Source organism: Hippopotamus amphibius, chromosome 8, assembly GCF_030028045.1.
Source record: "Hippopotamus amphibius kiboko isolate mHipAmp2 chromosome 8, mHipAmp2.hap2, whole genome shotgun sequence".
NCBI lineage: Eukaryota > Metazoa > Chordata > Mammalia > Artiodactyla > Hippopotamidae > Hippopotamus > Hippopotamus amphibius.
The window spans coordinates 65,906,235-66,482,950 of NC_080193.1; the positions used below are offsets into that span (position 1 = coordinate 65,906,235).

Genomic DNA, 576,716 nt, shown 5'->3' on the forward strand with positions numbered 1-576,716 from the left:
GATAGTGCTGATTATGAAGGATTCCTTATAACAAATGCTTCTTTTAAAGTTTTGAGATTGTATGCTTTAAAAAATAAAATTCTTCCTTGCAGATTATCACGGTTGAAAATTGTGGCTGCTTAAATTCTCTATAGCAATTTATAAGTGTACCTTACCCCTTACCATCTCGAGCACTCTTAAGTTCCCAGAACATCAACATTCCCAGAGAGAGAATTGTCCCCCTCCATGATGGTCTAATCACTACTTTTCAAATGCTCATTGACCACCAGCGTTAGATGCTTTCAGGTCGTTTAGACTACAGCTGTCAGTACATGCTCTCCAATTGTATATTACTGTTGTATCTGAGTACAGGGAGAAAGTTACGGTCCTTAAGAAGCTTTCTTGGATAAATTTTGCTTACCTAACATTTACACAGCATTTGGGACTTCTCTTTTTTCCTCTCTATAGACTTCCCTGCCATGGATTTGAATACTGTCTTCATCTGGTGACTTCAAAATTTTTATCTTTATCCCAGAACTCTGCTCTAAACTCCATTCCTTTATATCCAATGCTTTGTTGACGCCAACACTTGAAAGTCTCACAGACATGCCCAAACGTACCATGTGCAATCTTTTGCCTGAATGCGCCCAAATATGTTAGCACCACCTCTCTGTCCCACCACCACTTGCTTCAGTCTTCGCCATCTCAGATATGACACTGAAGACTGACCTTGACTCCTCCCTTTCCTCACCCCAACCCCTGGTACAGTCCATCCACAAGTCTTTTGACCTGAGCTCCAGAATATATGTTGAGTTCATCTGTTTTTCTCTGCACTGCAGCACCACTTCTCCCCACTTCTTTTTCTTTAAATAAATTTATTTATTTATTTAATTTATTGGCTGCATTGGATCTTTGTTGCTGCACACGGGCTTTCTCTATTTGCTGCGAGCAGGGGCTACTCTTCATTGTGGTGCGCAGGCTCCTCATTGTGGTGGCTTCTCTTGTTGTGGAGCATGGGCCCTAGGTGCATGGGCTTCAATAGTTGCAGCACACGGACTCAGTAGCTGTGGCTCATGGACTCTAGAGCACAGGCTCAATAGTTGTGGCACACGGGCTTAGTTGCTCCATGGCATGTGGAATCTTCCCAGGGCAGGGCTCAAACCCGTGTCCCCTGCATTGGCAGGCGGATTCTTAACCACTGCTCCACCTAGGAAGTCCCCCACTTCTCTTCTTGCCTATTTCCAGTCAACTCACATGGTAGCAAATTTCATCCTTTAAAAGTCAGATTATCTCAGTTGTCTCCTAAAAACACTCCCATTGCTTCCCATTGCATTTAAAATCCAAAATCCTACCGTGACTGTAAGATCTTTTGTGTCTTGCACTACCTTCCTCTCCAAACTCACACATATGACTTCATCACCTCACTACATTTGAGCCCACTGATGGATCTGGTCCAGACTTTAACGAATGATTTCCTGCCTCAGTACCTTTGCACATGGGCATTCCTTCTGCCTAGAATCCTCCTCTCTGCCTATTAGCTAGGTTCTCCTCATCTTTTCGGCGTTGAGGGTCCCCTCTTCAGAGAGCTGCTTTCTGGCCATCCTCTTCTGTTATTCTCTGTCCTCTTACTATCTGTAAGTGGTATGAAGCATTTTAAGTTATATTATTTGGCTCCTTACTAGTCCTTTCATCTGCTTCGTGAGCCTCATGATGGCAGTGACTGGCTCTTTGCTGTATTTCCTGCACTCAGTGCAGAGCCTGGCACATGGTAGTTGTTGAAATATTTGTTGAGTAAATAAGTAAATGAGTAACAATTAGTGCTTCAGAGTCAAAAGATTTCCTTTTTATTTTTTATTCTTTTTATTGTTATTTTAAAGCAAAATGTGGTACCACTAAACTTAGTTTTGTTTCTCTTGGACTTATTAAACAAACAGATTTGAAATCTAAAATAGTTTAATTACGCTTAAAATGATTGACCTTTAGCTTCAGAAACTGGTTTTCCCGGTGAAGCTTCCTTAGGAGGTTGCTGTCATCTTTAATCCAAAGCCTGGCAGATGGTTGTGGGTGGATAGTGGCAGAAAATAGGCTTTGTTTTAAGATTTCCAAATGCTATTTTTCTGCTTATATTTTTACAAAATTAGCAGTTGTGCTCAAGTATAAGAAAATCAGGGAGCAGACTGGGTAGCTGCTGGTTGTGTCATTGTGTCTGTGAGCTAGAAATATTTCTTCATCATTGATGGCTGTAAGCCTCGTATCTGGGGTTTGTGACTAATCACTGTTTCCTTATGCACTATGCTTTCCAGGTGTATTTTTGTCAAAAAATCAGATTTCAGCACACTTACCAGGAATGGAGTGAATTATCAAAGCTTTTCACTTAAAAAGCTAATTTTGGAGAGAGAATTCTTGCTCACACTAAAGCCACGTTAGATGCTTGCCAAAAAAAGCAAGTAACATTTGTACCCAGCTGCTGATGTTTGACACCAGTTCTCTTCCAGATGTGGCTTGACTTTGGATTAGATTTTCATCTGTAAACCATCCTGCCCTGGCTGCTTTAGAAGTGCTGTTCTCTCCAACCTCTATCACTGGTGGGTGAGATTTGTCTCAGTGTTTATGAATGAAGGATAGCCCTTTTCTCAAAGGCTTTGCCATTTTGCATTCTGTCTTGGGGAATAGATGGCTTAGATTTTTTGTAACTAAAAAGGAGGCCTACTGATCATCTCGTCCAACCCTCTCATTTTACGTATGAAGAAACAAAGACCCAGTGAGCTAAAGAAACTTACACGGAGCTGCATGTGCCCAGTCTGGGACTAACCCCCAAAGGCTGCCAATCCTGTGTGCTTTCTGAACATTCATAACCTTGATTCAACAAATGTTTGTTTAAGTGGTTTTCAGTTCTTAGTTATAAGTTCTGTTTAAAAGTGTCAGATGGCCTTGTTACTAATGAATATTTAGATGGTTTGTTATACACATTTCATAGGTTAGAAACCCTTAAAACTGCATGGCTTGAAATTAGTATTTTAGATGTCTAAATTCTACGCCACCTGATATTAAGGCATGGAACCCTTCTTCCTTTATGTTTGAATTTTACGGATATGTTTTTTTTCTTGAAGTGCCATTCACAACGTAAAATTAACCATTTTAAAATGAAGAGTTCAGTGATATTTAGTACACAGTTCAGTGTTGTGCTACTACGACTTCTATCTAGTTCCAGACATTTGAACACCCCAAAAGGAAACACTAAAGCCATTAAGCCATTACTCACAATTCCCTTATCCCTCCAGCCCCAGGCAACCATCAGTCTGTTTTCTGTCTCTATGGGTTTACCTATTCCGGATATTTTATATAATTGGAACCATATGTGACCTTTGTGTCTGGCTTCTTTCACTTAGCATAATGTTTTGAGATATATATACATTGTAGTATATACTAATACTACTTCATTCCTTTTTGTGGCTGCATAATATTGTGTAAGTATATATCTATATTTATCCACTCATTTGTTGATGTATTTGTTTTGGGTTTTTCCCACTATTTAGGCTATTGTGAATAATACTACTATGAACAAGTGTATACATTTGTTTGTTCAAGTACCTATTTTCAATGCTTTTGAGTATATAACTAAAAATGGAATTGCTAGGTCATATGATAATTCTATGTTTAACATTTTGAGGAAGCAGCAGACTGTTTTTCACAATGGCTAAACCATTTTACATTCCTCCAGCAATGTACAGGGTTCCAATTTCTCCACATCCTCACGAACACATACTATTTTCCTTTAAAAAAAAATACAACCATCCTAGTGTTTGTGAAGTGGTATCTCATTGTTTTGAGTTGCATTTCTCTAATGACTAATGAAATTGAGCATCTTTTCACGTGCTTATGGGCTATTTGTTTATCTTTTCTGGAGAAATGTATATTCAAGTCCTTTGCTCGTTTTTAAATTATTTCCCTTTTTATGTTGAATTGTAAGACTTCTGTATGTATTCTGGATACAACACCTTTATAACTCATATGATTTGCCAAAAGTTTCTTCCATTTTGTAGCTTATCTTTTCACTTTCTTGATAATGTCTTTTTCTAAGATTTTTTTTTTTGCTATTTATTTCGTTGCTGTCTTAGTTGCAGCATTCAGATTCTTTTTTTTTAATATTTTAAATTAAATTAATTTTATTTATTTTTGGGGGGGGTACACCAAGTTCAATCATCTGTCTTTATACACATATCCCCGTATTCCCTCCCTCCCTCGAGTCCCCCCCACCCTCCTCGTCCCAGTCCTCTAAGGCATCTTCCATCCTCTAGTTGAACTCCCTTTGTTATACAACAACTTCCCACTGACTATCTATTTTACAGTTGGTAGTATATATATGTCTGTGCTACTCTCTGGCTTCGTCTCAGCTTCCCCTTCACCCCCGCCTCCTCCTGAACCTCGAGTTCTCCAGTCCATTCTCTGCATCTGCGTCCTTGTTCTTGTCACTGAGCTCATCAGTACCATTTTTAGATTCCGTATATGTGAGTTAGCATACAATATTTGTCTTTCTCTTTCTGACTTACTTCACTCTGTATGACAGACAGCATTCAGATTCTTAGTTGTGGCTCACAGGCTCCTTAGTTGTGGCATATGCACTCTTAGTTGCAGCATGCATGTTGGATCTAGTTCCCTGACCAGGGATGGAACCCAGGCCCCCTGTGTTGGGAGCATGGAGTTTAACCACTGCACCACCAGGGAATTCCCCTTGATATTGTCTTTTGATGCACAAAAGTTTTTAGTTTTGATGAAGTCCAGTTTATCTATTTTTTCTTTTGTTACTTGTGCTTCTGGGACATTATCTAAGAATTCATTGCCAAATCCAAGGTCATAAAGATTTACTCCTATGTTTTTTGATAAGATTTTAATGGTTGTGAGCTTTTATATTTAGATCATTGATGTATTTTGAGTTAATTTTTATAAAAGGTGTGGGTTAGGGGACCAACTTTATTATTTTCCATGTGATAACCAGTGGTCCTAGCTGCATTTGTTGAAGAGACTCTGCTTTCCCCTGTTGAGTGGCCTTGACACTTGTAGAAAATGTATCTGGCCACAGATGTATGGGTTAATTTCTGGATTCTTAATTCAATTCCATTGATCTATATATATGTATACCCTTATACCACTACCACACTGTCTTAATTACCATTGCTTAGCAATAAGTTTCTGAAATCAGGAAGTGTGAGTTGTCCAATTTTGATCTTTTTTAAGACTGTTTTCATTATTTGGGGCTTTTACAATTCCACGTGAATTTGAGGATTGACTTTTCGAAATCTGCAAGACCACTGATGGAATTTTTATAGGGACTTCATTGAACATGTATATTTCTTTGGGTAGTATTGCAATCTTAACAATATTAAGTTTTCCAATCCGTGAGTATGGGTTGTCTTTCCATTTATTTAGATCTTAGTTTCTTTCAGCAGTGTTTTGTAGTTTTCAGCATACAAGTCTTTCACTTCCTTGGTTGAATTTATTTGTTTTTTTGGATACTGTTTTAAGTGAGATTTTCTTAATTTTTTTAACAGATTGTTCATTTCTGGTATACAGAAATACAACTGATTTTCATGTTGATTTTAGATCCTGTAACTTTGCTGAATTTGTTTATTAGCTCTAGTAGTTATTTTTGTGGAATCATTGAGTTTTTTTTTAATTAATTTATTTATTGGCTGTGTTGGGTCTTCATTGCTGCACAAGGGCTTTCTCTAGATATAGCAAGCAGGGGCTGCTCTTCATTGTGGTGCACAGGCTCCTCATTGCGGTGGCTTCTCTTGTTGCGGAGCATGGGCTCTAGGCGCGCAGGCTTCAGTAGTTGTGGCACATGGGCTCAATAGTTGTGGCTCATGGGCTCTAGAGCACAGGCTCAATAGTTGTGGCACACAGGTTTAGTTGCTCTGCGGCACGTGGGATCTTCCTGGAGCAAGGATTGAACCCGTGTCCCCTGCCTTGGCAGGTGGATTCCTAACCACTGTGCCACCTAGGAATTCCCAAGATTTTATTTATAGGATCATGTCATCTGTGACTAGATAAAGTTTTACTTCTTCCTTTCTAATTGAGATGCCTTTTATTTCTTTTCTCTGCCTAATTACTCTGGCTGGAACTTCCTGTACAATATTGAACAGCAGTGGTAAAAGTGGGCATGCAAGTCTTGTTCCTGATCTTTAAGGGAAAGCTTTCATTCTTTCACTATTAAGTATGGTGTTAACTGTGGGTTTTTCACACATATCCTTTATCATATTGTGTAAGTTCCCTTTTACTCTTAGTTTTCTGAGTTTTTTGTTTGTTTGTTTTTTATCATGAAAGGATGTTGGATTTTGTCAAATGTTTTTTCTGTGTTAATTGAGATGATCATGTGTGTGGGGTTTTTTTTGTTTGTTTGTTTTCGTAGTTCTATTAACCTGTATTATGTTGATTGATTTTCTTATGTTGAGCCAACCTTGCATTCCTGGAATAAATTCACTTGGTCATGGTATATAATCCTTTTAATATGCTATTAGATTTGGTTTACTAATATTTTGTTGAGAATTTTTGCATCTGTATTCATAAGGGCTATTGGTCTGTAATTTTCCTGAGGTGTCTTCGTGTAGCTTTGCTATCCGGTTAATACTGGCTTTATAGAATGTTCTCTCTTCTACTTTTTGAAAGAATATCAGAAAAACTGGTGTCAATTCTTCTTCAAATGTTTGGTATCACCAATGACACTGTATAGTCCTGGAATCATGGGGGAGGGTGATTCTACTACTGATTCAGTCTCTTTACTTGTTATGGTCTATTCAGATTTTTAATTTCTCCTTGAGTCAGTTTTGGTAAATTGTGTACTTTTTTAAGAATTTGTTCATTTCATCTAGGTTAACTACTTTGTTGGCATATAATTGTTCATAGTATTTTCTTATATTCCTTTTTATTTCTGTAAGGTCGGTAACAATGTCTCATTTTCATTTCGTAGTTATTTGTGTTTTTTTCTCTTTTTTTTGCTTTGTCAGTCTAGCTAGAGGTTTGTCAATTTTGTTGGTCTTTTCAAAGAATCAACTTTTGGTTTCATTGATTCCCTCTATCAGTTTTCTATTTTGTGTCTCACTTATCTCCACCCTAATCTTTATGTCGTTCCTATGCTAGCTTTACATTTAGTTTGCTCTTCTTTTTCTAGTTTTAAGTGTAGTAAGTCCAATGTCTGGGCCCCCTCAGAGGTAGTTTCTATTAATTTTTTCTAGGAATGGCTGTATTTTCTTGTCCCTTTACATGCTTTATCATTTTTTGTTGAAAACTGGACATTTTGAGTATTATAATGTGCTAACTCTGGAAATCAAATTTTTTCCTCTGCTCAGAGTTTGTTTTTCTTCCTTGTTGTTGGCTGTAGCTGTTTATTTAGTACCTTTTCTAAACTATATAAAGTCAGCATTCTTTGTCATGTATGGTCTCTGGTGTCTGTTTTTCATCTGTGTTCATCTAGTTTGTTAATAAAGATTTCCTTCAGTCATTCACTTTCCTGGTTGGAGGTGGGTGGGGTGGGGTGGGGGTTGACAGAGAGAGAAGAGAAAGAAAAAGTCTTAAAAACACAAATATTTCCCAGTCTTTGCAAATTGCTTTATGTTGAAACACTCCTTCAGTGTTTAGCTAGGCTATTTATAACTTTGCTTTAGCCTTCACCTCCTCTTGGACTCAGCCTAGAAATCAACCAGAGGAGAAAGCTTAGGGTCTTCTCAGGTATTTTCTGTGCATGTATTCTGCCCTGGGCATGCATGTGGCTTTCTAAATTCCCCAGTGTGGAAGGGCCTCTTTGAATTTCCCGATTTTCTAAAACTCTCTCCCTAGCTTTTCAACCCAGGCTTTGGGCACTTTATGCTTTAGTCATAATCTTTTGCCCCAAGTAGCTGTGGACAGTTGATTTGCCTTATAATATTTTCAAGGAATGTCCACCACTTTTCTACCCTGAGCAAGTTCCAAGTTAGGCAAAAGAAAAACTGAGTACCAGTATCAGTCCTTCAGGTAACTTCTAGACAGGTTAGAATAGACAAACACAGTTCTTTGCAAGTAAGGTTTGTTTTGCTCCTTTTGGGAACTGGAGTCCTACCCTGGGAATAGGTACCACCATCTTCAAGACAATTGATGTGCCGCAGAGGTTGGGGACAAGGGCCAATGAAAACACCACACAGCTTTTCTTCATGTTTAGTTGCCTTTTTCTTGATATAGGTTCACTTGCCTGCTGTAAACCTTTGTTTTCCAGAGTTGACAAAGTTGGTTCTAAAAATTTTTGCTTGGTTTTTCTGATGCTTCTTGTGGAGGCATGGGTCCTTGGAATGCCTGCCCTACCGTTTTCACTGACATCTGGCAGATATAGTTTTGCCCATCTCTTTATTTTTAATCTTTATCATTCACATTGTTTTGGGTACGTCTCTCAACATGGCATAGAATTGTGGATTTTTTTAATAGATCATTGAAGCCCATTTACATGCTTTGATATGAGAGATGTTTTGTCTTAGTTCCTTCATACTTTTTTTTAAATTAATTAATTAATTTATTTTATTGGCTGTGTTGGGTCTTTGTTGATGTGCACGGGCTTTCTTTTTAGTTGCGGTGAGTGGGGGCTACTCTTCATTGTGGTGTGCGGCCTCCTCATTACCGTGGCTTCTTTTATTGTGGAGCATGGGCTTTAGGCACATGGGCTTCAGTAGTTGCAGCACATGGGCTCAATAGTTGTGGCTCACGGGCTCTAAAGCACAGGCTCAGTAGTTGTGGTGCACGGGCTTAGTTGCTCTGCGGCATGTGGGAATCTTCCTGGAGCAGGGATCGAACCCGTGTCCCCTGCATTGGCAGGCGGACTCTTAACCACTGCGCCACCTAGGAAGCCCAGTTCCTTCGTATTTGATGTTTACTGTTTGTGTTGATGCTTATGTGCGTGCAAGCATATTTGCCGATGTGTTTCATCATGCGATCTGCTTTCTTTGTTCATTTTTGTTGTTATTGTAGTCCTCTTTATGTTTAGAAAGGCTTCTATTTTTTGTTTTAGTGGTTCCCTTTGCGTGTAGGTCTTTGTATAGTTTATACTCTTAGTTCCTTCTTTCTTTAAGCAACAGCTGTTGGTTCCCTACCATCAGTAACAATTTCATTAGCTTGTCTTCCTTGCCCCCGCTGCCCCTCTCTTCTCCAACACCCAATTTTCGTCAGTAATAACTTTCTTTGTTTTCCCTGTATATGCTAAAAGGACTTAAGCTTACGTGACTATAAATGATATCCTTTGATTCTCAGCTATTTCACAAGACTGTCACTGCGCTTACTTTACTTCCCATTTTCTCTCCCATTTTTGTTAGTTTTATTATTTCAGCATTGTTAGAACAGACAACATTAACTGCCTGTTCCCACCTTTGTTTTAATTACTATAGTTTTTAATAATTCTTAATATCTAGCAAATTAAAGATATTATTTTCTAAGTAACTTTGGTTATTCTTTCCATATGAATTTTAGAATCAGTTTCCTAGGTTATAAGAAAAACTATGTAGGCAGTTTGCTTGGAATTGTAGTGAATCTTGGAGAAATTGAATGGAATTTATCCATAGATATCTTTGCATATTTGTTGTTAGCCTTACCTCTAGGCATGGTTTTTGTTGCTCTTGTGAATTACTTAGAAAACCATGACTTCTTCATTAATCTATTGCTTGTTCTTTCCATTTAACACCAATGGGTACCTTTACTCCCTCTCCTTGCTCATCTCTGTACTTACTTCCAAGTGGGTGCCTATCCCCTGCTCCTCCAGTGCACCTCAGTACAACTAAATGGCCACGGATATCATCTCATCACCCTGACCATCCGTTCTTCAATGGTGGCCAGTGATCACAGTAACCAATCTGTCCTCAGAGCCTAGATTATACTTTTTAGTCTTTTCCAATTCTTATATCTTAATAAGCTCCATTGTTTTTAATTAGGAGGCTGTGGTTTTAATCTAGGGACCCTGAGCTGGCAGTGGGAGAGGAGTTGGGTTCAAGACGTGAGACAATATGGAATTAGAATTTCCAGTACTTGATAAATGGTGAAACATGAGAAGCAAGGAAGAGAGAGGGACTGTGACCTTCCACCTCCTTCAGGCTCTCAGGGTTGTGGCCAGGGGTCTTCTGCTTTCCACTCATGCTGTCAAGGAAGGATGACACAGACTCAGAAGTGAATACACTCTCCCTCAATTCCTGTCCTTCCCACAGCTCTCCCTACTCTTCCTCGTCCTGCATCTACCATCCTGACATCCCTTGGGCTCTCAGGCTGTTGCTGCCTTCTAATAATGAAGTCCCGCGCTTGATATACTGTAGACGCCCCATGAATCTATGTGAATGAATGAATGAGCTATTGCGTAGGTTATTGCCTTTGTAACTTCTGGGGCAGGTCAGGATGGCAGGATCACGCCCAGGACATGTTTGGCACTCGTGTGCCACAGACCTTCTTGCCTCTGGGCCTTTAGCTTATGCAAGTCCCTCAGCTAGAAACACTGTCCTCTGCCCGCAGCCTCCTCTTGGGTTGCTAACGTTTGCACTCCTCCTGGAAGCCGTCTCCCCTGATGAGCCAGCCTTCTCCAGTGAGGCTGACTTCTTCTCTGTACCTCCTTTTCACAACACTTGCACTTGAATTCATTACACAGTGACCTTCTCTGCCTCCAAGCTACTTAAAGGCAGGGAGGGACCTCGGGTGCCTTCTACACCAGCACCTGGCACATATCAGGCACAAACATATCACCTGTTGGACTGAACGAATTGGACTGCTTCTACCGATGGGAACAAGAAGGTTGTTCCCTTTTGCAAGATAGTCCCTCTTCTGGACTAGATAGCAAATTCTTTTTCCCACCTTAAGAGAACCCTCTACTGAGGGGCCCCACCCCAGCTCACAGAGGATGTGACTCAGGCTTTCAGGTGTTTGCATGGAGGCCGGTGCTCCTCACCCCCCTGACAAAAGTGTGTGTGTGTGTGTGCAGATCACTGCCAGCTGGGGTACCTCGTCCCCTGGAGCTCTGCCAGGCCACCCTTCTGTACGTGGCCCCCATCCCTGCCCTGCCCAGACTGTTCCCAGTGGTGAGCCTGGAGGCAGCGTTGCCTCTGTCGTTGGCATGGGAGCCCTGGCCCCTTACCCCTCACCCCCTTAGTCGAGAAGCTTTCCCGCAACTGACACAGGGCCAGGCCTCCTGGGTCCAGTGCCAGGAAAGCTTTTGTGCTAATTTATAACCACAATGCCCAAAAGTCTAACCTTGAGGATATCTGGGAGTCACACACACGTCCCAGGGCTGGCAGCCGCACAGGATCACGGGGCCAGAGGGCTGCTTGGGGGCGGGCACTCAGCTCAGAGGGCACTAGGCCATTCGAAATCCTTGTCTGTCCCTCCAAATGCCCTTCTTTGCTGTCCCTTGTCTCTGCCATGCCAGGCCATCCAGGGAGCAGTCTCTGGGGCAGGGAAGATGAGCTGGGGGTCTTGGGGGGAGCTTTGGCAGCCTTCACGGTCTGCAGCAGCTGAGAAATGTTGCCAGTTGCTTCCGGACCTCATGGCTGTTGCTGGGCTGCAGAAAGTAAGGTAGATTTCTCTCTCTCTCTCCCTCTCAAGAAGCTGCTTGAACATATGTTTTTTTCAGCCGTGTTAACACCTCCTGCCTACCCCACCCCTCTCTCCCAGATGCTGTGGGAGTGTATGCCGACCCCCAGTAGGAAGAATAGCGCCCTCCAGCAAGAGGACGGCAGCACACATTGTGTGTGTTTTGTGAGCACCGCCTCTCTGGGTATCCAGCTTTTTGACTCTGGTTTTAGGATTTTACTTCCAATCAATGCTAAGTATATAGGCCAGCACTGTCCAGTAAAAATATAATGCAAGCCACATCTGTAATTTTAAATTACATTAAAAAAATAAAGATGGGTAGAATGAATTATAATAGTGTATTTTATTGAACCCAGTATATCCAAAATATTATAATGTCAACATGTAATCAATATAAAAATAATTAATGAAATTTTTACACTAAATCTGTTTAATGAAAGATAATGTTATACTTTTCCAAAATATTCATATTTAAAATTAAATAAAAATGTAAAATTCAGCTCCACAGTCACACTGGCCACCTTTCAAGCACTCAGAGCCACGTGTGGGGAGGGAGCATGGCCCAGACAGTCAGGGACAAAGTGACAGGCTCGACCAATTGGCAGGCTTGCAGCGTCTCGCTTCCTTGTCCCTGTGTAGTAGCTGTGTCTTTTATTTTCTGTGTTCTTGGGCTTTCACCCTGGAGGGACTGCCCCTCCAGTTTCCAGAGAGGGCTAACAACACACCTGTACGCTGCCTTCCTGTGCAAACCAACCCGTCCCAGCCCGCTCCCCAAACACCTCTGTCGCTCTCGGGCTCTCGTTCTCAGCCGCGCTCTCCCCGCCCCGCCCCCGCGCCCTAATCACCCCGGGACCAGAAACCAGACAACTGGGGGCAGCCCTGTGCCCCAGAGCCCATCCAAATGACTCAAAGGAGCCAGCCCTAAACTTGCACATCCTGCCTTGCCCATTCTTGTTTTTTTTCTTTTCCTCTTAAAAAGCTTTATTGAGATATAATTTACCTACAGTAAACTACATATGTTTAAAGCATACAATTTGATTTTTTTCTTATTAGTCATCTATTTTATACATATTATGTATATGTGTCAATCACAGTCTTCTAATTCATCCAACCCCCAACCCCAACCCCCTGGCTTTCTCACCTGTTCCTTGAGAAACCACAATAAAGACTCTTGCCCATGTTTTCTCCGTGTTCCCTCTTCCTCCTGACTCACCCCAGCTCTTCTGGGTGTGGCCGCCCTGCATGCAGTAGCGTGGCTCCTGTTTTTAGGGAACTGTGAGTTTAATAAACTCCTTCCTTCATGACAGACAGTTCAGTGTCTGTGTGTCTTATCTCAGGTACCCACAAATCACCCTGTTGTGGGGCTTCTCTTCTCTTTCATCCATCTCTTCCTCCTCCCCAGTCCTGGCATCCTCCTTCTCATCTCTTCTTTGTCCTGGGCATGATGCTCCTGTTTGGTTAAGCTCCTGTTTCCTGAGCAGGCCTGCCATGTGCAGTTGTGCAGGTTGTGTACAGCAACCAGTTAGGGCTGATACCCAGCCTGCACTGGGTCAGCCCTAGGAGCTCCCCCCTTTCTGTGGGCTGGCAAGACTGTTCCTGGGAACCTCCCTTCCACCCTCCTAGCTCCCTAAATCCAACCCATCATGGAGCCCTTCCAGTTGTTTGCAGACCTTGTGCTCCTGAAATAGAAGGCAGGATCCTACTCATGGAGCCGCTCTGTTATCACACTGGAATGTATCCTCCTCCCACAGGAAAATTCAGCAGGAAAGTGGCCGAGCTGCCTGTGCAGCCTCAGTGCAAAGTCAGGAACGCTGCTCTTTTGCCTCTTCAGCTGCTCTGCTTCTGTTTCTGGGTGGAGTTCTCACCATCACCCACCCAACCCCACTCCCACCCCATTTACACCAGGGAGGAAATTACTGAAAACAGCTTGATGCAGGGCCCTCACCCCTTGCCTCCTGCCTGTAATTCAGTGGGGCTCACGTTTTCCACAACTGGCTCTTGAGGGTCTAGACTAGATCAGTATGTCTCAACCTTTAAGATACATCAGACTCAATGGAGGACTCCTTAAGACACAGGTGGCTGGGCCCCACCCCCAGAGTTTCTGACTTTGGGATGGGACCCATGAATCTGCATTTCTACCATGACCCACATGAGGCCGGTGCTGTAGGCCCTGGGACCTCACTTTGAGAACCACGACTCCAGATGTAGTGCTTCAGTCATCAGCCCCACCTGAAGTGGCCGTGACCCTTGTCTCCACTCCCCAAACTCAGATGTCCTTGTTCTGCAGAACACAGTGCCTGAGCTTCCTGGGGAGAGATTCTGTCCTAATGTGGATCATTTTGTCCCCCCCACCCCACCCCCGCCAGCAGGTCTTGCATATCCTCTCTGAAAGCTTGTTGGCCAGAAACAAATATCTAATATTATTTTACAGACCCTGTGTGTGTTTGATACCCAAGAGATTATGGTAGTTTTCAAAACTTCACAGGATTACATGGAAGTCCTCCACTCCCTTTACCCTGAACTGAGTGACATCGGGGCTCACTCTCTTTCCCAACTGATAAAAATGTTAGCTTTTCAGGAACCCCAGCTCGGCTTCTGAAAGCCACAGCAGCATCAGTGGAATACTAAAAAAGAAAAACAAGCCCCCGCTACTCCCGCACTTGGTACCAGCTTTCCTTGGAGAGTGAGTGAGGAAGCCTCACTAAATGACAGCAACTTGAAAATTGTCAGTGAGAGGCGATTTGCACGCAACATTGAAACCCCTCTGCAATCGTCATTTCCAAGCTGTGACTGCCTGTCTGCAAGGACACCTTAGATGCTTCCCCAGATTGCCACAGCCTCCAAAATTGGACCTGGTTTTACAAGCTGACGTCTGGATATGCTGTCTCCTGGGGAGGAGGGGGTGGAAGAGAGAGCAGATTTTAAAGAGCTCCTTAAATTAAAACCCAAATCATCTCCAGTCTGCACAGTGAGAACTGCCTCTGCCAGGCACGCTCTCTCTGTGCACAAGCGGTAAATGACGCAGAGAGATGGCCCCTGGGAAGGCCTGTCACTTAACTCTTTCTGCACTGGTGGGCAGGGCAAGCTTCAAGAGCCAAGCTCAGCAGCATCAGGGAGCACAGAGCTCATTTAAAATCAGAGGTTCTGAACATCAGTATCACTTGGGGAGCTTTTTAAAAAATACGCACGCCTAAGCTCCTCCCCAGACCAATTCCATCAGAATCTCTGAGGTTGGGGCCTGGGCATCAGTAATTTTCACCCCAACCCCACCCAGGCAACTCAAATGTGGCACCAGTGTTGAACAGCACTGCTTTCGAGCCTGCAGGCTACTTCCTGGCTGGGTGACCCTGGGAGGCTATTCAACTTCGGTTTCCCCAGTGATTCAATGTGGTGGACATGATTTGCCTCCTAGAATTGTTGTGAATAGCAGGGAAGGCGAGTGGGTATGTAGAGCTTGGCACAGTGGAAGGACCAGAGTAAGTGCTCAATAAATGGTATCTTCTATTTTGAGCTGAGAAATTGAGGGGTAGCAACTGGGGGAAGATCCTGGAGTGTAGAAATGGAACAAGAAATAAAATTCAAAACAAAATCCAAGGAAATGAAATGGCAAGCCATGGAATATTGTGAATATTTTGTCCTAGTTTTGTCTGATGAAGGACTAGTGCCCAGGATATAGAAAGAATCTCTACAATGCAATGATGGAAAGATAAACAACCCAATAGCATAGGGTCCAAAGACTTCAAAGACCCCTCACAAAAGAAGATATAAGATGAGCCAGTAAGTGCATGAAACAGTGTTCAAGGTCATGAGTCATCTTAGGGAAATGCAGATTAAAATCACAGCAAGAGGTCACTTCATACCCATTGCAACAGTTGGAATTCAGATGATGATAACTCCAAGTGTTGGGAAGGATGTGGAGCAACTGGAGCGCTCATACATTGCGGATGAAAGTGTGACATGGTTTGATTACTTCACAAGTCTGTTTAGTAATTTCTTATAAAGTTAAGCACATATTTACAATGTGACTGCAGTCCCAGCCAAGGAGAAACAAAAACATGTGCCTACAGAGAGACTTGTACAAGAATGTTTACAGGTCTTTCATTTACAGGCAAATACTAGAAACAACCCAAATGACCATCAGTTGGTGAAAGGATTGATAAACTGCAGCATGCTACTAAGCATTAAAAATTATCTACTAATACAACAGCACAGATAAATCTCAAAGCATCACGTTGTTGTGAGAAAGAAGCAAAACACTGGAGCGTTTGCTCTGTGCGATTCCCTTTATGTGAAGTCCAAAACAAACAAATCTCATCTTCGGTGACAGAGAACAAATCAGTAGCTATGTCTGAGTGGCTGGATGGGATTGACTAGAGAGACAGGAAAAACTTTCCTGGGGATGGAAACGTTCTCTTTCTTGTTGGAGGTGATACATAAAATTTCCGTTTGTCAAAACCCATCAACTTGTACAATTAAACCTGTGCATTTTATTGTATGTAAATTATACATCAACAAGAAAGCGTTTGGGGAAACATAAATAATAAAATCTCACACCGGAGACTCTCAAGTGTTTGGGTGCAAAGGATGAAAACTGGAAGACAGATGAATGTATGGCTGCCAGTTTTTGCCCAGACCAGAGGAATTATCTGTGCCTAAAAGAGGTGTAAAGCATATTTACATGTAATATTAATCAAAGATGTACGTACTCCACAGAGGAGTTTGATCTGCTCTCTACTCATGTGGTCCTCTGGGCAAGTTGAGGAGCTTTCCATTCTCCAAGATTTATACAAATAAAATCTTTTGATGGGGCAAAACCATTCCACATGGATTTTCAACTTGGATATTTACCAGAAACTAACCTCAAAACATGATGTTGTGATAGCTTGTCTTAACCCAGCCGGTACTCAGAAGCAAACCAGAAGAGGTTCCAACTGGCCAAAGACGGGCAATGTGAGCATGGCTGAGGATGCTGACTACAGTGGATTAAAGTACATCAAATATGTGTAAATGCATGAGTGTATAATAGTATTAAGCCAGCAATGACAATAAAAGTAAGTCTAATTGGTCACCATTGGAGGATGCTGAGGAACCAAGCCATTATTGTGAAAACAGTAAATAAAAGGAAAGAATTAAGCATTTATCTTGACTTCTCTTTACTAACTGTGCACCAGGTAGAGCAGTAGTACACAAGGTGACATTTATTTTGATAGAAGTATTCCAGCTAATAAATACAGAAAGGTAGTAGATTTTGGATACCATAATTTTGGATCTCGGAGTGTTACTAGCTATTAACCTCACACAAAGAAAGCAACGAGACATGGTGAGCCTCTACACCACCATCCAGCAGGTATTCTTGCCAAAAGTATCTGGCCTGAATCTGACCAGGCCTGAATCTAACTAGCAATGCAAAGAACAGAGGGACTTGTTAAATGATTCGTGAGATGCAGTCAGCAAAATCCCTGCTTGAGAAACTGTAGGATGAACAATCTGTTTGGGGTTTTTTTTCTTCCCCAACAAATTAATTGTAAGGAAAAAAAAAATGGAAGGGAAACCTATAGATTAAAGAAAGCGTAAACACCTTTCAACCAATTGCCATGCGTGGACTTTATTTGGATTGCAATTCAAACAAGCTGTAAAAAAAAAAAAAAAAAAATGAATGCTGTTTATGAAATACTCAGAACTCTGGATATTTATTAGATATTTGATGATACTATTGATTGATTCCTAGGTGTGATACTGTTGTTATGTATAAAAAAGGAATCCTTACACTCCTTTGAGATACATATTTTAAAAATTTACAGGTGACATAATATGATATCTGGGATATGCTTCAAAATAATATGGGAGGAGCAAGTGGGTGGGATATAGATGAAAGAAGACTGGCCCTGAGTTGGTACATGCTCCTTATGTTGAAGCTGCTGAGATGAACAGAGGAATTCACTTTACTCTTTGGTTTCCTCTTGCCTGTATTTGAAATTCTCCATAATGGACACTTTTAAAAAAATTAATTTATTTTTATTTTTGGCTATGTTGGGTCTTCATGGCTGCTCACGGGCTTTCTCTAGTTGCGGAGAGCAGGGGCTACTCTTTGTTGCGGAGCACGGGCTCTAGGTGCATGGGCTTCCGTAGTTGCAGCATGAGGGCGCAGTAGTTGTGGTGCACAGGCTTAGTTGCTCCATGACAGGTGGGATCCTCCCGGCCCAGGGGTGGAACCCGTGTCCCCTGCACTGGCAGGCAGACTCTTCCCCACTGCGCCAGCAGGGAAGCCCGTGGTGGGCACCTGTAAGAGGCGGAACTGGGCGCGGTTCTGGTAACAGTTTATGCTGTTCGAATATGGATGTGATGAATGCTAACTTTCAACAGGAATAGAAAAAATATGCTTAAAAATCTCTGTCAAAATGTAAATGTGACATCAGTTAAATAGAAATAAAATATATAATTTTCAAATAACTAAGGGAGGGTAAAGATATAAGATCCTTGAAAGTCCAGTAAAAGTCAGAGGGAAATAAAGGAATAACACCGTGGGACTTCCCTGGCCATCTAGCAGTTAGGACTCTGCGATTCCACTGCAGGGGCACGGGTTCCATCCCTGGTTGGGGGAATAAGATCCCGCGTGCCTGGCAACGCAATGATCCCATTTGTGTAGAAAGACCTTGTGTATTTGTAAATGCGAGAAAAATGCAAGCCCAGGCTTTTAACTCCAAAGGGAGGAGCAGGATGGCAGTGGGAATAAAGGCAGACTTTTATCTTATTTACTTAATAATATTTGAATTTTTAATATAAATGTGTGAGTTTAGGGAACCTTAATGAAATGCTGAAAGGAGAGGACAAATTTCAGCCACACTAGGACTGTGGGCCTTGAATTTCTCACTCCGTTTTCTGGGGCAGGGCCCGTGTTCCACCTGCTCGCCTCCATCCCAGGAGATTCTGTGGAGCAGACCACACTCTGATGCTTTCACACGGTGGGAAGGACAAACCTGATCAGGTTTACTGCTACCGAAATAGTGTATAGGACATGCAGTACTCAACGCTTATTGGCTTGTTTATCTCATTATAATAAACTATTTTATAATAATTTTAGATTTACAGAAAATTTGCAAAGACAGGACAGAGAGTGCCTGGGTCCCCTATTGTTAACATCTTACGTTCGTATGGTACGTTCCTCACAATTAGGGAACCAATGTTGATACATCGTTATTAACTAAAGTCCACACTTTATTCAGATTGTCTGAGTTTTTACCTAATGTCCTTTTTCTGTTTCAGGATCCCACCCAGGACACTGCATGACGTTTTGTCCTTGTGTCTCCTCAGGCTTGGCTATAGCAATTTCTCAGACTTGTTTTTGTTGACCTTGACAGGTTGGAGGAGTATCGATCAAGTATTCTGTAAAACGTCCCTCAATTTGGGATTGTCCGATGCTTTCTTCATGATTAGGCTGGGATGATGAGTTTTGAGAGGCAGATCCCAGAGGTGAAGTGCCATTCTTTTCCCATCATATCAGGGCTGTGAACCATCACCATGACTTATCACTGATGATGTTAAACTTGACCATCAGAGGAGTTTCGCATCATATAAAATTGTCCAGAATAGAGTTTCAGAAGAGATTCTTCAACATGTTTACTAGTCGCATGTAATGTCTTTTCTTATCAAGATAGAGTAAATAACAAATATTCCATTACTCCTGATGTAGTTACAAAGCCTTGGGGAGGGAGCGAGGTGTTGGGTGCTCTGTGGATTGTATGGGAACCATGTTTTCGTCTCACTTCTTCACAGCATCAGCATGCCAGTGTCTGACAGTGGTTTTCTCTGGGATCATTTATGTCCAACAGGGGAGCATGTTGCCTGGCTGTGAGCATCAGAAGAGCTTGTAAGAACACCGAGGCCAGCCCTGAGCATCGGACCAGATCACAGGTATTAAGCGCTGCTCTTCTTTTTCTCAGTCGCTTGGAGGCTGTTTTTTTCTTTGAAGAACTTTCCATGGATTATCTCCTTTATTTTTATTTATTTTTTAAAACCTCCCCAGAAATTGCTGACGTACATCCAGTGTTAAGAACCATTGTTCTTAATCTTAGCTATAGCGCAGTAGTTCTTAGCCTCGACTGTATATCACCATCATATGGGGGACTGTTATGTATGTATGTATGTAAGTGTTTGGCCACGCTGCAGGGCATGCGGGATCTTAGTTCCCCAACCAGGGATCGAACCCATGCCCGCTGCATTGGCAGCATGGAGTCTTAACCATTGGACTACCGGGGAAGTCCCAGATTACCTCTTTTAGTCCTTACAACCGCTTCACAAGGAAGGCATTTGTCTTTGGGGGGCTCCCTGAACGCAGAACCTGAAACAAGGACGTGTCTGAGCTTGTCTATGGGAAAGTGATCCCAGGAAGCAGGAATAAGGGAGCAGGGAGAGTGAGGTGGAGACAGGGAAAGTCACTCCAGAGAATGTTAAGGAGGTCACTGCCATGGGCAAGAGAGGCCTGACCGCCTAAGATATCTAAGGAGCACACAGAATGCCCCCAGACCTTCTGTCCCAAGTGGGGGAGGTGACCGGTCCCTCAGCTAGGCCATTGGCCCACTGGCTCCCATCTGCTTTTGGTCGAGGGTCCCTAATGGGGGCTTAAACTTCCCTGCGCTTCCAAAGCAGGGCTCCCGCTGCTTCAGAGAAGGCCCTGAGGCACAAAGACCTGCAGGCTGAGAAGCACCAGGCGGGCTCCTCAACTGCAAACCTGTGAGCCCGCAGAACCTGCCCCCCACGCCCCAGCTGTGACGGAACCCAGAGGCTGCTGTGGGCTGGGTGGGCCCTGAAAGCCTGTGCACACATCAGCATCATCCCTAACTTACCGATGAGGGAACTGAGGCTGAGAGAGGTGAATTATGCATCCAAGGTCACACGGCTAGTAAGCTACGCGTGGATTCCATTCAGTATTTTCATCTTGATGTGCTTTCTCCTGGCCCTGTGCCCTAACCCTCCGTTTCTTCCTCGGCTAGGCCCTCCTGGGTCGCGTGTCTCCCTTTCCCACCTCCCTCTGCACCTCCTCATGGAAGGACGGTGGGCCCTAAGCTCCTTTTCCACCTCAGCCTGTCCTGTATCCTATCAAGGGAGCAATTTCCGATAGTTCCACCTGAGTTGTGAGGTTTGCCTGGACAACCTGGGATGGGAGGGTGGCTTGTTGAGTTTGTGCTCAAGAGGAGCTCGTGGCTTTCCCCTACCCAAGTCAGGCTGCATGTAACGCTCCCAGGTCCTGACCTGTCGATGGCCCAGAGACCAGTTCACATTGTCCCCACACACACTTGCTGACCTGTCTGCAGTGTCGAACTTCACTGGCCATCGGCTTTGGTCTAATGGTTTTTATCCAACTGTCCTTCATTCATCTTTCCATTTTGGTACTAAATCCCTAGAGGTCATGGACCATCTCTGTGCACCTGCCCTAAAGTCATGGGAAACAGCCTTGCTGACTGCCCCTGCCGCTAAGTCACATTTCCTGGGTTGGGTCAAAAGTGCGTGGACAGAGGTCCAGACCAGGGGGCTGTGGTATCAGTGTGTACGCAAGGCCGTGCCTTGATCAGGTTTTCAAGGTGTGTCTACTTTATTATCTCCTCAAGCTGAATGACCACGTATCTGTTCTTTCCTCTCTGTCCCCTGACGTATGACGGCTACCGGGATATGAGTCCACACAGGTCTGGGATGTGTGGGCAGCCTCCCGTGTTCCAGTCACTGGCCAAGGAGGTGAACAGGGATGGATTCTACCATCTGCTGGTCTTGGACTCAGGCAGGTACTTGGTAAGAGGGGCTTATGGCCTAAGCAATAAAGAGTTGCTATTGGAAAGGCCAAAGACTTAGAGAATGATGTAGAAGCTCTGTAAGTCCAAGCAGCTGAGTCCAGAGTCTGAGATCAGGAAGGAGGCAACAGAAAAATACCAAGGGTGGGAGCCAGCAGCTGCATTCAGAATCCAGGGGCTGTCTAGGGACAGCCAGCACGAGCAGCAGGAAGCAATGGGGCTGGGCGCACAGGTGAGGCCCCCCCATCGTGCTCCCTTCACCGCATGGGTGAGGTCAAACTGGCCAGCGTGGGGCTGCGGCCAGGGCACATTCCTGACTCAGGCAGGCAGGAGGCTGGGCTGGGCCGGATGCTCTGCAGGCCTTTTTGTCCTCTTGGCTCCTTTATCTCCTTGGTCATCTTGGTCTGGCTTTCCCGCCACAGACAGAAGGAGCCCTTCGTGGGTGGCTCCTTGGACGTTGGTCCCGCTGCTGTCCAGAGTGGGCAGAGTCTGCAGGGAGGCAGTGGGTAAGCGCGAGCGACTGGTGGAAGCAGAGCCTGGGGGTCGAGGGGTGGAGAGGGCTGGGCACAGGTGCCCAGCTGTGGCCAGGAAGAGTTTTTGCTGATCCTTTAGGGCTCAGATGCCCAGTGTCCATTATCGCTCAAATGCAAATGCCTTGGCGGTTTCAGCAGGAATAATGGTATTGAAGAGGAAATGGGGTCAATGCAAGAAAGTGAAGTGCTGGCACACTTACTAGCACTCCAGTTAAAGAATTTGGAAAAGCCCAAGAGCTGCTGAAGCAGCTTAAACCCCTGTAATAAATATTATAGGAGGTGAATGGGAGGGGGAAGCCTGACAGGGCTGCCCCAGGCGAAGGTGCAGGTTTTGTCTTCAGCTTATCCCTTCTTACTGGGGCCTCATTCCTTGTGCAAATCTCTCCCACCCACTATCATGGGTGACATCAGCAGATGTGAATTGAGCACCTACTGTGTGCACAGCATAGAGGCCCTGAAGATGCAAAAGCAAGAAGTGAGAACATGGAGGGGCTCATAGCTGGGATGGGGAAGCATCGATACAGCTCTTACAAGGCAGCCTGGACCAGGGCTGGGTCAGGGACTGGGAGGCAGCAGCTGCCCCTCTGTTGCCCTCCTGTGACTGATGGGACAGTGCTTTTTCTTTAATTTTAGTGTCATTCTTGATTGACAGCTCCCATGAGGTGGCTGCCTTTTCTGGCCACAGCGGCACATTGGCCAGGGTCTTCAGAATTGTCCACATTGTTGTTAGAAACATCGAGTTAGGAACATTGGGCACCTTACTAGTCCTGTCTGACCCTTAGTTTCCTCATCTGTAAACTGAGGCAGTTGGGCTTTGGAGCGGACACTTGTCAAGGTCTTTTAAAGACTAAGTAGAGCAGTGCTTCTTATACTCTAATGTGCATTTGACTGACCTGTGGATCTTGTTAAAATGAAGGTTCTGCATTCAGCAGGTCTGGGTGGGGCCTGAGAGTCTGCACTTTGAACAAACTCTCAGGTGATGCTGATGCTACTGGACCATGGACTGTACTTTGTGTATCAAGAAAAAAGATCACATCACATAATACAATGGGAAGATCCAAGGCTTTCCATCAAATAGCCCTGGGTTTGAAGTCCAGTGCTGTTACTATGTGGTCTTGGAGAGGTTCCTTAACTTCTCTGAGCCTCAGTTTCCTTATCTGTAAAATGGGGCAATGCCAGTAGTAATATCCCCTGTTTCATTTATGATTTTATTACTTTGAGTCTTCTCTTTGTTTTTCTTGATCCATCTAGGTAAAAGTTTTTCAATTTTGTTTATCTTTTTGAAGAATTAACTATTGGTTGATTTCACTGATTCTCTTGTTTTTATCTTCTCTGTTATTTTTTTTTAAGTCTCTATTCTAATCCTTATTATTTTTTCCTTCTGCTAATTTTGAGTTTAATTTTTTTTAACCCACTGTCTTAAGGTGGAATGTTAGATTGTCAATAGACTCTGGAACTTCAAAATTGCTTTACTGCACAGTTTCTGCTCGACAATCGTTATCTAGGTGGGAAGACAGATTTCTGGAGCTTCCTCCTCTGCCATCTTCTCAGAACGCTCCCAAGACTAGTGTTTTTTAAGGCTGGTGTTTGAGGTTTGTTTTGACCCCAGTTGGGCTGTTTTTAGCAGTGTCTTTCCCTAGTTCTCTCTCGTGAACTACTTAGCCTATGTTTTAGCTTATTGCTCTTAATTAAAAGGACTTATGTTTTCTGTAGCACTCTTAGGCTTGAACTACTGCACACTCTGTTTCAAATAAAGTCAGTTCCTTTGATGAGAGCTTTGGAGCCCTCTTTTCTTATGGACTGCCTCTCCCTTGGGCAAAATTTCTGAGCAATTTGCTCAGACTACCACTCTGAGCAGTGACTGGTGTGGTAGTCTCTAGCCTTCTTGGCTTGCCTCTGTCTTACAAGTGAGCACTGGGTTGAGGATGACTGAGGCCCCAGTGTTCTTGGTTTGTCAAGCCTGGGGTAGAACCTCCATCCTATGGATTAAGGCTAGATGGTAGAAAAGCTCTCATCAGGAATTTAAACTCTTTACTTTGGAGTTGGAGGGAATGAGAAATGCTGGTGGCTTGGCTCTCCCAGTGAAATATGATAACCACTGACTGGGAGATGAGGGGAGAGAGAGTCCCGTCTTCTTGATCACACCTCTTTGGAGTGGAGCTTCCCTCAAGCTGAATGGGGTAGGGAGAGGGAGGGAGCAGGTCATGGCTCAAATGCCATGGGCACTTACTGTTCTTATCAAGTTTAATATATTTTCTTGAATAAATATTTCTTCATTTGGTGTATGCCCTTACAACAATTACCAGAGATTTCAAGTGATTGTTAAAGATGGTTTTCACCAGCTTTGCTTGTTTTGCTGGGGACTGGGTCTGCTCATCTCCTCATGCTACCATCCTGGAAGTGGAATTCGCATCCAATCTATCTTATACCCCACTGATGAGGTGCTTTTCTTTGAGGTATTTTGATCGATGTCATTACATTGTTTAGAAATTTTCAAAATTCCTGTGCCAGAACTACAAGTTGAGATTTAACAGCCATTTCCCCCTTCCTCCTCAAGCACAGAATCGCAGCGTTATTTGAGGCAGCAGTGCACCCAGATAAAAGACTATATAGCAGTTAGGTGTGGCCAAGTAATGAGTTCTGACCTATGAATAAGCAGATGTATTGCCTGTGTCTTGAAGGACACTGCTCAGAGGGAGCTGTTCAGTCAGGATTGTGACCCTTTGCCTTTCTTGTTGTCTAGAATATGGTCTTGATGGCTGGAGTGCTAGCAGGCATCTTGGATAATGAGGCAATCTTAAGGATGGAAGTCATGCAGTGAGAATGGCAGAGCAGAAACACAGAAAACATTTTACTTTGATTACTGAGTCTTTTGTCGTTTCCTGGAGCTGCCATATCAGCCTGGATTGCCTTCTTATAAATCCTTGTGTGTTTAAGCCTCTATTTTTCTCAAATGTCACCTCCTCTAATAAGTCTTGCTTGACCCCTTGACAGCTAGAAATGGTCTCTCTTGCCTTTGAATTCTCATAACACTTACCTCTAACTCCCTATGGCACTGATACATGATATACGGTTTCTCCTTGTATTAATACTGCTTAGTGTTATGCTGAGAGCAACCAGATGGCTAGCCTAATGAAATCTAGTCTAGATCGTCCGAGGCTGGCTAGGGGGCGGTGGGGGTGGGAATCGACAAGTGAGGAGTGCTGGCGAGACCCGGAAGCCCTCATCCCCGCTCTGACGTTCACTTCTCGCATGGGGCTTTCTCACGACGACCCATGGGCTGGCTTCGGGGACCCCTGCTTTACTTTTGAGGGTTTCAACCCAAGTATGAGGACATACAGCATTCAACTATTCCCTTAATTCCATTTGGCACAGCTGAGAGCAGACGAGAAGATATTCTTTAAAGATTATTGAAAGCTCTGAGTAACAAAGGAGAAATAAACAAAGACAGTAAAATAACACTAGGTAATCTATTTCACTCACCATTAGCTTGGGGGCCCCACGGCATGCTTTGGGGCCTCCAGGTAGCAGATACCTTCGGTTCCATGTCATCGTCACATTCCAGTGGCCAAACTATCCAGATGTAGCCATGCCATCATCTTAAAGCCTTTGGAATATGAAGGTAGTGGACGTCTGTATCTGGCATGCCCACGCTGAGACCTGGATCCTGATATTTTTTGAAACTTAATATCGAAGAGGATAAAAAACAAACCGCTTTTGTCATTTAAAAGCTGCCTTGTAGAGGCAATTATTTTGGACCTAGAATTACATTCCACTGGAAGTTTTATAAATGCAACTGTACAGCAAAGATCCTCTTGTAAATGAAGGTGTTTGAGACTAGTTCCCAGGAGCTAAACGTAGAATTTAAGACAGTAAAATGTCACCCTCGCGGGATGCTGAGCTGTATCTCTGCAAACTCGATCGCTTTGGGAGAAAATGCCCTTAACTAAAAAGGGGACAATAGTGATGGAAGAGCTAGCACGGTGCCTGGCTCCTGGACTTGCACTGAACCCCTTTATTAATCGAAGGGATGGAGGTTAGGAGATAGCAGAACTGTTTTCAAGGAAGAATTTGTGAGACTCGGGGCTGAAGGCAAAATTTCAGAGCAGGTGACAGGTAGCAGAGAACTAATAATAAAAAATACAAATAATAATAGCAAACGCTTCTATAGTGTTTATTCTATGCCAGTCATTGTTCTAACTCATGATGCTTGATTTGTATCATTTTATTAATCCTCACAGTAACCTTCAAAGTAGTACAGTTATCATCCCCATTTTACAGATGAGGAAATTGAGGCATAAGAGGTTAGGTAGCTTGCCCCAAATCACTCAGCTATGAAGAAGTGGAGTTGGGAGTGAAACCCATGCAGTCCAGCTCCAGAGCCTGGGCCCTTCTCTATTTGCTGTCCACTTAAGGAAAGTATCTGTTCCTTTCCACCTCTACATGAAACCCTGAACTCTTGTTAATGGCATTTCATCTTCCTTATGAAGCTGAATATTCCTGATGAACAGAAAAAACGGGTGATTTCATCCACTTATTTTTCATCTGACTGCTTTATTCAACTTGCATATTAGGTCTATTAGCTTTTTAGCTAACTCTTTTCATTGGAGGTGGTGCTGGTAGTAATCATCTTTCCTGCAATTGTGTATAATTTTGCTTCCCCTGTTTCTACAGTTCTGCCTCTCATTTCAGTTTGTTGCCTTACCACACTGAGTGTAATTTATGGAACAGTAAAAATGGAATTCAGTTTTAGAGTGGCTATTGGACAGATAAACATGAGATCAGAGTATATGGTGCAGAGTGAGCAGTTCAGAAGCTCCTGTAGTGATTTAGGTTTGACATCATAATGGCTTCGTCTAGGATAATTGCTAGGGACGTACAAGGAAGGATATACGGGAATGATGTTTCAGACCAAGAATTTACAGGACTTAGCGATGTGGGTGAGCAATTAAATAAACATATCCTCTACCTGAAATCTAGTACTCTCCCTGATGGTGACAATTTGTAACAGATGTTAGTGTCGATTACAAACATATGTCTGGGCATCTGAAAGGGGGTAAGAGGAAGGGAATGAATCAAAAGTCTCCGTTTATGATAGTATTAGCAGAGAGAGAGAGAAAGAGAGACAGACTTTATTCTACCTTATCCATCCATCCATCCACCCATCTATCCATCCATCCATCCATCCATCCATCCATCCATCCATCCATCCATCTATCCATCCATCCATCCATCCATCCATCCATCCATCCATCCATCCATCCATCCATCTGTCCGTCCATCCATCCATCCATCCATCCATCCATCCATCCATTTATCTATGAATCTATCCACCTATCAATCTATCTAATTTTAAAAAATCAGACCTCCATGGTTCAGTCTTCAGTCCCTGAACTATCCAGCCCCGTTGCTTGTCTGCCTGCTCCAGAACTGCAAGTTTCTCTTTTTTTCTTCAAAACCACCAGCATCCTTCCCCCTCACATCTTCCACACATTCTATTCCCTATCCTTCCTCCCATCTTAGTTTAAATGGCACTTGCTCCAGGAGCCCTGTCCTGATGGCCCCAGCCCTCCAGCCAATACCACCACACATCCTGCACTTTTCTTTCCAGAGTACTTGCCACGATTGCAGTTCAATAGGTATTTGTGTGACTGTGATGTCTATTGCCCTTACTAAACCAGAAGCTCCATGAGGGCATGCACCAGGGCTGTGCCCAGCTCAGTGCCTGCAATATAGTTCCTAATCCGTAATCCTTCTTGCATGGATTTGTGACTATCAAAAACATATCATAAATAATTAGCACTTGCGTAAAGCTCTTCTAGTTTCTAGAGTAACATTTTGTCTGTTGTGCGCCATCTGGTCTTCACATCAACCCTGTGAGATGTGGGACATTTAGTTGGCACTTCATCAGTGGACCATATTTTCACCTGCAGCATCTCATTCAGTGCTCACGTACACCCTCGTCATTTACAGGCCAGCAGAACTGGGCTCTGAACACAACATAATCTTTTTTGTTTTTTTTGTTTGTTAGGGGGTTTTTTGGCTGCACCACATGGCTTGTGGGATCTTAGTTCCCCTCCCAAGGATTGAACCCGGGCCCTCAGCAGTGAAAGAGCTGAGTCCTAACCACTGGACCATCCGGAAGCACCTGCACAGCATGCTCTCGACACAGACGGGTCCCTCTCTCTGCTGAGCACGTCCCTGCATTGCAGATGCCATGGTGCCCCACCCAGACCCCCTCTACCAGCTTGTGCTCCCCTCCCCCGGCCCTGGGAGTGTCAGCTCCTGTCTAGAGAGTTGCCCTCCTCCTAACCTGAGAGAGGACCCCACACACCCAGTGACTGAGCAACACGGTACAAAAGGCCACCCCCTTCCTCAAAAGGGTGCAGTTATATGCCAGAGTTTCCTGATGGAACCAGGCTGGAGCGGGTCTCCTGTGGCCTCAGCACACTTCCCTGACTCCTTGAGAAACCACTGCCACGGGACTGCCCATTGCAGACTCTGCTTCTGGAGAGCCCAGCGTAAGGCACAGCTGCCTTGTCCACGTTACGCGTGTCTCTTCACCTTACAAAGCTTTTCCACCAGAGCCAACCTTCTTCTGCCTCGAGGTGGTAAGTCTGGAGAGTGCAGGCAGCAGGGTCCTCAGAGAGGTGGCACATGAGCGCCCAGTGGTCCCAGCAGGCTGGCAGGTGTGGCGGGCTCTCTACAGACTCGGCGTTTCTAGAAGCCCCCCGCCAGTGTCCAGGGATGAGGAAGGACCTTCCCTGTGTCCCTGAGGCACACGCCTTCCTCCCTCGGTGAGTCAGCCGCCCTGCCCTCCCTCCTCACGCCTGGACGTGCAGGAAGGGGAGCGGTGGGTTACACACAGGGCAGCATTCACACGGCCCCGCTCTCTCAAGTCCCGCCACCACTGGACCCCTGATGTCCAAGATTCCAGACAGACCCAGTGAGAAGCTGGAACCTTCTCCCGCCTGCCCGAGGCCAGGGTGCTGGTAATGAAACCCCACCTCTCTCCCACAAGGACGTGGCTTTACTCTGTACACACTGCTCCTCTGGAGCCCCAAATTCAGTTATTTCCCAGGTCTCTGTTTCTCTCGCAGATAGCAAACTCCAGGAAGGCAGGCACCATGCCTTGCTTATCTTAGTAGCCCCTGTGGTAGCAAGAATATAAATGTTATTTTTGAGTTGAAAGGGTTCTTAGAGCTCTGTGGTACAGTTTCCTGGGACAGAGTCTTGTGTCCAGTCTCAGTAAATGAGGGAATAAATATTTTCCTTTGATTAGGATCTTGCATTAACTCAACCAAAAGTACATTAAGGTAGATTTGCTAGTTAGAGCGAATGTTATATTTATATCTTAGGGTGGGGAGGCCTATAGGTGTCCTCAAACTCTTTTAAATAGGAAGACACTTTTTTGTTTGTTTTTTAAGTCTATTCCTCAGGCTTACCTGACATTTTGAAGACAGGAAGAGAGTAGGCTGTGATGAGAGTCCTCCAGGCAGCACGAGAACCTTTCACATGGCAATTTGTTTTGTCCCACGCATGGAAAATCCCCAAACTATTTCTGTTTCTTTTTGGAATAAAGTGAGCCAGTCTCAGGGCCCTTCTCTCTCTCTGGTCCCCATCCTCCTCACCTTCTGACCGCGTTCTGCTCCCAGACGGAGATGGCAGATAGGCCAGAGGACAGGACCCACTTTCAGATGAAAGAGTGCCGTGTGTTCATTTTTTCAACTAGACACATATGTAAATGTAAGTAAACCTCCCTCCCTCCCTGCTTTCCGTCTCCTTCCCTCCCTCCTCGTGGTCGTAGATGGCCTCCACATGTCCACGCCTATCTCAGCTCAGGCTGCCATGACCAAAGGCCATAGACTGGGGGGTTTAAACAACAGAAACTGCTTTTCTCGTAGTTCTGGAGGCTGAGGGGTGGGGTCTAAGGTCAAGGTTCTCTCAGGGTCAGGCTGTGGCAAGAACTCTCTGTCTGGCTGCAGAAGGTCACCTTGTAGTGTGTCCTCACATGGTAGAGGAAGAGAGAGAGGGATTTCTCTCTCCCTCTTCTTATAAGGCCACAGTCCTATCAGATTAGGACCCCACTCTTAGGACATCATTTAACCTTAATTACCGTCCCAAAGACCCTATCTCCAGAGACACGGTCACATTGGAGGTTAAGATTTCAATACATGAATTTGAGGGGGACACAAATCAGTCTGTATTTAGAGCCTTGCCCTGCAACTTTGCAGTCCTTTCTCACTCTGTCTCTGGTCTCAGTCACATGGCTTGACTTGACCAATGTTAGCAAGTGTGAGACAAGCGGAGGCTTGAAAAGTACACGCATATTTGCACCTGATCTCATACATCGCTGGGCTTGCTCACTCTACTTTGCTGTGAGAACGTGCCTGGGCTGGCTTCCTGGGGTGATGGAGAGAAGTGGACAGGAGCCTTGACCATCTTAGAACTGGCTGACAGCCAGCTGATACCCTGAAACGGAAGAGAGCCCTGCCAGACCAGCAGAACTGTCCAGAGACTCATAGACTGGAGGGAAATAATATACTGTTGTTGTTGCAGGCCACTGCAAATGAGACCAAAATCCTGAAGCTATTCATCCAATCTCTATTCAGTAAGAAGGGCTATCTGTTTGGCTTTGCTGTATGGTGACGCCAAAGGGGGAGGAACAGAGATCCCATGGAGAGAGTGATGAGTCTCTTCCTTTCTACCCCTGGATTTGTATCTCATTGGTGTTTCTAACTGGGCTGAGAACTCTTCTTTCATCTGATCACTCCCCACTTAAGAACTTCCAGTGATTTCCCACTGTCAGCTGAATGCCACCCAGACACCACCACCTGTGGTGCAAGGCTCTCAGTAATTTGGCATAAACTCACTTTTCCAGTTGTAGTCCCCAGATGTGTCCATTCAAGTTTGCACTTCTTGTTCCCTGAAGGTGGAAGTGCTTGCATGCCTGGTATTGCTGTCACTTTCAGCAGGAAGTCTACATCTGTACACATTTCAGCATTCGATTTACGTTGCCCTCCCAGAAAAATTATACACATCTACCCTCCTACCAGTAGGATAAGAGAAGGTTGCCTTCTTTGTATGTATCACAACATTGGGCATTATTGTTCTTTGTAATCTTTGCAAATTTAATAGGCATTCCTTTGGTTACTAATAAGGCTGAATAGTTTTTCATGCATTTAAGGGTAGTTTGTAATTCTTTAGTTTATTGAGTTTTTATGCTTTTGGCTAGTTTTTCTATTGTGCATTACAACTGTCATATTGGTTTGTAAGAATTCTTTATTAAAGATATTAACTCTTTGTCATGTATGCTGCAAAAACCTTCCATAGCTAATTGTTTTATTTTATTATTGTGTATGATGTTTGATGTATAGGATTTTATATTTTTATGAAGTTTAATATATTTCTTTTTTCCTTTGATAGTAGCCATCTTAAGTTTTGTTTGTTTGTTTGTTTGTTTGTTTAGAATGACTGTTTCTCTTTTCATCTCTGTATATCTTCTCTCCCAATTAGACTGAAGCTCTTTGAGAGAAGGATCTGTTTCCAAAGTTGACTCCTTGACTCGACTCTCTGCCCTATTTCAGTGTAAGTGACAAGTAAGTGACAATTAATTCATTTATTGTTGTGACAGTCAGCCTTCTAACATGGTCCCCAATGACCCATGCTCTTGATATTCACACCCAAGGGTAATCCCCTCCTTTTGAGAGCATGCTGGACCTAGTGGCTTACTTCTAATCAAAGAAAAATGGAAAAATGATTGGATAAAATTAAGCCATGAAAGGCTGTGATTTCAGTCTTGCTTCCTCTCTCTCACTTGCTCTGATGATGTCTACTGCTCTTGAGAGGCTCATAATACAAAGAACTGAGGGTAGCCTCTGGCCAACAACCAGTGCCAAAACCACAAGAATGAGCAGGAAATGGCTCCTTCCCCAGATTGAGCCTTGAGAAGGTTGCAGCCCTGGCTGCATAAGAGATAAAACCTGAGCCACAGGACTCAGCTAAATGATGCCCAATTCCTGACCCATTGTGAAATAACAAATGTTGTTTTAAGCTACTAAGTGTGGGGGTAATTTGTTACGCAGCAGTAGATAACTAATACCATTGTTGAAAAAAAAAAGGCTTCTAGTCTTTGGGTACTCTTCTCTGAACTCTGTTGAAGAGAATCTCATCTCATTTACTGTTTCAGAAAGTAAAGGAGAACCTCTATAGGGAACCACATCAACTTTGTAATTCTCAGTGTCTTTATTTAACATATTTACAAGCAATTGACTTGCCAAGGATGCTGCTGTATTTCTCCTGTGGGTAATAGGAATGTGTTTATATTTATTCTTTCCCATGTCATCTGAGGAGGATGGAGCTGCTGACTAGAGGAGTCCCCTGTGTTTTGCTGAATATAGCAATGAGTAACAGGCTGTAAGCCTGGGACGGAGCTGGGACACCACAGACTAACTCTGCATCAGGGAGGAACAGTGCAGGAAAAGTCAGGGCCTGGAGAGAGGAATCACATGGGTTGTCTAGATGGAAAGGGACCCTCTGTGGTGCATGATGGAGATGGGACTTTGGAGACATGAAGTCTGTTTAGTAGTGATTTTTAAATAGTTCACTGTGGGGTGTGCAATAGAAATCCTTCCTCTGTGATTCCTGTTACAGTTTTTAGTAAAGTTTACATTAGTTCCTAATGCTTTCCTGAGAGTGGATTTTTAGAGGAACTAACAATGTTGAATTCTGTTTCCAAGTAGGACCTGAATGAAGTTAGACATAGTTGCTGTAAAATGAGGGACTCACTGACATCCAGGTCACACTAGGATTGTGCTGTCAGCCCGGAGAAGGACAGGGCTGCCCATGCCCCTCACCTCCTGCATCTTGGCTCCTAACCTGGCCTGGTGCCTGGTACCCGGTTGCCAGTGCACATGCACAGGTGGACCCCTAGCTCCATCCCTAGGACACACGAGTTTGGCTTTTCTCTCTCCTCTGCTCTCCCACCTTAGACTCAGTAGTTCTCCATCTTATTCATCCAGACCCTGGACTTTTTTCTGCAAGAATTAATACTAAAGTTTTAATCTAGTAAAATGAATCTCAGTTGATGTGTCAGCTGCCCTAGAAGAGAATAGGCTTTCTCTTTCAGATCAGCTAATGTCATGTTAAAAGGAGGTTATAGTCTTTTCTTCTTCCCCACTGAGCTGGGTCATCTGGATATCTCGAGGTGCTAAATTTTAAAAGACATCCTGATTTTCCATTCCATGGCAATAGGCTGTTTTTGCATGTTTTAAAGGGATTTTTCAACACTTTAAAAAACATTTGCACCTATTCCTTTGGTTTTTAATCTTCACTAGGGCCAGATATCTTTTGTACTTACAGGAACGGAGCTGGGCGCAGGCCATCAGAAATGATTAAACCCACACTGGAACCTGCAGACCCCAGGGTTTGAGTTAAATGGCTATCCCAGTGACTGCCGAAGATGGGGAGCTGATGTGAAAATTGAAGCAATTACCTAGATCACTCAGGCAGAAGGATTTCTGAGGCTTTTTTTCCTTGAACAATCCAGATAATTGCTTCAATTTACACTTCTCACTGGCAGTAGAGACTGGGATAGAAACTGCTCTCTAGGACTGAGCTCAATAGAGAAGCAGAGTGCTCGGAAAATGATTCTGCTCACTCTGGAGAGAAAGGGGGAGGGGGTGGGACTCACATGCCTGGATTTCTATCAGCCTCAAGCTAGTCAAAGGGAGACTGTTCATTGTTGCCTGAATGATTCAGGTAATTCCTTATTTATTTTCTGTCTCATCTCGACATTGAATTTTTGGAGCCAAGAACGTGTTGCTGGTGGAGGTGTCGGAAGAAACTGTGGCTGGGGAACTTGGAGGCTGTTTGAGGTCCTTACCCTGTGCTAGCCAGTGAATTCCTCAGTTCATTAACTGCCCTCAAAGGACCTATAAATTCCAGCTTCAAGAAGGCTTTGCCAGGTCAGGAAGGAGGGGAGTGGAGTAGGCACTGTCCTGGAAGAGCATAGCATACCTCTTAACTTAACCATAAGCAAAAATCAGGGCAGCAGGACTTGACCAATCCCTGAAGCAGATGATTCCTTTACTAGGACACTTACGGATTAATCGCTGCAACGGGAAATTCACATTTGTTGAATGAATGAGTGAGTGATGCAAGAACGCAGGAAAGACATTTATTGAGTTGCTACTTTGTGCCTGGCATTATGCCAGGGACTTGGAATAATTCAGTTTATATTATTACATACTTTTCTTTCTTCTTCTCATGTTTTCTTGGAAGGGGTGATTCCCCAATCTCTTCACTACCTCTCCCAGACTTTATTTCCAAGCATCTCGGCATATATTTCTCCTTCAATTCTCACTTATCCAGAAGAGATAATATTTTTAGCAACATTTCAACAGATGGTGTAAAAAAAATCATTCAAAGAAGCTGAATATATTTTCCAAAGTCAGAGAACTTGTGAGCAGCAGAATGAATGAAAGATGCAGGTCCAGGGACTTCCCTGGTGGTCCAGTGGTTAGGACTCCACGCTTCCAAGGCAGGGGACAAAGGTTCGATCCCTTGTCTGGTAACTAAGATCCCACATGCTGCATGGTGCGGCCAAAAAATTAAATTAAATAAAATGAGCTTCAAAATTCTATTAAAAAAAATGCAGATCCTGAGCCCAAGGCTCCACCTGTAATGCAAGATCATCATTTCCATGTTCATGTATTCATTCATTTGTCCTTGCCACTATCATGATCATGATGGACACAGACTGATCATTCAGAAAACATTTTTATCAAGCCCATAAATAACATGTGATTCCCACAGCGTAGGTAAGGGAGCAAGACATACACACAAGACATTCAACAGAAAGAAAAATACCATGGAGAGGAAAGAACTAGAGAACAGAACCAGACAATGACAGGAAGACAGCAAGTGCCCAAGTGCCAAATCAGGGGGACCGATGGCCTGAGACAGCAGAGCTCTGTGGGCTAGAGCTGTTCAGAAAGGTTTTCTCAAATCAATATCTTTTTCCTTCACTGTTAATATATTTAAAAAAATTGAGATATAATTGACACGTAGCATTGTATTCTTATATGTATATATTGTGCAATTAGCACCACAAGTTTAGTTAACATCCATCCCTGTACATAATTACAATTTTTTTTCATGATGAGAACTTTTGAGTCTCTTAGCAACTTTCAAATATGCAAATGTGGTATTATTAACAATAGTTGCCATGCTGTACATTGCATCTCCAGGGCTTATTTACCTTATAACTAGAAGTTTGTACCATTTGATTCCCTTCTCCCCTACCCCCTATTCTGGCAACCACCAATCTGTTCTCTGTATCTATGAGTTTGGTTTGTTTTTCTTAGATTCCACCTACAAGTGAGATCATACGGTATTTGTCTTTCTCTGGCTTGTTTCACTTAGCCTCTTTGCATCATCTCTCATTAATTTCACTCTGGTCACATAGGTTTCCTCGCTGTCCTGGGTATGTAAACTTAATCTGACCTAGACTGTGTCTCTTGCTCTCCTGCTCCCTAGATATATGCTGGTATCAGTAAATACCTTTTCAGCTGCAAGTCACAGAAAGCTGTGTTGAAGAATAGGCAAGTTTACTGGCTCAAGAAAGAAGTCTAGAGAAGGGTGGGCTTTGGGTTGTTGAATCTCGGTGGCTCAATCATGTAATCAAAGACCCAGGGTTTTTGGTCTCTTGGCTCTGTTGTCCACAGCTTGGCTTTATCCTAAGCCTTGTTCTCCATTCAGTCACAGAATGTGTCAGTAACAGTTGGTGTTGAATGTCATCCTCTAGCCAGGGAGGGAAAGGTTGGGCAATAGAATCTCTTTTCAAAAATTTGGCAAACTTTTCCTTTTATCTCCTTGGCTTCATCCTGCCCATCCCTGAGGATGGAATGATCCAGTTTGGCTGAGACTAACTAAAGCCCATCCCCGGAGCTGGGGACATTTCTCCACAGCATGTTCTGATTTCACAGTAGGGAGTAGTGGGATGGATGTCAGGGAATTAACCCCGACAACCGAAACACCTCCCTTCCCCTTTTTACTCCCTCCCACCCTGGGGAAATCTATTATTAATTTGTTTGTTTGTTTCTCCAGCTTTACTGCAATATAACTGACCTGTAACACTGCATATGTTGAAGGTATCCAGCTTGTTAATCTGATACACATATTTTGCAAGATGATTGTCACTATAGTGATAGCTAACACCTGCATCCTCACGTAATTACCATTTCTTTTTTGTGGTGAGAACATTTAAGACATTCTCTCAGCAACTTTCAAGTACTTAGTACAGTATCGTTAACTACAGTCACTGTGCTTTGCGCTACATCAGCAGGATGTATTCGCTTTGTAACTGCAAGTTTGTACTCCTTGACCAACATCTCCCCATTCCCCCTAACCGCCAGCCCTGGGAATGCTATTCTATTTTTTCTTCATCTTTTTAAGAATTGAGACATAATTGACATATGACACTATCAGTTTTAGGTGCACAACATTATGATTTGATATATGTATATTGTGAAACGATTACCAGAATAAGTTTAACGTCCATCACCATACATAGCGAAGAGAACTTTTAAGATTTACTCTCTCAGCAACTTACAGATATGCGATATGGTATTGTTAACTGTAGTTACCATGCTGTACATTACATCTCCAGGACTTATTTATCTTATAACTAGAAGTTTGTACCTTTGACCACTGTTATCCAATTCTTCACTCCCCCACCCCCTGCCTCTGGAAACCACAAATCTGATCTCTGTATCTATGAGTTTGATTTTTTTCAGATTCTACATATAAGTGACGTAATACAGTATCTGTCTTTCTCTGACTTCTTTCACTTAACATAATGCCCTCAAGCTCCGTCCATGTGGTTGCAAATACAGGATTTCCTTCTTTATTATGGGTTAATAATATCCTATTGTATATATACCACATCTTCTTGATCCATTTGTCTGCTGATGGACACTTAAGTTGTTTCCGTGTCTTGGCTATTGTAAATAATGCTACAGTGAACAGAAGGGTACAAATATCTTTTCGAGTAAGGGATTTTGTTTCCTTTGGATAAATACCCAGAAGTGGAATTGCTGGATCATATGATAGTTCTGTTTTTAATTTTTTGAGGAAACTCTGTACTGTCTTTGTTTTGTTTTGTTTTGTTTTGTTTTGTTTTGTTTAATAGTGACTGCACCAATATACATCCTGACCAACAGTGCACAAAGGTATCTTTAAAAAACTGTGGTAAAATAGGGCTGTTCAGTGGTTAAGACTGCGTGCACGGGGCACCGGTTCTATCCTTGTTTGGGAGAACTAAGATCCCACATGTGGTGCAGCCCATAAAAACCCCCCAAAACAAAAAACAAATGGAGCTGAATGAGCCAACCCGTGATGTCAGAAACACATCCTAAGTATAGGAATCACTTTAAAAATAATTGTGGTAAGATATACCACAATAACATAAAATCCATAGTATATTTTATAGCATAAAATTTACCATTTAAGCCATTATTTTAATGTACAGTTCAGTGGTATTAAGTACATTCACATTGTTATGCAATCATCACCACCATCCATCACCAGAACATTTTTCATCTTCCCAAACTAAAACTCCATACCTATTAAATAATAACTCCCATTCTCCCCTTCCTCAAGACACTAGCAACCACCATTCTACTTTCTGTCTTTAGGAATCTGACTACTCTAAGTACCTCATATACATAGAACTGATACAGTATTTATCCTCTTGTGACTGGCTTATCTCATTTAATGTCCCCAAGGTTCATACATGTTGTTGCATGTGTCTAAATTTCCTTCCTTTTTAAGGCTGAATAATATTTCATTGCACGTATATACCAAATTTTGTCTACCCCATAGATGACTTGGACACTTGGGTTGCTTCCACGTTTCAGCTATTGAGAATAGTGCTGCTGTGTACTTGGCTGTACAAATATCTGATTTCAATTGTTTGGGGTATATACCCAGAAATGGAATTGCTGGATCATATGGTAATCTAACTCTAACTTTTTGAGGAATGGCCATACTGTTTTCCATGGCAGCCACACCATTTCACATTCTAATCAACAGTTTCAATTTTACAAGAGTTTCAATTTTCCACATCCTCCTGAACACTTATTTTCTATTTTTTTTTAATAAAAGCCTTCCTAATGGGTATGAAGTGGTATCTCATTTTGATTTTGATTTGCATTTCCCTAATGATCAGTGATGTTGAGCAACTTTTCATGTGCTTATTGACCATTTGTGCATCTTCGAAGAATGTTCTTTTCAGGTCCTTTGCCCATTTTTAAATCATATTTTAAAATATTGTTGATTTATAGGAGTTCTTTATGTGTTCTGGATATCAATCTCTTATCAGATATATGATTTGCAAATATTTTCTCCCATCCTGTGAGTTGCCTTTTCACTCTGTGGATAGTATCATTTGATGCATAGAAGTTTATCATTTTGATATTGTTCAATGTATCTGTTTTCTCTTTTGTTGTCTGTGCTTTGGTTGTTCTTTTTAATTTTTTGAATCCTACTTAGTCCTCTTCTTGATTAAGCCTTCTCAGCACCACTGAACACTCTACCCTCAGTACTGTCTTGTTTCTAAGTTGCCAAGGGTGACAATTTATTTTGCAATTTTCCCTCAAGTGGGGCCCCTATATTAGCCCCCTTGAGTTCACTTAATAAACCTAAATGTGTATATTGGCAGCAAATGTCATTTGTTCAATCAATAGTTGATGAGTGGATAGCTGGATGAATAAACAAAGAGCTAACCCAGGGACACACAGTCAGGTCTCTCTCACTACCCCAGGTTATCCATGTTCTGACCTCAGACAAACCAGTGTGTGTGAGCTTCTAGGCATCCTCTGGTGGGCTCAGGGAAACTGGGGATTGGATTGCCCTCTCCAGTATATTGTGATGGTGTCTGAACCAGAGAACTACTAAGGTGAAAATAGATGAAAATGTGGCATTTGGGCCTTTTAAAACTACTTTCACTGTACCTGAAGAGAGGAAATAAAATTGGTGCTGCTCACAATAGTTGACAAAAGTTTATTTCAGTAAGTCTCTCTTCTCAGCTAGGTGGAAAAACTGTATTCCCAGGTACATCTGCATTTAATCAACAGATGTGTTCCTCAAATTAACTGAGTATATTACTTGTTTTACAATGATTTGTTCATATCATCATCATATCTAACTTTCAAAGGTTTATACCATTTATGTGTCAGGCAGCATACTGGGTGCTTTAAAAGTGTTATTTCTTCTAATTCCCTCAAAAACTCTATGAGATGATATCATTACTCCAATGATAGAGATGAAGAAACTGAGTCTTAAGGAAATTAAATACCTTGCCATGGGTACCACATCTAGTAAGGAGCAGAGCTGAGATTCTCACTTAAATTGAGCTTCCTCCTAGGCTGGATTCCTTATTTAATATGCTGCTTATTATGTGCTAAGTGCTAGAGACAAAAAGATGAGGCAGATATCATTACCCATGGAATCGCAGTGACAGAGGTGGACACAGAAGGTGATTAGACAACAAGGAGGACCACCTACTCTCTGTCGGTGTTTATCGAGTCAAGGAAGTCTTCCTAAGGAGGGAGGGTAGAGCTGAGTCTTAGAGGAAAATATAGCACTGGAAAGGGAGAGTGGACATCTAACTGTTCTGCCAGCTCTGCAAAACACTCTTCTTCTGGGACTGACATCCCTCTTCTTTTGGGAAGCTTCACACCATGAGATTCCTGCATGATCTTACAAAGTCCTTGACTCATTGAGTGGGCTAGGGGTAGACACCAACCTAAGCTCAGGCCAATCACAGACTTTCCCTAGGAGTTTGCAAATCAAATCTCCGAACAAACATCTATCCTTATCTAATGGTAGAAATTGAAGAATGAACCCCAGGGGCTATTGGCAGCTGGGTTTCTTGACATGTGGAAGGATGATCTAGAGTGAGAGTAAGGCCAATAAAAACAGAGAACAGGGGCCAGAGGTAGAGAGAATCTTGGTAGTCTGCCTGTTTCCTGGCTTGGTTTTTAATCATTCCTTTGATAAGCAAGATTAATATGTATTCTTCTAAGTTCTCCTTTTGACTCAGAGTCTACACATGGACTTATATTACTTTCTATGGTAGCAGTCCTAATATACATATTTACTAACAGGCATGAATGCTTGACTCCAGGAGAGTAAATGCTTAAACAAAGTGTCAGAAGCAAGCAGAGAAAGAGGTGAATTTAAATGGAGGAAGCCACTAGTAGTTTGGTGTTTATCAGAGTGTAAACATCAAGATGACAAGAAGTGGCAAGAGATGAGGCTAAGTAGAAAGAAATCTGATCATGGCACCTGGAAGTATTTTGCAAAGTACTTTGGACTTCATCCTGTATATATTCTGTTCATTCTACAGGATTATAAGTAGCCATTAGGCAGAGGTTCTGTAAACTGTACTACTACATAGGAGTAATTAAGAGGTTCTTAACCTGGGAGTTACAGTCAGGCTTCAGTTGCCCCCAAACCCTCTGAAATAGAATGAAAAATCTGCAGGTGTGTATGGGTTTATTTGTCTTTGTTTTTTGTTATGGAAAAGATCCCTAACTTTCACCAGATATTAAAGGAGTCCCTGACCCAAAATATGTATGAACTGCTATCTATGTACAGGCATTTCCAGGAATTGCTGGCTTCAAATATTCATGCAAATCTCCTTTCCCTCCTGATTTCCTAACGATGCTTAAAAACTGATGAACATAGAGAAAATGGTCCGTAACTGGTTGGACACTGTCTTAAGAGGAGATTTTCCTTTGGGATCACAGAAAGGTGTAAAGAGGTAATATAGACCTGGTTAGTTGTAGAGATTTTAACTGGGAATATTGGATGTGACATTCATCCTGTTATTGACTTGGGCAGCCAGCCAAGACCTGGAGGCTCTCGGAGGTGGCACCCGGGGCACCACCGCTGTCCGCGAAAGCCAAGTCCAAGCATCCTCGTCCTTCCACTCGCAGGTGCGGCGACTACTAATCCCAGGATGCTCTGCTCTTGGAGCCTGGGCGAGGGCGGGGCGGACCTCCGCAGTGACGTCACCGTCCCAGGGCGGACCGAAGGAGGGCGGGGCGAAGGGGCGGGTCGGGGAGGCGGCGGAGCGCGCTGGTGCTGATGCAGGATGGCTGAGCTCGCAGGAGCCCGGGAGGTCTGAGCCGGGAGAGGCTCGCTCCCTGCGCATCGCCTCTTCCGCCCGCCGCGTGGTCGTGTGCAGGTGGGCCCGGGGCGCAGCGCAGGGCCAGGGCAGGGCCAGCGAAGGCAGGTCTGCAGCCGGCCGGGCCAAAGGTTGATAGGCTGCCCACCTACCAGGTCTCGGGGCGGCCGGAGCTGCCCAGCCCGCCGAGTTCGCGATGACCTGCTGAGGAGCTTCGTCGGAGGCTGCGGGAGGCGGCCTCGTTGCGGGCGGTGCGGTTCTCGACCACCTACCTCGTTGTGCCGAACCGCGGCCCCCCGCCCATCCCCGCGCCCGCTCCCTGCCGCCGGCCGAGATGGCGGATCCGGCCGAATGCAGCATCAAAGTGATGTGCCGGTTCCGGCCACTCAACGAAGCAGAGATCCTCCGCGGGGACAAATTCATCCCCAAATTTAAAGGCGACGAGACCGTGGTGATTGGGGTAAGTGGCTGGGAAGTCTGGCCTCCACTGCTGCTTCGCGCCGCAGTCCGGCGCCCACACGCCCCAGACCGGGCAGAGATGCTCGGGCCGCCCCTTCGGACCTCCCCTCGGGGCTGCCCTCTAGGGTGGACTTTGACGAGAAATCCCCTCCTCCCGATCTTGTAGTTCCCTCCTGGGCGGGTGGAGGGTCGGCTGGGGGCCGCGGGACCGGCCGCAGGCGGCGGGGGTGGGGGCGGGGGGCCAGGAAGAGTTCGGCGCCGCCATTGCTATTGGGGTGGGGGCCCGGGTGGGCCTTTTGTTCCCCGCCTTGGCCACGCCGCGTGGGTAGTGTGTTCAGGCCACCCTCAAGCCCAGGCTCCCCTTAAAGTATGAGCTCTGTGACCCACAAATGCTCTCAGGCATCCGTTCGATTTATGGACCACTTCACGAGCTTGGGAAAAGAAGGAAAAAAGGTGTCGGAAAAATCCTAGCCTCGGCACGGAGCTCCCCCAGCTGTGTAGAACTGGCTCCCCGCGGCGTTTCCCCGTGCTCTGCACGCGGGAGGAGGGGGATGGGGGAACACTGGGGGCCTTGGTGTCCCCAGGAGGCCTCCTGTGTCTCCTCCTGCTTCCTCTCAGCCCAGGCTGTCCTGACTTGGACCTCGGGTCTGACTCTTCCCCAGTGGGGCGGCCCCCACCTGGTGTCCGCAGACCCTCGGATGTGCTTCATGCTGGGTGGAGAGGAGGCTGTGCGCTCACATCTGTGGGGCTGGGGGTCCGGGGCGCCGCCAAATAGCCTCTGTGCCCAGGAAAGAAGTTACTTTGTGTGCCTGCCCACCGCCCCCTTGATCTCCCTTCCCACGTTTCCTCACTCCCCTCTCCTCCCCTCCCCAGACTTGGTTCCCTTTCTGTAGCGGGGCTGCTGGTGGGGGGAGGGAATACCATTGGGTTTTAATTCTTAAAGGAATATGTCAAATGAAATAAGCCAGCCTCCCCCAACCCCCACCGCCCTTCCCCCTCCGCTGTCCTCAGCGTGTGTAGCTGGTGGTGCCCTCTTTGTATGCGAGTCGCGTGGGGAGGGACCGAGTTAATGGGAGCCTCCCGATCCCCGCTGACACGTTCCTGGCAGCCTGTTGGATGCTGCTGATGCAGCCTTCCCGGCCTCAGCATTGATGAAGTGATGTCATCCCGATTACTGAGCATGCTCCGACGAACCCCCTCCCTCCTATTGCCCCCAGGGGCTGGTGTATTTAGGTCAAGTGATTGACAGGTGACCATTTACTTAGGGTCTCTGCTAGAGTCAGCCCGGCCTTTCTTAAGGACCAGAGGCCGACATTTGCCGGCCCAAGCAGTCCCAGCGTCTTCGCCAAGGTTGTGCCGCAGTCTCTGCTCAGGGCCCCGGGGACTAGCAGGTGCTGGCTGAACCGGAGGGCAGGAGCCCTCCCCGCGAGGGGAACTGAGGCAAGGCTTTGGCCCCAGGGCTTCATCTTGTACCTTACTTAGGAAGACCGCTCCTCTAGACGACCTCTTCCCTCTTCCCCACTTTCACAGTCATCAGGAAACTGTGACCTCCAAATGCTGTGGGGATGGTTGCTCATCCTGAGAGCTGGATTATATGAGGGCAGGAAAGAGGGATTTTCTGTCTGCTTAGTGCTAAATTGAAGAAAAGACGTACGCTACAATTGTTGAGGAGGAGGAAAATTCTGTACCTAATTGCTGGCATGGGATAGTGACATATCTGTGGCCAGTACATGGGACAGATAGTAGGTTGTTGGGTTACACCTCTAAGCTGGGGTCAGCCTACAGTCTGATTTGCTTTTTCCTAAGCCAGGCTGTGGTTTAGATAGAGTGGGAGTTACTGGGGACATCTAGTCCCTGCCCCTTGTCTTGTAACAATTTTTTAACAAATAATTGTGCAGTCCTACAACATGTTCTGGTCACCCTATTTTTTCAGAGTTTTTAAAGAAAAGCTGAAGTTGTTTCTTTCCTTTCTCCTCCTTCTCCTCCTCCTTTTCTTCTTCCTCTTCTTCCTTTTCCTCCTCCTCTTTCTCCATCTTCTAAGGGTGGTATACCAGGACTAGTGAAGTGGAGTAACAAATCATCCCTTTGATCTGTGTGCCAGGCAGAGATCCTTAATTTTAAGGTTATTCTTCTTTAATTTTATGACACCACTATGCGTATATATTTAATTCCCACCTGCATATTCGTGTGTTACTGAGTGACTATAGTAAAACAGTCACCATAGAAAATAAGTATATAAACAAAAGATTGTGCATGTGAATACACATATAGCTCTTCAACTGTAAATTGAAATTTTTGATCACCTTACTATAATCCTTTAATACAACAGACAGTTTTCAGTTTTCTTTAAGATAAATTTTTCTTTGAAATAAAGCATTCATATAGAAAAGTGTTTTCATAAATGTATAGCTTGATGATTTTTTATAAAGTAAACACTCCCTTATAACCACCTCTTAGACTAAGAAACAGACATTTTCAGGACCCCAGAATTCCCTTTGGTATCGCTCCCATCACTGACTCCCTCTGCCTCAGGGTAACTACTATTCTGACTTCTGATGCCATAGATTAGTTTAGGTTTTCTTTTTTTTGAAAGCTTTGTCTACATAAAACCATGCAGTATGTGCACATTGTGTGTGAGTTCTTGCGGTCAACATTATGCTTGTCAAATTCATCCCTTTTGTGCTGTGTAGATGCAGTTTGTTCATCCTCTTTGTTCTATAGTATCTAACTATATGAGTATACCACAATTCATTTATCCCGCAACTCTTTGGTAGGAACTGTTTAGATAGTTTCCACTTTGGGGCTCATATGGATGGAGCTGCTATGAACATTCTTTTGCACATCTTTCGGTGAGTGTGGTACAAAACAGAAGACTGCCAGATGCTGAAGGGTGTTGGGACTTGGGTTGGCATGTGCTAGGACCCTTCCCATTCCTAATTAATAATATGTAACTAAAGGAAGTGACAATTCTGGCAGCCTGTGTCATGCTTTGTACACCAAGTAGAATGGCTCCCAAGTCAATTCAGGTGGAACCGGCCCACATGGTTCAGTTGCGGGTTGAGACTGCCTTCGGTGGGCACTCCCTTCCTTGCTTGCAGGGGCGCAGATTGTGGCGATGACCAGAGAAGCCCAGAGACATCCAGAAATTTCACCTTCGCTCCCAATAGAGATGAGTGAAGAATGAATTTCTGTGCAGTTAGCTGTGAGTCCAAATTCAGAATCACAGACATTCTTTTTGTTTTTGAAACTGGGGTGAGTGTATTTCCTTTAAAGTCTTGTTCATGTCTTGTGGGGATGTTTGCTAAGAGGGAAATTTTGCAGGTGGAGTTAGTAGATTTCTCTTTTTAAGAAATGTCAAAAAAAAAAAAAAAAGTAATGTCCTGTCTTGGGAGGATTGTCTCTACTAGTTTTGCTTTTTTTTCTCTCGGCTTGTGTGCAGAGTTTTCTTTCCTTGACTGCCCCAGCCACAGTCTCTTCCCACTATGAACTCTTGTAGCATTTATTTTGTATATGATCTTGTAATTTTTTTGCCTTAGATTGTTATTAATTTTGATCATATGTCTAGTGACATTTTAAGGCATGTGTAGAGACAAGGTCCATCCATGCTTTGCTCCTTTGTACTTCCCAGGGCCTCGCCCATAGAAGGCACTTAATAAATATTTTTTGATCTCTTTGTTGAGTCTAGAAATCTTAACTTTGGTGTATTTAACTGATTTTATGGACTTTTAAAATTAATTAATTGATTGGCTTTGTTGGGTCTCCAGTGCTGCACGCGGGCTTTCTCTAGTTGTGGCAAGTGGGGGCTGCTGTTCATTGCGGTGCACGGGCTTCTCATTGTGGTGGCTTCTCTTGTGGAGCACAGACTCTAGGCGTGTGGGCTTCAGTAGTTGTGGCACGTGGACTCAATAGTTATGGCTTGTGGGCTCTAGAGTGCAGGCTCAGTAGCTGTGGCGCACAGACTTAGTTTGCTCCTCGGCATGTGGGATCTTCCCAGACCAGGGATCGAACTCACATCCCCTGCATTGGCAGGCGGATTGTCAACCACTGCGCCACCAGGGAAGTCCCGATTTTATGGACTTTTAATTGACTGTAAGCTGTGGGGTGTAGTTAAAAAATAGATGTGCTATTCCTTTGAGCATGCCTGATAAGAGAGCATATAATATACTTAAATGTTATAAGAAAATTGGGAAAGAACTGTATGCGGCTTTGTTAAAAATTAGGAGCGCTAATGACACTTGTGGTGAGCTAGAAGTGGAGGGTGGGGGTGGGGGACACCACGTTACTTCTTCAGAGAAAAATATTGGATTTACAGCATTTCTCAGAATACTCTTCCATTAGCTGTTAAAAATCCTGGTGAGTCATCCATTACTTCGAGCTCTGCAGGTTGGTTTTGATGCATCTATGTGGATGGAACTCTCTGTCTTAGAGAGTCCTCAGTGAAGTTCTTTAAAATGGACTTTCACACTTCAGTTTTGGGCTTTCCTCTTGTTTGCAGTCCTGGGAAAGCAGGTCTTGTTAACCATGGGTGCCTCCCCTGAGACAGTGTAAGTTTTGACTTGTTTGAAAGCCAAAGCAAACTATTAGCTACAAATTCTGAGCTGGCCTTTGGCATGGAAAGTGGCCTCAGGCTATAGGAGCTTAGGTTAGTTCTGGGCAAGTGGATGGGCAGGGACAGAGACCAAATTCCAAGCCTGAGTTATCGTTGTGGAGATTATGGGCTGGAGATGTGAAGAAATATGGCTAGAACTTTTCTTTTTGTCCATAGTAATCGTCTTTTAAAGCAAGAATATTTTCTTAAAATTTATACTGAGTAAAGTCACTTTTTTGGGAGTATAGTTCTATTGTAGGGGGTGTGAAAAATACATAGAGCTGTGTAGCTATGCTGTATTAGTTTTCTGTTGCTGCTGTAACAAATTATCACAAATTTAAAGGCTTAAAACAATACAAGTTTATTATCACTCAGTTTCCATAAGCCATGTGGACAAAGAATGTCACCTGCCCTTGATGGTGCACCCTGAGGGGAATTCAGGACTGGGAAAAACAGCATACTGGCCTTAGATAGTTAAGGTGCATATTAGAGGAATGTTTTCAGTTAGGCCAGACTCTTTCATCTTCCCATACATAGAAAAGCACTAAAAGCATTAACTTGAGATGTCTGTTTTTTGTGATTAACAGTAATCTTTTAAAAAGTATTTATTTAATTATTTATTTATTTATGGCTGTGTTGGGTCTTCATTGCTGTGCGTGGGTTTTCTCCAGTCATGGCGAGTAGGGGCTACTCTTCATTGCAGTGCGAGGGCTTCTCATTGCGGTGGCTTCTCTTGAGGAGTACAGGCTCTAGACATGCGGCCTTCAGTAGTTGCGGTGCATGGGCTCAGTAGTGGCACATGGGCTCTAGGGCACAGGCTCAGTAGTAGTAGCACACGGGGCGTAGTTGCTCTGCAGCATGTGGAATCTTCCTGGACCAGGGCTCGAATCTGTGTCCCCTGCATTGGCAGGCAAATTCTGAACCACTGTGCCACCAGGGAAGTTCCAGCAGTAATCTTTTTTTTTTTCTTTAAAAACTTTTATTGAGATATAATTGACATACAATAAACTGCATATATTTAAAGTGTACAATATGATATTTGTTTCTTATTAGTAATGTATATATGGCAATCCCAATCTCCCAATTTTCTGATGATGCCCATCTTAACCAGTGTGAGGTGATACCTCATTGTAGTTTTAATTTGCATTTCTCTGATAGTTAGTGATGTTGAGCAGCTTTTCATGTGCCTCTTGGCCATCCGTATGTCTTCTTTGGAGAAATGCCTGTTTAGGTCTTCCCCAGCAGTAATCTTTTGATGTTCCACTACATGTGTCCTGTGTTGTCCCTCCCCCTGCCCTCCACACACACACTGCAAAAACTCCTGTATATCCTGGTTTTCCTCCTAGACCTCTTTGGAACAGTCCTTCAGCGCTATCTGAGAGGCTGCCATCCTGGCCTGTAGTTCTTAGTAAGTGCCCTAAAATAAAACATTATTCTCAATTTTTAGGTTGTGCATTTTTGTTTGTTTGTTTTTGTTGACAATCAGAAGTCCATCAGTTCAGCTGGTTTCTCTGTTTAGAGTCTCACAAGGTCAAGACTAAAGTGTTGGCAGGGCCATATGTTTTTCTGGAGGGTCTGGGAGAAAATTGATTTTTTTCCGCATTCAGGTTCTTGGCAGAATTCAGTTCCTTGTGGTTGTAGGACTGAGGTCTCTGTCCCCTTGCTGGCTGTCAGCCTGGGCTGTTCTTAGCTTCTAGAGGCCACTCTCAGGTCCTGGCCACATGGCCCCCTTCCTCTACCTTAAGAGCCAGCAGTGGGATGATTCCCTCTCATGCTTCAAATCTCTCCTGCCTCTTCTTCCATGGCATATCTCTCTCACTGACTCTTCAGCCTCCCTCTTCCACTTTTCAGGACCCACTTAGTTAGAGTGAGCCCAGCCAGATAATCTAGGATAATCTCCCTATTGTAAGGTCAACTGATGAGCAAACTTAATTCCATCTGTAAAGTTCCTTTTTTCCAGTAACTTTCACAGATTCCAGGGATTAGTGTAGACATCTTTTCAGCCATTATTCAGCCTACCACATACCACCATACTCAAGATATGAAACAACTTCATCACTCCCAAAAAAAAAAAAAATCCTCATGCCACCCCTCTGTATTCAAACCTTCTCCCCTCTCTTAACCCCTGGCAACCACTTATCTGTTATTCCTCTGTATAATTTTGCCTTTTCCAAATTGTCATAAAAATGGAATCATAAATTTAAGTATCATTTTGAGCTTGGGTCCTTTGAGGTTTAGGTCTTTGTTGTATGTATCAATAGTTATTCCTTTCTGTTGCTTAGTGGTATTCCTTTATATGAGGATATTACAGTTTGTTTATCCATTCACCTGTTGAAGGACATCTGGATTGTTTCCAATATGGGATCATTATGGATAAAGCTGCTGTATACCTTTGCATATAGGTTCTTGTGTGAGTATACATTTTTATCTCTCTTGGATATTACTACAGTAGATCGTATCGTAACTGTATGTTTAGCTCTGAGAAATTGCCAGTTTTCCAAAGTGGTTGTACCAATTTTTATTCCCACCTAAAAGTGGTAACATTTTAAGCCAGACTTTTAAAGAGTGTATTTGGTCACTGTGTCTAGTGAATACTAACAGTCATGTTTAGCAGTGTCAAGATGTATCAGTCCTTCATTCTCTTGTGCCCTAAATTCAGATATGTTTACATCTCCTGAAAATGAATTAGTGGTTTCCTGTAAACCTACCCTCTGGAACCCTGGGTTGGGTGAACACAAGGGAGTAGCTATAATCTGGCATATGTCACTGAGGCCACTCATGTTCGTGGTGAGCACACAGCCGGTGCTACATCAATGTTTGGGGCTGGTAGAGGCAGCAGAGAGAGTCAGACAGAACGGAGTGTGGTTTCACTAGCTTGCTATGAGGCTTTTTTCAAGTTGCTTAGCTTTCCTAGGCCTCCGTTTGGTCTTATTTGATGTGGAGGTAATTACTTATCTCACAGGGTCATTGGGATGAAACAAAATGGAGTGGTTGAAACAGGGTCTGGCGCAGAGAAAATGCTCAGTAAATGCTAATTATCTCCCACATATCCTATTCCCCTTGTAATTTTCCTCATCTCCAGAATTAGCCTCGCCCCCCCAAATTACTGCCCTTAACCCCGGCTAGCCCCTGAAAACCATTCTTGCATCCTCATTTCCTAGGCACTTGTTCACCCTATTCTCTGCTTGGAATAGCTACTCTTTTTCTCTTATCCGTGGAATTCCTAACCATCGGAAGGCAGAACTCAGATTCCATTTACTTATAGACTATATCAGCTGTTTCTGTTATCTGCAATGATCACAAATAGGTGTGTACGTGTGTGTGTGTGTGTGTGTGTGTGCATTTGTGTGTATATCCTCCTAATGTAAATTACAAGCTTCTCAGAAGCATGAGCTGTTTTTGTCCCCTTGACCGTCATTTTCTTGTTGCTTAGTAAGTGTATCTTGATTGACAGTTCTGTCTTCCCTGGTTCCCTGCCTGGAATCAAGTCTCCCTAAATGCCAGTTTCTGCATTTCCTTAAATAACTTGGGCATCACTGGGGATTTCCCTCTGCCTCCACCTGTGCTTGTCTGGCCCAACTTCCCTGTTTAATGACAGTGTTTTTCATCCTTTGTTTTTTTCCTCCCTTCAGAATAGGAAACCTCCCCCACCTTTGGGTTCCCTTTAGTACCTGCCTCAGATTTCTCACCTGTGTCTGCTTATTAAACAAGCAAAAAAAAAAAACCTACTTACTCCCTAATGGTTTCTCTTGAGTTAAAAAAAAAATTAGCTCCCCGACAGATCCAATTTCACCTGATTTCTCTCAGGTTTTCCATAAAGTCCTATTTTTGTGCACGATAAAGCTCCTCCCGTAACCCATTTGTTGCACCAAGTTGCTTTTAGTAGGAAGATAGATGTTGAGTTTGTGGTTATTTGTAAATATTGCAGAGCTTGGGAGAAAACAGAGTTTTAGATTCATCCTACTATCTCAGCACCAAACTTGGACGTGAGGCAGACAGCCCAGGACCATCTCCTGGCTCTGCGACTTCTTAGCTTTATGAATTTGGACAAATGGCTACACTGCGCCAAGTTTCAGTTTCCTGTCCTGTGGAATGGGTTTAATAACACTCTCCACCTTGAAGGGCCCTTGTGACAGTTACATGAGCTACTGTGTGTAGATTGTTGGGTACGGTGCCTGGTTCAGAAAATGTACACTGTGATAAGACCCACAGTGGTTATTTCTCTGCATACTTTTCAGACTGACTAATCTTGGGAAAGCCCCAGACCCTTCGCAGGTTCCATGGTACCTTCAGGTTGTGTTAAAAAATTATTCTCACACTTATAAAAATAGTAAGGAAGACTATTGTAGTAGGGGTTAATACTATTGCAGTAGGGGAGAGAAAGCAGGCTCAACTTCAAGTACAAGTGGAGCAGGCTGGTGGGGGGATAGGTGGATGGACAATTACTAAGAGGAGACATGAAAGATAGGGGGATTCTTGCTAAACTGACTTAATAGGATTCTTACCGCAGGCAGGCCAGATATCAAAGTTTTAAGATACAAGCATTTAAGATACAAGGGTATCGAGGGTGATGAGATATTGACGGTGGGGAGATTCTCTCTAAACTGCCTTGGCAGGCGTCTTGCTCAAACTGGACTCTGCAAGGACAGACATGGAAGCCCAAGGTCAAGGCCCAGTTGAGAAGAGGGCTCAGAGGGGCCTGACTAAAGTTTCGTGGAGGAGAGAGTCTTGGTCCGTTGGAACCCAGATGCTTCAGTGGGGCATTTGAGACCTTCCATACTCTGGGCTTACCTACCTTCCTGGCCTCACCCCCCACCCCATGTTCCATCTGCGCTTCTGTTCCCCTAAAATACTAGGCTTCTCAATGCCTGCCCTTCTCCGCCACAGCTGCCTACATCCCACCTGCCTGAGATGACCGTCCTCAGAGTGTACCCACATGGCAACATCCATTTGCCTTTAGAATCTCATCCCATGGTGTCTTCTCTGAACTCTTTTTTTTTTTGACCGGCTCCTCTCCCCCTCCACCCTGCTACCCTGGCCAGGTGAGACGCTTCCTTGCTCTGTACCCTTGTACCACGCATGACTCCCGTCTGACGTCCCCCACTACTGCATTTCATTTATTTGGGTATAAGTGTCCTTTCCCCCAGTTATCCTAAACCACTTCAAGGGCAGGAAGCATGCACCATTTTTTCCATCTCCAAGTCCTGGACTAGTAGCTGGAACAGAGCAGTTGCTCAGTACAAGATGTCTTTTGAAAGAGGGGAAAGAATGCTGACCCTCTAAGGCTGTCAGATGTCCCAGCTTGGGGTTATGTGCTTGGATTTTTACCTTTGACTTCTTTCCAGCTCTGGTAACTTCTTTCCTACTTTGGACATCTCCATGTCTTAAAAGAAGTAGCTTTTTCAGGCATCCTGAAATATGCTCACTGAAAAAACCTAAGACCATGGAGAAAAACATGAAGAAGAAGGTAAAAATCACTTTTATGAACCAGAAAACATCATTGTTAACATCTTATTGTTTATTCCAGCTCTTTCCCATTCTATAGGAAACATACTTTGTTTTAAAAATGAAGATAAGCTTTTATAAAATCTGTTTTGAAACCCACCATTTTACTTAATGGTATACCTCAGACGTCAGCATTTTTAAAGGTTGTATATAAGTCCATTATGTGTCTCATTAATATTTTAACCATTTTGTACTGATAGACATTTGTTTTTTCGTTTCTGTTTTTTTATTTTTCTGTTATAAACAAAGGTGTGGTAAACATCAGTGTACGCATCTCTTTGTGCCCTTGCCCAATTTTTTATTAGAATACGTTTCTAGACTTGGGATTTCTGCGTAAAAGGATACAGATGATTTTAAAGTATCCACAGTTTTTGAGGGGCAGCAATTTAGGGATGGTGGATTGTCTTCTGTTTTATATTCTCACTTCTTTGCCCACCCCATGGAGTTGGTGCCATTTTGTCTCATAAGGCATCCCTTCATACCTGCGCTAAATTAAATTCTTACCAACGGCGTGTGCTCCGTCATGCCCTGTTAACCCACAGATCTAGAACACGGCAATGCCTTCAGACTTTTAATGTAAACGGTAGGATTTTGCAGGCTGTCTCTTGTCGGTTTCAATATCCTAAAGGGTGTTGTTTCTTGGAGGTGATCAAGAGCTAAATCTCTCTCTTGAGACCGAGAGAGATAGAGGTCAAGATTGTAGTCTTAAAGAAAACTAGGATGGATGTGTCCTTTCTTCTTGGAGCTAACAGTGAATGGCCCGTGATATCTTCTGGGCAATGGTAAGCTGAGAAGGGATATAATAGCCCTCCCAAGAAAGCCCTGGAAAGAGCGCTTTTTTTCCCTTTCGCCTTTGATTACAGGTACTCTTAAAAAAAACATAAAACATTTCAAGCACACACCAAAGTGGAAAAGAATATGAAAATGTACCCCATGAATCTATCAACCAGTTTTAGCTATCATCAACAAATGGGCTAATCTTATTTTTTTTCTATACACCCCTAACCTTTTCTCCCCAAATCACTCAGTTATTTTAAAGTGAAATCTCATGTTTCACATCATTTATCCCTAAACTCTGATAGATATCTCTAAAAGATCAGGACTCTTAAAACCACAATAACATTATCACGACTAAAATGTTCACAGTTCCTTAATGTCAAATTCCCCCATTGCCTCATACATTTCTTCTATAGTTGGTTTGCTCAGATCAGAATACTAGGTACTATTGATTATGAGTGTGGAGAAAAAGAAATGCTTGTACATACCGACCTTGAAACAAGAGCGAGGGAGGCTTTTGCTATAGAGTCATGCGTGGCAGTAGAAACACACACAGGGCAATCAGGGCTCATCAAGATTTCCAGCCCATCTCCCTTAACAATGGACACGTCCTAGTTATCCTGTTTAATAAACCAATGCCGGCATTGCAGTGTCACCCAGAAAAGCTGTTTAAAGAGCTACATGCTTTATAACTCCCCCACCCTCTGCGTCTCCCCCGCTTTTTTTAAAAATTTATTTATTTTTAATTTATTGCCTGCATCGTGTCTTTGTTGCTGTGTGTGGGCTGTCTGTAGATGTGGCACGCAGTGGCTGCTCTTCACTGAGGTGCGCAGGCTACTTATTGCAGTGGCTTCTCTTGTTGCGGAGCACGGGCTCCAGGCGTACAGGCTTCAGTAGTTGTGGTACACGGGCTTAGTTGCTCCGCTTCATGTGGAGTCTTCCCAGTCCAGGGCTCGAACCCATGTGCCCTGCATTGGCAGGTGGATTCTTAACCACTGCGCCACCAGGGAAGCCCTCCCCTTGCTTTTAGTTGGCTTGCATAAATGTCAGGAAAGCAGGCAGACGTGTCACTCATTTGTCTTCCAAGCTCAGTACTCACCTTTATAAAATTGGTACTGTTGACTTAAAAATATATCCACAACGTGAAGGTTGAGATTTAAGTTTTATTTGGGGCAAATGAGAACTGCAGCCCGGGAGTCAGCGTTTCAGATAGCTCTGAGGAGCTGCTCCGAGGAGGCGAGGGGAGGAGCCGCTCCGAGGAGGCGAGGGGAGGAGCCAGGATAAATAGGAATTTTGTAACAAAGGACAGGTAGTTGGGAACGTCAAGAGATTATTGTTAATTAAAGAAAACCAGATATCTCAAGTTAAGGAATTTAGCACTCTTTTACGTTTGGGAAGATGCAGAAGTCTGGACTCAATGAAATCGCTCATCTGGGCGAGTATCCTGACACATCCTGAGTTTCCTCAGGGCTCACCACAGGGAGCGGCTTGCAGTCTGATGGCTGCTAGATGGCAGGCATTCTTTTCAGCCCTGCGTTACCTCAGCTCACGCTGGAGGACTGCAGTCGTAGATGATTGTGACATCCTTTGTTTATTGATGTGGCAGGAAATATCCCCTTTCTCAGTACCAGTTACATTTAGAGCAATTCTTTTAGGTGTGTTTTGGTCTGTTAGTATTTATTATCTTTTCAGTCAGTGAGTAGTCATCCTTGATGTGAATTGAATACTAGAAAATAAATCCAGAGAGCTGGAGGAAATACGTGTAGGTGAGAAGAGAATTCAGTGCAACACAATACTTTAAGGAAAAAGGTTTGTAGTTCTCTTCTTATGTTTTTTATTCCTTTTCTCATAAAAAAAGAAACTTTGGGAGTTGGGGTTGGAGAAAAAGTGCAAATAAAAACCAAATCCCAATGATTGATGCTTTAACTTCTTTGACTACAGAGTATGGCGAGAGCTGCTGATCAATAGTGTTATTTTTAGAAGTGTTCTGTTTAAAGAACTTAGTTACACAAGTCTGGATTGGCAAACTCGGACTCTTCCCAGGCTCTCTCACAGAGCCATCTTTCCCACTTCCAGGGCTCATTTTGCCTCAAGGGGAAATGAAGAACAACCTGCTTCAGTTCTCTGAGGAGGTTATATCATAGCTTTTTACTGAACGAACTGTCTGATACCTCACTCCACAGAGATCATTGATTTTCACCTGGGAACCTGGGTAAATAACAACTCCATCTGACATCAGAAACGTGGGGTGGTCTTGGGGGAAGAGACTTCTCTGCCTCTTTCATAGCACCTCCTGCTCCATAGAGAGGAACAAATGCCAATCTGATTGGTCATTGTCCGAACCTCTGTTTGTCCTGCTTACTGGTGGGCAGGATCCCATGGGAGGCTGGCAGTTCCTTCCTGCGCGGGCCTGTGTGGTAAGCGGACCCCTGCAGGGTCTGGCCTCCTGGGCTGGCTCCCAGGAGCTGGCTATTCTTCCATCTCCTCAGCATCATCCACTGCTGAGTGGATAAGTTCATCTGGGCCCACAAAGTCAGGCCCCTGTGGGCTGGTCTTGAGGTTCAGAACAGGTTGGGCTGTGGGAGGGTGGGGTGGTGAAGTGAAGAAAATAGGAAGATCACATAAACCTCCTTGCCCAAGACCTGGTCGGTTTTGATAATGGGATGGTGGGTGCTGTTGCCCTACCCAGGTGGTGCTTGGATACCTACTGTATCCCTGTTCCTGTGTAGAACAAACTCTCCCACCCAGCGGGGAGAAGGGGACTGACTGTTAGGGGAGGCTTCTGGCATTCCAGGACCCCTGGTTCTAGTGTCATCAGAATAGCATCGAAACCATCTTCTAACTACTAATAGTTTATTTATAAAATATTTGTGAAAGTAGACTTTAGAAGGGAAGTGTTTAGCTCTTCAGTAATAATTACTAAACAACACAACCTACTAATTATCTGCTCAAACAAGTGGGGAAAAAAAACACCCCGAAGTACTATATCCTAGAGTAACACTTGCTTGCTCCTGTGTGTTGTTAAATTTTTCTTAATGAATATGGCTCTTGGAAAAGACTGGATTGAGGATGTTTTTTTTAATTGGAATATAGTTGATTTATAATGTGTTAATTTCTGCTGTACAGCAAAGTGATTCAGTTATACATATATATACATTCTTTTTTGTATTCTTTTCCATCATGGTTTATCACAGGATACTGAGTATAGTTCACTGTGGAGGATGTATTTTAAACAATATTCTCCGATCTAAACATTTATCCAAACAAGTTTGTAAAGGGGAAAATATACACCTAATACGCACTCCCTTAGTTCTATTAAAAACAAATATAAAGAGGTAACATATAGGTTAATGTAAAACTTTAAATGGGTTCTTTATTACTATGAAAAATGTTTCCCTTTATAAAGAGGTGTTTTTCTGCACTGTGGACTTTTTGGAGCTTTACTGTAATACCGTGCTGTCCAAAACGGTAGCTACCAGCCTCATGTGACTATTAAGTACTTGCAGTGTGGGTCGTCCAAATTGGGATGTGCAGCAGATGTAAAATGTAAACTGGCTTTCAAGGCTCTGTATAAAAAAAAAAAAGGAATGTAAAATATTAATTTACTCATTAATTACTTCGGTATTCATTACATGTTGAAATGATAGCATTTAGGATATATTGGGTTAAATAACATGGATGAAATGAAGTCCCCCTTTTTCTTTTTACTTTTTAAAATGTGACTACTAGAAAATTTAAAGTTATATATGTGGCTTGCATTTTTGGCTGGCATTATATATATTTTTTTCTTTTTTTTTCTTTTCTTTCTATTCTTTGGCCGCACCACGTGGCATGTGGGATCCTAGTTCCCTGACCAGGGATGGAACCCGTGCCCCCTGCTTTGGAAGCAAGTAGTCTTAACCACTGGACCACCAGGAAAGTCCTGGCATTATATTTCTATTGACAATATATTTCTTTTTTTCTTTTTCTTTTTAATCTTTATTGGAGTATAATTGCTTTACAGTATTGTGTCAGTTTCTGCTGTACAACAAAGTGAAAGAGCCTCATGTATACATATACCCCTATATCCCCTCCCTCTTATCCGACAATATATTTCTATATGAGCCAGCTGCTCTAACATTTAGATGCTAGCATTCTGATTGTTTTTGCATTTATTAATTTTGGTTCCAGTTTGGAATATTGAGGGCTTATTGTATGCTAAGGTCAGTGCTAAGCATTGTGGACTTGTGATAAGTAAGACAGGACTCCTGCCATCAATAACTGTGCATATAATTCAATGGGAGGAAGCAAGTGAAAAAAAAAATTAGTGTGCTATGAGTGTCCAAAGAGAAGAGGAAACACAGCCTTGCTGGAGTTAAAAAGAGAGAGAAAGCCCATCCAGTGGTGCTCAGGGAAACCTCAGGCAGGGAGACCGTTTGATCCTTACCTGGAAGCTGGGATAGGAATCTGCTCCGCAAATGTAAAATTTGCTTATCTTCGGTTACTTTGCAATTCTGCATAGCCCTTTACAGATTGCTATTTTAAATGTTGTCGAGAAAAGACCTGAGAAGCGATGTGTGCTGTAGCCTGGTATCTCCTATCACTTCCCTCTCCGCTCACCAGTTTTGTGCTCCCGGAGCTCCGCGGAGCGACAGCCCACCCGGCTTACTGTGATTAAGTACCAGCCGTTGGCGGCGGGTTTGTGATGCAGATTTGTGATGTCGTGGGTGACACTGAGAACACCAAAAGGTGACAGGGCGCGTTGTCTTAAAAAAAACGGCATGAGGGCTGGGTCCCGCCGCAACCGCCCCAGGGACGGGACCCCAACCGGCGGGCCTCGCCATCCCCCCCTCCCCGCCCCCCCCACCGCCGCGTGCCGGGTCGGCCTCCCAGGCCAGCGGGTTTCAGTTTCCCGGCAAGGAGCGCCGCCGTGATGGCACACCTGCCACTTACCTTGTCTCCATTCTGTCCCTCATGCTGGAAATGATGAAACCTCTTGTCCTGGAAATACATTCCCCTTTCGCGCAGACATCTTCTAATGAGGTCCCTCTCCGCAGCGGAACAAAAGCTCCCATTAGGAGGACGTAAGAGGAGGAGGCAGCGCTGCTGTGGGAAACCAAGGCAACGCGGCCTTTCTCTCTCACAGGTGCCTCTTCTTTGTCCTCATCTGGGGGAGAGGTCACCCTGCAGGTGACCTCTTTGGAGAAGGAGCTGGAGACTCTTTTCCACGCCCACTTATGTCCCTGTTTGTCTGCGTTGGCACAGAATTGATTTTTCCTCCTTTGTAAAGGGCAAAGAGGCTCTTTCACATGATGGTAACACGAAAGCACAGCAAAAGCAAAATCAGCCATCGTCTTACCACCGTGCATCACCCCTGTTACTTTTTTATATCCTCCTTTTTCCTTTCTTGGTTGATACTTAACATTTTGGAAAATAAATGTATTTCCAACCATGGATATACAATCATGCCTTTCAAAAAAAAGCCAAACCCTACTCCATAAATGGTTTTCCACGTTGTATAATATCTTCACGGTTATAATTTTCAGTGATGACTTAAGTGTGCTTTGGGCTGATAGATCACAGTTTGATCATTCAGATCTTGTCTCCCCTTGCTCTGGGGGATGGTTTAGTGATCATATACAAGCATGGAGCTGTTTTCTTTTGCTGAGTTATTTCTAGACAGTGCATTCTCCAGAAGTTGATTTACCGGCCCCAATGTGGTGAACATTTAAATTGATCCAATTCAATATCCTGCTTGGCAGGAAATTAATTTTTGAGGTAAAGGAGATATTCATTTGAGAGGGTGATTTATAGAGCAGTGGCCTGGGACTCGTGTCTTGGGTTTTGTTCCAGGCATTTCCCCTCATTAAAAGTATAACTCTTCAGTGATCTGTTTTAATTTGGAATATTGTTGTCAGTGGGCACTTCTGGGGGCAGGCTGGTGAATGGGGAGTCTCCTGGGATTTGTAGATGAAGGACTTGGAAGCGCTGCTGTACTCCGCCTCCCAGCATTCATCAGAGGAATTGTTTGGAGGTGGTGATTGATACTTATGTTTAACCCAGGGCACTTCTCACATGCTCACAGATATAATTATTCATGCTCTGACATTGGGTGAACTTCAGAGCCTTCTCTAACCTAACAGCAGCACATGTAAGGATACGTTTTACTGGATGACCCAGGGGCATCTTGTAGGAATCCATGCTACCAGAAGGTGTGGTGGCACCTCAGAAAAGGCGTGACTTCATGTTTTGATGGTTCTGTATATCTAGGCACCAGCATGCTCTTTAGTTCTGGGGTAGCCCACCAACCATGCTCATCATCCTGTGGACGTCACTGGCAAATCCAGCACGGGGGCACAAGAACCTAGGTGAGGTAAACAAAAAGAAAAGCAAGATGAAGAGGAGCTCGGACCAGGCTGAAAAAGAGAGGGAAAGAGTGCTGTGGGCTCCCTTCCTGGGTGTCTCTGTTCTCTGATCTTACTAGAGAAGACAGGACATATTTCTTTTCTTACAAAAATGAATACAAAGTATTGCTCTCTATTGAATAGGTTTAGTCACTTTTTTTGGGTGCCTTGAATATTGTATCCAATACCATTTATTTAAGAAACTATTTCATTTGTGAAAATTTTACCTATTACTCTGATTTAAATCTTAGGGTTTATTTTTTAATACTTTATTTACTTATTTATTTATTGGCTGTGTTGAGTGTTTGTTGCTGTGCGCAGGCTTTCTGTAGTTGCAGAGAGCGGGGGCTACTCTTCAATTGCAGTGCATGGGCCTGTCATCGTGGTGGCTTCTCTTGTTGTGGAGCATGGGCTCTAGGCTTGCAAGCATCAGTCGTTGTGGCATGTGGGCTCAGTAGTTGTGGCTCACAGGCTCTAGAGCGCAGGCTGAGTAGTTGTGGCACATGAGCTTAGTTGCTCCGTGGCATGTGGGATCTTTCCGGATCAGGGCTTGAACCTATGTCCCCTACATTGGCAGGAGGATTCTTAACCACTGTGCCACCAGGGAAACCCCTAAATCTTAGGTTTTAAAAAAGTGATAAATTAAGGCATACTCATGGTATAAAGCTCAAAGAACACAGAAGGAGATAAAGAGAAAAGGAAGGATGAGGTAAGAATTTTTACCAGGGAGAAAAGATATTCAATGTGATCACGGTGTGTTCAAGGGACGGAAGAAGCATGTGAGCCACATTTAAGAGGCCTGAGTACAGAGGAGTAGCAAGGTGGTCAGGAAGGAATGAGATGTAGAGGGTCTTGAAAATGGGCTAGAGGAATTGAAACTTGGTTTGGTTGACTGGTAACTCTACTCTAGCCTGTAGCTTGTTCAGAAATACTCCTGCAAAACATTTCTGCTTAAATCATGTATCCCTTAGCCTCAAACAACCTTTTCAGATTCCCACAAAGGTAGGTATTGTTGAAATTTGCCCTTCACAATTTTATGCCTGGTGGTACAATGCAAAACATGCATGTTCTCATCCATCCCAGACTAAGTTCAACTGTTATGGTCCCTTGATTTATCATCCAAAAGGATTAATATATCTTGTTTAACCCCAATAATTAGGGGATGAAGGTTTTTTTCCATATATAGATCACCAAATTTCAAGGAATTGACACACAGTAAAGTATACATATCTTAAGCCATAATTAACATAATGTTTTTCTGATGAGTTAGACATTTCCTGGAAGAATTTTGCATTGTTTGTAAGAATGGTCTAATTTGGGATATTGCATATGCCAAAGGCTCCTCATTGTGTAACAGTAATTTCATGTCTGTTGATCTTGCTTATTTTAAGGGAAGAGATGATGGAATACAACCCTCTAAAGTGGCTTAATTCTAGAAGAATTTCTTTAGCACCAAATTTGCTTCCACAAGATGGAATTTACTCTTGGAAGTGAGTATGGGAGATCAGAGAGAGAAGGTGCCTTTCAACTTGGATGCTAGGGAGGACTGTATTTAGAGAAAATTCCTAAACCTTTGAAAAGTTAAGGATAGCCTCTTTTTTAATTTTCTGTTTGCCCCACCCAACCCCAAACACAACTCTGGTGTTCTAGTTCTAGTGTATAAACATCAGTTGATGAGTGTCTCGATTAGAAGAACTGCAGACAGTGTGTGTGTTACCACTCTTCTCGGAGACCTTTATGAACCTATTTGATGACCAGTAATTTTCTTCTTAGACCAATGAGGTTATATCCTTCCTGGCTTGCTTGCAAAATAGTGTAATTCTAACAGAGCAGTGACAACATATCACAAAATCTGCTTGACTTAACACTTATGTAAATGCTTTACATATATTTATCCATTTATTTTAATCTCTAATACCACCTATGAGGTAGCTGCTATTGTCATAACCCATCTCTCCATTCCACAGATGAGGACTTTGGGGCATGGAGAGGTTGAGTAACTTGCCCAAAGTCACACAAGAGTAAGTTGTGGATCTGGGATTGAAACCCAGGCACACTGGCCTCAGAGTCCTTGCTTTAAAGTGTTCACTATGTTAATTAAATTTGTATTTTGGTTCATACCAGGAATTGAGAATGTTTGGGTGCACAACATTTCTAAATTAGTGTTTCTCTATGGCACTAGTTCTTTGAGTTATTCCCTGATAAAAGGGTTTTATACCAATTAAATGTAGGAAGAGTTACACACATTCTCTGCCTCTTGGAGATCCGTTGTACATGCTCCGCCCCCCAGCAATCCTGCAGTAAATCAGCATGCTTAGCTTTGTTTAACTTCGTGTTTCTCATTAGCAATCCACTGCTGAGGCATAAGTTTGGGACTGCTGTAAGAGAAGTTAGCTGTAAATTAGGGCTACCCTTGAAAGTGGAGGATTTTTTTTTCTCTCTCTTGCTTGTTTTTGCATTGATATCAACTTATGTGTGAGGGTCAGAATCAGCATCTGTGTTATAGCTGTGATTTCCATCTGAAAGGCTCTTTAGGGCATTCCATAGAATACAATGCCACTGTTCTCAGGGTGTGGTATATTTGCCAGGAAGCCTTGTAGGCTAGACTTCTGAATGTCTCAGTGTACTATTAATCTTCATGGATCTGTCCACAGAGAAAAGAATTATGATGCTTTTCTTATAAAAACACGTGTTCACCCTTCTATTCTGTGTCTCAAAAGTGGAGTGATTTGTGTATGCTTCTTGGATTTCTACGTCCATCTGCATTCAATCATATTACTAAACTCTTTTTTGTATAGATTTTTAAAATTTTATTTTTGGCTGCATTGGGTCTTCGTTGCTGCACGCAGGCTTTCTCTAGTTGTGGCTAGCAGAGGCTACTGTTCGTTGCTGTGCTCAGTCCTCTCAGTTTGGTGGCTTCTCTTGTTGTGGAGCATGGGCTCTAGGTGCAGTAGGTGTGGCACTTGGGGTCAGTAGTTGTGGCTCATGAGCTCTAGAGCTCAGGCTTAGTAGTTGTGGCGCACGGGCTTAGTTGCTCTGCAGCATGTGGGATCTTCCCAGACCAGGGATCGAACCTGTGTCCCCTGCATTGGCAGGCGGATTCTTAACCACTGCACCACCAGGGAAGTCCCTAAACTCTCTTTTAAAAAATTGTTTCAGTAGATTTAAAAAGGTATGTCATGAAGATAATTTTTTTGTCATCTTCAAATAATGTGAGTTTTGTTTCTTTTCAAAACATGTACTTTTAATTTCTTTTTTCTTGTCTTACTGCATTGGATAGGACCTCCCTGGACAATCTAAAATAAAAACAATGATAGCAGGAATTCTTGTCTTGGTCTTGATCTTAAAGCAATGTTTGCTGTAGGTTTTTAGTAGATGTCCATTATCAAGGTAAGGAAGTACCACCTATTCCTAGTTTGTTTTGTTTTGTTTCTAGTCATGAATAGGTCTTGAAGACCTTGATTGCTTCTTACTTGGATTGTAATAGTCTTGGAAAACAATTCCCACTCTCTCTAGCCTCTTGAACATTGTAGCTAAAATCTTCCTGAAGTTCCATCCAGAATATGTCAATTCTTTGCTCAAGACATTTAAGGACTCTCCTTTACTTACTAAAATAAATATGAACTACTCATCTTGTTCCTGCAATTCAGCAAAACCCTCCACAATATGTTCCCTTCAGCCTTTCTCAAACCTAACTATACTCTGTATGCCAAACTCAGTCTGGGCTTTCACTCTTTCAGGCCTTTGTTGATGAGGTGCCCATCTCGTGGAGTGCCTTTCCCATCTTTCTGTCCTCCTGAACTTCTTTCTTACCCTAGAAACTCACCAGGAGGCATTCCCTCTTGTCCTTAGTCTCTCCCTTCTTGGAATTACCCCTCTTAGATGTGAGCTCCTCTCCAGGTTTGGGTTTGTTTGATTAATTTTCTTTCTTCCTTTTTTTAAACAGTTTTATTGAGGTGTGAGTGATATACATTGATTTATTTTCATACTCTCAGCGTATGACTCATAATGGGTACACAATAAACAATGGGATGTGTGAATGACTAACCGAAAGAGTATTTCTTGTGGACTTAGTGCTCATTTTTATGATTATTTTTTATTTCATTATGACTTTCTTCCACTCTTCATCAGTCCTACCTGAGGACTAAACATGCCCACATGTTTCTTTTGTGAAATTCACCATAATTGGGCCAAACTGTGAACAAGCATTCCTTAGGGTGCACAATCCATTGATCCCACCCTCAATCAATTCACTGTCTAGTAAGAGAGAGAGATAGACACACACACACAAGTAATGGCAATGTGACTGATAAGTGATTGACTAGTACCCAAGGTTTATTAAGCATGAAATGCCTTTAAGGTTGGGGCAAATTTTGCAAAATGATTCCATTTTCCAAAGGAAAAAGTTGTTTTGTATTGAATATCCAAACTCCTTTATGTTCTATTCAGCTATTCGGTTGGCAGAGCCAAAGAGGAAAGGAATTAGAGATTCACTAAGTACAGAAAATGATTGCTTTCAAACGATTTCCTCTTCTACTAAAACATAGAAGCCACACACAAAAGACTCTTCTCTTGATTTGCAACTTACTAGTCTTACAAAATTATTTTAATATGAATTGAAAACTGGCATCATAAAGAAAGAAGGGTCCAAGAAATTGTAAATTGAAGACATTAATATAAATGAGCCATACTTAAGATTCTATTGATAGTCCTCAGCTCTGAAAGGGAAATGTCTGTAATTTACGTAAATTGCCTTGAAAGGAAAAGATATGAGCCTTCCTTCCTTGGTTGTCTGTTTCCTGGCATTTTCCTAATAACCAGGCTATAGAGTGATTGAATTATTATTATAACCCCATAGCTATTATTTTCATTTCAAAAGAGTATGGGTTAATTCCAGCTGAAGCTTACCTTTCAAGTAAGTTTGTGTGTAATATATTTAATAAATCAATACTGAGCCATATGGTCTTGGGGTCAAAATTACTTTAGACCAACCAAGGCATTTTTCTTAAAGATGATCGATTGTTCAGCTTATCACTCAGGAAAATGGAACGGGAGGAGGGAAGATTAAAGAAACTATGAAAGCAATTACAAGTGTTCAGTGGTTTCTTTTTACTTCTTTTAATTTTCTTGACTTTTTATTCCAAATATAAATATAATATAAATATTTCAGGACAATTAAAGAGATTCAGGGAGGTAAAATTTGGAAGGTAGAAATGCCCCCTATTCCCCCTCCCCAGAATAATTACTGTTAAATGATGGGTGTTATATTCTTCCAACATCTTACTTCTATAAAGTCAATTATAAAATATTTAATATGTATAAAAAATAAAAAGAAACTATGAAACATTCGAATAACGTTAACACCCATGAGGTCACCGTCTACTTAACAGCATATGACCAATGTGTGACTCTCCCTAGGTGCCAACTCTTGTCTCCTTGTCCCAGGAGCTACCACTCTCCTGAATTTTGCTTTTGTCACCCCCATAATATTCTTTATGGTTTTATAGCAAACATTTTTTAAGTCCTAAATGATATATTATTTACCTTTGCTTAGCCTTCAGTCTATAAAATATTTACAAAAATACTGTGTATGTTTTTTTTTGCCTTGCTTTTTTCTCTTAACATTTATGTTTCAAGATAGCTACTTAAAAAGTCACTGTGAATTCTGATGCTAGGAAAACATAGCCTGTTCAGATCCAATTCAGTCTAGGTGATAATAGTCTGCTTGCGTTGCCATCATAGAATACCACAGTCTGGGTGGTTTAAACAACAGAAATTTATTTTCTCACAGTCTAGAGGCTGGAAGTCTACGTTCAATATGCCAGCAGAGCTGGTTTCTGGTGAGACCTCTCTTCTCGATAAAGATGATACCTTCTCATTGTGTCCTCACGTGGCCTCTTCTCTGTGTGTGTGTGGAAAGAGAGATCTCTGTTATCTCTCTTCTTCTTATATGGACACCAGTCCTATTGGATTAAGGTTCCACCCTTGTGACCTCATTTAACCTTAATTACCTCCTTAACGGCACTGTCTCCAAATAAGTCACATTGGACATTAGTGTTTCAACATACAAATTTGGTGGGGACACAGTTTAGTCTGTACGGGTGATTGGTATACACTGCAGCCCTGTTACATCCCGCAGCGGGTTCAGAGATGATAAAACTCAGGTGTTTCCTCTAGAGGTTATAGCCTATGGTGGGTTTCCTGGCTTTTTCCTAACACGGCTAAGGTTCCCTAGAGGAGAGCTCTTGGGAAGCCCTACCAGAGAGTGACTTATGTGAGCTCAAAAACCGTGCTGAGCTGAGCCTCCAAACAAGAGAGTAGGGGGCCAAGCAGGAGGGATGCCAGCTTCCCTGATGGGGTACATGATGGGACTTTGAACCCTGGGCATTGGAAGTGGCTTCCCGGAAAGCCAGATGCTGCTGTCACAGTGGGGGTAGATGACTGCATAAGAAAAAGGCTTCTGCAGCGGTCAGACCATTTTTATAGAGTTCTTCCCTTTTGGAGCATCGTGATACTGACGACTCTCCCGCTTTAATCAGTGAGAAAGGAGAATCCTGGACAAATGTTTTGGTAAGCGATTGAGCATGCCCTCGAAGAAAGAATAAGGAGTTGATTCTCTTAGCATCATTTGTTGTCTTGTATTGCTGGAGCTGTCTAGAACTCCAGGTGCGTGCATGTGGCTAGGAGAAAAGGCAGTAAGAACTTGAGAAGCTAAAAATTAACAGTTATTTGGGATTGACTTATTAATTATCATCCTATGAAAGGCTGGCCTATCCCAGAATTTTGTGATGAGAACATTTTTACTATAGCAGCAGTTTTCAATTTTTTTGACCAGTAGTCCATGATCTAATCTATTTTACCAGGAAATCCAGAAATACATTTGATGTCACAACTTAGCTGACAGACACAAAAGCATGCATCTGAAATGATAGTTTTATGAAACAATGCTCTTAATATGTGTGCTATCCTCTGACATTTTCTATTCTACTCTATCTCATTTTATTTTTTTAGATGCTAGTTATGATCTGGTAAATGTGATTTCTGAACCAGCACGTAGTAGATTACTGTTTCTCTACTGAGGAGTTTTTTGTTTTTGTTTTTAAGAGTTTTCAGTCCCAAATCAAATTCCTTGTGTTACTTTGGAAAGGCTGGAGGACATCAAAATCTCATTCTTCACCATTTTCATGTCCCAATTAGCTCAGCACTCCACCTGACAGATATTATAAACGTATATGATTATTTGCACAATAGGTATTTTTCAAGCCCCAGCTCTAGGCTAGATACTCACTATCTGAGGAACTAGTGAAATAAATTTCCCGGAGCGGTGGCATTTTGGTGAAGAGTGTATAGAGTACAATTTAAAATTTTTAACTTAGGTTAACTCTGTGATGTGAATGTCTGACTTTGGTGCCCTAGGCCTGCTGTCCTGTGTGTTCCAGGGAGAGTCGTGGCTGGTGGGGAAAGCCTTGGGTCAGTAGAGGTAAACTGGGCCCTGACTTTATTTCTCTGAGGGCATGATCTCAGGCAAATGGACCAACTTAACATGTCCACAGTGAAATGGAGATGCTAAGAGACCTGGTGGGTGGGAGTGAAGATGAAATAAACCTATATGTGAAAGGAGTTTGCATACAGTACCCAAAGTGCCCGCTCCCAGCACTCTGCCCGTGGACTATTGTGTGAAGTTCTACCTCTTTCCTAGACCTCTCTCCCTGCCAGATGTCCTGTCCAGACCACATAGGAATGGAGACCTTCAGGCATCTAGGCAGTGGAAAGTCCTAGACTGAGCAACTCTTACCAATCTGAAAAAGCCAAAGTGTGTCAATTCCCCTGCAGCCAAGTAGGCAGGCTCACCTTGAATGTCCCTATTTCTGTGGTGACTTCACTGAGTGTTGTTAAGATCACCACCAAACCATTTATTAGATACACAAGGCCCCTGGACCCTGAAATGAATATCTCCTGAGACAATTCCCATCCCCCATTTGAGGAAGGCAGAATAATGGCCCCCAAAGGTGTCCACTTCCTAATCCCTGGAACGTAAAGCTATTAAGTTATATGACAAACGGGGAGTAAGGTTGCAGATGGAATTGAGGTTGCTAATCAGTTGACCTTAAAATAAGGAGGTTCTTCTGGATTTTCCCTGTGAGCCCAATCTAACCACAAGGGTCTTTAAATGGGGAAGAAGGATGCAGAAATGTCAGAACCAGACAGATGATGACATCTTGAGAAAGACTGGACTGGACTCACCTGGTTGTGGCTGCTTTGAAGAGGAAAGGAGGGCGTGAGCCAAGGAACGTGGGTGGCCTCTAAAACCTGGGAAAGACAAGAACTTGGATTCTCCCCTAGAGCCTCCAGGAAAGAAGTGCAGCATTAACCTTGACATTCGCCCAGGGAGGCGACTGCAGACTTCTGACCCACAGAGCTGTAAGAGATAAAGCTGTGTTTTTTGTTTTAATAAATTTATTTATTTATTTCTTGACTGCGTTGGGTCTTTGTTGTTGCGTGCCGGCTTTCTCTAGATGTGGAGGGGGGGCTACTCTCCGATGTGTTACGCGGGCTTCTCATTACGGTGACTTCTTTTTGTTGCAGAGCACCGGCTCTAGGTGCACGGGCTTCAGTAGCTGTGGCACGTGGGCTCAATGGTTGTGGCTCGTGAGCTCTAGAGCGCAGGCTCAGTAGTTGTGGTGCATGAACTTAGTAGCTCCGCGGCATGTAGGATCCACCCGGACCAGGGCTTGAACCCGTGTCACCTGCATTGGCATGCTGATTCTTAACCACTGTGCCACCAGGGAAGCTCAAAGCTGTGTTGTTTTAAGCCACTAAACTTGTGGTAATTTGTTACAGCAGTAGTAGGAAACTAATACAGCATCCCATGATTATTTAAATTTTTACAAAGAAAACGCACATGTATTTGCTGGAAATGAATGTAAGATGAGAAAAACAGTAATATTCGAAGGGCCTATTTTCATATTAACAACAAAATATTCAACATTCAAAAGGAGATTTTATATGAAATGGAGATGTGTACAATCCTTGCTTCTAAAATAATTGTATTAGCTGCTTGCTGTATAGAATGTTAAATAGTATATTTTTCAGAATTCACAATTATTGACCTATATAATTCTTTTGGCAAAGAAGACTTTTTAATCTTTTTAAAAAAGATTCATGGACAAATCATATACAGCTATAACCTACTGTTTCCTTTTATTTTGTTTCAAGACTAGCTGCTGCTTTTATTGTTAAAAACTCTCGGCAGTTTCAGCTTTTGGATAATAAAAAATGGAAACCAGGTGATATAAAAGCAAATTAAAAGGGATTTATTTTATTCTCTTGAATGAGAAGATCCTAGATATGCTTGTGCTTTGCATTAAAAAAAATGGATGATTAATACTTCACTTACCTATAGGCTCCTTAAAAACTAGTTCAGCAGACTTCCTCAGCCAGGTCACAGGAGTTTCTTCCTCCTGAATTCCTGGGGCTTGGTCCCCCCATCTCCCCTGTAGCCTCGTGTACATGGGTGGAGATCAACTCCTGCTTTCATGGCTAAATGTAGGATGGTCCTGGGGCATTGAGGCAGCAGGATGATTTCAGATCCCATCGAAAACAAGTGGGCTCACAGCCACTTCATCCTGGCCTGCTTCAAGCTTGGCTCAAACCAGTACAGAAACAATTAAGGTTGGTAGCTGCCCTAGAATCTGGCTGCACAGTCAGCTTTATTGAACCATTTTTCTACTCTTCAGGTACCTTGTTTGATTATTCCTTGGAAAGCTATTCTGCTGATTTTGTGGTTTTTCCCTTTGCCTTCTCCGTAGCTCAATTTTCAGTATTCCCCAAAGATGTCTCTATTTTGACAATACCTTCTACTTCTCAGACCTCAAAACAGATGGTTTTCCTGATAATTTATCTCCCCTTACTCTTAAACCCACATCATTGTGGGCACTCTTTGTCCGATAACCTGCCTAGATTCTCCGTTTTCTATTTAAAGTTTACAGTCCAGTGATCTAAGGATGCAGATGTAGAGAACGGACTTGAGGACACGGGGTGCGGGGCGCAAAGGGGAAGCTGGGACGAAGTGAGAGAGTAGCATTGACATATATACACTACCAACTGTAAAATAGATAGCTAGTGGGAAGCTGCTTCATAACACAGGGAGATCAACTCCATGATGGGTGATGACTTAGAGGTCTGGGATAGGGAGGGTGGGAGGGAGTCGCGGGATGGAGGGGATATGGGGATATATGTATAAATACAGCTGATTCACTTAGTTGTACAGCAGAAACTGGCACAACAGTGTAAAGCAATTATACTCCAGTGAAGAACTTGAAAAAAAAAAAGTTTACAGTCCAGTGACCTAGTGATGCAGGGAATGCCTTATCTGTGAATGGTTCATGCTTAGCCCAAGAAAAGCCTCTGATTTGTTTTCAAAACCTTGGAAATCAGCTCTGAAAATGTCCATCATTCTTTCCATCATCAGCAAAGCAGACAGCTGACACAGAGGCCCCACCCTGTCTGCCAGCAGAATCCTGTGAGTGGCCCTTCCTCATCACAGGGCTGACCCACCTTTGCCTCTCTACAAGCCTCCAGCCTCCTCTCTGACAGTTAGCTTAATTGTGAAGTGAAGTTTGCATTTAGCCATTTCCATAGCAACACTGGTCAGGGAATAGAACTTTTACTTTGTAATTACCACCTGCGTGGGGGAAAGGGTTTAACAGATATCTAATTGGTGCTTTCTCAATACACTGGAGAGGCATTGGTGACAAAGAATGGAGCTCATGCTTACAGACCAAGGGGAGAAAAGGTCATTGCAGAGGCTGTGATGGTGCAGGGTTGGAGGGCAGGTTCAGGTGTGGGAGCACGAGGGCACCTGGTCTAGAATGGGGCAGGTGGGGCAGGGCAGGAGCTGTGCTGGAAGAGGCTTCACAGAGGGGCGAACTAGCTCTTGAAATGCATTTCTGGTCTCTAACTGAAACAGGATATCTTATGATCATTATGATGTGTACAAAAACATTGCGTCGTGGTGACAGAAATCAAAACTGGTGGTTATGAGGTGGGTTGACTAAAAAGGAACAAAATGCAAGTGTTCTATTGTTTTGTTTTAGATGATGGTTCCACGAGGGTACATGATTGTCAGAATCAATTGTGGAAGACGTCAGATCTATGCATTTATTATATGTAAATTAAAAATAAAATTTATTGCAAGAAAGCTCTCTACATAGTAATATATGGAAAGATCTTCAAGATATACTAAGTGAAAAAAGCAAGGTGCATGAGTACATTTTATGACACCTAGAGGGTATAAACATGCCCATAAAGAGGGAAAACTAAGAATCCATGTTTGCCTGCTTCAGTATGACAACGAAATCAGGTGGGGAGCCGGTAGCGGTGGCTGGCCCGGGAGGTGGGGAGGTGGGAAGCAGCCGGCATCCGAGGGGATGGAGGGCAGGGTTGTGAGGGAGGTTGCTCACTGTACAGCCTTTTATACTTTTTGGTTTGGGAACTATGTAAGCATTTTTCTTATTCAAAAAATTAAAAACACATTGAAGCAGACCTAAGGAGGTTTTCAACTGAGGCATAAATTGTTTCCTTATTCTCTATAGCAGGTTATTTACCAACTGAATAGTTTTAAGCGACTTTCCCTCGGTGCTGCTTTGGCAAGTAGCGAGGGCATATGTGCCACCCCCACGCCAGGCGCACCCGTAGCAGGCTCCTATCTGCATAGCGCTCCGTCCCAGCTCCGCGCTGCCGGGAACCTCTCCCCATCAATCTCTTTGGCACTGAAGAGGAAACATTATGTACCATCTGGATAATGGTCTGTGTGAGCCATGGCCTCAGTGACAGCCTTTTCTTTTTTTTTTTACATTTACAGAGTCAGTATCCTCTACAGTATTGCATTTCTACTTGGAACAAATGTAAGCAAGGTATACTTTTTAAACAAGGTGTCTGGCTTGAATTAGGTAGGGTCTGTGCTTCTTGCCTCTCCTGTGGGTGGGCTGTGCGTGGAGGCGGCCTTTTCACTGAGCTCACTGGCTCTTTCTAACAGTCAGGATTGGGCCTGGACTGAATCAGAAATCGTGGCTCTCCTTCCTCTCATTCCAGTGCCTCCTTTCTAGATGCGGAGCCTGGGCAGCACCGTCTTTGGCTGACAGGCCAGCGGAAGCGCCACTCACATTCCTGGATTCCCCTCCTCTGGTTTGTTTCATTTCTCTGGCTTTGAACTCTCCTCCCACGGGTCCTCAGGGAGCAACGCCCAGACGGCTGCTAACTGCCAGGATCTCTCTCATAACAACCTTGCAGTCTCTGTTCCTTCACATTTCCTACCTTTCAAATGAAGATGCTGCTAGTTTTTCTTCTGGGAGCCTGCGGAGAATGGAAGTATTTTTGGATTGCTTGTGTATTCCAACAAAAGTCCTTATAAAAAAGAGCATCTCGCGTTGCTTATACCTATGATTGTTTGGATGCTCTGAACCTTTTCTCTGAAACACAAGGTGAATTTTGTATTCTTACCTGTTTTAAATGTAAATGTCTTATCAAAAGACCCTAAGTGAAAATAATCCTTGGCCCCTGCTGTGTTTTAGTCCTGTGCCTCATTCTTGGGTTGCCTGCTTATACTGTCATCCCTTAAAACTCAAAGCTTATGGACTGGCAGTGCGGCACTGATTTGAGAAGAGTCGTAAGGCTGTCCTTGAGCTGCATTGGGCTCTGTGGGCGAGTGTGCTGTGATTGATCAGCGGTGTCTGCTGTGGGACATGAGAAGGAAACGGGGCATAGTTCTAGGAGCAGGCATACCTGGTTATACTGTGCTTTGCCATAAAGCACTTCGCATCATTGCATTTTTTGCAAATTCAAGGTTTGTGGCAACCCTGTCTCAAGCAAGTCTTATCAGTGCCATTTTCCCAGCAACATTTAGCTCGGTCACATTTTGGTAATTCTCCCAATATTTCAACCTTTTTCGTCATTATTATATTTGTTATGGTGACCCCTGATCCGTGGTCTTTGAGGTTACTATTGCAAAAAGATTACAACTCGCTGAAGGCTCAGATGACGATTAGCATTTTTTAGCAATAAAGTATTTTTTAATTAAGGGATGTACATGGGCTGTTTTAGACATAATGTTACTGCACAGTTGGAAGCCTTCACTGTAGGGTAAACATAACTTTTATATGCACTGAGAAACCAGAAATTTCGTGTGACTCACTTAATCATGGTGCTTGCTTTATTGCAGTGGAGTGGAACCCAACCCGCAGTATCTGCAAGGTACGCCTGTATCTGCCAAGCTTGCCTTAGATGGCCCTACCCTAATTTTGTTTTGTATCTTATATAGTGCCTAGTGCTTTTTACTAAGTATACGTTCAATAAACATTTGCCCATATTACTTTTTTTTTTTTTTTGAGTTTCCTCTTCTAGAAACATGATTATGCATATAAACAAGTCTACCCATGAGATCATGGCGAGTGACACTGATGCTCATTCCTGCAGAGTTTAAGTAGCACAATACTAGACAAAAAAAGGTCTAGTTCTGTGCCCTTCTCCCTCCTTAAACGGACCTTGGCTAAACTCCTTTGCTTCATAGTTTGAGCTCTGTGTAATAGATGTTGGCCATCTCCTCTAACAGCTCCTCAGCATATAATACATACTTATTACTGTTCGTAGCAGCCCTGATGAGAACTTTAAAGTATTTCCAAGGCCTGTCATCCACATGTAGCTTACTCTTTAAAGCAGCCGTATGAATGCAGTAGTATGAATGGCTAAATGTATTGATCAGATGCCATGTGCCCAGGTAGCATTCCAAGTGTTTACATATATTAGCTCATTTAATCCTCACAAAACCCTATGAGATAGTTATTCTTGTTATCTTCCTGACTCCAGCTCAGAAAGGTTAAGTAACTTGCTCAAGGTCACACAGCTGTTAAGTGATGAAGCCAGGTTTTCAGCTTTACGCAGTCTGATATAAACCTGTCTAATCAGTGAGGTGTGCTGAGCACTTGAGCAGGAGGCAGAGACCTTGATGTTCTTGGGAAGTTTCTATTCTGGGCCCTGATTTTCCCTTGTATAAAATGCAGGGTTGGATGGGATGGCTAAGATCCCTCCAAGCCCTACCTTATTTTTTTAAAATTAATTAATTAATTAATTAATTTTATTGGCTGTGTTGGGTCTTTTTTGCTGTGCGCAGGCTTTCTTTTTAGTTGCAGTGAGTGGGGGCTACTCTTCGTTGTGGTGTGCAGGCTTCTCATTGCCCTGGCTTCTCTTGTTATAGAGCATGGGCTCTAGGTGCGTGGGCTTCAGTAGTTGCAACACATGGGCTCAATAGTTGTGTCTCATGGGCTCTAAAGCACAGGCTCAATAGTTGTGGCACACGGGCTTAATTGCTCCGCAGCATGTGGGATCTTCCTGGAGCAGGGCTCGAACCAATGTCCCCTGCATTGGCAGGCAGATTCTCAACCACTGCACCACCTAGGAAGCCCCCAAGCCCTACCTTATTTGATTCTAAGTTACATACTGAAGATATCATTGAGCCACCCTAGTACTCACCATGAAATCTGACCAATGATCTCTGCATGTGCTAGAGATTCACAGATCGAAGTGGAGACTTGAACATTCTCTCAGCACACACCAGAATTACAGCTTGTCAACTGCGAGAAACTTATTTTCCCAAACAGTTAGAGGACACCAGTAATTATGTTTAATTACATATGGAACAGTTTTCCTGTTGTGTCAACCCATTGTCTAAACTGTGCTTAAGAGCAGCAGGCTATTATTTTGAGGTTTGTGAGGTTTAAAATTGCTTTGTGTCTGAGCATCAGGGGAGCAGAAGAGTTAAGAGCCTGGGCTGTGGAGTCAGAGGCACTTGATGCAAGCTGGATCTGCCACTTATTGGACGTCCTTGGCAAGTTCCTTAACTTCTTTAAATGTTGGTTTCCTTACATTGAGAATACTAATGACATCAACTTCATAAGGGTGTTGTGAAGATCAAAGAGCATATATATGAGGTGCGTGGTGCAGCATTTGGCATGTTAACCTTTCAGATGTTGCTGTGGTATTATTTCTTATTGATTGATTAGATGTTGATGACGGGCAGTCTCTGGACACATTCCAGCCTCCAGCCCTGATGGATGGCCCCGTCTGGGGTGGATCTGGGCTCTAGCCTGGATGGATTGCTGCTGTTCTGCATCAGTTCTGACATTTCAGGTGTTTACTGTCTATCTTGTTTCAATTGTATGTCTGTAATTTCATTTTCTAAGGACATGCAGGATGGAGCTAAGAAATATGTTCAACCGTTGAAGAAGTCACAGTTGTAAGTCCCCTGAAGAGAACCATGGGGGACTAAGAGCTAATCCGAGTACTGAGTAGGGGTATTATCTTGGTAGTTGATAATTTTAAGCAGTACACGGACATGGCCTTAGATGACATTGAATCACATGGTGAGAAGTTATTTACTTTTCACTCCTCTTTCAATACTTCTGATTCTATCAGAGAGAAAGCCTCAGTGTTGTGCTAGCCTTTAATCTCAAATCCTTTGGAGTTTCCCTTTTAACGAAAGGAAAGAGCAGGTCTTAGGTTTGGAGCCCTTCGTAGGCAATGGTATCTGGCTAGAATTCATTAATATAGCTTTACTTTCATTGTAATTTTTGCTGCCTTTTATTTATAGCACTTAATACTAATGTTTCACTTATAATAGTAATATGAAAATTTCATTGAAAGTGTATATAAGGAAAGATGAATCGATTTAAAGAAAAATGCTAAATTAAACATGAGTGGATGGTGAGTGGCTGTGGCAAAAATTGTGATGGTAGCACACAAATCTCTGAGTTGGGAAAAGATGGCTTAGAAAGGGAAAGGAGACCAAAACTTCATCCTAGGGAAGGCCAATGATTTGAAAGGAGAGAAGTGAGAGAAGTCAGAAGAGCGCTGAGAGAATGCAGAGCTGCAGGAGAAATCCTTTTGGAAGCAGGAGGTGGGCACAGGGGCAGACCCCGCAGAGAAGGCTCTGCAGTGATGAAGAGCTGGGTTTGCTGATGGGAACACTGAGAGGCCTTTGCTGGTGCCGGGTTAGTACGGGGACCAGCATAGACTGAGGAGTGACATAGAGACAGGAAGCAGGCAGTGCTTTCTACTTTTTTCTAAGAAGTTTGGTGTGTGATGATGGAACAGTAAGTTGAGTTAGAAATGAGGTAGATTGGAGTGTTTGTTTCTTTTGTTAAAAGTAGTAAAGACATGGGCATGGTCTTAGCTGATGGAGGAGGAGCTGGCAAAGATGCGTGTGGGAGGGGATAGATGGAGCCAGGGCCAGGGATGCAGGAGGAGGGGTTTACCTAGGATGGAGGGAGGAAGAGCAAGACTTCCCCTGGGCCAGAGGAGAGGGGAGAGACAGAGGAGAGAGGTGGAAAGTAGCTTCTCCTATCAGTAAATTCTGCAAGGAAATGGTAGCCAATTCTTGATGTTTCAATTATTCAGCAGGAGAGGAGGGAGGAGAGCAAGTGCTTAGAGAGAAGCAGGTGGCTGTGAAAGTGGAGACTGAGGGGATCTAGGCAAATACCTACTCATTGATCTTTTGAAAGTGCAGGGAGGGAGGTGCTTTCCTGCAGGAAGTCTTGGCGCTCAGGGCGTGTTGTTGCTAGAAAACCAAGGGCAAAGAAAGTAGCAGCTGCTTTCCAGACCCAGCAAAGGGGGATTAATCTAAAAGTCAGCCCTTTGGGGCCCTCTGGTGCTGTCTTTGTGAGGGTTCTTGAATTAAGAAAGTGTGGTAGAGAGGCCTGGGATGTACATCCAACTGGGGCCTCTGAGCCCAACTGGGGCCTCTCAGTGGGCTTTCTTAGAGTAAAAGCAATGATTCCCTTTCATGTGGGGTACCTGGAAATCCAGCCCAGAGTCTCCAGACTGAAAGTCCCTGTCCCTGTCTCAAGTCTTTCCAATCTACTCAAATGCTATTGCTACCATTTACGTTGAAGGTTTTGGCTGGCCTGGTTTTTCTTTTATCACAGCGTTGCCCTCAATCCCAGATATGGAATTGATGTGGAGAAGGCATTCTGGGTTTCATCAGCGTGGAAAGTAGACCTTTCCAGGCAGTTCAGATGGTAACTTTTAGAATCACTATCTATTTGCATTTTCTAGAGTAAAGCATCAGAGACCAAGGGGGTGGGTGAAGCCTGGCTCTTTCTCTCCAGAGAGTTGTCATTCAGTCGGGGAGAACACATATATTCTCAAAAGAAAAAGAAAATAACTGGATGAAGAAAAAGACTTCTCAGCGGGTGGGATGTGAAATGGTCCTTAAAGAAAGATTAGGATTAAGAGGAGGCATTTGTGGTTTGGCAAACAATTAGAGGGGACCAGAGCTCTCCAGGGTCCAGCAGGATGCCGCTCTCTGGACATTCTTTATCTACTTCACCTGTCAGGCTGAGGGCGAGAGTCTTTTCTTTACCCTCATGGGAGATGGAGAGCAGCTGTCTCAATTTATTTAAAAAATATCCCGAATATGCTATCATGCATCACCATCCAGGATCTCTCTCCTCCAGACAAAATAAAGCTAGGTCCATCAATCCCGTTTCATATTTCTAATCCCTTAGTCACTGTAAAGTCCCCTGCTGGCCTCAGCAGAACAGAAGCTTGGTTGAGAATATGGCCCTTGTTCCATCCCGTGCTTACTCACTGGGTAACCTTGTGCAAGTCATTCCTGCTCTAAGCCTCAGTCTCTCTAACTGTAAAACAAGCATCCTAATATTCTCTACTCCGCTGAGCTGTCCTGGGGTTCAAGGAGATGATTTCTGCTCCCCATGGTACCTGGTTCCAGCAGCCGACAGGCAGTCTGTCTTAGGACCCTTCCCAGCGGGTGCTTAGAATCAGTCCTTTCTGGTGAGGCGCTGTTAGCCCTGCTAACATTCTCAAGGCTGCTTAAAATAGAAAAGAGTTACTATGAGACTTTGCATTTTTTAAGCTGACATTTTTTTTTATTAGACAGAACTCCTATGGAATAATAAAAAAGAATGAATCTCTGAAGTTATCTACATAATGAGGCCAGTGTGGCACCAAAGCAGTGAGGTCCCTACAATATCAGCCATTTCTCCAGTAGCAGTTTAAGCTTAGCATTCATGGAGTTTAAAGAACCTAAGAGAGAAAAACCACCTACCTTTTCTGCTTCTTTGCCTCCCCAATCAGACCCTGGCCTGTTGGTCTTTAGGGACTGTGTCCTTCTCACTGTCGGTTTAGGCTCTAGCAGGTTGCCTGACAAGAGAAAAACAATAATTACACATCAAATAAGTGCAAGTATTTTCACCAACAACATTTGAAAAAAGTGGAGGAAGCTAAAGTTAAGGATTGGAACCCAGAGCAGCTTCAGGAGTGGGTGTTATTAAGTCACAGTCACTCCACATGCTGTGAAGTTCATTCTCCCTGCAGTGACGTCTCTGGGTTCTGTACATGGTGTGGTTGGAAGCAAGTGAGCAATGGGGTCAGGCAGACCTGGGCTTGATCGTGGCTCTGCCGTGTCTCAGCTGCGTGGTGTTGGGGAGTCTGCTGTCCCTGTCATATGTGGGGGTATGTGTGATAGCACCTCTTCCATGGAATTGTTGTGGGCATGAAAGACGTTGACTTGCGGTATCTCTGGCTCTCTCTTCACCTTGATTTCTGGACTATTTGGATGACTCTCCATTTGGCATGCTTGAACTTGGAGGTTGAAGGAGGAGAGGCAATCTCTGAAGAGTGTTTTGAGGTAAGGATGCGTAAGGCCTTCCTGGCCTGGTGAGCCTTGATATTGGGCTGACGTTAAGTGATGTGAGGCCTATGACTCTTGCATGGAGATCATCGTATCTGACTCATGGACATTTGCAAGAGTTCATCATGTGGTTCTTTGTCGTCCGTGTTTGCAGGATGTATTCCGCCCCCCCCCAACCCACCCTCTTCTTTCCATCGCCATCGCCCACTCCAGCCAAGCTGCCCCCTTTCTTTGTGGACTTCTTTGGCCTCCTAAGTGGTCTTCACGTTTGTTTTACTTCACTTTCCCTCCCCACACACCAAGTCCCCACAGAGCATACAGAATAGCATTTTTAAAAACAGAAGCCAAATCAGGCCATTCCTTTGCTTGAGAGTACATTGCAAGGTATGATAATCTCTAGTTGCATCCATGTTACTGTGAATGGCATCATTTTGTTCTTTTTTTATGGCTAATATTCCATTGTATGTATGTACCACATCTTTTTCATGCATTCCTCTGTTGATGGACATTTAGGTTGTTTCCATGTCTTGGCTATTGTGAATAGTGCTGCTATGAACATAGGGGTGCATGTGTGTTTTGGAAGTAAACCATAGTGGAAAAAATATTTAAAAAGAATCTATATATGTGTATAACTGAATCACTTTGCTGTACAGCAGAAATTAGCACAACATTGTAAATCAACTATACTTCAATAAAAAAAAAAAAAAGAGTACATTACAACAACGTACTACAGGGCTTTCTAGCACTGAGCTTCTGCCTGGCTCTTCCCACATCATCTCATACCACCCTACTGCTTGCTCTCCATCACACCAGCCCACTTTCCAGCAATCTGAGTGCCGTAATTCAAGGCTGCACTGTCTTGGGTGCCTCTACCTGGAGCACTGTGCCCCTCATCTTTCCCGTGGCTCACAAGCCTCCAAACTTCCACTCTGATGTCACATACTCTGAGCCGTCTCCTGACCCTCTGTATTTCCATCATGTCAGAACACTAGCAGAAATTATCCCTGTTAGGATTTCATTGCTTAGTACCTGTCTCCTCCCACTCTGTTTGAATAAATGCTCCATAAAGGCAGGGAACCTGTGTCTCATCACCACCACATTCCCAGAGTCTAGAACAGTGCCTGGCACATGAAGTAGTCTATTAATATTTGTTGAATAAAGCAGTGAGAAGAGAAACTCTAAATCCGTAAGTGTATGAAATATATCCAGCTGTGTGGTAATATTGAGGGGACTCTGAGAGGGGGGCTCTCAGTGCTTGTGAGTATAAGAGAAAATGATGTTTCTGTGCTCCTAAGGGACAGGAATCATCTCTGATGCAGAAACATTGTTGGACCGTGATGGTGTTTCGGCGAATTGGATCTCTGTGATTGGGAGTCTTGAATGGGGGGATTCCGGCCCTCCTACTTCTGCTCCTTAGTAGCTGTGTGATTGTTTCTGGTCGTCTCTGAACTCTGATTTTCCCATCTATAAGATGGGACAGTAATACCAGCCTTCCAGCCTTGCTGTGGAGATTAGAGGTGGTCTATGTCTGGCACACAACACCTGCTCGATAAATGGCAACTTTTATTTTGGTGAAAACTTTCAAAATACTATTAATTCTAGACATGACATCCAAAATTCAATTTAATTAAACAACTATTTAAGCACCTTTAATAATTGTCATAAATACTGCAGGGAATCCAAAGATAGGGAAAACAGAAAAATGTCCTTAAATAACTAAACATCTCTAAAGGGGTAATATTGATATTAGTCATTACACTAATAACAAATACATGTACAATACTTGGCAATTTGTTAGGTGGTTTTGTATACTTTTTATTAGTTGGTTCTCATTGACACCATGTGTAGCAAATATAATACAGGCTTCGTGACCCTGTGCAAATCTGGGACCTCTCTGAACCTGACCTTGTCACTTGTAAAATGCAAAGCATGATAGTTATACTAGGGAGTAATTGTGAGAAATCTGTGTGATGACCCAGGCAAGACTTTGGCCTGGCAGGTGAGAGTCACTCAAATAAATTCTTTCTCTCCCCCTAATCTCACCCTGAATCCTGTTTTCTTATAACATGGTCCTTCCAGGTGACTATAGTATGAAGTAGCTTGTGACCAGAGATCAGAGTCCTCCTGGAAGCATATCAAAGTGCCGTGTAAGTTCGAAGAAGGAATGAGAGAGAGAGAGAGAGAGGTGAAGTGTGTGTGAGAGAGCATCTGTTTGAGAGGCTCAAGAAAAGGCTTGATCTTGGGAGAGATAACATTTGGTATGAGTTTTAGAGAACAGGTAGTGCTTTGACAGATAGTAAGCTAAAGGTATCAAGCTGTCATTCCAGTTAGAGGGAATGGTTACAGCAGTGAGGTGAATGCAGGGAAGCTGCTGTGAGCACGTTGCTGGAGTGTTGGGTAGGGAAGGACCCACTGTGAGGTGTTCCCCCATTGTGGAAGGCATCAAACGAAGGGGCTTACATACAGCAGGGCATCCTAGCAAGTGATTGAGTGCCATTGTTTAGGAGCAGGGCCAAAGGCACACAGATTTGGCAAGAATGTAGGGAGGCAAGACAGGCGGCCCACCTAGAAGGCTCTTACACAAGTGTAGGCAAAAAGTAATGATAGTTGCGATGCAAAGCAAGAGATAGATCAAAGAAATGAATCAGCACCCTGTGGCAGCTGACTGGGTGATGGTGGTGAGGGCGAGCTGTGGGCAAGATGGCTCTGAGCTTTTCAGCTTAGATGACTGGGCACAGTGGTAGAAGGGGGGGGGGGAGGGGAGGAAGAGGAAGAAGGCAGTGCGTTCCCTCACCAGCACACATCGTTTAGGGTGTTTGGGGACATCTAGCTGGAGGTTCTGATCAAACAATTGGTAGCATGGGTTGGAGGATCAGGGTTAGGAATGGACTTCTGTGAATCTTCTGCACATAACTTATGGCTGAAACTGTGGGCATATGTGTGCTCTTTCATAGGAGAGAGTACAGAAGAGGAGGGTGTAAAAGAGAAGGAAAGAGGTCCAGTGAGAGAGTTGGGAACATTCTTGGTTTGCAGTTGGCATCAAGGAGAACTAGTGACAGGAAGACAGGAAAGGGTACTGAGTGGCAGAGAGCAGAATCAGGAAGACAGTGGACCAGAGTTTTGCCAAGGCAGGGCTGGTGCACAGTTCTAAAGCCTTGTAAACTTCGAGGACATTGCAGGCTGTCAGAGGGCTTAGATATGATGAGGAGGAGGCCATGGAGCCCTTTAAGAAAGCAGCTGAATGAGGACAAGAATTAGTTGGCAGGATGTGAGGGGAAGGAGTGAGGAAGTACTAGAAGCAAGACACGAACCTTCCAAGTAGATTGAGGGAGAAAGGGACGAGATGGGGCAGTGGTTTGAGGGAGGACACAGAAAAAAATGAATAGAAGAAGAAAACACCGGCTCCTTCCTTTTCTTGAAACATTCTGATGAAGAGGGAGATATAGAAAGGAAACGTGGATGAGAATGGATGAACACAGGGTCCCTTCTCAAAGGAGAAGACACCCCTAAGCAGCCCTTCAGATAACTGGGTGTACATTAAACCATTGTAACCCTAGATACAGTAGTTGGAATAATAGGTTTAAACAATTATCTGCGGTCCCATCCTAGACTTGTGAAGGAGATGCATTTGTCTTCGGTGCATACCTTCTCCCTGTTGCCCTGACTTTCCCTGTTTGGCTGGGAAACTCCTCCCCTCCCAGACTGTCTACTCAGAAATGAACAACTGGTTTATCTCGGTTCTATAAACTAATGAATCTGATAAGCTAATTGCTGCTCCTGGCAGAAGACTAAAAAGCTATTTCTAACAGCCTTCTGGAACCATACTAGTTTCTCTTGTCGCCTGATTCACTGACGGTTCACATAGTGGAACTTCAAGTCAGGAGGAGGGGCGTGGGCAGGTAGAAGGAAGTGTTGGAAGATTTGTCTCTTTAAATCCCACCTTGTTTGTGGCCACCCAGCCCTTCCAGTGCCTTAAGCACTGACAAATACGGTGCCCTATCCTCCAAGTAAGATTTAAAATCTTTTAAAAGATGCAAGGCTTCTGTGTCCACCGCACTTAAAACAGCTTCTTTTAGACTTGCTGATTACAAAACTGTGGCTGAATTCAGTAACACTGAATCTTTAAAATAACAACAAAACATTTTTTTTGGTGTGTCCCAAGTACCTCATCTGCTAACTGGGTAAGGCTGCTTCTATGGGCCAAACTTCCATTCTCCTGGGTGAGGATATAGTCTTATTGGACTGAGCTGCAGGAGTCTTAAGCAGCCTGAGTTCCAGCCCGTCCATTCTAGACTTCCCTGGCTGTGCAAGAGCTATTTAGAGTTTGCATGGAGCAGCTCGCCTTTATAGTGCTAATGCTCTCTAATTGAATAGGGCTGGCACTCTCGACACGAACCACTGTAGCTACCCTGAACTTAACAACTGTTGCTGGTTTGGGTTCATGTAAGTATTCTACTTTATGGGACATTGTTTTTCTTCTAACGTATGGGAGTCGTTTTTTCAGTAATGCTTTTACATATTGGGTTATACTGTGTCATGTGTCATGTTCTAAAACCGAATGCATGGAATTCTTAGAAAATCTGTAGTTGGAGGTTAAATATGTTGTTGGAGGATCAATGACAAGATGCAATATGGTGTTATGGGTAGAAGGCTTGGCTGGGAACCAGGAATTCTGGATCTCAGTCTCAGCTCAAATTGTTGCTTTGCACGTGGTCGTGGGATGTTATTCTTCAGAAAGGGAAGTTAATATTCCTGCCCAGCCTCCAAAATCATGAGGAAGAAATGGAGATGAGGGACCTGAAAATACCATAAAAGCAAAATTGCTGTCCAGTGCATGGGAAAATTACAATTTTATAAGCTGTTTCTGAAGAGTTAAAAAATCAGTAGAATGTTAGTTCTATCTGTAGTGAGTATTTCCAGTGCACGTTTATCAGAAGCCTCTATGTGTGCCCTGCCTAGTCAAGTGAAGGCCTGGGGAAAAGTTCCTGTATTTCACTTTTCAACTAAAGGGACGAGAACGTACATGCGTTACCATGTGGCTTCCATGTTGGAGGTGCCCCTGGGAGTCTTGGTATCACTGGGACAGCTTTGCAGAGGGCAAGTTTGCGTGGATTGCCCAGTGCTTCACCGGGAAGCTGCCACCAGGGCGATGTGCCCCAGAAAGGAGGCTCGGAGTTGTTTTTGCTCTCTTCCATTTGGCAAAATAAATCCTCCCTCCAGTGAAACAGCTTTTCACCTTCTCTCCAGTGAGGAAGGTTTGATTTTTTTTTTTTCCTTGAATTGACTTGGCAGAAAACCAGATCTCCTAAAATAACCATGGCAGCAACTTTTATTCATGTCTCCAAGTATATAGAACATTGAGCTCACTCCAGTTTAAAGCTTACCTTCTCTCATGCTATATGTGGTCAAGACAGAGCCACTCTTCTGGGGAAAAATTCCAGAACCCCCGTGATCCTCACTATTATCATAACATGTTAGAACAGGGAAGAGCCAATCTGTCACTTGACAGAGAAGAGGAGACCCAGAAAGTATAGGTGAATTGTTTAAGGTCACAAAATGTGGGGGGGGGGGGCAAGGTCCTGAAGTAGAACCAATTCCTCTGACTCCCTCCTGATCTCTGTGTCTTGGTAGATGAGGGTACAGAACAGTTAAAGGGTAATGACTGAGGGGGTTCATTGTATTTCGATATGAAATGAAAATCACACATGAATAAGAACCTTAATTTTGAAACACAGATCTCATTAATTTCTCTAACGAAAGCGACACTTCTGTCTCCATTTTGTGCGTTAGCCAGGTGGTAATTCCGAACTCTTCGTTATTCCTGGGGCGGCGTGCCTTCCCAGAGTGTGTTTGCCATAGCTGTCTGCGATCTTGACCGTGCTTGTGTGTCCACGCAGCAGGACTTTGGGCAGAAAGGAGAGCATCGAGGTTGGTTTCCTACAGGAAGAAGGCTTACGAGATTCAGTCTTGTGTGTTGCCTTTGTTCATTCTCAAGACGTGCGGAGGTTGGCATTGCCTTGGCAACTCCCGTGGAAGCCAATTGCTGCTTCACGGACGTCGGTTTTATTGCGGCCTCTCCTGGGAACAGCCTTGGCTTTGGTCAGAACTGGCACCAAGCTCCTTCCTTGGGGCACAGAGCCAGTGTGGGGAGGGAGATGGGAATGTCTGGGTCCGGCTCTGGCTTAGCAGTTCTGTCCCCGGTCACAGAGTCATCCCAGCGTAGGTGGGGACAGGCAGCAGAGTGGCGAGGAGAAGATAGAGCTGGAGGGTTCAGCTGCTGAGAGAAATCAGGCTGATTGGCCTCAGGGTCTCCCTGTGAGGCTGCATTTGCAGACTGGTGGACCCAGGAGAGGATGTAACAGAGCTGGTCACTGCTGGGTGTGGGATGCTTCTGCACAGTGGGGTTTCTTTCTGCTTTGGGAATTTGCAGGCCAGTTCCAGATACAGGGAAAGGTAGGGGATGGGGTGAAGGGGAGTCAAGGAGTGCAGGAAGAGATAGGATAATTCCATGATTGCTAAAATCTTGGAGGTGGGCGACGAGAATGGTCAGTAAGAAGTGATGTTTCTGATACGCTGGAGAGCGACAATGAGTATGGATTCCCTCCCTCCCTCCCTCCCTCCCACACCCCCGCACCATTTCCTGGTGTCCTGGCACCCCGCGCGCTCCTCTGCAGGCCTTAGTCATTCTCATCGGCAGCAGACTTTTATTGAGCACCTACCCTGTACCATTCTGTACGAGGCGCTCTGCTAGGTCAGAGACCCTGGGAGCCTGGAGCCCTCCTTTGTGTCAGCTAGAAATTGGCAATCCTTTGGGCAGATGTGGCCTCATGGGCCCAAGGATTGGCAGATGATCAGCACCCTTTGATGACGAAAAAGTCACCTGTTTTTCTAGGACAGTGTCCCGAACCCACACCCTATTAAACTTCAACAAGGATTTCAGTTTCCACTCACCCCCTGTCCGGACGTCAACCAAAGGCGATGGCTCCATATTTGACAGTGATCCAGCAAACTCTCAATCTCTCAGGACCTGCTCACTGAAGGAAAGAACAAAAACGTCTGGGATTTTGCCTTACTTTGGGCCTTCCCAGAAGGAGACACTGAGAAGGGATTCAAGTTCAAGTTTCTTTGGGAGGTGATCCTGGACGCACTGATGGGGAGTGGAGGAGTGAGACAGGGAAGGAGGGAAACCAACAGAGAGCGTGTCATCATGCAGGGCACCACGCAGGGCGACGGGAGTCCCATCCCAGTGAGGAACTCAGGGCGCCAGTTTGGAACACCTGCCTCAGAGTCACTCTCCCCTTTACTTCCGCCCCTGGGGGAGGGAGCTGAAGTGTTTACCCCAACTCCCGTCAGTCATTGGCTTAGGACTGCTGGGCTGGTGCTGGGAAGGTCTCTCCGGCCTACTGCAGGTGACAGAGAGGGCTCTGGAGCCAGAAAAGCCCTCAGGCAAAGAGATGCAGATGCTGGAGGCTGGGCCAGAGTGTGTGGAAATGGTGAAGATTGAGAGGCTGTATGTGGTCAGGACCCTGGAAGCACCTGCTTTAGGTCTGCGGTTGGTATAATCATAGACATTTCCAGGAGGCTCCAAAGCTGTGATAGCAAAGCTGGCGAGTCTCCAAGTGCCTGCACCACACAGCTCCTCCTCTTTCCTGAGCAGGCTGTGTGGCGGAACATGGAAATTCTATTTATTTTTAAAGAGTGTAGAGGGTGACCTTAAAACAGAATAATTTTTTCGAGGACCTCTCCCCCCACCCCAGAAATTAAGTGGCCCCCGAGCTATGTGGAGCTGAGCCCATGAGTCACAGACCCGGGACCTGGATGCCCGAGGTGTGATTCGGCACTTGGGTATGGTAAGGGCACCAGCATACCAAGTCTCAGAGCTTGTACATTGTGAGTGATTGTCACATGTTAGCATCCCTTCCTTTAAAGGGTCATTGCTCAGTAAGTTTGCAATACAAATGCCCAGTGTAAACTGGCTCAAATTTTCTTATTACAGAATAACACTGACCATGTCTTGAGCATCTTCTATAACACCAGGCACTGCACTAGATCCTTTTTTGGAAGGCAGCTATGCTCACCACTATACCACCAACGCTAGATCCTTTTTTGTGTGAGCAGATCTAATCCTCACAGGAGGCCTGAATTGTGGATATTATTGACTCTGTTTTACAGATGAGGAAACTGAGCCTCAGAGAAATGGGAATTATATCCAAGTGTATTTTGGGTTCATTTCCACCTTTTGGCAGGCTGCCTTCTTTGGGCAACATTCACTATTGGGTACTAGAGTGAGGAGTATAGAAACCCTATTATAAATCCGTCTGTAAGTCCCTTCCTCCTGACCCACTGTTCTCTTTCTTAAAGCATGTGGATGTGTATGATTTATAGTTTTCATAAGCTGATTCTTTCATTCTGGGCCATTGTATTGATAAAAATGTTAAGACAACAGCACAACAATGTGTTACAATGCCTAAGAACATCTCTGTATCCATAATATATTGAAGTAAATTTTATGATGTATCAATTTAAAAACTTCTGATATCACTAAGAAATACCACTGCATGCCCACAAGGATGGCTATAATAAAGAAAACAGATAATTACAAGTGTTGGCAAGGATGTGGAGAAATTGGAACCCTGATACGCTGCTAGTGGGAATGTAAAAATGGTATAGCCACTTTGGAAAACAATTTGTCAGTTCTTCAAAAAGTTAAACAAAGAGTTACTATATCACCCAGAAATTCCACTCCTAGTTGTATACCCAGGAGAAATGAAAATATATGTCCACAGAAAACTTCTGGATGAATGTTCATAGCAGGACTCATAATAGCCAAAAACTAGAAACAACCCAAATGTCCATCAGTTGGTGAATGGAGACATGAAATGTGGTAAATGCATGTAATGGAATTTTATTGTCATGAAAGTGAATGAAGTGAATCATGCTGCAACATGCACGAACCTGGAAAACACTATAAGTGAAAGAAACCCATCACGAAAAGCTACATATTATATCATTCCAGAATAGCCACATCTATAAAGCAGGACCTAGAGTAGTGGTTGTCCAGTGCTGGAGGAATTCAGAGGCTGGGGACTGACTGCTAATGGGTACAGAGTTTCTCTCTGGGGTGATGAAAATGCTCTGGAATTTTCTGGACAGCGGTGATGGTTGCACAGCCTTGTGAATGTTCTGACAATTACTGAATTGTGCCTCCTTATTAACAGGTGAATTTCATGACATGTGAATCATATTTCAATAAACAACACGAAACAAAACCTCCTCTTGCAGAATATTTGTGTTGATAAAAAAAATAAGTATCAACATTAACCCAAAGACTTCCTGCTTTTTACTTAATATTTTAGAAACATTCTTTCAGATTGTTAGCCAAGCCCTGGACAGTTTATGAGTTTATCTTATTTGATTTATTCTTTTGCAAACTAATATAATGTTTTACTGATGTCTTAACCTTGGACATCTTTGGATTCCTTCAAGTCAGGACAAATCCATACACCTTTCAGGAAGGAAGCAGTCTTCCAAAGCAGAAAAAAAACCTGCCATGTAAATGTAGGCATAGCGCCTTGGTGTGTCTTGTTCTGTTGTTCTGGAGGACAGTGGCAGGTCTAATGCTTCAGGGAGGCAGATTTTAAATCAGTACAAGGACACAACTTTCTAAAAATTGGAGCTAGTTGAGTTTCAAGCAGGTTCCCTGCTGCCTTTCAGGGCTGTGGCAATGAAAGTAGTGCACTGAGAGGGGATTGGATGGGCTGACTCTCAAGTTCATGTTAACTCTGAGAGGCCATGATTCTAATTCGCCTGCTGTACTGCTCCAGCTCTCATAGCAAGGACTCTTTTTTTGTTGAACTAATCAATTGTATATTTGGAAAAAATTTAGAATTGATGGGGAGGGAAGGAGGGAAAAAATGTACCAGAGGTTCATGCTTATTTCCTTGATGTTCAGAGAGAGCAATAGATTCTAAAGCCAGAACTCCTAGAACACAAGACAGGGAGCCAGGAGGTCTGGATTCTATGTGCAGACGTGCTACCTACCTAATTGGCTGGGTGACTTTCTGCAGGTCGTCTACCCTCTCCCAATCTTGTTTGTTTATTTGTAAAACACAATGTTGGGTTTGAACCAAGGACCTTTTGGCTCTGAAAAATTTTAGAATTTTTCTTAATAACTCCTTCTTTCCATAACAAGTCTTACATCTGTCTTTCCCTTGCCTCTGGTTGGCTTTTGCCTGTTTTTAATTCCTTCTGTTGCAAGGAAGGCTTGCCATGTGCATGCCCACCATGTTTCTTGCCAGACTTGCCATTCTTCCCTGATCCTAAGCCCTTCTTTTTTCTTTGGGTTTCTGTCAGTCCCATCTTCATGGTTAACACTGTCTTGACTTCTGTAGGCTATGGTAAGGCTCTCTGTCACATTTTGTTGCTTCACTAATCACTTTGCTTCAGTCTTGCCATGTTAGTCCTAACATCTGCTGTTCCATGTATCTCCTGCTTTTCCAAGAAATCATTAGCTACTTAGGAAAACGGCATGATGATGTAAAGGAAGAACACTTGAAACCAGAGACTTAAAGTTATTTCCCCAAAGTAATAGAGCTGATGATGTGACTGAGCCTTCGTTCTCCAGTTTGTGAAATGGAGATAATGAGATGTGATGGGAAAATCCGAACGGACTTTTTGGCCAACCCAATACCTATCTCGTGGAGTTACTGTGAGAATTAAATGAGATAAAATATAAAAGGATTTGGATCACAGTGGTTGCTGATGGTGTTGCTGGACAGTAGTGAGAAGGCGGTCAGCGCGGGAAGAACTTGTCATCTTCCGTACTTTGAAGTCACACAAACACCTGGGACAGAGAGTTAGTGATTATTCTCAGTGATCACTTCCTCTCCTCAGCGTCTGAAGATAACTGCACAGAGTGAGTTTAAATCTTGTTGTGGAAATTTAAGCCTTTTTTTTTCCTGCTTCTTTCTTAGTAAAGATAGAAGAAAAATCATTTAAATCATTGGCCCCCTTTGGTCACAACCTTTGGTTGGTCTCAGAGGTTGAATTACCTCTAGATTATCTCTTCTTGGGGATAATTAATTTCAGTTTCCTTAACCTCCCTCCTGGTGCCCATTTTCTAAATCTTTAAGTGGGTCTTTTGCTTTCCTCTGTCTCCCGGAGTAATATTCCTTCCAGGCTGGGGAACAGTTGTTGGGTAACAGGTCAAATGTATTAATAGACAGGCCATATGGTTCACAGACACTTTGCTCTCAACAACTTGATAGGAATTCTGGTGGTTTGATTTTTTTTTTTTTATTTTAACTATAAAAATGTAAGAACCATCTGCTGTTATTTTTTTGTATGCAATCCTGGTAAGTTATTAAGCTACACTGCTCCCATGCAGTTACCACTGCTCTCTAGAGGCTTTCATGGCAAGGCTGGGTTGCTTCATTTTTGGTTGTAATGTATGCGGAGTGTGTGTCCCATCCAGATTCCTTTCATAAGTTGCAGCAGGTTTGCATAACATGCAGTTAGGTCTTGGTATTTATATGGTTTCTGTCTTAGCTGGTTAGATGCTTTAATAGTAGTGGTGTATTTGATTGGTTGAGAATGAGTCCTATAGTACTTGCTGTAATGGCTAATGTGATAGAAAGTGATGTCAGGGTGGGGTGGGGCTGCTTTAGGTAGGGTCATGGAAGCCCTCAAAGGAGGAGAAATTGACATCTGGAGGGTGGTAGGGGGACAGCCAAATGAAGATCTGTGGTGAGCCAAGTAAAGATCTGCAGTGAGAGAATTCCCAAAAGAAGGAAGAGTTAAGAGCAAAGGCTCTGAGCCAAGGAATAGGCACAGTACAGAAGAAAGTCCAGTGGGCTACAATGTAGTAAGATGGAGGAGAATGCAGGGAGCTGAGGGTGGAGAGGGTCTAGTCTAAGTATAATAGGAGCCATTGGAGAATTTTAAGGGGGATGATATCATTTCATTTATAGTTCTAGAAAGCTCACTCTGACTACTAAGTGAAGATTGGATGGTTAGGAGCAAGAATGGAGGCAGGGAGACCAGTCAGGAGGCTGTAGCTGTTGTCTTGATGAGAAATGATGGTGGCTTGGACTGGGGTTGTGTGGTATAGGTGGTGAGAATTGATAGAATTTGGGATTTATTTTGGATATGGAATATATGGGACATAATGAATGATTTTTGCCTGAGTACTAGGTGATTGGTGGTGCCATTCTTACTAGATATAGAGGGCTTCATGGTTCTTTTTCAGCCAGTTAAGTTTGAGATGGCTAATGGACATCCACGTGGAAATGTCCAGCAGGTGACTAGGTATATGAATCTGGAATTTGGGTGAGATTTGAAGGCTGACATGTTCATTTGAATTACAGAGAGAAGTCTGAGGTCTGGGTCCAGGACACACTGTCACTTAGAAATCTGGAAGAAACCTCAGGAAAGGACATAGACGCAGTAGCCAGAGAGGTCTCAGGGGACCATGTGCTGAATAGGTGCCTGGAAAGGAAAGTGTCTCCAGAAGGAGTAAATGGCGACCTCATTGTTCAGTTTCAAATGTCAGCACTCAGCACCCGTATTAAAATGTAAATCCAGAAATTTATTCTGCAGCTGCAAACGTGGTGACAACTAGAGCAAGCTGGGCCCACTGCCTGCCCACACAGAAACCCTCAGCCGCAGTGGGATCAGAAACAGAGAGACTCTTGTCTCCTGGGGGTCTTTGCTGCAGCCTCAACCATGCTTTGTGTGATTTTCATTCCTTCACCAAAACAGCAGAGAGTGAGGCATTTGCTGTTGTTATCGTCACTTAAATGGCAGTTGTATATACAGCTGGCGCACTGTGCCACAGGTCAGTTCTTGGACATAATCAGTAACTAAATTCTAATTCTAAATTCTAATTCCAGGACTTTAAGGTTCACCTAAAATGAAAGCCTAGGACCAACTCAGTGTGTGAAAAGACATATAAAAATGCTTACATTTTTAACTAATTTTTGTTCTAATCCTGATAAGCCTCACAACAAATCATTTTCTAAATTTTCTCTTTTCTAGAAGGCCGTTTCTGTTTGGGAATGAACTTTAGCTTATGGAAAATTGTTGTATTATGCTCTTGTCACTTGATAAATGTGATAGTATTGAAATGAGGAGTAGAGATTTCTTGCTTTCTACCTCTCCTAAAGTGAAAGCATAACGTGCTCCAACAAACATTTTCAATTAAAGGGCAAAACTGGGGAGTCCTGTTTTTTGTACCATATGCTATAATTTCATAGATCCTTTTCCCTGCTGTGTCAGGTGCATTTTCTCTAAAACCTAAAGCAGGATCATGCTGTACACAAGAAGTTTTATTTCGGTGACTCTCATCAAGTTTGGAGAAATAACGGATTTGTTTTAAATTAAGTAAAGCTGCATTTTCTTTCCACAAGGTTCAGTGGATGACAGACATTTAGGCAAACTCTATAAATGTTTATTCTAACCCTTTACTCTACTGACATTTAGTTAAATTTTACAAATAGGTAAAGCTAATAAGAATGTGGTGGGCTGACCATTGGTGATAGGTTGTGGTGAGGAATATTCTCTTGGTTATTCAGCCAAATACTAGGTTCACTGATTGAATGAGACTTGCTGGGAACGAAACATCAGGAAATAATCCCTTTCCATAATTTTCACAGGATGACTGGTTCTGCTGCTTTGTATAAAAACAAAATTTGATTGTACCAGAAAATTCTCCATTTTTTTCTAAAACCAAGCTGGAAGTAGCTCGTTTACCTGATTGTTGCAATCTCATCCTTTTAAAGACTGAAGCTCAAGCACAGCCCTCACACATAGGGCCTCACCTACGTGCGGCTTTACCACAGTCGTAAAGGAGTGAAACGTTGAGCTGGTCTGACAGCGGTGTGCTTCCTTTTGTGTGAAGGTTATACGATGTAACAAGCCTTGTCCTTGGATCCCCCATGAGCGGTTATCTTTTCGAGGTGTCAGACTGTCCTTGGGTGGCTCCGGGTGTCCAGAGCCACGTGTAGGAGGAGGTGCAGGGCGGGAGTGAAGGAGGCTCTGGGCTCTCTCCTTTCCTCCCTTCTCTTCTCCTGCCCCCCGTTCTGCACTTGGGGAAAATGAAGATGAAGTGCTGCCTGGGTGGACTGGGCTATGGGAAGGGGCAGGGAGACCACCCCTTGCCTGGGCAGTATGGGTGGGGAAGAGGTGCTGTGATGGGAGGTTCTCCCCAGGAAGAGGCTGTGTCTGTCCTCCCCACCCCCTTCCCCAGCGCCTGGCACGGAAACGCCCAGTATCTGCTCGTTGGACACTGAGTGATGGGGAGTCAGGGCCCACATTGCTCCACAGCAGAACCTGTTCCCTTCCCTCCGACAGTTCCCTCTTGGAATCACACATGGCCCAGCGTCGGGCCAATTCCCAGAGCCCACATCTGGGGAAAGCACTTGACGTACTGTAGAGAGGCCCCCCTTTGTCTCTGAAACCTCCACCCAGTTAAGGCACCACCTGTGCCTGTGAAGGAAACACCCGAGTGATCTGGGACACAGAGCAGTAATATCTGGCCATGAAGTGGGGCTTCTGAAGTCTGATCATGGCGTCTTCCCGTCGAGTAAAATCCAGGTGCATTCCCTTGGCTACCTGTCCTGATGCACTGGCTCCCCTTTGCCTTCCCCATCTCCTCTTGTACACCCTCCAGTTCCTCGAGCACCCCAGGCCCCTTCCTGTCTCCTCCACCCTTTGCCTGGAATGTTCTTCCACGGTTCTTCACATGCCTCAACCTTTCTGATCCTTTCAAGATGCACTTAACTGGTACTGCTTCACGGAGGTGTTCTTGGGCCTTCTGTCATCCCCTCTGTCCCATTATGTTCTACCTAGGCGTGTTGCATTTTCCTTTGTGTTTGCTTTCTTGCTTATTACAGCCATCTGTCACACTCGACTGAATGCTCTCCAGGCAGGACTGTTTTCTGATTTGGTTAGCGTCTAGTCTATGCCTGGCTCAGAAGAAGCTCTCAAAAACTAAATACTTGTTTAAGTGAATGAATGACGTGTCAACCTACCTTTCATCAGAAAAAGCGCTTCAAGTAAAAAAAACAAACATTTTTCCTTTCTCTTCTCAGATTCTCAACATAGAATATATATACACACACACAATGTAGGTGGTTCCTGCTATAACATTTCCCTAGTCTTGGTAAGGAACTGAAGAGAAGGGTGGGTGATTTAGTGCCTATGGTCTAACTACTAATATTAGTGTTTTTTATTCCTAAACGTCTAATGTGTTTCTCTACTTTTTTCTTTCGTCTTCCTTTTTTTAGCAAGGAAAGCCGTATGTCTTCGACAGAGTGCTGCCTCCCAGCACGACTCAAGAACAGGTTTACAATGCGTGTGCAAAGCAAATTGTCAAAGGTAAGTGCTATTTCTTTATTTCCTCCTGGGCCTTTCGGAGTATTTGAAAACATTAAGTGGTATTTGCAGCCTAGGAATCAATGTACCTTGACTGTAAGCAGAGGCCTGCTAATTGGAATCACTGAATTATAGCGAGCTCTGGCCCTGATTTGCTGTGATGTCAGGCAAGTTATTTAACTCTTTGATACCTCCTTTCCAGGGAGATTTCTTTTATTTCTTTTGCCACCTTTTGGGTGGAATTATTCTGTCACCCAGAAGCTTAAAAAGCAAGGTATAGTCACACTATTTCTATAATGATTTTTTGGTTTTTGTTTTTTTCATCTTTATTGGAGTATAATTGCTTTACAATATTGTGTTAGTTTCTGCTGTACAACAAAGTGAATCAGCTATGTGTATACATATATCCACATATCCCCTCCCTCTTGAGCCTCCCTCCCACCCTCCCTATCCCACCCCTCTAGGTCTTCACAAAGCATAGAGCTGATCTCGCTGTGCTCTGCAGCAGCTTCCCACTAGCTATCTATTTTACACTTGGTAGTGTGTATATGTCAGTGCTACTCTCTCACTTTGTCCCAGCTTCCCTTCCTGCCGTGTCCTCAAGTCTGTTCTCTACATCTGCATCTCTGTTCCTGCCATGCCACTCGGTTCATCAGTACCATTTTTCTAGATTCTGTACATATGTGTGTTAATGGTTTAATACTGCTGAAGGGATAGTACCTCCTCAGGAGAAAAATACCTATTCTGATGCTCCAGTTGTATGTTTTTGGTTGATTTATTTTGTGCATCTGTCTCTTCAGAAAGAAGCTTTTATTTTTTTTTTTAATTTTTATTTTTTTAATTTTAAAATTTTTTATTGGGGTATAATTGATTTACAATATTATATTAGTTTCAGGTGTACAGCAAAATGAATCTGTTATACATATATATATATCCACTCTTTTTTAGCTTCTTTTCCCACATAGGCCATTGCAGAGTATTGAGTAGAGTTCCCTGTGCTATACAGTAGGTCCTTATTAGTTATCTATTTTATATATAGTTGTGTGTATGTGTCAGCAGAAAGTATAGCTTTCGGGAAGAAGCTTTAAATGTGGAAGATTCTTGGGCATCGAGGAATTTTCAGCAGCGTCCTAAGATCACAGTACCTTGCTGGTTAGTGAGTTGCCCTTGCTGCTTAGCATTCCCTTATTATACTTTCCTCTAACCCACTTTCAACCATCCCACCCAGATCCTGACATTTGTTCTTCCACATTGGTAGCCTGAAGCCTGAGTTTGTGTCTTAGAGATCAATCCTTTTCTCTGGGACTGGCCTTGGTCCTGAAGGGATGTGTCAGAATAACAGCAGGGAGACAAAGCAATTTACATGCTGCTCTGCATTGCCCTTTCAAATCAGGGGCAGGATGGAGCCTGCCTTCGGGGGGCTCGCCATCTGGACAGAGCTGAGGGGCATCTCCGCTGCTTTGCTTTTCATCATCAAATCCTTGCCTTCAAATTTGAGTGCTGCAGCCGTTGTGCTTTCAAATGTCTTGATGTTGCCACTTTTATAAGTAGTGCTAGATTTAAAGCGTGAAAAGTAAAAAATAAAACAATCCCAAACCCCAAATACCTTGTCGTATTAGATCCGCTTGTTTTTTAGAAGTGGAGCTGACTAACCTGACTATTTGAAAGGCGTGAAAATCAGCCCTGGGTACATCTGTTAGATTAATTGTGACCCTGGACACCTGCGTGGGAGATGCCCATCAGTGTGTAATGTTCCTTGCTGAGGTGTATGGGTCACATTCTTGTTGCAGACATCAGTTAAATTAGAAGGTCTTCACATTAAGATTATTATAGAAAATCAAAGAGAAAAAAATAATGCCTGAATATGAGCTTTTTTAAAAAGAACTTTTATTGAGATATAATTGATGTACAATAAACTGCATATATTTAAAGTGTACAATTTGATCTTTTTTCTTATTAGTAATGTATGTATGGCAATCCCAATCTCCCAATTCATCCCCCCAACACACACACACATGCTTTCCCCACTTGGTGTCCATATATTTGTTCTCTACATCTGTGTCTCTATTTCTGCCTTGCAAACTGATTGATCTGTACCATTTTTCTAGATTCTGCATATATGTGTTAATATATGATATTTATTTTTCTCTTTCTGACTTACTTCACTCTGTATAACAGTCTTTAGATCCATCCATGTCTCTACAAATGTCCCAATTTTGTTCCTTTTTACTGCTGAGTAATATTCCATTGTATATATGTATCACATCTTCTTTATCCATTCATCTGTTGATGGACATTTAAGTTACTTCCATGACCTGGCTATTGTAAACAGTGCTGCAATGAACATTGGGGTGAGCTTTTTTTGAATTAATAGTTTGGGCCTGTATCTGGTGGTAATTTTTGTCTTCTCTCTACTTCTACTCTTTTGCTTCTCTATCTAAACATATTCGCTCTTTCTTTCTGGAATATATAGTTCTAGTTTGCTTCTAGTCAGCCCTCCTTCCCCTCCATTATCAGACTCTTTCATATTTTTCTTAAAGTAAGATTAATCACATATGAGCCAGAATTTCCTTCTTTTTGTCTCCTCCTTCATTATCAGAACCAAATAGTATTTACCACATGCTGTGCTAAGCGTGAGGGCTGTTTAAACACACACCCACCCTCTCTAAGTTGCCATTGTAATTAGAGATGGATGCACTCCATTTTTTAAAAATCCTGTGATTAACAAACAATAGTAATAATCTTTGAGTCTCTATTTACTAGATAAGTTTAGGTCCCTTTCAGTGTTTGGGTTTCTCTATAATATGAAATGTCAGAAGTGGGCAGTCCCTGGGGGGTTCTTGTGGACACCCTACCTGTGGATAACTTGAGGCCCCAATATAGTGAGCCACAAAGAAAACTATTTAGAGTAACATCAGCCTCTGACATGATAGAGTACACAGACATTTCGTGGGCACCATAAATATAACACGAACATACTCGTTTTGTAGCAATAAAGAGCATCTTATTCTCCTTTGAAAGGAAATTATTAGAGACATAATGGAAACCAAATTTAAGTTTTTTTTTAGTATTAGCTGAGGCTAGTGTGAGGAGAAGTGTCTGTGTATTTCTGCATCAGCAAGGTAAAGTGTAGGTATATAAGAAAGAACCGCTTGGACTAGATTACCAGGTACAGCTGGGGTATCTCTGGCCATGAGAAGCCCTATCTACATCCAGAATGGAAGGTGGTGAAATGGGGGTCTGTTTTTTTCTAGAGGCCAAGAATTGAGTCAAATTTCTAAAGATCCTTACAGTCTCTGCAATTCACGGTAATGTAGTGGACTGGTGAGCTTTCCTTTCAAGTCTATCTAAACCCTCAATGTTTTTGAGATCAGGAAGACGCCTTTTAACTGGGCAGCTTTATGCTCTCTCAGTATTTGCATTCCCTTCAACTTCACTGAGTTTCAAAAGATTATTTTGAACATTTGATTGTAGAATCCTGGCATCTCCCATGCTACCATCTTTGTCTGGTGTGTTCTTGAAACGTCGTCTGAAAGAGTATGTAGAATCTCCTGCATTTCTTCTAGAAGAGGTTATAGGGTTTGTGAGAACCAGCATGGTACATAGAAAGGTTCCTGCGCACACCCTAGGAATTGAAAACCATGGTTCCTGGGCGCTATGGCTGACGTATGAATAACTGCGTCCCAGCCTACAGAAGCCACCCCGGCGTTTGCCTTCAGCTTGACTGGATGTAGACCATCCAGTGCTGGAGAAGATGGTTTCTTGTTTACCAGTTCTAATTTCTTTAAATTGCATTCATTTGGTTGTTTCTTTCATTCGTGCATACAGTACATATTTTTAAAATAACTTCTGGCTCTGTTCCACCATGAAACACTTTTTAAAAAAAATTTAATTAATTAATTTATTTATTAGCTGTGTTGGATCTTTGTTGCTGCATGATCTTTCTCTAGTTGCAGCAAATCAGGGCTGCTCTTCCTTGTGGTGCACGGGCTTCTCAGTCCAGTGGCTTCTCATGTTGTGGAGCATGGGCTCTAGGTGCACGGGCTTCTTTAGTTGCGGCATGCGGGCTCAAGAGTTGTGGTGCACGGGCTTGGTTGCTTGTCAGCATGTGGGATCTTCCTGGACCAGGGCTTGAACCCGTGTGCCCTGCATTGGCAGCCAGATTCTTAACCACTGCACCACCAGGGTGCATTCATATTCATATTTTTATGCAAGTATATTAGGTATTTGCCATGTGACAAGTACTGCTAGGGAATGGAGTCACCAAGAATCTTTGAATATAGGGAGAGAGACAGATGCGTGTGTAATTGTATACATGTGGAGATTCTGTGCTTTAAGATGGGTGTGTGCAGAATGCTATGGGAGCACAGAAGAAAGTCGCTTGACGCTACTGATTTTGGTGGGTGGGGAGAAGGATTGGAAAATTAGGGAAGGCTTCTTGGGAAGACTGGGTTTCTGAGGAGCATAGAATATGCAGGGCTGTACAAGCTGAAGGAATAGCAAAAGCATAAAGACCCAAATTATGTGGACAGCTTAGAATGGTACAGAGTGCATGGCTATTAGACCTAAAAAGTTAGGTTGGACCAGAATTTGATAGAAATTGATGGGCTTTATCTATAGGTAATGTGGACCCATTGAAGAGGTATAAGCTTAGGATATTATCAGATCTATTTTATTACTCTATTATATATGGCTCTTAGGAAGAATTATATTTATTTAGCTGCTGTTACCACCCTCGGTGAGTTTCACATGTTACTGAGTTTTAAATCTTTACAAACTTTATGAGGTGTGAGCATTATCATTCCCCTTGTACTAAAGAGGAAATTGAGGTGAAGTAATTTGGCCAGGTCATTTAGGGAGTAGTGAAGTGAGGCTGGGCCTTGAAGCTGAGTTTGCCTGACTTACTTGAATTTTTCTGTACTATCCTGCCCCCACTTTTCTGGTGGCCCTGTAATGAGCGTTTGATAATTATTTTATGAGTCGTTCCTTTTCCATCAGGCCATATGGACTACATTGCAAAAAGATGGGTAGGAATGGGGGGTGGAGAAGGGGAGAGGGGAGAGAACAGAGACTGGGTCCCAGAGCCACAGGGTGGCCCTGGCTGTCTGCCGATAATGAGACACGCTTCCATTCTGAAGACGCAGCATGCCCTCACCTGGCCACAGTGGCTGCCCTAGACGGGCGGGGCCCAGCATCCTGGTTGGCCGCTGGTGTTCAGCAGCACGGCCTCTGCGTTCTGTGGGCACAGCCTGCTGGAGTAGTGTGGTCGGCTGGCGAGAGCCTTGGATTCAAAGCTGGGGATGAGTTTTCAGCAACTATTGCCAGAGGCTCCGGTGTCACTATCAGGCCACCGTTTCACCTGGAGAGTGGCTAGGAGGCCATGACACCCTCCTCGGGCACCCTGATGTGTACACACCTTCCCCAGTGGAACTGCCAGTGGAACTAACTCTTCTGCTTTAGCAAGATCTAGCAACTAAAACCTAGGATGGAAAGCTTGGCTCTGAAGGCTGCACCAGGAGGCAAAGAATAGTTTCAAGGCCCCCACTCCCCCCGTCTCCTCTCAGGAGATGACAAGGCTCTTACCTCCCGCCATAGACTCTCTCTTTGGGGTTTGCTATGCCCCTGGATGGATGTGTGCTGTGCTCGTGGGGCGCCGTTGGCTGTGTGGTGCGAGCTGAGGTCACATCACGCCAGACCCCGTCACAAAGAAAGGTTCTGTCCAGCGGGGCTGGTTCCTGGCTCCATGGCTGGTGTATAGAAACACTCATTCTGTTAACGACAGAGACGCTGAAACAAATGCTTTCCTCGGGCCCCGGGCCTGTCATTCAGCATGATGAAAGTGCCTTTCTGTGGGCTGTTTCTGGGAGAGGCGGGCGGGGTGGTTGCGTGGCTCAGTGGCGCTGAGCACAGGCCTGTTCCCTCATCTTTCTGTCCTTGGCAGGCCCTCCATCTCCTGGCATCTCCGCGGTCCAGCCCCAGATGCACTTTTGTACTGTGCCCTCCTCCCAGTCTCTCCTCTCCCATCATAAGCAAATGTAGATTCAGCAACAATCAAACCCCCAAGCCCTAGAGTTTGGAAGAAAGTAAAGAACACCGGGTTCGAAGACCTTTTTGTTTTCTTTTTAGATTACCTTCTGATTCAGAATCCAGTTGATAGAAGGTGACATCAGCCCTGTTCCGCCTTGAACACCAGAGATAGGTTCTCCAGCAACGGATTAATTGTAATGTGATTTGGAACAATTTAAAGGCCACACAGAGTTTGTCCGAATGGGGTTTTATGTGTTCTCTTTTTTTAAACAAATGAATGAATGAATGAATGAATTTATTGTCTCGTTGGGTCTTCGTTGTTGCGCGGGCTTTCTCTAGTTGCGGCGAGCGGGGGCTACTCTTTGTTGTGGTGCATGGGCTTCTCATTGCGGGGGCTTCTCTTGTTGCAGAGCACGGGCTCTAGGTGTGAGGGGCTTCAGTAGCTGTGGCACGTGGGCTCAGTAGTTGTGGCACACATGCTTAGTTGCTCCTCGGTACATGGGATCTTCCTGGGCCAGGGATCAAACCCATCTTGCCTGCATTGGCAGGCGGATTCTTAACTACTGCGCCATCAGGGAAGTCCCTGTGTTCTCTTTTTCTTAAGAAACAATATAAAACAAACAAAAAAAACAAACCCAAACCAATCAACAAACAAAAAAACTAAGCAATTACCCTCAGTATTAAAATAGCAGCAACAAAGAACCAGGGGTTCTCCAAGTAGAGTGTCAGGTACCTCTTAGCTCCCCACCCCAAACAAGCGATGCTGTCCGTGAGCTCTTGTTTGCATGTGTGTGTCCTAGTCCTTAACGCTCCGGAGTTTGGTGAGCAGGGACTCACTGGGAGTTAGGAGATTGTGCATTCTCTTTGTGAGGGTGGATTTGGAGGGGTGGACTGAGCTTGGGGCTTCTACAGGGCAGAATTCAGACGCCTTGGTCCCATTGCCTCCTGGCGGAGGAAGAAGCAAGTGCTGGGTTTTCTCCTGCCAGCAGAGCTGGGCTCTGAGCTGAGGTGCCTTCAGGGTGGGGCCACTTCTGATAGGCAGCAGAGGGAGCCGGACCCCTGGCCTTGGCTTCCTTCCTTCTGTCCTAACGCCTGAGCTCATGGGTCCCAGGGTGCTTCCTCCACAGGGACTTAAGATAAGAAAGCCTTTCAGTGTGGGGGGAGAGGTTTAATTTCTAATAACTAGGAGCAGTAGTGCTGTGATTGTGGCCGGCATTCTAATTGTCCAGAGTTGTTTGTGCCATGAATATATAGAATTTGAAAACAACAACCAAGGGTGGAGACCACTTTCTTTGGGTCCTTGAAAGCATGTCACATTTGTGGTTGTGTAGAAGCTCTCCATCTGGCCACTGTTTTCAGACTGGAGACATCTTTTCTCTGGGCACGTTGACATTTTCGAGAAAACTGAAGCTTGAACCTCCAGCTCTTACATTGTAGTCTTCAAGTTTTTGCTTCCCGTCACCAGGGAAACCATTACCAGAAGTCAGATACATGTGAACATTTTTTCTCGATATAGCTTGACACAAACTCTTGAGGACTGCTAGGATTCAAAAAAAAAAAAAAAATCCTGCCACTTAATTTTTCTTTTTTTAGCTTCCTGAGGGAAAATCCTGCTTTCTTTTCTGATCCCAGTTCACACTTCAAAACCTCAGATCAGTAAAATGGGTATTAAAAATTTTTTTAAAGATGCAACAGAACAACAAAAACTAACCGGCATCATAAAATTGAGAGAGACCAAAAAGGCAAACAAGCCGACCTAATCAGGGTTTGAAATAGATGGAGCCGATTGCCTGGCTTGATTTTGTTTTTTTACATGGCCTTGAAGAGGCATCTCCTTATGGGGCTCCTCTCCCCACCCCTCTGTGCTTAGAGGAATGAGGACTTCCTCCTTTTCGATAGAGATGGTGGGTCAGGGAATATTAATTATGCATCGTTCCGCTTTCAGTGATGTTTATGTGGATGAAGCAGGATGGAGGGAAATGAGCACTCAGTATATTTTCATCACCTCTGCTGCTTTGAAAGAATTCCCACAGATAATCAGCAGCTCATAGCAACGTCAGTCCGTCTGTCCACACGCCTCCCCTCGTCCCTGTGTGAGAGGAAAGCGGCCTGTAGTGTGTGGAGGCTGGCACAGTCTGCTCCTTGTGTAGTTAAAAGAAATTCCCAGTGCTCCTGGGCCAGGGTCATCTTGCTAGCACAGTCACTGAAAAAACAGAGGCATTAAATTCGAGTCAGGGCCCACTTGGTTTCTGGGCGGATTGGATTGTCACTCTGTGTCTCAGTTTACAGAGTGGGGCCCTGTCCCCGCCAGCTCTGGACTAGCTCTGCTCTGAAGGGGCCTGGTGCAACCTTCTCAAGAAACCTTCCCAACCAGCCTGCTGGGGCCAGGGTTTAAACCGACCCAAATCAGATCTTCAGGAGACAAGTTCTATCCTGCATCTCACTCCAGAGACTCAGGGCACCATACCTTTGTGTCTCCTCCTCCCCTGACGGATCCCAAGAGATCAACGTGGAGAAAAAAAACTCAAATACCTTTCTACTAAAAAGAAAACATACTGCTTGATATCTGTTTTGATTTTGATATTGCTGGGAGAGAGTGTGTCTACCTTCTCCTTCATTAGTATATTCTGTAGGCGTGTGAGTCCATTTCTTTTTATTTTGTGGAGCAGTGGAGGCCCTCATTCCTGCTTTTATCTCACAATTCTTCTTAAAATGCAAATGGAGTTGAAATACATCATTTGTGTGGAAAATGAGATGGGGCCATTTGGAAAATGTAATTTTAAAACAGGCAACCAGCAACGACATGCAATCAAAGTAATGAGTTAATTTTAATTTTTTTCTGGCTCGCAGATGTCCTTGAGGGTTATAATGGGACGATTTTTGCGTATGGACAGACTTCATCAGGAAAAACGCACACCATGGAGGTAAGGTTGCAGCGTGCTGTTTGTCAGTCTCTGAGATGACTGAACAAAAGTGGTGCTTCCAGTAAAATGTGAGGTGCATGTGGCTTTTCGACTGGGCAGTAGATGGTCAAGGGGATGGTTACGTTTGCATCACACTTTATTGTGTCTTTCAGGAGTTTTAAAAATAGTGGTGAGTGATAAAATCTCAGGAGTTCAGCATTTTAAAAAATCCTTTGCTGATAGCTCTGTCAAAATAGGAGTTATAAATTCTATTTAAAATAACCATCAGTAAGTACCCCTGTGGACTGCTGCCCCAGTCTTCCCGAGAAAGTCCGTTGTGAAAAATCATTTACTCTAAGAAGAGCCTCTGGGGAGGCAGGGCAGCTCTCTTCTGAATAAGTAAAAAACGGTAGGTCAGAGGTTGAGAGAAGCTGGTTTGTGGCCCAGATTCAGCCCACAGACATACTTTTGTTTGACCTGCACAGTGTTTTTTGTTTTTCCTGTGTGTGTGTGTGTGTGTGTGTGTGTGTGTGTGTGTGTAATTGTAGGCAGTGTTTAAAATGAGATGATTTCAAACAATTCTAACTTTGGTTGAAAATTCTGAAGATCTAGCACTCTGGATGAAATTTCACCGTAGTATAAAGTGTATGCTTCCCTGGAGCAGAGCTCTTTGTCGTCTTGTTTACAGTTTCACTCACATTGCTAGTGTGTGGGACCATGGCTGTATATAAAATATCTGTGAAAAGGATAGGCTTGTGGTGGCACTGGCTGAACCGTGAGTGTGGGGCTGGGCCCTCCAGTGTACCACGCACATCGCGAGCGAATGTTCAGCATCCTTCCCTGGAAATTTACGCACCTGGCCGCTCTGTGCACTTGAGGGTGTGACCGCAGCTCTGATTGTTGGCCCTGGAGCTCTGTGGCTCCAGGCTGTCTTCCTGACGAGGCGCGCCTGCAGACAAAATTGGCCCCCTTTATCTCTTCTTTTGCTGCTTTTTGCTTTGGATTCGACTCCTATAGGGCCTTTGGGGCTGGATAATTCTTCTAGAGGCTGGGCTCACCTGACAGGTGAGGAGAGGTAAAGAGTGGTTATTGTAAGAAACCACACAGAGGCAGTTTGGGGCATTCGGCTTAGCAGCAGCAGGGTGAGGTGACTCCTTAATCCTTCCAGCTTAGGTTTTTCATTTACCATCCCCTCTTGGGAATGTCACCGAGACGGCTGCTGCAGAATCGGTTTAGCTGATGCATCGTTCCTGTTGACGCGATCTCAGAGGCACGAGACTGACGTCTTCAGGGCTCTGATGTCCTGCTCACACTGATTTCAAGTGTGGGGTGTGACTCTGGGGCGCCTCGTTCCTGATGTGTTGACTCGCTTTCCCCCATTTTGGTGGAGTGGTTCAGAGACTGCATGGATTAAAGGAAGCACGCGGTTTATTTGCCGCCTCTTCGAGATGGAGCTGGACTGCTTTCCGGACACCTGAGCCTCTCTGTCTCTCTTCTCTGCATCTCATGTCCTCCTGCAGTACTCTCTGGAAACAGTGTACGGGCACGGGTGTCCCCACTCTCCAGCTCTGGCCCCTCACCTGCCTCTCCTCCTGGGCCCCAGACCCTTAAGCTTCTAGGCACTGGAAAAGCTGAAGTGATGCACCTTTCCCAAGTTCCACGCACTCCAGTAGCCATGGACAGAAACTTCTTCATAGATCATAAGGCAGGTGTGCACGCGCGGGAAAGAGAGAGAGCGAGAGATTCAGAGATGTCTTCTCATGAGGGACTCATTCCTTAGTTCCTTGGAAAATTACCAAACAATATACAGTACAAAAAATGCAGTATTTAAAATCCCCTCAAATCTTACAAAATGCTTGTAAGAGTGGCCTTTTACGCTTTGGGATTAATTCATCTTGGGGAAATACAAGGCATTTGCCACATGTCAGAAATTTCCATTGTAAACCATCAAAGGAGAGACCTGTCCCCAGAGTGAAGCCTTAGTGGTGTCATGTGTGTGTGTGGCCGGGATAGGTGGGTGTGAAGAGATGGCAGAGACGTGTGCCAGCATCTCCAGCCCTCTGGGTCTCACGGTCTCAGCCCCGCAACGCCGGGAGCCGTGCTGTGGGCCCAGAGGGACCTCAAGGGAACGGGATTCTGTGCGGGCCACTCCCACAGTTGCCTAAACTCCGTCGCCTTTCCATCCTTGTCAGTTTCAAAAAAGGTTGCTGGTAATGAGCTGCTTTTCTTTATTGTGACTTTGGAGGATCACATGCTTCTGTCCACAGGAGGAAGGAGTGGGGGATATATGGGTCCTTTCCTAGCACCTTCCCCCCCCCCCCACACTTCATCTGGCTCTTTCTGTAGGGTGATTATCGGTTGGAGAAGAGGTAGGGGATGTTTTAGAGAAAAACAGAGGAAAGGAGGAACCTCAAGCTGAAGTCCAGAGACTGTAGGAGATCAGGAAATCCAGGACCCTGGAATGCAATTAATTTTAAAAAACTCTGCAGGGCTCTCACCATCTGAAAGGAGGATTTTATGTATTCGGCATTACACGTTGTGATCTTTTAAAGGCTTTTGGAAGGGGCTGTTAACTGCCTGAATGGAGAGAGCTGTCACATTTAAAAGCTGTTTTTCATTTGAATCCCCCCACTTTGGTTCAGACATCCAGTGGTGGTTCCATTCCCTTCTGTCTAGGGGAACGGATAGATAAGCCCACATAAAACTGGAAAGATTAGCTTCTGAAGGTGGCGCATTTCAGGCCGATTTTCAGCGCAAACAGGAAACACTGGGCAGTGTTGGTGCTAAGCTCGGTAGGACCCTTGGTGCACTGGGCCCCGGCTGGGTGCGAGCGGGCAGAGCTCAGAGGCAGGTTGGAAGAGGGCTCCCGGGGTGCCGGCTGCCTAGGAAGAGAGGGCTGGGCTGTTGTTCAGAGCAGGAGGCTGGGAAGGGCTTCTCTTGGCCCCGTGCCTCACTTTGTGGCCCTCTGCTACACACTGATTTAGATGGGTGGAGGCATGCTGTGCTTCTTCTTCTGCCCGGAGGGACACCTGGAGGCCCTGGAAGGGTGCAGGCTGCCCTGCTGCCAGGAGCTGCTAAGTGATTTTTAATGAGCCTGTCTGAGTGCATTGGTGCTCTTGTGCTGATGGGCCCTGTGCTCTCCCATCTTAAGTGTTTCAGGAAACGCTGTCCTGCTTGGGAGGCTGAAGAGGCCACTGGGGCTGGAACAAAGGGAGTCTTGTTCCCTGGCCAGTGGCCTGGGTCTGATTTCTGCTTTCACACGTGTTCTGAGAAGGCCACCTTCAGAAGTGGGAAAAGTGTTTGATGAGGATTATACAGGATGCAAGTGTTAAAATGTCTCCTCTTTTTGCTTTCTGGGAGAAGTGAGATGATGGAGCAGTACATCCCACTCAAGTCCATCCCTCATCCTCCAGCCGACTACACTTGTTCTCTAAACGGCTGTGTGCTTTCTCAGCTCCTACCTATCGCCCTAGCTGGAGGGAACTTTTCTGTTTTCCGAGTTTCTATAGCTCTTTGCCTCCTGATCACCTTTTATTGTCTGAGGTGACTGTTTATTGTTTGCCTACATGTGCATTTCATTTGCAAAGCGATCAGCATACAAGCAGTGGAGACCTTTATGGAAGCCTCTCTGTCTCATACACACACCGCATACCTCCACACCACACACACCACACACGTCCATCCTCACCACACCACATACACACCACACATCCATATACCACTCACACCCACACACTGCATACACCACAACACACCACAAATACATACACTACACAAGCACCCAGACACACCACACACACACACACACATCCACACGTACCACACACCTACACTATATATGTGCACACCACACAAATCAACCAACACCACACACACACGCACACATATACCCACTTGTACCATCAACACACACTGCACACCATGTACATTAACGCCATGCGCGTGCATGTGCGTGCCTGCACACACACACACACACACACACACACACACACATGCACAGATTGTTTTGGGAGCCTCAGTTTACTGATCATAAAGGCCTTCACCACTCTTGGGTTTATGAGCTAGAGCCAGCATCCCAGCCCCTAAACCTGTGGTAGATTTGGGTGTCACTCTGTCACTGTGGGAATGGGGGGTATTATTAGGCCTTCCCCAAATGAACATGTGTTCCTTCTCATATGATTTTGGGGTTGGGTCTTCAGGGAAACAAAATAGGGAGTGTCCAGACTCATCCTGGTTCTGCCTTGGTTCTCACCCTGACAAAGGCACACAAAGGATGTCAATATTTGTATGCGCCCAGAATCAATTGAAAGATAAATCCGTCGAAAGGGAAAGCATCTAGGGAAACAGATTTGAGTCAATTATAAATGATTTTTGGATTGTCAATCATTCTGCTTTGACTGTGGGCCGCTGAGGAGAAGCTAAAGGATTATGATGAATTATTAAAGAGCTCTAGGTGGGGGAGGATACCCTTTGGACTTTCTGAGTTGGATCGGCCCAGTGGTGTCACGTTGGGTAGGACAGAGATCTATGTTTTCAGCGTAGGTACCATGTCTGCTAGCAGATTCCACAGTCCAAAGCAGGTGGGGTCCAATATTTGACTTGTTATGTGCTTATGGTGGCTGATGAGACGTGACGTCTCAGTGATTTGGCTTTGTTTTCATTAGATATACATATTAATGGTCTGGGGTAGAAACGTTTTTAGGCTCTTCAAGTCAAATAAACCCCAACAACTGCTTAATGAGAACATATTACGAGCTGAATAATAACATTTGTTGTCACTAAGCACGTTATATATACTGTTTAACTTAAACTCTACAGTAATTCTATGCAGTAGATACTATACCGAGTATCATGAGCAGCGGGGGGGAAATGCATGTGCACCGGCCGTCCTGCCTTTAGGGAGTGTACAGTTAAACTGAAAACAATAGAAACGCATCAAATGACTTAGGATTCTTAGCAGCATCTCAGGAGAGTACCTGTTTCCCCAGTAAGAGAGCTTTGCCAGAGGCCAGATGCGTCTGAATTCAGCCTTTCTCTTGCTCTGAACAGAGTGGAAGGTCTGGAATCAGGTGCGTGAAGGAATTGAAATGGAAAAGTGCTTTGTGGCCTGTAGTTAGTGCCCGGGTTCACGTGACTTCTTCTTCTTCTTTTTTTTTTTTTAATAAATTTATTTATTTTATTGGCTGTGTTGGGTTTTTTTTTTTTTTTTGCTGTGTGCGGGCTTTCTTTAGTTGCAGTCAGTGGGGGCTACTCTTCATTGTGGTGCGCAGGCTCCTCATTGCTGTGGCTTCTCTTCTTGTGGATCAGAAGGTGCGTGGGCTTCAGTAGTTGCAGCACATGGGCTCAGTAGTTGTGGTTCACGGGCTCTAAAGCGCAGGCTTAATAGTTGTGGCACACGGGCTTAGTTGCTCTGCAGCATGTGGGATCTTCCTGGAGCAGGGATCAAACCCGTGTCCCCTGCATTGGCAGGTGGATTCTTTTTTTTTTTTAAGAACTTTTATTGAGATACAGTTAACAGACAATAAACTGCATATATTTACAGTGTACAATTTGGTATCCCAATCTCCCAATTCATTTTCCCCCAACCCTCCCCGCTTTCCCCACTTGGTATCCATATGTTTGTTCTCTACTTCTGTGTCTCTATTTCTGCCTTGCAAACCGGTTGATTTGTACCATTTTTCTATAGTCCTTATATATGTGTTAATATACGGTATTTGTTTTTCTCTTTCTGACTCACTTCACTCTGGCAGGTGAATTCTTAACCACTGTGCCACCTAGAAAGCCCTCACGTGACTTCTTGCTTTTGGTAACTCAAATGTTGGCTTGAAAGTCATCCTTTGAGAAGCACTAGGTAGTGAACCTCTGAAAGAAGAAGAGAACTTGATTGAGGAAAACAAGGCAGATCTTGCAGGTATTGGGGAGATCTGGAACAAGGATACATGAGTCAAAATTGTAAAGGTTGTTGGGCATCCCTAGAAAACTAAAGAGCAGACTGGGTTTTCTTCCAGTTCCATTTCTTCCTAGAGTTTTAGAACTTCTGAAAGGTGTGAGTGATTCTCTGGGAATATAGTTGCTGGCAGTCACTTTAGACGTGCAGACTCTGTGTTTGTGCTCAGACAGGTTGTTTAACATGTAACAGAATTTAAGTGTTCCTTTGGTGTGGGCGTGAAGAAGGCTGCCTGGGAGATGTGCACTGACATCCTTGCTAAGCCTGTTGCTTTAAATACTCCTAGAACTCTTCTTTAGGAATTGCTTTCAGGTTCTATGCTATATCTTTTTGAAAGTCTTCGGAGGGGGCACATTCTAGATCTTGAAAATGGATTTAGTGATAGTTCAAACAACAGAAACATTCACCTATCCATCCACACCTTAAGTAAAATGAACAGAAATGGAAAAGGAGGGGGGGGATAAGAGAATATTTTATAAACAGATTGACATATTAGAAACAGTCAAAACTTATTTGGAATGGTTGGAGCTGGGAATTACAGATTTTAAAAATATATTGATGAAATGGATTTTCTTGACTGGTTCGTAAAGTGCTACTGAAGGTATTTCCGGAATAAGGTATTTTCTTAGAGATTTTTGAGCAATGATGATGTGAATGAAACTATGTCTGTGAGCTCTCAAGGTGACTTCATTAAGGCAGATTAACTTGGATTTGTAGGTTCTGGTCAGTTTGTAAAATTTTCAAAACAAAGCCCACATTTAGTATGTTATAGTCATACATATAACCTCATTCCTTCTCCTGCTCTCCTTCCTCCCTCCCCCCTACCCACACGCTCACCCACATACACACCCTGAGTGGCAGCAGGAGGGGATATTGTGGGCCTTCAGAGCGGGAGAACGCGCTCTCTCCTGCAGGGTTGAGTTATCCCACTAACCATGGGTCTGTTGGTGGGTCGGGTAGATCTCCGAGGGCTCAGGCAGTCCTGCGTGATGCTCCCTGTCCCACGGCGTTCTGTTTAAGAAGCCCAGGTCCCTTCTCTGTCGCTCACACGTCGCCCAGCACTCTTTAGATGCCTGTGGTTGTGTTTTTCACTTGCCAGGGGAAGCTACATGACCCTCAACTCATGGGCATCATCCCAAGGATCGCACACGACATCTTTGACCACATCTATTCCATGGACGAAAACCTGGAATTCCACATCAAGGTAAGTGCCGTTGATTGAGTCCCAAGAGAAGAAACTGAGCCCCAAATCCTGTTTCTTTGCTTTCCTCTTTTATGTACACATAGAAGATTTTACTTAATTTAAATGGCATGCCTGTGGTCAGCAGAACCATATTTATTAGCTAATGACTCAGGCTAATACCGAGGAAGTATTGAGATAAAAGTAGAAGCCCTTTTTAGGATAGAATCATCTTGATAGTTGTCTGGGTTCTACCCTTTACCCTGTGGATCTCTGTAGGTCTGACTAGCATGTGTCCATGATTGGGTGGGGACAACATTTCCTAAAGTGTGTTCCATGGAATACAGTCCCTTGTAATATTACTCGGCGGGCTACCACGGGAAAGGCTTATGTGGTCAAAATAGCTGGGAAAATGCTTTGTTGAACAATGTTAAGTTTACCCCAAGCTTAAATATGCTACTGTGTAATGCAGTTCTGCAAAGTGCATGTGTAATATATTACACTTCCCAGCTTATTTGACTGTGGACATACTTTTCCCTCCTTGGAGGATGACAGACTAGTATTTTGAGGAGCGCATTCTGAGAAGTGTTAGGAAAGGGAATTCTTTTCCTCCTTGTTTTTGTTCCCAAACCTATGTTCTGACTTAAATTTGAATTGAAAGACAGATTTCTACTCTCTTAACTATAGCTGTTAATTCATAACATTTGGTATGAGGGGTATATTCATCAAAACGCCTTTGTTTGCAAGTGACTGAAAGCTACTTGTTTAAGCAAATAGAGGAAGTTGTTATAAGATACAGAATCTGACAGCAGGCATGGGGGCGGGGAGTTGTGGAGAAGTAAGAAATCCAGGCTCTGCTTTTCCTTTTTTTTTTTTAAACTTTAAAAAAATGACAATATAGTTCACATACCATAAATTTAACCTTTTTAAAGTGTACAGTTTGATGGTTTTTAGTGTATTTTCAAAATTGTACGACCACGATCACTATTTAATTCCGGAACATTTTCATTACCCCCTAAAGAAACCCCATCTGCATTATAGTCCTTGCGTTTCTGCCCTCTTGCCGAATTTCTTTCCCTTGTTGCAGACCATCTTTCTCTTTTTCGTGTGCGGGAAAGAGAGGGACACGGCAGCTCCTGCTCCTCATTCCTTTATTTCCGGTTCCTCATTCCCCTGGGGAGGGGCCCATTGGCCCAGCCTCCAGTAGGTGACCCCCAGCTCCAACGAGCTGTGTCCAGGATGCGCGTGGCTGGTGGGCTCCCCGCCACAGTGACTGGAGACAGGGTTGACAAGGCCGTGGAGGGGAGAAAGGGGCAGTTAGAGGACTTGGAGCTGAGCAGATCAACCAAAAGGCCGATCATCCTGGAAGGCTGGGACTCAAGTGCCTAGGCCCATCATGTTAGAGATGAGAAACTGAAGTTCAAAGATACAGAGCCAGATGGCCCAAGTGACATATCAAGTCCTTGGCAGAGTTGAGTTTAGACTCTTGATCTGAGCAACCCCACATGTAGTACTTGTTCCATTATATTGTATTTCCACCTTTACTTATTCCTGCTGTGTACCTTCCCTAAATTACATAAAAACAAGGTAGAAACTGTCCAATTATAAAGTACATCTGGCAGGTCTTTTTCTTTACGGCTCCCTTTGTTGGCTGAAGCCAGCTTCTCCTCCTCGCTAGAGTTTTTTTTATATCTGAGGATACAGAAGCTTGTTGCTTTGATGGGATCAAGATTTAGAAGCTTAGTGAATCTTTAGGGCTGTTTGCATTTAAATACCTTAAACTACTGTAGGGTTCTTATGGGATAATCCTGGAGTAAGATGTTAAACCAATTATTGCCCTCAAAATAGGGTCTGGTATTAGAATCTTGTTAAGATGAAAAAATAGCCCCAGCATGAAGAGGAGGAGAGGAGGAACAACACTCATGTCTAGGGCTGAATCTTATAGTCCAGGTTCCTGTCCTGCATTTGTAATTATGCTCTCTTACTTCACAGATAATAATTGTAAACGGGCAACTTAGCTATTGACTGCTCCGTATTTTGAACTGAGTAGTGACAGGCTTAATCAAGAAAAGAGGCTTGATTAAGGCAATGTGAAAATCTGTTCCTTAAAGCGAGTCTCACAGAGGTTTTAAACATTATTTCTGAACATGCTTTCTCCTGGTGCCCAACAATGCTTATTTGTTTTTCTTCCATCTGGTTTTACAGAGTACTTAAGGTGACAAAAATAACACAATTCAACCCCCCCTCCCGCCCCCACAACGTAGCCACTGTCTGCTATGGTAAAAAAAAGAAATTAACAAATCAAAATTCTCTTCATACTTATATTAAATGTGAGCAAGATTCTAACTGCCAAATCTCCTAATATCTAGTTCACAACTGGTCTTCAGATGTCATTAATTTTCTCTGTAACCTATGGAAATAAGGGCACATGCTTAAGATCTCAAAGATAACAGAAAAGTCTTAATGAAAACCAGACAATTCTGGAATACATAGAATGGGTTGGAACCAGGGTTGAGGGGGCTGCAGAAGGGCTGGGTTAGAGATGTCTACGATTAGAGGCCAAGCAGACCCTAGGATTCTGGCCAGAAGGAGAGGTTTCCAGAGCAGTGGGTCTTTCAAAGGTCAGTAGGTGTGTCTGCAGCAGAGAGGGTCAGTGATGGGGCTGTTTGACAGATATTCAAGCAGATAGAGGGTGTTAGGGAGAGGACCCTGAGCTACAGATTCCAGGGTTTGAAGCCAGGATCCCAGATCTCAGGAGGTTCCAGGCTGAGACACAGACAGAAGGTGATGATCCAGGGCTGAGCTGGGCTGGGACTAGTGCTGGGTGAGGGAGGCTTCATTTCCCCCTGCCTTGAGGCAGGACTGGTCCGGAGCTGGGATGAGGGGGTGAGGTTTCACCGTAGAGTTACCTCCCAACTTTACAACTATTTTATAACTTTTTAAAAAATACCTTTTTGGTTCAATCCTCTGTTTAGATTTCAAAAAAAAAAAAAAAAAACACCCATGAACTTGATGGAGAGAAAAGTTGATCTGGTCAGCAAAAGGCAAGTGTAGATGGAGTATAGACTCCTAGAGGGAATTTTTGATATCATCACATCTAATGGCTTCATTTGACACGTGGGAGCATTGAGGTCTAGGGTCTTGGTTACTTGTGAATTAAATCTCCAAGATCACATATCTAGTCAGAGTTGTTCTCAGATGTCAGCCTGAGATAAGATGAGAATCACCTGGGGAGTTTAGAAGCGGATTCCTAAGTCCTCTTCTTGGAGATTCTGATTCAGGAGGATTGCAGTGGGGTTCAGAGCAATTTAAACAGACACTAGGGGAGATGCTGATATAGGCAGTCTGGGACTGAGGTTTGAGAATAATTAACCGGAAGGTGTCCTTTCCCTCTCACAGTCTAATTGTCTTTTATTAAATTACATTTTCTTTAAATCCTTCCTGGACTCCGCAAAGCTGGCCACTATCACCAGCTCTCTTCCCGTTACTGGTTCTACAGCCCCAAGCAAACTGCCTTTCTCCCCCTCTCCACCTTCTTCATGTCCGTGTTTGGAACATGTTCCCTCCCTGGTCTGATGAGGTGGTTGATGTCATGCCTAAGATGAGGTCTACTGATTTTTGACAGTTACTTGCAAAGGACTGTTCTTTTCTAGCTGTTGTCATACCTAGAAGTTTGCTTGGTGCTCATTAAGGTGAGAAGATAGAGTCCTCCTCTAAGGCTGTCTAGCACAGGATGTAAATAACACTGGCTGGAAGCATAGGGAACTCTGATATGGGGGTGGAGAAGGTCCACTGAGCAGGGACTTGTAGTACAAGCAGGAAGCAGGAGCCCAGGGGAGTGGGCTGGAGCTGTGCCCTCTAAGCTCTGAATCTTCACTTTATAGCCCTCTTTTTTTTTTTTAAATAAATAAATATATTTATTTATTTATTGGCTGTGCTGGGTCTTTGTTGCTGCACACGGGCTTTCTCTAGTTGCAGCGAGTGGGGACTACACTTCATTGTGGTGCGTGGGCTCCTTTTTTGGTGGCTTCTCTTGTTGTGGAGCACGGGCTCTAGGTGAGCAGGCTTCAGTAGTTGCCGCACATGGGCCCAATAGTTGTGGCTCACGGGCTCTAGAGCACAGGCTCAGTAGTTGTGGCGCACGAGCTTAGTTGCTCCGTGGCGTGTGGGATCTTCCTGGACCAGGAATTGAACCCGTGTGCCCTGCATTGGCAGGCGGATTCTTAACCACTGCACCACCTAGGAAGTCCCGTAGCCCTCTTCTTACTCTTTATAGTATGACAAAAAGCTTTTACAAGTTCTAGTAATGTTTTTGAAATGCTGGGTGGCATTTCTGTTTCAAAATCAATTTGTTTTTAATCAGGTTTCCTATTTTGAGATCTACTTGGACAAAATCAGGGACTTACTCGATGGTGAGTAACCCGAATTCTTGTCTTTTCTTTGTTCTGTAACTAAAGTCCAGAAAAGTTGATATGATTTACAGCACTTCTGCTTAAGGAATTTATAGAGATGTTCTATTGCTTTCAGGCTATATGCTTATTCTCAGCCAAAGCTTTAACTTGAGTCATTGCAAAGTGACTAAATTTGCCTATCTTCTGTATCAACTTCTATTTTTTCTCCAATACAGGGTCTTTAACTTTTTTTTCTTCTTTGCATGTCATCATCATCTCTGTAGTATCCAAGACAAACTTGGCTGTTCATGAAGATAAAAACAGAGTCCCGTACGTAAAGGTATGAGGAAAACTTTTTTTGAGGGGGGAGGAAGGGAGATTTTATGCAAACATAGGGACAGTATAGTGCAATGATTAAGAACCCTGGCTCTGGGTTCAAATCCTTGGCTGAGCCTCTGTGTGACCTTGGGCAAGTTACTCCACCTCTCTGTGCTCAGCTTTAAAGATATGAGGAGAATTTGATTGATGATGCAGCTGATTTCTCTCCAGTCCCTGTCATGATCATTACATAAGATGCCCAGAATATTACCTAAAAAGTGCATATAGATATTTAATCATGTTCCTTATATTTAATATTCATCTGGTTAAAAAAACCTGACGTTTAATTTCTTCATTTGTTTCTATGTAAGTATATCACAGATATGAAATCGCATGAGGTAAGAACTGGAGAACTGAATAAACATTTATTATTCACATTTAAAGAGGCTTTGGTATTGAGTACACTTGTTCGTACTTTGCACTCAGAAGAGACCTATCATAGAGTTATATCTGCAACTTCAGTATCTAATGAAAGTTGGTGGCTAGATTGAAAGGCAAAAAGCATGATTTCACCCATTTTTTTTTTTTTCCATCATTGATTTTCTTCTTAATTTTCTGTCTCCACTGCTGTTGAGTATGAATATGTACTTAAAATCTGGCATTTCTTTTATGGTTTCCTTTTGGGTTTCCTAGAGTTTGCTCAGACTTCTTTTAATGTGAAATTCAAGCCTTAGGTGAGGAGGAAAAGTTGTTGTGTTGACACTGCAGCCTTTCTCTGGATTGGCAGTTCTAGAAGAGAAGTGGGAAAGTGTTCAGCTGTTTCAGAGTCTTGTTGCGTTTCAGTTTTTCAGTGTCGAACCTGATCTGACTGTCTTGCAGGGGTGCACTGAGCGGTTTGTGTCGAGCCCTGAGGAGGTCATGGACGTGATAGATGAAGGCAAAGCAAACCGCCACGTGGCTGTAACAAGTAAGTCTGGGGTGGTGTTTCCTCCCCTCTAACTTAGGACACAAACGTCTGCCTACCAGCCGGGTCAGGTGGGGGTAATGAGGTCCAAATGGAATAATGCACAGGAAGGCGGTTGTAAAGCAGTGACTGGCACTCAAACACAGGGGTGTGTGCAGTACCAGCGGGCCTGGCAGGTCCTGGGAAACAGCGCCTCCTGCTGTCCAGGGGACTGTTGGAAATGTCGGGTGACACTGGGCCCTGGTTACAGCCTAAGCCTGAACACTGGGGTAAACAATCAACCAACCAACTAAAGGAAGAAGAGAGTAAGCTTCTAAGTTCATTTATTTTAATTATGTTATTGTTTAAAAAAATCCAAACCCGATTCTTTTTATTAATTGATTGATTGATTGATTGATTGATTGGCTGCTTTGGCTCTTTGTTGCTACACGCAGGCTTTTCTCTAGTTGTGGCGAGTGGGGGCTACTCCATTGCGGTGTGTGGGCTTCGCATTGCAATGGCTTTTCTTGTTGCAGGGCATGGGCTCTAGGCGTGTGGGCTTCAGTAGTTGTGGCACACAGGCTCAATAGTTGTGGCTTGAGGGCTCTAGAGCGCAGGCTCAGTAATTGTGGTACATGGACTTAGTTGCTCCGGGGCATGTGGAATCTTTCTGGACCAGGGGTCGAACCTGTGTCTCCTGCGTTAGCAGGCGGATTCTTAACCACTGCACCACCAGGGAAGTCCCTGCTATTTTTCTTTGCTATTTTTCTTATCATTCTGGTAAGGTGTTTTTTTTGTTTGTTTCTGTTTTTAAATTTTGTTTCATTATGCATAACAGAAATTTATCATTTTAACCACTTTTAAGTGTACAGTTTAGTGGCATTAAATACATTCACAATATTTGCAACCATCACCACTTCCTATTTTCAGAATGTTTTTTATTTCTAGAATTTTTAATTATTCCAAAGTGGAATACTATGCCCATTGAATAATGACTTCACCCCACCCCACCCCCTCTGCCACACTCCCTCCTCCCAACCCCTGGTTACCACTTCCTGTCTCAGTGAGTTTGACAAATCTGGGTACTTCATATAGGTGGAATGATACAAGTCCTTTTGTGGCGTGCTTATTTCACTTAGCATAGTGTCCTCAAGGTTCTTCTATGTTGTAGCATGTATCAGAATTTCCTTCCTTTTTAAGGCTGAATACTGTTCCATTGTATGCATATTCCATGTTTTACTTATCCATTCACCCACAGATAGACATTGTGTTGCCTCTGCCTTTTGGCTATTGTGAATAATGCTACAATGAACATGGATGTATAAGTATCTGTTCAAGTTCCTGCTTTTAGTTCTTTTGGATATATACCCAGAAGTAGAATTGCTAGATCATATGGTAATTCTACTTCTGATTTTTTAAGGAACGGCCATACTGTTTTCCATAACAGGTACACCATTTTACAGTGCCACCAACAATGTGCAAGAGTTTCAATTTCTCCATATCCTTGCAAACACTTCTTATTTTCTTTTTTTTTCTTTTTAATAGTCATCCTAATGAGTGTGAAGTGGTACCTCATGAAGATTTTGATTTGCATTTCCCTAATGATCAGTGACATTGAGCATCTTTTCACGTGCTTACTGGCTATTTGTGCATCTTCTTTGGAGAAGTGCTATTTAAGTCCTTTGCCCATTTTTTAAAAATTGGGTTGTTTGGCTTTTTGCTGTTGTTGTTTATTTGTAGGAGTTCTTCATATATTCTGGATCTCAATACCTTATCAGATATATGATTTACAAATACTTTCTATCATTCTGTGGGTTGCCTTTTCACTCTGTTGATAGGGTCCTTTCACACACAAAAGTTTCAAATTTTGATGAAGTTAAATTTATCTTTTTTGTTGCTGTTGTTTCTTATGTTTTTTGGTGTCATATCCAAGAAATCTTTGCCAAATCTAGTGTCATGAACCTTTTCCCCTGTGTTTACTTCTAAGGTTTTATAGTTTTAGCTTTTACATTTAGGTCTTTGGTCCCTTTTGAGTTAACTTTCATATATAAGTTTTTATAACTTTTATATATAAGGGAAGAGTCCAACTTCATTTTTGCATGTGGATATTCAATTTTCAGTTTGGTGAAGAGACCGTCCTTTACTGACTGAATGGTCTTGACACTTGTCGAAAATTGTTTGACCATATTATGTGAGGGTTTATTTCTAGGCTCTCTATTCTAGTTCAATGGTCTATATGTCTGCCTTTATGACAGTACCACACTGTTTTGATTACCATAGCTTTGTGGTAAATTTTGAAATCGGCAAGCATGAGACCTTCAACTTTGCTCTTTTTAAGGATTGTTTTGGCTATTCAGGGTCCCTTGAGATGCCATATGAATTTTAGGATGGAGTTTTCTATTTCTGCAAAAAACACCATTGGGATTTTGATAGAGATTGGATTGAATCTGTTGGTAGTATGGACATCTTAACAGCATTAAGTCTTTTAATCTAAGAACAAGGATTATCTTCCCAATTATTTGTGTACTTTTAAATTTCTTTTAACAACATTTTATATTTTCAGTGTATGCCTTTTACTTCCTTGGTTAAGTTTATTTCTAAGTATCTTATTCTTTTTGTTCTTATTTTAAATGGAATTGTTTTCTTAATTTCCTTTTTGGATTGTTCATTGTTATTACATATAATGCAAATGATTTTTGTATATTGCTTTTCTATCCTGCAACTTTGCCAGATTCATTAGTTCTAACATTTGCGTGGACTCTTTTAGGGTTTTTTCCCACATTATCTGGTTAGATGTTTTTGAGAAATGATTGCCAGTGGGCATTGAATAAGACAGTCACTGGGGTCTCTGCCTGCCTGGTGAACAAAGACCAGGGTCCAAGAAGATATTTATTTTTGGTACTTCATCCTAATTAAGCATATTTCATTTTTGAGACCTTCTATGTGCCTAGCATGGGTTATGGAAGAAATGTATGTCTTAATCCTTCCTTAAGAAAGTCATAAGTCTTCCTTAAGAAAGCTCATGCTATCACTGATAAGGCAAGGCTTACACACATGAAGAAGATGGAATACATCAGGTACTAGTCACAGTGATAAAGACTGAGGGACTTAAAGTGAGGCAGGAGAGGAAGCCTTGAGCTCTTCCAGGAGGGAGTCAGGCCAGATGGGGGTGTTGGAGGATGGGGGCTTCAGGCAGAGCTTGGGAATCTGTTGTCTTAAACCACTGACTACGATTTTTAGATTAATTTCTTTGCCATGTGAAGATATTTTAAATCTTTCATTTCTAGAATGAGCATTGTTTTGCAGAAGAAATGGTCTCAGATAATTTTTTAAATTGAGTGGGCTTAAAAAAGTGGAACTATTAGGCATGATTTGTGTTTTATTTTGCTACTCAAATTTATATGTTCTTTGTAGAGCAGTAAACTGTTTTCCTTTTCAGACATGAATGAACACAGCTCTAGGAGTCACAGTATATTCCTGATTAATATTAAACAAGAGAATGTAGAGACCGAAAAAAAACTCAGTGGGAAGCTTTATCTAGTTGATTTGGCTGGGAGCGAAAAGGTAATTGGTTCTTTATTTGTATGATCCACAATTTCCCCCTGTTATTTGCTTCAGAGTGCAATGGTATAATTTTTATGTCTTTCTATTCCCTGGTTTTAAAGAGCTTTTAAAGTTTCTGATGTTGTGCCAAGATGTTATTAGATCTAACCTTCATTTCCCTGCTCTTTCTTTTCTGGTCCTGAAGTCCCCTAATCACGTCACAGGGGGTGCTTTGATTGCCAACCCTGATTTGTGCCTCATAGACTCTGATGATGACACAGGGCGAATGTTGGTGTGAACCTAGCTTGGCGAAGGCAGCGCACAAATGAGAGAGGGACGTGAACTTCTGAGAACAGGAAAGATCTCCGTGTTGTAACAGATTCAAATAGGCCAGGAAGGGGCTTTGCCTTTGGAATGTGGCAGGCCTGCCTCTGCACGTTTGTTTGCAAATAGAAGATCTGGAACGTGGGGCTCTCCCTGCCTTCCTGGCTTCTTGCTGCAGGAGGCGTGAACGGACCGTGTCCTGCGTGGGCAGCCTCACTCCCTTCAGGCTACGGGGCCTGGAGCCAGTGTTTTAGCCACAAGCCCTGACCCTTCTCTGATTTTGTCAGGTTTCCTTTTGGCATCTGTACCCTGTCCATGCTCTCCCAGGCACTGGCTGAGGCCATACTGCAGACCAAATAGGCTTCCCAGAAACAAGCTCCCTCACCTCCAGCCTCACTTCCGTAGCACCACCAGAGGCTCCTGCTGCCACGCCCCAGCTGGGGACACTGCCCGCCTTGGGCGACATCACAAAGCAAGTCTCTGCACAATACCAGGTGGCCTCCGTCATTGCTGATGTCATGCTGACTGTCCCCATCAGGGCCAGTCCTGAAGCGCAGTCAGTCTCTTAAACTGTGTCATTGATCCCCACTTACGGCTCCCACCACGGAGTTGCTGGACGCCAAGTTATGGCCACTAACACCCGTGTGAGTAATGACTACTTGGATTGTCCTCCTGACGGCGTTTGTACAGCCTTGAGCAGAAGATCATCTGGATCGTCCTAGCTGGGAATCGAAAATCGCACTGGTCCAGGCTTGTAACTCGAATTAAACAGACGCCCACCAGAACAGGGGCAGGGAGCAGCATCCTCCCTTCTAGACCGCCCATTAGCAGCCAGCATCTGCTTTGCCGCCGCACCCATCCTACAGGTCCAGACAAAGCTGGCAGTGACCCCTTGCCTCTTCCCAAGCTTGCCCCCTTTCCCTTTAGAGCGTAGAGATGAGTACTTAGGGCCAAAATGCGGCTGAGAAGTGCTTAATGCAGGCAGTTGAGAGTGGAGGCCTGCACAGTGTCGGTGGTTATTGCATATGGTATTTATGAGGTGTTTTAAAGTTGTGGTCCTGCACGTCATTTCCTGTGCTCACATCTGTTTTCCCTGCCCTAGATGTGTCCGCATGACTGTGTCAGTGTGATCTAGTAGAACAGAGCCCTGGGTCTTGGTCCCATCTGCCTTAAATGGTGTTCTTCCCTTGGGTGGGCAATTTGACATCCCTGGAGCTCAAAATTTTCTTGTCTGTAAAAGGAAGGTGATTGTACCCGTCTCACATATTTCATGGAGCTAAGATGCTCAAATGTGAAAGTGCCTTAAACAACTTGTGAGTAGACTGTTACTGTTCGTGACCCAGCAGCTCTGTGATTTCTCCATCTGTAAGCAGGGGACCCACACACAATTTCCAGAGAAATCTTTGAATTTTTCTTTGGGGAAAAAGCCTCCCCTTGGACATGCATTCATCTCTACTGTTGGGAGTTTCTCCTTTATACATAACTGAAATCCATTTTCGCACAGTTTAAAATCATTTCCCCACTTTTCTTTCTTCAGAGAGCAGCTGCTCCTCCCTGTGTCATTTGTCCACTCAGCAGAGCTATGAATCAAGTTGAGTTCCCGTTTTTTCTAGCATCTGTGAACTGCTCTCTACCTAGAGCAAATGCTGTAAATAGGAAATGAAAGTAATAACACGGCTGAGGAGGCATGGAGCATGGTCCCTCTAACTGCAGAGGAGAAAAGGCAAATTCACTATGTAATGTACATTTTCTTGACTTTCCATGCCTTGTTGAGTATTTTTCCTTTTGGATGATTATTTCTTTTTTTCCTTGTTATGGGAACAAGTAGGGAAGGAACAGAGAGTCTGGATAACCATCCCCACTAATTTTGTCCTCTGCTTGAAGTTGGAGCTTGTAACCTCCACATTCCCAATATGTCCATTCGTTGTGGCTGGGACAGTGTTTTCTCTTCATGCTTCCTGGGCATGGAGACTGTGGTTCCATCTTGCAGGACCCCAGCCTTTCTGTAGTGACAGCACTTTTGGAGCCTGGTGTCCCCAGACGAATGTCCCCTGGGAAGCATCCGCAGCTCTACACCGAGGCATCTCAGCCATTCCCCGAAAACCTAATTGAGAGGAAAATGACAACATGAGAGAACAAATCCCCAGCCTCAGGCACGAGGGAAGGTTTTATCACCGTGGTTCTTACTTACTTTTATTTTCCTCTGCATTCTAGCAGGATTCGTATCGGTTCCCCTCCTCCCTGCTTGCCCTCCTGTGAATTGGAATTTTCTCCTCTGTGCTTTTGCTGTCCTGTGCAGCTCACTGCTTTCTCTTCTCTCTGGTAGGTCAGCAAAACTGGTGCCGAGGGAGCTGTTCTCGATGAAGCTAAAAATATCAATAAGTCTTTGTCTGCTCTTGGAAACGTGATCTCTGCCTTGGCAGAAGGGACAGTAAGTGATCCTGTTCGCATCTATTAAATGATATTATGAGAAGTCACCTTTTGAGTCCGTGTACTCTCTTTGCCACACACCCCAGGGATTCATTTATTTTTGTTTGGAAAGAGACGGGGAACCCTGGCTGTGGATGCCCTGCTTGTTGGGAAATCTAGCCCATTAAAACGTGTGAATGGTGACGGTATGACCCGGGTGGTCCCAGAATGGGCATTCTGAACTTTGGCAAGATCCAGAGACCAGGCAGCAAACTTTTATTTCACACGTTTCTAAGCCCAGTTCCCATCACTGCCTTGCTTGCCTCTGTGTTTTCTCTTCGAATGGGCCGTCACAGCCAATACTTTTCCTTTTCCTAAACAGAAAACACACGTGCCCTACCGGGACAGCAAGATGACTCGGATTCTTCAGGACTCTCTGGGTGGGAACTGTAGAACCACCATCGTTATTTGCTGTTCTCCCTCAGTCTTCAATGAAGCTGAGACCAAGTCAACGCTGATGTTTGGACAAAGGTGGGCGTGGCCTCTTGTGACCTGTGCTCTGAGCTGGGTCTTAGGCGTTAGGAGTGAGTAGCAAGGGGCTGGCTTGAGAGAGGGAACAGAGTGAGGAGGCAAGCAGCCTGCTGGTAAATTGCATTTAGCAGGTGACCTGTAAACTTGAGGCCTCATTTATTGAGGCCAAAGTAATAATTATGTTTTAAAATAGTGGGTAGGAATATGCCTATCAAAGGTATGATGTTGAGAAAAACAACTCAAGCTTACGATAGATGTGTTTGTTGGTAATTCAGTGGAGTGTTACCTTTGTTCTTCATGGAATTAAGTCTGACTTTCAGGTTCACAGGATTTGAAGCGTATGTAACTCAAGACTGGTAACTACCAGTCTTGGTAGTATGATTGGTGGTACTGCTACTACCAGTACCTACTTCAGTATTTGAGATCCATTGCAAATTTGCTGATAGGATAACTGAAACGCAGGTGATTGTAGAGCATAAATGTGAAAGGGCGGGGCAGGGGAGAAGTCCTAATACTCACCGTGGGGGTAGGAGCTACAGCATGGATGCTGAGGGGAGGGGAGGACGGCAGCCCTCTTCTCACCTTTAAAAATGTCTGAAGGAGAGTTCCTAGATGTCTGGGAAGTGTTACTAGGTGGACAGCAGAGACAATCAGTAATCCCACAGCAACATTCGTGGGTGTGGGTTCGTTCGTCCCTTCCTTTCTGGACCTTCAGTCGTGGTCCGTCAGTTTCAGGTGTTGAGCCTCAGGTGCCAGTTCCCAGAGCGCTGGGCTGCGGTAGGTTGGGGCCCAGTGGGCTGAGCCCGGACTTGAGGTTGGGAGATGTGGATTCTCCTGCTGTCTTTCCCTTCGAACAACTGTGTGATCTTTAGACAAGTTACTGGTTCTCTGCAGGCTCCAGCTGCCTTCTGCATGGAGCACTCTCTCTGCCTCCCCCCTGGGAGTGTGCTGTGTGGTTATGCCTGAGAAATGTCTAAGAGGCCTAGAGAAAGGACATCGTGGTGGGCATTCTGGATGGGGGATTGTTATGGCTTGTTTAAACCACATTAAACCCCAGTCATTTCCTGAACCCTCAACAGAACATAGAATTACCCAGTCACGGTACCTGTGGGAAGTCTAAATAAATAATAATTACACTCAACTGTTGTAGAGCTAATATATCTTTTAAATTGGATTTGGGTCCTTTACTTCCTCTCAGATCACTTCCTTGATTAGCCAAGTGCTTAGGTCAGTGGATTGCAGTAGGATAACACCTACTTTTCTTAAGGGTCACAGGATACCCATAAACCAGTATCTGCTTATGGGAAACATAGAATACTGTGGTGATCATCCTGCCTCCCCCATCTCTCCTGGATTGTTAAGCTTTGACAGTTTCCTCTGAAGACATGTTGAAGGAAACCAGCCCTGAATGCGTTTATAAAGGGAACATCTCTTAAAAAAATTCTCACCCACAAAGCAAAGATAACCTGAATCTTTGCAAGCCAGAGTCTTCCCGGGGCATGGGCTCTGTCTCGAGGCTGCTGCTGTTGGTGGACGTTTGCACCTGTCTATAGGAAGAGTTTTAGGTGTAAGTCTGAATGATGATTTTCTTTCTTCTGATCTCAGTGAAGCCATCATCAGTGTCATCATTACCATTAGCACTTTTTTCTTAAGGAACTAGCATGTACCAGGCATGTCAGGATCCTCATAGAAATTCTGTCAGGTAGGCATCTCTCTCCTTTGTACAGAGGATGAAATGGAGGCTTAGGCTCCAAGCCATTAGGTCCTGCCCCTGAGACCACACAGCCAGTACATAACTAAATGTGTAGGATGTTGTAGGACTGAGATGGAATTGTTTGATCCACAGCCTCTTCCATGTGGGCTGCTTGATCAGGAACCTTGATGAGTACAGGCTTCTGGGGTCTGTTACTCTTGGAAGCTAAGCTCTGCTCTTCACCCATTTTTTCTTTCATTTACTTCTCTTGGAGCCTCAGTCTCCTTGCCTGTTGGAAGGAATATAATCGCACCTACTTCTGATAATTATTGGGAGGATTAAATGAGTTGCTTCAGTTTTTACACAGCACAAGGGCTGGCACGGAATACAGGGTCCAGTGACTGCAAGTTCCCCTTTTCCTCCAGCTTTCCACAGGCTTGGGAAAGTCACGGTCATGCATGGGACTGGACTGAACGTGACGTAATGTATAAGATACATATAATACATATAATATAAGCATCAGGACTGAATGAAGTAGGAGTAGAATTAAATTTCTGGAATGAATGAGGAGAGAAATCCTGCTGATAAATTGGGATTCCAGGAAATAAATAGTATGTTAATTATATTTTCAAATGATAGATTGGACTATACTCTTTTGTTAGAGTCATCTGGATACTGGGCTTCATGAGGACAGGGACTGGTTTATCACCAGCATCAGTGGTCCTACAAGCACCTAGGACAACCAGGACACAGTAGGTGGCCAGCAGACAAATGTTATCAAATGAATGAACAGATGAATCTAACGTTTATTATGTAGGAATCTCTAGAACATTGGAGCAGTTGCTGAACTATGATACCGGTACGTCCAGAAAATTGGTTAGGGTTAAGATCTGGTTTGTTTTCCTGCCTGTAATTAGATTTTGTTCTCTTTCCTCCATCTTCAAGCTAGTTAATGGATTCTTCAGAGACATCTAACTTCTCTGTGGGGCCAATACCTGCTTATTGTTAAATACACACTTTGAACCCAATTACACTGCAGACACGCATCTGAACATCAGATTAGACATGGTATCTGATAGCTAATGAGATTAAGCACTTTGAACTCAGGAAACACTGCTGGGCACCTCCCAAATTCAGTATAACGAGTGTTCATTATATTCTTGTTGCAGAGGTGGCCAAACCTAAGGGCAGCATGAAGTTCCTTAGTTATTGCCATGTGGTTCTTTCAAGGACATGAGGAAGGTCTGTGTTGGTTGCTAGGCTATACTGTATTGATGGCCTGAATAAAACAATAGTAGGTCCTTTGAAGCAGCAGAAACGTGACAGAGTGTACAGATGCCTGAGGGTAGCCTTCCAAGCCAGCACTCTGCAGGATTCTAGATTAGGTGGTGGCATTTAAAGGAAAAATTTCACCACGTCTGTGTCTTGGTTTCCGTGATGGTGGCTCTTCTATTGGGTCTGTCATGTCCCCTTCAGTCCCCTCAATGCCCAGCATTGTGCTAGGAAAGAGGTAGAGCCATTTTCTGTGTTCTTTTTTTTTTTTTCTTGGGGACATCTTTATTTATGAAGTTGCTCATACATCATAGTTGTACAGTCTGGAATCTACAAAATATAAACAATTTGTCCTGTACTATGAGGCCACACAAATACTAACACTCCCCTTAGCACCTTCGTTTACCTGAATTCCCGAAGGTAATTTTATTTTTGGTGTTTAAAATTACCAAGGTGGCAGGAGGAAACTTTCAGAGGTGATGGATATGTTTATTACATTGATTATGGTGACAGTTTCATGGGTGTATGCGTATTTCAAACCCGTCAAATTGTATACATCAAATATGTGCACTTTTTGTATATCAATTACACCTCAGTAAAGCTGTTAAAAATAAATAAAACTACCAGATTGCCATATTTCTTCTAACAATCTTTGGAATATTTGAAACTATGAGAGATTTTTATTGTTACATGTTCATTTATACATAAGCTATATAGGCTCATGGCTGAGCATACAGGAAATTTACTGTTTGGTTTTCTTAGCACTTGTCATGTTTGTAATCTTTGTCCTCAGGCCGAGATATCCCACTGTTGTCTAGTTTTCAATGCATATTTATGCTTCTATCAGTGTTCTTCAAAAACCTTACCATGGGCCATAATTTTCCCAGTATTTTTACTTATCTTTGTCACTACTGAGCCTTCTTTTAAGATCTATCTTTTATTTATTTATTTATTTTTTGGGGGGTACACCAGGTTCAATCATCTGTTTTTATACACATATCCCCGTATTCCCTCCCTTCCTTGCATTTTCTGTGTTCTTAAAGAGCTTTAAATCTGGTCCAGGAGGCAACATTTGAATTTACAGGCAACAAAGAGTCAAAAAGCCGTTCTCTGTCAGGAAGCTGAACGCTTCCTGCTTTAAGGGATGGGGACTCAAATTAGAGCACTTTCATTGATTTTTCTTTTTCATCTGGCTTCCAGCGTTTCATTTTTTAGTCTTTAATTACTCTTCCAAAATACTTTTATAGCACTACTCAAAAAGGATATTTTTAAGTTTTAGAAGTATGAACTCAAATCACCCAATTATCTTGGAAGCCTATTTAATGTACCTTGATTTGGGGTGGTAATGAGGGAAAGGGGAGACCCAAGGGGGCAGACCAATCAGTTTAGAAAAAGCCTGAATCAGCACATCATTGACTGATCCAGCATGAATAATTCAAAGGCTTTATTTGTATGTTGAATGTGAAAGGAGAATGGATAGCTTATGAAAAGTCATATTCTTTTTGCTTTTTCTGATATGCACTTTTCGAAAAGAAAATTGTGCCATTTCACATTCAGTTTAGTGGCAGCTGGATTAAGCAGAGCCTGAGTGGTGTGTGTGCAAAATGCATGTCCCCAGAGCAGGAGCACAAGCTCCCTGCAGGACTAGAGCAATCACCTTGGCCAAGGGAGGTGCTTGGCTACAGTTTTGACATAAAATGGAGAAAGACTCAAACCACCTCCTGCTGGAGGGCCTGTTGCCAAAACACCAATAGGGTTAATTTTTGCTCTTGGAGGAAGAGATGCTGTGGATGACAGTTTAAGCAGATGCCAAATCCTCATCCAAGTCGGGCATTTCTTAATGTTTTTCAGGAGATGAGAGCTTTTCAAAAGACAAAATTTAAAGCTTTTAATTTCTCCTTCCCTACATCCCCCACTCATGAGCAGGAAAATGGCCTTACCGGGAAATGGGAAGGTGCTTTGCGGCAGTCGTGTGTCCAGACTGTTAGGTGTTTTATATGGGAACTAGGACCCAGGGCAGATTAGAAGGTGTGATGGTTTTGTGTGCTAACTTGACTAGGCTGTAGTAGCCAATTATTTGATCAAACACTAACGTAGGTGTTGCTGTGAGAGTATTTGTAGATGTGGTTACCATCTACCATCAGTTGACGTTAAGTAAAGCACATTATCCTCCATAATATGGGTGAGCCCCATCCCATCAGATGAAGGCCTTAAGAGCAAAAACTGAGGTTTGCTGGAGAAGAAGAAACTCTGCCTCAAGACTGTAGCATCAATTTCTGCGTGAGTTTGCGGTGAGCTACTTTCTTTAGATGGGTACATAGGTAGATAGGTAGTATCTATGTGTGTATGTATCTATGTATCTGTCTGTCATCTGTATATCTGCATTTATCCTACTGGACTATCCTCTCCCACCCCACAACAGGAGGATCTCAGTCTCTTTATCGCTGTCTCACACACACCATTCCCAGTGTGGAATCATATGTTACAGATTTATTCTATGCATTGAGGTGTGGGTTTGTCTAGAGCTCCTTGTTCAAATGCCAGTACTATCCTGGAGAGGGAAGGCAAATGCTGACAGCAAGAGGTAGGGAGGTCCCAAGAACAAACATCTTCCTGGCTGTTCCAGGGGAGGCCAAGGTAGTTTGAAGAAACTCCAACAGTATGTAGTTTCTCTGTCATTTAGAACTGATCTTGGCCAGAAAGTATGGGTATAGGCAACTATTGAGGAAATAGGTGGGGATGGGATTTAACAGGACGTAGAGTGATGTGAGCCAGTGGTTCTAGGACTTCCCCTCATCAACAAGGGTTTGAGTCAAGTGGCAAATGATGGAGTGTCGTCACACATGGGGGCTTAATGAAGGCGGTGGAAATGGACGTGATCAGTAGTCTTGGAAGCCTGGACATGTGCTTCTGAACAAGTACAGTGTGAGTTCAGTGACAGAGAACTGAGAGGTGCTGAGGGTGCCATCACAGAACATGCAAGGATGGGGAAGCAGAGTCTTCCTCCTTCCATTCTTCAGTGGGATGTGTCAGTAGAACCTTTTCCTGATGTGACGGTCTTTGAACAGGGATCTAGGTGGAAGACATACTGTGGCCTCTGCTCTGTGTCTGCTGTCCTCAGTCTGCCTTCTCCAAAGGTGGTTAATATTTAGTAGCTTTGAGGTCTTTTAAAAACTAGGTCCTAGTTCCCTCCCTATGGGGAGAAGACATGTTATATCTGGCACAAGCTTAGATCATATATTCTTTAAGTAGTGCTTAACTATCTAAAGCAAAGTGAAACAAAGAAAAACTGCAGAATAGATACTCATCATTGTACCTTCAAGATTTGGCTCATTTGTGCTAAGCAGGTCTTGCTATTAAGTTATAAACCTAATATTAATTAACATTCTTTCCCTAGGTAGCCTTTGGTTAGGATTTTTCTCAAGTGTCTGCTGTGGTTATAGCTTGTGGAACAGGCATTTATTTCTGTATAAAGCGTAGGGGCTCTGGTTGATAAACCAAACTGAAGATCTTTGGAAATGAAGACCCAAGTTCTTTTGTGCTCCTTTGTGAGGGATGAGGTCACACTGGATTAATAAAATGTTATCATAGTGAGATTGACCCATAAAGATGATGAGTGAGCAGTAAGTTTATGGCTATGGTAAGGCTCTCATGGATTATTGGTTTGTTTTCCTATGTCAAGGGAGATGTCCCAAAACTATAGGGCTAGGTGGTATTGCTGTTGCTATATAGCTTCAGCTGGACAAAATGGTAACACCTGCCTTAAGAGCAATTCTCAATTTCTGCTACTCCGCAGATCTTATGTTTCCTTGTTAGCTACCTGAAATTCTACCGGAAACCAGGCTACACAAGAAATGCACACGTGTGTGCATGTATGCTCATAGGTCCTGGCATTGCATCCACGTGCAGTCCTGAGTACCTAGGATCCATGTTAATTTGCTGTGTTTGAACAGAATCCAGATGAAATGCTGCTTAGTGTGATTGACAGCTAGCAAGTATAGAGGAAAGGCCAAAATAGAAGAACAAAGGATATGGAAGCTGGAAGACACTTGGACATGGTCTACAGTAGACAAGGCAAAAAAAAAAAAACCTATGAGACCACTAGCTAACCCACACTGGTGGCAAAATTAGAAAGAACCTAATCATTAGGCCCTCTTACTTTGTAGATTTTCCTAAAGTTCACTGTAAAAAGCAAAAGAGATTGTAGATGTTCAACAACCTTTTATTTTAGGTCTCTTGTGGGAGTGAGGGACTGAGACACTCCTTATTCCACTTTGCAAGGTTGGTTTCAACCTCCTAGACAGGAGAATAAATGTTCTATTAAAAAGAAACAACTCCAGGCACAGAAGTTCAGTATCTCTTTTAGTAACTCTTGTTTATTCCACAGTCTAGAAATTCTTGTATCTCACTTGATTTCTTTCCACATCAGTTTATTTTTCTTAACTTATTTTTGTTGACTATAACATACATATAGTAAAATAAATTTAAGTATGCAACTCAATAAAAATTTAACAAATACATATATATATACATGTAACCACCACCCAGCATCTTAGAAGCCTTTCTTTTGCACACTCCCAGTCAGTACCCAACTCTCAAGGGTAAGTGTCATCCTGACTTCTGTCAACATAGGTTACTATTTGCTGTCTTTGGACTTTATACAAATAAAAACATACAGTATTATTTTGTATCTGGCTTCTTTTAGGGAACGTTGTATCTTTGAAGTTCACAACGTTGTTAGGTGTAGGAGTAGTTTATTTTTCACAGTTATATAATATTTCGTTGTATGAATATAGCATGTATGTTTCCATTCTACTGTTCATGCATATTTGGTTTGTTTTCATCTTGGGGCTATTAGAAATCAAGTTGCTATGACATTGGTTGTCATGTCTTTAGGTGAACATATGCCCTCATTTCTGTTGGTTCTATGAGTGGAATTGCTAGCTCATAGGATATAAGATATTTAGTTTTAATAGATAGTACCAAAGAGTTTTCTAAAATGATTGGAATAGTTTATACTACTAGAAGTAGCAGTTGAGTGTTATTGTCACTGCACAACCTCACCAACACTTGGTATTATCAGTTAAAAATTTTTTAGCCATTCTATTGGGTGTGTAAAAGTATCTTATTGTCACTTTATTTTGCATTTCCCTGAAGGCTAATGATGTTTGGCACCCTGTCTGGGTGGTATTTATTGGCATTTCTTTTGTGAAGTTCCTATTCAAATCTTTGCCTGGTGTTTTCACCAGTTGTCTGCTTTTTTCTGATTGATTTACAGAAATTATTCTGGACAAGTCCTTTGTCAGATATATGGATTGTTTATATTTTCTCCCACTTTGCAGCCTATGTTTTAAGTCTTTTAATGGTGACTTTTAATAAAGAGAGGTTTTTTAATTTTACTGAAATCAAATTTATCTTTTCTTTCTGTTCTATTTAAGAAATTAATCTTTGCCTCCCCCAAGGTCTTAAAGATATTCTCCTGTTTTCCTCCAGCAGCTTTACTGTTTTACCTTTCACATTTATGCATATGACTCACCTGTAATAGAATGTTTTATATGTTATTGGGGGAGTCGATAAAGATCGTCCCCTCCACCCCCACCCCAGCACCATATATTGAAAGGACCATCCTTTCCCTCTGTGCTGTATGCACAGCTTTGTTGTAAATCAGACGGCTGCATAGCTGAGTGTCTGTTTCTGGGTAATCTATTCTGTTTCTGTTCTAAAGTTTCTGGACTGTTTAACCAGTTTTAATTACTGTGGCTTTATAGCATGTTGATATTCCATCCACTAGCTTTGTCCTTCAAAATTGTCTTTGCTATTCTTGGCCTTCTTTATTTCTTTTATAAATCTTAGAATCAGGTAGTCAGTTTCTATACACACATGCAAACCTCCTGAGATTTTCAGAGTATTTTAAATCTGTAGAACACTTTTGGAATAATTAATACCTCTCCCAATCAGCATTAGCTGCCTTCTCCATATTCTACCTTTAGTGGATGGAGAGGCGTGATATTTTGCCTCGTTTGGGCCTGGATGGAGTCTGTCCAGGGCAATGGCAGGAGGCATGGTTTCCCACCATTGGTCTCAGTTCCAAATGGGAGTTGGGTTGTATATCTTGCATCTGCTCCTCTGGATTGTTTCTGCACCATCTCTGCTCTGCTCTGTGTCCTGGGACAGAGACCAGTTTGGACAACTACAGCGGGCTCCCTTGCCTCTGGCTTCCAGTTAGGTTCCACCAATGGGGAGGGAACATGGGAAGGCAGTCAGGAGAGAAGACAGTGAAGTCAGGCTATTAATTTCTTGGCTCCTTCCCTGAAGGGTCACTTTGGGTTGGCTCTGCTCCTAGACTGAAGGCTGTTACAGCTTCCGCTGGACAGTCTTCTTCTTTTATTTTTTATTTACTTATTTTTTAAAATTTATTTATTGGCTGCATTAGGTCTTCGTTGCTGCACGCGGGCTTTCTCTAGTTGTGGCCAGCAGGGGCTACTCTTTGTTGCGGTGCGTGGGCTTCTTATTGCAGTGGCTTCTCTTGTTTGGAACACGGGCTCTAGGTGTGTGGGCTTCAGTAGTTGTGGCTTGTGGGCTCAGTAGTTGTGGCTTGCAGGCTCTAGCGTGCAGGCTCAGTAGTTGTGGCGCACGGGCTTAGTTGCTTCGAGGCATGTGGGATCTTCCCAGTCCAGGGATCAAACCCTTTTCCCCTGCATTGGCAGGCAGATTCTTAACCACTGCGCCATCAGGGAAGATCCCTTCTTTTATTTTTAAGGGTTTAAAATTTTTTTTAATTAATTTATTTTTTTAATTGAAGTATAGCTGAAGTATGATATTATATAAGTTGCAGGTGTACAATACAGTGATTCACAATTTTTAAACATTATGTTCCATTTATAGTTATTGTAAAATACTGGCTATATTCCCTGTGCTATATAATATGTCCTTGTGCCTTATTTATTTTATGCGTAGTGGCTTGTACTCTTTAATCCCCTACCTCTGTCTTGCCCCTCCCCACCCCCCTCTCCCCACTGGTGACCACTAGTTGTTTGTTCTCTAGATCTTTTTTTTCTTTTTAATTTTTATTGGAGTATAGTTGATTTACAATGTTGTGTTCTTTTCAGATGTACAGCAAAGTGAATCAGTCATACATATACATATGTCCACTCTTTTTTTAAATTCTTTTCCCATATAGGCCATTACAGAGTATTGAGTAGAGTTCCCTGTGCTATACAGTAGGTGCCTATTAATTATCTGTTTTATATATAGTAGTGTGTCAGTGCCAGTCTTCCAATTTATCCCTCCCCTGCACCTTACCCCCTGGTAACTATAAGTTTGTTTTCTACATCTGTAACTCTGTTTCTGTTTTGTAGATAAGTTCCTTTGTACCCTTTCTTTAGATTCACATATAAGCAATATCATATGATATTTGTCTTTCTGTGTCTGACTTACTTCACTCAGTATGACAGTATCTAGGTCTATCCATGTTGCTGCAAATGGCACTGTTTTTCATTATTTTTTTTTTAATGGCTGAGTAATATTCCATTGTCTATATGTACCACATCTTCTTTATCTGTTCCTCTGGTGATGGATATTTAGGTTGCTCACACGGACATCCTGCTCGTAGCTCCCTCCCTCTGGGCCCCCTTCCACCTAAGGGTGGCTCCCGCATCACTACTGTGGGGGACCCGTTATCCCTCGTTATTTCTCATCACCCTTCCCATGCCTTTGTTACACTCTTCCCGATCTGAGTAGACTGTCTCCTGCCAGGACTCTGATTACCACAGAAGTGGGAGGGAAAGAATTTTCTCGACGACTCGGAAGAACGTTGAGGATGAGGGTCAGTTATACCAGTGATAATCTTGTTGGATCTGCTCACAAAACTGTGCTCTGGCTAAACCTGCCTGAGTATAGCAGAAAGGCTCTGATATCATCGGAAATCACGAAGAGGTTCTTCATGATGTGAAAACGAAGATCAGTAGCCTCAACGTATACCCTTAAATGTCTGCAAGCGTTTCAGCCATGGGTTATGTTTCACTTTCTGGCTTTAAGTTGATCGTGGAGGCTGCAGTGTTTGTGCTCGTGTCTGAGAGGCGCCCACGACACTGCCTGAGGATGCTGGGAGGCAGGGTGAGAGGGTCAAATTGGCATAGACTTTACAGTAGCAGTGAGACTGCTGTTACCTGAAAAATCAGAGTGGAAGCACTTCTGGGGACAGCAGCCTTAAGCTGCAGTGAGCGAGGGAGAACTATACTAACCCTTAAGTGGAGTCTTGCGTTGAAATCATTTCACTCCTCTTTTGACAGTTGGCTTATTTAGTTGTCTGCTTTAGGAATTAGGTTTTGGAATGACATCTGCTGCACTGGTGAGGACTGCTGAATATCTTTCGCTGAAATAGAAATCATGTCCAAAATGTCATTTCGTGACAACAGTAATTAACCCGAATCACACACCAGCTAGTACTGGCCAACGTGACAGGACAAGAACTGGTGGGAGTTTAAAATGAAAAAGTCAATAGCAAATAAAACAGGGTATCACATATTTTTAAGTGAGGTTTTTACTTCTTGAAAGGTATGCAATTAGTGGAATTCTGCCATCGTCAATTTACTTTTTAATTGGACAAGTCTCCTTATGTGTTCATTTCCGCGTGTAAGTCGGTGAATCATGTATTTGGTTTTGAGTCCTGGCTGGAGCTGCCGCTGACTTAGCTCTCATGTGTTGCTCCCGTGAGTTACTGTCCAAACATCTACTATGGCATTGCACTGCCCCCAGGCCATCCACCCTAGGAGGTCACTCCATCTCTTCTTATACCACAGGTGGTGAGATGGTGGCCATTAGACATGTTTGTTTGTCCCACACGTCGTTTTGAAAAATTGTCTTAAACTGGGAGATACAAATAAAAATCTCAATTTCTGACTTTCCTTTAGAAAAGTGGGCCCTGCCCTTGCGCTTGGTGCCCGCTGCCTGGGGGCGGGGGAGGATGTGCTCATGAGAGCGCCGTGGGTCCCCCTGGCCAGCCTGGGCTGCTAAAGTGACCCACCTGTCCTGGGCGCGTGTGTTCAACACGTCAGGGGTGAGTCTAGGTACCAGGTGTGAGTAAGAGAAATGACTGATTCGTCTGTATATTTATTGGTATGAGAAACTGGAAGCTCTGAGGCCAGAGACATCCTCAGTGTTTCATAGATGTTAATTGAATGGAAAGGAAGCTCTCCTTGGGCAGATGAATCTGGCAGTGGTATGTAAGATGCTTACCGGAGGATGCTGAATGTTGAAAAAGCTAGGCTGTTACTGTAAGTTGGTGCTGAGAACATAGACCAAGGTGGTGGCAGAGGGAATAGAGAAAGGCCCCGGGAGACAATTTGAATGAAAATCCCATTGGATCTAGAGACTGGCAGGAGGTAAAGGAGAGAAAAAAAAAGGAAAAGATGAGTTTGGAGCCTTAGGAATAGTGGCGCCATTAATACAGCTAGGAGGCTGGTAGGTAAAAGTTCCAGGGCCCCTCCTGCTCCGCAAGCCCCAGTCTTCTGGCGTGAAAGGAATTTGAGGCTTAGTTGTATTCATGATTTCGTGAATGCTAGTAGCTTTGCTCAAAATTTTTCCCTTATGTTTTTCACCCCAGGGCTAAGACCATCAAGAATACAGTTTCTGTGAACCTGGAACTGACAGCGGAAGAATGGAAGAAGAAATATGAAAAAGAGAAAGAGAAAAACAAGACTTTGAAGAATGTTATCCAGCATCTGGAGATGGAGCTAAACAGATGGAGAAATGGTAAGAAAGAATGAGAGGGAGAATGAGGCATGAGTGTGCTTTCTTTTTCCTACGACTGTTGGCATCCTGGGACACTTTGGGAAAGAGCGGATGGTGGTGGAGCTTGGTCTTGCCTTGCAACAACCCATGTGAACAAGCAGATGTTTTCTTATTCCCTAGCAGCGATCCCTGCCCTCATGTCGTCACTTGGCTGACATACATTCTTAGTGTGGGCAAGTGACTGTTTGCAAGGTTGCCTTACTCTCTTCCCAATGAAATGCGCCTCTATCACTGTGATTGATCTCTGGTAGCCATATTTGAGATTTAGAGGGCAGTGCCCAAGATTTTGAGGCTCTGATTGCTTTCGATTAGATGAAAAATATCATTCTCTCCTATGTGAATTTTATAATTGATTTGGAGTTAAAAGTCACCTCTGGCAAATATTTGCATTTCTTTTTTCTTCCCAACTCATCTTCGTGCTCTGCTTCTTCAGAACCAGAAACAGAGGATTCCTGAAGAAGCTCTGTCCTAAAATGGAGTCTTAAGGGCTTATTTCGTGACTCGTTTTTCTTTTTCCCTAAAACATTCTCTTTGGTTTGTTCTACTCGAAGAAAATATCTCAGAGAGCTGACATGCAGTGGTGGGTGGGTTGTGGGTGAGGCGTTGAAGAAGGGTTTCCAGATCCAAGCGCAGACAGATTATTTTAGTGGGTTTTGCTTTGTGACGGAGATTGGAAGGTAGAAGTCCCCCCTTTATTTTTCTCCACTGAAACAAGACAGCTTGGTGTCTTGGATAGTTGGAGGTTGTTCTTCAGATTCCCTGCGGCCATGCTTGGTAGTTATTTCAGGTGCTGCATCAGATCTGAGGCTTGGGTACGTGTAGGAGCCTGGGGGCTGCTGTGCAGGATCGGAAGGGAACCTGCCTGCTTATAACTGCAGAGTTAGCAGCAGCTCGCCTTGTGATTATGTGTTTGCCACTGGTTTTGCTGGCAAGGGTGGGGTGTCAGTGTGCTACTGTTCAATTGAAAAAACAATTACGTGGCCAACCAGGATTCAAGAGAGGTTCAAGAAATGACCTAGTAGCCTAAATAACATGATTCTTTTCTTTTGGGGAGATTGTCTAGCTGCACACGTGTTTTGAAAGCTGCTAGAATAATTGAATAATTCAGCACCTGTGGCTTGTGGATGATTTCTTGCACTTTGGCAGGAGTAGGAGAGTAGGGAGGGGTGCTTGGCAAGGCAGGGAGTGGCTGTATGAAATTTTGTTCTATTTCTGGGATTCTCTTGGGTCATTTCTCTGCTGGGCAACTGGAACATTCAGTAAAGCCTTTTGACAAAGGGAGGAGGGACTGGCCTTAGAAACAATGTGGTGTGGCCAGCTAACCTTGCTTTTTTTTTTTTTTTTTTTCTTTCCTTTCCTGTCCTTTGCCAAGCTCCAACCCTCCAGTTCTCCATCCCTCAATCAGCTGTCCTCTGGGGTCTGCCCACTGCCCTGTTTGCCTAACCCATGGTCAAGGCTAGCGTCTCTTTTGGGCACTCTCCCCTGCTCTTGGATTGTTCACCTGGCATCGTTTTAGCTCCGTCCCACTTCATCTATCTTGCGCATCTACTCAGAAATTAACTGTTTTCCATGCCCTCTAGGGTGCGATCCTACCTAAGCCTTCAACTTACATAATTTAGGAAAACTAATGTATGGTTTCTGACACGTGACAAACTGTCATAAATGTCTGTCCTTAAGTGAGCCTGTGTTTAATACAGTGCTGGGGGGGTTAAAGGGTGAGCAATCAGGCATGGTCTTTGCCCTCATGGAGCTTACAGTCTGGTAGGGGAGGTAGACTCCCAGCCATGATCAATGAATGTGTGATGCTAGTCTGTGCTGCATACCAAGAAGGGAAAGTCTAAGGTGCTAAGTGTTGTTACAGCAGAGGACCCTGAGCCTAACTCAAGTCAGCGAAGGTTTTCCCCAATAAGAGACATAGGGGGACTTCCTTGGTGGCAGTGGTTAAGAATCTGCCTGCCAATGCAGGGGACACAAGTAGAGCATGCCACTGTAGAGCATGCCACTAGAGCCGCAACTACTGAGCCTGCGTGCTGCAACTACTGAAGCCTGCACACCTAGAGCCCGTGCTCTGCAACAGGGGAAGCCACCGCACTGAGAAGCCTGTGCACCGCAAGGAAGAGTAGCCCCCTGCCCCGCGCCAGAACTAGAGAAAGCCCACCCTCGCCGCAACTAGAGCAACTGTAGCAACGAAGACCCAACGCGCCAAAAAAAAAAAGAAGAGAGAGAGACATAGAGGATAAGATCTGAGAGAAACAGAGAAGTTAGCTGAGTGAAATAGGAGGTGAGGGTGGGGTGGGGGCAGCCAGGTTTACAATGGCCCTGACGGGCAGGAATATGAAAGCCAATGTGGAGAGCTGGGGTGGCCTGAGATGTGTGAGAGGGGCAGGCAGGGCTATGCAGTCCTTGTTCAGGGTTTAAATCACTACCTTGGAAACACGGAGAAGCCATTCAGGAATATTAAGCTGCAGATCATATGATAAGACTTGCATTTTTGAAGGTCCATTGGTCGTATTGGAGGATGGACTGGAGGGTGCGGGAGAAGGGCTAGGACCTGGGGTGGTCTTCCAGGGGTGAGATTACAGTCGTTGAATTGAGAGACAGGGCAGTGGAAGTGGATAGAGCTGGATGGACCGGAGAGGTATTTAGGAGGTGAAATCAGCAGGGCTTGGTGAGGAGTAGATTGCGGAGAGAGAGGCTGTCAAGTTTTCTGGCTTGCTGAGTTGAATGGAGGGCAGAGCCAGTCACTGAGAGAGGAAATACTGGAGGAGAACCAGAAGGGAGACGATGAGGAGGGGAGTTTGAGGTGCCTGTGGACATCCAGGTGAAAATGCCAAATAAGAACTTAGGCCGGGAGCTCAGGGGAGCTGCCTGAGCTACAGAGAGAAACATAGGAGTCGTAGATCTTTAGGAGATAACTGAAGGCATAGGTAAAGTTGAGGTCCTCTGTAGACTCTGGAGAGAGAAGAGGGAGGGTCTCGAGAGACCCTTCCACTCACCCCCACCGTTACCATGTAATCACTGAGTGATTAGGAGTAGGGAGATTTATGGCGCTCTCCTGTCCTGCAGGCTAACATTTTTTTTTTTTCCTGGAAGCAAAAGTTTTCAAATGTAGAGAGCCTACTGTAGTGGTATAAAAAATGAGGCAGGAAGTGAGGCAGGTGGAGGCATGGTGGGGTGGTCCTTTGACCAGGTGTGAGTGAAGGATTATTTTAAGGATTAACTGCACATCCAAGAAAAACCCAGAGGCTTTCCGTCGTGTTCCGAGGCTGGGAGTTTAATCCTTCAGCAGTGCTCGAGGCAGGATGGGAGACACGCCCAAGGTGACTCTGTAGGGTGCTTGACTCCCAAGTGCATTCTCTTTCCTTTGTGGGTGCAGCCTGCACGCAGCCCTGGTAGTTTGTGTTTAGGCCACGGAGATGAGTGTGAAGAGAAGGGACTGGAATTCCTTCCATGGTGTCCTGTGCATTGACTCCTCGTGGTCACGAGGGCACAGCTGGGCTGTGTCAGCTAGAGTGGGGGTTTTGAAAGGTGGAGTGACGAGGCAGTGCCCTGCACTAAAACGCAGGTGGCAGGATATTTCCAGCCTTCTTTTGAAATGTGATACACACAGGGGTTCTGAACTTGTGGGAGGCAGCCACGGAGTTCGCCGCGGTGACTCCCGCATGCGGCTATTTCCAGGTCGCGGTCAGAGTATGATAAAGGAGCATTGTCAGCTGTGTGCATCCTCCCTTGTGAAAGAGATTCCTTCCCTTGCACAGTGTTTATAGTTTAAAAATTTGGCTGCTGCACTCCGGCTGTGGGAGAGCAAGAGAGGAGGAGTGTAGCAGGGAGCCGCGTGCGTGTGTGTGCATGCGTGTGCTTTTTACAGTTCGCTGTTACACAGAATGAGGTAGGAATACAAAGGCCTAGAAGAGGCGAGATGATATGACGTCTCAATGGCCAGTTGGGTCCAGACAGATACTGTAAATAAATGAAGGGAGGTACGTCTGACACAGTTGGCCACAGAAGAGAGCATTCTCTGCCCAAACTCATTCAAAAGCCGTGAAATACTATCTTATTACGTGTCTGTAGGCTGGTCCCCACCCCACCCCCACCTATATCCTCGTAGCTTAATGGGCTACTTCAGGATGCGAGCCTGGCAGCTTTCTCCTCTGGGTGTAGTAGCACATTGATTCTCAGAATGTGACCTGTGACTCGTAATGCACATACCACACGAAGTCGTAATTCATCTCTGCCACTGCCGTTTGGGGAGCCGGGGCATGTGCGTGGGGGCTTCAGGTGGGGGGCATGCCTTGTTTTTATAAAGCAGGAGTGGGGAGAGCCACCCACTCTTCTGGCTCCGTTCCGCACTGGGCCAGTGAGGGTCCTGCTGGCTTAAACAAACAGAAAAAGCAGGGAACTGTATTCAATATCTTGTAATAAACTATAATGGAAAAGAATCTGAAAAAGAATAGATGTATAACTGAATCACTTTGCTGTACACCTGAAACTAACACAACAACAAAAAAAGGCTATGAGTGACTCACAGAACCAAAAGAACCTAGCGGAGGAACTGGGCTCATAAGGGGGCCACACTTGGAGTGGACCCCCTCTAACTGTATTTCCATCCTTGTCTTGTGTGTTAGAGACCCAGAGGCCCTGGAGAGATGGAGGATACTGAGCTGGGTGGTGTACTTTGTCTGGGGAGGGACAGGGCACCCTGATGTGTTGTCTGACCAAGACTGCACACATCAGAGAGGGTAATTCTTCACAGCGCAGTCAAGGTGCTGTTATAAAAATGGGTGTTGAGTTTCTGAAAAACAACACGTCCGCTACAATCTACTAGTGACATCTTGTGGGCTGAAATCGATGGGCAGACTTTCCTCAAATCTGGAGGCTCTCTTGGCAACTGCAGCCTCATGGAAATTTGTTCAGCCTACTTGCCTAAGGACAGATAGAGGGAGTGGGCAGCTGTCAGAAATAGGATCTTTCTTTTTTTTCCAGCTCTGTTGCTTGTTGATCATAGGTACGGAAAGGAGTCAGACCATCCTGTAAGTGGGGATAGATTTAGGTAGTTGAATTCCCTATTCACCACTGCCCCCTCCCCCTCAGTCCATCAGGAAGACTCTGGACAGGAGGAAGGGGAAGGAGGGCTGAAGGACCAGGGGCATGATGCTTAGAAGGGGGGTTGAGTCCATAGTTCCCTGTTAGTGCCAGGTCAGTCTTTACACATGGCCTCTCTTCTGGTACTTCTTTGAATTTTATCCTTTAAAAAATAACTTTTTACAAGGGCTTAAGCCAGAAAAAGAGGCCCTGAAGATCCAGGTGTCAGAAGTGCAGGGAAATGACCTGAAGATACTGCATATCTGTAGCATCTCTTGCATAATATAATATCAATTAACAGAGTGGATGCAGATTTACCCCATTTGCTGAAATCATGCAAAGAAATTATTTCATCACAGGCTGAGAAGGTGTGGAAAAATCAGCAATCTCTAGAGCAGATTTGTTCTCCAGATTTAAAACCTGCCAGGCCAGCAGGCTTGGTTCCCTAACCAGCTAAATCTGTAACCTCGAGTCTGATGGGGCTCTGTGGAACTGTGCAGCCTCCGTAGTTGGAACACGATTTGCTTTTTTGGCATGAAATATGTAGGAGATGCCGGCCCCCCCTTGGACTCATGATTATTGTAGAAGCTCAGAAGTTAGCCTTTCAGTTGAAAGATCTAATTTGTTAAGCCCTCTTCCTTCGAGAGCACAACCAAACACTAATAGAAATACTGACCACTAGGAGAATTGTGCGGCCTATTTAAGAAGAATGTAAAGAGTATGCAGAGTCCTGGGTGACCAGTTTATTAGAAAATTACTGTAGAAGGGATTAGAGAATGTCTTAAGCATCTTACAATATTTTGGGGATCTAGGGTAAAAGATGCTATTTGCATGCAAAATAATCCCATAAAGGAATGATTTTTTTTTTAAACCTCCCATTTATATAATGACATCTTGTATCCAGCTGCTCTTACCCATCTGGCAACTTAAAGATTTCCTTTTTATTTCTTTGATATAGAAATTACATGCCATTAGGTCTGCCGCTGGGCCTGTTTAATTGGTATTAAAAGAAAGCACCTCCTTTGCCAGAGCTGATCTGGTTTCTGGCGGAAGCTGTGAGTGACCAGCCAATCTTTGCCCTGGACTTGCAGAGAGAAGGCAATTACCTTACTATGTTCTCCAGAGGCTTTAGGGACTCAACTTATGAAAAGGATAACTAGCTTGTTGCTACTTCATGTGTGAAATTTTAATGAATTACTGGCAGTCTAATGGTTTTCTTTCTTTCTTTTTTTTTTTTTTTGAAAAAACAAAACCCCAAAAAGCCTGTTTTAGATTTTTTTAACTAATAGTGCTAACAAGAATTTTTGATTAGTCTGTCATTCTTGTTTATTGCAATTGATGGATTTCTGCTTTTTGTGGAAACGTTATTTATGCCTTCTGGGGGTTTTCATTTTATAATTAAAATGTTCTGCAAACCTTATAGGTATGCTCCAACTGAATGCTCCTGTGTACACACAAATCGTTTTAGTCCTTACAGGTAATTACATCTGACAATAGGAAATGCCAGAATGCTTGTGTGAAAAAGGGAAATGTTTCTTGAGGATGGGTGGGGGGAGCTTTCATTCTAAACAATCAGATGCTTTATAATATTATAAGCTCTTTCTCTATAGACAGCAGGGATAAATCCTCAAGGGATAAACTAAGAGAAATTCTCTTTTCCTGCAAAGGAGAATAAAAATAAAAATAGATGCTAATCTTCATGTGTGGTCCTTTTCTTGTTCTCCTACCACCAGATTTTAGGGCATTATTTCTCTAGGGTTTGTTTGCAGCTGTTTTCCGTGTTACATCAGTTATTCCGTAATCACCTTGTGGGGGCTCCTCCGGAGACCTGGTCCACTGCAGTGCAGGGAATAGTCTCCATTAACGCCGTGAGATTGCCATGGAGACAGATTGCCTAGTGTCAGGTCCTGCACAGTGCTGGGAATTTACAGTCCCCAGACGTGTTTGTGAGCTGGACAGTGTAGTTACCAGGGATTCTTCTGGAAGTCATTTTCTCGGTCCTTTGAAGGGGCAGCAGTGTTTGGGAAAACCAGCTCTTGCTTCTTCTCCGGGCAGGAGCTGTGCTTTCCCCCAGACGCCCGCTGCTTTTGTTCCTGCGTGTTGCCTCTTTGTTCTTCTCGTCCTGAACGGCTGCTGCAAAAAATAATCCTGACTGCCTGACCTTTAGAATAAAAACTGGGATGGGCTCGCTGTTTAGATGTAGCTTTGTGGGGGACATGTTGATGCTTTGATTCAGAGAATTGTTCAAGGGACACCAGAAAGGCTGCTATAGGTTTCAAATATTGTTTTCATAATAACAAAAATAAAACCGAAAGGCACTTGCATGGTTATATTGTATTTTATTTTGGGAACTGAACCCTAACCACCAAAGGTATTGTGAAGACCCCAGAAACACTAATCTCAGGTTAAGTAAAAATGATATTTTATCTGCAAAACCTAAAAAGTTGACAATTCATCAGGGAGAGGAGGGGACAAGAGATGGACTTTTGTGTTTTTCACATGTACTATTTTAATCAATCTTTAGAACAGGGCATTAAAGGCACTGTTATTTCCTCGCCTTTACAGAAAAACAAAGTGAGAAGTTAAGCAGGAGATGGCTTGTGATTGGCTAGATCTGTAGGAGGTGCAGGGTGGCTTCGCATCCCTCCGTGGCCTTGACATGTTTGTACAGCCTCCGCTAGTCACTTCCAGGTGCCTCGGAGCAGCGCTGGCTAGCTTGTTGGACCTCTGTAATCCGGGACAACCCTGGTGCTTTGTAATGCTATAATTTCTCAGTGGAAGAAGAGGGCAGCTTTAGGGGAAGGCTCTGACTTTTGGTTAGAGCAGGTCACCCTCTGCTAGGTTGTGGGGTTCATCCATGACTCATGCCCACCCAGACGAATGGAAACACGTGCTGGGCAGCTCCACAGCTCACCCCAACCTCACGATATCAATGCCTCTCTGGCCATTTGGAACCAAAGAACACAGGGAATATGTCTCTTTCAGATGTTTTTGTATCTTACCTCTGGACTTGGGCCTATGGACAATATGACTATATTCTGGCTGGTTTCTGGTCTAGTGCAGTTAGGAATTTCATCTTCATTATGCTTTAGCTGGAAGATCAATTCATACTGCACTGGATTGCCCTGTTCACAAATTTCTTAAGCTAGGGTTGAAAAATTAGAGATACAGTCATAATCCAAATGGGGAAAGGACATTTACCAAAGTGTTAGTGGTGAAAGTCTCTAGAGAAGGAACAGAATTGGGAGGTAGAGGTGAAGGAGGGCTTTCAAGTTTTAGTATATAGTCTATGGTTAGAAAAAGATATTTACATTTATGTTTTTATAATTTTATATATATAATGTTTTACAGCAAAAAAAAAAATCCTTAGGAACTAGAACATGGTACTGCTTTTATAGCCGATGGACTTAGCAGGCTGTAGAGAATACAGATCCTTTAATTGGATGAAATCCAGTCTGCACACTGAGGTTGTTGATGGATGCTTTAAACCAGGAATTGGAACTGAATGAAATATTGATTTGGTTCAGGTTCAGTTCAAAGGCTACTCTAATATTCTGGTTTTTTTCAGGTCAATAATTTTAGAAAAAGGCTTAGGTACAGTACAGTCTAGTTGAGCTTTAGAAGAAAAAATGGTTGGCTCAGTTTTATATTCAGCAACGTAATCATTTATTCCAGGCTTTGATTCAAGTTGCTGCTTCAGATGAAACTGTGATACCAAGGCGAAATCATTGAGTGTTACTTTTATTTGATGTGGAGGCCTATGGTACCATTTTGTGATTATCAAGTGAGATAATGGAGTCTTGCTTTGTTTATATCGAGATAAATGTACACAGTCTGTGTTCAGGTGGGTTTCTTGAGACGTGATATATACTGTTCATGAAGCCATGGATTAGGAGTTCAGTTCTTCTGTCATTTGTTTTTGGGTGTCATTTTTTCTTTTTCTCTTTGAGAAATTCCCTCTGGCGCAGGACAGTATTCCTGGGGAATTTCCACAGAATGCATTTTACAGGCTGAGAACTGGGTGAGGCTTGGAACGTTGCAGACGCTCACTGATTGTAGCAAACTGAGTGTGAAGCTGATGGTAAACATTGTGATGGAAAAGTATGTTTGGTTTTGGTTTGCTTTCCAAGAAGATATTTAAGAGACACAGTTGAGCCACATGGTTCTCAGAGACTCCTTTTTATGCAGCCTGTCCTTGCAAGGTGGTTTTCTTGTTGGGGATAGTCGTCGGCCAGCTTGAGAACTTCACCTTGCCCTCCGTTTGCATGGTCACATTTGGTACTACTTCCTTCGAAGGCCGCGTAGTGCCCCTCTGCAGACTGAGAGGCAGTATGCAGGGTGTCTGCACGATATTCTAGATGGGCTGCTTTTTCTTTCCTGGGACTACCTGATATCACAAGAAATTATTCTATTTGAACTCTCCAGTCGAGCCAATTAAGTCTGACTTCCTGGGGAGAGAGTGGTAGTGGGATGTGTGTTTGTGCCATGTCGGTCAGAGTTCCCTGGTCCAGGGCTGCCCTGCTTCCTGCCTCAGAATCAGAGATTCTCAGAGTCTGAGGATTTGGGTCCTACAGTGTTCTATTAACAATGGCAAATTTGTTTCTTGATTTGGCTGTTTCTATTACTGAAACAGTAACCTAATTAATTGTAATTAGGATGCCTCAGAGGTCTGTTTCCCTTTGAATCAATCACTAGAGAGAATATGATTCTAGTAAAACTTCAGCATATTCCTCAACAAAAGAAAAGCGTACGCAAAAAATTCTGGGTATCGCTGCAACGTGGGTTAGTTGAGAGCTTGTGTGGCTGGTGGAACCAGTTTACTTAAGTGATACATCACGAGAGAGGGAGTGTTACATACTCTCCTTCTTCCTTAGACCAGTTTTGGTCAATTAACTACGTCCTTTCCTGTCAAATAGAAAGAACACAAACTATAACTTTATACAACAGCTCTTTATTGTGTCCTCTGTATCTTTTTCACAGGAGTGACTATTTTTGGAACGCTTCCTGGAGGGCCGCATGCTGGATTTCTTCAGTTCCTAACTCCTCTTGGCTGTGCTTTGCAGGAGAAGCTGTGCCTGAGGATGAACAGATCAGTGCTAAGGACCAGAAGACCCTGGAGCCCTGTGACAACACCCCTATCATAGACAACATTGCTCCTGTGGTCGCCGGCATCTCTGCAGAGGAGAAGGAGAAATATGATGAGGAGATCTCCAGTCTCTACCGACAACTGGATGATAAGGTCTGTAGTCAGAGTTTACAGACCTCACACTGGTATAAAAACTAAAGGTAGCAGGTCCTAGATTTACTGGCTGGAAGCAGCTCAAGCCCCACAGAACTGATGCAGGGCTGCAGGCTGATGTTTATACCTGTCTTCCTAATATTTACCCTAGCTCTTCTTTGGGATTCATGTTTCATGGAAATTTGATTGGGAAAGTGGAGTGCTGGCCTGGGTAGATAGAGTCTTCACATCTAGAAATTGGATGGGGTCTTATCACTGCATCAGAATGGGGTGGGGAGGGTACGTGACCTTTGTTTAATTCTCCCTTTTTTTCTTCTCTGGGCCTATCCATCACCTCTTGGAAATTCCAGCAGTGTCCCAGCTATAGGGGCAAAGGTGGTGGCTCCCAAAACTCAGGTGTGTACTTTAATCATGGAGCTCTCAGACCCTGGAATGAGGAGCCAGTAGTAGCAGCATCAGTAATGCTGTTTTCAGGGGCATCCTCTTGAACGAAGTAGTTTGGACATGCTGATTAGGGATGTCCAATTTCATGGCAAACTTTTGGGACTCGAAGAACCATGTCAGTGCACAAATTGGCATAAAGGAAAAGAGATCTCGGAGAACACTGTATCTTTTATCCCCAATGAAGGTCGGGTTAGGAATCCCAGAGGCAAAGGAAATTAAATTGATGTTTCACGTGATCTTGGCGTATTGCCCTTGGAATATCTAAATCCTTTCAGTTCATTTCATCAAGGTTGCTGATATTTTTAGTCTGATTTAATCTTTCTGCTGTGGTTCAGCTCAGAGTGCTTGGGGACACCTCTGGCTTGGATGAAACAGGTTTGTTATGTTAACGTCGTCGTTACTCTCACAGGCCTCTCTCTTCTGAGTAAAGCTCAGAGTCTGGTATCACCTTTACGAGGGAAATGTGACTTGGTTGCCTTAAGGAAGCCCGTTCTCTTTGTGCTTGTGGCTCTGGGAGTTTGCATTATAACTGCAGTGTTAAACTGGGGTCACCCTACCCTTTGGGTAACGGTATTTAATAAGATATTCACACCATGAGAACTGGGTTAATTACTCTTTAGGCACTAGACATACGGTTACCCTTCCATTTCTACCCAGGTATTTTATGTAAAACCTCAAACAAAGTGAGAGAAAAGGGAGATCAATAAGTAAGTGAATGACGTATGTGGATTTCTTGATTTCTCCAAAGAAATGCTATTGTTTAAAACATACTGCAGTTTTTTTTTCTCATTTAAAATTGATGGGATCATTTTTAGTATCTCCAAAGAATCCTGGATGTGGGGTGATAACCTGATTCTACTCTCTATTCTCTGTGAATACAAGCCCACCGTGATTGGAATTGGGATCTTCTACCTTGTCAGCGTGAGGAATTTTCGTTGATCTGAGAGAGACTGTAAGTCTTGAATCCAGCTTCTGAAATGTAGGAAATGCCAGGCCTTGACAGTTTTCAGCTGGTAGCTGGTAGAGCTGACCCTAGAGCCTCTGCCTCCTCCTGACCAGCCTGGGGCATTTTCGGTTGTATCATTTTCCTTTAGCGTATGCTTTGAAAATCCTATTAAGCACACATTTTGAGATTAGCATTTGTGGTCCATCACAGGGCAATGCTGGGAGACCTGGAAGAGAGCTGAGCCCCAAAGCCTCAGCCCGGGGGGAGGGCACCAAAGCTCGTGGTTTGATCTTCGTATCTCTCCCTGGATGGCCCGCTTGTGTCTTATCAGCTGTCATTCTTATTTGTCCTCCTCATAAAGGTTCTGGGAGCTATTTCCTGCTTCTGATGATGTAGGTGGTTTGATACTTTTGAGAATACATGAGTTGGGACAGGCCACCTTCATAGATTATTAGTGGTCACACTGAGAGCATCTAGGTCTAGGTGAGAAGCTAGCCCAGGGTGGTTCGATGACTTACCTTGCCCATAGGTGGCAGAGCTGCGATGAGGTTACACAGCTCTGATTCCCGGTCCAGTGCTTATCCCATTTTGGCCTTAGCCCTTGAAATGAGGACCATGTCAGCCCTAAAGAATTTGTCTAGAATGTGTTGGGAGAAAGATTATATTGTCTCCTTCCCGCTGCCCCTGTGTCCCTCTGTGCTCAAGGGGTCTAAGGACAGGTGCTCTTCCAGGGCAGTGCTGTGTGACAGAAAAGTATGCACTTTATTATTATTTTTTAATACTTAATTTTTTAATTTTATTTTTTTGACTGAAGTATAGTTGATTTACAATGCTGTGCCAATCTGCTGTACACCAAAGTGACTCAGTTATACAAATATAGACATTCTTTTTTTTTAATATTCTTTTCTATTATGGTTTATCACAGGAGATGGAATATAGTTCCCTGTGCTATACAGTCGGACCTTGTTGTTAATTCATCTTGTATATGATAGTTTACATCTGCTAATCCCAAACTTACGGTCCTCCCTGCCAACCCCCTTTCCATTGGCAACCACAAGTCTGTTCTCTATGTCTATGAGTCTGTTTCTGTTTTGTAGATAAGTTCATTGGTGTCATATTTCATATTCCACTTATAAGTGATATCATATGGTATTTGTCTTTCTGACTTACTTCACTTAGTATGATAATCTCTAGTTGCATCCATGTTGCTGCAAATGGCATTATATCATTCTTTTTTATGGCTGAATAGTATTCCATTGTATATATATGTACCACAGCTTCTTTTTTTTTAAAATTAATTAATTAATTAATTAATTATTTTTTTGGGGGTACACCAAGTTCAATCATCTGTTTTTATACACATATCCCCGTATTCCCTCCCTCCCTCGACTCACCCCCCCACCCTCCCTCGAGTCCCCCCCACCCTCCCCGTCCCAGTCCTCTAAGGCATCTTCCATCCTCAAGTTGCACTCCCTTTGTTATACAACAACTTCCCACTGACTATCTATTTTACAGTTGGTAGTATATATATGTCTGTGTTATTCTCTCGCTTCGTCTCAGCTTCCCCTTCACCTCCCGCCCCCTCCCAAACCTCGAGTTCCTCAGTCCATTCTCTGTATCTGCATCCTTGTTCTTGTCACTGAGTTCATCAGTACCATTTTTAGATTCCGTGTATGTAAGTTAGCATACAATATTTGTCTTTCTCTTTCTGACTTACTTCACTCTGTATGACAGACTCTAGGTCTATCCATCCGTCAATGGACATTTAGGTTGTTTCCAAAAAGCATGCACTTTCAAGTCAGACCTGTGAGTTAATGCTGAGACCTGGGCCAGTGACCCACCTGCTGAAGGCGTTTTTCTCACCTGCAACATGGAGCTCACGTCTGTTACTTCAAAAGCTTTTACTGGGGAGTAAAAGTCTAGGACATAGCAGATGCTCAATAAATATTAGTTTCTTTTCTGTCTTCTCCTTCTCTGTTTGCTTAAGGGAGAAGCCACATTATATATGGTATCAGAGGGGTGATGGTGCAGAGGTGGGCTGGAAGCAGAGTTGTAAGATAGGCAGCCCGGCGCTGGCATTGGCTCTCTTATTCCCCATCACCTCTCCAGTGCTTCTGTACTGTTGGAAATGTAAGAGAGAAATTAAGTGTAAGTAGAACTTGAACTTCATTTCACTGATTACCATTGGAACAAAGACATCTTTGTAATTAAAGGTGACCAGTGACCTGTTGACAGCTCATTTATTTCATTTCAAAAACCAGAATATTTTCTGAAAAGTGCCTGGAAATCCATTATTCACAGACCAGATCTTAACAGTTGGCATCAGAGTGAGCATGTGTAAACATGTTCTAAAAGAAGCACTTGAATGTTTAGATATAGACTGCACAGCACATCTTACTCTGAAAGTTTTGAAAATTAAAAAAAAAAATCACAATAGACTATGCTAATTCCTTAGAGAAGTTGCCTTAAGAAAAGGTAAGTGTAGTTTTGGAAATGTCTCTGATATAAATGATTCATGTCCTTATAATGTAACCCTTGGTCTTCATCCTTCCCAGGTGGGCTAAGGGCCCTTGGTTACTCATGGTACCTCAGAAATCACTGCCCCAGCCCATCACCTGTCAGGAGCAAGCCTGTGTCTTCAGGCTTTGAAATGAGAACAAAGTGCTGCACTACCATTCTGCTTCTCTTGTGATTTATACCACTTGTAGCTGTTGCTCATATGTCCCAGGGGAAGAGATGGCAGCTCCCCCATGTTAAACTTCTTGAGCCTTTCATGTTAAGTTGTTTAATATTTATGTGCCGAGGAACACAGCCACAAAATTGTTCCTGGAAACTGACATTCTAAGTTTATAAAATAGAAAAGAAAATATGCCTGACATATAGTCTTTTAGAAGTGGAAGTACCATTTTGGGGGGGAGGTTTCACTCTGGTATAATAATGTCCCTAATCCTCCTGCCAGAAATCTGACTGGAGGAGGAAAGCCATGAGTATTTTTTAGAACCATTGAAGAATTTTAAACTGCAAAAAAATGTTCAAAACTTAAGAGTAAGATGTGCTGTGCAGTCTCTATCTGTACATTTAAGTGCATCTCTTAGAACATGTTTACACAGGCTTGAAGCCAACTGTTAACATCTTGTCCGTGGATAATAGGTTTCCAAGCACTTTTCAGAAAATATTCTGGTATTTGAATTTTCTTATAAAATAGTTGAGTTGGTGTAAAAAGTTCGATAGAAACAGGATCTCCCTGAGCAGAGAAATAAGCCCAAACGATGTTCTGCTCAAAGGAAAAGGAGATATAGATCTCATAATACTGGTGTCAGAATTTTCTTGCTCCGTGGAAAACATCAGGTTGTGATTTAAATGATTTTTCACATTTTATCTGATTTAAATGGATGCGCAGACACGACCAGACAGGCAGGAAGATGTCCCGCGGAAACCTGAGGGTCTGCCCCCCGGGCCCCCGAGTTTACCTGTTACCTCCCCTCTGGAAGAGGTGGGAAGCACCGTGTGAGTGTCTTACGGGCTGCTCGCGGAAACACCCGGGCAGCCCCTGGCGCAAAGAGGGGTCCTGTAACGCTGGACTGGATCTGAGTCGGCTCGGGCCTTAGATCCCAGAAGCGTCATCACGGAGGATGTTCTCCTTTTCCGAGGGGAGAGGCACGTGTGAGGCCAAGCTGTCTTTCTTCACAGGCTGTGCTTCACAGTTTCGTTTGAACTCAGGAAAATCTTTGTAACCAAGACCGAGCCCCACACGGATTAGGCGCCGTCCGCCTGCCGCTCCGCGCGCACTGGCTGGAGCTTGTCTGGGGAGGGGAGGGAGGCGGAGATGCTTGTGGGGGGCGGGGGCGGGGGCGTGCGGGGTGCGGTGAGAGGCGGCAGCGCTGGCTTCTGTGGCAGCGACACCTGGTGGCGGAAGTTGAGAGTGAGACGAGCGAATTTGCCTGCGGGGAGGTCCTTTCCCACTTCAGTGACAGGCCAGAAAGGAAGCCATCACGCTTCTGCACCCCAGCTTCCTTGAGGTCTTTTCAGACTGGTAAGAAAATTAGGTCCTAATCAAAGGGAGCTCTGCTAATGCTAAAGATTAATTCTCTAGTCAGTGTTTTCCAGTTTCTCTAAGTAAGAGGTCTGAAGTGGAAATACTGGTCTCTTCTACCTATCACATGGCAGCGTTCCCAGTCACAGATGTGTTTAACAAGATTTGGGAGATGTATCTATTACAGTGCAGGTGGTTCGAAATTCACTCCCTTATTTTTTGAGCTAGGAATTCACTGTTAACATCTTTAAGTTGGGAAGTCCCTTTCAGTTCCCAAGCCCTGCATCGCTGATTTCTGGATGAGAAGGAATTGGGTTGAATGTGTAGGATATTGTATTTCCCAGAATATCCAGATGTTTCATCGGCTGAGAAAGGTGGGTGAAGTGGTATTTTAACCAGTCTGCCTTCTGCAGGGAAGCACCACACCGTTTCCTTCATCTTAGCAAGCTTACAGCTGGCATCCTGGTATCCGACTGGCATCCGTCAAGAAACCAGGACATCAAAAGTGACATAACTAACCACAAAAAATTAAACATGATGTTTCGTTTCAGGATGATGAAATTAACCAGCAGAGCCAGCTGGCTGAAAAGCTAAAGCAACAGATGTTGGATCAGGATGAGGTAAAGAATGCAATAAAATTTTTTTTTACAAAGTTCTTTTATGACTCTTTGTTGTTGATATTTGTTCCAGAAATTTAATTTGCAAAGAATTTTTAAAAATCACTGAATCATGTGGAAATTTCTTGGTAGATTTCCTTTCAGTGCCTGCTAAAAGCTGATTTTTACTGAGTTTAGAAAATAAATATCTGACATTGTAGAGCTCTGAGGTTTTGAGAGTGAGTAGCTGGTTGCTACACGGTCTATGAAGAGCAGAGACAGAGGAGCTTGGTAGTTGGGCCAGGATGATCCTGCTTCTTCATACCCAGGGCCCAGCACTCCTGGTTTGTACCATTTCTGACTTTTTTTGGCTTTGCAAATCAGACAGCTCAGTTCTTTGATATATGCTCTCCTGCTGTCTTGTAGGGAAAAAAAAAATACCCAAAAAACAAAACTAGAAGGTAGAGGAGAGGAAAGCAAAGAAGATAGGGGTCCAAATGCTCTGTTGGTATAATGTGATACAGTAACAAGGAGGCAGATTTTTTTCAGTCTCTCCCTGGATGGCATTCAGTTCTCCAGTAAAAGTGTCTATTGTATTGTGTTTTGCCAAGTATTTTACAAATAGGAACCTAAGCAAAGAACAGATAGCTAATCTGTCAAACATAGATGATTCATAATTCTCTTACCAAGGACATCTAAGTACGTTTTCTCTTTTGTGCTTTAGGGCGCTTTCAGCTTTGTTGCTAAAATGCTGTGGATTGGATCATATGAAACAATTATAGCAAACGGCTTCGGTTCATGGCCCCAGTCCAGCCCTCTTGTAGATGTAACTCTCTCTCTAACCATCTTCTTCTCTTCCTCTTTGTTTCCCTTCATCTCTCCAGGACAATGATTATGCCCTCTGCCCAGACACTTCCCTTGGCAGGAACCGTATTTAGTTGATTTCCCTCTTAACTATAGTGGTCTTCCATTTGCTTAGTTTTCCTGCCCTCTTCCTCCCATTCTGTAGCTTTTCATCTCCAACTTGGTAGGACTGCCTGTAATAACCTTTCCTTTTTGTTCCAGTTAAAACTCTTAATACTTTTAAGAGGAAAATCAGAAAATACAGTAAACACAAAAATAAAGTATTCATAAACTCAGTCATTCACTTTTAACGAGTGTTAATGTTTGGGGTATATTCTTCTATAATCCATGATGAATATTAAGAAAAATTAGTGACTGCCCTTTTACACGGTTTTGGTTGACTCTGAAATCGACCTGTTTACGGTGTGAAATAATGGTAATAGTAAAAAGGCATGTAAGTATTATTATAGTCCTTGGAAACTATTCCTCCTCATTCTTTGTTCAACATGTGGGATAGCCAACCAGCTACAAAGTATGCTGATTTTTGATGTGTAATCAATTCTTGGAATTAAGCCTATGCAACTGTAAATAAGAAAGAAAGAAAAATTAATTAAGAAAAAGAAATAGAGAGAAACATTTTCAAAACAACATGCTATTTTTTCATGTAGTATCTGGATATATAGTAGGGCTTCTAGTTATCTTGAGCTTTCTCAACATGTTTTCTTTTATCTGTTTTTTAAAAAATTACTTTATTTTGCATAGAGTACAGAACATAAACCTTTGAACATTGGATTCACCAGTTCCATGCCATTTAATTTCCCCAGCTTTTAGCTTCCACAAGGAGAGACTATGAGAAGATTCAGGAGGAGCTGACACGTCTGCAGATTGAAAATGAAGCAGCCAAGGACGAAGTGAAAGAAGTTCTCCAGGCCCTGGAGGAACTGGCTGTCAATTACGACCAGAAGTCACAGGAAGTGGAGGACAAGACCAGGGCCAATGAGCAGCTGACAGATGAGCTGGCCCAGAAAACGGTTGGAGCATTTGTGTGTTGGGGCCGGGACTTCCTCCGCGGTCAATCCTGTACTCGTATTGGTGTTTGCTGACAGACACTGTATGGCAAGGCAGTTGGCTGCATGGTTTTTCAGTGTTAGGCATAGATGCATTCTTTGAAATCCTCCAGTAATTGAAATACTTTGTGTAAGTGACGTGTCCACTCGCCCCAGAGCTACATGTCAGAACTGTTTTATATCTAGGGGATTTATGGCACCAGCAGGGATGCCTTGTGGGATCGTCAAGCCAGTGCAGACTTTGGAGCCAGAAAAATCCTAGTCAAAGATTTGACCTATTAGGCCTTAGTCAACACGTTTAAACTTGAGTATTCATTCCTCTGTCTGTAAAAATGGCGATAATAACATGTTCCTTTTGGGGCATGAGAATTAGTGATAGTTTACATGAAGCACTTAGATGGATCTGTGCATATGCTACAACATCAGCAAATAAATCTCAATATGTATCAGCAGGGAAGCGTGGAAGGGATGGATTTCACTCTTCTTGTTTACACCCTCCTGAGTGCAGTCCATTCCTTCCCCAGAGCTTCTTGTCCTGGCCCAGGACTGAGCTGTCCTGGTTAGTCTGTTGTCCTGTTTTTCAGCCAGTGCTTCAGTCTGCACGTTTCCTAATTTTCAGATTCTCCCCATGAAAGATGCTGCTGGTTCTGCACAGTGAGCTAGTGGCAGAGAGCCAGTGAACATTTGGTGAGGTGGCTGGTGGTGGGATGAGTCCATTTTGTCTTTTTCTACTTGGAAGATGGGTGGTGAGAAGCTGAGGGGCTGTAACTGGCTGCCCTTGGCACCTCGGCCCGATGGCCTGGTATCATGGAATTGTGCCCAGTCTGCTTTGTGGAAAACAGCCAGTCCTCCTGGGCAAGGAGAAGTAGCAGATGGTGCAGGAAAGCTCTGATCTGCTGACCGTAGAGCTAACAGAGAAAGCTCCTTACTCCATACATTCAGCTGCACGAAGGAAGAATTTTTTAATGTCTCCCAAGATGGGAACTGCTGCTTCTGTGGATTTTGAAAACAAAATGAAATAAGCAGGGGCAATGGCAAAATAAAAAACAAAACCGAAACCAGAGAAACAAACCAGAAGTCACATAGGAAAGGAGACATCTTTTCCCTGCTTACTGTTTTCTATAAGATTCTTTAACTAGTCCTTGGTATTATTTGCTTCCCAAAACAATGAAATGTTTTCCATAATATAAGTTTTATTTTCTGTCAAACCAAAGTACTACTATACTGGTTTAGAGTGCTATTTTTAGACAGATCATTAAAAATCCTCTAGTAAAAGTGCTCTAGTAAAATAGCTGCATATGGAAGAATTACATAAATGTCTTCTCATTAACCTCTACAACTCCATAATTTAGGGAAATTATTTTCTTTGTTGGCTGAGTTAATACCAAAAGATGGCTATTCTGTTGATGCTGAGAGTTTAAGTTGGCTAGTTAAAAATATATACATTTTGGTAACATAAGTGAAGAGTGGGAAAGAGATGGATTTGTTCATGTTTGGCAGTAAAATGGAGCTGCTGATAAATGTTAAGAAGCCGTCTCCTGTTGAACCAGACCAGTTTTGAAAAGAAGTGAAGAGTGTCCAATTAGACTTCACTGTGAAGATTAGAAGACTTTTTCTAGGTCATTTTCTAAACTCACTAGTGTTCCATTGGGCCTTCCAGACCCATCTATTATGAGATCAGATGGGAATTTGGAAATGGTCCCAGGGAGCAGGTTTGTTTGGAAGTGGAGGGTGGGGGGGATGTTTGCAGGTATGTTTTGACCCTGGAGAATGTGGACCGAAATAGAATGTCTGGTAGGTAGGACAATGTGATTACACATTATAAACCCAAGAACTCCTTTTGGCCTTTATTTGTTTTTAATAACTTATTTCACTGACCTGGAAATTGTCATCTGATATGCAGACAAATGACATATCAGGCCAAGACAAATTCCTGTTCTTATCAGAGAACGTGGTGCTATACTATAGTTGGACTTAAAAGGACTCTTGTGTCGAAATCACATGAAATGATAAAGGAACTCCATCGTACATTAGGTTGTTATTCTTTGGAGAGCTGTTTGTGTGAAATTGATGGGCAACCCTTTTAATTTGTTGTTAAAATGTGTTCTGCAGACTACATTGACAACCACACAGAGAGAGCTGAACCAGCTGCAAGAGCTTAGCAATCACCAGAAAAAGAGGGCTACCGAGATCCTGAATTTGCTGCTGAAGGATCTGGGGGAGATAGGAGGAATTATTGGCACCAATGATGTGAAGACTGTAAGCCAACCCTTCTTTTATCCTCTCTACCTGCTCTTGTAATAGCCTGATTCTAAGCAAGCCAGGTCTGTATTTTATTCCCCTAAGTATCCAGTGCTTAGCACAGTGTTTTGCATCTGCCATGTATGTGCTTGATAATATTTGAATGAATGAACGAAGGGCTGATTGAATGACTAACTAAATGATTGCTTAAGGAGGACGAAAAAATTTACCTTTCAAGTATAGGAAATATCCTCAAGTCTTGGCTGGCCTTATGTAAGTTGGTTTATTTCTCAAAATTACACGCCAGTGTCACAGAGGTTTGGAATTGGATAGATTAAGCAAAACTTATACTCTCAGAAATGTTTCTCCTTTTCTATGAGAATCCAACAGAGTGAAAAATCCCCAACCAATCAGTATGAATTAGGAGAGCTTTCAGCTGGAAGTAATAGGATTCTAACAGTGGCTTAAAAAAATAAAGCCACATTGAATTATTCACAATATGAGAAGCCTAGAATCTTGTTATTCAGGTTGTAATCTCCATCACCTGGGAACTTGTTAGAATTATAGACTCTCAGGCCCACCTCAGACCCACTGAATTAGAATCTTCATTCTAACAAGATTTCCCAGGTCATTCTCATGCTTCTAGGAAGTCTTAGAAGCAAAATTTGGTTTGGTGCCGTTTCTCAACAATGTCAGGGATCCAGGCCTCTTCTTTATTTCCTTTCTGCCTTCCTCAGCCTATTACCTTTTCACATCAGTAGATTTTTGTCTCATGGTAGCAAGATAGGTTTTACAGCACCAGTTATCACATCCTTACACAACCACATCCAAGGCGGGGGGGCTGCAAAGGCAGCCAGCTTTCATCCAGGAGGGAACTATAATCCCAGAAACCCCCAATAGACATCCCCTTATACTTTATAAAGATGAGAATTGGGTCACATGGTCACCCCAAACTGCAAGGGAAGCTGGGAAAGCAAAGAGAACTAGTATTACTATAACGGGCTTAAACTAACTATGATTAACCCCTTGGGTGGTGTACATTGGTGTCACAGATAGCAAGGATGTAAGGGAGATGGGGAGAAAGAAGGTGGTATAAAGTTGTCTGTGAGTTAGGAATAGAGAGAAAAGAGAATAAACAATGTTATCATCCAAGAGCAATTAACAATTTGCCATAGTATAGAGAGGACACTGGAAAATAAGATAGTGACATTAAACAAAATAGCTTTACTGAAGTATAGTTGACATAAGTAAGCTGCACATATTTAAAGTATACAGTTTGAAAAGTTTTGACATATGTATACACTCATGAAACCATCCCCACAATAAGATAATGAACACGTCTGCCGCCTCCAAAAGTGTGTGGGGCTATTTCTGGTCTCTCTAGTCTGTTTCAGTGATCTAATCTTTATGCCTGTACCACACTGTTTTGATTACCGTAGCTTTATATGAACTCAGCACCTTCTGTGGAGTAGCCATTGATTAAACGTGTGGATTTTATCAAGGCAGGGAATAGTGTTACAGTATTCAGCTTCCACCTCACAGGTCCCTTAAACCGAATTCTTGGAGTTTAGCCCTTCAGCCTTTAAAGGGCCAGATTCTACATCAGTCTGCTTTGTGGGAACACCCAGGTTTTGAGTTGGGGTTGTTAAATACTAGAGAAGCCTCCCCAAATTACTTTCGTTTATTGACACTTCTGGGAAACACTGAAAGCCCTTCTTAGATGGTATAACAGATCTAGGTTTAGAGTATATGACTTCTTGTAAACCCAGTCGTTCTTTCATGGAATCTCTAGTGTAACTGAATATTTCATGAATCTTTGCAAATGAATCTAATTTTAGCATAGAATTATCAGGTACTATAAGATTAACCCTATTAAGTTTCAGTTTGGTGATTTTATATTTGAGGATTTATTTTTAGAAGCATATGTTGGTGTTGAGCTATAAACTTCTGTGACTGGGGTGATTAAATGGCCATTGCGATATGATGGCACAGTTGATTTATGGGACGTTGGCGCCTGCTGCTGATAACGATAAAAGAAGATATTTTTATGCTAAGTTCTAAAATAGAGCTGATGAAAAATGCTAATGAAATCAAGGAGTGTCTGGGTGCTTCGAAATTTAAAAAAAAAGAGTCCTTACCTTTGGGAATATGAAGTATGATTGAGATTATTTTTAAATACTTTCAATGTTTTTAAGATATTTTTGGATTCCAGACATTGGATGCCCTAGTTAATTTCGTTGATAACTAGTTAATTTCATTGATAACTTTGACTTATGTAGCATCATATTCTTAATCATTCTGTGTTTTTTTTCCCCCTGACACTTATGATTTAATCATTAGGGCAATGGGAACTAAAGGGGAAGGATTGTGTGACTTTGGGCACATTACTTCTCTGGGTTTCATTTTGCTAATTTGTAAAATGACAAGATGAGTCCAGGTTATCTTGAAGGTGGTCAGCTCAGGAATTGCATGACTTATGTGTATATTTCTTAGATCTACCATTGTGGGTATAGATACTTTTCTTACTGGTTATGACTATTCAATTGATATAATTCTTTTGATCTAAAAAAATGAGATCAAGGAAATCTTTTTCAGTCATCTTGTATTTTTATTCCTAAAATCTTGTTCCGTCCCTACAAAGCCCCTCCTGGTAGTGCTCTGGGGTGAGAGGGAAAGATAGCTGTTGGAGTCTCCCTCAGTCCTCAGTTCCAAGATATAATAGGCCTGAACAGCAAGGAAACAGAAGAACCCATATTTCTCTAGCTCAGTCATGTCTGGAAACATTTTCAGAGCCCAGGCAATAGTTTAAGTCAACAAAACAAGACGAGAGCAGCAAATGACGCGATGAGCCTCGTGTTGACTTTATCCAGGTTTGTTAGTGAGCCTCCCCTTCTTTTCATGTTCCGGTATCACCGTTCTTTCTTTAAAACAAAGATTTCCAGATTCCTAGCCACAAGCAGAATAGCAGGTTGAGGGAGAGTCAACGGAATGGATTAGATTCGCTGCCTAATTTTCTTTCAACCTCCGGTCTGGCTGAGGTGGAGGTGAAGAAGTTTGAGCAGGTGACAGAGAGCTCGGGCCCTGGCTGCATCATGCACCTGGCTATGGCTGGGCCAGAGATGCAGATAAAACGGCTCCAGGGGCTTCCCAGTGGTCAAGACTCTGCGCTTCCACTGCAGGGGGTGCAGGTTCCATCCCTGGTCTGGGAACTAAGATCCCACATGCTGCGCAGTGGGCACCTCCCCCCCCAAAAAAAGATGGAGCAAAATAAATTAATTAATAAAAAAAATTGCTCCAGATCCTGGGCCTGAAGTCAACCCTCATCCCTGATAGCTCCCTTCCCATCCGCATCTTCCACACAGCCTGGGGTCTGCTGGGGCTAGGGTCTGAGGTCCAGTCCCCAACCAGAAAGGTGGCTGGGGTCCCTGCTCCCCGAAGGGCTTGCTTCTTCCGTTCCCTCCTGTCCCTCAAGCTCTTGGAAGCAACTGCGTCATACCTTAGCTCTGTACTGCACTTACAAATAAAACTGACATTTCTGGGCACTTTTTGTTTTTAAAGAATTTTTTTTAAGTCCCATTTTGACTTTTAGGTCTTCGAATGTGAACAGTCACCTCACTTACTTTTACTTGACCTAGAAATGGCACCTTGCACAGCTGCTCTATGCTCTAGAGTCATGCAGTGGGGGATGGTGGTGACTCCTTCTATACAGGCAAGATGGAAGGGAAGGCAGCCTCTTCTGCTGGGTTAGTCATCCGTACTGGATCTCACAGTCTACTCTGTACGTTGGAGTCATTGTCAGACCCAAGTGAGAGTGATGAAATAGTATTGTAATAGCAAACTCTGATTCTTCTTTTTGAAATAACACTAAACTGGAATTACTGAAAATTCTGAACTTAACGTGACTAAATATATTAACTCATAAATGGTAAGAAACCTTACAGTTAAAACCATTTGTCTGGAGTATTGTGTTTTTTCCATCAGATGTGGATTCAGAATCTCCTTTTAGACTCTTAGGACAAGTGTAGGCTTCAGAAGTTATGGTTCTGGTTTGGGGGAAGAAATGTCCAGCTCTCACTTTGGAGGAAGCCCATTATTGTAAATTTTTTTTTTTTAACTCCTCCCCGATTCACATGGGACCTGGACATAGAATACAAGGTGTTCTCATCTAAGGAAAGCCTTAGAGGAGGAGGTGTTTGTTCCCTTCTCAACATGCACCATGGTATTGGATTATAAAAGGAATGTAATGAGGAGTGGTGTTGGTAGGCAAATTGTTTGGCAGTCAGAAATGTGAACTGATGAGCAGGAAACTTCATCAAGGTAAGATGGAGTCAGATATCAATACTTGTGGATTTTCTTGCTGTTAACATAGATTCTGCATTGTGTGGGTGGACCCTGGGGTCATTTAACAAATACTGTTGTGGAATTTTTAGGGGAAGGTTGACACCGAATTACAGGCACTCAGCACTGTCCAGTGTACTTCCTATCTGCTACCAATTTTCAGGGTTGATACACGATTCCACATTCCTAGCTCTTAATTTTCCTGGAAAAAATAGTCATACGATGAGTGAATGACGACAGTAATGACAAAAGTGGGCGGTGTACTGTGGACCATCAAAAAACCATAGTTGGAATCATTGTTTTAGAAGCAAGTGAAGCCTCCGTCCCTGAGCTGGGTACTGGACAGGGCTCTTGTTTTCTCCTGAGGTATTAGGATGCCCTCTGGTGGTTAAACAAAATATGCATGCAGTTACTTAGCTCCTTTGGTCAGTTGCCCTTCAAGACCATCTCTGCGTCTCAGCAAATGGGTTTTTAATCCCAAGTATCTTGCTGCAGTGTTTGTTTCCAGTAGAACTCTGAAAATTAGACAACAGATATTGAGATGGTACAGGAATGCTGGTTGTCAGAATCTTTTCTTCTAAAGATGGATTTAGACTGTTATTCTCAGGTGATCTTAAATAAGCTAGATTCCTGGGTGCTTGGAAGGGACAGTTGTGTAGAGGCAGGAAAACAGAGTTGTAGTAATGAGAAGTTAGGCAGGAAAATTTTCATCCAGAGGTACTTTTGGTGATAGCACATTCTTAATCATTGGATTTTTTGTTTAATCGAGGATTATATAGAAAGTCCTTTTTATTTCAGCCCTTGCTTATAGAAACGTATTCAAGCTATTAGACTGCTGTCTCTCTGGATAGCAGGCTACAGAGAACATAACTGAAATTTTGATTTGACTTCTTGTAGGGACTCAGAGTCACCTTGGGAACACTGGGCTTTGCTGCTCTTCCAGAAATGTAAGGTGTCAGACGTGGAGTGGAACACCTCTTCAGAGTTATCTCTCTTTAAAATGTCAATGTCTTTTTCTTCTGATATCATCTCTTTTATCCTAAAAATCAATTGTAATGAAAAACCTGGTTAATGAAGATTATATTGGTAGAGGTTTTTAATTGGAATTTTTACCCGAGGTTTCAGAGAACGTAGGGTTGAACATACAGTACTTTTTAGAGATCATTCTCAGCTTGTGGTCCTACGATTAGGGATCCTTAACCAGAAATTCACAGACATCTTGAGGATCCATGGTCAGGTTTCACGGGCCCCGTGAATCTCTGGAAATTGTAGTCATAGTTGAGTGTGTTCCCTCCTGTGCTCAGTTGGCAGATGTGAATGGAGTCATTGAAGAGGAATTCACCATGGCCCGGCTGTACATCAGCAAGATGAAGTCGGAGGTCAAATCTCTGGTGAACCGCAGCAAACAGCTCGAGAGCGCCCAGATGGACTCCAACAGGAAGATGAATGCCAGTGAGCGGGAGCTGGCAGCGTGCCAGCTGCTCATCTCCCAGGTGGGCCACCCCTTTCTCCCTCATTTCACACCCTTGTGCTCTAAAAATCTGCTTCCTCCTTGCTCTTACTGAGGCTGAGGGTACATAATTGGGAGAGTTGATAGGCTTTGCTTTACCTAAGACGTGTCCGTGGCCTCCCAGGCAATGACAGCCCAGGCTTATTCTTAAGGCTAGGTTTAGTGAATTCTGTGAATTACATGAATTCCCTTCAGTCCCTTTTCAAAGGATGTGTCTATGTGTCTTTATCTAGCTGTTTATGGGTAAGTGGATAGGTAGGTAGGTAGGTAGATACGACAGGTAGAGATATGTAATGAATGGACACGATTGGGTGGCATCTAAAACTCCTGTCAGCTAAGGCAACATTCTCTCATCTTTTAATCTCTACCACAGGTCCAATTTAATATGGGACAACAGAAACTACCACCACTACTACTATTATTAATAGTAGTAGCAGGTAACATTTTACTAAGTGCTTGCAATGCACCATATACTGTGCTAAGCACTTTACATGCATTCTCTTACTCGATCTTTAAAAAAATCCTAATGGGCAGGTTTTATGATTGTTCCTGTTTTTTAGATAAGGAAAGTGAGACTTGAAAGATTAAATATACTGTCCAAACTCATACAGCCAGTGAAAGGCAGACTCAAACCAAACTCGTGTGAACTCAAAGCCTTGAAGGGATCTTCAAGCCCCTGGGGCACACTTCATTCTCTCAGTGAGTCAGGCTACTCTTCTTCCCATTAGAACGGCATTTTCATTTTAATAAGGTGGTTTCAGAACAGTAGCCTCGTTTCTGAATACGATATGTGAATTTGGTGTTTGGGCTTGAGGCTTCTGTGAGTGGTCCGGTGTGTGCTGCTCACTGCCTTAGTCCAGGCGTTAAAACAGCTCAAGTCAGTTCGGGGAAACAGATACCAGCATGGAATGGCGCATCAGACAGTGCTTTTAAACATAGGAATGTGTCATCATAGGAGCATCTCCAGCCTCCTTGTCTCCTACCATAATCATCTAAGAGATGTTAATTAAAACATCAAGGTTCCATTTTATAAATAGCATAATAAGCAAAGATGTATTAATATTTAACAGATTATTCAGTGCTCGTGTGTGATAGTGAAATTTATATACATTGTTGAGAAAAGTGTAATTTGGTCAGTCCTTTTGGAAAGCACCTTGGGAATCAAAAACCATAAAAATATAAGTATACTTTGGTCCAGTAATTTCACTTACAGCATTTTTTATTGATAATGAAAATGGAAAAATTTTCATTTCCTATGGTATTATCATTCCCTGATTAAAAATATTAGCACTTACATGGAAGATGTTGAATGCAGTATTACTTTCATTTTAATAAAATAAATTAGCAGCTATCTATTGAGAGATTAATAACATAAAGGGACATGAAAGGATATGCAGCTCTTACAAAAAACTTATAAAACCCAGCCATTTGGAAAGTATAATTATATAAAGTTAAGTAAAAGTGAAAATGCTGAATTACAGATCTATGCTATGCCTGCAATTTTGTAAAATATGCATTCATATAGATGAGACCAGGAATAAAGGGGGAAATAGTTGATAAATCAGAGTGGTTTATGGGTGAAATTTACACCACTTTTTCTGGATATGCTTTACTATTTGACATTTTTATAATGTATAAAAATTGAGAAGAAAAGTGATACACGTTAGGGCGCAGTGCACCTCAAGTCTGATTTCCAGATCACCTATTACACTGAGAGCATGTGCTCCTGGGTCACCCGGCCCTGAACATTTGGAGGCCAAGGCAAGAGCACAGAGGCCCCATGGCCTGCAGCCACTGTCACTCCTTCCATCTGGACATGCCAGCCTCCATGTCCAAGTCAGGTGCCTTCTGCACGTCCTGTGAGCTGATGGAAATGTGTAAGTGTGTCAGCTGGTAACCTGTGTAAATGGATCATAGACGCTGCACTGCTGGTTCCGGGGGTGGCCCGAGAGCCACTGGAGTAGGGAGTTTCTAGGTTCCCAGACTCCCTGTGATCTAGAAGAGGATGTGGGCTCCAGGTGGGCAGACTCCCTTGGCATATGAACTTTACTCAGTGGAATGGGGTGCAGCCAGGGGACTGCCCAAGTGGGATGCTCTGACGTGTGGGACCCAGGACGGGGGCCGCAGTTGCCCAGATCTTAGAGTGGCACTCACTCTGGGCATATGAGATCGGAGTCGAGACTATTAGGATGGTTTGGAGTTAAAGGATAACTGTGTTAGTTAGACAGTGCCTTCTGCATTAGCAACAAATACAGGTTTCCATTAGGTGCTATTTTGTACTCTGCTGCAGTTTACACAGAGCCAAAGATGCAGTCATTATTGCCTGGGGTTCAAAAGTGAGAGAAACCTTGGCTCTTTATTTTCTGACACGATCTGAGGAATCTGACAAAAGATTTCCAGCTAAAGTGCTATCGTCTCCTCTGTGTACAGTCATCCTTGTCAGCAAAAGCTATGCTTATAAAACAGTTGCTCCAACAGAGTCCCGTTTCCCAGAGGTTATTTCATTAGATTCGAGCTCAATCTCCAGGGTCTTCCTGCCTATACAGGAACTCAGTAGATCTGGAGGGGAAAGTGTTTGCATATTTCCATCTTCCTGGAAGTCACTGCTGTCCCTATTCAGTCACGAGCTCTTATCGTTCATTCATTCATCCACACCGTCATTATTCATTAACTCTGTACTCTCATGGAGCCACGTGGGGAAGAAATAGATAAGTAGAAGTTAGGTGCTGTAAGATAATGTTGGGCCCGAGTGATAAAGATCCAGCCAGGACCATGTGTGGGAGGGTGTTCGGGAGAGCTTCCTAGGGAGAGGAAAATATAAACGCAAAGTCCCTGAGACAGGAATTGTTGTGTCTAAGAGACAGAAAAAGAAAAGACATAATATCTGAATTCCAAAGATGAAACCCAGAGGTGCAGATGCAGGGCTTCAAAGGATGAAACCCTCAGCCTTGGCATTTTCCCAGCCTCTTTCTCTCTAGCACACTCTGCTTTCTACAGGGAGGAAACCCAGCTTGGGCTTTGGTATGTCACTTAGGAGGTTGGTAAGGAAGGACGTGGTCATGAGCAGGTCTGTAGAGAATGAAGCAGAGAAGCACATGGAAGAAAAAGGACAGATCCCCAATAAAGGGCAGAATATGCACCATTTGGGTGCTGAGACTCAAAAAAGGACTCAAGGACTCCTCCTCTCTTGCGTTTTCCCATCGGACAGTCCTGGGCAAACCATTGACTGTTCCCTTTTATCTGTTTGCTTGTTTAAAGCATGAAGCCAAGATCAAATCCCTGACAGACTACATGCAGAACATGGAGCAGAAGAGGAGGCAGCTGGAAGAGTCCCAAGACTCGCTCAGTGAAGAGCTGGCCAAGCTCCGAGCCCAAGGTAAGTAGTTGACCCCTTTATAGGTGTCTGACTCTCAGCCTAAATCAGACACTCTCTAGTTGGCTGGACTCATGGTATTTAATTTTGCTCAATTAAAACATTTCTAGGCCTACTGAAAACTATGGCATAATTGGGGGGGGGGGGAGGAGAAAAAAGAGAATCGTCTAGAAGACTGCCCCCACCCCGTGTCTGCTCTTCTTCCCATTTTCCCTCAGTCCACCCTGCTGCCCAAGTCAGAATCCTCTCCCTTCTTCACCTCCTGTGCCCGGTCTGTCACCAGGGCCTGTCCATCCGACCTGCCAGGTGCTCCTCTGGTTCTGCTCACCTCCGTCTTCGTTGTCGCCCTCCTTAATCCTAACTAAGAATTGTGGCCACGTCCATCTGCCGAGGGGCCCGCCCCCAGCCTGCTCTAGGCTGACTGCTGTGCAGTCCAAGGGAGGATTCCAAAATCAGGTTCTACCTTGTGTCCAGCGCCAGGCCTCTGACCCTTCTATGGTGTTCTCTTGCTCTGAGTATGAAGCCTGAACTTGCACCCATGGTTAACCGTCATCCCCCATCCTTTGAACAAGCTCTTCCTTTGCCAGGAAGTCTCCTGATCCCCTTTGTGGAGGAAAGTGCCCAACACATAGGAAGTACTCAGTAAATGTGAATAAATAGAAGAGATTTGAGAGAAACGACTAGAAATGTAGAAACCAGACAGGATTAAGAATGCAGGTGCTGTGGTGAAATGGGAACACAAAAATCATGTTACGAGTTGCAATGAAAACTGGTAGAGTCCCTTTGAAAAGCATTTTGAAAACACATATAATAATTCCAATGCTTTTCATATCTTTTGCTCCTCAAATCTCAGATATTCTTTGCAGAATTACTTATATCAGTGAAAAAAAAAAAAAAGGAAGTCACCTAAATGCCCAGCAGTTACATGAATGATAGTATGTTGTTTAAAAGAACGATTTTTTTCATCTTGGAGATGAAGTACATGAAGGCCATGCAGCAGTGCTTACAGTGCGTTAGATTAAACATCATAATGTGTAATTTTATCTCTACTGTGGTTATAACATTTAAAAATCAATAGATGCTTGTGTTCCAAGGCCTATAAATTAATATTTGAAAGGAAAATGGTTTTGATGGGGTAATAGGATTGGCGATGATACTATCCTTTTTTATTTCCTTTACTGTTGTATAGTCATTTGCTCAGCAAATACATTTTGCTTCAAATGCCAAGGTAAATTAATAAAGGGAACACACCCACCCCTGCTATGACCTTGCAAGGTTTTCTTTATGTGATAAGGGATGTTAGGAATAGAATGCTCCACCCCAAATTTGACATAGAAAAGAACTTTTCCCTCTGGTAAATGGCTTCTGCAATGGTGTCACGGAGTAGAAACAAAATCAAAGCAAGAAGAGCTGAAATAAAGTGAAACAGACCAGAGAGAATGCTTACTGACTTGAATGTCACTGTAGTAAGCCCTTTTCCTCCCTCCACCGTGGGCTGCCCAGTGCCTGCTATGCTGGGGGAGGGCCACTGACCAAGAGTAGGCTGGGACTGGTCCCCGCTCCCAGAGGTGTGCCGCAGAGCAGCCCTGCCCCCGATACGAGGCGTGGTCTTCCTGTTCGGTCTGGAGAGTATTATTGTATATCTCTGTTTTTGTTGTGCTTGTCCTTAGATTGTTTTCCTGCTCCAGATTCTTAGAGAATACCCATGGGAGGTAAATAGCTCTTTCTGAAACTCTAATAGTGGCACGAGTCCAAACGCCACTGATATGTGCAGAGTGCACGATCACTGACAAAGCACGTCCATGTGCCCTGCGCAGGAGTAGCTCACCAGGCCTGGCAGGGGAGCAGTCCTCCGAGGCGTGAGGTGACAGCCAGGTCCGTTCCAGCGTGACTGCTCCAAGTTAGCACTTCCCTTCCAGTTGCCACTCTCCCTGAAAGACTTCCACAACCTCCCAGGAGAGATCAGCCTTGATTTAAAAAGCCGGAAGTCCTCCATCAGACGCACGTTCCTTTAAACCATGGTTGAACTTAAGATAAGCTGATGTTTCATCCCCTTCTTTTTTGGTTTTCTAATTTTTACCTTTGGGTGGGAGTCCTACCAGTTAAATCTTAAATCATCATTTAAAATTCAAAACAGAAAAAATGCATGAAGTCAGCTTCCAGGATAAGGAAAAGGAACATCTGACCCGGCTGCAGGATGCTGAGGAGATGAAGGTGTGTATGCAACCCCTTCCAGGAGCCCAGCACGCATGTGGACTGGATTTCCTTGATCTAGGAAAATCCAATTCCTTCTGAGCTGGGTGTGGCTGGGTAGGAGGGAGGAGGCGGGACCGGGGCTGGGCATCAGAGCTGCTCTCAGAGGGTGGCCGGGCTTAGAAATGAGATGGAGGTGGAGGTGTCCAGGAACCCTGAGGTGTGTGTAGATAGTCGTTATGTTGCATTAGTACATTACTTTCCCCGTTCATGACCAAGAGGGAGAGAGCACACCTTCCAGTCACTGCGTGGGGCCACTCAGCTCAACTTCTGCAGAAATGGTCGCCCCTACTTTGAATGGAAGGAAACATCATTCCCCTCTTTTAAAGAAACAGCCCAAGTTTGAGTTTTCATTTTAAACATAGAGATCTTTATTTGTGGTCACATTTTAAACAGAAAAGGAAATATGGGGAAGATAATTGGGAAATAAGATTTTTAGATGAATAAAATGAGATAGGAGAAAATGTAGAACTTTTGATTAGTTTTAGGCAAACCCCTCTCCTGGGTTCACATCACTTTTGTGGAAAGGTCTCCTTCGCACATTGCTATAAATCCATGCAGTGGGCAGGACCGGGAAATTATCTACATTTTACAGGTGAGGAAGTGCAGCTCACACAGGTTCCATGGCTTGTCTGAGGTTGCCTAGGTGGTAAGAGGTCTGTGCCCTCTGACTGACCTGGCGAGAGAAGCTGTGTGGCTCAGGTGAGCTAGAGAAGGTGGAGGGAAACCCTTTACTCAAAGAATGGGCTCATTTGCCCCTAGGGACCACTCAGTTTTTTAACAGATCCTTGAGTTTTGTTGTCCTGGTAAAACACAGTGAGTTCTCGGGGCCCCAGTCTGGGGATCTGACAGCCGATGGGTGGGGGGTGGGAGGTAGCGACCCAGGGCTTGTCACAGAGTGGGCTGCGAGCCAACGAGCAGCTGACACATGTCTCCTGGCCGGGTTGCAGAAGGCGCTGGAGCAGCAGATGGAGAGCCACCGGGAAGCTCATCAGAAGCAGCTGTCCAGGCTTCGGGATGAAATCGAGGAGAAGCAGAAAATCATCGATGAGATCCGGGAGTGAGTTGGCCTGGGGGCTCACGGGGCGTGGGAGCGGGCACGGCCCCTGGGCCAGCCTGGAGGTCTCTGCCCTCCCCACCCTGTGGACACTGCTCTCAGGTCTCTGTCTCCTTGCCCCATGGGTGCTGGGCTCTGCATTGGTGCCTCAGCAGGCTGGATGTGATGCTTCCGTGGTCTGTTCCCCATCTGGAGCTGAGCCTCCGGGGGCTCTGGCGGGCAGGTGGCAGGCTGGCCCAGCTGCCCTACCTGGTCCCCGTGGAGCAGGGGCACATTGGTGACTCAGCTGGGCAGACACATACCCCAGTAGGTGGGGACATTGTTCTTATGAGGATATGAAGAAAAATCTGAATTGATCCTGATCCAGGGGTTGCGATGGGTTGATACATGCCCCATGGAAGACGGTCAGCTGCCACCGCCTCCTCAGCCCCACACATACCTGCGTACTGCACACCCGGGGCCACCTGGTCGCACGGGCACACTTCTTAGTTGTGTGTCTGTCTGTACGCGAGGGCATCACTGCAGCTGGTCTCTGGTCTCTGCTGAAGAGCCCCCTGCTCAGTAATTACCGCCCCCCGCTCCTCTCACCTTCCCACCTCATCAACACAAGTCCCCGGTCTGCGAGGTACCTTTAGGGTCCTTTCCCGAGGGTTCTTAATGTTTTTGCATAGTGAGTCCCTTGGCAATCTTTGAACCTCTTTGCAGAACAGTGTGTTTAAATACCCCAAATAAAAGACATAGGAAAACAAAGAAAACCAATTATACTGAGATACAGTTCCATCATCCACTGACACCCTCCTCCCCTGTCTACCCCCGCCACCCCAGATCCAGACTAAACTTTCCCTCCTCTGTTTCTGTAGATGAAGAAACATTTCTATATGGGAAGCAAGGTTAAATGATTTACTTAGGGTCACACTGCTAAACAGGGATCAAACTGGAGTTGGGGTTTAATTCTCCAGACTACTCACCCAAATCTCTTGTCAGTGTCCATGAGCTGCTCGCAGAGCACATTTGCATTTAAAAGCAAAAGTGTAAACGATGTGATGGGGCTCTGTGCACAGTCTACCTAGGAAAGCACTCAGCATCGTCTCTCCCCTTCCTCTGGGCCACCCCCATACTCCCGCTCACGCTGAGCTTTCCCCTTTAAGTGTGCCTCTTGTTTGTTATTCTGATGAATCACCCTCAAATTGTTCAACTGGAAGGGGAGGGCAGGGAAGGAAGGTGAGAGAGATGGAGGGTCTCTGCGTGAGTTGACAGGCGAGGAAGTTCCTTGGCCTTTGCCTTTCATATGGCCTCTGAGTTTTCCTTCAGATAGTGTATAATCTGTTCTCTACAATCGTGTAGGCATGGCCATACGAAAGGTTTTATAAGGACCGGGCTGATGTGAATGGTGACCAAATGCCCCCAACCAGATGGCGAGTTTCTTTTTTTTACAGCAGCCCCTGGACTTTCTTTGTGTTTCCTCTCTCTGACCACTGCCCGCTTTTGCCCCCAAGACTTCACAGAGCAGAACTGTCCCTGTGTCAGCGAGGGATTTGGATTTAGGAGATGTTTTCAGAGCATTGGACCAGAGAGGAGGGGAAGGTCGAAGTGGCCAGATAAGGTTCTGGGAGTGCATACGTACCATCTGTAGGGCAGACAAAGCAGAATTCTTACCGGGCTTTCTTTTTCTGTTTTAAAATATCGGCCCGTTTCCCATCTCATTATTTTCCCTCCCAAAGCTCTTGCGCAAGCCAACTATAAATACATTCTTAAAGCCTTATGTTTCATGCCTCTTAGATGTTCCCAGAAATTAGTTTTCACTTGGGCAGGGAGGAAGCTGTGAGGTTGTTCTCTGATCCCTCAAAATCCTCCAGAATTGCTGCTTTTATTGCACAGAGCTAATGGGGTTGGAACATAACCATGTCTTTAGCCGCATGACTCAGAATTTCAGGCTGATGTGGAATGTATTGCTTTTTCCTCTCCATTTCAGTTTGAATCAGAAATTGCAACTGGAACAGGAGAAGCTCAGTTCTGATTATAACAAGCTGAAAATAGAGGACCAAGAGAGAGAAATGAAACTGGAAAAGCTCTTGTGAGTGTGCTTTAAATATTTCCTCTGTTTTCTCTCATCCCCTCAAAGTATTTTTGCCAGGTGCACGGCATGCAGGATCTTAGTTCCCCGACCAGGGAGTGAACCCGTGCCCCTTGCAGTGGAAGTGTGGAGTCTTAACCACTGGACCACCAGGGAAGTCCCCCTCACCACACTGCAAAGTCTTAAAAAGTCTACTTTGGTGATTCAGATACCCAAATATGCAGGTTAGGTCAGGCCAATTTAAAAACAGACCATGGCAATTTGGGTGAGTTGGTTTGTTTTGTTGACTTACCTGCAGTTGCAAATGGTATCTGTGAGAATCCCTGATGCCCCTTTGGTGGTTCACAGTTCCTTTCTGTCTTTTAGATTGCTCAATGATAAAAGAGAACAAGCCAGAGAGGACCTCAAAGGGCTGGAGGAGACAGTGGTACGTTGACATGTTTCCCAACTCATTTTGGTCTCAAAGACCAGATTGGTTTATGATCTTTTGAATTTATTTCTTCTAAAAGTTTATCTGTGCATGCCTTTCTTAAGTATCATTTTAAACATAAAACTTCCTATGGAAACATGAGAGCTGTAGAACATATTCCCCAGGTCTTGACAGAGTGACTAACTGTCCATCCGTCCATCCATCCATCCATCCATCCATCCTTAGGACTGTAACCATGGAGCCCTGACTGAGATTTAAGCTCAAATCAATGCCTGCAATTCTACAGCCTCTGTACATTGTGACTTCCTTCCATTCAACAATCAGTGGATATTTATTGAGCACCTGCTGAGGGCTGGCATTCTTTTAGGTGCTTGAGTTGCATCAATACAAACAGAGATAAGATGCTGGTCTTTATGAAGCTGTCCTCCACCTGGGGGAGACAGACAGTGGACAATAAGGAAGTAGATTATGACCTCCATTAGGTGATTATAGGAAGTGCAGAGGGTGCTGGTTGGGGGTGGCCCCACTGGCAGGTGACATTTGAGCAGGAACTTGAAGCAGGTAAAAGAAGGAGCCGTGGGGATGTCTGGTGGGGGGAGCCTTCCGGGAGAGGCAACAGCCCGTGCCGAGGCCCTGAGGTCAGCCCATGCCCGGCGTGTTGGGGGCCAGCAGGGAGATCAGTGTGTCTGTGGCCCAGAGAAGAGGGGAGGGCAGGAGGAAGGCACAGAGAGGTCAAGGCCAGAGGAGGTGCAGGCCAGGTAGGGCCCTGAGACCTGCAGGGTTTGGGGCAGAAGAGTGACAGATCCACTTCCCTTTGGAAGAAGGGCTCACCATCTGACATCCTGCTCAGTTTTCTCTGTCCTTTCATTGGGTTTGTCTCCTCTGGTCAGCTTCTGTTTCAGTTGCCCTGGGGGATGGCTGCCTGGCTCCAAGGGCTCTCAGGAGCCCTTCAAAATGCCACACAGCCTGTGTTTGAAGACAGACATCCCAAATAGTCTCTCGATTTGGTGAAAACACGTCCAGTCACTTCACATGACACGACAGTAGAGAGAAACTGTTGTTTAGATATGGGCATGCATTTTGATTTCATTCCCATGTCATGTGAATTTATGTGGGACTGAGCCTGAATCCAAGAACCTGGTGACCCCAGGCTGGAGACAGGTGGTTAATCAGGGCTGGACCTGAGGCTGTGCTGTGGCCCCTGGGCCGGCGTTAGCTGCTCCTCAAAGCCAGGGGTTGGAGGGGTGACAAGGAGGGTATGAGCTGTTCAGGACAGAAGTAGGATGGCTGTCCAAAGGAAGTCAGGCCTTTGGGCCCGGTAGAGAAGATGGTGGACAGGACGGCTGGTGGGGAGACTGAAATGAAGCCATGGAATTGCTTCATCTATGTCTGTTTTCCTGGAGAAGTGATACCCATCATCACAAATAATTATAATAACAGAAATATATTGAACATTAAAATGTTACTGTATGCCCACCAGCCAGAGGTCAATATTTCCGTATCTTTTCTTCCTTTACACCCTTGCACTCTCTCTTGCACGCCCTCACCCAGAAGCTCACTCTTCACCCACCGCTCTCTCATGGCCTCACCCACACTCGGGCATAATCGCTTGTTCTGTCTTGCACACACATCCTCACACACATGCGCACCCACAGGCTCTCACATTCACGTCCTCACGCCTGTGATGATCCACTCACCAGCTCTTACACACTCAGTGCACCCATAACACACTCACACTCACTCGTGACCACCCAAACTTTCTCAGCGGCACACTCACACTTTTGCTCATTCACTCTCACACCCTCCCTCACGTCCACTCACACACACTCACCCCATGTGCTCACTCCCCCAGACTCACAAGCTTTCTCTCTTTCACACTCACTCATGAGCATGTCTTTTTTGCCCTTTTGAATGTTTCTTCTTTTTCTTTTCTCTCTTTTTTTTTGGGTACTGCTGCACGGCTTTCGGGATGTTAGTTTCCTGATCAGGGATCGAACCCGTGCCCGCTGCAGTGGAAGCACAGAGTCCTAACCACTGGACCGCCAGGGAAATCCCTTGAATGTGTTTTTAACCACACATTTTCCTCGCTAGCCTCCTCTGATCCACTGGTTTTCCCTCCGCTCCGTCCCCCTCCCACCTGCTCACCTGCATTTCCGCCATCGCACCCCCCCGCCCCACCATGCCCCGGCACACATGCTCACACACTCAGACCCTCACACGTGGATGGACCCACACAGTCTCCCACGTCCCCGCTGCAGTTCTCACTCCCCATCCACACACATCACACACACAAGCTCTCAGTCCTCAAACTGGAGCCCCGAGGTCTGCGCCGTTCCAGACGTGGGTGTTTTTACTTTTCCTTCCATCAGATCCTCCCCAGACTGTCAGTGTTCCTCAGAGGCAGGCTCCCTGTCCTCGGCTGACCCTTCCTGAGTCCTCCTTAGCTCGAGGCCTGCGTTGCCTCCTGGAGTGTCTGGACAGGGCAGGGATGGGGTCTGTGAAGCCTACTCCAGGGGTGACATTGGGAAAGGCTGGCTGCCAAGTGGGGTCGTCTCTGGGGCCCCAGGCAGCCATCTGGCTTTAAGAGGACGCTCTGTACAGGCCCTGGGGCTGGACCTCCTCCTGCTGCACTGATGGGCTTTGTGTCCTCACCTCTCTGGGCCCACCCTCGCCGTCCACTGTGACAGGAAGCTGAGCCCTGAGCTTTTACACGGAGGGCAGCGCCCATGCCGGGAAGGACTTGAGGGAAAGGAAGGGGGTGGGTGAGGGAATGACAGACATGACGGAAGAGAATACACGGGGCTTCGCGGGCACACGCGAGCCACTCACCAGCTGTTCCCAAGGTCTTGAACTGCCCCTCCTGAGCCGTTTATTGAAGTTATCTAAAAACAAACAGAAATGAGAGAAAGTCACCAAACTCAGGACTCTGGATTATTTGGTGCTTGGCCGGGAAGCATCGCCTGGCCCTTTGACAAGTCTCTCCAGGTCTTTTCTCATGTCCCTATGGGGTGGTGGCGTTTTTCTTTTTCCCTTAAATTATTTTATTTCATTTTATTTTGTTTTATTTTTATTTTATTTTATTTTTATTTTTGGCTTTGTGAGGTCTTTGTTGTTGCGTGCGGGCTTTCTCTGCTTGCGGGCAGCGGGGGCTACTCTTTGTTGCGGTGAGCAGGCTCCTCACTGGTGGCTTCTCTTGTCGCCAAACAAGGGCTCTAGGTGTGCAGGCTTCACTAGCTGTGGCACGCGGGGGGATTGTGGCCCGAGGGCTCTAGAGCCCAGGCTCAGTAGTGGTGGTGCTCCGCAGCATGTGGGATCTTCCCGGACAAGGACTCGAACCCGTGTCCCCTGACTTGGCAGGCAGCTTCTTAAGGCAAGGACGTCCCTGGTCGCATTTTTCATGGACAGTATTTACTGTGATTATAGTTCAATCAGTGATGAAATCCGTGAAGCGAGAGAGAGAGAGCTCGCAGAGCAGGGGGCTAGGGCCGAGCTCCCTCGGCACGGCTGCATCACTGAGAGCTCAGAGCAGACCCTCTGCACCTGCTGGCCAGTGGCTCAGCCCTGGACAGGCACCACAAGCACTGTGTCCCAAGAGCAGGCCCACCTGGCCTCCTGCAGAAAGTAATTTGCCTCATCTGAGGGAGCAATTGACTTAAGGTGCTTCTTATTTCAACACAATTACGGAGTTGGACCCAGTAATAAGACCTTAAATTAACACAGAACCTTTATTCTAAGAAACTTATTGTTCCATGGCTTTAGAGCCTGTTTCTTCCTTTTTTCTGTGAGCTTGCGTGAAGTGCATCCCTTGATATTCTGTGTTAGAGCAGGTCAGTTTAGACAAATTGAAAAATGTAAATGTGACTGTCTTTGCCTCCTTACGGAAAATATTTTTAAGGGAACTAGTCATAGGTCCTGTGGTAAATACATGGAGACTTAACTGGAAGGAAATATTCTGGTTTTCTGATTTTGTGAACGGAGGTCACCAGATTTGACTCAGACTTTGTCTTAGCAATCTGATTCCTAAGGGTTCATTGGTAGAAAAGAGTGAAGAGAAAACATGCCCCAAGAAGTTAATTTCATGAAAGTTATAACAGCAACAACAAAAGGCAGTAGTAAAAGCCTAATGAAGAAATGGCTCTCATATACGATGTATCCATACATTAATACTAGCTCACATTTATCGAATATTACGTGCCAGAGACTGCTGTGAGAGTTTTATAAGGATCATCTCATTGAAGCTTAATAACAGCGACTATGAGGGAACTGCTGTTTTTATCCTCATGTTACAAATAAGAAAGCCAAGGCACAGAAAGGTTAGAAAAGTTGCCCAGGGTCACCCAGGTGGTCCGTCCATAAGCTCAGTGGTGTAAAGCAAAGGACCACATGGACCAGGGCCAGAGGAGTGTGGAAACATGAAAAATGTTGGTCAGTTAGGGTGGGAGAAACTGTGGCTCAGTTTTCATTTAAATTTGTTGGCATTTTGTATAATGTGTACACAGTAAGTTAGAGACTGTGCTAATACAACACAGGCCACTAGGAATTTTTATGAGAAAACTTTTGCATTTTTGTGGTTGAAGGGGGAAAACAGGTTCTATTGAAAACACAGCAAAAGAGCAGGCTTTGTGTAGCTTATACTTCATTGTTTGAGTTCCCAGGCTCTGAACCTTGGGGTGCCCCTGGGAAGATGCTGGGTGGAGGGGGCCGACATGAGGGGGTGGGAAGGCCAGAGGAGGTGGGGGACCCATGGCCTCGATGGTTGGCTTGCAGAGTTTTGCAGAGACGTCTGGGGTTGATGGTCTGGTGCCAACTGTGTCATAAATTCAGCATGTGCCCTCATGTAAGCGGCATCTTAACCGTCTTCTCTTCTAGTCTCGAGAACTACAGACTCTGCACAACCTCCGTAAACTCTTCGTCCAGGATCTGACCGCCCGGGTTAAAAAAGTGAGTTCTAGTTTGTGTGAACGGGACTGAGAAGGAAAAGGAGAGTTGGCCAGAAAGAAACATTTTCAGTTGCAGTATCACTTGCTTAAATCGGGGCTGGTTATGCTTAAAAATTAATTACTTCATGCCAGAGAATGTGATTAGAAGAATGTGCTAGAGGGGGAAAACTACTTGGGAACATCTTTTTGTCTGATTTTTCCTTCTTAGTAAAAGGAACTTATAATCCTTTCCTTGGCCTTTATTTCAAATGAACACATATTTATCTGGCCGCAGTATGAAAACTGCTGAGTGATGCAGGGAAAAGCCAGAGGGGTCTGGTCAGACAGTGTGGCCTTGAAGCCTGGTGAATGATGTCAGGAACCGTGGAAGACTCACAGGCTAGACCCTCACATTTGCCTGTTAGGAGGCCACGAGGGGCCGGGTCAGAGTGTATGAAGCACTTTAACATCCGGTGTCTTGTTTGCTGTCCCCAGCAACTGCGTAAGTGGTTCTTAGTGTTCTGTTTTGCAGCTGTGGAGATGGGCTCAGAGGTTACATGGGGAGAGCCAGAGATTGGGTTGGAATCCAGGTCTGTGTGACTTCTGAGTCTGAGCTTCTTTGGTCCATGTGCCACACGCAATGATCTTGGGGAGTCACCGAATGGTGGACCTCCAGAGCAGCTAGCAGAGGTTTCAGGAGAGGGGAGGGAGAGGTGGAAACGGCAAGGGGGCTATGCTTTAAAGATGTTTGAAGGTGATGGAAGAGGAGCACTGGGCATACCCAGAGGTATGATAGGATGGATGGAAGGTATATTTAAGAAGAGTGTGTGCACGGGGTTCTGTGTGAAGGAGCCAAGGAAAAGAGATGAAATATATTATAAAAGGAAAAAAAAAAAAAGAGGAGATGACTGATGGAGTTGGATCTGAGAGGACAGAATTGACAGCATAGGGGAATGTGTTAGTCTTGGTAAATGGAAGGGACTCGCTTTCCCAGAGGGAGAAGTTGAGAAGCCACGGCGGAGACGTTCACAGGGAAATACACGATATGGGAAGAGATGCATCCGACAACTCTGACCTTCTCAGTTAACATGGAGAAGAAGGTCCTTGATGGAGAAGGAAGAGAACGGGGAGCCCACGGAGACTAGAGGAAGCTCAGGCAGCTGGGGGTGGTGGGTGGATTTGCTGGGGTTGAGTGAAAGGATGCAGAGCAGTGATGGGAATGTCCAGCTTAGTGTCAGACACGGATTTGCCATAGCGCCTGACAGCACGATTCTGGTGAGTTTGGAGGCCTGGAATTGAAAATAAGGAAAGAGGGTGGAGAATGATGGCAGATCTCAAGGCCTGAGTGGCAGTGGTCAGGCAGGTAGGTAGTGATGACATCAAGATAGAAATGACCAGAGGACCTGGACCAGGGAGGAGAGAGAGGCCAGAGCAGAGGTGATAGAGACAGAGACTAGAGAGGTTACGACAAGAACTGAAAAGGGTCAGTCGGAGGGAGGAGGTGTTCCGAGGGGGGTGCAGAGCTTGAGATCAGACTTCCCTGACTTCGCGATATAAAACTCTCTAGGAAGGACCTACTCTTAGACCAGTGGTTCTCAAAGTGTGGTCACCTGGCCAGCAGCCCTAGCATCACCTGGGAACAAATTCTCAGGCCCTCCGTGGATCCATTGACTCAGAGACGAGGGTAGGGCCCAGCTCTCTGAGTTTTAACAAACCCTCTTCTGGGTTTGAGAACCCCGGATTTAGATCGAAGAGATAGGTTTAAGATGCTCATATAGGCATCACACCTCAGAAGGAGAAGGGGGGAGATCTCTTCTATAATGAGACAAAGCAAGCCTACTTTGACATTTTTGGACTCCAGGAGGTGTTTGTACATATATTTCCCAACTTATTTGGCCACTCAGCGTGGCAGTGCTGGGGGAACAGTGTTTTTGTCAATCTCAAAATCTGATACGTTTTGAGAGTTGATCCAGCACAGCACACAGGTGCTGTGACGAGTCTGAGACGGATTCAGTAAGTAATTTCATGGAATTGGAAGCTGGAGGGGCAAGCGGAGGCCATCGAGACTTCCCAGTGGGACCACAGACCCTCTCCCACAGCTTGACGACTTATCTCACTTGTGATGTTTGAAATGAAATTTAGGTCTTGGGCTTATGTTTTCACACTGATTCTTCTGACTGAGTTTTGGGACCCTTCCTTTTGAAAAGAAAAGCCTCTATTTACCTACATGCAAGGGAGAGGTATATTTCACAAAGAGAACTAGATCTAATCTGTATCCCTCAAGAGATGATTCGAAGATTTTTGTCAGCTGTCCAAAAAATAACACTTTTGGTACCGATCAAGGAAATTGAGAAGACTGTTGAGTCTGAGCTTTTACGACTACTCCTTATTTTCACTCTCAAAATAACCTTTAGTAAGATTGGGATTTTTTTTTTCCAAAGAAATTTAGAATAGCTCATCCACATGACGCTGGGGCTGAGGGTGGGCAGTGTGGAGGCCTGTCCTGCTGACCCTTTGGTGTTGATGCAGAGTGTAGAGCTGGACAGCGACGACGGAGGAGGCAGTGCTGCCCAGAAGCAGAAGATTTCCTTCCTGGAGAACAACCTGGAGCAGCTCACTAAGGTTCACAAACAGGTAGGAGGGTTGTGTCCGCTTCATTCTGCTTCTCCTTCTCTCCTGGAAAGAAGCCCCGCTGGATTTGGCCCCAGTGAGGGAGGAGGCTCCGATATGGAAGGTAAAAGGACAGTACGTCACCAGAGAATGTCAGTGTTGGAAGGGACCTTGAACTCTTTTGGTCTTCAGTGATTTCCCTTGTATGTAAAATACATTCCTTTTTTTTCCTTTTCCTTTTTTTTTTTTTTTTTTTTGGCCGTGCTGCATGACATGCAAGATCTTAGTTCCCCCACCAGGGATCGAACCCGTGCCCCTTGCAGTGGAAGTGTGGCGTCTTAACCACTGGACTGCCAGTGAAGTCCTAAAGTACTTTCTTTCATGGAAGCCAAATATAAGGAATTGAGTATGAGCTCTCTGGGGTTCGGGGAGTGGGGTGTCCAGTCATGTCTCTTCATCCTGCCTGCAGTGACAGCCCCCCCCCCCCGCTGACCTCAGTGTCTCCCATGATGCTTTTGAGGGCCCTCTGTGGACCCAAAGGCTCCACAGAACGCAAAGTGGATGCCACACAGCTGAGTCAGGCTCCCTGTTTTTATAGATGAGGAAACAGACCAGGAGAGGAAGCGACTGGCTTCATCCCACAGGTGGTAGAACTGGGGCCAGAACCAGCCCCCTCTCTGCTCTGTCGCCCTGTTTCTTGGGCATCCTCTCAGGTTCCTGCGACACCCTGGGGTTTGTCTAGAGTGACAGAGAGCAATAACCATGTCCAAACCTACCGGTGACGTAGGCAGGTTATTTGTCTCCTTTTTGTTTAAAAGGATGTTCATGACGGCTGGAATATTCATGAGGGTTTTCCCTAAATCCTCAAGATTTGGGATCTGATAAAAACGGTCCAACTTTTTGGACCACGTGGCCGAGGGGATGTCATTTCTCTTTGACTTGTTACATCCTTTCTTCAACATTATGATGATGGCATTTCTCCCTGAAGGGAGGATGACAGATTCAACCTGCTTGAAGTCATTCAAACAAATTGTTGATGAGAAATAGAAAAACAGAAACTGCTGGCGAACTTGGAATAGAGCTCTGAAATTCATTAATTATTTTATTCATGAATTCAGTGAATATTTATTAAACATCTACCATCTGCCGGGAACTGGAGCTGGTGCTGGGTGGGGATACAGGAGTAAAGAAAACAGGGGTAGACGCAGCAATAGTTCAACCTTCCTATAGCACTTAGGATTCTCAAAACTTTTCCTGATCCATTTGGATTCCCCCAACGATCCTATTATGCAGTACGTAGACTTATAGTGATTGAAGGACTCACACCTGGTCAGATGGCCAGGCAGTCCCAGAGCTGGCTCTTGCACCCATTCTTAACCCAGGGAGAGCCTGTTCCTTCTTAATTGAAGGTCTTAGGTAATGAAAGAATGAGCAGTATCCCTGAGTTACCCGTTAGCCTCTGGATATGTGGATATGTTGCGAAGTTGGGGTCCAAATCTGGTACTGGTGTAGACATTGTGTCCTGCTTCAGAGAGCTCTAGAACATGAATACCTTTCACTGAGCACTTATGAACTGGCTTCACATTTCTTAGCTTTCACAGCCAATGTCCAAGTAGTCAGTCTTCTCCCAAGTCCGCCCCCTGCCCCAAACAAAAGAGGAAGTACATCCCGCCCAAGCCTGAAAGTTTCCTGTGGCTGGAAATGGCTTTTAATTCTATCCTACACCCCGGCCCCCCTTTCTCGCACCCGTGAAGCCTGTTTGGCAAATTGGAGTCTCAGGGTGTGGGGTTTTATTCTCCTTGGGTGCTCCCAGAGTTTATAGTCTTCCCAAGACGACCTAGCAGGGGGTGGTGGTTCCAGCTGCCCGCCTGTCGCCTCCTCGGCCCCCGCGGTGGGTCTGCCCCTCCCGCCGCCGCGTGGTAACCGCGCGGCTCTGCCTCCCGCCGCAGCTGGTCCGCGACAACGCAGACCTGCGCTGCGAGCTGCCCAAGCTGGAGAAGCGCCTGCGCGCCACGGCCGAGCGCGTCAAGGCGCTGGAGAGCGCGCTGAAGGAGGCCAAGGAGAACGCCATGCGCGACCGCAAGCGCTACCAGCAAGAGGTGGACCGCATCAAAGAGGCCGTGCGAGCCAAGAACATGGCCAGGAGGGCCCACTCGGCGCAGATAGGTACGTGCGCCCGCGCCCGGGCCCTTGAGAGAAGCCGAGGGCTTAGGCTCTGGGCGGGCCTGCTGGCTCCTGCCAGCACCCAGCCTCCATCCTGGCGGGGATGGGATTGCCAGGTGCCGGCTTCCTTACACTAAGAGGTTCTGGGGGCCCTTGTGATCTTCAAAGCTATTGAGCTGAGCAGAGAAGCCGGCCAGCCCTGGCTGCAGGCAAAGGTGTTTGGCTGTAAACAGACAGAGGTACACTTTCTCAGAAATACCAGAATATACGGCTTGCTCAGCAAAGCCTGAAGGCCCCTCCTGTTCTGCACCCGGCGGAACCATGAAGGAGCTACATGTAGCCAGAAGCCTCAGGGAGAGCTGCTTGCGAGTACAGGCTTGGAAATACCCTGGAGAGAGCCCCACATCATCAGTGAGTGCAGGGCACCTGGACACCCAGCCCCTTCGAGACCTGGCTTTGGACCCCCAGCGAAGAACCAGAGTGTAGCTGTTGAGTCATAGTTCCCAGGATAGAGCCATGACAGTAGAAGGGATTTAAGGATGTTCTCTAGAGAGCTTTTTCTTTCTTTCATTTCTTTTCTCTCTTTTTTTAAGCTGAAACGTTTCCAATAACATGTAATATTATTTCTCAACAGATACTGCTGTGCAGATGTTATGTAAACCAGCAACTTCATGTTTCTAGTTTTAAGATTGTAACTTAGATTAGTGGTTCATTGCATTTATTGGGTTTTATACTCTTGGAAAATCTACTGAAAACTGTGGACCCTCGCCCCCGCTAAAATGCATCACAGACAGAATTCTGCATCCAGTTTCAGGGAGATGCTGTTGCAACCCATGGGCACCTATGGATCTGTCTCAGATAAAACTGGAAGTCCTTTGCTTCTAATTTGTTTCTAATTTTCCTCATTAAGAATTGAAGTAATTGATATGTAAGGTCTCTTTGTCCCCTAGACATTGGGTGCCTTGGATTAGCTAGCTGTACTAACAGGAGAGTGCACACCTTCTGCTTTCAGAAAGGTCTGGTGATTGATAAGAATTGTAATGTCAATAAAAATTGTGCCTCTTGGTTTTCACATGTGACCTGGAGGTATCTGGGTGCGGCTGTTTAAGCACTTTCTGAATGGCTTTCTCTCTCTTCTGTCGGTTGGACACAGCCAAGCCCATCCGCCCTGGACACTACCCGGCATCGTCTCCAACGGCCGTCCACGCCATCCGAGGGGGAGGAGGCGGCTCTTCAAACTCCGCTCACTACCAGAAATAAATATGAAGTGAGTCCCTGGTGTCGGGGTGGCTTCTGTCCGGGGCAGCTCTGCTGCTCTCCCTGCTTCTGCCTGGCTCTCAGCCGCGTGCGTGTGGACCTGCATTGGAGAGGAAAGAGTGCCGCTCTACCCCAGCACAGGCCCTGGAGCTTGAGGTTATCAGGAGCCTAGGTCTACCCTCAACTCAGTCTAGGGCCTTAGGGTCTTCCAGCTAAGGCCACCTGGTGCCGGGGACCCTCCAAGGATGGCGTGGGTGTGGTGAATGATTCATCCGAGCTTTCTTTTCTCTGTGGGACTCCCCTCTGTAGCTGGCATCCAAAAGGGCATTAGCTGTTTGTTAACTGCTTTTACCCAGAGCAGGCAGATGGTGGGTGGTTGCTTTCAGTCTCAGGAACTGAATATAAAGAATAATAGAAAGTCAAGTTTTTATAATTACTATCTGAACTCAACAGATGGGGTCTTTAAAAATTGTTGCAGCTTTATGTCTAGGTGGGTCCAGACTCCTTTTTTCTTTGAGATGGTGTCTGAAAACTTCTCTTCCCACAATCCGCATGCCTGACATTGCTCTACCAGCACAAAGAAAAAAGTGCTGTGCTTTAGAAAAGAGAAGGAGAGAGCACAAGCTTGTCCTCTTGTACTTGAGGTAAAGATTTTACTGCTTGGGCAGGGCAGACAGACAGCTAGGTGGCCAGAAAACTCTGTTTAGAGAAACTCCGACACTGGGCGAGTAACCTGTAGAGGGGAGGAGGTGGCTTCTAATGGTGACCTTGGGGTCTGAGTCCTCAAAAAGCAAGCTTGTGAGCCTGACAGCAAAGCTGCAGCAGTCGGGGGCAACTCAGGAGAATGGTGGTTCCTCACCCCCTCCTTTTTGCATCAAGGTAAGGAAAGTGAACACGAGGGGCTGGAGCTCCCACTCGGGCCACGACGGTGCCGCCAGGGCGCACCGTAAAACTTCCAAGGAGGAAGCTCGGTGGCTGCACCCAGACGGCTCTCACCTGCCCTGCCACAGGCAGCATGTCAAGGAGCAGGACAGGCTGAGGCAGCCCATGGGCGGGCAGTGTGCCCACCACCACCTCCTGCTGTGTCCTGGAAGGGTGGATGGGGAGTTATCTTGGCGGTGGGCCACCCTATTCAGATGCGATCTCTGCCTTCAATCAGAAATAAAACTGGATATTATGAAATTACTTTTGGCTACATGTTTTCGGTATTGGGGTTGACGCTTGAAGGGAACTGTAAGAGCAAGTCGGGCAGCTTAGACCAGGAAGCCTAAAGCAGTGGTTCTCGAACTTAGGTGGGTGTCAGCATCATCTAGCTCCCAGAGACCTAGGCTCCTTGAAGTAGCATAGGCCCAGGGCCTTTGTATTTTCACCAAGTACCCCAGGTGATTTTGCTAGCCACCAAAGTTTGAGACCTGCTAGCCTAAAATACCCTAAAGTGGCTTATACAGGATGGATGTTTATTTCTCTGTCACGTAAAGGACATGTGAGGCTGGTCTGTCAGTGGCTGGTGGAAGAACTCTCCAGTGACAACAGAAGGCTAACCTCTTAAATTTAGACGGACTGTCCTCAGCAAGTACCTTCCTTCCTCAAGGTCACCTAAATGCCTTCTGCAGTTCTGGCTATCGTATTGTGTGTTGCATGTGTAGCAAGCAGAGAGGAAGCTGGGGAGAGGCAAAAGCAGCTCTTACAGTTGAATCAGCTTCTCTTAAGTAGCCTTCCCAGAAGTCCCATCTAAATCTGATGCCTGCATCCCTCTGGCCAGAACTGAGACACCTGGCCACATCTAGCTTCAAGGGAGGCTGGAAAAGGTAGTCTTCAGCTGGGCACATCACTGCCCCGAGCAAGAGTAGTGTTCTGTCACCTAGGAAAAGGAGATGGATGTTGGGTGGGCAGCCAGCACCCTGTACTTGTTGAACAGCTAATCTGCAGCAGTGTTGCATTAGATGTAACACCTACGTCACCCCATTTGATGGGAGCACCAGGTTAGTGGGTGCGCTTGGCTCCCAGCAAGCTCTTAGTGAATATACCGGCCCAGGGATTCCGGGGTCAGAGACTGCGCGGTGGAGAGTCCCTCTTCTCGTACATGCCCGTAAAGGCCTGTCAGACCCACATTTTATGTGGCATGCATACAACCAGACGTCAGCCAGCCATCACCTGTATAAGCTCTTGTCACTCTGAAGATTGAAAATCTGGTAAGAGGTCTGGTGAGGCTTTGAAGACCTTCAAGATATAGAACCACCCTCACCCATCATGGTGATTCTTTTCTTTCTCTAACTCAGACTGTTATGAAGTTTTAATGATTTTATCTGAAATGGAACCTCCACCACCCACCTTATCTAATCATTTAACTCCTGTAATTCAGTGTTTTTCTCACAATGTCACCAAACAAACAGGCCCTTTCCAGGTGTCAGGATGGCAGTGGGGTTGAGGGCCCTGGCTTTAGACAGAGACCTGAGTCAGGTGTAGTCTTCCACTGTCTTCAAGTTACTTAACCTCGCAGTCAGTTTCCTTGTCTGTGAAATGGGGAGAATCCTTTTCCTGGACCACTGGCATTGATTTGAGGACTAAATGAGGTCGCGCTACTGAGATGCTTGGCACATAACAAGTGCTCAACAAAATGTCAACTGTAGGAGAGGTTAGCAGTGCAGGCTTGGCACACAGTGAGTGTGTATGTTGGTTTATATTCTCTTCTAATTCTCATAGTTGTTACAAAATAGTTTTTAGTCTGTAGCAATCGGTTATAACCGCTGAGCAGGGAAGGCCCATGTCTGAGTATCCTATTTGGTGTTATGACCGGATACAAGGGGTTTTAAAGAGACAATTGTTAATTTATCCGAAAGTTATGAACAACATCATTGACTATTTTTGTGAAAATAACTGGGCATTGGTCAGTGGAGGTTAAAAAAAGGATAGTAACCAGTGGAGTAGGGAATTATAATTGGAAATGAGGAAATGCTTATTTAAAAATAAGCTTATTTTTAAAAATTGGAAATATGGAGTTCATTGCTTAGGTGGGATCGAAACCTTTTTGAAGTGACCTTTCCTGCTCTTCGGATTCGTTCTGGACTGTGTCTGTCCTGTGGAAATGACCTCAGCTGCCGACTCTGCCCAGCCCCTCTGCTGGAGCCTGAGTGGCACATTCATACGTGGGCAGCATCTGGGTGCCTCTGGGATTTCTTTCTGCTTCATTTCAGGATTCAGGGAATATAGTACTTGCTCTGTGCTTGGTTTATCAGTAAAGAGACAAGGCTCTATTCTTGTGTACGGACACGCTTGTTGGGGGGAGATAGACAGCAAATGAAGACGGTAACTGCAAATAGTGGTAGGTGTTCTGAAGCAAATAAGAACAGGTTAATGAAATAGAGACGGGGGACACTTAGAAGAGGTGGTGACACTTGAGCTGAGAACTTAATGAGGGGAAATGCCAGCCCTGCAATGACATGGGCAGACACTCGCTGGAAGGTAGGTCGAGACTGTGGCATATGTGGGGAACCACGGGAAGGCTGATAAGGCTGGAGAACAGGGGAGACCATCATACTTAGGAATGTTGGGGAGGGAGTTGGGATCAGATAAATGAGGGCTTTGAGGCCGAGGCGAGCGGTTTAGAGTGTAAGCTAAGTGTGCGGGGCCCCTGGCGGGCTTCGGGCATGGGAGTGGTGGGGCTCACTTCACGATGAGGAAACGTCTGCCTGGGCTGGACTCTGGAGGAAGAATGGGGGTGGGGCGGGAGTGAGAGCAGGGGCTCCGCTGGGGGGCTGTTGCAGGTGTCCTCCTAGGGGGGACTGGCAATGGGCCGAGGTGGCGGCAGCAAGTGGTCAGAGGCAGCCTGTGTTGGCGAGCTGAGGGGGGAGGGGAGGGGACGAGGGGTGGGGGCCGGGGGGGAATCAAAGGTGGTTCTTAGGCTGGGGTCCTAGCAACCAGCTCGATATTGGTAACTTTTAGCCATGACTGGGAAAACGGGACAATGGGCAGTTTTTATGGAAAAACAGAGAGTTTGGTTAATTATGAGATGCCTCTGAAACAATCCAACCTAGTTCACCATCCAAGCAGGTATGCTGAGTGAGCAGTGGGACCCGTAAGCTCAGGAGAAAGGTCGGGGCTGAGGTCATAGAGAACTGTGGCCTGGAGATTGTGTTTAAGGCCATGGCGTGGAGGAGGTGACCTGGAGAAAGGTGGTCAGAGGCGGAGGGCGGGGGGAGTTAGACCAGGGCTGGGCACTGGCCAGTGGAAAGGTCAGGAAAAGGAGGGAGCGCCCGTACAGGGTCTGAGGAGGACAATGTGATGTTTGGGGAGGTGACGTGCAGCCCTGGTTCCTGAAGGGAGGTGGTGAGCTGTGCCACAGGCTGCGCAGAGCTCCAGGAGGGTGCGTAGAGCTCCGCGGAGACTGCGGGCTGTGATGAAGCTTCATCAGAAGCTGAGGGGGAAGCATGAACCAGAGAGTGTGGGGGGGGGGACAGAGTCAGCAACCGCATGCAGCTGGGAGTTTTGTTTGAAGGAGCAGAGGAATGGAGGGCTGTGGGGTTAAGACGGGGTCCACACTTGGGGGTGTTTTTGTTTTGCCTTTTTTTTTTGGTTTTTCTCCCCCCCCCCCCCCCCCATTAATTAATTTTGGCTGTGTTGGGTCTTTGTTGCTGTTGCGCGGGCTTTCTCTCGTTGTGGCGAGGGGGCTACTCTTTGTTGCGATGCACAAGCTTCTCTTGTTCCAGAGCATGGGCTCTAGGTGCGTGGGCTTCGGTAGTTGCCGCACGTGGACTCAGTAGTTGTGGCTTGCAGGTTCTGGAGAGCAGGCTCAGTAGCCGTGGCGCACGGACTTTCGTGGCTCCATAGCACATGGGTTCTTCCTGGACCAGGGCTCAAACCCGTGTCCCCTGTATTGGCAGGCGGGTTTGTAACCACTGCGCCACCAGGGAAGTCCCTGCATTTGTTTTTGAAGGTGGGAGCTGTGACAGCTTATTCGTACGCTGATGGTAATGATCCAGCTGGGCTGGGAAGTGGATGACTTAGGAGACGGGAGAAGGACAGTAGAGAGAACTGGCTTCCTGAGAGGTGCTGCTGTCCAGGACACAAGCAGAGGCGACACTGCACCCAAGGTGACGGAGGCAGAGTGGAAAGTACGGTTGCCGGGAGCTGGTAGACGGGGGTGCGTGGGGAGGTGAAGCAGTTCTCAGTGCTCGTTTTCTCGCACAAGTCGGCAGCCAGGTTATCCGCTGAGAGGGTCGGGGGAGATGGGGTTGCAGGCTGAAGAGAGAAGGTGTGAAGTGGGCCTCTCGGGCAAAGATGAGTGCTTATTTGAGGCCCCCACATTTAAGGTAGGTGCCGTTTAAATACTTGCCCAGCTCCCTGGTTCTGAGGGCCCTGGAGTATGGCTTTCTCTCTGGCAGTGCCAGTGGGCACTGGCTCGAATATGCCCACCAGATGGCGCCAGTGGGGCATTGCTGAAACCTCGGCTGTTTTCTGAAAGACTTTGAGGCAGAATCGTCTTTTGGTTTTCCTATTTATAGACTGCTATTTCTCAGACTTGAGTAGTAAATAGAGTACTTTTAGGGAAATAAAATTCTCACAGGTTCCTGGAGTTTATTTAAGTATTTGCCAATTAAAAACAGTGTACACTCCCTAAACTTACAGATCTTCCACAACTATCAAGTCGAAACAGATTTAGAAAATAGATATTAAGAAGTCAAAAATTCAAATCACCAACCTTTACTAAGCTTTACTAATTTAATTAACAACAGTCTTTCGTTGAAAGTAAGGAGCTGCGTGAAGTGTGTCTCTGGTATGCATTGCTTCTGGTTGAGTTTGGCGTGTGTGTCAAGACATGACAGTTCTTTCCTCCCCTTTCTCTGTTAAAAATCACTGCAGGATCACACCGTGCTGTTGAGTCATTTTGTCTTCTTGTGGCTGGAATGCATAATTTTTCCGTTGTCCGGCTTTGGCCTGAAGATGATAAAAGATATGAGGAGAAGCACCAGCTTGGTCTTGGCATAAAGCAAGTGTGGGGCTGAAGTTGGTTACAGGGTAGTCAGCTAGGTAATCTAGAACATGCATGTATTTATGCTTCAGATTTCCATGGCAAGAAACACATAAAATTGAAAATATTGTGAAATGATCAAAAGACCCAGGATGCCTCTGACTTTGTTGATATAGATGAAGACGGATATTTTGAGGACTGTACTTTTATTAGAAACCATATATATCAAGTCTAGACATCATATTCTATTTAATAAAGTTTTGATACACTCTGATAAAATATTAGGCAAAATCGCAGTGGTAGAGCTGGAAGGGACTCACCGGGCTCTTACAGTACATTTGAAGAAGGTTTTTTTTTTTTTTAAAAAAAACACTGTGATTTCCTGTTTTGAGGCATAAAGAGAGCAGCTCTGGAAAAGCACTTCTGCAGTTTATAGCAGGGTCACCCAGGTGAATGTAACTACAGAAAGCCATCAAAGGAGCCCAGGCGTCTGTCAGGACCCCAGTGTCTCTGATTTATGTGACATTCCCTGGGTCACTGACTGTGTCTGTAGGATGGCTCTGCCTCTTTCTGGTTTTACTACTTCAGGAGCTTATCGTGACTGTATTTGTTAATCTTTTTTTTCTTTTTTAAAGTTTATGTCTGTTTTATTTATTTTTTTAATTTAATTTTTATTTTATATTGGAGTATAGTTGATTTATGATGTTGTCTTAGTTTCAGGTGCACAGCAAAGTGATTCCATTATACATGTATACCTATCTCTTGTTTTTCAGATTCTTTTCGCATATATTAATAAAAATATCCTCTTCCCATATATTGATAAAAATGATATCTTTAACTTCTTAAATGGTGGGATGGAGGCACACACATAAAGATTTGTGGGCTTTCCCCACCATTTCCTTCTGCTGCCATGGTGGTCATTTGCGACTGAGGGTCTGAGTTCCGGGACCCCACGGTACCTGTGTGCCTTGCTGCTGTCACTCTTGGCCCGGACACTAGGAAATCACAAATGACTTCCTGTTCAAAGCAGTCTTGTCACAGTAAGCTATGTCCAAACAGAGAAATACTAAGTATGCATTAAAAACAGGAAATCCAGTATTTTCTAGCCTTGCACGTAAACCTCAGATTTCCTTGACTTTAAATGCCCCTGGCCATTTCTTCGTATGCACTACACACTGCTAAAGCCCTAAACTTAAAGTCCACTTGGGCTGCTGGCTCTTCTTTCATTGAACTGAGAAAGTTCCACCTTCTCTGTAGCCACACCCCACCCTCTCCCTTCGCTACTTTCCTCACCCACCCCAGGCAGGAATGGCGTTTTCTCTCTAAGCTCTTGACTACTGGAACAACAGGCTGCTTCTGGCTGGTCCTTGGTATAGCCTTAGGTTCAGCCTGGGCTTCCCAAGCTGGCATCTGCTCATTTATACTCTGTTTGCTTTCTTTCATTCTTATTACTCTTCTCTCTGTCCTGAATTCCTGCCTGCCATCTGTCTTGCACCATTGTTGGGGTTCATCTTGACCTCTCTTCTGTTCTTGACACCCTAATCACAAACAAAAAATATAGAGACAGAGATACACAGGATGACTTCTGGCCACAGCAGAAATGGGTTCACTCCACTCACAAAGGATTGCTGAGGGGCTGCTTTGGGATTTAGCCCTTTGAGGCCAAGAAGCTTCGTTTCCAGTTGGTCGTGAAGCCGCACATGTGGTCTGTATCAAAACCACTGGGCCGTTCAGCTTGCTGCTGCTGTTGGAAAATCCTAGCAATTAAATGGTTGAGTCACAAGCATGTGCATGCAGAGGGACTCTGCTACAGGCAAGGTGGCTGGGTGGTTGTGGGCTCAGGGTCTGGAGTTGGACTTCCTGGAGTCGAATCCCAGCTTGCATATGTCCTAGGTAAGTTACCTCATCTCTCTGGGCCTCAGTGTCCTCCTCTGTAAAATGTGGCCAGATAGCCCCTGCTCATAGGGTGGCTGTGAGGATTAGATACTTGAGTATCTTAGAGCTTAGATGAGTGCCTGGCACGGAGGGAGCCGTCAGTGACCGCCCATGTGGTCATGACGGACTCTAGCTTCATTCAACATGCTACAGAGAGGCAGAGTGAACCGTCAGGATCTTGACAGCCTGTCAGTGGTGGATCCTGATCTAAGAGCTCTGATCTGCTCTGCAGCAGTTCTCAAGGTTCCTGGCCTTAGGACCTCTGACATTCTTCAGAAGTGTCGGTGACATCCAAGACCTTTTATATTTCTGGCTTATGTCTATTGATAGGTGTTATGTTAGAAATGGAAACATTGAAGGTAGTGCTTCTATTAACAAATACCATTTTTAATGAAGAGTAGGTATTTTCCAAAACAGCTTAGAATGGCACTTTTTTATGGTTTTGCAAATCTTTTTACTATTTAGCTGGATTCTCATATTTGCTGCTGCCTTCTGTCTGCTGCAGTGGGTGGTTTTAGTTGAAGTATATGAAACAAACCAAGCCTCACCCCTTTGGGCAAGCTTCCTGTCCATTGTTCAGCTAAGAAAACTGTGGCATGGAGAAGTTATGATCACAGTATCTTCACGTTAGGTTTGTGATGAGAGCTGAACCAGATAATGTGAAAGGAGAGTGAAAAGAAATAGAAGAGTGCCTGGCAAAAATTAGGCCCCAGCGAATGTCCGCCAGTGTTATGTTGGTGGTGGGGACAGGCCTAAAAGGAGTAGCCGAAGCCGGACCTCAGGGAGAGAGGGAAGAAGTGGCTGCAGAGGCAGTGGTGTGGGATGTGGAAACTAGCATTGTGAACTCAAAGGGGGGATCACGCAGCACCTCCCAGGTTCGTCTTCAGCCAGTTGGCTGCTGGACTTAATTCTCCTCAGTGGCGTGGTTCTCAGAGTTAGGAATTCAGAGCAAGCCAACGGTCCCTCCACAGCAGATTGCACGAACGCCCCCGTGAGATAAATCCACTTCTATTCAGCAGCGATATGCCCAGTACAATTGGCAACTCTTATTATGTGGGGATTGAATTGTAGAAAAGCAAAAGGAAAGATAAAACTATGTACTGTTTGGATTAAATGTAAATCCACTGCAAGCAATTGCAAAAGCCAAAGTTGGGGCGGGGGAGTGGAATCTCTTAACTACTTCTTGCCAAACCCACATATAATTAGCTTCTTTTTTCAACCTTCCCCACCTTTCTAAAGGCGATTTTATTTCCTTGTAAGTCTGGTCGCATGTTGCTAGTCTGCATTACTATCTCCAGTTGGGCAGAGGCCCAGGGACAGTCCAGTAGGGGTTCCTTGGTCTCAGTACCATGCTTTTAGGTGGGCAAGTGGCTCCCCTGAGCCCTCTGAGGAGGGTCAACAGAACTGGGTTTTAAATGTTCTCAAGATTTGCCAACGTCTCTGGATGGCCAGTCTGTGATCAGAGCAGTCAGAAATGGTTTCTCTTGGGACTAACCCATTCACCTCTATATGTTATAGCTGTTTTCTCCCCAGAATTGTCAGAGGAGATGAACTTCCAGATAGTTGGGGATGGATAGCGGAATAACATAGTTGAAACCTGCTGGAAAGACTGCTTTGGCAGACAGGCTCATAAAGATCTTTAATTAACTCAGGATGAAAAAGAAGCACCTCTAGATAATAAAGAACGTTTTCTTGGTGGAGTTCCTGTGTTTTCCTTTCGGAGCCCCTCACAGTCTCAGTTCTCTCTTGCCCCTCTGGAGGTGGTCAAACGAAGCAGGTTGGGCCTCCTTCGTGGCCCCCTGTTTCTTCCAAACTATTAGCCAAAACGTGCAGAAGCTCGCACATTGTGGGGAGGGGGACTTGAACGGAAAGCCTTCCGTGGACATCGTGTCACTTCATGGTCTGCTGGAGTTATTGAGGCTGTCCCATTGAGTTTGTGTGTCCGAAGCTTGACTCTGTCAACTGGTTGGCTGCAGTCATCACGTTAAGCCATAATCCTACAGTGTAAGGGATGTGCTCGGACCTCCCTGCCTGCAGGTGCGCAGGACCACCCTCTCCTCTGGCCAGGGGGACCCAAAAGTGATTCTGAGATTGTGTGCTTGGAAAAATGAAGCCGTAAGGAAAGTGAACTGGGGATTTCAAAGGTGGTATTCAGAAAGCATTCCTGAGCCTATCGGTTTTCAGCTCAAAGTCGATTTAAATGACAACTGTGACTATGCTTTTAGGTTTTCCATTTCTGGTCCTAATATAAGCACAGAATCTCACCAGAAAGCCAAACAGTAAAGATACTCTTCCCAAAGACGAATCTCCCTGTCTCTGTCTGTCTCTGTCTCTCTGTCTCTCTCTCTCTCTGTCTCTCTGTCTCTCTCTCTCTCTCTCTCTCTCTCTCTCGCTCGCTCTCTCTCTCTCGCTCTGTGACTTCTAAAAATGACAGGAATGTAAGGTTGCTTTACCATTTGTAATTGAGCAGCTTTGTAACTGTGAGCGATCGCACTGTCGGAGCAAGAAATGGTAGTTATCAACTGAGCTCCCTGAAGATTGTTTTTTTGAGTCTGGGAAGAGGTGGTATTCTAAAAAGGAACGTGTTCTCCTTTTATCTACTCAATTTTTTTTCGTCATTTATTCCTTTTTTTCCCTCACCCACTTTGCTCTTATTGACTTTTCAAATCTCTTTCCACACTCGAAAATTTTTCTATTTATTTATAATTTATATCCTGCTTATGTATACAAAACATGTGAAGTTGCTTACAGTATTATAGCACGTAAGTCAGAGTGAAGACAGAAAATTAGAGAGGGAAAGAGCGTTGTAGCAGGAATCTGAGATGTTTCCCACAGCCAAGCACTAAATTTGGATGTAAGCATTCTAGGGGCAGAAACAGCATGATGTGTGGAGTTGGAGTCCTTTTCTTTTTTGAGGGATAGTTGATTTACGATATTATATTAGGTTCAGGTGTACAACATAGTGATTTTAAAATTTTATAGATTGTGCTCCAGTTATTGTTGTTATAAAATATTGGCTGTACTCCCTGTGCTGTGCGATATATCCTTGTAGCTTATTTACTTTATACATAGTAGTTTGTACCTCTTAATCCCCTTCCCCTCCCCCCATAACCACTAGTTTGTTCTCTACATCTGTGAGTGTTTCTTTTTTTGTTACATTCACTAGTTTGTTTTATCTTTTTAGATTCCACATATAAGTGATAGTATACAGTATTTGTCTTTCTCTGTCTGACTTATTTCACTTAGCATAATGCCCTCCAAGTCCATCCATATTGTTGCAAATGGCAAAATTTCATTCTTGTTTGTGGCTGAGTAGTATTCCATTATATATCTATATGGAGTTCTTTTTAAAATCAGAAGAGCAGCTGGGTTTTTCTTCGCGCCTGGCGGTTACCATGTGTTTCTCCAGGGTGAGGTTCTAGCGAGTTCTCTTATTGCTCACACCCCACCCTGCAAGCACCATGAGCTCTGCACATCACCTACAGGCAGGATCACAGACAGACTCAGGGCTTCCAGCTGGTGTGAGGAAGCTGAGCCTTTCTGTTTCTTCCTGAACGTTGAGTGTGTTGGAGTTGGTCCAAAGGCTGACAGAGGGCTGGCCTCGGAGACAGGACGCATTGCCTTTCATCCTAGAGACGTGATGGCGATCAGATGAACGTCTAGCGGGACGTGGAGTGAAATCATAGGGGTGCCCTACTGAGTAACTTCATCACCCTGAGGAGGTGAGACACACCTTCCAGGACTCTTTCTTGAGAGAGCCTGGCTAAGGGGGTGTGTCTGACCCGCCTGGGTGTCTTAAATACTGGCCAGTGGGAAATGGTGTTTGAGTTCCCCTGAGGAATGAGAAAATGTGTTACGTTTCTCCGAATATCTGTAGTTTCAATAGGCACTGACTTTTGGAAGAGACAATTGTCAGGGCTAAATACTCAGAGCAAAAGCAGTAGATGAGAGGTCTTGTAGGCTCTGCACTAGCCACATGTGACTACTGAGCACTTGAAATGTGACCAAATCCACACTGAGATGTGTGGAAAGTGCAAAATACACACCAGATGGCAAACACTGTGGGAAAAAAAAAAAAAAGACTATCTCAGTAGTAATATTGTAACATAAAATATCTCAATCTCTAATACTTGATTACATGTTGAAATAATAATATTGAATATATTGGGTTAAATAAAACATAGTATTAAAGTTAATCTTACCTGTTGCTTTTCACTGTTTAATGTGGCCACTTGAACACTTAAAATTAGATATGTGGCTCACACAGTATTTCTGTTGGGACAGCTCTGGTCTACATATCTAAAATTAAAAGTTTTTTTTTTTTTTTTTTTTTTTTTTTTTTTAACCTGAGGAGTGAATTTCTATTGTGTTCTCTAACTCCTGTGTTCTCTCTTTGGTTCTCTTTCAACAGATATGACTCTCTACGCAGCATGTCAAGGACTATATTAATCACCAATTCCTTTATTTTTTTTCCCTCCTACACAATTTCCATTTTCTTTTACACTTGCTCACCCCAGCCATCTGCAGTACACCTATTTCAGGTATTTGAGCTGTGTAGAGTTTCTGTGTACAGATGCGTGCTTGGACTTTTCTCTTCCTGAGAAATCTGAAGGGGACGATTACAGAAGACCCACTTGCTTCTGGGACCCATTGCTGCGGCCTCAGCCTCGGGGCATTGGGTGGTCCACGGGTGGTCCTTGGAGACTCCTTTCTCGGCAGCCACGTCCCAACAAACACCATTCCCTGGAGGGGAACAACCATGTGCCATGGAGGCGGGGGCTCCTGTCCCACCGCCACAACTGTCTGGTTTCCTGTAAAATAAACACATTACTTTATATTTTTCGGGAACACAAAAGTGCTGCTATAGGGTTCAAAATTTTCATTCTGAACACTTTTCCAAAACAAATCACCCCAAAGACACAGTTTGAATACCCTGGTTGCATCTTTGGATCTGTAAAATACACCTTTTAGTATGGCACCCGTTAAAATGCAAAGTAAATTTCTTTGAGGCAGAAAAACAATCTCATAGTAGCAATTTAGAAATTGTTCACTCAGACACATCTATGTAAATGCGAAAAGTCGTAGCATTCACTTCTGAGCTGCCTGCTACTGAACCTGCAGTGACTAGTCTCAGCCAGCCTAGGTAGAACATCATTCCTCCAGAAGTGTTGAAAATGCTGCAGAGTTGGATGAGTGGAAATGGGCCCCCCTCCCCACTTCCTCCTTCCCGCACACTGGAGCTTGCATCGGGAACGGCCTGTATCTCTAGGGAACCATCTTGAGCCTCACGGGGGTATTGCTGACGAAATCCAGGATTGTTCCAGCAGTTAAAAAAGGAAGCCCTAGGGGGAGAGTAATTGACATATTTTTGTGCCTATGAATAAGTTGCCATGAGCAAGTTGTTATATTAACCCATCCTTGCTGACTGTTTAATTGAGTTCTCTCTTTGGCATCAAATAGATAGGTTTCCTCTTAGGCAGAATTAGAATAAATCAGTGTGGATGGATTTTTTACATTCGGCTCTTGTTTTATTCAAATACATGAATCTAAAGCTGAGTCAACTCTTGTTTCCAGTTGTGCATATTAAAATGATCAACTTCCAAGTAGTAAAGTTTTCAGGGAAATGGACAAGGATTCAGTTAAGTTAGTCTTGTGTGCTGCTACTTGTTTTGATAAATTTGAGGGTTAAGTCAATGATAACGAATCTCAGTGAAAGCACCTATCCTATGGTTGTGTCTGCCCAGGATGAATCAGCTGGTACTGTCCCTGCTGCTGTCACCACTGGAATGAAATTATGCCAGGAGAGACATTGCGCTTTCTCATTGCTGGTGGGTGAAAGATAGTTCAAGAGAGTGTGTGTGTGTGTGGGTGGGTGTGTGTGTGGATAAAGCACTAAAGACTGAATCGACTTCCAGGCTCTTCTTGCATAAAATTTCCCTAACCAAGCAAGCTGCTTTGACTTAATTTATTTGTTAAATGTTGCACTTTGTTTATGTGTGTTCTTTTGCGGGGCGGGGGGTGGGGGTGGGGGCGGCTAGTAAGGAGAGAGAATAGGACAAATTCTACCGAAGTATTTATTTCATAAAAATGACAATTTTGCATTCATGTACTTTTTAAACATTCTTCTGTTTGACTTTTTTTACACTGTTGCTAGAGCTCGCCCAATTTACCTGCTCCAGTGCTATTTGCTGTCTGACAGAGGGATTCTTGTAGGGCAGGCTATGCAATCCTTATCAGGTAATAACATATGCCATAGATTATAACCTTGCTGTTAATATGTTTGCCTCTGATTTTAGAAGTTAAAACCGGCCTTTAGAGGATTGCCAATTAATAAATTGTCATACCGCTGCTGTCATGCAAACTGTATAACTCTGTATTTGGAAAGTGAACAAAGGCTAGGAATTCTTTCTTTTGGGCTCTCTTGTTAATAGATTGTTTTAGATTCTTTACAAAGTAATTTTTCCCTGGGCACCCATTTTCTAATTCTAAAGAATTATTTGGCTCTTTCATGTTTCAAAGAGAAACATTCACTTGTAGTTCCATATTTCTTGATCTCTACAAGGGACTCACAAAATTCAGTTTACTTTTATTCACCGAGAAAGTTGGCTTTGATGTCTCTTAAAGATAATTCTGCTAGTTGCTGATCAGCCAGTCAGTTCACCTAGCTTCAATCTTTATAGGACCTCTAAACTAATTTTCCTACACTGTGACTAAAACGTAGGCAAACCACTGAAATGGATTCTACAGTATATTCAAATGGGTGCCTAACATTACTGTGTTTAATAAGGTAATATTAGGACCATGTATTCTGTAGGCCACTTTTGCTAAAAGCCACATTTATGCAGTTTTCACTATTGTCCCTTTACGTTTGTACTCCAGATGTGAAAACCACATTTGTGAATGGCTGAGCCTATGATTGTATATTCTTTTTGTATGCTGCTTTTTGCTAATGTGTGTGTGTACACGTGTGTGTGTTTCCCTTCTCTGAATAATTTTATATTTCATGCTACTTCTTGAAAGTTTACTCTTTGATGCTAAAAGGGAACAACCAGATGATTTCTACAAATAATGTCTCCCTGCAGGGTGGTGGATTGGTAAGTTAGAGGAATGCTTTTTTGTGACGTCAACATGTATGGTTGGAGACTAAAATATATGAATGCCAAGTGTGTTTTGGTCGGTTACTGGAGAATTCTGTACAAATGCATCATCGTTTCCAATGCTGTACAATTCGCCTTGTGGAATGGCAGGTAGTAGGGAGAACAAGTGTGGATTAAGACTTTTAAATGAAATAGTATCATGTGCTTAAGAAAATTAGAATTCATAGAAATATTGGGATAATGAAGAAATAAAAATGTCTGTCTGGACTGTAGCATCTAGAGAGTTTTTGAAGCCCTACCTTCACATGAGGAAGTGATACTCCTGTCCAAAGCCAGACTAAGCCATCACCAAGACTCACGGGGAGATTATTACCTCTCCTTTCCTAGAGGAATAACCGAAAGCAAATAAAAATTCTTAACAGTCCCCTCATTAAAGTGTATTTTTTAACCAGAACAGAAGACATTTAGACTCTGGCTTCATGACACATGAGGGAAGTTGTTTGTTGGCAGGAGGTGGGGGACAGGGGGAGGATTTCATTTATTTGTTGTCTTACCCCGCATATTGTGAACAAGCTGAAGGAACCATCAGAGTCTAAAATGCCTTCACTGAACGCTAACAGTTTATAGACTTTTTTTTTTAAAGTATTGAATAAGGGCCAGGTAACAGCTAAAGGAAGCACCGCTCCATGAAGTCTGCTTACACATTTACGAATTGTCTTATCAGTTTAAAATACTTTTCGCCATGTGCAGATATAAGGGGAATAGGGCATTCTGTAGAATTATACATGTCTAGTTTGTAAAGTATGTTGTGTGTACTGCAGATGTGTGTTCTCTGGGCTTTGTGTATCTGTACAGTAGCTTTCATTAAAAAAAAATTGTGGACAGAATTGTTTTGGTGGTGTGAGGGGGAGAAGGGCAGTTTATATCACATAACGATGCTGTAATATAGTACATGTAACAAAAATTCTGGAAGTAACCCTCCCCTGGCCCGTGGAAAATTTTGGTAATCTTCTAGGTTCTAGAATGAAGATGTATGGATACTCTGGCGGACTGCATGTTGTATAATTTGAAAAATACTAAAAGTGGAAAATAAAATTGAATTAAACTTTGGCTGGTCTGTTTTTTCTTATTTGAGTCATCTTAACGGCACTCTCCTTGAAGGCCTCAGTGCCACTGTGAGGGTGGGCCATTTTCTGGCCTTGAAGGAGTTCGTTTCAGTGAGCAGCAGCTCAGATTCAAAGCCGGAGCAAGGTCAGCTGTGACCTTTTTGTCTTTTACTTTGCTTGAATATCTGTTTTTAAATTTTTCCTTCATTGAGGATTGAAGAAAACCTGACATTTGTTCCTTGAGCACTGAAAAGACATTCGCTGATGTCAGTGTGCGAACTTAACTTTTTAAAAAGTAGGGTTGAGTTAAAGTACAGTAGACCAGTGTATTAGCTGAATTTCTGAATTTCTTCTTGTCCAAAAAAGACATTTATTTTAATAATACGTTTTAGCTCATTGGCATCCATCAACTAGAGCATTGGAGCTCTGCATATGTTGAAAGGTTATTGGCATGTTTTGGGAAGTGTTGGGGTGTTATTACTATTAATGTACAGGTCTGAGATCTTGTGAGAGGATGCCAGAGTGTGAAGCCGTTGAAGAGTAACAAATTGCAGGACACAGGATTTTTTTTATTTTATTTTATTTTATTTTTTTTACAGTAAACTGCATATATTTAGAGTGTACAATTTGGTATCCCAATCTCCCAATTCATTCCCTCTCCGCTTTCCCCACTTGGTGTCCGTATGTTTGTTCTCTACATCTGTGTCTCTATTTCTGCCTTGCAAACCAGTTGATCTGTACCATTTTTCTATAGTCCACATATATGTGTTAATATACGATATTTGTTTTTCTCTTTCTGACTTACTTCACTCTGTATGTCAGTCTCTAGGTCCATCCATGTCTCTACAAATGTCCCAGTTTCATTGCTTTTTATAGCTGAGTAATATTCCATTGTATATATGTACCACATCTTTTTTATCCATTCATCTGTTGATGGACGTTTAGGTTGCTTCCATGTCCTGGCTATTGTAAATAGTGCTGCAATGAACATTGGAGTGCATGTGTCTTTTAGAATGATGGTGTTCTCTGGGTATATGCCCAGTAGTGGGATTGCTGGGTCATATGGTAGTTCTATTTTTAGTTTTGTAAGGCACCTCCGTAGTGGCTCAGGACACAGGATTATTTTTATCTGCTCTCTTAGCAAGGAGACTTCCCTACCTCGGGTCACTGAAATCCTGTGGCCCCACGTGGCCTTGTGTATGTAAAACACCCTTATTCTCGTTCTTGAGTTTGGTTAATGTTGCATGGGAGCCAGATAGTAAACTGCTTTCGTCAATTAAAAGTGGAAAGATGGATGCCAAGTGAAGGTCTTATAAGTGGAACTGAGGACACTGCAAATGATGTGCTTTTATGATGTCTTATCCACCTCCTTGAATTTGTTATTCTCCAAAGAACTTGGAAGAGGCAGTTACCAGATACCAGATTGTTAAAGGTGACTTAGGGAGTAAAACTTCGAACATCGTGGGTGAATATTTCGGCTGAAGTCTGTTTACTTAAGGTGGGAAAGCAGTCCTCTGAAAGGACCCAGTTACAAAGCACATTTCAGTACCATGGGGAAGGGGCCCCCGAGGTGCCAGGGTAAGCAGCTGTGCAGTGCAGCAGGCCTGCACTAACACCCCCCACTGTCCCCCGAGTTCCTGCGAGGCTTTCTCGAGGTTTCCTGTCCCATCAAGCTCTGAACGGTGCTCGGGCTCTGCCTGGGAGGTTAGTTCCACAGAGCTGGAGCATCTGTGGGAGAATGTGGAATGGAAGCTATAATCTGCCGAGGCAATCACTGGTGACGTGTGTATTGGCAAGTTTGATGCTAGCATTTGTGACAGGTTGCATCTTGTGATTTGTCTTATGTACATAATAAATTGAACAGGAGGGGGAGGTTTCTCTTGCGTGACACACATTAGATGAAAAAATGTGGGCTCACTTGACAAAAGGCATCCTGAGCCATGGGATTTTTTACTTTCCCTTTGGCATTTGGTGGTTCTTCAGCCGGTCTGCAGAGAAAACGGCAATTTCTAGGTTAGCTGGGCTCAAAATAAAAGACTTGCAGGTAATCCCTGTGGATCCTTCCACTTGTGATGCGCCGTGAATGCAAAGGCTGGAATCCCTCACCTGCTTTGCTTCCCCAGTACTGAAGGAGGTTCTGTTTGGAGCCCTGCCGTCTTTCTGGTACCCTTCAGACCCTCACCTCTCCCCATGACCAGACTGAAAATCATTCTCATAGGATAGCGTTTCAAAAAAATTCACCTAAGACGATACTTTATTCCTTCAGGATGAGAGAAATTGGCAACCTTGCTCCCAGTGACGTGTACCAGCACCAGCACCTCATAATGCCAGGAGAGCTGCAGCACGCAGTGGATTAAGGCGGCAGACTGTCCTGGCAGTGTGCCAGACACTGTTTTAACTGCTTTACGTGTATTAATCCACCTAATCCTCCTAATAACCCCATGAGGTAGGCATCATTATCTCCACTTTAGTGGGGAGCAAACGGGCACAGAGAGGTTAATTAACGTGTCCAAGGTCTCACGGCTGGGAGGAGAAGCCAAGATTAAAACCAGTAGACTGGTCCTAGGGTGTGTGTTCTCCACAGCTAGTAACACTGCCTTTCAGAACAGCACTGTGTGTGTGTGTGTGTGTGTGTAGTGGTAACCAGCAACCAGCCTCAAAAATCCCTTCGTAAAGAATTTATACAAAGCTTTCTTCCTTTGCAACTTTTCTGTTTTCTCCTTTCATGGGACTCTGAGACCTTGTTGTTATTTGAACTGCTTTAAGCAACCAAAAGCATCTAGGAAAGAATCATCGAAATAATAACAAAGATGCCTCCCAGCAGGGGTGCCCAATAACGTACAACTGCAGGGTTTCTGGAGGAAGGCTGCCCGCAGCAGCGCGGTGCTCAGAATATTTTTCATACGTGACGGACACTTAGAAGTACAGCAATCACTTGTGTCACGGTTTTCAAACTGTGTAGTAAGAATTTCACTTATCCATGTTGACATTTTTTTTTCTCTTTGGGACACTAATTATCTCTGGTTGCATTTTAAAATATATAACCTGTGTTCCTCGGCTTCTCAAGCTAAAAATAAAGCAGGGTTCTCTTGTCCCAGCTGAGCCGGCTCTAAGGGAAAGTCTGAGCGGGCCCTGGGTGGGTTCCCCTCGTCCCCAGATCTGTGTGAGGCCTTGGAGAAAGCTCTCGGAGCTGTGCTGATAATAGGTGCCCGGTACCTAACCTCCAGCCCTGTCACGATGATTAATAGGAGCTCACTTTAGTGCTTTGAGTTTTAGAAAAAGTAAACATGCCAATCGTACCACACATGCATGTGCACATCCGGCTACAAAAAGGGACAAGAACAGCACTAGTGGGGTTCCCCCTGAGCCCCCCACTTTACCACAGACTCCCTTTACCTGTGCTTCTCCTGTCTGAGGATGCTTCTCATGCACTACTGCAGGGCAGGGAAGGACAGGTTGATGGCAGATGTGTCTAAGGTCACGGGATGCTAATTTCTTCAGCCAGTGCCAAACTGGCTGTCTGCAAGCCAGACCCGAACCAGCAGCCTAGGCATCCTTGCTGCCCTGCAATGCCCCCTTCTGGGACATGCTCACAGCGGCAAAATACCACTGGAGTACTGGCTATCAGGCAGTGACGCTCCTCAGTCATTCTAAATGGAAAGAATGATGGACTTGGGACCTGCGTTCAACTCTACTTCCCATGGATGAACTGGGGGATGTGGTCACGTTGTTTAACTGTGCAGCATCTCAATGACCTCATCTCCATACCTGAATTACGAAGATTTGTAGCTCACTGCCCTCCACTCTTCAGTTTTGTTGTGAGGATCAGATGAGAAATCGTGTGAAAGCATCTTATAAAAGTGCTGCTCCAATATAAGGGATTTGGGAGAGGTGAAGTGAGTGGTACAACATCACAGGGCTGGGAAGTGGTGGAGCTGCTCCAGAGCCCGTGCCTTGTTTGTTTGTTTTTGATCGTGCCATGCGGCGTGTGGGATCTTAGTTCCCTGACCAGGGTTCAAACCTGTGTCGCCTGCAGTGGAAGCACAGAGTCTTAACCACCGAGCCTCCAGGGAAGTCCCCAGAGCGCATGTTCTTAACTAGGAAGCTAAACTCCCCCAGGGTCACATGTCTGCTGAGGAACATAGACTGAGCCGAAATCCTGCTTCACTCCTAGACCAGAGCTTATTCTCAGACCTAAGCAACATACAGGAGCAGCTGACATCTCCACGTGATGCCCTTGGAGACTGCTGCAAAAATTGAGCATTCACCAAGTTTTCCATAAAGATTTGAGCACCTACTTTGTACTCAGCATTGATTTTTGGAGCTGGGGAGAGGTGGTAAATAAGATAAGACAAAGTTTTCATTTTCTTAGAGGCAAATTATAAACCAGTCACCACTTTCTGAAGTGATTCACTGCATTTAAGTGCTATGAAGAAAACAGAACCGACTGCTGTGATACTAGGTGGCTTGGGTGGTCAGGGGAGGCCTCTGTGAATGAATGAAGGAGCCAGGCCTGCAAAGATCTGGAGACAGTTCCAAGCAGAAGGAACAGTTAAGTGCAAGGGTCCTGAGGCAGATTTTGCTTGGTGTGTTTGTTATACTAGAACTCTGATTTTACACAAAGAATTTTCTCCACACTGATATTTCAGTTCCTCATTGACTTAGCAAATTAAAAAGGTGATTGTTATATGTGTGTTGCCTTTGAAAGTAAGAAGTAAATTTGGAATAAGCAAGGGCTTCTTTCCTGGGTTTACAAATACAACAACAAAGGCATTTGGGCATTTCTGTAGCCAACAACTTTGTAAGCAGAACCATGCCTTTGTCGTCCACGCTTCAGGGCTCACTCTGAAACCAAGCAAAGGAGGGCAAGCCCATTCCCAGCTGATGTGTTTTAGACAGCCAAGCAAATTCACACGGATCCACAGTCCTCGAGAGGGTGAAAGATAATACTGAGGGATAAATATGGAAAAGCTGATTTGCTGCCCAGCCTCAGGGTCAAGCACAGGCCCGAGGGGGCCAGCTGCATGTTTTTATAGTCTTCTCAGGGAAATGGAATGGCTGCAGCATGCCGCCTTGGAAATTTCTCCTGCTTGCCTTGTACGTGAGAGGTGTGTTCAACTCACTTTGGGAAGGTCATTTCAACTTTTTGCTATATCAGGACTTTGTGATTGGTGAACATGAAAACCCCAAAGACACCCCGCATTCTTGGCTGCCCTTGGTAAGCAAGGAGAGAATCTCACCGGTCAAGGAGAGAATATTCTGGATTTTGTCTGATGGTACTTGGGCTGACGTTTTGGGGCATCCCTGAAACATAACCACACTCTTGCTGCAGCTGCTGCCTGCCCTGTTCTTGCTTCAGACTCAGTACTTGCCAAGATCTGCCAAGAAAGAACTGTTTCCCACTGTGGGCCTCACACAATGAAATGGCATCAGACCCAAGTCCTCTGTTTCAGGGTCTAATTAGCCTGTAACTTTAGGAAGTGGAACAAAACATCTACATTTTTGTAGGATATCACTTGGAAGTGTTAGCTGAATAGCCTCAGCTGTTCAAATAGTAGAGCTAGATACGAAGGGGTGTGTGGGGAGGGTGGGCCGGGCTGAGGGGCGTGGGTGCTGGAGGGAGGTATCCGAAGTCCTGGCAAGAAAGGTCCAGGCTTCTTTGAGATTTAAAGGGCTAACCCAGAGGTAGCTGCACATTTTATTTTCCTCTTGAAAGAAGCCTGTTTTGTTTGCTGAGTGTTCCTTGTGTGAAGCTGGGTTGTGGAGGGAGAAGCACGTCTTTCCCTTGGTTCAGGTGGGCTAAGGACTGCACTCAGACGGAAAGGAGGCTCCCTGGCAGATGTGGGCTGGAAGGTGATCACAAGTGAATCTATCCCTACGCCTGTTTCCTCACCTGAGAAATGAGAAGGTTGGGTGAGATCAGTTTCCTAGGCTCACCTATCGGTGAGTTGCACCTGAAGTGCTTATTCCAAAACCCCTCTGCTCTTCTGAATTGGGAATCTCGGGAGCAGTGATCTGCATGTTGAGCAGGCACCTGGATGATTCTCCGTCTTAACGATGTTTGGTCCGTGTGAACCCTCACAGCTCTTCCAGCTCTAAAACCCTTGGCTGAGTCTGGAAGGCAGTGATTCCTAATTTGTCTTGAGGCCCAAGGCGGTTTGCAAATATGGGGACAGCTGTGGATGCTCTCTTCAGAAAAAAAATGTATGTAGACACAGAATACTGAATCCAGTTTCAGAGTCTGTGATCCTTGATGAAGAATTCCCTACTCTAAAGAATACTCTCAAAAGAGAATCTAAGCACCTAGAATTGTGGTAGCACAATTCTAGCTGCTTCCTGAAAGTTAGCTATTCTTTTTATGTCTCTCAGCCTTTTCCTATGATATACCAGTATTATCTTAATTTTATGGATGAGGTAACTGGGCCATAGAGAGATTAACAGACCTTGTAAGCGGTGACTGGATTTTAATCTAAATGGTCTGATTCCAGAACCAGTGAACTTAAAATTCTGGATTACCTAATAAAGTGATTATCAGATTTGCCTACCTGAATTCATGGCTCTTTCTGATCCTAGTATTTCTGGTCACTTCCCTATACCTCTCCCATATTAGTTATAATTAATAGAGAAGTTATTGTGTGCCAGGAACTATCCTAGGTATATTATATGCATTGTTTCATTGAAAAATGTGCACAGAAAATGTATTAATGTACACATGGAGCCCTTTGTAAAAGTAGGAAAAATTAGGAAGGTAAATATATCCCAAGGCTCAGAAAATTTGGGGATTATTTCCTCTTTGGATAGTTTCTCTTCCATTATACTCTCAGAGGTCTAGAGATGGAAAAGAACCTGAAGATTTCATAGTTCAAATCATTGTCCTGGAGATCAGCAGAGAATTGCAACACATGCAGTTATTTGGAAGGATTAATTAATTTAGCCTAGATTCTTCGGAAGCCTATCAATGGTTTTGTCCCTATTTCCAGCACCTTAATAACTAGCAGATATCAGCTGGCTCTCTGCACTGCCAGGCTGAGCTCCATTAAAGATAATAAGAGCACCGTTTATTGAGCCGGTGCTTCGTGCTGGCACTGTGCTCACGTGCATTCCTTCATATTTTGGATACCCCTTTCAAGCAAAGAACTTCAAGCAGAGACCTTGTCTGATTTCATGCATACACATTTCCCAAGTGGGAGAAATGTATAACTGAGGAAGATGCCTAGGCTACTCAGCAAGCCCAGGGGAAGGTGGGGGTGGGGTGGGGTGGGGGTTGGGGAGAGAGAGAGAAACACAAATACCACGGCAGAACTTGTACTTTCCTGGTGATTCCCAGGCCAGCCTGGGTGGCAACACCTATCAGCCAAGATCACACACACAGCAGGAGGATCCTGCATCACGGGGATCACATGCTCCGCTGACTGAAACCGACGCACAAGAAGGGCTGGGTCCACTTCACGTGGGTGAGACCCGGAGGGGCTCCTGACCTCAGCCTCACCTGCTGGTGCAAGTGGCTGTCCCAAGGGCAGGCCCCTTCACAGCCCCACCCTGGGACACCAGCCTCCCCACCCACCATAGAGGGAGTGCAGCTGGAGGAGGGCACATCTAGGTGGGGCATCCTCTGGGACTTTTTTCCAGGTTGGCCTTGCCCAGCCAGGCGACACCACATCTTAAACACCCATCTGTGCAGGACTCACTCATGCAGGGGGTCCAGGCCTTGAGAGTGTTGAGTCTATTGTTGGGGGGAGGGGTGGGCAGGCCACTTGGCCCTGACTTCTCCTTGACAGACAGCCTCCAGTTATGGCTTCTGAGGTTTAATGTGCAGTTATTGAAGTGTATTGAAATAGTTGCAAGAAGGAATGTTCTCCATGCAGCTTTAAAGTTGTGCGGTGTTTCCTGTAGTGGGCTCAGGGTTTCTTTGATGAGCCTTGAAATTAACATGTGAGTAGCAGCATCACACAGCACCTGCTCTCTGTGTGTGTGTGTGTGTGTGTGTGTGTGTGTATGTGTGAAGGCCATTCGTTTGTTCAGTGGAACACTTAAAAAAATATACCACATTCATTCTATTCTGACACATATTTGTGAAACTGTCAAGGCCTCAGTAAATGCAAATGGCTCAGGTCACACCTGACCTCTGAGAGGCCTGGAAAGGCCACAGACTAGAAAACTCAGACCAAACCCAAGCCCCATTTCTGCAGTTCAAGACTTCCCGGCCACAGGTCCCAGCAGCACGCCAGGGCCTCCAACTCAGCTCTGCTACCAGCTGTGGGATGCTGGGTCAGTCGCCCATACTCTGGGCTGTGTTTGCACAGTGCGAGGCAGGCAGGACGGCATTACGTGTCTGAGTTCCTCTGCCTGTGACATCTTCAGAAGTTAAAGATTTGCTTGACAGCTTCCAAAGCTGCCCTGGGTGTGTAGACTTCCCACAAGCCAGCTGCTTGAGTGGCATTCGGAGGGGATGTAAGCAATACAGAGAGGATGGGTGGCCTGGAAGCCAGGCAGCTTGACTCTGGGCTCTCTGACAAAGTGGGGCTGATGCTGGAGCAGACTCTGGCCTGGGGGGACCAGCAGGAGGCTGGACTCAAAAGACCTGGTCACACCTCATTTGTTCATCAGGTATTAACCAAGCACCTGATCTGTCCTCCGTTTTGTTTACCTCTGGTGAATCAACATGGACAGTAGAAGTTCCTGCTAGAGGTGCGGAGGACATCACTATCTGAAATGATCTTATTTGTAGCTTAAAGCTATTATTTTAAAAAGGGGAAAATCATTTGAGGGCCGAGTGAAGTGGGGCTGGGGGAGGATGGAATAGTCTGAATAGGACTTTCTGAGCTCTTTCAGTTCTGAACGAACGTCCCCTTGGCCCCATCATTTTCATCCTGAGGGTCTCAGTTCTCCATTTCTACAGCTCACAAAGAAAGGGGCTGGCCTCCCCTCTTCCTGCTCAGCGGGGTCCCGCGCCCAGGCTCTGCGATCCATTTCCCCAGCGGGACAGGCTGTGTGGAGACAGGCCGGGCCCTGGCTCCCTGCCGACTCCCAAGCACTAACCGTCCCAGGTGTCCCCTATTACGCGGCCGCCCGGGCCTCCCTTCCACCCCGCGGAGGATCCCCGAGGTTCCCAGAGGAACCGGAGCCCCGCGCTGCTCGCTGGCGGGCGGGGCCCACCTGTCCCGGACCCGCCCCCTCCCGGGCGCCCCAGGTGGCTCGGGGCGGGGAGGAGCCGCACCCCGCCCCGCCCCGCGCGGCTGTACCATCGCCGGCCCGCCGCGGGCGCGCACGGAGCGGGGACCCGGAGTCGGGAGCAGGGAGCCGGGCGGGCGCGCGGACAGGCCCGGCGGGCAGGTGAGCGGGGCGGGCGCAGCGGGCGGGGGAGGCGGTCGGCGGGGGCCGGTGGGCCTCGCGCCGGTGCCCTGCGGGGCCGCGCGGCTGCGGCGGGCAAAGCGCGGCGCCCCTGCCTGGCGCGCCGGGGCCGCGGCACAGCGGAGGGGTCGGGGTCCCGTCGCTGTGCGGGGGCGAACGGCCGCGAACGTCCGCACCGGGCAGGAGCTGGGGGCGGACGCGCGTTCAGGGCCGCGGCTGCGTGGGTTTCCGAGCGGCCGGGGCGGCGCGGAGGCGCTGTTTCCGCGGGGCTGCTGGGGAGAGGGGAGGCTGGGGGCCGACTGCTGGGGAGAGCGCGGAGCTGAGCCGGGGGTTCAGGCCCACGGGGGCGCCCGGAGAGCTCCAGCCTCTCCCTCTGCGGCGCTTCCCAGGGACCCGCGCAGGTGCCGCTGCTCCCCCTGCCCGGCTCTTTACTTTTGGTGCTGGTGTTGAGTATCCGACATACACCTGGGTTAGTTACCTGGGGCTTCCAAAACACTGGGTATGCGAGGCTGCTCTGACTGCAGGGGGCTGAGGTAGTAAGACTCCATCCAGGTGTGTGTGTTTCCTGGGGCGCTGTGGGGGGGTTGGGGGGGTTGCGGAGGGATGCACGCCATCTCCCAGGCCCTGGCCATCGGAGTGATAAAGTGGAAAATGTCTAGAATTTAAATTCTAGTTACTAGCTGTGTGACCTTGAGCAAGTTACTTTACTTCGCTGGTTTTCCGTTTGCTTGAAGGTGAAAAGGGTATTATAATCATTAAGACAGCCTTCAGTTATATGATGCTCATAAAGCACGTTGTTTGAGGAAGGTTCTCTCCACTTTTTTTCATATGTGTTAATAGAACACTTTGTGCCTCCCAGAGGTCCCCACTTATTTCTGAACAGAAGGGGGATCCAAGAGGCTCAGATCACCCTCTTTCCTTCCCACTTTAGGAGGGAAAGGGCTGGGGGTGATGTGTGTTTTGAGGGGTGCTATTTTTTCCACTCTGACTTGTTCATGGCTAGGTCTCCTCCAGGCTGTCTTACTTCCTGACACCTTCCTAGAAGCCAAGTTTGAGAGGTGACCGTGCACAGGTCCTGAATATAGAAGGGGTGTTATCAGCCTGCTTTCATCATTACTGAATGTATTTGTGAGAATTCTTTTCTTTAGGTTGGGTTTTGGTCACTTGAAAGTTGCCTTATGCAGTATAGAAGTTGATTGGGTCACATAAACGAAAAGGCTGAGGGTTTTAGCTTCAAGTATAGCTTGATCCAGGGGCACACATAAGGTTGCAGGACCTGTTCTCTCTCATGTATATCTTGGCTCTTTTTCCTTCTGTGTTGACTGATTCTTAGTGTGGAATGATAACAAGCCATCTCAGTGGACAGGGAGTGGGTTTCTGCCACGGAGGTGGTACTTGGCTCAGGTGCCACTGTGATAGACAGTCGCACCCCAGCTGCCAGGGATTGGGCAGAGACAGTTGCCAATGAGAGTTCTGACTTCTGGGCAGTTAAAAATAGGACCTGTTCGTTTCACTATCTCTGCCTTGCTCACCACCACCTAAAGGAAGTCTTTAGTAGATTGTAGGCAGCCTGGGTGCTATACTCTGTCTGTCAATCGTCAAGTCTTATCCAAGGCATGGAAGGCATCCTGCATGTTCATCCTTTGATTCCTTGTTTTGTTGTTTGCTTGTTGGTTCATTCATTCAACATTTAATAAATGCCCAACATATGCCAGGGCCTCTGCCAAGGGTGAAAATGTTTGCTTTTGAGAAGCTCACAGTGGAGTTGGAGAGGCAGATGGTTGGAGAGGTAGCTGTAGAGACAGGAGAACCCTGTGTTAGATGTCACTCTGGTACCACTAAGAAGCCTGTGCAGATAACAGAGTCTGGGACTGTTTAACCATCTGGGGACAAGCAAAGACTTCCCAAGGAAACAGTAGTTGAGCTCTGAACTGGAGATGAGTAGGGCTGCTCTAGGAGGAAAAGTTGGAGGGACTTCCCAGACTAAGCAGTGGGGTATGTTAGGGTACTTTCTGTTGTAAGTAAGTTACTATCTAGCTTAAGAAGTCTAGAGGTAGGTTCAAAGTTCTGGCCACAGTTCTGGGTTGGCTTCTTGAAGATTCTCTTGGTTTTCCCTGTGCTGCCACAGGGTGACTGGAACTCCATCACGCCTTCACGTGATAGCATCCAAAGCAAAAAGGGAGGGAGACGGCTTGCTTCTCAGTGATTCTGTAGGTAACAAAGGACAGAATTTCTCAGAAGTTCCCTGCGTCACTGGCCAGAATGGTCATAGGCCCGTGCTCAGCCAGTCCCTGCAGAGAAGTGGGTGGCTGTGATTGTGGTGGCCCAGCAGTGTTCTGGGGCTGGGGAGGGGTCACCTTCCCTGAGCCCATGGGTGCCCATATCTGAAAATCAGAATTCTGTCAGCAAGGCAGAGAGCGGGACTGCCTGTTGGGCTGCTAGGTAGGCGGTCACCCGTGTCTCCCACAGGTGGTGACGGATGATGAAAGACACGGCCTCATGGGCGAGCAGGAGACGCTCAGGACAATAGGAGAGTGGAGGGTGTGGCTGAGGGGAGGGAAGGAGCTGAGGTCGGAGGCGCAGGTAGAGACAGGAGAACCCTGTGTGAGATGCCACCCTGGGTATCACTAAGAAGCCTGAATCTCAGTCCCACTCCTCAGAGAACCTGGGGAAGGTTCTCTGAGTTGTGATACTCCCGTAGGAACAGCCACAGCGGCTCCCTGTGGGGGGGTAACTGTGGGAGGGAGTGGGGGAGAGGAGTTGAGGGAGGGGCTGTGTGTAGTTTGAAAAAGCCTCACAGCTGGTTCTGCGGTGCCTCCCACTCCCCAGTGCCCCCTTCACCTTCTCCCCTGCTCCTTATTGAGAACATTTGCTCTAAATCATGTCTTTGTTTCGGCTTTGTTGCCTGTCTTCAAACGGACAGGCCGGGACTTGGTGAAGAAGCCGTTAGTGGTAGATCCTGAACTAGAAAATGATTCTCCTGATAGTCCAGCGGGGGAATACTTTACAGTGGCGTTTAGTAGGAAAGCAGCCTCCACTGTCTACTGCTTTTAAAGCATTTAGCCTGTTGTCATTTGAAGTATGAAGTGAGAGCCGCTTTTTGTTTTCCATTTGACATGGCGGACATTGGTGAGCGTTTGGAGTTAGATTGGGCAACCAGGATGCTACGTCTCATGATCCCCCATCCTCAGTATCTACTTAGCGCAGCCATTGGCAGAAAGACCTAGTCACTAATGCTGGGAGAAAGGAGGGAGTGGAAGGCAGCATGGTTTGTTGTTTCCATCAGCAGTCCTGCCCAGGGCTGCCCAGGACCACTGGCAGAGTGTGAGGGGACGAGGTGGAGAGATGCCTTCGGCAGCCGTTCATTTACAAGGATTTATTGCACACCTGCTGTGTGGCAGAGGCTGCTCTGGGGATAAAGAGAGTGCATAAGAAAGACAAAATGTCTGTTCTCAGGGAGCTCACACTCTGCTGGAAGGAGGCATATTTCTGTTTTGATGAGAAGTACTCTAATGAAAAATAAGATAAGGTTAAGAGAAGACTGCAGTGGTTGGAAACAAACTGGGCATAGTGCTAGAAATCTTCAAGGCTTCTTCTCTCTCTGGTTTCCAGCAGAGAAACATGGCCTGAGTGGGTATGGTATTGGCCCAAAAAAGACATTCACTTGGAGGAAGAGGGTTACATATTGAATAACTTGATCTTAAAGGATTTCTTTCATGCAGAATCTGTTTGTTCTGCTGTACCTCACATTGTTCCCAAACGTGATTTACAGTGACTTACAAAACATGGTGCCAGGTGATGAGAAATAAGTGAAGAAATATGAGCAAAGGGAAAATAAGGGTCATTTCTTTCATCGTTGTGTTCCAGAATTGTTTAGATTTGGTAGCAGGGGAAGAAGGAAGTATGGTGATTAAGAATGTGCTGAGTCATGCTCCGGGTTCATTATTTAAAAGGTGGCAGCATAAAGTTTCGATGTCTCAGAAAGTTACAACTTATTTGCAGGTGTGTGTAAAGAGCCTATTTTATTTGATAAGAAAAAGCAGTCTGTATACTAAAGTTGTATATGAAAATTATCTTCTGAGTTCAAAGAAAATGAATAGTATTATTATTCTTTAGGTCAGTATAAAGTGCACCAAAGGTTAATAGAGCTCAAAAGCCTAATTCCATAGTCAAAATAATATAGTATAAATAGAAAATTAGTGAGAAGGTGAGTGTGGACTCATAACTGGCTGGGAAAAATATACAAATTCAAATAAAAATTTATATTATAGAAGTGTTAGGCAAAGGTAATTTTGATTACCTTTTTTTGTTGGGTTGTTTGTTTTCTTATTGTTGAGTTTTGAGAGTTCTTTACATAATCTGGTTGTATGTCCTGTGTCAGAAATGTGATTTTCAAATAAATTTTCTCTCAGACTGTGCCTTATCTTTTTATTCCCATAGCAGTGTCTTTCTCAGGGTAAAAGTTTTTTAACTTTGGTAAACCAATTTATCAATCTACTTATGGATCAGAATTTTGTTGTAGCTAAGAATTCTTTGCCTAACTAAAAGTCTTGAAATTTTTCTACATTTTCTTCTAGAAGTTTCATAGCTCTATGTTTTACACTTAAGTTTATGATTAATTTTGGGTTCATTTTTATGTAAGATGTAAACTATGAGTCAAGGAAATTTTTTGTTTTTTGGCATGTGGAATTCCAGTTGTTTCAGCACCATTTGTTGGAAAGACTGTCCTTTTCCTATTGAATCGTCTTGACATTTTTGTTGAAAATCAATTGGCCATAATTGTAAGAGTTTATTTTTAGATTCTCAGTTTTATTTCATCGGTCTATATGTGTACTTTATGTCAACACTAGACTGTCTTGATACTGTGACGTTGTAGTCAATTTTGAAAGCATGTGATATAAGTTCTCCAATTTTTTTCCCTTTCAAACTTGTTATGGGTCTCCTAGTTCTTTTGCCTTTTCATATAAGTTGTAGAGTGAGCTTGTCAGTATCTACAAAAAGTTCTGCTGGGAGTTTGAATGGGATTGCATTGAATCTGTAAATTCATTTAGGAAGAATTGACATCTTCACAATACTGAGTATTCCAGTGCGTGAACACAATCTATTTCTTTTTTTATTTTTCTATCAGCATTTGGTAGTTTTCAGGATATAGATCTTCCACATATTTTGTTAGATTTATACTTAATTTATTTTTGGGGGTGCTTTTGTTGCTTGTATATAGAAATACAATTGACTTTTGTATATTGACATTGTATTCTGTTACTTTGCTAAAGTCAATTATCATTCTAGGAGGTTTATTTGTAGATTCTTTGGAATTTACAGTCACATCATCTGTGAATAAAGACAGCTTTATTTCTTCCTTTCCAATCTGGATGCCTTTTATTTCTTTTTCTTGCCTTATTTAGTTGGCTAAGAATTTTAGTACAGTGTTGAATAGGAGTGGTGAGAGAGAACATCCTTGCCTTTTTTATTTTAATAGGGGAGAAATAATGTTTCACTAGGAAGTATTGTTAGTTGAGGGTTTTTTGTAGGTGCCCCATGAGGTTAAGGAATTTCCCTTGAATTTCTAGTTTACTGAGAGTTTTTATTATGGATGGATTTTGAATTTTGTTGAATGCTTTTTCTCCATATGTTGACAGAATCATGGGATTTTTCTTCATATTTACTATGGTGAATTATGCTGATTTTCACATGTGGAACCAGCTTTGTATTCCTTGGATAAACCCAATTGTTTGTGATGTATTTTTCAAAGAGACTGTGTAAGATTGCTATTTTTTCCTCCTTCGGTGTTTAGTAGAATTCATTAGTGAAACTATCTAGGCCTAGAGTTTTCTTTGATGGAAGGTTTTTAAACTACAAATTTAACTTCTTTAATAGATACAGGACAATTCAGGTTACCCAGTTTTTCTTGATAAGTTTTGATAGTTTATATCTTTCAAGGAATTGGTCTTCTTTACCTAAGTTGTCAAATTTATGGATATAGAATTGTTTGTGGTATTCTCCTATTATTCATTTCATGTCTTTGGGGTCTGTAATGATGTTCCCCCTTTTCATTCCTGATATTGGTCATTTGGGTCTTCAATTGTTTTCTTACTCTGTTTAGAAGTTTATCAACTTTATTGATCTTTCAAAGATCCAGATTTTTATTTCATTAGTTTTGTCTATTTTTATGTTTTCAATTTTATTGATTTCTGCTCTCTTTTACTTCCTTCTTTCACCTTCCTTTGGGTTTAATTTATGCTCCTATTTTCTTAAGGGGTAAGCTTATATTACTGATCTGAGATTTTTCTTTTGTTTTAATATAAGCATTTAGTGCTGTAAATTTCCCTTCAACCACTGCATTAGCTGCATTCCACAATTTTGATAGGTGTATTTTCATTTTTATTTGTCTAAAATTAAAATATTTGAAAATTTCCCTTAAGACTTCTTTTGACCCCTGTGTTATTTCAAAGTATGTCATTTAATTTTCAAGTACTTGGGAATTTTCCAGAAGTCTTCTTGTTACTGATTTCTAGTTTAATTCTCTTTTTGTCCCATAATATAATTTGCATGATTTTTATTCTTTTAAATTTGTTCACATTTGTTTTATGGCCCAGAATATGGTTTATGGCGAATACAGTGTTCATTTGAAAAGAATGTGTATTCTGCTACTGTTGGGTGGAATATTCTGGAAATGTTAAGTCGTGTCCAAGTTATAGGGTTGTTCAGGTCTCTTGTGTCCTTACTGATTCTCTGTCTACTTGTTTTATCACTAAGAGAGGCATGTTAGAATCTCCAACTACGATTGTGGATTTTTCTTCTTTCAATTCTATCCCTTTTTGGTTTCTGTGTTTTGACCATCTGTTCTTAAGTGGTGTTGATGTTAATAATATGATAGCTAGTTATTTTACCAGTGAAAGTGAGTTTATTCCAGAATAGCCAAAGGAATTGCAATTCATGTATGTGAACTATGGTGGACCACTGGCAAATCCAAAGAACAAGGAAGTGGAACTTGCTTATAGGGAAACGTGGAAAGTTGGGAGGGGCTGTAATCACTAAAGAGTCCTGTTGCAGGAAGCTGGGAGTCTAGTGTGTAGAGGCTTCTCATTGGTTGGGCTGCTGTAGTCTCTGGCTGGGCTGTCCTCTAGCAGAGAGAAGTTTTCTCCTTTTTGCTGGATAGTAAAGCAGGCAACACCTTCCTGTGTATAATAATTGATGGTGCATGGTGGGGCACGGGAGCGCCCCCTACAGGCCCTCAGTTCCAGTTTTAACTGAGGTTTCTTTAATTACACAGTGCATACACGCTTAGGATTATGTTGTCTTGGAAAACTGATCCTGTTCTCCTTATATAATATTCCTCTTTTTTCTTGTTAATATTCCCTGTTCTGGGGTCTACTTTGGGTGTTAATCATATAGCTGCTCTGGCTTTCTTTTGCTTTGTGTTTGCATCCATGACTTTTTATATTCTTTTAATTTTAACCCGTCTATGTATATTTAAGGCAGGTTCCTTGTAGACCTCAGTTAGTTGGATCTTTTTAAATCAGTCTGACAATGTCTGTCTTTTAATTGGTGTGTTAGACCATTCACACTTACTGTGGTTTTAATCTGTCTTAATTAAAAACCTGCTGTCTTGTTAGTTATTTTCCTATTTGTTCCATTTGTCCCTATTACTTGAGCATTTCTTATGATTCCCTTTTATCTCCACTTTTTATTTATGCTCTTTAACATTTTTAGTGATTGCCCTGGAGTGTTTATCTCTATATATCTACTTATATCTACACTCTGCCTCTCTCTCTATATGTATATGTTTACTCTCTCTCTATATATATACATATCTACTTTCTCTGTATATCTACTCTCTATATGCTATATATATAGAGTCTACTTTCAAGTAATATTACACTGTTTCCTGTGTAGACTAAGGACCTTACAGCAGCATATTCCTAATCCTTTTCCATCCTTTGTGCTATTGTTATCACTTTTTTTCTACATATGCTGTAAACAAAACATTGCTGCTATTTTTGCTGTGGATCAGGGGTCAACAAACCTTTTTTTGTAAAGGCCCAGAAAGTAAATATTCTGCTCTGAGGCCATATATGGTCTCTATTGCATGTTCTTCTTTTCTTCCTAAGCAACACTTTAAAAATATAAAAACCATTCTTAGCTCATAGGTCATGCTAAAACAGACTGTGGGCTGGATTTGGTTTGCAGGCCATAGTTTGCTGACTCTTGCTTTAAACACTCAGTAACCTTTTATAGCAGTTAAAAATAAGAAAAAGAAGAATTGTATTTGCCTTTTCATTTATTCCATTTCTAGCACTTTTCAGTTCTTTGTGTAGGTCCAAGTTTCTGTCTGGCATCGTGTTCCTTCTGCCTATAAAAACTCATTTAGTATTTCTTGTAGTGTAGGTCTGGCAGTGAATTCTCTCAGTTTTTGTTTGCCTATTGCAATTAATTCCCCTTCATTTTTGGAAGATATTTTTACTAGGTATAGAATTCTGGGCTGACAGTTTATCTTTCAGTGCTTTGAAGATGTTGCTTCATTTTTTTACTTGCATGCCTGCTGACAAGGTGTCTTCTGTAATTCTTTGTTCCTTTGTATAAAGTGTTTCATTTTCTCCCGTTGCATTTGAGATTTTGTTTTTGTCTTTGGTTGTCAGCTGCTTTAATATGATATGCCTCTGCGTGTGTGCTTGTGTGTGCATGCATGTGCATGTGTGTGCGTGTGCAAGTGCATGTGCACGCATGTGTGTGCATTCATGTGTGTGCACGTGTGTGTGTGTGTGTGTGCACATGCATGTACATGCTTGGTATTTATCATGCACAGTGTTTTTGAGCTTCTCGGTTCTGTGTTTGGTACCTGTCATTAATTTTAGAAAATTCTCAGCAATTATTTCTTCAAATGTTTCTTTGGCCTTATTCTCTTTCTTTTCTCCTTCTGAAATTTCAGTTAAACCTAGGTTATGTTGGTATATTCCACAGCTATTGGACACTTTTGTTTCTACTGTTGAAAGCGCTCTTCATTTCTGTTACTGTGTTTAGCCTGTCAAGCATTTCCATTTAATTCTTTCTTATAGTTTCTATCTGTCTTAAAATTATACATTTGATCTTTCGTGTTGTCTACCCTTTTTTCCAAGGGTCTTTTACAGTTAGTTATGGTTATTTTAAATTCTGGGTCTGATAGCTTCTACATCTGTGTCATATATGAGTCTGGTTCTGTTATGGCTGTGTCTCTTGGCAGTGTTGTTTTTCTTGCTCTGTAATGTTTTGTTGAGATGTGGAAATCTTGTTAAAGACTGAGATAAATAGTTTTTATGCCTGGAAATGGGAAAACCTTTCTGTTTCCACTAGGCCTTTAGTGTGGGGAGCTGATCAATCCGATCAGAAGTTGACTGGATTTGAGGTGTGTTGGTGAGCTTATCCTCAGTGCACCACAGACTTCAGATTCCTCTAGTGACGCCTTGAGTTTAGAGTTGGGGCTGGTTTGCTGAAGGGCTTCTCTCATTGTTTCAGTGTCAGCCTTAGGTCTTCCTTCTGCACCGTGCCTCGGGGTGGTCTCTCTCCACCCTCTTTCAACTCCCCCAGCACTTTGTTCCATTGTAATTTGTTACTTGATGCTTGTTATGCGGTGTCCAGGTGTATCTGCCTCAGGTAAACAAATGCTCATGTCTTGTCTCTTGCTGCAGGTACCTGTTTCTCCTCAAGTTCTGGGCTAGTTTGTTCCTCTGTGGCCTCAACTGTCTAATAGATTCAAGAGAGTTATGAACTTGCAGTTTGTCTGTTTTATTTGTAAGCATGAGAGTGATGCTCTTTTCAGCTGTACACCCTGAGCAGAATGCAAAAGTCTTGATCTGATGTTTTCCAGCTCTTTCTTTTTATGATCTTCATGTAAAATCCTGGATCTGTTTTCCTTCCCTCTGTGCTTTATAAAATGTCATCTTCACATTTTATACATATGGTTTGCAACTTTTACCTGGGGAACATGAAATAAAGTGCAAATCTTGGGCCCCAGTGTTCTAATTGATATATGTTAGGGTCCAGGCACGAGTATCTTTTACAAGCTCCCCAGGGGATGCTGATGTATGTCTAGGTTGCCATCCCTCGGTCTAAGTATCACTTATAACTTTTCTTTCACAGAGGTGCTGCTGCAATATAAGCGACCAAATGAAATTTCAGGCTGTATACATTCACCCCTGTGACTTTGTGGCGTTGTTTCCTCCTAATTGTGCCTTCAGTGGTAGTTACGTGCCTGTAATCTAGGCCGACAGTCTCATAGAATGGGAGGAAACTTAGAGTTCTTCACATGTAACTTTCCATTAACGTGGATATGCTCCATGACAATCTGTGGCTTTGGCGCTGCTTGGAGTCCTTCAGGGGCTGGAAGCTGCCTGCCATTCAATAATAAACCCCATTGTGAGACAGTTTCACTTGTTTGAGGTGTTTTCTTTCTACTGAATTGAAGTTTGTGTTTCTAATAATAATTTGTGTAATTCACAGCCTTGCAGAGTGTTTTAAAAAATCCATTTGCATGACCCAGTGCACATGCATGTGGGCCCGTGCGTGCACACACACACTCATCTTCATGACAAGCATTTTATGAAACAGCACTTCCTGTAAGTCTTCTGCCTCTAAACTGGTTGTATGAAAAATGCTTACCCAGCCCATCCTCCACTAGACAAGCTTTGAAGGCTTTCCCGACAGCTCTCCTGGCTCCTCAGCGTTTTCTTGTGCCTGGTGGAATGCTGCTTCCTTCGGCTGTGGCTCAGCTTCCGCACGGCCCTGGCCAGCGTCCTGCACCAGGTGGGCTTCAGTGTGTGGCATGGTCTGCAAATGAATGGCCTAGTTCAGAGGCCGGGGCTCTGCAAGGGGCGGATCAGGTCAGAGGAGAGGAAGGCCCCTGGTCTTTACGTAGACATCATTTCGAGTCCCGTGGCCCAAATTTGGTGGGATGTAAATTGAAGGCATCTGCTGAGGAACATTGTTGATGGCTTTTCTTTGTAGTTTTTATGTGTCCTGTCACATTTTTCATATTAGTAACACGTTATTCTAATTAGCTACATAGGCGTCATTATTTTCCGAGAGACTGTGAACTCCTTAGGTGTCAAGAAAAATGTTTCCTTCTTTTTCTCCATAGTGAACAGCACAAAAAATTTAATTTGTTGACTTAACCCTACAAAACTGTGTTTCCAGTCAAGGAACTTTGGCCGTTTAGCACCATTGCTTTGCCAACAGTTATGGTAGTAACCTTATCTATAACTTTCCAAGGGGGAGTGGACAAACCGGGAGTTTAGAGAACTTGTCCCCTTGGTACTCATGCACAAGACCCTGTGGCTGGTGCTGGGTGGGATGCCCACCATTTCACAGCCACAGCCTGTCTGGGGACACATGCCACGCAGGATGAGTGTCAGTGAGTTGTGTAGTGAGCATGTGCTCTTAGAGGTCACAGAGAAAAGAAAGGTCACAGAGCTGGTCAGGAAAGACTTGATTTTGGCCTTGAAGGTAAGCATCAGACATAAGGAATAGAAGGTAGTTGGAGAGGGGGGAGGATTTGGAAGGAGAAGAACGCTATTTTAATCGTCTCCCAACGTCTACAAAATCTTTGTTCTCTCTAGGAGTGACTTGGATCTATAGTATCTGAGAGAAACTGTAGGTAGGATACAGAGGGAAATCTAATTTATATTATTTCTGTAGGAAGGACAGACATTAACTGAAGGTAATAGGCTCAGTTTTCCTCACCCCTGTCCCCCGTGTCTGAGTCTTCAGGGACGCTGACTCTGACAGATGTAGTTTGGAAGGGACTTCTTTTCATGGTGAGGGTTCAGCTTGCCAGGGGCCACCTCAGGGCTGGTAGTTTAGTTCTACCTCTTTGTGGTTTCCATCAACTTTTAGAGCAACCACTCACAGCCATTGACCTAATTTTTTCTACTTTTTCTCAGAGGCTCTTAAACAGATGTATTAAGAAACATACATTCTCAAAGTATGTCACATCATACCACTCCTCAAGATCCACTGCATCTGTGAGACAGTCTTCTGAGTATTCTTGTGAAACAGTGACACCATAAAACTATTGCATAAAAGCCAGATATTGCATCATTGGTGTCTCATTGAAAACATCTCATTCATTTTGGGACTATTTTGCTATGGTAGGAAAATAGGCCTGGAAGTACATTATGAAAAAAAAACAGACACTGTGTGTGTGGTATATGCCCCTTAGTGAGGTATGGAGACCATGGTTCTTAAGCAACTACAAGAGTAGTTAGAACAAAGATGAGGGCTGTGAGTAATCCCCTGATGTCCTGCTCTACAGGGTGGGTATTAGTGTTACTGAGAAGTGTACATCATACATTTCTCTTGGAATCTAGTGCCAGGGTGGTAGTTTATCTCCTGGGGAGAACTGATAAATAGTGGAAACTTGTATTTTCCTTTGTGCCTTGGCAGCCAGGAAGCCGGCAGCTAAATGTTAAAATACTTAACTATGTGATAATTTTATTTCAAGTGCTAAGGACAATGATTTCCTGTCTTAAATTAATATGATTTCATCTTTTTAAAAACAGTAATTCTAATTTTTTTCTTATTACCACAGTGATACATGTTCGTTATAGAAGATGTGGGAAGTAGTAGGTTATCTTCTGCATCAGATATTGTCCCGCTGCATAGTAGTGGCCACTGCTTATGTTTTAATAATTTTCGCTTCTTCGTAACATATGTGTGTAAACATATTTTTTCTTAAAAAATGAAATGATACTTTTCACACCGTATTAAAACTTTTAAAACTTAACCTTTATAAACATTTTCTATATCATTAAATATTCCTGTGCAGCATCATTTTTAATGGCTGGTGAAATATTCCACTATGAGGCTGTATCTTGTACTTTTAGCTTGAATTCATCCTTCTGCTCTTATAAACGGCTCTGTCGTGAACATTCTTGTAGCTAAATCTCTGAGCACATCCACGATTATTTCCTTAGAATAGAGTTTCAAGAAGTGACCCAGTTGCTTAAAGGGCTGTCATATTTTTAAGGCTTTAGTTGTATATTTCCGTGTTGTGCTCCAGAAAGCGTGAGCTAATCTCCTAAAGTTTGAGAGTGCCTCTTCCCCAAGCCTCTTGCAGTTGCAAGGTGATTATTGTCCAGAAGCTCTATTAGGAGGCAGGACGTCAGGCTGTGGCCAGGTGAGGAGGGTGCACATCCTCTTCCCCAGAAAGCAACTCTACATCTGGACAAAAAGAGCAGAAACGGCCGTTCTGTGGCCCTGGTGGTCCATCCATCACACAGCCATCTGCGAAGCTGCCCCCGCTCTGTGGGTGCAGCGTGGTTGTCTCAGCAGGGGAGGACCGGCCCTTGGTGGCTTAGGTCAGAGGGACTCCCTGCATTTGTGGTGGGCGGTGCCTGCGCCCAGTGAGCGCTTATGCAGATCCCATCTCCCCTGTGTCAGTTTACTTAGAATCTTTAAAGCATAAAAAATATCAATATTCCTTTATAATCAACACTTATATTTATTACAGGAAAAGTGGAAAATAAACATAAAGAGAAGAACATTAAAGACACCTATAAGCCCTCAATGTGTATGCTTCTATATCAGCTCATTTCAGTAGCACTTTCTGCAGTGATGGACGTCTGTGCTGTCGAGCACAGTAGCCATTGTCCTCATGTGCTTACTGAGCGCTTGATGTGGCTGGTGTAACTGAGGAACTGAATTCTTAATGTTTATTAATTCTTATGTATTTAAATTTAAATATGCACGTTGGCTAGTGGCTATAGTGTTAGGCTGCCTTGTTCTATTATTTCTGTACCATGGAGGCAGGAATACATATATAGTTTAAAAAAACAGAAATAGGATCATACTGCCTATTGTATTTTGTATCCTCTGTTTCCTGGTTAACAATATATCATAAACATAATTTTAATAGGTGACTCATTAAACTGAAGGAATGTGCCATAGTTGGTGTAACAAAATCTCTGTTGTGCCTTCAGGGTGTTTCCAATAATTTGATATTATAAACAACATTGCAGATAATCTTTAGAGCTAAAGTTGTGACATTGATAATTACTTATGGAGGATAAATTCTTAGAATTTGAATTCTCAGGTAAATTTTGATACCCTTTTCCAGACCTCTCTTCCAAGAAGTTCTACCAGTGAACATTCTCACCAGCATGGAAATATATGAAAGTATCTCCCATTATTACTGTTAATTTTATATTGAGATAAATACACTGGCCTTAAATTCACCCTTTTAAAGTATACAGTTCACTGGTTTTTAGTGTATTCACAGAGTTGTGCAACCATCATCACTAATTCCAGAACGTTTTCATGACTCCGCAGAGACATGTCATACCATTAACAGTCACTCCCCATTCGCTCCTTCCCTCAGCCCCTGACAATCTCTAATCTACTCTCTATCGTATGGATTTGCCTATTCTGGACATTTCATAGAAATGGAATCATTCAATATGCACCCTTTTGTGTCTAGCTTTTTTAGCATAATGTTTTCGGGATTTAAGGTTCATAAACCAGTACTTCATTCTTTTTATGGCTGAAAAATATTCTATTATATGGATAAACCATACTCTGTGTCTCCATTCATCTTGATGGAGATTTGGCTTATTTTCATTTTTTTTGACTGTTATGAATAATGCTTCTGTGAACATCCATGTACCAATTTTTGTGTGGACATTATGTTTTCATTCCTGTTTAGTATATACCTAGGTGTGGAATTGCTGGCTCATACGGTAAGTCTATGTTTAACTTTTTGAGGAACTGCCAAACTGTGTCCCAAGCAGCTGTGCCATTTTACATTCCCACCAGCAGTGTGTGAGGGTTTCAATTTCTCTGCATCCTCCCCAACACTTTTTATTGTCCAGCTTTTTGCTTATAGTCATCTTAGGGGGTATGAAGTAGTATCTCTTTATGGTTTCAATTTGCATTTTTAATGATGTTGAGTATCTTTCATGTGCTTATTGGCCATTTATATGTCTTCTTTGGAGAAATGTCTATTAAAATACTTTGCCAATTTTAGTTGGGTTATTTGTCTTTTTATTTTAGAGCTGTAAGAGTTCTTTATATTTTACGGATACGATACAATACCCTTATCAGATACATGATTTACAAATATTTTCTTTCATTTTGTAGATTGTCTTTTCACTTGCTTGCTAGGATCCTTTGAAACACAAAGTTTTAATTTTGATAGCATCCTGTTTATATTTTTTCTTTTTTCAGTTGTGCTTTTGGTGTCATATCTAAGAAACCAGTGCCTAATCCAAAGTCACACAGGTTTACTTCTAAGAGTTTTGTAATTTTAGCTCTTCCATTTAGATATTTGATCTATTTTGAGTTCATTTTTGTATATGGTGTGAGTCAGGGATCCAGATTTATTCTTCCGCGTGTAACTATCTAGTTGTCCCAGCACCATTTGTTGAAAAGAGTATTCTTTCCCCCATTGATTGTCATAGCACCCTAGTCAAAAATCAATTGGCCATAAATATATACAATTACTTCTGTGCTCTGAATTCTAGTCATTGATCTATATATCTATCCTTATGCCAGTACCACACAATCTTGATTGTTTTTGTTTTGTAGTAGTTTTGAATTCTGGAAGTGTAAGTCTTTCAACTTTTTTCTTTTTTTTTCAAGATGACTTTAGTTATTCTAGGTCCCTTATATTTCTATACAAGCTTTAGAATTAGTTTGTTAATTTCTGCAACAAATCCAGTGGGGATTTTGATAGGGATTACATTGAATCTGGAGATCAATTTGAGGATTAATGCATTTAAACAGTATTGTCATCCATTCATGAACACAGGATATTTTTCCAGTTATTTAGGTCTTCTGTAATTTCTTTCAATGATATTGTTAATTTTCAGTGTTCAAGTTTTGCACTTCTTTTGTTAGATTTATTACTGAGCATTTTATTCTTCTGTAGTGTAAATGGAATTGTCTCAATTTTATTTTTGGATTTTCTGTTAGTAGTGCATAGAAATACAATTGATACTTGTGCTTTGTATATTCTGAAACCTTGCTGAACTCATTAATTGGCTCTAACAGTTTTTTAGTGAATTCATTAGAATTCTCAATATACAGGGTTATCTAAAAATGGAGATAGTTTAACGTCTTTCCAACATAGATTCCTTTTATTTCTTTTTCTTGCCTAATTGCTTTGGCTAGGAGCAACGGTACAAGGTTGAATAGAAGTGATGAGTGCAGACATCTTTGTCTTGTTCCTGTCTAATGTTCCAGGTTAATGAGATGACCAGTATTATTTATGCTATTTTTGATGAATGGTTTTTTTTTTTATACTCTAAGAATCTGAGTGATGGGGCTTGGTTCTTCCAAGGAAAGGAGGAATAATAGACAATCAAACAATAAAAATCGCCTTTGTCCTATGCATTGGAAGGCTTTGCATAGTAGTTACTAGAAAAGAAACATTTTAATGGAGGAATCTATTCATCTAACATCTAGGTACCAAGGAGTTTGATTAACATCTTCTAATATGTAAGAAGATGTTATTATTTATTATTCATTATTTAAAAATAAAACAAATTGTCCCTACTATAATTTTTCCCACCCTGTGTTTCTACATTTTTGATTTCCCACTGTATGCTTCCAGGTAATATGTGGGATCACAGAGATGAATTAAAAACAGTCTATGCCCTTAGGGTGCTTGTGGAAAAGTCTTTTGAGGGAGATAGGAAACAGGAAGTTAAATAGTCTGGCAAGTGGTTCCCATCAAAGGGTCACCTGTCAAAGAGGTGGGCTTCATCCTTGGAGTTTTTGGGTCTCAGTTTGCTGGTGGAATATTCACTTTCTACCCCTATAGTATCAAAGAATTTTAGAACTAGAGGCTGGGAAATCCTTTTATCCAACCTCACATTTTTCAATAGGTGGAACCTCTTATTCAACAATTTCTGTTGTCTCTCATCAGCAACTCTTCTTTCTCTGAAATGTTTTATCTCACACACACAAACACATACAGACAACACACATGGATGTTCACGTGCACAGCATTTTCCATAGAGAGGCAGTCCATGTTCAGTCCACTTCCTGGCTCCATTTGCTGTGTCTGGTTGGGGTAATATGACACCAGCCCCCGTGTTCATCTTCAGTATGACTTGTCCAGGATTCCTGATTCACCTTGCCCTTGAAGACTACTCAGCATTGTCCTTCTGATATGTGCTTCTGATATGGAACTGACAAGGACAGGGACGTTATCTGACTCCAAATCTGAGTGACCCAGAGGTGTGGCAGGCTTCCTGTTCTGTTTAATTGTCCATTCACCTTTCTTTGTAAAGAGCACACTCCATCCATTTTAAACTTGTCAATTCGGAGGATTAACTAGGATGCATATAAAGACATACCTGTGTACTTACTGTAAAGTCATGTTTCTAGAAAAGAATGAAAATGGTATTAACAAAAGAAATTAAATAGATACACGCCTTAAAAATGTTTACAGAGGCTTCTTAAAAATAAGTCAGTTCAGAATTGTATGGAACACGTTTCCATTTTTATTTTGCTATTTAAAAGAAACGCTTTATTCTAGCTTTGTTATATGTTGTTTATTATTATGATTAAAATAACATCAGGTTACTTTTTATCATTCTACTAGTAAAATGGAATGTGAACCTTAGGCTGCAAAAGGAAGTGAATTGTGCCTACAAACCTTTCAAGTTTAATTAACTTTTAAACAAATATGAAATTCTAGTTTCCTTTTTTCTTTTTTATTACAGTGCGTTTTTTTCTTTTGATTATGAGAGGGGTGAGATAAGGATGCAGAAGTGCTTTCTGCTTCACACTATTACTGCGTATGATACAGCAGCCAATTCTATGAAAAGGGAAATAGGAAAATAACTACTGTATTTGTGCCATGTAAGCGGTCTGTAAAGTCCCTTCCAGTCCCTATGATTAATTGTTGGCATCTCTCCTTGCAGGCTTCTAAAATGAAATTAAAAAGTGGAGCGAAGAGCGTTTTAGAATCAAACACATATACTGTGTAGGGACAAACCTAGCAAGTTGGAGAATCCCAGCATTGCAGGCAGTCATTTGATTCAGTGCTGGAAGAAATGCTACAGAAAGGGATCGGGGCTGGGGCAGAGGATCCTGAGATGTTCCAGGTCATTGAAAGGCTCTGATGATCTGCCCATGTTGGGGGTCAGTTGGGGTGGGGAGTGGAAGGGATGGCTTGGTGGAAAACAGAGCTTTCCCTATTGTGTGTAATAAATGCATCAGTAAAACATACTGTCACTAAGTTACTCTTTACCTCAGTCTAAGCCCTGAGTGGGACTGGAACTTGCTCCTGGGGAGGGAGGGTGTGGAGGGCCGTTCCTAGAAAAGGGGGTGGCACTGTGTAGAGGAAAGAGCGTTTGGACTGGCAGTCAGGCACTTGAGTCCTGTTCTTGGTCCTTCTGCCTTTGACTGTGTGACCTTACCCTCTCGGAGCTGTGGTTTCCATACTGCAAAATGCAGGCTTGGACTAAATGCATGATTTGCAAACCAGATTCCCAAGCCTCCATCAAGCCAGCTCAGAGGTTGTCCCTGTCCAACAAATGGGGTTCCTGGCCCTGCCTGCCGAAGGGAGCAGCCTCAGTTTCGTTTCCTCTCTCGCATTTATGCTTCTGCAAGCTGCTGTTCAAACAAAGCACCCAGTAGAAAGTGAAAGTTATTAGGTGACCTGATCTCAAAGATCTTCTGTTCTTACATTCCAGCTGTCTGTAACTCTGACATCCCGTCCAGGCTGAATGTGAGAGGGGTAAGGAAACCCATAATCTCTCCCCATCTTTGCCAGGAAACACTGGGGACAAGTGTCTTCAGCATCAGAAACACTGCTTGTTCGTGAACATGAAGCTGCGGTGGGGAGAGGACTCTGCGTTAGTAGGATTTCAGCCTCTGACTCTTGGAACAGACCATTTCACTCTCATTGGATATAGTGTCCCCTTTGCTCCAAGCTTGGGGCCGGGCTATTGGAAGTGGCCTGGAAGCCATGTGATTTTAGGGCAGCTGAAGCCTCCGTCCCGTGGCCCTAGTCAGCTTTCCACAGGTGCTGTCAGCGTGCTGAGTCCTGAACCTTTACTGGCTGTCTCTGAGGTTAAGGTAGTAATAACCACCTGTCAGCTGCAGGTTGGGATTTTGAGTGCTGGGCTTCTCCCAAGAGTCACTTGCTAGTTACTGTTAAGTGAGCTTTTCTCCCCCATGTCATGTTGTCGCTTATCTGGTCCCTGTCTTGGGAATCTTTTCCTTCCACTCCTTAGTAACGTGTGTTCCTGTGCCACAAACTTTCCTCTATATCTCTTGAAATCATAGTACGTGTACTTTTGTGTTGCCAGGAGTGAACATTTAGGGATCAGAGCCTCAATTTCCCTGCTGTTTCAAGCAAATATAGTGCCTTTTGTTACTTGTCCCAAGACGCCCTGGTGAACATAGAAGCCTGCGAGGAAGATTTGGCAGAGGAAACCATCGTGAAAGAAATATTTTAGTTGAGGAATATATAGCTGGAGACCCTGGGGTGTTGAGCAGCTTAATTAATGTTTATGAGGAATGAAGACTTGGTGTTTAAAAGTGAAAATGCAGACCTCCTGTCTCCATATCCATTTCTCCATCGTGTCATTGTTCCTTTCGCCTGCTTTTTTAAAAATTTTGACTTTTCATTTTTGTGCAAATGCAGCGTGCAGATGTGTTTCATTAGCTCCAATTTTCTCCCAGTAGGTACTTCCAAATCAAAATTAAAATTAAATAGATTTACCAGAGGTTTTTTTCCCTCCCCCAAGAACTTTTATTGAGATACAATTGACATGCAATAAACTGCATATATTTAAAGTATACAATTTGTTATATTTTTCTTATTAGTAATGTATATATGGCAATCCCAATCTCCCAATTCATCCCACTCCACCCCCCCCCCCCGGGCTTTCCCCCCTTGGTGTCCATATGTTTGTTCTCTTCATCTGTGTCTCTATTTCTGCCTTGCAAAGCTGTTGATCTGTACATTTTTCTAGATTCTGCATATATGTGTTAATGTACGATATTTGTTTTCCTCTTTCTGACTTACTTCACTCTGTATGACAGTCTCTAGGTCCATCCATGTCTCTACAAATGTCCCAGTTTCATTCCTTTTTATGGCTGAGTAGTAATCCATTGTGTATATGTACCACATTTTCTTTATCCATCCCTCTGTTGATGGACATTTAGGTTGCTTCCATGTCCTGGCTATTGTAAATAGTGCTACAGTGAACATTGGAGTGCATGTGTCTTTTTGAATTATTCACCTGCTTTTTGATTTTGCAAACTTTCCTTGAATTCCCAGGATGAGACCAAGCACCTTGCTGAACATGGGGCTGCCAGAGGCGAATCAGCCCAGGCCTTGCCCTTAGGGGTGTGTGGCCGGGGCTCGGGAAGGAGCTAAGCAGTGACAGCCCGAAGTGGTCAGTGCACGTTCTACAAGGTCCTAGAAGTGGGGGGACACTCAGGATGAGCAGCCATGTGCTTGTGCTCCTGGCTGGGGCAGGAAGTGTTCCTGCAGGAGGTACCCCAGGTGGATGACCCAGAGGTGCTGCAGAAAGGAGGGGGAGGGCATTCCGGGGGGAGGTGCGAAGGACTTGTGGGCTTTGGTCAAGTGTAGGAGCTCAGAGTTGTTGTTGGATCTGACCTTGAGGGCGAGACGAGGAGGGAGCGGGGGCCTGGACGGGAGAAGCAGGATCAGGCTGGGAAGGACCTTGAATACTCGACCGTCGTGCTTGTCAGTTGGGTGTTGCCCCTAGGGCATGGGAACGGGCAGCAGAATTTTGGGCAGACTGGCAGGTGTGGGAGGAGGTTTGCAAGGCTGTTGAGCGTGAAGTTGATGAGCAGGGGCTCTGGGTGCTGGGGACTGGGGTTTGAATCCTGCCTTTACCACCTTCCAGTTGGGGGCAGGTTACTTAACTCTGTCTCTGCTGCTTCATCTTTAAAATAAGGATAAAAATCCTCTTTGTTTCCTAGGGTTCTTGTGACAGACAAATACATCCATCTAAAGCTCTTACAAAAATGGGCTCATGTTAAACACTTATTTAGTTATCATATTTTGGGCAAGGGGGCATATTGTATTTTCCACGTGCAGTCTCTTAGACTGTGTATCAGTTAGCTGTTGGAATACTAATGCTGGGTAAGAAATACTCTCAAACGCAGCAGCTTAGAACCGTGGTTTATTATTGCTTTTGCAGTTGTGGGTTGGCAGTGGGGCTTGGCTGCTCCACACTGGGCTTAACTGAGCAGCCGAGCTTCACGCTGTGGCCCTGGCTGGGCCTGCAGGTTGGGTTCATGTTTCCTCCATGTGGGGTCCAGGCTGAGGGCAGCAGCCGTCCCTGGGCCGCTCCTGCCAAGGCTGTGGCAGAGCTGGAAGTGGTGAGAGGAAAGCTGCAAGGCTTCTGAAGGCCTGGGCTCCCTCCAGCCAAAGCAAGTCACAGGCCAGCAAGCCCAGGGTCAAGGGGCCGGGGATGATTCTGATCCCTGTTAGTGGGAGGAGCTGCAGAGTCTCTTGGTTAAGGCCAGGGACACAGGGAGCGGGCACGGGTTGGGGCCAACAGTGCGTTACCATGAGCTGGGCTGGCATTTCCTCCAACTGCAGCTTCTAGACAGGCGTTTCCATGAGGGGCAAAGCCAACACTCACCTGGACAAGCGTGAACCCAGGGGCCTGGCTTCAGTTAGTGCCCTTCCTGCGTTTGTCCCAGCGCCGACCTTTAGGCTCTCCTGCTTCTCAGAGGCTTTGGGGGAGACGGCACGTTTCAGGGGAACACGTCCTGGTGTGGGTTTGACTCTTCGGAGTGGGGCTGAGAATAGGCTCTCGTGAGCCTTGCTGGGAAGGTGGGGGAGGAGCGGAGGTGTTGCTGCAGGAGCACTCAGCAGCCTCTCGCAGGCTCACCAGGCGGCAGTGACGCTGAACGTGTCAGCAGACGTGAGCCCCACGAGGAGACGTCCTGTCTAAACCCAAGAGTAAAATGCCTCTGCTTACGTGTGTGTTTAGATGCCTTTCTCCCAGTACAGTTGAGGAACTACATTTTCTCTGGGCTCCCTGGCATTTGCCTTCTACTCGCTGGGCACGTCCTGTGGGGTGTGCCAGGCTGTCCAGTGGCCACCCCGAGGCCAGTGCTGGGAGAGAGGCGCGCGAGAGGCAGCCTGGGTGGATTTATCAGTAGATAACTCTGCCTCTCGTCCTCCCAGCCTCCTCGGGGCTTGGGAGTAGGATGGGGACAGTGATGGGAGCAGTCAAATAATGTTGCTTTGCCAGCATGTGAGATAAGCTCCCTCCTCTTCCCTGGCCTCCTTGTGGTGCATGACACACATCGCCTTTCTTCTCCAACAGGAAAGAGAGAAGCAGGGACAGGGAGGACATTCTCATAGGTTAGACTTTTCTATTTTATGTACCAGACTGTGTTGTAAAATGAAATGTTACACTTCTTAACATGCTAGTCATTGATTAGATTATAAAAATAAAGCAGGATACTAAAATTACACTTAATAATTAAGCATAATATTAAACTGAGCAATTTTTTCAGAGATGCGGAGGAAATACATTCCAGAACTTTTTTGGTAGTAAAAAGAGCATCAGAAATAATGTGAAACATTTAGCAGTGTGATTGGTGCACATAAGATGCTCAGTAAATTGTACCACTGATTGCGATGATGGTGGTGGTGCTCTCTCTGGTCCGTTTGTTGGTGGAGGGGATTAAAAGCCGAGAATGCCAGGTTGAGCACTGCCATCCAGTGCCTTCGTCCAGAGCAACATCTCTCAGCCATTCCCTCCCTCCCTGGAAAAGCAGCAGGAAAATGAACCAGAATACTTCATATTCTCAAACCAAGCCTTGTAGATTCCTTAGAAGTTACACTTTTTTTCTTGAAGTGGTTGCTTCTAAAAAACACAGTTCAAAGTAGTCCCTGCAAGAATAGACATGCTGAAATCCTAATGGTGCAATTCTATTTTGTTGAGTCAAAAAAACAGGGCTGGAGAATGATGAGTTGTAGCTATGCAAATGAAAAGAAAGATCATCCTGTCTTGTGCTTCAGGGTGTGAATTGATGGCAAAAATCTGTCCGTATTACTTAGTAGGGGAGATGAATTCAGATGAAAGCATTCCGTGATACATGTTTTTTCTTTAAGCATCACTTATGGCGGAGATGCTAAAATAATTTGTCCATTGGCAGGCTTTCCTGAATGTTCACTGTGGGCAAGGCTCACAAAGAGGTCGCTGCAAGGATTGCATGAGTCTCTCCTTCCTTCATTCTCTAATAGATGCAGCCTTTGCTTTCCACGAGCTTATATCTTAATGGGAATGGCAAGATGCAGACATTAGAAACCTAAAAAACAAGGGCAACTTTACACAGTACATACTGTCTATAGTAGATTTCTAATAGATCTGGAGGAAAAGAAATCAATGTAGTGAAAGTCATGTTTCTAAATCTTGAACAGATTAAACAATGAATTCTTTGACTTCTTTCATTTTTTTTCAGGGCAAGGGTGTTATTTCCAGGTGTGTCAGGGTTAGAATAACATTGCCACCCAAGAGGTAGCCCCTCCCCATAAAAAAGGCAGAGAATTCAAACAGTTGGTGACTCAGCTACCATACACTTGTACACCCTACAGTTACATTCTCAAAGCTTTCTACTGCATAGAAGAGCTGATTTTGAACAGGAATTGTCGCTTAGTTGACCGCTGCCCCACTGAAGATGAAGTGGCGTGATGCTGATTTGATTTGCTCATAATCTCTTACTGAGATTTCTTACAAAACTACTGTGTATATTTAGATTTTTCCTTTGAGGTTCTTGTACTTTATATTAAAAAAGTAAATTGGAATAATTTCCTAACTATATATAACTCAGATGTGCTAAATTTTCAAAATAAGGCCATGAAGAAGGATAATTTAATGGATTATTTAATAAGTGGCTTAGACAGTATATCAATTTGGACCCCCACCAAACATACCATGCACAAATATAAACTCCAGAGAGCTGAATAGTAAATTAAATGATAGAAACATTAGCAAAAAATATAATACTTATTAGATCTGCATAGGAATGACAATTTTCATGCCTTGAAAACAAGAGAAAAAACCAGTGAAGAAAACATGAGCAGATTTGATAATATTAAAATTTAAAACTTTGATACAAATGAAGAGACAACACACTGGGAAAATTTGCATTAAATTTGTGACATAAATGATTAATATGTGTTATAACTTTAATATATGGCTCGTTCAAATGTGTTAGAAAAGAACTGGGGCCCTAATAGATAAATGTAAAATATAATCGCTCCCATTTATTGAATATTTTCCTATGTCCACATAGATTTACAAAAAATCAGATTATACTGATGGTTTTGTACACAAAGTGTTTTGTAGCCAGCTTTTCTCACATGCCCAGACTGTAACTAACTAGTTTTTTTAAAATTATTTTTTATTTTTAATTTTTTAAAGCATTTATTATTTGTTTATTATTATTATTTTTTGGCTGTGTTGGGTCTTTGTTGCTGTGTGAGGGCTTTTCTCTCTATTTGTGCCGAGCAGAGGCTACTCTTCGTTGCGGTGCTAGGGCTTCTCATTGCAGTGGCCTCTCTTGCTGCGGAGCATGGGCTCTAGGTGCACGGGCTTCAGTAGTTGCAGCATGCGGGCACAGAACCTGTGGCTCTTGGGCTCTAGAGCGCAGGCTCAGTAGTTGTCGCTCACGGGCTTAGTTGCTCTGAGGCATGTGCGATCTTCCTGGGCCAGAGACTGAATCCATGTCCCCTGCATTGGCAGGCGGATTCTCAACCACTGCGCCACCAGGGAAGTTCCCCTAACTAGTTTTTAAAATCACAGTTTCCAGGGGTTGCAAAGTATTTCATTGGTGAGGAAATACAGCTCAATATTACTTCACTAAGTTTTCAGTGCTGCATGCGAAGGCTGCAGAAATCTAATTGAAGGTGATTTTTCTACTATCTCTTCTACTTATGAAACCATGGTCTGCTGTTAAAATTATGGTTATGGAAAAATACATCCCATTGTACAAAGAAGCACATTCGATATTATTTTTATTAACAATTTTGTAGGTAGTGTTTGCCACTGAAACCTGTTTTAGTGCAAGACGAAATATCATTTGAGATCCCATGCTTTTCACAGCATATCATCAGTTACCTTTAAAGGCCTTAGTAAAAGGAACGTGTTAATTACCACCCCTGTGAGCATTTCTAGGGTGGTGGTGACTGTAGTGTTATATTAGGGCACTTTGTCAAGCATGTCATTCCCTTATCTTGCTTTTATAGCAGAGGAAATAAAGGCACTAGAGAAATGTCTTTGAGGTCACACAACAAGTTAACAGCAGATAAACATTAGAACCGGCAGCTCCAGAATTCCCACTGTGTGTAATTAGTTCACTGCAGGCAGGAAATGGCAGCATGGGGGGATAAATGGCAAATGTGGTGTTTGGGGACCTGGAGGCTGGTGGGAATTCTCTGTGCTCTTCTGAATGGTTAATTCAGTTATTACTTTCTGAAGTTCTCAGTGCGTAGAACTTGGAGGCCTCTCAGCCAGGTACCCTGGTCCTTAGGGTGGAAGGAGACACTGCAGTCACTCTCTAGTGCCTTGATGGGCTAGCAAGGGAGAGGATATTGGCTGTGGGCTTCGGTAGTTTAATGGGCGTTGCAGTCTCTTCCTGAGGCTCTTGGAGTTTCTGAGTGTGGTTTTGGTCCTTAGCTCCTGATGGACCCCCGAGGTGGCTGGGGGGAGTGAGGACAGGAGTGGAAGGGCAGGAACTCTTCTGACTATTTATAAGTTCACCCTCCTTCCCAGCAACTCCAGGATCCAGAGTCACCTGGCAAGCACTTGGTCAGCTCATGGAGTGCATGTGTGCCTTTTTTTTTTTTTTTTTTTTTGGTCTCCTTGTAAGTGATAGATATGGAACTGGTGGACTGCCTCCTATTCTTGGCATCTGACAGAATCATTGTAGGAAACAATGTGGTGTTTGAAAGCTAAGAGGTTTGATATGGGGAATTCTAGGGAGTGCAGAGGCAGTCTGCCAAGTTGGAGTCAAAGGCTGGCTCCATCAGATGCTCCAACAAGCTCATTAGGTTCTGGAGTCATGATTATCTTAATTTCATTGGCCCCCTTTTAAGGACAAGGTGATTAAGTATTTAATCACCAGGGACTGGCTGGAGAGAGAGGAATGTGTCCCTGCTTTAGAACTTTGAAAGAAGGTGGGATTCGGAGTTGAGTTTCTCGTGTGTCCACTCTTGGAGGAGCTTGGCAGGCTTCCCGAGGTTCCACTCACTTGCCGTTGCATCCATCCTGGCTATTCAAAAGAGGCCCAGTGATTGGCAGCATCCATATCTCCTGAGAGTTTGTTAGAACTGCTTAGGTCCCAGCCCTGTGCTCTAACACAGCCTCCAGGTGGTTCTTCTGCCTCCTCAAGTTTGAGAAACACTGGTGTGTAAAAGTGTAAGTTGTTTGACTCTGAAAGGTAGTTGAGAAAAAGTGGCCAGCTTTCTTCCTGATTATATTTTGTGTTTATACATTTATGACCGTCAATAAATATTTTAGGTCTTTGACATTTTAATGATTTAAACAGCTTTTTAAAAAGTTCGTTTATTTTTCACTGTAAATTACTACATTCCCATTCGAAAAGCTTCAGAAAATACAGAAAAGTGATAAGAGCAGCTTACCCCTCAAGTATACTTATTCATAACATTTTAAAGGTACATTTTCTTTGTCTTTTCTGTGCATAATTTTGAAAAACTTTGTTTTTTCCTGACTGTATACATAATACATGATTCTTGTAGAAAATCAATAAACTAGGAAAAAAGCATAAAGCAATGGAAACCATCCCGTATATTTAGATTTGGGGGATTTTACTTAGTGTTATAAAGTGGCATTTCATAGTCTTTGCTTCTTTCTTTTGGTTTTAGAGGATCCTCTCAGATAATTTTTGTTTTTAGTTCTTATACTACTTAAAGGTCCTGTTTCTTATTTAAATTTGGTATAATTCCAAAAGATTCTGGTGTAATCATCAGTGTCTCAAATACTTTTATTTTATGGTCAGAACAGAGAACTTATCTTTTTTGTGCAATGGAAAAGCTTGACGCCTCACCAGTTGGACATATTCTATATTATGTACGAATCTTCTTTGACCAGAAACTTCCCAGAGGGTAGAAAAGACTTTGCTGTTGAAGGACGCATGACCACACTCCTCTCCACTTACCTGATAGGATGTCTTCCGAGGGGGAAGGACAGACTAGTTACATTGCTGATCCCTAGAGAAAGTCCTTTTTTCTTAGGTCTACTGCTTGGAAACTTCCAGATACTTGGAGAACACCACTGCAAGGAAGCAGGTTTTTGTTACCTGGGCTTCTGGTTGAGACTGGAAAAATGCAAGAGAATGAATCTTTGCCCAAATCTTTACTTTTTTAGGTAGTTTGGGAGGAATCTGGCATGTGATTTTGAACATCTGTAGGATAACTGGCTTCAGTGTTTGAGGCAGGCAGGGGATGTTTGGTTGTAATTTTCCCTGTGACATCTTTGCCAGGCTTTGTTTTGGAATACGTCATTGCCCTCAATAATGCAAATGCATTGTGTAAAGTGAAGAACTCACTGCATTTTTTTATGTCCCTGGACTAGACTTTTCGCTCAAATCCAGTTGTTCTAAGAGTAGTTGATGCAATTTACCATCTAGAGGAACACAGTTCAGAAACTAACATAACAAATATTGATATTTCCAAATTTCATACTTTACTTTCCTCTTTCGGAGAACATTAAAAAGAGATTCAGTGTATATTTCTGAAAATTCCTAGTAACGTCTCTAAAAGTTCTCTCCCTTCTCTCCTGCCTCACGCTTCTGGTTCGCTTCTCCTCAAAACTCATTTTCACTCCTCTAATCCACACCTTTCTGAAGTTCTAGTCACTTCCTCCCCTGCAGTTCTTCACTCTGTGAATCACTTTAGCTCCACTGACTTCTTTTCTTTGAAAGAACTTCTTTTGAAAACTCCTAACCAAGGAGAATCATGAAATAACCCAGCTACAGGAATTTGTCCATTCTGTGGGTGTGGCCTCAGCAGAACCTGATGGGGAGGATTGTGACTGCTTAGTGATTAATAATAGCTGGTTTTGTTTTGTGTGGGTGTGTGTTACACAGGCTTCCGGTAAGCCCTACCACACTGTGTGTTCTTAAGAACAGTGGAGTCACTACAATGAGTTGTGTAGAATTTGTTGAGTATTTGCTCATTAGAAAACTAAAGATTTTGAGAAACAGTAGATACAAGTATATGTATAACTGAATCACTTTGCTGTACACCTGGAACTAATACAACATTGTTAATCAACTAGACTCCAAAATAAAAATTAAAAAAATAAAAACCAACAAAGCTGTGTATGTGACGCATGAAACTGCGCTGATCAGGACTGAATGGAATTGGAAGACAGCAGATCTGAAGGTACTACCCCCAAACTCTGCTGTTGCAGATCTTGGCTGATAGCATCTTATTCTTGTTGAGAAGCTGGTTGGGCAGGAAGAGGGTGTGGTCTGGATATTGCATTAGCCAGCTTGGCATTTGAATTTGCCAAAGAGTTTGATGTATTGCAACATTTACCAAAATGTCCCTGTGGTAAATCTCAACCCTTAGTTTCCTGTAATTCTGCATGTAATTCTTTTTAACCAGCTTGACATCTTTTTATAGCATCGTTGCATGTCCAGTCACCCGTGGTGCTGAGCTATGTTCTCTATTGTGACGCCTGGTCCCAATCCTATAGAAGCGTACCCTGAAAGCCACAAACCGTTTCCATTTTTATTAATAGAAGCTTAGGATTTTTCCCCAGGCAAATATATTGGCTTGCTGTATGATTTTTTTCTTTTTGTAGGGGGCATGTTGTTCTCTTGAATTATGGAGATATAAATTCTCGGAAAAATAACTACTGGGGAGTTTTGAGTGAATGAAAATTAGATGGAAGGTTGAGTAATGAAAATTAGATAGAAGGGTGGTCTTTCTGTGACTGATAAAAAGGTGTATGTTTGGGAAGCAAGGTTCTCTGTGATCCTCTTCCTGCTCCTCTGGGAGCTTATTTCTTCCATCTCTCCCTGCAAACGTTAGGCTCCAGCCACACTGGCCTCCGTGATGCCCCCAACACACTGACCATGCTATGCCACAGAACCTGGCATTTGAGTCACCTCTGCCGGAAATGCTCTTCCCCATTGATCTGCCAGCCTGGCTCCCTCACTCTCTTCAGGTTCAAATATGAGCTTCTCACCAAGGACGTCATTGGCTGCCCATGTGTCATTTCACTCCCTCCCTTCAGCCCTTTGACAGTTCATATCCTGCGTCCCTGTTTTGTTTTTGTTTTTTTATTCCCCTTCTCCTTAGCACTTGTCAGTACCTAACATGATACACATGTTGCTTATTTCTCTTGCTGATCTCTCTCTCTGTCACTAGAATAACCTTCCTGAGGGCATGGTAGGGTGTATTCCCTCTGGTATTCCTAGTGCTTAGATTAGTGTCCAGACCATCATATAAAGATGATGTCATCATATAAAGTGGTCAGTAAATCATGGCTGATAGAAGGCGGGAAGGAAGAGAGATTGTGAATAACTCTTGCCTTCTCCTGTCATAATTGTCCTCCTCCACCTTTGAGACAACCCAGTGTAAGCGAGCCCACTCCCTGCACAGAACAGTATGTGATTTCGAGGTGCATTTGGAGGCTCCACACTCAGTAAGCATAGGAAGGAAACACGTGTTAGTGTTTGGTGTATAGAGGCATGCCCCATGACACTGTAAACGCCTCTCTCTCTACACGATTCTGCTACTTCATACATTTCCACGCAGTCAACGGGTAGGAACAGATGCAGCCTGATTGATTTCTGGGAGGGTAAAGACAGAGCATATTTGCTGTGGGATAGGTAAATGGAATCTTTGGCACTTCCTTTATCTTTTGTTCATGGAGAAAAAGTGTATGACTTATCATTTAATGCAACACAGCATTAGCAGTGGTGATGGGTGTGGGGTATGAGGAGGGGACTTGTAGACAGTGATAAGATGGTGGGAATGTAAACTCGGCTTGGCAGGGGCTGCCTGGGATTTTGGTGAGTCCATAGCAAGGCTTAATTCACTGTGCAAACATTTGAGCCAAGATAAGACTGTAGCAGTTGCCCAGGGGAAAATTCTTTTGAGTCAATATTTGTTTGATCTTTTACATTGTATTTTGGCTCTGCTGTTCATGCTCTAGCGAAGTCCCAATAATAAATGCCGTTTTCAGGGATTTGCTGTATTTGCACACAGGTCAGTCCTGGAAGAGGTAAAGGATTGGATTCGCTGTCTAAATAGAGGTTCTAAGGGGTTTCACATGACTCTTTAAACTTGGAAATACTTTGTTTCAATCAGTTGACAAATTATTAAAAACCTGTGGTAAGTACTCTGGGGGAAAATTCAAAAATACAGGGTAAGATGTTTGCCCTCAGTTTGCTTGTAATCTAGCTGTGGAGATGAGACTTTAATCAGTGTATGTGATACAAGATACATATGTGAAATAATAGTAATAACGGCTCTGATTTATCGGCTAATAAACAGCAGCCGCCCGTCCTGGTACTTCCGTAAGCGTGCGCTGAGCCGCTCAGTCCTCCCAGTAGCCCAGTGAGGCAGCTGCTGTTGGTTAGTGTGGGGTTTGCGTGGAGCAGACAGTGAACGCTGTGGGAGTTTGGAGAAAGGGGGGGGGGCAGAGAGACGTGAAGGAAAACTGTAAGGAAGAGGTCTCTCAATCCAGATTTTAAAGACTGGGGAGCAAATGGCTGTGTCATGGGAAGAAGGAAAAGGGCGTGATGGGCGTTTGCTGTTTTTCCTTGTGATACCTTCTTTCTCTCTGGAAAGGTGTCTTCCCCTTCCTTGACTCTCAGCACATGTGCTCTGGACAATAAACAAATATAGAAGGAAAGCATATGGAATGTCAGTGTGGTAAATTGTGTGAGGAAGAATAAATACAGGGAAAGGAAAGGATGCTGGGGTGGTGGAGGAAGGGATTTGTGATTTAAAAAGAGTGGCCAGGGAAGGCTGATTAAGACATTTAAAGATTGAAGGCACTTCAGTGAGAGAGCTATGAAGGTACCTGTGGGACGAGCCTTCTAGGCAGAGGGAACAGCAAGTGCAAAGGCCCTGGGGTAGCAACTTACCTAGTTTGTTCTCAGATCCTCACAGAGGCTGGAGAGTCAGAAGACTGTGAGCAGGGAGGAGGATGGTCGCAGGTGATGTCTTTAGAGTCAGTGCATGCCCAGTTGCTGCTGGTTTTGATGATGATGATGGTGATGGTGGTGCTGATGTAGGAGGAGCTACTGAGAGTTTCTGAGTGAGTGGAATTGCAGTTGGGCAGCTGTACCTGCTTCCTCCAGCCCAGCACAGCTGGAGCTTCTCTTGCTTTTCACAGGCAGGCCCAGCTCAGTAGCTCTCAGTTGCTGACCCGCTGCTGACGTGGGCAGAGGCGCTTTGGCAGCTTCACATCCATCGGTTGGCAGGTAGGAAACCAGCGATACAGCTCCAGCCCTGGGTGAGAGCACCCACGTGATCTGAACCACCTCCTCGCCTCAATCCTCACGATATTTTCTTGACCTGCAGTTCTGAGTTCTTCCTTTCATTTCTTGCTTGGCGCTGATGTTGCGTCTGGAACAGCAGCCCCGGCCTGAACGGCAGCCTCCTTGGCCGGGTCCTGGGCTCCACCTGGGTCTTGCCACCCCTCCCCGCCAAGCACCCCCTGTGTTGCTGGGAGTCAGTGCTGGTTCTGGGCTGTACCTGTAGCTGTTTGGGGCTCTGTGCTGAGTGGAGAGTTAGGAAGATGCTCTGCGCTGCTGGGCCCTCCTTTTCTCCCATCCCGCTGTTTTTGGTTATCTTCCCACCACTGCCCTGTCTCCTTGGATAACAGGCACGGAAACTGGAATTGGCTCAGTGGCCTGTGCTTCTTTCGACACACGTGCTGGACGGTTGCCAGAGTCCTTGGGGCAGGGCTGTGACGCGTGAATTCCCTCCAGCCTGAGTTTCCCTGTCTCTGATCCTTTCCCTTTAGTCCCTGCAGCTGATCCACTCAGTGGTAAGCATGGGCTGTGCCAGGGAGGGTGGAGGCCTGGGGTGGGGGATGGGGACCCAGACCAGGCAGGGCGAATGGAGGAGCCGGAGGACAGCAGGTGTGAGGGATCTGAAGAAGCCTCGACGGAACACGGTACAGTGTGCTCTAAGGCGACTCGGTAAAAAGCAGAACCAAAACAAGCATTTAAGGGTTTAGGGATGGGTACTAATTCACAAGTTGCAAATGCGACAAGCACTTTCAAAGAGTCTTATAGCTGAGTCATGACAAAGTCATGTAAAGAAGAATGTGTCTGCCTTGGAGACCCTGTGAGGGTACAGGTGGGACTGGGTCCACATGGGTTAAGTTCAGATCAGACGGTTGAGCTAATGTTTTCTCTAAGGATCAGGCGTAGGGTCACCTGTGTGAGGACACACCCATGCACACACACATTCTCACCCATTCTGTCCTTTGGTTTCTGTTTTCAGTTGCTGTTACATCCATGTAGATCTGAAACACCGACTTGAAAGCTGTTATTAGGAACAATTTCAGTGCCAAGGGGCCCAGTTCTCACACTTACAGACAAGAGGTTGAGGTACTGGAAAGTTCTCTGCAGTGAGAACCTGACTCACTAGGGGTGCACGTAGAAGCTTTTTCAAATCTCCTGCGAATGAAGGCATGCTATTGGACCGTTCTAGTGCTGGAGAAGAGTAATGAGGTTGAAAAATGTTATTATAATAAAAATACAATATTGGTGAGATCCTAGAAGGTGGTTAAACAAAGGCATATTCCCTCTTTGAAGAAAAGTGCTAACTCTAAGTGGTCTCCCTGGCCCGATCACTTACTTTCCTGGGAAATGGATTAATTTTACATTTAGTCAGCTTCCAGAATATCCTATGAAATGCTTTAAAAATTTAAAATACAATTTATTTTTTGAATATGTAATTCACTCACGTGATTCAGCATTAAAACTGCGAAAGAATATTCAGGGAAAACCCTTCCTCCTCTCCCTCCTACGTCAAGTTGGCTGGTTCCTTCCTCAAGGCAACCATGCTACCCGTTTCTGATCTGTTTTGTTAATATACAATAGGACGCGTTCAACCTGTATTAATATTAAGGAAAAACAAAGTGGCTTTTGTCTCTTTAAGGAGCTTCTATTTAATAAAAGAAAGTGAGCCAATCAGTCACTTATAGCTGTATTTTCAAAACTTATAAGTCCAGTAATGCCAGCGTTCTTAGATGCTTAATTCCATATATTTGCTACTCAGTTTTTTGGTCCTCAAACAAGCAGCAGTGACAAGCACCTGGGAGCTTGTTAGAAAGTAGAATCTCAAGTCCCACCGCAGACCTCCTTGATGAGAGTCAGCGTTTCATACATGCACAGGTGATACTGAGGCACCTGAAGGCTTGAGCAACCACTGCCTGGTCTCATTTTCACAGCACTGGCCTCACGTTGCAGAGGAAGCAGAGGCCCGTATGGAACGAAGAAAGGGAGAGATGGTCCTGAAGTGGAGCTCTGTCCCTCACGGTATTCCGAGGGCTCTGTTTTGTTGATCACGCTGATCTTTTCTTAATTTGCAGTCAGATTAAGGTACTGTGTAAATTTTTTGTGATTTTGATTTTTAAATTCAGAAATCTTCCTCCTTTGCTCCTTCCTTCCCTTAAGCCTTTGGCACTGCTGTTTGTTGCTTCCTTGTGGGGCTGTGCTAAGTGAATAAGTAGTAAGCAAATGTTAACAGGAAATGTGGAAACAGCCTATCAGATACAGATTAATGGTTTCTGGTTTGATGGATACATATGTTTAAGGTTGTGGTTTTATATTGTTTGGTGGTGTGTTCGTGCATTTTATTAAATTTCACATTTCTGAGCAATTTAGACTTAATGTGTATGTTTGTACTAATCTCAGTGTGATCAAACTAAATAGTTAATGGGATTCTGGAAAAAAAAAGATTTAAATTCCTTAAAAGTTGTCAAACTTCTCTTGGAGGAAAGAAAAAAGGAAGCTTTTTTGTTTTGTGTAAATGGCGAATTAGAGGGCAGAAATTTTTGAAAAGCCTATAATGGGTGAACCTGTAAACTAGGGCAAATAATTTGAATTTAACTGAACACTTGTGGAAAAGTTACAGAAAGGAAATCAGAAAGTAGGTCATAGGACAGTATTTTTTTGTTGTTGTTAAATGCTTTGAAAATGTTTGTAATCACTGAAGGTTTTACCTTCTATAAAATAATTAAGATAAATATGTAATCCACATCATTTAAAAGCTGATGGGAATAGAACACTTTTTGAGTGTGTTGTGGCAGGGCTGGAGGATGAGTGAAACAGAAACAAAAGCAAGTACGTAACAAAACCCTGCCTTCTTAAATGTGAGACAAGCCTAAGAAATTGGGGCGAGGTCTACTACTGAGGGAGGAAGGAGGCCAACCCAGGAGAGGAGTCTGGAGAAGAATGGTTTAGGGAAGATTTCTGAATATGGGAGAGTGAAATGTCAGGATTATCACTGAAATGAGAACCCTTTTGCCAGTGTGATAGTCAATTTAAAATTATTTGTGTATCGGGGTAATTGCTCACACCTGGAGTGATTCTAACGCTAGAAATCTATTTTCAAGGGAATGTCTGAAATTAAAAAAAAAAAAACCTTTGGCATAAAAATGTTCTTTAAAGTATAATTCATAATAAAAGTTAAGTTAATTTTCTAACAAGAAGGAATGCATAAGTAACTTGTAGTACAGCCATAGGATGGGACATTTTACAGCTAAAATAATATTTATGATACGTTCTAAATTAGGTATGAAGTAGGATAAAAATAATTTGGAAAAGTGACAGGAAGGAATTTTGATGGTGGTGGTTATATATGTGATGGGTTTTTAAAAAAACCATTCCGGAGCTAATAAATAGGCTGTATAGTTAGGATATATTACTTGAAAAATTATCAGAGAAATCCTTATTCTAATTAAAATAAACAAACAAACCAAAGGTTGAAATGGACAGAAATTTAGTTGCCTTTATTTAGTGGAGGATTTTGTCATGAATGTTTTAAATCTGAGGTGTTCAAGGTATTTTTGTAAATTCCTTAGCAATGTAGTGTCAAGGTTAAGATGTGCTGGGGTTGGAACTGGTTATATAGGGAAGAGAGGGGAGGAAGGAACTCTTAGTGGGGAGAAGCAAGACATTCCTAACCTGAAATTCACATAGTTTATAGGTTTTCCCCACCATATACGTGAGGCATTTGTAATTTGTAGAGATGACAATCAGTGCCTCTGGCTATCAAGCTGCTGACTGCCTGGAATGAATGGGCGGCCACGGATGACCTAGTGACCAGTGTTGTGCTACATGCCACAGGATGCCCTGGCAGCTCACTTTTCTAATTCCTGGGAAGTCCCTTTCAACTTTGAAAAGAGAAGGCAAGAAATCCTCCTGGGGCGGCACCCAGACCATAAGTAGCCTCAGTGACCTCTGCAGGAAGCTCTGGAGACAGTGAAACTTACCAGCTTTCCAGCAGCCCAGGGAGGTGAGGGCTTTGGGTTTTGGCATGGTTTAATAGCCATCTGGACATAATAGATTAACTGAAAAGTATGTTCCCTTTGTATTTAGAAACTACTGTATTTCTCTACATGTTGATGTTTCTTAAAGACAGTGTGGCATGTAGTAAGAAGTGGTTACTATAATTTAAAAAATTTCTCTAGGACTGTGCTGGAGCAGCTCCTCGAAGGAGGTTTTTAAAGTGATTTGAAGGGAGTGGTTTTTAAGGTTTTCGTCCTTTTCGTGTATCTTATTCTTTAAAGTTGGTGAGTTGAGCACATCCACAGGAACACATGCAGTTATAATTTTGAGCTCACTTGTGCCACAGGGAAAGATCAACACTATTTGTACAGGGTGTAAGCCTCTATCCTCAAAGTGCTAGGTGTCTTTCTAGTGGATAAAATGCAAATTTAATAATGTAAAAGGTGAAGTTAATCAGACTGGCATCTAGCTTTCCATTTGTCATTTGGCTGAAGGGGACTCGATTTCATTGAGAAAAAAGGTAAGTTGGAGTGGCATCCAAGTCCTGACAGGGTAGACTGGGCTAAAACTGAGTTGCTGCTCCTTGAAGCAAGTGCTGCTGCTTCAGGAAGAGCTGACATTGTTAAAGAGGCTGCTCTGAGCTGCTGGGTCCTCCACAGGAAAGGGAAATTGTGGAATTCACATGAGGATGTGACCACCAGTGCTATTAGTTTGCCTGGTAGGCTGACACTGTCAGGTCACAGTGCCACAAGGTCAGGCCAGAGGAGGGTCCTTGAAGGCCTGAGGGCATCCCGTATGTAGGGTGGTGTGAATGCTCCTGGCACCCCTGCCTCCCCTGGGAAAGTACCACGGTGGCCGGACAGAGGCCTGTTTCCTGCCGTAACCGTGTTGTCTTTGCTTCTCTCTCTGTTCATGAAATGCTGTACCCAGATCCCCTCTGAGATGCTGGAGGGCATATTCCTTTCTGTAAATCAGTGACTTGAAATGTAGACTTGTCAGCCACGACAATAAGTGCAGTTTCTTGAAGTCACCTGGTCCTTTGAAGATTAAATCAGTGACCTTGGATTTTTCAAGCTGCTCATTGGTCCTCTCTTGAAGTTGGTGCACACATGAAGGAGAACGCTCCTCCCATGCATTGTCCTGAGAGCAGCCCAGCGCCCAGCTAACTTCAATGATAGTCATGGAGGTCTGGCTAATTTTAAGACTCAGAAGAACAAATAGAAATTTATAAGATGGTTGTCACTAGAATTTCTCCTTTAAAGGTCAGCAGATACCCAGAGAAAACCATAATTCAAAAAGACACATGCACCCCAATGTTCATTGCAGCACTGTTTACAATAGCCAGGACATGGAAGCAACCTAAATGTCCATCAACAGAGGAATGGATAAAGAAGATGTGGTACATATATACAAAGGAATATTACTCAGCCGTAAAAAGGAACGAAATTGGGACATTTGTAGAGACATGGATGGACCTAGAGACTGTCATACAGGGTGAAGAAAGAAAGGAAAACAAATATATATTAATATATACATGCAGAATTTAGAAAAATGATACAGATCAACTGGTTTGTAAGGCAGAAATAGAGACACAGATGTAGAGAACAAACATGGACACCAAGGAGGGAAAGCAGCGGTGGGGCCTGGGGGGGGGACGTTGGGATGAATTGGGAGATTGGGATTGCCATATATACATTAGTAATAAGAAAAATATCAACTTGTACACTTTAAATATATGCAGTTTATTGTATATCAATTATATCTCAATGAAAGTCCTTAAAAATTAAAAGAAAAAAAAAAGACCAGCAAATATTACCACTGTGTGAGTTACCTCTGGACTCCAGATTGAGAACTTCATTCTAAAATCCGTGAGGGCAGGGCTGGTGTCTATTTTGTTCACCCCTGGATCTGACTTTCAGTTTGTGGACTGGTATCCATCATGTAGAAGGTGCTCAATTAATATTCTTCAGCGTGGGGCTTTCCATTTTATAAAATCTAACTCTCGCCATATTGGTCCAGCTATAGTATTAAATGTAATCTAGATATTACTGATGTTTGCTGTAGTTTGGATTTTAGCCATAGCTGGCACACACCAGAGATCAATTCATAAAAAAACCACCCTAACATTGATTGCTTTTAGAGGCTCATTTTTATTTTCTGTGGCTACATTTGAAATGGACACCATTGTGCAAGCTCTTTGCTGGACTGATGCTTCTGGAAGAAGATGTAGATTAATTCTATGTTAAAGTGCAGAAGGGATTCTGAACTGCTAGCCTCCCTTGAAGTCTTATTACTTATTAAAATGCCATTTCTATTCACTTTTTTTTTTCTTGCCTCATTTTCAGTAACTACATTCTTTTTAGCAGATTCAGGCCTTTGAAAAGTAGTTCATTCCCGAAGTGGGAATTACAGGTCTCTGGGCAGGTTGCTGTGCTGGCTTAGATTTGTAGGGGTGGAGGCACCTTCGGGGACGTATGTTAGGCACCTCTCTCTATAGACAGGACCACCCTAAGCCCTCCCAGACAGGAGTTAGCAGGCCTCCAGGGAAGGAGAGTTTGCCATTTCTTTCATGCGTTCACTTCTTACAGCTTTTTGCAGCACATTGTTTTCTTGATTCCTGAGTTCTAATCTTGGTCCGTGGGGGCTTTGTGACTTAACAGCAGTCTGCTTTATGTCTCTGCACTTGTTTCTTCATCTCCAAGATGAGGATAGAAGTGCCTTGTTCAGCAGCGTTGCCAGACCGGGGTGATGTCGATGTATTCATTTGCTAGGGCTGCCACAGCAAAGCACTCACCCAAACGGAGCGCCTTAAACAGCAGAAATGTATCTTCTCACAGTTCTGGAGGCTGGAAGTCTGAGATGAAGGGGATACTCCCTTGGAAGACACTAAGGAAGGATGTATTCTAGGTGTCTCTCTGGCTTCTGGTGCTTCCTTATGGCAGTGGGACTCCAGTCTTCACCTGGTGTGTGTGTATGTGCACGCCCGTGCCCAAGTTTTTCTTTTCGTAAGGACACCAGTTGTGTTGGGTTTGGGCCCACCCTACTCCAGTATGAGCTCATCTTAACTGATCACATCTACAACGACCCTGTTTCCAAATAAGGTCACATACTGAGGACTGGGGGCAAGGACTTCAGCGTACGGATTTTGCGGGGGACACAATTCAACCCATAATCGAGGCACGAAGGTCAAATAGAATTGGGAGGTTTGAAGCAGCAGACTGTTCTGTTTCTCTCAAGTCCTCTGTTCTTTCTTGCTTTGAAAGAATCGAATATATTAGGAAAATGCCAACCTGGGACACAGAGATTTGCTCTCTGATTGGGATCCCGCTTATAAAGACCAGACAGAAGTTAACGTCTGTGGAGTTTTGACTTTTTCATGTTTTTATATCAGGACATTAGTAACACCTAGGCCCTTCCCTGCCTTCAGCTGCTACCATGCAGAGGTGCAGGATCTGGGGCTGGTGCTGTAACCAGATGAAGACATGGTTGCCTTTGTCAGGGCACTGCTGGGCCTTGTTTGTTTGCTGACTTCTTTGAGATCCTAGATAGAGGATATAATAGAAGATCAAAGGCCTCTGTAATTAGTCCCCCCAGCAGTTCTGGCTAACGCCTGCAGAGTTATTTGTACAGCTATTGCTGGAACTGTGTCTGATTTCACTTTACATATGGACTTAGATGTTGCTTCCTAATTGCCTAGCGCTCTCACTTTCTTTAAGTGGGTAAGTTTACATACCACCACCATTTCTGAGGTTGTATCAAAAGTAGAAGCCAGAGATCTCGTGGTGTGGAAATATTAAATTGTCTTCATATTTATTTATTTATGAAAAAACATAATTGACATACAATATTATATTAGCTCAGGTGTAAAACATGACATGATATTTGCAAAAGTGATCACTGCAATAGGTCTGGTTAACATCTGTCTCCATACATAGTTACAGAATTTTTTCTTGTGATGAGAAACATTTAAGATTTACTTTCAGCAACTTTCAAGTATACACAATAGTATTATTAACCATGCTGTACATTACATCCCCATGACTGATTTATAACTGGAAGTTTGTACCTTTTGACTCCCTCTAACCAATTTCACTCACCCCCTGCCTCTGGCAACCGCCAGTCTGTTTTCTGTATCTATGAGCTTGCTTCTTTGTTTGGTTTTTAGATTCCACATATAAGTGAGATCATATAGTGTGTGTCTTTCTCTGTCTGATACTTCACTTAGCATAATGCCCTCAAGGTCCATCCATGTTGCAAATGGCAAGATTTCATTGTTTTTAATGGCTGAGTAATATTCCATTATGTATGTATGTTTATGTGTGTGTGTATCTATATATAGATACACACATATATATACAGATATAAAATCTCACATTTTCTTCATTCATCCATCAATGAACACATAGGTTATTTTCGTGTCTTGGCTATTGTTAATCTGCATTTAACATGGGGGGTTTAGGTATCTCTTCAAGAGAACAATTTCACTTCCTTTGGGTATGAACGTATACCCAGAGTGAACCTGCTGAATGATGTAGTAGTTTAGGTTTTAATTTTTTAAGGAATATCCATCCAGTTTTCCATAGTGGTTGCATCATTTTAGCTTCCAATCAGCAGTGCACGAGGGTTCCCTTTTCTCCAGATCTTCACCAACACTTGTCACCTCTTTTTTTTTTTTTTAATAACCACTCTAACAGATATGAGATGATAGCTCATTGTGGTTGATTGTTTTTACATTTTTAAGTAAACTTTTGAAGTGTAACATATATAGGGAAAGTACACACACAAGAGTACAGGTCAAGGAATTGTCACATATGGAACATACCTGTGTAGCCAGCACACACATGAAGAAACAGAACCTCACGAGCCCCCAGAGACACTCCCTGCCCATGGTGCCCCTTCCTGGTTCCTACTGTCTTCAAAAGTTACCACTATTCTGAATTCTAACAGCATTAATCGTTTTTGCTTGGTTTGAATTTTACTCTATAAACATATTTAAAATATATTTTAAAAATTATAAATTTTAAATTATACAAAACTTATATATAGTCATAGTATGTACTTTTTAGTGTCTGGCTTTTGTTCAATATTATATGAGATTTCATCCATGTAGTTGCCTGTAGTGATGCCCATTTGCTCTGTACAGAAGGAAGAAGCATTTTCCCTCTACCCTTCTGAGTTGTTAGCTGAGACCTCTGTAATAAAAGACAGATTAATAAGAGAAAAACAAGTTTATTAACATGCATACCTCGTATATACATGGGCGATACCAGGGAAAAATTAGTAACTCCCCCAGGTGGCTGAGAATTCAGGATTAAGGACCATCTTAATAGGGAAAGGGGAGAGAGATATAAGCCTCTTAGGGGAGAGTAAGTGAGTTTTGGGAAAGATGAATGGGTCCTTGAAGAGTGTGTCGACTTCTGGTCTCCTCTCCTGTTATAAGAGTCCGTCTTGCCTGGTTGATGAAACTCCCAGGGAGGGGATTTATGAATTGTTTTTGGAAGCTCTGTCTTTAGGCAGGTAGGGGAGTTTGGAGGAAGCCTCTCCCTACATTTGCTGTTTTTCAAGTGCCTACAACTCGAAGTAATCAGTATTCCCAAGTGGCATGCCTTGGGATGGCATGTCCTGAGCTCCTCTGGTCCTGTTTTGGTGTGGTGTATTCTGCTCCCCTTCAATTCCAATTGCTGTATGATATTTCAGTGTAGCCTTCCCATGAGTAAAAAGTTGCTGTCTTCTATATAGTTAACAGATAGCTAATTACTGGAGCCAGTTGTTACGTGGTTGTCCTCCCTCTTTTTTTGTCCATATTCATGTAATTCAGCTGCCAACCTCCAAGATTCTAATGCCTGCCTAACTTCACTGATATTTGCAGGTCTTTTTCCCCTTTATTCCGTCCCCAAGGGATACTTGAAGCTTCGTTTTCCCCACCCTTAATAACTATGTGCAGTAACTTTGAGGAGGGAAACATCTACTCTAGTCTTTAGAATTTTCTACTGCTAATGCGTGAAAAGAGTTGTGAGCGATGGCAAGTGGCCAAAGAGCAGTGGCCCAGGAGGAACATCTGAGTTAGGTGATAGATCTTTGCTTCTCTTGCTTTGATTGCCGGACATCAGGAAGCAAGCTGTGATTGTTGATTGTGGTACATTCTTTCTCGTGATAAATGGTATGGATGCCGAGGCTTGCAAGAGTCTGAGGGGTGATTCACGTTAATGGTTCTTAGGAGAGAAATCCTGAACCTCCTCCCACCTCCGGTATCAATTGCCATTTTTTCAAGCCAGTATGACTCACTCAGCCTTCTGAATGTAAATACTATTACAACTTACTTTTCAGCCTTTGCCTGCAATGAGGGTTTCAGTCAGTCCTGGATAGTAGTGTCAATACTTAGTGATGATATGATAAAGCTTGACCGCTCCTGTAAATGCATACGTTAGGATACATGAGGCACCTAGAATGGTGCCTAGTGCTTAGTAAGTACTCAGGAACTGTGGTTGTTGTTGCTGTTATTGGACGTTATTTGGCACTTTTCTTGTGCCAGCGGAGGGCCCAGGCTGGCTGGACTCCGTTGTGTGGTTAATAATTACCATGGTGTCAGGCAACCGGAAACTCTTGTCAGCTGAGCCCGGCTGGGTGCAGCCATAATTCAGGCCTCCCTTTCTACCTCATTGCTTGTAGGAAATAAGGAATTCACGGTGTGGAACAGCCTTCTCACTGCCCGCCTGTGTGCTCCTAGCTATGCCTCCAGAAAGGAGAGCCAGCGCCAGCACACAGAGCAGAGGCTCCTGCTGTCAGGTGAGGAAGCCAGTGCAGAAGCCCCTGTCCCCGGGCCAGAGTCTGGAGACTCTGGACCAAGTACCCTTGAATGGGAGTGACATGGCGCAGTCGGGCGTGACTGCAGAGCAGTCCGATTACACAAGGAAAGAGCTTCCTGTGAACCGTGCCAGTGCGCTGCACCAGCAAACTGTGTAAGAGAAGGACATCAGAGCATTTCAGCCTTAGTACTTCAGAATGCATCTCCTAATAATAGGGACATTTCCCCTTCATTTAGTAATACAGTAGTGCATCTAAGAAAATTAACAGACTGTTTTACCATCTAATATCCAGTATTTGCAAATTTCTTTGCTTATTTGAAAAATGTCTTATAGTGTTTTTCAGTAGTAGGATGTAATCGAGTTTTTTTTTTAAATAAATTTATTTATTTATTTATTGGCTGGGTTGGGTCCTCGTTGCTGCATGTAAGCTTTCTCTAGTGGAGAGCGGGGACTACTCTTTGTTGCAGTGCATGGGCTTCTCATTGCAGTGGCTTCTCTTGTTGCAGAGTATGGGCTCTAGGCACTCGGGCTTCAGTAGTTATGGCACATGGGCTCAATGTTGTGGCTCACGGGCTCTAGAGCACAGGCTCAGTAGTTGTGGTGCACGGGCTTAGTTGCTCCACGGCATGTGGAATCTTCCCTGAGCAGGGATCGAACCCGTGTGCCCTGCATTGGCAGGTGGATTCTTAACCACTGTGCCACCAGGGAAGCCAAGTAATCGAGTTTCATGAATTGCATTTGGTTATGTCTTTTTGTCTGTTTTAACTTTTAACAGCCTCCACACCGCCTTTTTTTAAAATATTTTGGAAAGTCTAGGCTAGTTGTCTTGGAGGATGTCCCACATTATGGGTTTCTTGATGGTTTCCCCATCAGGAAAAGGTCATTTACTTATTCTTTAGTGTGTGTTTTTCCTGTAAACTGGAAGTTAGTTTTAGAAGTGTGAGTAGATTCAGGTTAAACATTATCTTAGTCCACTTAGGCTGCTGTAACAAAAATACTATAGCTTGGCTGGCTTAGAAACAACAGAAATTTATTTCTCACAGATCTGGAGGCTGGAAGTCTGAGATCAGGGTGCCCGCATGGTTGGTGAGGGCCCCCTTCTGGGTTGCAGATGGCCTCCTTGTACCCTCACGTGGCAGAAGGAGCAGGGGAACTCTGTAGGGTCTCTCTTATAAGGGCACTAATCCTATTCACAAGGGTTATGCCCGCATGATCTAATCATCCCCAAAGGCCTTACCTCCAAATACCATCACACAGGGATTAGATGTCAACACAGGAATTTTGGGTGTGGGGCACAGACATTTGAGTCTATAGCAAACATTTTTGCCAAAACTACTTCATAGGTGATGCTGTGAATTTCGTATTGCATAATGTCCTGCTGTCTCAGTATTACGGATTCAGAGCTGATGACTGCTGGGTCTTTCCATCAGAAAAGTACATTTTCCTTTGCAATTAGTAAGAATTTGTGGGCTGAGTTTTGGCAAAGTGCAAATATCCTGTTTTGTAACAGCTTTTCAACCATGTTTTTACCTTCCTTTGATCCCTGCCGAAATCAGCTATTACACTGGAAGTACTAAATGGAGATTTTGTTGATTCTTTCATTGCTTCTATATTGAGCTGCTAGCATTCATCTGTAAAGAGTTTTCTTCATTCACTTTTTTTCTGAGTATCGCTGTAGATCTGTGGATTTCTTATGGCCATTATTCTTTTTGGTCCACTGGGTGACCTTCATGTTGAAGATTAATAGAAAATTGAGTTTGTTAGTTCACAAGTTCTGCTTGTATAAGAATGATAGTGGTGTGATTTAAAGTAGCTTCTTAACTATAGGCAACTGAGTTAAAAGTTGGTTATGTACAGAAGTATTTGGAATGCTCCAGCAATGGGGGTGGGTGGATGTGTGTGGGGGTTAGTTCTCTATGACAGCCAGCTTTGTTTGGGGCAGTTATAAAACTGTAGAACCTAAGAAGGGAATTGATGCTGAGTTTTGCTAGAGCAAGGAGGAGAGTGAGATAGTCATCTAGTAACTTTTGAGTTCTTTTTTTTCTGATTTAAAGCGTTTTCCTTTATCCAACTTTTCTGTCACTAATAGGGATGAAGACTGATCAAAGACTAGTGAGAGAGGATAGGAAGATAACCCTGTCCAGAAGGCTCATCAGTAAGGACTGGAATCACCCAAAAGAGGAAGTTAGGTTATAAGTGCCTCTCGGTTAATGCTGGCAGTGGGAGAAAGATCCGTTAACAACAACATCAAAATCTAGGACGTTGCCAGGAAGCTGTTCTCAGACAGAGGGCCTGGGCCTTCTGAATGCACAGCTGCACCTTAGAGTAGTTGTTTTGATCAGGGTGGATGAAAATGAAATGTTTCCAGAATATACTCCCCTGCCTCCAAACTCATAAACACTTCTCCAGTGTTAAACAGCCTAACCATCTATGTGCATATTTAATAATTATGAAACCAGAGGAGGCTACATCTAGAAAATGGAAAGGGGCTATTCGTTTTCCCTCTAATAAGAAAGGCAAGGAGGAAGCAAGTTCGTTTTGGGTGTGTGGATATTGAACTTCTTTCTTCGCAGCCCTCACCTCCCCAGGCGGCTCCTCCAGACCCAGGAGGGGAAGAGGAGCCACAGGAAATGAACAGTAGTGATGCCCTGAGCTTTAGGGCATCACAAAGTGGTAAATTGTTGAGAATCTGACTCTTCATCCTTTCCTTCCTTTTTCTTAGAGTGTCAGCTCTGAGCAAGGCAAGCCTCAGAACTAGGACAAGTATACGTTGTCTTAACAAAGGCATTGGATGAAATAGGGTTGCCTTGCTTTTATATGAGGAGATATATTAGTTTGCGAAGGCTGCCATCACAAAGTACTGCAGACTGGGTGGACTAAATGAGCACCTAGGTAGTTCTTCTGAGGCCTCTCTCCTTGGCTTGTAGATGACTGCCTTCTCCCAAGGCTTTATGACATCTTCCCTCTGTGTCAGTGTTTAAATTTCCCCCTGTTGTGAGGATAGCAGTCGTACTGGATTAAGGCCTACCCTAATGACCTCATTTTAACTTAATTACCTCTTTAAAGAGCCTATTTCCAAATACAGTCACATTCTGAGGGACTGAGGGTTTAGACTTCAAGATATTAGTATGTATATGAATTTTATATCTCATAACAGGAGATATAGAAACACATCCTAGTATTTGATTTGAATATTAAAAATCATCGATATATTTGTAACTTAAAAGCAGGCTTCCTGAATGCTGCTTTGGTGTGCAACTTGTCCTTTTCCCTTCCCCCAACAAAAAATATCAGAAATAAGAACAAGAGCACAGTCATCTATAATAATTGAGTTTATTGGGAAAAAGTACTTAATTGATGCTTTCCTGTATTCTGCATCTCCTACTCTGTATTCAGTTTTTAGGTGTGTAAGAAAAGGAGGAGTCAGTTATGATAGTGAGTACTCTTTAATAGTTCTAATATGTTTCTCTGATGAGCAGGTTGTATATTTGTTGTGCAGGTCCTAGTTCCTGTGGAAGCCTTGCCAGGGTCTTGCTCACTCACTAACAAGATATTGTGGCAGCTGTCAGAATTGGGACCTAGTGCCCAAAGGAAATTCTGTAGCCTCTCCGTCTGGTACCACTTGCCTCTGAATCATGTGCGGTGTTTTTTAAAATGCTTATCTGTGGGCACTACACCATATCTAGTGTATCAGTGTCTTTGGAAATAGGCCCTAGGAATATGCATTTTAAACATAGGAATCAGAAAGTTCTCAGGCAGATAGAATTGGAGAACTAGTGTGCTATTAGCAGGACTTGCAAATCTGCACCATCATGAAGTGGTGACAGTCATTTCACTTCTCAGAAGCCACTGTTTGTAGGTAAATAATTTAATGCTTTGGTTTCTTGTCCCTCTCATCTCCCCTCCACATTTGGTCTTCATTAGAACAGGGTTGACATCTCCTTGTTCCTACAGCCCCACTCTCTGCCTTTGGAATGATTATGTTTATTTGGTGCCAGGTGTCTCCTGGGTTCATGCTTTCTTGTGATGCGGGGTAGCTTCTAGAAACTTCCATGACATCTAGAAAACAGTAACCATGTAAGACTTTCAGAGGTTTTCTTTGAAATGCTTAGGACAAGGTTATTTGGAGACATTTTCCTAATTATTTGTGGACTGTGTTAAGTGTAGGCTAGATTATACCATCTGAAAGCATGGTTAACCTGGCAGGGTGGGTGAAATATGAGCAGGTAAATTAATAAATGTTCTTTTGGTGAAAGTTGATCTTTTAGTTTCCAGTTTTAATTATGTGAGCATGTTGTCTTTTAGGTTTGATAATTTCTTCTTCAGATCATTGATTCCTTGGAAAATTCTGATGCTAAGGAGCAAATCGCAGCCACATTGCCTTCCCTCCTGCCTCTTGGTGGTGGCACCCAGTCCTCTATTAAGAGCCTAAGGACGTGATCACTATGGTCAGCTCTACCACACACGTCCCTCTTAAAAATTTGTCTTCTAACATACAGATGGCCAACAAACACATGAAAAGATGCTCAACATCACTAATCATCAGAGAAATGCAAGTCAAAGCCACAATGAGGTATCACCTCACACCAATCAGAATGGCCATCATCACAAAGTCTGGAAACAACAAATGTTGGAGAGGGTGTGGAGAAAAGGGAACTCTCCTGCACTGTTGGTGGGACTGTAAGTTGGTACAGCCACTATGGAAAACAATTTGGAGGTTCCTTAAAAAACTACAAATAGAACTACCATATGATCCAGTAATCCCACTCCTGGGCATATACCCAAAGAAAACCATAATCCCAAAAGAAACTTGTACCATAATGTTTATTGCAGCACTCTTTACAATAGCCAGGACATGGAAGCAACCTAAATGCCCATCAACAAATGAATGGATACAGAAGATGTGGCATATATATACAATGGAATATTACTCAGCTATAAAAAGGGATGAGATGGAGCTATATGTAATGAGGTGGATAGAACTACAATCTGTCATACAGAGTGAAGTAAGTCAGAAAGAGGAGGACAAATATTGTATGCTAACTCACATATATGGAATCTAAAAATGGTACTGATGAACTCAGTGACAAGAACAAGGAAGCAGATACAGAGAATGGACTGGAGAACTCGAGGTATGGGAGGGGGCAGGGGGTGAAGGGGAAACTGAGACGAAGCGAGAGAGTAGCACAGACATATATATACTACCAACTGTAAAATAGTCAGTGGGAAGTTGTTGTATAACAAAGGGAGTCCAACTTGAGGATGGAAGATGCCTTAGAGGACTGGGGCAGGGAGGGTGGGGGGGACTCGAGGGGGGGGCGTCAAGGAAGGGAGGGAATATGGGGATATGTGTATAAAAACAGTTGATTGAACCTGGTGTACCCCCCCAAAAAATAATAATAATAATAATAAAAAAAAAAAAAGAAAAAATTTGTCTTCTAGGTGGAGGAAATTTTTTAAGCAGTAGTTAATTTTGCACAGTGCATGAAGTAATATTAATAAGACGTGAATTGAACATTTAATGTTTAGGACCATGTTAAACGAAGTGGTTAACAATGGTTAAAGGAAGTGTAGTGGAGTTGACAATTTAGGGGATTTTAACAGTCATTAACTTTGTCAGGGCCAGCACACTAGGATGAAGACTGTGACATTATTCTGCTGAAGGAAAGTAGTTGCATCAAATAGACAGTTTGAGCCTTTGAGAAGAAAAGGAAAGACAGTATAATGTGGTGGCTAAGAGCACAGTTTTAGGGGTGAGAACTGAACACACCTCCTACATACTTCCTGGGCATTGTTAAAGGAGCTGTTTACCCTCTCAAAGGCTGTTTCCACTCTTTAAAATGGCAATAATAATAGTACCTAACATAGTGAGGGTCAAAAGATACAATACATGTAATGCGTGTAGTATAGTGCCCAGCATATTATAAATGCATTCATGTGTATTTCAAGATCCTATAAATGTTATTTTTAATATTGAGAGTTATCTGGCATGTGGCATAACAAATGTGGGTAGAGAACATTCTAGGTAATTAGTTCACCTTCAGTTGTATGTAAATCTCTTATGAATCCAACTTGGATTGGTTAATATATTTTATTTGGGCTGAAAGGAGCTGATTGTCAGGCTAGGTTGAGGATGGTGAGGCTGTGTCTGGATGCCATGGGAAGTGTTGGTACGTCTGTACAGATTCTAGAGGGAAGATTGGTGACATGCATGGCATGGATTTGTCAGTCCTCTAACTCACAGCTAAGCTCTTTAATCGGTAATGTTTTCTTCCAAACCTTTTTGTACTTGATAGGAACAACTGGTTCTATAAGATAACTAAACAGTTAAATCTGATGTTAATATTTTTCCCCTGTGGTCATCTATTACTATATGTATTTTTGGTTTGTATATATTATGCTTCAATAAATATACTAGAAAGTTTAAGGAAAGCATCATTTTGCTTAAGTAGAGGAAGTAAATGAACAACTTCTGCTGTTTATTAACAATTCCTGGTTTTTTGTTTGTTGGTTGGTGTTAATTGTTGCTATGCAGTCTTGCCTATCCTGCAGCTTCTGAGACTTTTAAAAGATGTATTTCAAATATTTAAGTGGTTGAATAAAATAATAAAAAAGTAAATCTATTTAAAAATCAAAATTGCTTAATGGTGCGGAGGCTAGATGGGTGCGTATTTGGAACACGGTTGCTGCAGCCTGTCACATTTGTCTTTCATAGCTGGGGTAGACATCGTGGCCCTTTGTGCTCATATCCTACCTCACTTTCTTCCTCCACAAAATGCACCTGATAGTGTGTGGTGGGGATGGAGACGACCGATTCTGTGAACACAAAGTCTGTGAGTCTGCCTTGATTTGTATATTGTAAGGGCCAGGGAATTTTGTAGTTTTTCTCTGCATATATTCTCATTGTTCCATTGTGGTGAGGATTTTGTGTCATCATAAGATGTTGAATTAATAATAACAGGTGATATCCTGAAAAAAAGGACTTTATATTTCAGAGATTTATATCCTTCAAAGGATGAATTTGTATATCCAGCCTAAGGTACTAATATAACATTGACTCAAATTGCAATTAAATAGGCTTTTTAGCAAATGGACTAATTTTCTGAGAATGGTTCAGATATAATTTCTAACTGCCCAGTGGGTCATAATGACTTACATGGCAAATGAAATCAATGTGGGCTTAAGTAATGTGATTAAACAAGTTTTTCTGGATCACTCCTTTCCATTTTAGACTTTTTTTCTCAAGCCAGAAGTCAGAGGTATTTACAGAATCTTGGGAGTGAAAATGATCCTTATCGATATCGTTAGTACTTCTTCATGTAGGATTGTTCATATTAAATCAGACTTAAATTCTATATGTAAGACTTACATAGAGGAGATCAAGATGGCAGAGTAGAAGAAGGTGGAGTTCACCTCCTCCCACAAATATATCAAAAATACATCTGCATATGGAACAATTCTCACAGAATACCTACTGAAAGCTTGCAGAAGATCTCATACAACCAAAGCTGTAAGAAAGATCCCCATATTACAGGTAGGACCAAGGGAAAAAGGGAGAAGAGGAGGTATCGGGAGGAGACCTGTACTCTTGGGAGGGAGCTGAGAAAGAGGAAAGTTTCCCTCACACTGAGAACCTTCTTTTTACTGGCTGGGGGGTCTGCCAGCACAGATGGGGAGCTTCAGAGGCTGGAGACGAGAGGATGGGAGCTGACCTGCAGCCTGGCAGGGTAGAGAAACACCAACACAGATGGTCCTGGCCACATCACTGTGCTTCCCATCCTGAGATGCATGCTTGCTGGTATGTGCAGCAATGGGGAGCTGAAACTTGGGCTTCAGTGGATGGACCCAGGGAGGGGACTCAGTTTGGCAGTACAGAGACAGCCCACTGGGCCTAGACTGTGGCTGGGCTGCAACTGGGGGAACGTGCAGGATGGAGCGCAGGTGTGCTATAGGAGTCCAGTTGTCAGTGTGGGAGGGGAGAGGTGTGGGTGTGCCATAGCCTCGTTGTTGGTGTGCTCACAGTGGGGTGTGGCTCTGGCCCTGAGGGTTCTGTGAAATTTGTAGGCTCACACCTGTGGAAGGGGGGCTGAAATCTAAACCAGCTACTGGCCGTCCCACTGCAGGTGCTGGGATGTGGCTCCAGTGGGTTCTCATCCTGGCAGATTTTGGGACTGGGACTGCACAGCTGTGCCTAAGGCCCTTTTGAGCTGATTATCTGTAGGCTCGGGACATGGCTTCTGTGGCTTTACATGCCAGTGGCTGTGTGAGTGTGCAAGCGTGCTCATGGGACCTTCTAGCCAATTACAAGAGCCTGCAAGCGGAGGTCACCACTGAGGGCAGTGCTAGCAACAAGTAATCTTTGTGGGCATGCACACCAGGTGATAGACAGTGTCACAGAATTGCATGACCGGGCAGACAGCTCCTGGGGAAGAATGTTCAGTGGCTCCTTTCCCAGTGGGAGCCCTCCAGTCCTGCCTACTTCACACACTGCAGCTTAGAATCAGATCTGGGGCTTCTACTCCAACATCTGGAGAGCAGACTCTGCCCCTGACAGGGCGATGATAGCCACAGAGCAAAGAGGAGGCCCTGCCCAACACCCAGTGCAGGCTTTGGTCACAACAACACCAATCATACCCCCTGTCGCGGGGATAAAGGCCAGCACACCCTGAGGAAAGACATAGCATGCATCCATACCAAAAACAGCCCACACACCAAAAATACTGGACTCAAGCAGGCTATATAGGAATGCTTCTACATAAACACAGCTCTTCAAGGCCAGAGTAGATAACTGTTTCTCCTAAATTCACAGAGAAATAAAAGAAAAATGAAAAAACAGAGGAACTACTCCCAATTAGAAGGACAAGAGAAATCCCCTGAAAGAAACAATGAAACAGACTACCAGATCCTGAATTAAAAAAGGAGATAATAAAAATACTGAAAGGATTAAGAAAGGCTATTGATAGAAATGCAGATCACTGTAACAAGGAGTCAGTCACAATTAGACAATTCAATTGCTGAGATGAAAATCAAGCTAAAGGCAATAAATAGCCAGCTAAATAATGGAGAAAAACGACTAAGTGATCTGAAAGATAGAATAATGGAAATCACTCAATCAGAACAGCAGACCAAAAGATAGATGAAAAATGAAAGCAACATGCAAGATCTATGGGATAATATAAAGTGTGCCAATCTGCATAATAGGGATCCCAGAAGAAAAGAGGGAAAAGGATATCAAAATGTATTTGAAAAAATTATGGCTGAAAACTTCCCAAACCTAAAGAAGGAAACAGATATCCAGGTACAGAAAGCACAGAAGGTCCCAAACAAGACAAACCCCAACAGACCTACACAAAGATATATTATAGCTAAATAGCAAAAATTAAAGGTAAAGGGAGGATTCTAAAGGCAGCTAGAGAAAAACAAAGAGTTAATTACAAGAGAACCCCCATAAGGCTATCAGCTGATTTCTCTATATAAGCATTTCAGGCCAGGAGGGAGTGGCAAGATGTATTCAAAGTCCAGAAAGAGAAAAGCATGCAACCTAGGATACTCTGCCCAGCCAGATTGTCATTTAGAATCGAAAGAGAGATAAAGAACTTCTCAGACAAGCAAAAACTAAAAGAATACAGCAACAGTAAACATATCCAAAAGAAATATTGAAAGGTCTTCTCTAAATAGAAAAGAAGAATCTATAGGAATGGGAAAATCACAATAGGAAAGTTAAATATATAAAAGGATTGAAGATCACTTAAATAAGTTAGTACATAGCTCAAAAAACAATCATAATTTTGTGAAAGTGATTATAATGAAAAACAAAAGGATACAATGTAATGTAAAGATGTAAAATAGGACATCAGAATTACAAAATGTGCGGGAGGGGAGTATAAAAATGTAGATCTTTTAGAATGTGTTTTAGCTCATATCACTACCAGTCTAAAGCAATGTTTTAACTCATATGACTACCAGTTTTAACCTGTAACCATACAATTACAGGTTAAAAACATGCTTGAAAACCAGGGTAACCACAAATGAAAAACATATAATAAATTAATAAAAACCAAAAAGAAAGGAACACAAAGCATAATACAAAAGAAAGCCATCAAGCCACAAAGGAAAAACAAAAAGAAGAAAGGAACAAAGAAGTGCAAAATCAACTGGAAAACAAAGTTTAAAATGCCAATAAATCAACAGAAGAAATACCAATAATCTCTTTAAATGTCAATGGACTAAATGCTCTGATCAAAAGACAGAGTGGCAGATCGGATAGTAAAAGAAGAACCTACAATATGCTGCCTACAGGAGACCCACTTTAGGGTAAAAGACACTTATAGATTAAAGGTGAGGGGATGAAAAATTTGATTTCATGCAAATGGAAATAGCAAGAAAGTGAAGGTACCAATACTCATATCAGACAAAATGCTTTAAAACAAAGGTCATAAAGACAAAGTAGGACATTATATCATAAAAAGGATCAATATAAGAAGAGGATATCACACTTATTAACATACATGCACCCAATATAGGAGCACCTAAGTACATAAAATAAATGCTAGCAGACATAAAGGGAGAAATTGATGGGAATACAATAATAGGGTACTTTAATACTCCATTGACATCAATGAACAAATCTTCCAGACAGAAAATCAATAAGACAAAAGATTCCAAATGACACAATAGAACAGGTAGACTTAATTGATATCTACAGGACACTGCATACTAAAAAGCCAGAATATACATTCTTCTCAATTGCACGTGGAACATTCTCTAAGGTTGATCACAAGCCAGGACACAAAACAATCCTCAACAAATTTAAGAGGATAGAAATTATTTCAGGCATCTTTTCAGACCACAATGGCATAAAACTATAAATCAACCACAGAAAGAGAAATGAGAAAAAAATGATTACATGGCGACTAAACAACATGCTACTAAGAAGCCAGTGGGTCAACAGTGAAATCAAAGAGGAAATTAAAAAAATACCTCGAGATAAATGACAATGAAAACACAACCATACAAAATCCATGAGATGCTGCAAAAGCAGTTCTAAGAGGGAAGTTCATAGTGATACAGGCCTTCCCCCCCAAACAAGAAAGATCTCAAATAAACAACCTAACCTGCCACCTAAAGAAGAATAAACAAAACCTAAAGTAAGCAGAAGGAAGGAGATGATAAAGATCAGAGAGGAAATAAATAAAATAGAGATTAAAAAAATGGAAAAAAATAAACTAAGAGTTGGTTTTTTGAAAGGATAACCAAAATCAACACACTTCTGGACATGCTCACCAGGAAGAGTGAGGACCCAAATAAAGTAAGAAATGAAAGGGGATAATTAACAACCTATACCGTAGAAATACAAAATGCCATAAGAAAACATTATGAAAAACTTTGTGCCAACAAAATGGACAACCTAGAAGAAATGTGCAAGTTTCCAGAAATATATGCCTGCCAAAACTGAATCAAGAAAAAACAGATAATTTGAACAGACCAATCACTAGAAGTGAAATGGAATCTGTGATTTAAAATAAAGCTCCCTGCAAACAAAAGTCCAGGACCAGATGACTTCACTGGGGAACTCTACTAAACATACAAAGAGGAACTTATACCTATCCTTCTCAGTCTCTTCCAAAAGACTGAAAAGGAACACTCCCAAAATCTTTCTGTGAAGCCACTATTACCCTGATACCAAAACCAGACAAAGACACTACCAAAAAGGAAAATTACAGGCCAATATCTTGAGTACAGATGCAAAAATCCTCAGCAAAATATTAGCAAACCGAATCCAACAACATACAAAAAAGATCATACACCATGATCAAGTTGGATTCATACCAAGATCACAGGAATGGTTCAATATATGCAAATCAATGTGATACACCACATCAGCAAAAAAAAAAGACAAAAACCACATGATCATCTCAATAGATGCAGAAAAAACGTTTGATAAAATTAACATCTATTCATTATAAAAACTTCACCAAAGTGGGTATAGAAGGAACATATCTCAACATAATAAAAGCCATTTATGGTTACCCCCCCACCAGTCAACATAATATATAATGGTGAAAAGCTGCAAAACTTTCTGCTAAATTCAGGAACAAGACAAGGATGGCCACTCTCACCACTTCTATTCAGCATAGTTTTGGAAGTCCTAGTCACAGCAGTCGGACAAGGAAAAGAAATAAAAGTTATCCAGATTGAAGGGGAGAGGTAAAATTGTCATGATACTATACATAGAAAACCCTAAGGACTGCATGTAAAAACCCTAAAGACTGCACATAAAACTACTAGAACTGATAAATGAATTCAGCAAGGTAGCAGGATACAAGATGAACATACAGCAATCTGTTGAACTTCTTTACACTAAAAATGAAATATCAGAATAAGAAAGCAAAAAAAAAAAAATCCTGTTTAAAATCACATGAAAAATACTTAGGAATAAACCTGACCAAGGAGGTTAAAGGCTTACATGCTGAAAACTATAAAACATTAATAAAAGAAATTGAAGATGATTCAAAGAAATGGGAAGATATCCCATGCTCTTGGGTTGGAAGAATTAATATAGTTAAAATGGCCATACTACCCAAAACAATCTACAGATTTAATGCTATCCCTATCAAATTACCCATGACATTTTTCACAGGCCTGGAACATATAATCTTAAATTTTATATGGAACCACAAATACCCAGAATTACCAAAGCAATTCTGAGGAAAAATAACAAAGCTGGGAGCAGAACCTTCCTTGTCTTCAGACAATACTACAAAGCTACGGTAATCAAAGTGTGATATTGGTGCATATACAGACATATGGATCAATGAAACAGAATAGAGAGCCCAGAAATATACCCACACACCCACAGTCAATCAGTCTTCAACAAAGGAGGCAAGAAAATACAATGAAGGAAAGACAGTCTTTTAAGCAAGTAATGTTGGAAAAGCCGGACAGCCACATGTAAATCAATGAAGTTAGAATACTTCCTCACACCATACACAAAAATAAACTCAAAGTGGCTTAAAGACTTATGATACCATAAGACTAGAAGAGAACACAGGCAAAACATTCTCTGACATAAATCATAGCAGTGTTTTCTTAGTTCATTCTCCCAAGGCAATAGAAATAAAAGCAAAAATAAACAAATGGGACCTAATCAAATGTACAAGCTTTTGCACAGCAAAGGAAACCATCAACAACAACAACTACAACATATGGAATGGGAGAAAATATTTGCAAATGATGTGATTGACAAGGGCTTAATTTCCAAAATATACAAACAGCTCATACAGCTCAAAAACAACAGCAAAACCCAATCAAAAAATGGGCAGAAGACCTAAGTAGACATTTATCCAAAGACATACAGGTGGCCAATAAGCACATGAAAGGTTCTCAACATCACTATTTATTGGAGAAATCAAATCAAAACTATAATGAGGTATCACCACTCACTGGTCAGAATGGCCATCATCAAGAAGTCTGCAAATAATAAATGCTAGAGAGGGTGTGGAGAAATGGGAATCCTCTTACACTGTTGGTTGGAATAAATTGAATAAATTGGTGCAGCCTCTATGGAGAACAGTATGGAAGTTCCTTAAAAAAAAAAAAACTAAAAATAGAATTACCATATGATCCAGCAGTCCCACTCCTGGGCATGTATCTGGAAAAGACAAAAGCTCTAATTAGAAAAGATACATGCATCCCAGTGTTCACTGTGACACTATTTACAATAGCCAAGACGTGGAAGCAACCTAAGTGCCCATCAACATGAATGGATAAAGAAGATGTGATATATATGTGTGTGTGTATGTATGTATACATACACACGCATTGGAATCTTAGCCATAAGAAAAGAATGAAATAATGCTATTTGCAGGAGCATGGATGGACCTAGAGATTATCATACTAAGTGAAGTAAGACAGAGAAAGAGTTATGATATCACTTATATGTGGACTCTAAAAAAAAAAAAATGATACAAATGAACTTATGTACAAAACAAAGAGACTCACAGACATAGAACACATACTTATGGTTACCAAAGGGGAGGGGGGATATATTGGGAGTATGGGATTAACAGGTGTACACTACCACATATAAAATAAACAAGGATTTACTGTATAGCACAGGGAACTATGTTCAATATCTTGTAAAAACCTATAATGGAAAAGATTCTGCAAAATGATATATATGTATGTATAACTGAATCACTTGGCTGTACACCAGAAACTAACACAACATTGTAAATCAACTAGACTTCAATAAACATATTTTTTTTTTAAAAGGAAGTAAAGATCTACTGTCTGTCATTCTGGGACAGTCCCTGGTGGTCCTTACTCTAAGTGCACATGGGTCATCTCTTTAAAGTTGAAGTTCAGGTGCTTTTCCTTGGATTTGGTATTTTCAGCTGCACGTGGCTAGTGAGGATTCATTATCCAGACAAGACTTGGTCTCTCTCTTTTCCCTCTTTCTACATGTCTGTTTAACACCACAATTCCTTCATTATCAAACGCTCCTACAATTTGTGATTTTCTCTTTCCCCTAGAACATTTTTACATTTTTTGCATTTATTATGAATCTGCATTTTATTTTACTTCTTCAGCTCGTCTGTGGATAGTTTGATTTTTCGCAACTTATTACAGTTACTTTATTTTTTTATACTTAACCTCAGCTGTGCTAGTTTGGTGATGCGTTTCCTCCTTCAGTTGTGACTCATCACTTTGAGACTCCTTTGCATCAACTTTGTCTTTCTAATTATATTAAAACAAGAGTTTTCTTGACTTGTTTTTGCTTCCATTGTAGTCTAATGAAATATTACTTTATATCAACTCAAGTTGATATAAAGTTGTAGAGCAATAACTTGATAATATAAACATGTATAATGAATAAGGTTTCCTCTAGCAAATAAAGAAATGATTATCTACTTAATTATCTGATTTAATTATTTTTGATCCCTGTGTGTAAATGAATAGACATAATAAATAGTACATAGATCAAATCTCTTTTGTCTTCCTTTTTAAATGCTCAAGGAAAGATTTGAATACCAGTGTGCAGTTTCACTAAATATATATGAATGATGTTTGGACATAGGAATGATTGGACTCTGGCTCCCATGAGGAAAAATTGAATAAAGACTTGTAACTTCACTTCTGGAATGCCAGGCACATAATATAATCTGGGAGACATATTTTGCACGTAAAGATCATAATTAGATTTGCTTAACCAACTATCCAAAAGATTGTCTGAAAAATACTCCTGAACCTCAGGCAGGAAGAAATGAATAGTTAGGAGATTGCGACCCTGGGGTTAATCACGTAGGGAGTAAGTTTTGCATATGCTGCCTATTAGAACAGGATAGTAATTACACATTTCTCATAAGACTGGAATTCTTAGTGAGTACTCATTAACTCTCAGATTCTTCTTTGAAAAGAAGAATGAATAAAATTAGATTTTATTTTAAACTTAAATTATTTAAAATTAAACATTTATAGACAATAAGAACATAAGCACCATTTGCATTCCCCATTTTCATGTCAGATCCTTGTCAGTAGATAGACTGAACTTAGTTGTAATAAGGGGGCTTCAAACCACTACCATTTCATGGTTGCTTTGTTCATTTGGCATTGCTTAGCCACTTGTCAAAGAGCTTTTAAGGAGGATGGGGATTATCAAGTAGCAACTCCAAAAATACCCATCAGATAATGAGAATTTATTAATATGTTATTATTCTGGCTGCTGGTGTGATTTTTAAAGCTTAAGAATTTTTGTTTTAGAAGATTATGGTTTAACACCATAGCTGATATATTAAGACATAGACAAAAGTTGAACGTACCTTTATGTCTTTTATGCTATCCCATATGATCCCTTGCTCCTAGATAAATACAGTTGAAGGGATTTCATTCTCACAGTGAAAATTAGTGTGTGTGTGTATGTGTGTGTGTCTAGCTGGGCTTCCCCCCACTAAATGGGAGTATGGTTAAGCTCAGCTGTGCTTAGTGATTCGTATGCACTTGGGTTGAACAATGAAAATGATTTGCTCTTAGTTAATCTGGTTAATTATTGTTCTGTGTTTGATGTTGCAGACATTAGATTCTGTGAGGTGGGAGAGAGGGTCTGAGAGCAAAAACATGAATGGGGCCATGTGAGAGATGTCAGGGAAGTGAAAGGGAGAGGGCACTGTGACAGTGAGGGGGGTGAGAAAGTGAACACTAGGTGGTGTCGGGAGGAGAAAGAGAGAGGGAGGGAGGAGGTGGGAGGGAAAGAAGGGGAAGGGAGGGAGGGAAAGGAGAGAGGGAGGCAGGGAGGGAAAAAGAGAAAGAGAATATGCAAAAACAAGCACCAGCAGGGGAGGGAATGGAGAGAGAGAAATGGAAGGTTGGGAGTCAAGTCTGAGGAGGTCTTGTTTGTTACGCCCCCTTGGTAGCTTCCTGAATTCCCTCTTGGCTGTGATCATGGAATAAATGTAAGTTTATCATATGCTGTTTAATAAACAGAAAATCACTTGAGAGACAAGTCTCAAGCTTACCCTTATGGGTTAAATTTCTTTGATTTCCACTTAGTCCTTGCTTTTAGATCCTAAACTTGGGTCCTGAGCTGTGTTAATCATTACTTAATATTTATATGGAAATGAGGTTACCCTGTTGCAAGTCCCAGTTTCAATCAGTAAGTAATTATGAAAATTAGTCTTAAAGATGCTGTGAAAGGGTCTTGCTTTCCAGACAATAATTAAACCTCTCAGCCACCCCTGGGTGGTTGATTTTTTTTCTTTTAGTTATTTTTTCCCTAAACTTAGTTTCCACAGGTGGGAAAAGATAGCGAGTTGCTGCTGAATGAGGGATTCATTAGTTTAAGTAAAAGTTTTATCAAGAGAAGGAGGGAATGAGCAGGATATATTAAAGCTGCAGAAAAGAAAAAGAATATCTGCTTTCTTCTGGTCCAAAAAGAATTTTTAAAAAAAAAGTGTGAACAGAATCTTTAAAACTCTAGGTGTTTTCATAGGAGTATTTTTGAGTCAAATCTCAAAATGTGGAGCTAAATCTCCATCTTCAGTGGGAGCCAACCAGAAATGCTTGCCCATTTCAGTTTCTGGTATTCAGTAAGCAGGTGCTCAAAAATAGCAATACATAATAATAATTATTATTATTAGCATCCATAAGGTGCCGTGGGGGCTGAGCATTAGTACAGAAGTGGAGCCTATAGGACTTGTAGGCACGCTGCTCTAGTGGCACCAACCACCACTGCCGCCTGTTCTCTCCTCCCTGCCCTGAAAAGAGAACTATTCTGCTGGAAGAGCTGGGCAAAACCACTTCAAAAGTCCTTCAAGTATGAAGGTTTGCAGGGTAGATGCAGGCACTGTTTAGCTTTACATATGTGAAAGTCTCCACAGGATGTTAGAAACAAGTCCCTTCTTGTGCACACCATACGTAGGAACTCACAGTGGAGGGAGGTAGCGTTGCCAGGTAAAATACAGGACTCCCAGTTACACTTGAATTTCAGATAAACAATAACACAACATTTTTTGTTGGTTTTCTGAAATGAAAATTTAACTGAGCATCCTGTGTTTTTATTTGCTAAACTGGCATCCCAGGTTGCATCACCTCTGTTGGGGAGTGCCGGTCGCTAACAACCCCAGCTGGGCAGTGATCGAGCCTGATATTCCCAGGGCTGTAATGTGTTCATCTGTTATAAGATTCTTGTGCCTTCTTCCAGGAGGTAGCGTAGATGTAACTGGGAATGATTGTAAAAGAAAGCGGGCAGAGTATTTGGATCAGATATCATCAATGTATAAAAGTTAGAGTAGGCAATAAAACAAGCCTCTTATATAAATTAGGCTGCTTTACCGACTTTGGGAAAAGTCAATGGCTGTTGATCCATCAGTGAGAAATACAAGAGAGCTTGACTCTAAACATCAGCAGTTTTCTTGGATTATTTGGTCATTTCATCATGTACCCTACATGATTTTTAATGTGTAGACACAAGATTTATTTAATAAGGAAATAGAGGGGAGTGTAATTTTTTTAAAAAAGTCATGGAGTCAAATACTGCATTTTTTATTACTTTGAAACAGTATTGTTTAAAGATCTTGCCACTAAAAATTGTGAGCAACTGCTTACTTGTTATAACTTTGCCTTTTGTTCACTTTTTGAGGGAGTTAACATAGAGTGGTGGAAAATCCAAAGAATTAAGAGACCCAGTCTCGGTGCTCTCCCTGAATTATTTCCTTTGAGAGCAGGTACCAGTGTTTATACATTCAGAGTTTCATTTTGAATTCCTGAGACTTAGATTTTCTGAGGTTTCCCAACTTTTATGTTCTCAAACTGATGTGGATCCACTTGGCTCCTTGCATGAGTTGTATGAGACATGACCAAGGAAATTTTAAACATGAGTTTGATTTCTTGCATTGCTTCTGTAAATTAAGCTTATCTATCATATGAGTACATGAAACTTTGAGATAGCTATCGATTGATCATTGATACGTATGTAGATATACATATATAGACATATAGATTTTTTTTAATCATGCTGCTTTAAGAGTGGAAAGTTTCAGACAAACATGAGCTGACGGGACTTTGATGCACTGCCACATCCTGCACTTTTACAAGGCTCCCAAATGACTTTCCCACATATTGAACTGTCACAGCAATGATCAGTGGCTTAGAATGCCTCCTGAATTCCTGACCAGCTGCCAAAACATGTGCTGAAGTAAATGTTTCCTGATCCAGTGACCATTAATGCCCCCCATATCCAACTGGTTATGAGCTGAGATTTTGAAGGTGTATTGCCTGTACTTTAGTGAAACCTACAAAGAAGATTTGCTGCTGTGGTCCATTGGACTTAGGGAGGGCAGGTAACGCCCTTCAGAGGGACAGAGCACTTCTCTTATATCTGTTTCTTCAGAGACCAGAGTGGGTCTCTGAACTGCCTGATGATTCTCACGGTAGGATCACACCAATGCCAGCAGGAGACAAGCCATGCTCTAAGATCCCCTCCCCTCCCCAAGCTTGGAACCCAGTAGAAACCTAAGACTGTTGGATACCATATCTCTGAATAATGACGTGAGCCCTGGTAATCTGGATGTAGTGGGGCCCATCTCAGGCTTCCCACAGTTCTCCAAAGCTCTGTGTGTGGCACCAGGGGCAATGCCTAGTCTAGGACTGAATGCCTCCTTTTATGGTGGCTGATCTGCAGGAATACAAGTCTTAAACCCAGGCCCTTGTAAAACTTTATTTTCCCAAAGACTGAAAGGAGAGCTAACATCCAAGGTGAGACCTCCCCTGATGGCCCAGCATTAGAGCTAGACCACTTGCAAGCTTGTTAGCACAGCAGCGTGATCTTTAATAGATAGGTGGTCAGGGGCTACTTCCTAGATTCACGCAGGCTGCGTAGAGCCATTGCCAGCAGAAGTGGTCTCGCTACTGTTTCAGTGCTGTTCTGAATGAGGGTTTGTCCTCAAACTGTTCAGTGTGAGGAATTTCATATTTTTGCTCCAAAGAGAACCATTTATACCTGTCCGTTTCCTGTTAGGAAAAGATTGATTATTGATGTCTGCCAGGGGCTGCTGGGGAGGGATAGGGTATGGTGGAGTAAGTCATAGTCTAAACTGGATGGTACCATATTTTAAAAGTTTACTTTTAAAGTTACTATAAAGTTGTAGCCTCTTTTCCTTGGGTCCCAGGTGCGACCCTGGAATACTTCTCGACTCAGTGTTCCAAGCAGTCAGTGCTAATCAGTTGGGCTTGATTCATGAGCTGATGCTAGTTTGCCACTTCTGTTTTAGGTGGATTATTTTCTCTGCTTCCTTCTCTAGAAATTTGTATTCAAAAGCAGCTCTTCGGGTCTTTTAAAGGCAGGTCTCAGGTTGGTGTCCCTTGGCCTTGGCAGGAAAAAAGGGCTAGAGCTGGAGACAGCAGGGATTTTGATAGGGGTTGGGCGTAGGAACCTTTGCTTTTTTCCCTTAAGACCCCCTGCCCTGTCAGCAATGGGCAGTGGGTCCTTAGACTAGGCTAGGGGACCTCTTAGGAGACTTAGCTTCAAGGAGAGTGAACCGGTCATTATGTGTTCTTCTTGGACAAGTTTAATTCCTTCGCACTGTCCTCTCCTAGGGGGCTTTGTGGACCCCCCCTTTTTTTTGTAAAGGATGGGATGAAGCATTTTTAAAGCTTATATATTATAAAGGACTTGTATCCATAAAAATGTAAATAATTCTAAGAAATCAAAAATCTTTAAAAAAAAAAACTCAATTTTTTAAATGAACAAAATATTTGAAAAGACACTTCACCAAGAAGATGACAAATAAGCACATGAAAAATGCACAGCATCATAAGTCACTAGAGAAATGCAAATTAAGGTCACACTGTATTCTGCAACACACCTACTAGAATGGCTAAAATTAAAAAGACTGCCAAGACTAGAGCTAGCAAAGATGAGAAGCAACTGGATATCTCACACATTTGCTAGTGAAAATGAAAACTGGTACAGCCACTTTACGAAATAGCTTGGAAATTTCTTATAAACATGTACCCACCCTATGTCCCAGCAATTCCACTCCTTAGATATTTACCCAAGAGAAATGAAAATATATGTCCACATAGAGACCTATATGCAAATATTCATGGGGTCTTATTCATGACAGTCAGAAACCGAAAACAACTCCAGTTTCCATCAACAGGTGAACAGATAAACAATTTGTGATACCGTCAAACAATTTGTGACCCTTACTTGTATAGACTTTAAAAATGGTGGCTTTGTGTAAACTATTATAAAAGGCTAAATGAATCCATCTTTGTACTTAACATTTTAGAATCTTCCTTTCAAAATTACCGTGCAGGCCGGGCTATGCGTTACTGAGAACTTGGAGTATAAACAGCAAAACAAATATAAATCTGCTTCCTGTCTGTGCCAGTACTAACCCAGGCCCCTCTTGGCACTCAGCTCTCTGTGGTGTTTTTTTGTTTTGTTTTTCTGGCGTACAATAAACTGCATATATTTAAAGTGTACAATTTGATTTTTTTTTCTTGTTAGTAATGTATATATGGCAATCCCAATCTCCCAATTCAGTCTTCTCCCCCCACCCCCCTCCCCCTTGCTTTGTGGTGTTTTTAATCGGCACTCGTATTGCTTGAACCAACCCTTGTTGGTTTTCTAATCTTGCAGGGCAGAGCTGTATCTTCAGACAAAACTCATTTACTCAAACAATAGACCCTCTTGTCAGTTCTGTTGCTTTCAGTAATTTACGTTGACTTGATGTTCATTAGTGTGTGCCATTGGCAAAAGAGGCATACCTCCAAACTCGGCTAATTACTCAGCTATTCAGCAGCAGCATGACTGTAAAGAGGCTAGCCATCTCCACAAAGGGGTGCTTCTCGGCCAGAGCCAGCCTCGAGTGTAGCAGGTGGCTGGGACAGGGCTAGCCTTGATGAGCCCAAACCAGTGGAAATGCGGAACTTTCAAGGGAACTGTTAAGTGTGTCCTTTTTTCCCAAAGTATTCCCCTTGCACATCCCCTTGGAAGTCCTGCTGAGCCGCTGCACAGCCCAAAGCCTGGAAATTAAAAGGAATTGGAGTGGAGTGGAGTGCAGGGAGGACACCAGAGAGCCCTGGAAAGTCAGCCACTGGATTGTGAATTTAGTAGTAACTGGTGGAAATGCTGAAGCTTAGGTAATGCTTGGCAAACCATCAAGTACAGTTGTGCCTGTTGTTCATTGCACAAGGGCACTGAGCCAGAGGGTTAAGTGGGGTCAAAATCCAACCCTTGCTCTGTCTGGCAGGAAGCTGTGTTGGCCTGGAGAAAGGGAGGCCTTTTTCAAATGCTCTCACAGACACCATCCTCTTACCAGGCCATGCACAAACATAGGGCTCGTCTGCTCAGGTGGGCACCTTTCCCTAATTTCCTTAAAAGTGCTAGAAGGGCTAGTAGGTGCCTTAATACTTATCCACAGTCCTCAGAGTAGGTCAGATGTGTGTGCAAATTCTGAATCCATCCTGGCCTGGTAGCTCTCCTGAGGAGATGGGCTCTTGGAGATCGCAGGGGGCAGGAGCTCCATGGCACAAGATGATTTCAGGGTGCACATGACAACACGTCCCTCTTTCAGTCCTGCTCACTAGCCAGGAAGAAGGTATGAGAGTGTTGAGAAGGACTGTCAGCAAGTGCTAGAGATGCTTCGTTAGCCACCCAGCCCCGCGAGAGCTAAGCTTAGACCCAGGGACCTTCACTCACGGCTTTAGCATTTGTCGTATTTATGTTTAGAATATTCTTCCATCTATGCCAAGGGATACTGGTTTTCTACTTAAAGAAGTGAAGTAACATTTAAAATATAAGTAAATATATAAAAGAAATGAATTGATTTCTTCATTATTTTAGTCAAATTCAAGTCGTCACTGAAAGGACTGAATTTAGGAAACATAGATTTAGTGTGAAGAGACCAAATGTGAGAGGGAATTATTTTGGTGTGAAGAGGAGAGGTCTTCACAGTAACACAGGTTTCTGACAACTTCTGCTACCAAGAGAGTATAAGGAAACATTTGCACTGTTGTTGGAGAGATTTGGGTTCAAGTGTGTGATGTGTGTTTGTGTGTACTTGTTCCCTAAAGGAAAGCTGAGAGATTGTGGACTGGATTTCTGAGGGTAGGACTAGAGTATGTGGGAGAGGCTGGAGCTATTTATAAGTCAAGGAACTGACCCTACATTTTTATGGAGGGAAGAAAGCCAGAAAGTTCCAGAAGGGAAACATAGATATTAATTGATATTTGACTCAAGATCTCCCTTCCTGTGTCCCTCTCCTTCATTCGCTATCTCCGTCTTTCTCACATACGAGTGCATTCACACACACACACACCAGCCCAATCCACCAAAGATTCAAACCTGCCATCTCCCTTGTAGGAGAATTTCCCGTGGAAGCCACAATGTAAAGTAACAGGCATGACATGGGGAACTGTAAAAGCCTCGTTCTTAGACCTCTTCAGGTGAAAAAACATTCAGCTCTTGGCTTGAACATGGTGGAGATTACTGCAGTAAAAGCATTGTTTGGTATCCAGTGGCAACCATAATTTATGTTTACATAAAGAAAAAAAGTATCCTCTGATAAAATCTCAGAAAACTGCTGCCACAGGCTTATGAAACAATTAGTTTAGACCATTTCACAGAGCATTAAGCTTAACAATGTCAGTCTGTTCCTAAATGCTCTTCAAGAAAAGTTTTGCAATGAGGTCAAAATTTAGGTTGGCAAAAGAGCAACCTCGAGTAGGCAATCTCATCCTTTTTTAAAAAAAACGAAGCAGCTTTTTTGAGGTATAATTGACCTAAAATAAACTACACATATTTAACGTGTACAGTTTGCTCAGTTTGATGTGTATATATCTGCGAAACAATCACCATAATCAAGAAAATGAACACATTCATCACCCCCAAATGCTTTCCTGTGCCCCTTGGTGATCCCTACCTCGCCCACCGCTCTGTGTACCTGCTTCACAGACAGTGAAGTACCTCCATCACTGTAGATTAGTTTGCACTTTCTAGAGTTTTATATTGAGTACAGTATATTAAAAAAAAACAAAACAACAACAAAACACACACACAAAAAGAGTACAGTATATACTCATTTTTAACTGGCTTCTTTTAGTATAATTATTTTAGGATTCATATACATTGTGTTGAATGTCATTTGTTCATTTCATTTTACTACTAAATAACATTCCAGTGTATGGTTATGCCACAGTCTGTTTATCCATTCACCTGTTGATGGTCCTTTGAGTTGTTTGTAGCTTTGGGCTATCACAAATAAAGCTACTGTGAACGTTTGTGTACACGTCTTTGTATGGGTATATATCGTCTTTTCTCTTGGGTATAAAGCTAGAAGTGCAGTGGCTGGATCATCTGGTAGTTGTATGACTAACTAATGAACTATCACAGTGTTTTCCAAAGAGTTATACCATTTTACGTACTCACCGAAATGAGAGTTCTGTTTCCTGTGTGTGAAAGTTCCAGGTCCTCTGCATCCTTGTGAACACTTGGCATGTTAGCCATTTTATCTCTCTGTAGTTTTAATTTGCATTTCCTGAGTAATGATATTGAGTATCCTTTATGTACTGTTTACCATTTGTGTATCTTCTTTGATGAAGTGTATGCATATTTTAAAAAATTGGACTGTTTTCTCATTCATTTTTGAGTATTCTTATATATTCTGAATGCAAGTTCCATGGCTTGTGTTTTATTCTAACAATGTCTTTTTTTTAAGATTTATTTTATTATTTATTATTTATTTTATTTTTGGCTGTGTTGGGTCTTCGTTTCTGTGCATGGGCTTTCTCTAGTTGTGGCAAGTGGGGGCTACTCTTTGTTGCGGTGCGTGGGTTTCTCATTGCAGTCGCATCTCTTGTTATGGAGCATGGGCTCTAGGCATGCGGGCTTCAGTAGCTGTGGCATGTGGGCTCAGTAATTGTGGCTCGCAGGCTCTGGAGCACAGGCTCAGTAGTTGTGGCACACGGGCTTAGTTGCTCCACGGCATGTGGGATCTTCCCGGCCCACAGAACCTGTGTCCCCTGCATTGGCAGGCAGATTCTTAACCACTATGCCACCAGGGAAGCCCCTAACAACGTCTTTTGAAGAACTAAAGTTTTAAATTTTGATGAAATCCAATATATCAATTACTATTTTCCTTTAGGTGTCACATCTAAGAAATCTTTGCTTAACTTCAAAGTCACAAATTTTTTTCCTGTATTTTCTTTTTATAATTTCAAATTTCACATTTTGGTATATGATCTATGTTGGTTTTTTTTTTTTTTTTTCTAATGTGGTGCATGGTATGGATCAAAGTTCAACTTTTTGCAAATATGTATCAAGTGGTTACAGTACCATTTGCTAAAAAAGTCTATCCTTTCGTCCACAGAATAGCCATTGCACGTTTGTCAAAAATTAGTTGTTCATATATTTGTCAAGATGTCTATTTCTGAACTCTCTTTCATTGATCTATGTGCCTATCCTGACGTGATTACTGAAACTATATATTAAGTCTTAAAATCAAGTGGTTGTTTTTGTTATTCTGGGTACTGTTCATTTCCATATGAACTTTAGAATCAGCCTCTCACTTTCTGTAACAATACAAATTGGAAAGGAAGAAGTAAAACTGTCACTGTTTTTGGATGATATGATACTATACATAGAAAATCCTAAAGATGCCACCAAAAAACTACTAGAAGTCATCAAAAAATTCAGTAAAGTTGTAGGATAGAAAGTTAATATACAGAATCCTGTTGAATTTTTATACACTAACAGAAAACTATTAGAGAAAGTAAGAAAGCAATTCCATGTACCATTGCATCAAAAAGAATAAAATACCTAGAAATAACTGTAAGGACATAAAAGACCTATACTCAGAAAACTATAAGACACCGATGAAAGAAATTGAAGACAACACAAACAGATGGAAAGATATACTGTGTTCATGGATTGGAAGAATTAATATTCTTAAAATGACCACATTACCCAAGGCAATTTACAGATTTAATGCAATTCCTATCAAAATACAAATGGCAATTTTTATAGAACTAGAACAAATAATTCTAAAATTTGTAGGGAAACACAAAACACCCCAAATAGCCAAAAGAATCTTAAGAAAGAACAAAATTGGAGGTTTCACATGCTCTGATTTCAAACTATACTACAAAGCTACTATAATCCAAACAGTATAACAATGCCACAGAAATAGACTTACAAGATCATTGGAATGGAATAAGAGAGCCCAGAAATGAACCTTCATTTATATGTGTAATATTTGATAAAGGCAGAAAGGATATACAATATTGAATAAATAGCCTCTTTATTTTTTATTTTATTTTTATTTTTTTGGAATTTTTTTTATTGGGGTATAGTTGTTTTACAATGTTGTGTTAGTTTCTGCTGTACAGCAAAGTGAAGTAGAGTTCCCTGTGCTATACAGCAGGTTCTTATTAGTTATCTATTTTATACATATTAGTGTATATATGTCAATCCCAATCTTCCAATTCATTCCCCCCCTGACCCCCGCTTTCCCCCCTTGGTGTCCATGCATTTTTTCTCTACAAGATAGCCTCTTTAATGAATTTTGTTGGGGAAACTGGACACTACATAAAAAGATATCAAACTGTACTACTTTCTTACACCAGAAACAAAAATAAACTCAAAATGGATTAAGTACTTTAAGGCCTGCAATCATAAAACTTCTCAAAGAAAACATAGGTAGTACACTCTGACATCAGTCTTAGCAATATATTTTTATATACCTCTCCTCAGGCAATGGAAATAAAAGCAAAATTAAGTGAATGGGGCTACATCAAACTCAAAAGCTTTTGCACAGCAAAGGAATCTGTCAACAAAATGAAAAAGCTTTTGACTGAGAGAATATTTTTGCAAACGATATCTCCAATAAGGGGTTAGTATCCAAAATATACAAAAAACTCATACAACTCAACATAAAAAAAAACCAACCTATTGAATCATGGGCAGACTACCTGAATAGACAGTTTTCCAAAGAAGACATACAGATGGCCAACAGGCACATAAGCAGGTGCTTTTCATCACTCATCATGAGGGAAATGCAAATCAAAACCACAATGAGATATCACCTCACACCTGTCATAGTGGCTGTCATCAGAAAGACAAAAAATAGCAAATGTTGGTGAGGATGTGGAGAAAAGGGAACCCTCATGCACTGTTGGTGGGAAAATAAATGGTGCAGCTTCTATGGAAAACAATATGAAGATTCCTTTACAAATTATAAATAGAACTACATATAATCCAGCAAGTCCACTCCTGGGTATTAATCTGAAGAAAACAAAAACACTAGTTAGAGAATATTATGCTCCCCTGTGTTCAGCCTATTTACAACAGGCAAGAAATGGAAGCAACCTAAGTGTCCATTGATAGATGAATGAAGAAGTTGTGATATGTGTATGTATGTGTATACACACACACACATTGTGTGTACATACACACAATGAAATATTACTCAGCCGTAAAGAGTGATATCTTGCCACTTCAGCATGTATAGACCTAGAGTTTTATGCTAAGTGAAGTAAGTCAGGCAGAAAAAGACAAATACTGTGTGGTTGGACTTCTGGGTAGAATCTAAAAAAGAAGACAAATGAACAAGCATAGCTAAAGAGAAACAGAATTACAGATACATTGAACAGACAAGTGGTTGCCAGAGAGAAGAGAGGTAGGGGGGAAGAGAGAAGAGAGGTAGGGGGAAAGAGAGAAATATTTGAGATTGAGGTATAAACTTTCTTAATCTCAGAAATAAGTGAGTCACAGCTATGATATGTACAGTGTGGAGAATGTAGTCAATAATTATGTAATATCTTTATACAGTGACAGATTACAACTAGACTTATCCCAGTGATCATTTTGAAATGTACAGAAGTATCAGATCACTATGTTGTGTACCAGGAACTAACCTAGTTTTGTAGGTCAGTTAAACTTCAAAAACAAACCCACAGAAAAAGAGATCAGATTTGTGGTTACCAGAGGAGGGGGAACTGGATGCAGGTAGTCAAAAGGTAAAAACTTGAAGTTATAAGATAAGTAAGTACTAGGGATGTTAGGTACAACATGATAGACATAATGAACACTGCTGTACAATGGATGAGCTGAGAAAAAATCCTGAGTTCTCCTCACACACAAAAATGTATTTCTTCTATTTCTTTCCTGTTGTATCTTTATGAGATGATGGATGTTCACTAAACTTACTGTGATAATCATTTCATGATGTAAGTCAAATCATTATGCTATACACCTTAAACTTAACACAGGGCTGTATGTCAATTATATCCTAATAAAACTGGAAGAAAAAATTACTGCCTTCATTAAGTGTTAGTGTGGAACTTAAATGGAATAGCGTATGTTAAGTGCCTGGAAACGGGTAGGTTCTTGGTCCATTATGATTATTGCTCTTAACTTTCCATGTTCCCAATGTTTTAAAAGGGACAAAAGATTCACATATTACTTGTGTCATTAAACAAATAATGGAAACAGACTGAAACAACAGACCGGCGGCTTGTAGGGGGTGGTGTTTGTGCTGGTGTCATTATTTAGAGTCCCCTTTCACTTTCAGAAGCGTCCGAGTGTGGATGATAAATTATATGGTCTCTGTTATTTGAGGGCCACGGAAGCTTTCATTGTTTTCACGGGACTCTATAGTGCTCTTGGATGGCTTTGCTTAAGGGTTTGTATATTAGGTTGGGGAATAGGATGGTGGTCCAATGAGATTAGAAGGATATCAAGGTCAACTTCCAGATTTCAATTCTGCCATGAAGTTAAGATAAATAACATTTGGGATGGAAAGACAGATCCCCCACAGTTTTGAGGTTTTCTGTCCTGGTTAGATGGGCAGTTTAAGTATGACTTCTCAGTAAGAGCTGGGGGAGCAATATTAAGTAAAACATGCTGCAAACTCTAAGACTCTTTTCAGGTATAAAGTCCTTTCATGTGTATTATTCTGTTTCAATCTCAACATATTCTCTAGTTTTTTTTTTTAATAGATAGGGAAATAGCTAATAACTGATCTGGGAATAAAACTCATATTTCCTCATGCTCTTTCCATTATAACACACATCTGGGAGCCTTCTCCACTCTTGGGGTAGGGCTTTTTCTGACTAGGACAACCAATGAGTTTAGGTGACTTCCTGGAGTGAACTTCATAGTTACTTTTTTAGGAGACCAAGTTAGCTTTACTATATGAGGTGTCTTTGCTACATAAGATATTGAGAAGATGTAGACTTTTGGACTAAAAAATCCTTGTCCATTTTCAAGATGGAATAGTAACTGGTTGACTGCTGTCAGATTTGGGTATATGTCATTTTTCTCGATGTTGGAAATTTGATTCCTCTTTCCCCCAGGAAGTCCAGTAAAGCAAAGGGAAGGAAAGCTGTGGACAGGACAGTGAAAAGAGGTTCAAGGGGTTGACCTGATAGCATTTGAGGCCCTTGCTTAGTACTTTACTCACATACCGACTTCTAAATCAAGGATTTAATGGAACTTAAGAATTGAAAGAAAAAATAAGAGCTTATGGTTAATTGCTCTTTCAGCTCTTTTTCTGAATATACAGTCTTTGGAGAAAAGTCTTATTATAAGTAATTCTTTTATCTCAATGCCAGGTGATATTTCATTTTGATCTAAGAATCCAGGGTTTGGCTATGTATTTCTTTTTGAAAAATGTTAGCATTTTGTGCTGCTGAATTAAGTAACTACTTAAAGATAAAGAAAACCCCCAATACAGCTCTTCCCTGCTGTCCTAAAACCATATCAAGACCCCATGTATCTGAGAGAAGGAAATTGTACTTTAAGGCTTAACGCGGAAATCATCAAGGCTGGTCTCTGTTAAAGCTCAGCTGTCAGCAGCCTGGAAATTGGGACTGTAGGGAATGTTGAAATTTAAAGTTCGTGTTTAACATGAAGGGGGTTCACACAGTGCTATTCTGAGGGCTAATCTTTAGTGACAGATGCAGAGAAAGGAGCCTCAAGTGTTATTAGGAAAGCCCAAGCCTTCCATCCTAAGTAAGCCCTGTTGACTTTCATTTTAGGTGTCAGCCAGTCATTGCCAAGAACATGTCTGAAGGGACCGATCCCAGCTACTTCAAAGGGCCATCTTTTGTGTAAGGTACTTAGAGAATCATGCAGTAATGTACTCTGTGGTATATTTTATAGATACCGTAATGACCACAAATATCAATGATGCTAATGATTTTTTTCCCCAAGTTAAACATGGACTTGTGGAAAGAAAGCTCATATTGCTGGGAGGCAATCCTTACTACAATGATTTAAATTAGATATTACCACTAATTAGGTAAGTTGTTTAAGCTTTTATTATTATTATTATTTTGTTGTGGACCATTTTTAAAGTCTTTATTGAATTTGTTACAGTTTTTTTTTTTTTTGGCCACGAGGAATGTGGGATCTTAGCTTCCCTACCAGGAATCGAATCCGTATCCCTTGCATTGGAAGGCAAAGTCTTAACCACTGGACCTCCAGGAAGGTCCCAAGTTGTGTAAAGTTTTATTGTCTCAATTTTCACATCTGTAAATGGAGCTTCTAATAACTTCTCTATCTCCTTTGTTGGGGTGTTTTCATGGTCAAATGGATGATTAGATGTCAGATCCTTTGAGAAACTAGAATTCTGATTGTGGTATAATGCTTATACCACTTACAATGGAGTAACAACTTATAATACTCACCTATATCTAGTTCATCTTCATGAAAAAAGTTCCTTTTCCAGGCTGCCTTTGCAACTGGACAGGTCCTGAGGCTCTTTCTGGCCAATACGTTGTAGTTGAACATGCATCATTCCTGGGCCAGGCTATTTAATTGCTGGCATGAGATCCTTTAGGGCTCTCTTCCCCTGCTGTGGTGATTGTGGAAATGTGTTTCCACATTTAGAGTTATCTGGAATGCTAAGACAACACATGGAAAATAGTTATCTGAGAGAGGTGCCTGGACCCATACTGGGCTTTGAGCCAGCAAAAAATAGACTTATACTGTGATCACTGAGATGGAGGGGTTGTTTGTTATGGCAGCATAACCTAGCCTATCCAGACTGCCCTAGGTGTAAAGAAGTCAAATTATTCCTGTTGTTAATAGTCAGAAGGCTCCTAGATGCCTCCTAAGATTTACCACTAGTTTACTGGTGTGCCATTTTCTGCACCTTAATGGATGTGAATTTGATTATTTTGACTCTTTCTCCCGTTCCCCTACCCCCAAGAATCTCTAATGCCCTTTGGAATGTAACCTAAAAGGACAAACTGTGGTGGCAGTCATAATGTACTGGCAGTTACAACACAAAAGGAGTTAAGTTCAAGAAGTTTTGTAATAGGTACTCAACAAATGTTTATTGACAATAGGAAGAGAAATTTGGTGATGTGGCTTTTACCAGTGATTCATGTGGCAAAATCTGGTAGTCAACCTTCAGCTCTCATCTTACTTGACCTCACAAGCAGGGTTGGCACACTTGATCACTTTGCCTTTTTTTTTTTTTTTTTAAATATTTATTTATTTGGCTGTGCCTGGTCTTAGTTATGGCATTGGCATGCAGAATCTTTGTTGCTGTGTACAGGATTTTTAGTTGAGGCACAAGAAATCTTTAGTTGTGGCTTTTGGGAATCTAGTTCCCTGACCAGGGATCGAACCTGGGCCCCCTGCATTGGGAGTGTGGAGTCTTAGTCACTGGACCACCAGGGACATCCCAATCACTTTCTCTTGAAATCCTTTCTGATCCTGGCTTCCTGGACACCAGAATCTTCTAGAAGGTTTTCCTCCTGCCCTAGTGGCCACTCCTTTGTCTCCTTTGCTGAATCCTCCTCTTCCCAATATCTAAATCTGGGGTGCCTTAGAGCTCAGTCTTTGGCCGTCTTTTATTTGAATCTTCACGGTCATACTTGCTTTCTGTTCTTTTGAGTGATTTCTTTTTATTGTTTTATGCATTGTGTTTCATAGAGAAAATATTAACCCTCTGCCTATCCTACACTGCTGATAATTTTCCTCACTCATCATTAAAGTTTTACTTACAGTTTTAATATATAGACATTTTACATTTTTATGTAATCAAATCTGTCATTTTTTTTCAGGCTTCTGAAATTAGTGTGAGATTTTGGGGATTAGTTAATGATGTGTGATGTGATGATGCTTAAGATGTGAAAGTGGTGTCTGTTTTAAAGCCACTTTCCCCTGCATGGCAGGACCATGTTGTTCATCTACATGTTCTTTGGATTATGGAGTTATATGGTGAAGGGGTCATGTTGTCCCAATCCATATTCTTGCCGAATTACCCTTGTAACTATAATAATCTATTTCAGTGTAAGAAAGCACTCCAAAAATTAGTTCCTTAAAACACCAACAATCACTCACTATCGCTGATGGTTTCTGTGGTTCAGGAATTCAGAGGTGGCTTGGCTGGGCGATTCTGGATCAGAGTTTCTCATGATGTTGTAGTCTGATGTTGGCCAGGGCTGCAGTCATCTGAAGGCTTGACTGGGGCTGGAGGATTTGTGTCTAAGGTGACACACATGACTGTCAGTTGGTGCTGGCAAATTGGTCCTCTTCATGTGGGTCTCCTCATGGGACGACTTGAGTGTCCTCATGACATAGTGCCTGGCTTTTTGCAGAGCAAGTGATCCCAGAGACCAAGACAGAAACTCCTATGTTTTTTATGACGTAGCCTTAGGAGTCATCTATCATCATTTCCACCTAATTCTATTGGTTGTGTGGTGAACCAGCCCTGCTTCAGTGTGTGTATGTGTTGGGGGAAGGGGAGGGCACTGCTAAGGGTATGACCGCCAGGAGGTGAGATCACTGGGGGCCATTGTGGCAGCTGGCTCCCACAGCAACCAAAGAGCATTATTTGTCTGAATATATAGTTTTAAACTTAGAATACTGGAATGCCAACTAATTAGTACTGGGGTTTATCCAAAGTACTGCTAATGTTACACTCAAGTAGAAAAGAGATAGTTGAGTTTTTGCAGACTGTTGGTTGGGATAGAGCCCTCCAGACAGAAGGTGTCCGAGATTGCACTGATGTAGTACTTCTGGTGTACTTTCTGGACTAACTTTGTTATTCTTGATTTTCTACTTCCTCTATATCTCTCTGAATTCACATATTTTGAAGAAAATAAATCAGGAGCAAGAAAATGTTTGACAGAGTAAAATAGCTGCTAATAATAGCAGTAACTTTTATTTATTGAGTGCCTGCTGTGTATCAGACTCTTCTTGTAAGTTATATCTTATTTAGTCCTTCCAATAGCCATTGATGGAAGGTGATGTTATCCCCATTTTAAATATAACGAAACTGCTGCTCATAGTAATTCATCCAAGGTCATGTAATAGGTGGTTAAGCTGGGACTTGAACCTGGTCTGTCTCTCTGTAAAGGCTGTGGTTATTCTACTACCTCTTATCGTATTCCATTGATATAAACACATAGGTACATAAAACGTTTGGGCATGGGAGAATTGAAAAACTGTAGAGTTGTATGTTATCTGGAGGAATTTGTCAAAGGTAAAAGATCTAGGAAAATGTAATTCCAGATACAGAAGCACTTTGAAAATGAAAAGTGCTTTATAAATGTAAGGTGGCAGTGTTATTAATATTATTCAGCTCAGAGAAATAAGAAAATGAATATGTATAATTTCTCTATTTCTTCTTCAGTGAAATTATAGCAGAACACCTGCCCATTAATCCTTACCCGATTAAAACAATAACTGCCTATGCAGGTAATACATTGGAATTAATGTGTAATTAAAGAAAGTTATCATCCACTCGGCTATGAAATAGGAACGGCAATGTTTCAAGTTAATATATATTCTAGACCAATAAATGTTTTAGATTAGGAAACTCTGCTAAAATGTATGATTTAGGAAGATATCAAATCATCAGCCTAATATTAAAGCATAAAGAGCTTTATGCCTGTAGAAGCATTTTGTTGTAATGTTGATATGGTGTCGTATTTGTCTTCAGTACAAAGACATTGTCTTTTTGACAACTACTCTTTAAAGAAAATAAGCCTTGGGAATAGGGAAAGCATGTTTCTCTTGGAGTTCCCCTCTCTCGACATGTTTGTTGGTGGTATTAACACGTTAACTGTGAACCGAGATGCTAGTCTTCAGGGTGGGGGATGATATGCAGCCCTCATTACAGCACCTTGGCATGCAGCCCACAAACACCAGCAGCAAGAGCCCTGATTTCATCGTGAAAGGAGGTAGAAGAATGTGAAGAAGGTCACAGCCGTCAATCTGTTATCACTCTGCTAGATAGAGTCTCTTTAAGGAGGCGCATGAAACATATTTTAAAACCTCCAGTGAAGGCCCCCAAATGATGATGTTCGTCTTACCACTTTCTAATGAAACTGCTTAGTCTCTGAAACAGAGCTCACAAGCCCTGCATCACAAGATTTGTCTGAGAAAATGCCTTCATTTTAAATTGTCCCAGCTAGAGTCAGCATATACAGTCACTATGTACAGGGAGGCAGGTATAGGAAAGCAAAAAATATTTTTCAGTCCCATTAGGTTTCATTAACTTTACATTCTTGTGAGTGGGTCAGTAGTCAGTTCTACTGCAGAGGGAAAAAATGGAGACTGAAGTTAAATGTTGTGCTTAAGGCTGCTTGTTGATTGGAGGGCAGGATATAGTCTGGAAGAGCCCTAATCTCCCAGAGTGTGCCTCTCCTGTCACTGGCTGTAGCCATGCGTCTCTGAATATTATGCCCTTTGTCTTATTTCTTTTGTTTTATTTTTAAGGATGTTTCAGAGAAGAAATATATAGTAATTAGAACTTGAGTCCTCCAACATGGGATATAGTTTTGTGAAATTTTTATCTAACATTGAGGTGCATGCATATTTGTTCTTACATAATTAAAATTCTAACATATGTTCAAAATATGTTCAAATCTGTTTTATTTATTATTATTTGCTACCACAAAATCTTAACTATAATAATATTTCATGGTAACGTTATAAAACCATCATGTTCATATGTCATAATTTAACTATTCCATTACTGTTAGACATCTAGGGTTGTTTCCAAAATTTCCTCTGCTATAGATGACAATGTAATCAACTTTGTCATGAATATAGCTTTTTTCACCCTAAATTATTGTTTTTCTTAAGCTAAAAATTTCACAATGGACTTAGAAGGTCAAAGCCAGTGGTACTGTTTATGTGATTATCTTCCTGATAGATGGTGAGTGCTTCTCTAATAGATGGTGTGATTTTTTTATATTGTTAATTTTTGAGAGTCTAATATCCATCTAGGAGTTTGTATAGTACTGATTTGTCTGACAAAATTTAATGATTGTATCAGTAATGGTCCTGGCAGGACACACAGAATTCACCTCATTCATTTGAATGAAGAGAATTAAGTGAAGGGCTGCTCATAGAAGTGTGTGTGAGGTGAGAGAACAAACAAGGAACTACGCCAGTTGGAAGCCATGGCCAGCGGTGGACCGAAGGGACAAGAGAAGGAAGTGTTTTGTGAGCACTTAGAGCTGCAGTGAGGGAAGCAAATGCCTGCTGGGGCTGTGGAGGGATGCAGCTTCCACCAGTGGTGATGAGCTGAAGCATGTGGGGAGTGGAAGGAAACACCCCAACTTCCCTTTCCTCCCTTGTCCAATCTCCTACCAGGGCCTCAATTGGCCAAACCCAACCAGAAGAGGTGGCACAGGAAGCTGGGTCATGCAGTCTACAGGGGTCACCCTCCAGGCCACATAGCAGTGTAGACAATGGATCTCAGGCTGGTGGAGGTGAAAGTGCAAATGACTAAAAATTAATACATGATGGAAAGTTTGTTTCAATGGCAGTACAGGGCCTGTGTTGTAGAACCTCAAGTTCAGATTATATTTCATATCTCTCTAAACTATAGTCTGAGAAAGCCCTTAAATATCGCATTTCCTTTATTATGAAAACTAAGTTACAGCGAGAGAGCAGGGGACTCAGAAAGGGCACTCAGCACAGGCGAGAACAAGTCACGTGTGTGCTGGGCTCTGTGTTTGCTTCTTGGCAGTCTCGTAGTTATCTTATGTCAGTTCTGATTTTATCCTGTAGTCTAGCTGTTCCACATCTCCTCCAGCTCCTAACCTCACCCCTCAAGGTTTTGATCCAAGTATGTTCTTAGTTTCAAGGACACATTAAGGGCAGATTATTTGTAAGAACCTGGTCACAGACAGCATTGCACAGGGCAGTTTCTCACATTGGGAGGTGAGTCTGAGCATTTGTGGACCTCAGGAGTTTGTGATTCTTCTATAAGAATTTTAAAATATTGCTTTCATTTGGATGGCAATGAAAATTTAATCTAGACATATTCTGAATCTTTGGATAACTGTCTTATAGCTGAGCACTGTGACATGATTTGTGTCTGTACCTGCATTTAGGTTTGTGGTTTGTGTTCAAATTAGCGTCAAGTCAAGCCAGATTAAACATAGAGGGTTCTTAAGAAAAATCAGAGTAGAACTAATTTGATGCTGAAGCACTATTTACATTTAAAGACCAAATGCTGTCAGAGCAGGCTGATGAAGAAAGGGTTCACAGTAGTTCCAGTAGGGAAAGTGGTGGGAGAATCCAATCCTTACATTGAGAGTGGAAGTAAATGCTTGCTGAGCTCAAAAGGGGCCCGCGCCACAGCAATCAGTGGCCAGTACCATATAAGTCTTCATTTGGGCAGCAATGTGGTTTCAGCAGAACATCATGTAGCATGTTTTATTTATGTTATTTGGCTGCTATTGGTTTTATTTATTTAATTTTTATTGAAGTGTGGTTGATTTACAATGTTATGTTACTTTCTGATGTACAGCAAAGTAATTTGGATATATATTATTCTTTTTCATATTCTTTTCTATTATAGTTTATTACAAGGTACTGAATATAGTTCCCTGTGCTTTACAGTAGGTCTTTGTTGTTTGTCTGTTTTATATATAGTAGTGTGTATCTGCTAATCCCAGCTCCTAATTTATCCCTACCCACCCCCCTTTCCCCTTTGGTAACCATAAGTTTGTTTTCCATGTCTGTGAGTCTGTTTCTGTTTCATAAATAAGTTCATTTATATCATTTTTTTTAGATTCCACATATAAGTGATATCATTTATTTGTCTTTGTCTGACTTGCTTCACTTAATATGATAATCTCTAGGTCCAAATGCTACAAATGGCATTATTTCATTCTTTTCATGGCTGAGTAATATTCCAATATATATGTCATGTCTTTCTCCATTCATCTGTTGATGGGCATTTAGGTAGCTTCCATGTCTTGGCTATTGTAGATAGTGCTTGGGTGCTATCGGTTTTATAGTTTGGGTTGTATTTATTGATACATGTGTTTTGGTTTGTATAGGTTAAAAGTGACACATCTAAGGATTTTGTACCTGGTTTTATGTTGGTTGTTTACTAAAAAACACATTAAAAACAATAGTTAACACTAGGGGGATTTGAGGAAACATTTTTCTTAAAAAAAAGATAAAAGGGCAGTTCTTCATGTTTCTGCTGTAAGCAAGTAGCATTGTGAAATCTTGTAAATATTTGCTGACTGATTTTCTAAAGTATTAATTTTATTCTTTGAAAATATTAAAGAATGTCTCTAATTCCTCACTGTGTTGCCCCTTCAATAATGTGGGGTTTGAATGCAGCACATCTTGGGGGATGCCAACATATAGTCCTCTTTGGGGCTGGGAGAAATACCTTGTAATTATCAGTGAAAATATTTTCACTGGGCATTGTCTTCTCTGTGCACATAGCAGATAATTTATATCTACACTCAAGGCAACTACATGCAAGTGGAAAAATCAGGAAACGGTGTGTTTGGTATGAAGTGCATGGGTCTGTCCTTTAAGCAGGAGTTATAAAACACATTATGTAACTGAGGGATCACTTGATACTGTGAGCAGGTGTGTATGCTGGAGTAGCCCACTAGTCTCAGCTTGGCAACACCTTTTGTCCTTAGCAACTGTCGGGAGTAGAATCACTGCTCATGCTTCTGAAGTTGTGTTAACAAGACAATTAAAAACTGTTGTCACCACTCACTAATTCTTCTAATGGAGTTCATCAGAGGGAGAGATAATCTGAATAATAGATAGTTCATAAATAATTTGGAATTGGCATTGAAATGAGTGCTGCAGTTTCTTCCGTGTTTATTGCTCTTTCTACTGCTTGCTTTAGGATTATGTAAAAGGGAACCTGCATTCCACAAGTTAGGGTTCCACTTATGGTACTGCTCCTCCCCGACTCTCCTCCTGCCTCCTTCTCCCCCCACCTCCTTCTCCCCATTCAAACCCCATTGCCCAAGTTATCATGAAAAGTGATGAAGAAATGACGATAGGAAACTTCTTAGGGTCATTTTCCTGGAGGCCAGCCCTCATACTGAAGAAGACCTGAACTCAGTAACCAAGTTGCAAGGAAGCCTTTGAAGCAGGAAGGTCTTTTTAAAAAAAATTTTTAAATTTTTTTATCCTTTTTTTTTTTTTTTAAAGGAAGGAAGGTCTTGGCTATGGTTTTTATTTTCTCATGAGGAAAATTGATGGGGTGGTTGATGAGGTCAGACTGCATTTAACAGAAACATTCCAGGAGGGAATTGGGCTTTGCCAGCTAAACATAAAGTCTTCATATCATCTCTTCTCGGCCACCCTATACCTCTTGATTGGCAAAACCCAGAAACTTGAACACATCCTCACCTACCAGTCCATGCAGTGACTTTACAAATCGCTGATCTCCAAGCTTGTTTGCTGAAGTCAGACGATGCCTAGCCCCAACAAAGCCTTCCACAAACATAGCCACACCCAGCCTGCAAGTTAGGATAAGTAGATTACTTTCTAGACACAGAGTTTGGCTGTCAAAACTCTGGCTTTCCTTCTCCTCCAGCCCTTTTCTTTGCTCAGGGCTCTTCTTGCTCTCTCAGGGAACCCACTCATTATCACATTCTCTCAGGAAGTGCATCAAATCTGCTGGCCTCACCCACGCCCCCTTCCAGCCTGGATTACAACCAGGGAGTGCAGGTCTGGGGTGGGAGGGAAAGTGGTGAGTCCTGGTGCAGTTCAGGTGGATTAGGGCCATGCCGCCATTTCCCCCATTGAGAATGGATGTAATCAATCAGTATCATAACCCCTCCTGCAAACAACACAGTACCTTGGAGTATTGTAACTCAACAGCCTCTTTCTCGCTCTTTTTTTTTTTAAGGTATAATTGGCATATAACACTATATTAGTTTCAGGTGTACAACATAATGATTGGATATTTGTGTATGTTGTAAAATGATCATCGCAGTAAGTCTAGTTAACATCTGTCCCCATGCATAGTTTTTTTCTTCTCCTTGTGATGAGAGCTTTTAAGGTCTCATCGCAACTCACAGATATGCAATATGGTACTGTTGACTGTAGTCACCATGCTGTACATTACATTCCCAGGACTTATTTGTTTTATAACCAGAAGTTTGTACCTTTTAACCACCTTCATCCAGTTCCACTACCCCTTCACCCCGCCGCCTCTGGTAACCATCAGCCTCTTCTCTGTATCTGTGAGTTTGGTTTCCCATCCCACCTTCCACATGTGCGTGCGTGCACACACACGCATGTAGCAGGATTTCCTTCTTTTTTATGGCTGAATAATATTCCATGTATATACGATACACACACACACACACACATCCCCCCACAAATTCTTTTTTCATTTGTCCATTGATGAACACTTAGATTGCTTCGTCTTGGCTATTGTAAATAATGCTGCAAGGAACATAGGGGTGCATATATTTTTTCAAATTAGTGTTTTCATTTTCTTTGAATAAATACTACCCAGAAGCGGAAAGGATTTTCTTCAGATAAATACTACCCAGAAGTGGAATTGCTAAATCATGTGGTAGTTGTTTTTAACCTCTTACGAATTATATGCTATTGTCTAATATTTTAGTTCTGACTTCCTTTACCACCACAAGGTATACTTTAGTTTTATTGTTGTTTTACAGAGACAGTTAAAAATACCTGAATAAAATTACCTACACATTTACCAACTTTTCTGCTCACCATTTCTTGCATTTCAGCTATTCCTCTGGGTTCATTTTCTTCTTTCCTAAAGTACCTCCTTTAGCCATTTCTTTAGTGAAGTTATGTTGATAGTAAAGTCTCTCAGTTTCTGTTTACAAGAAAATGTGTTTATTTCATTCTTATTCTTAAAAAATAGCTTCACTGGGTCTTCTAGTTATTTTCTCCTAGCACTTGTAAGATAACTTCTGTCATCTGACTTCAGTTGTCACAGTTGAGAGGTATGTTTTGAGTCTAATTATTGATTTTTTTTTTGCGGCTGTTTTTTATATTATTATTATTGTCTTTGGCATTCTGCAGTATTACTTCAGTTATCTAGATGTGGAATATTTTTTTTACTCCATATCTTATTACAGGAAATATTTTATATATAGAATTATACTGTATCTAAGAATGCTAAATATTTGGTAATAGTGTAATTCTGTCATTTGTTTCTGGCAACTCTCATTTATATTGCACTGTGTTTTGCCTTGTATTTTGAGGAATTTTTTTGAGAGCCTATATTTGATTAAGTTTAATTTACAGTAGTATTAAGGGCTTAAATTGAGAGCTTTCCTCCAGAGAAGATGTGCATATCTTGTATCCTGGAACTTGGGGACAGCACTGACCTGGGACTGCATTAGCGACCTTCAAGGGTCCCAGCTTAATGCACAAGCCTCAGGTTCAGCTGTCCCATCACATGAGGGACCCAGAGTTCAGTCTCTGATGCCAGAGTCTGAGCAGCATCTACTCCTGGAGCAACCTTAACTGGTGGATGTGCTTGCCACTTATGTTTTGAACTTATCTTAAATTTCTTCCCTCTTCCTCCCTCTCGTGCTTTTCTTTTCACTCCTTTGGAATATTTTCTCTACTTTTTTTGATGGTCAGAAATGCATTATAAAGTTTGCTTTTTCCATTTATCCAGGATCTTGTTATATTGTAGCAGGAAGGCCTCCCAGAATATGGGCTAAAAGTAGGAAATTTGTCCACTCTTCAGAGGATGCCCCGTTCCTTGTCTCCTTTTAGTTACAGCTAACGTGTGCCTAGGTGTAGGCTGAGCCCTGGCATTACTTTTGGCTTGTGAGGTATAATGGTGCCCTAAATCATCTAGTGTTTCACACACTAACTTATGATCCTTTTTACTATACTGATTACCCTGAGGTCATCGGTCAGGGGTGTGTCTTCAAAATACTGCATAGGCAAGTGACTATTTTTTTAAGGAAAAAATAGGACCTCATATTTGGGTATTTAATTCTTTTAACAGATATATGTTCATCTAACATATGCATTCAACTGATTTGTTTATTTAAAAGGAAAAGACATAACTCATTTTCCAAGTGGCTCTTTCCACTTGAATATGATACTGCCATCATTGGCTTCTTGCAAATGAGGTTTGTATCTTATTTTTCTTTTCTTTTTAAAATTTTATTTTTTATTGATGTATAGTTGGTTTACAATGTTGTGTTAGCTTATGGTGTACAGCAAAATGATTCAGGTATAGATATATAAATATAGATACAGATACAGATATGGATAAATGTATATATATTTCAGGTATATATATATATATATATATATATATATATTTCAGATTCTTTTCTATTATAGATAGTTATAAGATATTGAGTATAGTTCCCTGTGCTATGCAGTAGGACCTTGTATGTCCTACAAGCTCCTAATTGATCCCAAGCTCCTAATTTATCCCTCCCCCTTCTTTCCTTTTTGGTAATCACAGGTTTGTTTTCTGTATCTGTGAGTCTGTTTCTGTTTTGTAAATGAGTTCATTTGTATTGTTTTGTTAGATTCCACATATAAGTGATATCTTATGATATTTGTCTTTCTTTGTCTGACTTCAGTTAATATGATCTCTAGATCCATCCATGTTGCTGCAAATGACATTATTTCATCTTTTTTTATGGCTGAGTAATATTCCATTGTATATACATATATATCACATCTTCTTTATCCATTCATCTGTCGATGGACATTTAGGTTGCTTCCAATCCTGGGCGATTGTAAATAGTGCTGCTATGAACATTGGGACACGTGTATCTTTTCGAATTAGTTTTCTCTGGATATATGCCCAGGAGTGGAATTACTGGGTCATAGGATAATTCTATTTTTAGCTTTTTAAGGAACCTGCATGCTATTCTCTATAGTGGCTGCACTAATTTACATTCCCACCAACAGTGGAGAAAGGTTCCTTTTTTCCCACTCCCTCTCCAGGATTTATTATTTGCAGACTTTTTTTTAAAATTGAAGTATAGTTGATTTACAATGTTGTGCTAATTTCTGCTGTATAGCAAAGTGACTCAGTTATACACATATATACATTCTTTTTTAATATTCTTTTCCATTTTGCTTTATCCCAGGAGATTGGATATAGTTCCTTGTGCTATACAGTAGGGCCTTGTTGTTTATCCATTCTAATGTAATAGTTTGCGTCTACTAACCCCAAACTCCCAGTCCATCCTCCACCCTTGACAACCACGAGTCTATTCTCTGTGTCCGTGAGTCTGTTTCTGTTTTGTAGATAGGTTCATTAGTGCCATATTTTAGATTCTACATATAAGTGATATCATATGGAATGTCTTTTTCTTTCTGACTTACTTCACTTAGTATGACAACTCTTTAGTTGCATCCATGTTGCTGCAAATGGCATTATTTCATTCTTTTTAATGGCTGAATAGCATTGCATTGTATATATGTACTACATCTTCTTTGTCCATTCATCTGTCAGAGGACATTTAGGTTGTTTCCGTGTCTTGGCTATTGTAAATCGTGCTGCTATGAACATAGTGGGGCATGTATCTTTTTGAATTACAGTTTTGTCTGGTTATTTGCCCAGGAGTGGGATTTCTGGATCATATGGTAGTTCTATTTTTAGTTTTCTGAGTAACCTCCATACCATTTTCAACAGTGGCTGCACCAACTTACATTTCCACCAACAGTGTAGGAGGGTTCCCTTTTCTCCACACCCTCTCCAACATTTATTATTTGTAGACTCTTTGATGATGGCCATTCTGACTGGTGTGAGGTAAAACCTCATTGTGGTTCTAATTTGAATTTCTCTAATTACTAGCGATGTTGAGCATCTTTTTATGTGCCTATTGGCCATCTGTATGTCTTTGGAGCAATGTTTATTTAGGTCTTTTGTCCACTTTTTGATTGAGTTGTTTTTTCATTAATGAGTTGTATGAGCTCTTTGTATATTTTGGAAACTAATCCCTTGTTGGTCACGTCATTTGCAAATATTTTCTCCCATTCCATAGGTTGTCTTTTCATTTTCTTTATGGTTTCCTTTGCACTGCAAAGCTTATAAGTTTGTTTAGGTCCCATTTGTTTATGTTTGTATTTATTTCTTTTGCCTTGGGAGACAGACCTAAGAAAATATTGCTGTGATTTATGTCAGAGAATGTCTTGCCTATATTGTCTTCTAGGAGTCTTATGGCATCATTTCTTATACTTAAGTCTGTAAGCCATTTTGAGTTTATTTTTGTGTATGGTATGAGGGAGTGTTTTAACTTCATTGATTTACATGTGGCTCTCCAGCTTTCCCAACACCACTTGCTGAAGGGACTCTTTTTTCTTCATTGTATATTCTTGCCTGCTTTGTTGAAGATTAATTGACTGTATGAGTGTGGATATATTTCTGGGCTCTCAATTCTGTTCCATCGATCCATATGTCTGCATTTGTGCCAATATCACATTGTTTTGATTACTGTAGCTTTGTAGTACTGTCTGAGGTCAGGGAAGGTTATGCCTCCAGCTTTGTTCTTTTTCCTCAGGATTGCTTGGGCAATTCTGGGCCTTTTGTGGTTCCATATAAAATTTAAGATTATTTGTTCTAATTCTGTGAAAAATGTCATGGGTGATTTGATAGGGATCCCATTAAATCTGTAGATGCTTTGAGTAGTATGGCCATTTTGATTTGAGTATGTTGAACCATCCTTGTAGTCTTTACTCCCTTGCCCCACATTTTGTGATTTTGGTGTCATGTTTTACATCTTTATTCTTTTGCTGTTAATTGTAGTTGTAGTCATATTTATAGACTTTTTATAAAAAAAAATCTACTGGTTTATTGAAGTGATCTACAATTCTTTCATATTTTTGCTTTTCCTTTTGTGATTTTCTCTTTCCTATAGATTCTTGCTTTTCTATTTAGGGAAGATATTTCAATATTTCCAGGATAGGTTTACTATTGCTCTATTCTTTTAGTTTTTGCTTGTTTGAGAAATTCTTTGTCTCTTCTTCTATTTTAGATGATAATCTTGGAGGGTAGAGTATCCTATGTTGTAGGTTTTTCCCTTTTCAGGACTTTGAATATATCTTGCCACTCTCTTCTGGCCTGCAGTGTTTCTGTAGAGAAATCATCTGATAGCTTTTGGGGGTTCACTTGCAAGTATTTTTTTTTTCTTGCTGCCTTTAAAATCCTCTCTTTATTTTTAACTTTTGCCATTTAGTTATAATATGTTTTGGTGTGGGTCTGTTTGGGTTAATCTTGTTTGGGACCCTCTATGCTTCCTGTACCTGGATATCTGTTTTCTTCTTTAGGTTTGAGAAGTTTTCAGCCGTAACTTCTTCAGATACATTTTTGATCCCCTTTTCTCTTTCTTCTCCTTGTGGGATCCCTATTATGCATAGACCAGAATACTTTATATTATCCCAGAGTTCTGATATATTGCTTGCTTTCTTTCTTTCTTTCTTTCTTTCTTTTGTTTTTTTAATTTGTCTTTCTGTCTGCTATTCTGATTGGGTGATTTCCATTATTCTATCTTCCAGATCACTTATTCATTCTTCTGCAGTATTAAGTTGGCTTTTTATTGCCTTTAGCTTGATTTTCATCTCATCAATTGAATTGTCTAATTTTGGTTGGCTCCTCTTTACAGTTTCTAATTCCTTGTTACAGTGATCTGCATTTCGGTTGATAGCATTTCTTAATTTTTTCAGTATTTTTATTACCTCCTTTTTGAATTTGAGGTCCAGTAGAGTGGAGAGGTCTGTTTCATTGTTTATTCTTTTGGGGAATTCCCTTGTTCTTTGAATTGGGAGTGGTTCCTTTTTCATTTTTTGTTTTTCTTTTTTTTTTGTATGTCTCTGATTCTATGAACTTAGAAGAAACAGTTATCTACTTTGGGTTTGAAGAGCTGTTTTTATGTGAGAACGTGACTGTGTTACTTGCTTGAGTCCAGTATTTTTGGTGCATGGGCTGTTTTTGGTATGGATGTGTGCCACCTCTTTCCTTAGTGTGTGCTGGCTATTATCCCCTTGATAGGGGGTGTGATTGCTGTTTGGTGACCAGAGCCTGCACAGGATGTTGAGCAGGACCTCCACTTTCTTCTGTGGCTGTCACTGCCCCGTTGGGGGGAGGGTCTGCTCCCCAGTTTTTGGAGTAGAAGCCCCCGGGTCTGGTACCAAGCTATGAGCACTCTGTGGTGTTGCCTGTCACCTGTTGTGCACACTCACAAAGTGCACTGTGGTTGGCACTGCCTCCACCCTGCCTCAACCATCAGAATGGTGGCAGTCGGCCTGATGTCCCTCAGACACCATGCTCACAAAGCCATGGGCACAAATCCACCAAAGTCCAGCACCTGAACCCACCATAGTCACCACCCGGACCCGCTGTGCAAGTGCTGGGAGTCAGTTCAGACTCCAGCCCCGCCTCTGCATGCATGTACCCACAAAGCCTGCTGCTGCTGTTGCTGGACCTGCCCCAGCTACAAGAGGGCCAATAATCCACTCAGATACCCAGCAGCTTCTGCACTCACAAAGCTGCCAGTGACATAAATCTGCAGACGTCATCGTCGTGCAACTGCTGGAAATCGGCTCAGATTTCATACCCACCTCTGCATGTGGTCAACCTGTCAGTGTTGGAGTGCTCCCAGAGCTTGTACAGGCAGAGCCATGCCTTGTGTGAGCACACACAGAATGAAGCTGCTATGGTGGGGCAGTGCCCTTCCCTTCATATGTGCATTGACAGTGAGGCTCCTATGGTCCAGGGCCCACCCCCAGGTGCAGCCCAGACTACATTCCAGGCCCTTTGGGCTGTCTCCATGCAGCCAAACTGAGTCCTTTTCCCCGGTCTGTCCGCTGAAGCCTGAGCTTCAGCCTCCAGCTACCAGGTGTACCAGAAGGTGTATGTCTCAGCTGATAAGTGCAGCAAGGTAGCCAGGACCGTCATCTGTGCTGGTCTCTCTCTGTTCTGCCTGCCACAAGCCAGCTGGTGCACTCTCCTCCAAGCCTCTGAAGCTCAGTATCTGTCCCAGCTGATTTCCCAGATGGTGAAGGGGTCCCCAGTGTGAGGGAACCTCTTTTTTTTTTTCACACAGCTCCTTCCCAGAGGTGCAGGTCCTGTCCTAATTTCTCCTTTTTATCCCCTTTCATTCTACCCAGTTACATAGTGATCTTTCTTGCAGCTTTGGTTGTATGAGATCTTATGCCAGCATTCAGTATAGGTACTCTGTAAGAATTGTTCAAGATGTAGATGTATTTTTGAGTATTTGTGAGAAGAGGTGAGCTCCATGTCCTTCTGTTCTACCATCTTGATCTCCCAGGCAGCCTATTTTTCTTTTTATACCTGACTGCACTTACCATGTGATAAACTTTTCTGAAACTGAATTGCATTTTCCAGATAACAGAGATCTGGATAGGTATGACATTTAGGGATGTACCTTTAGATAGCATTTGAAATCTCCTGAAAGGGGAGTCTTAATTAGCAGAGCGAGTTGTTTGGTTCACCTTATAGATCCAAATCATGGACTTTAGGGATATTTTCTGAAAACTGATTCCTTATCCTGGTTCTCATCATTGGTACTGCGACTCCCTTCCTATTATTGCTGAGTAGCTGCTGTAATTACATGAGTCTCCCAGGATGGAGAGTGGAGGTAGAAATGGATCTGTTTGGTGTTAATCAAGGCATTCTTTAGTTTCTTGCGTCATCTGGATGGAGAACTTTGAAAGAAATGTGTAAGATAATTAGTGTTTCCAGTGAACAGTGGTAAGAGGGTCTTTGCATGTGAAACATTTCCTAAATATTCTCTTTTAAAAATAAGTCAGAATTTCAAATACAGAGCCATTTGTACTAATAAAATAACAATAGGATGTGTTGTAGAAAGTTAAGGATCTGTTTGTTGCTCAGATGGTGTGGACATACCAGTGAAGAACACATCACTTGCCTTTTATTTTCTCTTGAGATGGCTTGACTTTATTTATTTTTAAAAATATTTGTTTATTTGGCTGTTCTGGGTCTTAGTTGCACCATGCAGGCTTTTTTAGTTGCAGCATGCATGTGGGCTCTAATTCCCTGACCAGGGATCAAACCTGGGCGCCCTGCATTGGGAGCATGGAGTCTTAACCACTGCACCACCAGGGAAGTCCCGAGATGGCTTGCCTTTTAATGTTGCCTAGTTTTCTTTCTTATTTTATTTTATTTTTCTTAAAATTTACTTATTTTGTTTTTTATTTATTGGCTGCGTTGGGTCTTTGTTGCTTCACATGGGCTTTCTGTAGTTGCAGAGAGCGGGGGCTACTCTTCATTGCAGTGCATGGGCTTCTTATTGCGGTGGCTTCTCTTGTTGCGGAGCACAGGCTCTAGGTGCTCAGGCTTCTGTAGTTGCAGTGCATGGGCTAAACAGTTGTGGCTCACGGGCTCTAGAGCACAGACTCAGTAGTTGTGGCGCAAGGGCTTAGTTGTTGCACTGCATATGGGATCTTCCTGGCCCAGGGCTCGAACCTGTGTCTCCTGCATTGGCAGGATTCTTAATCACTGCACCACCTGGGAAGCCCTTAATGTTGCCTGGTTTTCTAATCCCCTTGATCGTATACCAGAAGAATATCTGATGAGAATTACATAGGCCACCTGCCTGAACCCAACTACTGAAGCCTGCATGCCACTCTGATCTGTCCTTCAGACCCTGCTTCTAATGCTGAGTGAGTGAATAGCAAAGGACGTGTGGGATTTTGGGGTCTACTGCATGCTTCCTGAAACTCAGCACATACCCTTCAAACACATGGAAGCCTCTGCTGGTTCTCTGCTGGGGACATGCAAGACAAGAAGGAGCAAAATCCATATGTTTAGGAAGGTTCTTGAAAAAGCCATTTCCTCTAGACTTCTAAGACACTAATGAGAAAAGAGAAAATCTAAGAGTGACAGCATGTGGAATTACTTAGAGCATGAATGATTTTCTGAGCTTGAGAATATATAAAAGATAGCAAGCAGGATGTTTTATGGGAATGTGGCCTGAAGGAATTAGGACAAGTGCCAGGCCTGGGCTGTTCTCTGCATATACGCTTACTTTGTACTTCTTCAGGGAAGCAGCCCTCAAACTCTCTATCTGAAGTGTTCTCTGTGGGATGGATGCAGTTAACTCCTTCATACAGAGCTATAAATCACTAATAACTTCCATGGGTTTCCTCCTCCTGGCTTTTAACTGGAGATAATCTTTCAGTCAAGGGAATGAAGCTCCAATTGTGTGAGAGCCTGTACATCCACTGGATGGGGGAAATTACCTTTTGAAGGAGGAATGGGGAGTAGGAAGTGCTTTATAGAGTTACAAGGCTTTCCCTGTGATGCTGGCAGCCTCTGCGTCTGGTGGTGCTCATGATTAAATAGGTGAGACTCACGGTAGACTTCATCCAGCTTTTTTGGTGAGAGTTTGCATCTCCAGAGCAGGGAACCTGTAGAATACTTCTCTGCATCCTTCATTTCTAACTCAATTCCTAGTGCAAGGTAGGAGCTCTATAAATATTGACTGTTGAACGGATGTCAGCTCGGGACCTACCGGCAGGGTTAGGGTATCTGGGAAGGAGGAAGAAAAAGCATTCAGACAGGTACCCAACTTGGAGGGCTTGCGTGCTGAATAGCAACACTGTCTTGCTCTTTCGTTTGCCATGGTCCCAGTCCTTCTTGACATGGTTTTTCCTTTTGTGAACAAAGTGGCTTTTTGTTCTGGTCTGTTTTTTACTCCCCTGGACTTCTGCTTCTGTTCCATCCCAAGCCCTCACCTTTGGTCCAGGAGCCTGGGTGCTGTGGGCCTTGCACACAACTATAGTCAACGCATCCCCCTCTTCTCTGTATTCCTTTGAAAGGCCTATTGGACCAGGACCACGCCTGGCAACTCTTCTCCCTCCGCATTTTAAGACAAGCCTTGCCTTTCTCTGCTTTGAGTTTACCTAGGACACAGCCAGGAACTTTGCTTCACCTGTGAGACTCCTGCTAAAGACTTAGCTTGTGCCACTCTGATCTGTCCTCCAGACCCTTCTTCTAAAATGGCAAATTTCCTGATGTATTGCCTTTGTATTGTTCTAGGGGGAAAAGAAAACCTTTAAATACTTTTTTAAGGAGAGGAGAAGGAGGAAAAGCCAACTGTTGTAATTTGGACACCAGAGTGGTTTGGCTTGTGTCCTGTAGCCATAATGAGTCTTTATTTAGGCAAATATCCGCGAGTGATTGATCAGGGAGGGATGAAAGTTAGTCACCCATCTTAGGTACCTGGCAAGTTCCGTTTTACACCTGGAGGTAAAGTTCAAGGTGCTTGCTCAAAAACCAAAGGTTTCCACCTGTGAAAAAGGGTGGGCGGCCTGGTGCCACTGAGTTATAGCAGGGCTGGATTAAGTAATCCTCTGTGACTGGGGAGAGGAGCATTGCCTGTGTTCTTCCCCGTTCCTACCCCCGCTGAAAACTTGTATCTACTCCATCTACATTCCCTGGAATTTTCTACCTGGGGACAAGAGGACACGGTATGAAGTCTGGGTCTTTCTTGCACCTGGTTTGTGGCTGGGAAAGGTTATTGAGCCTCAGGACCTCTTTAAGATTTGTCCCCTGCCAAAAACCTCCTACTTACTTTAAAAGCCTTTTATCCCGAATGTCTACAACATCAGCCATAATGATACCTTTCCATGTTCATTTGTTTAGATATGCCACACTTCTGCCTGTCTTTGGCAACCCTCCTGGACTAGGCTGCTTTTGTTAATCACATGGATGTTGTGAGTATTATGTTCACAAGTGGATGTAGAGAAGATATTTTGATTGAACTACAAATCCTCACCGCACGAGCTACTCATGCTTAGCAAAAACCATATTAAACAGTTGTGATCTGGAGTTTCATTAATCTCAGGGATTATGCTGCTTGCACGTGGGTTAAATATGGTGGTTTCCGTATCTTCCGCTAATCATACCGACTTTTTTTGAAAGAACTGTTGATAGTAAGCTGTATCTTGTAATGTTTCAACATAGAGGTAGTTGTTGATTTTAATTGGTGATCCTGAATTCATTTCATCTCACGTGCTTTTATGTTATAGCTTCCTTAATGTTGTCAACAGGAATGTGCTTCAAAGAGCTCTCAGTCCTAATCTTGTGCTTCTGTTCACTGAAGATAAGCAGCAATTACTTTTTTTTAAAAATTGAAGCATAGTTTATTTATAATGTGTTAGATTCTGGTGTACAGCAAAGTGACTTTTATGTGTGTGTATGTATATATACATATATATTCTTTTTCATATACTTTTCCATTATGGTTTATTACAGGATATTGAATATAGTTCCTGTGCTATACAGTAGGTCATTGTTGTTTATTTTATATGTAGTAGTTTGTATTGGCTAACCCCAAACTCCTAATTTATCACCCCCACCTTTTTCCCTTTGGTAAACATAGCTTGTTTTCTATGTCTATGGGTCTGTTTCTGTTTTGCAAATAAGTTTGTTTGTACCATATTTCAGATTAAACATATAAGTGATATCATATGATATTTGTCTTTCTGTTTCTTACTTAGTGTAATAATCTCTACATCTCTCCATGTTGCTGCAAATGGCATTATTTCATTCTTTTTTAGGGCTGAGTAATATTCCATTGTGTGTATATAAGTGTATGTACATATATATATATATACACAAACACATACATTCTTCATCCATTCATCTGTTGATGGATATTTATGTTGCTTTCCTGTTTGGACTGTTGTAAATAGTGCTGCTATGAACATTAGAGTGCATGTATCTTTTTGAATTAGAATTTTCCCTGGATGTATGCCCAGAAGTGGGATTGCTGGATCATATGGCAACTCTATTTTTAGTTTTTTTTGAAAACCCTCATACTGTTCCCCATAGTGGCTACACCAATTTACATTCCCAGCAATGGTGTATGAGGCTTCCCTTTTCTCCACACCCTCTCCAGCATTTATTATTTGTCGACTCTTTATGATGGCCATTCTGACTGGTGTGAGGTGATACCTCATTGTGGTTTTGATTTGCATTTCTCTAATAAGTAGCAAAGTTGAGCATCTTTTCATGTTGGTGGCCATATCTGTATGTCTTCTTTAGAGAAATGTCTAAGTCTTCTGCCCATTTTTTGATTGGGTTGTTTGGGTTTTTTGTTATTGAGCTGTATGAGCTATTTGTATATTTTGGAAATTAAGCCTTTGTCAGTTGCATAATTTGCAAATATTTTCTCCTTGTCCGTAGGTCATCTTTTTGTTTTGTTGATTTCCTTTGTTGTGCAAATGCTTGTAAGTTTGATTAGGTCCCATTTGTTTATTTTTGCTTTTATTTCTGTTGCCTTGGGAGACTGACCTAAGAACACATTTGCTACGATTTACGTCAGAATGTTTTGCCTGTGTTCTCTTCTAGGAGTTTTATGGTGTCATGTCTTATATATGTCTTTAAGCTGTTTTAGTTTATTTTTGTGTATTGGTGTGAGGGAGTGTTTTAACTTCTTTGATTTACATGTAGCAAGTATCAATTTCTTATTTATTAACCCATCAGTTATCAATGGGTCTAAACAACTCCCTTAGTTATGCTGCCAGTGCCAAGTGAGAAAAGATGGGGGGGGGGGGATAAGACAAATTGATAAAGTATGAGATAGAGAAAGGAGAGGGGAAAGATAGCAGCACTGTGGGAAGGTGATGTAGGCCACTAATCACTTGAGGGCTTGCCAGTCTTCTGCATAATAGTTTACAAGCCAACGGTTAGAAAGGGCCCATCTGCAGGCCCCCAAAGAATGTGTATGTGGGCTGTGTGGCTGGTCAGTGCCACTTCTCTCCTTCTTACGTTTGATGATCCAAGGATGGGAGAGCTGTCACGGCTGAGGACAGCAGAGAGCTGGAGATTCCTGAGTCTTAAGTCTGTCTCTTAAATGACTTGAGGAGTCACACAGAAAATTGTCCAGTATAAGACAAAGGACATCTGACTAGTAAAGTCTTTGGGTATAAGTAAGAGCTAAAAACAGAATGACAGGCCAGAAAAAATTGGTGATAAAAAACAACTCTTTCAAAGAGAGAAACATCTCAGAAAAATCCACAGAACCAGAGAATCCTAGAGCGACAGCACTCCCAGGTATCACTTTAGTCTCATCTTTGTGCTTTGTAGATGGGCCGACCGAGGCTGAGAGAGGAAGTGACATGCCCCAAGCTACACAAGTGGCTGAACAAAGCTGTGAATCATGGGTCCTTTCTATATTGTTAGGCAGCCGTTTTTAGAAAGGGAACCCTGGGCCATTAGCTATGCTGCATAGGATCAAATGAAACAGGACAGACAAGAGTTTGATTCATTACATCAAGAGAAGAGCCATGCCTGAAATGGAGTTCATCTTTTTGAGGTCTTGTCCTTTTCCAGGCTGGTCCAGACTCCCTGAGTGTAGCAAATAAAAGCAACATTCTAGATGGAGTCCAGGCTGCCTGGTACAGACTTACACTCAAAAGGTTGATGTAGACATGGACTCACCTTCCACATACCATGATTTGATCTCCACTGGGGCAAGGGAAAGGAACTTGGAAAAGCACATAGTTAAGAACAAGTAGACATGATTTTTGTGTGTCCTTTCTCCAGGGAAGGGATAAGATGCAGCTTGAGTTTCTCAATTCATGGTGGCTCCAGTGAGTGCTGGGCAGAGCCCCACATCGTGGCAGCCTCTTCTTTTCTGCAGATGGAAATGAATTCATTGGCAGCTGCACACCGAGGAGGAGAAAGCCTTCAAAACTCTTCTGGAGCTACTTAGCGAGGAGAGTTACCGCTGAAGACGAGGACAGCTTATTTCCATCTTACAGGTGTGCAGTTTGTTAAATGCACTTGGCCCTGCCGCATTAAGTTAGCCTTCCACTCTTGGTAGCTTGTTGAAAGAATTGCTCGGGCTCTGCTTCATTGCTCCTTGGCAGGCAGTTTCGTAGAACACTTTGGTAGCAAACGTCAAGGCAGAATACGGAGACTCAGAATTATGGCCTGCTCGAAGCCCCTTAGCTCCTGTGGACTGATGCTTTTATTTATTTACTTATTCTTAAAATTTTTTTCTTGTAGTGACAGAACCAAGAGCAACTATGGATCAGACAGTTTACTGATTATTTAGTTATATTTTATGATTCTCTTTTTATTGGTTTCTAGATCTCCTGTGACCTAAGTGACTCACGGCCACTTATTTTTGTGGATATCTGGGTTGCTTCCTCTTTAGCTAAACTCAGTGAGACTTTAAGGAGTTGACAGACCCATGTTTGGAAGGGTGAATGTTTTGGCTAGCGAGATTTGGAAGTGCAGAGTAGCCTCGGTACTCTTGGTCCCCTGGGGCTGTGCAGTCAGTGTAACGAGGTTCGTGAATACTGCACAGTATCATTGTTAATCAGTGGCCTTAATACCCTTTTCCCCTGCTTTTGACTTAAGATGTTGGAAAGGGAGTCAACATAGCCAGTATAAATGTTTCATTTCAAGGACATAACTAGACATTCTCCTTGATTTCTCTTCCCTTTGAGAAACTCTCAGAGAACATTTTTGGCAACCACGCAGAGTGGGCAGGTTTCAAAGGTGTCAGAACTGCTAAGTCAAAGTACGTTCCATTGTGGGTCTGTACAGTATAGTTCTAGATGTACCACAGCAGGGTTAACAGAACTTCTTGGAGCATTTGTTCTAATAGGCTTTGACTTTTTTGTAGGGTACTGCTGTTTGCTAGAATAAAGGAAAAGAGGAGGTTGGGGAAATGTCCTTTCTACCTTCACTGTGCCGTGGTTTTCAGTGTTGCGATGCATGGATGGAATGTGAATGAGCTAAACGATTTTTAAAAACATCATTTATTTATTCAACAAATATTTACTGAATTGCCTGCTTGGTGCCAGGAGTTGGAGATGCAGTAGTGAACTTTTCTAGGGCATATGTTATATTGAGGAAAGAGGGAAAACAAGTGTGTTTCTGGTGAGAAGTGCTATGCAAAAATAGGGAGAGGGGAAGAGAGAAAAGAAAGGGAAAAAAGGAAAAAGGAAAGGAAAAAGAAAAGAGAAGAGAAAAAGAAAAGCAAGCAGGGGTGAGGGCTAGGGCATGCTAGGGTGCTATTTTAAAGAAGTGTGGTCAGGAAAGACCTTCTGAAAAGGGGACTTTGGGCAGAGATCTATCTGAAGGAAGGGAGTGAGCTGCTGAATGTTAGCTGGAGAATGATCTGAGTGGAGAGGTGGAGTCCCCCCTTCCCTGCAGCCCTTCCCGGAAGGCACAACTTACTTTCTTTGCTGTTTTGGATTCATAAGCTAGATATTATCATTTTTACCATAGGTTTATGAGATAGTTACTATTAAATGAGAATCACGCATATAAAGTATTTATTATGGTGGCTGTTGTTAAGCATTATCTATTACAAGGTATTCTGACTTTTTACAAAGTCACAAAAAAGACTCCAACCCACCAAACTCTTTATTGCTTCTGAGGTATTTGTAAGCATAGAAAACTATTCCTTTGGGGATGGGAATGATGCATAAATGTAGAATTGTTTTACTGCCCCGGCAGTTCAGATCACTAGAGAGTGTGTGCCTCTGAAATAAAAGCTGGTTTGCTTAGGGATAGATTTGAATCAACGATAGAACTTGAAATGATGCCAGCAACCCCATTCCCTCACAGTGTGCAATGTGGCAGAGGGGAAAGTTGGTGGAGGAGGCGGCAAAGGAATGCATTGGCTTTGCATTAGCCAAATCTGGAAGTGAGCCAGAATCCATCTAGCAACCATGTAGTCAATCTGTGTTGTCAATCACTGTCCGTCAGCCCAGAGCTACTGGATCAAGACCTTTGGGGTTGGCGTGGAGTAAACAGTAGTGAAGCAGACAGGGCTAAGAATGTGCTTAATTAGTAAGAGGATACTTTCATATTTTTAAACCAAAGTTACTTTGGAATCATGGACAATATTCACGGCAAGAATGAATTCTTCAAAGCAGATTAGGCGTGGTTTTCCCAGGAACCTTGCAATACCCCATTTAAGCTGTATTCTGTAAATTTTGAGGGTTCCTTTTGGTTAAAAGGATATTGTTTAACGAGTTTTATGTGTATGTTTAAATACGCGTATGTATGAATACATAAATATTTTTTCCAGTCTCTATGAAAGTTTAAAATATTTTTAAGAAAAGAATTAGGGGGACTTCCCTGGTGGACCAGTGGCTAAGACTCCACGCTCCCAGTGCGGGGGTCCTGGGTTCGATCCCTGGTCAGGGAACTAGATCCTGCATGCCGCAACTAAAGATCCCGTGTGCTGCAACTGAAAAAAAAAGACCCTGCACTCGGCAAAGAAGATCTCGTGTGCGGCAGCTAAGACCCAGTGCAGCTAAATTTAAAACAGAAAAGAAAAGAAAAAGCATTAGAAACATCAGAAATCAAATGAGAGATAATTTACCAAGAACCAGAGGCGACATGTTATATCACTTTTGGGGGCACCTTCCTTGATTCTCCCTGGTAACCCCTCCAAAGGCCCCCCTCCCCAGCTGGGTGAGGTGCCCATCCTCTGAGCTCTCAGAATATCCCATGTGTATCTCAGTCGCAGAAGTGGCTTCTTCTTAATTCAGTATCTGTCCATGGCTTTCTGAAAAGCTGTGTCCTTGAGCTCAGAATCGTCAGCACTTTGCATGGTGCTTGACATATAATTGGGGGCCCATGCGTGTTTCTTGAATAGGTGAATGAATAAACAAGTTATTAAGATTTATATCCAGTTTGAACTTCTTGGTAACCAAAGCAAAAAGAAAAATATATTGATCACACAGTTCCCTTAGGCATATAAGAGTAAACAGAGCATTATTTTTACATTATTTTTTTTCTTGGTGTTAAGTTCCTGAAATTATCTGATGAAACATGATATAAAGATAAGATAGTAAGTTTCGAGAAATGTTATTTTCAATACTTAATCAGCTACTCTTGCCCTGGACTAAATGAAAGAATTACTTTACTCGAGCCTGGCAGCCGGAGGCCAACTCCAGCTCCTGGAGAATCTGGGTCTTCATTAGCTTCCTAGCAGATTATCTGTTAGAACATCACTTTCCCAGATGACAGTGGGTCCATGAGACATTTTATGCCACTGGATTTTATTTTCATGATTGCAACTAATAGATACTCCACTGAAAGATTTTATTGTGCTCACCGGCTCAGGCATTAAGTGGAGTGTGTGAATTAAGGGAAAACATCCAATGGAAAACAAACGGTGAGGATGCTGCAGTCAGTTTAGGACATCAGCACTCCCTAACAGGTGTGGGCTCTTCAAATTCTGCAGAAAAATTTGCCCTTGTAGGCTTTAGGAGATAAGGGTTATTTTTTTGGGAAACAAATGTGGATATCAGAATACAGGTGAGAACACGCTAATGAATATCAGCTTAATTAAACAAATTTTTAAACCTGCTTTTATGAAGAGGGGATAGTGCTAAGTACAGAGATATGGTTGCTGAAGGGAAAGTTTTTTTCTGGGATGTATGGGCTGAGACAGGAGGGAGAAGAAAATTAAAAATCCTTTGATTCAGCAACATAACTATTATTTGAATGTTTTTAAAGGATGTATTTTCTTTTAAGTTGGATAATCAATTAGTGGAGAAAGACATTGAGTGGTTAATGGTTTTGAACCTCGAAACAGTCTGAGGAGAAAGGACAGGAAACATTTATTGAACATCTACTTTTTTTCAGGCAGCTATAAAGAGTTTTTAGATAGTTTTCTTTTCCTCTGAACTCTTGTGGTAATTCTATGAGTCAAAGAAGGGGAAACTGGATTGTCAATATTAAGTAATTTGTTGAGATTGCGCAGCTAGTGTATGCATCAGAGCCAGGACTGAAAGCCACTTAAGTGTGTTCTAAAGCTTAGGCTGGTGTTAATTTTTTATTTTAAACCTGCTCCAGTGGCTTCCCATTTGCATGTAAGGGACCCACAGGGACTTCAGAGCTTTACAATGGCTTTGTTTAAGAGCACATCTGGCATTATCTGTAATACAAAACTGTCATACAGATATATGTATATCTAGACTTCAAGAATGTGTAGCCATTTTGAGATTTCTGATTAAGAATGTATTAGAAAGCATTAAGACCAGAGATTTTTTTTGTATATTTTGTGTGATGTAACAAAGTGCCCAGAACGGCATCAGCATAGCAGATGCTCAGAAGTAATTGTGCACGCCAAGAATGAAAGTCATTATAGTTCTTTAAATAAGCCATGCTTTATTTCTATTAATAGAAATTTAAGCTGTTTCCAGTTTTTTCTTTTATAAACAATACTTATACAGACTACAAATACATTCTTATGCATGCATCTTTGCATTTTATAAATATTCTATTATTTCATTGTAATAGATTCCTGGAAATGGAATTGCTGGGTGAAAGGAATACATATTTTAGATTCTGATACAACCTTCCTGCAGGCAGTTTGGCACAATATATCAATAACATTACCTCTAATAGCATGTGAGATTATCTGTTTCACCTCAACCCAGCTGACATGAGGAGTTTTCAGACTTTTCTCTCTCTTAAACTATCATTAAATCCAAAATTTGGTAGGCTTATTGCTTCCTCTAAGTTTCTGTTTATCCTTCTTAGAAGCTGGGACAATATAGTGTGGCTTCTTTCCTCCTGTGTTGAGAGAGTATGTGTGTTGCTATTATTCAATGAAATTATTTTTTTAAACCCAGGTTTGGTTCTCTTTCCTACTCTCTGCACCCCTGTTTGAATATATGGACTCTCTCTTGTCACTGGTAACTATGTGCCTAAAGAGAAAAAGATAGTCTAGAATTGGTCGTATATCATTAGCAAGTGGAATTGGACCGTTCAGTGAGAAACCGTGGATGCATTTCTAAGCCAGATTTAACCACTGTGGGAATGATTTGTCATAGGGAACATGGGGTCTCTTGTTCTGGCCCAGCCAGCAAGCAAATGCAGAAGCCACTAACTGACCGTCAGTGGTTTTGCCCCATAAGCAGGTGTGTATGGGAAAATCCATGTGTGACCAACAGGTCTTTCTGTTACCAACCAGGGTTCTTGGCTTCCTTAATCAATAGAAATTGATCAGAGGCCAGGCAAGAAATTCAGGTAGAGGATTAATGGGGCCCCTGCTGCAGCAGGGGGGAGTGAGAACAAACCACAGGTGCCCTTGCTTGCTTGCTCCCCAGCTGGTGAGCTGGTTCCTTGCATGGGGTGAGGGTAGGGGTGTGTCCAGGGGTCAGGCTGGAGGCGTGGCTTAGGTGGTCTGCTTGCCCCTTTGGTGGTGCTGTGTGCAAGCGGCGTGTGCAGTAGCCTGCTTTTGCTCCTGGCTCTTTAGAAGTGGCAGTTGGGTTTTTTTGGTCTTTTTGTATCTTTGTGCATAATTTGTCCCAACTGCGCATGCACACAGTTATTTTTAGTCTCTTACAGTTTTCTTTTGTATTTTGTTGCTGGAGGAGACATTTGTCCAGGTGCAAGCAGTGCAGCAAAGGGTCCCAGGTCCCAGCCTGTCTCATTTCCACCTAGCAAGGAATGTAAAGGGAACTAACTTATTAGTGGCCTTTGCTTTGCATGGGTTTTCAGCAGAGGATTTTAAAGAACTCAGAAACATGTGCTCAGCATTCTCCAGAACAATGTTAGCAGTTTGTGTCTTGTGAAGTAGTCAGTGTTCTGTCTTATTCACACCAGAAAACGGTGTAAACAGAGTTGACCCTTGAACAACCTGGGTTAGAAGCATGGCTCCACTTATAGGAGAATTTTTTTCAGTAGTAAGTAACACAATACTACATGATCTGTTGTTGGCTGAATCCACAGTTGGTTGAATCTGTGGCTGCAGAATGGAAGACATGGAGGACCAGCTCTAAGTTACAGACTGCACAGAGGGTTGGTGCCCCTAACCTCTGAAACCGAAAGTGGGGTCCATCTGCTCACTGCTCAAAAGCCAAAAAAGAGGCCAGGTGGAAAGGAAAGCTTGCTTTATTCTGAATGCCGGCAACCAGGGGGGAGGGCAGACACCTGTCTGAAGGCGGACTCGCCACCCCCACCCACCACTCTACACCCCCACCCGCCACTCTACACCCCCACCCCCCACTCTACACCCCCACCGACAGTCAGGGGGCAAGAGCTTTCACAGACAGAGGGAGGGGGCTACATGCAGAAACAGTACAGTCAGCTCTACAGTCAGCTCGAAATCGGTCATCAGTGGTCAGACCAGCGTCATCTTGATTGTTTTAGGGACAGTTAATCTTCAGTTCCAGGGTCGGTTTGTTTCCATTTCTTTAAGGCCAGTTCTCGGAATTGTGGCAGCTTATGTTATAGCGACCGTCTGGTCATCATGTAGTTAACGTCTTCCACCTGGTAGGGGTCGCAGTATCTGTAAGACAGCTCACGGGACGTGGCTCAGGATATTATCGATAGCCCTTGAGAAGGAGCTAAAGTTCCTTGACTATGCTTAATGACTAAACTGTTATTATTTGGTCTCCTTTGTTTTCCTTTGTTTCTGCATTTTCTCACTTCTCCGATGAAACTTATTCTTTGGCTAAAGTTTTTCCACAGACAAAAGGCAGGCTGTGGGCATGGTGGTGTTGGGGGTGGCAGGGGGTGGCAAGGACCATAGGGTCCTGTTCCATTTCACCTCCTTTTCCCTCTTTTTGTTAGGCTACCAGGAAGTCCAGAACTAAATTCTAACTCATTCATCATTGCTTCAGTGAAAACATACACGGAGCTCCTATTCCGTGTCAAGTACCGTGAAAGTGCTGGTGGGTTCAGGTTGCAGCTCGGGAAGGAATGGTTTCTTGCCTCCTTGAGCCCCTTGCTTTGGATGCTTGCCCTGGAAGGGGAGAGTCCAGCTTTTCCCATGGAATGTAACCCATCTCCACTAAACTTATTAGCACTAGAAAGGAGGTGGCTCATTTTCCTCTCAGGTGGAGACAAAGGCTGCTCTTGTCCCGGGTGAAGGGCCTTTGGTGCCTTGATTCGCGCACAGCCTGGCCTGTGCCGATTTTCAGACGGAGACCATCAGATAGAATCCGCCGTCTCATTAGGTTGACACTGTTCCTGCTCCCTCTTGTAATAATGTCACTAGAGCACTTAATAATCTAGGTAAGTGCTGTAAGCAAACACTACAGAGGTAACCCAGGGTCAACGGCAACAGATGCTCCAAAAAGCAATTGTTTTCTCATTCCCGGCTCTGGTTAAAATATAACAAGGCAAGAGGTATAATAATCGTGCAAATTTAAATATTAGAGGAGCAGCACTTGCGGCACTGTAACTGTTTTTTTACCTCTGATTCGAACGTGCAAGTTTTCCAGATTGAGGGGACAGTGAAATAAATTGGCCGATTGCCATGGACTTGCAGAAGAGTTCATTTATTCTAGAGAAGAGAAGGCAGAGAGGGGCCCTTAAGTGTTTGAAGATATATACAAGGTGGACAATATTTATGAACTCTCCTTTTCCAGTGAAAACAGGAGAAATATGTCTTATATTGATTCAAGGAGTAATTAGGTTAGACTGTAAGAAGAACTTGCTGGCTAGAGATGGAAAAACCCATGCGTGGGGGGTGGATAGGCTCCCATGTTTTATACACACATATATGTGTGCATGTGTATGTGTGTGTGTATATAGTCTTTTAATAGTAGGCAGTTATTTTCTTTATTGGAAATGGATTTCAGAAACTGTTGGGCTGATACTAGGCTGTGCATTAATTCACGAAGGTATATAACCTGCCCCCAGAGAGCCATGCAGATGTGGCAGGAACTGGACAGATCGTTCTATATTTAGTGGGTAACAGGGATGCAATGGTAGGGCTGGGGGCAATGGGGCTTTTGACTTGGTGCCATACAGCTGACACTGTCTTCGCTGTGGGTCAGACCTGGGAGACTAGAGCGAAGGGTGAGCTTGGGACTCAATGCTTCCCAGGGTGTAGGGCTCCCTTAAAGAACCAAAATGGGGGAGTGGGGGGGTGGAGGGTGGTCTTCAAAGCAGAACTATCTGGAAGCAGCGAAGTAGAGACCACTGCTACTTTCTGTCCCTGTGATTCTCTGACACAGGTTAGCATCATTTCTCTGGTAAGTGAAGCCCAGAGAAGGTAAGTGGGAGAAGTCCAATAGAGAGCTGAATTTGATAGGGGTCTAGGGTGTCGCTCCAGGGGATGGGCAGCTGAATCCTTGATCCTCAGCAGCTTAGCTAGATAGGTTACACCTGCTGGGCCGTGAGGTCCGAGGTCCCTCCCAGATGCTTAGATTGAAATAACTTCATTGATGTTATCCTTGCGTTTAGAATACTTCTGTAGCATTGGGACTTTGTTCCTCATACTTTTTAAAAGGTTTTCCCTGGTTTTTACAGTTGGCTTACCAAGAAAATGCCGATTCTCAGCCTGTAACATGTTAGCTTGGTGAATTTCAACAAAATCCAGCATCAAGGTTGCAACTTCTTTCTCCCTTCTTGAGTCTGCTCTTTCTCCAGAGAGGACTTTTCTCCCTTTGCCCTATCTTTGTACATTGACTAGGCTGAAAGACTAGAAAAAGCTGCAGTCTAAAAAAATAAACTTACGTTAGATGGGGTTTGGCCGAAAGATAAAGCTGTGCTATAGATTTCCCATCTGCAAATTTTATTTATGTCATCTACATTAATTTAGTGCCTGTTGGGTACTACTAGGTACTGGTGGATAGCAGTAAACCTTGCCTTCATGGGACTTGCCTTCTAGAGTGGGAAGCAAACACATAAGCAGTGAGAATTACGTTAGGTAGTGAGAAGTGATGGGAAAAGAAATAAGGGTAAGGAGATCTGAGTGAATCCATGGAATAAGTCATGTGACTGCCCGAGGGAGTGGTGTAGGAGGGATGCTGGGGTGGTGGCAGGTTGAACCATTCCAGGAAACAGGAATAGCACCTGCCAAGGTCTTGAGGTAGGGCTAGAATTTGCTTGGTGTGTCCTTTGGAAGTAGGGAGGGGAGGGAGATCAGGAGGTAGCCAGCATTCATCAAGTTGGTTTGCCATGAAAGGAAGCAGTCTTCCATTTGTTCATACTGTTTTTGCCCTGCAGATTTTGACTGAACACTTTTACAGGTAGCAGTCAGGTAATGAACCTCTTGAAAACCTGTTGAACGTGTTTGCTGGTTTAATTGCACAGACATGTTAGCCCTGACAGTTCATCAATAAAGGAATTTAAAGGGAATGTGCAAAGGAATTTGGAATATCTGCAGTTTATTAGGCATATCACTAGAGACTTCATTTTATTTAGATGCTGTATTTTAAATGAATAAATAAAATGACTGGAGCCTTCTTGCCTATTATTTGAATAGTAATACACGAACATGGTAAAAATGCAGATAATTTCTTTTAGTTAAAATAAGTCTTCCCTGTCTCCCAGTTCTTACAGAGGCAACCACTGTTAGCAGATTCTGTTAGCAAGGTATATTTCTAGAATAAAAATAAATAGCCTTTTCCTCTATAAAAAATTAATGATCATGGCTATACACATTGTTTCACATCTTAAAGATCTTGGAGCTCTTCAATATCATAAACATGGCATTGTCTCATTCTTGTTGCTATTCAGTTACCTGAGAAGACCACAGTTTAATCATTCCCGAGATGGACATTAAGGTTTTTGTACCTTTTGCTGTAATAACCAATACTATGATGAAAATCCTTGTATACTCTTTGCTTTACACATTTGTAAATATATCTATAGCAAAAATTCCAGGAAAGGATTTGTGGACAAGGGGGAAATGTGTATTTTAAGTTTTGATAGATATTGCCAAATTAAAACAATTTACACTCCCACCTTGGCTGGGAGTACATGTTTTCTCACGTCCTAACCAACACCTTGTATTACCTTTCTTTTGTGTTTTCAATATAGGCAAAAATATTGTTTATTGTATTTTTATTTCTCTTAGAATGAAGTTAAATTCAGAGATAAACAGTATCATATTTTGGTTGAGGGAGTATTGCCTGTGTGACCATGATTCTTTGAAATATGTGGGGACTTCTTGGAAATCTAGTACATGGATAATTTTATAAATGGTCCCATGTGCTGGAAAAAAAAAAGTGAATTCTGTTTGTTGGGAGCAGGGTTTTAAATGTATTTTTGGATAAATCTTGCTAATTAAATTGTTCACATTTTCTGTAGCCCTACTGTTTTTTTTCTGAATCTGTTCTCAGATCACTTCTTTCAGAAGCAAACATCTCCCACTCTGGGTTTTTCCATTTGTCCTTAGAGTTGTCAGCTTTCACTTGACATTTTTGTAGACAATTGTTGTTTAGGAACATTATAGTTATTTCTTCTTGGTGCATTGCACTCATGACTTGTTCCTTTTTGTCTCTGATATTAATATTGTGACACCAGCTTCTTCTCTTTTTAAGTCGTGTTTGGTATATCTTTCATTTTTTGTATTCTTTCTACATTTCTATCATTTTGTTCTGTTCTAGAAATGTCATTTGAAAACTATAGATGAATCAGATTTGTAAACCCATTCAGCATTTTGTATTCTAATAAATGAATTTATTTGTCCATTCTTTTTGAATTACTGATACATTTGAATTTATTTCTGCTATGTTATTTTGTATTATGTAAAACCTTTTTTTCTATTAAGAAATAGTTCCTGTCTTCTATTGGATTAATCAAATTTTCTTTTTTTAAAAAAATTTATTTCTTAGGTTGTGCCAGGTATTAGTTGCAGCATACTGGATCTTTGTTGCTGTGGTATGCTTGATCTAGTTGCAGCATGTGGGATCTTTTTTTCGTTGCAGCATGTGGCATCTAGTTCTCTGACCAGGGATTGAACCAAGGCCCCCTGCATTGGGAGCATGGTTAACCACTAGACCATCAGGGAAGTCCCTAATAAAATTTTCTCTTATTCATCTTTTTCCCCTCTGTCTAAATTGGAAGCTGATTTAATTTTCTAAGGCTGCTGGAACAAAGAGCCACCTGTTGGGTGGCTCAAAACCACAGAAATTTATTCTCGCACAGCTCTGGAGGCTAGAAGTCTGAAGTCTAGGTGTCTGCAGGGCCATGCTCCTCTGAAACCTGTCAGGGAATCCTTTCTTGCATCATCTTAGTGTCTCATGGTTGCTGACAGTATTTGGCATTCCTTGGTTGGCACTTACATCACTCCGGACCCTGCCATCCTGATCACATGATCTTCCAAGGGTCTCCGTGGGGTTTTGGCTCTTAGCTTTATTATTTCCTTCTGTCTGCTTGCTTTGGGTTTATATTGCTCTACTTTTTCTAGATTCTTGAGGTGGGAGCTAGATTATTGCTTTGAGACGTTGCTTTTTTTAATGTTTACATTTAGTGCTATGAATTTCCCTCTCAACACTGCTTTAACTGTGTTCCACTTATTTTGACCTGTTGTATTTTCATTTTATTCAGTTAAGTATATTTAAAAATTTTCTTTAAGACTTTGTCTTTGACCCATTTAGAAGTGTACTTTCCAAAAGTTTGGAGTTTTACCTGTTATCCTTCTGTACTAATTTCTAGTTGATTCATTGTGGTTGGAGAATATACTCTGGCTGATATAAATTCTTTTAAATTTGTGGAGGAGTTTTGTTTTATAGTTCATGATGCCTCTCTTGGTCAGTGTTCCATGGGAATTTGGAAAGAATGTGCTCTGCTCTTTTGGGGTGAAGTGTTGCATAGATGTCTATTAGATTCTGTTGGTTGATAGTATTTTTGTCTTATATTCTTCTATATCTTTGTTGATATTCTTTCTAGTTGTTCTATTAATTAGTCCAGAGAGGGCAATGAATTTCTTAAAGTCTTTCTTCTCAGAATGCATCCTTCCTCTTTGAAGACCAAAATATTTTCTGGATTCATTAAGAGCATTAATTACCTGACCAATCAATCAATAGACCATGGTTGTTATGTGACCCCACTGTCCCTTCCTTACATCCTTAACTCTTTTTAAAAATAAATAACATATTTTATTTATTTGTTTTAAATTAAAGAAATTTTTGAAGTACAGTTGATTTATAATATTGTATTAGTTTCAGGTATACAGCAAAGTGATTTAGTTATGTGCATGTGTGTGTGTATATATATATTTAGGTTTTTTTCCATTATATGTTTTTACAAGATGTTAATTATAGTTCCCTGTGCTATACAATAAATCCTTGTTGCTTATCTATTTTATGTATGGTAGTTTGTTTTGATATATATTAATCCCATACTTCTATTTTATCCCTCTCTCCTTCCCTTTCCCCTTTGGTAACCATAAGTTTGTTTTCTATGTATGTGAGTCTGTTTCTATTTTGTATATAGATTCTTTTTCTTATTATTTTTTAGGTTCCACATAAAAGTGATCATATAACATTTGTCTGTCTCTGACTTTACTAAGTATAATATTCTCTAGGTCCATCCATGTTGCTACAAATGGCAATATTTCATTTTTTATGGCCAAGTAATATTCCAGTGTGTGTCTGTCTGTCTGTCTGTCTGTCTATATATCTATCTATATCTATCTCACATCTTCTTAGGCCAGTTATCTGTTGATGAGCACATGGGTTGCTTCTATGTCTTGGCTATTGTAAATAGTGCTGCTATGAACATTGAAGTGCATGTATCTTTCCAAACTAGTGTTTTCATCTTTTTTTGGATATATGCCCAGGAGTCGGATTGTTAGATCATATGATAACTCTCTTATTTAAGGAACCTCCATACTGTTCTCCATAGTGGCTGCACCAATTTACATTCCCACCAGCAGTGTAGGAGGGTTCCCTTTTCTCCACACCATCTCTAGCATTTGTTATTTGTAGACTTTTTAATGATGGCCATTCTGATGTGTGAGGTGACATCTGTTTGTGGTTTTGATTTGCATTTCTCTAATAATTAGCGATATCGAGCATCTTTTCATGTGCCTGTAGGCCATCTGTATGTCTTCTATGGAGAAATATCTATTGAAGTCTTCTACCTATTTTTGAATGGGTTCATTTTTTTGGTATTAAGTTGTATGAGCTGTTTGTATATTTTAGATATAAAGCCCCTGCAAATGGTTGCACCATTTGCAAATATTTTCTCCCATTCTGTAGGTTGTTTTTTTGTTTTGTTGATGGTTTCCTTTGCTGTGCAAAAGCTTTTGTTTAATTACATCCCATTTGTTTATTTTGCATTTATTTCTTTTGCCTTAGGAGACTGATCTAATAAAACATCGCTACATTTCATGTCAAAATGTTTTGCCTATGTTCTCTTCTAGGAGTTTTATGGTGTCATGTCTCATATTTAGATCTTTAAGTGATTTTGGGTTTATTTTTGTGAATGGTGTGTTCTAATTTCATTGATTTACGTGTTGTTGTCCAACTTTCCCAACACCTATTGAAGAGACTGTCTTTTCTCCATTGTATATTGTTGCCTGCTTTGTTGTATGTTAATTGACCTAAGTGTGTGGATTTCTTTCTGGGCTTTCTATCCCATACCATTTATCTATGTGTGTGTTTTTGTGCCAGTACCATACTGTTTTAAATACTGTTGCTTTATAGTATAGTCTGTATTCAGGGAGCATGATTTCTCCAGCTCTGTTCTTCTTTCTCAAGATTACTTTGGCTATTTAAGGTCTTTTGTGTTTCCATACAAATTAAAATTTTTTTGTTCCAGTTCTGTGAAAAATGCCATTGGTAATTTAATAGGGATTGCATTGAATTTATAGATTGCCTTGAGTAGTATGGTCAATTTAACAATATTGATTCTTCCAGTTCAAGAACATGGTGTATCTTTCCATCTGTTTGTGTGGTCTTCAATTTTCTTTCATCAGTATCTTATAGTTTTCAAAGTATAGGTCTTTTGCCTCCTTAGGTAGGTTTATTCATAGGTATTTTGTTCTTTTTGATGAGCTGGTAAATGGGGTTGTTTCCTTAACTTATCTTTTTGATATTTCATTGTTAGTGTATAGAAATGCAGCAGATTTCTGAATATTAATTTTGTATCCTGCAATTTTACTGAATTCATTGATGAGCTCTATTAGTTATTGGTGGCAACGTTAGGATTTTCTATGTATGTTAGTGGCAAATAGTGACAGACTTCTTTTCAAATTTAGATTGCTTTTATTTCTTTTTCTCTGATTGCTGTGGTTAAGATTTCCAAAACTGTTGAATAAAAGTGGCGAGAGTGGGCCTCCTTGTTTTGTTCCTGATCTTAGAGGAAATGTTTTCAGCTTTTCACCATTGAGTATGATGTTAGCTGTGGGTTTGTCATATATGGCCTTTATTATGTTGAGGTAGGCTCCCTCTGACCCACTTTCTGAAGGTTTTATCATAAATGAATGTTGAATTTTATAAAAAGCTTTTTCTGCGTCTATTGATGAGCATATATTTTTATTTAATTTGTTAATCTGGGGTATCACATTGATTTACAGATATTGAAAAATCCTTGCCTCACTGGGATAATCCAACTTGATCATGGTGGATGATCCTTTTCATGTATACTGGATTTGGTTTGCTAGTACGTTGTTGGGAATTTTTGCATCTATATTCATTAGTGTTATTGGCCTGTAATTTACTTTTTTTGGTGATATCTTTGTGTGGTTTTCATGTCTGGGTGTTGGTGGCATCATAGAATGAGTTCAGAAGTGTTCTTTCCTCCACAATTTTTTGGGAATAGTTTCAGAAGGATAGGCATTAAATGTTTGGTAGAATTCACCTGTGAAGCCATCTGGTCCTTGATTTTTGTTTGTTGGGAGTTTTAAAGTTACTGATTCAATGTCAGTACTTGATCTGTTCATATTTTCTCTTTCTTCCTGGTTCAGTTTTGGGAGACTGTACCTTTCTAAGAATTTGACCATTTCTTCCAGGTTGTCCATTTTATTGGCATGTAGTTGCTTATAGAAGTCTCTTATGATCCTTTGCATTTCTGTTGTGTCAGCTGTAACTTCTTTCATTTCTTATTTTGAGTTGAGCCCTCTCCCTTTTTTTCTTGATGAGTTTGGATAAAGGTTTATCAATTTTGTTCATTTTTTCAAATTTCATTGGTTTTTTTAATTAAGTCTCTCAGATTTCTGCTCTGATCTGTATGATTTCTTTCCTTCTATTAACTTTGGGTTCTGTTGATTCTTCTTTTTCTGGTTTCTTTAGGTATAAGGTTGTTTTTTTTTTTTTTTCTTGCTTCCTGAGGTAAGTTTGTATCACTATAAACTTCCCTCTTAGAAATGCTTTTGCTGTGTCTCATATGATTCGAACATTGTGGTTTTGTTTTCATTTATCTCTGGGTATTTTTGATTTCCTCTTTAATTTCTTTAGTGAGCCATTGGTTGTTAAGTAGCGTATTTTTCACCCTCATGTTTTCCACATTTTTTTTTTTTTTTTGTAGTTGATTTTTAGTCTCATAGCATTATGGTCAGAAAAGAGGCTTGGTATATTTTAAATTTTCTTAAATTTACTGAGGCTTGTTTTGTGGCCTGGAATATTCCATGTGCACTTGAAAAGAATGTGTATTCTGCTGCTTCAGATGGAATGCTCTCTATATGTATCAATTAAGTCCATTTGGTTTAATGTGTTACTTAAGGCCTTTGTTTCCTTACAGGTTTTTTGTCTGGGTGATCTGTCTATTGATGTAAGTGGGGTGTAAATTCCCGTACTATCATTTCTTACTGTCAATTTCTCCTTTTATGTCTGTTAATATTTGCCTTATATATTGAGGGACTCCTGTGTTGGATGCATGTATATTTACAGTTGTTATATCTTCTTCTTAGATTGATCCCTTGGTCATTATGTTGTGTCCTGCTTTGTCACTTATAACAGTCTTTATTTATTTATTTACTTATTTATTTTAAAATTTATTTATATTTATTTATTGGCTGCATTGGGTCTTTGTTGCTGCACATGGGCTTTCTGTAGTTGCAGTGAGTGGGGGCTCTTCTTAATTGTGGTGCGTGGGCTTCTCATTGCTGTGGCTTCTCTTGTTGTGGAGCACAGGCTCTAGGTGCACAGCCTTCAGTAAGTTGTGGCACACAGGCTCAATAGTTGTGGCACATGGGCTTAATTGCTCCACGGCATGTGGGATCTTCCTGGAGCAGGGCTTGAACCCATGTCCCCTGCATTGGCAGGCGGATTCTTAACCATTGCGCCACCTAGGAAGTCCCAGCAGTCTTTATTTAAAAGTCTATTTTATCTGATATAAGTATTGCTATCCTGGCTTTCTTTTGATTCCTATTTGCATAGAATACCTTTTGCCATCCCCTCACCTTCATTCTGTATGTGTCTCTAGTCTGAAGTGAGTCTTGTAGGCAGCATATATATGAGTCTTGTTTTTGTATCCATTCAGCCACTCTCTGTCTTTTGGTTGGTGCATTTAGTCTGTTTACAGTTAAGGTATAATAATTATTGATATGTATGTTCTTATTTCCATTTTGTTAATTGTTTTGGATTTGTTTTTGTAGGTCTTTTTACCCCTTTCTTTGTTCTCTTGTGATTTGATAACTATCTTTAGTGTTATATTTGGATTCTGTGTGTGTGTGTGTGTGTTTGTATCTACTGCAGGTTTTTGGTTTGAGTTACCATGAGGTTTTTATAGCAGTTTATATATATATATGAATGATTGTTTTAAGTTGCCGATCTCTTAATTTCAAATGCATTTTTAAAGCTCTGCATTTGTGCTCTCCTCCCCTCACTATTACTGTTTTTTGATCTATTTTACATCTAATTGTTTTGTTTATCCCTTAACTGCTTATTGTGGATACAGATGATTTTACTACTTTTGTCTCTTTTTTTTTTTTAATTGAAGTATAGCTGATTTACAGTGTTGTGCAAAACTCTGCTGTACAGCTCTACTTTTGTCTTTTAACCTCTCTACTAACTTTGGGTCTGGATGATTTCCTACTTTTACTGCATGTTTGCCTTTACTGGTGAGCTTTCCCATTTCATAATTTTCTTGTTTTCTAGTTGTAGCCTTTTCTTTTTCTTAGAGAAGTTCCTTTAACATTGGTTGTAAAGCTGGTTTGGTGGTGCTGAACCCTTTCAGCTTTTGCTTGTCTGTAAAGCTTTTGATCTCTCCATGAAATCTGAATGAGAGTCTTTCTGGGTGGAGTATTCTTGGTTGTAGGTTTTTCCCTTTTATCTCTTTAAATATATTGTGTCACTCCCTTTTGGCTTGCAGAGTTTCTGCTGAAAAATCTGCTGATAGCCTTATGAGAATTCCCTTGTATGTTATTTGTTGCTTTTCCCTTGCTGCTTTTAATATTTTCTCTGTCTTTAATTTTTGTTGTTTTGACTATAATATGTCTTGGTGTGTTCCCCTTTGGGTTAATCCTGTATGGGATTCTATTCATTTCCTTAACTTGAATGACCCTTTACTTTCCCAGGTTAGGGAAGTTTTCAGCTATTAACTCTTCAACTATTTTCTCAGCCCTTTTCTCTTTCTTCTTCTGGGACCCTATAATGTGAATATTAGTGTGCTTGATGTTGTCCCAGAGGTCTCTTAAACAGTCCTTATTTCTTTACATTCTTTTTGATGCTCAGCAGTAGTGATTTCTACTACTCTGTCTTCCAGCTCCCTGATTCGTCCTTCTGTATCATTGTCTACTGATTCAGTCTAGTGCATTTTTCTTTTCAGTTGTGTTCTTTATCTCTGTTTGGTGGTTCTTTATATTTTCTCTTTGTTAAAAACTTCTAACTTTTTGCTCTGTGCACCTATTCTGCTTGTGAGTTCTTTGATCATCTTTAAGATCATCACCCTGAACTTTTTCCCTGGTAGATGCCTGTCTCCACTTAGTTCATCTTCTGGGTGTTTTTATCTTATTCCTTCATCTGCAACATATTCCTCTGCTGCCTCATTTTGTCTGAGTTGCTATTTGTATTTTTATGTATATGGTAGGCTAGTTACGTTTCTCAACCTTGGAAAAGTGCCCCTCTATAGGAGGCATCCTATGTGTATAGCAGTGTACTTGCCTGTCATCACCTAAGCTATATGCTCTAGGGTTTCCCCCAAGAGGGCTGTATGGGCCTTTCTGTTGTGGTGGGCTGACTATGTAGGCAATCTGGTAGGCTTTGTTGGCCCCTAGTCTGATTGGTTTCCAAGCCCTGCCTTGTACAGATGCTGCTGGTTGTTCTTTACTGGAAGCCTGGTCACAAGGTAGCTGGTTGCAGAACTCTGGGGGGTCCTGGGGTTAGTGCTGGCTCACTGGTGGATGGAGTCAGGGTCCAGAAGACTCTAGGGCTGTTGCCCACCTGCTGGCAGGTGAAGCCAGATCCTGGGGTTAGTGCTGGTCTACTGGCAGCTAGAGCTGTTTCCTGGAGTCTGGCAGCAGGCCTCAGGGATCCCCGAGCTCATTTCAGATCACTGATGCAGGGGTTCTGATTTCTGATACAGGTGAATATGGGGTCTGGGATGTCTTGAAAGTTGTGTTGACCTGCTAGTGGGCAGGGCCAAGGCCCAGCTGCTGCCAGGGTAGGGTCTGGCCTGTGTTGGCGGATGGGTCCACAGGCTGAAGGATTGTAGTTTTCTTGTTTCTGGTGTTTGCCCTGGTCAGTGAGGCTGGTCTAGAGGCTTGTGCAGGCTTCCTGGCAGGAGGGGCCTGTTCCTATCCACTTCTGGGCAGAACTGGGACTTGGCCCTCTGGTGGGGTGTGTCCAGAGGCAGGTGTGGGCTAAAGAAGTCTTTATGCAGCCTTCTGATGGTTGGAGCTGTGTCCCCTGCCTCTTCAGGATACTCTCTAAGACCAGCAGGTAGATCTGGCCCAGGCTCCTATCAAACTACTGCTTTTGCCGTGTTTCCCGGTGCACATGAGATTTTGTGTGTACCCGTTAAGAATGAAGTCTCTATTTCCCCCAGTCCTGTGGGGCTCCTGCAATTAAGTCCCATTGTCCTTCAAAGCCAAATGCTCTGGGGGCTTGTCTTCTTGGTGCTGGAACCCCGGGCTGGGGAACCTGGTGTGGGGCTCAGAACTCTCACTCCTGTGGGAGAAACCTCTGCAATATAATTATTCTCCAGTTTGTGGGTGCTTTGGGAGTTGATTATGTAGCAGTTCTGCTCCACCTACCCACCTCATTGTGGTTCCTTTTTAATGTCTTTAGTTGTAGAAGATCTTTTCTGGTAGGTTCCAGTCTTTTCCATCAATGATTGTTCTGCATCTGTTGTGATTTTTGTATGCTCCTGAGAGGAGGTGAGCGCGGCATCTTTTTACTCTGTCATTTTGGCCACTCTCCCTCCTTCTGTGCCATTTAGTCTGCTCCTCGTTGCTTCTAAATTGGTTTTTATCTCAGCAATTGAATTGTCTTGTGCATCTTTATATTTTCTAGTTCCTTTTTACAGTCATCTGCATTTCTATCGATAATCTTTCTTAATACATTTAGCATTTTTATTACCTCCTTTTTGAACTCAGTCTAGTAGACTGGGGATGTTTGTTTCATTATTTGTTCTTTCAGGGGATTTCTCTTGTTATTTTAATTGGGAGTAGTTCCTAAGCTTTTTTGTTTTACTTAACTTTCTGTCTCTGCATTTGGGAGAAACAGTTATCTATTGTGTTATTTATTCATTCATTCATTCATTCTGCTCTGGGTCTTAGTTGCAGCACATGGGATCTTCATTGTGGCATGAGGGAATCTTTAGTTGCGGCATGTAGACTTCTTAGTTGTGGCATTCAGGGCTTCCCTGGTGGTCCAGTGGGTAAGACTCTACTGTGGTTTTGAATGGGTGTTTTTATGTGGGATCATTCCTGTGGAGACTGTGAGTCTGATTTTTTTGGAGTGAGGGGTGGTTTTGGTATGGATGCTGGCCACATCTTTCCACAGGATGTGCTGGCTGTTATTCCCTTGATAGGGGTTGTGACTGGTGTTGTGGTGACAGAGTCTGCACTGGATGTTGGACAGGGCTTCTTCTTAGCTCCATGGTTGTCACCAGTCTATGGGGCAGGGTCTGTTCCTCAGCTGTTTGAGTGGAAGTCAGTGGAAGCCCTGCGGGTCATATTTGATCAGGCTCTGTTGCCCTTGAGTGTGTGTCCTGCCCCAAAGGAGGTGACCCCAGAAGCAAGTCAGGCCCATGTGGTCACAGTGAACCTGTGTGCCACCCTTGCAGGTGTTTCTGCCTAGAAGCAGCCTAGGGTCATGCCCCTTTCTCCTTTGTGTTCACCCCAGACCAGACCTAGTGCTGGGCTATGGTGTGGAGCGGGCTGGTGCTGGGGGCTGGGGCGTGTGGCTGCAGGAATCAAGGTGGTTGTGCTGCTGCCTGGGACCTGGGCAGCCTCTGTGGCACTCTCCCAGGACCTGTCCACCCCAGATCAGGCTCCAAGGGGTGGTGTGGAGTGGGTGGAGCCTGAGTGCTACCTCCAGGAAATGAATCTCTGTGTATCCCTCCCCAAGGGCTGTACACCTCAGGTGTGCATTTCTGTGGCTGCAGATCTGCCCTGCCATGCACACACTGACCGTGGGCTATGCCCCAGGCTCTCCTGGCTGTCTCCATGCAGCTAGAGAAAATCTCTGCCCTGATCTTGTACTAGGCCGTGGTGTGGAGCCAGCAGGTCTGGGACATTTGCCTCTTCATATTGGGAAGTGCAGAAAGGGGACAGCCGCCAGTGTCACTCTCTCTCTGTCCTGTTTGCAAGCAAGCACATGCACACTCCTTGCAAGTAGAGTCTAGGCTTCTCTTGCCCCTCTATATGTCCGTGTGGATTTCCTGTCAGGCAAGAGGGGCTCTTCAGGACGAGGATCTGCCCCTTTACAGGTCCCTCCCGGGGGCACTGGTCTTGTCCTGATACCTTTTTTCCCCAACCTGATCCTGTCCTGCCTGGTTATAGGATCTTTCTTGTAGCTGTTATTGTGTAGGAGATCTTCTGCCAGTGTCCAGTTGGTTTTCTGTGAGAATAGTTCCACATGCAGATGTATTTTTAATCTGTTTGTGGGGGGAGATGAACTCCCCATCCTCCTACTCTGCGATCTTGATCCCCCTCCCCATAGTTAACTTTTAAAAGCAGAGCTACTCTATGAATTTCCGCTGCTCGAGATACGCACGGTGAATTATAGCTAACGGAGGGAGAGAAAACAGTAATGACTTAACTCCCACTCCTATAGTGTTGTAATAAATAATGAACTGATTTTCTAACATCCAGGCTCGGTCTGCTGTAGTTCGTCTTATAGACTGATCGTATATACTCAACCCTGCTACATGTTAGAACCTCTTGCGAAGCTTTTAAAAAAAATACTGATATTTTGGCTTCTACCCAAGACCAATTAAATTAGAATGTCTGTTAGTGTGGCTCTGAGCATTGGTCTTACTAAGAACTCCCCAGGTGAGTTCATTGCCCAGGCAGGGCATTGCAGACAGTCTCTACAAATGCTTATTAATGCTTACCCACAGTCTACAGGTCCTGTGCTAGGTCTGGGGAGGTACAGCTGAGGAAGGTTCTTACATTTTCTGAGACTGGTCCCCTAGCATTTACTGAGGGTCTTACACCTTGGGCTCAGTTAATATTTAATTGATCTAGTCACAGAAGACTGAGAAGCTGCCTGGGATATGAATGAAAACACTTAGGAATGTGGAGGGAGTTGGAGGGTGGCAGCCCAATATCTAGTTAGGGAAGAAAGAGATGCTGCATCCTTAACATTCAACCTTTATTTTTGCCACGCTCATCTTTGCTATGTACTGTGCTTACCCAGCCATACCCACTATGAATATACTCTATTTTTATCTCCTGCATTCTCTTGTATTAAAATTTGTAAAAACGTACCTTTTCCATCCCCACCTAATTGTAAATGACATATACTACTTATGTTCTTTAGGGACTACTTCTATTTTTTAAAGTTAATACACTTTTTACAGTAGAATAGTTCTAGATTTTAAGAAAAGTTGAAAAGATAGTATAGAGAGTTCCCATATACCCCACACCCAGTTTCCACTCTTATTACTGTCTTACATTAATGTGGCACATTTGTCACCATTAATGATCCAGTAATGACACATTATAATTAAAGTCCACATTTATTCTCATTTCCTTAGTTTTGACCTAATGTCTTTTATCTGTTCCAGGAGCCCATCTAAGATACTGCATTACATTTACAGATTATCCTTTATTTTTTTGTATTCATGAGTCAACTTATTTTCCTGCAAAGTTTGTTAATTGGTAGCTTTCTCTCTTATAAGACAAGAATATTAACATACTTTAATTCCCCTTTGTTTCTTCCACCCCAGCTTCTTGGCTAACGTTATGTAAATTTTGGTTCCAACTTTTTTTAGGACTGTAAATACCGGTGCATTTATAATCCTGGCGAGGACATTCAATGAGAAACGGCTCTTCCTGGTCTTCCTGTGCTGAGGACATCAGTGAAAACCACAGGTTTTGGCTATCCAGATGGTGACTTTAGAAATTTGTCTTCTGAAATTGCAAAATGATGTTTTTCTCAAATCACTCCACCTTCACCCCAAAAGAATGGCCAAGAAAATTAACTGCGGGTTGCAAAACCTTGCTTCATTCTCAGTAGTTTCCAGACCCAGATATCTCCACCCAGTTGTCTCTCTTTTGGGGAGCATAAAGACACAATCATCATGAGATGCAGTAAATAACACTGGCAGAGTTTAATTGTTTTTAAAATTGCAATTATGACTAATTAAATGCTAAGATGGGAACAGCTGCACAGGAATATTTAACAGATTTCTTGGAGTCATCCCCACTTTTGATATGCCTTTTGAAAAGCCTAGCTTATGGAAATACACAGTGAATGGTTATTTTATATTTCACATAAAAAAGTGGAAAACCAGTGTGAAAATTAACAAGAAATGAAATCTGTTTTTTCCTATCTATCTGAGCTGCTCATTGTAGGCCGCCTCAGCTGGTGGACAACCACAGTACCTGGTCTGGGTGCCTGAGTGTGGTCAGTGGGCACTGCTGGGTGAGATGAGATCAGTTCAAACTGGACGATGAGGGAAGTCTTTGTGGAGATGTCGTCTGGACTCAGTCTTGAAAGATGAGCAGGATCCTTTCATTCAACCTGCATGTATTAAGCTTCAACTCTGTATCCATCACTGTGTTAGAACTTGGACCCCAGGGTGAAACAAGTTGTGACTTTTGCCTTTGGGGAGCTCATAGTGTGGGGGGTGGGGTGGGGTGGGGATGGACTGGTTGATACAGTCTCGGGCAGGGGATGGCAAACTATGGCCTGTGGCCAAAGCCAGCCTGTCATCTGTTTTTTTTGACCCATGAGCTGACAGTGATTTTTACAAAGCAAAGAGGAAGCAGGGATGGGTGTGGGGTTTCCCAGGACTGCTTTTTTGGATGTTTCTAGCCAAAGTGGAGCCCCTATCTGGCCCTTTAGATAAAGGCCCAATGTTTTATAGGTTAGAATCACAGATACCCAAGGGGCTACAGAAACAGAGGAGGGACAGCTAAATATGACTGGGGAAACCAGAAAAGTCATCCCCAGGAGAGGAGATACCATGGGAACAAACTTCTGATTCCACTTGCTCAGCCTTCAAATATACCAGTTTTCATGTTGTCCGTCCTTGATTTTTTTCTTTTAAGATTTAGTTCTTCTTTCAGATGCTCCTTATGAAACATGGCTTTGGTTGCTCTACTTGTCATTGTCCGTTGATTGTGTCCCCTATAGACAGGGCTTCAGTGGTTCCGGGACCCCCTAAACCGATGCACGTATGCATTTCTTTCTGGGAGAAGGACACAGGGCTTTCATCACATGCTCTAAGAGGTCCATCATTCAGAAATTTTGGAAGCACGGTTTTAAAGTGGGTTTTTAAAAAATCAGAACTGCTGATGGTGGGTTCTGGCCAGTGCAGAGTTAAGCAGTGGGATTATGAGTTTCCTTCTATTGGTCCAGGCCAAGATCCCCATAGCCTTGTGCACTCAGAAGATGGTTAGTAAGGGGCTCCTCTCAAAGTACTCTGTGCTTGGGCTACAGGAGCAGTTTCTTTAGGGACACTGGGGAGATCAGAAGATATCAACCTGGATGCTCAAGATAATGGGGTCTGAGAGAAGGATTAAGAGGCCAACAGTTTATTTGGACGATGTGAGCCCAGGGTGATGAGGACAAGAAAGAGGAGACGTGGGACGAGGGAGGATGCACTGCTTCACTGGGCTGGTTGAACACCTTTCAGCTGCCGCGAGGAGCCACATCTGTCCCTCAGCAACGTACTCTTGACTCCACACTTCTCCAGGGGGGTTGCAAGGAGGGATCACACCTCGCAACCCGCCCTAGGAGAGAGCAAGGAGGGATTTATGTGCCAGCCTCACCTGCGTCTCCTTGTCATGTCGGTAAAGCTTTATTCCACGAGGCCTAACTCTACCCCCCCTTCAAGATGGCCTTCTCCAGCCTGCAGGGACTGCTCAGAAAGCTGGGTCCCATGCTCCACAGGGTGGGAGTCTGGTCAATCCAAAAGCAGAGGGGCAACACAGTGGAAGTGGGGATGACCATCAAAAGAAAAAGAAATTAGAAAAGTGTGTTAAGGGCTCAGAAGGTGCAGAAGGTTTGTTTCTATCCATAGGAGGCAGACCTGTGAAGAAACAACAGGTGTCAGGTGGGGGCAGGACCTTCTCGGCCGAGAAAACACCTGACCAAGGGTGGACCTGGAGGGAATAGGGAGGTGAGAATAATCCCCCTGAGACTGTATTCACCTTCCCTCTCCGCATCTGTCCGATACTTATTCAGCCTCTGTTCTGTGCCAGTGGTGATGCAATGGGTGAACAAAACCAGACATGGCCTCGTCTCTCACGGAGCTTTAAATCCAGTGTGGGAGACAGATATTAAGCACATCATCATACAAGAAAATGTAAAATTGCAGCTATGTTAAGTGCTCCTGGTAGACTGCTGAGAGCCTTTGTTAGACAGAGTTAAGCACAGAGAGGTCCGAGAAGGCCTTCCAGGCCAAGTGGCTTGTGACCTGAAATAGAGAGGACTGGTGGGAGTTAAGGGCAAGAGGAAGAGAGGGGAAAACTCTGTAGACTGGAGGACACCATGTTCAAAGGCTTTGTGGTAGGATGGAGCCCGGCACATATGAACATGAGAAACAAAGCCCATGTGCAGCATGCGGGGCAGGAGGTGGGTGTAAGGGGCCAGGCTGTGTTAGAGGAGTTTCATCTTTCCCTCGGAAGCAACAGAAAATACTTGGAGGAATTTAAGTAGAGCAGTGTTACAATCAGGTTAGAGGTACCTTGGAAGGTCCGGGTGAGAGGACGCCCACATACTGAAGACCCTCTCAGCTTCAGACTTTCATGCCAGCATTGTGGCTGTTGGAGTCCTTCCTGGAAAACCCCCAATATTAACAACCCCAAGGATATATGAAGGAAAAGCAGCTCCTGGGCAATCCCTGCAGCAACAAACAAAAGGCATTAGAGACTTTGGGGCTGGCGGCTGTGGGAGACCATCCTCCTACTTACTTGCTGTGCCTAGGAATATTTTTTTACATGTTGCAGAGCTTTATCTAGACTATTATCTTTTCAGATTTCCTAGAAAAGGTGTCAGGGCATGAAACTCAAGGTGCCTGCATGGAAAGTTCCAGAACTGAGCCTAGCGTCTAGGCCTCCTCCTGAGGTTCCATCCCACAGGTGGCAGTGCTGAGTGCTGGTCAGGCAAAGAGCTCTCCTCCGGCCCTGGGCCAGGCCTCTGCGCAGGCGGATGCACAGTCCCGGGCCCTCAGTGTCGTCCCCGGGGCATCGACGCGAATTCTCTTGGAGCCTGACTGTGCCCAAGGCCCCAGTATCCACTCTGTTTCCAGGGGCTCTACAGAGAGTTGTATGGCCTATAACTGCACATTTAAAACAAAACACAGAACAAAGCAGAAACCCCACAGTGACACTTATGAAAAAACTTTTATTGGTCTAGCTACCAAGGTACCTTTGGCTTGTGATAAACAGAATAACCCAACTCATTAACCCGGGAGAAAGTATCTCTGAAGGGCAGGCTTTTTGTATCTTGAGAAGCTTTGAGAGGAATTTAAATGTATCCTCATTTGGCAGGAATTTATGTATTGTGATTACCTGCAGTCAGAGCAAATTGTCTGATGTGACTGCAAGAAGCCTTGGGGTTGGGTAGAGCAGGCTTGGCTGATTACAGATTTATTCATGTGAGCGTGTGTGTGTGTGTTTCAAGTCAGAGATGGTTGTCGCCTTGTGTTCTGAGCTGTGGGTAGTTGTGATTCTTCCTTTTTTTCAGAATATTTCAAGATAACTACAGAGCAGACCTCTCTTGACCCATTTATCTATGTAATTTTGATGCAGAAGAAACAATAAGGGAATATCTCGACGCAAAAATCCAAGTCCTCGCATCCCCTGGAATGCTCAGCATTTTTGCTTCCTAAACTGGGCGGCTACATGTGAGAGGTTGATTTAACAGGTCAAATCTTGGATATTCTTTGTGAAAGCTCTTAGGTGCACTGTTGCTTAGTAATTCTAGACTGTGTTACGTCTTCCCAGGGAAAAGAGATGCAGGACTTCATGGTTGGATTTGAACAAACTGGAGGAATTTAGAGAGTCATAAAAGTGATTAAGGGCTGGAGGGAGTCACTGAAAAGAGATGAAAGGAGTGAAATGCATGTCTTGGCCAAACTACAGATGTAGGAGAAGCAGAGGGCAAAACACTTAGAGGATGATGAAACGCTGGACGGAAGAGGGGCTGCTTCAAGGCTCTTAACCTCTTTTGGGGTCATGGACCCTTTTGTGAATCCAGTGAGAGCTCAGAACCTGTCCTCAGAAGAAACCTAGGCTCACGCATGCTTGGTTTGTCTGTTTCTTGCTCGTGTTTATGGCTCTAGACATGTGGAGTCACCGTATGAGTCTAGAATTGCCAGAGCTTTTAATTTTTTTCAAGACAAATTAGAAATATTTTCATATTTTTTTGTGAATTTTTATGTGAGTTTTATGTGATTTTTAGGTGACCTTTTCCATGTAAAGAAACTGTACTGACCAAATTAAATACCATTCTGGACCATTGTAGCCTCTAGGTTGCTACAACATCTTCATCATCCTTATTTCTCTGAGTTCCTTGTATTTTTTTATCCATTTGGTCGACTCCACTTTTTCATGTAGGAGGTTTTCCTCAGCGGTCTGGTGATCCTTGGCTGTAAGTGGGTGGGGCTTTCCTGTAGGTGATGGGTGGTGAGTATACATGGGTGTTTCTCTGCAGCACATAGATTTTCCAGAGAATTGTCCAGTCTCCCAGGAGAGTGAGGAGAATAAGGTGGGAGGTAAAGGGGGACAGGGGAGGGAGAAGTTCTGTGATTCTCTAGCTGGCTGCTGCTCTCGTAGGAACAGGTGTTTGAGTGTGCAGATTACTGCTAATCTGCTAGTTGTCAGTTTTGCACTTCATCCTCCTCCTCCACGTGCCTGATGCCTTTGAAGCCAGAGAATCCTCCTCTTAATTTTTTCCAAAGGATGAAGCCCTATTTTTTTTGTGGGGTTAGATGCCTTGCTGTGCAGAGCTGGGGATAGGCTCTGGAGGTCTAAGTTGGTCTGACTGTTTTTAAACAATATCTGTTTTCAACCTAAGAGCCACCCCTGCCCTCTTGCTATCTGCTCTTCAGGTGCTGAACCCCTCAGGAATTCTACAGAACAAATTAGTTTCTTTTTGGTATCCTACTCTGCAGGCTATTGGCAGAGCAGAGAATACTATAAGCTAAATTAGTTACCATTTGTCCTTCTGTTTTCCAAAATCTCTCTTCTGCAGTCAGCTCCTTCTGATTCTTTACTTTAGTAAAGAAAAATTTAATCATTTTAACCAACAGTCTTTTTCGTGGGCATTTGGAAAGGGAAGGACAGAAATGTGTATTACAGTCTGCCATTTAAAAAAAATTGAAGCATAGTTGATTTACAATATTGTGTTTAAGGGGTACAGCAAAGTGATTCAGTCATCTTTTTCAGATTATATTCCATTATAAGTGATTACACAACATTGACTGTAGTTCCCTGTACTATACAGTAAATCTTTGTTGCTTATCTATTTTACATATAGTAGTTTGTATCTGTTAATCCCATACCCCTAATTTCCCTCCCTCTCCCCTTTGGTAACTATAAATTTCTCTTTATGTCTGTGAGTCTGTTTCTGTTTTGTATATAGAGTCATTATACTATTATACTATTTTTAGATTCCACATATAAGTGATAATTGCATAATATTTGTGTTTCTCTGTCTGACTTACTTTACTAAGTATAATATTCTTTAGGTCCGTGCGTGTTGCTACAAATGGCAATATTTTATTTTTTATGGTTGAGTAATATTCCATTGTATGTATATGTGTAAACACCACATCTTCTGAAGCCAGTTGCCTCTTGGTGGGCACTTGAGTTGTTTCCATGTCTCGGCTATTGTAGATAGTGCTGCTATGAATGTTGCGGTGTGTATATCTTTTTGAATTAGGGTTTTTGTTTTTTTTTAGATATATGTCCAGGAATGGGATTGCTGGATCATGTGGTAGCTTTATTTTTAGATCTTTAAGGAACCACCTTAGAGTTTCTTTAGTGGCTGCATCAGTTTACATTCCCACCAACAACACAAGTGTTCCCTTTTCTCCACATCTTTGTCAACCCTTATTTGTTGTCTTTTTTGATGATAGCCACTCTGACTGGTGTGAGGTGACATCTCATTGTGGTTTAGATTTGCGTTTCTCTAATAATTAGCAATGTTGAGTAGCTTCTCACTTGCCAGTTGGCCATCTGTATGTTGTCTTTGAAAAAATGTCTATTGAGATCTCTGCCCATTTTTCAATTGGATGGTTTGGTATTTTTGGTATTTAGTTATATGAGCTGTTTGTATATTTTGAATATTAACCTCTAGTCGGTCACATCATTTGCAAATATTTTCTCCCATTCTGTAGATTGCCTTTTTGTTTCGTTGATGGTTTCCTTTGCTATGCAAAAGGTTGTAAGTTTGATTAGATCCCATTTGCTTATTTTTGCTATTATTTCTTATTGCCTTGGGAGGATGACCTAAGAAAACATTGCTGTGATTTAGGTTAGAATGTTTTGCCTATAATCTCTTCTAGGAGTTTTATGGTGTCTTGTCTTATATTTAAGTCTTTAAGCCATTTTGAGTTTGTTTTTGTGTATGGTGTGAGGGAGTGTTCTAACTTCATTGATTTACATGCAGCTGTCCAGCTTTCCCAACACCACTTGCTGAAGAGACTGTCTTTTCTACATTGTGTATTCTTGCCTCCTTTGTCAAAGATTAATTGACGGTAGGTGTGTCATTTATTTCTGGGCACTCTATTCTGTTCCATTGATCTATATGTCTGTTTTTGTGCCACTACCATGCTGTTTTGATTACTGTAGTTTAGTAGTAGTGTCTGAAGTCTGGGAGGGTTATGCCTCCAGCTTTGTTTGTTTGTTTTTCCTTTGGATTACTTTGGCAATTCTGGGTCTTTATGGTTCCATATAAATTTTAAGATTAGTTTTTCTAGTTCTGTGAAAAATGTCATGGGTATTGTGATAGGGATTGCATTAAATCTGTAGATTGCTTTGGGTAGTATGGCCATTTTAACATTTTTTCTTCCAATCCAAGAGCATGGGATATCTTTTTAGAGGGGATTTGGGAAGGGAAGCACAGGAATTTGTATTCTCAGTCTGCCATTTTTAACAGGACATCTTCCTGCTTCCTGATCCAATTCCATCTTACTTCTTTTAGCCCTGTATTTGTCTTTATTTTCTCACCTTTTCAGTTTCTCTACAACTGGTTCCTTTGCCACATTCTACATATTCAAATATCCCTTTCTAAACCCTAAAATAATTATCCCCCAACTATTCTTTTTGATGTCAAAATTCAACACTAAACAGTAGCTTAATGTTACTGGTATTTTTTAACCCATGTCACAGTCTGATACCCCCCTCTCCCCATTGCTAGTACTTTTTTTTTTAAGTTCTTTATTGGAATATAATTGCTTTACACTGTTGTGCAAGTTTTTGCTGTACACCAAAGTAAATCAGCTGTATTTATACGTATATCCCCATATACCCTCCCTCTGGCGACTCCCTCCCACCCTCCCTATCCCAGCCCTCTAAGTCATCACCCATCATCAAGATGATCTCCCTATGTTATGCAAAAGCTTCCCACTAGCTATTTTACATTTTGTAGTGTATATATGTCGATGCTACTCTCTCACTTCATCCCAGCTTCCCCTTTGCCCCCCCCCACCCCATGTCCTCAAGTCCATTCTCTACATCTGCATCTCCATTCTTGCCCTGTCACTGGGTTCATCAGTACCATTTTTTTTAGATTCCACATATATGAGTTGGCATACGGTATTTGTTTTTCTCTTTCTGGCTTACTTCGCTCTGTATGACAGTCTCTAGGTCCATCCACCTCACTACAAATAACTCAATTTCATTTCTTTTTATGGCTGAGTAATATTCCATTGTATATATGTGCCACATCTTCTTTATCCATTCATCTGCTGATGGGCATTTAGGTTGCTTCCATGTCCTGGCTATTGTAAATAGTGCTGCAATGAACATTGGGGTACATGTGTCTTTTTGAATTATGGTTTTCTCAGGGTATATGCCCAGTAGTGGGATTACTGGGTCATAAGGTAGTTCCATTTTTAGTTTTTTAAGGAACCTCCATACTGTTTTCCATAGTGGCTGTACCAATTTACATTCCCACCAACAGTGCGGAAGGGTTCCCTTTTCTCCACACCCTATCCAGCATTACTGTTTCTAGATTTTTTGATGATGGCCATTCTGACTGGTGTGAGGTGATACCTCATTGTGGCTTTGACTTGCATTTCTCTAATGATTAGTGATGTTGAGCATCTTTTCATGTGTTTGTTAGCCATCTGCATTGCTACTGCTTTTTGAAAGGTCACTGATTCTCCAATTTAACAACCTCTCTCTGTCCTCATCTTCAGTCTCACACTCAGGTTACTGTGGGTTCTTGACTCTTGATCTGTCCTGTGGCTTCCTGATCCCAGCTACCCTTCTCCTACTTCTGGCCTCCACTCAGTCTCCTGAGCTAGCTCTCCTTCATCTGCTCTCCCCTAAGTATAGGCATCCCCCAAGGACCTGCTGGAGGCTCTCTTCTGAAACAAACATAGCCATTTCCACGTGCACAGCTGTTACCTTTAAGTAGGGACTCCTGGGTCTGCATCCTGAGCCCTGACCACCTCCCTTGACCTCGTCCAGCATGTGTAAATGCCTTTTGAAAATACTTACACAGAGGTCCTGCTGAGACCTCAAATTCACATGTCTGAAACCAAATCAGTTTTATCTCCCATAGCCTGTTCTTCCACCTGTGTTTTTCATTTTTGTTAATGGTGTCACTGTCCTCCATTTCCTTCAAATCCTTAGGGCCATTTCTCAGCTACTACTTTCTCTCACCCCAGAATCTAATTAGTTACAAAGTTCTATTGCTTTTATCCTCACAGGGCCTCAGAACCTGGCTTTATCTTTCATTTCCATTTCCACTGCCCTTGCTGAGGACTGCATCACCTCTTGTTTGAATTATTGCAAAAACCGTCTTACTGCTATTTCTACCTGTATTTCATCTTCCCTCCAATTCCTCTTCTATACCAGTGACTCCCAAATGCAGACCTCATGACATCAAAATGAACTGTGATTTAAAAAACTGAGTATTTCTGGATATCTCCACTCAGTGATTATGATTATATAGGTCTGGGTGGGATGCAAGTATCTGAACTTTTAAAGACGCTTCACAGTGAGTAAAGCAAATTTAGAACAATGTTTACTCGATGTATCAGTTATGTCATTTTAGCACAAAAGCAATGCTGTTTAGTTTTATGAATCTGTACATACATCTATATACATTTGACCCTTGAACAATGCAGGAATAGGGGCGTCTACCCTCTACACAGTCAAAAATCTGCTTAACTGATAGTCAGCCCTCAGTATATGCACTTCCTCCATATACAGGATTCTACCATAGCTGCCGTTCTGCATCTTCAGATTCAACCAACTGCAGTCATATAGTACTGCAGTGTTTACTGTTGGAAAGAAAAAATCCACCTATAAGTGGACCTGCATAGTTTAAACCAAACCCATGTTCCAAAGTCAGCTGCAGAAATGTGGACCAGAAGGATACTCATCGAAGGGAAGTGTTTATTTCCGAGGAAGAAAACAAAGGGGCGCTCGCTCAAGGAGAGGTATGGTTTATTTCTCTTAAAAATTCTGAAGCCAAAATGGCAAAACACTGACATGATTTTATTGTGAATGGAGAACTGTTATATTGTTTTCTGTACTTTTCTCTCTATAGTAAGCGATTTTGAAACTCTGCAGATGATTCTGATGCCTCTCCAGGTTTAGGTTCTGCAGAAAATGCAGCTGTGACCACATCACACCTGTCTGAAAGGCTCCCGTGACTCCCATCTCCTGCAGAGTCAATTTCAAGTTCCTTGGCATGGCATTTGAGATGCTGGCTTACCTTTTCACCTCGCCTTTCATTCTCACCATCCACTCAGTCAGTGGGCCAGAAAACTGCGCTTCGTGGAGCCTGGAAGATGCCTTTTGCTTTCACCTGGCTCTGTGTCTTTTGCAGATGCTGTTTTTTTCTGTATTGAATTCTCTCCCCTGATTCCCCACCTTTTGCTCTTCAAAATACTTTTTGTCCTTCAAGATCTGTTTTAAGTTGTACCTTGTCTAGGACACTTCCCCCTTTTCAAAAGCTTTTCCTGTGTTTCCAGCAGGATTTCCTTTATACTTTAGTGGACTTTTAACATGGGTCATTGTTATTCACCTTTACGCCTATACCATCCTCCCCTGCCCCCAAATGTAAGCTGCTTGAAGGCAAGGGCTGTGTTATTCACTTACTCAATATATCTTTTACTGATCAGATATTTTATTTATTTGTTTGTTTGTTTGTTTGTTTATGGCTGTGTCGGACTTAGTTGCGGTGCACGGGATTTTCATCACAGCGCACGGGATCTTCGTTGCCGCACGTGGGCTTCTCTCTACTTGGGGTGCACAAGCTTCTCTCTAGTTGTGGCGGGCGGATTTTTTCTCTCCAGTTGAGGCGTGCAGGCTCAGTAGTTGTGGCGTACGGGCTCAGTTGCTGCACAGCATGTGGGATCTTAGTTCCCGACCAGGGATGGAACCCGCATCCTCTGCATTATTGGAAGGCAGATTCTTTACCACTGGACCACCAGGGAAGTGCCTTGATCAGATATTTCTGAGCACATGTTATATGTAAGGTATATAAATTATGAGTTATGGGGGAGAGGTATGTGAGTAAAGCAGAGTTCCATCCAGATTCTGTCACGAAGTGTATGACGCGTGTTGGAAGTCTCCAAGGGGAGGAGAGAACAAGGATGCCCTATCTGTCTGGCAGCCTGGGACGTTTTAAAAGAAGGGGAAAATCCATTGTGGTTGGTGAAGAGGGACAGCGACTTCTGGATGAGTCGTCTTCTGAGATGGGCTGCTCTGTGTAAGATGTTAACAAGGAGACACAGTCCACAGAGAAGCTTGCTGAAGTAAGGAATAAATCCCAGGCAGAGGGACCGCACGTCCCAGGGGCCTTTGAGGAGCTATTTAAGAGTAGTCAGTAGTTTACTTTGACCAAAGCCTGAACCAAGTGGAGGAGAACGGTGGAAAATAAGACTGGGAGAGGGGTTTGGGACTCATTCTAGGGGGCCCAGATGATAGGCTATAAAGAGATTGGGGTCCGTTTGGTTAGATGCCACTGAAAGTTTGTGCACAGGGTTGTGGCATGGTCAGTAAAGGAAGCTGGCAGAGCAGGTAGGAAGAAGTCACTGTCTGGTCCAAGACAGGTGATACAACTGGGACCAGGGTGGTCAGACAGCAGGCGTGGAAGAGAGAGGTCAGGCATGAGCTGTTTTGTAGGGCAGAATTGATTCGCTGTACTTCCTGTGGATTATGGAGCTGGTTGGTATTGGGAGCAAGTGAGTGAGAGTCCTTGAAGATAACTCAAGGAATTTAGCCTGAGCCCTGACTAGAAATTGGTTTTATTAATAAGAAGAAGAGCATTGCAAAGAGCATGGGCTTTTGTGGTAAAGATGGTGTGTCTGGTTTCGTAGTAGATTGAATAGTACCTCCCAAACTAGGCATATCTAAGTCCCAGTCCCCAGTGTCTGTGAATGTGACCTTATTTGGAAATAGGGTCTTTGTAAATGTAATTAAGTTAAGGATCTAGGGGTGAGCTCCTCTTGAGTTTAGGGTGGGCTTTAGATCCAATGACTGGTGGTCTTATAAGAGAAAGAAGGGGGAGATTTGACACAGAGACACAAGGGGAAGAGCATGTGAAGATGGAGCCAGAGATTGGAGCTGTGTAGCTACAAGCTAAGGAATGCCAAGGTTGCTAGCAGCCACCAGAAACTAGAATGAGATGAGCATGGAACGGATTCTCCCTCAGAGCCTCCAGAAGGCATCAGCCCTGCTGACACCTTAATTTTGGACTTCTGGTCTTCGGAACAATGAGAGAATAAACATCTGTTTTTCTTAGCCACTAAATATGCGGTAATTTCTTATAACAGTCCTAGGAAACTAATAGAGTTATGTTTGGATTTTAAAACAGAGGACAGGAATTTAACTAACCTTAAAGCTCCATCTGTAACTTTGCTGTTTTGTTTGATCCACTGAAAAGATGGACATTCATTGTGAAGTCCTATTGCTGATGTTACTCTGGTGGTGGTGTTGGAGGCGAGGGTGAGGAGAGAGTTGTTGTTGATTAAGTGAGGCAGGTGGAGTAGATTTGCTTCGCTGCAGGGAAAGTGATTTCAAAAACAAGAAACAATCAGGGGACTTCCCTGGTGGTGCAGTGGTTAAGAATCTGCCTGCCAATGCAGGGGACACGGGTTCGAGCCCAGGTCCAGGGAGATCCCATGTGCCACGGAGCAACTAAGCCCATGCACCACGACTACTGAGCCTGTGCTTTAGAGCCACAACTGCTGAGCCTGTGTGCTGCAACTACTGAAGCCCGCATGCCTAGAAGCCCACGCTCCACGAGAGAAGCCACTGCACTGAGAAGCCTGTACAGCAATGAAGACCCAACACATTAATAAATAAGTAAATAAATAAATAAATGGAAGCAATCAGTAATTGAACCTTTACTGAGTTTCTATTTTGTGTCCAACACTATGCGAGGCACCAAAAGAGATATAAGAATAAGATTCCATATGGACTCTTGAGATGCTCACAACTCAATAGCTGAAACAAAACCATTAGCAAAGCTAATATATAATCAATTGGTGTGAGGTGTAAGGAAGATTGGACTGGATTAGGAACCTTAGTTTATTTTTTTTATTAATTGGATACTTGATTTTTTTTTTTCCAGAATTCATCACTGAGTTTCAGATTCTGTGACAGTCATTCAGTAGAGTGTGTGCCTTGATCCCATTAAAGTCAGATTACCCGATGGCTTGAGGCAAGATGTGTGCTGACTGAACAGCAGAGCCCAGGCGTTTGTAGGCTGAGAGATCATCCTTTGTTTTTTTTCTTACCTCCGAGCTAGGTGAATGCAATGCAGCCAGGGGAATCAGCAGGGGATGGGAGCACAATCACCCTCCAGGATTAGGAACTGAGTAAATTCAAGTACTGTCTTATCTAAATGGTTTGACAAGTTCCCGTTCGCCTGGCTAGTTGCATCAGTCTGCTCTCCTTTTTCTTCTCAGGCTGGCACTTGGCAGGCGTGAGCATTAGCTGCCCCTGCACGGGAATGTGCCCCGGCCCATCACTGCAGCGTGGAGGGACCCAGGGGCCTTGTCTGCTGACCCCAGGGGTGCTCGAGGGCCTTACTTCTAATAATAGACTTCACATTTGTTTCTGGATACTTCCAGGCAAGGCTGTGCCAAGCTTGTGTTGGCTTTCGGGAGATGGGCTGAGCAAGACAGAAGAGCCAGGGGCGACCAGTGAAGCTGGGGCACAAGGACAGGCTAGGTGACCCCTTGTGCTACCACTGTTACTTGTGGCTTACCTCCAGCAGTCCGTCTTGTTGAGATGCCCTCTGAAGCCGGCATAGGCCCCTTCTGGCCACAGTTTCTGGGGCCAGACATGGAGAGTGTGGAAATCAAACGTGGTGTTTGTGGCTCCCAGCACTAACAGAGGGCATCAGTTAGTTCTCCTGTATGAACTTCTCCAGTGAAGGAAAAAGTAATTACTATGAATCAAGTGTTCAAGCAACTGCCAGTCCTTTTGTCTCTGATAATCTCTTGCTCTGGACTTGCTTCTGTGGTTTGCAAGGCACTGAGGCCCCTAGCTCTTCCTTTTCTTTTTAGGAAGACAGGGAACTGAGGTTGCCTCAGGCATCTGAGCAAGCTGTGGGGATTGAGGCAAGAGAAATGAGGACACAACTGGGAAAAGTATCCCAAGGATGCTGTTTGCAGGGCAACTTCTAGTTGGCCCAGAGCATTTGGGAAAGGCAGAGGACGTTCCTATCATAGGAAAATCAGGGGCCTTGGAGCAGGCAGTGGTCCCCTGTTTGGGAATAGGGACCTTCAGGGTAAGGTGTTCCTATTTGTCGCTCTCTTTGTGTTTAGAGACTACCCCTTTAGGGTGATGAAATGGAAGACAGCAAGGTCCTTGATAGGGGTAGGAGACAGTGTCCCTGTGACTTTTACAGACTCCTGCCTGAGAATTCTGGCATTCCGAGCAGAAAGATGAAGAGAAGGGATTAGTTATCGAGGCCTGCTATAACAAGTACCACAGATTAGGTGGTTTAAACAGCAGAAATTTATTTCCTTACAGTTCTAGAGGCTGGAAGTCTGAGATTGAGATGTTGGCGGGATTGGTTTCTTCTGAGGCCTCTCTTCTTTGCTTGTAGGTGGCTGTCTTCTCCCTGTTTCTTCACATGGTTTTCCTGCTGTAGTTGCCTGTGTTCTGTATCCGAGTTTACTCTTGTAAGAATACCATTCATATTGGATTAGGGCCCACCCTAATGACCTCATTTTAAGTTAATCACTTCTTTTAAGACCTTATCTTCAAATACAGTCAGGTACTGTGGGTTAGGACTTCAACATTATACATTTTGGAGGGAGGAGGACACAATTCAGCCCGCAACAGAAGCAAGTTGGTATTCTACTGAGTTCAGGTTTAATTTTTTAACTACTGATGAACCCTAATTTTCTTGATGGGGATCTTGTCTTTGAGAATGGATCCAGGCCATGGGAAATTTTTTTGAGGATGTGTATGTGCTCATGAACTTGAATGAACTTAACCTTACTTGGAGGGGTGGAGTGATTGTCACAGATAAAATTTTAGTACTCAAGTTATGCCCATTCCAGAATGTGTATTACTGATGCCCCAAGAAGAGAGGTTGAGTAATTACTTCAGATGGAGAGCTGAGTGTGTTCTTATTCAGGGGTTTCCTGATGAGGCTAATTTGAGATCCTTGGTATTAAAATCCTCATTTCAGCCTGTTGGGGACGGGCTTCTATTATACAACCTATGGAAATGTCTCTTGTTTTAGAGGCAATGGATTCTTTTTTTTTTTTTTTTAACATACAATAAACTGCATATATTTAGAGTGTACAATTTGGTATCCCAGTCTCCCAATTCATTCCCCCCAAACCCTCCCCGCTTTCCCCACTTGGTGTCCATAGGTTTGTTCTCTACATCTGTATCTCTTTCTGCCTTGCAAATGGGTTGATTTGTACCATTTTTCTATAGTCCGTATATATGTGTTAATATACGATATTTGTTTTTCTCTTTCTGACTCACTTCGCTCTGTATGACAGTCTCTGGGTCCATCCATGTCTCTAGAAATGTCCCAGTTTCCTTGCTTTTTACAGCTGAGTAATATTCCATTGTATATATGTACCACATCTTTTTTATCTATTCATCTGTTGGTGGACATTTAGGTTGCTTCCATGTCTTGGCTATTGTAAATAGTGCTGCAATGAACATTGAAGTGCATGTCTTTCTGAATTATGGTGCTCTCTGGGTATATGCCCAGCAATGGCATTGCTGGGTCATATGGCAACTCTATTTTTACTTTTTCAAGGAACCTCCATACTGTTCTCCATAGTGGCTGTATCAATTTACATTCCCACCAACAGTGCAAGAGCGTTCCCTTCTCTCCACACCCTCTCCAGCATCTGCTGTTTGTAGATTTTCTGATGATGCCCATTCTAACCTGTGTGAGGTGATACCTCATTGTAGTTTTGATTTGCATTTCTCTAATAATTAGTGATGTTGAGCAGCTTTTCATGTACCTCTTGGCCATCCGTATGTCTTCTTTGGAGAAATGCCTATTTAGGTCTTCTGCCCATTTTTTGATTGGGTTGTTTGTTTTTTGGATATTGAGCTGCATGAACTGTTTATATATTTCAGATATTAATCCTTTGTCTGTTGATTCGTTTGCAAATATTTTCTCCCATTCTGAGGGTTGTCTTTTCGTCTTACTTATAGTTTCCTTTGCTGTGCAGAAGCTTTGAAGTTTCATTAGGTCCCACTTATTTATTTTTGTTTTGATTTCCATTACTCTAGGGGGTGGGTCAATAAAGATCTTGCTGTGATTTACGTCGAAGAGTGTTCTTCCTATGTTTTCCTCTAGGAGTTTTATAGTGTCTGGCCTTACATGTAGGTCTTTAATCCATTTTGAGTTTATTTTTGTGTATGGTGTTAGGGAGTGTTCTAATTTCTTTCATTTCCATGTAGCTGTCCAGTTTTCCCAGCACCACTTATTGAAGAGGCTGCCTTTTCTCCATTGTGTATCCTTGGCTCCTTTGTCATAGATAAGTTGACCATAGTTTATCTCTGGGCTTTCTATCCTGTTCCATTGATCTGTATTTCTGTTTTTGTGCCAGTACCATACTGTCTTGATCACTGTAGCCTTGTAGTATAGCCTGAAGTCAGGAAGCCTGATTCCCCCAACTCCATCTTTCCTTCTCAAGATTGCTTTGGCTATTTGGGGTCTTTTGCATTTCCATACAAATCATAAAATTTCTTGTTCTAGTTCTGTGAAAAATGCCATTGGTAACTTGATAGGGATCGAGGCAATGGATTCTTTACCTATTTACTAAAAAGAGCAGTCTTAGCATTTATTTTGTTTTTATCTTAAAAAAAAATTCTTACTCTCAAAGTCAGTCTTAAAGAACATGTAGGAGGAACTCAAGGCTGGATTCTTTATAATTTTCTAAAACAGTTTTTGTTTAAATGACATGTTCTCGGCTGACTGAACGCAGAAGTAGCGGATGAGCTTAAACTCAGCCAAGTGCTAACAATGTGGGATGACAGCAAATCCTCCCAGCTGAGAAGTTTATGCTGAACAAAGTGGCCTGCATCAAAGTGGCTCTTGATTTTGCTGGCAAGTCCCTTGCCAGGGTGCTAAAATGGTTGTTTTTCGTCAGCTTCCTGCAGACATCTTTTGATGACTCACACTGGGGCCACTTTTGTGAACTCAGGTGTGTGGTGGCATCCCCCTTCATGCCGTCTGCTCCTTTATACACTCTGAAGGTGGAGACTAGCGTGGAGTGCAGCTCCTTACTTCCTCTTTCAACTGTTAAAATGTCTTGCTGGGAAGCTGTATTCTTCTTTGGACCTGTGTTTCCACACAGAGACTGGTTACCTCATTTATATGCCCTAGAGATGAAAAACTTCTGATGGATGGCAGGCAGGTTAGGGGAAGACATGCTTTTCTAGCTGACTTTGTCACGGTATTTCATCTGCAGAGATAGAAAGCAGAGCCTCATAGTACTGCAGTTTCTCTGCTTCTGCACATCAGCTATTTTGATAGCTCATTATCACTGAGTCAAGGGTCAAGAATGACACATCATAAGCTTTCGACACCGTGATACAGAGAGCCACAGTGTACACTGCTACACAGTGGGGACAGTCTAATCTCATCTTAGCTTTCAACATTAATTAAGATTGTGGGGGAGATTTACCTAACCCTCAGGGAAGAAAAGCTATTTAACAGACTTGTTTTCTCGCTGCTGCTACTGACTCAAACTAGGATTTATACAATTAATTGGTTCCTTGTGGAGTAGCTGTTCTGCCTCTTATACACTATTCTTAGAATAAAGTTAATATTTTAAAAAAATCAAGACTTTTTACATTATAAATATTCAATTATTACTCATTGAATTAATTATATAAACATTGATTCCAGGGTAAACAAAATGTAGTATATACTTGCAATAGAATAACATTCAGTCATAAAAAGGAATATGGATGAACCTTGAAAACATTATACTAAATGAAATACAGACACAAAAGGACAAATATTGTATGATTTTACTCTTAAGAAGTACCTCAAGTAGGCAAACTCATGGAGATGGAAAGTAGGATAGTGGTTACCATGGGCTGGGAGAAAGGGGTAACGGGGACTTACTGTTTAATGAGTACAGAGATTCTGTATGGGTTGACAAGAAAGATGTGGAGATGGATAGTGGTGATGGTTAGTGTGAATTATACTTAAAAACAGTAAATTTTATGTTACATATACATTACCATAAAAGATTCTAATGCGGGAAGGTATATAAGGCTTCTGCAAATGCAAAAATACAAATAAAAATTTAACTTTATATTTCTTAGGCATATATTACTTGAGCTTATAAACCTGTGTGAGGGCAGTTTTTCTGTGATTCTGCCCTTAATCAGCAATAGAGAGAACCTTTACTCCAGGCTGTTGGCAGAGACCATGGCCTCAGACAGTTGTAGCCCACATCCCATCCAGCTTTTTGTTGGGAGAATTAATATCATTTCTGGCTAATATCTAAGAGGATACGGAGTCCATTAACTCCTCCAGCAATTCTAATTTTTCTCCTTAGCTCAAGCCAGATTATCAGATTGCTGTGTGCTGGGACTCCTTTTTGGCTTTGCTAAGTCATTTCAGTAAATTGTGTTTTGGCCTCCTCTCTCATACTGAGGGGCAATAGGAAACATTACAGGAGACCCCCGACTGTATATACCTAGGGGCACTATTAACTGATTACTTTGCCTCCCCTACCCCGCAATGTGGATGATAAAGGATGCTTTGTAAGAATTTACCCAAGTAAGGGAAGGTTAACACCTTGGGAGAAATTCCTCAATGATAAGAAAAACTAACACTCTGGAAATTTGTACATTGTATTTCCTCTTAGAGTTGATGTGGTCATCTTGTGTCTGTTTTCTTCTTTTCTTTGGGCACTAGGATGCTCAGAACCTAATATATGAACCATACCAACAAGTAATAGTTTAGTACTTTACAAAAATATGTTTCTGTGGACTAACTTTTCCTCATGCTCTTCTAGCCTGTTTTTATGTTGTCTTTTTGGCATAGTGAACGTATTTTGTAAGTCAGTTCATCCTTTTTTGACATTAGGTGGTGTCTTGGGGTTCTGAAGAGAACCGTGACCAATAGGAGGGGGTATGTGTGTAGAGAAAGAAAGAGAGAGACATATTGATTGACTGATTGACTTTTCTAATGAAATGACTCACATGACTGTGGAGACTGGCAAGTCCAAACTCTGCAGGGCAGGCCAGCAGCCTGGAGACCCAGGGAAGAGTTGATGTCACAGTCTTGAGTCCACAGGCTGTTTGGAGGCAGAATTGCTTCTTCCTCAGGGCACCTAAGGCTTTACTCTTAGGGACTCAACTGATTGGATGAGGAACCTCCCACATTATGGAAGGTAATCTGCATTACTAAAAGTCCACTGATTTAATTTTTTTCTTTTTTTTGATCTTTATTGGAGTGTAATAGCTTTACACTGTTGTGCCATTTTCCACTGTACAACAAAGCGAATTGGCTGCATTTATACATATATCCCCATATCCCCTCCCTCTTGAGCCTCCCTCCCACCCTCCCTATCCCACCCTTCTAGGTCATCAGCAGTCATCACTGATTTACTTTTAATTAAAGTATAGTCTATGTACAATATAAGTTATAGGTGTACAATATAGTGAGTCACAATTTTTAAAGGTTATACTCCATTTTTAGTTATTATAAAATATTGGCTATATTTCCTATGTTGTATGTACAGTATATCCTTGTGGCTTATTTTATACATAATAATTTGTACCTCTTAATTCCCTGCCCCTATGTTGCCCCTCCCTACTTCCCTCTCCCCACTGATAACCACTAGTTTTCTATATCTGTGAGTCTGTTTCTTTTTGTTGTACTCACTGGTTTGTTTTAGATTCCACATGTAAGTGATATCATACAGTATTTGTCTTTCTCTGAGTTATTTCGCTTAGAATAATGGCCTCAAAGTCATCCATGTTGTAAATGGCAAATTTTCATTTTTTTTTTTATGGCTGAGTAGTATTGTGTGTGTGTGTGTGTATATGTATACCACATCCCCTTTATCCATTGTTGATGGACACTTAGGTTGATTCCATATCTTGGCAATTGTAGATAGTGCTGCAATGAACATTGGAGTGTATCTTTTTGAATTTGTGTTTTGGTTTTTTTTTGGATATATACCCAGGAGTGGAATTGGTGGGTCATACAGTAGTTTTAAGTTTTTTGATTAACCCCTCTATACTGTTTTCCACAGTGGCTGTCCCAATTTACATTCCTACAAACAGTATAGGGGAGTTCTCTTTTTTCCATATCCTCACTAACATTTGTTATTTGTGTTTTTTTTGATAAGTCATTCTGACAGACGTGAGGTGATAGTTCATTGTGGTTTTGATTTGCATTTCCCGATGCTTAGTGATGTTGAGAATCTTTTCAAGTGCCTCTTTGGGAAAATGTCTGCATGTCCTCTTTGGGAAAATGTCTATTCAATTCTTCTGCTCATTTTTAATCAGGTTAGTTTTTTGATGTTGAATTATATTAGCTGTTTATATATTTTAGATAGTAACCCTTTACCAGTCATATAATTTGCAAGTATTTTCTCCCATTCAGTAGGCTGTCTTTTCATTTGGTCAGTGGTTTCCTTTGTTGTGTAAAAGATTTTAATTAGGTCCCATTTGTTTATCTTTGCTTTTATTTCCTTTGCTTTAGGAGACAGATCCAAAAAATATCACTACAATTTATGTCAAAAAGTGTTCTGCCTATATTTTTCTCTAGGAGTTTTATGATTTCTGTCTTACATTTAGGTGTTTATCCATTTTGAGTTTATTTTTATATGTGGTATTAGAGAATGCCATCCAGTTCTCAGCACCACTTATTGAAGAGACTTTTCTCAACTCTATATTCTTGCCTCCTTTGTTGTAGATTAATTGACCACAAGTGCCTGGGTTTATTTCTGGGCTCACTTTTCTGTTTGTTCCATCTATGTGTCCTTTATGTCAGTACCATACTGTTTTGATTACTATATCTTTGTAGTATGGGTTAAAGTCAGGGAGCATGATTCCTCCAGCTCTGTTCTTCTTTCTCAAGATTGTTTTGGCTATTCGGGGTTTTATGTTACCATACAGATTTAAAATTATTGTTCTCATTCTGTGAAAAAATGCCATTGGTATTTTGATAGGGATTGCATTGAACCAATAGATTGCCTTGGGTAATATGGTCTTTTGAATGATGTTAATTCTTCCAATGCAAAAACATGGTATATCTCTCCATCTGTTTGTGTGGTCTTCAATTTCTTTTATCAGTGTCATATAGTTTTTGGAGTACAGGTCTTTTGCCTCCTTAGGTTTATTCCTAGGTATTTTATTCGTTTTGATGGAGTGATAAATGGGAATGTTTCCTTAATTTCTCTTTCTGATCTTTCGTTGTTAGTGTATAGAAATGCATTAGATTTCTGTATGTTAATTTTGTATCCTGCAACTTTACCAAATTCATTGATGCGCTGTAATAGTTTTCTGGTGGCATCTTTAGGATTTTCTGCATATAGTATCATGTCATCTACAGACAGTGACAGTTTTACTGCTTCCTTTCCAGTTTGGATTCCTTTTATTTCTTTTTCTTCTCTGGTTGCTGTGGCTAGGACTTCCAATACTGTGTTGAATAGAAGGGGCCAGGATGGGCATCCTTGTCTTGTTCCTGATCTTAGAGGGAATGCTTTCATCTTTTCACCATTGTGTGTGATGTTAGCTGTGAGTTTGTCCTGTATGACCTTTATTATGTTGAAATATGCTCTGTCTATGCCCCATTCCTGGAGGTTTGTTTTTTAACCATAAGTGGATGTTGAATTTTGTCAAAAGCTTTTTCTGCATCTTTTGAGATGATCACATGATTTTTATTCTTCAGTTTGTTAATGTGTATCATGTTGATTTGCAGATACTGAAAAATCCTTGCATCACTGGGATATATCTCACCTGATCATGGTGTCTGATCCTTTTAATGTATTGTTGGAGTAGGTTTGCTAATATTTTGTTGAGGATTTTTTGCATCTATGTTCATCAGTGATACTAGCCTGTAATTTTTTTGTGTGTGTGGTATCTTTGTCTCATTTTGGTATCAGGATGATGGTGGTCTCATAGAATGAGTTAGAGTGTGTTCCTTCCTCTGCAATTTCTTTGAATAGTTTCAGAAGGATGGGCATTAACTCTTCTCTAAATGTCTCGTAGAATTTGCCTGTGAAGCCATCTGGTCCTGGACTTTTGTTTGTTGGAAGTTTTAAAATTACTGATTCAATTTCATTAATGGTAATTGGTCTGTTCATATTTTGTATTTATTCCCAGTTCAGTCTTGGGAGATGGTACCTTTCTAAGAATTTGTTCATTTCTTCTAGGTTGTTTATTTTACTGGCATATAGTCGTTAACAGTAGTCTTCTATATCCTTTGTATTTCTGTGGTGTCAGTTGTAACTTCTTTTTCATTTCTGATTTTATTGATATGGGCACTCTCTTTTTCTTGATGAGTCTGGCTAAAGGTTTATCAATTTTGTTTATCTTTTCAAAGAACCAGGTTTTAGTTTCATTGATCCTTTCTATTTTTCAGTCTTACTTTTGCTCTGCTCTTTATGATTTCTTTCCTTCTAACTTTGGGTTTTGTTTTTTCTTTCTGTAGTTGCTTTAGGTGTAAAGTTAGGTTGTTTATATGAGATTTTTCTTGTTTCCTGAAGTAAGTTTGTGTTGCTATAAACTTCCCTCTTAGAGCTGCTTTTGCTGCATTCCATAGGTTTTGGATCATCTTGTTTTTGTTTTTATTTGTCTGCAGTTTATTTTTATTTCCTCTTTGATTTCTTCAGTGATCCATGGGTTATTTAGTAGCATATTGTTTAGCCTCTATGGGCTTGTGTTTTTTGCAGTTTTTTTTCTTGAGAATGATTTCTAGCCTCGTAGCATTGTGGTCAGAAAGGATGCTTGAAATGATTTCAGTTTTCTTAAGTTTACTGACACTTGTTTTGTGGCCTGGTATGTGATCTGTCATGGAGAATGTTCAGCATGCTCCTGAAAAGAATGCATATTCTACTGCTTTTGGATAGAATGCTCTCAGTATCTATTAAGTCCATTGGTCTAATGTGTTGTTTAAGGCCAGTATTTCTTTATTTATTTTCTGTCTAGGTGATCTGTTCATTGATGTAGGTGAAGTGTTAAAGAGCCCTACTATTATTGTGTTACTGTTGGTTTCTCCCTTTATGTCTGTTAATATTTGCTATATGTATTTAGGTGCTTTTGTCTTGGGTGCTTATATAGTTAAAATTTTTAGATCTTCTTCTTGGATTGATCCCTTGGTCATTATGTAGTGTCCTTCTTTGTAACAGCCTTTATTTTAAAGTCTATTTTGTCTGATATAAGTATTGCTACCTGATCTTTCTTTTGATTTCTTTTGATGGAATATCTTTTTCTGTCCTCTTACTTTGTGTCTGTGTGTGTTGTTAACTCTGAATTGACTCTCTTGTAGGCAACATATATATGAGTCTTGCTTTTGTATCCATTTAGCCACTTTATGTCTTTTGGTTGGAGTGATTAGTCCAATTACATTTAAGGTAATTATTGATATATGTGTTCTTATTGCCATTTTCTTAATTGTTTTGGATTTGTTTCTGTAGGTCTTTCCCTTCCCTTCCTTCTTCTTTTATTGTCTTTTGATTTAATGACTGGGGCTTCCTAGGTGGCGCAGTGGTTAAGAATCCGCCTGCCAATGCAGAGGTCACGGGTTCGATCCCAGCTCCAGGAAGATCCCACATGCCGCAGAGTAACTAAGCCCATGTGCCAAAAATAAATAAATAAATAAATCTTATACATTGATTTAATGACTGTCTTTAGTGTTAAGTTTCAATTCCTTTTTCTTTTTTATATGTGGATCTATTACAGGTTTTTGGTTTGTGGTTACTAGGAGGTTTTGTATAGCATTCTATATATATTTGTTACTGTTGTAAGTTGTTGATCTCTTGATTTCAAATGCATTTTAAAAACCCTACATTTGTACTCTCCTCCCCTCATGATTACTGTTTTTGATAGAATATTTTACATCTAACTGTTTTGTGTATGCCTTTACTGCTTATTGTGGATGTAGATGATTTTACTACTTTTGTCTTTTAATCTCCCTACTAGCTTTGGGTGTGGATGATTTCCTACTTTTACTATGTTTACCTTAACTGATGAGCTTTTTCATTTTGTCATTTTCATGTTTCTAGTTGTGACCTTTTCTTTTTCACTTAGAGAAGGCCCTTTAACATTTCTTGTAAATCAGCTTTTGTGGTGCTGAACTTTTTAAGCTTTTACTTGTCTGTAAAGCTTTTGATCTCTCCACCAAATCTGAATGAGAGTCTTGCTGTTTAGAGTATTATTAGTTGTAGGCTTTTCCCTTTCATCACTTTAAATATATCATGCTAGTCCCTTTTGGCCTTTAGGGTTTCTGCTGAGAAGTCAGCTGGTAGCCTTATGGGTGTTCCCTTGTATGTTATTTGTTGCTTTTCTCTTGCTGCTTTTAATGTTCTTTTTCTTTAATTTTTGCTGTTTTAATTACAATGTATCTTGGCGTATTGCTCTTTGGGTTAATCCTGTGTGGGACTCTGTGCTTCCTGTGCTTAGGTGACTGTTTCCTTTCCCAGATTAGGGAAGTGTTCAGCTTTTATGTCTTCAGATATGTTCTCAGCCCCTTTCTCTCTCTCTTCTCCTTCTGGGACCCCGATAGTGTAAATATTAGTGTGCTTGATGTTGTCCTATGAGTCTCTTAAATGGCCCGCATTTCTTTTTGTTCTTTTTGATTTTTTTGTTCAGCCTCAGATTTCCACTACTCTGTCTTCCAGCTTTCTGATCTGTTCTTCTGTATCATTTAGTCTACTGTTGATTGCTTCCAGTGTATTTTTCATCTCAGTTATTATATTCTTCATCTCTGTTTGGTGGTTCTTTATATTTTCTGTCTCTTTGTTTAAAATTTCTAACTTCTCACTCTGTGCATCCAGTCTTCTCCTGAGTTCTTTGATCATCTTTATAGTCACTACCCCGAATTTGTGCTTGGGTTGTTTGCCTGTTTCCACTTCACTTAACTTTTCTTTTGGGATTTTATCTTGTTCCCTCATCTGGAGCATGTTTCTCTGTCACCTCATTTTGCCTAAGTTGCTGCTTGTATTTTTATGTGTCTCTTAGGTTAGGTATGTTTCCTGACCTTGAAGAAGTGACCTTTTGTGGGAGATGCCCTTTGCATCCCGGAAGCACAGTCCACTCTTGTCACCCAAGCTATATGTTCTAGGAGTTCCCCCTATGAAGGCTGCATGGGTTCTTCTTTTATAGTGGGCTGATTGTGTGGGCAGTCTGGTAGGCTTGGTTGGCCCCTGGCCCAGAAACTTGCCGGGTCCTGCCTTGTGCAGAGGCTGTCAGCTTCTGGTTGGCTGGACTAGGTCATGTGGTAGAAGACTGTGGAACCGGTGGTGGGGTGTTGTGGGGGGGCGGGTGCAGCCTGGGGCTAATGCTGGCTTACTGGTGGGCAAAGTCAGTGTCCAGAAGACTCTAGTGCTTTTGCCTGTCTGGTGTTGTTGGGTGAAGCCTGGTCCTGGTGTCAGTGCTGGACCACTGGTAGATAGAGCCACATCCTAGAATCTGGTTGCAGAGCCAGGGGTCCTATAGCTGGTGTCAAGTTACTGGAGGGTGTGATGGGGGCGTGGTTTCTGACATAGTTGGATACAGGGTCCAGAGTGTTCTGAAACTTGTGTTGGCCTGCTGATGGGCAGGTCCACGGCTCATCTGGTCCCAGGGAAGCGTCTGGCCTACTGGTGGGCAGGCTGAGTCTGCAGGCTGTGGGATTGTGTTTTCTTGCATTTGGTGTCTGTCCCCGGTGAATGAGGCTGGTCCAGAGGCTAGAGCTAGCTTCCTGGAGGGTGGGGCCAGTGCCCAGTGGATTCTGGGGCTGGTGCCTGCCCACTGTGGGTGGAGCTGGGTCTTGGGCCCTCTGATGGTCAAGGCCCTGTCCAGAGCTGCCAGCTCAGGGAGTCTTAAGGCAGCATGGCTGCTGATAGGTGGGTCTGTGTGCCCACCCAGTTAGTTGTTGGCCTGAGGCATCCCAGCACTGGTGCCTACAGGCTGTTGGGTCAGGGAGGGCTGGGTCCTGGGAATAATAAGCTATGGGGAGGATTCCAGAATGGTGCCCACCAGCACCAGTGCCCATGTGGTAGAAGGTACTCCTAGGGATGGCTGCACCAGTGTCTATGTCCCCAGGATGAGCTCTAGATGCCTCCTGCCCCTCTAGGAGACCCTCCAGGACCAGCAGATAGGTCTGCCCCAAGCTTCTATCAAATTACTGCTTTTGCCCTGGGTCCTGGAGTGTGTGTGATTTTGTGTATGCCCTTTGATAGTGATGTTTCCATTTCCTCCAGCCCTCTGGGACTCCCAAAGTTATGTTCTGCTAGGCTTGAAACCCAAATGCTCTGGGGGCTCATCTTCCTGTTGCAGGTCCCTCAGGCTGGGGACCCCATGTGGGGCTCAGACCTCTCACTTTTTTGGGAGAACCTCTGCAATTGTAATTATTCTCCAGTTTGTGAGTCACACACCTGGAGATATGGACTTGACTGCATTGTGAGTTCATCTCTCCTTACGCATCTCCTTATGATTCCTTCTTTGTTTCTTTAGTTGTAGAAGATCTTTTTTGGTAGGCTCTGATTTTTTTCATTGATGGTTCTGCAAATAGTTGTGATTTTGGTGTGTTTGTGAGAGGAAGTAAGTTCAGTGTCTTTCTACTCAGCCATGTTGGCTGATGGTCCTCATTTAAATGTTTATCATTTCTAAAAAATACCTTCACAGCAATATGGAGACTGGTGTTTGACATCATAGCCCAGCCAAGTTGGTTAAACACATAAAATTAACCATCACAGATAGGGATATGAATATATTGTAGAATTTCCTTAAAATTTGGCATAATTGCTATTTGTCTTTTACACTTTCTTGAGTGCATGTAGAAAAATATTCTGACTCCCTCCCATCTCCTCACCTAGGTTCCAGTCTCATGTCATTATTTCATCAGCTGGCAGGGCCTACTTCCAAAGCAGCATTGGTTAAATGGCATAGAGTCTTCATTGTGTGTGGTTGTGTGAACGCTCTGAGCTGCCAGCATACCCTGATAGCTGTCAGTGTTATACAGAGTTCTGCCAGCTCCTCGGTAAACAGCCGTTTTTATGGAGGGAGCTGATGCAGTGTATGATTTCACCAATTATTACCACTTCCAATTAGCCGAGGCCCAGGTGTGTGAGAATAAAAACCTTAGCTCACCCTCTCTGTAACTTTAACAGCCCCATCTGACTTGATTCCAGGGCTTTCATGCATTTGGTATTGTTCAATTGATTATATTGCTGCTATTCTATTCTGAAAAGTCTTCAAACATCTGGGGACCTGTCTTTTGTTAGAAAACATTCCAGTTGTTCAGGAATGTAACTCATCATCGGGGTGGATCTTCCCTTATCTCTTTATCTTTGCCAGGCTTGTTACTTTGGGCACAGACCTCTTCAGTGCTGGAGAGAGGAGCCTGACAACCTCTCTTGCTCTCTTAAGGTAAGAATTAAGTGATTACGGACAACCGTCGGCTTCTTGGTTGGGAGCGTTGGGTTGGGTCAGGATCCTCGTGGACTCCCGAACATCTTGGGACTCTGTCTTTGCCCATCTCCTCAGCAGTTTGCCAGGTTTCCTGTTCCATCCTAACCCTTTGCTTCTCGCTGCCATCCTGGGATTCGGAGGCCTGGTGTTGGCTTAAGTTAATTACATTTCTGGTGAACCCAAGGGGGAAGTGTCCATACCTAGGGAATGGTTAGTGGGGAGACTTCCCTGCCTCCCACGTGATGCGCTAATTTGGTCCATTAAAAGAGAGCCTTCCAGAGTAACTACCCCAGGAATGGGGGTGGGAATATGTGGAGGGTAGAAGCGATGCTCAAAGGTGTTCACGTCAAGTGAAATGCGTTGCTCGCTCTACTTACTAAGGGTACTTGCTTCCTGTTCTTGAGTGTTCGTAATTATATGCTCAGGATTAGAAGCTACTTCCCGGTCTAAAACAGGATGAGGGTGTTTCCCCAACCAAGAAGAGGTGGCAGCATCCACGTGAGCGTGTTAAAAGTTGTGTTTTACTAATGATTGCTCTTTACCTCATTCATTTGGCCCTTTTGATTTTAGGTGTGGTGCTTAATGCACAAAGGCGACCAGTATCGATTGTTAGGCCTATCTCCATTTTCCTGGTGGACAAAACTGAATCTGATATCTGGTTTTCTGAGGTCAGGCTGCCAAGCCAGGGAATGTCTTCTTGAGGCTGCAGGGACCTGAGCCTGATCTGCCGTGTAGTCGTCTGCCTGGTTGGGCTGTCAGCTCCCAGCCCAGAGGCCCTCTGCTTTGCAGCCAGACTTCCCACCTTGCATCTGATGGGTAAGGAAGGCAGCCTCCAAAGGAAGTTGTCTGAGATTGTGAACTGATGAGGCCAGGGCCATGTTTACCTTCCTGTTTCTGGTCTAAAGAGCAGATTGAATTATTAGCGCTCATGTTTGTTAATAATTATATATTTCAAGTACAAAGCAGAATGCTGTAGAATATCTACTAGGATGCTTTACTCCTTGCCTTTTTAAAAGGATGACATGGTACTACCCTAATTAGGTTCAAAAAAACAAGTAGGAAAAAACAAGTAGGAATCTGCATATAATCATCACTGTTTCCTCCAGGGCATATTTGGTGGTGTACAAGCTGTTACTTGAACTTAAGAGTCTGCTGTTAACCCGAAGAATATGGAGAGCAGAGCAGTGATGGTCCAGCAATGAGACAGAGAACATTGGGTTCTCTCCTAAGCAGGAAACTTAATTCCTTTTTAGTTACAGGTTCAACACAGTGTTAGGAACATTATAATAATGACATGATAATCATGATAATGGCAATGAAAATAATAACTGATATTAGCTATCTCTGTCACCACCATCACAGCAGCTAACATTTGCTGGCGCCTGCTTTCTACCAGGCCCTAGACTAAGCATTTTATTTGCATTCTCTCCATCTGCACAGTATTCCTACGAGGAAGGTCCTATTAACATCCACTTTTTACCATTGAGGAAACTGGGGTTTAAAGAGGTAAGTGGCCCAAAGTTAGACAGCCAAGCCCCAAAGTAGCAGAACAGGATGTAACGTTCCGGACAGCAGAATGGGGTCCGACCTCGCTGCAGCTTTGCCCCACGTGCAGGTGTCGTGGCCGGCGCGCCTCCCGGCTTTCACACTTGCCCCTGCTTACCGGCCCTTTGCCCTCTGACCACCACCTGCTGTTGACATTTTGTGTCTTCTGCATTGAGGTAGCCAAAACATTCAAAGATATATAAGTAGTTCAGAATTGTTAAAGCATATTTGGCCTACAGGGAACAGCAGAAAGAATGAGGAATAGAGCTCACCCAGTTTTAAAAGATTCCCTCTCTGTAGTCACAAACACATTAGTGTGTTTTGCTGTGACTTTTCCTCTTGTGACTAGTTTGTTCACATAGTTATTCTACATTTAAGTTTTGGATTTTAAGTTTAACAGAGTATTTTCTTGTGCCTTTGCTCTCATGCGCTTGTCTCAGTGGCTGCTGAGCCCTCTGTTAAGTGCATGTGGTTAGAGGGCTCTTAAGCCTGTGCCACAGGAAGTCGTATCCTGGAGTTGCTCCCATGTGACAGCTGCAGGCTTCTCACCATGTTGGTAGCGCATTTCTGTCTGCTGACAGGTCGGTTGGAATTGTGGGGTGTCTACACCCCCTCACACTGTAAATACCTTGTATCTTAGGAGGAATCTCTATGGGGTTTGGCAGGAGTCCTGCTGGCCTGGAGCTCAGGGGACCCAGATTAGGCTCTGCATTGCAACTAGCTGCAAGTCCTTTAGGCAAATTACTTCATCTTAGCGCCTTCATCTGTGGACCACTTACATCTAGTCAGTACTGTAATTGCACAAAATTAGGGATTTTCTGCACTCGCTTGATTTATAACCCAATCAGTTCCAATTGTTGCAGCAGTTTTGGTAGGGCTCAGCTGGGTTACACTGAGTTGCTTCAAGCAGGGAATTTTGTTTTTCATGGTGACCAGACCTGTGGGCTCTTGGAATGTGAAGTGTCTTCGCAACTTCAGTTTAATTCTCGCCATTCCCACTTCTGTGCCCCCACTCACCAACTTCTTCCCCAGGCCGACACATCCACAGAATAGATCGTACAAAGCCTGTGCTCATCAAATATGAGTTGAGCAAATGAGTATATGTCCACACAAATGCTGGTGATCTTCATTTGAGTCTTTAGCACAGTGGCTGACTTACCTTATCAGACTGAGTAAGATTGTTTCATTTTCATGTGATGGTTTTATTTGTAATAAACAGGGACTTAAGCTTACAGATCTCTCATAACATCTTTCAGAGCAATTCCCCTACAAAGTTGATTATCAATTCTTCCCTCATGTTATAGAAGAAAGAACAATGACTTATGGGACTTTATATTTTTTCCCCTGTATTGTAGGGTGAGATAGCTTTTTGTTTAGGTCACAGCAAAATCATAGCTTAGAATGTAATCATTCTCTCATTTTGACCAAGAGAAAATATCAGGGCATCTGGGGCTTCCTGCTTTCTTAGAGCCACATATCTGGACCCATGGGGATTACCTGGTTCCTTCTGACTGGCTCTCTGGATCCTCACCTGGTGATGCTAACCTTGAATTGATTTGCTCGTGCCTTGAAGGCATCTGTCTACATCATCATACAATATCCAAGACTCCTGGAATAAAGATGCTTCCAAGGAAGCCAAATCTTGCCATTTGGGGCACTATATTCTATCACAAACTAAAAGAAACAAAATTTGAGTTCCTACCACCCTCCTTGGAAAGAGCTAATTTGGTATCTACTTTGGTGCAGAAAGCTTGCCTCCATCTCCCCGGACATGATTATTAATTGGCTTTAGCTTTTCCCTAATGTGCTGACTGCAGGGGCCTCACTGGCCCCAGGTGGGTGGGATGAGAGCTTGGAAGCGCCATGTGGTGGTTGGTAAATCTGCTGGCAAATAGACAAGTGGCCTGGTTTCGTGCATGTGTTTGTGTTTGAATATCACTGATAATAAAGCCTCATTTGTTTAGGCCTCTGTATCTGTTATCTATTGCATAGTAATAAACCACCCCAAACTCAGTGGCTGAAAACAACCACCGTTTTCTTTGCTCATGATTCTGTGGGCCAGCAATTTGGGCTGGGCTCAGCTGGGTGGTGGGTCTGCTAGTCTCCCCTGGGGTCGCTCATGCCACCATACTCCGCTGATGCCTGGGAGGGGGTTGATATGGGGGCTTCAGCTGGGATGACTCATCTCTGTCATGTGGTCTCATCCTCCAATAGACTATCCCAAGCTCCTTCACATGACAGAAGTGTCTGGCAAGAGGGGAAGAGCTGAAGCTGCATAGTCTATTGGTCAAAGACAGAGGGCCAGCCCAGAGTCGAGGGCAGGGTGTTGAAAATAGACTCCACCTCTTAGTGGGAATAGCTGCAGAGAATTCATAGCCATTTACAAGTTATCTAGGCTCTTAACTTTGATATGAAAGCATTCTGAAATTAAAATTATTTTGTTTGACTTTAAATCATCCTGGAGTAAGGATGGTGAGGGGAGAGAAATCTGGAAAACAAAGGTCTTCTGAAACATACCCATATAATAATAAAGATATTGATAATAGCAAACATTAATATTGTTATTACTATGTGCCAAGCACTGTTTTAAGTCCTTTACATATCATAACGCATTTGGTCATTAAAGAATCTTAAGAATAGGTATTACCTTATCCCCATTTTACAGGTGAGAAAACTGAGGCACAGAGAGGATAAGAACTTCCCCCAATGTCATAAGGCTACTAAGTGGCAGAACTGGGATTTCACCCCAGGTGGTCTGGCTCCAGAGTCTGTGTATTAACCCCAAGTGCCTCTCAAATTAATGGAAACTAAATCTTAGAGTTCTCTCTTGGACCATGTAGTTTTTCTGGAGACAGGGGATTGGCTATTTGGAGAGGGACACTAGGCCTTTCTGGGTACACCCATGTGGCCAAAAATGGGTCTAGTCATTGTAGGAGACCCTAATTGGAGATAATAAAGACACTAGATCCCATGAAACAGAGTAATTCTCCTGGGTGTGTATGTGTGGGGGCGTCTGGTCATGGTATCTCTCTGCTCTTTTGCTGGGAAAGTGATTGAAGAATGAGGATATTTAATAATGTCCTTGCTAGCTTTTCGGATAGCCTCTCGTTCTTAGGTTCAGGTAATCAGAAAGTTTCAGCTCCAAAGAAAAGAATGTTGTGTTTATTTAGCTTTTTGTTTAAGGACTACCCCAGGGACAGGGTGGGTTGACAGCCTTTTTTATACACTATTTGTCCATCTCCAGGTGGTACCAGGTGGTTTAAGGAGAATGACACATTTTGCTGAATTTGTGAGGCCATCCTCGCAGCCATGGATTAAGTGGCCCATGGCACCCATATCTTAGTAATGGGCCGGCAGCCCCTCCTCGGTGTGAGAGGTGCAGGTGTGGAGCAGGTTTAGAGCCAGGGTTAGACTTGAGTCTCAAAGTGGTCATTTCTCACTTTACGTTGAGCACTACAATGGGGGAGAGACCTCCAGTCTAAGACTTAAGACCAGTCATTTTAGCCATCTAGCATCTCCTCTCCATCAGATCCCACCGTTGTCTCTTGACTCTACAACCAGCCCCCTCCTTCTTACATCCTGGACCTCCTGCATTGACTCAGGTTAGCATCAGTGACTGGTCCCGCTCCTGAGTGGTATTTGCTGCATTTTCTGCATGCATGAGAACCTGCATGTTCACCCTCATGGACTCAAGTAGAGCCTGAGTGGGAAGCGAGGCAACCTGGATGCACACAGCCCACTGGAGCAGGCAGCACATGCGGTCGAACTGGGGAGACCCACGCTTCTGGCTGCCCCTCCTCTTTCAGCACCTCTTACCTTCCCAGCCCAGGAACTTCTTGATTGTCAAGTTCGAAATCCTAGGCATGCCTTCCTCATAGCAGTGGAACCTCTGTTACCTTTATAATCTTTTCCTTCAGCTAATCTTGAAGAGTTTATAATCCTGTCCTGCATTAAGTATTTTTCCTTTTTGGTTGCTCACATCCCTTTTTTCTTATTCAAATCAGCTGGGACAGTTGATTCCCTAGCACAGAAATGAAACGCTGACAGGCAGGTCTCTACAGGAGAGATTCTCCAAACAGTGCTTGACTGTCGGAGATTGCAGCAGAATAGCTCAGCCTGCCTTTACAACACAGAATGAGAGAACAGAACACAGGCAGGAAGCTGCTTTTGTTTTCAAGGCCTTTGGGGCTGTTCTTTCCTGACTGTAAACCTGATTGCTTCCTGGGATGGATCTGGCCAACAGACCAGCATTCCCTTAGCTCCCTCCTGTCTGGTCAGCCTGGACTACCAAAGCGTGCACCTTATCAGTGGGCTGGGTTGAGTAACGCTGGTTGCCTTTGGTCTTGCTAACGTTGGCTATTTTAGGGACTGGAGGTGCCCAGGAGGAGGATGTGAGCGTGTGTGTGAGGGGAGGCAAGTGAGAGGCGCCTGGGCAGCCTGGCACAGTGGTGAGCAGGAGGAGATAGAGCACTTAGCAAACTGGGGTCCAACAGCAGTGCTGCTGAGTGCACGCAGAAGTCCTCGTCCTCAAGAATGAAATTAGAACACTTCCTAACACCATACACAAAAATAAACTCAAAATGGATTAAAGACCTACATGTAAGGCCAGTCACTGTAAAACTCCTAGAGGAAAACATAGGCAGAACACTCTATGACATCCATCAAAGCAAGATCCTTTTTGACCACCTCCTAGAATTACGGAAATAAAATCAAGAATAAACAAATGAGACCTCATGAAACTTAAAAGCTTTTGCACAGCAAAAGAAACCATAAACAAGACAAGAAGACAACCCTCAGAATGGGAAAAAAGAGTTGCCAACGAAACAACGGACAAAGGATTAACCTCCAGAATATACAAGCAGCTCATGAAGCTTAATACCAAAAAAACAAATAACCCAATCCACAAATGGGCAGAAGACCTAAATAGACATTTCTCCAAAGAAGACATACAGATGGGCAACAAACACATGAAAAGATGTTCAACATCACTAATTATCAGAGAAATGCAAGTCAAAGCCACAATGAGGTATCACCTCACACCGATCAGAATGGCCATCATCACAAAATCTGGAAACCACAAATGTTGGAGAGGGTGTGGAGAAAAGGGAACTCTCCTGCACTGTTGGTGGGCATGTAAGTTGGTACAGCCACTATGGAAAACAGTATGGAGGTTCCTTAAAAAACTAAAAATAGAACTACCATATGATCCAGTAATCCCACTCCTGGGCATATACCCAGAGAAAACCATAATCCCAAAAGAAACATGTACCATAATGTTTATTGCAGCACTGTTTACAATAGCCAGGACATGGAAGCAACCTAAATGCCCATCAACAAATGAATGGATACAGAAGATGTGGCATATATATACAATGGAATATTACTCAGCTATAAAAAAGAATGAAATGGAGCTATATGTAATGAGGTGGATAGACCTAGAGTCTGTCATACAGAGTGAAGTAAGTCAGAAAGAGAAAGACAAATATTGTATGCTAACTCATATATACGGAATCTAAAAATGGTACTGATGAACTCAGTGACAAGACAAGAATAAGGACGCAGATGCAGAGAATGGACTGGAGAACTCGAGGTTTGGGGGGGCGGGGGTGAAGGGGAAGCTAAGACGAAGTGAGAGAGTAGCATAGACACAGATACACTACCAACTGTAAAATAGATAGCCAGTGGGAAGTTGCTGTATAACAAAGGGAGTTCAACTCGAGGATGGATGATGCCTTAGAGGACTGGGACGGGGACGGTGGGGGGGAGTTGAGGGAGGGAGGGGATACGGGGATATGCGTATAAATACAGATGATTGACCTTGGTGTACCTCAAAAACTGGTACAAGAGTGTAAAGCAATTATATTCCAATAAAAGAAAAAAAAAGTCCTCGTCCTCCAGAAAGGGAGGTTATTCACCTTTTCCTCACAGAGGACGCTTCAGATGTGGTATTTCCTTGAATTTACTGCAGTTTTGACTCCCCCTAGGATCGCTAGGTTTCATCATGCCCCTTTCTGGTTGGTGTTATGATCAATGTTGTAGGAAGACGTCCCCTGAAAGTTTGTAAGCTCCTCCTTCCCCCCCCCCCCCCCCCAGCACTGAAGATGATTGCTCAGCAATAAAGACAAAGTGAGTTAAAAAAACAACTTTGCTCTCAGCTGGCTCTTGGCAAGGAGAGCTGAGCTGGGAAAGGCAGTTTCTAAATAGGATGCATATTTACACACCCCACAGTCACAGGCGCTTTAGCAACTTTCTTCTCATCCTCGGTGGCTATTTCTTGAGAGGCGGTTATCAGCAATCCAACCAAAGGACAGCATTTCAAACTTAACCTTAAGCGGCTCTTGAAATTTCATCTTCAGGAAGTCTTTCTGGAATAGAGATGAAAACTTCCTCTCTGGCTACACATGACAAGCCCGTGCACGATTTTCCTATTCTCACCACGATCGGTTTCCACGTTTAAGCAGGGAACACTGAGTCCTGTGTACTTAATAGCCGTGTTTCTCCCGTTTGCTGAGTGTGGGCCCGTGCTAGGATAAAAAGGGCGAAGCTGGTTCCCCTGGGATGGCAGATCTGTGCTAACCACCCAGGGTAGTGCCACCGGATGGACGGTGAACAAATGTGTTTGGGCAGTGATGTCACCTGCGGCACACACCCTCATCACAGGGGCCTAGCTTCGCTTTTGCATTTAAGCTTCAGTTATACTTTGATCAAGTAGGCGTTCAAGCCTCTTCAGTTAAATTTACTTTGGCACCTCAGCAATATATCCAATCAGATTGTTGTCAAAATCACACGTGGTATAAACCTATTTGGCTTTTATCCAACAGAACTCTAATATGAGGCCGTAATGTAAGTGGTTACTTGCCATCTATTAAATTATTTTCTATATATTTTTAGTAGCACCTCATTTATAGTTAAACCATATTTTAAAATTTTAATTGAAATCTATTTGACATGTAAGTGTCAAATATCAACATGCTGATTTGATACATTTATATATTATAACATGATTGTCATTGTAGCTGTGGCACCTCTGTCATGTCACAAAATTATCAGTTCTTTTTAGTGGTTGGAATAATGAAGATCTAGTCTCTTAGCAGGTTTGATGATTTTAAGATAGTATTGTTGCCTTTATTCACTATACTGTGCTTATTTGTTTACTAGTTTCAAGTAAACAGTATTTTAACGTATCTCCCCCAAAGAGGTAAATTAGAGTAAAGCAATATGGAAAATAGTGAGGAGATTCAGATGAATTAGGAAATGAGAATCCCTAATGCATTCATGGATTTGCTCCTGAGATTGGTTATAACTCTGAAAGGGACAGGTTTTCCATTTTCAAGTCTTTAAAATGAACTGTCATGTTAGAGTCTTTTACTTTCACTTCTCCGCATGTGTTTACCCTATTAGAATAAGACATTGTATTAGTTTTATAAAAAAGATTCCTAAAGTAGCCAAGGCAGTGACCATAAGCAGAGAGTCAGGTGGTGTTCCTACAGGATTTCTCTCCACTAAGGTTATAAATATTCTGCTGCCATTTCTCCTCTCTCCTCCATTCCTGTGATGACCAGAGGCCTAATGGATAGTTCTGTGGACAGCGTTCCTTGAATTGTGAGCTGAAATACAGGCTTGAAATATAGAGTTTTAAGATGTTAGGGAGGAAAGTGACATTGATTTATTTGTTCTGTGCTCGGCCAGCCTGAGAAACCTGTCCCGTCAGGTAATCAACGACTGCTTTTATCCTAACCGGTGACTTCAAGAGAGCGGTTACTCATCCTACCCTTACCATCCTCTCTGAGTCATCCAGGCTCTCTCCTGTTGCTTTCAACCCAACAAGAATCTTCAGGCTGTGGACTCTGGGGGCAAGGCACCTGTTTAGTAACATGAGTTACATAAACATGCCTTGGACACGGAGCCATGGCTCATTCTGGAAAGATACTGTATAGGTTCAGGTTTTTAGCTGTGTGTCTATTTGAGGAGTTTTTTGTTGTCCGGTGTGGTCTAAGTGGCCATCTTAATGGTCAGGGTGGAATGATTGGATGAGCAACCAGACCCTCCAGCCTGCCTGGTGATGACCTAAAGGGCAGAGATGAAAGTGCATGGTGATTTGGGGAAACCTCGTGCCTGTACCTTCTTAGAAGTGCTGCAGGTTGACCGCTGGGTATTCAGTGGGGATCTTAGTGAAGCCCCTTGAAGGCCTTGTCCTTGTGATGGTGCTGAGAGATGTAGGTACACAGAAAGGAAGCTGGGGTCATTTCCATTTTACAGATACCACCTGTCCTCTGTCCTGCCACTGTCCTTAGTACTATTCTTGGGTCCTACTATATATGATTTGGACGACAAATCTGAGACTAAATTGTCTCGGGTCAAATTTGGACGTGTGGGTAATTGTAGAGATCAGTATTGATTGGCACGTGTGTTTAGTTCCTGTTCATTCCAGAGTTCAGTTTATTTCCAGGTTCTTAATATGTTCATCACAGAACGAGAGGAACTTCGTTTTGAGGGTGAGCTGTCTTTTAAGACCTGGTTGAGGCATTGCACGCTCATGGGAGAGCTTGACATGTAGGAAAGAAAAAGGCAACTGCTGGATGCAGGTTTGTGGGTTAGGTGAAAATCCGACCTCTTTCACAAATTCCTCACTAATCCTTCCTGGGTTTCAATAAAATCAACAGTTGCTTTTACAGCAGCGGTTCTGTCACCTTTCTCTCTCTTGAGGCACTTCAAATATATCATTAAACAACATCAGAATTAATCCAAGGCCCTTTAGACTGTAGACTGAGCTGCTTGGGGCAGCAAGCTTGCCTTCTTCATCTTAAATTCCTAGAACTGAGAAAAATAAGGAGTGAAAAAAATGCCTGTGTTATTAACAGGTATATATGAAATAGTAACCATAGAAATAAGAAAATTGTGATCCTGAAGCTCTGGTGGTTTGACAGCATGTCCTATAGGGTCAGTGTTGGATGGAAACCCAGGTGCAGGCGGGGAGCAGCTGCTCTGGGAGTCTTGGATGGGCCTGCGAGGAAGGTACTAACCCAGGCCCCGTGGCGGGTTGGCTTTTACCACTGCCCGTGATTCCTGTGTTGAAATAGGAGGGCGCAGCCCAGACAAATGCTAAGGAAACAAAACCAGCTCTTTTATTACTCTCTCCAACGTTTACAGCCAAGTCCTATTCAGTGCCCTTATCCCAGAGCCGTTCTGACAGTCGTTTTAATGATTTATTTTCTTTTTTGCAACCAAAAGACAAATAAAATATTTTATCACCTTTTGGGTAGACTTGATATCTTTCTCTTCATTTCATCACTTTCTGGGTCTATAAAATTCCCCATACCTTTCAGTTTTTATAACGCAGGGATAGGAATTCTGTTTTTCTCATTCTTTATGTGAAGTTTTTTTTTTCAGTCTGAGGTTGTTTTTTTTTTTGGCCCTGTATCCCCCAGCCTGTTGTTGCTCTTGTGTGTGGCGGGGTAGGCAGGGGGATAGGGAAAGGGGACTAAAGGCCACGTGTTTGCAGTAACACGTGGATGGCGGGGAGAGGTTTTGAATAAGAAAAGATTTTTTTCAGTGTTGTTTTCCACTATGGGAGCATTGGAGCCATTGGTGGTGAAGAAGTGGTTGTGCTGGTTTAAGAGGAAAATACTACTGAAATTTGCTCTGTGGTTTCTTTCCCAGGATCTACAATAAAAACCAATGATCTGTGTGAGAACCCACATCATTGTGATTACTCATCTCCGTTCTGAATTGTATGTCTTCCCCCCAAGCTTCCTGCATTATAGCTCACACAAGCTCATTTCTTTTCCCTGCTCTTTGTCCTTTTTGCTCATTTCTGCCCCATTTTCCATATGCCTCCTTACATTAAGGTGTCAACAGCAGGACACTCACTCAGCCCCGTTGTCATGAGCTGCGAAAGCTACTCGACCACATGTGTGGATTTGTCAGGACAAAGCTCTTCTCAGATAGGCAGTTTTCAGCCTGAGTTGATGCAGCATGAGATTGTGTCAGGTTCAGTGGTGCAACTCAGTGATCTGAGATGTCTGTCTCCTGACCCTCTGGTCCCTTCACCATCAGCTTTAATGAAGACCACAGAATTGAAAGGGTACTGGGGATCTTTTCCCTCAAGGATCCTGTCCTCCAGGTACAGAGATGCATTGGACAGCATCCCCGTGGCTGGCTGCTCCTCTGCCCTCTCCTTTTAATTCCATTGGCAGCGTGGGCCTCACTCCCAGGCAGCCCGTTGTCTCAGCAGGCCTTTCAAAACTTGCCCCCAGAAGGTCTCCCTGCAGCTTTTATGAAGTCATCTTCTGAAATAACTTTCTCCTCGCCAATGATTTGAAAGATTTGAAAAGTTACTAGCTGAGGGACTTCCTGAGTGGCACAGTGGTTAAGAATCTGCCTACCAATGCAGGAGACATGGGTTCGTTCCCTGCTCCAGGAAGATCCCATATGCCACAGAGCAGCTAAGCCTGTGCACCACAACTGTTGAGCCCTCGTGCCACAACTACTGAAGCCTGTGCACCTAGAGCCTGTGCTCCATAACAAGAGAAGCCACCGCAATGAGGAGCCTGTGCACCACAATGAAGAGTAGCCCCCACTCTCCGAACTAGAGAAAGCCCGTGTGCAGCAACAAAGACCCAACACAGCCAATAAATAAATATTTTTTTTTTTTTTTGATAAAAGAAAAGTTACTAGTTGAGATTTAACTCTCAGTCTCCCCCTCCCTCCACCGAAGTTTTCATTTCTCTGGGCAAACAAGTGTAGCTCTCTCAAATAGTATAATTTAGGCATAATTTTTAGACCCCTCACTATCCTGGATATCTGGTTCTGCAGGCCTCCTAATTAGAAATGGATGTCATTGTCAAAACTCATGAAGAGGAATTTTGCTTGACCCAGATGTTGTGATCTAAAGATGAGATTCAGTTCTGCACTAGCTTCTTTAAGCAGCAGCACTATATATATATATATATATTTATACTTGAGTCTTTATATATATAAAATTGTGTGTGTATGTGTACATGTGAATGACATGGTGTTTTTCATTACTATAAAATTCATATAAACTAATTTCTGTCTACTAAGGTTTTGATAATTCTGTGCCCGAGATGTTGATAATCTGAACCAAAATACATAACTTTATATTTAGCACTGTGTTGATGCTGTAATCTGTCAAGTATTTTTTCTGTTATGAAACATAGTAGCTGTCTTTCCTGGCTTCGTGCCCTCAGTAGGTTTCATAGGAAATCTTCTTATCTTGGTTCAAGTAGTTGATAATGTGAAACAGCATAAATAAGGAGAGAATTCTGCAGCATCCTACTGGAATGTTTAGGGTTGAGGCTTGTCTGTTAAAAAACATTATTTGGCAGCTCATGATTTGTTGTTGTTTCCGCAAGGATAAAGAATTTTATGTACTGCCTTGCCAAAATTCAGGTCGTGTATGGAATTTTAGTGATTTAATAGCCTGGTAACCATATCACAAAGGAAGAGAGATTCGTTTGGCTATATTTTACATTAGTTTACCATCCTACACCTTAATAATCACTTCTTCCTTTTCTGCTTGCTCACATACCAACTGTTTACTAATCTGCACCTTCATTTATTCAGATTCAAAGAGTTGTTTATTTGTGAATCTTCAGTGTCTAGTACAGCCCTCATATATGGGTCATGGTTCTTCGAAAAGTTTATAGTCTAGTGAAGGAAAGATATATATTGTTATAATACTCTGTTGATAATATACACGTGTGTATGGGTGTTTATATTACTTGTATAATAAAGATGGAGTTTTATAAACACAGTATAGTAGATAACACGTAATCAAGGTATGTCTAAGAGAGCTGACCCTGCCTGATGGTGAGATAACGGACAGGTATGATTTGAGCTGGGCCTGCAGAATAAGAAGTTGATGATTAATTTTGGAAAGGATTGAAGGCATTCAAAGAAAGGAATAAAGCCTCCAAGGATAAGTGGCCTGTGCCTAGATTCCAGACCCTGGAATCTGCCTGTCACTGTGATCTTCAGACTCCCGACCTTTGGCTTGCACTTTGTCAGGTGGCTTTTTTGCCCTTTCCTTAACTATTTGACTCACAGACTTCTAAATGAAGTTTGGCTTTTTGGCTTTGATGAGGCATTCAGGATAATCAGGTGACTACAGACAGTTGACAGGACCTGTCTGGTAGCCACCTACATGCTAGTATGACAGCCATTCCATTGATACTGTGGAAAGCAGTGGTATTGTGACCCTAAAAGATGTCACATGCAACCACATAGGATGCATGTCTGACAGACTTTGAAATTAGGGTAGCACCTATGTTTTAAACCAGTAACTCCACTGAAAAGAGACCTTCTCCCATACACACACCCACTGTCCTCATGCCTTAGGACATCCAACCATCTTCACTTTGAAATATCTCATCTCCTTTCATCTTTAGTTGAATTGTTTGGAAGATTTGAAGTGGATCCGTGAGCTGTGTTTGCATTTTCTAGAGCATGAAAAATGGTGTTTCAGTGATTACATGCTGAGATTGAGGAACCAATTGTACAGCCCAAGTTTTTAGATTGCAGGTGGAATTGGCAGCATCCATAGTTAGAGAAGCAGCTCTCCCCTCCCCCCCCCCCCCCCCCCCCCCCGCCCAGCACAGGAGCTGAATAAATTCAATTCATGCTGCACAGAGAGAATAAACCTGGAACACCACAACAGTGTTTTCTTCAAATGCATTTCCAACCATTCCTCATTTGCTAAGGAAGAGCTTTTATTTTTCTATGTTGGACCTCTGTTTCCATCAAACATGTAGCCAGTTGGCTAAGATATTAACTCTCAAAGCTGGCTGTGTTTCTGTTTTTACTGTCCTGGCAGGAAAGAGATGTTTGTTATAATTGGGCGCCTTAGCTGTTCTTCCATCTGGCCATTTCCTCCTATCTCTTACTCCCCTTCACCTTGTTTCTTTGGGAGCCCATCGCGTTGCTTTTTATATAGAAAAGGGATGTAAATGACTAAGGGCCATGAAACAGCTCATGCACTGCTTTTTGGCTTAGAGGGCAGACATTTTGAGAGTCAACAGTAGGAAGCTTAGCCGTGAGGTCTGCAGGGGGTTGGGAGAGATGGCTAATGCTCTGTGAACAAATCTCATGCCTGTCGGGCACTTCGTTACTCCCCTGCAACAAGCTAACTCCAGCAGGTGGTACCCAAATCCTGCTTACAGGACTGATAGTGGTTTAGCTAAATATGCTGCCTGAACAACAAGAAAGCTCACGTGGTGTCAACTTCTTCCACTACCTGGCCCTGTTCCTTTGCTACAATCAAAAGTTAAAAAACCGGAAAGGGAACTGACATTTATTGAGCACTTACTGTAATATGCCAGGTGTTGTGAAACATACTTTATAGTTAATTCTCTGAATAATCACTGTTTCTTATTTACTTCTCACCACGGTCCTGAAATTGAAATTTTACTGTCCGATTTATAGATGAGGAAACTGAGAAGTAGTTAAGCAACTTGCTCAAATTAGTCAGTTCCTAACAGTGATGATTGGAGCCTGAGTTCAGGATCTAAACAAGGCTTCAGTGATTCCAATTAAATTCAGGACACTAAACCTTGAGAAAAACTTGTGTTCTGCTGAGGGCTAGAGATATAAATACTGAGGTTGAAAAGCAACTGAGCTTCCAGTGCAGCTTTTTTAATATAGAATGTGACATATAGACGATGACTTATTGTTCTTTCTTTAATTGCTGTCCAAAAATGTCAAAGTTTTATTGAAATTGTAAGATATTGTAATGACAGCATGTTGTCACGGCTGTGATCTAGAGGTCAGTGCAAAATTAACTCAGTTTTCTATTACTCTACCCTCTCCCACCCTTCCCAAATGAGACCAAATAGTGCAAGCCGGATGTCCTGTCCTTTTAGCCCGTGACAAACAACATAAGTGACTGAAACTATGCAGAAGCTATGCCCTGTTCACAGATTAGAGTGTGTCAGAATTAAAGAGCTCTGAATTTCCGACAACTTCAGACGCTGGCAGCTGACTCACCTTGGTTTTCAATTTTTTTCTTAACTTTAAAGTTGAGAAATGCCTTTCATGCTTTTCTCCTGATGATAATGCATTGTAGACATGCTCTTCTAACCCCACAACTGCTTTATGAGGTCCTGCAAGCCTGCTGATGGTATTCATTCTCTTTCTCAACAAATGGTGTATCCCTGCACTTACTCTAGCCAGTAGGTCTTGTCAATAAATCCGCCAAAGGCCAGGCTGGTCTGCACAAAGCATGCTTTACACCGTCCCTGACGGGATGAAAGGCAACCCTTTAGAGCTCAATAGGGTGGAAATGACTTATCTAGCGCAAGAGTAAAGGTGTACACCTAACTGTTTTCATTCTCACCTGCCTACTACAGTGGCCAGGAGATGACTTATTGTTCCTTCATTGGCCAATTTGTAAATAGCCAAGTTCGGAGGCGACGAAGGAAAGTTCCAGCTGTACTCTGTGATCTCTGAGTCACGGACTAGCGGCAGGGAAGAGAGAGGAGTGCATGCCAGGAAGCCTGCTTTCCTTTCCCACAATGATGCTTACGTTCAGGAACAATCGACAGAAAAGTTTGTGTATCCAGTTACCAGACAGGGAATCAGAGAGCCTCAGTTTCTCCTGGCGTAATTATGGGTCTTCCATGGGGATTAGAAAGCGCTGCAATTATGCAGATGACTTTCCAGGGCAACATGAGATATTTTATTGCTCAAACCAAGTCCAGCCACCTCAGTAGCCCAGCAGCTAGCTGACAGTGCCAGCAACTATTGTACCAAGGGGAGCTTTCGTGTTGGTGGATTGCTCGTGCAGCACAGAGCTGGGTCACTTATTTTAAGGAATTTTATATTTCTGACAGGGGCGATTAAAAAACAGGCTCTGTTGCTCGAATTAGCGCATAGGCCACAGACATAATTTTTTCCCCCAGATTTCTAACCGGGATGTATTTCTGTTTGCAGTGTTGGTGAGTGCCAGAAAGGTCATTTTGATTTGTTATCTTGTAAACCGGGCATTCTGAATATGGAGGAGTTAATCAGTTCACAGAGAGCTGTTGTTAATTCACCTTACAGTCCCTTTTGGAAATGTCTCTTACCACTAATGTCATTGCAAGCAAAGTCACAATTCCCTCAGAGTCCTTCCTCGTGAAATGATCACATCCAGTCCTGTGGGGGGAGAGCTCAGCTTGCACAGTTGGTTTGTATATCATCTGAATTCACTCCAGTTTTCCTAAATTTACAGTCAGCAGCATGTTTAGTTTAGGAGTTTTTTTAGTTAGATGAGATAATTCACAAAACTGGTAAAAAAAAAAATCTTTCAACCTAAGTTAAAATGGAAACAGCTGAATCTTCAGTAGAAATTTTCTGTAAAATTCTATCCCTTTTGTTTATTTATCTTGACAATGAGGAAAGTTGAGGGACAGACAATTGAAAGTCTGTCCCTTAGTAACTGGCAAGAAGGTGGGTTCTGGTCTGCGTAACTTTTCTCTGGGTAGATTTAATCAGTGTTTGCTGTCAAACAAGAGAAATGTCTAGCTTTGGCAAGGACACTCTGTCTGTCTTGATGAACACGGTTAAGGTGAAGGTAGGCCCTGTGTGGAAAAGTGAGTGGAATACTTTTTTATGATTGGAATACAAAAAGACAGATTTACTAGGGACTCTGCTGGGCTTTTCTCCCTAAACTTCCTGATTCAGCGGGTGATGCAGGAGCAGGTACAATGTTATATGCTGTTATACAAGCGAAACCAGCAGATGTAATGATTCTCTGCTTCTGGGTCATAATTCTTTGGTAACAGCGAGAATCTCAAACCTGCAGTACTCCTTTATCTTCCCCAGGGCACACAAATTTCTTTTTTGTACGGTGGGGTTTTGTTTTGTTTTGCCTTCGTCTCCAAAAAGACTACAATGAGGAAAAGAAGAAATGTGTTGAAATATGAATGAGTCAGAGAAAAGTATTACCCAGACCCTTCCTTTATTAGAAGCTCCCCAAGTTTTATTTGTTGGCAGGAGGCTTACCATGGAAAAAAGCTCGAGTGGGCACCACTCCTACTGTTCTGAGGCCCAGCCTGTCTGGTTGTGTGCAGGGACTCTATCCCCATCACAGTTCCTGCCACGTGTGCTGGTCGGCTTAGGGCATCAGTACAGTAAAGCGCCTGGAGGAATGCTGGCCTGGGGCTTCAGTGAACATTAAATGATTTTTGTTTTCTGAGTTCTCAGTTGCTCAATCCCCCCACCAGCCACCCCCAGCTTTATTGAGATAAAAGTGACAAAATTGTGTATGAAATTGACAGAACTGTGCTAAGGTGAATAACATGGTGATTTGATATGCATATACATTGTGAAATGATTACCACAGTTAGTTAACACCTCCATCACCTCACATAGTTACCTTTTTCTTTTTATGGTGAAAACACTTAAAATTTGCTTTCTTAGCTAATGTCAAGTATGCAACACAGTATTATTATCTATAGTCACCATGCTGACCATTAGATCCCCAGGGCTTATTCATCTTACAACTCAAAGTTTGTGTCCTTGGACCAGCACCTCCCGTTTCCTTCCCCCCGCCGCCCCAGCCCCTGGCGACCACCATTCTACTCTCTGGTTTATGATTTTGACTTTTTTAGATTGTACTTTTAAGTGATAGCAATACACTATTTGTTTTTCTTTATCTGGCTCACTTAGCATAATGCCCTCCAAGTTCATCCATTTGCTGTCACAAATGGCAGGATTTTCTTCTTTTTTTTTATATCTGAATAATATTCCTCACACATGTAGCAAGAAAACATATACCACATTTGAAAAGAATTCATTCATCTGTGGACAGACACCTAGGTTGTTTTCATATCTTGGCTACTGTGAATAGTGCTGCAGTGAACGTGGGGTGCAGACATCCCCGAGAGATACTGGTTTCATTTCCTTTGAGTATATACCCAGAAGTTAGATTGCTGGGAGTTCTGTTGCTACTTTCTGAGGAAGCTCCGTACTGTTTTCCACAGTAGCTGCGCTAGCTTACATTCCCACCAGCAGTGGACAGGGTTCCTTGTTCCCCACATCCTCGCCAACACTTTTTATCTCTTGTCTTTTTGATTGATGGCCATTCTAACAGGTGTGAGGTGATACTCATTGTAGTTTTGGTGTGCATTTCCCTGATGATTAGTGATATTTAGCACCTTTTCATGTACCTGTTGGCCATTTATATGTCTTCTTTGGAAAAAATGTCTATTTGGGTCCTTTGCCCATTTTTAAATTGGATTATTTGGGTTTTTGCTATTGAGTTGCATGAGTTCCTTATGTATTTTAGATATTAATCCCTTATCAGATATTGGTTTGCAAATATTGATATGTTCTCCTATTCGGTAGGTTGCCTTTTCATTTTGTTGATTGTTTGCTGTCCAAAAGCCTTTTCAGTTTCCAATTTAAAGCGATCGTAAATGCCCCTCAGTGGCTTCGCTTGCCTTGTGACCTGGGACCAGGCCCCGCACCTCTCTGTCCTGCTTCCTCATATGTCTGTGGCTAGGATTGGACTAGACCAGTGGCTTTTCAGATGTTTTAAGCTATGGAAATTTTGTGCAATATCCTAATAAAAGCAGTCTTATAAAATCAGACCTCTTCTCATGTGTTTGAGGGATCCAGAGTACCTCCCACCCCACTCAAATCCCCTTCATCTGTTGGAACTCCAGCAGGCCTGTGGGGCCACTTCCAGTCCAGCCCCATAACAGGCTGGCTGAATGCAGGAAGTTGAGTCAAAGCCTAAAAATGCAGGTAATTTTACTTTTGTCAATCCTGAATCCTAGAGACGGCATATTTTACAAGTTTTAAGTCAACCAACGTAAAATGGCTTAATCCATCATAAATTTGTAAGCACCAATCATCCTTCTCTTTTATATGCCCTGTTCCTTGTAACCAGAGTATTTTTCGCTTTGCTGTTGTTCAGTGATGTGCACATGACTTCGGTTTCAGAACTATGCCTGGTCACCCCCACCTGCTCCTGGATTCCAGGAACGCAGACTCTTTGCCCCCCACCACACACCCTTTTAACCTCCCTACTGCTGGAACCCCATGTCACCTTTCCTAACCTCTGTATTAATCATGTCAGTCTTCCTCCAAAAAATAGTCTCATTGCTAGAAAGACCAAAACTCAGCTCCTGATTTCGGCTGTCTGCAAGTTCCATGATTATTTAATTTTCCTGTCAAACCTTATTTCCCACTTCCTTCTAAAACACATCCCATTTCAGTAAGTCATTCCCTCCCAGCTGTCTGCCTCCGAGCCCATGGTCATGCTCTTTGCCCATTTTTCTCTCTTCCTTTCGCCATGAAGACCCCGTATCCTTTTTGTTGCCTACCAGTACCCTTTACAGCTCACCCTTCCCAACCTTTCATGCTCCCTCTTCATCTTACGTGGTACTTAGCAAGGAGGCAGCATGATATGGCAGCAAGATTACAGAATAAGGAGTTGATGCTAGTACCACTATCCTCAAATTCTGCCACTTATTTGCAAGGTGCCCTTGACCTCACAGTTTCCTCATCTGTAAAATGAGGTTAATAATGCAGTATCTCTCTTGCCCACCTCACTATGTGGTCGTAAGAATCAAAAGAACGATTGTATGTGAATGCATTCTATCATCACTTACTATACACTAAAGCACTTGTGTTAATTATTAATCCTACTCTGCACTGTACTCACTGCAGTCATTTCACGTGTGATATCTAGTCTCACTATTTTTTAGGTCAAAGATTTTTCTTATATTTAAAGTATAACTCCAGTACAACTCAACAGTGGTCATCACAGTGCTGACCACACAGCAGGTACTTCATATGGATTTGTTTAATAGAATTTTGATCTCTGATATTTCCTAAGAACCTACTGTTTTGGTTGTGCTGGCAATAGTGGTTGGTTGTTTAATTATCAGATGGATACTTGAATTTCTGGCATTTTCCCAAAGCAATTCCCTAAAGATTTAAAATGGTTGTGGGAGACCTTAGAAGCAGGGTAAATAAGTTGTTTGGGTGAGGTACTCTCTTGAAAATGAACTCAAGGTAGAACTCAATGCTTGGACCAGTTGTAATGAGTCTGGCAGTCGGTCCTCGGTCACTGTAGCCTTGTAGAAACTCTGGGGATGCTCGCGACAGGCAAGGAGAAAGTCCCAGTAAGTGAGGATGCCACCCAGACTATCAGAACTACACCAGGATTCACTGAGGAGGCTGCTTCAGTCCAAAATAGCAGAAGAACCCTTAGCTAGCTTCAGGTCGTGGCATATTTAGCAGTCCACATGACTTTGCATCCCACTTTTTCCTAGTCAGGTATGTTCCCAGAAAATAGGTTCTTGTATTATGTCCACTGTAAGTGTCAGTGCTCTTAGTGCTCAGTAGGAGATGGCAAATGCTTCATGTAAGTGAAAATTATTTTATTTTGAATTGTAAATATACCATTTTTTAAAGGTATCTAAAATGCCTTTGGGAAAATAAGGTGAATGTGTTGTGATAAACTCTCCTTTGCGGGGCAGAGGCATGCTGGGTACCTCTTACCACCCTGGAGATTTAATTTGCAGTGAGCAAGCTGGTTATCAGGAAAACTTGATTTTTCTCCCCCCCCACCCCCTGCAAGCTTGATGTGTCTAGTGTACCTTATGCTGCTGAATGAACTGAACTTTGTTGGAAGGGTGAAATTTCTGAATCAAGAATGGGGACAAGGGAGCTATGATGTTTGCTGAAAATCTTCAAAGTACCAGGCTACCCAACTCCCAGTTTAGGATATGGACAGTGTAATCCTGGTCAGTGCTACAGATCTCAGTGTGCCTCCCCCTGTGCATTTATTCTGGTGATACCAGCAGAAAGTCTCAGCCAGCATGCTTCTTTTTCTTTTTTAAGAAAAAAATGTTTTTCTTGAGACATTTCCTCTATTTAGCCAAACTAAATGTGTGTAATTTCATTCTTTGCAGATTTGATTATTTCTGGGAGCCTCCCTACATGATTTCAGCATAAATAATATGCATCCCTACCTACTACAAGCGACAGGAATCACTAGCATTTTAGAAAAGTAAATGGAGCGGAGTTAGTAACACTCCACAATCCAGTGTATCTATAGCAACTTCCACGTATTTGCCATTTGTACATGGACTGCCTTCATCACTGTATTCAAACTGTAGGGCATGGACCACGTCTTACTTGAAATTTTATTTCTAGTTCTTCATATAGTACATAGTAGATGTTCAAGAATGCTTATTAAATGAAAAAAGGTATATATATTTCTGCGTATATGTATGCATTTTCCAATGTAAAAGTTTATTAATATTTCCTTGGCTAAAAAAAGCAGCAGAGATAAATTTGGGTTGATGATGTTGAACATGACACTTTTAATCTAGTGCTTGACATAATCACCCGCACAAAGGAAGCCAAAGCCCTGGACCCCGTGGTGTGGCCGTGCCGCTGCCACGGGATGTTGCCAAGTTTTCTTAGATCTGTGCTGCGGGACCCAGTGAGCCCAGACCCAAAGCAGTTCTAGTGACAGCTCTCCCTCAACTCTCCTTCATGAACTACCATTGCCAAAAGGTTAAGTAAAAACCTAAGCAGGGCTGGCGGTGTTTTAATATACAACCACCTCGTAGGCCTCAGTAAGGTATTAAGTTCCCAAGGTTCTGGAATTTTCCTTGAAGGATTTCATAGCCAAATCAAGCTTGGTAGAGTATTGATTATGGCTACTGCTGCTGTTTTCCCAATGGAAGCTCCTGATTCGATGTCCATTTGATACTTTTCTTCTGTACTTCAACCTCTTTTTCTCTCTTTCTCATACAGACTTGCAAGCTTCAACTGTTTTGAGTTAATGGTGAGAAATGAGCTAATCTTTGCTATAAAATATGTACTAAGAACTAGCCATTTCTTTTCAACATTTTTTTTTAATTTAAATTGAAGTGTAGTTGATTCACAATGTACTGTTAGTTTTAGGTGCTCAGCAAAGTGATTCAGTTATAGTTATATATATATATATTCTTTTTCAAATTCTTTTCCATTATAGGTTATTACAAGATATTGAATATAGTTCCCTGTGCTATACAGTAGGTCCCTGTTGTTTATTTTATACACAGTATTATCTGTTAATCTCAAATTCCCAATTTATTCCACACACTTCTTTTTCCTTTGACAACCCGAAGTTTGTTTTCTATGTCTGTGAGTCTATTTCTGTTTTGCATTTAAGTTCATTTGTGTCATTTTTTTTAGATTCTACACATAAATGACATGATGTTTGTCTTTCTCTGTCTGGCATCACTTGGTACGACAGTCTCTAGGTCCATCCATGTTGCTGCAAATGGTATTATTTGATTGTTTTAAGGGCTGAGTACAGTACTACTCCATTGTATATATGTACCACATCTTCTTTATCCATTCCTCTGTTGATGGACATTTAGGTTGCTTCCATGACCTGGCTGTTGTAAATAGTGCTGCAGTGAATATTGGGAGCATGTCTCTTTTTGAATTAGAGTTTTCATCTTTTCCGGATGTATGCCCAAGAGTGGGATTAGTGGATGATGTGGTAGCTCTGTTTTTAGTTTTTTAAGGAAAACATCCTCATTTAAGTGTAGTACGAAATATGCATATCCCCATGCAAGTGTTTTATTATTAAATCCATTGTCCCATCAAGTGCTCCTTAAAAGAAAACGTGACTGTACTTTTATACCTCCTTCCTTCATCCCACAATATTCAGCAAACATTTGGGCCCCTGCTTTGTACCAGTCTCATTGCTAGAGATGAAAGACTACTCCACCTCCAGGGAGCTTGACTATGATGAGAGAGGGAGATAGATACCTGCCTATGCGCACACCTCCTTCTTCTCAGTGAAGAATCTGATGTCTGATGAATGGTTGCATGGGCTGCTGGGGCATTCGGGGATTAAAGGCAAGTTTTATCCGTGGACCGAATAAAGAAATCACCAAGGAGAATAAGTGTTCAAGTTTGGGACTTCAGATCCTAATCTCACATTAACCTGGAAAAATAGCAGCAGTGATTGCCATCTGCTGACACACCACCCACAGCAGGGAGCGGGTGTTCTAGGCTGGCCAGGCCTCCTTCCAGCAGAGCTAGGAAAGAATCCCTGATTAAAGCAACTCCCTGAGTTGGTTCATAATGTGCTTAATCACACTCACGTCACTGAACTACGATTTTGGCTTTAGGGGGTTTTAGGGAAAAAAAATGCAAGGTTTGAGGAAAGGGAAAGGAAGCAATTAGAGAGAAATCAAACTGATCCTCCTCCCTAGTCAGTTTGGGGTTGGCAGAAAAGAAAGCAAATGACATCAATGACCAGGTGTAAATATAAGGAAGCCAATTTGGAAAAAGGGTCCTTTGAGTCTTGTTTGGGTGAAAATCATTGAGATCACAAAAGGAAGCAGCTGGTAAGTTCCGGAAACCTTTTTATGTAAGCCCAGAATTTGAATAATGCACTAAATGGAGTGTAGTGCTTATATTTAAATATTTATGTACAAACGGCTGTCATCTCTTAGCCTGCTCTGCCATGGTCCCATGACTTGATACAATTGCTTTTAAATGATCATTTTGTAGATGCTAGAAAGGCATTGTACAGGAGATGAGAATCACAGCAAACCAAAGAAAGTGCAGAAGAGACCCTTAAAAACCAAATATGTCCATCATAGCCAACTATATTTAAGAAGTTTTGAAGGCAGTTTAGTGTAAGGATTAAGATGGAGGAGTTTGGAATTGGACCTGAATTTTAATCCTATCTGTGATTTACTAGCTTTGTAGTCTTGGGTAAGTTACTTATCCTGTCTTTAAGTTTCAAATTCCTCATCTGTAAAGAGGGGATAAAAACAGTACCGCCTCACAGGGGTGCTGTGAGAATTAAATGAATTAATGGTGTTCAGTGCCTCACACCCATAAGCCCTCAATAAATGTCAGCTTAAATAAGGAAGTTGTTCTCTGTGAGGACTCATGAAGGAAACCATTAGCAAAGCACTGGAAAGTCAGATCTCTGAGAGCAGCAACTTTGTTTTAGGGACTGAAGCTACCATGGCAGCACACAAAACGATGCCTGGCACGCGGTGGGCACTCCATAAATGCTGAGTGAATAACTGAAAAAATGCGTTTCGTGCATTTAGAATGTATAATTTGGCTTATTCCTATTTAATTTGGAAATTAAAATGTGTATTTTAAATGACGAAAGTATGAGGGTGAGTCAAAAATTATCCGCACTCCGGTTATATTAAAACTTATGTTGGCTGCACTGTCTTATCAGTGCTTTCCCTTCAAGGCTACTGTCGCCCCAGTCACTGCTGTGCAGGTGTGAACGTGTTACATCAGTTCATTTGTAACTGGGGTGTGAGCAAAAAAGGATGCCCCACCTGTGATTTGCACGAAAGAAGAGCAGCGTGCAGTGATTCGTTTTTTTGTAGTCTGAGGGTGTACCTGGTGCCATTATTTATCGAAGACTTTGTGCACAGTATGGAGAAAGTGTTTTGTCGCGAAGAAGTGTGTATGAATGGATAGAGGAGTTCAAGGAAGGTCACACAGGCGTTAGCCATCAAGAAGGAGCCGGATGCCCGTTCACGTGAAGGTGTGAAGACAGCGGTGCATTCGTGGCTCACAGCTCAGCCTAAAACATTTTTTAATGAGGGAATACGAAAGCTTGTTGAAAGATGGACAAAGTGTATTGAAAAGCAAGGAGATTATGTTGAAAAATGATGTATTTGTCTTTTCTAAAAGTTAATTAAACGCTACAGCCAAAGTGCAGGTGATTTTTGACTCACTCGTATAAGGAAAGAAATAATGGGTGAAAATTTTGAGTGTGGCAAAGATGTATATTTCACACTTTTAGCCAGGAAAATGATCATCCTGTCATTTCCCGTCAGGGACACAGGGTTTGATTCCCGTTTCTTCCCTAAGATCAAATGATCTGGGGGAGCTGTTTGTAACGTTCTGGATGGTGTCCTCCTGGCTACAGCGTTCCCAGCTCCTGTCCTGTACCGCTTGTGTGATGTTAAGAGGAGACACTGTACGGGAGAGACAAGCACACGTTTAAACTGTGGATTAAAAACATTGTTTTCTCCTGTTTGCTTCCACATCATGACAGTGTAACATCCCCTTGTGATGGAAAAGAGAAGCTAGCTTGGATGTGCCAGATCCCGAGTCCAGCTGCATCTCTGTTCTCGCATTTATAAACTGACCCCACCCAGGGTCTCTTCTAAACTCTCGCAGGAAGCGGTGGGCTGGTTGGTCCTGTCCTTGTCTGCGTGCAGTGCCTTCCTCTGCCTGCTGTGTTCCAGGCCTCACACAGACAGAGGGTGGGGAAAGGGATTGACATTCTCCGCCTAACCCTCGCCTGAGGTCATTTCTCAGACAAGACGTGATGAACAAATACTGCCTTTGAAGGAAGACATACAAATTTGCCAAAGAAGGGAATGCGGTTCTGGGACCTCTTAGCTACAGGATTGTGTAAATCACTCAACACTAGTAAAGTCGAAGTTACGAAAGTAAATAATTTCCGTTTGTGCCAGAGCTAATGAGCCTAAGGAAAAGGGTGACAGAGGATGTATTCTGTAACTTCTCAGGCAGCCCTGAGTCTGGCTCCAAAGAGAGTTTTCAACATACTCACCTCTGTGATATTACATATGGGTAGCTGATACTTACTGAGTTTGTGCCGTCTTCAGACGTTATTCTCAGTGATCGCAACATATTAACTCACTCCCTTGAGGTCGTTATTTTTTATTATCTCCTTTTACAATGAGGAAACTGAGGCAGGGGGTGGTTAAGTGACTTGCCCAATATTAGCACTAACTCTTAGCACTTGATTCAACATGTAAGGAAACTGAAATGCTGAGAAACAGCCCATGTGTGGCAGCATATTTAGCTAGTCACTCAGCTAAACAGGAATTTCCCCCTTCCTCTATGTGAGCAAAGAACCGCTGCATCCTTTCCTGTAGGAGTGGGTTATAGCTCCCTCGTACCTATGGAGCCTTCATGCTACGGGCTAAGAGAGAGGCTTCCCAGGCCACCTCCTCTTGTCTGCGCGAAAGCCTGAAATCTGGGATTTCAGAACCTCAAATGGAGTCCCGGGAGATGAGCCGTTTCTCCTGTTTCTAAGAGCCTTACAGAAATTGCTCATGTAGGGGCAGTAAAACAATGTGGGCTAATGAGAATATAAAAACTTTTGTGTGTGTGTGTGTCGAAATTATGTATATCATGGTAAGGTAATTTATTTTGCAGGGGTCAGACACTTTTCATGGCAGTTGTGCATTTTGTTTTTCATTTTAAAAATTAGGTAACTAATTATCTTCCATCTACAGTTTAGATAAATCCTTCTAAATGTGGAATCTGGGGTCCGGACCTTAGGGATGAAAAAATGAGCACCTGTTGGCCTGTAGTGAGAGAGGGATGTGCTGCTCACAGTCAACCATCACAGCATACTCCAATGGACAGAACGCTCCTGTGCTGCAGGAAGGCGGTGCTTCCTAGCTGTTGTCTTCCTTACCTATGTTCTTAATCCACTGTACAGCAGACAGCTGGGACTGTGTTCTTGTTGAGATCTCAGGGGCTTTACCAATGGAATCTGCAGAATGTAATTAGGATGGTGAATTGTCTGGGACTCCCCATCCCTACCACCAAGTGATACATTTCAAAGCCAAATAAACATGCTGTTTTGTATCATCTATTCTTTGGATTTCTTCAAGCCCCTGGTCCATTTAGAGAGAACTGTTGAGCTTTAACTATATAGTAGGTGCTTAACCATAAACTATAGAGCCAATCAGACTCTGTTTTAATTTAACTTTTGAGTAAGTTATGTGTTCATATGGATCAAAAATCAAAACAATGAAATGAGGTCTACTCTGAGAAGTCTGCTTCCCACTTCTGCCCCCTTATAGTGTAATTTTTACCCCATCCCTCCACCTACAGGTCATCACTTTTATTAGTTTCCCGTACACTATTCCTGAGTGTATTTATACATATAAGTAAATACATATAGTATTTTTTTATTCCCTAACACAAAAAACTGACAATATTCATATATTTATAACTATCTCCATTCATATATAATACATATTATATAAATATCATATATATATACACACACACAATGAATGTAATATATATATAATCTCCTAGGACTTTTTTCACAACAGATATAGGGAGCATCCCCCTCTCTTTTTTTCTTTTTTTTTTTTTTTTTTGAGCCGGGCCACGTGGCGTGCGGAAGCTTAGTTCCTGGACCAGAAATAGAACCCGTGCTCCCTGCAGTGCAAATGCAGATTCTTAACCACTGGACCACCAGGGAAACCCCGTGTTTTTAATGGCTGCATCATATTCCATTGTGTATATGTAAGGGGGGGGTGTGTGTACATCCATCTATCCATACACCCCCCCCCCATACACACACACACATACTCTTTTGATGGACACTTGGGTTTTTTCCAATCATTTGCTATTATAAACAGTGCTGCAGTGACTATCAGAGCAATATATTATTTTGCATGAAAGCAGACCATCTGTAGAAAAAATCCCCAGAAGTGAGATTTGGGGTCGAGGGTAAATGCATTTGAAATTTTAATAATGTTACCAAATTATTCCTTGGAGTCACAGTCTCACCAGCAATATACAAAAATGACTGATTTCCCATGGTCTCCTCAAGAATATGAGAAAACATTTTTGTCTATCAGACTAGTCAAAATCTGGAATTTATGAAGTATACTTTTAATTTACATTTCTCCTATTTGAAAAGATGCTCAACTTTTCTCATGTTGTTTAAAGGCCGTTTTCTTGATTTTTTCTATTAATGTTCTTTGCTAATTTTTCTGTTGGGTTGATAATTTTCCTACTGATTTTTAGTAGCTCTTTCCATATTAGTGAGATTATCGATTGTTTTGTCTGTGACATGAGTTGAAAATATTTCCCGGAGGTTATTTATTGTTGTTGTTGTTGTTTTTTACTGGCTTATGATTTTTTTTTGTCATACAGAAATTGTCTAATGTAATTGAATTTCTCAAACTTTAATTTTATACTTTCTGGGTTTTTAATCATAGTCAGAATGGCCCTTCCCCACTCCAAGGAAGTCACTCATATTTTCTTGTATTTTTAAGAAACCATTTTATTACAGAAAATTTTAAGCATACACAAATTAGAGGAAATAGTATACTAAACCCCAGCTACCCATCATCCAGCTTCAACAGTTAGGGATATTTTGCCAATCTTATCTTATTCTCCCATCCATTTTGAGAATATTTAAAGCAAACCCCAGACATTGTATTTTCTTTATAAGTATATCAATATATATATATCAATAACATGTAAGAACTTTTTAGAACATAACTTCTATATCATTATATACCAATAATTCCTTAAGATTATCCAATACTATTCTGTGTTCAAATTTTCTTTTTTGGAACTTTTATGGCTTTGTTTTCTGTGTGTACAGTATGAGGCATGTACAAACCTTATTTTTTTCCTGGCTATCCAGTTGTCCCAACTCAGCTTCTTAAAGTGTATTCTTACCTTACTGGTTTGAGATGCCACCTTTACCGTATAACAAATTCCCATGTGTATTTGAGTCTGTTTTCCAGGCTTTCTATTCTGTTCCGTTTGTCTACTAAAATGCTACTGCTATCCTGTTTTAATTACTGTGGCATTAGAGAATGTTTTAATGTCTTTCAGGACTAGACATTCCCCAAATGAAATAGTCATCTACTCCAATTCATGCTGTATAAAAATGGCAGAAAATTACAGTTTACAGTCCAGCCTCCTCAGATCAGGGATAGGTCTGGTGACTTAGAAATCATCAAGGAGTGGGAGTAGATGTGTGAGCATAAATGTGGTCCCCGAGGAAAGTAAGAGTAATAACACTACAGGAAAGTCAATGGTAATAATATAAAAGCTTGAAACCTGGCGCAGGTCCTCATCTGGAGGTGGGAGGAAAAAGCAGAACCAGCAAAGGAAAAAGGACATGGGTTTGGTGGTTGAAGGGCTACTTCCAATCCTATTTCTCTTTGGCAAAGTCAGAAAGGCCGATGGTAGAGAAAGTTGCAGTGTTTGCTGTGTCCCTGCCCTAGGGAACCAATCAGTGACACAAAGTGTGCCGCAGAGCCGAGAGGGCCTGGACGAACTGTGTGGAGGAGTGTGTTGTCATGGTGCTCTGGGCAGTTCACAGGCCGGGACAGGCAATAACCTTGAACTCCAAGGCTGCCTGTGTGCCTCTGAAGGTGCAAGAGTGAACCTCACCTTGCCTTTCCCAGGAGAAGGATGAAGATGTATTATTCTGAACCCTCTTTCCAGGAGACAGTATTAGTTCTATCAGTACCTAACAAGATACCTTTACTGGAAAAGATCTGCGAGAGAGGAGTTCTAATACGAGTTATCATGGGAGAGACATCTAAAGTATTTAGCGGGGGCAAATCATAATACCTTTTATCCTTTTGAAATGCACGTATCTGCTGGACTCTGTCCGCACCTTCACAAAAGCCCAGAGAATGAGAAAATGATCAAAGCATGGGGAAAAGGCCTGGATCCAGAGTGGGTGGAGAGACTGAACCGGGATGACTGCGGAATGACTTCATCCCCGGCAGACACCCTTAATAACCTTTGGCACAGCCCGTAACCTCCTCATCCCCAATTTCCTCCTTATAACCTGCAGGTGAGCACACCCGCTTACCTCACAGGGATGCGGGGAAGATTAATTAGTTTCAGATGGGAAAGCTCGTTGCTGCTGAGTCGTGTGGTATAGTGAATGTGCTAATACGAAGCTGCACAGCCATGAGTTGCCCGCTGCCCAAATGCGGACACCAAAGGGTAAATGGAAATCGGTCGTCATCAGAGTCAGGGGAGTGGACTTTGCACACTGAATGAATGGGTGAAGTCAGCCTTATTTGGGCATGTTCAACGATTCCTTACTCAGTGTCTACCCTGTGCAAGCAGTAGCGGGCCGCCGTGGTGGGAGCAGGAGGAGGTTAGTGAGGAGTGGTAGTCCTGAGGTGCGGGCGCTGTTGGGGCGGCTGTTAGCCACAGTGGAAGACGATAGCCTAGAATTGTCACTGTGGACCAGAAGTCATCTTCGCCATCAACGGTGTGAGCCAGGCGTCGGTGGTAGTTGGCTCCGCATTCCGGCATAGGCTGAATACTAAGTAGGGTCATTGGCTCTGCCGCAGTCCCCTCCCTTTCCAGATGCCACCCTTACCAAATCCCTAAGTGAGTCTTCTCAGGTGTTTCCAGTGAAAAGAATCTTTGTGTTCATTAACAAAAGGGGAAGAGAAAAGAGACCCCTCTTTTGGCCTCTTTGACTTCTATTGTTGCATGCCACTGTTTTACAAAGTACATTCAAGGTGTGCTTTATTTTAAGCACAAGGTAAAAGGAACTATTTTAGGCATTATCCTAGAACACTTTCTCTGCCAATAAAGAGTTTTATGGTCTGGAAATTGGTACAGAATATGGATGAGCTCTCAATGTACATTTCAAACTGAACTCTTTTTTTTTTTTTTTTCTTTCAGGTGTCCTTGAGTGACGGTGGCAGGGAGTGAAAGAAGAGGAGAAAAAGAAAATTAAGAAAGGTGAGTATGACTAAATTTGGAAGGTGAAGTAAAGGGCTTCTCTGGGCAAATGAGGCTGCTAAGACCATTATCCCAATCGGAAGGTTTGGGGCTGTGGAAGGCAAGAGGTAACCAGAGAATAATCAGAGGCAGTTTAGGAGAAAGTCCTTAATTTAAGTGACAAACCCATTGTTACATAAAAATCGTGTTGTTTCTTGAAATACAAGATTTTAAGGAAGGAGAACAGAGCAAGGCAACATTGTGTTAATATGAAATTCTGGTTTTCAGTGAATTTATTTTTATTAAAAAAATTTATACAAATTTTAAAGGTTACTTTGCATTTATAGTTATTACAAAATATTGGCTATATTCCCTGTGTTGTACAATACATCCTTGAGCCAATTTTAAACACAATAGTTTGTCCCTCCCACTCTCCCACCCCTCTGTTGTCCCTCTCACCGACCCCCACTGGTAATCACTCTCTTATTTGTTCTCTACATCTGTTGTCTGCTTCTTTTTTGTTATATTCACTAGTTTGTTATATTTTTTAGACTCCACATATAAGTAATATCATGCAGCATTTCTTCTTTCTCTGACATATTTCATTTAGCCTAATGCCCTCCAAGTCCATCCATGTTGCTACAAATGGCAACATTTCATTCTTTTTTATGGCTGAGTAGTATTCTATTGCATATACGTACCAATTTTCCTTTATCCCTTCATCTGTTGATGGATGCTTAGATTGCTCCCATATCTTGGCTATTGTAAATAATGCTGCTATGAACATTGGAGCACATGCATCTTATTGAATTAGTAGTGTTTTTTTTCCCCAATATATACCTAGGAGTGGAATTATGGGTCATATGGTAGTTCTGTGTTTAGTTTTTTGAGAAACCTCCATACTGTTTTCTACAGTCGCTGCACCAATTTACATTCCCACCAACAATGTACAAGGGTTTCCTTTCCTCCATATCCTTGCTTATATTTGTTATTTGTGTTCTTTTTGATGATAGTCATTTTGACAGGTGTAAAATGACATTTCATTGTGATTTTAATTTGCATTTCTCTAATAATTAGCATGTGGAGCTTCTTTTCAAGTGCCTATTGGCCATCTGCATGTCCTCTTTAGAAAAATGTCTGTTGAGTTATTGTCATTTTTTAATTGGGTTGTTTATTTTCTTCATGTTGAGTTCTGTGAGCTATTTATATATGTTGGCTATTAATCCCTTATCAGTCATATCACTTGCAAATATTTTTTCTTAATAGGTTGTCTTTTCATTTTGTTGTTTCCTTTGCTGTACAAAATCTTTTAAGTTTAATTGGGTTCCATTTGTTTATTTTTGCTTTTCTTTAATTTAGGAGACAGATCCAAAAAAATATTACTGTGATTTATATCAAAGAGTGTTCTGCCTATGGGTTTTCTTTTTTTAAATAAATTTATTTATTTTTATTGGCTGTGCTGGGTCTTTGTTGCTGCACACGGGCTTTCTCTTGTGGTGAGCTGGGGCTACTCTTCATTGTGGTGTGTGGGCTTCTCATTGCAGTGGCTTCCCTTGTTGCGGAGCATGGGCTCTAGGCACACGGGCTTCAGCAGTTGTGGCACTCAGGCTCAGTAGTTGTGGCACATGGGCTTAGTTGCTCCGCAGCATGTGGGATCTTCCCAGCCCAGGGATCAAACCTGTGTCCCCTGCATTGGCAGGTAGATTCTTAACCACTGTACCACCAGGGAAGTCCCCTGCCTATGTTTTCCTGTAAAAGTTTTATGATTTTGGTCTTACTTTTAGGTCTTTAATCCAGTTTGAGTTTATTTTTGTATGTGGTGTGAGGGAATGTTCTAATTTCATTGTTTTGCATGTAGCTGTCCAGTTTTCCCAGCACCACTTACTGAAAAAACTGTCTTTTCTCTATTGTATATTTTTGCAACCTTTCTCATAGTTTGACTGTAAGTGTGTAGGTTTATTTCTGGGTTTTCTAATTTGTTCCATTGATCTATGTGTCTGTTATTGTGCCAGTACCACACTGTTTTGATTACTGTAGCTTTGCAGTAGTCTGAGGTCAGGGAGTGTGATTCCTTCAGCTCTGTTCTTCTTTCTCAAGATTGTTTTTTTTGCTATTCAGGGTCTTTTGTGTTTCCATGCAAATTTAAAATTTTTTTGTTCTAGTTCTATGAAAAAATGCCATTGGTAATTTGATAGGGATTGCATTGAATCTGTAGATTGCCTTGGGTAGTATGGTCATTTTAACAATATTGATTCTTCCAATCCTAGGACACGGTATATCTTTCCACCTGTTTGTGTAGTCCTCAGATTATCTCATCAGTGTTTTATGGTTTTTGGAGTACAGGTCTTTTGCCTCCTTAGGTATGTTTATTCCTAGGTATTTTATTCCTTTTGATGTGATGATAAATGGGATTGTTTTCTTAATTCCCCTTTCTGATACTTCAGTATTAATGTATAGGAATGCAGCAGATTTCTGTGTGTTAATTTTGTATCGTGCAACTTTACTGAATTCATTAATGAGCTCTAGTGGTTTTCTGGTGGCACCTTTAGGATTTTCTATGTATAGTATCATGTCATCTGCAAACAAGACAGTTTTACTTCTTCCTTTCCAATTTGGATTCCTTTGTTTTTCTTCACTGATTCCTGTGGCTTGGACTTACAAAACTGTGCTGAATAAAAGTGGTGAGAGTGGGCACCCTTGTCTTCTTCCTGATCTTAGGGGAAATGCTTTCAGCTTTTCACTATTGAGTATGATGTTAGTTGTGGATTTGCCTTTATTATGTTGAAGTAGGCTCCCTCAATGCCCACTTTCTGGAGTTTTTATTATAAATGGATGTTGAATTTTATCAAAAGCTTTTTCTACATCTTTTGAGATGATCGTATGTTTTTATTCTTCAATTTGTTAATGTGGTATATCACACTAATGGATTTGCGGTCATTGAAAAATCCTTGCATCCCAGGGATAAATCCCATTTGATCATAGTGTATGATCCTTTTAATGCATTGTTGGATTTAGTTTGCTATTTTGTTGAGGATTTTTGTGTCTATGTTCATCAGTGATATTGCCTTGTAATTTTCTTTTTTTGTGGTATCTCTGGTTTTGGTGATGGTGGCCTCATAGAATGAGTTTGGAAGTGTTCCTTCCTTTGCAATTTTTTTGGAATAGTTTCAGAAGGGTAGGCATTAACTCTTCTCTAAATGTTTGGTGGAATTCACCTGTGAAATCATCTGGTCCTGGACGTTTGTTTGTTGGAAGTTTTTAAATTACTGATTTAATTTCATTACTGGTAATTGGTCTGTTCATATTTTCTATTTCTTCCTGGTTCAATTTTTGGAGATTGTACCTTTCTAAGAATTTATCCATTTCTTCTAGGTTGTCCATTTTATTGGTATATAGTAGCCTATGGTAGTCTCTTACAACCTTTTGTATTTCTGTGGTGTCAGTTGTAACTTCTCCTTTTTCATTTCTGATTTTATTGATTTGGTCCTTCATATTTTCTTGATGAGTCTGGCTAAAGGATTATCAATTGTGTTTCTCTTTTGAAAGGACCAGTTTTTAGTTTCATTGACCTTTTCTATTGATTTTTTAGTCTCTATTTCATTGACTTCTGCTCTGATCTTTATTTCTTTCCTCCTACTAACTTTGGGTTTTGTTCATTCTTCCTTCTCTAGTTCCTTTAGATATGGTTAGGGTATTAATGAGATTTTTCTTGTTCTCTGAGATATGTTTGTATTGCTATAAACTTCCTTCTTAGAACTGCTTTTGCTGTGTCTCATGAGTATTTGATTGTTGTGTTTTCATTTTCATTTGTCTGTAGGTACTTTTTGATTTCCTCTGATTAGTTGTCCATTTGCTGTTTAGTAACACATTGTTTAGCCTCCCTGTGTTTGTGTTTTCTGCAGCTTTTTTTTCTTGTAGTGATTTCTAGTCTTCATAGCATTGTGATCAGAAGGTGCATGATATAATTTCAGTTTTCTTAAAGTTACCAGTGTTTGTTTTGTGGCTTAGCATGTGATCTGTCCTGGAGAATGTTCAGTGTGCTCCTGAAAAGACTGTGTGTTCTGCTGCTTTTGGATGGAATGCTCTCTATATATCAGGTAATTCCATTTAGTCTAATGTGTTATTTAAGTCCTGTGTTTCCTTATTGATTTTCTGTGTGGATGATCTGTCCATTGATGTATTGTGTTATTGCTGATTTCTCCTTTTATGTCTGTTAATATTTGCCTTAAATCTTTAGGTGCTTCTGTGTTGGGTGCATATATATTTACAATTGCTATATCTTCTGGGATTGATACTTTGATCATTATGTAGTGTCTTGCTTTGTCTCTTGTAACAGTCTTTATTTTAAAGTCTGTTGTGCCTTATTTAAGTATTGCAACTCTGGCTTTCTTTGATGTCCATTTGTGTGGAATAATTTTTTCCATCCTCTCACTTTTAGTCTGTATGTGTCTGTAGATCTGAAGTGAGTCTCTTGTAGGCATATATATGAGTCCTGTTTTTGTATCCATTCAGCCACTCTATGTCTTTTGGTTGGAGTATTTAATTCAACTGCATTTAAGGTAGTTATCGATATGTATGTTCTTATTGCCATTTTGTTAATTGTTTTGTATTTGTTTTTATAGATTTTTTTCCCCTTTCTTCTTCTTTTATTCTCCTGTGATTCAATAACTATCTTTAAAGTTTGGATTCCTTTTTCTTTTTTGTATGTGTCTCTATTATGGATTTTAGGTTTGTGGTTACCATGAGGTTTTTTATAGCAGTCTATTTACATATGTGATTATTTTAAATTGCTGATCTCCTAATTTCAAATGCATTTTTAAAACTGCATTTGTACTCTCCTCCCCTCATGATTACTGGCTGCTGGTTAGCAGGGCCTGGTCACAAGGCGCCTGGCTACAGAACTCCAGGCGGTCCCGGGGGTAGTTCTGGCTCAGAGTCAGGGTCCTGAAGACTCTGGGGCTGTTGCCCACGCACTGGTGGGTGAAGCCAGGTCCTGGAGATAGTGCCAGACCACTGGTAGACAGAGACATTTCCTGTAGTCTGGCTGCAGGGCCCAGGGATCTCAGATCTCATTTCACATTTTTGGGGATGGGGGTTGTGTTCCTGACACAGTTGGGTATGGGGTCTGGGGTGTCCCTAAGCTTGCACTGGCCTGCTAGTGGACAGGGCCAGATCCCAGCCATTCCCAAGTTAGGGTCTGGCCTGCTGTGAGCTGGGTCCACAGGCTGTGAGATTGTAGTTTTGTTTCTGGTGTCTGCCCCCTGGTGGATGGGGCTGAGCTAGAGGTAGTACAGGCTTCCTGGAGAGAAGGGCCAGTGCCTGCCCACTGGTGGGTGGAGCTGGGTCTTGGGCCTCTGGTGGGCAGGGCTGTACCAAGGGTGTTTTTAGAGGCAGCTGTGAGCTCAGGAGATCTGAAGGCAGCCTGTTGTCTGTTGATGGATGGGGCTGGGTCCCCATCCAGTTAATTGGCCTGATGCTTCCCAGTGCTGATGCTGAAAGGCTATTGGGGAGGGCCAGATCTTGGTGCTAATGAGCCAAGGTGGCAGCTGCTAGCGGCAGTGTTCATGGGTAGAGTGTTCCCCAGTATGGCTGCCACCAGTGTCTGTGTCCCCTGGCTGAGCTCCAGCCACCCCCTTCACCTCTCCAGGAGACTCTTCAAGACAAGGTCTGGCCCAGGGTCCTATCAAATTACTGCTTTTGCCTTGGGTCCTGGTGTGTGAGAGATTTTGTGTGCATCATTTAAGAGTGAAGTGTCTATTTCCCCCAGTTCTATGAGGCTCCTGAAATTAAGCCCCAGTGGCCTTCAAAGCCAAATGCTCTAGGGGGTCATCTTCCTGATGCAGGACCCCCAGGCTGGAGAGCCTGACATGGGGCCCAGAACTCTCATGCCTGTGGGAGAACCTCTGCAGTATAATTCTCCAGTTTGTGGGTCGCCTCCCCACCGGGTAGCCTGGTATTTGATTATTTCTTGAGTCTGCCCTTCCTATTTGCCTTGTTGTGGTTCCTTCTTTCTGTCTTTAGTTGGAGAAGTTCTTTTCTGGCAGGTTCCAGTCTTTTTCATCCATGGCTGTTCTGCAGATAGTTGTTTTGGTGTGCTCATGAGAGGAGGTGAGCTTAGGGTCTTTCTACTTCCCATCTTGGCCCCTCCCCTCTATGAATTTTCTATATTTAAATAAACTTACATCTCTGTGTAGATATGGTAGGTTCTATGATGCAGCAAGAATGCAGCCTTGAATACATTAAAGCCTCCATGGGCTTCAGTGCTATATTCATAAAGATATGTGTTCATTTTTCTCAGCTCTTTTATTGAGGTTCAGGAATCTCACCCCCCCCCCATACTTATTTAATGATGTCCCTCAGTGATGGTAGGACCAGAGACAGCTGCATTTTGGTGGGCTTGTGATATTTACATGGGATTCTAAACTATTTCTCAGCTAGATTTTTCTTGTTAATATTCTCATTTTCTTTTTAAAGCCTTCATTGTCACCTTGATTGGTTTGCAGCATAAATCCAGTTGTTGGTTTTCTATGACCTAAGAGTAACAATTGCTCTTATACTCTCCTGGTAAAGAGGTACTGTTTAGTCACTGCAGCTGTTCCTATAATACCTGCTGTAACAGCCAGTCCCGATGCTTTGGTTCCGTGTGGCTCTTTTCCTGGTGCTGAGACTGGATTCAAGGCTTAGTCAGTGTCCTGGCAGGAACCAGATGGCATATTCAGACTGATGAGAAATCGTCTGAATTTAAAAGAATGAATTTTAAGAGAATGAATAAGAGAGAATGAATAAGGGGCTGTTTACAATGGTGTGGGCTAGGTTTAGGGAAATCAACAAAGGATGGTCCCAGCCTTCAGAGTTGGCAATAGAGAGAAGCCATTTCTATCCTACGGGCCTAAAGGATAAGATACAGTGGTTACCAGAACCCAGGAGAAGGTAGCTGTGGAGTCAGGGACCTAACAGGAGCTGAGGGACATGATGACAGCCTGTCAGGGAGTGAGTCAAGGGAGTAAATACCCCAGTCTCACTCTCTGCCCACTCTCTGATCTGCCAGTTTCTGCCATCGGCCAAACCAAGCTGAAAGCCAGTGGAAAAGGGAACTGTGTGCCTGGTCTTCACAGCTCGGCTTTCCAGGGCACAGAGCAAGATGAAGAAGGTTGGAGGGAGGGGCTAGAGGAGCAAGAGATGAAAGCCCAGCAGGCTTCACTCCCTTTCACCCTTTTAGGGTGGCTCGGGAAGATCGTGTGGTCATAGCACATTTAAAGCCCAACCTAGAGTGTCCTGAACCACATGTGAATATACTAGTCCATGGATGGGCAGAACTTCAGTTGTTGAAAAGAGAGTTCTCATAGTCGTCACATGGTTCACCTAAAATCTAAGTGAACAGTCAACATGGAAGTGGAAATTCTGTTGGTGGAAAAGACGAAAAAGCTTTTTCTTTTTTCCTTAAAGGTAATGCCTGCACGTGTGTAAGTCCTTTAGAGACCTTTAGCCCATCTCTAAGCAAGTACTGGAGCTGCTGTGTCCACTTCAGTGCTCAGCAAGGAAGGGCAGTCTTGTGTCCCCAAACAAACCCCAAGCTTTTTTCAGGGTGGAGACTCTTCCATGGGGTGGAGTAGACACAGAAAGTTTTCATGAGGGAGAAATATTGGAACTGGTCCTTTAAAGAAGAGAGAGAAATACAAATACACACACGTGAGGGCACAGAGCCTGCTGCTTTTTAAAGCACACTTTATGAGAACTGCCTTTTATTTATGAGTATAGACAAAGCATATAGATTTATCAGAAAGCAGATAAATGAAAATGTTCCACTGAGGCCTAAATATTGTGCCCACATATATCCTAGAGTAGTTTTCTTAAAATTGGTCTTTAGAGGAGTTTTACATTCTTCTCTCATATATGCTCAGATAATCATAGCATTTGAGAGTTGACAATATGTGTTTTGAATTTCAGTCTTGAATCTAGCCAGATATGGCATAATCGTAATGATATTGGCTGGTATGTACTTCACTGAGGAACCATAAATCTCTATTTTTTTAGCTTTTAAATTTATTTAATAATTTGAAAAAGCAGCAGTGGGTATGGATTTATTCATTCTCCTTTTATTCCCACAACTCTCTGCACAATAGATATTTAATATCTCTATTTTACTAACAGGAAACAGAGTCTCAGAGCTGTAGAGGGATCAGCCAGAGATAAGAGATCCAGCCACTGACAGGGTCAGAATTTGCTCCCAGGCCCGAGTGTCTCAACCATTCTCCCCTCATTACACTAGGCAGCATTTACACTTGACTTTACCCTTCTGGGATTGTGAACCATTGCTTAAATGTCATTTTTCATGTTGCAATTAAAACACTATTTAATGCACATAATTTTTCAGTGTCCTCCGGGAATATAAAATTATGCACATATATATCTTTATATACATACATTTTGTTCTGCTCCAAGTGGTAATAGTGACAATTTATAGAGCAAGTGACATGCTATAACTTTGTTATGTATGTAGAATGCAGAAATTTTTTATTAGGATTGCTTTTATAAGCTTGTCAGCTTCCAGAGAGTTCTTTGAATAATCTATTCTGGATTTTGTGACTATGCAAAAGTCAGCACCATATTCTTTTGCCATTGCATGCAGTTTATTGTTGGTTTTTAAATGCCCTCCTGTTTCAGAGTGATAGCCATGAACATGTTCTTGTGTAATACATTTTCAGATACAAAATCAGGAATAATTTGAGCTAGTGCTAAAAACAATGGTCAGTGACATAAAGCCTCAGGATGGAAGAAAGACAACAGGACAAATGCATAGTAACAGTTCTGCCTGCTGAAGCTCTCCCAGATGAAAGCTAACCGTGCGGGCACTGAAAGCAGCTGACGTGATTGGTAATACTGACTCTTAAACAGAGTTCCAGGGATACTTTATTGCCTGGCACATAGCACTTAAGCAATTAATTCATTCAATAAGATATACACATGTGTGTGTATATGCAGATGTATGTACACATACATACATACACACACATATCCAGATGAACTCATCATCTAAGATTTCTACTTTGGTACAGATATTCCATCATATTAGAATATGTACAGAGAGATTCAAATGAGAGACACAACTGTACACACACTTTATTTTTCTGGTCATTTTTCTGTGTCAGCTGAGACTAAATGAGGTCAAAAGTGCTCGCCATCACGTGCACATCTAGTGACCTTGAGAGCTGTTTTCCCAGTTGAGTTCTGTATGCCGTGTGTTGGAGAAGGCATCTTTGGGATGGTTCTTCTCCCCTCAACAATTGTAGAATAATGGACCCTTAGCCAGCTGTTGGACATTTCAGCCTAGATTTCTATTATGAGAACTTTGATTGGTTATTAAAAGAAATGAGTTCAGTACAGCAAGCAAGGATAGGGAACATAAAAACAACGTCTTCCGTGCCCAGCCTCTGCTGCCACTCGGTTTCTATCCATGCAGTTCTGCCGGTACAATCACCCATTAGCAGCACCAAACACCTGTGTGCCTACACAGCTCTCCTGCAGAACTTCTGTCCAGTTATTGTATCTTCCTCTCAAATTTAAAAACACCCCTCTCACACAGAAAAGAAAATATCTCTCATTTGCCTGCCTGACAGTGGAAATATCTTTGTAAAATTACCTCTTAATATTACGCCTTTGGCGTCTTTAAAGAAATGGCCAAATGAGGGATGCATCGGAAGCTCTTCCAAACAAATTTCAGGCATTATCCGTATGTTGTTTGGTGCTCTTCGTATAAAAATGCATAGGGCCCATTAATTTGAGAATTAAGGATCAGGGAGAGTTTTCTTTTTACAAATAATGAGAATGTGTGTTCCGTGTGTGTCTCCCTTGGTTCCTGGGTAGTGCACAGCAAAGCATGATATACAGCAGAGGGACACCATTCATAGAAGGGGTTAGGGTCTTTATTCTCCTCTCATTCAATATGGTTTTTACTCTATATTTTGAGAGCTTGAATGTATAAATGACTTGGCATAAGCCTCCTAAAAATCATTTATGGAAGCAAACGGTAAAAATTATTCCACCTATGTGAAGGATACTCTCAAATTTCATCAATTAACATATTTTATTAGGTTCCTACCATTTGTCCAAATAGTTCAAAAAAACGTGACAAACCAATCTTGATTCTTTTTAAAAGGAGTCCAGTTTCCAAGTCCTGAACAACTAATCTTGTTCATGTGGAGTTCTTACCTTCTTATTCCTCTAGTGTCATGAAAGCCTTCTCAAAAAGATGTAAAGTTATATCTTTGACAAAAATGTAGCTGAACAGCTATTACTTTCAGAGTATCTTTTAGCTTTTTCTTAAAATTTGAATTACATTTAAAAAGATGTCTTTAGAATTGATTAGACTATTTCTTCACCCAAATTACACACTTATGGGCCCTGATTAGATTTAAAGTTGATTTGCATAATGAAATTATTTTAATAATAGCACTGTTTTAGCCATTATCTTGTATCACATTGCATATACTAGGAAAAACTCCTATCTTTAGCACTGCAAAATACACAACTTTATGTTTAGAAATGAGATACCCAGTTCTGTGAATTTTTGCTCCTTGTGCTTGATGAAAATTTTTTTAAACTTTTGCTTTAAAATAGTACAGCGGAAATCTGAAACATTATGGTGATACTGTATCACATTTGTGACTTTATATGGCATAAATAGAAGTCTTCATTAATATCCATCCCCTAAAATCACAGAATATTAGAAGTGGAAGGAACCTTGGCAGTCATTCATTCCAACTTCCCACTTGGTTGCAATAGAGAGAACTTCTGAATCTTAAGAAATGAGTGCATAGAACTCAACACAGTTTACTAGATTTGGTCCAGCAGGTGTGGAATGGAGTTGGACAGCTATATCTCTTGATCTGATCTCTATTCTTCTGCTAATGTTGTCTGAAGAAGCCTGGAGGGGAAGGCAAGAACATGTCTTGAACATCATCTGAGTAAAAGGTGTATTACCTGTGTAATTGCCCTCAATCCACACAACTTAGAAAATTTACCTACATGGCTCTAAGCCTCACTTGTCTTATTGGCAAATGGGGACAATATTTCTTAATTCCGTGGTCACCTGATTACTAAATGTAGAACGAGAATTTTGTCCTAGGTCTACCAGAATATAAAGCCCATTTCTCCCCCCATCAAAGATGACTGTATTAACTCTTGACCGGCACAACTCACTAGTAGCTCACATTGATTTGTGGGCTCCAATAATGTGTGACAGCCCAGGGACTGTGTCTCTTATTCACTGTTATATACTAAGTGCTTAGCACAGTACCTAGTATAAATGCATGACTTATAATCATGCTGCTTTCAAGATCTGGACAAGCTGTAATGAGGTTGAATCATGATTCTAATTTTCCCTATTGAATGTTGTTATGCAAGAGTAAAATCCATGGTACTCCATGGAGATTTTGTATTTTCAGATAAAGATGATGGACTGAGCGTAAGCTAAAATTCTCTCATATTTTGCTTCAGGCACATAGAAGTGCTAAAATAAATACCTTTAAAATTAATATTTAAACCTAAGGGGGAAAAGGAACTCCTCATGTACCAGAAACAGAGAATCTGTCAGAGAAGGTAAAAGCTGAGTCGCAGGAGCTGGGCTCTCAGTGCCCAGGCGAGGTTCCCCTCAAGGAAGAAAGCCAGGGCAGAGTCTCAGCCTCGGTCTTGTGAATGCTTTTCCCAAATTTAATGGGAACCAGAGTATCACCATTGGCCAACCTCTCCTAACAGCCAGAAGCAAGTAGTACCACCCTTGTGATGGATGGTAAAGTTTCCTGGAAAATTTCTCCTTTTCAGAGGAGTGTTTTTGTCTTTTCCACTCTGAGTAAAATTCCAGCACTCATTTTGAATTTCCTCTTTGCCTTCTATTCTTTCTACAAGGGAAGCCAGGCCTATTAGGTTTGTCATGAAAGTGTCTTACTGCGGGATAAGTGATGCTTGCAGGAAGGTGTGAATACGAGTGTTGATGGGCATGTTGGACTTAGGAGAGCTGCTCCCCTTAAATTATCTATTTCGTTTGTTTTATTGGCAGTGGAGGTTGGCCTGGTGCTTGCCGACTCATTTTTAGCAATTGTGCAAGAAGTGCCAGTGTTTACCACCTCTGCTTGTTTCAAATCTCCTTTTGTTTCAAATCTCCTTTTGATCCCATCATTTCTTTATCATCTTTGGATGCCCTGGCAGCTTCTTACTGCCCACAGCCTTTGTCCTACTTGTTAAGAAAGTTCCTCCTTATAGGTCATAGCTAATGACGTTAGTTCTATTCTAAAACATATTTATTGTATACCAAGCATGTGCTGAGTGTGGGCCTAGGGAATATCAAAAGTTATGAGGTGCTTTTCCTACCTCAAAAGAGTTTGAGGTCAAGGATATACCACTTCATGAGGCCCACATGTTCCCCAAGGAAGCTTAAAAATGCCACGTATAGAATGAGATGATGACCGTGGCTCAGACCTGGGAAACAATCATGCTTGTGGACCAAGTGCCACATAGGTCCTTCACTCTGGGCAGTCGTGGGCCAGTCTCATGTGGGGTTTCCTACATGTACGAATCTGGCTACCTGCCATTCTCTGGAATGCCTGAGAGTTGCCGATCCCTGTTGTATCCCCACAAATGTGCCTTGCAGAAATCCCTTCCCTCTCCTGGCAAAGAAGCACACTGCATTCTGGAATAAGAATTAATATACTTTCCAAAGAGAGGACTCATAAAATAAAGACTAGCACCAAAGGTGAGAGGTTTCTGACAAGGTCTACTCTGGGAAAGATGGATGATGGTAATGAGCTCCGTCTGGGGAGGAATGTTTTGAGCTCCCCGTGAGTTTGAAAAGTGTGGACCAGATACCTAATGTATACGTGGAGCTTTCTTAGCGTCAAAATAAGAAAACATCTAAGTTATAGGAAGCCGCAGCTGTTCTTAACCATTACATCGGTCTCAGATTCCTTTGAGAGACTCAACCCAGGAGGAAAAGATGTATGGACACAATTTTGCAAATAACCTTAAGAAGCTCACAGGTTCCCCTTCCCCATATGAAGAACTCTGCTCTATGTGATGGTCCTAGAGAAAGTACCAGAATGGTTTAGTCTAGCTTGTATTAAAGTTTTTTTTCCCTTCTGCTATAACCTTGTTCTGCATGAAAGATTGCAACAAAAGCCTACTCAGCAAAGTCTTAGCAGATAATTTTTAGTTCAGTCTCCGTGAAATTATTCCAAATGTAAAAGAACTTTCAGATACTATAATTTAGTCATTTGCTTTTTCATTATCCTAATGTCTTTTGGTTGTAAAAAAAATAAAACAGTCATGTTGATACAAACCTATACACTGAAAAACAGACAGAGATAAATATAGGTGCTTGGGGGAAAAGCAGTTTGTAGTACTAGATTATAAAGCATGCTCTGGAAAATGTGGGATATTGTTATTTAGAGCTTTCCTCGTTTGACAGGTAAAAACCTTTGCAGTTCTGGAGGATTTTGATAGAATAAGGCTATGCTGTTTTAACTAAAAATGGAAATGAAAATACATCTAGTCTATATGGAAGCAATATTCTTGTGGCCTCTTCTTCACTATTTTCAACTTTTGTGCTACAACAAGCTGTGCGGCCGTGTTTTGAGGGGATGCTATGTTCTAGGCCACGTGCTAGGATCTTTGCACGTACTGCCCCTGAACCCTACTGTCCTCAGTTATATAATAGTGATGTATTCCCTACAGTGCTCTTACCAGGAAAGGAGAAACCAAAACAGAAGTCTCATTCTTGGGTTTGTTATTCATTCAGTCTTGTATCATCCATCCAGCCTTTGTAGGGTATCTGAGTTCTGTATCCCTCTGTGTTCACTCTTAATTGCATTCCTTTCTTCCAGGAGCTAGAAATAAGGCTAGGTGTTTGGGACCAATTACTACTCTCCAACGACAAAGCTTTCTTGAGAGCTTTTTTCAAAACTAGATAATCTAAAATCAAACAATTTCTTGACTTTGCTGGATCTGAAATCCTTGCCATGGCCTGTAACTGCCTGTGTGGTCTGTTCCCCCCTTTCTGTGTGCTCCGGTCCCACTGGCTACTTTCTGAGTTCCCCCAACAAGGCACCCTTCTTCCCATCTGAGGACCTTGGTTTCTTTTCCCTTGAGTCTGTGCTTGGATGCTTTCTTCTCAACAGTGAATTCACCTGTGTACATGTCACCTACTCACAGAGCATACCAGGCCCACCATACATGTAGAGCAGCTCCTCCTATTCACTAATATATCACCTTATCATGTTTCCTCCACAGAATTTATGACGGTCAGAAATTATGGTCTTTCCATATTTATTGCCTGTCTTCTCCCTCTAAAGTGCAAACTGCCGAAGAGCAAAGACCTTGTTGGGGAGCTAGTGATTAAAAACATCTGTTATATACTAGGTGTCAATAATGGCATGTTGAATGAATGGGCTTTTGTCTCACAAGATTACATGAGGAAAATCAGGGGTTCTGACTTGTGATTCCAAAGTATTTGGGGATTTGTTCATAAAAATAAATGTTTAATTTGCAAGATGCTGAACACATAGCTAATTAGATAGTTCAAGTGCTTCATATGTAGTAACTATTTTAATTCCGGTAACCCTATGAGGTAGGTATTATCATTATTACTTCCAGTCTATAGATGCAAAAATTGTGGTACAGGGAGGTTAAGGAACTTGCATAAAGCCACACAGATAGTAGATTTGAAGGCAGGTACGTGAGCCGATGCTCTTCACCACCTGATAGAAAGTGCTCAATGCAGTTTTGACCATGTGCCCAGCGCTGGCTGCATGCTTTGTATGCAACGGTGTCACGCAATTCTCACCTCCATACTATCAAGTAGGGTCTGTCATTATGCCTGTTCTGCAGATGGGGAAGCTGAGGCTTGGAAAGTGTAAGCAACTCGTCTCAAGTTCCATAGTCACTTAGTGATGCAAAAGGGACTTGGATGCAGATAATATGAACACCATGATCTTAGGCATCCTCTTCATATTACAAGAGCACCTGTGGGTTGCTCTTGGAACACAGTAATTTTGAGGTTTTTGAAAGAGGGATTAGTCTCCCTTATTCAAAGGATCTCCACTGGTATAAAGAAGGGGTATCAATTACTTGGCTACAGATTCATAATGAATATGGAACAGTCCAACTCAGAGAAATGAACAGGAGAAGCAGAAGTTGTGTCAGTATAACCACTTGTCCGTAAGGAATAATAGAGTTGGTTACATATTCATTTCTTCAGAAAGAGCGTAACAATAGGATTTAGAAACCTGATAAGTGTGAAAGGTCAATTTTGGTTTCTAAAATGAACAAGGCCAGAATTAGATATATATTGGTGTATCACTAGATCCAACTCTGTACTGAGCTGAAATGCAGTGTACAAAGTTTAGCACTATTGTTTTGTGAAACTTACCAGGCTTTTTCACCCTGAGTCCTTCCTTAGAGACTCAGTTTTCTCAGTGGCAGAAGCCATCTGCAGGGATGATATGATGTGGTTGGGTACATTCTGTCTGATTTTCAGCTCATTCTCTATAGGTAGGCATTATTAACCACACATGCAAAACCAATATACTCACAAGACAGGGGCATAAAATCCCTAGAATTTACGCATTCTTACCCTGGTGTCAAACAAAATATCCTTGAAGGATTATGGTTGGATATGTGGAGACCAAACTTTTTTTCTTTGGAAGACTCCCTAAACCCACTGAGACCTATTGATTCAGCAAGAAGAAAACAGGTTCAGCCAATATATGTATTTTAGAATTTATTTTTTTGGATGCACAGTGTGGCACGTGGGATCAAACCTGTGCCCCCTGCAGTGGAAGCACGGGATCTTGGCCACCAGACCACCAGAGAAGTCCCTAGCCAGTATTTTTTTTTTTTTTTAGAACTTTTATTGAGATACAGTTAACATACAATAAACTGCATATATTTAGAGCATACAATTTGGTATCCCAATCTCCCAATTCATTCCCCCCCAACCCTCCCCGCTTTCCCCACTTGGTGTGCATATGTTTGTTCTCTACATCTGTGTCGCTATTTCTGCCTTGCAAAGTGGTTGATTTGTACCATTTTCCTATAGTCTGCATATATGTGTTAATATATGATATTTGTTTTTCTCTTTCTGACTCACTTCACTCTGTATGACAGTCTCCAAGTCCATCCATGTCTCTAGAAATGTCCCAGTTTCCTTGCTTTTTACAGCTGAGTAATATTCCATTGTATATATGTACCACATCTTTTTTATCCATTCATCTGTTGATGGACATTTAGGTTGCTTCCATGTCCTGGCTATTGTAAATAGCGCTGCAATGAACATTGGAGTGCATGTGTCTTTTTGAATTATGGTGCTCTCTGGGTATATGCCCAGCAGTGGGATTGCTGGGTCATATGGTAACTCTATTTTTAGTTTTTCAAGGAATCTCCATACTGTTCTCCATAGTGGCTGTATCAATTTACATTCCCAGCAACAGTGCAAGAGCGTTCCCTTTTCTCCACACCCTCTCCAGCATTTACTGTTTGCAGATTTTCTGATGATGCCCATTCTGACCGGTGTGAGGTGATACTTCATTGTCATTTTGATTTGCATTTCTCTAATAATTAGTGATGTTAAGCAGCTTTTCATGTGCCTCTTGGCCATCTGCATGTTTTCTTTGGAGAAATGTCTATTTAGGTCTTCTGCCCATTTTTTGATTGGGTTACTTGTTTTTTTGATATTGAGCTGGAGGAACTGTTTATATATTTTGGAGATTAGTCCTTTGTTGATTCGTTTGCAAATATTTTCTCCCATTCTGAGGGTTGTCTTTTCGTCTTGCTTATAGTTTCCTTTGCTGTGCAGAAGCTTTGAAGTTTCATTAGGTCCCACTTATTTATTTTTGTTTTGATTTCTATTATTCTAGGGGGTGGATCAAAAAAGATCTTGCTGTTATTTACGTCAAAGAGTGTTCTTCCTATGTTTTCCTCTAGCAGTTTTATAGTGTCTGGCCTTACGTTTAGGTCTTTAATCCATTTGGAGTTTATTTTTGTGTATGGTGTTAGGGAGTGTCTAATGTCATTCTTTTACATGTAGCTGTCCAGTTTTCCCAGCACCACTTATTGAAGAGGCTGCCTTTTCTCCATTGTATATCCTTGCCTCCTTTGTCATAGATTAGTTGACCATAGTTTATCTCTGGGCTTTCTATCCTGTTCCATTGATCTATATTTCTGTTTTTTGTGCCAATACCATACTGTCTTGATCACTGTAGCCTTGTAGTATAGCCTGAAGTCAGGAAGCCTGATTCCACCAACTCCATCTTTCCTAGCCAGTATTTTTGAACCCAACATTTCACAGAACTTGTATTACAAGTGCTCTTATGCACGCAATTCTATGTGATCCTCCCCAAGTCTCTATTTAATGCTCACAATTACCCAAACGTGTGGGCAGGGCAGGTGTTATTGAGCCACTTTACAGATGAGGAAATTGAGGTTAATAGAGTTTAAAGAGCTTGCCCAAGGTCAGGCTGCTAATAAATACCAGAGCCAGCACCCGAACCAAAGTCTTTGGATTCCAAGTTACTTACTTTTTCTGCTGCCCACACCTCCCCCTTGTCAAAGAGAACCTGTTGGTGGTGATGTTACAGGTTCTGAGCATCTCTCCTGAAGATTTCCTTACTCTCAGCTCTGCTTCTAGAGGGCAGAACCCGTGGGGCTTAAGATGGAACATCTTACTCAGTGCTATGTGCACGTCTGTTTTTTCACTGGGTTTCAGCCCTGCCAGCTTTAAGTGGCTGAAAGTGATGAGCAGTATCTGTGGACCAGGACTAATGTTATAAGCATGATTTTCAAACAACTGTTATTCTGTTTCCTTGAGAACCTCCTGGCCGCTTCTCCTTGCTCCTGATATGATGGAAACAGGTGAGGACAGCATTTCACGGTGATGTGGGATCCAGCAGACTTTGTTTCTCAAACTGGTTGCCCTTTTACTCACTGTCCTTCCTACTGCTCAAATTTTTATGGTTTCTTCCAAGTTTTGAAAGAGTTGCAAAATTCATCATGCATAAGTATTTACTCAGGGGGTGGAATTTCAGATAGGCGGTTCAGTAACTTCAGATGAGCATGCCTCCAAACCAAACTGTGGTTGTTAAAATATAAGGTGATTTGGCACGAAGTAAACCGCCCCACTGAGGCAGCGATGGGATGCGGTGCAACCAGGCCAGTAAGGCTGCTTGATCTCCCTCTCTGGGAACCCAGGGCCCTGGGCGTCCTGCAGAGTGCAGAGGCCTGCCTGGTGGAAGGCAGAGATTGCTTAACTTTCATCTGATGGGGAAGAATGTCATTTACTCACAGGTGCTGGCCCTACAGAACAAGTAGATGGTTGAATATATTTAAATTTAAAAAAAGTTTTCAAAACAGAAGCAAAACATAGTCCTCGTGATGTATAAAATGCAAATAAACTCAACCAGTCTCTTCTCTGTAGGTATATGAGTTTTGGACTTTGCCACTGCCAGGGTCAGAATGCTGCTCCTCTGTCCTGCCCTTGCTGTAGCTGTGGTCCACACCTTTATCTTCACAGAAAACCGGGCATTTGCCAAGAACATCAACTTCTATAACGTGCGACCTCCTCTTGACCGTAAGTAGTGGCTGTCACCGTCGTTCGTGATGTGGGGTCAGAGTAACTGTTCGAAGTCCCTGTTTCCCTATAGTAACTATGCCTTTTCTGGAACATTTAGTTTATACCTAGAATAAATCAAAGTCTTCACTGCTTCCGTGGGGAAGGGTAACACTTGGTAACAGAAATTTTCTCCATTTCTTTAAAATGGTTTGGCTTCCTGCTGAAGTCTCAAAAGGATTCTTGTTTAAAATAATCTTGTGAACACTGTCCATAAGAATGACTCAGCAGGGGAAATTCAGTGTTCTTTGTTGATCTCTTCCTGGGAGAAGGATATTGACTGTAGGAAATTTCTGCATAAATGATATATACTTTCAAATGGTCATTAACAATTTTGAAAACACATTAGCATGTTTGAAATTTGCAGGGGAAGACCACTTAGATTTTCATTAATATTATGCAGAGTCACCATATGTTTTATATACATATGTCTCCCCAAGAATCTATTCTAAGGTCATTAGCCACTTGAAGAGGAAAACGCATTTTAAAAGATTTTTAATGAAGCATTAACATATATAATCTCACCTCCTTTCTCTTCAGACAAGTAAAACTTCTCTGATTTACTTTATAGAGAATTTGTTATAGATAAAAATTGTTTGATAGACATGTGAATGCCAGTGGTTCCCACATCTGCAAGAGTATCAGAATTACAATAAAAACCTTTCAAACTACATATTCCTGGGTCCCTCTCTCCTGAGAGTCAGTAGTCAGGAGGGTGGGGTGCAGAATATTTTTTTTCCCTTTTCCCCCCTCTTCTTTTTTTAAAAACCCTCCTGATGCTGTTGATGCACAGCCAGGTTTGGGAACCGCTGTCTTTCTGCTACTCCTAGATGAGGAGTACTCAGACTCCTGTAGGATTACAATTCTGCACTTTGCATTTTGTTATTATTCAGGACATTCAGTCATTAGTTAAGTGTGTGTGTACACACGTATATACTACACAATCATATGCATATACACATGTATAGCACCGCATAAACACCTTGAACTATCATTTATTACAAATTTTGAAACTGTTAGTGATTGTATATTGATAGCTTAATGGCATAGCACAGTTTTCATAAAATCTAAATTATTGACTCATTTTTAATCTTTTAAACCTAATACAATTTTATGATGAGAAAAATTATTAAAAAGAAAATTCCAAAGAGACAGGAAATGCTTAGGAGAAAATAAGATTTATTCATAATCCCAAGATCCAGAGTGAGACCTTTACATTTTTTAATATAGTTGATCCTTGAACAACACAGGTTTGAACTGCCTGGGTCCCCTCAAATGCGGATTTTTTTTTTCAATAGTAAATACTCTAGCACTACATGGTGTCTGCGGAGGGATGTATGGAGGGCTGACTATTAATTACATGAGGACTTTCGACTTGGAGGGTTGACGCCCCTAACCTCCATGTTGTTCAAGGGTCAACTGTATTTCCTTCTAGTTTTTACTCTGTGTGTATTTAACTTTGTGACATACTGAGACCACTCAAATTTATTTTTGCAGTAGCTTTTATTCCTTTACATGTATTTTGAATATTTTTCCATGACTTTGAAAGTATTTTAATGCCTTGCATTAAAAAAGATTTTACCCACATAGCTGGCTGTAGCTTAACTACTGCTATTTCTCCATGCTTTATTCTGCCCCCCCCACCCACCACACACACACTCACAAGCAAGCTAAATGTTAATGCTTCATTGAAAATCTTTTTAAATGCACTTTCCTCTTCAATTGGCTAATGACCTTAGAATAGATTCTTGGAATTACTACATCAAAAAGGTTGTGCCAATTTATATATTAACTATTCACCCACCAGCACTGAGTTTTAGTATTTTTTTTAAACTGTACTTAATTAATAGCTGAAAATGGATTTCATTATTTCATTTTGTAATCTACCTAATTCACTTTCATGCATAGGCAAAACTAAAATGTATTTGCAATAACTAATTTTGTGTCCTCTGAACTTTAGCTTTTAATATTTTGCTCTTGTTTTATGCATTGAAATATATCCTCCCCTGTGTGTGAAATACCCACCAGAGTCTAATTATTATCCCAACTTGTGGTCAGGTTACTAGGATGGTTTGGTTTACCTTGATCTTTGTTTCATTCTCCAAAAACAGCAGAACTGAAAGTTTCACAGCAGGGCTTTATACTCTTGCCTATAGAGAAATGTCAATTTTTTTTTTTAGCTCTTTATTGGAATATAATTGCTTTACACTCTTGTACCAGTTTTTGAGGTACACCAAAGTGAATCAGCTGTATTTATACATATATCCCCATATCCCCTCCCTCCCGCAACTCTGCTGCCGCCGTCCCCCCCCCCCCCCCCGCCACCCGTCTAAGGCATCACCCATCATCAAGTTGATCTCCCTTTGTTACACAGCAACTCCCCACTGGCTATTTTACAGTTTGTAGTATATATATGTCTCCGCTACTCTCTCACTTCGTCCCAGCTTCCCCCTCACCCCTCGCCCCCACCAACCTCTTGTCCTCCAGTCCATTCTCTGCATCTGCATCCTTATTCTTGCCCTGTCACTGGGTTCATCAGTACCTTTTTTTTTTTTTTTTTTTTTAGATTCCATATATATGAGTTAGCATACAATATTTGTTTTTCTCTTTCTGGCTTACTTCACTCTGTATGACAGACTCTAGGTCTATCCACCTCATTACATATAGCTTCATCTCATTCCTTTTTTTTTTTTTTTTTTTGGGGGGGCGTACACCAAGTTCAATCATCTGTTTTTATACACATATCCCTGTATTCCCTCCCTTCCTTGACTCCCCCCACCTCGAGTCCCCCCCCACCCTCCCCGCCCCAGTCCTCTAAGGCATCTTCCATCCTCGAGTTGGACTCCCTTTGTTATACAACAACTTCCCACTGACTATTTTACAGTTGGTAGTATATATATGTCTGTGCTACTCTCTTGCTTCGTCTCAGTTTCCCCTTCACCCCCCGCCCCCTCCCATACCTCGAGTTCTCCAGTCCATTCTCTGTATCTGCATCCTTGTTCTTGTCACTGAGTTCATCAGTACCATTTTTAGATTCCATATATGTGAGTTAGCATACAATATTTGTCCTTCTCTTTCTGACTTACTTCACTCTGTATGACAGATTGTAGTTCTATCCACCTCATTACATATAGCTCCATTTCATTCCTTTTTATAGCTGAGTAATATTCCATTGTATATATATGCCACATCTTCTGTATCCATTCATTTGTTGATGGGCATTTAGGTTGCTTCCATGTCCTGGCTATTGTAAATAGTGCTGCAATAAACATTATGGTACATGTTTCTTTTGGGATTATGGTTTTCTTTGGGTATATGCCCAGGAGTGGGATTACTGGATCATATGGTAGTTCTATTTGTAGTTTTTTAAGGAACCTCCAAACTGTTTTCCATAGTGGCTGTATCAACTTACAGTCCCACCAACAGTGCAGGAGAGTTCCCTTTTCTCCACACCCTCTCCAACATTTGTTGTTTCCAGATTTTGTGATGACGGCCATTCTGATTGGTGTGAGGTGATACCTCATTGTGGCTTTGACTTGCATTTCTCTGATGATGAGTGATGTTGGGCATCTTTTCATGTGTTTGTTGGCCATCTGTATGTCTTCTTTGGAGAAATGTCTATTTAGGTCTTCTGCCCATTTGTGGATTGGGTTATTTGCTTTTTTGGTATTAAGCTGCATGAGCTGCTTGTATATTTTGGAGATTAATCCTTTGTCTGTTGTTTCATTGGCAAGTATTTTCTCCCATTCTGAGGGTTGCCTTTTAGTCTTGTTTATGGTTTCTTTTGCTGTGCAAAAGCTTTTAAGTTTCATTAGGTCCTATTTGTTTATTCTTGATTTTATTTCCATAATTCTAGGAGGTGGTCAAAAAGGATCTTGCTTTGATGTATGTCATAGAGTGTGTTCTGCCTATGTTTTCCTCTAGGAGTTTTATAGTGTCTGGCCTTACATGTAGGTCTTTAATCCATTTTGAGTTTCTTTTTGTGTATGGTGTTAGGAAGTGTTCTAATTTCATTCTTTTACATGTTGCTGTCCAATTTTCCCAGCACCACTTATTGAAGAGGCTTTTTTCCATTGTATATTCTTGCCTCCTTTGTCAAAGATAAGGTGCCCATATGTGCTTGGGCTTACCTCTGAGTTCTCTATTCTATTCCATTGATGTTTCTTTCTGTTTTTGTGCCAGTATCATACTGTCTTGATCACTGTGGCCTTGTACTATAGTTTGAAGTCAGGAAGCCTGATTCCACCAACTCCATTTTTCCTTCTCAAGATTGCTTTGGCTATTCGGGATCTTTTGCGTTTCCATACAAATCTTAAGATTTCTTTCTCTAGTTCTGTGAAAAATGCCATTGGTAATTTGATAGGGATTGCACTGAATCTGTAAATTGCCTTGGGTAATACAGTCATTTTCACTATGTTGATTCTTCCAATCCAAGAACATGGTATGTCCCTCCATCTGTTTGTATCATCTTTGATTTCTTTCATCAGTGTCTTAAAGTTTTCTGCATACAGATCTTTTACCTCCTTAGGCAGGTTTATTCCTAGGTATTTTATTCTTTTGGTTGCAATGGTGAATGGGAGAGTTTCCTTAATTTCTCTTTCTGCTCTTCTGTTGTTAGTGTATAAGAATGCAAGAGATTTCTGTGCATTAATTTTGTATCCTGCTACTTTACTAAATTCATCAATTAGTGCTAGCAGTTTTTTGGTAGTCTTTAGGATTTTCTATGTATAATATCATGTCATCTGCAAAGAGTGACAATTTGACTTCTTCTTTTCCAATTTGGATTCCTTTTATTTCATTTTCTTCTCTGATTGCTGTGGCTAAAACTTCCAAAGCTATGTTGAATAATAATGGTGAGAGTGGACACCCTTGTCTTGTTCCTGTTCTTAGAGGGAATTCTTTGTTTTTCACCATTTAGAATGATGTTGGCTTTTGGTTTGTCATATGTGGCTTTTATTATGTTGAGGTAATTTCCTTCTGTGCCCATCTTCTGGAGAGTTTTGATCATAAATGGATGTTGAATTTTGTCAAAAGCATTTTCTGCATCTATTGAGATTATCATATGGTTTTTATCCTTCAATTTTGTTGATATAATGTATCACATTGATTGATTTGCATATATTGAAGAATCCTTGCATCCCAGGGATAAACCCCAATTTTATTCTACTTTTGACTTCTCACCCAACAAAATAACAAGATACAAGGCAGAAAAAAAAAGCATTAAGATAAAAAGAACATACTAGTTGTTCTCAGTCCAGACTGCTGGCAGCTCATTATTCCTCTTTTCTTGCCTGAGTACACTTTTGCCTGTGTACAAGGGCCTAAGAATTACTATCATCATCCTCATATTAAATGTTACATTCATGATCAAGGTCTAATATTGGGATAATTGACATATATCAAATGAGATTACTTGTTTGAAGTTAAATGTAGCTGTAATGCAAGTATATATGGATGGAAACCAACATGGTCCCAGGGACTCTACTAGAGTTTTCTTGCAACCAACTAGTGAGAAGGGCAGAATTCAAGCTTAGGTTAATCTGACTCCAGTTCTTTTCAGGGCTGATACTATATCAAAGTATTGGTCCCAATATTGCCACCATCTTTGCCCGTCCACTCTACCCTCACTCATTCCCAAATTATAAATTAGAATAATACCATGGATATTTCAGAGTGGCTCATGGAATCATTTGCATTACTCTGTAGTAGATATTCATTGATGAAATATTCAAAGAAAAGGGAATAAAGAAAATGCCCCAAAGTCTGGCAGTTAAGCCCAGCTCCATAGAAACAGAAATTGTAGGGATAATGACTTGTAAATTTCATCTGATCTAGTAAAAGTTGCTAATTTTATGCCATATTTGATGTTTGAAAAAAATTTTTAACCATAGTGTTTCCCTTTGCATTTTTCTTTTAAAGCGACACCATTTCCAAACAGCTTCAAGTGTTTTACCTGTGAAAATGCAGGGGATAATTATAACTGCAATCGATGGGCAGAAGACAAATGGTGCCCACAAAGTAAGTGTGCTGAGTTTGGAATTCTTTTGTGATCAGACCTCATTTGGATCTCTCTCAGCTGGTTCTGAGCAGAGGCATCTTATTGAGCAGAGGCACCTTATGTGATGCGATTAGCAAACCAACAGGCTAATGATGTTCTGTAGAACTCAGAGATTTTTTGATGAGACTCTGCAGACATCAGACTACTCTGAGAGTAGATGGAAACTGATGGCATAGCCTCAATTTGTAGTTGCATGTGCTTTGAGGAAGAATTTAATTAATATTTACCAGGTAGAACAAACAGATCACAGTGTTGATTAAGGCATTCTAAGAATGTCAGAAATGCTTGGTGATACCTCTAGAAAAGTCCTACTTACTGGCTAAAGCAAAGGAAGGTTTCTGTAGTCTAGAGATAAACTGATTCTTGAGAAACTCATTCATTTATTCGACAAATATTTGAGCATCTTTTTAGTTTGTTTAGTTCCCTGGTAGATCCCCAGTGCCTAGACCATATTAGGTGCTCAGTAATTATTGACAGAATGAAGGGATGCCTTTGATTAGGTCATCAGGAAATCATCTCTGAGGAATATACACTTGAACTGAGAACCAAATGACCAAAACGATTCAGCTGGGTGGACATGTGTAGGAAGAGCATGCCAGGAAGAGGGAACAGCAAATGCAAAGGCAAGATTTGGCTTCCTCAGTGAACAGGAAGAAGGCTGCCTGGTGAGGCTTAGTGGGAGATGGAGAAAGGATCTGATGGAGATGAGGACCGGGACATGCAGGATCTTCTTTGTTCTGATAAGAAGTTTGGATTTCATTGTAAATGTGACGGGAAGGCAGTAGGGTGTGTAAGCCATGGAGTACAGGATGCTAGGTGGGCTCTAAAATATTGCTGTAGCTGCTGAGTGCAGAATGGATGGCTGGGAACAAGAGAAGAAGGGGACATCAAATGGGGTCTTTCATTGTTTGGAGGCAGGAGAAGATGGTGACTTGGACTAATGTGGTAGGTATGCAGGGGGTGAGAATGATTTAATAATACATATAAAGCTGGAGGTAAAGACAGGATGTGCTGATGGATGATTTGGAATTGAAAAACTCTACTTAGCAAATCTAGTCCATGTTAATGTTATAGTCTAATTTTTAAATGTAATAATAATAAAATCATGGGTAACAACAACAAAAAGAACTATAAGGAGATGAGGCTATTTGGATTATAGGATGCACTGTTTTTTAGGTTTTCCAATGTAAAAGGCCAACAAAAACAAACTCTTCCAGACTTAGAGATTACCAGTTTTGGTCTGCTATTACCTTGAATCTTTTGGAAATTTCTATATCACATTATGGCAGTGAAATTGCCTTCTCTCTTCCCAATGATGCCAAAGTTTAGAACCAAGAAATAGTATACACTGGAGAGCTCTACTGGGCCTGAGAATCTTACACTGTAAATCAGCACAGATGGCTGTGACATTTACATGGACAGTATTTTTCATTATTTCTTTTCAAGAATAAGTATCAAAATGTTTTTCTTGAGGTAATTTTACAGTTCTGTAGGGTGATCAACTGAACTGTGCTTGTGAGTGGATGTGGGCTTTTGGGGATTTGTTTCTACATTTTTCACAAACATTTATTTAAGTGTTTCTGAGGCTGGCTGATGCCTCCCTTTAACTAGCTCCTGTCAGAGGGTGGGTATCATTCTTTAACTATTTGCTTTAAATTCTCCCAAGAACTAGGTTGGAAGGGTTTAGAACAGTGGTTGATTGGGGCATTGATGTCCAGCCTCTTTATGGCTGGCACTTTTCTTTTGAATTTTACCAAATGCTGTTCCTACTGGGTCTGTGCATGTTCCAATTTGTCTTTCATTAATCAAAGCCACCTTTATTGGGAACATGCACGGGTATTTCTGGGTTTTAGACTTTCATCTCTGTTGAAATACAGGAGCAAAAGAGGGACGCTGCAACTTTTTGCCACCAAGAAAATGTCAGGGAGGGGAGAGCCACCCTGAAAGCCTGACTCATAGAGATGGACAATGGAATGACCCTGCATTCCAGCGCGTGTGCCAGTACATTCTTGACTGTACACAGCCCAGCCCCAAAGATACTAACCATCTGGGATCCTGAGGCTGTAATTGCTTACTTTTCAGCTTGTCATTATTGAGGGGAGTGATAGTCAGCCACTGCCTGGGGCAGACAAGCCTGTGGCTATTGTTTTTTGTCAACTCAGGTTTCCTTTTCACTCTATAGCGCTGCTTCTGTGGTCTGCCCGGGGTTGTTAAAAGAGGTTCTCTAGCTAACAGGATATGACAAGAATGACATTTCTTATTTTATTTACCCCGGCTTTTACTCTTACTTCATAGAGCTGCTTTAGCATGTGTGACAGTCTCTATGAACACACGCAGCGGCCACTTTTCAATTCTTACTTTTCAATTCTTCTTTGTCTGGAGTACAAATTGGAAGGCCTATTAAGGACATGTAGTGGTTTCCTCTCCTTCTGAGTCCCAGGCAGCTGCTCTTGTAGCGCACGCTGCTCCTGCCCCGTTCAATGCTGTGTGTGCTGGTGAAGAGCACAAAGCCTGGAGAGCTGCCTACGCGAGAGTCTGCCCTCCCTCCACTTTCTACCTATGTGACTGTGAGCCTGTTTTTTTCATCTGTGAAATGAGGATATTAATATGACTAACCTTAAGGCCTGTTGTGAGGATGAGTGAATACATGTTATAAGAGTGTCTGGTTGGTGGTACATGCTTAATATGCATTTGCTATTGTTAATGTTACTTAAAGCTTACAACACCCCCATCAAAATACCAGCGCACCTATCAGCCTACTAAAAAGAAAATGAGCTCAAAGGCTGTCCCCTGACTTGTTCATTTGTGACAGAGGCAGTTCCCTAAGCCGCATCTTCTAAACTTTAGTCAAGTTTTCCTCCTCTCCGCCCCCCACTTCTATGGCATTGCTGCTGTAGTCCCTTCTCAATAAACTAAGAAGCATTTCATTGGCCTGAGATAACTAAATAAGAGGCACAGAACTAAGTGGAATGTCCTAGGATAGTGAATTAAATTCCTTCCTTGAAAGAACCCTAAGTAATAAAATGTGAATGGTTAAAGGTATAAGGGTAAATCTGTGTGGAAATGAACTAGCCATGTAGTGGGGGGAGCAGAAAAGGTAAGAGTTAACTAAAGAGGAGGAGAAAATATGGAAATACTTTGGAGAAAAGTCAAACACGTTCGGAGGATTAGAGCCTGAAGAAGAACTAGATGAATAAGGAAGGTGGTCTTGGGTGTGTAATTTGAAGCACCTGCTTTGCACTCCAGTTTGCCACGTGGCCTATTAGAAACAAGTGTTGAATAATGCAACAAGAAGTGTTATGACCGCACTGCATTTTATTTTAGAGTCACAGAACACGTGCTTCAGAGGCAGAGAGACAGTGATACTGACACTTTCTTATGAAATGAATAGACCTGTGGTTTTGATGAAAAGCTTGTCTAATTTTCTCAGTTTTACCTGCAACCAAAGGATTAGTGCCCATTTATATATATTTAAAAAATACACATGTGCTTCAGAAGCTAATGCCTGTTCAGAAATACCACCTAGAAACTCAAGTTCACTGCTATTGCCTAGAAACTTTAGGATCATCCTGAATTTTAGTCATTTCTGAAGTGATTGTTGAAAGCTTTTTTTTTTTTTTTACAACATAAAAAATGAAGTTGCTGATTTTTCCTGCCTAGATACACAGTACTGTTTGACAGTACATCACTTTACCAATCATGGAAGAAGTACATCCATCACCAAAAAGTGTGCCTCCAGAAGTGAATGTCATTTTGTTGGCTGCCACCATAGTCGAGATTCTGAACACACGGTAAGAGTATGTGTAAAGTTACTGTCCTAGGGTTTCTTGATGGCTGGTTGTATATTAAGAGGCAGGAAGGATAAATAATGTCAAGCATGTGTGTACTTTGAGGAGAGACTCCCTTACGCTGATGCAATGGCGACGAAAAAAGTTGAAGACTTTCTGTTCATCAAACAATAATACTAAAAACAAATGATAATTTTCAGACTCCGGGTCTAGACCTTGGATTTTGGGTGACTTGTCTGAAGTCAGCTCTGGAAGCCCCCAGAGCAAACAATCCAAGCACAAAAGGATGACCAGCACTACAGCGCCCAGCATATGTATTTTGTTTATGGCCAGAAATCACCAAGAGCCCTGCTCAGAGAAGGTGGAAAGAAGAAAATGGTGACACCTTTTACAAAGGAAACCTTGTCTCACTTACTGCCTGTTTAGAGAAGGAAGTGAGAATCTGAGAGATTAACCCCAATTTTTTCATTCTACCATTCTAAATGAGCATTTTACTCTTTAATATGCTTGGAATCCTGAAATGTTTGAGAAAAAATTACTTGAAAGTATGTTAAGTTCACGAGATCTTGGAATTCAATTTAGCCATGGTTGAGAACCACTGAGGTAGATACTTTATCTTACCTGGCCATCCTAGAAGCCATTTGATGTAGGTACTTTATCCTGAAAGCCACTGGGAATGTCTAGGTTTATCAGGTTGAGGCATTGTACCAGGTATTATGACAGGAGAGTGCTTCCCCTGAGAACACCTCGTGCTGTGAGGAAGCAAGCCTTTTTCACCAGCCAGCAGCCATAATTAGCAGCCATTGTCACTTTAAAGATAGGAGTCAGGTGTTAGTATAGACAATAGGGTCATAATTCTCTCCGAACACGTAGTACTGAGAAAGAAAATCAATGACCAATCCAAAAGGTTCCTAGCTCTCACTTTTGTTTCAGTGTTTCTCCTTACAGACCTTCAGAAGACTTGCTGACTCAGTTAAGCAGTCTTATTCAGTTTCCCTTTTGCTTGCTTATGCTTGGGTTGATGCAGATAAATCACAGTTAAAATGAAAGACTCTCAGGATGGTTTTTACTTTGAGGTCAGTGGGGTGAAGGGTGCCCAAGGGCCTGGATGACTCACAGACTAAAAACCAACTCAGTTCTGTCCTCAGAGAGGTCTTGAATCTCCTGATGTTTGTGCTTCAGTTACCGTCTCACTGCAGCCACTTAAGAGACCCCCAAGCCAGAACTGCTCAGCCCGGCCCTTCCTGAATTCCCACCTCAAAGAAACGTTTCCACTGAGAAAAATTACACTATGAAAATTTACCTGTTGGGAGACAAGAAGGTGGAGTAGAAGGATGTGAGCTCACCTTTTCTCAAGAAAACACCAAAAATCACAACTAACTGCTGAACAATCATTGACAAAAAACACTGGAACCTACCAAAAAAGATATCCTACATCCAAAGACAAGCACCGCAGCGAGATGGTAGGAGGGGTGCAACTGCGATAAAATCAAATTCCATACCAGCCGGGAGGGTGACCCACAAACTGCAAAATAATTATATCACAGAAGTTCTCCCACAGGAGTGAAAGTTCTGAGCCTCATATCAGGCTCCCTGCGTGGGGCTCTGGCAATGGGAGGAGAAGCCCCCAGAGAATCTGGCTTTGAAGGCCAGTGGGGTTTGTAGCAGGAATTCCACAGGACTGGGGGAAACAAGCTCCACTCTAGGAGGGCACACACAAGGTCTTGTGCACACTAGGACCCAGGGAAAAAAGCAGGGACCGCATAAGAGCCCGGGCCAGACCTACCTGCTGGTATTGGAGGGCCTCCTGTGAAGGCGGGGTGTGGCTCACCTCAGGAACAAAGATACTGGCCGTGGTAGTTCTGGGAAGTACGCATTGGCATAAGGCCTCTGGGAGCCTGCCATTTTCTCACCAAGACTTGGTCCCACCCATTAGCAGACCAGCTGCTTAAAGTCTTCCTGAGCACACAGCTGCCGGCTAAACATCCTCCTGATAGGATGCTGCCCACCAGAGGGACAAGACCCAGCTCCACCCACCAGTGGGAAGGAACCAGACCCTCCCACCAAAAAGCATGCATAAGCCCCGGACTGGCCTCATCTGATATACGCACATCAATCAGTGTGATACACCATATCAACAAATTGAATAAAAACCATATAATCATCTCAATAGATGCAGAAAAAACTTTTAACACAATTCACCACTCATTTATGATAAAAACCCTCCAGAAACTTGGCATAGAGGAAACCTACCTCAACATACTAAAGGCCATATATGACAAACCCACAGCAAACATCAATGGTGAAAAACTGAAAGCATTTCCTCTGAGATCAGGAACAACACAAGGATGTCCACTCTCCCCAGTACTATTCAACATAGTTTTGGAAGTCCCAGCCATGGCAACCAGAGAAGAAAATGAAAGAAAGGAATCCAAATTGGAAAAGAGGACGTACATATTATACATAGAAAACCATAAATTTGCTACCAGAAAACTACTAGAGCTCATCAATGAATTTGGTAAAGTTGCAGGAAATAAAATTAATACACAGAAATCTCTTGCATTATATACTAACAATGAAAGATCAGAAAGAAATCAAGGAAATAATCCCACTTACCATTGCATCAAAAAGAACAAAATACCTAGGAATAAACCTACCTAAGGAGGCAAAAGACCTGAACTCAGAAAACTATAAGACACTGATGAAAGAAATCAAAGATGACACAAAAACATATACCATGTTCCTGAATTGGAAGATTCAATGTTGTCAAAATGACTATACTACCCAAAGTACTCTACAGATTCAATGCAATCCCTATCAAATTACCCATGGCATTTTTCATAGGACTAGAGCCAAAAATGTCACAATTTGTATGGAGACACAAAATCCTGAAAGAAAAACAAAGGTGGAGGAATCAGGCTCCCTGACTTCAGACTATACTACTACAAAGCTACAGTAACTATAACAATATGGTACTGGCACAAAAACAGAAATACAGATCTATGGAACAGGATAGAAAGCCCAGAAATAAACCCACACACCTATGGTCACCTAATCTATGACAAAGTAGGCAAGACTATACAGTAAAGATAGTCTCTTTAATAAGTGGTGCTGGGAAAACTGGACACCTGCATGTAAAAGAATGGAATTAGAGAACATTAACACCATACACAAAAACAAACTTAAAATGGATTAAAGACCTAAATGTAAGACTGGATACTCTAAAACTTAGAGGAAGACATAGGCAGAATACTCTGACATAAATCACAGCAATATCTTTTTTGATCTGTCTCCTAGAGTAATGGAAATATAAACAAACAAAAAAACCCAAATGGGACCTAATTAAACTCAAAAGCTTTTGCACAGCAAAGGAAGCCATAAACAAAATGAAAAAACCCACAGAATGGGAGAAAATGTTTGCAAACAAAGCAATCAACAAGGGATTAATCTCCAAAATCTACAAACAGCTCATGCAGCACAGTATCAAAAAAATGGGCAGAAGACCTAAATAGACATTTCTCCAAAGAACATATATAGAGGGCCTAGAGGCACATGAAAAGGCTCAACATCACTAATTACTAGAGAAATGCAAATCAAAACTACAACAAGATATCACCAGTCAGAATGGCCATCATCAAAAAAGTCTACAAACAATGCTGGAGAGGCTGTGGAGAAAAGACAACCATCCCGCACTGTTGGTGGGAATGTAAATTGGTACAAACACTATGGAGACCAGTATGGAGGTTCCTTAAAAAATTAAGAATACAACTTCCATATGATCCAGCAATCTTACTCCTGGGCATATATCTGGAGAAAACCATGGTTTGAAAGGATACACGCACCCCAGTGTTCACTGCAGTGCTGTTTACAATAGCCAAGACATGGAAGCAACCTAAATATCCGTTGACAGACTAATGGATAAATAAGATGTGGTACATATATACAATGGAATATTACTCAGCCATTGAAAAGAATGAAATAACGCTATTTGCAGCAACGTGGATGGACCTAGAGATTATCATACTAAGTGAAGTAAGTCAGACAGAAAAGGACAAATATGATATTGCTTATATGTGGAATCTTAGAAAAAATGATACAAATGAACTTCTTTACAAAACAGAAACAGACTCACAGACTTTGAAAACAAACTTATGGTTACCAAAGGGGAAAGGTTGGGGGGAGGGATAAATTGAGAGTTTGGGGTGGACCTTTACACACTACTATAATTTAAGTAGATAACCAACAAGGACCTACTGTAGAGCACAGGGAACTCTGCTCAATATTCTGTAATAACCTATATTGAAAAAGAATTGAAAAAGAATAGATATATATATACAACTGAATCTCTTTGCTGTACACCTGAAACTAACACAAGTTGAGTAAATCAAGTATACTCCAATATAAAATAAAAAAATTTTAAAGAAAACTTACCCACTAAACATTCTTCAGAAATATTCTTAATGGCTGCATATTAAAATACGTGTTTGTACTGTAATTTACTTCCCTATTTAAAATACTAGGCAGCCTTTACTATTTCTCTTTTCTAAAAAAACCCACATAATCTTTGATTTTGGAGCATATTACTAGATTGACTTATATAAATAATCTTGAAGCTCTTGATAAAGATTACCAAATTACTCCCCAGAAAAACTGAAGCAATTAGATTCTCAGTAGCAGTGTTTGAGAATATCAAAATTACTACCATTACATGGACCCAGGCTCATATACATGGTGGACATCTTTGTCAATTTGATAGGTAAGAAGGTATATTTTCAAATTCATAATTTTTAACTCTCAAACATTAAACATTTAAAAATGATAGCATTTTCTCTTATAAGCCATTAGTTATTTTTTAGAAAAATTTTAAATTGAAATAAAAATTTATATATTCATAAAAGGTAAAAACAACTCTGTCCTCAGAACTGAAGACACCTTGTTTTTTCTCTTTGGTTGACCCTTCCCTCTTTTTCCCATTATGCACTTGCTCTTACCCTCTGCTCTTCCTTTTGTAACAGGAGTGTAGGTCTTGCTGTGAAGGGATGATCTGCAATGTAGACTTACCCACCAACCACACTAATGCGGTCTTCGCTGTGATGCATGCTCAGAGGACGTCTGGCAGTGGTGCCTTGGCGCCCTACCTACCAGTGCTGGCCTGGGCCTTCGTGCTGCCGTTGATATGATGCCACCATTCAAAGGCAGAGACCAGCCCTTTGAAGCACAAGCTAACAACTGTATAAACAGTGAACTTTGGAGTGAAAACCAATCTTGCACTTGGTGAAGAACGTGCATTGGACCCCAAAGCAGAAGCCAGTTGTTTGCTTAGCTATAATGCTTCTGCATGAGGCCACTGAGGAAGGGGACTTGTCAGGGACTGAGGGATTATGTGAATTTTAGGTTTCGTGATCAGAGGGGGTCATTTTATCGCTCTACAAGGAGGGTCTTGCCAGCATCTACTACAGGCAGGTTCAGTAGCCTGTATTGTCCCCGCCTGACCAAGCCTTTAACAGAACGGACTCCTTGACCTGATCGACTCCTTCAGGGGCTGCTGGATCAGACCCTCTCGTTTCTGTGAGTAGCTCAGAGCATCTCTATGAAATCTAACCCTTCCCCAATGAGAAAGCAATTTCCCAGCCAACAGTGTAATCAATGAGAAAGGCAACTATATGAAGAAAACTTGCAGTTGAACTAATATGAAACCCATTTGCTAGCTGTGGGGGGAAATAAAGCTTTTAAATTATACAATGTAAAATGTATGCTTATGTGTTTCTTGGTTGACATGGAGACCTCAGATGAAACATTAACCAGTGTCATAAAGGAGGCCAACTGAAGTTATGTGTTCATGCACCACTGGTGATATATTCTGGCTTAAAGTATAAAATTCTATGCCAGTGTGACTTAGTTTTTTCTTTTGGAGGAAGGACCCTTCTTGGGATGCTACATGCAAAATTAGTGAATTGAGAAGGTGAGGGAACCTCCCTGATCAAAGAAGATGATACCTTATCATGTGATGGACCCTCAAAAGTAGCAGCTTAAAGACAGAGAAACCGGCAACAGTGTCCCTCTCCCAGTCAACTTGTCTTTGAATGTCAGGGCCACCAAGAGAACCTTCTAAACACATGCTAAGATGTTTGGTCCCCTTGTCTTCTCTTTCCTTCTTATAACACAGTCCCAGAATTTCAAATGAACAACTTCTGTTTCTAGAATCCTAATTTTCTGCCTTTACACTTTGAGGTAACCTTTAAACACTCTGTCCTTGTACGTATAGTGAGGAGTTAATGGAGCGTTTGTTTTTTTTTTAATTGAGCACCTACCATTAGAACACTGAGTACTCCACAGAATCCACTAATGATGCTGTCCTTGCCACGTGGTCTCATCTGTGATGGGGGCTGGCAAACTATGGACCATGGGTCAAATATGTCCTACCCCTCTTAGTCTGCCCAACTGCTGTAACAAATACGCTGTTGACAGGGTGGCTTAAATTAAACATGTCATCCTCAGAGTTCTGGAGGCTGGGAAAGCCAAGATCAAGGTGCCAGCAGATCCACTGTCCGGTGAGAGCCCTCCTGCAGGTTTGCAGACTGTGGTCTTCTCATATCCTCTCAGGGCAGAGCACAGAGGGCGAGCATAAGGGTACTAATTGCGTTGGTGAGGGCTCCACCTTCATGGCCTTGCTGTCTCCCAGAGGCCTCACATCCAAATGCCATCACATCAGGGATTTAGGCTTCAACACATGAATCTGGGGGGAGACACAAGTATCATCCACAGCAACCATCTATTTTTGTGAACACAGTGTTTGGAACACCGCCGTGCCTGTTCGTTTACATGATGTCTACAAGCTTCTTTCCTGCTATAACACCAAGGATGAGTAGATGCAGCTGACAGCGTATGGACTGTGAGGTCTTGCCCTTTACAGGAAGAGTGTGCTGGCCCCTAACCTCGAAACAGCAGAGGTGCTTTGGGAGAAAGCCGCTGCTTTGCAGGGACTGTGGTGCCCACAGTGGTTACTTAGCCTCTGCCAGAGGTTTGCCACATCACTTTCCTTAAATACATCCATGAATCTTTCTTCTTTGTATTAAATGTTCCACTCCTTTGATTCAGTCTGTTAGCAGTTATGTGTCTTTGTGAGGTGCTGAACTGTATGTTTGTTTCTTCTCATCCTTGAGGCACCGGGAGCATCTCATCTTAAGGCTCTTTAGCTTCCAATAAAGCAGGGAGGAGGCAGACATCATCACCTCCCTGTCTCTGGCTGAGCCATAGACTCACCTGGATGCATCAGTTTTGCAGCCTGACGTAGATTTAGCCTGCCCTTTCACTCAGCACCTTGAAGTATTTGAGTTTTCATAGCTTCTGCTTGTTTGAAATTAATTATATATGGCTTCAGTTGGAACGTTTTAATAGCACCTTTGGTGGGTGTCTTTTTATTCCCCGTGGTTTCTCTTGTCTGTGTAGTTGACGAATTGTCTGGTAAAAAACCATTAGCAGAGAGTATTTTTTTTCTGATTTTGTTTCTGCTGTCTAAATTAATGAATTTTCCTTTGTGTTTTTTTTTTCTTTCCTGAGGAAACATCTTAATTTTCTCTTCTTCACCCCACACATTATGCTTTCATGGACTGCACTCCTTACCACTGCTCCACTGAGCATTTAAAATAGGGCTAGGCTGAGCAAAAGAGAGAACGCACAGAGGAAACAAACTCCTACAAAGATGGCCGAGTGAGTAGCAGTGCCAGATTTACAAATATTGAAAAGCATGGGATGCCCCACTACATTGGAATTTCAGATAAACAGTTTTTTAGTATGTTATTCATGAACTCATAAGTGTGGTTCATCTAAGGCAATGTTTTCAAATCTTTGTAATCAGAATCTTCTGGGTAACTTCAAAACAATACAGATTTCCAGGGCATCCTGGAGATGTTGACTCAGTAGATCTGGGATGCAGCCCAACCCTAACCCCGATAATTAAACGTTAAAGAAAAAGCGCCCAGATGATTGTGATGCTCAGCCAGGTGTGCTGCCCTTGGCCTGAGAGGCTTATTCCTTCTTCTGAAGCCCAGGCCTGGGCCACATAAAAGAGGTGCTAATGACTAATAAATATGCTCACAAGTAACCTGGGTTGGAGCTGTGATTCTCAGTGTGGTCTCCGGACCAGCAGTGACAGCATCACCTGGAAACCTGTTAGAAATGCAAGTGCTCAGCCTCCATTCCAGACTCACTGAATCAGAAACTCTGAGGGTTCAATGTGTGTTTTAATAAGGTCTCCAGGTGCTTCTGATGCACACACAAGTTCAAGAACCAGTGGACCAGAGAAGTGCTTCCTAAATGTCTTCTGTAAATGGGTCCTTGGTGGCTGCATGAAAATCATTCAGGGAGCTTATATAGAAAGAAAGAAAGAGAGAGAGAGAGAGGGAGGGAGGGAAAGGGAAGGAAGGAAGGGAGGGAGGAAAGGGAAGGGAAGGGAAGAAATCAGACTCCCAGGCCCCAAATCCACAAAGTCACATTCTTTTCATTGGGTTTGAGTCAGAAAATCTGTGTTTTTAATAAACTCAAGTGATTCTGATACATAGCCACTTTGGGAGCCACTAAGCTAAAGAATGAGCGATAGGGGGCAATGTTACTGACCAGAAGGCCCAAACTTTTAACACCTGACCTTGAAAGCCCTATGCATTATGAATGAACTCTGTGTAGTGTCTCCAATGTAATTGTTTTAAAACTAGAATCCAAAAAATCTAATCATAGTCCATGCAATGGATTTTAGTCCATTGCATAGTGACTTAGAACGGCCAAGTGTTCCAGACCTCAGCTTAACTTCATTTGCCCCTAATGAGCAAGAGGATGAAAAGTACTTTGTGAAAATGTCCAAGGAGAACTGGAGTAGTGGGGGCATGAAAGAAGAGTGTGTAGATTTGTTCTTATAAAAGAGACAAGGGGGTTAGCTATGAATGTGAGGAGGGTGTGAGGGAATGACCTGTCAAAGGCCCATTTTGAATAGATCTACATTCTAGAATAAACTGAATTCCCATCCATCAATCACTTTCTGAAAAAGAAAAAAAGTGGTACAGAACACGTCTTTTCCCTGCTGTGTCTAAACTCTCCCTAAATCCAACTCTGAGTGAAGTTAGCAGCCAGAAATTACAGGCATTGTTTTCCATACAGTCTGCATTCTGCTGTGTCAGTCACTGTGTAAAATACATCTCATAAGGGAAGGAGGTGGGTTGGTTTCTCTTTCTCACTGGGAGAGAACTTATAAAGCTATGCAAAGCATGAAATGAGCAGTATGAACCGGCATGGGCTTGGGAAGTGAGGTGTGGTGGGGAAACGGGAAATATTTCACATTTGAGAAATTACAGACTCTAATGCACAATTTTTGTGACATATCAACTGCCATCTTATAAAACTTTGCTCTGACCTTTGGATCCTAGACATTTTACTTTTCACATAGTTCTTTATCATTGACTCTTTGATTTGTGGAGGGTTTCACTGTAATGCTGGCTGTGTCGAGGGCAAAGCATGCCAGAGGACAAAGGTGAGTAGTGGATGCAGAAAGGTGAAAGTTGTAGAAACCTGAGAACAAATGGCTGTCATAACCTGAGAGTGCCTTTAGCCATAGCTCCACGGCTGTGCACCCGAAATAGTCCAGCATCTTACTATCACACCTTCCACTTCTGCCTTGGCCTTCATAGTTCTGTCTCCTCCCCAGTCCCCTTCCTTCACTGCCTTGGGCTCTTTTATCAGATACTGAGGCTAGGAACTGAGCTGTCTAGGGGATAATCCAGAATATTAGCTACTCAGAGGGTAGGCTGTGAAAAATAGGGCTTTCACAGCTCGATCCCAAGAATACTGTTCAGGGAGTCTGGGAGTCTACATTCTGAACAAACATCTATCTGGTCATGATTCTAGTGATTCTGATACTTAGGTAGCCTTAGGGCATCATCTTAAGAAACAATAATGCAGGGCCTCAGTATAAGGCGTAGAGGCTTAAGTGAGAGCATCTACCACACACAACTCCTGAACCTCCACATCTGCCCTTTTCTGGTCTTTGAAAATTGGCCCCAGCAAAGGGGCTAGGAGCAACCGGAGGACGCTGTGGCTTGGCAGAGCTGCCCTGTTGGGGATGGTCCTGGGAGGCCTGGACAAGTGGGATCCAGGAAACCTGGGCCTCTTCCAGCCAAGCACGATGTCCAGGATTCTGACCACTGGATGGACTCCCTGTGAGTCATGGCTGAGTGAGCAGTAGGAGCAATACAAAGCCAAGGGCAAGGTGAGCCTGTCCGCAGGAGCTAAGCAGAGATGAAAAACCAGATCCAACTCAAATATTCTGTAAAGGAGGACAAGCAACAGGGGGCAAGCAGGTCCTGGAGACGGACTCTCTAGGCTGTTGAGGGTCCCCGAGGAGAGTCCTTTTAGAGGGTGATATATCCATCAGGATGACGTCAACTATAAATAACAGAGAGGCCCGATCAAATTGGCATAAATAAATGTGTTGGCTCACATAACCGGAAGTCCAGAGGGAGAATGGGATTTAGGGTGGACCTAGCTCTAGCTCCATTCTCCGCTGTTCTTTTGGCTCCACCTCCCCCATGTCCTCTGGTAAGGAGATGGCCACAGCTATCCCATACATTCCAGTCAGCATCCGGGGAATAGACAGAGGGATACTATGGACACATGCCAGGAAGTGAAAGTCTTCACCCAGGCTCTCAGCAAACTGCCAAAGAAGCCACAGAAGATGTGGTCTCCCTTGGCTTAGTACAGCTAAGGTGAGTTCAGTGTCCCCTTGAGGCATATGTGGTGCGTGGCAGAGGGTAGATAGCTGAGCAAAATAGGAATTAAAGAGGAGGAAGAAATGAATCTGGGAGGGCAACCAGAAATGCTGCTCCAGATTCCCACAGCTAAGGCTGTGTCGGGAGGCAGTTGCTAAGGTGGCTGAGAAAATGCTCGCATGTTAGAGATAAGCCCTCTGAAGCTGTACGGACTTGCCCTAACCACACAGCTAGCTGGTAGCAGACCCAGACAGAGTAACTCCCCTGCCTACTGCAATTTCCACCATGTTCTCTTTTGATTAATGTATGTTGTAAATCTTCAAGGAGTGGAGAGAGTATTCAGCACTTCCTGAACTATTCTGCAAGAGAACCTTTTCCTTCTCAAGCATCTAAGTTCCATAGAACACCCTCTGTTAAGCCAATACCACTTTGCAAATGTAGAGAAATATGGGGGGGAAAGGTGCAGAACTTGGGGAATGGGTATGGAACTGACCCCTAAAAAAAGTGGTATATCCTAGGTGGTTGGTGAACACATGCAGAGCGCACAAACCCTGACTCCTTCAGAAACACTCACTTCTCAAAGACCTCAGGCTCCATTCTATATAGACTTGTGTCCACTATCCTTAGGTAAGCAGAGGCAGAAAACTAAGACACTGCCTTAAAAAGGGGCAAAATACTTTTAAAAAATTTCTGTTCTCATGTTGTTGACCTATCAGTGTCCTGAACTAATTTTGATCCCACTCATGACATTTTCCTCTAGGTCTGAAGGGCCCTCTACTCCTTAGAACTCAACTGTAAACCAGTCTGGAAGGCACTGTTTTCTGAGGACTGTGTATTCCTCTATTTCCATATGCCCTTTGAAGAATTACCTGAAGTAGTCACTTGTTATTTTAAATATTTTTAGATTTATCATGAAATTAATCTTCAGTCAGAGATGGGTCCTGAATACTCAGTACTTATTTTAACTAATGAATTTAGACCAGAATTTATTAATGGACTGAAGATGCCTTTTTGTCAGAGATGTGGTCATACTCTCAAGGAAAGTCTTTCTGTATCTAATCCAACAAAAGAAAATGAAAACAGGAGCTTCTGGGTTAGTGAACACATGGCAGCTCAGAGAGGGCAAGGAAGCTTGCAGCCCTTCCCATAGCCTTGTCTAAGCATCTTTTACCATAAACCACTTCCCACTGGCCACAAATCTCTGCCCACGTGTCAACGCTGGGAAGAGGCTGGTGTCCATCCACCATGATGCCTTAACTTGCACCTTTGGCCACTTGCTCACGTAAAGGGAGGAGACAAGATGGTGGATAGAAGGATTTGAGCTCACCTCCTCTCATGAAAACACCAAAATCACAACGAAGGGCTGAACAACCATCAACAAAAAAGACTGGAACCTACCAAAAAAGATAGTCTACATCCAAAGACAAAGAAGAAGCCACAAAGAGATGGTAGAAGAGGCACTTTCACAATATAATCAAATCCCATACCTGCTGGGTGGATGACCCACAGACTGGAAAATAATTATATCACAGAGGTTCTCTCAGAGGAGTAGGAGTTCTGAGTCCCACATCAGGCTCCCCAGCCTGGGGGTCTGGCATTGGGAGGAGGAGCCCCCAGAGCACATGGCTTTGAAGGCCAGTGGGGTTTGAGTGCAGGAGCTCCACGGGATTGGAGGAAACAGAGACTCCACTCTTGGAAGGCGCACACAAGATTTCACATGCACTGGGACCCAGGGCAAAGCAGTGACTCCATAGAAGCCTGGGCCAGACGTACCTGTGGGTCTTGGAGGGTCTCTGGGGGAGGCAGGGGTTGGCTATAGGTCACTGTGGGGGAAAGGACACTGGTGGTGGAGGCCCCAGTGAATATCAGCAGCATGAGCTCTCCTGGAGACAGCGCCAATTTGGACCAACACCTGGCCCCACCCAACAGCCTGCAGGCTCCAGTGCTGGAATGCCTCAGGTCAAACAACAGGGCTGGAACACAGCCCAACCTGTGAGCAAACAGGCTACCTAAAGTCATCCTGAGAGTACAGCTGCTTCTAAACACATCCCTTGATATGGTCCTGCCCACCAGAGTGACAAGACCCAGCTCCACCCATTAGTGGGCAGGCACCAGTCCCTCCCACCAGGATGCCTGCACAAGCCACTGGACCAACCTCACCCACCAAGGGGCAGACACCAGAGTACAAACCTGCAGCCTGAGAAATGGAGACCACAAACACAGAAAGTTAGATAAAATGAGGCAGCAAAGAAATATATTCCAAAGGAACAAGATAAAACCCCAGAAGAACAACTAAGTGAAGTGGAGATAGGCAATCTGCCTAAAAAAGAATTTAGAGTAGTGATAGTAAAGATGATCCAAAATCTCAGAAAAAGAATGGAGGCACAGATCAAGAAGATACAAGAAATGTTTAACAGAGCTAGAAGCTCTGAAGAACAAACAGAGATGAACAATACAATAAATGAAATGAAAAATACACCAGAAGAATCAACAGCAGAATAAGTGAGTCAGAAGATAGAATAAGTGAGTCAGAAGATAGAATAAGTGAGTCAGAAGATAGAATAAGTAAGCTGGAAGACAGATTGGTGGAAATCATTGCTGCAGAACAGAATAAAGAAAAATGAATGAAAAGAAATGAGGACAGTCTTAGAGATCTCTGGGACAACATTAAACGCACAAACACTTGCATTATAGGGGTCCCAGAGGAGAAGAGAGAGAGAAAGGGCCTGAGAAAGCATTTGAAGAGATAATAACTGAAAACTTCCCTAACATGGGAAAGAAAATAATCACCCAAGTCCAGGAAGCACAGAGAGTCCCATGCAGGATAAAGCCAAGGAGAAAGACACCAAGTGACATATTAATCAAACTGACAAAAATTAAAGACAAAAAATATTAAAAAGGCACAAGGGGAAAGCAACAGATAACATACAAGGGAATCCCTGTATTGTTATCAGCTGATTTCTCAGCAGAAACTCTACAAGCCAGAAGAGAGTGGCACAATGTATTTAAAGTGATGAAAGGGAAAAACTTACAACCAAGAATACTCAACCCAGAAAGGCTCTTGTTCACATTCAACAGAGAGATCAAAAGCTTTACAGACAAGCAAAAGTGAAAAGAATTCAGCACCACCAAACCAACTTTGAAACAAACGCCAAAGCAACTACTTGAGGTGGAAAAGAGAAGGCCACAGCTGGAAACAAGAAAATTACAAATGGAAAAGCTCACCAGTAATAGCAAATATACAGTAAAGGTAGGAAATTATCTAAACACAAATATGATATCAAAATCAGAAACTGTTAAGGAGAGTACAAATGTAGGATATTGGAAATGCATTTGAAAGTAAGAGACCAGCAACTTAAAACAATCATGTATGTATACAGACTTCTATATCAAAACCTCATGATAACCACATACCAAAAATCTACAATAGATATACACAAAAAAGAAAAAGCAATCCAAACACAACTAAAGATAGTCATCAACTCACAAGAGAACAAAAGAGGAAGGGAAGAAAAAGACCAATGAAAACAAATCCTAACAATCAACAAAATGGCAGTAGGAACATACATATTGATAATTATCTTAAAAGTAAATGGATTAAATTTTCCAACCAAAAGACAGACTGGCTGAATGGATACAAAAATAAGACTTGTATATATGCTTTCTACAAGTGATCGACTTCAGATCTAGGAACATTACAGACTAAAAGTAAGGGGATAGAAAAAGCTATTCCATGAAAATGAAAATCAAATGAAAGCTGGAGTAGCAATACTCATATCAGACAAAATAAACTTTAAAATAAAGACTGTTACAAGAGACAAAGAAGGACACTACCTCATGATCAACAGATCAACCCAAGAAGATATAATAATTGTAAAAATATATGCACCCAACATAGGAGCACCTCAATATGTAAGGCAAATGTTAATAGCCATAAAAGGAGATATTGATAGTAACACTAAAATAGTGAGGGACTTTAACATCCAACTTACACCAATGGACAGATCATCCAGATCAATAAGGAAAAATAGGCTTTAAATGACACATTAGAGCAAACGAACTTAATTGATATTTATAGAGCATTCCATCTGAAAGCAGCAGAATACATATTCTTCTTAAGTGCACATGGAACATTCTCAAGGATAGATTATATGCTGGGCCACAAAGCAAACCTTGGTAAATTTAAGAAAACTGAAATCATATCAAGCATGTTTTCCAACCACAACAATATGAGATTAGAAATCAACTATAAGAAAAAACTATAAAAAACACAAACTCGTGGAGGCTAAATGTTACTAAATAACAAATGGATCACTGAAGAATCAAAGAGAAAATTAAAAAAAATACCTAGAGACAAATGAAAATGAAAACATGGTGATTCAAAACCTTTGGGATGTAGCAAAAGCAGTTCTAAAAGGGAAGTTTATAGTATACAATCTTACCTCAGGAAATAAGAAAAATCTAAAACAACCTAACCTCACACCTAAAGTAACTAAAGAAAGAAGAACACACAAAACCCAAGGTTAGTAGAAGGAAAGAAGTAAAGATCAGAGCAGAAATAAATGAAATAGAGACAAAAAAAAAACAATATAAAAAATCAATGAAACTAAAAGCTGGTTCTTTGAAAAGATAAACAACATTGATAGACCTTTAGCCAGATTCATCAAGAAAAAAGGGAGAGGGCTTAAATCAATAAAATTAGAAATGAAGAAGGAGAACTTACAACTGACACCACCAAAATACAAAGGATCATAAGAGACTACTACAAGCAACTATATACCAATAAAATGGACAACCTGGAAGAAATGGACAAATTCTTAGAAAAATACAACCTTCCAAGACTGAACCAGGAAGAAATAAAAATACGAACAGACCAATCACAAGCACTAAAATTGAAACTGTGATTAAAAATCTTCCAACAAACAAAAATTCTCTTCACAGGTGAATTCTATTGAACTTTCAGAGAAAAGCTAACACCTATGCTTCTCAAACTCTTCCAAAAAACTGCAGAGAGTGGAATACTCCCAAGCTCATTCTACGAGGCCACCATCACCCTGATACCAAAACCAGACAAAGATACCTCAAGAAAAGAAAATTACAGGCCAATATCACTGATGAATATAGATGCAAAAATCCTCAACAAAATACTAGCAAACCAAATTCAACAGCACATTAAAAAGATCATACAACATGATCAACTGGGATTAATCCAAGGAATGCAAGGATTCTTCAATATATGCAAATCAATCAATGTGATACACCATATTAATAAATTGAAGAAAAACCATATGATAATCCCAATAGATGCAGAAAAAGCTCTTGACAAAATTCAACACCCATTTATGATCAAAACTCTCCAGAAATTGGGCATAGAGAGAAACTACCTCAACATAATAAAGGTCATATATGACAAATCCACAGCAACCATTATTCTCAATGGTGGGAAAACTGAAAGCATTTCCTCTAAAATCAGGAGCAAGACAAGGGTGCCCACTCTCACTACTACTATTCAACATAGTTTTGGATGTCCCAGCCAAGGCAATCAGAGAAGAAAAAGATATAAAAGGAATCCAAATTGGAAAAGTAGTGAAACTGTCACTGTTTACAGATGACATGATACTATACATAGAAAATCCTAGAGATGCTACCAGAACACTACTAGAGCTTATCAGTGAATTCAGTAAAGTTGTAGGATACAAAATTAATTCACAGAAATCTCTTGCATTTCCATACACAAACAATAAAAGATCAGAAAGAGAAATTAAGGAAACAATCCCATTTACCATCACGATAAAAGGAATAAAATAGCTTGGAACAAAGCTACCTAAGGAAGCAAAAATTCTGTACTCCAAAAACTATAAGACACTGATGAAAGAAATCAAAGAAGACACAAATGGGAAGATACACTATGTTCTTGGACTGGAAGAATCAATACTGTCAAAATGACTATATTACCCAAAGCAATCTACAGAGTCAATGCAATCCCTATCAAGTTACCAATGGCATTCTTCACAGAACTAGAACAAAATTGTTTAAGTTTGCGGAGACACAAAAGACCCTGAATAGCCTAACAAATCCTGAGAAAGAAAAAGCTGGAGGAATCAGGTTCCCTAAATTCAGTCTATACTACTACAAAGCTACAGTAATCAAAACAGTATGGTATTGACACAAAAACAGAAATATAGATCTATGGAAAGCCCAGAAATAATAGGACAGAAAGCCCAAAAATAAACCCATACCTATGGTCAATTAATCTATGACAAAGGAGGTGAGAATATACAATGGGGAAAAGACAGTCTCTTCAATAAGTGGTGCTGGGAAAACTGGACACCTACATGTTAAAGAATGAAATTAGAACATTCTCTAACACTATACACAAAAATAAACTCAAAATGGATTAAAGACCTAAATATAAGGCCAGATGCTATAAAACTCTTAGAGGAAAACATAGGCAGAACATTATTTGACTTAAATTGCAACAATACTTTTCTGGATCTACCTCCTAGAGAAATAAAAACAAAAATAAACAAATGAGACCTAATTAAATTTAAAGCTTTTGCACAGCAAAGGAAACCATAAACAAAATGAAAAGACAACCCACAGAATGGGAGAAAATATTTGCAAATGATGTGACTGACAAGGGATTAATCTCCAAAAGCTATGAACAGCTCATGCAGCTCAATATCAAAAACACAAACCACCCAATCAAAAAATTGGCAGAAGATCTAAACAGACATTTCTCCAAAGAAGACATACAGATAGCCAAGAGGCACATGAAAAGATGCTCAAAATCACTAATTATTAGAGAAATGCAAATCAAAACTACAATGAGGGATCATCTCACACTGGTCGGAATGGCCCTCATCAAAAACTCTACAAACAATAAATGCTGGAGTAGGTGTGGAGGAAAGGGAACCCTCCTACATTGTTGGTGGAAATGTAAATTGGTACGGCCACTGTGGAGAAAAGTATGGAGGTTCCTTAAAAAATCGAGAAAACAAAGCTACCATATGATCCAGCAATCCCAACTCTTGGGCATATATCTGGAGAAAACCATAATTTGTAAAAGTATATGCACCCCAATATTCACTGCAGGGCTGTTTACAATAGCCAAGACATGGAAGCAACCTAAATGTCCATCAACAGAGGAATGGATAAAGAAGATGGGTGTGTGTGTGTGTGTGTGTGTAATGGAATATTACCCAGCCCAATAAAAGAGTGAAATAATGCCATTTGCAGCAACATTGATGGACCTAGAGATTATTGTACTAAGGGAAGAAAGTCAGGCAGTGAAAGAAATATCATATGATATCACTTATATGTGGAACCTAAAAAGATGATACAAATAAACTTATTTCCAAAAGAGAAATAGACTCACAGACTTTGAAAACAAACATGGTTACCAAAACGGAATAGGTGAGGGAGGGATAAATTGGGAGACTGGGACTGACATATACACACTACTATATATAAAGCAGATAACCAACATGGACCCACTGTATAGCACAGGGAATTCTATTCAATATTCTGTAATAACCTATATGGGAAAAGAATCTGAAAAAGAGTGGATATATGTATATGTATAACTGAATCGCTTTGCTGTACAGCTGAAACTAACACAACATTGTAAATCAACTATACCCCAATATAAAAAAAAATTAAATTAAATTAAAAAAAAGTAAATGAAGATATATCTAAGTTGAAAGCTAAAGGAACACTACAGTATTTCCCCTAATCCATTTCTTTTGGTGGGCCTTTTTTGTACTAATCAGAAATCCAAATGTCCAACATTGCTTTGGGAAGATGTTTTCTTGGCAGTATTCAGGATCTGACCCTTTTATACTCACCTGGCCTTAAAAACTGTGGAATTTGAAAAAAGTCAAGAGAAAGATTTTGATCATAGTTGCAACTATGTGTCATCTTTAACTACCTGAGGGCAGGGAGCAATTATTTGACTGATTAAATAGATTAGTGAAGTAATTCTACATGACATCTGTGTTTTTCTTTTTAATGCAGTGTTTCAAAGTGAAAAGTGAGTTTAATGAAGTGGAAAGATAATCCATGATTAAATAAGATAATGAAGCACATATTGCAAACAAAGGACATGGTAAAAGCTTAGAGCTTATGGTTAGGGAGAAAACAGTCAAAGAGTTTGAGGCAAAACTTTCTTGACTGATTATTTTTTAAAAATCAAGAATGCTAGATCTTATCTACTTTTTGAGTAAGGCAAGAGGCAAGGCCAAATCTTCCCCATTTCACTATCAACTGCTCTGGAAATGCAATTACCTGAAGTGGTTTGATGTCCCTTGTCAGCTGTGGGTAAGTATCCGTGCTAACAAGGCGAGGACAGCACTGTTGTATGTGGGGTGCAGTTCTCAGGGAGCACGTGCAGAATCCTAATAAGCATTTAATTTTTTTACTCTGAGAACCCTGCAGTGTCTTGCGGGGAAATGTAATCTGAGATTTGCACAGACGAGTAGGAAAACCACACATTTGGAGGGGTTTTGCAGTGCTCACTCTCTTGGAATCTGCTGGGGTTCAGTGGTACCTTAAATGCAGTGGGGGGGGGGCAATCCTGGCCTAACAAGTTACCCTGGGGGAGCTATCAGCCATTACAGCAGTGTTCTGAGAGTTTAGCTTTATAAGTAGCCAGAGTTTGAATGACTTATGCCCTAACATCCTAAGGCACTCAGGATCAGCTGGTTGAATGAGGATGGCTCTTATTTCCTGCAGTTCTCTTGGATGGGGAATGGGTGGATGACACTGGGTGGGTCAATAAGTGTGCAGGTGAATTATTTGTAAAATGGGATCAGGGAATGGCTTAGCAATCTAATCTATTATCCCATTTGAGAGTCAGATTCTTCCCAACCTGTTTTGCTCCATGTGACTAAACTCCTGCCTGTTTTTATGATAAATTTCTCAAACCCTGAAATTGTAGCCAATTTTGATGTATTCATCCTTTGCAGGGAACAGTTAGAAACCAAGCTCTGGTGGGATGCTTACTAAAAATGAATAGGCAAGAAGGAAGGAAGAATAGAGAAAAGTTGATCCTAACAGTCTTCTGTAACTTAGCCCTTGAAGAGCTGAATGTGACAAAAGATATGATTATACACCAAAACCCTGGGGAAGAGCAGGAAGTTGAGGACTCCCTGTACCGCCACACCCAACACTGATTCCTGTAATTGGACCAATGGCAGCTAAGCCAAGGCTTCGTCCAGTGAGGAATACCTGTTGAAATGAACCCATGAAATATTTTTCACAAAGTTCTTAACCTTACCAGCATTTGATGTCCCATTTGTGTTTATTATTTATTCCTCATCCACCTCCTAGACACTGCAGAAGAATCAAGTAATGACTCTTAGGTATTGTTAGTCAGCAAGTACTGAAAACAAATATGAACTTATCTGCATTTTATGTCATGTCAATCAGTCATATTCTGTGTGCTACTCATTTTCTGTGGTTTTGAAGTCATTAAGAGGCCTCTTCACCCATGGAATTGACTTCATTTTCTTGACAAACAAAAGGAGTCTCATTTAGTTTTCATTAATTGGTTAGATTTCCTCAAACTTCAAATGCCTCGGATTTTAAAACAATAGGAAGGGCTTCCCTGGTGGCACAGTGGTTAAGAATCCTCCTGCTGGGAGAGGAATCAAGATGGCGGAGTAGGAGGACGTGCGCTAACTCCCTCTTGCAAGAGCACCAGAATTACAAATAACTGCTGAACAACCATCGACAGAAAGACACTGGAACTCACCAAAAAAGATACCCCAAATCCAGAGACAAAGGAGAAGCTGCAGTGAGACGGTAGGAGGGGCGCAATCGCGTTAAAATCAAATCCCATAAATGCTGGGTGGGTGACTCACAAGCTGGAGAACAGTTATACCACAGAAGTCCACCCACTAAAGTGAGGGTTCTGAGCCCCATGTCAGGCTTCCTAACCTGGGGGTCCAGCAACGGGAGGAGGAATCCCCAGAGAATTTGAAAGCCAGCAGGATTTGATTGCAAGACCTCCACAGGACTGGGGGAAACAGAGACTCCACTCTTGGAGGGCACACAAAAAAGTGTGCTCATCAGGACCCAGGGGGAAGGAGCAGTGACCCCATAGGAGACTGAACCAGACCTACCTGCTGGTGTTGGAGGGTTGCCTGCAGATGTGGGGGGCAGCTGTGGCTCATCGAGGAGACGGGGCACTGGTGGCAGGGGTTCTGGGAAGTGCTTATTGGTGTGAGCCCTTGCAGAGTCCACCATTAGCCCTACCAAAGAGCCTGTAAGCTCCACTGCTGGGTAGCCTCAGGCCGAACAACCAGCAAGGTGGGAACACAGCCCCACCCATTGGCAGACAAGCAGAGTAAAGTTTCACTGAGCTCTGCCCACCAAATCAGATTAAAGTTTTATTGAGCTCCACCCACCCAGCCCAACCCACCATCAGTCCCTCCCATCAGGAAGCACCCATGAGCCTCCTAGATAGCTTCTGGCCACAAGAGGGCAGACAGCAGTATCAAGCAGTATCAGCAGTATTTCACTTTTTGGAACTGAAAACCACAGCCACAGAAAGACAGAAAAAGGAAAGGCAAAAGACCTTTGTACCAGATGAAGGAACAAGACAAAATGCCAGAAAAACAACTAAATGAAGAGGAGATAGTCTCCCTTCCAGAAAAAGAATTCAGAATAATGATGGTGAAGATGATCCAGGACTTTGAAAAAAGACTGGATGCAAAGATCAAAAAGTTGCAAGAAAAGTTTACCAAAGACCTAGAAGAATTAAAGAACAAACAAACAGAGATATGCAACACAATAACTGAAATGAAAAATACACTAGAAGGAACCAATAGCAGATTAACTGAGGCAAAAGGGCAAATAAGTGACCTGGAAGACACAATGGTGATAATCACTGATGCAGAAAAGAATAAAAAAAAAGAATGAAAAGAACTGAAGACAGCCTAAGAGACCTCTGGGACAACGTTAAATGCACCAACACTCACATTATAGGGGTCCCAGAAGGAGAAGAGAGAAAGAAAGGACCCGAGAAAATATTGGAAGAGATTATAGTTGAAAACTTCCCTAACATGGGAAAGGAAATAGCTACCCAAGTCCAGGAAGCACAGAGAGTCCCAGGCAGGATAAACCCAAGGAGAAACACGCCAAGACATATAATAGTCAAAGTGACAAAAATTAAAGACAGAGAAAAGTTATTAAAAGCAACAAGGGAAAAATGACAAATAACATACAAGGGAACTCCCATCAGGTTAACAGCTGATTTCTCAGCAGAAACTCTGCAAGCCAGAAGGGAGGGGCACAATATATTTCAAGTGATGAAAGGGAAGAACCTACAACCAAGAATACTCTACCCAGCAAGGATCTCATTCAGATTCGAGGGAGAAATCAAAAGCTTTACAGACAAGCAACAGCTAAGAGAATTCAGCACCACAAAACCAGCCCTACAGCAAATGCTAAAGGAACTTCTCTAAGCAGGAAACATAAAAGAAGAAAAGGACCTACAAAAACATAAACAAAACAATTAAGAAAATGTTAATATGAACATACATATCGATAATTACCTTGAATGTAAATGGACTAAATGCCACAACCAAAAGACACAGACTGGCTGAATGGATACAAAAACAAGACCCATATGTATGCTGTCTACAAGAGACCCACTTCAGACCTAGGGAGACATACAGACTGAAAGTGAGGGGATGGAAAAAGATATTCCATGCAAATGGAAATCAAAAAAAAGCTGGAGTAGTGATACTCATATCAGATAAAATAGACTTTAAAATAAAAAAATGTTACAAGAGGCAAGAAAGGACACAACATAAAGATCAAGGGATCAATCCAAGAAGAAGAGATAACAATTATAAATATATATGCACCCAATATAGGAGCACCTCAATATATAAGGCAAATGCTAACAACTATGAAAGAGGAAATTGACAGTAACACAATCATAGTGGGGGACTTTAACACCCCACTGACACCAATGGACAAATCATCCACACAGAAAATTCATAAGGAAACACAAGCTTTAAATGACACAATAAATCAGCTTGATTTAATAGATATCTATAGGACATTACATCCAAAAACAGCAGATTACACGTTCTTCTCAAGTGCACATGGAACATTCTCCAGGATAGATCACATTTAGGGTCATAAATCAAGCCTTGGTAAATTCAAGAAAATTGAAATCATGTCAAGCATCTTTTCTGACCACAACACTATAAGATTAGAAATCAATTACAGGAAAAAACTGTAAAAAACACAAACACATGGAGGCTAAACAATACGCTACTAAATAAACAAGAGATCACTGAAGAAATCAAAGAGGAAATCAAAATATACCTGGAGACAAATGACAATGAAAACACAACGATCCAAGACCAATGGGATGCAGCAAAAGCAGTTCTAAGTGGGAAGTTTATAGCAATACAATCCTACCTCAAGAAACAAGAAACATCCCAAATAAACAATCTAACCTTACACCTAAAGAAACTAGAGAAAGATGAGCAAACAAAACCCAAAGTTAGCAGACAGAGAGAAATCATAAAGATCAGAGCAGAAATAAATGAAATAGAAACAAAACAATAGCAAAAATCAATAAAACTAAAAGCTGGTTCTTTGAGAAGATAAGTAAAATCGATAAACCTCTAGCAAGACTCATCAAGAAAAAGAGGGAGAGGACTCAAATGAATAAAATTAGAAATGAAACAGAAGTTACAACAGATACCGCTGAAATAAAAAGCACCATAAGAGACTACTACAAGCAGCTATATGCCAATAAAATGGACAACCTGGATGAAATGGACAGATTCTTAGAAACGTACAGCCTTCCAAGACTGAATCAGGAAGACATAGAAAATATGAACAGACCAATCACAAGTAATGAAATTGAAACTGTGGTTAAAAATCTCCCAACAAACCAAAGTCCAGGACCAGATGGATTCACAGGTGAATTTTATCAAACATTTAGAGAAGAGCTAACACCCATCCTTCTCAAACTCTTCCAAAAAATTGCAGAGGAAGGAACACTCTCAAACTCGTTTTATGAGGCCACCATCACCCTGATACCAAAACCAGACAAAGATACTACAAAAAAAGAAAATTACAGAACAATATCACTGATGAATTTAGATGCAAAAATCCTCAATAAAATACTAGCCAACAGAATCCAGCAACACATTAAAAGGATCATACACCATGATCAAGTGGGGTTTATCCCTGGAATGCAAGGATTCTTCAACAGACGCAAATCAATCAATGTGATACACCATATTAACAAATTGAAGGATAAAAACCACATGATCATCTCAATAGATGCTGAAAAAGCTTTTGACAAAATTCAACACCCATTTATGATAAAAACTCTCCAGAAGGTGGGCATAGAGGGAACCTACCTCAACATAATAAAGGTCATATATGACAAACCCACAGCACACATCATTCTCAATGGTGAAAAACTGAAAGCATTCCCTCTAAGATCAGGAACAAGACAAGGATGTCCATTATCTCCACTACTATTCAACATAGTTTTGGAAGTCCTTGCCACAGCAATCAGAGAAGAAAAAGAAATAAAAAGAATCCAAATTGGAAAAGAAGAAGTAAAACTGTCACTGTTCACAGATGACATGATAGTATACCTAGAAAATCCTAAAGATGCCACCAGAAAACTACTTGAGCTAATCAATGAATATGGTAAAGTTGCAGGATACAAAATTAACACACAGAGATCTCTTGCATTTCTATACACTAACAATGAAAGATCAGAAAGAGAAACTAAGGAAACAATCCCATTCACCATTGCAACAAAAAGAATAAAATACCTAGGAATAAACCTAACCAAGGAGGTAAAAGACCTGTACTCAGAAAGCTATAAGACACTCATGAAAGAAATCAAAGATGACACAAACAGATGGAGGGACATACCATGTTCTTGGATTGGAAGAATCTACATAGTGAAAATGACTATACTACCAAAGCAATTTACAGATTCAATGCAATCCCCATCAAATTACCAATGGTATTTTTCACACAACTAGAACAAGAAATTTTACGATTTGTATGGAAACACAAAAGACCCCGAATAGCCAAAGCAATCTTGAGAAGGAAAGACGGAGTTGGGGGAATCAGGCTTCCTGACTTCAGGCTATACTACAAGGCCACAGTGATCAAGACAGTATGGTACTGGCACAAACACAGAAATATAGATCAATGGAACAGGAAAGAAAGCCCAAAGATAACCTATGGTTAACTTATGTATGACAAAGGAGCCAAGGATATACAATGGAGAAAAGGCAGCCTCTTCAATAAGTGGTGCTGGGAAAACTGGACAGCTACATGGAAAAAAATGACATTAGGACACTCCTTAACACCATACACAAAAATAAACTCAAAATGGATTAAAGACCTAAATGTAAGGCACCTAAATGTAAGGCACTAACACTATAAAACTCCTGGAGGAAAACATAGGAAGAACACTCTTTGACGTAAATCACAGCAAGATCTTTTTTGATTCACCCCCTAGAGTAATGGAAATAAAAACAAAAATAAGTAAGTGGGACCTAATGAAACTTCAAAGCTTCTGCACAGCAAAGGAAACTATAAGCAAGACGAAAAGACAACCCTCAGAATGGGAGAAAATATTTGCAAACGAATCAACAGACAAAGGATTAATCTCCAAAATATATAAACAGTTCCTCCAGCTCAATATCCAAAAAACAAACAACCCAATCAAAAAATGGGCAGAAGACCTAAATAGGCATTTCTCCAAAGAAGGCATATGGATGGCCAAGAGGCACATGAAAAGCTGCTCACCATCACTAATTATTAGAGAAATGCAAATCAAAACGACAATGAGGTATCACCTCACACCAGTTAGAATGGGCATCATCAGAAAATTTACAAACAGTAAATGCTGCAGAGGATGTGGAGAAAAGGGAACCCTCTTGCACTGTTGGTGGGAATGTAAATTGATACAGCCAGTATGGAGAACAGTATGCAGGTTCCTTGAAAAACTAAAAATAGAGTTGCCATATGACCCAGCAATCCCACTGCTGGGCATATACCCAGAGAGCACCATAATTCAAAAAGACACATGCACTCCAATGTTCATTGCAGCGCTATTTACAATAGCCAGGACATAGAAGCAACCTAAATGTCCATCAACAGATGAATAGATAAAAAAGATGTGGTACATATATACAATGGAATATTACTCAGCTGTAAAAAGCAAGGAAACTGGGACATTTCTAGAGACATGGATGGACCTAGAGACTGTCATACAGAGTGAAGTGAGTCAGAAGGAGAGAAACAAATATCGTATATTAACACATATGTGGACTATAGAAAAATGGTACAAATCAACCGCTTTGCAAGGCAGAAATAGAGATACAGATGCAGAGAACAAACATATGCACACCAAGTGGGGAAAGTGGGGAGGGTTGGGGGGGAATGAATTGGAAGACTGGAATACCAAATTGTACACTCTAAATATATGCAGTTTATTGTATGTTAACTGTATCTCAATAAAAGTACTTAAAAAAAAAAAAAAACAATCCTCCTGCCAGTGCAGGGGACATGGGTTCAAGCCCTGGTCTGGGAAGATCCCACATGCCGTGCAACTAAGCCCGTGTACCACAACTACTGAGCCAACATACCACAACTACTGAAGCCTGTGTGCCTAGAGCCCGTGCTCCGCAATAAGAGAAGCCACTGCAATGAGAAGCCCATGCACCACAACGGAGAGTAGCCCCCTCTCTCCACAAATATAGAAAGCCCACAATCAGCTACGAAAGCCAGTAAATTTTAAAAAATAATAATAAAATAAACTATAAAACAATAGGAAGTATATGCTTTATATTACATAAAGTGCAGAATTTCTGTTTAATGGATTGTTTGGCTAATTTTCTTTTAGGCAAATAAACTAATTTATATAAGCTATTAATACCAATTATTAATGTTTTTCATTTTGTTGGTTTCAGCAATCCCTGCATGACACATATACCAGAACAAAATGGAAATTGATTTCACCAAGTTTGGCAACACTGCAGTGTTTTGTAACCTGTAGAACAAAGCTTATTTGAAAGGCTGGGTTTAAGTATCCTTTTTTTTTTTTTTTTTTTTTGCCTGCATCTCAAGATGCTGATAGGTAACAATTCTATTGCACTTGACAGTGAAAAGTAAATTCATCACAGTCTCCCTACACTGCCCTTGATGCTTGTCACACGAGGAGACTTTAATATGCCCACCACCAGAAAAGCATTAGCCCAGCTTTTCTGTGTCTTAGTTTTTATATGCAGGGTGAGGATGGTTGGGGGCAGGGCAGGAGGTGAAGTCAGCTACAAGGCAGGGTAGGAAGCAGGCCTCCCGGGCAGAACAGAACCTGATTTGGCCTGTTCTAAGACTGGAACTACAGGCCCACTGGGATTCAAGATCATTGTAAAGCAAAGGAGGCTGGCTCTTCTCTCTACAGCATTGCCTTTACCGTGACTTTCCAATTATGCCTCTTTTTGATGTCTTCTCATTTTATCCCTCCTAAGGACTGGCTCCCTGACCCTCTCTCTGTCGTGTAGCTTCTGCTTATTCAGGCATTTGAATCCTTCCTGACTGGCTCTCTGGGCTCCTGCCACTTCTCTGCCTCGCGACCTTTCTGCATTTACTCCTGCTGTACAATCTGAGCTGCTCAGCACTTCCTTACTTTGGAAGTAATTTCCACTCCAGGCCTTTGTCCTACCCCTGGTCCAGGGAATACAGTCCAACAGTGGGGAGCAGGAACAAGGCTTCCTGACTCTCCCCTCTGCGAGGCAGCTAGGCAGGGCAGCTCCCTTCTAAGTGGCGATGAGCCAACTAGGTAGTACAATTGATCAGGACCCCAAATAATAAGCTAGGACACACTTTTGAGGGTCCTTTAAAGCTAAATGTCACAATATAGGGGCATCTTCCTCTCATCTCTCTCTTCTCCCTTCCACAACCCAATCTTCCTCAACATCGAATCTATTCCATCAGCACTTGAATTTCAATTAATAAGATCATGACTGGCCAGTGATCACATTTTCAGGTCCTTAAAAGTTTGAAGAGAAGCACATTCTGTGTTCCAGACAGACGCTATGTTTATAAAAGGATAAAATCCACAGTGAAGGTGATAGAGGTGACAGGCCAGAATGCCTGCTTTTCCTGTGGGCCTGACCCTCTCATTAGTTGCTCTGAGTTTTCAAATCAACACCTAGTCATGCATCAGAGAAAGAGGCTGCAAGTCCACGGCTACTCTGACTGGGATAGGGAATTAGAACATATGAGATTATTTATACACATAGCGTTTAATTAAACTTCACAGAGGTGAAGTCCATCTTGAATGCATTCGAGCTGTAACTCACTGCATGTTTGCTGGTGTTGCTGGTGTGGTAATTGATGTAACATTCATCAGTCTCTCCAAGTATCCACACTCAATCAGGAGACAGATGTGGTCCCACTTTGGGAGACTTATGACCTAAATACTTGAAATGCAGCTCTTCCAATTTCCTGCTGATCTTGCTGGTCTGACAGAACAGAGGCCAGACTGATGAGGTTTACTTCAAGAAAGAACATTTAAGTAAGGAATAAACAAGGTAGCTTTATTTGGTCAATATTCAGTTAGACCTTTTTGTCTTCATCCTGAATGTTTAGATCATGGGGTTGCATTTCTTTACCATGCTCAAGGAGGATTTAGTTTTCCCAGGGGAGGATTTCTGAGAAATGTCTGACACTATTAGATAACCAGATTTTTGAAAAACAAGCCACAGGGATAAAGGTGGTTAGTAAAATGATAGGAATAATGAAAACTAGAACCTGATTAAAAATGTTACTTCTTGCTTCTGTCTAGCCCTGTGGTTTATACTTCTGTAAAGTCTCAGCAGAGGTCCCAAGGAACAGCCTGGATTCTAGAAGTCAAGTCTGCACCAGAAACAATAAGTAGTGTTTCTCATTTCTGGGGGGCATGATCTCTCTCTACCCACCCTGATATTACAAGGTCTCCAAGTCGCTGAACACTGGGCATGCGTGGCTGGGCTCTCTCCCCTCATTCTGCCTAGCCCTCCTCCCCTTCGTGATGGATGAGGGTCCTCCCTGCCCTTTGGATTTGCCAGTGGGTATGGGGGAGGTGGCAGTTCAAGTGGAGGTCTCACATAATACCAGTTTTCTGGATCATTTGATTTATTTAAGTACCTACAATGCCAAGGCCCCTGGGCATTCATCCAACCAACTGCTTATGTTTCCATAAATAATGTCAGCTCTGGGACTCAACTGAATTAGGCCAAGGGCTGGCTAAGGGGTTGTCTCTCCTGTTCCCTGAAGGTCAAGAGATTTTGAATATCAACATATAAGGGCTTTTTTCCTGGAAAGTACTTCAAGTTCAAATTTTCAGAAACATTTCTCATTCAATATTCAAATTTTCATGCATTTCAATAATTTACGTGTAAGGTTTGTGTTGGTTTGTATGGAGAAAGGAACTCTAGAAATTGATGTGGAAAATTAGAATTTAACACTCACTGAGAACCTCCTCAGGTACAGAGCATGAGGGTGGGGCCAATGGCGGCCCCTGCCTCCTTCCCGCCTCCCTCTGCCCCCTGGGGCGGGGCCAGGTTGATTGGGGTGGGAAGTGGGAAGGGAGGACAGAGGGACGGAGGATGGAGACCGGGAGGGAACTGGATCCTTGGCTGAGGCTGAGTCCTGGTAGTCGCCGGGATGAACTCCAGGGAGGACGGCGGGCCCAGAACACCGGGGAGGGACCCGCAGCCCCAGGTTACCACCAAAGAACATGATTTTGGTCTAGGGGCTCCAGTTTCTGAAGCTGAAAAATACCAGAATATTCTCCAGCTAGAACAAGAAGTGAGAAATCAAGACAAATTCATCTCTACACTGAAATTACAGATTGAAGATCTCAAACAGACAAATCATGGCTTGGAAGAATATGTTAGGAAACTCTTGGACAGTAAGGAGGTGGTAAGCAGTCAAGTAGATGATTTAACCAGCCACAATGAGCATCTTTGTCAAGAATTGATTAAAATTGACCAACTAGCAGAGCAATTAGAAAAAGAGAAAAATTTTGTGGTGGATACCGCTGACATGGAACTTGAAGAAGTAAAGATTGAACTCAGTTGCCAGCAAAATAATAAAATAGTATTGGAAGATACAATAAAAAGGCTTAGATCTAAGCAGACAGAGATTACTACAAGAAAGAAGCTCAAAGTTTGAGAAAGATGATCAGAAGTAGATCTAAAAACCCAAGACGCCCATCTCCATCTTCCCAGGGTACAAATTGTGATGTAGAGCTTTTGAAGACAAGAGACCGTGAAGAACTCAAATGCATGCTGGAAAAATATGAGCGTCATTTGGCAGAAATTCAGGGTAATGTCAAGGTTCTCACATCTGAGAGAGATAAGACCTTTCTTCTGTATGAACAGGCACCAGAAGAAATTGCCCAGCTTCGATGAGAAATGATGAAAAGCTGTAAGTCTCCTAAATCAACCACAGCACATGCCATCCTCCAACGGGTAGAGACTGAGAGAGATGTGGCCTTCACGGACTTACGAAGAATGACAACAGAACGGGATATTCTGAGGGAAAGGCTAAAGATTGCCCAAGAGACAGCGTTTAATGAGAAGGCTCACTTGGAACAAAGGATAGAGGAGCTGGAGTGTACAGTTCATAACCTCGATGATGAACATATGGAACAAATGTCAAATATGACTTTGGTGAAGGAAACCATAACCACTGTGGAAAAAGAAATGAAATCACTAGCAAGAAAGGCAATGGATACCAAAAGTGAACTTGGCAGACAAAAAGCAGAGAATAATTCTTTGAGGTAAACTCAATTCCCTTTAAACAACTAATAGTTTACTATAAGTAATAGCTCTGCTTTTTGTAGTGTATTTTATAATGATAATTATTTGTTGAGTTTAATTTCTGAGAGGATTATTATGAAGCAGTCATAGACACTTCAGCACACATTAAATGATTTCCTGAAGGTTAATCACAGTCTGGTAATGCCACACTTAACTCAAACTTCTAGTTTCAAAGTTTAGCTGGAAAATCTTTTACAAAGCCCTTCTCGGTAAAGAGCATGTTTAAGTTTGGTATTTCACTGTTTAACTTAACCTTATAATTTAAATTATGTTCTGGGATCTGGACAGTGTAAGAAAACTCAAAGCACGGGTTTGACAGTAGCTTAGAAAAGGGGTAGTTTAGCATATAATAAAAGCCGTAGCAGAGAAATAGAAACTTGTAATAGAACTTCTATTAATTGAATGCTGCATACTGTGCTTAGTGCTTCCTACATACTGCTGTGGTAGCAGAAGAAATTCCAATTAAAGCAACCTACAGGCAATAGTGTAGGGGAATAAGTTTTTGAAGACCTCCATGTTAGTGGTTTTACTTGTAGTGTCTTAGATGTGAGAAGTAGACACCTACAGATTCAGCAAGGTTGAATTTCAGTGCATCTATGAACATATGAAATATAATAGTTCATATGAGTATGAAGTATCTTATTAAATCTACAGATTATACTTGGTTCATATATGAGTTCCCAGAGTACCCTCTTTGGTCTTTCAAGGGTCTGTGGTGCAAACATTGGAATCACTTGTCAGGACAGGGAATCACTCAAATTCCTTCCCTTCATTTATTTTTTTATTATTACTTTTTAATTTTTTTAAAGAATTTTTATTGAGATATAGTTGGCAGACAATGAACTGCATATGTTTAGAGTGTACAATTTGGTATTTTTTTTCTTGTTGGTGATGTATATGTGGCAATCTCAATCTCCCAATTCATTCCCCCCCAACCCTCCCCGCTTTCCCCACTTGGTGTCCATATGTTTGTTCTCTACATCTGTGTCTCTATTTCTGCCTTGCAAAGTGGTTGATTTGTACCATTTTTCTATAGTCCGCATATATGTGTTAATATACGATATTTGTTTTTCTCTTTCTGACTCACTTCACTCTGTATGACAGTCTCTAGGTCCATCCATGTCTCTACAAATGTCCCAGTTCCTTCATTTATTTTTTTACCGTCCTGCTTAAAACGATATTGCCAGCTCAGGTAAAATAAAAATAATAATAAAATAAGAAAGATAACAAAGAAAACTTTGGAAAATAGAGAAAAGCATACGGGAAATTTAAATCACCCATGAATCTATAACCCAGGGGAAACTACTGTTAATATACATCTATTTTTCTAACCAGAAATATATCTGTGTATATAAAAGCTTTCTATGTAATTGATATCATCCTATATTAAGTTATATATTTAGTCAGTTTCACTTAATTGTATACCATAAACATCTTCATATGTCATTAGTTCTTTGAAAGCATTTTCATGGTTTATTAAAATAGTCTAATAGGTAAACATATAATAATTTGGGAAAAAAATACTGATTAACCCTAACAGACGTATATTAAAAGGCAAAGTCTAACACGCTGATGTCAAAATGGCAGTAAAGAATTCACATATTGATGAATCACATCTTCAAATGCCAAGGTCAAGGAGAAATTCCAAAAGATGTCCGAAAATTCAAATTCCTTAATATTTGCTCCTAGAGCCTAATGATTAATATCAATATAAACATATTGTACTAGTTCAAATGAACAAATCATTAACCTGAGTCTTTACAGGGAACCAGCACTGTAATCAACATATGAGACTTGTTTATTCCTGCCAAATGAGAAGTGTCTGGACACTATTTGCAGTGGATACTCGAGAGAGAGAGAGAGAGAGAGAGAGAGAGAGAGAGAGAGCGAGCGAGCGAGCGAGCGAGCAGTCACTTCTAGCTGGTCTGCTACAGAAGGGATCTCTTGGGTAATAGCATGCCCATATCACCATGCAGAACAAATAGATGTAACTGCATTTAACCAAAGACATCCATGAAACGCCCAGCACACCCACTTTGAGAAGACTTGGGGACAATAATCAAAGAATAATTCTAGTTGTCTTTAAAAACTTCCCCGATGTGCTGTTTTCTGCAGGAACCGGTTCTCTAAGTCCTTCTGCTCTATTACTTACCCTCCCCACCCCCAAGATGAACTCCCTTCTGCATTCCTACTGCCTGCCCCACTCCACACCACTCAGTGCTTAGAGGGCAGGGTGTGGCCTCCCCAACATTAATCCCTTCCCTTAACCCTCCATAGCTGAGCCCATACTGCCAAGTTTGAACAAAACTTCATCGAAAGTTAGGTGATCTTGGAGAGGAAGTACAACACACAATAGCCGATGCTGACACTTGAAGTGGCTGCCCAGGTTGCTCTACAGGGCCTGCCTCCCTGTGCTGGCAGTGAGCTCACCACCATCATCCATTCCCTGCCTGGCCCACGACATCCGCAGCCAGCAGACCTCAACTGGGCATCTTAGTGCTTTAGTTGTTTGAGGATCCACCTGTACCTGGTACAGAGAAAGGAAGGTGCTACTTTCTGCTTTTGGTTTAGTCTATCTCCCAGGCCTGCGTTCCTGCCCCAGAAGCTGCCTCACCTCAGGATGACTGAATAGGAATGTCTACTTCATTGAAGAGACCCCACCCCTGACTGTTACGGTACCTTATGGTCCATTGAAATAAAAAATAATTACATAAAAAATAGTGTTAGCTAAGCCTAGAAAACCAAGAATACACTGATGTGAGAGCATTCTTTGACAGATGTAGTTAATTTGGGGGGGGGTGGTAGAAAGAGAAAAGGAAGATGCAAAAATTAGGGGAGAAGGAAGGGATGATCATTGTGTTTGGAGCTATTTATTGTCTTTCAGCCCTGAGCCTCAGGATATTTCTCCACTGTGGCAGCCCCTAGTTGATTAAGAAGGCTGGCCTGCTAGATATGTGGTGCTCAAAACACTCTCACCAGCCTGAATGGGATTTGCTGAGTTTTTGGGTGGAATGAAAAGGCATTCACCTTAGCTGTGTTGTGTCCCTTCCTGGGATGCGTGGAGTTGGTGTTGCCTTGTACAACACTGGGAGGAGTTGTCACGTAACTGTGTGTGCGTGCGCGCGAGCATGGTGGATAATCCTTCTGTGAACTCCTGGCGGGCTTACACTGGGACGTCATCTTTAGTCCTGATTATGCTGAAAGCTAAGCGGATGTCTTTTTTCAAAGTAGGTACCACTTCTCATTGGCTACAGTAGCTGTCACCAATTTGCTTTTACCCAATAAACTGAGCATGTTTCTTCTAAGAAAGAAAGTGTGATAGCTTAAATGGACATGTTTGGGTACCTCATTAATCAACAAAAATTTAAGAATCTGAAAAGAATCAGGAAAAAATATGGAAGGTGACAGAAATATAAATACATTCTCTGTCCCCAAAGAGCTGAGTCTAGTGGAGAGCCAGATGTGCAAAGCGATTTAACAGATACATCCCTCTTTGTGGTTTATAATTGTTATTGTTGTTTTCCCAAAAGCAAACCCTGAAAATGGGATTTGGGTGTGAGTCATATTCCCTGTCTTGCTTTAAATCTTATTACTTTATGCACTGTGCAAAATGGAATACTGCTTAGAAAAATTCCTCCACCTAGAAGACAAACTTTTAAGAGGGATGTGTGTGGTAGAGCTAATCATAGTGATCATGTCCTTAGGCTGTTAATAGAGGACTGGGTGCCACCACCAAGAGGCAGGAGGGAAGGCAATGTGGCTGCGATTTGCTCCTAAGCATCAGAATTTTCCAAGGAATCAATGATCCGAAGAAGAAATTATCAAACCTAAAAGACAACATGCTCACATAATTAAAAATGGAAACTAAAAGATCAGCTTTCACCAAAAGAACATTAATTTATCTGTTCATATTTTACCCGCCCTGCCAGGTTAACCATGTTCTGGGATGGTATAATCTAGACTATACTTAACACAGGCCACAAATAATTAGGAAAATGTCTCCAAATAACCTTGGTCTTAAGCATTTGAAAGAAAACCTCTGAAAGTGTTACACGGTTAGTCTGTTTTCTAGATGTCCTGGAAGGTTCTAAAAGCTACCTACTATCACAGAGAAGCATGAACCCAGGAGATACTTGGCACCAAATAAACACAGTAATTCCAAGCGCAGAGAGTGGGGCTGCAGGGACAAGGCGATATCAACCCTGTTCTAATGAAGACCAAATGTGGAGGGGAGATAAGCAGGAACAGAAACCAAAGCATTAAATTATTTAACTACAAACAGTGGCTTCTGAGAAGTGAAATGACTGTCACCACTTCATGGTGGTGCAGATTTGCAAGTTCTGCCAATAGCACAGCAGTTCTCCAATTCTATCTGCCTGAGAATTTCCTGATGCATGTGTTTAAAATGCATATTCCTAGGGCCTATTTCCAAAGACACTGATACACTAGATATGGTGTAGTGCCCACCGATGAGCATTTAAAAAAAAAACACCACACGTGATTCAGAGGCAAGTGGTACCAGAAAGAGAGGCTACAGAATTTCCTTTGGGTACTAGGTCCCAATTCTGACAGCTGCCACCAATATCTTGTTAGTGGGTAAAGCAAGACCCCGGCAACGCTTCCACAGGAACTAGGACCTGCACAACAAATATACAATCTCCTCATCAGAGAAACATATTAGAACTATTAAAGAGTACTCACTATCATAACTGACTCCTCCTTTCCTTACACACCTAAAAACTGAACAGAGTAGGAGATGCAGAATACAGGAAAGCATCAGTGAAGTACTTTTTCCCAATAAACTCAATTATTATAGATGACTGTGCTCTTGTTCTTATTTCTGGTATTTTTTGTTAGGGGACAGGAAAAGGACAAGTTGCACACCAAAGCAGCATTCAGGAAGCCTGCTTTTAAGTTATAAATACACGGATGATTTTTAATATTCAAATCAAATACTAGGATATCTCTGTATCTCCTGTTATGGGATATAAAATTCATATGCATACTAACATCTTTAAGTCTAAACCCTCAGTCCCTCAGAATGTGACTGTATTTGGAAATAGAGTCTTTTAAAGAGGTAATTAAGTTAAAATGAGGTCATTAGGGTAGGCCTTAATCCAGTATGACTGGTATCCTTAAGAGGAGGAAATTTGGACACTGACATAGAAGGAAGACGACATAAAGACATAGGGAGAAGGCGGCCATCTACATGCCAAGGAGAGACGCCTCAGAAGAACTACCTGGGTGCTCATTTAGTCCACCCAGTCTGCAGTACCTTGTGATGGCAGGCTTTGCAAAACTAATATATCTCCTCATATAAAAGCAAGGCAATCCTATTTCATCTGATACCTTCCTTAAGACAGCATACTTGTCCTAGTTCTGAAATGAGGCCAGCCTTGCTCAGAGTTGACACTCTAAGAAAAAGGAAGGAGAGAATGAAGAGCCAGATTCTCAACAACTTATCACTTTGTGATGTCCTGAAGCCCATGGCATCACTACTGTTCATTTCCTGTGGCTCCTCTTCCCCTCCTGGGTCTGGAGGAGCCGCCTGGGGAGGTGAGGGCTGCAAAGAAAAAAGTTCAATATCCACAAGCCCAAAACCAACTTGCTTCCTCCTTGCCTTTCTTATTAGGGAGAGAACAAATCTCTCCTTCCCATTTTCTAGATGTAACCTCCTCTGGTTTTATAATTACTAAATATGCACATAGATGGCTAGGCTGTTTAACACAGAAGTGTTTATGTGTATGGAGGTGGGGGAGTATATTCTGGAAACATTTCATTTTGGAAGAAAAAAATGGGCTACATTCCACTCTCATCAAAACACCTCCCCTAACGTGCATGCGTGCATTCAGAAGGCCCAGGCCCTCTTGTCTGAGAACAGCTTCCTGGCAACATCCTGAATTTTGATGAAGTTGTTTTTAACAGACCATTCTCCCGCTGCCTGCAGTAACCGAGAGACACTTATAACCTAACTTCCTCTTTTGGGTGATTCCAGTCCTTAGTGATGAGCCTTCTGGACAGGGCTACCTTCCTATCCTCTCTCACTAGTGTCTGATCAGTCTTCTCTCATATTAGTGACAGAAAAGTTTGATAAAGGAAAATGCTTCAAATCAGAAAAAAAAAAAAAACTCAAGTTAACATCAAAGTTGCTAGATGAATTCCTCATTCTCCTCCTTACTCTAGCAAAACTCAGCATCAAATCCCTTCTTAGGTTCTACAGTTTTATAACCACCCCAAACAAAGCTGGTTCCACCCCTTTGCTGGAGAATTCTAAGTACTTCTGAACATAATCAACTTTTAGGCCAGTTGCACGTGGTTAAGAAACTACTTTAAACCATCACTATTACTTTTATACAAGCAGAACTTGTCAACTAATGAACTCCATTTTCTATTATCTTTCAACATAAAGGTCACCCAGAGGATCAAAAAGAATAATGGCCATAAAAATCTACAAATCTATAGTGATACTCAGAAAAGGGTGAGCAAGGAAAACTCTTTACAGATGAATGCTAGCAGCTCAATATAGAAGCAATGAAAGAATCAACAAAATTTCCATTTAGTACTTCCAATGTAATAGCTGATTTTGGCAGGGATCAAAGGAAGGTAAAAGCTTGGTTGAAAAGTTGTCAGATAACAGGATATTTGCACTTTGCCAAAACTCAGCCCACAAATTCTTACTAATTGCAAAGGAAAATGCACTTTTCTGGTGGAAAGACCCAGCAGTCATCAGCTGTGCATCTGTAATACTGAGACAGCAGGACATTATGCAATACGAAATTCACAGCATCACCTATGAAGTAGTTTTGGCAAAAATGTTTGCTATAGACTCAAATGTCTGTGCCCCACACCCAAAATTCCTGTGTTGACATCTAATCCCTGTGTGATGGTATTTGGAGGTAAGGCCTTTGGGGATGATTAGATCATGCGGGCATAACCCTTGTGAATAGGATTAGTGCCCTTATAAGAGAGACCCTACAGAGTTCCCCTGCCCCTTCTGCCACGTGAGGGTACAAGGAGGCCATCTGCAACCCAGAAGGGGGCCCTCACCAACCATGCGGGCACCCTGATCTCAGACTTCCAGCCTCCAGATCTGTGAGAAATAAATTTCTGTTGTTTCTAAGCCAGCCAGGCTGTAGTATTTTTATTACAGCAGCCTAAGTGGACTAAGATAATGTTTAACATGAATCTACTCACACTTCTAAAACTAACTTCCAGTTTACAGGAAAAACACACACTAAAGAATAAGTAAATGATCCTTTCCTGTTGGGGAAACCATCAAGAAAACCATAATGTGGGACATCCTCCAAGACAACTAGCCTAGACTTTCCAAAATATTTAAAAAAAAGGCGGTGTGGAGGCTGTTAAAAGTTAAAACAGACAAAAAGACATAACCAAATGCAATTCATGAAACTCGATTACTTGGCTTCCCTGGTGGCACAGTGGTTAAGAATCCACCTGCCAATGCAGGGCACACGGGTTCGATCCCTGCTCAGGGAAGATTCCACATGCTGTGGAGCAACTAAGCCCGTGCACCACAACTACTGAGCCTGTGCTCTAGAGCTCGTGAGCCACAACATTGAGCCCATGTACCATAACTACTGAAGCCCGAGTGCCTAGAGCCCATGCTCTGCAACAAGAGAAGCCACTGCAATGAGAAGCCCACGCACTGCAACAAAGAGTAGTCCCCGCTCTCCACTAGAGAAAGCTTACATGCAGCAACGAGGACCCAACCCAGCCAATAAATAAATAAATAAATTTATTTAAAAAAAAAAAAAACCTCGATTACATCCTACTATTGAAAAACACTATAAGACATTTTTCAAATAAGCAAAGAAATTTGCAAATACTGGATATTAGATGGTAAAACAGTCACTGTTAATTTTCTTAGATGCACTACTGTATTACTAAATGAAGGAGAAATGTCCCTATTATTAGGAGATGCATTCTGAAGTACTTAGGCTGAAATGCTCTGATGTCCTTCTCTTACACAGTTTGCTGGTGCAGCGCACTGGCACGGTTCACAGGAAGCTCTTTCCTTGTGTAATCGGACTGCTCTGCAGTCACGCCCGACTGCGCCATGTCACTCCCATTCAAGGGTATGTGGTCCAGTGTCTCCAGACTTTGGCCCGGGGACAGGGGCTTCTGCACTGGCTTCCTCACCTGACAGCAGGAGCCTCTGCTCTGTGTGCTGGCGCTGGCTCTCCTTTCTGGAGGCATAGCTAGGAGCACACAGGCGGGCAGTGAGAAGGCTGTTCCACACCGTGAATTCCTTATTTCCTACAAGCAATGAGGTAGAAAGGGAGGCCTGAATTATGGCTGCACCCAGCCGGGCTCAGCTGACAAGCATTTCCAGTTGCCTGACAACATGGTAATTATTAACCACACAATGGAGTCCAGCCAGCCTGGGCCCTCCGCTGGCACAAGAAAAGTGCCAAATAACGTCCAATAACAGCAACGACAACCACAGTTCCTGGGTACTTACTAAGCACTAGGCACCATTCTAGGTGCCTCATGTATCCTAACATATGCATTTACAGGAGTGGTCAAGCTTTATCATATTATCACTAAGTATTGACACTACTATCCAGGACTGACTGAAACCCTCATTGCAGGCAAAGGCTGAAAAGTAAGTTGTAGTAGTATTTACATTCAGATGCAAGCCTCGGCATCCATACCATTTATCACGAGAAAGAATGTACCGCAATCAACAATCACAGCTTGCTTCCTGATGTCCGGCAATCAAAGCAAGAGAAGCAAAGATCTATCACCTAACTCAGATGTTCCTCCTGGGCCACTGCTCTTTGGCCACTTGCCGTCGCTCACAACTCTTTTCACGCATTAGCAGTAGAAAATTCTGAAGACTAGAGCAGATGTTTCCCTCCTCAAAGTTACTGCACATAGTTATTAAGGGTGGGGAAAATGAAGCTTCAAGTGTCCCTTGGGGACGGAATAAAAGGGAAAAAGACCTGCAAACATCAGTGAAGTTAGGCAGGCATTAGAATCTTGGAGGTTGGCAGCTGAATTACATGAATGTGGACAAAAAAATTAGGGTGGCAAACCATTTAACAACTGACTTTAGTATTTAACTACCTGGTAAGCATACAGAAGACAGTAACTTTTCACTAATACAATAGGAAGGCTACACTGAAATATCATACAGCAATTGGAATTGAAGGGTAGCAGAATATGCCACGCCAAAATAGGACCACAGGAGCTCAGGACATGCCACCCCAAAGCATGCCACTCGGGAATATTGATTATTTTGAGTTGTAGGCACTTGAAGAATAGCAAATGCAGGGAGAGGCGTCCTCCAAACTCCCCTACCTGCCTAAAGACAACTTCCAAAACAATTCAACTATCATAAATCCCCTCTCTTGGAGTTTCATCAACCAGAGAAGACTGACTCTTATCACAGGAGAGGAAACCAGAAGTCAACACAAACTTCCTCACAAACTCTCATACCTCCCATCTCTCATTCACCCTTCTTAAAAATCATTTACTCTCCCTTAAGAGGGCTATAGTCCCCTCCCCTTTCTCTATTAAGATGGTTTTTAAATCCTGAATTCTCAGTCGCCTGGGGGAGTTACTAATTTTTCCCTGGTATTGTAACCGAAAGTGGGGTCTGGCTGCTGGCCACTCAAAAGCCATTTAAGAGGCAAGGTTGGTGGAAAGGAAAGTTTGCTTTATTTTGGATGCCGGCAACTGGCAGGAGTTGGAGGGAGGGCGGACTCCTGTCCAAAGGCCGACTTCCCCACTCCCCCCACCCCTAACAATCAGTGGGTAAGAGCTTTTATAGATGGAGGGAGGGGTCTACATGCAGAAACAGCACAGTTAGCTCTGACAGTCATCTCGAAATTAGTCATATGGTGGTCTGACCAGCATCATCTTGATTGTTTTAAGTACAGTTAATCTTCAGTGCCAGGGGTTTTTTTCCCATTTCCTTGAGGCCAGTTCTCAGAGTTGCGGCACCTTATGTGATGGCTGCAGTCTGGTCCTCATGTAGTTAACTTCTTCTACTTGGTGGGGGTTTCAATATCTACAAGATAGCCCATAGGATATGGCCAGAATATTATCTATAGCCCTTGAGAAGGAGCTAAAGTTCCTTGACTATGCTTAGTGACTAAACTATTATTATTTAGTCTTGTTGGACTGTTTTCCTTTGCTTTTGCATTTTCTCCCTTATTCTTTGTCTAAAGGTTTTCCACAGACAATAGGCAGGCAGAGGACATGAGGGGAAGGACCATAGCGTCCTGGTCCATTTCAGTATCACCCATGTATATATGAGGTTTGCATGTTAACTTGCTTTTCTCTTGTTAGTCTTTTATTACAGGGGTCTCAGCTAAGAACTCAGAAGGGTAGAGAGAAAATTCCTTTTCAATTACAGAATAAATGGATATCACTACAGGCAACAACATGGATGAAATCTCATATAATGTTGAACAAAAGAAGCCAGACACTAAAAAAGTACATACTATGACTTTATATATTTGTATAATTTATTCATTTAAATTTTTAAAATATTTTAAATATGTATATACTCATAGAATAAAATTCAAACCAAGCAAAAATAATTAATGCTGCTAGAATTCAGAACGGTGGTAACTTTTGAAGAGAGTAGTAACTAGGAAGGGGCACCGTGGGTAGGGAGTGTCTCTGGGGGCTGGTGAGATTCCATTTCTTTATGTGGGTCTGCTCCACATGTGAAAAGTCATTGAACTGTACTTTTCTGTGTGTACTTTCCCTATATATGTTACACTTCAAAAGTTTAATTAAAAATGTACAAAAACAATCAAAACCACAAAAAGATATCACCTCATATCTGTTAAGAGTCACTAAAATAAAAACCAAAACAAAACGAGGTAAGTGTTGGTGAAGATTTTGAGAAGAGGGAACCCTTGTGCACTGCTGGTTGGAATGTAAATTGGTGCAGCCACTATGGAAAACAGAATGGAGTTTCCTAAGAAAATTAAAAATAGAACTGCTATATGATTCAGCATTTCCAGTCTGGGTATACATTCATATCCACAGGAAATTAGATCATTATCTCAAAGAGATACCTATACCCCCCATGTTAAATGCAGCATTATTAACAATAGCCAAGACATGAAAATAACCTATGTGTTCACTGATGGATGAATGAAGAAAATGTGAGATTATTTATATATAAAATGTGTAGGTATGTGATATACACACACTACACACGCAGACACAACTATATAGATTTATATATATATATATAATGGAATATTATTCAGTCATGAAAAAGAATGAAATGTTGCTGTTTGCAACACAGATGGACCTTGAGGGTATTATGCTTAGTGAAGTAAGTCAGACAGAGAAAGACAAATACTATGTGGCTTCACATATACTGGAATCTAAAAAACAAACAAGCAAGCTCACAGATACAGAAAACAGATTGGTGTTGCCAGAGGCAGGGATGAGACAGGCTGGGACCTGGGACCCCTTGCTACAGTGCTTCCACCTAGACAAAATACAAAGAAACTATATGGGACTAAAAATAGCTGTGTGCATGTGCAGCTGGGGCAAATTATGAACAAGAAGATACAAAAAGAGCTAAAACCCAACTGCCACTTCTGAGGAGCCAGAGCAAAAGCAGGGTACTGTGCATGCCCCCTGCACACAGCACCACCAAGGGGGTGGCAAGTCCACGTAAGCCACCCCTCTGGCCTAAACCCTGGACCTGTCCCTACCCTCCTACCCTCACCCCATCCTCACCCCCCCCTTCAGGGAGCGAGCAAGGGAACCTGTAATGTGTTTTGGCTCCCTCCTGCTGGAGCAGGAACCCCAGTAAAGCCTTGCCTGCATTTCTTGTCTGGCCTCTGACCAATTTCTATTGATTAAGGAAGGCCAAGAACCCTGGTGTTAACAGACTTTGTGGTGCCCAGTGTGGGGCCGTTATTCCCTTCCTGGGAGAGGATCTGGGCACCTGTGGGACCACCGAATGCAGCTTCCCCATGAGTGACAAGTGGCCACCTGAACCTCTTGTTTCAGTGTTACCACATTTGGTAAGTCTGCCTTCCTGGCCCCTGGGGGCCTCAGTACCCTCATTCAGTCCACACTTTCCTCCTCGCCTTTGTCCCTTTCCCCCTCCTGATAGCTACTTCTCCTTCGTCCTCTCCTACTTCTCTGTCCTATCCTTCCGAGACAGTGGATGTCAAGCAGCTACCACACTACTCCTCGCAGCTTGAGAGGCCGTGCTCCCTCTGGCCCCAACGGCTCACCTTGACGGGTTACAAGCAGAGGTGGGAGAGGCTTGCCTCACACCATGCAGATCTTGGTCCAGCCAGCTCTCCCTGATGGGGGATTTATGAGAGTGATAGAGGTTTAAACCTCATACCGTGCAGTGGCTGGAAGTCTGATCATCCCTGTATTCTCACACTTATTTTCCTGCTGTCTCTTTTTTTTTCAGTCTTTTCTGTCCCTCCTCCCTTTACCTCTCCCTTGATCTTTATGGTTTTTCCCATTCCCTGTATCCTGAAAACCTCTTGTTTGTGTCTTTAAATTTCTGTCATTGATACATGCTGAGTAAAACGATCTTTGTCTTATGTAGTTTTGTCTGTCCAACCGCTCCTACAAGTCTGCTGAAATTGTGAGCAAACTGAAGCACTTAAGCCCTGAAATACAAACACAGCCCACATTGCCTGAGACTCCAGCCTTGGGTTACTTAGTGGGATTTTAAAGAGAAAGAAAAAAAAAAAAAAAGAGGAGCTTGCATTTCTCTCTTCTGCTTTTGCAATGTAACTATTCTGCCTGGGCTCGCTGGAAGTATCTGATCCATCTGTAGTCCCCCAGACTGAGGAAAAAGAAGACGCCTTTTTAAACTTAGGTGGGAAAACTATGAGATCTCTAGTTTTGTCTTTATGTAAAAATTAGCTTATAAAAGAGCTGTATATAATTGGCTTAAATTGAGCACTTATGTACATTCTTAGAAATATAAAAGAAACACCAGAATACGAGGGTGAGTCAAAATTATCCACACTCTGGCTGTAAAATTTATTTTAATTAACTTTTAGAAAAGACACATCATTTTTCTTTTTTTTTTTCTGATCTTTATTGGAATATAATAGCTTTACACTGTTGTGCCAGTTTCCGCTGTACAACAAAGCAAATCAGCTGTATTTATACATATATCCCCATATCTCCTCCCTCCAGAGCATCCCTCCAACCCTCCCTATTCCACCCCTCTAGGTCATCAGCAATAATTAAGTTGATCTCCCTGAGTTAGTTGCTTCCTACTAGCTATTTTACATTTGGTAGTATATAAATGTCAATACTAGTCTCTCACTTTGTTCCAGCTTCTCCTTCCCCACCTCCTCATGTCCTCAAGTCTATTCTCTACCTCTGCATCTTTATTCTTCCTCTACCACTGAGTTCATCAATACCATTTTTTTAGATTCCATATATATATGTGTTAGCATACGGTATTTGTTCTTCTCTGACTTACTTCGCTCTGTATGACAGACTCTAGGTCCATCCACCTCACTACAAATAACTCAATTTCATTCCTTTTTATTGCTGAGTAATATTCCATTGTATATATGTACCACATCTTCTTTATCCATTCATCTGTTGATGGACATTTAGGTTGCTTACATGTCCTGGCTATTGTAAATAATGCTGCAGTGAACATTGTAGTACATGTTTCTTTTTGAATTACGGTTTCCTCCAGGTATATGCCCCAGCAGTGGGATTGCTGGGTCATATGGTAGTTCTATTTTTAATTTTTAAGGACGCTCCATACTGTTTTCCATAGTGGCTGTATCAATTTACATTTCCATCAACAGTGTAGGAGGGTTCCCTTTCCTCCACCTACTCCAGCATTTATTGTTTGTAGAGTTTTTGATGATGTCCTTGCTTTTTAATACACTTTGTCCATCTGTCAACAAGCTTTTGTATTCCCTCATTAAAAAACTTTTTAGGCTGAGCTGCAAGCCACGAATGCACTGCTGTCTTCACTTCTTCATCAGAGGTGAATCTTCGTCCTCACAGGGCTGCTTTCAGGGGACCAAACAGGTCAAAGTCCGATGGAGCAAGATCAGGACTATAGGGAAGATGCTTTAACACCTCAAAACGAAGTTTTTGCAGAGTGTCGACAGTGTGGGCAGAAGTGTGTAGACGTGCAGTGCATTGTCATGCAAGATCACAACGCCCTAGGATAGCAATCCTCTGTGTTTAATCCAAAGTTTAGTCTTCAGCACAAACTTTTTGAAACAAGTCTGTCATGGATTATTTCATAGGCAGAGCCATGGTTGATTTGCAAATGATTTGCCACATAATCCACTGTCACTCATCTATTCAACAGGATCATTTCAAGTGTACACTCCATGTTGTCATCAGCCATGTATGTGGACGGACATCTGGCTCTTTCTTGATGGCTAACACTTGTGCGACCTTCCTTGAACTTCTCTATCCATTCACACACACTTCTTTGTGACAAAACACTTTCTCCATACTGTGCACAAAGTCTTCAATAAAAAAGGGCATCAGGTACACCCTCAGACCGCAAAAAACGAATCACTGCACGCTGCTTTTCTTTCATGCAAATCACAAGTGGGGCATCCATTTTTGCTCACACCCCAGTTACAAATGAACTGATGTAACATGTTCACACCTGCACAGCAGTGACTGGGGAGACAGTAGCCTTGAATGGAAAGCGCTGGTAAGACAGTACGGCCAACAGAAGTTTTAACATAACTGGAGTGAGGATAATTTTTGACTCACCGTCGTACGTTTCAGGTTCATGTGATCTGGGAAATACTCAGTACTGAATTAATATCTGAGTTTAAAGCCAGCTTAAGCTTGTGGGTTTAACTAATACAGACTTGTCTTTAGAGCAGGTGTTTTAAAATTTTTGACAGACTTCCCAAATATCAAATTCTAATTAAAGTTCTTTTGACTTCCAGCTAACTTTGGAATCTTTCAAGGGGCCCCTGGAGCATCCCAAAGAGAGACCCTAAACTAATTAGATTCATTTGGTATGTGAAATTACATGGGAAGCATTGTCAAATGAGTACGAAATCTTCTTCGGTTGTATCATATGGGTAAATGTTATTAATATAAATATTGTAGAAATTATATGGAATTTGTAAAAATCTGGTATGTCATGATAACATGTTATCAGTCATAATTATAGTTATTATAACCAAGTTTCTTTGTCAATTGCATTGTGATAAGATATTTAACTGTGCCTTTTAAGTCTTTTGTCATTCACAGACAGTTAAGCTGATGCTTTGCAAAAATGCTTCATCTTCAAGAAGATTCATAGAAAGAGCTTTTCACAAGTACAGGTTTCTAGTAACTTTCATATCATATCAGTAAACTGGGTAAATCTGATGGGCTTATAAAACTGCTGATTACATAGGATTGAGTAAACTGATGGATATGGTTATAATTTTTCAATTTTGTTAATCTCCAACCTCACTCTATTTCCAGAAATCCCTGATAATTCTTTTGCCTTCCACCATTCATGTCTTGAACCCCATGCTTCCATAATACCCAATTCCAATGTCTCCAAGGGTTCCTCTATACATCTATTGGACTCCTGTTACTCCAAGCCTTGGCAGCCTATACATTGCTACAGATAGCCTTTTGGGCTGGCCGTTGCCCAGAAACCCACATTATAAACTTTGTAAATGCTCAATCGTGAGGAATACAAAGGGAAACTTATTATAAGACATAAGTTTTATAGACACGAGATCCCCCTCAAAGAGAGTCTCGGCAACGCACTGGCAATTGTTCACAAGTTCCTCTCCCACCCACACCACCCAGTGACCCCTTGCACAAGGGACTGGGTCAACCGGAAATGTCTGGTTAGGAAATGGGAGAGTAGAGGATGCTCAAAACCCCATTAGGTTTGAAGGGAATTTGGAGGACTCTGTGACCCTTCAGATTAAAGCCTCCTAAAGGTTTCTGGGATGCTGGATCCCCCTTCTAGGAGAGCTCTCTTGTTCTTGGTTGCAGGTTGCTCAACATGGGAGGCTCCCCTTCTAAGCCAGAAGAAACACCTCTAGAGTGTATCCTTAAAAATTGGAAATTTTTAAAAATAGATGGGCTGAAAAAGGAAAAAAAAACTCTACTGTAACATTGTCTGGCCTTTATATAAGTTGGGGGAATGGAGAAAAATGTCCTGAAAATGGGCCTATAAATTATAGTACCATGTCGCAATTGGATCCTTACTGTTGCAAGATGAGAAAATGGACTGAGGTTTCCTATGTTCAAGCTTTCATGGTCCTTCACCAAAATCCTGTGCTATGCGGCTGTTGTAATCAAAGGCCTGGGGAATCAGAAAACACTCCCAACATCTTAGACAATCCCCTTCTAACCTTTCCCAACTCTGAGGGGGGAAACCAAGCCTCCCCTGCTTCTCCAGTGCCACCTACTTCTCCGCATCCCTCTGACGGATCCCAAACCCTGCCTCCCTATGTCCCTTTATGTCCTCCGTTACCCCAGGAGGGAGAGACTAGTCCTTCCAGGGTAACTAATAGTGGAAATTCCTATCACCGAGGATCAGGGGAAACATGCCCTCTTAGGGAAATGGAAAATGGCAAAGGACAACCAGAGTACACATGCCCTTCTGATTGAACCCAATGCAAACAGAGACTGGGCTGATTTTCTGAAGACAGTAGTAAGTTTGTTGAAGGGTTTCAGGCCCTAACTCTGGCCTTTGATTTAACTTGTCCTATCTGCCCGCTGTACTCCAGAGGAAGAAGAGAATTTGCGCAGCAGCCCAGGGGCATGGCAGCCACCTTGCTAGGGACCAACCCCAACATTTTGTTACGGGTGGAGACACAGTCCCAAATCAGGATCCCCATTGGGATTACAATTCCCCAAAGGGAACGGAAGACAGGAACCACATGATCCAATCTGTATTAGAAGGAATGAGAATGTATATAAAAAAAGTCAGTTCATGATGAAAAGGTTTAAGGAGTGACCCAAGAAGAAAACGAAAATCTAGTCCTCTTTCAGGAATGGCTTGTGGGGGCTTTAGAAAGTTTTCTAACATTGATCCATCCCCTCCCAGGGGTCAGTCCCTTCTGGAATAATATTTTATCACCCAGTCCACCCCTGATATTAGGCAGAAACTCCAAAAGTTACAATTAGGCCCACAGACCCCTATGCCCCAACTCCTAGAGGTGGCCTTTGGGGTATTTAATAATTGAAATCAAGCTGAGGAGGAATGAGACCCAACGTGACAACAGGCAGGCCAGGGCTCATGCTAAACCAATGGCCATCGCTGTCAGCTGTGCCTTGCCACCTCAGGACAATGCAAGGGGAACAAGAAGGTTTAAGCATCGGTCTGGAGGTAAAACCAGCAAGGTGGAATACTTCACATGCACGTCAACTAGCCACCAGGCCCATGAATGCCAGAAAGAGCCCCCTGGTCCACGCCCAGTTTGCAAACAAGCAGGTCACTGGAAGTGAAACAGTCCCTAGTCCTAAAGGGGAAGGGTGGCTCCCGCTCCTGAGATGGCCATGCCGAAGGACTGAGGCGGCCCAGGAATCCTTGATGTGGCAGGAAAGAAAATCAATTTTTCAGTTGATACAGGAGCCACTTACGCTGTCCTGATCTCTCATGCTGGGCCTCTTTCCTTCAAAAACTGTCCAGTAACCGGTGTCAACAGAAAGCCTTGCATGCATTACTTCACTGGGCCTCTCACTTGCCAATCTGAACAGCATCTGATCTCATATGCCTTTTTAGTTGTGCCTGAGTGTCCTACCCCATGACTGGGGAGAGACCTGGGCTCCCTCAGGGCCATACTACATTTAGGAGGCTCCCACGCAGCCTCTTTCCTTGACTCTAAGACAAATCAGCTGGAGGAACAAGGGCCTATTCCCAGCCATATTCTACATGCAGCAAACCCTGCAGTTAGGGACAGAGGAATCCCTGGGAAGAATATAAATGCCCAACCTATAAAAATTAGCCTAAAACCAGAAGCCGCTTACCTTAACAAGAGGCAATACCCCATTAAGTCAGAAACAAAAAAGGGTTCACACCCCTCATGGATAAATTCTTAAAAACATGGCCTCTTGGTGCTCTGTCAGTCTCCATCCAGTACCCCTTTTCTGCCAGTTGTTAAGTCAAATAGGGACTAGCGAGTGGTACAAGACCTCAGAGCAGTAAATGATGCAGTGGTCCCTATACATCCCCTTGTGGCCAATCCTTAGAATATATTAGGCCAGGTTCCTGGGGATGCCAAATGGTTAACTGTGCTTGACTTTAAGGATGGCTTCTTTTGCATACCTGTTCATCCCTCATCTCAGTACCTGTTTACCTTCAAAGTGGACTAGCCCCTACTCAGGTGAAATGCAACAATATACCTGGACAGTATTGCCTCAGAGGTTTGGGGACAGCCCACACTTGTTCACTGATGTCCTAGGAAAAGAACTCAGAGCAATACACCTAAAAGAAGGGACTATTCTACAGTATGTAGATGGCATATTAATATGTAGCCCCACCCTGGAGGCCTCAGATCAGAATACCACTGAAGTCCTTAACTTCCTTGGGGTCCGGGGTTAGAGAGTCTCTCAGAAAAAGGCACAAATCTCAAAGCAACAAGTTAAATATCTGGGATATACTATAAGCTTTGGAAGTAGACAGTTATTTCCAGATATGAAACAAGCTATATTCGGCCTACGTGCCCCAAAGACAAAGAAACATCTTCGTACCTTCTTAGGCATGGCAGGGTTTTGCAGAATTTGGATTCCAGGATTTGGGCTAATGGCCAAGTCCCTATATGAAGCCACTAAAGGCCTATATACAGAACCATTGCTTTGGACTTGGGAACAAAAAAAAGGCTTTTAATAATACCAAACAAGCCCTCACCCAGTCACTGCTCTGGGTATCCCCAATTTAAAAAAGCCATTCATGTTGTGCATAGCTAAAAATCAAGGGACAGCTCTGGGGGGTCCTTATACAGAAGCTAAGAGCAGTCCCTCAGCCTATAGGCTGTTCTTCCAAACAAGCAGATTCCGTGGCCCGAGGTTGGCAGGGCTGCCTCTGAGCGGCAGCTGCCGTTGCTTTACTAGTGGAAGAAGCTCACAAGCTTACCTTTGGACAGTCACCGAAGTTCAGACCCTTCATCAAGCACAAAGGATTCTGGAGATTTAAAGGCCACCATTGGCTAACTGGAGGCCACCTTACTAACTACCAGGCTTTACTCCTTAACTCCCCAGAGGTAACCCTCAAAACTTGCCATACCCGCCATCCGGCTACACTGATGCCTGCTGAAAGCCCAAACTAACGTATTTCTGCCTCAAAACCCTTGCCTGTAGGCCTGATTGAACAGACCATGCCACGGAAAACCCTGAGCAGAAGTGGTTTACTAACAGCAGTAGTTTACAATTAACCACCAATCCTTTCTTGTATTCAATATAGGCAGGGAAATTGAAAACTGGTTCTCTAGTTTGTTCTCTCAGATCCCACAAGGTATAAAATCCTTTCTGGGTAAAACTTTCTGGCAGCAGTTTTTAACTTTCTCATAGCCCTTCTCTTTTCAGTCATACTGATTTATGCTTATTTAGTCTAGTGCTCCATTGTCTTCCCTACTTTTGTAAATCTGTGACTAAGACTTTTCGGTCCAAGAAAGAGACCTGGGACCAACAGGTCCAGACCTTCCATTTTAAAAAAGGGAAACATGTTAAACTTTAACCCTGAGATTAACAAAATATACACCCAAGCACAATGGCTTCACAGTTTTGAGGGGGGCAATACTGCCTCCACTGTCTGATCAACACTTAAGAAAGCCCTCCTGAAGTTAACCTGGTTCCTTCCCTTTTCTAGGCTCCTTTAGTGTTGTTCTTTTTGGCCCTTGTTTGTTTAACCTTTTGGGTAAGTGTGTGTCTTCTAGGCTCCAACAGTTTCAACTGGGGCTCGTGATGGCCCAAGAAATTCAACCCATTCTTCAGGAGGATGGCCCAGGTCCCCACTGATCCTTGGAACACTCCGCTAGGGACTTCTACAGGTGGTAGATGAAATGGGTAAAGTGAGTCAAAAGGTACAAAGTTCCAGTTATAATATAAGTCATGATTATAATGTACAGAATGGTGACTATAGTTAATAATACTATACAGTATATTTGAAAGTTGCTTAAGGAATAAATCTTAAAAGTTCTCATCACAAGAAAAAATTCTGTAACTAAGTATGGGGAAAGATGTTAACTAGACATTGTGGTGATCATTTATGCAATATATACAAATATTGAAGCTAATATAATGTTGTATGTCAATTATATTTTTCATAAATAAATAAATATGAAGACAATTTAATATTCCTACACCACGAGATCTCTGCCTTCTACTTTTGATACAACCTCAGAAATGGTGGTGGTATATAAACTTACCCACTTAAAGAAAGTGAGAGCGCTAGGCAATTAGGAAGCAACATCTAAGTCCATATGTAAAGTGAAATCAGACACAGTTCCAGCAATAGCTGTACAAATAACTCTGCAGGCGTTAGCCAGAACTGCTGGGGGGACTAATTACAGAGGCCTTTGATCTTCTATTATATCCTCTATCTAGGATCTCAAAGAAGTCAGTAAACAAACAAGGCCCAGCAGTGTCCCGACAAAGGCAACCATGTCTTCATCTGGTTACAGCACCAGCCCCAGTTCCTGCACCTCTGCATGGTAGCAGCTGAAGGCAGGGAAGGGCCTAGGTGTTACTAATGTCCTGATATAAAAACATGCATAAGTCAAAACTCCACAGACGTTAACTTCTGTCTGGTCTTTATAAGCGGGATCCCAATCAGAGAGCAAATCTCTGTGTCCCAGGTTGGCATTTTCCTAATATATTTGATTCTTTCAAAGCAAGAAAGGACAGAGGACTTGAGAGAAATGGAACAGTCTCTGCTGCTTCAAACCTCCCAATTCTATTTGACCTTTGTGCCTCAGTTATGGGTTGAATTGTGTCCCCCGCAAAATCCGTACACTGAAGTCCTTGCCCCCAGTCCTCAGTATGTGACCTTATTTGGAAATAGGGTCGTTGTAGATGTGATCAGTTAAGATGAGCTCATACTGGAGTAGGGTGGGCCCAAACCCAACACAACTGGTGTCCTTACAAAAAGAAAAACTTGGGCACGGGCGTGCACATACACACACACCAGGTGAAGACTGGAGTCCCACTGCCATAAGGAAGCACCAGAAGCCAGAGAGACACCTAGAATACATCCTTCCTTAGTGTCTTCCAAGGGAGTATCCCCTTCATCTCAGACTTCCAGCCTCCAGAACTGTGAGAAGATACATTTCTGCTGTTTAAGGCGCTCCGTTTGGGTGAGTGCTTTGCTGTGGCAGCCCTAGCAAACGAATACATCGACATCACCCCGGTCTGGCAACGCTGCTGAACAAGGCACTTCTATCCTTATCTTGGAGATGAAGAAACAAGTGCAGAGACATAAAGCAGACTGCTGTTAAGTCACAAAGCCCCCACTGACCAAGATTAGAACTCAGGAATCAAGAAAACAATGTGCTGCAAAAAGCTGTAAGAAGTGAATGCATGAAAGAAATGGCAAACTCTCCTTCCCTGGAGGCCTGCTAACTCCTGTCTGGGAGGGCTTAGGGTGGTCCTGTCTATACAGAGAGGTGCCTAACATACGTCCCCGAAGGTGCCTCCACCCCTACAAATCTAAGCCAGCACAGCAAGCTGCCCAGAGACCTGTAATTCCCACTTTGGGAATGAACTACTTTTCAAAGGCCTGAATCTGCTAAAAAGAATTAGTTACTTTGAAAATGAGGCAAGAAAAAAGAGAATGTGAATAGAAATGGCATTTTAATAAGTAATAAGACTTCAAGGGAGGCTAGCAGTTCAGAATCCCTTCTGCACTTTAACATAGAATTAATCTACATCTTCTTCCAGAAGGGTCAGTCCAGCAAAGAGCTTGCACAATGGTGTCCATTTCAAATGTAGCCACAAAAAATAAAAATGAGCCTCTAAAAGCAATCTATGGCCTCTAAAAGCCAGCTACGGCTAAAATCCAGACTACAGCAAACATCGGTAATACCTAGATTACATTTAATACTATAGCTGGACCAATATGGCGAGAGTTAGATTTTATGAAATGGAAAGCCCCACATCAAAGAATATTAATTGAGCACCTTCTACATGATGGATACCAGTCCACAAACTGAAGGTCAGATCCAGGGGTGAACAAAATAGACATCAGCCCTGCCCTCACGGATTTTAGAATGAAGCTCTCAATCAAGTCCGGAGGTAACTCACACAGTGGTAATATTTGCTGGTCTTTTTTTTTTTTTTTTAATTTTTAAGGACTTTCATTGAGATATAATTGACATACAATAAACTGCATATATTTAAAGTGTACAAGTTGATATTTTTCTTATTACTAATGTATATATGACAATCCCAATCTCCCAATTCATCCCAATCCCACCCTCCACCTTCCCCTTTTGGTGTCCATATGTTTGTTCTCTACATCTGTGTCTCTATTTCTGCCTTGCAAACTGGTTGATCTGTACCATTTTTCTAAATTCCACATGTATGCATTAATATATGACATCTGTTTTCCTTTCTGACTTACTTCACTCTGTATGACAGTCTCTAGGTCCATCCACGTCTCTACAAATGTCCCAATTTCATTCCTTTTTACGGCTGAGTAATATTCCTTTGTATATATGTACCACATCTTCTTTATCCATTCCTCTGTTGATGGACATTTAGGTTGCTTCCATGTCCTGGCTATTGTAAATAGTGCTACAATGAACATTGGGGTGCATGTGTCTTTTTGAATTATGGTTTCCTCTGCATATCTGCTGGTCTTTAAAGGAGAAATTCTAGTGACAATCATCTTATAAATTTCTATTTGTTCTTCTGAGTCTTAAAATTAGCCAGACCTCCATGACTATCACTGAAGTTAGTGCCAGAGGCTGCGCACTGGGCTGCTCTCAGGACAGCGCATGGGAGGAGCGTTCTCCTTCATGTGTGCACCAACTTCAAGAGAGGACCAATGGGCAGCTTGAAAAATCCAAGGTCATTGATTTAATTTTCAAAGGACTAGGTGACTTCAAGAAACTGCACTTATTGTCGTGGCTGACAAGTCTACATTTCAAGTCACTGATTTACAGAAAGGAATATGCCCTCCAGCATCTCAGAGGGGATCTGGGTACAGCATTTCATGAACAGAGAGAGAAGCAAAGACAACACGGTTACGGCAGGGAACAGGCCTCTGTCCGGCCACCGTGGTACTTTCCCAGGGGAGGCAGGGGTGCCAGGAGCATTCACACCACCCTATATACGGGATGCCCTCAGGCCTTCAAGGACCCTCCTCTGGCCTGACCTTGTGGCACTGTGACCTGACAGTGTCAGCCTACCAGGCAAACTAATAGCACTGGTGGTCACATCCTCATGTGAATTCCACAATTTCCCTTTCCTGTGGAGGACCCAGCAGCTCAGAGCAGCCTCTTTAACAATGTCAGCTCTTCCTGAAGCAGCAGCACTTGCTTCAAGGAGCAGCAACTCAGTTTTAGCCCCAGTCTACCCTGTCAGGACTTGGATGCCACTCCAACTTACCTTTTTTCTCAATGAAATTGAGTCCCCTTCAGCCAAATGACAAATGGAAAGCTAGATGCCAGTCTGATTAACTTCACCTTTTACATTATTAAATTTGCATTTTATCCACTAAAAAGACACCCAGCACTTTGAGGATAGAGGCTTACACCCTGTACTAATAGTGTTGATCTTTCCCTGTGGCACAGGTGAGCTCAAAATTGTAACTGCACGTGTTCCTGTGGATGTGCTCAACTCACCGACTTTAAAGAATAAGATACACGAAAAGGATGAAAACCTTAAAAGCCACTCCCTTCAAATCACTTTAAAAAGCTCCTTTGAGGAGCTGCTCCAGCACAGTCCTAGGCAAACTTTTTTTTACTTACAGTTATCACTTCTTACCACGTGTCACATTGTCTTTAAGAAAAATCAAAACGTAGGACTTCCCTGGTGGCCCAGTGGTTAAGAATCTACCTGCCAATGCAGGGGACACAGGTTTGACCCTTGGCCCGGGAAGATCCTACATGCTGCAGAGCAACTAAGCCCATGTGCCACAACTACTGAGCCTGCACTCTAGAGCCCGTGAGCTACAACTACTGAAGCCCATATGCCTAAAGCCCATGCTCCACAAGAGAAGCCACTGCAATGAGAAGCCCACTCACTGCAACTAAGACCCAACTCAGCCAATAAATAAGTAAATAAATAAATTTTTTAAAAAAGAAAAAAATCAAAACGTATAGAAATACAATAGTTTCTAAATACAAAAGGAACATACTTTTCAGTTAATCTATTATGTCCAGATGGCTATTAAACCATGCCAAAACCCAAAGCCCTCACTTCCCTGAGCTCCTGGAAAGCTGGTAAATTTCACTGTCTCCAGAGCTTTCTGCAGATGTCACTGAGGCTACTTATGGTCTGGGTGCCCCCCCAGTAGGATTTCTTGCCTTATCTTTTCAAAGTTGGAAGGGCCTCTCCAGGAATGACAAATGAGCTGCCAGGGCATCCTGTGGCATTTAACACAATACTGGTCACTAAGTCATCCATTGCCATCTGTCCATTCCAAGCAGCCAGTAGCTTGGCCATCTATAGCCAGAAACATTGATTGTCATCTCCACAAATTACAAATGTCTCATGTACATTGTGGGGGGTGGGGTGGGGAGGAACTTGCAAACTATGGGAGTTCTAGATTAGGAATGTTTTACTCTTCTCCACTAAGAGTTCCTTCCTCCTCTATCCTCCCTATATAACTAACTCCAACCCCAACACATCTTAACCTTGACCATACATTGCCATGGAATTTACAAGAATGCCTTGAACACCTCAGATTTAAAACATTCATGGTAATATCCTGCACTAAATAAAGGCAACCAAATTTCTGTCCATTTCAACATTTGGTCTTTTTTAAAAATTAGAGTAAGGATTTCTCTGCTACTTTTTCAGGTAATATAACCTCATTACACAGCCTGTTTATTAGTTGCAGAATGGTTTTTTAAAAACCCCATCACACACTCTGTCTTTTGCCTCCGTTGGCCTCTGGACTCCTGCCTGTGTGGCACAAAGCTCCTCCTGGTCCTGCAGCCCCTGGGCCCACTGCACCCCTCAGGTGGTCCAGGAGGAAGCTGGTGGCCTGTGCAGAGAAGGCACTCATGGCTGGTGAAGCATAAGTGGCCCAGGAGATACTAAGGTTTACCAGGAGAGGCAGAGATGGCAAGCAACAGTCGTTGACCTTAAATAGGTCTCAGCCTGGATCTGTGATAACACTCTAGAGAATCAGAAACAGCTCTGAACACAGAGCAAAGGGGAGGCACAGCTCAATATCCAGGGCAAGCTCTGGTCACAACACCAATCAAACCCCCTATCAAGGGGATAATGGCAAAAGCCTCTGGACCAACCTCACCCACCAGGGAGCAGATACCAGCAGGAAGAGGAACTATGATCCTGCAGCAAGGAGACCATGAACACAGAAAGTTTGACAAAATGAGACAACAGAGAAATATGCTGCAGATGAAGGAGCAAAATAAAAACCTACAAGAACAACTAAACAAAGAGGAGATAGGAAATCTACCTGAAAAAGAAATAAGAGTAATGATAGTAAAGATGATCCAAGATCTCAGAAACAGAATGGAGGCACAGATTGAGAAGATACAAGAAATGTTTAACAAAGACTCAGAAGAACTAAAGAACAAACAAATGTAGATGAACAACAACACAATAACTGAAGTGAAAAATACACTAGAAGGAATCAATAGGAGAATAACTGAGGCAGAAGAATGGATAAGTGACCTGGAAGACAGAATGGTGGAAATCTCTGCCAAAGAACAGAATAAAGAAAAAGGAATGAAAATAAATAAGGATAGTCTCAGAGACAGTCTCTGGGACAACATTAAATGCACAAACATTCAAAGTATAGGAGTCCCAGAAGAAGATGACAAAGAGAAAAGGCCTGACAAAATATTTGAAGAGATTACAGTCAAAAAGTTCCCTAACATGGGAAAGGAAATAGTCACCCAAGTCCAGGAAGTGCAGAGTCCCATACAGGATAAACCCAAGGAGGAACATGCTGAGACACATACTAATCAAACTAACAAAAATTAAATACAAAGAAAAAATATTAAAAGCAACAGGAAAAAGAAACAAATAACACAGAATCATCACAAGGTTATCAGCTTATTTTTCAGCAGAAATTCTGCAGGCCAGAAAGGAGTGGCATGATATATTTGAAGTGATGAAAGGGAAGAACCTACAACCAAGAATACTCTACCCAGCAAGGCTCTCATTCAGATTTGACTGAGCAATCAAAAGTTTTACAGACAAGCAAAAGCTAAGAGAATTCAGCACTACCAAACCAGCTTTACAATAAATGCTAAAAGAACTTATCTAGGTGAGAAACACATGAGAGGAGAACAAAAGAGGAAGAGAAGAAAAAAGACTTACAAAACAAACTCAAAGCAACTTAAAAAATTGCAATAGGAGCATACATGGATTAAATGCTCCAACCAAAAGACATAAACTGGCCAAATGGATACACAAACAAGACCCGTGTATATGCTATCTACAAGAGACCTACTTCAGACCTAGGGACACATACAGACTGAAAGTGAGGGGATGGAAAAAGATATTCCATGCAAACAGAAATCAAAAGAAAGCTGAAGTAGTGATACTCATATCAGACAAAATACACTTTAAAATAAAGATTGTTACAAGAGACAAGGAAGGACACTACATAATGATCAAGAGATCAATCCAAGAAGAAGATATAACAATTGTAAATATATATGCACCCAACATAGGAGCACCTCAATATGTAAGGCAAATGCTAAAAGCCATAAAAGGGGAAATCAACAGTAATGCAATAATAGTGGGGACTTTAACACCCAATGGACAGATTGTCCAGATAGAAAATTAATAAGGAAACACAGCCTTAAATGACACATTATACCAGACAGACTTAATTGATATTTATGGGACCTTCCATCCAAAAGAAGCAGAATACACATTCTTCTCAAATGCACATGGAACATTCTCCAGGATAGATCATGTCTTGGGTCACAATTCAAGCCTTGGTAAATTTAAGAAAACTGAAATCATATCAAGCATTTTTTCCAACCACAATGCTATGAGACTGGAAATCAAGTACAGGGAAAAAAAATTGTAAAAAACACAAACACATGGAGGTTAAACACTATGCTGCTAAATAACCAATGGATCACTGAAGAAATCAGAAAGGAAATCAAAAATACCTAGAGACAATTAACAAAAACATAATGACCCAAAACCTATGGGATGCAACAAAAGCAATTCTAAGGGGGAAGTTTATAGCAATACAATCTTTTTGTTTGTTTGTTTAGTTTTTATTGAAATATAGTTGATATAATGTGTTAGTTTCTGGTGTACAAAAAAGTGATTCTAGTCAATTCAGTTTTTTATATATATATAAAATATATATGTACTTTTTTCATTATAAGTTATTACAAGATATTGAGTATAGTTCCCTGTGCTATACAGTAGGTCCTTGTTGCTTATCTATTTTGCATATAGTAGTGTGTATCTGTTAATCCCAACCTCCTAAGTTATCCCTCCTCCCCTCTCCACTTTGGTAACCATAAATTGTTTTCTATGTCTGTGAGTCTATTTCTTTTTTGTAAATAAGTTCATTTGTATCATTTTTTTAAGATTCTACATATAAATGATATATGATATTCGTCTTTGTCTGACTTACTTCACTTAGTACGATAATCTCTAGGTCCATCCATGTTGCTGCAAATGGCATTATTTCATTCTTTCTTATGGATAGCAATATAATCTTAAGAAAGAAGAAAAATCTCAAATAAACAACTTAACCTTATACCTAAACAACTAGAGAAAGAAGAACAAACACAACCCAAAGGTAGTGTAAGAAAAGAAATCATAAAGATCAGAGCAGAAGTAAATGAAATAGAGACAAAGAAAACAATAGAAAATATCAATGAAACTAAAAGCTGGTTCTTTGAAAAGATAAACAAAATAGATAAACCTTTAGCCAGACTCATCAAGAAAAACAGGGGGAAGACTCAAATCAATAAAATTAGAAATGAAAAAGATGTTAAAATGCACACCACAGAAATACAAAGGATCACAAGAGACTACTACAAGCAACTATATACCAATAAAATGGACAACCTATAAGAAATGGACAAATTCTTAGAAAGGTACAGCCTTCCAAGACTGAATCAGGAAGAAATAGAAAATATGAACAGACTAATCACAAGTACTTAAATTGAAACTGTGATTAAAAATCTTTCAACAAACAAAAGTCCAGGACCAGATGGCTTCACAGGTGAATTCCATCAAACATTTAGAGAATAGTTAACACTTATCTGAAACTATTCCAAAAAATTGCAGAGGAATACTGCCAAGCTCATTGTACAAGGTCATCACCCTCATACCAAAACCAGACAAAGATATCACAAAGAAAATTATAGACCAATATCACTGATGAACATAGACATAAAACTTCTCAACAAAATACTAGCAAACAGAATCCAACAACACATTAAAAGGATCATACACCATGATCATGTGGGATTTATCCCAGGGATGCAAGGATTTTTCAATATCACAAATCAATCACCATCTCAACAAACTGAAGAACAAAAACCATATGGTCATATCAATAGATGCAGAAAAAGCTTTTGACAAAATTCAACACCCATTTATGATAAAAACTCTCCAGAAGGTGGGCATAGAGGGAACCTACCTCAACATAATAAAGGTCATATATGACAAACCCACAGCAAACATCATTCTCAATGGTGAAAAACTGAAACCATTTCCTCTAAGATCAGAAACAACACAAGGATGTCCACTCTCACCACTATTATTCAACATAGTTTTGGGAGTCCTAGCCACAGCAATCAGAGAAGAAAAAGAAATAAAGGAATCCAAATTGGAAAAGAAGTAAAACTCTCACTGTTTGCAGATGACATAGAAAATCCTAAAGATGCTACCAGAAAACTACTTGAGCTCATCAATGAATTTGGTAAAGTTGCAGAATACAAAATTAATACACAGAAATCTCTTGCATTCCTATACACTAACAATGAAAGATCAGAAAGAGAAATCAAGGAAACAATCCACTTACCATTGCATCAAAAATAAAAAAAAAATACCTAGGAATAAACCTAACTAAGGAGGTAAAAGACCTGTACTCAGAAAGCTATAAGATACTGATAAAAGAAGTCAAGATGACACAAAGAGATGGAGAGATATACTATGTTCTTGGATTGGAAGAACCAATACTGTGAAAAGGACTATACTACCCAAAGCAATCTGGATTCAATGCAATCCCTATCAAATACCAATGGCATTTTTCAACAGAACTAGAACAAAAAATTTCACAATTTGTACAGAAACACAAAAGACCCTGAGCAGCCACAGCAATCTTGAGAAAGAAAAAAGGAGCTGGAGAAATCAGGCTCCCTGACTTCAGACTATACTACAAAGCTAAAGTAATCAAAACAGTATGGTACTGGCACAAAAACAGAAATATAGATCCATGGAACAGGATAGAAAGCCCAGGATGTGGTGCTTATGAAAGCACCATAAACCCACATACCTATGGTCACCTAATATATGACAAAGGAGGTAAGACTATACAATGGAGGAAAGGCAGTCTCTTCAATAAGTGGTGATGGGAAAACTGGACAGCTACATGTAAAAGAATGAAATTAGAACATTCTTTAACACCATACACAAAAATAAACTCAAAATGGATTAAAGGCATAAATGTAAGGCTGGATACTATAAAACTCTTAGAGGAAAACATAGGTAGTACACTCTTGGACATAAATTGCAGCAAGATCTTTTTTGATATACCCCTTTCAGTAATGAAAATAAAAACAAAAATAAACAAATGGGGCCTAATTAAGCTTAAAAGCTTTTGCTCAGCAAAGGAAACCATAAACAAAACAAAAAGATAATCCACAGAATGGGAGAAAATATTTGCAAAGAAACCAACAAGAGATTAGTCTCCAAAATATACAAACAGCTAATGCAGCTCAACATCAAAAAAACAAACCACCCAATCAAAAAATGGGTAGAAGACCTAAACAGACATTTCTCCAAAGAAGACACAGAGATAGCTAAAACACACATGAAAAGATGATCAACATCACTGGTTATTAGAGAAATGCAAATCAAAATTACAATGAGGGATCACCTCACATTGGTCAGAACAGCCATCATCAAAAAATCTACAAACAGTAAACAATGAAGAGGGTGTGGAGAAAAGGGAACCCTACTGCACTGTTTGTGGGAATATAAACTGGTAGAGCCACTATGGAGAACACTATGGAGGTTCCTTATAAAACTAAAAATAGAGCTACCATATGATCCAGTAATGCCACTCCTGGGCATATATCTGGAGAAAATCATAATTCGATACATGCACCCCAATGTTCACTGCAGCACTATTTACAATAGCGAAGACATAGAAGCAAACTAAACGCCCATCCACAAAGGAATGGCTAAAGACGTGGTACCTATATACAATGGAATATTACTCAGCCATGAAAATGAACGAAATAATGCCATTTGCAGCGACATGGATGGACCTAGAGATTGTCATACTGAGTGAAATCACACAGAGAAAGACAAATATCATATGATATCATTTATAGGTGGAATCTAACAAAAGGGTACAAATAATAGAAAGCTAAAAAGGACCTACTGCAGGACATGGAAGCAACCTTAATGCCCATCAACAGATGAATGGATAAAGAAGATGTGGCACATATTTACAATGGAATATTAGTCATAAAAAGGAATGAAATGGAGCTATATGTAATGAGGTGACTAGATCTAGAGTATGTCATACAGAGTGAAGTAAGCCGGAAAGAGAAAAACAAATACTGTATGCTAATTCATATATATGGAATCTAAAAAAAAAAATGGTACTGATGAACCCAGTGACAGGGCAAGAATAAGGATGCAGATGCAGAGAATGGACTGGAGGACACAGGGGTGGGGGCGAAGGGGAAGTTGGGACAAAGTGAGAGAGTAGCACAGACATATATATATACTACCAACTGCAAAATAGATAGCTAGTGGGAAGTTGCTGAATAACAAAGGGAGATCAAGTCGATGATGGGTGATGTCTTAGAGGGCCAGGACAAGGAGAGTGGGAGGGAGTCGCAGGAGGGAGGGGATATGGGGATATATGTATAAATACAGCTGATTCACTTTGGTGTACCTCAAAAGCTGGTACAAAAGTGTAAAGCAACTATATTCCAATAAAGAGCTTAAAAAAAAAAAAAAAGGACCTACTGTATGTACAGGGAACTCTACTCAATACTCTGTAATAGCCTATATGGGAAAAGAATCTAAAAAAGGGAGGATATATGTATAACTGATTCACTTTGCTGTACACCTGAAACTAACACATTATAAATCAACTATAAATTTAAAAAAAAAATTTTTTTTAAACCCATCACATATACACAACCACCATCAAAATTCCTTCCTGTCATTTTTCCAAATTATTTTTATGCTGCTTCATACTTAATTTAGAATGTATCATAAATATTATTTTAGCTGTAAAACATCCCATTCTATGGCTGTACTACAATTTACTTACCTATTCCCTTCTTGTTAGAAAATTAACTCAATTTTTATTATGAATTGTACTTTAAAGAACATTTTTATGCCAAAGATTTTTTTTAAATTTCAGATATTCCCTTGAAAAGATTTCTAGCAGTAGAATTATGCCAGGTGTGAGTAATTACCTAAATGCGCAAATAATTTTAAATTGGCTATCACACTGGCAAAACGTTTCTCATTTCAGTGTTAAATCCTGACATTTCACTTTCCCATATTCAGAAACCTTCTTCCCTAAACCATTCTTCTCTGGAATCTTCTCTCCTGGGTTGGCCTCCTTCCTCCCTTAGGCCTGGTGCCTCCCTCAGTAGCAGAACTTGCCCCAGTTTCTTAGGCTGAATTGTCTCACTTTTAAGAAGGCAGGGTTTTGTTACGTACTTGCTTTTGTTTCTATTTCACTCATCCTCCAAATCTGCCACTGCACACTCAAAAAAATATTCCATTAGCATTAGTTTTTAAACAATATGGATTACATATTTACCTGTTTTGTAGAAGGTAAAACCTTTAGTGATTAGAAACATTTTTTAAGTATTCAACAAGAAAAAACCTCACAATATAGTCCTATGACCTACTTCCTAATTTCTTCTTGTAAATTTTCCACAACTTTCTAGCTGAATTATTTGCACTAGTTTACAGGTTCACCCATCATAGGGCTTTCAATAAATTTCTGCCCTTTACTCCGTTTACACAAAAGTTTCCTTCTTTTTTTCCTCCAAGAGAACTTTGACAGCTTTTAAGGAATTTATATCATTTTTTCAGAATTCCATTTACTATTTGGTTCCATCACACTGAGATTAGTACAAACATATACATTAAGTCTAAATTGCTCAGAAATGTGAAAGTGAATAAAATGTACAAACATACTGCAAAAATAATATAAAACCATAATCACAAACGTCTATTCATCAAACCAGAAGCTGTCAATATATTTCTCAATATATTTCTACATTTTCCTATTAAGAGTTGCTTATTACTTATTCACGTAGCTCAGCACAGCCCCACAAGGAAGCAACAAATAGCAGTGCCAAAGGCTTAAGAACGATTCATAAGAGAGGGAAGGAGGAAGTGAGGAAGATTTCTGTATTTAAAAATCAAAATCACAAAAAGTTTACATAGTACATTAATCTGGTTGCAAATTAAGAAAAGATCAGCATCATATAACTTCAGCAACAAAACAGAGCCCTCAGAATAACGTGAGGAACAGAGCTCCACTTCAGGACCATCTCTCCCTTTCTTTATTCCATACGGACCTCCCCCTTACTTTGCCACCTGAAACCAGTGCTGTGAAAACGAGACACGGCAGTGGCTTCTCAAGCCATCAGATACTTCAGAATCACTTTTGCATATATGAAATGCTGATTCTAACTGAGGCAGTCTGGGGTGGGACCTGAGATTCTGCTTTCTAACAAGCGCCCAGGAGCTTGTTACTGCTGCTCGTTTGAGGACCAAAAACCTCTGAGTAGCTAATATAGACTTCGGAATCTAAGAACTTTCTAATCACTGGACTTATAACAAAAGTTTCGAAAATACAGCTATAAGTGATTGATTGGCTCACTTTCTTTTATTAAATAGAAGATCCCTAAAGAGAAAAAGGCCGCCTTGTTTTTCCTTAATATTAACACAGATTGAGCACATTCTATTGCACATTAACAAAACAGATCAGAACCTGGTAGCATGGGCTGCCTTGAGGAAGGAACCAGCCAACTTGACGTAGGAGGGAGAGGAGGAAGGGTTTTCACTGAATATTCTTTTGCAGCTTTTAATGTTGAATAGTGTGAGTGAATTACCTACTCAGAAAATAAATTGTATTTTAAATTTTTAAAGCATTTCATGGGATGTTCTGGGAGCTAATTGTTAACTGAATCCATTTCCCAGGAAAGTAAGTGATTAGGCCAGGGAGACCCCTTACCTTAAGTTAGCATTTATTATTATTTTTTTTTTCAAGAAGGGAACATGCCTTAGTTTAACCACCTTCTAGGATCTCACCAATACTGTATTTTTATTATAATTACATTTTTCAACCTCATTACTCTTCTCCAGCACCAGAACGGTCCAACAGCATGCCTTCATTCGCAGGAGATTTGAAAAAGCTTCTACGTGCACCCCTAGTGAGTCAGGTTCTCACTGCAGAGAACTTTCCAGTACCTCAACCTCTTGTCTGTAAGTGTGAGAACTGGGCCCCTTGGCACTGAAATTGTTCCTATTAACAGCTTTCAAGTTGGTGTTTCAGATCTACATGGATGTAACAGCAACTGAAAACAGAAACCAAAGGACAGAATGGGTGAGAATGTGTGTGTGCATGGGTGTGTCCTCACACAGGTGACCCTACGCCTGATCCTTAGAGAAAACATTAGCTCAACCGTCTGATCTGAAATTAACCCATGTGGACCCAGTCCCATCTGTACCCTCACAGGGTCTCCAAGGCAGACACATTCTTCTTTACATGACTTTGTCATGACTCAGCTATAAGACTCTTTGAAAGTGCTTGTCGCATTTGCAACTTGTGAATTAGTACCCATCCCTAAACCCTTAAATGCTTGTTTTGGTTCTGCTTTTTACCGAGTCGCCTTAGAGCACACTGTACCGTGTTCCGTCGAGGCTTCTTCAGATCCCTCACACCTGCTGTCCTCCGGCTCCTCCATTCGCCCTGCCTGGTCTGGGTCCCCATCCCCCACCCCAGGCCTCCATCCTCCCTGGCACAGCCCATGCTTACCACTGAGTGGATCAGCTGCAGGGACTAAAGGGAAAGGATCAGAGACCGGGAAACCCAGGCTGGAGGGAGTTCACGCGTCACAGCCCTGCCCCAAGGACTCTGGCAACCGTCCAGCACGTGTGTCGAAAGAAGCACAGGCCACTGAGCCAATTCCAGTTTCCGTGTCTGTTATCCAAGGAGACAGGGCAGTGGTGGGAAGATAACCAAAAACAGCGGGGTGGGAGAAAAGGAGGGCCCAGCAGCGCAGAGCATCTTCCTAACTCTCCACTCAGCACAGAGCCCCAAACAGCTACAGGTACAGCCCAGAACCAGCACTGACTCCCAGCAACATGGGGGGGGGGGGGGGGGCTTGGCGGGGAGGGGTGGCAAGACCCAGGTGGAGCCCAGGACCCGGCCAAGGAGGCTGCCGTTCAGGCCGGGGCTGCTGTTCCAGACGCAACATCGGCGCCAAGCAAGAAATGAAAGGAAGAACTCAGAACTGCAGGTCAAGAAAATATCGTGAGGATTGAGGCGAGGAGGTGGTTCAGATCACGTGGGTGCTCTCACCCAGGGCTGGAGCTGTATCGCTGGTTTCCTACCTGCCAACCGATGGATGTGAAGCTGCCAAAGTGCCTCTGCCCACGTCAGCAGCGGGTCAGCAACTGAGAACTACTGAGCTGGGCCTGCCAGTGAAAAGCAAGAGAAGCTCCAGCTGTGCTGGGCTGGAGGAAGCAGGTACAGCTGCCCAACTGCAACTCCACTCACTCAGAAACTCTCAGTAGCTCCTCCTACATCAGCACCACCATCACCATCATCATCATCAAAACCAGCAGCAACTGGGCATGCACTGACTCTAAAGACATCACCTGCAACCATTCTCCTCCCTGCTCACAGTCTCCTGACTCTCTGGCCTCTCTGAGGATCCGAGAACAAACTAGGTAAGTTGCTACCCCAGGACCTTTGCACTTGCTGTTCCCTCTGCCTAGAAGGCTCGTCCCACAGGTACCTTCATAGCTCTCTCACTGAAGTGCCTTCAATCTTTAAATGTCTTAATCAGCCTTCCCTGGCCACTCTTTTTAAATCACAAATCCCTTCCTCCACCACCCCAGCATCCTTTCCTTTCCCTGTATTTATTCTTCCTCACACAATTTACCACACTGACATTCCATATGCTTCCCTTCTATATTTGTTTATTGTCCAGAGCACATGTGCTGAGAGTCAAGGAAGGGGAAGACACCTTTCCAGAGAGAAAGAAGGTATCACAAGGAAAAACAGCAAACGCCCATCACGCCCTTTTCCTTCTTCCCATGACACAGCCATTTGCTCCCCAGTCTTTAAAATCTGGATTGAGAGACCTCTTCCTTACAGTTTTCCTTCACGTCTCTCTGCCCCCCCCCTTTCTCCAAACTCCCACAGCGTTCACTGTCTGCTCCACGCAAACCCCACACTAACCAACAGCAGCTGCCTCACTGGGCTACTGGGAGGACTGAGCGGCTCAGCGCACGCTTACGGAAGTACCAGGACGGGCGGCTGCTGTTTATTAGCCGATAAATCAGAGCCATTATTACTATTATTTCACATATGTATCTTGTATCACATACACTGATTAAAGTCTCATCTCCACAGCCAGATTACAAGCAAACTGAGGGCAAACATCTTACCCTGTATTTTTGAATTTTCCCCCAGAGTACTTACCACAGGTTTTTAATAATTTGTCAACTGATTGAAACAAAGTATTTCCAAGTTTAAAGAGTCATGTGAAACCCCTTAGAACCTCTATTTAGACAGCGAATCCAATCCTTTACCTCTTCCAGGACGGACCTGTGTGCAAATACAGCAAATCCCTGAAAACGGCATTTACTATTGGGACTTCGCTAGAGCATGAACAGCAGAGCCAAAATACTATGTAAAAGATCAAACAAATATTGACTCAGAAGAATTTTCCCCCGGGCACCTGCTATAGTCTTATCTTGACTCAAATGTTTGCGCAGTGAATTAAGTCTTGCTATGGACTCAGCAAAATCCCAGGCAGCCCCTGCCAAGCTGAGTTTACATTCCCACCATCTTATCACTGTCTACAAGTCCCCTCCTCATACCCCGCACCCATCACCACTGCTAATGCTGTGTTGCATTAAATGATAAGTCATACACTTTTTCTCCATGAACAAAAGATAAAGGAAGTGCCAAAGATTCCATTTACCTATCCCACAGCAAATATGCTCTGTCTTTACCCTCCCAGAAATCAATCAGGCTGCATCTGTTCCTACCCGTTGACTGCGTGGAAATGTATGAAGTAGCAGAATCGTGTAGAGAGAGAGGCGTTTACAGTGTCATGGGGCATGCCTCTATACACCAAACACTAACACGTATTTCCTTCCTATGCTTACTGAGTGTGGAGCCTCCAAATGCACCTCGAAATCACACACTGTTCTGTACAGGGAGTGGGCTTGCTTACACCGGGTTGTCTCAAAGGTGGGGGAGGACAATTATGACGGGAGAAGCCAAGAGTTATTCACAATCTCTCTTCCTTCCCGCCTTCTATCAGCCATGATTTATTGACCACTTTATATGATGATATCAACTTTATATGATGACATCATCTTTATATGATGGTCTGGACACTAATCTAAGCACTAGGAATACCAGAGGGAATACACCCTACCATGCCCTCAGGAAGGTTATTCTAGTGACAGAGAGAGAGATCAGCAAGAGAAATAAGCAACATGTGTATCATGTTAGGTATTGACAAGTGCTAAGGAGAAGGGGAATAAAAAAACAAAAACAAAATAGGGACGCAGGATATGAACTGTCAAAGGGCTGAAGGGAGGGAGTGAAATGACACACGGGCAGCCAATGACGTCCTTGGTGAGAAGCTCATATTTGAATCTGAAGAGAGTGAGGGAGCCAGATTGGCAGATCAATGGGGAAGAGCATTTCCGGCAGAGGTGACTCAAATGCCAGGTTCTGTGGCAAAGCATGGTCGGTGCGTTGGGGGCATCACGGAGGCCAGTGTGGCTGGAGCCTAATGTTTGCAGGGAGAGATGGAAGAAGTAAGATCCCAGAGGAGCAGGAAGAGGATCACAGAGAACCTTGCTTCCCAAACATACACCTTTTCGTCAATCACAGAAAGACCACCCTTCCATCTAATTTTCATTTACTCAAAACTCTCCAATGGTTATTTTTCTGAGAATTTATATCTCCATAATTCAAAAGAACAACATGCCCCCTACAAAAAGAAAAAAAATTATATAGCTAGCCAACATATTTGCCCGGGGAAAATCCTAAGCTTCTATTAATAAAAATGGAAATGGTTTGTGGCTTTCAGGGTAAGCTTCTATAGGACTGGGACCAGGCGTCACAACAGAGAACACAGCTCAGCAGCACGGGTGAGTGGACATGCAACGATGCTGTAAAAAGATGTCAAGCTGGTTAAAAAGAATAACATGCAGAATTACAGGAGACTGAATGTTGAAATTTACCACAGGGACATGTTTTTAAATGTTGCAATACCTCAAATTCTGCAGCAAATTTAAATGGCTAATGCAATATCTAGACCACAACCTCTTCCTGCTCAACCAGCTTCTTAATAAGATGCTATCAGCCAAGATCTGCAACAGCATGGTTTGGAGGCATTACCTTCAGATCTGCTGTCTTTCAATTCCATTTAGTCCTGATTAGCCCAGTTTCATTCAACACATACACAGTTTTCCAATGAACAAATATTCATAACAATCTACACAATTCATTGCAGGGACTCCACTGTTCTTAAGAACACACAGTGTCACCAAGGCAACAAGCATGCACTACAGGGCATACTTGAAGCCTGTGTAACAAAAAAAAAAAAACAGCTATTATTAATAACTAAGCAGTCACAATCCATCCCCGTCAGCTTCTGCTGAGGCCACACCCACTGCCCCACCCACAAAATGGACAAATTCCTGATACAGGTTATTTCATGACTCTCCCTGGTCGGAAGTTATCAAAAGATAACTAAAAGAATTCAGTGGAGCTAAAGTGATCCACAGAGTGAAGAACTGCAGGGGAGGAAGTGACTAGAACTTCAGAAAGGTGTGGATCAGAGGAGTGAAAATGAGTTTTGAGGAGAGGCGAACCAGAAGCATGAGGCAGGAGAGAAGGGAGAGAACTTTTAGAGATGTTTACTTGGAATTTTTAGAAATATACACTGAATCTCTTTTTAATGTTCTCTGAAAAAGGAAAGTAAAGTATGAAATTTGGAAATATCAGTACTTGTTATGTTAGTTTCTGAACTGTGTTCCTCTAGATGGTAAATTACATCAACTACTCTTGGAACAACTGGACTTAAGTGAAGAGTCTAGTCCAGGGACATAAAAAATGCAGTGAATTCTTCACTTGACACAATGCATTTGCATTAACTGAGGGCAATGACGTATTCCAAAACAAAGCCTGGCAAAGATGTCACAGGGAAAATTACAACCAAACATCCCCTGCCTGCCTCAAACACTGAAGCCAGTTATCCTACAGATGTTCAAAATCACATGCCAGATTCCTCCCAAACTACCTAAAAAAAGTAGAGATTTGGGCAAAGATTCATTCTCTTGCATTTTTCCAGTCTCAACCAGAAGCCCAGGTAACAAAAACCTGCTTCCCTGAAGTGGTGTTCTCCAAGTATCTGGAAGTTTCCAAGCAGTAGACCTAAGAAAAAAGGACTTTCTCTAGGGATCAGCAATGTAACTAGTCTGTCCTTCCCCCTCGGAAGACATCCTATCAGGCAAGTGGAGAGGAGTGTGGCCATTCATCCTTCAACAGCAAAGTCTTTTCTACCCTCTGGGAAGTTTCTGGTTGAAGAGGATTAATGTATAATACAGAATATGTCCCACTGACGAGGAGTCAAATTTCTCAACTGCACATAAAAGATAAAGTCTCTGTTCTGACCACAAAATAAAATATTTGAGACATTGATGATTACACCAGACTCTTCTAAAATTATATCAAATTTAAATAAGAAACAGGACCTTTAAGAAGCATAAGAACTGAAAAGAAATGTTTTTATCTGAGAGGATCCTGTAAAACTAAAGGAAAGAGGCAAAGACTATGAAGCACCACTTTATGACACGAGGTAAAATCCCCAAACCTAAATATATAGGATGCTTTCCATTGTTTCATGCTTTTTCCTAGTTTCTTGATTTTCTATAAGAATCGTATGTTATGTATATAGTCAGGAAAAAAACATGAAGTTTCTCAAAATTATGCACAGAAAAGACAGAAAGAAAATGTACCTTTAAAATGTTATGAATAAGTATACTTGAGGGGTAAGCTGCTCTTTACTTTTCACTTTTCTGTATTTTCTGAAGCTTTCATAATGAGAATGTAGTAATTCACAATGAAAAACAACTTTAAAAAAAGATGTTTACAGAGAAGAAAAATAAAAGGAATCCAAATTGGAAAAGAAGTAAAACTGTCACTGTTTGCAGATGACAGGATACTATACATAGAAAATCCTAAAGATGCCACCAGAAAACTACTTGAGCACATCACTACTCATTAGAGAAATGCAAGTCAAAGACACAATGAGGTATCACCTCACACTAGTCAGAATGGCCATCATCAAAAAAACAAAAAACAATAAATGCTGGAGAGGGTGTGGAGAAAAGGAACCCTCCTGCACTGTTGGTGGGAATGTAAGTTGGTACAGCCACTATGGAAAACAGTTTGGAGGTTCCTTAAAAAACTAAAAATGGAACTACCATATGACCCAGCAATCCCACTACTGGGCACATACCCAGAGAAAACCATAATCCAAAAAGAAACATGTACCATAATGTTCATTGCAGCACTGTTTACAATAGCCAGGACGTGGAAGCAACCTAAATGCCCATCAACAGGTGAATGGATACAGAAGATGTGGCACATGTATACAATGGAATATTACTCAGCCATAAAAAAGAATGAAATTGAGTTATTTATAATGAGGTGGATAGACCTAGAATCTGTCATACAGAGCGAAGTAAGTCAGAAAGAGAAAAACAAATACCATATGCTAACTCATATATGGAATCTAAAAAAAATTAAAAATGATACTGATGAACCCAGTGCCAGGGCAAGAATAAAGATGCAGATGTAGAGAACGGATTTGAGGACACAGGGCAATGGGGAAGCTGGGACGAAGTGTGAGAGTAGCTTTGACATATATACACCACCAAATGTAAAATAGGTAACTCGTGGGAAGTTCCTGCATAACATAAGGAGACAAACTCAATGATGGGTGATGACTTAGAGGGACAGGATAGGGAGGGTGGGAGGGAGTCACGGGAGGGTGGGAATATGTGTATAAATACAGCTGATTCATTTTGGTGTACCTCAAAAATTAGCACAGCAGTGTAAAGCAATTATATTCCAATAAAGAGCTTAAATAAAAAAAAACTACTTGAGCTAATCAAAGATTTAGTAAAGTTACGGGATACAAAATTAACACACAGAAATCTCTTGCATTCCTATACACTAACAACGAAAAATCAGAAAGAGAAACTAAGGAAACAATCCCAATCACCACTGCAACAAAAAGAATAAAATACCTAGGAATAAACGTAGCTAAAGAGGTAAAAGACCTGTACTCAGAAAACTATAAGACATTGATAGAAGAAGTCAAAGATGACAAACAGATGGAGAGATATACCATGTTCTTGGATTGGAAGAATCAACATTATGAAAATGACTATACTACCCAAAGCAATTTACAGATTCAATGCAATTCCTATCAAATTACCAATGACATTTTTTACAGAACTAGAACAAAAAAATTCTACAATTTGTATGGAGACACAAAAGACCCCAAATAGCCAAAGCAATCTTGAGGGGATAAAAACGGAGCTAGAGTGGGGCTTTCTAGGTGGCGCAGTGGTTGAGAATCTGCTTGTCAATGCAGGGGACATGGGTTCGATCCCTGCTCCAGGAAGATCCCACATGTTGCAGAGCAGCTAAGCGTGTGTGCCACAACTATTGAGCCTGCGCTTTAGAGCCCATGAGCCACAACTATGGAGCCCATGTGCTGCAACTACTGAAGCCCACACGCCTAGAGCCCGTGCTCCGCAACAAGAAGCCACAGCAATGAGGAGCCCGAGCACCACAATGAAGAGTAGCCCCCACTCACCGCAACTAAAAAGAAAGCCCGCACACAGCAAAAAAGACCCAACATAGCCAATAAAATTAATTAATTTTAAAAAAATCTTAAAAATGGAGCTAGAGTAATTAGACTCCCTGACTTCAGACTATACTACAAAGCTTCAGTAATCAAGACAATATGGTAGTGGCACACAAACAGAAATACAGATCAATGGAACAGGATAGAAAGCCCAGAGATAAATTCTGGTCAACTAATCTATGACAAAGGAGGTAAGGATATACAATGGAGAATAGGCAGCCTCTTCAATAAGTGGTGCTGGGAAAACTGGACAGCTACATGTGAAAAAATGAAATTATTAACACTACCCAACACCATACACAAAAATAAACTCAAAATGGATTAAAGACCTAAATGTAAGGCCAGACGCTATAAAACTCCTAGAGGAAAACATAGGAAGAACACTCTTCAACATAAATAACAGCAAGATCTTTTTTGACCCACCTCCTATAGTAATGGAAATAGAAACAAAAATAAATGAGTGGGACCTAATGAAACTTCAAAGCTTTTGCACAGCAAAGGAAATTATAAACAAGACAAAAAGCCCTCAGAATGGGAGAAAATATTTGCAAATGAATCAACAAAGGATTAATCTCCAAAATATATAAACAGTTCCTCCAGCTCAATATCAAAAAACAACCCAATCAAAAAATGGGCAGAAGACCTAATAGGCATTTCTCCAAAGAAGACATACAGATGGTCAAGAGGCACATGAAAAGCTGCTCAACATCACTAATTATTAGAGAAATGCAAATCAAAACGACAATGAGGTATCACCTCACACCAATTAGAATGGGCATATAGAAAAATCTACAAACAGTAAATGCTGGAGAGGGTGTGGAGAAAAGGGAACCCTCTTGCACTGTTGGTGGGAATGTAAATTGATACAGCCACTATGGAGAACAGTATGGAGGTTCCTTGAAAAACTAAAAATAGAGTTAACCATATGACCCAGCAATCCCACTCCTGGGCACATACCCAAAGAACACCATAATTCAAAAAGACACATGCACCCCAATGTTCATTGCAGCACTATTTACAATAGCCAGGACATAGAAGCAACCTAAATGTCCATCAACAGATGAATGGATAAAGAAGATGTGGCATATATATACCATGGAATATTAGCCGTAAAAAGGAACGAAATTGGGACATTTCTAGAGACATGGATGGACCTAGAGACTGTCATACAGAGTGAAGTAAGTGGGAAAGAGAAAAACAAATATTGAATATTAACACATATATGCGGAATATAGAAAAATGGTACAGATAAACCAGTTTGCAAGGCAGAAATAGAGACACAGATGTAGAGAACAAACATATGGACACCAAGGGGGGAAAGCAGGGGGTGGTGGATGGGGGGTGTTGGGGTGGGATGAATTGGGAGATAGGGATTACCATATATACATTACTAATAAGAAAAAAAATTGAACTGTATACTTTATATGCATTTATTGTATGTCAATTATATCTCAATAAAAGTTCTTAAAAATAAAATAAAAATATGTTTAAATTGTTAAAATGCCAAAGGACTACAGCTTTTTTTATTAAGGGTCATAAATGTATAAACACAAAATATAATCAGGAAGAAAGCTTTTGCCACTGATCAAGCTACCTTTCAGACTCAAACAGCTCACACCTTACATACCAGTGCTTCTCAAACTTGAGGATGCAGAAGAACCACCTGGAGGCTGTGTTAGAGCACAGGGCTGGGACCTAAGCAGTTCTAACAAACTCTCAGGAGATATGGATGCTGCCAATCACTGGGCCTCTTTTGAATAGCCAGGATGGATGCAACGGCAAGTGAGTGGAGCCTCGGGAAGCCTGCCAAGCTCCTCCAAGAGTGGACACACGAGAAACTCAACTCCGAATCCCACCTTCTTTCAAAGTTCTAAAGCAGGGACACATTCCTCTCTCTCCAGCCAGTCCCTGGTGATTAAATACTTAATCACCTTGTCCTTAAAAGGGGGCCAATGAAATTAAGATAATCATGACTCCAGAACCTAATGAGCTTGTTGGAGCATCTGATGGAGCCAGCCTTTGACTCCAACTTGGCAGACTGCCTCTGCACTCCCTAGAATTCCCCACATCAAATCTCTTAGCTTTCAAACACCACATTGTTTCCTACAATGATTCTGTCAGATGCCAAGAATAGGAGGCAGTCCACCAGTTCCATATCTATCACTTACAAGGAGACCAAAAAAAAAAAAAAAAAAAAGGCACACATGCACTCCATGAGCTGACCAAGTGCTTGCCAGGTGACTCTGGATCCTGGAGTTGCTGGGAAGGAGGGTGAACTTATAAATAGAAGAGTTCCTGCCCTTCCACTCCTGTTCTCACTCCCCCCCCCGCCACCTCGGGGGTCCATCAGGAGCTAAGGACCAAAACCACACTCAGAAACTCCAAGAGCCTCAGGCAGAGACTGCAACGCCCAATAAACTACCGAAGCCCACAGCCAATATCCTCTCCCTCGCTAGCCCATCAAGGCACTAGAGAGTGACTGCAGTGTCTCCTTTCACCCTAAGGACCAGGGTACCTGGCTGAGAGGCCTCCAAGTTCTATGCACTGAGAACTTCAGAAAGTAATAACTGAATTAACCATTCAGAAGAGCACAGAGAATTCCCACCAGCCTCCAGGTCCCCAAACACCACATTTGCCATTTATCCCCCATGCTGCCATTTCCTGCCTGCAGTGAACTAATTACACACAGTGGGAATTCTGGAGCTGCCGGTTCTAATGTTTATCTGCTGTTAACTTGTTGTGTGATCTCAAAGACATTTCTCTAGTGCCTTTATTTCCTCTGCTATAAAAGCAAGATAAGGGAATGACATGCTTGACAAAGTGCCCTAATATAACACTACGGTCACCACTACCCTAGAAATGCTCACAGGGGTGGTAATTAATGTGTTCCTTTTACTAAGGCCTTTAAAGGTAACTGATGATATGTTGTGAAAAGCATGGGATCTCAAATGATATTTCGTCTTGCACTAAAACAGGTTTCAGTGGCAAACGCTACCTACAAAATTGTTAATAAAAACAATTTCGAATGTGCTTCTTTGTACAATGGGATGTATTTTTCCATAACCATAATTTTAACAGCAGACCATGGTTTCATAAGTAGAAGAGATAGTAGAAAAATCACCTTTAATTAGCTCTCTGCAACCTTCACATAACAGCACTGAAAACTTAGTGAAGTAAAATTGAGCTGTACTTCCTCATCAAAGAAGTACTTTGCAACCCCTGGAAACCGTGACTTCGAAGACTAGTTAGTAACATAGTCTGGGCATGTCGAGAAAAGCTGCTTACAAAACATTCTGTGTACAAAACAATCAGTATAATCTGATTTTTTGTAAATCTATGTGGGCACAGAAAAATATTCAATATATGGGAGCAATTATATTTTACACTTATCTATTAGGGCCCCAGTTCTTTTCTAATACTTTTGAATGAGCTATATATTAAAGTTATAACACATATTAATCATTTGTGTCACAAATTTAATGCAAAATTTCCCAGTATGTTGTGTCTTCATTTGTATAGAAGTTTTAAATTTTAATATATTCAAATCTGTTCATTTTTTCTTCACTGGTTGCTTCTCTTGCTTTGAAGGCATGAAAACTGTCATTCCTATGCAGACCTAATAAATATTATATTTTTTGCTAGTGTGTCTATTGTTTGATTTGCAACACTCAACACTTTGGAGTTTATATTTGGGGAATGGTATATTTGGTGGGGGTCCAAACTGATATCCAAACCATTTATTAAATAATCTGTGAATCCTTCCTCGTGGCTTTATTTTAAAAATTTAGCACATTTGAGTTATATATAGTTAGGAAATTATTCCAATTTACTTTTTTAATATAAAGTACAAGAACCTCAAAGTAAACATCTAAATATACACAGTAGTTTTGTAAGAAATCTCAGTAAGAGATTATGAGCAAATAAAATCAGCATCACGCCACTTCATCTTCAGTGGGGCAGCGGTCAACTAAGCAACACTTCCTGTTCAAAATCAGCTCTTCCTATGCAGTAGAAAGCTTTGAGAATGTAATTGTAGGGTGTACAAGTGTATGGTAGCTGAGTCACCAATTGTTTGAATTCTCTGCTTTCTTTATGGGGAGGGGCTACTTCTTGGGTGGCAATGTTATTCTAACCCTGACACACCTGGAAATAACGCCCCTTGCCCTGAAAAAAAATGAAAGAAGTCAAAGAATTTATTGTTTAACTTGGTCAAGATTTAGAACCATGATTTTTACTCTACTGATTTTTCCTCCAGATCTATTGGAAATCTACCATAGACAGTATGTACTATGTAAATTTGCCCTTGCTTTTTAGGTTTCTAATGTCTGCATCTTGCCATTCCCATTAAGATATAAGCTCATGGAAAGCAAAGGCTGCATCTATTAGAGAAAGAAGGAAGGAGGGACTCGTGCAATCCTTGCAGCGACCTCTTTGTGAGCCTTGCCCACAGTGAACACTCAGGAAAGCCTGCCAATGGACAAACTATTTTAGCATCTCCGCCATAAGCGATGCTTAAAGAAAAAAAGAACATGTATCACTGAATGCTTTCATCTCCCCTACTAAGTAATATGGACAGATTTTTGCCAACAATTCACACCCTAAAGCACAAGACAGGATGATCTTTCTTTTCACTTGCATAGCTACGACTCGTCATTCTCCAGCCCTGTTTTTTTGACTCAACAAAATAGAATTGCACCATTAGGATTTCAGCATATCTATTCTTGCAGGGACTACTTTGAATTGTGTGTTTTAGAAGCAACCACTTTGAGGGGAAAAAGAGTATCTTCTAAGGTATCTACAAGGCTTGGGTTTGACAATCTGAGATTTTCTGGTTCATTTTCCTGCTGCTTTCCAGGTAGGGAGGGAAAGGCTGAGAGACGTTCCTCTGGACGAAGGCACTGGATGGCAGTGCTCAGCCTGGTGTTCTCAGCTTTTAATCCCCTCCACCAACAAACGAACCAGAGAGAGCACCACCATCATTGCCATCAATGGTACAATTTACTGAGCATCTTATGTACGCCAATCACACTGCTAAATTTCTCACTTGTTATTTCTGATGCTGTTTTTGCTACCAAAAATATTCTAGAATGTATTTTCTCCTCATCTCTAAAAAAATTATTCACTTTAATATCATGCTTAATTATTAATTGTAATTTTAGAGATCTTGCTTAAGTATTTAACCTGATCAATGACTAGCATAAGAAATTTGATAATTAATTTTATGATACAGTCTGCTACATAAAATAGAAAAGTCTAACCTATAACAATGTCCTCCCTGTCCCTGCTTCTCTCTTTCCTGTTGGAGAAGAAAGGCGATGTGTGTCATGCACCACAAGGAGGCCAGGGAAGAGGAGGGAGCTTATCTCACATGCTGGCAAAGCAACATTATTTGACTGCTCCCATCACTGTCCCCATCCTACTCCCAAGCCCCGAGGAGGCTGGGAGGACGAGAGGCAGAGTTATCTACTGATAAATCCACCCAGGCTGCCTCTCGCGCGCCTCTCTCCCAGCACTGGCCTTGGGGTGGCCACTGCAGAGCCTGGCACACCCCACAAGACGTGCCCAGCGAGTAGAAGGCAAATGCCAGGGAGCCCAGAGAAAATGCAGTTCCTCAACTGTACTGGGAGAAAGGCATCTAAACACACACGTAAGCAGAGGCATTTTACTCTTGGGTTTAGACAGGACGTCTCCTCGTGGGGCTCACGTCTGCTGACACGTTCAGCGTCACTGCCGCCTGGGGAGCCTGCGAGAGGCTGCTGAGCGCTCCTGCAGCAACACCTCCGCTCCTCCCCCACCCTCCCAGCAAGGCTCACGAGAGCCTATTCTCAGCCCCACTCCGAAGAGTCAAACCCACACCAGGACGTGTTCCCCTGAAACGTGCCGTCTCCCCCAAAGCCTCTGAGAAGCAGGAGAGCCTAAAGGTCGGCGCTGGGACGAACGCAGGAAGGGCACTACCTGAAGCCAGGCCCCTGGGTTCACGCTTGTCCAGGTGAGTGTTGGCTTCGCCCCTCATGGAAACGCCTGTCCAGAAGCTGCAGTTGGAGGAAAGGCCAGCCCAGCTCATGGTAACGCACGGTTGGCCCCAACCCGTGCCCGCTCCCTGTGTCCCTGGCCTTAACCAAGAGACTCTGCAGCTCCTCCCACTAACAGGGATCAGAATCATCCCCGGCCCCTTGACCCTGGGCTTGCTGGCCTGTGACTTGCTTTGGCTGGAGGGAGCCCAGGCCTTCAGAAGCCTTGTAGCTTTCCTCTCACCACTTCCAGCTCTGCCACAGCCTTGGCAGGAGCGGCCCAGGGACGGCTGCTGCCCTCAGCCTGGACCCCACATGGAGGAAACATGAACCCAACCTGCAGGCCCAGCCAGGGCCACAGCGTGAAGCTCGGCTGCTCAGTTAAGCCCAGTGTGGAGCAGCCAAGCCCCACTGCCAACCCACAACTGCAAAAGCAATCATAAACCACGGTTCTAAGCGGCTGCGTTTGAGAGTATTTCTTACCCAGCATTAGTATTCCAAAAGCTAACTGATACACCGTCTAAGAGACTGCACATGGAAAATACAATATGCCCCCTTGCCCAAAATATGATAACTAAATAAGTGTTTAACGTGAGCCCATTTTTGTAAGAGCCTTAGATGGATGTATTTGTCTGTCACAAGAACCCTAGGAAACAAAGAGGATTTTTATCCTTATTTTAAAGATGAAGCAACGAGGCAGAGTTAAGTAACCTGCCCCCAACTGGAAGGTGGTAAAGGCAGGATTCAAACCCCAGTCCCCAGCACCCAGAGCCCCTGCTCATCAACTTCACGTTCAACAACCTTGCAAACCTCCTCCCACACCTGCCAATCTGCCCAAAATTCTGCTGCCCGTTCCCATGCCCTAGGGGCAACACCCAACTGACAAGCACGACGGTCGAGTATTCAAGGTCCTTCCCAGCCTGATCCTGCTTCTCCCATCCAGGCCCCTGCTCCCTCCTCGTCTCGCCCTCAAGGTCAGATCCAACAACAACTCTGAGCTCCTACACTTGACCAAACCCCCCAAGTCCTTCGCACCTCCCCCCGGAATGCCCTCCCCCTCCTTTCTGCAGCACCTCTGGGTCATCCGCCTGGGGTACCTCCTGCAGGAACACTTCCTGCCCCAGCCAGGAGCACAAGCACATGGCTGCTCATCCTGAGTGTCCCCCCACTTCTAGGATCTTGTAGAACGTGCACTGACCACTTCGGGCTGTCACTGCTTAGCTCCTTCCCGAGCCCCGGCCACACACCCCTAAGGGCAAAGCCTGGGCTGATTCGCCTCTGGTCTCATCCTGAGAATTCAAGGAAAGTTTGTGTAATCAAAAAGCAGGTGAAAGGAACAACGACACGATGGAGAAATGGATATGGAGACAGGAGGTCTGCATTTTCATTTTTAAACAGCAAGTCTTCATTCCTCATAAACATTAATTAAACTGCTCAACACCCCAGGGTCTCCAGCTATATATTCCTCAATTAAAATAGTTATTTCATGACAGTTTCCTCTGCCAACCTTTCTCGCAGGCTTCTATGTTCACCAAGGCGTCTTGGGACAAGTAACAAAAGGCACTATATTTGCTTGAAACAGCAGGGAAATTGAGGCTCTGATCCCTAAATGTTCACTCCTGGCAACATAAGAGTACACGTACTATGATTTCAAAAGAGGTGGAGGAAAGTTTGTGGCACAGGAACACACGTTACTAAGGAATGGAAGGAAAGATTCCCAAGACAGGGACCAGATAAGCGACAACATGACATGGGGGAGAAAAGCTCACTTAACAGTAACTAGCAAGTGACTCTTGGGAGAAGCCCAGCACTCAGAATCCCAACTTGCAACTGACAGGTGGTTATTTCTGCCTTAACCTCAGAGACAGCCAGTAAAGGTTCAGGACTCAGCACGCTGACAGCACCTGTGGAAAACTGACTAGGGCCACGGGATGGAAGGTTCAGCGGCCCTAAAATCATATTGCTTCCAGGCCACTTCCAATAGCCCGGCCCCAAGCTTGGAGCAAAGGGGACACTATATCCAATGAGAGTGAAATGGTCTGTTCCAAGAGTCAGAGGCTGAAATCCTACTAACGCAGAGTCCTCTCCCCACCGCAGCTTCACGTTCACGAACAAGCAGTGTTTCTGATGCTGAAGACACTTGTCCCCAGTGTTTCCTGGCAAAGATGGGGAGAGATTATGGGTTTCCTTACCCCTCTCACATTCAGCTTGGACGGGATGTCAGAGTTACAGACAGCTGGAATGTAAGAACAGAAGATCTTTGAGATCAGGTCACCTAATAACTTTCACTTTCTACTGGGTGCTTTGTTTGAACAGCAGCTTGCAGAAGCATAAATGCGAGAGAGGAAACGAAACTGAGGCTGCTCCCTTCGGCAGGCAGGGCCAGGAACCCCATTTGTTGGACAGGGACAACCTCTGAGCTGGCTTGATGGAGGCTTGGGAATCTGGTTTGCAAATCATGCATTTAGTCCAAGCCTGCATTTTGCAGTATGGAAACCACAGCTCCGAGAGGGTAAGGTCACACAGTCAAAGGTAGAAGGACTAAGAACAGGACTCAAGTTCCTGACTGCCAGTCCAAACACTCTTTCCTCTACACGGTGCCACCCCCTTTCCTAGGAACGGCCCTCCACACCCTCCCTCCCCAGGAGCAAGTTCCAGCGCCACTCAGGGCTAGACTGAGGTAAAGAGTAACTTAGTGACAGTATGTTTTACTGATGCATTTATTACACACAATAGGGAAAGCTCTGCTTTCCACCAAGCCATCCCCTCCACTCCCCACCCCAACTGGCTCCCAACACAGGCAAATCATCAGAGCCTTTCAATGACCTGGAACCTCTCAGGATCCCCTGCCCCAGCCCCATTCCCTTTCTGTAGCATTTCTTCCAGCACTGAATCAAATGACTGCCTGCAACGCTGGGATTCTCCAATTTGCTAGGTTTGTCCTTACACAGTATATGTGTTTGATTCTAAAATGCTGTTCGCTCCACTTTTTAATTTCATTTTAGAAGGCTGCAAGGAGAGATGCCAACAGTTATTCGTAGGGACTGGAAGGGACTTTACAAACTGCTTACAAGGCACAAATACAGTATTTTCCTATTTCCTTTTTGATCGAATTGGCTGCTGTATCATACGCAGTAACAGTATGAAGCAGAAAGCACTTTTGCATCCTTATCTCACCCCTCTCATAATCAAAAGAAAAAATTGCATTGCAATAAAAAAGAAAAAAGGAAACTAGAACTTCATATTTGTTTAAAAGTTAATTAAACTTGAAAGGTCTGTAGGGACGATTCATTTCCTTTTGTAGCCTAAGACCATAAGGTTCACATTCCATTTTACTGGTGGAATGATAAAAAGTAACCTGACATTATTTTAATCGTAATAATAATAAGCAATATATAATAAAGCTGGAATAAAGAGTTTCTTTTAAATAGCAAAGTAAAAATGGAAACACATGTTCCGTACAATTTTTAACTGACATTAAAAAAAGCCTCTATAAACATTTTTAAGGTGTGAACCTATTTAATTGCTTTTGTTAATACTCCTTTCATTCTTTTCCAGAAACATGACTTCAGAGTAAGTACACAGGTATGTCTTTATATGCATCCTAGTTAATTCTTTGAATTGACGAGTTTAAAACGAATGGAGTGTGCTCTTTACAAAGAGAGTTGAATATACAATTGAACAGAACAGGAAGCTTCCCACAGCCTCTGGATCACTCAGATTTGGAGTTGGATAATGTCCCTGTTTGTCAGTTCCACATCAGAAGCGCATATCAGAAGGACAATGCTGAGCAGTCTTCGAGGACAAGGTGAAGCGGGAATCCTAGACAAGTCATACTGAAGATGAACACGGGGGCTGGTGTCATATTACCCCAACCAGACACAACAAATGGAGCCAGGAAGTGGACTGAACATGGACCGCCTCTCTGTGGAAAATACTGTGCATATATACATCCATGTGTGTTGTCTGTGTGTGTGTGTCTGTAAGATAAAATATTTCAGAGAAAGAAAAGTTGCTGATGAGAGACAGCAGGAATTGTTGAATAAGGTAAGATGTTCCTCCTGCTGAAAAAATGTGGGGCTTGGATAAAAAGATTTCCAAGTCTCTAGTTCTAAAATTCTTTAATTCTGTGGGGTAGAAGTGAATGTTCATCAGCAAACTGAGATCCAAAAACTCCAAGGATTAAGCCCACCTCTTAGACAGGTTACCCTTTGATGGGAACCACTTGCCACTTCCTGTTTCCTGTCTCCCCAAAAGACTTGTCCACAAGCACCCTGAAGACATGCCTGTATTTAATTAATCTTTGTGATCCCAGCATAGTACCTGAAGCATAGAGGGGAAGTCCAAAATATTGAAAGACAGAATGGAAAAATTAGTAGGGGTAATTTATTTTTAAATAATGAACCCTTACATATTAGAAGATGCTAATCAAAATATGTGGTACCTGGATGTTACATGAATAGAGTCCTCAATTAAAATACTTCTTTTCTAGTAACTATGATGCCAAGCCTTTCAATGTATAGGACAAAAGGGATTTTTATTATTTGATTGTTCATTATTCCTCCTTCCCTTGGAGGAACCAAGCAGCAACTCCTGCCCATCACTCACATTCTTAGAGTATAAAAACAGTCATTGAAAAATAGCATAAATAATACTGGCCATCTCATTAACCAGGAACATTAGACAGGAAGAAGACACTGATGTCTGCTCTCATCACTTCTATTCACCATTGTACTGTTACTTCTAGCCAAGGCAATTGAGGGGGCAGGGGTGCGGGAAGGTACCATATTGGAAACAAAGAAGTTAAACTATCTCAATTTTTAGATTCTCTTGTATATAGAAAATCCTAATGAATTCACAAAAAAACTATTAGAGTCAATCAATGAGTTCAGCAAGTCTTCAGGATGCACAATCAAAACACAAGAATCAATTGTATTTGTATGCACTACAAGCAGCCAATCCAAGAATGAAATTAAGACAATTTCATTTACACTGCATCTGAAAGAATAAAATGCTCAGTAATAAATTTAACAAACAAACAAACAAAAATGCAAGAGGGACTTCCTAGGTGGCGCAGTGGTTAAGAATCTGCCTGCCAATGCAGGGGACATGGGTTCGATCCCTGGTCCAGGAAGATCCCACATGCTGCGGAGAAACTAAGCTTGTGTGCCACAACCTCTAAGCCTGTGCTCTAGAACCCACGTACCACAACTACTGAAACCCGCTCACTTAGAGCCCATGCTCCACAACAAAAGCCACCACATTGAGAAGCCTGTGCACTGCAAGGAAGAGTAGCCCCTGCTGGCTGCAACTAGAGAAAGCCTGCATGCAGCAATGAAGATTCAATGCAGCCAATAAATAAAAATTTTTTAAAAATTAAAATTTTGATGTTTCAAAGGATTTTAGCAAGGAAGTGAAAAGACAACCTGCAGAATGAGAGAAAATATTTATAAATCATATAGTGGATAAGGGTCTAGTATCCAGAATATATAAAGAACTCCTATAATTCTAAAATAAGACAAATAACCCAATTAAAAATTGGCAAAGGATCTGAATAGACATTTCTCCAAAGAAGATATACAAATGGGGAATAAGCACATGAGATACTCAACATCATTAGCTAGCAGAAAAACGTGAATAGAAACCACAAAGAGATATTACTTCATACCCACTAAGATGGCTAAAAGCAAAAAGACCGACAATAAAAAGTGTCAGTGAGGATGTAAAGAAATTAGAACCCTCACACGTTGCTGGTGGGAATGTAAAATCACACAGCTGCTTTGGATATAGTTTCGAAGTCCCTCAAAAAGTTAAACAGACTTACCGTATGATCCAGCAATTCCACACCTAGGTATATACCAAACAGGAATGAAAACATAATGTCCACACAAAAATGTGTACATGTTGATAAAAGCATTATTCATAACAGTTTAAAAAATGAAAATAACCCAAATTTCCATTAAAATGTGTAGATACACAGAATATGGTATAGCCATACAATAGAATATTTTTCAGCTGTAAAAAGGTTTATGAAACTTAAATCTTGAAAACATTATGCTAAAGAAGCTAGAAACAAAAGGCTGCATACTGAATGATTCCATTTCTATGAAATGTCCAGAATAGGCAAATCCATACAATAGAGAGTAGATTAGAGATTGTCAGCGGCTGAGGGAAGGAGCGAATGGGGAGTGACCGTTAATGGTATGACATGTCTCTGTGGAGTCATGAAAACATTCTGGAATTAGTGATGATGGTTGCACAACTCTGTGAATATACTAAAAACCACTAAATTGTATACTAAAAAGGCTGAATTTTATGACACTTGTATTTACCTTAATTTAAAATTAAGAGTAATAATGGTGAGATACTATCACATACTGCTGGTAAGAATGTTCACTGGTAGAACTTCTTGAAAGAGAGGTCTGGAAAATAGTATCAAATTTTATACCTGATAAATCAAATTCTAAGAATTTATCCTCCATAAATAATTATCAATGTCACAACTTTAGCTCTAAAGATTATCTGCAATGTTGTTTATAATATCAAATTATTGGAAACACCCTGAAGGCACAACAGAGATTTTGTTACACCAACTATGGCACATTCCTTCAGTTTAATGAGTCACCTATTAAAATTATGTTTATGTTATACTGTTAACCAGGAAACGGAGGATACAAAATACAATAGGCAGTATGATCCTATTTCTGTTTTTTTAAACTATGTATGTATGTATTCATGCCTCCACGGTATAGAAATAATAGAACAAGGCAGCCTAACACTATAGCCACTAGCCAACATGCATATTTAAATTTAAATACATAAGAATTAATAAACATTAAGAATTCAGTTCCTCAGTTACACAGCCACATCAAGCGCTCAGTAAGCACATGAGGACAATGGCTACTGTGCTCGACAGCACAGATGTCCATCACTGCAGAAAGTGCTATTGACATGAGCTGATATAGAAGCATACACATTGAGGGCTTATAGGTGTCTTTAATTTTCTTCTCTTTATGTTTATTTTTCACTTTTCTTGTAATAAATATAAATGTTGATTATAAAGGAATATTGATATTTTTTATTCTTTAAAGATTCTAAGTAAACTGACACAGGGGAGACGGGATCTGCATAAGCGCTCACTGGGCGCAGGCACCGCCCACCACAAATGCAGGGAGTCCCTCTGACCTAAGCCACCAAGGGCCGGTCCTCCCCTGCTGAGACAACCCCGCTGCACCCACAGAGCGGGGGCAGCTTCGCAGATGGCTGTGTGATGGATGGACCACCAGAGCCACAGAACGGCCGTTTCTGCTCTTTTTGTCCAGATGTAGAGTTGCTTTCTGGGGAAGAGGATGTGCACCCTCCTCACGTGGCCACAGCCTGACGTCCTGCCTCCTAATAGAGCTTCTGGACAATAATCACCTTGCAACTGCAAGAGGCTTGGGGAAGAGGCACTCTCAAACTTTAGGAGATTAGCTCACGCTTTCTGGAGCACAACACGGAAATATGCATCTAAAGCCTTAAAAATATGACAGCCCTTTAAGCAACTGGGTCACTTCTTGAAACTCTATTCTAAGGAAATAATCATGGATGTGCTCAGAGATTTAGCTACAAGAATGTACACGACAGAGCTGTTTATAAGAGCAGAAGGATGAATTCAAGCTAAAAGTACAAGATACAGCCTCATAGTGGAATATTTCACCAGCCATTAAAAATGATGGTGCACAGGAATATTTAATGATATAGAAAATGTTTCTAAAGGTTAGGTTTTCTTTTAAAAGTTTCAATACAGTGTGAAAGGTATTTCATCTTTTAAGAAAAAACACATATATACACATAAGCTCAGAAGAAGTGAAAATTATTAAGACATAAACGGTGCAGACTACTGTGCAGTTGGAAAATACCTGATGGAGGAGGTGATGTACTATTTTCCACATTTTCTATAAGGAACATCTATCACTGTGGTAATAAAAAAATAAAAGTTACTGTTTTTTTTAAAAGATTAAATCATATGATTTAAGATAGGAAATTTTTGTTCTTAGAACTTGAAATAAAATTATCATGATAGTTCAGTATTTTTCCATTTAGCTCCTGGCTTCCTGGCTGCCAAGGCACAAAGAAAAATAAAGGCTTATACAGGTCTCCACTATTTGATTTATCAGTTCTTCCCAGGAGATAAATTACCATCCTGGCACTAGGTTTTAAGAGAAATGTATGATGTACATTTCTCAGTGAAACTAATACCCACCCTGTAGAGCAGGACATTGGGGTGTTATTCACAGCCCTCATCTTTGTTCTAACTACTCTTGTAGTTGCTTAAGAACCATGGTCTCCATACCTCGCTAAGGGGCATATACCACACACACACTGTCTTTTTTTTTTTTTCATAATGTACTTCCGTGCCTATTTTCCTATTAGAGAAAAATAGTCCCAAAATGAATGAGACATTTTCAATAAGACACCAATGATGCAATATCTGGCTTTTATGCAATATTTTTTATGGTGTCACTGTTTCACAAGAATACTCAGAAGATTGTCTCACAGATGCAGTGAATCATGAAGAGTGGTAGATATAACATACTTTGGGAATGTACATTTCTTAATAATACATCTGTTTAAGAGCCTTCTAAGAAGAGAAAGAAGAAAAAACTAGGTCAATGGCTATGAATGGTTGCTCTAAAAGTTGTTGGAAACCACAAAGAGGTAGAACTAAACTACCAGCCCTGAGGTGGCCCCTGGCAAGCTGAACCCTCACCATGAAAAGAAGTCCCTTCCAAACTACATCTGTCAGAGTCAGCGTCCCTGAAGACTCAGACACGGGGGACAGGGGTGAGGAAAACTGAGCCTATTACCTTCAGTTAATGTCTATCCTTCCTACAGAAATAATATAAATTAGATTTCCCTCTGTATCCTACCTACAGTTTCTCTCAGATACTATAGATCCAAGTCACTCCTAGAGAGAACAAAGATTTTGTAGACGTTGGGAGACGATTAAAATAGCGTTCTTGTCCTTCCAAATCCTCCCCCCTCTCCAACTACCTTCTATTCCTTATGTCTGATGCTTACCTTCAAGGCCAAAATCAAGTCTCTCCTGACCAGCTCTGTGACCTTTCTTTCCTCTGTGACCTCTAAGAGCACATGCTCACTACACAACTCACTGACACTCATCCTGCGTGGCATGTGTCCCCAGACAGGCTGTGGCTGTGAAATGGTGGGCATCCCACCCAGCACCAGCCACAGGGTCTTGTGCATGAGTACCAAGGGGACAAGTTCTCTAAATTCCCGGTTTGTCCACTCCCCCTTGGAAAGTTATAGATAAGGTTGGTAGCAGAACTGTTGGCAAAGCAATGGTGCTAAACGGCCAAAGTTCCTTGACTGGAAACACAGTTTTGTAAGGTCAAGTCAACAAATTAAATTTTTTGTGCTGTTCACTATGGAGAAAAAGAAGGAAACATTTTTCTTGACACCTAAGGAGTTCACAGTCTCTCGGAAAATAATGACGCCTATGTAGCTAATTAGAATAATGTGTTACTAATATGAAAAATGTGACAGGACATAAAAACTACAAAGAAAAGCCATCAACAATGTTCCTCAGGAGATGCCTTCAATTTACATCCCACCAAATTTGGGCCACGGGACTCGAAATGATGTCTACGTAAAGACCAGGGGCCTTCCTCTCCTCTGACCTGATCCGCCCCTTGCAGAGCCCCGGCCTCTGAACTAGGCCATTCATTTGCAGACCATGCCACACACTGAAGCCCACCTGGTGCAGGACGCTGGCCAGGGCCGTGCGGAAGCTGAGCCACAGCCGAAGGAAGCAGCATTCCACCAGGCACAAGAAAACGCTGAGGAGCCAGGAGAGCTGTCGGGAAAGCCTTCAAAGCTTGTCTAGTGGAGGATGGGCTGGATAAGCATTTTTCATACAACCAGTTTAGAGGCAGAAGACTTACAGGAAGTGCTGTTTCATAAAATGCTTGTCATGAAGATGAGTGTGTGTGCGCGCACGCGGGCACACATGCATGTGCACTGGGTCATGCAAATGGATTTTTTTAAAACACTCTGCAAGGCTGTGAATTACACAAATTATTTGGTAGCTTATTGAAGGACAAATTTCAACTCAATAGAAGGAAAACACCTCAAACAAGTGAAACTGTCTCACAATGGGGTTTATTATTGAATGGCAGGCAGCTTCCAGCCCCTGAAGCACCCCAAGCAGCGCCAAAGCCACAGATTGTCATGGAGCATATCCACATTAGTGGAAAGTTACATGTGAAGAACTCTAAGTTTCCTCCCATTCTATGAGACTGTCGGCCTAGATTACAGGCACGTAACTACCACTGAAGGCACAATTAGGAGGAAACAACGCCACAAAGTCACAGGGGTGAATGTATACAGCCTGAAATTTCATTTGGTCGCTTATATTGCAGCAGCACCTCTGTGAAAGAAAAGTTATAAGTGATACTTAGACCGAGGGATGGCAACCTAGATGTACATCAGCATCCCCTGGGGAGCTTGTAAAAGATACCCGTGCCTGGACCCTAACATATATCAATTAGAACACTGGGGCCCAAGATTTGCACTTTATTTCATGTTCCCCAGGTAAAAGTTGCAAACCATATGTATAAAATGTGAAGATGACATTTTATAAAGCACAGAGGGAAGGAAAACAGATCCAGGATTTTACATGAAGATCATAAAAAGAAAGAGCTGGAAAACATCAAATCAAGGCTTTTGCATTCTACTCAGGGTGTACAGCTGAAAAGAGCATCACTCTCATGCTTACAAATAAAACAGACAAACTGCAAGTTCATAACTCTCTTGAATCTATCAGACAGCTGAGGTCATAGGGGAACAAACTAGCCCAGAACCTGAGGAGAACCAGGTACCTGCAGCAAGAGACAAGACATGAGCACTTGTTTACCCGAGGCAGATACACCTGGACACCGGGTTCCATAAACCGGGTAACAAGCATCAAGTAACAAATTACAATGGAACAAAGCGCTGGGGGAGTTGAAAGAGTGTGGAGAGAGACCACCCAGAGGCACGGTGCAGAAGGAAGACCTAAGGCTGACACTGAAACAATGAGAGAAGCCCTTCAGCAAACCAGCCCCAACTCTAAACTCAAGGCGTCACTAGAGGAATCTGAAGTCTGTGGTGCACTGAGGATAAGCTCACCAACAACACACCTCAAATCCAGTCAACTTCTGATTGGATTGATCAGCTCCCCACAACAAAGGCCTAGTGGAAACAAAAAAGGTATTTCCATTTCCAGGCATAAAACTATTTTTCTCAGTCTCAATGTCCTACACAAGATTTTCACATCTCAACAAAACATTACAGAACAAGAAAAAACAACACTGCCAAAAGACACAACCATTAACAGAACCAGACTCAGATATGGCACAGATGGAGAAGCTATCAGACACAGAATTTAAAATAACCATAATTAACTGTAAAAGACCCTAGTGGAAAGAAGGGTGGAAGACATGAAAGATCAAATGTATAATTTTAACACAGATAGAAACTATAAGAAAGAATCAAATAGAAATGCTTGAAAGGCTAAACATGGTAACAGAAATGAAGAATGCTCTCACCAGGTAGATTTGATGCATCCTAGGAAAGAATCTGTGAACTGGAAAATGGGTCAACAGAAATTATCCCCAACTAAAACAAGAGGAAATAAAAAAGAAGAATGAAACCAAAAAAAGTGTCCAGCAACGGTGGAATAATACCAAAAGTCCTAACCTAGGTGTAACTGAAATTTCAGGAGAAAAGAAAGAGAATAGGGCAGAAGAAATATTTGAAGAAATACCTGCTGATAATCTTCTAAAATTAACGACAGATATCAAACCACAGAACCAAAAACCTCAAAAACACTATGGAGGATAAAAACCAAGCATGTGCACACACGCGCGCATGCACACACACACAGAGGCATATCAGAGGCTGAAAACCAAAGGAAAAAAAAATCTCAAACCCAGTGAGAGAAAATGAAACATTAAATACAAAGGAACAAAGGATTTCAGAAGACATGCAAGCATGACAATGAAGCAACATTTTCGAAGTACTGAAAGAAATAGCACAGAATTCTATACCTAGTAAAAATGTTTCAAAAATGAAGGGGAGGAGAAAAGGGAACTCTCCTGCACTGTTGGTGGGCATGTAAGTTGGTACAGCCACTATGGAAAACAATTCCGGGGTTCCTTAAAAAACTACAAATAGAACTACCATATGATCCAGTAATCCCACTCCTGGGCATATACCCAAAGAAAACCATAATCCCAAAAGAAACATATACCATAATGTTTATTGCAGCACTATTTACAATAGCCAGGACGTGGAAGCAACCGAAATGCCCATCAACAAATGAATGGATACAGAAGATGTGGCATATATATACAATGGAATATTACTCAGCTATAAAAAGGGATGAGATGGAGCTACATGTAATGAGGTGGATAGACCTAGAGTCTGTCATACAGAGTGAAGTAAGTCAGAAAGAGAAAGACAAATATTTATGCTACCTCACATATACGGAATCTAAAAATGGTACTGATGAACTCAGTGACAAGAACAAGGATGCAGATGCAGAGAATGGACTGGAGAACTCGAGGTTTGGGAGGGGGCGGGGGGTGAAGGGGAAGCTGAGACGAAGCGAGAGTAGCACAGACATATATATACTACCAACTATAAAATAGATAGCCAGTGGGAAGTTGTTGTATAACAAAGGGAGTCCAACTCGAGGATGGAAGATGCCTTAGAGGACTGGGACGGGGAGGGTGGGGGGGACTCGAGGGAGGGTGGGCGGGGGAGTCGAGGGAGGGAGGGAATATGGGGATATGTGTATAAAAACAGATGATTGAACTTGGTGTACCCCCCAAAAAATAATAAATAAATAAAATTTAAAAAAAAATGAAGGGGAAATAATTGCAATAGGCAAACAGAAACTAGAGAATTCACTGCCAGACCTACAATGCAAGAAATGCTAAATGAGGTTTTACAGGCAGAAGGAATATGATGCCAGACAGAAATATAGATCCACACAAAGAAATGAAAAGAATAAACAAAAGTCAAATACAATTATTCTTTTACTGATATTTAATTGCTATAAAAAGTAAATGAATGTTTAAAGCAAGAGTAAGCAAACTATGGCCTGTAAACCAAATTCAGCCCACAGTCTGTTTTAGTATGACTTATGAGCTAAGAAAGGTTTTTTACATTTTTAAAGTGTTGTTTCAGAAAAAAAGAATATGCAGCAGAGACCATATGTGCCCTCAGAGCAAAATATTTACTTTCTGGGCCTTTACAGAAAAAAAAATGGTTTGCTGACTCCTGGTTTAAAACAAAAAATAGTAACAATGTTTTGTTTACAGCATATGTAGAAGAAAAATGATAATAACAATAGATAAAAGACGGAAAAGCAGGACTGGGAATACACTGCTGAAAGTTCCTTAGACTAACACATGAAATAGTGTAATATTACTTGAAAGTAAGCTCTGATTAATTAAAGATATATAGGGATAAACGCTCTAAGGTAATCACTAAAAATGTTAAAGAAGCATAAATATAATGTGGAGATAAAAGGGAATCATAAGAAATGCTCAGGTAATAGGGGAAAATGGAACAGAGAGAAAATAACTAGAAAGATGGTAGGTTTTTATTTAAGCCATATTAACACCATCATAAATGTGAATGGTCTAACACACCAATTAAAAGACAGATGTTGTCAGATTGATTAAAAAAGTAAGACCCAACAAAGAACCTGCCTTAGATATACAGACACAGACAGGTTAAAATTAAAATAGGAAAAGCTATGGATGCAAACAGCAAAAGAAAGCTGGAGTAGCTATATGATTAACACCCAAAGTAGACCCCAGAACAAGAAATATTAACAAGGATAAAGAGAAATATTATATAATGAAAACAGGATCACTTCTCCAAGAAGACATAACAACCCTAAATGTGTATGTACTGTGGAATTACAGAAACCTCAGCTAAAATTGGACTTGGGATGCTCTGTAGGGGGAGCTCTCAGGCCCCCACCATGCATCATCAGTTACTTACTCCAAAGAGGAAGGTGTGGTTGCTGCTTCTCTCCGCTGGAAGACAGCCCAACCAATGAGAAGCCGCCATACATGGAACTCCCAGCTTCCTGCAACAGGACTCTTGTTATTACAGCCCCTTCCAAGCTTCCACTTTTTCCTATAAAAGCAAGTTCCCCTTCCTTCTTCTTTGGATTTCCCTATGGTCCACCATAGTTCACATATCCTGAATTGCAATTCCTTTGGCTATTTCCAAATAAACTTGCTTTCACTGGTAAAATAATTGGCTATTACATTATTAAAGTTGCACTTAAGAACTAATGGTCAAAATACATGAATCAAAAAGTGATAGAGGGGCTTCCTAGATGGCGCAGTGGTTAAGAATCCTTCTGGCAACACAGAGGACATGGGTTCGATCCCTGCTCCAAGAAGATCCCACATACCTCAGCGCAACGAAGCCTGTGCACCGCAACTACTGAGCCCGTGTGCCACAACTACTGAAGCCTGTGCACCTAGAGCCCGTGCTCCACAACAAGAGAAGCCACTGCATTGAGGAGCCCGCGCACCACAATGAAGAGGAGCCCCAGCTCACCGCAACTAGAGAAAGCCCACGCACAGCAACAAAGATTCAATGCAGCCAATAAGTTAATTAATCTTAAAAAAGTGATAGAAAAGAAGCAATTTTTAAATTGATAATTACAGTTGGAGATTCTAGCATGCCTCTCTGTTATTGATAAAACAAGTAGATAGACAATCAATCAGGACACAGGAGACCTAAACAACCCTATTAAGAAACTTGACCTAATATTTCCAGGACATTCTACCCAACAATAGCAGAATACACATTCTTTTCAAGTGCACACTGAACATTCACCAAGATAAACTATATTCTGGGCCATAACACAAATGTGAACAAATTTAAAAGAATAAAAATCATGCAAATTATATTATGGGATAATAAGAGAATTAAACTAGAAATCAATAACAAGACATCTAGAAAATTCCCAAGTACTTGAAAATTAAATGACATACTTTGAAATAACACATGGATCAAGAGGAAGTCTTGAGAAATTTTAAATAAATAAAAATGAAAATACACATATCAAAATTGTTGACTGTAGGCTAAAGCAGGGGTTAAGGGAAATGTATAGCACTAAATGCTTGTATTAAAACAGAAGAAAAATCTCAGATCAGTAATATAAGCTTACCCCTTAAGAAAATAGGAGCATAGATTAAACCCAAAGCAAGGTGAAGGAAATAAAACGGGCAGAAATCAATAAAATTGGCAACAGAAAAATAGGCAAAATTAATAAAATCATAATCTGGATCTTTAAAAGATCAATAAAGTTGATAAACTTCTAGACAGACTGAAAAAACAACTGAAGACACAAATTACCAATATCAGGAATGAAAGGGGGGACATCACTATAGACCCCAAAGACATTAAATGGATAATAGGAAAATACCACAACAAATTCTATATCCATAAATTTGACAGCTTAGGTGAAGAAGACCAATTCCTTGAAAGCTATAACTACCAAAACTTTTATCAAGAAGAAATAGGTGACCTGAATTGTTCTATATCTATTCAAGAAGTTAAATTTATAGTTTAAAAACCTTCCATCAATGGAAACTCCAGGCCTAGATGGTTTCACTAATGAATCCTATCAAGCACTGAAGGGGAAAAAATAGCAATCTTACAGTCTCTTCCAAAAATATATCACAACCAAGTAGGGTTTATCCCAGGAATACAAAGCTGGTTCAACATTTGAAAATCAATCAGTGTAATTCACCATAGTAAATATGAATAAATTACATGATCCTGTCAATAGACAGAGAAAAAGCATTCAACAAAATTCAAAATCCATCCATAACAAAAACTCTCAGTAAACTAGGAATACAAGGGAAATTCCTTAACCTCATGGGGCACCTACAAAAATTCTCAGCTAACATCTTACTTCATAGTGAAAGATTATTTCTCCCCTATTATAAGGAACAAGGCAAAGATGTTCTCTCTCACCACTCCTGTTAAACACGGTACTAGAATTCTTAGCTAGTAGAATAAGGCAAGAAAAATAAATAAAATGCATCCAGATTGGAAAGGAAGAAATAAAGCTGTCTTCATTCAAAGATAAATGACTGTCTGTGTAGAAAATCCCAAAGAATCTACAAATAAAACTCCTAGAACAAATAATTGACTTGAGCTAGGTAACAGAATACAATGTCAAAAAATAAAAATCAATTGCATTTCTATATATTAGCAACAAGAGCAACCACCAAAATGAAATACTAAAGTATAAATCTAACAAAACATGTGGAAGATCTATATCCTGAAGACTACTGAATGCTGATAAAAAAATAAACACAGAAATAATAAATGGAGTGATAAGCAATCTTGTGTTTATGGATTGGAATACTTAATATTGTAAAGATGTCAATTCCTCCTAAATGAATCTATAGACTCAATGCAATCCCACTGAAAATCCCAGCAGGATTTTTTGTAGATATTGACAAGCTGATGCTACAACGTACATGAGAAGGCCAAGGAACTAAGAGAGCCATAACGATCTTGAAAAGGAATGAAATTGGAGGATTTATACTTCCTGTTTTCAAAATTTATTATAAGTTAACAGTATCAAGACAGTGTAGTGTTGGCACAAAGTAGGCATACAGATCAATGGAATAAATATTGAGAATCCAGAAATAAATCCTTACGATTATGGCCAATTGATTTTCTACAAAAACGTCAATACAATTCAATAGGAAAAGGAGAGTCCTTTCAACAAATGGTGCTGAAATAACTGGAATTTCTCACACCAAAAAATAAAAAATAAAAATTTTGGTGCATGGTTTACACCTTATATAAAAACCCCAAATGGATCATAAACCTAAGTGTAAAACACAGAACTATGAAACTGCTAGAAGAAAATGTAGAAAAGTTTCAAGACTTGTAGCTAGGCAAAGAATCTGAGATACAACAACAAAAGTCTAATCCGTAGAAAGACTGATACATTGGTTTACTAAAGTTAAAAAAAAAAACTTTGGCCCTGAGAAAAACACTGCTATGGGAATAAAAAGATAAGGCACAGTCTGAGAGAATGTATTTGAAAATCACATTCTGACACAGGACATACATCCAGATTATGTAAAGAACTCTCAAAAGTCAACAATAAGGAAGCAAACAATGCAATAAAAATAGGTAATCAAAATTACCTCTGTGTAACACTGGTATGATATAAATTTTTATTTGAATTTGTATATTTTCCCAGCCAGTTATGAGTCCACACTTAACTTCTCATGAATTTTTATTTATATTATATTATTTGACCCTGGAATTGGGCTTTTGATCTGTTAACCTTTGATGCAATTTACACTGACCTAAAAATACTATTACTTTTCTTTGAACTCAGGAGATAATTTTCATATACATCTTCATATATATTTTTCCCTAACAAATAAAACTGGCTCTTTACACATACACACACCAAAAAAAGTTGTAACTTTCTGAGTTATCAAAACTTTAGGTTGCCACCTTTTAAATAATGAACTCGGAGCATGACTCAGCACATTGTTAATCACCATACTTCCTTTCTCCCCTGCTACCAAATCTAAACAATTCTGGAACACAATGATGAAAGAAATGACCCTCATATTCCCTTTGCTCATATTTTTTCACTTATTTCTCAACACCTGGCACCGTGTTTTGTAAGTCACTGTAAATCACGTTTGAGAACAATGTGAGGTACAGTATAGAAAACAAAGAAATTCTGCATGAAAGAAATCCTTTAAGATCAAGTTATTCAATATGTAACCCTCTTCCTCCAAGTGAATGTCTTTTTTGGGGCCAATACCATACCCACTCAGGCCACACTTTTCTCTGGAAACCAGAGAGAAGCCTTGAAGATTTCTAGCACTATGCCCAGCTTGTTTCCAACCACTGCAGTCTTCTCTTAACCTTATCTTATTTTTCATTAGAGTACTTCTCATCACCTGACATTGGAGACAAAACATAAATATGTCTCCTTCCAGCAGAGTGTGAGCTCCCTGAGAACAGACATTTTGTCTTTCTTATGCACTCTCTTTATCCCCAGAGCAGCCTCTGCCACACAGCAGGTGTGCAATAAATCCTTGTGAATGAATGGCTGCCGAAGGCATCTCTCCCCCTCGTCCCCTCACACTCTGCCAGTGGTCCTGGGCAACCCTGGGCAGGACTGCTGATGGAAACAACAAACCATGCTGCCTTCCACTCCCTCCTTTCTCCCAGGATTAGTGACTAGGTCTTTCTGCCAATAGCTGCGCTAAGTAGATACTGAGGATGGGGGATCATGAGACGTAGCATCCTGGTTGCCCAATCTAACTCCAAACGCTCACCAATGTCCACCATGTCAAATGGAAAACAAAAAGCGGCTCTCACTTCATACTTCAAATGACAACAGGCTAAATGCTTTAAAAGCAGTAGACAGTGGAGGCTGCTTTCCTACTGAACACCACTGTAAAGTATTCACCCGCTGGACTATCAGGAGAATCATTTTCTAGTTCAGGATCTACCACTAACGGCTTCTTCACCAAGTCCCGGCCTGTCCGTGTGAAGACAGGCAACAAAGCCGAAACAAAGACATGATTTAGAGCAAATGTTCTCAATAAGGAGCAGGGGAGAAGGTGAAGGGGGCACTGGGGAGTGGGAGGCACCGCAGAACCAGCTGTGAGGCTTTTTCAAACTACACACAGCCCCTCCCTCAACTCCTCTCCCCTACTCCCTCCCACAGTTACCCCCCCACAGGGAGCCGCTGTGGCTGTTCCTACGGGAGTATCACAACTCAGAGAACCTTCCCCAGGGTCTCTGAGGAATGGGACCGAGATTCAGGCTTCTTAGTGATACCCAGGGTGGCATCTCACACAGGGTTCTCCTGTCTCTACCTGCGCCTCCGACCTCAGCTCCTTCCCTCCCCTCAGCCACACCCTCCACTCTCCTGTTGTCCTGAGCGTCTCCTGCTCGCCCATGAGGCCGTGTCTTTCACCATCCGTCACCACCTGTGGGAGACACGGGTGACCGCCTACCTAGCAGCCCAACAGGCAGTCTCGCTCTCTGCCTTGCTGACAGAATTCTGATTTTCAGATATGGGCACCCATGGGCTCAGGGACGGTGACCCCTCCCCAGCCCCAGAACACTGCTGGGCCACCACAATCACAGCCACCCACTTCTCCTCTGCAGGGACTGGCTGAGCACGGGCCTATGACCATTCTGGCCAGTGACGCAGGGAACTGCTGAGAAATTTTGTCCTTTGTTACCTACAGAATCACTGAGAAGCAAGCCGTCTCCCTCCCTTTTTGCTTTGGATGCTATCACGTGAAGGCGTGATGGAGTTCCAGTCACCCTGTGGCAGCACAGGGAAAACCAAGAGAATCTTCAAGAAGCCAACCCAGAACTGTGGCCAGAACTTTGAATCTACCTCTAGACTTTTTAAGCTAGATAGTAACTTACTTACAACAGAAAGTACCCTAACATACCTATCGCTTGGCCTGGGAAGTCCCTCCAACTTTTCCTCCTAGAGCAGCCCTACTAATCTCCAATTCAGAGCTCAAATACTGTTTCCTTGGGAAGTCTTTGCTTGTCCCCAGATGGTTAAACAGTCTCAGACTCTGTTATCTGCACAGGCTTCTTAGTGGTACCAGAGTGACATCTAACACAGGGTTCTCCTGTCTCTACAGCTACCTCTCCAACCATCTGCCTCTCCAACTCCACTGTGAGCTTCTCAAAAGCAAACATTTTCACCCTTGGCAGAGGCCCTGGCATATCTTGGACATTTATTAAATGTTGAATGAATGAACCAACAAGCAAACAACAAACAAGGAATCAAAGGATGAACATGCAGGATGCCTTCCATGCCTTGGATAAGACTTGATGATTGACAGAGTATAGCACCCAGGCTGCCTACAATCTACTAAAGACTTCCTTTAGGTGGTGGTGAGCAAGGCAGAGATAGTGAAACGAACAGGTCCTATTTTTAACTGCCCAGAAGTCAGAACTCTCATTGGCAACTGTCTCTGCCCAATCCCTGGCAGCTGGGGTGCGACTGTCTATCACAGTGGCACCTGAGCCAAGTACCACCTCCGTGGCAGAAACCCACTCCCTGTCCACTGAGATGGCTTGTTATCATTCCACACTAAGAATCAGTCAACACAGAAGGAAAAAGAGCCAAGATATACATGAGAGAGAACAGGTCCTGCAACCTTATGTGTGCCCCTGGATCAAGCTATACTTGAAGCTAAAACCCTCAGCCTTTTCGTTTATGTGACCCAATCAACTTCTATACTGCATAAGGCAACTTTCAAGTGACCAAGACCCAACCTAAAGAAAAGAATTCTCACAAATACATTCAGTAATGATGAAAGCAGGCTGATAACACCCCTTCTATATTCAGGACCTGTGCACGGTCACCTCTCAAACTTGGCTTCTAGGATGGTGTCAGGAAGTAACACAGTCTGGAGGAGACCTAGCCATGAACAAGTCAGAGTGGAAAAAAAAACGCCACCCCTCAAAACACACATCACCCCCAGCCCTTTCCCTCCTAAAGTGGGAAGGAAAGAGGGTGATCTGAGCCTCTTGGATCCCCCTTCTGCTCAGAAATAAGTGGGGACCTCTGGGAGGCACAAAGTGTTCTATTAACACATATGAAAAAAAGTGGAGAGAACCTTCCTCAAACAACGTGCTTTATGAGCATCATATAACTGAAGGCTGTCTTAATGATTATAATACCCTTTTCACCTTCAAGCAAACGGAAAACCAGCGAAGTAAAGTAACTTGCTCAAGGTCACACAGCTAGTAACTAGAATTTAAATTCTAGACATTTTCCACTTTATCACTCCGATGGCCAGGGCCTGGGAGATGGCGTGCATCCCTCCGCAACCCCCCCAACCCCCCACAGCGCCCCAGGAAACACACACACCTGCATGGAGTCTTACGACCTCAGCCCCCTGCAGTCAGAGCAGCCTCGCATACCCAGTGTTTTGGAAGCCCCAGGTGACTAACCCAGGTGTATGTCGGATACTCAACAACAGCACCAAAAGTAAAGAGCCGGGCAGAGGGAGCAGCGGCACCTGCGCGGGTCCCTGGGAAGCGCCGCAGAGGGAGAGGCTGGAGCTCTCCGGGCGCCCCCGTGGGCCTGAACCCCCGGCTCAGCTCCGCGCTCTCCCCAGCAGTCGGCCCCCAGCCTCCCCTCTCCCCAGCAGCCCCGCGGAAACAGCGCCTCCGCGCCGCCCCGGCCGCTCGGAAACCCACGCAGCCGCGGCCCTGAACGCGCGTCCGCCCCCAGCTCCTGCCCGGTGCGGACGTTCGCGGCCGTTCGCCCCCGGGCAGCGACGGGACCCCGACCGCCTCCCTCGCCCGCTGCGCCCGCCCCGCTCACCTGCGCACCGCGCCCGCCGGGCCTGTCCGCGCGCCCGCCCGGCTCCCTGCTCCCGACTCCGGGTCCCCGCGGCGGGCCGGCGTTGGTGCGTCTCCTCCGGGCCGTGAGCCGCCTGGGATGCCCGGGAAGGGGCGGGGCAGGGCCGAGACAGGTGGGCCCAGCCCACCACGTGCAGTTCGGGGCTTGGGCTCCCAACGGATCCTCCGCCGGGTGGAAGGGAGGCCCGGGCGGCCGCGTAATAGGGGACACCTGGGACGGTTAATGCTTGGGCGTCGGCGGGGAGCCAGGGCCCGGCCTGTCTCCACACAGCCTGTCCCGCTAGGGAAATGGATCGCAGAGCCTGGGCGCGGGACCCCGCTGAGCAGGAAGAGGGGAGGCCAGCCCCTTTCTTTGTGAGCTGTAGAAATGGAGAACTGAGACCCTCAGGATGAAAATGATGGGGCCAAGGGGACGTTCGTTCAGAACTGAAAGAGCTCAGAAAGTCCTATTCAGACTATTCCATCCTCCCCCAGCCCCACTTCACTCGCCCCTCAAATGATTTTCCCCTTTTTAAAATAATGGCTTTAAGCTATAAATAAGATCATTTCGGATCGTGATGTTCCCCACCCACCCCAGACTGTAAGCCCCAGGCGGGTCAGGAACCTCTCCTGTCCATCATGTTGAATCACTAGAGGTGCACAAACCCAGGACAGTGAATATCTGATGAACAAATGAGGTGTGACCAGGCCTTTTGAGTCCAGCCTCCTGCTGGTCCCCCCAGGCCACAGTCTGCTCCAGTATCAGTCCCACTTCGTCAGAGAGCCCAGAGTCAAGCTGCCTGGCTTCCAGGCCACCCATCCTCTCTGTATTGCTTACCTCCCCTCTGAATGCCACCCAAGCAGCTGGCTTGTGGGAAGTCTACATACCCAGGACAGCTTTGGAAGCTGTCAAGCAAATCTTTAACTTCTGAAGATGTCACAGGCAGAGGAACTCAGACACATAATGCCGTCCTGCCTGCCTCGCACTGTGCAAACACAGCCCAGAGTATGGGCGACTGACCCATTATCCCACAGCTGGTAGCAGAGCTGAGTCAGAGGCCCTGGCGTTCTGCTGGGACCTGTGGCCGGGAAGTCTTGAACTTCTGCAGAAATGGGGCTTGGGTTTGGTCTGAGTTTTCTAGTCCGTGGCCTTTCCAGGCCTCTCAGAGGTCAGGTGTGACCTGAGCCATTTGCATTTACTGAGGCCCTGACAGTTTCACAAAGATGTGTCAGAACAGAATGAATGTGGTATATTTTTTCAAGTGTTCCACTGAACAAACAAATGGTCTTCACATACACACACACACACACACACACACACACACACACACACACACAGAGCAGGTGCTGTGTGATGCTGCTACTCACATGTTAATTTCAACACTCATCAAAGAAATCCTTCCTGAGCCCACTGCAGGAAACACTGTACAACTTTAAAGCTGCATGGAGAACATTCCTTCTTGTAACTATTTCAATACACTTCAATGACTGCACATTAAACCTCAGAAGCCATAACTGGAGGCTGTCTGTTAAGGAGAAGTCAGGGCCAAGTGGCCTGCCCACCCCTCCCCCCAACAATAGACTCAACACTCTCAAGGCCTGGACAACCTGCATCAGTGAGTCCTGCACAGATGGGTGTTTAAGATGTGGTGTCGCCTGGCTGGCCAACCTGGAAAAAACTCACCTAGGTGTGCCCTCCTCCAGCTGCACTCCCTCTATGGTGGGTAGGGAGGCTGGTGTCCCAGGGTGGGGCTGTGAAGGGGCCTGCCCTTGGGACAGCCACTTGCACCAGCAGGTGAGGCTGAGCTCAGGTGCCCCTCCAGGTCTCACCTACGTGAAGAGGACCCAGGCCTTCTTATGTGTCCGTTTCAGTCAGTGGAGCATGTGATCCCCTGTGATGCAGGATCCTCCTGCTGTGTGTGTGATCTTGGCTGATAGGTGATGGCACCCAGGCTGGCCTGGAAATCATCAGGAAAGTACAAGTTCTGTCATGGGGTTTGTGTTCCCGCCCCCCCCCCCATCAGGAGAGGACAGCTAGTCCCAGGAAGCACTATGAGAGCCTGGGGAAGCAGGGCAGGGAAAGAGCAAACCCATTAGGAAAACACAAATGAGCAGGTTACCTATGGGCAACTGAGGCTTAATCCCCCCCAGGACCTTGTGAGAAACTGTAGATCACATCTCAGCATCATCTCCTTGAGGGGTGAGGAAGCTGAAGCATTTATCCAACAATTCCTAGTGTAAACCCATGCCCCTTTGGGCTGCCCTGTGCACTGACTGAACAGCCCTGTCTCCTTCCAGACAGAGCTGCCTGTCACTTTGTTGTGTAGGAATTGTTTGCACGTGACTGCTGGATCACCCAGGGGCTGTGGGTAGGGCAGTGAGAACTTCAGCTCAGGGCATAAAATAGCATTGCATTACTTTTAACATTCATGTTAAATGTCCTGGGTTCTCCATCCATCTATCACATCACAAAGAGTGTTATTCTTCTCTCCCTTCTGCTCCCCTTCCTGGGATTTCTCCAAGAACTTCAACAGTGTTCATTCTTCCCAGGGATCTAGATCTAATTTGATCATCTTCGCTTGAAAGAAATCCAGGAAACCTCAGTCCACCAACAGTCCTCCTGTTTTGGGAGTAGTTGTCGCCATCTTTTTGCTGTTGAAACACTGACGATTAGGCCACCCGGTGCCATGCCAGCCATTGCTGGACTCTCCACAGTGATGTGGCATGGCATTAAAGTCCCATAACCTGGCAGCCTGGGGTGATATGTGTGCACTAAAGAAGAGAGTTTTGGTGATCTAGGTCCTGGGTTAGAGATGAGAAGTCTTCAACTTCAATTCCTTTGCTCATTTAATATCATTCTGAGCCTCCCCAGTACTGGGTTCCCAAAGTTATCAGCTCTTTGGGTTTTAAGTGCACACATTCACCCAGGCATTCCTATGGTGCCACAGCAGGTAAGTGGGTCCCAGGAGTTTCCAGTCTTGGCTACAGACTACAGCTGGAATGAATCTTCCTCCTCCCACCTCCATATCTCAGCCCTTGAGATCAGATGTGATCCTTTGCTTTTCAGTCCCAAGGCCTGACATTCTTTTCATGCCACCGGGTGAATGACGTTATCGTAAAGCTAAGCCTGCATATTCTCACAGGGCTCTATGTCTCCCAGAGATGTACCAAAGAAGAGGTAGGACTTAAGTAAACTCTTACCCAAGACTTTTTTTTTTTAAAGAACTTTTATTGAGATACAATTAACATAAAATAAACTGCACATATTTAAAGGGTACAATTTGATTATTTTTTCTTATTAGTAATGTATATATGGCAATCTCAATCTCCCAATTCATCCCACCCCAACCCAACCCCCCCACCCCTGACCCCACTTGGTGTCCATATATTTGTTCTCTACATCTGTGTCTCTATTTCTGCCTTGCAAACTGGTTGATTTGTACGATTTTTCTATATTCTGCATATATATGTTAATATATGATATTTGTTTTTCTCTTTCTGACTCACTTCACTCTGTATGACAGTCTCTAGGTCCATCCATGTCTCTACAAATGTCCCAATTTCATTCCTTTTTATGGCTGAGGAATATTCCATTGCATATATGTACCACATCTTCTTTATCCATTCCTCTGTTGATGGACATTTAGGTCGCTTCCATGTCCTGGCTATTGTAAATAGTGCTGCAATGAACACTGGAGTGCATGTGTCTTTTTGAATTATAGTGTTCTCTGGGTATATGCCCAGGAGTGGGATTGCCGGGTCATATGGTAACTCTATTTTTAGTTTTTCAAGGAACCGCCATACCGTTCTCCATAGTGGCTATATCAATTTTCATTCCCACCAACAGTGCAAGAGCATTCCCTTTTCTCCACACCCTCTCCAGCATTTACTGTTTGCAGATTTTCTGATGATGCCCATTCTAACCAGTGTGAGGTGATACCTCATTGTAGTTTTGATTTGCATTTCTCTAATGATTAGTGATGATGAGCAGCTTTTCATGTGCCTGTTGGCCATCTGTATGTCTTCTTTGGAGAAATCCAAGACTAGCTCTTGCTGATCCTTCTGCATGGAACAGTTTTCCCTTTACTCAGCAAGTTCTAAGACTATAAGAGAGCCAGGGAGTTAAGGGTGAGGGTGAGGATGTGGTAGTAAATAAGGGTAGAGGTGTATGAATTGAGATAACCCCTCTGGAGACTAAATAAAGTAAACTTTGGAAAGAAAGCTGGAACGACAGAAGGAAAGGCAGAGGCACAGAAGAAAGGAAAAAGAAGTACATCTCCTTTTGTAAATCTTTACTATATTGAGAAAAACAGGGCTTATATATGTGACAATATTTTAATGTTGACAAGGAAATACATAAATCAGTGCAAAGTACTGTGGCTGCAGAGGGCCATGCAGGGAAGTGCTGGGTGATCATAGGTACACGATAGGCCACAGGAAGTGTATTACCATTGTTACTGTTGAGCAGTCTAGCTGTATCATTTTGGGAGGTAAAATCTGGATGTTGTCCTTTAAGATTGCTGCTACTGTGATTTCTACATATTGAACACATTGCCAATTCACCATATTTTTTTCTTTTTAAAGTGTATGTTTGTATACCAGCTTCCTCTTCCTTGAACTGAGGTACAATTTATCCACTCTTGTTTTCCAATGAAATAACTGAAAAAGGTGTCAGAAGCTGTTATGAACTGTATGTTGCTGTTCCCTTCCCCTCATTCATATGTTGAAATCCCAATCCCCAAAGTAATGGTATTAGAGGGTGGGGTCTATGGGAGGTGATTAGGTCATAAGGGTGGAGTCCTCATGAATGGTTTTAGTCCCCTTATAAACGGGACCCCAGAGAACTCTCTTGCTCTCTTTCTGCCATATAAGGATACAATGAGAAGTTGGCACTCTACAAGCCAGAAGAGGGTCATCACCAGAGCTTGACCATACTGGCACCTGTCTCTCAGACCTCCAGGCTTCAGATCTGTGAGAAATAAATTTCTGTCATTTATACGCCACCCAGTCTCTTGCATTTTGTTATAATAGCCAGAACAAACTCAGACAGAGACCAGCTATCAAATGTCTCCATGTTTCTATGAATGTTGCAAGAACTTTTAGAACCTTCTGATCTAGTCAATTCCTTGGCACATTTTGGCAAGCCAGTAAACTCTCTTCATTTTCTTTGTCCTAGAAGCATTAAGACTCTCTTTTTCAGGGCACTGCTATTCAAAACTTAGTTTTAAGGGTGGGTCTGATCATTTTTCTTACTCATGGCATTATTTTAACTCTTACTTTTCATGAGAAACAGATGGAGAAAATAAACTATTATTCTGTCATAGATCCTGGATTCAAGAGTTTACAGCTTTAATTTCCTCACCAAACTACATTAGTTGTCTTCTTTTAACTGTCTACATCCCTTCACTCAACAAATCCTTCCCGAGTACCTTCTATATGTCAGACACTGAGGGTGTAAACAAGGTTTTACTGGTATTTGTAACAAGTCCTACCCTAAGAGCAGCAGGAAAGACCAAAAAAGAATCAGATATCAAAATAAGAATTTTCAGAAAGTCAGAGTACATGAAAATACATTATATTACAAATGTGACTGGCTTCACCTTCAAAGAGTCTTTTTGGGTGAATGTATGAGATAATCTTCTCATTGTGTTACTTTTGTGTAATGAAGAGACTTTTAAATTTGAAACCATGCTGTAGTTTGCTTCTTTAGCTTGCAAGCATGAATGAGGCTGGGCTGCTTGTTTAAGGAGCTGTTGAGCTCAAGTGATAACATACATGCTCCTCTTCAATATTACTTCATCTGGTCCATAATGTGAAAAGAACAGTATGTTTCTTCAGCCTACACGTTTAAACTACATTTGAGTGTGATAATCTCATTTCAAAAGGGCCTCTGTGTACATGTGGCTGCTTTGTTCCTGAACAAACTCAGGTGTGTGCTGGTTGATTAAAATAGTTCTGAGACTAATTTCTCCTTTAATTGAAAACAAAATCTCCATCTGTACATTTATTAAAGTTATTATATTGACTTGATTTAGGGATAGCTGAGGAACTTCAAAGCATGACATGTGTTCAAAAAAAAAAAAAATCTTTGGGCAGATTAGATATTGCCATTGAGGTAGAGTTCATCATCAGCTTGCCCAAGCCTGTGTCAGAGACCTTCGGAAGAATGGCTCGTAGTTTTCACAAATCATTTTGCTGCCAGAATGCTTTTGAGCTAGAAGGAGCTAAATAATCAGGTCTACAGCTTTAGAATGAAGTTCTCACCCTCTAAGGGACCTTCAAAACTTGCTCTACCATGTTTCATTTCTGTTTATTTCTGATCCTTCCAAAAGCCTCACTCTCTTTCCCAAGTATCTGTCATCACCTAGACTCTTTTCTACATACTGCTTGATACATCTCCTAATTTCTCTCTTCCTTCCAAAGTCCTTCCTCTGTACCCAGTTTACCTTTGGGCTTGTAAAATTTCTCACCTTCCCAAGCCCTATTATCCATCTGATACCCTAATATCCTAATTTCTTGATCTCCTCAACCACAAACTCCTCTCATACTCACAGCCTAAATGTTTTTTTCATTAGAAACGGTACCAAATTAAAATTCTCATTTTTAAACATCCCATACTTTGATCACTTCCAACTCTACACAAGGCTCACGGATGCTTCTACGCTCAGTGCTGCAGATCTTCAAACTCATCATGACCTTCACTTCAGTGATCCCAACACTATCTCATAAGTTCCTTTGTGTCTTTACTTTGCTCTCTATCCATCTTTTCATTCATCACTATACTAGGTATCAAGTGCACTCGTCTGCGCCCTCTCTCTACCTCTGACACACCTGTCTGCAAAACTTTCAATTATCTTCACCCATGTCATCTAATATTGTGAGAAAATCATGAAAACAGTCTTCATATAACAAACTCTGCTCATTTCTCTAATAAAGAAACTTTCCTACTTTTGAAGATAACAGCTTAATACCATCTTCTGTCTCCTTAAGCCTCTCTTACTTTCCAGTTGACAACACGCTTCATATTTCACTGAGAAATCAGAAGCTATTGAACAGAATTCTGAAATCTCCTCATGATAGAATCTAAAAGTTGATCTTCATCTGAACCTGTCTTCTTCCTTCTTTTCATTATGAATTTATTAACAGTAAATCTCTCATCTTTTTCACTAGATCCCATTTCCCCTCTCTTCTGTACCTTCCATCTCTTTCTATACTATAAAATTTTTGAAAAAATTTAGAACTAAAAAATACAATAACTGAAATGAAAAATTCACTGGGTGGATTTAATAGCAGATTGAAGATGGCAGAATAGAGAGTCAGTGAAATCGAAGACTGATCAATAAAAAACATCCAATCTGGAGAACATAGAGGAAAAAGATTGAGGAGAGGTGAACACAGCCTTGGGGGCCTATCAAATGGTCTGGTATACATGTAATTGGAGTCTAAGAAAAAGAAGAGTATGTAGTAGACAAATATTTGAAGTACTTGCCTAAATTTCCCAAATTTGATTTAAAAAAACATCAACTTAGATACTCAAGAAACTCAGTGATCCCCAAGCATAATAAACACAAAGAAAACCACACCTAGGCACATCCTGGTCAAACTGCTGAAAACCAAAGATAAAGGGATAATCTTCAAAGCAGCTGGAGAAAGATGCCACATAACAGAAGAGAATGATGATATGAATGACAGTTGGACTCCCTATCAAACAATGGAGACCAAAAGACAATGACAAAAACCAACAGAGCCCAAGCAACAGCTTGAAAGTGAGAGAAAAAGCAAATGTCTCTGCTCTGTATTTTATATATACTGAATTTCTTTTAATGAGAGTGGAATAAAGACATTTTCAGATAAATGAAAGGTGACAATATGTAGCCAGTAGAATTGTATTGTAAGAAAAACTAAATGCTTCAGGTTGGAGAGAAATGAAACCGTGTGGAAACTTAGATCTATAGAAAGGAGTGAGAAGCACAAAACATGGTAAATCTGTAAATATAAAAGAGTATGGTATTTTCCCTTCTAAGGACATCTGACTCTTTAAAACAAAAATAACAGTTTAAGGTGGAGTTTATGATGAACGTAGAAGTAAAAGATGGGACAAGGGCACAAAAGATGAGGGGGTAGGCAAAACAAAAGTAAACTGTTACAAACTTTTACATTTGTGAGTGGAAAATAGGAAGTGTGGAGTAGGAAATACAAGGAAAAAGTGAAGTTTGAGAGGTGAAATGTGAAATGATACAACACATTGTAACGAACAGTGAAGATTGACAGGCCCTGTTCTAGGCTCTCTCCTAGATGGTTTGATCTATTTCCAAAGCTTTGAAAGTCATCTCTGTGTTGGTACATCTCAAATTTCTAACCACTTCAGATCTCTCCTCTAGAATTTAAAATCACATTTCCAGTTGTGTATTTGACATGGTATAAGGCTCAATGGCATTTGATACATAAACAAACCAAAATGGAATTCTTTTTTCTTTTTTTTAATATTTGTTAATTTATTTTGGCTGTGCCAGGTCTTAGTTGCAGCACGTGCGATCTTCATTGCTGCATGTGGGATCTTTAAGTTGTGGCATGCAGATGTCTTAGTTGCGGCATGCCTGTGGGATCTAGTTCCCAAACCAGGGATTGAACCCGGGCCCCTTGCATTGGTAGCATGGAGTCTTACCCACCAGACCAGCAGGGAGGTCCCAAAAATGGAATTCTTGATTTACTCCCTTTCTTCCAATCCACTCCTTCCTTCTTCAGTCTTTTCTATTTCAGTAAATAATATCACCATCCACCCAGCTCAAACCAGGAAGAAGGGGTCACTGTGGTTTCCTCACATCAATAAGCCTTGTTTCTATTAAAATATATTTCCACCACCACACCAGTCTAGGGCAATCCGCAACTAGGCTTCTCTCTAGTCACCTCACTTCTGCTCGAGCACAGTGCAAATGATGTTTTAAAAATGCCAACAGTCTTAACACAGCTTTGCTTAAATCACTTCAATGACTTCCCGTGACCCCAGGAATAAAATCCATACATCTACCACGGCCTGAATGGCCCCTGCTTCCCTCTCCTCTTCCTTACTGCACTCTAGCCTCTTTGCCAGCTTCTGTTTCTCACTCCCAGGGCAGGGGCCAGTGTGAGGTGAACGACTCAGAAAACATAAAAAATTTAAAGACAGGATCAGTACCAGTTTTACACCAAGCTATACTGGAGCTTGAGGCAGAAGGAGAAGTCAGTAAAACTGAACATGTCTTTATTTAAAAGGTTGATATTTTGTTCATCACAGATGGGTTTTTTGCATTAACTTTGATTTTGAAAATATTGCATTAAAATATTATTTTTCTGAGTTTTTTTGGCACCTCCTTGAATTCTGCAACCTAGGTGAGTACCTCCTCCTAATCCCTACCCTGCTCAAACCATCAAGGTCATTCCTGCTTCATGACCTTTGCTCATTCTTTCCCCTTTGCATGGAATCTACCATCCACCAGATCACCGCATGGGTGGTTTCCTTCTGGTCCTTTGGTCTCAGCCTAAAGGACACCTCCTTAGGGAAGGTGATATCCTAATACTAATGCCACCTGGCCCCTCTTTACTCTTTATCATGGATAGCACTTTTTTTTTCCTTTTAAAGGGTTTTCACAAGTGTTAATCATTTGGTTTGCTTATCTGTTTGCCTGTCTATTACCTGTCTTTCCCACTAGTAAACACTCCATAGGAGGTAAGGAGTCTAGCATTATGCTCAGATCATAAGAGCCATTCAATACACACTTTTAAATACACACTTTTAAAGTAAATTAATGAACAGGCTGAATCTGTATCAAATTATGTTCTACCTTTCCCTTCCTGGCCATTGTTTTTTCCCCTCTTTTGATCTCCATTGTCTAGCCTATGAGGGTATGAGGTCTTCCTGAAACAAGTTTTCTCTAAAAACAAACAAAACAAAACACAAAAATAGTTACATGGAAACCAAACCAAAATACAATATTTGGGGAAGGTGGATGATGATCCTCTTAGGTCTGCCTCAGATTTTTATTTGTTCAGGATTTACAAACTAATAATTATTTCCATGATTGCACAAAGGCTTACAGTTAGAACTGCTGAATCCAATTAACTGCTGAGGCAATTCGGTACATTCGGTGATTTTTTTTTTTAATTTAACCATAGGAAGAAACTCTTATTAAAATTTCGATATATAAACCTGGCTGCTAGGTTTTCCCTTTATGTTTCCAAGATAATAAATCTACCACTGGTTTATTCATTCAATAAATACTTATTGAATGTCTACTGTATTGCAGGCAGTGCTCTCAGGGCTGGGCAAACAGCAATGAATAAGTCAAAGTCTTTGCTTTATGGAATTTATTTTCTGGCAGGGAGACAGTGAGCAACCAAGGAAGACAGTGCTAGAAAGGAAACCACAGGAACACAGGGGAAGGAAGAGGGATGGAGTGGGTGTGATTATTCAAGGGGACCTGCTTTAGGGACAGGGGTCAGCAAAGGCCTCTTTGAGGATGTGCCATGTGTGCAGAGGCCATTGAGGCATTTTGCCTGAAGTGTTTGTCTTGCTTTGTCTTACATTTTATTCCCGTTAGGTATGGGTTGGGTTCTCTGGGAGAAAATGCTGAAACAGACTTCGGGATGCATGATGTTAATTAGGGATCAACACTGTGAAAGGAAGGGAGGGGGGAAGCAGGACTGGACAGAAGAGGCTACAGAGTGCCATGCCCTGCCTACCTGTGCTATCACACAGGCCTTCTTAAAACGGCATCTCCTTCTTATAGCTTTATTCATCTAAAAGTTCAAATAATCAATACACTTAAGTGAATCACCGAATAAATATTTAATAAATATCAACTAAGTACTAAGCACCCTGGTAGGGACTGGACAGGAAGGAGAAGCACATGTTCTGCCCTCCTATCCAGAGTGATAGACATGCACGTGAATAATTTCAAATTAATGTGGAAATTGCACCAGAGGGCATCGTTAAATGATCCGCCTGGAAGTACATTTTACAGCTAACCGACCTGGCAGGCTCATTGGTATGCAGGCTTCCTCAAAAATCAAGTATTCTACTGGAACACTATTAAAATTATATTTTGGAAGAGGCAGAAAGTTGATAAACCCTGCCCTCAGAATCTCCCAGATCTAGAACATCTCTTTCGCACTTTATCATTCAGGACTCTGGGGCTTCAGCTGATTAGTTTTTGGAACATTTGAACAGGTAATGAATAAATAAAACTTTCTTTCAGGTAAGAGACTAGGTCCTGTATTATGTTTCCACTTAAGCTTGTCATAGTTACAGCTGCACAGTGCATAGACACATAATTTCCCTACCCTAAGACATGTCTCTGTGAAGGAAAAATTTGTAGATGCTTGGAAGGTACTTATAGGTTGCAACACAGTATCCATAATCCATTTGTATTCAACTAATGTCTAAAAGGTCTGTTAAACAGGACCAAGGAGACAGCTCTTTCCAACTGAAAATAAAAGAAGTCCAGAAATTCTAAAGAAATGAAGAAAGTGAAATCAGAAGTTGAGTAAAAATAAACCTACTGAAGGGAACTGCATAAAAGTTGCTTTCAGAAAAATCCAGAAGCTTTGTTGTAGAAAGAGAATATATCAGCAATATAATTATTGTGACTATTAGTTTTTATGCATCTATTTTTCTTTATGTAAATAAAGTACTCATTGAAGAGTTCTAGGAATACTTGAAAAATAAATATAAATACTACTCAATTTACAACCATGAATAACTACACCTGTCTTACAATCTTATTTCTAGGTATATTTTTCCATTTAATCTTTTTAAGCTGAATATCTTTTTAAGTCACTACATAATGCAGAGGTGAGAAGAGAACTCAAGGTCTAGAATGGAAGTGTCACAAAAAACCAGAGAAACTACTTCAGCACCACAAGTTTGAAGGGTGACTTGGCTGTGAAGGTCTTATATTAAATTTTGGCACTGCTGGCTCAAGCCACCCCAGCCTATTTCAGTCTTTAAACCTATAAAAGAGACTTGATTTCCATCCAGGAAAGGACAGCGTGAACTCGTATACTGAGAACAACTAGACTTATTTAAGGGGTTTTGTTTTTAATATAAGAGTGTGGAGACAGTTTAGGAACAAAAACTTCGTTTTTGGAATTGTTTTATTTTCTAATCCCTTTCCTCCTCAGGAGCCTTCCTGAGTGAGGCATGCCTTCACTGAGAACCCCATTGAGCTAACTACTGCCTGGGAAGCTTGAGGCAAATCATCCACAGTTTGATGAAATTTGTCCTCAGACTAAAATAATATGCCCATTTGCCAAGCAATATACAATTGTAGGCTAGATAAATGAGGCATGTTTAAAAGCACACATGCAGAACATGTTCCTGTGGCTTTTTGAGACTATTACCGAAGAAGAAAAATTTTACCTGCAAGTCTGACTGTTTGTCAACCTTCTAATAGGCTTGAACAGGATTTTAAGACTGCACTTTACTTCCGTGCCTTTGCTAAGATGATGTTTTGATATGGGATCTTTGCACAAGGAACTGCAATGCACAGACATGGTGATATTAGGGTTCAGTCTGAGACCTTAGCAGACTGTGACCGAATGAAATTCCTTTTATCAGACAGGTACAAAACTGCTTTTCTCCCCCTCAATGGCAATGATTTAAGTCCAGAAATGACATATTCCAGAAAGCATTTTTCTAATATCTTTGCCTATGTCATCATTTCTTTTTTGTTGAATGAAAAACATCTGCCATAAAGGGGATCACTAAAAAGTTAGTATTGCCCTTATTCATTACATGGAGAATAGAATGTTTTTTAATGTTTAAGTTGATTTTTTTTGGTTTGTTTTTGAACAATGCAATGTGGGCCAACATAATATGAAATACTAAAGATTTGGTTAAGAATAGACTAGATTGATTAGAGAACATACAGTATCATTCGGGAAGAACAGTCATAAGAGTACCAATCCTCCTTGATAGATGGTTACAGGAGCCAAAGTCTAAAATATAGTTGGGTCTCTCTATTTCTTGGGCATGTTATACATTCATGGAAAGGGAGGTGTTTCTCTAACATTCTAAACACATTCCATCACTTTGGAATAATGGGGTTTTAATTATGCTAAAACCCAAGAATCTTCTCTAATTTCCATTGCCTTCTACTTAATTAGGGGTTTTCAACATCTCACAAGATGAGCGCATCAGCAGTTGATATATAGGTTAATTTCCTGTCCCCAAGGATGTTGGAAAGATGCTTCTGGAAGTGGGGAGATTGGGTCTAATTCTCCCTGAGTGACCAGCCTCATTCCCTAAAACATGACATACTGGCACACGAATCCTACAACCATCTTCCTAAGACCATTTGCCGCAGCAACTCAAGTCAGGCATCAGACTTAGGCATATGTAAAAAATTTTTTCTTTTTCTTTACCCCACTCCTCACTGTCAATTATTCCAGATAAACATGAAGATTTAATAATAGAAATATAATATGGATTTAAAAGTATTTTTGTGTGTGTGCTGAATGTCAAAGCCTTGGTTTTTGCACCTTAGCCATCATACTCTATAAAGTCAAAATCTGACAGTTGAGTATTTCCCCTTTGATTGTGAACATGTTGAACTTGAAGTAAGTCAGTGCCCTCAGCATTTATAGTTTATAAGGCACGTTACATATGTGTTCCCACAATGAGAAGCAAAGTCTGGGAAGAGAATGTTGATTTTATGTTTTCAGATGATTCAGATACTGTCAAAAAAGGATGACAAGTGTTTTGATTGCACATCTGTTTGACTCCTTGCCAACCTCTGAACAACCTTTCAGGATTTTGAGGTGTTTTTGTTTAACGGTACATCAAATGATTTTTAAAAGGGGATGGTTAGAGATTATATAAGAGGCAATACGTCATTGTTATGACTTGGAGAATGAAGCTAGAATAAAGTCTCAAGGTATTTATTCTAGAATTCTCAACTTGGAGAATATAAATGCCATTCAACCCAACACTCAGGCTGAAATATGTTTCCCAGCACCAGCACCCTCGCCTGCAGGTGGATGCTCCTGCTTTGAGCTGTGGAATGCCCACTCACTGAAAGACCAGCTGCGGACTCATCCCCAGTATAGGGCATGGCTCTATGCAACTTTGAGAATACCAACCCAAATGGGAGAGTTTTGTATCTAATAATAGGACGTGTGAGGCTTTAAGTCTGGAGGAAGGATAGTTGCTACCGTGACAGCTCTACCTCCTCCTACACTGTGTTCTCAGAAAAGCAGGTCTCTTTCTCCATTTCTAAGACCTAAAGAGGAAATTTAGATCTATTGTCATGGACCTGCATTGATGGCAGATACAGTTTGTTGCCTACTCAACAGCTAACCCACCTTCTTCCTTGTTAACTGAAGCCTATATAGGTGGCAGTGTGCCCAGGGAAGGGAAGCCCCTTCCAAACTCCCGGGGCTTCTGGGAAATGCTTTTGTCTCTAATAAAGAAGGCAAGTAAATATCTCAGTTTTCCTGAGATAGTACTGATTTATGTGTATTGTCCTGATAAAATTATTAATAGTACCTTCTTTCACTTAAAAATTCTAATTCAAGTGATAAACTATATGGTCTTCCTGTGAATATAAGAGAAATTGTTGCCCTACCTTCTATTCTGTCTCTGACAATGTAAAAAGAGTGTATGATGCTTTGAGCTGAGGCAGCCATTTTATGCCTAGGAGGATAAGAGCCAAGAGAGAATCAGAGAATCAAATCCAGAACCAATTGAGTCTGGAACTGTCGGGCCTCTGGATTTGACAGTAACAGTGAAGGTTTGTTTTTCTTAAGATACATATGGGAACATTCTGTTACTTGAAGGAAAGGGTATGGAGGAAAGGAGAAACAGGTCTTTCCATGGAAAGGATTTTGAATCACTCTGGTTAAGATTTCTAAGTTATGTACAGTATTATTTTCTCCATCCCTGTTTAGAAATTCTGGATATTACATTTAGTTGAGAGGGAATGGTAGAAAATAAAAGAATCATGGTCTACTGCTCAATGAAGAAGGTTGGAAATTGAAAAGGAGTAACTTTTTCTCACTCCCTACAGTGGGCCCCTCTTGGGACCAGTGGAAATTGGTGGCAATGTGTCTAGGGATAAAGGTTCTCACTTCACACAACTGAACCATCACTACCCCTGCCCCAATTGTCACCAGCTAGCTCTGGGGACTCAACAATCTGACTTTCACATCACCAAATTAGCTATGTTCAGAATTTACATTTTCTTTATAGGTTTTCTTCAGAGGAAGGCATTTGGTTAAGAAACTATGAAAACTATTATTGATTCTTTTAAAAATGTATAGAAAAGAGAGCACATTTCCATTTACTTATTTGAAATCACTTTAGGAAAATGATGACTGAAACACAAAAAATTCCATATGGCTTTGATTGAAAAATGACTCATTATCTAGCTAACCTATGTTCGCACAAACTAAAAGCCCATTTAAAGGCTGTTCTAATATTAATGCCAAACACCAAATTGTTCATGTCTCCTCCAGTATATAGATTGATAAATGTCTATTACACATTGGAAAGCAAAGCTACTGGCTCCCAAGGGAGAAGCATACAGGGAGAGGGCTAACATGTACAGAGTCTCTAGCACTATGCCCCGCACGTAGTTCAGTGGGGCATCTCCTTTCTCACTCTCCTCTTCACTCTGTTATTCGATAATGATGTAGTTCTGATGGGTTTTGGCTTAGTAAGAACTGGGTTCTTAAAGGATAGTTTTCTTTGCTTTAGACAGTGGGATCTTCTTAACTTTGACTCTTAAAGAGAACAATGTTCTTTTAATTTCTGCTTCTCTGGAAGTCCATAGAAGATGCCTGCACTTACAGTCAGTTTAAAAGTAGTGGGTCAGTCCCTAGGTATTGATTTGTCTGAATGTGTTCAACATCCTTAAACATCTGTAGTGATCTGCAGGAACTAAAGAATTAGTCTTCCCAGTGCTAGTTCCTATCTCCCCTGTGTCGGGTCCAACTTGGGCTTACCTCTGTGGCAGTACAGACATTGTAATTGACAGCCTACTCCGTGTAAGACTACACAGAGTAAGGAGGCTGTCTAACCCTTGACACTTCACTAACAGCACATAAAAGTGCTCATTTCACTCTACAATTGCAAAAAAAAAAAAAAATGGATATTGCCTTTTTGCATCTAAATGGCCAAGATTCTAAAAAACTAGTCTCTCATCAATGTTTTATTTCTTCAGTTTCTTCAGGGGGAGTATTTTTGCTATTTCTTTTCTTTTCTTTTCCTTTTTCTTTCTTTTTTTTCTTTTTTTGAATTGCCTGTTGAGTTTTCTCACTTTCTATCAGAGTATAATTTCTCTTTTTAGCTTGAATTTCTTTGCATAAGTGAACATTTTCATGTGTATGTTCTTAAGACAGTGGTCCTAAATTAGACAATAGGCTTGGGGGAGCAATGTCAGCATCATCCCATGCCTGATGGGGAAAAGGCCCAAATATCAATATTTTGAAAACGGAAGATATTCTGATACCCCCAGCAAATTAATTACTTCGCTAACAATGAATCAATTCACCCATTTGTTATTCCACAAATATGTGCCGAGTGCCTACTGTTCTAGGAACTGTTCTGGGGGCTGGAGGACAGCTGCGGTGAGATGACAGACCCTGCCTGTTGCTTACATGGCCGTGCAGAAAGTACATGCAACGCACAAATAGCCAAGTGACAGATGCTAACGTCCAGTACTGATAAGCACTATGAAGAAAACTACAGCCGAGAAAGAGGATGCCACGGGACAGCGGCGGCATGTTTCAGATACTGGTGCCCTTAGCTGCATCATGAACATTTTCCTTGCCTTTTGGACAAAGAAGCAAGAGTGGTCATTCCCTCCTGCCTTCCTTTCCTCTTTCCCTCTGCCCTTTGCAACTGCAGTTAGGACAGATAAGGCAGACTCAGTGAGGACAGCTGGGGTTATTTTTTTCCTTTTCTTTATGGAAAAGCTTAATCCTGGTGAGTATTTTATTATCACTTCCAAGGAGACACTTCAACCTTGGTGAAATTGGCTTATACTTGCAATGAATAAATATCTTTCAGGTCCCATCAACCCTCTTTCTTTGTTGCACCATTCCCAAAGGTGCCTGAGATTTGCACTTAGTATGACGTGACCTCAGAGCTTTTGCATTAACACACTCAGCAAATAAGACTTTTCTTGGCCTGTGTGTACTGGCTCATCTCCATTTTTGAATAGATGTGTGATTAATTTTCAAGCGTTCGCCTTGATTCAGACCCAGGCTCATGATGTCGAGGATAAAAATGTTTCTTCTAAAATGAATTCATGCCAATTCACTTCTGTCCAGCAGTGCCTCACCATCAGACCTCTTCTTGCAGCTCATCTCAAACTCAGCTGTTTAAAATTTGCTTATCCTCATCTGAGCCTGTTTTCAAGCAGCAGTGTTAGACGGATACTTTCATAGTGACCCTCACTTATCTTAGCTGTGCAGTTCAAAGCTTCCAGTGCGGTTGGCTCTGTTTATCTGTACTTATGTACATTAGCATAATGTCCTCAGTAACCCCTTGGCCCCTCACTTGTTCTCTGGAAGTTTAAGCACTGCTTTCTTGAAATTGCTAGAGAGTGGATCTGGGCATTTGTCATAGTCCTTTAATATCCAAGTACAATCCATACTATTAACATTAAAAATATGCCTGGCACACTAATCCCATTATCTCCTTACTTGAGAATCAAGGATAACAGGAAAGAAATAATGTAAAAAATAAAATGAGAGATACCTAATCCCCCTGCCTACAGATTTGTTTACTAGCGATATCTTCAGAGTAACAGGATCACAGTAACCTGCAGCAATGAAGTCAGACAAGAGGTGAGAGAGTCTTTTCTGTTCCTTTCTTTGCACAAAACCTTAGAGCCAAGTATTTTTTTCAACCACTCTTTAAATTGTTACTATTTGCATTCAAACCTTGATTACTAATGCTAATGGTGGCAGGTAACTTAAGAGAGTTCCTAATCCAAAAATAACTTAAATTTCTCCTTGAAATGCAATTGTGGTGTTTTAATTTTAATACAGGATAATTAAGCTTCATAATATTTCGCACAACGTGGCGTATCTAGTTAGATTATTTAAGGGAGTCATGTACGCTGAGTGGGGAGTAGTGACACGCCAGCAGTGCAGACAGCGACAGGCACACCTGAATTCACAGCCAGGCTCTGCGGGTGAGAGATAGGTGACCTCAGCCTCGTTGTTAAACGTGGAATGGTGACAGTAGTCACCTTCCGGGATATCTGAAGGGATTAAAAGAGATAAAAGCATGTAATCACTGATCAGGGTCCTCAGTACATTGTAAGCTCTGAACATTAGTTGTTGTTCTCATTATTCAGATCAGTGTCAATTACTGCATATATGTATTGGATTTTCAAAAGGTCATACATTAGGTTTCATGTCAAAATCTTTAAAAAAAACATTATTATGGACTTTGGAAAATGTATTATCAAGGACAAGAAACCAGACTAATGCCAGGATGTCAACTAAAATGACTAATGTCAACTAAATGTCAATGTCAATGAAAAATTACATAAGTACTTCTCTGGATCAGCAAGGCTAAACGTGGAGTTATGTAGGAATTGATGCTGAGCCCATAAACAATTTTTAATGTAATATGAACAATTTTAATTGTTTTATAATTGTTTTGAAGGCAGGAATACACACATGTTGTCAGCTTTACAAAGAGAATCAAGAAACTCTAGGACTCTCTAGTAGATTTCTTTCAGAAAGCAAATGGAAGGCTCTGTGAGTGTTCCGAGAATGAGGTAGACAGATGAGCTTCAGTGTGGTAGATACAAATAATGCATTTCTCAGTAACATATACAAAAGGTGAGCCAACAGCTTTGATCCAGCTGACAATTTTTATCTTCCTGAAAGCTGCCAAAAAGGCCCAGGAACCTGGGCATGTGAGGGAAGGGTGCTCGGGCAATCCAGATCTCACCCATCTCCTGTAACATCACTGCCCATTGAAACTTTAGGAAAGACTTAATGAATGCAGACCAGGTTCAAAGAAGGCTGCTAAAATGCTCAGGAAGCCAGAAAGGTCATGTATCAAAAAGACATTCCAAATCTGAGGTTCTACCAACAGAGACTAAACCTTAGAAGTGCTGAATCTGGAAATATGAATATGGAGAGACTATACCAAACACATTGACAAAATTATAAAATATTAAAGTAGACTTACTGATTAAATTTTGATGTACTAGGATGGGCGGAATACCTTTTGAGGCTTGAAAGAGATCATTTAATACATAGAAGATAATATTTTTCACAGCAATAATGAATATACAGAACTTAAATCAAATAAAAATAATCTAACTTCAAGAAGATAATAATGGATTATTAGATTAAAGCATCAGAGCAGGTTATTTGGACAAAAGAAAAGTTTAATGTGATGATGGTACAGATAGCAACTGTAAAGCATACCTCTTAGTTTCATTATAGGGACATTAGATTGAATTCTCCGTCAATCTGATCCAGTAAGGCAGTTTGTCCACTTTTTTGTATTAGTCAATTTGGTAAAAATCTATTTTAATAAAATTTAAAATTAAAGTACATATGCATATAGAAAAGTGAACAAATCAAAATGACAGTTGGATGAATTAGTACAAGGTTAACGTACTTACAATACTACCTCCTAGGTCAAGAAATAGAACGTTACCAGAATCCCAGAAGCCCCAGTGGGCATCTTCCCACTCACTAACCCCCTCCTCCTCTGCAAAGGCGATCACTCTCAAAACCTTCAGCATCACAGATTAGGCCAGCCTGTTTTGGAGTTTTTTAAAACAGCAGTCGTAAGGTAGATTTTCTATTCTATCTGGCTTCTTGACTTTAGGTTTGTGAGATTCACTCATATTGTTGCAGGCAATGGTAGTTTATTCATTTTCCTTGCTGAGTATTATTCGTTTATATGCATATACCACAATTTATTTATCCATTTCAATTATGGACCTTTGGGTCGTCTCCACTTTCGGGCTGTGATGAACAAAGCTGCTGTTGCTACCTTGTACATGCTTTTGGTGCACATATAGATGACTGTCTGTTGAGCATATACCCAGGAATGAAATTGCTGGGGTATAGGCTATGTCTGTAAAAATCAAATATTGCAAACACAGGAAAATTGCACAAGCCTCCTTCCCCACATCGACTCCTTGCTGTTTTTCACATGTTGGAAAGTGTAGCTTTTCTGCCAAATGAGCCCACTGTAGCTCCCGGGTCAATCCTAAGAAGAAAAACACATGTTTTGAAGCTGCTGGGTGTCGTGGCTTGTGGAGCAGTTTCAGACCCTTGGAATTTAGTAACTCTGTGGATCGCCTGCTGCTTTCATGCCCCTTGCCTTCCTCAGATCACAGGATTTGCTTTCACACTTGGATAAACCTACTTCTCATTAGCAGCTTAAGAAATATTTTCTATTCATCCAGAATTTGTAATGTCTAGAAGTGGACTTCAGTATTTTTTTCTTTGCCAACAGATACTGCTTTCTAATGAAGGATGAATTTCAAGTGCCTGAGACTTGAGGTAGGGTTGGCCGCCACACTGCTTTATTAACACTAGATGATCAGACATTTGTAAATAGCACATACTGTACCCTGCATCCAGGCGTCAGTCAAGGGTTTAGAGTAGGAGGTACGGGTGCCATCTTGCCACTGACAATGTATCAGGAATGGAAGTGCTGCTTTTTAAATTTAACCTCCTTAACAAGGGACTGAGGTGGCACCTCCAGTTGGGGGTGTCTGACTCCCACGAGACTTGATATGCCTTGGGCACTCCACAGAGAGTTCACGTAGCCGTCCCATTGTGACTGTTTAAGATATAGAAATGTATTGCCAAATTTCATCTTACATCTGTGATTTCTGAGCATGTGTGAAGTGCTTTATATGTATTATCTCATTCAATTTCCCAAGCAATCCTATGCGTTAGATACTAAGACTACTTTCTCTTCTCTTAGCTGGGGCAATGGAGACTTGTAGGGGTTAAGTATCCTTCCCGATGATAAGTAAGTGGCATCAGTTGGTGGCAGAACCAGAACTCAAACCCAGGTTTTACGGACTGCTGCTGAAATTGTGAACCCCTTTATGTACCATCTTCCTGCTCTTGGTTCCCTACTGGACTGCTTTGGTCTTTCACTTGTGATCAGTCCAGTCTTGCTTTTTGGTTAATAACTTGGCAGAATTGGGTCTCTCTCTCTCCCAGGACTGCCATTTACCACATTCATCATTTCTGTCTTCCTCAGGGCATGCCTCAGAACTCTCTCAGCCAATAAGGTTGACACCGCTTCTGTTCCCAATTCCATCAGATTATAGTTTGGCATTTTTGTGCAAGGGCATATTCAGTACATCAGTTTGTCTCTAAAGGCTTCTGTTTATTGGCTGATATTTTAAGACTAGGGCCTCTTCAGGAATGATGCCACAATCTATAGCATGTCAATGGTTTGCAGTAACAGAGATATTTTTTATAATTCCTGTTAATACCTGAGAATGGGGTATGATGTTAACTGGAAAAAGCAGAACATAAAGTAGCAGACAACAGCTAATTCCAATATAGAGTTATGTGCCTGCACATTAAAAAAGATAAGAAGATAATTTTCACAAGGCTGGCTTTAAGTATTTATTGTAATTCTTCGTTGTGTGCTAAGTTGCTTAAGTCAACAGAACTAGTAAATAACAGATTGACTTGGGAAAGTGACGTGACGATAATTGAAGGAGAACATAACCAAGGATTGTAAGTGAGAATTAGACTAAATACCTTTTTTTTTGGATCACACTTTACAGTTTTTAAATGTATTTGCATTAATTTTCTTATTTGAGCCCCATAACCCACTAGGAACTAAGAAACAGGGATTTTCTGTCCCGTCTTACAGACAGAGCATCTGAACCTCAGAGAAGTTGTTTGACTTGCCCTAGGTCGCCGGTGATGGAACAAAGATTCATGCCCAGACTTCTTGACTTCAGGTCAAGTTCCTCTCATCATATCACATTGCTTTTTTTTTCACCAGAGGACAGAGCTTCCAGCATTATCTACATAGCAGTAACATGTGATGTCCATTAAAATCTAAAATCAACGTTTCTGAACCAAATCTTCAAAGTCATCTTCATCTAAGAAATTCTGGTCAGTTTCACATCTCTAAACTAAGTGAACAAAATCCCAACACAATAAATTATTCAAGTTGTGGAGATAAAAAGACGTAATGTGACCTGAATCCGGTCTTCCTTAATCCATTCTTCTGCGCAATAAAATAGGTTTTCAAGTATATGATAGGTTTCACCTTTTTAAAGAAATTATTTTAAAATGTTTTAATTGCGGTAAAATACACGTAACATTTATCATCCTAACAATTTTTAAGTGTTCAGTCAGTAGTGTTAAGTACTACCTTGCTGTGCAATTAAATCTCCAGAACTCTTTTCATTTTGCAAAACTGAAAAATCTATATCCATTAACAACAATCTCCAGCCTCCCCTCTCCCAGCCTCCAGCAACCACCACTGTACTTTCTGTCTCTATGAATTTGGCTATTCTAGGTACCTCATATAAGTGGAATCATAGGGTATTTGTCTTTTTGTGACTGGTTATTTCACCTAGACTAATGTCCTTAAAATTCATCCATTGTGACATGTGTCAGAATTTCCTTCCTTATTAAGGCTGAATAGTATTCCACTGTAGTTATGTACCACATTTGCTTATCTGTTTCTCTGTTGATGGACACTTGGGTCGCTTCCACTTTTTTGCCACTGTGAATAGTGCTGTTATGAATATGGGTGTACAAATATCTCTTTGAGACCTTGCTTTCAATTCTTTTGGGTACGTACCCAGAAATGGAATTACTGGATCATATGGTAATTCTATTTTCAATTTTTTTAGGATCCACCATATACTTTTTCATAGCGGCTGCACCATTTTACAGTCCCACCAGCAGTGCACAAGGGTTCTAATTTCTCCACATGCTCACCAATACTTGGTATGTTCTGTTTTGTTTTGTTTTGTTTTTTTCTCTCTTTATAGTAACCATCCTAATGGGGGTTAAATGGTTTCTTGTGGTTTTGATTTGCTTTTCCCTAATAATTAGTGATGTCTTTTCCTGTGATTTTCGGCCTTTGGAAGAAGTGTATTACTCAAGTCCTTTGCCCAGTTGCAACTGGGTTTTGTTGTTGAGTTATAGGATTTCTTTATGTATTCTGGACATTAACTTCTTATCAGATACATGGTTTGCAAATATGTTCTCCCATGGCATGGGCTGCCTTTTCACTCTGTTGATTGTGTCCTTCGACGCACAAAGTTTTACATTTTGATGTCGTCACCTTCTTCTCAATCGGTGTTAGGCTTGTGTTCCCTTTGAAAAATCAATGAAATAAACAGACTCTCTCCCAGGGAAAACAAAACATATTTATACATTCAAATAAAATCTCATATACCGTCTCATGGAGTTTTCTGATTCCCTGGCATCTATCTGGGGAGCTCCAGGGAAGTTTCTGTCACTTGACTGTTCAGTTTATGATGACTTGACTGGGATTAGGGACACATGCTGGGTGTGGGGAGACAGCCTCTATTCTGTGATTTGAATCCCGACCTTCTAGTCCCTTCTATTTCCTCTGGTGTTGGAAAATTAGATCTGCAGTTCCATTTCACTAGAATGGCAGAATGGGAAGCGCAGATCTGTGTGGGTGGTGGCTGAAATGCTTGTGCAGGTGTGGAGTGGGGATGTTAGGAGCGAGGGCAGACAGGAGTAGTGCCATCTTTTAGAAAGGTGATTGCTCCTGAGGAGGTATGTCCGTCAAGGTCCATCCAGGAAAATGGAAACCACTGTGGGCATTTAAAACACAGGGAATTTAATTCATGGAATTGGTTTCCCAGGAGATGGAAGAGGCTGAAAAAAGAACTGAGAAACAGTTTGTCAACGGAGAGTCCTGTCTAAAGCAGAAAAGTAGGGGGAAAATAGCCTAGAGCAGAAAGGAAAGGGGAGAAACACACTGGCTTTGTCCTTCCTCCAGTCAGCGTCTCCCATTGGCTGAACCCAGCCTGAAGCCAACTGACCTGTGAAACAGAGCACAGTGGGTGGGGGAAGGGCAGGGAGTCAATCTAAGATAAACAGGCCCAGGAGGGTGAGGTGTGCTTGAACACCTTTGCTGTGGGGGACACTAACAGTCCTCTTTTGCTTTATTTGGAAAATCTCTGCTGTTTTTGCGCATATCATTTGCTAGGCATGGCAGTGCCCCTTGAAATCTGCTGACTCAGCTTCACGAATTAGGCTGCAATTAGTTGGAAGGGATATGACTGTCCTCAGGTTTGTCCAGGACTGTGAAAATTTGGGACTAGGGTAGATAGAGCCGGTGGAAGACACAGAAGGAGGGAGCAGCCCAGTGGCCAAGCATGACTTTGGCTGAACAAGCAATCAGGTAATTTATGGAAAGAAGCTTGGGTTTTTGGTTAGGGAAGGTCAAGAACAGGGTGCCTTGTGACAATGCATCCAAGGAGGACAGGGTGGGATATAAGTATTAGTCACTTTGAAACGAGTTTCTTCTTCTGCACACAATGAAGTTAACTTATTTTTCATTTTACATCCTTATGTGTACATTTCCTTCCATATATAGCGCTTAAATAGAGTGAGCCCCAGTGACTTACAGAAAAACACTACAGGACTTCCTAGGTGGCGCAGTGGTAAAGAATCCACCTGCCAATGCAGGCGACATGGGTTCGAGCCCTGCCCTGGGAAGATTCCACATGCCACAGAGCAACTAAGCTCGTGTGCCACAACCACTGAGCTCTAGAGCCCATGAGCCACAACTACTGAGCCCATGTGCCGCAACTATTGAAGCCCACGTGCCTAGGGCTCGTGCTCCACAACAAGAGAAGCCACTACAATGAGGAGCCCGCACACCACAATGAAGAGTAGCCCCCACTCGCAGCAACTAGGGAAAGCCTGTGTGCAGCAACGAAGACCCAATGCAGCCAATAAATAAAATAAATAAATAAATAAAAAAGAAAAACACTACAAAAATCATTATACCTCTTGGAGATTATAGGGAGTGGACAGTAGTGGTAAGAAGGGAAACAGAAGAGAAAGAGAAAACAGCAAAAAAAAAAAAAAAAGCAGAGGAGAGAGCAAGGTATGAGAGAAAGAGGAAGAGATAATGAGAGAGTTGAGGCATTTCACAGGAGAAAAATGAAAGATAGTTAATAAGGGAAAGGGGGTTAACGAGAGGCAGAGGAAGTTTGAAGGGACCTTGAGTTGAGGTCATTTGTCAGACATATTAAACTAGGCTCTTAAAACTTTCATTCAACAGATCTTCAATTCTCACAACTCTAGTCCCTCTGACTTGTACTATGTGAGCCACCCATCTGTTGCATTTAGCCAGAATCGACTAGCATGGTGGTAGCAGCAATTAAAATATCGCTTTAAGCAAATGGTCTCAGCCCTGAGGCAGAAACCACTTCCCCCACCCATCACCCCCATCAGCACTTGCTCGGAGTCTCAGCTCTATCCATCTTTAGGAATCATCTGCAGCTCCTCACCATCAGGACTCCATGCTGACTGGTTGGCAAACATTTTGAATATCACCCTATTTAATGGAATTGTCACCACAACCAGCAAGGAAGGATTATTTTCTGGGTTTCAGCTCTACTGATCACAATTCTGTCATTTTATAGGTTGGAAGAAACTAGAATAAGAAATAGATGTGGTCTGAAGGCCAGCTCTGGCCTACATGAAAGAGAAAAATTCAGTCAACAACAGATAATTCCCAGATACTACATTTGCTTTGGAGTTAGATTGATATGCTCTCCTGGGGCACCCTGCTCACTATAGAACTGAGGTTAAGACAAATACTTCAGTTGAGCCTAGAAGGGACGGTATTATGTCTACACAGCATCCCAACCCCATCTTATCTGATGATTTCTTCTCTTTAAAGGATACAAGCTATTGATCAAATCTCTCAAACAGAAATTTTACCCAATGGAGTTTCAGCACTGAGAAAAGCATATATTAAGGGTAAGAGCTTAGATTGGCTCTAAACTTCAAAAGACCTGACCAAATGTAGGCATCCCTTGAAGTGTCTGTTTTCATTTCGGCCAGTCACCTTTTCCCTCTGCTGCTAGCCATGTCTTAATGAGTAAAAACTTACAATGATCAGTGTTTCAGTAGAAACAAAACACACCATTGTGTTATAGTGACACCTCCCCAGTACAAGGATATTTGGGATCATGAATTTAGACTTTTAGTCCTTTTTTTTCCCACCAGAGGGTTATCATTCATTTACATGATTGCCCCAAATTTACTTTAAGTATAAAATTAAGCACTACAAAGAAATCTGACATAAGTTACATATTACCTAGGAATTTTAATTTACTTACTTACCTTTTCTTCAATAAATATCTCTTTTTCCTCTGGTCGGACAGTTCTATTTTCTGTTTTTCAGTGGTAATAGGAGAGAAATATTGAACTATGTTCTCTTGAGCAGAAAAAGTGATTTCCATCTTGGGGTGTGAACTGAAATTGGCCTTTTCACCCCAGTGTAGAAACACAGGTCTTAAGATAGCTCTCTCTGTGTGTTAAACATCCTTTCTAGGGAATCCTGGTGGGAGTAGCAGTTTAGGGCTATTTCCCACCCACTGTTGTGTGGGTTACATTAGCACCAGTAAAAAAAGAAATTCAAGAACACAGTTTGACTGCAGGTATGCTGTTTCCATGCTACTTACTTGAGAAGAGGGCCTTTTCTCTCAATCGCATTGGCCAATCTTGGTGAACATTCGCTGAGCCTTCCCTTGAAGAATGAGCTGATTGAAAAGTCACCTTGGTCTGTTCTCCTGCAAGGAAATTTTTGGAGAGACAAGGTGAGGGACACTTAACCACAAATGCATCCTTTCTATGACTTAAGCCTGACTCTTACCTATTGATTTATTCTTTCTGGGAGGAGAGTGGGAGTAGGAAGACTGGCGGCCTGAAACTGACAAAGCGCTGAGCGCCACCGACAGATCCCTAGTGTGGCAAGGATCCCTACTGTGTGTTTAGCGGTGCATGTTGGATTAGCAGGTTCCAGCGGTTTGTATGTGGCCTGGGCTTTCTGCACAGGAGGCCCTGCTGAGAGAACAGCTGAAGTTCGCCCCCAGGATCAGAGAGCAAGCTTGTTTAGGTTAAGGTTTCAAAGCACTGGCTTTTACTACATTTTAATGATCAGAGTCATATTTTATTCATGGAGCTCAAGCTGAGCACCCTGGAGTTAGTAAAACACAAGGTTTCCATTTTACATTCAGGCCAGTGATGGAAAAGTTTGAAATAGAAGGGAAATGCTGGGATCGGGCATCCTTATAAAACATAAACATAAAGGATTTGCAGAACACTGATGATAAAATATGTAGGGTAACATATTCATGAAGACTCGACGGTTTCTGTTGAATATGTCAATAAGGTACATCTCATTCGCTAGAGACCTAACCTCTTATGAACTTGTATTTTCAGACCTTCACAAAACACCTCTGGTAGAGATAGAACTCTCCTTGGAATTTCTCTCCAACTGTGAAAGTTTTAGAACAGTCTGTATTTTACCTTTTCCTTTTTGAAACAGAGAGAGAGAGGGAAACATTGAGTTGTGTTCCATTTCTACATATAATGTAGAGAAGATTGAGGGAGGTTCCAATTTATTTTGTAGGAAAGAATGAAGAAGAATGTAATTTCCTCTTTACTCTGCTGCTAGATGCAAGTAATGATAGGGGGTGATTAACTTTTATGTTTCTGAAGCATTTTTACATGAAAGTCATTTTCAAAGAAACAGCAAATAATCCTGGTAATTTAGAGTGTGTTTGAGGTACTTTCAAAGTGACCTCTGTATTTTGGGGGAGATTAGGACAACACCCATGGAGGATGAGACTCAGATGTATAATTGGCATCTGGATGTGAAAGATTTACCTGTAAATCCACCTTGAACTCTCTTCCCCAAAGACAAAGCCCTAAATGTGGCCAATGTTGACTTTTTCTTTCTTCTTTACTTTTTGCAGCTGTTTTTTTTGTTTTTTTTTTTTTTGCAGCTGTTCTTAAAGATCAAAGGACACCTCTGGAAAGAGACCCACAGGTGAATGGTGATAACAGCTGTTCAACATCAATTCAGAAGCATCAGTTTTCCATGAGCTGACTCAAATAAGGGTCCAATTCCTGTGTATTTAGCATGTTCCCAATAATTACAGAGTGAATAAATGAATGAGGAGAAGAGCTTATGAATAAAATACTTCCTAATAGCAGATAATCCAAAAGCCATTTTTCTTGGACATTGCAAAGAATTACACTTTTTTTTCTGTTATAGATTTACTCTCTTAATTACACTTTGCTTGGGTTAATACTGAAATTCATGTTTTTTAGTGCTTTCACTCTAATTATGTGAATTTACAAGCTTAGAGGGAGCTGAACACCAAGGAGACATCAAGAGTAAACTAAAAATGTTCCAGTGATAATTTTTTAATTAATTAATTAATTTTCAGATCTTTATTGGAGTATAATTACTTTACACTGTTGTGCCAGTTTCTGCTATACAACAAAGTGAATCAGCTGTATTTATACATATATCCCCATATCCCCTCCCCCTTGAGCCTCCCTCCCACCGTCCCTATCCTGCTCCTCTAGGTCATCACCAAGCATTGAGTTGATCTCCCTGTGTTATGCAGCAGCTTCCCAGCAGCCATCTATTTTATATTTGGCGGTGTATATGTGTTAATGCTACTCTTCTCTCACTTCATCCCAGCTTCACTGCCCCCCAAGTCTGTTGTCTGTTGCCACTGGGCTCATCAGTACCATTTTTTTCTCTTTCTAGCTTACTTCGCTCTGTATGACAGAGTCTAGATTTGTCCACCTCCCAGTGATAATTCTTAAGTGGGTAATCCAGCTAATTTTTCTAAATGCTAGCATGGGTTACCTGTGTGTTTGACCAACTCCTGCTCCCTCCCAAATATTTGGACTTCAATGGAAGGAGCTATTTCTCATGTATGTCTTGCACATTGTCAATGCTTTGTCTGATAAAAGGAGGGGTTTAATTACAAATGTTTTCAAACTACTTTTTGTAGAACTGCAATTCTGGAGATTCATCTATTTAGGTAACAATAGGTCCCATTCTTAAGTTTCAGTTTTCTTCCCTGTGAGGTGGCAATAAACAGGTTGTTGTGAGGATTAAAGGAGATAATCCATATAAAGAGATTTGTATAGTTCTTGGCTCACTGTAAACACCCAACACTATTGAATGTCTTCATAATTGCTATTATTATATACTCTATAGAGTAAATTAGCACAGATATTGGCTCTCCTGTAAAACTGTTAGCAGTTGGGACATCTTCATTGATACTGAGCACTTAGGACAGTCCTTAGCAAACTTTTCACCATAAAAAACTTTCCATGCTTTTGGGGCATGCTAAATGAACTCCTTTTCTTAAGTAATTTAAAAAATTAATCAAAGATGCTTAACTGCCAATTGGAGCTTCTGATTGACAAGACATAATCAGTGCTATAATACATTGATATAATTCCAGCTTTTTGGCAAATTAATACTTACTTTCCTTTAGCCTTTAAAAACTATGACATATTAGCTCAAAGATCCTCATTATTACCTACTCTATATATAACCATATTTAAAGACCCCAGTTTACCTGCTAGTTTGTATTTCTCTAGGGCAGAATGTTGGACAGAAAGGGGTATAGCAATAAGCAGTTTAACTATTTTATTTAAAGGTACAGAACATGAGGCCCAGAATGGTCATGTGATTTCTCATGTTAGGTTGGGACTGGGATCAGATCTTCTAATGACAGTACAATTGTCCCTTGGTATTTGCAGGGGATTGCTTCTGGGAGTCCTCTTGAATACCAAAGGTCCATTATATAAAATGGCATAATACAATGAATACAGTTGACTCTTCATATCCACGACTTTCACATCCATGGATATGGTGGGCCAACTACTATACTTTTCCCCATGCACCACACGAATGTCCACATAAAGAGAAACTAAATCATCCTTGAATGTCTTAGTGCATTTTTATTAAGAAGGTTGAGAATTAAAGTTCTTTGCCCATAATAAAGATATTAGTCAAAAGTGACTGAGTAGTTCCTATGTATAGTCACAATGTTAAGTGCTTTGTATATATAACCTCATTAAGTATTTACAGCAACTTTTTAAGGTAGGTAAAATTGTTATCTTTATTTTACAGCTGGAAAAGTCAGGCTCAGGGAGGTTAAAAACTCAGGTTGTAAATTGTGAACCAGGTTTCACAATGAGGCAGCCATGACTCTAGACTAGCCCAGGTTCTCCTCTTTGACCACTCCATGGAACTGCCTCCACCACCTGATCCCTTCACAAAAGAGATGGAAGACAAGGTTTGGCGTCTATGGATGCTTACCTCAGGAACTTAGGCCAATTATGTAAATAAAGGCAGAGTCATGGATTCCAGGCTGGAAAACCCAAGGAACTTTGATCTACCCCCTGTTCATAGACTCCATTCTTAGCCTAAGCTACTTGTTGTGTGAAGGTAGTCATGGCTCAATGGAAGTCCAGTGAAAAGATGGCTCCATCAGTGAACATCCTTCATTACCCCTGCACATTTAACTAATGAAATGAACAATTCAAGAGCCAAGAAGGGGGCCTAGGGAGACCATAAAATTACCCAAATAGCAGTCATAAAGGCTATGTCCATACATCTGTTTATTTAGGAGAATCCATCTAATACTTTAATCTTGCCAGACACATTTCCTTCATGAATTGCTTTTGCATGTTCTTTGCCCATTTTTCACTTGAGTGATTTTTAAATAGGTTTGCAGGAACTCTTTATATACTAAGCTTATTAATCCTTGGGCTGTCATAAATGTACAGCTATTTTTCTATCTGTTGATTGCTTTATAATTTTATTCATTCTTTACATATGAAATTATTATAGTTTTATGTAGTGAAATCAATCAATCCTTTTCTTTATTATTTCTGCTTTGAATATGATAGAAGCTACACTCCCACCCTAAGACTATATTAATATTCACACATATTTTTTATATTGTTTTTATAGTATCTCTTTTGTACTTTTAAAACTTTAATCAAATTGGAATTACTTTTGGCGTTTGGTATAAAATGGAAAGACTTCCCTATTTTTCCCAAATTTTAGTCTTTTAATCCACACATTTGGTGAATAATCCACCCCTTCTCCATTTATTTGAAATATTCTAATTTCTGATATGTACAATTTCTTCTTCAATTTCTATAGTTTCATCAATACATTTCTGGATCAGTATTATACTAGTTTCAATTATTGTTGGGTATGTACTTAATTTACACTTATTTAGGCAATACTGGACTGGGTCTGTCCTTAGCAAATTACAAGAAGCAACCCCAAGGCTCTTATAGGGAGCATGAACACATCAAGAAATGATTGATCAGCCTGACTAAAAGGTGGGAGGCAGAAACACTACAAAGTAGTCTTGAAGATGCAGAGTTATTTGGAATTACTTAATATAAATCAAAACTCTTTAAAGAGCTTAAACACCTCTGAGACTTTCACTAAGTGATTGATATTCATCAAGAACTCAGGTTATAAAAAAAGATTCACGGGAGTTCCCTGGTGGCCTAGTGGTTCTGGGCTTTCACTGCCACAGCCCGGGTTCAGTCCCTGATCGGGGAACTAAGATCCTGCAAGCCCTGCGGCGCAGCCAAAAAAAAAAAAATTCACATATGCACAGACCGAGAACCAATCTCTTGGACTAAATTGGGTCCGTGGAGAAAGAAGAATGGAGAAAAGAATGGAGAAAACTCGGACTCTGCTCTGCTAACTGCATTTCATGTAATAGATTTCAGTCCCTACTTATGATCCATGCAAAATATAGAGGTAAACGTGAATCAAACTTTAAATTGGCTCACAAAATAGTTGAATCAATTATTTGGCAAGTGTGTACTTTTTCTTTGGAAAACCGCTGTGGGAACATTCAAATTTTGTAAACATTACTCTACAGAATGCATAACTACCTAAAAAAACCATGTTAGTTTAACCTTGGGTACAACTGGGACAGCTGGAACCCTGGAAGAAATAACTCAGCTTTGACATGCCCATAACAACTAATTCCACCTTTTCTAAAAATTCTTCCCTCCTCTCTCCCCCATCAATGCAAGGTCTAAGGATAGGTAGCAACACCTGATAGAGCTTGAGAGGTTATTACTCACAGTTGTGCACTTTTTCATTGCTCTGAGAAGAAACCTTGTAATAGCACTGAGAGAACAGTGGGCTAAAATGTTCATGTGGAAAAGGAAGAGGCCATGGCCAGTTTTAGAGTTCTATTTTAAAATAGAAAAATAGTTTTCATTCCATAAAACATACATATCTTACATGAACAGCTTAAGTTTTGACAAATATGTAAACCTGTGTAACCAACATCCACAACAAGATATAGAACATTTCTCTCACCCTAGAGATTTCCCTATGTCATATCCAGTCAACCTTTTCTCACTAGAGAGGCAACCACTCTTCTGATTTTCTAATATTACAGACTAGTTTTGCCTATTTCTATAATTCACATAAATGGAATCATATTATCGTATGTACTTTTGGGGGAGGAGAGGCTGGCTTTTCTCAGACAAACGTTTTTAACAGGCATCCATGTGGTTGCATGTGCCAATAATGTGTTCTTGCTTATTGTGGAGTAGCAGTTCATTGTATGAATATATCACATTGTTTTATCAATTCGCATGTTGATACACACTTGTGTTGTATCTAGCCCAAAGGTATTATCAATAAAGCTGCTATGAATATTGTTGTACATGTTTTTTTGTGGACGTGTGTTTTCATTTCTCTTGGGTAAATATCTGAGAGTAGACTTTCTGGGGCAAAAGGCAGATGTATAAACTGCCATCATGATTTCCCATAGTGTTTGCAACATCTTAATGTCTAAATTTAATTTAATTTTAGTCATTCTAATGGGTTTGAATAGTATCTCATGGGTGTTATAAATGTACTTTCTTGATGACTAATGATGTTGAGCACATTTTCAGGTGCTTATTGGTTATTTTTATGTCATCTTTTATGGAGTGACTATTCAAGACTTTTGCCCATTTAAAAAATTGGACTGTCATTTTATTATTGAATTATGAGAGATCTTTATGTATTCTGGACACGTCATTTATCAGATATGTTGCAAATATTTTCCTCCATTCTGAGACCTGTTTTAAATTTTCTTAATGGTCATTTTAGGAGCAGAACTTAAACATTTTGATGATATTTAAATTCTCAGTCCCTCCCATAGTTAATGTTTTTTGAGTGTGTCCAGTCTAAGAACTCCTTCCTACTTCAAGGTGATATTCCTTCATGTTTCCTTTAGTTTTAATTAGATGCATGAACCATCTCTGATTAATGTATAGATATAGTATGAGTTAGGGTTCCAGGTTTACTTTTTTCCACATAAATATCTACTTCCAACAGGATTTATTGAAAATAATTGAATTTCCCTATTGAATTATCTTGGTCCCTGTGTAAAAATCGATTGCTACTGTGAGGGGCTTTTTCTGGACCTTTCTCTAGAACTTTAGGCTCAGATACCTAAATGCCTTAATTGACAGTGCCACTTGGATGTCTAATAGACATGTCAAGCTCATATCCCTAAACCAAATTCCTTCTTCCCCTTCAAACCCTTCTACACGTGGCCTTCGCCATCTTACTTTGTCATAATTCCATTCTTCTAATCATTCAGGCCAAAGATCTTGGCGTTATGGTGGATACTCTCTCTTGCACCTTATATTTCCAAAGTATGCAAGTCTACTTTCAAAATACATCCAGAATCTGACCACTTCTGTAGCCACCATCATGACAATACTGATCTCTGCTCCCACCCTTGCCCCTAGAGCCTGCTTTCAAACAGCTGGCATTTCAAAAACTTTTGAAAACTTAAGTCAAATCACTTCTCTACTCAAAAACACCCCAAGAACTTTCCCTTTGCACAGGAGAAAAGCCAAGGACCTGAAAATGGTCTCCATATCCTCCAAACCCTTCCTGGCCTCATCTCCTACCAGTCCCTTCTCTTACTCATCAACAGCCTCCCCTGCCCCCACGGCTTTATGGCCTGTGGGTCCCACCTCGGGGTCTTAACAGCTGCTGTTTCCTCTGCCTGGAATGCTCTTTTCCCATAATTCTTCATGGTTTCCTCCCTTATTCCCTGCATGTCTTTGATCAAATGACACCTTACCAGTGAGGTTTCACCTGACTATTTATTAAAATCATAGCCCTCCCCAGCACTTATCACCTTTTGATATCTTATATGAAACTTATTTTGTTTGTTTATTGCCTGAATATAGCTCCACCTGGAATGTAAACTCTATGAGAGCAGGAAGTTTTGTTCATGTCCTGCTGTTTATTCAGCATCCTGGAGCATAGTAGACACCCAATGGATATTTGTTAAATGGACAGATTAATTCCTTCCTACCAGGGGTTGCAAGGTGTTTTGGGGTATGGAAATAAAGACTCAGATTGAAACAAATTTGCTATTAATCTTGAGACTCTTAGTCTTTGTCAGAATCTCTTTTGGGTCTCATTTCTAAAAACTAAAATAGTAACTGAAAATCCAAGGATTAAAGTGAAAGTACAACATCCTTTCCACAGAGACCCCTGCGCTCTGTTCCTAGAACAGAATTTCTCAGTTTAAAGAAGTAAGACAGAAATGTACTGAACACATTTCAGAAATACCTTCAACTAAAATAATAAAAAACTGAAAGGAATACAGAATTAGTCTTTAACTACTTGCAAAATGCATCACATTTGCAAACAATGCTGCAGAACAAGGAGTTATGATATGCTTTATCAACATGGTTGTATAGCTGCTGGAAGCCAGGCAATATGCTTAGGACTTGGCATGTATTATTTAATTTAATCCTCACACTAATACTATAAGACTATGGTAGTATAAATATATACATTTTAGAGTTGAGGAACTTGAAATTTAGGTTAATTTGACAGATGCCTATATATTTCCTCAAGATCATCACGTTGAAAATGAGCTTTCTCTGAATTCCCAATGCCCATTGAACAGTCAAGGCGGCTCTTCAAACATCCTGTCCCATTAGAATATGGCCAGACCTGGGCTTCCCTGGTGGCGCAGTGGTTAAGAATCCACCTGCCAATGCAGGGGACACGGGTTCGAGCCCTGGGCCAGGAAGATCCCACATGCCATGGAGCAATGAAGCCCTTGCACCACAACTACTGAGCCTGTGCTCTAGAGCCTGCAAGCCATAACTATTGAGCCCATGTGCCATAACTACTGAAGCCCAGGTGCCTAGAGCCCATGCTCCGCAACAAGAGATGCCACCGCAATGAGAAGCCAGCACACCATAACAAAGAGTAGCCCATGCTCACCGCAACTACAGAAAGCCTGTGTGTAGCAACAAAGACTCAATGCAGCCAATAAATACATAAATAAATAAAAAGAATATGGCCAGCCCTAGACTGGTTAAGGCTACTGTTAGGAATTTAATATTTGCTGCCAAACTTCTTACCCCAACTCCCCTCTACCAGAGAAAATGTTGTGTAAAAATATGGATAGCAACTTCAGGATTACCTTGCTACCCTCCAACTACTCCAAAAGTAAAATCCTCTGGGCACTCTGAAACCCACAGGAAGATTAATTTTCACACACAGATCTCGCATTACAGTTGGAAAAGATGCATGAGTTTCAAGAAAGAGAGGGGAAAAAATCCAAAGACATCTTTCTAGTCCAGGTGTGCTATCTTTAGGATTTATAATAAAGACTGCTTCCCATGCCCCCAACCACACATACACAAAAGCAAAGAGATAAGTTGCACTTGAGCTGAGAAACAGTTCCAGGAGTTACAAGAAAGATGCTGGGCATTGTGAGATTAAGCAAATGTGCTCTCTGTGAAAGGAGGAGTTAATCTCAGGTTTGGGTCCTCTTGAAAGCTGCTGAACCACCCCTGGGAGTTTCAACACTGTGATGTTCTAGTTGCCACCCTGATATTATCTTTTTCTGATCTTTACAGTCTTTAGTTCCTTTGCCCACAGCTACGGGTAGGCCTGTCTTCAGAATCTGTTAAGTCTGCTCCCACACGGGGAGAATAGAAACCTCTCCAGTGGTTCATTGACTTTTATTTATTTATTTATTTATTTATTTATTTATTTTATTGACTGTGTTGGGTCTTTTTTGCTGTGCACGGGCTTTCTTTTAGTTGCAGTGAGTGGGGGCTACTCTTCATTGTGGTGCATGGGATCCTCATTGCTGTTGCTTCTCTTGTTGCGGAGCACGGGCTTAGGTGCGTGGGCTTCAGTAGTTGCAGCACATGGGCTCAATAGTTGTGGCTCACGGGCTCTAAAACGTAGGCTCCATAGCTGTGGTGCACGGGCTTAGTTGCTCCGTGGCATGTGGGATCTTCCTGGAGCAGAGGATCAAACCCATGTCCCCTGCATTGGCAGGCGGATTCTTAACCACTGCGCCACCTAGGAAGCCCCGGTTCGCTGACTTTCAATAGTCTCCTATTTCTTCCCAAAGTCCCAGAAATGGGCTCATGCTTTGTTTTCCCAAGGTCCAGTTTCTCCCTGACCCTTATGCCAGTAACTGTAACACTGGGGTTTAACTCTTTCCATCAGTTTCTTCCTTTCTTCCCTCTTCTTTCCACTCCTCATTCCTCCTAGGTTAGTTGCTGAAATTGAGTTCCTGTGGCAGCATAGTTTCCATGACTTTTCCTGGGTCTTCTTAGGTTACCCTGTGTCTGTTTGGCCCTTAGTTTCTGGCTGTTCACTGGGAGGTCATTCCATCACACACCTTCAGTTATGAAACATAAGTGTGAAGAAGGCTCCAGATCAAGGCAGCCGCATAGCTATGGAGCAGATGTGGGACTTGGGCTCTGCAGCACAGGCTACAGCCCAAGTGAAGCCCAAAGAAATAACTGGCCTGATGGGAGCAATGGGTCTGTACTGGGGAACAGTGAGAAAGGACTTCGATGGGGACAGGGCTTGATATCAGAGAGCCTCAGTGGTTAGACTGAGGAATTTCATATTTGAAGAAATAGGCAGAACCATTGGAAAGGCATGTGTATGGGGGTAAAAGGACGAAAGCAAAGCTTTAAAAAGATTAGTCTGGCTATTATGGTATGTCAGATGAATTGGAGGCAGAGAGACTGCACTTAGGAAGGTTTCAGAGCAACAAAAGAATGAAAAGCCACAGACCACATTTATAAGAATGGACAGTAAGAGGCAAAACCAAGGAACTCTTTACAGGAAGAACAAATGAGATGGTGACAGACAGCATTTATAGTCACAAAGCTAAACAGCTGGGAGGAGATGGAGGCATGCAGTTGAAAACCCAGATGTTCTCAATTACATATTCAATTCTGTTTTTTTAATATGATTTTATTTTTTTATTTTTTTATTACATTTTTCCCCAGATCTTTATTGGAGTATGATTGCTTTACACTGTTGTACATATTCAATTCTTAATGTTAGATGAGCCACACATCCACATTTTAAAAATGTTCTTTGTTTTCTGATAGTTGATGGCTATTTTGTAGACATAAACATGCCATGTATACTCAGGGTCAACAATACTCAAGAAGAAGCTAATGAATTTTGACTAGATTCAAGAGCTAGTTAGTGTGATACTAAATTGCAAGCATAGTTTGGATAGAGGCCTAAATAAACTTTAGGAATTAAAGATTAAAAATTATTTTATAAAGTCTTTCTATCATGAATACCCCTGGAATGACCTGTTTGCCGCCACTCGTCTAGGAATAATATACAGTGGACCATTAACGAAAAATGTGAATTTTATACATTTATGCTTCTGGCCTGGAGAGAGAGTGGATTGGTAGGTCTTGTTCTTCTGTTTCTTGGAAGAGTAGAATTGGTTTAGAGACAGAATGATGTACTGTATTGTAGACAAAACAGCTATTTTGAAGTCAGGCCGACTTGGGCACTAATTTCATCTCTGCTATTTAGCAGCTGTGTAATTTGGGCAAAGACATTTCACCTGTGAGGCGGTCGATTTCTTATTTGAAAATAGGGGTAATAGTACATAACTCACGAGGCTGTTTGCAACACTTCAGTGAGGTACCATGGTATTAATGACAGCCGCATGGAAGGTACTCAGGAAATGCTAGGTCCCTTCCTTAAAAAACTTTAAGAAAGTCTCATTTGCTTAGCCAAGCGCTAGACAGTTTATCTTGATTAAACCTTAGGGAACTAGTGCAGAATTTATTGGGGGCTGGGAAAAAAGTGTATATGTAACCAATACTATCTCTTATCAAATTGCTCCAGGGCATTGCCGCTAATAGACAAGCAAGGACAGAGACAGAGACGGTGTGCACAGTCACCCTTGACTCCTAAAGGAAAGCAAGAAGCTAAGCAAGGAAGTCAACCCAAGGCATCAGTTATAAGTCCATCCCAAATTTGAGCAGATTTATTTCCATTTTTGAAGGAAAGTAATTGTATCAGTGAATAGATAGAAGGGTCAACAGCACAAAGATGAAGAAAGGACCAAATCATGGTAATGGGGCAATAAATCCAGTGCTTCTGAGGGAGCCAAAAATGAAAATATAAAAATCAACAAAAGTAATACCTCTGACTGTTTTTGGAGGCGGATGTTACTATGGCTTAGATGGCAAATCTTCATTCACGATGTGAACGATTGTGTCTTAGGCTGCATAGGAAATGCTGATTTAAGATTTGGGAGATTTTTATTACGAAATTTAATCTAAGTTTGGTGGAAAACAAGGGCGAGTTATTAATAATCAAACTGAAGGATGAAAAGGGACAAAGCAAGTTTGAATAAAGGAAGAAAAATGAGGCAGAAACTTATTTAAAGAAGCCAAGCTAAATTATGTCCTTCAAGCCTGCATAAGTAGCTCCAAACAAGAATAGCAATTAGTGAGGTAATGGCCTAGGATTTAGAAAACCAATAACTCTTCTTCTGTGTGTATTCTGGGTGTAGACATACCGACAAAACAATATAAAATTATTTGTTGTTAAAACTGAAGGGTTTTACCCTAAAACAAGGACAAGTATAAGCCAAATAGCTCACATACATCATTTAATTTGTTCACGAATCCAGTTTGAAAGAAAGGAAGAAATACGTAAATGGAGCAGCGTAAGGAGGTTTAAGAGAGAACAATTCTTTGAAGACATTTTAGACTAAGATGAGAATCTCTGACTTCATGCAGATCAAGGGAGGGAGCCAATATCACCCTTTGAGAATGGCAAATGAGGGCCAAGCAATGGAACAGAATGATTTTTGAAGACAGTTTTATGGAAAACCATCCAATTATGTGCTCCTTGAGAGCAGAGTTCATGTCCCTTTAGTATGCATCAGTAATGTGTTTAGGGTACTCATTCGGTGCTTTTTGAATTATCCTAATTCCAGAAATTGAAACCTAAAAAGAGATGGTATGGATTCAAAGAAATGTCACTTCTCTATTATTTGAATAATGCTTATTATGATGCCAACTACAAAATTAAGCCAAGTCTTAGGAACTCAACTCTTGGATATTCCAGAGCCTTGCCCCATGCTATTGGTATATTTTTCTTTCTACTTTTTGTCTTCTTGAGGTTGAAAATTGATTCAGAGGACCATTATGCAGACAAATACCTGTGGATTTGTCCACCAATGCAGTGTCCTACTGTGATGTTTTATTATTTAGAATTTAAATGTGCAATTAGTGGAGGAAAAATCTAGAAAATATTAGGGAGTTAATCATAAATGAACTTAGAGCATATCGAGTGAATGGCTGTCAATATCTCCCTTAGCAATGCCACTGGGAAGGGCACTGAGCCACAGGCACATGCACCAACCTCCGGGAGCTTCACACTCTCACCTCAACCCCACCGAGCCTCCTTCTGATGTTGGGTGGGCTGACCCACAGGCTGAAAGTAGCGGGGAGCCACGGGTCAACCCTTCTCAGGTAATGGAGAATTGACTTTAGCAATCACAGTCAATTTCTAGCTCACGAAGTTTATGGATATTAACCTAGTTTGAGAGCAAACCCTCCAAAGAACTTAGCTGAAATCACCTCATAAATCTTTTAAGATAAGTTAGGAAGCCAGGTCTGAAGAGGTTTCACGATGAATGATAAAACACAGGTGCCTGCCTGGCATGCCCCTGAGGAAAGCAAGTGAGTGATGTGGAATGAGAACCAAATTCTGTGTGCACTTAAAGGGCAACAAGACAACCACCCCACAAACTCCTGCAGTTGTTGTTTTAATGGCTTATTTATGGTGTTACAGAGCCAGTCATGTTTACTCTGCCCCACAGTTAGTTATCATTATACACAAGGACTCAGTGAATGAATTCTTCCCACCAAAGAAACAAACTTCCTTGCTATAATGGGGTAGTAGTTTTGCCTGTCATCGGGTTACTGAAACCAATCATTACTCTCAGGGACTGCTGAAGTTATTTCGGAATCCCCTGTCCCAGGGCAGATAGACCCAAAGTTTTCAGCTGACCTTCACTGCTTCTGCCATTAGGGCAGTAAATCTCCCTTGAAGGCAGACAGCACTTGGGTAATTTTAGAGAGGGCAAAGGAGCAGAATTATAGGTTGTCTGGGAAGGGTTGAGAGATCAGACCTCTAGAGGGAAAAAACTAAAATGAATCATCTCGAAGGGCAACTACTACTTAGGGTCAAAGTTTAAATGTTTGTAACCAGTGTTTTAGTTTGACTTGCTGCTGGGATAATTAATGCTCTCAGTTCTTGGAATAATTGAAAATAAAGCATTACATTTAGAACGGATGCATCCATTTCAGAAAAAAAAAGAGGATGTTCGTTAAAAAAAGAAATACAAACCTGTCAGTCACTGAGCACATGAACACATGAAGACAAATACTAATGACTTACTTTTCTGAAATGAATAATTTCCTTTTTTTAAAACTATAAAAGGATACGATGGATTTCTTTAGAACAAGAGTGGGGGAATGATAGTAGGGTAGATCCTCCACTTCTTTAAATGCTTCTCTCTGCATGTAACTTACTTTGTATACATGTGAAAGCTTTGATTTCAAGAGCCACAGAAGACCTTGGAAGGCATCAGAGGCTTCTGATCCTACTGTCTAGGGAGGTGGCTGCAGACTCTGAGCCTGAGGCAACATAGCTCAGATGTTTGTCATGTGCTGTCTCCTGCACACATGGCTTAACAAACAAGGTAGTGCCTTTTTCTTTTTTCATAGTCACTGGCATTCAACGATGCAGCGGTTTTTTGTTTGTTTTGTTTGTTTATTTTTGGCCCTGCAGCATGCAGGATCTTAGGGGTCTTAGTTCTCTGACCAGGGATGGAACCTGTGCCCCCTGCATGGGAAGTGTGGAGTCTTAACCACTGGACTGCCAGGGAAGCCCCAAAGTAGTGCCTTGAGGTCGCCTTTCTCCTCAACAGCCCGTAGGCTAGCACTGCATGTTTAATAAACTAGATAGATTTTAAATATTTCTAGTTTCTATAAAATTAATACAATGCCTGATAATTGGAGAGCAAGAATATAAAATATTTTGTTGTATCAGAAAAAAAAACTTAAACCCTAGTCTTCTGTATTTTAGTCTGAGTTAATTAGTCCCGACTGATACTGGGAAATATTGATTTAACATTAATGTTCGGGAATGGGAAATTTTAAATATTCAAGTCTTCCAGATATTCCTAATTCTCTAAGTATTTATAGTCAGTTTGACAATGTATAAATAAAAGTGTGAGGTAGAAATCCATCACAAAGGAAGGCGTTGGTAAACCACAGAGAGACTTGCAAACGTTATTTTCAGGTGTTGGCTGAGAATCAGTTTAACTGAACAATGAGCATCTTTGTGGGTGACTGACTTAATCCCAGATGCCTCTGCTGACGAGAATGTGCCACTGCACCTGGGATAGTTGGCTCTCTCTGTTCTCTGATTTGGGGCAAGCAATTCTTCAGCGCTGCCTCGGTGTCCCTATTGTCCAACTTCTCTGAATAGTTATGCCTTTCAAATGTCCTACGGGAAAGTGCAGTGAAAATGGAATCTCTCATTTTTACGGCTGCTATTGCTCCTTCTAAGCCAGATTAGCTGAGGGAATGCGTGGCTGTGGTCATGGTCAAGCTAGCTGCCACTAGCTATGTCAACCTTGGTTTCTAATGAGATCCCTCTGGACCCCGAGAAGGAGCCAGATGTCTGGTCTGTCACTATCAAGACCTGGCAGATGGAACCAGAAGTAATTATGCAGATAAAACTAACTTTCCCCTGCCCCCCCCCCCCAAAAAAAACCCAACAAACAAAAACACCCCTCATTTCTGCCAGATAATTTCATCAGCTATCTTGGAAGGAAATATTACAAAAATTTTTTTTCTCTATTATTGCTATGTCACCTCAGTTCTCTGCTTTACTTATGTTTACACTTTCCATGAAAATAAGCCCTTGTATCTCCATCCTCAAGGGCCAGTAGCCAAAGTAGAGTTTTATGGAGGCCACAGAGAGGAGGTGTCTGTTTCCTTGCGTGAAGACCCATCTCTGGGGAAAGGCTTGGCCCACACAGTGACCCAGACCAGCTCTAATGAAATAGCCAGACGATGACAATGATCTCAGTCCATCCACAGGCTTAAATCATTGCTTGAATGTATCCAACTGGCAGTAGTAAAGTTTTGTTGACTGGGGCTCCACGTGTGTTTCTTGTTCCGTCCTTAATCTTTCTTCATCTTGTTATTATAATAACCTTCAAAAAAGAGCGTTGTACCTTCCTTGAATCTAACAGTTAGATCTCCAGCTTAGAGTGACTTGATCAGCTCGCAGGTTATGTTTGCAGCTTGCAGAGTTCAGCTCTCTACGCTCATTAGAACTAATTGTACATGGACACCTCCTGTGTGTGGTGCCTGAAGCCCCACACCAGGGCTGGCACGGTATTTACATCCTTTGATAACGTGATTACTGAGGATTAAGGAGTAATTAAAATGACGGTCCCTGACAAACAGTTCATCAACAACACCGAAGGCAGCGCACTTTCTTAAAGGCATAGAATTGTGTGCCAAGCACCTGATGCTTAGAGATTTGCTGGAATGGATACACCCTCTCTCTTCCCAGAGCAGCGGGTAATGTCATTTGGCTGTAAGTCGGTCTTTAATTACGGTGAGACTGCTCAGTGCACCCCGATGGCCTTACTGCTTGCTCTTTCCCATTAATTCTGAAGTTGTAACCCAAGTCCAGAGCTGTTTTGGTGTGACCCTGAGGTTACTTGAGTCTCCCATTTGTGTTTAAGTAAATAATTGTGATCAGTAATTTCCCTCTGGAACCCTCAGAGTATGGCAATTACATGAAATCTGCTTGGCTCTGTCATGCATGCCCAGAGTTAGAAATAAGTGCATAAGGCATTTGGAATGATAATTTCCAAGTTATGCTTGAGCGTCTCAATAGCTCTGTGTTCCCTCTCTGGCTCATCAGTATTCCTATTGTCACTTTTAACTGCACAAACTCATGGAGATGAGGCAAAGGGAGGGTATATTCTTTTAAGCCACAGAGAAGAGATGGTTTCTATTCTCTACCACTAAGCTGAAACTATATATTTGCTCCAAGTATAAAAGCTAATGCTTGGGGCTATATTTTCCTGTTTGACTTTTTTTTTTTTTTTTGGCTGAAAAAGTATGTTGATAGTTCTAAAGTAAACAGCGCTATAGTTGGCTAGGAGACAGGCTGAGTTGGGAAAATGAATTAAAGTGTATGTCTGAGTACCCATTTAGAGTAGTATTCACAGTCTCAACAGCTCTTAAAGAAAGGCAATACCTAATCAATAATGATGTACTGTTGGTTTTTCTAAAAACCAAACCCTCTGTGTAGCGAATGTACAGTTCTCTGAGAAATCAATGGACGTTAATTTTAAAGAACCACAAGTCAAATTTATAACAAGTGGAGAGAAATAAAAATCTGTACACATCAACTTCATAAAAATTAGGTAAGTATTTAATTATGCAGCCTATTTTGCTGCCTCGTAGAAATTCTAGAAGGTCGTGTGTCCTAGAATACAAACAGTACTACAGAGTTTTATGATGACTAAACCATAAACCAATGTCATAAACTCCCATAATTTAACAAATGGCAAAACATGATAAAGTGGATAAAACAGGCAATAAAGTAGAAAGCCTCCAAATCTGCTAAAAATAAAACTCTGTCAAATTTCACCATGCAACTTCATAACTATTAGACACTGAGCAAGTCCCTTAATATCTATGAAACCGAGACTCCAATATTCTACTCAGGTCACAGGGGTACTGTGGAGACAAATGAAATATTTATGATAGTATATTTAAAAACCATCACGCGCAGTGCAAATTGTATCCTAACAATATTTAACATCACGTGGCAAAAGTTCTTTAATGATTGCAACCTTTGCTGTTACTATAAAGAGCTCGCTAGAGTGCTGGTCATGGTCACATTTTTAATTTTCTTCATAGATATTTATGCCTGTAATTTGGATCAATGGTCTACAGTAGGATATTAGTGACTAATGATCTAAATAGCTTAGCTTCTCATAGATGTGGATAACAGAAAGGGTTAATTCCAGACGCTTTCCTACACATATATTCTTTTAGAAAATGAATCAAAATGGAAAACTATTCAAATAGCCAATGTAGCTAGAACTGAACGAGGCACAATAGAAAGATCAGTGCACAGAGAAGGTAGTAAAGAGGATAATGACGTCTTTCTTGCTGTCAACCTGCTGTGTGATATCGTCTAAATCCCTTCTGATTCCCAGTTGCCCGTGAAGCTTGATGAAGACAGGGACTACAGCTCTGAAGTGCTCTTTAGGAAAAATTTATTCGAGAGGGGGTGAAGGGGGGAAAGTCAGCCAGGATGGGGTTCCTGTAAAGTTGAGGCTTGGCCTCACGACCACCACCCTTGGTGGAGGGGTTAGGGAAGCATGAGAAGCGGCAGCCGTGAGCCCTTAGTGGGCGACATTGCCAGGGGCCTGGGTGGTGAGCACCTGCCAGCAAAGGGCTCCCAGGTGGGGCACCAAACAGCATCTACCACAGCAGCCAACCCCTTTCTTACAAAAAGCTAGTCTCTAACAGAAGTCAGGTAACGTGCATGACAAACAAATTCTCTCGGAAGTTACTTTCTGCTCTGTTTCATCTTAGTCAAGCTACTTTGGACTTTGCCTTAGAACCTGGTAAGGAGGCTTATCTTCCTCACACACGTCCAGCCCACGGCCGTTTCAGTAACAATACCATCTTGCCTTACGGGGTCTACCCTGCAACGAAAATGTGAAAGCCACTGATTTAAGTGGCTTTGACAGCTAAGATATTGCTTCTCTTTTTTCATGTTACCTTCCCACTATCCATTTTCCATAAGTATCCGATTTACTCTCTGATTGACTGTCTAGGGCCAACCGGGTGAAAAAGCTGTCATCCAAACTAGGTATTAGGCATTTAATTATGTAAATTTCAGACCAAAAATATGTAACTAACAGTGAAGCAAAACTCAGAGTGCCTTTCTCAAAGAGCCCCTCCCTCCCTAAAACATATAGGTTTCTGAAGCTAAATAACTTTCGTTTGGGACATGCTGCACAGTTTATCTTCATCTGAGAACTTTGTCATAAACATTTTGTAATTAATTAGTTTTGGCTTCTGTTTATCATCTGCCCTCCACTTGACCATAAGCACTGCAGGTGTAGGTGTCCTTCCTGTTCACCTCTGTGTCACCAACACCCGGCCCATTGTCTGGTTCATCATAGTGCTGAACGATTATTTGTTGAAAAAAAATTATGACCCTTAGTCTATTGCAGCTTTAAAAATTCCTGGAGTAGTGAAGCCTGTTTAAATGTGTTAATTCAATGTTTCTTAAATGAATTTATGCACAGACCTATCCCTCCTCTCTCCCCACTCCCTTCACCTGGAATATATTTTGGGAAATACGATCTTAGAGCAAGAAAAGACAATTCAATAGAGGTTGGGATTTGGCCTTGGTCTAGACGGTGATTATGCTGGTCATTCACCTTCCGCCCTTCCCCAAATCCATTCTCCACCTTCTTCTATCCTGACCTTACAGTCTTCACCATCTGGGCTTTATCAGCCTCTGGTTTCTGGTTGAATTTGGCCAATGCGAGGCAATGCAAGAGATGAAAGGGCAGGGAGGAGAGAGGTATTTCGTTCCTTCTCCCTCTGCTCCCGCTGCAGTTCTGTCCATCCCTCCGTGACAACTGCTTCTCCCCAGGAGACCCCCTTCCATTCTTCAAGCTCATCCAGGCTCCCTAACATGTTCGCTTCCCCCTCCCGTCTCAGTTCTCCGGGTGGTAATGACTCCCTCCGGTGCTATTGTTGGGATCCTCAACTTTGCCTGTAGGTTTCCTTAATCATACTCAAACCTCCCCGAAGAGTCCTTCTGCTACAGTCTTTCCAGATCCCACCAGAACACGCCTTCTGTTTCCTGGGGGCCCCCTGACTATGCAGTAACGGCCTCTTCAGTCTGGATGGACTGCCGAGGGGAAATCGAACCCGATCCTGGCAGAGTCAGAGCTTCACATTGTGGTTTTGTTATTTCGATCGAAGTTTTATGAATTTCCAGAATTTCATCCATATCTGCACAGGTTAGCACAAAAATAAATCCCCGAATCAAAGTAAAGTACTCTTATGAGTTATTCATCTCTCTAGTTCACAGTCGGGCGGTGAACTATGTATTCGATGGTTTTAATCTATTCCTCACACAGATTCTGCGCTTCAAAGAAAATAGGAACTTACTCCTCGGGGCCATCACTCCTCATTTTTAATATAGTTCAGGACACTGTAGGCACTCATTGCACATTAATTTAACTCATGTATTCATTTAGATGATGGCCCCAGCTGCTGAGAGTAGACGAAGTGGCAGCATTATGCATTAGCTTCAGACTAAAGGATAACATTTGGCAGCACTGTGGACAAAGGGAAAGAGGGACAGATTTGTGAAAAGGTACCAAATCCCCAGGTGTAATGTTTAGCATCTTTTTATGTGACATAAAGATGGGACTAATATACTTACTTTTTATTATAACAGACTTGGCAATAATTAGGAGCTGTCCAGTGGTGGTAGAATAATAAGAGTGCCCTTTGGGTCTCTGAGCATATGCTCTGTAGGTAGGGGTGATTATATCACTGCATGAACTGTTGGTTTTCTAACTAGCTTTAGTAGGATATTTGCCTTAGAAAGCAATGGATTCAGCAAATCAAATAATGTTGCAAAATAAAGTTCCCTAAGATGTGTGGAGAGAAAACTTCCCATTCTGATGAATGGCTATAGAAATCCATGCCTTGTGGAGGTCCCCACCAGCTCTCATGAGTAGTACAAGGGGGTTATGACTGGGGGAGCACCAGTCATAGACATGTCCCTTCAAAGAAGTCCCTGAGGCCAGTCAGGTAGCAACCTGCTATTTAGCATCTCAGGAAGCCTCCAGCAGCATTAACACAAACATGTGGCAGTCAATTAGAGGTGGTCTTTTCCATCAAAGATTTTGTGAGGTGTAAACCGAATATAACCACTGCTTCTGTTTTGATCCCTTTTGCTCCCAGCCCATTTCTTCTTGGCATAGTTTCCATCACCTTGGAGATTATTTTGCAGGATAAAATGGTTGCTTTCTAGTTTTGTGAGTCCTTGATATGGGTTGTGTGTTTTCCTTCTATGGAATTGTTTTGTAGGATTTCAGGCTAAACCTGTTTGGGTAGCTAAACTTGTGATGAAAATATTAATAACACAGTTCTCCTGTTCTTGCTTATAATTATTTATTTTAATAATCATTTGTTTGTATGCTTATCTCCTTCTCAAAGTATTAGTTCCTTGAGAGCCTGTCTCTTTAGTCTTTATGTTTTCCTAGGAGCTGACTCTTCCCAGGATGATTAGGGGTGGAAACAACCCATCCCCCCAAGGAAAGCCCAACCCTGGCTTTTTATCTCCACCAGAAAAATGCTATCAGAATCCACAGGTACATTCCCCAAAGTCCCAGTTACTCAGTCTGAACACCATGTGTAGGACATCAACAGTCAAGGTTAAGCTTTAGCCTGGTCCAGAGGTGACCACCGAATACCTTTCCTGAGTAAGAGTAGGATCTAGGCTTATACAATTTTCATTTCATACTTGGAGGTCCCAGCCCCAAAACTCTTCAGTATTCTCTCCTTCTGACATGGGTAACTTTTTAAGTTTAGCAATGTATAGCCAGAGAATCTCACAGATTTCTAGTAATGGTGTCTATTATTTTCATGAATCAATTTGCTTCTTTTAAGATTTATTACTGTAAATGAAATATAACAATTCAATATGGTTCCCCAACTTTATTCTGTGTGTTGATATTGTGTTTCTGGGGGTATTCTGCATTCTGCTGGTTTTCCCAGAGCAAACCCACAGATTACATCAAGGTGGATCCAAGCTCCAACTCTTGCCAGTTGAAGGAAGCTTTGTTTTTCACTCCTAGTATTTCCATTAAGATTTCAAAGATTCTGTAGATATGTTTCAGACAGAAGATAAACCTAGGGTATTCTGTGTGTTTCCTTCACTGGTTTCTACACTTGATATATTAACATAGTCCTTCTAAAATCCAGGTAGATCATGGCAAATTATAGAGGACCACCGTAAACTTAAGTAATAGCCTCAGTCATAGTAACTGTGCTGGATACAGTGTCTTTACCAGAACATAGCAACAGAGCCTCTGGTACTTGCTATGTAACTATTTATTACACATGAGTTCAGGCTGCATCAGGAAGTAGAAATCCGAACATGGGCAGCTATAACCAATCAGACTCTTGCCTAAGGGCTATGTTAACTGTTCAGGTCTCTGACAGATTATAATCCAAAAGGACATTGTTATCATGATATTCCACAGAACATCATACTAATCCACTATAGCCGAGTTATTTTGGGCTCCTTCTGCCTGTAGTCTAGTAGATAAAGGAGTTACTAGAGTTACTTCCAGCACTGTTATCTTGAGGGGATATGGTTACTTCTGCAACATAGGGGCAAGGAGAACTGTATCTGAGACTCAAGAGTCACTGGGGAAACTTTACTACACCTAACACCATGAAAGGATGTTCCCCCCCATGTCGCCGGGCACTCAACATTCCCTTATAATCCTGCAGCTTTCCATTGCAAGACCCTTTGGGTTCTGGCTGAGGGTTTTCCTCTTGGCTTATGCATGAGACAGGTCAAAATGCCAGAGCATCGATGCTCCTGGCAACAGATCTTAACCAGTGATGAATGGAAGTTGGTGGATAAATACCTCAGCTTCCTTTCCCTTGGGAGGGAAACAAGTATTGCCTTCAACAGGCCACTGCTGCAGAAGTTTAGAAAGAGAATAAGCACAGTGGTCTGGGTAGAAAAGGCTTCATGGAAGAGGCGGAACTTGATCTCCTATAAGGAAGATCAAATTTTGACAAGTGGCAAAGAGAAGGGAGAGCATTAGAGAGGCAGAATGGTGTGGGTGAAGGTCTAGGAGTGTAATAGCTTTCTTGTATTCCAAGTAGGTTAAGCTACTATTTCTTATCCTCCCTTATATATACCAAGCACTATGCTAGGTTAATTACCTACTCTATTAAGGAAGAAGTGGATTGATTTGGCTGAGAGTATCTAAGTAGAGAAGCTTTAAAACATATTAAAAATCGCCCTGGAAATTCGAATTTCAGCAACAAGCATTTGAGGTACATAAGTGGGATTTGAGTAGTGGGAGTGAAATATACATTTTAGAAGCTAATTCGATAGCATGAATAGCAATGTTTGGAGTAAAATGATATTGGAGGGTAGGAGACCAGTTGAGAGACCCTTGCAACAGGCCAGAGAAGGTATGACATCACATGACATGGGCCACGTAGAAAAATGGAGAGGAGTGTTCAGATACGAGCCTGTCATACATATGCATTAGGGAAGAGGGAGAAATCAAAGAAGACCCCAAGGTTTCCTCCTTGATGGTGGAGGGAGTGGGGAGATAGCAGGTGACAGAGAAGGAACGGATAGTCTGGACAGTGGAAGAAATGACCAGCTTGTTCTACCACATCCCTCTTCCTCTTCCTGAAAACCCTCATAGCCAGGAGCTTCTGAAACCTAATACCAAGTTCAGTCTTTGAGGATTAGAGTCACTAAGGGAGGAAGTGTTGAATCAGATTCTAAGCCTCCCTGAGCCTCTGCCTCTTGTATTCTTCATGAGTCATACTATTTAATAGAAGAGGAACCATACTTTCTAATTCCCATTCCAATTTGCTGTCCTCATGGAGAATCTTATGTTTGCAACACCATTAGACATTCTAAGTTTGGAATTTCCCAACTCCCATCAGCATAAGTGATAGTTTTAATGTTTCTTAAATATAGCGTTTGGGCATTTAATTATATTATGCAAAATTAGTAAACAGCTATTTCAAGACAGGGCTGATTAAACTGAACCTGTAAGGTGTGGTATTTACTGGTATTGTATTTTCAGAACCAAGTGATATAGTGTCCTAGCTCTTGAAGCTGAAAGATGAGTGGCGCCTAGAAAATGATTTAACAGTGATGACGGCTGGTGTTTAACGAAATAGTTGTTTTGATGATTTCTTGTAGAACTGATTAGACCCCCAAGGGGCTGGCTGAGAGAGAGAGACACCTGTACTCTGCTTTTTTCCTTTCCATCACTCACATAGCCCCATGAATGCTCCTCACCCATTCTAGACTTTTTGCTCTTTTTCACATTGCTAGATGTCACGTCAGCCGAAAGAGTTGCTGACCGGGAAGAATTCCAGCACTGCAGATGCTATAGATGAAGATGGCTGTAAATAAGGGACCGGGGGATTGTGGAAGAAAAATGATGAATGAAAATGTTGAAAATAAAATACATCTTTCTGCTGGTCTTTCAGCTAAAGCCATGGTGACTTTTTAGCATTCAACCTTCTGTCACGTGATGATGTGCCAACAGAGTCCCATGCCTACCGTGCTGCTATGTTAATTTCTTCAGCTTTCTTTGTAAAAATAAGGTGTCCATGGCAATATATTTTTCTCATTCTCTGCATACCTCTCCCTATTTGTGTGCCCTTTCTTATTATTTTTTTTCCCTTTCTTGTTTTTAAGGGATTCAGAAATGAAGATATGCTCGCTACTGGATGGTTTCTGGTCTATGAAATCTGCCTTCATTCCAGATGTTTATCTATAACAGGATTCCACAGCCAAGCTGTTGTTCCAGAGACTGACTGGTGAGGTATCAGTTTGAGGCCTGATTTAAAACTTTTGGTAAGATTTCAACAGACCGTGTCTCAAGATCATCACCAACATACAGAGTCTTTCTTTCTGTCTGTGGCCACCCTGGGTATTACGTGCAAAACACTATACTAGTTTGATCATATGTAAATCCCACTGGTATCCTGCTTCAGGGAAAGTTGCTGCTCTTGGCCTATTTGCCTTTCCCAGAACTCTTATGAATATCTTAAAATATGAATATCCTGCATAGAAATGTAATTTTTAGGACATAATAGAGGACAAATTAAAAATCTGTGAATTTCATATGCCTGACTTTTCTCCTGTTATCTCGAATTCCAGTCTGTGAATAGCCTCTCTTCCTCCCTTGGGGCTGAAGGGGGTGATGCTGTCTTGAGTTGAATATCCCAGGGCTGCAGCTCTAGGAAACATTTCTATACCTCCAGAAACCATGGAGATTGACATAGTCTACGGTATATTTTCAGCTGTGCGCTTGGCTTTTTGGTTATTTTGGAATCAACACATTTTTATCTTTTTCTGCTTCTTGTCATCCCTTTTTTTTTTTTTCTTTCCCCCAGGATTTTCCCTTCTTTCTAGTTGTTCCTCTGTACTGTTTGTATCTCTACATCTCCATTTCCTATTGGTAAAGGCTTTCGGTTAAATTTTCAACTATTTATATGCTCTTGGCTGAAAAAGACATGTTACTTTTTGTCATTTTGGCATCTTTTCCTTTCAGGAGCTAACTGTCCTTCCCCTATTTGGTAGCACTGTCTAACCACAGGGGCTCTCCTCCTCTGGTAGGTACCCAGCTCTGGCTGGCCCAGCCCTTTAGCCTGCACCTGATTGGTTCAGTTCTGGGCAAGTGACTTAAGCCAAGCCAATCACGGTTCTCTCCAGGATTTTTGTGAGACCTTTCAGGGAAGTGGCCCATTTTCAATGCCTCCTTTGGGACTGCTAACTGTAAGGAGAGTAAAACTTAGGACTGGCAAGTATTACCTTTGTCACAGCAGGGGGGAGTCTCCCTCAGAATGAAGCCAACATAGAGAAAAGCAAAGCCAGGAGAGAGAGGGCTGCATTGAGTCCTGGACATGGCTGAGCCCCAGGCTCCCAGCCACTCCTTCTCAGGAACATGGGCCAATAAGTTCCCTTTTCCACATAAACTACTTTGAGTTTCTGTCCCAGCATCTAAAAGATTTCTGACCAAACTACAAACACGAAACACCAGTTATAAGTCAAGAAATGTCACTTTAAACTAGAGAAGGTCTCTCTAGCCTATGACCAGAAATACAACTTCACATATATTTAGTAATGAGTTGTGGGTGAGGGGGCTAGATTCTCGTCCTCCAGAAGGTGGGGACAAGAAGCGCCAGTGTCCCCGGTTATACCCGGTCCTGCCGAGTGCTTTTCACCAGTGCTCAGAAATGGGGCCCTCGAAAGGGTCCCTAACATCTTTGTTCATCATCTTGCTGCCTCATCACTTTTTCAAAGCCCCAAGGCTCTGTCCGCCTCAGGTCACCGCATCAAACACCAGTCTGGCCCTTGTGAAGCGAAGTGGAGGCTGCTCTCCCCTTTACCATGCCTTCTTAACCCTGAGAGAAGATCCTTCTCTTGCTCTGACACCACAACTGTGAGCGGAGCCTACCTTCCCTGTGTGTGGGTAGGCTATCCTCACAGCCCACAGGCCCAGTGTGGAGAGACCAGGCCACCCCAAGTTCTCTAGGGGTGTCCAGCCATCAGAGCCAAGGCCCAGGGAAGGCATGCAATTTCTAGTTCCTCCAGTCTAAGGCCCGCCTCTCCAAGCCTTATTTCCTGTTCCAGAAGCAACCTAGATCGTCGGCACAGTCAATGCCTTCTCCACGTGGGGAAAGCCTACCCCACCCACAAGAGTATGGTCTTGCTCACTGGCCCCAGTGGGATAATGACTCAGGATGTGTTGACCAACACCAGTGCTTTCAGCCTTCATCGACACCTCGCGTGGCAAGGACCAGTCTAGTCCAGTCAGTCCTATTGAAGTGTTTCCTCCAAAGCCTTTCTCCCAGCAAGAGCTGGAGATCACCCCTTAACATATAGCACAGTCTTCATGCTGCCTGGTTAAGACACACTCCTTAACACTGCCTAGAATTGAATTTAAAAAAAAAGAAAGAGGGTGTAGTGTTGAGAGTAAAGGGAATGTGTGTTGGAGAGTATTTAACTGTGGTCGTTAAGGAAAGGGTATCTAAAGAGGAGACATCTAAGCTGGTTCCTAAAGGATTAGAAGGAGCCAGGAAGAGAAAACAGTATGTTGCCAGATGTGAGAGAGACTCAAGGTTTTCAAAAAAAGTGAAGGGAAGCCGAGTACAGTGGGAGAGAGAGAGACTGGTAGAGAGGTAGGCAGGAGTCACAGCAGGCAGACAGTTTACAGACATTTTAACTTTATTCTAAATGCAATGAGAAGCCATTGAAGAGTTCTGTATGGGTCAGATACTTAATCAGATTCATGTATCAAAAGACTAGTTTGGTTTCCGTATGGAGAATGGGTTAGAGGAGGGAAGATGGTAAAGAAGGGAGCCCAGTTAAGAGGCTTTTGCAGGGGTTCAAGTCAAAGATGATGGTGGCTTGCCTAGGGTGGTGAAATAGAGATGGAGAGATGGAGACTGATTTGAAATACTTTGGAAGTAAAAGAGGCAGTTTTACTGATTGATTTGTTGTAGGAGGTGAGGGAAAGAGGCATCAAGAATGATTCCTAAGTCTGGCTTACACCATCAGATGGATGGTGGTACCATTTACTGAGATGGAGAAGACTAGAGGAAGAAAAGTTTTTGAGAGGAGGGGGAGGAATCAAAAGTTCAGGGTTTTTTGTTTTTTGTGTGTGTGTTTGTTTGATGTGGACCATTTCTAAAGTCTTTATTGAATTTGTTACAATATTGCTCCTATTTTATGTTTTGGTTTTTTGGTGGTGAGGCATGTGGGATTTAGCTCCCCGACCAGGGATCGAACCCACACCTCCTGCATTGGATGGTGAAGTCTGAACCACTAGACCACCAGGGAAGTCCCAAAAGTTCAGCTATAAAAAGGACAACCTTGAGATCCACGTGGAGATCCACTAGTAAGGATTTCAGAGCCTGTAGATTATTTGGGAAACATCAGCACGTTGGTGATATTTAAGCCATGCAATGCGATGAGATTACCTGAGGACAAGGTAGAGAAGAAGCCCAGGATTACACCTTAGGAACCGCAGTAATTAGTGGTGAGGTAAAGGAAGAAAAGTTGGCAGAAGAGACGAGGGAGAAGTCACTAAGGAGGAATGGGTATCTAAAGAGGAGACCGCAGAATCCGAAAGGCCAGTGTAAGAATGTCTTCAGATGAAGGAGCGTTCAGCTGTGAGATCTAGAAGAGCTCAGAGAAGTGAGCACTGAATTTTGCCACATGGAGGTGATGGATGACCTTGACAAGAGTTGTTTTGGTGGAATAGAAGAGACAGAAGTCAGACTGGGTCGAGAAGTGAATGGGAGAGGAGGAAGTTGAGACAGCAAATGTAGAGAATTAATTCAGGGACTTGGTAAAGGGAAGTAGGGAAAAGGGAGTAGTCAGTGGAAAAAAAATGTGGGCCCTGGAGTGTTTTGATTTTCTTGGATAGGAAGTACTAGACAGTATTTACTGATAGGAATTAAGGAATTAGGGGAAAAGTAAACGAGGACTCAGGAGATTGAGAATGACAAAGGGAACAAAGTTCTTTAGATGGGATAAAGTCAAGAGGAGTTGCTTTTCAAACGTTGGGGTATGTGGGCCTGTAAAACCCCTAGGAAGCTTGTTAAATGGCAGATTCCGATGCAGCAGGTCTGGCAGGGGCAGGAGGGCTGAGATTCTGCATTTCTAACAGTTTCCAAGGTGATGTTGATGCTGCTGGTCCAAAGACCACTTTGAGTAGCAAGTGTGGAGCAAAAAGGGATAGGCTTTTAAATGAAAAAATGGAGAAGAGAAAAGAAGGCATAAAACTCATCTCTGAGAGGGAAAAATAAGCCCTAAAGAAATGTAGTTAGATTTTTGGGCAGAGTTGAGGGCCAATTTGATGTTTGCAAGTATGAACCAAATGTGAAACCAGTCTACAACATTTAGCAGCTGGGCTGCGCACAAGGAGAGGGGGATGGTTGAATTCCTCTATTGTTGGGGTTTTGCCAATTAAGTATGAGAGTGAGAGCAAGGGTTAGAGGGGAAGGTCTTTTCAAAACTGATTGTAATGATGATCATGGAATCTAAGCTGGACAAGAATGGAAGTGGACTTGTTCCTGCCAAATGTATGTCAGTTGTGACATACATTAATTTCTGTGAAGAGACACATTGAGGTCATTCTGGAAAAAAAAATACTGGCTCACTATACAAGCACGTGCTATTGTCTTAAAAAACACTGATTCAAATTGAGAAATGAGAGGTACGCAATAGCTATGGGTTTTCTGCGATTCCTGTGTATTAGCTAAGAATGTGTTTGACTGCAAGAAAAGATTACTCAACAAATAGCAGCTTAAATAGCATCTAACATAACAAGAAAGCTAGAGGTAGAACCACTGTTGTTCTTTTTAACTGCTCAGCAATGCCATTTTGGATCCAATTTCTTTGTATCCTCGTAGTTATTACCTCCTGATTACAAGATGGCTGCTGCTGCTCCAGACAGCCCTTCCATATTCATGTCCGGAAGAAAGGAGGAGACAATGATGCCAGCTGCAATTGTCCCTTTTTATCAGAGATGCAAAATCTTTCCTAGAAACCCCCTAGCCGACTTCTGCTTACATTGCATTGGCCAGAATCTCATCACATGTTCATTATGCAAGGGAAGTGGGTAAAATGAGTATGTAACCTTCCTACTTTCCATGATAGAGGTTGACAAGGGATAAAGGAATTGAGAATGGGTGTTGGTTCAGCCCACCTAAAATATCTGTCTCCTCGAGAGCTGGCTGGAGAGTTTATCTAAGTATCTCTGTTTTAGAGCGATCAGTCCACAAAAAATATCCTGTTATGTTAAATGTACTGTGCTCAATAATGAAGAACTGTCTTCTCTTCCACTTGGATCTCTTTCTAGTCTCAGATGGTATGAAAGTCTGAGTTTGAGCAGGAATATGGAGTATACTGAGACCTGTTATTCTCTGGGCCTGCAATAACTCTTAGCTGGCTCGTGTTCCCAAGATAATTCAGTGGTTGTTTAGGGGAAAGATAAAATAAAGAATGACAGTGTTCAATAAATGTTTGCTAAATTAAGAAAGATTGAAGAGTATGAATTACAGATGCCCCCAAAGATCTAGCTACTGAAATATAACTCTGTCATCATTCCTTTCGAGATAACAGAGATTGTACATTTATTTAGACTGAAATTCAAATGTTATATACATTAATTTGTAAGTCCCAGACTGCACACAGTGATGGTTGTATGTGTCACATTTGCAGTAATAGCTCGAATCTCGATGCTCCAGAGCCCCTGCCTGCCTAATTGGCAAGATATCTGATCTCCTCCCATGACCCTCTCTCCCCTCGTGGAAGAGAACCTCCAAGTGTCCTTCAGGTGTCCCCAAATGTCATTAGCCTTTCTTATGTATACATTGTCCATAGTCCCTTATTAAGTTTCAGAAAGGAGATAGACTTTGAAAGCTCTAGGAGCAGAAATTTCTCGGTTTCAGCATGGATAATAAACCCCAAAGAGAGTGCACATAAAGCAAATATGCCTAAAACACAGATTCAGGAGCCAGACTGCCTATATTCAAAGCTCAGCTCTGCCACTTTTAGATATGTGACCTCGGTCAAATTACTTAATTGCGATATACCTCAGTTTCCCCATCTGTAAATTGGAAATAATAATCATATCTTTCCTAGAGTGTTGTTTAAATGATTGACAGTATATATGAAGAGCTTAGAGCAGTGTCTGGCACTAAGTAAATGCTATAGAAGTGTTTGCTATCACTACTACTACTACTAATAATAATACTGCTACTAATACTACTGTCCTTATGTATATTTATAATAACCAGCTAGTGCCTTGCACCCTGGCATTCAATAAATATCTGTTGAAACGTGTTTTGAAGAAAGGAAGATGAGGGCAGTTAGATGGCAGGTGATAAGACTTGTGGTATCTATAAAAAGTGATACTAATTTTTAGCTCAAGAAACCAAAATGAGTAAGAAACTGTACATGACTGCCTTAGAGAAAATGCCTTCTTGACCTCTAACTTAGATGTCAGTCATTTGTATTCAAAAAAATTAAATCCTGTGTTGCCACTTCCTGGATTACTAAAACCCTCTACAATGGTGACTTTCATGCCTCCAACCCCACACCTGTTCGGAAGCTTGTATGGGCTGCTCCCAGGCAGCGAGGAGGCCCTACTCTCGAGACCCACTGCCAGCTGTTTTACATATTGTAGTTTCATTGGTTCAAAATGTTTTTGTTTTTTGTTTAAAAATCCCCATACTAGATGAATCAAGAAATGAGTGCATAGCGACTTCCCTGGTGGCACGGTGGTTAAGACTCTGCCTGCCAACGCAGGGGACCTGGGTTTGAGCCCTGGTCCGGGAAGATCCCACATGCCTTGGAGCAACTAAGCCCGTGCATCACAACTACTGAGCCTGCACTTTAGAGCCCATGAGCCACAACCACTGAGCCCTAGTGCCACAACTACTGAAGCCCATGCACCTAGAGCCTGTGCTCCGCAACAAGAGAAGCCTCCGCAACAAGAGAAGCTCACCACAACTAGACAAAGCCTGCATGCAGCAACAAAGACCCAACACAGCCAAAAATAAATAAATAAATACATTTTAAAAAGAAAGAAAGAAATGAGCTCATGCAGCTGCTTTTTAGATTTTTTGTTTGACTGACCTCATGCCATTTCCTGGTAGGTCTGAGTAGAGCTGTGTGAATTGCCCTCTGAATCAAAGACCAAGCACACAACATGCTTGCCTAGAGACCTTTCCTCCTGCCCGCTCCTCTCTTTTTATTCCTTACTGTCCTTTTGTGTACCAGTTATGCTTTGCATTTTCTTTTTATGTTTTTATGACTGCTGGGGTTGCTTTCAGAAGGATACCCTAAGACGGCGGAGAAATTAATGCATCAAGGGACTTCAAGCAGAAAAATCCATCTGACCTGGTGACAGTTGGTAAGCATTAGAGAAAATCTCATTTACCTGAGAACCATAAGTTTGGCAATTTCATTTCGGCTTACTTCACTGCCCTTCCCAAAGCTCCGGGTTCAATCAAAGAGAGGAGAAAAAGCAACTTCACTGAATGTGGTCCGAGAGAGAACTTTGAAGCCCACAGCGAGGCTGATCAGAGGAAAGGAACTGTAAGAAAAATATCTCATTGTTGGTCCGAATCCGACTTCCTGATGCCCTACTGCATTTTAATGAAAACTTTAAGCCATGTCCCAGATTTCCTTTTCAGCTGATAGATGGGGAGTATTGCTCCACAAGAAGGCACACATTCTTTCTGCCTTTTTCTCCTTCCAGCTGCTTTATTGGATCCTTTATCTCAACCACTTACCATTGTTTTATGATGAGGGCCGCATTCCAGCTCATCTTGGAGTGGTTTGTGTTCTTCCACAGGGGCTGGGCCCAGGAAGAATGTCTTTCTCAAGAGAGGAAAAGTGGAATTTGTCAGTGATGCAAACCAGACAGGAAGGGAAGGAAGGAGACTCCGGTTATTCACAAAAGGATTCTAAGACACCGAAAAGTGAGCCCGACAGTTTCAGTCAGCAACTGAGGTCATCTGCCTGCAATTCAGTGATCTGGCCTCCAGTCACAGAGCTGATAGGACCAGCGGCCTGTGCGGGGCTGTGCCCTTTTCTGTGCTTTGAAGGTTGTGACAGACATTAAGGGCTTCATCAGGCAGAGTGAGGAAGTCTCTCCCTCGGAAGACCTTTGACCTGGGTCTTGTTCTTTGTATGGTTAGCCTTTCACCTGCCCCCAAATTTAACTCTTCCACACAGGCCTGTGAAATGATTCTATTCTTCTTAAGTGAATCAATCCAATTTAAGAACTCAAATTGGAACTAAAACAATTCCACTTCTATGAGAAAGTCCATTTTAGTTTTGCTCTCCTGTGATGCCACCATCTCTCCGGGTGTACTACACTTTCCTGACCGGTATTTTCTAAAAGGGACTTTTAAAAGAAAAAAACAGATTTCACAACAAATAATCTAGTATTTTGTAGTACCTCTGAGGCTATATGTAATTTTGAGGGGAAGAAGACCTAAAAAACAATGCAGTTTTATTTCTTAAAAAAATTATTTATTTATTTATTTATTTATTGGCTGCATTGGGTCTTCGTTGCTGTGTGTGGGCTTTCTCTAGTTGTGGCGAGCAGGGGCTACTCTTCGTTGTGGTGCGTGGGCTCCTTATTGCCGTGGCTTCTCTTGTTGTGGAGCATGGGCTCTAGGCGTGTGGGCTTCAGTAGTTGCAGTACATGGGCTCAATAGTTGTGGCTCACGGGCTCTAAAGCACAGGCTCAATAGTTGTGGCACGTGGGCTTAGCTGCTCTGCAGCATGTGGGATCTTCCTGGAGCAGGGATCAAACCGTGTCCCCTGCATTGGCAGGTGGATTCTTAACCACTGTGCCACCTAGGAAGCCCCAGTTTTGTTTATTTTTGATGTGTGGTTTAAACCGAAGAGTCAAGTAATTATTGATTGTATAACTGTATAGCTATTAGGTATGTATTCCTACTTTAGTTATTATGGTATGCCAAAGAGTTTCAATACTTTTTGTTCATAAGATGTTTCAAATTTAGTTAGGGAAACAAAATAATCTCAAATAGCAATTAGTGAGAAGACAATGTGATAATTAACTGTATTTTATACTGACAAAATAAAGTGCTAAAGAGTCAAGTATAGACAACAGAGTTGGGATGAGGTGTTAATTGCATAGGATAGATTAAAAAGGTAAAAGCAGTTACAGAGACTGCTGTGGTGCTGCTTTGCTAGGGAACTGAAGAGAAAGCTCTCAGGCAGCATTTAAAGCATCTTGTTCTTGGTTGTAGTGCATTGCTCTGCAGGTAGTCTATGATTCTTGATATCAGATCCTATTAGTTACCTTAATATCTGGAAGAAAAGGAATATACCTATACTTCTGTAATGTCTTAGGCAGAATTTGAGTGTTCCTGGGAAGGTTTACCATGGGAAAAGAGGTGTGAATTTAAGCTTTTACAAGATAGCTTTCATCCTACTGACTAAACTCATTCTTCTCTTAAAAATGTTTCCCAGCTTTCCTAAAATGTCTCACAATCTTCCTGAGAACTAGTGCCAGGGGGCTTTTAAAAAGAGTAGATTTCGTTACATGAGTTCACTTACCATCAACCATGTTACCACTTTAAGTGGTATAAAGCTGGGCCCTTCATCTCACATGCTCAAAGCCCTGGAGGTGTGTCAACATTTTCTTTTGAGCAATGTGGCTGCTTCTTCAGCTGTTTTGCACTCTATTCATTGGGGAAGCTGAAACAAACAAAGAGCAATATGAATAATATGGTTACAGGAGACCATGGCAGTCCTTTGGAAGAGTTCTCATTAGTTGATGCTCAGCGCTACCAACAAGACCACCACTTTTCTTTTACACTAGCCTTTTCTTAAACTGTCTCATCTCATTCTCTTTGGTATATATTCCATTGGGGCTTCATGGTAAGCTTGGGTTTATTATAAATGACCTGATAAAGGGATTTCTGTACAAGTCATACTTAATCTTACATTCCCAATTTGTGAAGTGGATGGGAACAAAATTGCTTGGATGCTGTTTTTCATCTGAAACTGGTAAAGCACAAGTAGATTATGTGTTGGGGTACCAGGGATCACCAGCCTTCCTTGGATCACACTATGAGAAACACTGTGCTACGTTCATCAAGGGAAAGGGGTACATTGCCTGAAAGAGAATCAGATGGGGACTTGGTGCTCTGTGGGTGGAAGAAGAAAGAAGCCTGACCCTGGAGTGTGGTTGGTTTTTCTGAAGCTGGGCAGAGACACAAGGCAGCCACAATGGGATATTCCAGAGGTGGCAGAACCTCAGATGGGAGGGACTTTGTGCTTTGGAACTAGGAACCAAGCAGCTTAAACATGGGGGTCCCAGCAAAGGTTTCCTTGACTGAGTTTGGTGAAGGCATGAAGGATTGTTTGAGGGACTGTCAGCAGTACTAGTTGTTTTTTATACCCTTAAAGGTTTGTGAAATAAGGAAAAAACTCCACCCCAACTGGGTTATCCTCCGTTTTTCTGGATGATGCAAACCTGGGGTTCTTGTAAGATCCAAGAGTGGTGATGAAGCCCTGATAAACACACTTCTCATTAACCTTGGTGAAGGAGTGTTGGAAGCAGATTTAATTTTGTTTAAAAAAATTAAGAAATATAAATGCTACTGCATTCCTGATGCCATGGGGTAATTAAGACCTGTTACAAGTCTTCAACAGAAGATCACTGAAAAAAAGACCTATTTCTGTTGGGAAATGGATTTCTCTGATCTTGTTTGAGAACTGGCATCAAAGGCAAAGCAAATTTAACAAACAAAAATGCAAATCTATTAGGAATTACTAAAGCCACACTCCCATTTGGTAAAATGAAAAAAGAAAAACCTTAACTAAACTTGGATATACTAGTGGAATTCATCACTATTTCCAAGCAAAGGTGACAAGCGATATGAATACTTCTCTGGAATTTCAGTAGCTAAATATGGGGCATTTTAAGGACCTTTAGTGGCCCTGAGCACTGTTGTGAATTTCCCACTCACATTATATCCAGCATATTAAAATGAACTGACACCCATATTTAAATAAATGCATTTAGAAATATGAGTTAAATTACAGTCACAGGTTCCCATGTTGCATTTTTAAAAATAAAAATATTAGTTTTAATTTTGTGATTTTCTGTTTAATATTCAGAACCAATCAATTTCCCCCCATACCTCAAATATTTCCACAGATCCTCGGAAATTTTCAAGGCCCCAGGAGATCAAACTTATGGTGCCTAATAGATTAAAGGACCTGCGCAGATGGAGGGCGAGTGGTCAGATGTATGTTTTCTGTGGCAACTGACCTGTGCTGCTTCTCATAAAAATACCAGTTTACAAGGGGAGATGGCCTTAAGCCAGTGTCAGATTCTATCACTTAACATGGCACTGCAATCCTTTCCTTTCCAGGTGAACTACAAACGTATTTCATTTCAGTGGAAGGAACATGAACGATTTTGTCCCTAAAGTGTGTATAAGGAGGTTGAAAAAAAGTTTTTATAATGATACAAATAAATTGAACCAGTGGCTGTTTTTTTTTATGGCTTCCAAATGCAAAGGCATTATGAGTTGATCAGGTATATTTCATAAGAATATGAAATTTCTCCTTTTTAATAAGCAGGTTTAGGGTAGCTGAAACAGTGGAATATTGGCAGGAATACTGGACACGGAGAGAAAAGACGAACTTGGTTTTACTTCTTGCACTAAGGAATTGTGTGAGCCTCACTGCATCTCTTGGCCCAATTACTTCCCTCATGTAGTGAATGATTTGGAGTTTACAGGTACTGTGTTTTCTAAACTTTGGCCATTTACAAAGCACTTCCATGATTTTTGCCATATTCACATGATGTCAGGCCAATAATTGGTAATACTTTCATTTATATAAACTCCACTCTTCACTTTAAGCAAGTATTTGAGGAGACGTCTACTTCTGGTCAAGCTGAAATAACAGGGAGCAGATTTACCCTCCCACGTGAAACAACTAAATACACAAACAAAATACACGAAGCAAGAATTTTCAAGACTTTGGACATCAGGCAATGAAGGCAGTGATACCCTAGAGAGAGGAAACAAATGCGGTGAACTCTACAATTGCCCTAGGTTATTGCCCAGAAAGAGTTTCCAGATCTTTCTAAGCAATAAGCTGGGGCAATTGTAGAGTTCACTTCATTTGCTTCCAGTTGTGGTATAGAGAAGGGGAATCCCACCCAGCAGAGCCTCGCAGTTGAGGAAGTGGAGCTGGGAGTCAGGGGAGTCCACAGTACTGGACAATGAACCGCTGCAGAGAGGAATCTCTAGATCTGAAGAAGCTTTCCCTCCAGCATTCAGCTGAGTACTGATTAACACATGCAGGTGAGGAAACTACTCAAGGCTGGGGAACAATCAGCAGGGATGATAAAGGGCAGGAAACAGTGCCTATTCTTACCTTTTGGATCTTGAAATTCACAGGGCATCAGGTATACAGAAGGGTATTGCCTCAACAGTAGGAAAAGTTAGCCCTAGACTAAACTCTGTTCTGGTTTCACCTAAAAAATCTTAAAAGGAAACCTGAGAGGGTCAATCTGTTTCTAGGTAACTTAACTGCATCCCAGAACAAAGTTCAAGAATATTTATTTAAAAAGAAATTATATCCAGCACCAAACAAAATAAAATTCCAATTTATGTTACCCAATCAAAAATTACCAGGAATGCAAAGAAGCATAAGGAAGAGAAAAAAATCAATCAAAACCAATCCAGAACTGACATGGATTATAGAATTTGTACACAAGGATATTAAATCAGTTATTATAACCATATTGCATATGTTTAAAATGCTAGAGGAAAGACTAAAGATTGTAAGTAGAAAAGTGAAACATGAAAAAGATGCAAATTGAACTCCTAGAGGTGAAAACTATAATGGCTGAGGTGAAAAACATACTGGGAAGGATTAATGGCATATTGGACATTACAGAAGAAAAGACTCATGAACCTGAAGACAAAGAGACAGAAGCCACCCCAAATGAAACACAGAATGGAAAAAAAGGATTAAAGTAGTGAACAGAGCTTCAGGGAGCTGGGGGAACACTTCAAGCTGTCTAATAAGTGTGTAATTATAGTCCCCAAAGGGCAGGAGAGGAGACAAAAAGAAAATGTTTGAAGGGATAATGGCTGAAAATATTCCGAATTTTGTAAAACTATAGAGCCACAAATGCAAGGAGCTCAAAGAACCAAAAGCACAAGAAACAGAAACAGGACTGCTCTAAGGCACATAATAATCAAAATGGTCAAAACCAGCGAGAAAGATAAAATCTTAGAAACAGCCAGGGAATCAAGGCACATTACATACAGAGGATCAAGGATAAGATGACAGGGAGTTTCTCACAGGAAAAATTCAAGTGAGAGGATAGTGGAGAAATATCCTTAAGTGCTGAAAGAAAAATTGTCTACCTAGAATTCTATACATGACAAAAATATCTTTCAAAAAATAAAGGACTTCTCTTTCAGACACACAAAGGTGGAAAGAATTCATCACCAGCAGACCCACAGTACAAAAAAATATTATAGGGAGTCTTTTGGATAGAAGGTAAATGATATTAGGTAGAAATATGGATCTACCCAAATCATGGAGAGCACCAAAATGTTAGCTATGTGGATAAGTATACAATGTTTTTTCTTATTTATATATTTTTAATGAATAATTGACTAAACAAAAATAACAATGTGAGGTTTTTAATACAAGTGGAAGTACAATATATGATAACAATAGCAAAAAGCTGCGGGGGAATAAAACTGCTTTTGTTAAGGTTCTTATATGTAAAATAGAATTATATCTATTCAGGGTAGACTTTGATAAGTGAAAGATGTATACCAAGAACCCTAAAGAAACCTCCAAAAAATGAAAATGAAAAAAGGAATATATCTGAATAAATGAAGAGGGGAAATAAAATGAGATCATAAAAAATAATCTGAGAGAAGGCAGAAAAGAAGAAAAAGAGGAACAAGGGACAAACAGAAAGCAAAGAGCAAGTTTATAGATTTTAAACCTAACCATATCAATAATCAACTTAAATAAAAATAAACATTCCAATTAAAAGGTAGAGAGATCAAATTGGCTAAAGCAAACGAGATCCAACTATATGCTGTCTGTAAGAAAACCACTTTAAATATAAAGACACAAATGGGTTAAAGGTAAAAAGGTGAAAAACAATATGTCATATTAATATTAAATAAAAGAAAGCTGGACTGGTTGTATTAATATTAGACAAAGTAGATTCACAACAAAGAATATTACCAGGGATTTTTAAACAGTCCATTTCATAATGATAAAAGAGTCAATTCAACAAATATTTTTATACCTAATAACAAAGCTTCAAAATACATGAAACCAAAATTGACAGAACCACAAGGATAAATAGAAAACCCACAATTATGGTTGCAGATTTCACCACCTTCCTCTCAATAATTGATAGATCAAGGAGGCAGAAAAATGAACCAGAAATCTTGAACACCAGTCCCAGCCAATTGACCTGACTGACATTTACAGAACATTCTACCCATCTATAGCAGGATACACATTCTTCTCAAGGGCACACAGAACATTTGCCAACAGAGATCATATTCTGGGTATAACACAAATCTCAATACATTAAAAAGGATTCAAGTCATATACAGTGTATTCTCTGACCACACAGGAATTAAAATAGAAATCAAAACCAGGTATTGATATCAAGTAATCCTGGTATTGTCTGGATATCCAGGCAATCTCCAAATATTTGGAAAATAAATCACATGCTTTTTTGTTACCCATGGATCAAAAAAGAATTCAAAAGGTAAATTATGAAGTATTTTGAACTGAATGAAAATGGACACAACATATCATTTGTACAATTCCACTAAAGCAGTACTTAAGAGGAAGTTTATAGCACTAACCCCCTATGTTAGAATAGAATAAAGATCTCAAATCAACAACTTCGGCCTCTACTTAAGAAACTAGAAAAGGAAGAGGGAACTGAACCTGAAATAAGCAGAAGGAAGGATTGGGCTTTGTTCTGGCAACGGTTAGCCGTGTGACCGGGGCCAGCATTGCTCTCTCTGGTCCTGCTTGGTTTCATCACTTGGCAAATGAAGACTGTGAACAATATCAGTGTTCACCAAATGCTGGGCCTGCCGCACAGGAATCATAAGGGAGCTTCTTAGAGACACTAATTTCTAAGCCCTGACTCAGATTTAGGGAATCAAAATTTCTGGGTAGAGCCTGAGAACCTGTGCGTTTTAAACACAAAAGGGATAGAAATGTCTGGAGTGGTAGGGCTAGTGTTCTTCTCCTTGGTGGCATTCTGTTCAGTGACATGACTTCTGAGGGGATGCCAGTTAGGAGGGTTCAGCCCTAGACAGGAGCCTCTCAGCTTCAGTGTGACGTCTGCCCCGTAACTCAAGTAGCCAAGTCATCATGGAGAACACACGGGCCTGGACGATGAGAACATTAGCGATGATGGGGATGGACTAACAGTGGAGCTCTTCCATTCATCTTATAACGTCACAGAAGCCTCGGCTTCCTTGGTACTCGGTAGGTGGAGTCTGGTTATGATCAAGGTTGGATTCCCTGACCTTCTAGCTGAGGGTATGATTTAATTTGTTTCATTTTCATTTTACTTATGCCTATTTCTGTTCCATAATTTATTTCTTTAATCATAAATGCCTTTATCTCTTTGAAAAATCTCAACAAATTTATGCTGACACCTCTTCAGACGATTCTCTGAGTTTCATTTGGAGTGAACGATTGATTCTTCCAAGTCTTTTGCTTCTTGGCTGTTTTTTGAGAAATTAGTCTTTCTTCCTGTGTTTGGGAATTTTGGTTTGCAGGTTTATTTTGAGTATCCCCTCCAAACTTTTCCCTTTCTGACAGTATGGCCATTGACTCTGCCTAGCCCCGCCCTCCTATTCCTAAACCAGAACCAGGTTTTACAGTTGAGCGTGGGCTGTACTGCCTCTAGCGGCCATGGAGGGATGTGGCCATTCCATTTACAGAGTGGGTAGCTGGCTCAGTTCCTGAGAGTAACACATTGTCTTTGCCCT

The 576,716-nt window shown here is 42.1% G+C and overlaps 2 protein-coding genes and 1 pseudogene across 21 annotated transcripts; all 3 read left to right on the plus strand.

Moving 5' to 3' along the window:
- The first annotated feature begins 40,986 nt into the window (after positions 1 to 40,986).
- On the plus strand, positions 40,987 to 194,484 carry KIF5C (kinesin family member 5C). 2 transcript variants are annotated; one of them, XM_057745259.1, is made up of 27 exons: positions 40,994 to 41,533; positions 92,773 to 92,859; positions 101,734 to 101,807; positions 108,833 to 108,937; positions 113,277 to 113,325; positions 113,589 to 113,644; positions 114,502 to 114,589; positions 118,005 to 118,129; positions 120,759 to 120,863; positions 121,224 to 121,372; positions 133,942 to 134,090; positions 144,275 to 144,450; positions 150,425 to 150,493; positions 152,137 to 152,343; positions 154,492 to 154,638; positions 154,700 to 154,703; positions 160,270 to 160,451; positions 163,727 to 163,844; positions 165,979 to 166,055; positions 167,045 to 167,154; positions 169,124 to 169,225; positions 169,592 to 169,652; positions 174,525 to 174,596; positions 177,104 to 177,208; positions 179,134 to 179,350; positions 180,501 to 180,614; positions 192,919 to 194,484. In XM_057745259.1, the coding sequence occupies exons 1-26, from the start codon at positions 41,404 to 41,406 to the stop codon at positions 180,605 to 180,607; spliced, it is 2,871 nt and encodes a 956-aa protein (XP_057601242.1). In that variant the 5' UTR covers positions 40,994 to 41,403; the 3' UTR covers positions 180,608 to 180,614; positions 192,919 to 194,484. The 2 variants fall into 2 exon arrangements, with proteins under 2 accessions (XP_057601243.1, XP_057601242.1); XM_057745260.1 differs by lacking the exon at positions 154,700 to 154,703 and having other exon boundaries at positions 40,987 to 41,529; positions 92,769 to 92,859; positions 160,263 to 160,451.
- Positions 194,485 to 205,916: 11,432 nt separating this feature from the next.
- On the plus strand, positions 205,917 to 415,986 carry LYPD6B (LY6/PLAUR domain containing 6B). Of its 19 annotated transcripts, XM_057744169.1 has the most exons (12): positions 205,917 to 206,043; positions 323,177 to 323,294; positions 325,433 to 325,531; positions 330,028 to 330,115; positions 332,802 to 333,031; positions 350,568 to 350,639; positions 351,252 to 351,497; positions 381,687 to 381,746; positions 400,186 to 400,338; positions 406,297 to 406,395; positions 410,096 to 410,226; positions 415,239 to 415,984. In XM_057744169.1, exons 9-12 carry the CDS (start codon positions 400,224 to 400,226, stop codon positions 415,401 to 415,403), a joined length of 510 nt encoding a protein of 169 aa, XP_057600152.1. In that variant the 5' UTR covers positions 205,917 to 206,043; positions 323,177 to 323,294; positions 325,433 to 325,531; positions 330,028 to 330,115; positions 332,802 to 333,031; positions 350,568 to 350,639; positions 351,252 to 351,497; positions 381,687 to 381,746; positions 400,186 to 400,223; the 3' UTR covers positions 415,404 to 415,984. The 19 variants fall into 19 exon arrangements, with proteins under 19 accessions (XP_057600152.1, XP_057600159.1, XP_057600151.1 ...); XM_057744176.1 differs by lacking the exon at positions 351,252 to 351,497; XM_057744168.1 differs by lacking the exons at positions 350,568 to 350,639; positions 351,252 to 351,497.
- Positions 415,987 to 439,691: 23,705 nt separating this feature from the next.
- LOC130859173 (testis-specific gene 10 protein-like) lies at positions 439,692 to 440,815 on the plus strand (annotated as a pseudogene).
- The last annotated feature ends 135,901 nt before the right edge of the window (positions 440,816 to 576,716 follow it).

Excerpts from the sequence above, each read along its gene's own strand:
- KIF5C (XM_057745260.1), top strand. The coding sequence starts at position 41,404 with ATGGCGGATCCGGCCGAATGCAGCATCAAAGTGATGTGCCGGTTCCGG. Across the intron at positions 166,056-167,044 it reads AGGATGCTGAGGAGATGAAG|AAGGCGCTGGAGCAGCAGAT; the intron begins GTGTGTATGCAA and ends GCCGGGTTGCAG. Across the intron at positions 167,155-169,123 it reads ATCATCGATGAGATCCGGGA|TTTGAATCAGAAATTGCAAC; the intron begins GTGAGTTGGCCT and ends TCTCCATTTCAG.
- LYPD6B (XM_057744169.1), top strand. The coding sequence starts at position 400,224 with ATGCTGCTCCTCTGTCCTGCCCTTGCTGTAGCTGTGGTCCACACCTTT. Across the intron at positions 400,339-406,296 it reads CGTGCGACCTCCTCTTGACC|CGACACCATTTCCAAACAGC; the intron begins GTAAGTAGTGGC and ends TTTCTTTTAAAG. Across the intron at positions 406,396-410,095 it reads AGACAAATGGTGCCCACAAA|ATACACAGTACTGTTTGACA; the intron begins GTAAGTGTGCTG and ends TTTCCTGCCTAG.